General features: G+C 48.7%; 1 protein-coding gene and 2 long non-coding RNA genes across 8 annotated transcripts; 1 reads left to right on the forward strand and 2 right to left on the reverse strand.

The window, feature by feature from the left end:
• Positions 1 to 11,123: 11,123 nt before the first annotated feature.
• Positions 11,124 to 459,663, reverse strand: GRIK4 (glutamate ionotropic receptor kainate type subunit 4). Of its 6 annotated transcripts, XM_082410869.1 has the most exons (21): positions 459,508 to 459,663; positions 394,386 to 394,496; positions 317,493 to 317,624; positions 189,473 to 189,637; positions 176,485 to 176,582; positions 172,090 to 172,255; positions 161,617 to 161,795; positions 157,083 to 157,136; positions 129,982 to 130,143; positions 121,131 to 121,283; positions 120,131 to 120,235; positions 96,612 to 96,719; positions 89,889 to 90,092; positions 60,310 to 60,423; positions 47,178 to 47,287; positions 43,415 to 43,588; positions 39,824 to 39,989; positions 38,238 to 38,463; positions 34,115 to 34,243; positions 20,435 to 20,553; positions 11,124 to 17,149 (listed from the first exon to the last, which is right to left on the reverse strand). In XM_082410869.1, exons 3-21 carry the CDS (start codon positions 317,572 to 317,574, stop codon positions 16,796 to 16,798), a joined length of 2,868 nt encoding a protein of 955 aa, XP_082266995.1. In that variant the 5' UTR covers positions 317,575 to 317,624; positions 394,386 to 394,496; positions 459,508 to 459,663; the 3' UTR covers positions 11,124 to 16,795. The 6 variants fall into 6 exon arrangements, with proteins under 6 accessions (XP_082266995.1, XP_082266996.1, XP_082266998.1 ...); XM_082410870.1 differs by lacking the exon at positions 394,386 to 394,496; XM_082410872.1 differs by lacking the exons at positions 189,473 to 189,637; positions 459,508 to 459,663 and having other exon boundaries at positions 394,386 to 400,721.
• On the forward strand, positions 108,175 to 146,244 carry LOC309637028. Its single transcript, XR_014250379.1, has 2 exons — positions 108,175 to 112,993; positions 146,124 to 146,244. It is a non-coding gene; the product is annotated as an uncharacterized lncRNA (long non-coding RNA).
• On the reverse strand, positions 246,807 to 263,186 carry LOC309668414. The gene is made up of 2 exons (XR_014268222.1): positions 250,530 to 263,186; positions 246,807 to 250,221 (listed from the first exon to the last, which is right to left on the reverse strand). It is a non-coding gene; the product is annotated as an uncharacterized lncRNA (long non-coding RNA).
• Positions 459,664 to 474,867: the final 15,204 nt, after the last annotated feature.

Below are 474,867 nucleotides of genomic sequence, written 5' to 3' on the forward strand. Positions count from 1 at the left end.
GCTGCATAAATTATGAGCTGAGTGTTACTGCCTAATGTCTCAGATTGGCACTGATTTTGTCTTTCTTTCAGCATATGGAATAGATTTTTGCTTACCCATAAACAGTATCACTCCATCCCAGATAGTATCCCACCAGGAAAATGGAACATCAAATTGCTTTCCTGAACTATTTTTCTTTTAGCATTTTATTTTCCAGAGTTTTCCCAGCATGTCTGAAGCAGCACGTTAATACCTCAACTCCTGAGGTGCAACAGTATATTATAAATGATGTACTGGGGAAAACACTTATTTGGGATCTAGATGGGAGTTAATAATTTAACTGCCTTTTTTTTTTTTTTAAGAGCTCCTGACTTTTATTTATTTATTTATATTTTTTTTTGCTGTGTTGGGTCTTCGTTTCTATGCGAGGGCTTTCTCTAGTTGTGGCAAGCGGGCGCCACTCTTCATCGCGGTGCGCGGGCGTCTCACTATCGCGGCCTCTCTTGTTGCGGAGCACAGGCTCCAGACGTGCAGGCTCAGTAGTTGTGGCTCACGGGCCTAGTTGCTCCGTGGCATGTGGGATCTTCCCAGACCAGGGCTCGAACCCATGTCCCCTGCATTGGCAGGCAGATTCTCAACCACTGAGCCACCAGGGAAGCCCCTAACTGCCTTTTTAAGAGCTACATTTCAACATGTGTCGATGAAGGCTCCATGGGAGAAACAAAACGTTAGAATAGTCTACCTTAAACCAATCAGTACTTAGACCACCCAGAGTGACAACACTTGGCATAATTTCTTTTATAGATTAATATGAGCACTGTATTGTATAGATGTAAGTATATATATATATATATATATATATATATGTATATGTAATATATACTTATATATAATTATATATGAATATATAATTCATATATACATGAATGTTCTTCCAACTAAAAGCAGGGTGAAAGAAGAAAAAACAAGGGCAAGAACAAAGAGGACTCCAAAGTGAGGCTTATAAAATGCACACAGTGATGACATACAGTTTACAGCTGGGCCTCAAATTGAGCTTTCCAGATATTCATTCAACAAAGGGAAGTAACCTTGTCAGTTCACAGCATTGAAAGGATAAAACCAAGTACCCAAGGGATTTTTTAAGCTGTTTTTGGCACCAAGATCAGATATGGCTCTATCCCTAGAGGCCTGGTAAAATGGACACTGTATGATGCAGTGATCATAAGACTCAGAAACATTCTTTACAATAGAGTTAGTGACATTCATTGGTTGTTTCTCATAAAGACCTTCCATCTCCGCTAATAGCATCTCACCAAAGGGTAACTCTGTAAGAATAATTCTTCAGGGGCCCAGTATAGTCTGTATAATCAGCTCTCTGCTGATGAACAATGTGCAACTAGAAATTGAAACCAGAAAACCTTAATTAATAAAATATACTGGCTGGTTATCACCTAACGTGCAAGAAGTTAGATTTTGCCAGTAAATGCTTTACTGAATTAGATTTTGATCAGCTTGAAAAGTCTGAAAAGCCTTTCCCCCAGCATAATAAATACCAGAAAGAGGATGCAGCTAATGGCAGTGCATAGTAGCAGCCTGGGAAAGGGTCCTTGTCGTCATCATTATCATCACAATCTCTTCCACTTCTTGGGCTCTTCTTATTTACTAAGCTCTGTCTATATGCACTTTACATGTGTTATCTCTGTAATCCAATACTGCAAGAGATTTTATTTTATCAAAAAAAGACACTGGCGATTATAACCATTAGATGAATTGCCCGAAGCACCACCAGCTCATAAGGGGTACAGCCAGAATCTGACTCCAGTTCTGACTTTCTGTCGTCCCATACCACCTTTATATTTCTACCGTTAATTAGGACACCCCCCCCTCCCAACCAGCACCACCAATTTCTTGTAAACCCTTTCTATTTCGTATGACTTCTTTCCAGATGGCACATAGGACTAAAAACGATTTGAAAACAGAAATCACTCTGTTGATCTTTTGAGTAGATTTAATATTCTAGTAGAGAGAGAGAGAAAAGCACTTCTCAATCCTTTTACTTTGTTGGTAGCAATAGTGCAATCTGAGTTCTTGGACAGTCTTGATTTCTACTGACTAACACATTCTCATTAAAAACCACTTATCTACATTCCTTTAACGAGGTTACCTACCCTTTAACGCATTTGTGGTAGGGTGCTGTTCTTTGGTTTTGTTTTCCTGCTTGCATCAGTTTTGTTTTGTCAGTACACACCAAGACAATGCTAGTGCTGCTACAAGCAGCCCTCCATATGTTACAGATGCACTCAAACCATGAGACCTTAGGAAAAAGCATCCCTGTTGGCCTTAGATCAATAGTTCAGTGTCCTCAAATATCTAACCAAGGCTATGTCCATATAATTAAGAATATTGCTTTGAAAGAATGACTGAGTGAGTGTTTTTGTGGTCAGTGATTAAACTTGAAAGGCAGCATAGTTCACCTGAGATATGGGGGTTTTCACTCAATATTATATGGTAAAGAGTTATCCATATGTAGAGGTGGTTTTTTTCACCTTTACAACTGTGAATTGTTCCATTTCCAATTAAATCATAACTTTAAAAAATCTGTCCACTTATTGGTGGACATTTAAATTTTTTCCCGTTTTTTTTTTAAAACAATCTGTTTGTTCTGCTGTTACAAACTGCTGCAGTGTATATCCTTGTTCATGTCTACTTGTGAACATTTGCAAGAACTTTTCTAGAGTATATGCCAAGATCTGGAATTGATGATTCACAGAGTATCCCTTATCTTTACCTTTACTAGATATTGCCAGTTTTTCTTTCCAGATTACACTCTGACCAACAGTGCAGGTATGAGACTTCTTCTAAGCCAAAATCCTCACCAGCCCTTGGTATTATCAGACTTTTATTTATTTATTTAGTCTCCTTGATAGGTATGAAATAGTATTTTATTATTGTTTTGAAGATCTTCAGGTGTTTGAAAAATAGCTGACTTGGTAGCTCTGTGAAAACATAGCCTTGTTCTAAACGTAGCGGACGATGCATGAGAATCTATTCAGTGTATTCAATGACTGTGGTCAAGGAGACCAGTTGCAGCCAGTGCTTTGAGCAGCTGTATTTAAAATAAAAATGTCACTGGCATTCATATTTTGACAAATTATTAAAATATGTCTTCTCCTTTTTCTATGCTACTTACCTTTTTACCTTTTTCTGTTCAGATTGGGTTATGAATTGGGTGCTACCTATAAACAAGTCAAGATTGGTGCTCATCTGCATGGGGCAAGTAGTTGCTTAGAAATTTGAAGGCTTACTTTAGACTGTGGCCTGAACTTCCTTAGACATACTTTAAGATGTTCCAGATGGCTGAGGTGGGGCAGAGTGGAGTGGGAGGGGGTGGGGTGGAGGATTCGGCCTCTGCCACCCAGACGCAGGCTGGAAGCTGAATAGGGAGGTGACTGCAAAGGCACCTGTGAGGATGCTTATTTCATCCTTTTAGCCTTGCTGTAGCTCTGCTACAGGGAATTAAGAAAGAGTCCTATGTCCACGTGAGTCCTTTTGTGAAAGAGCGAAAGTGGCCCCAGAGACAAAGGTAGCAGCAAGAGTGATTTGTGATAAGATTCCAAGGTGAAGGTGAATCTTGAGGGGACAGAGATCTGGTCCATACTCTCCCGTTCTCGCAAAGAGATTCTACCTCCATTTCAATCTTGGAAGGTTTTATTAAGGGAGACTGTGGGGTTTTTTACATTTAGAATTTCCCACATAGGCTGCTGGAGCAGGTGACTCCTGGCTGACCCAATTGTGAAACAAGCCTCCTAGTCCTTAATTTCCAGGGAGTCGGCGTGATATTGCCGAGAGAGCATGATCTTTGAAGCTGGCAAGCTCAAGTTCACATCCACGCTAGGAGAGGTTTGTGAACTTGGTGAATTACTTCAACTCCCTGAGTCTCCAACTCTTCAGCCCTAAAATCAGAGTGAAAAAGACTACCTGAGAGGGTTGCTGCAAGGATTAAATGCAATTTATGTAAAAGCACCTACTATCGTACCTGGGACACAATCGAAACGAGAGAAACATTAGTTTCCTTCCTTCCCTGCCCCACCCCATCCTCACCCCTCTATCTCTGGGACCAGCTTTCCCACAGACCCAGTGCCCCTCGGAAACCCCAGGATCCTTGGAAGCAGGAACCTCTATAACCTTCATAAAAGCTGACCTCTCCCAGACCTTGCCTCTGCTATTGTGTAACTGACTTATAATGATTAGCTCAGTGTTATACCTGCTGAACCCAAAGAAACCACTCTGTTGACAATGTCAGGCATCAGAGCAGGTTTATGGGGGACATGCAGTCTTTGGGGACAGTTGGAATCTCACAGTAATTAACACTAATGTCCAGGTCATACCACTTACCTTCAGGGCAAGCCTTGGTGTCCAATTTTTTTTTTTTAATTTTTATTTATTTATGGCTGTGTTGGGTCTTCGTTTCTGTGCGAGGGCTTTCTCCAGTTGTGGCAAGCGGGGGCCACTCTTCATCGCGGTGCGCGGGCCTCTCACTATCGCGGCCTCTCTTGTCGCGGAGCACAGGCTCCAGACGCGCAGGCTCAGTAATTGTGGCTCACGGGTCTAGTTGCTCCGCGGCATGTGGGATCTTCCCAGACCAGGGCTCGAACCCATGTCCCCTGCATTGGCAGGCAGATGCTCAACCACTGCGCCACCAGGGAAGCCCTGGTGTCCAATTTTGAAGTGAATGGATTTTTCTCCCAAAGTCCCCAGGGAACAATCATTGTCCTTACTGCCCTTAAAGTAACTTCCTCTCCTCACTGCTGGAGGAGGTTTAGGACCAATGGATAGGATTACGACTATCCGTGACACTCCTTGGTATTAAATTAAAATGCTTTCAATACTTGGTGGCTGGCTTAGGTGGCTGCCTATGGAACCTTTCATCTCTCTCATCACCTTTCAAGGTTGCCCCTGCAGTGGCAGTCTCCAGGAAGAAGGCAGCCTCTGATAAGGAATTCGAATGGGGTCTCAGCCCCGTGCTTACCCATGGGACACTCAGTTGGCTGGAAACATCCTTCCCTTTGGTACAACAGCTCCTTACTGACTGTCTCAGTGGAGAAACCGAAGATAAAACAAGTGTGATCTCTGACCCCCACGCTGGCCACCCAGCAGGGTTCTGTCTTCAGGGCAAGGGGGATCTGAAATAATTCATGTTGTTCTCTTCACAGTGTTTTGCCGCCACAGGAGGCTGTCAGCTGCTTGGGGCCATCAGTCTGACACACCTCTTTAGTTCTACAGGGAGACTAAAATACCATTTAAATCTTATTCCAACATTTCTCAAATCAGGTGGGTATTACCAAGCATGAAGGCATCATCCAAAAACTCAACTTTAAAGGGTTAGTTCTTTGGGAAAAATAAGAAAGAACATTTCCTCCTGTTTACTCTGAGATTTGCTTTTTTTCAATAGTGTGGTTATTGTGCCTTTCTTAATCTTTGGAGATTAGGCTTCAATTTTTCACCTAGACTCCAATTTGCTCATAAATCTCTTCATTTTGCTTAACTTAAATGTTTTGGCCAACTTCATGGTTTAATAATGAGAAGTAAAATTGGAGCCTTAATGACTACTAAGGAGGGAATTTTCATTTCATCTGGAATTAAAAGAGCTGTGGAAGGGGCAGGCATCCTGTCAGACCAGCTGTCACAACCTTAGCTGAAGCATGCCAAATTACACATTTGATATTACACAGTTCTTTATACCCAGGGTAATTCTCCAATACGATGATGTGAAAATCCTTCAAATCCAGCCCTACTTACATCCACCTGATTGCTATGCCCCTATGGATTAGCTGCGAACTGTTCATTGAATTCAGGCCACCTGAGAAGCTGCCAGGTCCCCAGAGTGTCCCCCTCACATGCTGCGCAGCGAAGCCAGGCAAGTTACCCAGCTCCAATATGCTTCAGCACAAGTTGTATAATGGGGGCCCTGAGACCACAATTATCAGATAACCAGGCAGGAGAGAGTACTGTTTCAGCACTTCCACTTGAGCAGACTTCAACTTAAAAGAAAGAAGGAACTCTAAAGAGTTTTAAAACCCTTTCCTCGTAAGTTTACCACTAGAGAAAGGTATCCACCCCATGGCCATGTAGCCTAGAATTCCCTCCTTATTCCAGAGTGAGAGGAAACGCTAGCTGGGTAATACCCCTTGTGCAGAGAGAGGGGCTCTGGTTTCTTTTGCTTGTAAAGAATATAATGGGTCCTCTGAGACCGTCGGTGGAGAGGCCACTTGGCACTGAGGAGAACAAAGGGAACAGGCTGGAGATAGACCAGCCCATTTCTACTGGGGGCCTCTTGGATGGTTAGAAAAGAATAAACTCAGATTCTTCCACCGTAGTTACTGCCCTTCAGGTATGTCCCAGGCCATCTTTCGTCACCACCTATCACTTCTTTCTAAGAAGTATCCTGCAATGACTCAATTTGCATTTAACCATATATTGGCTTAGGTTAGAATGCTTTGTGCAATTAGATTTTTAATACAGACTGTAAATTCCTCTAGGTTGAAGAACCTTGCTTTATATTATTTGTTCATTCATTTATTGATTGATAAATGAGTCAGCAATTAATCTACTCATTATTCTAGCACCTACTACGCTGAGAGCACGGTGCAAGGCTTACTTCTTAGGTACTCCAGGGACTCCAGAAAAGTGTGGTACCTAATTTCTGCCTTCTACTAGTTCAGAATCTTGTTGGATAAGCTCAGTGTATATGGAGATGAAGTTAGGTAATAATGCAATGGCGTACAGTAAGATCACAATGATTCAAAAACACAGTAAAACGACTAGAAGACAAATTTAATAATGAGTGTCTTTAGGTATTGACATTTGGGGTGGTTTATTCTTCTGCTTTTTGGATTTTCCAAATTTTCTACAATGTACGTGTATTACTTTATTAATCATAAAACACTAAACCTTAAAGTATGAAGTAAGTAGCAAAACAATTAACAGCTGTGTTGCCAAATCAAATTAAGATTCAGGGTCAAATGAGTGGCTCAGAAAGTGAGTTCCTTCTGTTTTAAATGACTTGTTTCTGTATCCTTCAGTATCTAGACAGAAATGTGCACTAAATGCATGTTGAAAGTACTTTTTTGACAATATAATAATAAATTCTTGCTGAATATAAAGTTTGTTGATTATATAATGCCTTACTATGTCTTTTGTAATCATACCTTTCATTATTAAATAAATCTCTCCTATTATTTTATAACTATGTGTTTCCTATCTCTTCAACAAGATAATAATGTTTTGTTTTCTATATTATCCCCCCCACCCCCGCATTACAGTTATGTACATTTGTCTCCTCTTTTAGATGGCACTTTGAAGTCAGACCCCCTGCTGACAATCATAGGATCTCAAGTTTGAAATGAAAAGGACTCTGCTAAAAATAGTAAGATTCTAGAGCAGGGCGCTGTGTTCAAATCCTAGTTCCACCACTGACTTCTAAATTGCTGCTGGCCAAGTAAAATAAATGGTTTCCTTTTCTGTAACAGGAGGAAAATAATATCTTCCTGTTGTGAATATAAAAATAGCATATACAAAACACAGAGCGTATTATCTGGCCATTATTAAGTACTCAATAGAATATAGATATTACTATTATTATCATCTTACTCTTCTATAAGGGATCATAGCACATCATCTAATCTGACTTACCACAAAATGTAAGAATCCTCCCTGATATCCTTAATTTATTAAGGTATTTCTGATACCATCAACTTGCATACTCACAGTGATAGGGAACTCAGTGTTTTGTTTAAAAGTTCTTCTTTCATTGATCTGTATCCTGTATCTCAGCAATATGCACGATTAGTTCTAGGGGTTACATAGGATAAAAAGTCCACTGCCTTTTCCACATGACATTATCCATCCTCATATCCTTCAGTGGCACCCACAAATCTCCTTCCCTCCCCACCAGTGCAAACATAGCACTTAATAAAGTTTTATTGGTTTGAATTGTTAGAATTACCTCCTTGCTCACAATGGCTTGGGTGTCATCGTAATGGTAGGGAATGAACTAAAATGGAGTAAACAGCTACTGGAGGATCCTTCCAGATTTACAAGTCTAGGCGGTAAGCTTCTAGATCTATGGGGCTTTATGTATAATTTTCCTCATTTACATTGTTATCTCTGATCACTGAACAGGACTCTCTCTCTCTGGAATCAAAAACAGAGCAGCTGGATGTTTACATCACTAAATGACCATTCTGGTCCATTGAGGTGTGCTGTATTAAAACCATCAACCGTCATTGCTGTTAATAATGAGAAACATCGTCAGAGAACTTAATAAAAACTCTTCTTCCAGTAAAATTCCATCTCTAAAGTAATATATTAGCATCTCTGGTGATTTCTCAGCATTTGTGGAAGCAGGTTGTTTCAAAAAGTAATGCAAAACATTAGGAGTGAACAAAGTTATAGAAATAAAGTGATTTGTTTGCTTCAACAACAAAAAAGCAAGAATCCTAGCTAATAAAAATCAAGCATATGCAGAACCCTGTCTGTGTTCTATTCTTTCTGGAGGAAAATCCCCCAGATGGATTGGGATGCAATGGAAGATACCCTGGTAAAGGAGACAGACAGGACTGGGTTTGAATATTTGCCTTTCATTATGAGGTTTTGTCTTTTACTAGCTGTGGAAATTTGGACATGTTATTTAACTTCCAGAAGCCTTCATTTTCTCTCCTGAAAATAGTAATATTTAATTCAGAGGGCTATCACGAGGATTAAATAAACAAATGTTTGTAGTGTGTTTGGTATGTAGCCGATATTGGAGAAAAGCTGGTTCTTTCCCTCTGCTCCTTTCCTTCTTCTTTGATCTAAACACTAACACTTAGGAAAATAGCAGCATTTTCCTCAACTCATCAAAACTGGCCAGACTTCCGGAATGGTAATCAGTCTACATGCTAGAGCTATAATTTGTTAACTTTTCAACCATTACGATGTTTTCACATTTTAAAAGCAAATCACCAAGGGGAATTTCTTTCGGTTTTCCTGGTGAGTAAGGAAGAAACTGATTTTGATTATTTTGGTAAAGATGATCATATTTTTTCCGAGCAAGTACCACCTTGACGGACTTATACTGAAATGGATAGCCCATGAATCAAGTTTTGGTAATTTTCTTTTGGACCAGAAATCACTTTTTGAGGATAATGAGGAGAGAAGGGAGAAGGCTGATTGATTTTTTCCAAAGCTGGCATGGGTGTAAGGAGGCTGAATTCTTATAACCTGTATAACCTGTATAGAAGGCATGTAGACAGCTGGAAGAAAACATTCCCTTGTACCTACCGATTGGAACCAACTCTCCACCAGCTTATGACTATTATCAACCTGCTGTCCCCACCAGGTTTGTGCCCAGCAAAATAAACGAAGTAATATTTTTGCCTGGCATAAATTATTAAGTTGTTCTATGCACGGTTGCTTTAAATCGGAGATGTATTAGCATATTTCTGCCACTCAGTTTCAAACACGCAACATTTTTATGTACATTTGCTCTCAGTTGAATTTGCCTCATTCATTCGTGGGAACCAAATATGTGCAAAGAACCCTATGCGCTGTGAACAAATAAAAGATGGAAAGGGCATTTTCTCTGCACTTACAGGGCCTTACACTGGTAGGTGAGAGTAAACACATACGATTCAATGTAGGAAGTGATAAGGGACAGAGAGAAAGGTTGGGAATGTTCAGGACAGGGAGAGGTCATTACTGCCTTGGGATGGGGATTGTGAAGACATCATGGGGAGATGACATTTGAGCTGGATCTTAAATATGCATAGGCTTTCATTTGCAGCAACGTGGATGGACTAAGAGATGATCATACTAAGCAAACTAGTCGGAAAGGGAAAGACAAACACCATGTGATATCACTTATATGTGAAATCTAAAATACGATACAAATCAGTATATCTATGAAAAAAAAAAAACAGACTCACAGACATAGAGAACAGACTTGTGGTTGCCAAGGGGGAGGGGAGATGTGGGAGGGAAGGATTGGGAGTTTGGGATTAGCAGAGGCAAACTATTATACATAGGATGGATAAACAACTGTATGGCACAGGGAACTATATTCAATATCCTGTGACAAACCATAATGGAAAAGAATATGAAAAAGAATATATATATATATATGTGTGTGTGTGTGTATATATATATGTATATATATATACAACTGAGTCACTTTGCTGTGCAGAAGAAATTAACACAACATTGTAAATCAACTATTCTTCAATAAAATTTTTAAAAATATATATAGAAGGGTAGACTTTGTCAATGGAGAGTTGAATGGGAAGAGCATTCCAGGAGCTGGGAACTGCCAAAGCATAGGCAGAGGAGAAGAAAAGCATGGGATACACAGGATAAATGCAGAATAGGAAGCGGTACGGTTTGACTGCAGGGTGGGATGGAACGTAGGTGGGAGAAGTGTCAGGAGAAGGTTGAAAGATCAGCGAGGGCTGACTCAGGGAGGGCCTTACATCCTCTGGAAATAATGGCAGGCTCAGCAAATCTGTTGTTTTATTTGCAACAAAAAATAGGCTAGTTGAATAAAGATGTAGTTTCTGAATTCTGTACCTCATTGGCCAGCCTAACCACTTTCATTATAACAATTTCATTGTCTGACCTTTCTGAAAATTATTTTCTGCCTACAATGGGCAAGGCTATTGATAAGTGTTGAGTACAGAGGAATGTCAACCTGCATGGCTCTTGTTCTCACTGACTGTGTTCTGCTACACTATCGGCAGAACGTCTTACCTGGTCACTTATTCATGCTAGAGGAACTCTGTTTTGCAGCTGATGGGGGTGAAGGGGAAGAGGTTTTAAGAAGTTAGCTCAAGCTTCTTATCATTCAACTGGGAATGGGGAAAAAACACCTTTTACTTCATGCATCTACATATAGGTTGGCTTAGAAACAAATTACATCCAAGACCGCTCAGTGAGAACTAATCTGCTAAAAGCCAGAAGACTAAACCCAGCAATGTTATCTAGAAGCACGGACACAGGCTGAAGTGATCATGGAAAGTGTCTTCTCTCTTTTGAAATGGACATAAGGAGCCTTGATGGGAATCTGCAGGTCTATGCTAAACTCACACACACACACACACACACACACACACACACACACACGCCAGCTTAGCTTATATAAAGGGGAGCAAAAGCAGCACAGAGAAATAAATTCAAGTCTCTCTGTACAGAAGTATTTTTTCATTGGATCCTCTTTAAGCTAGTTTTTAAGTCCCGTTACCACATTTGAGTGTGGGGGTATATACTGTCTCCAGTAATGCTGTCCTGTGCTGTTTACCTCTCCTTTGACCATCACATGTCACCAGGTTTTGGTGATTTAGTATGCTTTTCTATGCCCACTTGGTGCTACAGGATTACAGATGATGTAGAAATGGAAGTTACATTCTGTTATTTTTAATGGAAAAGATACTAAGAATCTAATCAGAACCATCCAAGTAGAATAATTTTCCAGGCGGACTCCATGTGCTTCAGATAACTGGATGGTTTAATGGACCAAAAAGCAAAATCATTCTGAATGTTCCTGTACATCAGAAATTTGGGGGTTTGGTTCTGCATTAATTTTTCACGTTGGTTCCACACCTTCAGTTCTGTATTCACCCTCCTTACCCCCAATTTAAAAAGTATTTGATCTTTTTTTTTTAAAAGAGCTCATAATCCGCTTCAGATCATTTCATTGATTATTTCTCAGTTAGTCTTTCTGTATTCTGTAGGGCTAGGCTGTTCGTCTCTACAGCTAATCCCACTGATACAACTTAAAGAAGCCCAGGAATGAGTTAGTGGTGAAAATCTCTAAACAGTATTGGCAGCAAACAGGAAGAAGCATAACAGGCGAGCTGGAATCCTGGAAAAAGGAACGCTGTGGGTGAAACAAAACAACAGGAACAACAAGCTGTCTCTTATCAGAAGGGCACTGAATTCATCAGCATGAATTAACCATATTTCATTCCCAGGGAGATGAAGGGAAATCTTATTTTTCTAGACGTCAAAAAAAATTTTTTTTAACAAACCCAAGACACAAACAGTCCTGCTTCTTCCCCTAAGCCAATCTCAACTACCTGGAATCTTTAGCCTCTCTGAATGTCTATATGGTTTGTATTCCAAATCACACACTCCAGCACTTGGATGTTTTGTGCTTTACTTTCATTGTTTCTTACAAGTAAGTTTTGTCTCCCCAGACAGAGGACAGATAGTTTCTTCCACTGCTTCATTATATCCCACAGAATCTAATGTGGGGCTGTGTACTAAAGAAGTACCTCTCAAGGTCACTCACCAATGTATGAAAAAGTCCCGACAGGGTGAGAGGTCCCTTGGTCCCTGTTCCCCTCTGACTTCTCTGCCATAGTCAAGAGAGAACATTGGATTGCGCGCAAGGGTTACTGAGGAGTGGGCAGGATTCTTTAGCTAATTTTCCAGCAGGAGGATCATTGTATTTATGGGTCTGACCTCCATCCTCTATAATATAGACTCTGCATATTCTAACCTTTGTAAACAGGGTCAATTCCCCAGACACAACACAGTCACAACGCACTGGTTCTCTGACATGCTTCGTTCAGTCTGAGCAGTGAAATATTTAGATGCATGCTCTTACTTAATGTATGGGGAGATTGTATACTCAATTTCTTTATGCCTCTTCTTTGGCCCTCAAATTTTCTGCCTTTTCTGATCAGAGAGGTTGTTTTTCACTTTATTCCCTTTGTATACTTTTTTCTTTCTTGATCTCAGTGTTATTTCTACCATTTGTTTAATGGCAATATTCGTATTGTTTTCATTCATTCTTCAGATTTGGAAATTGGTATGAAATTAACAAAATTTGAATGATAACGTTCTGTTAATAGTGACAGAACTTCTCTTGCCCAGTTGCCCTTAAATTATAACGGGGTTGTTGACCTCTTCAGTTCTAAAACTTGGCGACTTTTTCCTTTGCAAGCCACACCAGTTGTGAGAGATGATAGATAGGTAGGTAGATAGATAGATAGATAGATAGATAGATAGATAGATAGATAGATAGAGTGAGTGAGTGAGTCTATATTTTTTCTGTGAGAAGAGTTTTCTGAAGTCACGTCGTCACCAATCTTTGAGTCATACGGTAGGTTTCCCAGGTTGTCAGCCACTGAGGACACTCCGTTGGGCTAATGGTGAAGGATTTGCCTGTGGGGGACAGGGACCCACCACAGAAAGGCACTGGAATAACTCAAGGCAACTAAAAGCTTACTTTTCTCTTTGAGAGGCCCCATAGGAAGCACTAGCTTTAAGTGAAATCTTTATGAAAGGATTCCTTCTCTGAATTTTCCCAACAGGTCTCTTTGTTATTACCCCAAGAGAGCTGTCTACCAGTCAGGGAATCAAATCTCCCTTATCGTGTCCAGACTGCTTTACTGCTGCACACACCCCCTTGGCGGGAGGGCTACAAATGGTTCTCTCAAGCTCCACTCAAACCACCAACCTGCTGTGTCTGAAATGCCCCAGCCCTTTCTGGCCTCGTGTATTTGACTCCTACACCATGGGGAAGTCCTCCTTGGATTCCAAAAGAAAATTAAACTCCTTGGAATTCCAAACTAATAAACTTTCAAAGAGTGGTCCCAGGTGGATTGGTTATCATGATATTTTGGTCTCACCTAACCAATAAGAGGGCTGGTTGGCAAGTTCCCAGGATGAATATTCTCATATAAGCTTTGGATTAGAGGAAGCCAAAAGATTTTCGGCCATCTACGTGCTCAACTTACACCCCACCTGGGTTCTGAGGTAGAGATCTGGTGACGATTGGGGCCCTGCAAGGCAATTAAAAGAAATAAAGCAAAGTATTATATTTTAATTGATGTAATCTTCAAGCTCCCAGTGGAATCTGGGGTGATATCTGACTAGAGTTACCCTAGGCATCAATAGATGACTATTCTGTGAAAGTGCATTTAGGAAGACAAAACCCTATGAATCCTGAACTTCATTAACATGTGTATCCGTTTGGGGAGGGGCGGGGGATTGGCTCTGCCTCCAGGACTACAAATTGAAAGAAGCCACCTAGATTTTTCTGGGGTCTGAACAAAGAGCGGAAGAGGATAGGGAATGGAAAGGGAGTGAGAGAAGGGCAGGTGGAGGGGAAGACAAAATGTGGATTTCTACTTTTATTTGCTTTCAGAGTACCTGGATTTTAGACACACCAGACCGTTCTTTCCAAACCCAAACAGCTTTCATCCATCACTAACATTTCAGGGTTTGTTTCTGTTTTATTGTAAATATTGCAGTCGAAGAAAGATAAACAGACAAGAAAAAACGGCTTTATACAGTATACAGAATCAGATAGAAAATACAGAATGGAAAAGAAAGCTGACAACCAACAGATAAAAAGTGGAGACAAACCAAGGAAGAGAACTAGCTGGTTGCAGATTCACTCACCAGCTTGAGCAGCAGTGGTCCCAGCAGCTAATAGAAACTGCCTAGCGCTGTCAGTCTTATCTTTATTCCGTGAAAGAAACAGACTTTATAAATGATTCATGGGGACATTTATTTCACCAATCCATTTTACAAAAGTTTGCTATTGATCAAGATATCCTGCTCATAAAAACGAGGTTTTTTTTGTTTTTGTTTTTTAAAAAAACAACCCTTCCTGCCCCACATGCGATCTGACAGTAGGGACCACACTGTCAGAAGCAAGGAATGGAGCTGTGGGTCGGGACAGCATGGCACCATTGCCGTCTGCGGTCCATCTGCCTTCAGGTGCCCTTCCCACCAAATCCACGTTTCTCCAGGAGGCTCTAAGCAAGGTTTCAAAAAAGACTCATGTCCTGCAGAGCTTGCCGACATTTGATGGTTTAAGAGGAAAAAAGATTCAAATTTATGAGAGAGAAGATGTCAGCCTAGGACAAAACTGGCATCCTTTATAGGAACCATCAGGGTACCCCCAGGATGGCAGTTCTAACTAATAGTCCTGGCACAAAGAAGATGTCGACCTAATGTCGACGGCAAAAACATGGAATTAAGCTCGTTGTCTTGCAAAGGTGTCTTTATTTTAGTACGTTCAGAACAGAAACAATGTGAGGACAATTTGATTCAAGGTGGTGACAGCGGGGGAGATGGCTGTAGTGGCTGTTTAGTTCTCTCTCCCTCCGAATTTTCTAAGTTGACAAACAGAAATTGCATAGAATTTGTTTTCAATCGGAAAATGAAAACTCTCTGTGTGAAACTCCCAACTGGCGAAGCCAAGCAAAGGTCAAGCAGCTGCTGAGAAGCTTCACGCCTCCCGTCGGATGAGTGCTCGGGACGCTGCAAAGATCTCACAAGTACAGAAGTACTTAGCAGGCATCTGACAGCCTGGAAAGCATCAGTAACTCCGATTGTGTAGATGAAAGAGAAGTGAGATGCTTCATGTAAAGTCATACAAGGGGGGCTACTGCCCATGTTTAGGTGAGGACTCAAGAGTTCCTAGTTCCCAGGCCTGTGTACTGACTACAAGACCCTACCTCTCTCCCAGGAACCTGGCAAATTCTTGATTACTTAAGATCTTCCCATATAATAAACACACACACACACACACATACACACACACACACACACACACACACACACACATACACACACATTTGCACCGAGGTCTCACATCTAGTAGCAAGAAATCACCCAATCCATGATAGCCTTGGGGGTCTGGCTTCATAGGCAGCTACTGAGTTTGATTAAAAAGAGGTGCAGTTGACAAAGTATGCACCAGACCAGCAGGGCGGCCCCATCCTTCCCCACCTGAAGACAGCACGTTCCTGCTGAAGCCAAGGCCACTGTTGGGGAAATTTGTATTTACCCTCTCTGCTCCTTAAACAAGGCCCTGGGATACTTTGTGCCTTCTACTCTCCTCCGCTATCTCTCTTCTTCAGAGATCACGTTCACCAAAGACCAAATCAAACCCAATCATAGTGAAAGTCGAAAAGAGAGAGAAAGAAAGGACAAATTAACCTCTGAAATCCCAGGCATTTCAAAGTCTCTCAGTTAATTATGAGTTAATTGGGTTTTGGCATTTAAAAAATTACTGGACCTTTCTTTGAGATTCTCCACTTAATTCACCCTCTCCTACATGCCCTGTGGCCCCAGTCACCACACAGAAAGGAGAGTTCAGCGCCTGGAGTCTGAGGCACTGGCCGCTTCATATCCTAAAATTTAGGAAAATGGTAACAGGGATTATTGTGACTTCAATTCCCTAACCCAGCCTCCCCCTCCAAGAAAACGAAACAAAGGAATAGAATTGAGACAACAAAGAAGAAAAGGAGGGAAGGAGAGAAACAGAGAAAACAAAAGAGAAGAACATTAACAAAAATATACAAACCCAGAAAAGAAAAACTTCCCTGTTGAGTTTAATTTTTTTTTTTTCCTGTAAGAACTAGACCCAGGGTACAATGGCCCCTTCCTAGGGGGAAACTCCACTGATGATGCCACCAACTCATCGGACGGTCTGGGCAGGGACCCCCCTCCCACCCCGACTCTTTAGTTTTGTTGGGAGGGAAAGGCCCACTGCGGGAAGAGGGGGCTTGTGGCCAGGTGGGAGAGCGTCCCCTGCCACTCGGGCTCAACGTCTCTGGGTGGCCCCAGCTCCCCGGACCAGGGCGCCGTCTCCGGCTGGGGCGTCAGGCTCTTTGATCGCTTTGTAAAGTTACTGGATCCAAAATCTGGACAGAAGGGTGGACGCTGCACAAGTCCGGGGGGCCCCGCGGGCAGCAGCGCGGGCTCAGCGCATCCCGCCTCCGCAGCGGGCCGGGGAGCCGAGCATCCTCGGCGGGCGGCGGGGCTACTCGGGCTCGCTGCTGTTGGTGGTCTTCTCCCACGCCAGGCTCTCCTCGCTGCGCGCCGGCGACGGCCGCGGCCGCAGGCCCTGGAAGCGGCGGCACTCGGGGCACACGCGTATGTGCGTGCAGCCGCGGGCCACCAGGGCGGCCTCCTGGGCCAGTCTCTGCGCCAGCTGGTCGGGCTCCCCGGCCCCGCACAGCTTGCCGTTGCTGAGGGTCACGGTGCCCTGGGGCCGGCGCTGCTCCTCGGGGATGGGGGGCCGCGGCGGCGGGAGCCCGGCGCGCCGCCGGCGGACACTGTCCTGACACAGGACGATGCTGCGTAGCTCGCTCACCATCTCCTGGCAGACGGACACCTGGAGGACACGAGGAGGTCACAGCCCGACCTCTCAGGACCAGCCCCCGAGGGTCCCCTGCGGGCTCGTTCGGGCGCGCGACTACGGTGCAGTGTTTCACAATTCTACCATCTTATATGTTTGAAGGCCTTTCAATCCACCTCCTCACTTCCACCCGCTACTTAATATTCAAACATCCTCCATACCATCCGGCCAGCTGGTCGTCTCGTCTTTGAACAGCTTCAAAGACACTGATCTCACCATGTTGGGAAGGTGCCCCTACCATTTTTGCACATTACCCTTAAACGCTGCTTCCTTCTACTGACTTAATGCCTCTCCCTGAACTTTTCATCCATCCATCCCAGTTAAATTTGGACCTTGAAGCCGACTAAATAAATAATCCCTTTACCGCATATCAGTCTTTCAAGCGTGTGAAAAGACAACCATGTCTCCATGAACATTCTGTTCTCAGGCCAAAGAGTCTCATTTCTTTTAATCAGCTGGTTATGGCTGGAGAGGCTGCGTTCTAACAATAACTATAATAACAAAAACAAGGCAATCTACTCCTGCAGCTCTGCCATCTCCTGATAAGAAACTCTTGGGTCCAGCTGTGTTTCAAAATATTTTGAATTTTGACAAGGTAATACAATGCACATAAAATATATTATGTATCACTTCCAGTGGACTCTGGGGAAGACCCTATATTCAAACACATTAATATTTTTGTAGCAAAATGAATATACGTTCACACCAAGTGAGATAAAGACCATAAACGTTAGCCTCATACAAGTCCAAGTCAAGGTTTGTCACCAAAAGCATTGGCATCCAACTTACAAAAAGCTTGCAACTTTTTGAGCTTTTGAGGTTTCAGAATTGTGGAGGAAGAATCTTGAACCTGTACCATGACTACTACTGTTATACCCATTTCACAGATGTGGAAATGGAGGCTCAGAGAAGTTAGATACCTTGCCAGAAATTACTCGACTAACAAATAGCTGACCCAGAATTTGAACCTAAACCTACATACTGCAGAGCACATGCATGCTCTGCTTTCTTCTCTACTCTGTGCTGGAAAGGACACTTTCTCCCATTAGGATGGGAGAGGAAGCTTTCTGTTCTTTCATGTTCTTTCTTCCAGTCTTCCCGTTCTATCAACAGGACAGTTGTTCTACCATAGTCAAATAGTTAACTTAGCCTTTACTCTTCTTTCTAGATGTTGGGAGAGCTTGAACTCCTCACTGAATTTTTCAAGGTACATCCAGACCACTGGCGAGCTCTTGGGAGAATAACCCAGCATGCACAGATCCTCTACCTGAAGCAGCTACAGAGAAGTAGAATCCCCTAATGGAACACGGCCTGAGTTAGGACTTGAGACCTGGATTCTAGACCCAAGGTTGTTAATGAATAGCAGAAACTGTAGTCAAGTCACTTAACTTCTCTGTGCTTCTAATAATAATTACAACAAAAACACCACCACCTGCCTAATCTATTATATGTGACAAGAACATAAAGACATATATTGATATTTATTGACTGTCAGCTAAGTATCAAACACTGTGCTTTGCAGTGGCAATACAGACACAAAGGACTCAGTCCTTACTTTCAGGCAGTGCAGTGTCTAGTAGCCAGGCTGATACGAAAATAATTGCCACAGAGCGTGAAAGTGCTCTATGTGCTGGTTACAGGGGTGGTGGAAAGGAGGAGGAATGAGCAACTTTCTGGTCCGGGGAAGAAGGCAGGAGAACTGCGGAAGGTTTCACAGGGACAGGAACGCCTGAACGAGGTCTTAGGAAGAGGTAAGAGCACCGCCATTTAAGGGGTGGACAGAAGGAGAAAGCCAGTAACGCTGGAGAGGGAAGGAGGAGGGAGAGCGTGGAGCAGGCAAGGCAAGGGAGGAGAGAGTTCTGGAAGGAGCGATCTACTTCATCAAGGGCCACACTGAGGTCCAATAAGGCCCAGTGGGTTCTCTTTTGGTTTTGTTCATGGGGAGGGGTCAGACCTCTCAGCCATGACCTTTCAGGGAAGGGGTGGGGAGGAGCCAGCTGCTGTGGCGTGAGGCCCGAATGGGAGGTGAGGACATGGAGAGAGAGGCAGTCGATCACCTGCGTTTGCAAGAGGAGAGGGGTAGGGCAACAGCACCATGGCTATTAGTTGGAAATATGGAATAAACATGAGCATAGTTTTGGACTTGGGGGAGAGAGCAGGCAAAAAAATAAATAAATAAAGGGGAGAAAAAGGATAATCCTAGAGGAGTTGAGGAAAGGTGGGAACAAGGCAGAGATGGAGGGATGACCAGAACATCTGCAGCAGTCCTGGGGGTGGCTCCAGCTGTGGGTAACTTTTTAGGTGGGCGTTTTAATTTGGGGCTGGTCACTCCTGAGTTCTGGGTGAGGCAGGAGGTAAAATTAGTCATGGAGGAGCAAAGGGATGTGAGGAGTGGGTGATGGCTTGGAAGTCCTACTGGGAAGTGGGAAAGAAGCTGAGCACAGAAAAGGAAAAGACTGGTCAGCAGTGTCGAATGGAGGCCCTACATGAGGCTGGACCGCATAGGTTTATAGGGGGGCTGTACTCTTCTGTACTGTTATCTACTGTTAGTAGCTGTCAATTACGGAAGGAGATTTTAGGACGATCAGGAGTTGGGAGATTGAGATAGAGGCCAATATACTTTAAAAACCAAACAGTGCAAGTAGCGTGTAATGATTTGTGCCCTGGAATGGAGGTAGAATGGGATAAAGTCGTCTTCCTTCTCTCAGACTCTTCCATCTGTGTGAAGTTTATATTAACCCAGTTTCTAAGCCACAGGTTTGGGAATTAAACTTATTCAAAATCCCTGAGAAGGAAGATGTCATTCTGAGCTCTCGTGAATTGGGATACCTCTAAACAGCTTTACCTGCAAGGCAAAAACATACTTAAGATGGAAGAGCCAAAGCCATCGTTTCCATTAGTAACCTGGTACTTTCGCCTGTTTTTCCTTATGACACTACATCTTAAATCATAGTTGTGTAAGTCTTCATTGTTCATAAAACATTTTTCACAGATTTATTTACTGGGCTGTTTCAAAGAAGAATCTGAAGCCCAGAGAGGTTACGTGCCCTTTCTGTGGCTGCAGAATTAGTAAGGGATGAAGTCTGAACCTGGAGCTCCTGCCCTCGGAACTGGGATTCTTTCTGCTGTGCTGTCCCATGGGCGCCCCACCCTCCTGTGGGATTTCACAAGTTCTGTCTGAAATGACCTTTGTCCCTGTGTGAGCCTGTGAACTTGGCCCTGCTTGCCAATAATATAGGTCATACCCCTTAGAAGGTTTACCTCAGTCGCTTCTGAGTGTCGGAGAGTCCATAAAAACTCCAGCATAGCCATAAAAATGGCCACGATTAAGCCACAAATAAGAACCACAAAGATTCCACCAATATTCTCCATTCCCAGTCCTGTAAGAAAGTGAGAACAAACAAAAAATAGTGTAAAAGAGCTGGGAGACATAATCGTTCTACCAAAAATGCTGAATGACCAGAACTTGAGTCTCGTAGACATTTTACACACATATTCCTTGAGATATAATTATTCTTTGGAAACAAAAATGCAGCATAGCTGGAGTAGAAGAGGGGAGGGGGCTCTAGATGCAAGTGGAGGAGATTGGTGAGAAGCTTTCTGGGGTGGGAGGGGCAGTCATTTTAAGAAAAGGGCTAAGGAAAATTTTGATTTAGCATATAGAGACATGATAGCAAAATACGAGTAAATTCTAGCAGTTTCATAAAAATTTCATCAGTCTTCCTAGTATCATGTTTGCTTGATATAAAGCAACTGTCGTAACCAAACTATGGATAGAAAAAATTACATTTACTTAACTGTGTCAACGTGTCACTAATAGACTTACTTGTTAAGTAAAATGTTTTATCCCAGGTGGTTCGCAAACCTGGCTGCCATCAGAACCACCTGGGAAGCTCATTAAAGATATGGATTCCTAATCCTCACCCCAGACATATTGAACCCCTATCCCTGGGGCCCAGGAATCTGTATTTTAAAATGCATTTCACAAGTGATTCTTTTCCAACCAGGCCGAAAATTTGTTTGCAAATTGGTATTTTGGGATATTGTGTATGGCTAAGTTCCTTGAAGTTAGGCAGTTTCTGGTTGTAACCTCATTGCCAAGCATGATACCTGGCATATCATATATACTCAATAGATATTTCTGGAATTATATGGTTGTGTCCAACACTGAGTTAGCTATGTAATTGGATGCTTTTTTTGGTACTAGAGAAACCCAAACATTAGGGGAGTGTCAGAAACACATGAAACCCTGATTCAAGAGGAACCACAATCATAAATCAAAAAGCATCTTTTATCCTGGAAAATGCCAAGAGGGTAGCTTATGTCCTGTGCTGTTGGAATGCCTGCACACTTGAGTGTTTGTGCAACCAGCAGTGCCTTCATGGGACACAGAGCTATGTCGGTGTCAGGGAAAGCCAGCTTCATACAACACTGAGATGAGCCACGGATCAGAAGTAGAAATCTGACACTGCTTCCTGCGCTTTGGAAAGCTGGAAAAATGGCCCTAGCTAGCCGTTTTAAGATGCCTTGGGTTTTCTCTCACAAAGACTCAAATGGCTGTCTGTTGGTTTTTTGTTTTGTTTTGTTTTTAAAATAACACAGCCCGGCGCAGTGCCTGCCTACACCAGTGATCTGCTACAATGGCTCCGAGGGCTCACATCATGAATGTACCCAATGGATTGTATACTCTGGTCTGCAGGTCCACACAGCCAACTCTTGGGTACCTGTGTGAGTAAACATCCTCTATTGTGAATAATCAAAAACAGGAGTTGACTTAAAAACTCAGTTCTAAGGGAAGGCACACAGCGTTTGGAGTAGATTTCTACCCTCCAAGAGGAAGGTGCTTGGGCTTCATTTGATCACCTGCCCCCATAACCTGGGACCATTTGGGCAGAAGGTTTCTAACCATAGGAACATCCAGGGACAAAAGGGACATTTAAGGGGGAATGCACCAAGGACATAGCTGGGGTGTCCAGCCACAGCTTTAGGGGTGGTGAGAACCGGGTATTGGGACGTGCATCTGAGCATCATGGACAAACTAGTTTCTCCAGCCAGTCCACGTAGAGAAAGGGCTCCCCAGTGAAGGGGAAGTGATGACTGGGATACCAAAGATGCCCACCTGTTCAGGTAAACAGAGCTCCAAGTGACTGGTGAGGTACCACAAGACTTTCCTGTCACCTTGGGATAGCTCTGCCTGATGTAGAAAAAGACTAGGATCCCCTTGAAGGGCTTCAACCTCCCCTCGTGTTTCTGCAGAGGTATTCTCCCCTCCTTGAATCCAATTCTGCCATCTGGACTCTAGTGTTTCCCTGTCGCCCTCAGTCACCATTCCAGCCCTCCCCAATCTTTTCCTCTCTACTGACTCTTTCCCTCAGTGCACACACACACTCACATCTTTCCCTTCTTAAAGAAAAATACAAAATCCTTCTCCCTCCAGCTCTGTCTAGTGAATACCCTTGTCTTTCCTTCCTTCCCTAGGCAAGATTTTTGAAACTATCTATACCAGAACTATGTTAAGACAGCCCTTAAAATGCTTACATTTGGAGACCCATCCCACATGAAAGCAAGTAGGAGAAAATGCACCCACATCTTATGTTAAATGCATTTTTAAAATTTTGCTTCTGATGTGACGGAGTGGCAAGCAACAGTTAATGTATAATTGGCTGTGATTTCTCAGCAGTCGTTGTTCATACAAGAGAATTTTTGCAAAAGGAGAAAAATCAAACCAAAAAAAATTGTTTCTAAATGTAATGAAGTTTTTATGAATATTAACTTTAAAAATTAATGAAGTCAAAACAATGTTACATTTTGGAGATAGTTAATTACACGTCTTAATTTGATTTAGCAGTTTTCTTTTTGCATTTTGAAGCTAATAATTTTTTTCAGATCTCAAACATAATTTTGGACACTTGAAAATCTTTTAGGCGCTAGGTGGTCTGTCTATGGTATCTAAAGGAGAAAATGACTGTGTTCTGAATTCACTTTTTTTTTTTTTTAACATGATAGGTAGCATGATCTCTTTTTTTTTTTTTTAATTATTATTTATTTATTTATTTATGGCTGTGTTGGGTCTTCGTTTCTGTGCGAGGGCTTTCTCTAGTTGTGGCAAGCGGGGGCCACTCTTCATCGCGGTGTGCGGGCCTCTCACTATCGCCGCCTCTCTTGTTGCAGAGCACAGGCTCCAGACGCGCAGGCTCAGTAATTGTGGCTCACGGGCCCAGTTGCTCCGCGGCATGTGGGATCTTCCCAGACCAGGGCTCGAACCCGTGTCCCCTGCATTGGCAGGCACATTCTCAACCACTGCGCCACCAGGGAAGCCCCTGAATTCACTTTTATTCTCCCGAATATTCACTTGTCATCCCATGAAATTTTGTCTTGTACCACTAAAACCAAGCTCACTGAGGTTACCAACGAACATTTTGTTTCTAACCTATCGGAAAATTTCCAGTCCCAATCTTAAGTGACCTCTGGTAACACTTGACATTGTCAACCACCGCCCTTCTTGGCATTTGTTTTTTTTTTTGTCCACGCCGCGAGGCTTGTGGGATCTCAGTTCCCCCACCAGGGATTGAATCCAGGCCACAGCAGTGAAAGCACCAAATCCTAACCACTGAACCACCAGGGAACTCCCCCTTCTTGGCTTTTTATGAAGCCATTGCTCTCTGCTCTCCACCAGTCTTCTCAATCGCCTTTGCCTGCTCTGAGGCATATTCTCCCATTTCCCTGCATTTGGCCTCTTGTCTCTCCTCCATGCACTGTCCTGCTGATTTTACCTCCTAAATACTTTTCAGTTTCTTACCTTCTCTCTCTCTCTCTCTCTCTGCTACCACTTCCCTAGCTCAAGGCCCCACCATCTCTTGCTTGGACTTTGGCAGCATCTCCAAAATGATTTCCCTGCTCGTAGCTGTGTCCTCCTCAACTTTACCGTCCATCTAGTTGCCTGAGCGATCTTTCTGATCAGATGCTTTCTGATACAACATATGCCACTCTGATATTGCATAAAATAATAATTAGTTTAATGTTATATATCTGGATTTCCCACTAGACTGTGATTCCCTTGAGAGGAAGAGCCATGTCTTGTTCAACTCTATAACCCCTGGCCCATCCTAAGAGCCCAATAAATGTTTGTTGAAAAAATGAGCTGACAGAAAGAGGATATGGACATCCCAGGTGTAGAAGCATGAATTCTCAAAAGCTTTGGATCCATACTGTGATATGTATTCATTCCTAATTAAATGTTGTTTAAAATAATCATAAAGTGGGCCAGCCCTCGTTGAGTGCTCCCAGCCTGGTGGCCTAGACTGCACTCTGTGGCTGGCCAGAGTGGGACTGAACATGACGTGGACGATCCACAGCATGGACTTGACCGCACGCGGTCGCGGGCAGGCGTGGGGGGGGCGGGGATGGGATAGGGTTATAAATGGACAGGTGATCTGTGCTGGGATAACCTTGATCAGATCAGGGAAAGCTTCTCTGAGGAGCTCAGGTTTGAACAGGATGCTGGTGGAAACCATGAGTCACTGAAACACCCCACAGCCTCTCTTTCCCAGCTTCTCGCGTTTCAGGGCCAGCATGTTAATCACGGGTGTTGGCTCCGGCGTGCTGACTCCTGGCTGAGTGGCCCCCTCCTCCTAGGAGCGGGGCTTGTATACCATTCGTGCCTTTAGGAACTTATTGGAAAGTGGAAGCAAGAATAGATTGCTGGCAGAGTCGGAGTTGAGAAACAGATGGAGCTGGGAGCGGGAAGCGGAGTTAGGAGGGCGCAGCAGTTCCCTTAACGCTGTCGTTAGTCATTCTCCTAGAAGTCAAATGCCTTCCGCAGCTCTCAGCCCTCACTCAGAGGAGCCTGGCATGTGGACTTCCCCCAGGCTGACCCCAAGGCCCTCCACACCTGCAGGGGAGTCATCTCATCACGCCCCCTTCCCTTCTTCAGACGGGACCTCACAGAAGCCATCCAGACAGATGGCGTTGAAACTGAGCTTTTCTCCTGACACTTGAGTCTCTGAGCCTCAGCTAGGCCTCAGCCATAAGACTGTAGTAACCGAAATGGAATCAAACTCTCCCCACAAACTCCTGGTTGATTGAAGACCAACTGTGGTGTGTCACTCACAGATTGCCCACAAATACAAATGATCGTTGACAAATGCAAATGAAGAACGTTGTCTCTAGAACTAGAATGGCCACCTGGAAGGGAGAATCTCTGAGTAGATTTGAATCTCCACCCACCCACCCACCTGCTCTGCCTTCGGTTCTGACTGGCAAATAATCGCTTCTTGGATTCAGGTGCACGTATGTCCCAGCCCTTAAAACCCATACATATCTCCAGATGGCACTGTGGAAATTTGCAACTGTGATGCAGGAAAGCTCATTCTGAATGGGAGCCTGGGAAGCAAAGAGGCAGAGGCCACAGGAGCCACGGAGCAGGTGCAGAGGGAGGAGAGACCATTATAGCACAATCCCGTCAAGGGACAGTGTATTTAGTCTTTGACGTGGGTCAACACATCTTTCTTGAGGAGCTCCCGGGAGCTGAGCTCTACGTTAGGTGCTGAAGCTTGGTGCAATCTTCCACATTGAACATATTTGACAAAAACATGGATTCTTTGACCATTTTGACTTTCAAGCACTTCCTAATTCAGAGCTACAGTCACCTACATCCATGCAAATACATTAAGTGGTCCCACCTCCGTGGACTTATTTGTTGTAAACAGCAACTTCACGTGCCCGTATGTGAGCTGACCCGTATGACCTTCCCAGAAAATATAAAGCGAATCGTCATGTTTGCACTGCTGAGGACTGTGAAATACTAAGTTTGCCATTTCTTCTTGCATTGACCATGACATCTGTTGACTAGACCCAGCAGATTCTGGAGACGGTGATGGCAGAAGGGTAGAGAAAGGAACACAGAATAGAAGAGGGATGGTAGAGGCATCTGATAAATATTGCAACTTATCAAAACACAAGTTATGGGAGAGGTACTTTACAATTTATCAAAATATGAGCTCAAGCACCTCATGTAAAAAAAAAACATTCTCTATCTCATTCAATTATCATTAAAAATACTGTAAAGAAAGTCCATGGTTGGCACTTTACAATTAAAGAAATGGAAATTCAGAGAACTTCAAGGATTTGCCCAAGTGTTCAGAGCCCAGATGTGAAATCTAGATAAATCTGACTGCCCAGCTAATGTTTATAAAAATAAAGCTGACCTTTATGAATATTTACTATGAGCCACCTTACCAGGCTAAACATTTTAATTCAATCCTAACAGTTGCCCTGTGAAATTGGCACTACCCTTACCTCCATGTTCCTGACCGGGAAACCAAGGTACTGGAGTCAGGTAACTTGCCCAGGGCTCCACGGCTGGCGAGGGGAAGTGCCAGATCCAAATGGAAGCCAGAGCCTGAGCCCGTATCCCTACCCCCATATCACTTCTCCCCAGAACTCGGGGCCCCCATGGTCCCTCATGCTGCAGGGTTGTGATTACAGACCTCAACCTGGCTCCCTGTGACTGAATTCATTCCTAGGACCACCCCACCCTCGCCCCAAGTGACTGGGGAAGTGAAACCTATGTACGGGCTATTAGTTCCACTTATAAAATCCCCTTCTCTCCTTGGGAACATTACAGCAAATGTTTGAATCGATGATCCATTGACTTAATCTTGGCACACTTTCCAGACACAGTGGGGCTGTGGTCTTTGTAACTGCTGACCTCCTTTGACGCAGACGCACTGGGCCATGGTTCCCCTCTGTTCCCGATCGTGCTTTCTGGCACCCCCCTCCCCCGGAGCTTCCCCCGTCTCTTAGCAGTCAATCTGATTTGATTAGGAAGAGGCTTCCTCGGCAAGCATCACTTCGAGACACTATCTAAACTCCCATATTCAGGTTTCCAGTCTTGGCCCTCTCCAGAGAAACCAGAGAACCAGGATAATAGAGCTGAGCCCCCAGGGAAGAAAGAGAAAGGAAAACGTCCCCACGATTCCCCCGACCCCCCTCATCACTCGCCCCCGCTCTTGCTAAGATGTCTTACACTTTCATTCCCGCCGTGCCAGACAGCAAACTTCCTGCTCTCTAAGGATTTTGTGAGTCAATGCCACCGGCCTCTTTTCCATCCTTGAAAGGGGACCCTGATTTTCACAGCCTGGTGGTGTATTTATGTTCCTTTGAAGCCTGATTGCGAGCTTGTGTTTTTCAAGATAAAAGTATTTAATTTCCTTGGAATTCACCGACTACCTTTTTGTCTGGCAATTGTTCTGCAAAGCCTTCGGTAATCCAATCCCCTTGAATTGGGATGCTGGCCTCTGTGAGTGGCTAGCGATATTTCTTTTTATAGGAGTTGAGTGAGAAAATAAATTTAAAAAGTGTTTTTGAAAAGACAAGGCAGAAGAAAATGAAACAGCTTGGAATGAAGCCTGCTTCTTTTTGTAATTCTCCAGTCTTCCACATGATCTGCCATTGCGTTTTTCAGCTGTGTATGCAGGTAGCTGGTCACTGAGCTATAGGCAGGGAAAGAAATGGGGAGATGAAGCCAAGGGGTAATGCTGTGGTTCTCACCAGAGCCAAGTAAGACCTGGCAAAAAGACTCAGGTGGTGGCATCATCCCAATGTTAGGATTCTTCTCTGGAATTTGGCAGTGATACCGGAGCTGTAATACTGGGTTAGAAGTGAAGTAGCAGCAGATCATTTTCTTTGAAATTTCTCACATTTTAATAGGGGATAATAAAGTAGAAAAGGATTATGTGAGGCACTGCACATTGTCTGGTACATTGCAATTGATGTCACTCTCAGTTTCAGGGATCTCTGAGAACAGGACCGCCCTCATAGCTCCCTTCACCTCCATCCCTCTCTGCCTACTCCATCTCCTCCTCCTTTCTTTAGGCACATGTGGAAGCCAACTGATCCCAACCACGAAAAGAAAGATCCCCTGGAAGCTGCTTTGGAAAGCAAATGAAAAGGACTGCCGTTTGTTCAATTTGAGACACAAGAAAAAACATGGTCCAGCGGCTCCATTCCTGGCCACCATGAAAGACTTAAAGGAAGAGATCTTTCAGGCCATGCTGGTCCCTGTTCTTCTGCCACAGGTGGGGGGGGGGGCTCTCTAGAGCAGTGAGTTTTATTCCAGAAGTTTGATGGCTAATTTGTCACAGGGAGACCAAGCAGTGGCTCTGCTCCTTCCAGACTAGTGCTTCTGGCCTGGCTTGGGGGAGGTCACGTGGACTTTCATTCAGCCAGGAAGCCTTTTAGTCTCTCTGAGTAATGTCTGTTTGGGTTTCAGCCATGGCAGAAATGGGGCCACTGCATTAAACTGGCACTAGCTGCTGTGGCTGGGCTGGGAGCCGAAGCCCTGGTTCTTACGGTGATTTGCACAGTATCTCCCAGACAGTCCCCTCTTGGACATCACCACTTGTTAATACAGCTCCCCCTCTTGCTCCCGAGGACGACCGCATGGAGGCAAATTAACATCGGCTGGTTGGTAGAACCCTAGCATTTTCCAAAGCACGTGGGACCCGGGCAGGATGGCTTCCACTGTTTATCTTCTCTCTTCATCTGCTCAGTTCTCTTCTCCGTGCCAGGGAACATTCAGTCCCTCAGTGGAGAGTGGAAAGAAGCCTCCTGCTCTGTCCTTTCCATCTTCCCTGGGAGCCTGCTTTCCCTGTGTCTCCTCTCCATCCATCCTGAGCTCTGCTGTCAGACCAGTCTTCCTAAAATTCTGTGGAATGGGGAAGAATATCCCAAGCAACCACTCTGCAAAAACAACAACTTAATTTTCCTATAAAGGTACCTAACATCTACCTCAAACTCCCGTTTCCACCTGATTGCCAAAAATGTAGCGATTTCTTTATGTTTAAATTTCAGATTTACATTCAGTTAAATACGGTGTTTTCTCTGTTCCCCCTTCACTCCTGGATGTATTTCAAGTCTGGGGTTGGGAAGGAGATTATGTGTCATGGGGATGGGGTTAGATGTCCCATCCTAATGCCAGATTCCTCTTAGATTTCCAATATCCTTGTCTGGGGCCCCAGAAAATGCAGGTCTGTCCCTGGGACCTCTCTGCCCTGGGTCCCCATGTGCCATCTTTCATGCACCCACTCCACCGTGGCATGACACATATTTGTGGGGCATGCCCAAATCCAGAAGTAAGCAAACATCTCTTTACCTCTTGGTATCCCCAAGGAATCTAGGAGTTCTCTCTGGCACTCTCCCCCTCCCAGCAGGGCACAAGGCTCCTTCTCAGGGACCTTCCACATTCTAACATATCCTTTCCTGGTTTGCATCTTTTTATCTGGTTTGCAGACTGGGTGGCCTGGCTCTCTGAACTTCTAGTGTTAGCTTTATGCAAAGCTTCCTTCAGGTACTGGCCTTCTGTATTCCAAAATAGTGATACTTTTTTAGCAAATCAAAAACCATGACTTCTAAGAACATTGTCTCTGCTGAGTTGGAACAACTTCTTTTGGAACTTAAAGCCAATAACTGGACTCCGTTCTTCCCGAGGCAATGACCGTGCCCTGGGACCATGAATGCCACTGACAGCTCAGAATTCCATCCACAGCACCTGCTTTCCTGAGGCCACATCTCACTCCAGAACCTTTGAGGTATTCCACCAGTGTCTCCAACCCGGTCCACTGTGCTGTTAGCGTGCCAAGGCATATGCAAAGCTCTGGGGTGTTTACAGGGCATCTTCCTGGGACACCGATTTTACTTAGAGTCTAGGAGTGAAAAGCATTTTTCTATTACATAAACATGCCCCTATTACGTTGTCAGATGCAAAATTCACATGTGTTTTTAGGACAAAACAGAAGAGGAAATTCCAAACATGCTGGGCTGCTTTAGACTCTGTCCCCAGATCCCCAAACATGCATACTCAGTGTCCTCTGCTATTAATTCTTTCCCTGGGAAAGTTTGGGACATACCAGTTTGCTGTCCACATGCCTTCACCTGGTTTTCAATGCCCTCTTAACTCCAACCTCATCCTACTCATCCAAACCAATTTCTGAGTGTGACAACTCTGCTCCACAACCTTCCTAAAGCTGTGACTCCTAATGAATGCTTCATGGTCCAGACCCAATGTCTCTGTAAACCTTCCCTGACTATTGTGCAGAATTAATCACTCTGTTCTCTGGGCTTCATAACACTTTCTGTCCAGCTCTATGAAAGCATTCCTACAGTGCAACCATTATAGTGATAATCTGTGCCTCTCTTTAACTCTAAACCTCTTGAGGGCAGGGCCATGCCTCATTGTTTTTCATACTCTCAGAGCCCAGCACAGTGCCTGATACACAGTGGTCTACACTGTTCGTTGGATGCAGTGAGGGCTCCGTGAACACTTTCCATCTAACACTGGGCTGTCAGGGCTCCTGTTTGGGGGACAAAAGACTTAAGAAGTAGGACCAGTCTGGACGTCCTTGAGATGATTGCCCATTCATTCATTCATTCATTCATTACTTGTTCATCCTTTCATCAAATACGGATAAAATGTCAGATGATATGCTGGTCACTGGGATAGAAAAATAAATAAGACGCAGACCCTGCACTTGAGATTTTCATAGTCCATGGGGGACAACTATCAACAGACAAACTAATGTCCTAAGTGTTCATCTTAGAAAAGCTATGTAGCCTTGAGGAACATGGAGTGGATGGGCGTACTTGTGGCTGTGGATACTATTCAGATCTCAATTTCTTCTTTAGGCCTAGATTTTAGAATAAAATCAGTTCTCATTTCCTTTGCGTCAGTGCTTTGCTGAGTGTTTAACATGGTTTATCTCATTCAGTCTTCACAATAGCCCGGGGAGGTGGCATTATTATTTCTAGTTCTATTCTCCAGAGGAGGAAACGGAGGCTTAAAGATGCTTCACAGTGTATATAACAAGGCCATCTATGGAGTGGAGTCCATTTGACCCAGTGCCTGTGATCTTGAACCCTGTCTACACTGCCTCAGGGGAGAGAGAACCAACCTAGCGCCTGTCAGCAGAACAAATAGGTGTGCAGGAGGGAAATGTTTGAGCCCCATTCTTAGAGTGGGGTGCGGGGGAGCCCACTGGACTTCAGGTGAAATCTCTAATGGGAGAGAGAGACAATCTGAATTGAGGTCCCTGAGTGAAAACTGTAAGGTCCCAGCTCCTGTGTCGTCATCCCCAGCCTTGTCAATCTGCTGCCCTCCAACTGTTTCTCTATAGATTAGCAGTGAAAATAAGCACAAAGAAATAAGGGCACAAAGGGGAAGGGCCTGTGGCTAGGCTTAGAAGTCAAGGATGAAAGGGGAAACTGGAGAGCTGGGATCAACTCAGTAGTGAGTCTCGAGGGGAAACAGGCTCAAAGAGATCAAATAGGATCAGGTTTACAAAAGAAAGGAAAGCCAGGAAACCCACAACTAGTGGTAAGGAAAAGAGGCGGGAGGCCTGGAGCAGCCAGAGCTGGCAGCCGGGGGGCCGGTGGGGAGCCTGTGGGTTCCCTGCACCCCTCTGAGCCCTTGCTCTTGCCCACCCCCTGTTTTGCTCCAGCCTCCCGCATCTACAGCATCCCTTCATCCCCGCATATGTTCAGGCAGCTGTTCAGAGGCAGGAACAACTTGAAGGAGTAGAGAGCTCTGAGCGTGAAGGCTACTCAGGAAAGCACCATAGCACAGTTTCATTTGCCACCTTAGCGTGGCCCAGGAGGATAGTAATTGGTGGCTTTTGACAGCTACCAGTCAGTGGCTTTCATCACACATCCCACAGACTTTTACTGAGTCCCTTCTATGTGCCAGGCTCTGTAGGGGAGGCCAGGGACACAGAAGCAGGTGACACGGGTCCATCTAAGATGCCATCACCTGGGCAGAGGAAACCAAGAGTTGTAACACAGTGTGTTGAGGGCTCCATCCAAAATCACGGAACGCACCCGACCCACTGTGGGGAGGGGCAGCTGGAGGGCGACCAGGGGCTTCTAGGGCAACAGAAACCTGGACATTTCTCCTGTTTCACTCTGGGTCCCAGGTCCACCTCTCCGTTTCTATTGGGTTGGCCAAAATGTTCGCTCAGGTTTTTCCGTAAGATGTTATGGAACAACCCAAACGAACTTTTCGGCCAACGCTAAATTTTAAATTACTCCAGATCAAAAGCCACTACTGTTTCCCTCCATCTCCTTGGTAAGACGGCACTCCTTCCCACCACTCTGAAGTTCACTGTTCCCACAGAAAAACACGTACATATATTAGCTTACCAATAATCTCACTTTACTTTGACTATTCTGCGCCCAGTCAGATTTAGACTGCTTTCAATCCATGAGTCTTTTTCTGGGGAGGGAGCGGTGGAGGCATATCCTGCTACCCACACCTTCCCGGGTACGCACCGTCTAGGCAGCCCAGATCTCCCCACGGGAATCTTTCTTCTCACACCCACACCACCTGCGGTCCCCACTCACAGCCCTGCCCGCTGCACCGATTTCTGCCTCTGCCTCGTCCCTCAAGGTGCTTCTTGCCTGCAACGTCCCGCTCCCCGCTTCCTTTCCTATACCGGTCCTGGGCATCTTCAACATCTAGTGCATTCTTTCAAATCCACCAAAGTTTCCTGATACTTTTCTCTGTACCTCCCCCATTTCTTTTTTTCTCTGAACAAACAAGAGTCAGTCTCCTCCACCGTTGACCTTTGGGGAGTGGAGAGCCAAGAATGGTGTGGCCTCCCACCGTTCCTGCAAAGGAAGCAGCAGCATTTCCTCCAGATGACAAAGGGCTTGTCCCTGTAGGTCCACATTCCTGAGCCCTCTCCTCCAAGGATCAAGAGGCACACGGAGACCCTTAGAAACACAAAGTCATTCCCTGACTGTCTCATCCTGGATAATCACTCACGCTGAGCAGAGAGGGAGGCACATAGCATCATTTATTTTACTCCCCAGCTGCCTCCCCAGGGCCGAGTGTGTATAGGTAAATGCGCTGCATATTTTAGCAAGGCTGCAGTAGATTACTGGGGTGACCATATGATATATTGCCCAAGCCAGGACACTTTGAAAATGAAAGGGCGTTCTAAAAATAACTAACAGGCATTCATGGATCTACAACAGATGTAACCCGAGACTATCCTGGGCAAGCCAGGATATATGTTCCCCCTACAGAAAATGCTGGGTGTTCAGGGACCCTCGACACTCTTCAATTACACGTCAGTCAGTGACTGCTTTCTATCCAGCCGTATCTATCATTCATTCAATAAAATATCCATGTGCCAGGCCCTGTGGACAGCCCTGTAAGGAAGACAAGCCCTGTCCTCATGGAACTTACATTCTAGTCGAAGAGGCAGAAAGTAAACAAATGAATAGAAACTACACTATCAGGTGGTGATAAGGTCTGAAAAGCAGAGCCCAAGGGAAGGGGAGAGATGTGTGGCATGGGGAGGGAAGGCCTCTCTGAGGGGCCTTCTGAAGGAACAGTGTGCAGACCCCAAGGTGGGTGGAGGCTGGGAGGCTTGGGGAACAGGAAGAAAAGGGGAAAACAGATCAGGAAGGGTCGGGAGGCCATAGAAAGCTTGGATTTTATTCTGAGTGAGATGGGAAGCCATTGGAAGGTTTGCGCAGGCCGAGGCCGCAACCTTATGTGCGTCTTAAAAAGAATCACCCTGGCTTCTGGTGGAGAGAACAGTGCAGAGGCGCAAGCAGGGGAAAAGGGGGCCAGGCTGTTGTAATCGTACGACTGTGGGGTGCTGGTGGCCTGGGCCATGGCGGAAGAGACGATGCTGGCGCAGAAGTGGCTGGACTCAGGAAACATGGCAGGGGTGGCATCTCTAGGACTCGGGAGTGGGCGGGATAGGACACCGTACATTAAGCCCAAGACCCTGGGACAGGGATGAGCCCAGCCAGTCCCAGCCTGGCCTTCGGCTCCTTCCAAGGCTTGTTCTCAACCTGGCATTACTTGGAATTTGGACGCCAGAGACGAGCAGCTCTGGTCCTCCAGGCAGGAGGGGAGGCCCTGGCCACCCTTACCTTTGGCTCTGTGATCTTCCTCCTTGGGGCACTTGCCCCCTTCCCACCACTTGCGCTTCAGAATTTCCAGACGGTTGTTCTCCTGCAACTGGAGGATGGCCAGATCAAACTCGTCCCGGAAGACGGAGCCTGTGGGTCACAGGAGAGCCCAGAACACAGGACATGAGTGCCCCCGTCCGCATCTCTCTGCTCCCTTCCCGGTAAACCTCCCTGCCACCCTGCCCACGTAACATAGGAGGGGAGGGACAGGGGTCCCCGCAGGAGCACGGCTCTATACTTGCTCAGGCCGAGGACTTTCCGCACCATGCAGGGCACCAGGCGTTTCTACTTTCCTTCTCTCCACGCCGACTGGCACGCCCAGCCCACGGCCAAGACCCCAGCATGGGTCAAGGGACAGCCTTCCGGGCAGCTGTGCTGCCCATCTCCCCATCCAGGCGCCGACATTTTCTACCTGGGTGAACCCACCTCCCTCCCCACCAGCACGCGGTAAGCTGGTTGCAAAGCTCCCCGTCCGCCTGCCCCTGGGAGGCCAAGGAGGGAAACCTTCTGTGACACAAACCTTGCAATCAGTTGCCTATTTTCTACTTTATTGAAATTAGTTTCTCTGCCATTTTTAACTCTCACTACATTACACCCGGCGATTGTTTACCCGGAGCGGCCACCAGTGAGAAAAGGGCCACCCAGAGCGAGGTGGAAGCTTCCTCTCCTTCATCTGTGTGGAGAATCGGTCTGGGGCACCCCCTTTCCCGCACAGCTGCCTGCTGGGTGCCCCAGAACCCCTGGCCCCGTCCACTACTCTGTTTACATCGCTCTTCCCTCCCTCCTCAGACAGAAGGCTCTGTTGAGTGCAATTCTTTTTTAATTTTTCGTATGGAGTATGGTCAAGGAGCTTTGGTTCTGGAATGTAGGTTTAATCACAAAAAACAGGCTTAAATGAAACCGTGGAAAGCTCGATGCCCCAGCACAGGCTGAGGCCTGAAATTATTAAGAAAAATCATTAAGAAAAAGCCGCCAGGAGGCTGGAAATGAACTAAGCTGCCCAGTTTTCTTGTCTAAGCTCTGTAAAGGCCTGATGTGGACAGACGCCCCAGGGAAAAGGGCTCTGATGCAGGATACAGGCAAAAGCTGGAACAAATAGATTTCTGCTCTCAAACTTTCATGCACACAGGAATCCCCTGGGGGTCTTGTCGACCTGCAGACTCTAATTCAGTGGGTCTGGGGCTGGGGGCTGAGATTTCGCATTTCTCACAAGTTCCAAGGCGGTGCCCTGCCGCTGGGCCATGGGCTGCACTTTGACAGGTAAGGAATAAGATCAGCTCCCAGATCTCTTAGCACTCTAACAGCCCATGACTCCATAGATAGAACCTTCCCTGCTACAGATACAACTACCCTTGGGCATTCAAACCCCAAGCCTGCAGCGCTGAATGTGATCTGGGTGAACGTCAATAGCACCTCATATATTACATAGCAGGTACTTAACACACATTTGAAGTGAATGGCTACTGGAACTAACAGATGGTGTTGGGTGGTGAGACTAATGAATATTCCAGGTTTAGAGACAAGTATCCAGCCAACAAGGCATTTCAAGCAGTTTTCAAGGCATCTTCAACCCAATCTCAATAGCATACCAAGGGCCCCATGAAAGGATTATTCTGCTTACTCCATGTTTGCCTACTTAGCTCCTAAACTACCCGACTAATTTTCCATCTCATTCCTTGTTCTGTTTCTCTTCATCTTCCTGGGTCTAACCACACTGCTTATTCCATAGTTACACCTTTACTTTCCACTTAAGAAGGACACACATGCTTGTCTTTCCTGGACCTAAATTCTGTCCCATCAGTAGACTATGCAATGCTCTTCCCAGCCTGATCTAAGAACCTGGGCTAACCCATAGCTCACCTTCCCCATCTATCCTGTCCTGTTGAGCTGGTGGACCCGTTTGGCAACACGGTCTGAGAGGTGAAATGCTGGATTTGGAGATAGGCCCCCTAGGCTCCAGCTCAGCTTTTCTCTCCACTTATTCTGTGACCTTGGACAAGTAACTTATCAGCTCTGAATCTCAGTTCTCTCCTCTAGAATGGGAAGAACCACATCTCCCTTGCAGGTGGGATAAGAATAAGATAACACATATGGAAACAGCGTTACCTCAGACAGAGAACCAATGCATTTCCCTCCCCTTTTCCTTGGTTGCTGATGAGAATTTCTAGAGTCGGTCTGCTTTATGCCAACTCTATAGGTTTGTGCCATGAAAACTTTTGAAGCACTTGACAGTTCAGTTAAATTTATTAAATTGCTAGAGTATTATCAAGGTGCACCTTAGGTTCATTTTGTGGTTCCCTCCACCATCTTTAAACACAATGTTAACCAGTAAATTTCTCAAAGGGGCCCATAATCTGTATTATTAATGAAATCAATGAAATATGATGCTAAGTGGAGGGTGTGCAGGTGCCCTGAGTGAGGCTTCCAGTTTACAGAACTACTAGGGTCAGAAATTACAGAGTTCAAGGGTGAACCATATTATTGCCTATATTCATTGGCTTGGCTTCTGATCAGTCCTGAAGAAGTCATCTGCTTTTATCAAATAACAGAGGGAACATTGGAAAATGTGGGGAGGGCACTAATGTTCCCCCTAACAGGCTAAGTGTGATGAAACACTGTGGTGAGACCAGATTATTCAGTTTAACCTTTGTAACAACCCTCTGAGGTACGTATTAGAAACCTGTTTTTACAAATGCGATAATTGAGACTCTGAGAGGTTAAATAACCTATCCAAGGTCCCACAGCCAGGAAGCAGACTGCATTCCCAGATCTGCCTGACTCCATCCCATGCCCTTCACATGACACAGGTATACGTGAGGTCTATAATTTATAGAGTTCTGAGTTAGGTACCGATCAAGAGAAGGGGTGTGACACTACTATATATACAATAGATAACCAACAAGGACCTACTGTATAGCACAGGGGACTATACTCAATATTTTGTAATAACCTGTAAGGGAAAAGAATCTGAAAAAGAATAGATATATATCTGAAACACTTTCCTGAAACTAACTTACACCTGAAACTAACACAACATTGTAAATCAATTACACTTCAAAAAACAAAAAGAGAGAGAAGTGGTGTGTAAGATACCAACAAAGATGCACATCCTGTATATCAATTTCCCCACATGAGATGATTTCCTCCATTCCTGCTTCTTCCCCGGCTGCTTGGTTTCAGGACAACCTTGTATGAGGACAGACTTGGACAAGGACAGCCCTATACAATGTGGCTCTCCATGGTGTGTGTGGGAAGGGTACATGTCTGAAACACTGGGGGACATTTCCAGACCTCCTCCACGGTCACAAAGTCACAAACGTGCTCCCCCTCCCCTTCTGATAGAGGAACCATCACCAGGGGAAGGCCTAAAGCAGGGATATTCTTTACAAGGCACAGCTGGGATACCTTTCCGGAAGCCAAGCATCGCTACCTTCCTATAATAAACCGAGGGCACAGTCAGCAAGGTGAATACCAGAGCTTTCCTGCCCACTCTCAGCTACCTACTCTGACTCAGACCAGATGGACCAGTGAGATCCACAGATGATTTGAAAGCCGTCTCCTCCAATCACGTCAGTCCCCTTTCGTAGTAAACCTTTCACCAGGGACACTAATAGCAAAATTAATTCACTTGAGTCCTACCATCTCTTCCGTCTCCTTTCCACTGCTAGTAGAGATGTCAGACATCAGAGAAATGGCCAAAGGGCAGGACTCGATGCTTTCACTGCCCAGGGCCTGGGTTCAATCCCTGGTTGGGGAACTCAGATCTCACAAGCTAGCTGTGTGGTGTGGCAAGAAAAAAAAAAAAGAATACACCAAGGGCATCCATATGCCCTTTAATAATTAATCTATGAATAACTAATCAATTAGCCCTTCCATAATTAAGGACTGGGTACTAATCCCTGATGACTTGGAAGGATGTGGATTCGTTTTGTTTTTAAAAACCTTAAGAATGCCCATCTCAAGTCACTGTGAACCCGGTTCTAGAAACAGGGGTTGTTGACTTCAAGGCTGCATTCGACGGTTGGAGCTACCCTGAGCCTGCCTGGGTGGAGCTACCCGAAGAGGCTGTTCCTCTCCTGCATACCGACTGGCATGCCAATCCCATAGCCCTTGGTGTCCAGCAGGCCCCCAATCTGAGTGAGGTTGCAGTTTCGCTGCCGATAGTACTCATTCATGGTGGATTCCAGAAGGAAGGCGTAGTTGGAATTCAACACCCTGGCGATCCCCTCCTCCGTGCTCTTCACGAACACACTGGGCTGCTTGGAGTACATGTAATTCCACATGCGCTGGTAGGTCTGATAGCGGGAATTCTGGGAAAAGAACGCAAGGACGCAGGTTGAGGAAAGAGAAAGGAGATGGTGGCCTGGAAAGGGAGGGCATCCAAGTGGTCCCTAAAATTCTGGCCCTTCTGCTACTCAGTCCCCTCCTTATATTCAAGAACCTGTTCCCTTTCATCTCACAACTGCCACTGCTTAATGGCAGGAGGAGAGGGTTGTGCCTTTGATACCTTTTACAAAGACAAAGAAGGAACAGGGTCTGAAGGTGTGTAAACTCTGCCTACTGCTTCGATCGTTGGTTCTGCTTCATCCACCCATCTTCCATTGCCAACCTCCATGTTCTGACCAAAGTGAGAATGGAAATTCTGGCTGTGTCCTCTACTGTCCTTCAGCGCAGGGGCAGCAAACTCAGGTTCATTTTGGACTTTTAAGAGACATCATCTGAAGGGGCAGTGCCAGCTCTTCTCTATCAACCCTAAACTAATCTGTCAATCACATATCCAATGTTGGCTTCTAGTTTACAAATAATAACAAGACTGAGAGAATTCTGGGGGTCTAGCCAAACCCTGCGTTTGCATGATGCCTTCACTGGTCCCTGTGCCAGTAGCCCTGAGACTTGTATGGGAAACAGAAAACTGAAGGCCTTGGACTTGTTTCATGTGATAATGAACTTCTTGGGTCACAGACTGGTTAGACACTCACTGACTCCAGGGGAATCTGCTTCCCTAGAGAGCCTGAAGCAAATGCAAACTACTCCTATGCAGTTGGCTCTGCCAGCCTTGGTAGCCTGCCAGCTAACACACCATTGTGGCAGGGCCGGCTCCTGAGCCTTGCAAGGGAAACTCGGAGAAGCCAAAACGGTCCTGATCTGAGATCTATCTAGTCTGGGATCAATGAAACCAGCTCAGCTTAATCTGAAGTTCCTTACACGTTAGTCATTCGTGTATTACTCCAATCTTGCTTTGTCTAAGCACTACTTATAAAATTTAGCCTACTTAAAAAATTTAAATGTGTACGTTAGCCTCACCTTATGCAGAAATATAAATAAAAGTACAGATTAGAGTCACTGCATATTTTTTTCTAATACTCAATTACAATAAATATGAAACCACTGCAATTAAAAAATAGTTCTACCACTAAAATCATCTCAAGTAGCACTGATCATTCATGTATAACACTTTGGGACAGGGCTGATATTAACCCAAGTGCTTTGGGGACCTGGATCCATGGGTATTTTGGGGAGCAGGGGAAAAATGAGCCCCATGAGAACCTCCAAACTAGGTGTTCAAAAGGGATGATGGGATGAGGCAAGATGTTTTTATCTCCAGTGGACAAACATCTCAACTTTATTCTGCCCGACTCCTGATGTTGGCGAGCAGCCATATGGGTTTACTTGGAAGAAGGTCATGCTGGAGCCTCCGTGAATCGTGCCATACTCAATGGCGGTCTGGTCAGCCAGGTCGTCCACCGACTCAATGGGCACATCCATGCGCTGCACGGTCAGGAAGGCTGCCAGGTTGGCCGTGTAGGATGAGATGATGATCAGTGTGAATGCCCACCTATGTAGGAAAAGACCAAGAAGTCACCGTTGCCAGGGCACCCCAGGAGTCTTAAACCCCATCCCCAGTCCTGCTGCGACATGGGAGAGACCAGGTGGCCCTCTTCTGAGGGGTTTAGTGGGGGAAGAGAAAGGAGGCAGGGCATTTGATGTCAACAGAAAGGAACGGCTTGGGAGGGTGGCCTAGAAGAAGACAGTGGTTTTCTTTCTCTTATTTCCTAAAGGAGGTGATTATTGGGTTTCTACTCAAAAGAAGTGTGTCCATGAACATGAGACAGCTTGAGAGACGGTGAGCAATGAGCTAGTGAATGAGCTAAGGGTGCCAGCCCTGGAGGCTCTGTTCAGAGCTAGAGCCGGGATGCCTTCCCCAGCCCCGTCATGATGCAGCCGACATTCAGAGCAGCATCGGCATGTACTGAGCACCTACTGCGAGCCACACCCCCTCTCTCCTGTACTCCCTACAACTCAGGGAGGTGAAAATCTTATCCTGATTTCACAGAAGACAAAACCGAGGCTCAGAGAAGCAAAGTCACGTGGCCAAGTAACTGAGAAATTTGTATTCTATAACCAGTTCTACAGATTGTAACAGCAGAAACTCTTCAAGATGAGCTGGTGAAAAGCACCTTCGGACGGCTGAGAAGTTGGAATTAGAAAATGCTTTTACAATGGTCACGCTATTTCACAATGGAAGGTTGTTTTATTGGGCAGATCGGACTTATTTAAAATTAGAATAGTTTTGCAACTCAGGCAGCAGCATACATGCTAAAGTCATTAAAACCAGTTTGCTCGCTTAAGTAGGTTAAACAAGACGTCTGCCATCTGGTCAGCAGTATGGATCTGCTCCCTAATCCATTTGTTTATAGGGGTTCAAAGATACATGTAAGCACAACTGAGGTTGGATAATCGCCAAATTCTGAATCAGTGGAGTCTGAACTAATGAGGCTTCACTCATTATGAAGACGTTGCCAACCAAGGCACACTGTTTGCCAGGGGCTGCAGCAGCCGGCAGCTTCCAGGTGGATTTCCAAGAGCAGGAAGTCCCATTGTCCCCTTTGCCACGTGTCCAGGAACTCCTTCAGGCTGCCTCCCAGGAGTGAAGGAACAGGGGCACCCATCAGCTTGATGGGCACATCCACACGCGCCAGATCACCAGTAAGGGATCTGGTTTTAGTTCTGGCTTTGTCCAATTCCACCTATGAGACCTTGGGGAAAAGCCACACATTTCCTCTGAGCTCGTTTGCTTGTCTAATAAATGGGGGATAATAATGTCTGGCCCACCTGTCTTTGGAGTGTTGTGAGATCAGGTGAGATAATATGTCATTAGTGACTAATAACCTGTAAAGGATGAGATGAGTGTGAGATACAGAGACATGTAGAGATGCAATGAAAATCATTTGTCCACCTTCCCTATTTGTGACCTGTAAGGGCCAGGAGTCCCTCCATCTGCAAAACCTGCTCTCCTTGCTCCTGCCTGGGCTCTTACACCCTCTTGGAAGTTGTTTCTCATGAGCTTCCCCCAGAGGAGGCTGGGGTGGTGGTGGTGAGTGGTCCCCAGGTGGAGGCGTGCATTCGGAAGCTGCTCTGCCACATTGTTGAGGGTTAATGAGCCCTGGGTGTGGACATGACCTCAGAGCTGGCTGGGGAGCTTCCCCCAGCCCCATGGCTACACTCTGGCATCTGTTCCGCCCTGGGCAGCCATGAGGCTGTTTTTGCCACTGGTCACAAAGGACGGGTCAGAGAGAGTAAGTAGCTCATTGCAAGCCCGTCACCTTTGCTGACAAAGCAAATCATGCCCACTCTCCCTCCGGAGGGGCCAGTGGAGACTTGCTCCTGGGTGAAAGGGGCATTGTCATTGTGAAGCTGGCATTCTCGTTAGCAACGTGGCATTTTCTGTTGCTTGCTGTGGGTGAGGGTGCCACGGTAGGCCACGATGGCCCTGTTTTCTGACCTCCCACTCCCCAGGGAGCCAATCTGAGGCCCTGATTTTATAACCAAGAATTCCAAGAGGCAGAGGGGCGCACCGACACCTCCGGGTCGGGCTGGGAAGGGTCGAGCCTCCCTTCCACAGACGCTCTGGAGCAGGGTAACCGAGCCACCTGGGGCCAGCTATTTAAAGCACTGCTGAGCCAGTGGGCTGAGCCGACAGCCTGCAGGACCGGTGGTTCCCCTCAGCACCAGGGCAGACTTTCTCTGGAGGAGGGGATTCCTGGGGGTGGGAGTTGACAGGTGAAGGAAGCAGGCAATGGAGCCCTACGTGCAGCACGTGGGAACAAGCACCTCTGGAAGGAAAAGCCCAGGTAGAAAGGGATCAGAATCTGCAGCTGACGTCTCATCTATGGGTTTCTGCCCAGATTTCCTGGATTTTGAGGGAGCTCTGTGACTGTGCCTGACAAGACCATCCTTTCTGCCAGAGAATGTGAGACCCAGGTCCCCCCAGTGATCCGCTCAGTGACTCCTGGGCACGACCTGATAACGGGTGAGCACCTTGCCCCAGTGGTTTAAATCCTACTGCATCAGTCCCAGCTGTGTTTCCACCTGCCGATCAGCCCCCAGTGCAGTGGCTCCTAGGTAACTGTCCAGACCCCCCACTGTCCCCAGCACCCATGCCCCTTTCCTTTTCCTCTGTCTTACACGGGCTGAGAAGGAGAGGAGCGAATGAAGGTTGTAAGTCCTATAAGCTGTGACACCAAATCTGACAGTGGGTTTTTAAGTGAGGATGGGAAACTTGCCTTTCAACACTACATCGGTATTTCATTTCCCCCCATAATGGCCTAATAGCAATGATTAGTCCAAACATTTATGTAGCACTTCCAAATTTTCAGGGAACTTTCCCACACGTCGAATCATTCCACCATGTTCCTTTTGCCCTGCCAAGAGGAGAAGGGAGCTCCAGGAAGAGGCTGGCTGATTGTCCGTGTGGACCATGATGGTAACTTGCTCCCTGAGGTCCTGTCCAACTCCGAGCTACTAACAGCTTGCATTTTCCCACAGCTGCTAAGGTGGACAGGTCCGGCAGGCCCCCAGAGCCAGGTGCAGAGGGGCAAAGCTCCAGAAAGCTGCTGGAGGGGGCGTGGGCTTGGATTTCTCCTGCAGGGACTTCCTTCTACATGCTCACATTTGCATAAATCTGCATATGCGTTCACAGGCCCTGCCTCTCAACCTCTGGTCATTTTCAGGTTAGGAAGTTATAACTGCTTTGCTGTGGGCCTTCAAGGCATTTTCTCACTCGGTCTCCTTTCCTGCCTTGGCTCCCCTCTGCATCTAGACCTCCAAGGCAGAGAACAGAGAAGGAGAAAAGATGGCCCAAAGCGCACCCACCCACTGCCCCCAAACCCTCTGAGCTGGCAGAGGCTGTCCTAGGGCAGAGCTGAGGTTCCTGCCTACCGGAAGCTGGATCAGGGCTTATCCGAGGACCCAGGATCTTACCAGACGCCACTGACGCAGCGGGTGGATAAGGCACGAGGGGCGATGGTGGAGCCCTGCTGCATGAAGCCCCCAACCGGAAACCAGAGGCTGTTGCCGAGGGAGTACTGATTCACCAGGAGGTTGCACCGGCCCTGGGCACACGGGTGGGGTGTGTACCACTCGTAGGGCGTCAACCTGTGAGAGAAAGGGACACATGCCAGTGCTGCGGAGGGTGGGCGTGAAGGAAGGGGTGCTGAGGGTGTGAGGGCGCTTCCCTGCCTGGCCTTGCCCCGAGACCTCGGTAGCTGGCCTGTGGCCTTGGCTAAGCCCCTCCCCTCTATGGGACTTGGGTTTTCCCACTGAAAAATGAGAAAGTTGGACTATGTTGGCAGTTTCGGAACTGTTTTTCTTTAATCAAAGAAACATTTTAATTTTTTCAAAATAATTCAAGTCACAGAATAGATGGCTGGGAATTGCTTGTTCTGCCTCCTTCAGTTCCCTGAAGTGACCAAAGAGAGACCCTACAGCCCCTCAGAGCCATGGTTTGAAAGCTGTCGGCCTAGAGTAGTAATTCTCAAACTTTAACTGACATCAGAATCACCAAGAAGGCTCGGGAGAACACAGATTGTGGCAAAAGCGTCTGATTCGGTACATCGGGTTGAGGCCCAAGAATCTGCAAGTTCCTAGGTGATGTGGATGCCACTGGCCCAGGGACCACACTTTGTGAACCACTGGCCCAGATGGTCCCTCAGGCTCAGGCCCTGGTTCTCAACCCTGTCTGTGTTTCAGACTCACCTGGGAGCTTTTGAAATAATGCTGATACCTGGATTCCACACCCAGAGGTTCTGATTTAATTTGTCCAGGTAAGGCCTGGACATCAGCATTTTTAGGGCTCCCCAGGTGAGCGTGACGGGCACACAGGGTTGAGAAGGGCGGCGCTCCCTCCCGCTGTCGCGTGCAGCCCCACGCTGGCCTCTCTCTCCCAGCGGTACCTCTGATGCCCTTTCTTCCTGCCCACCAGACACATGCTCTCCCTCTTCCGCCCCAGCCTGCCTCCCACACAAAGCCTTCCAGCTCTGATGTGAGAGACGCGTCTGGGCGTGTGCTGAGCAGGGCAGGTCTGCCTCTTCACAGGGTGTTACCATCACCCCCGGCCTTCCCTTCAGCCTAGTGCGCATGTGCCGTGCTGCAGGGCTGGCCCACATTTCCATCGCTGCCGCCTGTTCCCGAATACAAGGCCAATGTGCCATCGCTGGCCCCTGCCCCGAGACGTGCTTCTTCTCTTCGTGGCCTGAGGGGCTGGCTTGTACCCGTGGTGCCTCACCTCGGTGGTTCCCAAGCCTACGGGCCACTGGAAGTGAGCTTCAAAAATACAGATTTTCAGGCCTCATCCCTAGAGATTTGGAGACGATCAGACAGAGAAATTCAAGCTTTATAAAGCTCCCTGTGTGACTCTGGTATCAGCTGGCTTGGGAACGGCTGCCTTAGAGCAGTGGTTTTCAAATATCTTTTCATCTCTAAAATCTTACCCAGAAGTACAATATATAAGAGAAAAGCGGAGCTGGTCTGAATGAAGATGGGCTGAGGTCCCAGAGCTCTGGCTGCCCAGCCTCTTCACACCGCCCCTCCACGTCTCTGTAACCTTCCAGGAGCCCCCACGCTCGGGGAACCCTGTTTGAAAGCCACTACCTTGGGGCAGATAACTCTATGCTCAGATATTACATATATAGGATATTATATGTATATGTATATATAGGATGTATGATCAGACCTTTTGTACAGTTTCTTCTTGGTTAATCTTTTTGTTAATTCTTGATCCTAGGGGGCAGTGTGCATGTGTGTGTGTGTGTGTGTGTGTGTGTGTGTGTGTGTGTCTGGTAACCAAGCCCTAAGACCATTTGCAGGCCCCCGAGGTCCCCTGAGAGCCATGGCTTACTACACACAGGGGCTCAATCAAAGGGGGCAAGAGTGAACTGCAGGGCAGCGGAGCCAGGACTCAGGCAGACCGTTTTCTTTGAGCAGCCGCAGGCAGTGCGGCCAAGTGCACAGGGAGAGTGTCAGACGGCTCCTGTGCCTCGCCAGTCGACACTGACGACAGATACTTGACAGTGGCAATGCCTACAGGCCCAAGGGGGGGTGGGTGGCACCAGAGCGGCACAAGCAGCCGCAGCCTTTGAAGACGACGGGGTTGTAAGCAAGGCCTTTCCCTGTTTGGTTGGATCTCATGGGCCAGGGACGACTTCCTGAACTTGGCTTTGATCTCCGCTGGAAGAGGCACAGACTGAGTGATTCAATGCCTCTCGGGCAGGCTGGGAACTGCCCCGGGGTTTGGAACCCTGCAGTTCCTCGGGGCTCCATCTTCTTCTTTTTTTTTTTAAATATAAATTTATTTATTTATTTATTTTTGGCTGTGTTGGGTCTTCATTTCTGTGCGAGGGCTTTCTCCAGTTCCGGCGAGCGGGCGCCACTCTTCATCGTGGTGCGCGGACCTCTCACTGTCACGGCCTCTCCCGTTGCGGAGCACAGGCTCCAGACGCGCAGGCTCAGTAGTTGTGGCTCACGGGCTTAGTTGCTCCGCGGCATGTGGGATCTTCCCAGACCAGGGCTCAAACCCGTGTCCCCTGCATTGGCAGGCGGACTCTCAACCACTGCGCCACCAGGGAAGCCCCCGGGGCTCCATCTTCTAACTGGAGGGTGCACAGTCTCCCCTCAAGCACTGAATAGACGTGCTCTTGGGGAAGACCCCACCCCACAGAGGTGGAATGTTCACTACAGAATCATCTGGCCCCGCCTCCGTGGCCCCGAGGCAGAGGAGACCGCTGGACCAGAGCCACTGGCAGCCCTTTAGAAGCTCACCCTGAGCGGGTATCAGCTCCTCCAGGGTGGTGAGCTGAGCACTGAGTGGGAATCGGGGTCTGAGGGAATGACCCGGAGCCACAAGAGCTTGTTCTGCTTCTGGGTAGTCAGTTGGCTCTCCTGAAGCCCAGGCTGGTCCAACTTAGCCTCAGAGAGAAACAGCCCTCTCTGTGCATCTTCCTGGGATGCTCCTCGGCTTCTTCCGTCGGCCCAGGGACAGTCTCTGGTTTCTGGGGGCGGGGGCAGGGGTGCTGGTTCTCCCCAACCCCTGATCTGGACCATTTGTCTCAGCTCAGCACTACTTGCCAGGGCTTCTCTCTGTCCTGCCCTCCTGCTGTCAGCCATCCTCCGCAGTCCCCATTCAACAAGGCAGCTGTGTTTTCACAGACAGACTCGGGCTAGGGAAGGGCCAGGCCCTCTGCAGAGGAGGCCTTCTCCCTCGCCTGTGTCACCAAGGCCTCCAGCCCCCCACTCCAGATTTGCAGGCTCTGCTTCTCGTCATTCAGCACTTTGTGGCAGATCCTGGCAAGGACGGATGCCAGGGCTGCCAAAGCCTCGGTACTTAATCAGAGTGATCTTCCTGCCACCTTCCTCCCTTCCTCTCTCTCCCAAATCTCCTACACAAGCAGGTGGGCTGGAGACTGGGGAACGAGAGGGGTAAGAGGCAGGGGCGCAGAAGCAAATTTGGACAAGCTCGCCTGTCTTCTTTGTGCATAGTAGGGGATGTGGGCAGAGATGGATGGATGGGCAGTGCCAGGTCAACAGCTGGGCAGAGTGGTTCAGGTCCTGAGTCCCTCTCCCGTCCCTCTGGTTTGGCACCAAGGGCTTCTCAACCCACCCTTCTCCGGCTCCCCACCCCCTCCCATGCAGTTCCCAGAGGTGGACACGAGGTGGCGCTGTGAGGACAGGGAAGGGGAGAGGAGAGTACCGAGCCACTAGGAAGAGGACACAGCTGACGGCCAGATAGGCTAGAAGCATGAAGAGCCAGACGCCAGGAGAAAAAGGGTCCAGGAAGGAGAAATAGCCGGGTCTGCGGCCCTGGAAATGGAAATAAAAACAAGATTCACCGTCTACATTCAGTCAGCATGGCCCTTGGGAAGGGCAGGGCAGGGCAGAGGGGATGGTGACCTGGGTCTGGCCCCAGATTGCATTGCCTTGGGTTATGGGTGATTGGTTTAAATGACACAGGTCTGAAGGTGTAGAGGGGGCTGCTCTGAAACACTTACCCAGCCCTGATCTCAGCAGATGAAACAAAAGAACAGCCGGGGGGCCTCGTTACTTCCTAGGATGAAAGAGGCTCTGTGCTGGGCAAGCAGAACAGCCCTCAGTGCCTCTTATGTGCCGTCCCCACATCCTCCAGGGGCAGTGTGTTTGGGCTCTGAAGCACTTTTGAACTGTTGATGTCTGCGGTGGTGGATGGAACGCTAGCCCCCCACTCAGACACTCACCTCTTTCTCGTGAGGATGCTAATATGACAGGCACCCTTGGTTTTTTTGTTTGCAGGCTGATCTCACGCACAGTGAGACCTTCTCAAACCGGTGCTGTGAGGCCCAGATTCTTATTTTCTTTGTATTAGGGAAGAAATCAAAGCCCAGGGCACTCGAGAGATGTGTCCAAGGTTATACGGCTAATCAGTGGAAGAGCTGGGACTCAAATGCACGCTTCCTGACACAAAGCCCAGGGCTCGTACCATGATGCTGTGGGAAAACATGTTTGTCCCCAGCACAGGGACATGCTTGACTAGTGTCATGGGAGCCAAAGGATGGAGCCAGGAACAGAGAGCTGAGGACCAAGCAAGCTCCAGGGCATTTTCTGTAGGAAAGTGAGATAGAATGAGAAGGAAGGAGTTCCAGAACCTGCTCCCAGTCTTCAGCTGTGTGGTCTCGGGCAAGTGCACACCCCCTTCAGCCTCCGTTGGAGCTGGACTAGATCAAAGGTGACACCCTGGTGACCTGCAGACCACAGACAACTTGTTTGTTTACCTGCAGTGCTTACCCATTTTGATTAATTGCCAACATTAAATGATTGGGAGATTTCACATAAAAATCCAGATTTCTGGCTTAAAAAATGGGTGATCTGGCAACACTGGGCCTAATTCTCAACCAGCTGGAGCTGAGTGGCAGCTGCCCACTCAAGACAGGGCCCCTCTCTGCAGCTCCCCGTGGCTGCCTTGGTCTTGCATCAGGCTTACTTCTTCCATTTACTATGAAACCACTGGACTAGATGCTCCTTAAAGACCATTCTAAATTGAAAATGATACGATTTTATGATTCCAGGAATCTAGGAAGTCCATGGATAGGGCAGAAAGTCAGTATTAAGCTCAGGGGTTCTACAAACATGTAAACTTTCAAGCTCAAGAGTATATGAGTCACGGCACAACCTACTGTAAATAACAAGGTATGTCACTTTTACACTGGGGTCCCCAGAAACACAAAGGGCAGCTGCCTATGCCAGTACTAATCTCAACTAGCTTTCTGGGCTTTCGTTATCCAAGGACAGCCGGACCATGGAGCCCACGTTAAGAAACTCTAGGTAACAATAGCTCTCCCAATGCAGCATCTAAGGAGCAGGGGAGACAACGCTGCATGGTCCCCTTGTATTCGAACAGCTCCAGTCGTGGGTGATTTTCAACTTCTCTTCTGGTGGGTTTTCCATCCCTTCCGAGCAAGCCAGTAGGCAAATTCCCAAAGCACTTGGGAGTACAGTTTTTACACTCCCATTTGCGGATACAGTCCGGAGGGTACAGAGCAAAGAAGTCAAAGCTTATCCTCTGCCAATGGGGCACCTGTTCTTGGGCCCTTCATCAGTGTGACAGTGACCCCTTGGGTGGTCTGTCTGAAACTGGTTTTCTCTCCCAATAAGGCTGAGACCAGGGAACCGCCCTTTGATACCAATTGCAAGTACTCTGCCTCATGTGCGTTCATGCTTGAGCTGCACAGAACACTCAGGTGATTGACTGGGAAAATAAAACAACTTGAGGGACAAAGCCCAGTAACCAAGGGAACAGGAGAGAAATGGGGAGTAGGCCATTTAAGTATGTCTGGTCCTATCACTATGTAAATTCTCTAACAGGAAGAGGGACTCAAGAGAAGCAGAATGAGAGTCCCCAGTTAGTCATTCTTGTGTCCATCACGGGCTACCCATGTCTTTGTCTACATCCTAAGAGCCAGTGGCAGACAAAGGAAGACATAGAGTGAGTCCAGAAGGGGAATGAAGGCACTCATGATGCGTATACACTTTCTGCAGCAGAAATCACTAGCATGGGCCACTCCTGGGGTCCTTCTATCCCCCAGAGCTTCTCTGGGCAAACGTACATGAATTCTACGCCTGTCGCTCATGACTATTTCACTTTGTGTCTCCCAGTTGAGAGATATCCAAGAGAAAAAAATCTTTCATTGTAGCTTTCTGAATCTGAAACCCCATTAGATGCTCGATGTCAGAAATCTATACCTGATTATATCACAATGAGTGAAATTGAGGAAAATGACAGCACTATTTAAAGCTGCCATATTTGGTTATGGGTGATAAGAAATGATGCACAGCCATGGGAAAAATTCCTGCAGACTCAAGTTATAAAACATAGAACATCACACAAACAAGGATCAAGACATAAACAGAGCTCCATTGGAAACAAACGTATCAGTCACGTTGGCAAGGCAACATCTGATTCCACTTGTGATTGACTGACGCCAACCAGAAGAGCAAGGAATGGTCAGTCATTTGAGATTTGGGTCTGGGCTCGCGCAGCCTAGGCTTGGGCTGAGCCCAAGCTGTTTTTATGATGCCAAAGAGAAGTATGTTACTTGTAAGGCTCTGAACGCCTACCTTTTTTTTTTTTTTCTATGCAGATGCTTTTCATTGCTTCCTTCCTCAAAGACATCTGAGTACTGGTGCTTGGGGCAAATCAGGTGTCACATGCCACAGGCATTTCTTCCTAGTAATAGATTTTCCTTAACCCAAAGGATATATGATGGTGATGCTTTTCTTCTGAAGAACTCAAAATGCTTCACTACGTTCTCTTGATTTCAGTACCCAGTTCTCCATATTGACAGATGGAAGAACTGCGACCCACGGAGATTAAGTGCCTTGTTCAAATCACTGGTGATGGCTTCAATTTCTCTGGTGCTCGTTCGTCAAACTGTGCCATAGGGATGCCATGCTCTCCTTCTTTCAAATGGCAGCTGTACCACGTCTCCCTCTCCTTTTTATCTTTGCAATTTGCTCCAATAAACTCCTTAATTAATCCCACGCCTTCTACCCAATACCAACAGAATCCCAACCTACTCAGTCTCACCCCCTTAAAGTACTCTAAACATCATTTACTTACACCCATCATCATTTATGGTGACTCTGTTGCATTTATAGGCATTTGTATTGATTTATACATGTCTCTGTTGACTACAGGTTGGGCTGGTTCCTTCTGGCGAATACAACCACTTTGAAGGTAGATAATTGGTTATATATATAGTCTCTGCCCCAAATGTCTACGACAGATCAAGTCCTGCAGATGGGGTGGAAAATTAGATGGCACCAAAATGAAAACTGGTTCCTTGACTTTTGTACTGTGCTTCAGACTGACCGCATCAGAGACAGCATCATTGATGCCATCTGATGGTGAAAGAGACTGGGCTGGTCACCAAATGGTCACAATCCCTGCATGGTGAGGCCCTTTGAATGTTAGCAGTGGAGCTGTACATGGAGCTATGAAGTGGTACTAATCTCCCCTTGCCCGTTGAAAATTCCTCTAATCCATAAAGAAAATCTGTGAACTCACTGATACTTCATTCTCTATGTACTAGAAGAAATGACATTATAGTAAGGAAGTAATTGCTTTCCCAGAGTCTGGAGCCAAATGCATAAGGACACCAGAGCCACGTAATGCAGGGCAGGCAGTGAATTAAAACACAGACTCTGGAGTGAGCCTGCCCAGGATTGAATCCTGGTTGTACCACGTATAATTATGTGTCCCTGTGCAAGTTACTTAACCTCTCTGGGTCTCCATTTCCTCTTTTGTAACATGGGGGTAGTAATAAAACCTACCTCCTGGGTTGTTTTAACACACAGTAAGTGCTATATAAGTGTTTGCTCCCCCTCTGCCTAATGGTAGCCATGAGTGAAGGGGGTGTAGGGAGATGGTATATGACAAAAGAGGGAACTTCCTTTTATATTGATTCTCCCTCAATGGACAAGAATTACTATTTTCTGTCCTATAGGAGCACATGCTAAAGATGCTTGGAGGGAGAATGCCATCTGGCCACAGTCGCTTTCCATAACTCCTGGAGTTTCTATGGGTTATAATACATGAATCATGATGGTTCCCCCAGGGCTCTCCAGGGGAGCGATTAGGATAATACCAGGCTCTCTTCTGGAAGGCTGGCCCTTAGATGCCGGTGATTGCAATCTTTGGAACTCAGTTCCACCTCAGCCTTCCCAAAAGAGTCAAGACAGAGTGGCTCAGGTGTGCAGCAGGTTCTCCTGTGTCTGTGTAAGGGCTGTGTGCCCTCATCACCATTTCCTACACACAAACCAGTGATATCAACTCTCTTCCTTCCCTGAATCCGCTCCCTCTCCAGCAGAGCCAATGACAAAGGCTCATCCTGTCCCCCATGTAGTTTTGCCAGTCTTTAGAACTAAATGGCCATTCATAGAGAGGTTTCTTTCCACACCCAATTGTCATCAATAGTCAATAAAACACTCTTTAGGGCTAAAGAAAGAGATAAGAGAGACAGTCTCCATGACTCTTTCTGGAAGCAGCAGAAGGAAGAGATTTCTTCTTGGCCTGTGCCAGGAACCCATGGATAACCTCCCTCAGTGTGTCTGCAGTGGATTGTCTTGATGATATTTTGGTTTAGCACGCACTTCTCACATCTGACTCCAAGAGTAAAAAAGAAGTAAGCAATTAATTCCTCTTCACTTAAAACACCCAGATGGGTTTGTTGCCTATGTAACCCAGATGCTGGCATAGCTATTTTCACTTTGCTGATTGGAAATCTGGCATGAGAAGACCTAAGTTCTAAACCTGACCCTGACCTTGACTTGCTGAGTGATCCTAGGTGAGCCACTCAGCTTCTCTGGTGCTGTTTTCTTCTTCCAGAAAATGGGACACCACAATCAACATGAAGGGGGGGATGTGAGAACTACTAAAGTAATGTTGATAAAATCCTTGAACTTCTTGAGAGAGGAGCACTCAATAAATAACCAATATTAACATGATTATACATTCAGGGAACCATATTTCCATTATATGGGCTATCATGTTACTTAGCTTTAAGGAATAGAACTTTATTCATTTTCTGTTTTCTTATAACAGAGTATTATTAAGCAGTATTAGAAATGATTCACTGGTTTACTTAGCTTTGTTCTCCATTTTCCTAGACAGTCTTTCTGAGATGAAACAGACCTTCTTGAAAAACAACTAATACATCCAGCAAAAATGCCAGGCATTAATTTAATGTTGACCTTTATTTCTTGCTCACTTTTTAATCACTGTCTGCTTTTTTTCTTTTCTTTCCGTTTTTTGTTTGTTTGTTTGTTTGTTTTACTTTTGTTTAGAGAGAAGACTCTAGCCAAGAGTTAAGAAGAGAAAAAGAACAGAGTGTGAAACTTTCACATTTGCTATTCAAAGGTGGAGCAGGACATTGGAGGGGAAAATAGTAAACTCACATTTTCAAGGGAGCCTTAGATGTTCTGGCTGGCTTAGGACACTATATGGGATCAGAGATAGTATCCTCTGATTAGAAGGGATCTTGAAAGATCACCTAACACATGACCTTGACACAGAGAAATATACCTACTGTACCATAAAGATAGATAATTGGAAATGTATGGACTTGGAGATCGAAAACCTGGGTTCCATGCCACCCCACCATTGCACTCTCTTTCCCCTTTCCACTGCACCACTAGCCACGACTGGCCTCAGAATCCTTCTGTGCAAAATAGGAATCCTACTACCTGCCTCGGGGGATTGCTGTACTAAACCGGAGACTGTATGTGAAAGTGCTTCATGAATAAAGAGGTGCCAGATGATGTTAGTCAACATACAAATATCCTGGACAGACACCCAACCTCCTTGAATATATGGACACTGAATTTTCTAAACTTGATTATCCATTTGGGGGCTATATGTGCCAATGTCAAATCCCAGGTTGGTTTCTGGCATGCTCTGATAAGGCTTTGCTTCAGCAGTCAGTGTGTGCTTGAGGCATACAAACTTACTTTAATATTAATCTGAGCAAAAACATCATTAGGGAAATTGCTGCTGCAGAAAAAAAGAGAGAGAGAAAACTACATGATATACTCTAATATCAAATGTGAATGGTTTTGTTTTTCTATGCTCTTTTCTCTTCCATTCACAGATATTTGGGAGCTTACAGTATGCATCAATTCTATAGAACGCTGGACTGCAAAATGCATCAATTCTATAAAACCCTGAACTGCAAAATGCCCTTGGGGTTACACTGCTATGCTAAATACTGAACTTCTCAATAAGAAGAAATGAGCTAATATGCCAAGGAAATCAAGAGAGTCTTGAACTTCAGATGTCCAGTCGTTTGACTCCTATCTTTGCAGTACCTGGGGACACCCCAGATTCTAAAGGCTGAATCCTCCATGTATGGCCTGGAAGCTCATCTGGCCCCAGCCAGGGGTTCCCAAGCCTTCTCAGGTCGGTGCTATGCTGTCTGTGGTATGTGCAGGCATCAGGGAGGGAGGGAGCCATGGGTTCAGGTGGCCGCCATGACCAGTCCTGAGCACAAGATGGGTCTGAGCTGCCCCAACATCTGCCTCCCCTCACTTTTTGTTCTCAAGGCCAACAGGGTAAAGGCCAGAAAGTAAAAAGAAATCTAATTGGGTCACTCATCCTGCTGCCTGGAATACTGGGTCTCCTGGCAGAAGCCAGGCTCCTGGGGGTCAGTGCTGCTCGACCGTGAGCCACCAAGGGAAGTGGTGGTCACTGCCTGCAGAATCACAGGTCCGTCCTTCCCTCCCCCCTTCCTTTCTTCCCTCTGTACTTATCAAGTAAATATCGCATGTTTAGGATGAGACATTTTCCATACCAAAAATCATATCATAAAAATTTATGGTTTAATACCATACAATATCACTTATATGTGGACTCTAAAATGTGACACAAATGGACTTACCGACAAAACAGAAACAGACTCACAGACATAGAGAACAGACTTCCGGTTGCCAAGGGGAGGGGGGGCGGGGGAGGGTTGGATTGGGAGTTTGGGATTAGCAGATGCCAACTATTATATATAGAATCGATCAACAACAAAGTCCTACTGTATAGCACAGGGAACTATATTTAGTATCCTGTAATAAACCATAATGGAAAAGAATATGAAAAAGAATATATATGTACATATGCAAAACTGAATCACTTTGCTGCACACCAGAAACTAACACAACATTGTAAATCAACTATAGTTCAATTTAAAAAAATGTATGGTCTGGCAAGAGGGTACCTTCTCCCCAGTGTATCTCCCACTAGGATCTACTTAGGGAGAGAGAGATAAAGAGTAATATAACGCAGCATATAAATGTTGTTATAGAGGTACAGGCAGAGGGCAGCAGCTCAGAGAAAGAAGCAATCAGCTCCATCTAGGGGAGTCACATTTGACAAGTGCCATTTGAGCTGGGTATTAAAGGCCAGGGAAGACCTTGTTAGACAGTTGAGGGACAAGAAGATGAGCATGAATCTAGATAAGAAGACAGGAAGAGGCTGACATGATGGGAAAAGGAGTAAGCAGTACAGGATGAAGGTGCCTGCAGCAAAGAGATGGAAGTGGAACAGGAGAGATCGGCTTTCATTCTCCATGCTAAGAAGGTTGGACTTTTTCTCATAAGTGATGCGCAGCCAGTGAATGATTTTAAGCCGGAAGCTGATATGATTACATTTGTGAAAAAAATAAAAATAAATAAATAAAATAAAACAACTCTCAGGCTGCAGGATGGATTGAGGACAGATGACAGTGGGGAGAAATTCACATACATTTATGAAATGTAATAACTGGGGGAAGGGATAAATTAGGAATTTGGGATTAATAGATACACACTACTATATAAAAAATAGATAAATAACAAGGACCTACTGTATAGCACAAGGAACTATATTCAACATCTCAATATATTCAATTACTATATTGAATTACATATATAATTCAATACATATATTCAATTACATATATAATTCAATTACATATATATTCAATTACATATATAATTGAATCACTTCACTGTACACCTGAAACATTATAAACCGACTATACTTCAATAAAAAATGTAATAACTAACACTTTATTGTGCACATGTCAGGCGCTGTTATAAGTGCATTACATATGTATCCTCATTAAATGTGCATGACAACCCATTTTTACAGATGAATAAGCTGAGACACATGTGCCCTGCAGCCAGTGAGTGTCAGATCTGGGAATAAACCCATGCAGTCTGGCTCCAGAGTCCATGATTTTCACTCTACTGCTTCTTGGTGAATGCTTACAATAACAGTGGCCCTTTGATGGGGATACAGTAATGGATAAGAAACACCTGCCCTCAAGGAGGATAGAGGCCACTGGAATGGCAGCAGTTGAGGTTAGAGATGAGGAGAGCCTGAACCAAGGCAGATTAAGCGGAGACAGAGAGTATATCTGAGGACTATTTAGGACGTGAGTGGACCAACTGACCATGTGAGGAAAGAGGAGTGATGGACAGCTCAGGTGGCTGGATGGAGATGGCGTTACCTGAGATGGGGCAGAGGAGGGGAGGGAGGAATATACCGAATGAAGTTCGTGTCACTGTTTTTGAGGTGCCTCTGAGATATCCAGGTGGGGACGTCTTAGTAATGTGTTTAAAATATGCTTCTGGAATTTAGGGGAGCAGTCAGGGTTAGATTTATAGATCTGGGAAAGAGTGAGATTATCCAGGCAGAGAGTTGGGAGAGTGAGAATAGAAAAGGGCCACGGACATTTAAGAGGCAAACAGAGACAGAGAGAGAGAGAGAGGAAGCAACAGAAATGGTGGAAGAGGCAATAATCAGAGAGGCAGGAGGAATAGCGGGAGAAAATGGTGACTTGGATGCTAGGAACAGAGAGAGTTTTAATAAGCGAGAGGGATCGACAGTAACAAATGCCAAAGCCAGAATCCTTAGTCAGCCTCTGAGTGGCAGGGAGTAGAGGTCAAAAGAGCAAAACATTCTTCTGATTTTGGCCCTGGAGATGCCTGGGCAAAAACAGGTTATGCCCCAAGGTTGGGAGGAAGGGAAATATCCCATAATCAACTTGTGATGATCCACATTCATGAAAGAACCTAGATAATCTGAGATTGCTGGAAATTCACAAATTATTTCTGGTTATCTTTAGGCTTCAGAGACATACCTGCCACCACTTGTTATCTTGGAAGGTTTTGAAGAATTTCTAACTAGGCATTTATACTTTGTGTTAATTATTTTTACTTTTGCACACAGGTTTGATTATCACCAGATGCTCACTTTTCAGTAACAATCACTCCTGACTCAGGTGACCTCAGACACAGAGCTAAGAGATTCTAGGTCATTATAGGTTACAAATGAAATTAAATGAACCATATTTTTGCTCACAGAGAACTATCAATCAGAGACAACTCACAAAATAATAAACACCCAGCATTCAACTTCAATTTTATCAACTAAACACTATTGTATCAGAGAGAGTTTCTCTGTGTAGTTTTAGATTTTGGCATTCATGGTGAACTCTGCCGGGCTACCCTTTGGTATTAGCTGTTCCTGCTGATGCCTCTTTTGTTTCAGATTCTGTGAAGTTCATCTCAGACTTGTTCTCACTGGATCTCCCCTGATTTAATTGATTCAGGATCGTTCTCTCCCCAGCTCACTCTTTGGTACTTTCTAAGCATTCTGCCTCATACACAGAATGCACTCAATAAATATTTGTTGAATAAATGCATAAACTGTCAGTTCTGCTTAGTGTGAGCTGCCCACGCCAGCACTCAATTTTTACTCAGCTTGGCCCCCTGTTAGAAATCAGGTCTGAGCAGCCGTGTGGCACACTAGTGTCTCAGTAAGGAGGTGGGGAGAGGGGAGGAATGCTGACCAGAGAGGGGAGCTGTGTGGGTTAGGTTCTCCAGAGAGACAGAGAGAACCAGGAGGGGGTGTGTGTGCGTGTGTGTGTGTGTGTGTGTGTGTGTGTGTGTGTGTGTGTGTATGTAAAGAGAGTTATTTCAAGGAATTGACTCATGTGATTGTAGGAGCTGGTAGGTCCCAAATCTGTAGGGCAGGAAACTCAGACAAGATTTCTACGTGATAGTCTTGATACAGAATTCCTTTTGCTTTGGGAAACCCATTTTTATTCTCAAGGCCTTTTAACTGATTGGATGAGGACCACCCATATTATCAAGGGTCATCTCCTTTCCTTAACATCAGCTGATTGTAGATGCTAATCGCATCTACAAAATACCCTCACAGTATCATCTAGACTAGGGGTTGACCAAACATCTGGGCATTAGAGCCTCGCTGAGCTGACACATAAAACTTCACATCCCAGAACTAATGCAGGGGAGCTCATACAGTTATAGGTTTGCAGGTGGTAGGAAACATTTGGCCAATGATCTAATTAAGATTGCCCAGAGGATCGGAGAATTGGAGTTTGGTTCTGGCCAGAGTTGATATTCAGGACAATCGTGTCCTGGGTGGTGACGGTAGCCTAGCAACAGATGTTCCCAGGGGGTGGAAACACTTGGGATGGCGTGCCTTCACCCATGTGGCTCCTCTTGGCCCATCGGGTCACGAGTGGAGCTCTAGCGCCGTTGGCCTTAATCAAGAAATCAAGGCCAGAGCCTTGTCACGTGGTCTGGCCACAGCAGAAAGGCTGTGTGTCTCCATTTCTTTTGGATCCTCCCTCAAGGCTCAGTTGGGTGGGGGGACACAGTGGGGCAGGCTCAAGAAACAGCACTGGCTGGAAAGCTGCCTCGGGGGTACCAACAGACGTAATGATGACAAGAACGTTGTCCCAAGAGTCAGGAGACCTGGATTCCAGGTCCAGCTCCAGAGGTGACCTTGGTCTCCTCATGTGTAAGATGGGAATTATAACATCTTCCTTCTTTCCTCAAAGAACAGCCCTTAGGACCAACTGAGAACAGGGGCACAGAGAGCCTCACTTACAAGTTATGCACAAGTTATGCACAGGTCACACAAGGCGGGTGGCAGCCTCGTGTCACAGAGAGAGCACAGGCTCTCACCACACCATCCTGGGTTTGAACTCTGCTCTTACATTAAGTGGTGTGTGGGCTTGGCCATGTTTTTAGAACTGATTGCCACTGTTTCCTCATTTCTAAAATAAGAACAAGTCGACTGTATTCATTCACGAGGGCTGCCATAACAGGGTACCACCGACTGGGGGGCTTAACACAATGGAAATGTATTGTCTCACAGCTCTGGAGCCTAGAAGTTCAAAATCAAGGTGTCAAGGACCATGCTCTCTCTGAAGGCTTTACGGGAGGGTCCTTCTTTGTCTTCTTCGAGCTTCTGGTGGCAGCTGGCAATCCGTGGCGTCTCTTGGCTTGTAGATGCATCACTCCAGTCTGCCTCCAAATTCACAAGGTCTTCTCCCCCGTACGCCTATGTCCAAATTTCCCACTTTTTATAACGACACCAGTCATTGGATTAGCCCTGCCCCGTTCCAGTATGACCTCACCTTAACTTGATTCTATCTGCAAAGACGCTGCTTCCAAATAAGGTCACATTCACAGGGCTGGGGGGGCGGTTAACACTTCAACACAGCTTTGGAGGGGACACAGTTCAATCCATAACAACAGCCCACATCACAGGGGCCTGAAGAGTATCTGGCACATACGGGGCGCTCAGTGAATGGGAGTTATTGTCATGGAAAGAAGGGGAGGAGGGATCAAAATCCCCCTTCACTCACAAGACAGACACAGCCGTCACAGCATTGACTGTGACCAAATCCTCCCATTTCTTTCTGTCTTAGCCTGGAGAGCTTGGGATTTTGAGGCTGTCTCTTCTTCCAGATGATTTGGCCTCTTTTTCCAAGTCGGCCAGGGGTCACGATGGACGCTGAGGTCCAGCCCAGAACCGGGCTCTTCGGAGCTGCCTGAGTGGGCTCTACAAGAAGACCTTCCTCCTGCAAAAATGGGCCACAGCTCCTGATGCCCTGGCAGCTGCCAGGCTGAGGCTGCAAATACAGATAATCCCCCTTCTCCAAGGCTGAGATCAGAAGCTGGAGGGTCACTTCCTCAGCAGGCATGTGGGGTGAGCTCTTGGGTCCTTCCCTGTTGGGCAGCCTTGTGGTGCCAGGTGCCGGAATACACCATGTTGGCATGACCTTGGACGCCTAAAGTGACTGGACCATTGGGGAAATCCATATAGTAGCTGTGTACTTAGAGCCAGTTTGGATGAGGGTATATCTCCCCTCTCCTGATGCTCCCCCCACCAGCCAGTAACTTGGACATCACGTCCATCCTCTGGTGCCCATGGGGGAGCTTTCTGAAACTCATTTTTATACTGACTCTAGCCACCTAATCAGAGAAGTCTTTTTTTGTAAGGAATGCAGAGGAGGGGACAGGCCAGGTATAAGTGACATTACATTATCTGCTCTTTATCCCCCAGTACAGATAATCAAGAGAGGGGGTCTGCATTGCCTCACCAGATGCAATGCTCAGAGTGAACAGAGGTGGACCTGACAGTTGCTGAAGGCCTTGAGAAGTCCGGGGTGACTTATCTGGGCTGGGGACCCACCCCCTAGGAGGAAGCAGAGTGACCCATGGGGCCGATCACCAACACACTACGAACCAAGGGTTGAATGATCATTCTTGGCCCTCCCTATTCAGTGAGGCAGAAGCAGTTTTTACTGGAAAGCCCACAAGTGTGACTTTTCCTTCCTCCTGTTTGCAAGTCCTTGCAGCTGATGGGGGAAAAAATAGCCCAGCACATTTGCATTTAAGTCTTGAAATCTAAATATTTCTGTGAGTCATTCATTATTACCATATAACTCAGTGTTTGCATGCAAATAACTTTAATGCCATAAATGCGTATAAAATAAATCTCTTACCATATGAACTCGGTAAAGAATGCTAATTCCCAGAGTCATGAATGGCTTTGAGAAATCAATCACCTTCTCCCGTTCAGCCGTAATGGTGAGGCCTGCCACGGCCAGATCTGCTTTCTGAAAGGAACAGACAGAGATCATCAGAGGGTTGGCCACATGAGATGGGGGCACAGGGACTTGTGACCAGAGGCCGTCACTAATGGGGAGATGTTTCTCTGGTCTGGCTTCTCTGCTTGGGGACTGACCCTAAGTAGCCAGAGGTCTGAACGATCACTCGTGAAAAGACATGGATATTGAAGCCGTAACTCATGCTCATTTGAGGTTAGACCCCTTTAAATATATAAATTAGTATGAAAAAGGGGGATCACTACTGACTGTTCAGACAGACTCGAAATGCCCTAGGCGAGGGAGAACTGGCAGATAGAACTTCTGGATACTCAATACTGAGTAATTTTTTATTCAGCTGATTCACTTGTTGAACAACAAAACTTCACAGAGTCCCTCTGCTGTGTGCACTTTGGTGAGGGAGTTACAACGAAAGATAAAAATGATGGCACCCTGGAAATTAGAGGCAATCTAATGCAACCCCAGGAAATAAAGGCCAAGAAATTGAGCAAGGGGCCCAACATCACAAACCTTGTCCTTGTCAGAGGTAGGACCTCACCTCAGGCTTCCTGGACCACTGGCCTTATGTTTCAGTCAAGGTTAAAATCCAGGTGCCACAGCAGAACTCAAAGAAGGGTCTCTGGTCCCTTTCATGCAAAATCACCAGATGTTTCCTTCTTTTCTCTTTGCCCCTGCCGTGTACCTCCAGTGCCCACACCTGATGGAAGTCTGGCCTGAATTAAGGTTTCCTGGGAAAGGAGATGCTGTCAGCTTCCTCAGTACACCTCTCTGTCAGGAAGTTCTTCCTTGTGTTTAATTTCAATCCACACTGTTGCAAAGCAAGCTTACTACCTATTGGCCTGCTCCCCTATACATGGAGCGGCGGGAAAGGCCCAGAGCTGGCGTTCAGTTCTGGCCATACTCTGCCCTAACTAGCTAACTAGCATAGGCTAGTCATTTCACTTCTATTGGCTTCCTTAATCTCATCTGTAAACCAAGGATGTGGGGTTTAGACAGTGCCAGAATCCTTCCCAGCAACTCTCTGCAAGTGATTCTCAAAATGTGGTCTAGGACCACCAGCATCAGAATCACCTTATTCTTATTAAAGAATAAGAATATTAAAGAATAAAGGGCTTATTGAAACGTGAATTCCTGAGTCTCATCTCAGACCCCCTGGATCACACTCTGGTCGTGGGGCCCAGGAATCTGCATTTGTGGCAAGTTGCCCAGGTGATTCTGACTTATACTGATATTTAAGAACCATGTTTTATAACCTAGGCATGTATCTCAGACTGGTCTCCATCGAGTTTTACATTTCAGCTTCCTTAACTCCTAATTCTGGTGGATCAGTTGATACAAAAGATGGAGAAAGAAATGAGGGAAAGTGAGGTATCCAACAATCTACAAACAGGCCAATCAGTTCTGAATAAGTACACACACACACACGTGCACACACAGGCACATACACACACATGCACGATTCTTCCTATATCATTGCAAAGGAAGTAAGGAGAGAGACATGCCACCCTCATTTTACGCACAAGGGGATTTATGAGTTGTGTACAAGAAGAATACATCCATTGGCAAAGATCAGTTTCTTCTCATCTCAGCCCCAATCCCCCACCCCAATTCATGCTAAAGCAGCCACACGATCCGGCATCGGCTAACAACTTAGGGCCTTACAAAGCGAGGCCAGGCTTAAAAGAGACTGGATTGCAGATGTAAGAGATTTTTAATAAAAATTGAAAAATGTGAATGACTCATTGGGTTCATTCTGTATTTCTCTGAGAGAGTGCTGATGACTGCTGTCAAGTGAATCAACCCTGGAGGAGAGAGTGGAGTTTGATTAGAAGATTGTTAGTGCCTTCATTTGGGGGACCCTTCAGAGAGTTGTTGGGGCCTTTCAGAACTTCAGCCCCTCCCTCAATGACGGTGGCCCTGACCTGAGTTCCTCTCGCGAGCACATGTGTAAAGCAACAGAAATCAACCACAAAGGCGCAGCAGGTGCAATGCTGGTCCCCCGTGTGCAGCCAATCAGCAGCCAAGCCCTGCAAGGACCTTGGGAGGAGGAGACAAGAGTTAAATGGGTTGGAGTGAACGAACTGAAGAAAAGGGTAGAAAAATGAAAACTGATAAGACGGGCAAGAGGTAACCACAGCATCCCGTCCTTTCTCTGGTTATTAAAAAAAAATAGATCTATCCAAACCAAGTAACCAAAATCAACAACTCTATCCTCAAATTTCTTCCCCCTCAACCCCTCGCCACAGCCTTCTTCCCAAAAGGGCAAACTTTGGATTGCAATTTGGAAATCATTTCACAAGTTTATAAAAGTTGGTCAGCGATGACATTATGGTGAAAGAATTCCATATGGAGAGAAAGCTGGAAATGGACAGCGTCCCAGGAGGGCGCGTTCCTGGGTAGGAGCAGGACCACACCCCCTGGGAGAGAGTCTGCCCCAGGCTCGGACAGGGCGCTTCTGTCTATTCACAAACAGACACCTCCCCAAACTGGGCCAAACAGGAAACTGTCTCCTGTGGAAACTGTTGCCTCCTTGCCCCGCTGCCCATCTCTCTCTCCTTTGTCCCCTGCTCAAGAGTAAGCTGGGGGCAGGGGAGGCAGGGAAGGAGGGATGAGAAGCTAGGAGAAACCACGGAGGTTATGTACTGGTTGTTTTTTATTTTTCATCGACTCAGTAGAGAACAGTAATCAGGTACCTTGGCTTCAACGCACCCTGGGGTACCAGCAACAACCTGGTGGGAGCAGGTTATTCCAAAAGGCGTGCATGCCTTTTCTTTCACCTTAGTTAAAAAGGCATTGTGCTATAAAGCAGACTTAGATGAGGAGATCATGTGCCACAAAATCAAACTAATGACCAAAGCGGCGTGGCTGCAAAAAATGTTAGCAGTTGTGGGCGTGGCAGGCCAAGGGAAGAGCGGGCACCATGACAGTTCACCCCAGCCCTTCTGCATCTCTGGTCACTCGCTGGGGAGGGCTGTGCCCTCCAGTGGAAAGAGCCACAGACAGGACGTCAGAAGACCTGGCTCTCGTCACAGCTGGGCCACAAACTCACTGTGACCTTGGGCAAGTTATTCCACTCTCCAGGCCTGAGTTTCCTCCACTCTGAAATGAGAGTTCAGTCAGATGCTCTCCAAGCTCTTTTCCGGCCCTAAAATCCCAGGCTTTCATTTTGCAGGGCTAGGAGGGGAGGAGCTTCGTTTAACTGGCCCCTATTTGCTCAAGGAGATGATAGCGGTCTCCAGAATTGAATGCCTCAGAGAGGCGGAGGAGGAAACCGTTTACAGACTAGTCAGCAAAGAGTAGCACCCAAGGCGGGGAAGAGGCCAGAAAGGTCAGGAAGATACAACACTATGTGGAGAGAGCAGATCTGGAAGTGCAGCCCCGGGGGCTGGGAATCCAGAAAAGGGAAGGACCCCCGGAGCCAGAGAAGGAAGAGAGACTGGGAAAAGGGAACATGCACAGAGCTCTATTAGCATCACGATGTTCCTGGTTGCTGGTGTGTGTGTGTGTGTGTGTGTGTGTGTGCGCGCACACACACACACAGGTTTATAAATACATTCTCTCTGAGAGAAAGACCTCTCTCCTCTTCCCATTTCTGATTGAAAGTGTTCTTTGAAGAGCTTTGTGTTCTGCCTCTGAGAGATCCCCTCTTTTATCTCCTGGATGTTAGTGGAATTTCCGAGGGGAGGTTAGGCTGCAGGCAGCCTGGAGGTGACTTTCAAAACATACTACTCTTCGCCTCCTGGGTTTAAATAGGGGTCATGCGACTGCTACCCTCACTATCAGAACCTGAAGGCTTGGGGTGGCCGCTGCCCTTGTCCTGGATGTGGGGCCTGGCTGGGAGGAAGACAGTGAATTCACAGCAGGGCTCTGGTCTGTGCCTGTCTGAGCCTGCTGCACCCACCCTGTGCTTCCCTGAGATGCCACCCGGGAGGCCTCTGCCCGCGGTGCCAGATCCTGAAAGACCTGAAGCAACAAAGCTTTCCTCTGTCTCCCTCTCCTCCTCTTTTAGACATCTGCTGCCCCCTGTTGGGCCCAATTCTCTCCCCCTCAGCAGTGCCCCAGCGCCCTGGGCAGACTTCCACAGCTTCAGCCCTGCCCCATCCTCCCGGAGCCCCTCCCTCACATGGAGACCAGCTAATGAGAGGGTGGGGTGGGTCAGAAGACCTGCTCTGCCTTTTGCTGACCAAATGCCCATAGCAACTCACTTACTCTCTCTGGGACACAGTTTACCAGGCTATACAATGGGGCAATGCCTGCCTATCAGTATTATGTGAGAGTCAAGAAGAGATGATGGGTGTGGAAGAGCCCTATAAATGCTGCACACTATAGAGTCCTGCCACACCTATCTGGGACTATGAAGGCAGTAGAGAGGGTGGCTGAGACTTAGCCTTCAGCATGGGACAGACCTGTCTGGACTCTGTTACTTACTTACCTGTTTTGTGACCTTGGGCAAAAGTCATGTAACCTCTCTGAGCCTCAGTTTGCTCATCTGTAAAGTGGGGATAATAATAGTACCCATTTCCCAGAATTACTAAGAAAGTTAATGAGATGATGCTTGTAAATGCTGAGCATGGGGCCTGGCTCAAAGTAAGTACCTGATAAACGTTTGCTGTTAGGATGATAATGATAGTGATGATGATGATTATGATGAACTTGATGATGCTGAGAATCTCAACAGGGACCTCTGGATACGATATCTTTTTAAAAGAATATTTATTTGGCTGCACCGGGTCTGAGCTGCGGCATGCATACAGGACCTAGTTCCCCGACCAGGGCTCGATCCCGGTCCCCCTGCACTGGGAGCGCAGAGTATTACCCACTGGACCACCAGGGAAGTCCCTGGAGACAATATTTTAACACATGATGAGTTGTAGGAATGCCTGGGGAGCAGTCAGGCCTGTTCTACCTCCATGTAGGCAGAGGCCTCTGGACATTTGGCCCCTGGTAGGCTTTCCTAGGTGACCTGAGACATCCACACAGCTGTACTGACACACTGTGCTTCCCTGGTCTGATTGCCCATCTCTGAAGATCCACGTAAGGACCCTCTTAGGCCTCGTACTGTCCCATCGCTTAGAAAACTCAAGGAAAAACTGCCATACAGCTTGGAAACCAAATCGGGTCATTCTCCATAGCCTCTTCCTCGTTATATGATTCTCCTCTGGGGACGGCAGATTAAATGACGTCCCCAGCTCCCTTTGAATTCTTGGATCCACCATGCTATCTCTGATCAGCTTCCAGATCTTTTTTCTCCGGCTTTTTTACACGGCCCTCCTGCCTCCCAGTCGCCCAGGGTCCTGCCCCCTGGGGAGGCGGCCATCCTCTACACCAACAGCTTTCTACTCTTTTGCCGGTCACATCTGCACAGATCTTGTTTCACCTGCTGCTCAGGCCCCATAGTGCCTCACATTCTTTGCTGGCATTTATTTAACTCTGTAATTGTTACTTAGTGCTGGAAAGCTTTGGGAGGCTACAGTTGGAATGAGAAAACGCTACACAGAATAAGGCTGTACTGAGCATTGCTGGAAGCCTTCATTCCAAGGTAATTGTTTTTGGAGATCCCCTGTATATTGAAAAGGCTTACAGAATTCCAAGCAAGGCCAGGCCTGAGGCAGTGAGAGCGGCGAGGACATTATCCATAAATACCCAGAAAGGAAAGACCCCCAAGTCCACCAAGCCTGGCTTCCCAGGGAGGGAAAACTCACATTAGGCTCTGGCTGAGGATCTGCGGGCTGAGGGTGACATGGGGCCACGGAGCTCATCCGGCCCACAGTAAGCGCTGTGTCCTGGGCTCTGCCCTTGAGTGTGGAGTCTCAGGGTAGGCAGAACCCACTGCCCCCTCCCCAGCAATCCCTTCCTCTTTAACACTCAGCATCCCCTCAACACTCTGTACTGACCGCCTGCCCTACTCCAGGCAGTGTGCAAGGTTCTGGGATACAGGGGTGGGCAAACACAGGCATGGTCCCTGATGGCCAAGAACTTGCAGTCCAGTGGGAGAGGCAGTTGTCAGACTGTTGAAGAAAAGATCTGTAAAACTACAGCTGTAATAAATGTTATAAAGGAGTCATTTGTGGCCCCATGAGCACGTAGAACAGGGGTTGGCAGAGTCTTCATGGGAGCTTTCTCAAGATGAGACTCAGTTACCTGAACAAGAATTACCAGTGAGAAGGCCTGGGGTGAGCACTCCCAGTTTGGGGGGGGGTGGGGTCAGCACGTGCAAAGGCCCTGAGGCAGGAGGGAGCTTGGTGCATTCCAGGGGCTAGAAGAAGGCCAGAGTGTCTGGAGTACACAGGGCTGGGGAGTGTGCTGTAAGATGAGGCTGGAGAGGCAGGCAGAAGATGCAATGCCTTGAAGAGCAACTGAAAGGCCCTGAAGTATTTTAAGCAGGATGAGACTTGTAATCTTAACACGTCTAACGCCTATAGCCCTTCCTGTGTGTCAATTTACTAACTAAGCAATTTACGTGTGTTACTTCACTCAGTGCTCACAATACCCTTATGAGGTAGGTTACTATAATTACCCTCATTTTACAGATCAGAAAACAGAGGCACAGAGAGGTTAAGGAACTTGCCCAAGCTTGCACAGCAAGTAAGTGGCAGAGCCAGGATCCAAACCTGGGCCATTTGGATTCAGCGGCTGCATCCAAACCTGCAACAAATACAATTGGCTCTAGTGAATTCAAAAGATGGAAGAGAGACAAGAAAGGACCATCCTCATTTTTATCCTCACTTCCTTGCCATTTATACCACTACACTAAGGGCGATCTGGTGTCTATGACATCACTTCACCAATGTCACTCCAGCCGGTCAGCAGTGACCTCCACGCTACAATGCCTATGGGGTACTATCCAGCTCTTATCTTGCTGAATCTCCTAGCTTGTCACTTTCTCCAGCCCCTGCCTGGCCCTCCTGAATGAGGCCAACGTCAAGGACATAGCTCTCCCTCCCTCCACCTGCTCTGTCTTGTGACTACGTTGCCCTGCTTCTCTGCCACCAGACCAAACTGGGCTCAAGTCTCAGCCCTCCAGTTACTGTGTGACCATGAGTAGGTTTCACATCCTCTCCAAGCTCACTTTTCTCATCTGTAAAATGGGGATTATAATTACCAACTCAGGGTTGTTATGAGGATAAATGAGATAATATATATAATGCACAAAGCACAGTGCCTGGCATATTGTAGCTGCACAATAAATGGTGGTTATTAATATTCTTTTTCTAACAAAATTCACTTTTACGCCATGACAACTATACCTGTCCTCCCTCTTGATGTGTCTGTGGGAGGAGGTGAGCTCCACGTCCATCATCTCGATCTCCACCCCTACCTGTCCTCCCTCTTAAACAAGTATCCATGATCCACACTCCTTTAAAGCCCAGCCTGGGAGTCAGGCCCTCATGGTCCGCCCATCCCTCTGAGTTCAGTCTCATTTCCCAGCACTCCTCCGGAAGACTCCCCCCCCGGGAGTCTGGTTCAGCCAACTTTCAAACACACCTTGTACTTTCCTACAGGTGGAACTCAAATGATGCCACTCCTTCTACCTGGAATGTCCAACAGTAACTCTACTCTTCAAGGTCCATTCAAAGTTTACCTCCTCTGTGAAAACTTCTCTATCATCTTCCCAGGAATAAGCCTTCCCTCCTCACAATCAATAAGGGAGCTAAGACACGGCTTATACCATTCAGGTGGCATTTGCCATAAATTGCCTTGTATTAGAACAGGGGGCCCGGGCTCATACTCCAACTCTGCACTTATTAGCTGTGTGACGTTGGGAAAGGACTTCCCTTCTCTGTGTCTCAGTTTCGTCATCCATAAAGTGGGCACAACAACAGTTCCCACCCTCATGCAGCCTCTATAGGAATTAAATGAGCAACCCATGCAAAGTCTCTACCTGGCGCACAATAATTCTCAATAAATGTTAGCTCTTGCTATTATTATTGTTGTCACTGTGGACATTCAAGCACATAACTTAGCTCCCCATTAGATTATAAGAAGCAGGGACCATGTCTTCAAAAAACTTAACTTATATAGTATTTCAAAGTTGCCATTTAGCTCCATTTTACAGACGAAGAAACTGAGGCCCAGAGAGGTTATTAATTTGCTCAAGTACACACAGCTAGGATACGGAGAGAGCTATCTTCAGACGTACAGATTCTCAGGTCTGCTTTCTTATGACTGCACTGTTCATAGTGATGTTCCCAAAGTGGATACACAGTAAATCTCTAATTAACAACCAGTGCAGCTAACAGTGCGGGGTACAGGGGACAACACCCCAGACATGGCCTACCCTCCAGCCCCTCCTTGCTGACAGCAGAATCAGGCTGATTTCGGACATGTGCCTGTATGTAGGAGGGATTTTGTCAGGAAGCTGGGTCATTATAACCGGATTCAAGTCATGGTCTGGACACTGTGAGATGCAATTCCTCATCCTCCAGCCTAAGGAAGACTTGAAGCCCTAAATCCCCACTAGAGGGCTCCCTTCTCCCCTTGCCCCCTCCCCGGGCCCAGTTCCCTGCAACTCCTCGGGCTACACAGGGAGCCCAAGCAGAAGGGGAAGGGCCTCACACCCCGCGATTAATGCAGCCTTAAGCGGTGCTGGAGACGGGGTTGGGTGGGGGGGTGGTTAATTACCCTTCGGGAAGAACGGGGACGCCGAGGACAGGCCCTGGCTTTCGTGCTGCACAGTGGAGCAGCTCAGCCCATTTCAAATTACATTATCTGCTCACTTCCTGTCTTTTGATCCATTCACCTGCTGGGCGCCTTCCTCCCGCCCTCCCCTGCCCCCACCTCGTGAGATGCCCAGGGAACCTGCCGTGATTCACCGGGGTCTCCACGCTGAGCTGCAAAGGGATCTGAAGGCGCCAGGGAGCTCGCTCTCACTCCTGGCTCCCCTGGCACTGGCCGGAACCCTCAGACTCCCTAATAACAGGCCTCAGCAACGAGCACAGCTGCTCTCCTGCCGCAAGAGGAAGGCGGCCTTCCCACTCCACCCGCCGTGGGCTGGGGCCGAGGAGAAACTTGTAGGGTCCCATGGCATCTGCAAAATGTCTGGTGCCCTGTTCACTGGGGAGGCTGGGGGTCAACCCCACCCTTTCTCCCTTCTTTCAGGCCGGGATATGGGAACAAGGATAAGGGAACAGGAGTGGGACCAGTTAGTCACCTGTCTCTCACACACATACACACACACAGTCAAACCAGCCTGCTTCCTATTCAGAGGGAGGCCTTGATCAGAGCCTTTTCGGATCCACCTGAGCCCAAGTCTGTGGGATTCACTCGTGTTCCCTGGACTGAGCCTGCAGAGCTCGGAGTCGAGCCCAGAGGAGCATCCGCACTCCTGGGGAAGCAGCAAAATCATCTGCAGGCCCAAGGGCTCCCCAGTGCTATTTCTCGAGCTGACAGCATACTCTCCGGGCTGGATGAATTTCTTTAGAGTTAAATTAAATTCTCCATGAAATATTTAGTCAGTTCAGCTCAGGGCTGCGTAATTGGCCCATGTGGGCAGATTTGAGGAAAGAACCAGGCTTGAGGAGAGAAGGGTTGGCAATTCATTCACGGGTGAAGTTGTGCAGCACAGGGGTCCAAGCTGGGTCAGGAGGCCAACTAGATATTGCTGACCTTTGACCTCTTGTCACATGCTCCCATCTCTGGCCATAGACCCTCTTGCCCTTCGGGGTCAGAGAGATGTATGCCTGAATCCCAGCTCTGCGATTCTCAGCTGAGCAAATTACCTGAAATCTGGGCTTCGGTTTCCTTACCTCTAAAATGGGCCAAAGCATGCCTATTTCTCATGATTGTTGTGAGGATTAAATCCAGTAACCTGTGTAGATGGAGCTCAGGGGTAGTCCTGCCTCTTAAAATCCCCTCTTCCAACTGTGGCCAGTGGGGTGTTTGAAAGCTAAAGCAGATCACGCCATTCTCTGTATTGCCTTTTTACTCTTTTTTATGCCATGGACCCTGTTAGCGGTCTGGTGAGGTCTGTTAACCCCTTCTTTAAAAATATTTTAAAATGTTTATTACGTTTGCTGTAACACGTGACTGTATTACATAACACAGAATTACATAATGGTGATACACTGACCACGAGAGCCGGAGGTAGCTCTCATAGCGACATTCGAATGGCACCTTTGGCGACAAGGTCACAGGTGTGGTTAATACCACTATGACTTGTTGCCCACATTTATAATCGAAGGAAATTTTACATTTCAGTTTGAATTTAGAAAAAACATAGATGTAAATTTTTCCCTTCTAAGCTTATGGTCTCTCTTGATGCTCTCCTCAGACGCGCGGGTGTGCATGGACCCCAGGAAAAGAACCCAGAGAGACCCCCCAGTTTACTGACCTTGATTCTTTACTACGGCCCACCAGGCATTGTGTGATAAGGCCGCGCCCTGCTTCTCAAATATGACCAGTTCATTTGCGCCTTGGAATCTTGGCATTTACTCTTTCCTCTCCCTGCTCCACTCTGCCCTGGCCTTGGCGAGGCTGGCTTCTGCACACTCTGTTCGGATCTCAGAGTGGCCTTCCCAGAATGCCTATCCAAAGATGCCCTCTCCCTGACACTCTCTGTGTAATTTCCTGGGTTTCTTCCTTCACAGCAAAAATCACAATCTAAAATTTTCTTGTTCATTTATTCATCTACTTGTTTATTGTCTTTAAAGCAAGCTCCAGGAGGCAGGAACCTGTTGTTTGCTGGGTCCACATGTGTCTCCAGAGCCTGGAACAGTGCCTGGCATGTGATAAGCACCAAACATTTGGTAAAGGAAGGCACAACCAAATGAATGAATAGATGAATCAAAGCAAGTAGGAGCTCAGTTCATGTTATTTTCTCACCTTGAGTCTTGACTCATTGTGTCATAATGTCTTGGCTAAGAGCGCCCACGCTACGGCCTCCCTTGCCACTCACCAGCCATGTAATCTTAGGCAAGTGACCTACCCTTTCTGTACCTCAGTTTCCTCATCTGGCAAATGGGACTGTAATAATACATACCTCACAGGTGTGTCGTGAAGACTAAGTGAATTAATATATGAAAAGCACTTAGATCAGTGCCCAGAACAGAAAATGTTACAGAAGTGTAAGCTATTATTTTTTGCTGCAAGTTAAAGGATCAACTTCATTGTTATTTAAAACAGTAATTGTTTCCAAAAAAATCAATGTAGGTTTTGAACAGAGAACAAAGAAATCCCATGATTGGAAAAGCAATATATATGATAGATGTTACACTGTGTTTAAGTAGTTGGGACGTGAAAAAGAAATAGCACTGAGAGTTTGGGTCTAGGCAGCTTCCACGGATGCAGTGATGCCCGGGGAAGCTTGAACTCTGCTTCCTCGCCTGGCAGCACCATTACCATCCCTGTCGTCATCCCCCTGATTTTCTGAAGATAGACCACTGATTTACACGTCAAAGAAAATGATAGAATCCTGTCTAATTTTTCAGGAGGATATGCTCATTCCTAATCCAAATGCTCCTTATTTCCCAATCAAACTGATAAAACCTCCAGCCCACATGAAAACGTGGCCATCAGTACGTAGGCCCTGTGATAAGAGGCAGGGGATTTCCACTGACGGGTTCACACACTTCTGCCAGTTTCCCACCCTGCTGGCTGCCAGAAAAGCTGATTAATAACGGTCTGGGACACAGCGTGAGGCCCTGACATTGAGCAAGGCTAACTGGCCCACATGGGGATCAAACTTGCAGCCCTGACCTTTCAGACAGAGAGCCTGCCTCCACTGACCAAGCCAGTTCTACACCTATTAGGGGCCTCTGGGTTTCAGGCCTGTGTGTGTAAAGCAAACTCAAGGAGGCTCAGACAGCAGTGTCGGCTGCTGGAGAAATCTGACAGTATCTCTAGCTCACGGGGCTTTCTTTAATTTCCCTTCCCACTTGTCAGCCCTGTATTTAGGAATGGCGTGATTCACAGGCCTGTTATTAGGACTGTTTTTGTTGGGTGAGATAAAGTACCACCAGTAGCTGGGAGCACTGCTGACAGCCACAGAGAACCTTCAGAGGCCTCCTCTTCACCCCCTCTCTCCTCCAAGCCAATGAGCCTCCTCCACTGATTCCCCCACCCCTTACCGTCCTGCTACACAGAAGGGAGGTCCGAGGTCGGCCTCAGACTGGCCCCTGAGGTGCGCCAGGGCGCCAGCAAGGGTGAGCAAAGATCTGACTCATCAGCTCCATGAACTGGCTGGCGCTAGCCTTTTTCTCATTTCTTATCAGCATATGCACAAGTCAAAACCATTGCCAAGGGCAGAGGGCGTTTTCTCAGGGATCCCTGCAGTTCTTCCGAAGAGGACAGCCAGAGATGCTGTCATAAACCTCTGGCCACTCCTCCTAGGTGATGACGTGCGTTTGGTCTGCTTCAAAGAGGTGCTGACAGGGCTCAGGTGTCCACCCATAATAACATCCCCAAAGTTCTTTTGCACAGACTGCATTTGAGCCCCATGACAATCTCAAGGCCAGCAGTAGCCAATTTGGAGACAGGAGAATAAGACTCAGCAAACATGGTGTTCAGTGCAGGATGATGGTTACCTTTTGGGAGGAAGGAGGGTTTAGAGTGAAAGGAGGCATTTTAGGGGGCAGGGACAAGGGTCTACAAGGGTCTGCAGTGTGCTGGGGCTGGTGTATTTCTTGACCTGGATTGTGATTACATGGGTATGTCCCCTTTGTGATAAGTCATCAAGTGGACACTTATGATTTGTGTACTTTTCTATATGTATATTTCAATTAAAAGGTTTTTTAAAAAGGTAAGTGATTTGCTCAAGGAAAAGAGAGAGTGGCTACCGTCAAGCCTGACACTCAGCATCCTGCTGACTCTTTGGAATAAAAAAGCCTGGAAGGTCCATGCCGGGCTGCAATGGCTGCATTATTTGTGCCACGGGCTGCTAATTCCACACATATGAGAGAGGTAAGCTCAGGCACGGTGAATCTACTGTGCATCTCTGTTTAAACACCTGTGCGGCTTCTAATTCAAGAAGGGCTAAAAGGAACATCTGGATGTTTTAACTGGATTTGTGTTTTGCACCTGGATGAAGAAAAGTCCAGATCCCTTGTCTGGTCCAAACAACTGAACAGATTGTGAAACTCCCAGAGGAGCCAACTCTCTCTCTGCTCTGAACATTGGGCAAAGCCCTGGGGGGGACCCGGCGGAGCTGCAAACACCCTCCAGCACTTGCCAGACCCCACTCTAGATGGGTCTTGAAACCCAGAGGAGGGGGACAGCACTCTGTCCCACGTTGCACAGTGTTCTCGCAGTGTTTTGTGACAGCTGTCAGAGGGTCCTGGTTGAAGTCTGCGTCTTGATAGCTGTGGGACCTTGGGCAAGTTTCTTAGCCTCTCTGAACTTGTTTTCTCAGGAGTAAAGTATAAATGCTTCCAGCTTCTATTTTACAGAGCTGCTGTGAGGATTACATGAGTTAGCATACAAGGCCTGACACACAGAAAATGTTCACCACTCAATAAATGTTTACTGCTATTATTACTATGCTGTTTCTGATTCTGGCATCCTGCCTCCATCCTCTGCCCATTTGTCTGAAGCTGCTGTGACCTGGCCTCTGCTTTGGGCTGCACCATCCTGCCTGGTGGGGTTTTTGAAGGCTGAGCTCTTCTACCTGATTTGCTCCTATGGACTCCCCTTCACTTTTGATCAGACTGACACCAGCTGACACATTTGCTGTACTTACTGACCACACCTACTCTCTGTTTTGATCTCCTGCCTGTATTCCACTGTTCATCACCCCCTGGCAGCCAGCCAGGCCCCCAGTCTGCCACCATCCAGGAACCCAGCAGGTCTGCTCAGGGAGTGTCCTGGATTTGGATAAGGGATCCATTTAGCAAGAGCTGACAGTCTTTCTAAGCAGTTCAAATTCACTGAATGGACCACCTGCTGCCATTTTTAGAGATCTAGGCCTTCATTCTGTTGCCTAAATTGCAAACGTAGAGACAGCAAGAGCAGAAGTTTGTCATCAAGCAAGGGAGCACATCTGAGGGCTGCAGAAGATAAGGAATAATGCCATAGTTTCTGCAAAGGGTGGGGCAGAACAGGGCTCTCAGAGGGCTATCTCCAGAGCTGCCAACACTGCCATTGGCACAATTGAGCCAGGCCTGGTTCTCATGCTGACAAATGGTGGGATGTTAGTTGCTCCTGACAAGCTACAGGATGGCAAGAAAAATAGTCTGTGAATAAGTCCCCCAAAGCATATAAGGATTCTGGCCAGGAACTGAGATGGTGAGGCCAAGCCATGGCAACAAGCAAGTGGAAACCACAAGACCTTCTGGTGCAAATTCGTCTCCGTGAGTGAGGGATCGCCAAAGAACAGAGGGAACTGTCACATTTGGATGCTTTGAAGCAGGGATGTTTATTCGTAAGAAGGCAAGGGATAAGCAGTACCCGCCTGCCGGGGGTAGGGAGCTGGGGTGGGCAGGGAGCCACAGCAGCAAGAGATTGCTAGGTGAGCTAGGTGAGCAAAGCATGGCATGTGTTCAGGGTGGCTCCCCCACAGTCCTTCAGGGGACATATTACGGATGCATATGAGTTTGGAGTCTGATTCTGTCACTTCTCAGCCCCATAACCTTGGACAAGTGAACCTCAGAGCCTGTTTCCTGATCTATAAAACGGTGATAAGAATACTTTACCTTGTAAGGTTCTTTGAAGATTAAATGAGGTAATATTTGTAAAGCAATTAGTAGCACTGCATCTGGCACGTAGTAAGTGCTCAATAAACAGCGCTCATGACTATCTCTAGTGCAAAATCAGTCAAGGGACAGGCAAAAGGTCAGCCTAGGGAGTCACAGGGGCTTGAGCACAGCACACAGGAGTCTCAGGGGAAGGTGACTCAGACGTCCAGAGGGGCGATCCGGGCTCCTGCTCCATGGTGTTCGTGATGTCACCCCTCTCCACCAACACACATACTCGAGGAAATAAAGCTGGCAAGCACAAGGCGGAAGGTTTATTCCAAAGGCAGGGAGGATAAACGTGTGTGTGACGCAGGCTGAGCAGACACCCAGTCAGGCCGACTAAAGCTTAAAGAGTGAAGAAGGGGGGCTGTAACTTGGGGGGCAAAATAGAAGACAGGGTCAACTTTAGAGTCAGACAGCTCACCCTGGACATTGCCACCCCATGGGGAGAGGAACGAGGGGTGAGGTGGCTTAAGCTCTTCTTTCTCAAGGCAGTATAGGTCTGGGAAGTGGGGCAGGATTGAGCATACAGCAGGGTGAGCTGAGGGCCCAGCTGTGGGGACCTGGGGAAGGCGGAGCCAGGAAGGGACGCAGGGATGTCCAGGAAGCGTGTTCAGGCCCCATGGCTGCCCTGGGAGGACAGGCCCAGGGGAAATGTCATCTCCTGCTGCCCCAGCCTGCTGAATGCACCAGCACTTCTGGGCCACTGGTGTGTTTTCCCTGTTACCAGTCAAAGGGATCATCTGAAAACCTGCAACTTGTTCTGGCATTGAGATGTTCTGTCCAGGCTCTGAGGTCCTTGGGGTCAACGGCTATAGTGGTTAATTCTTTTACACATGTCTTCAAAGCATCCCATCCATCTACCCATCCATCCATCCATCCATCCACCCATTCATCTATCCATCCATCCATCCATCCAACCACCAATTCATCTATCCATCCATCCATCCATCCATCCATCCACCCATTCATCTCCCCATCCATCTATCCCATAATTCCTGAGTTCTGTGTATGCTGGGGCCTGTTCCAGGTGCCACCGGCATACAGATGAACAAGACAAATGTAGTTCCTGATCTCAGAGAACTTACATTCTAGTCTCATAATAAGAAAGGTGATTTCAGTTGGTGATAGTTTCTTTGAAGATCATACAACAAGGTAATGTGGTAGAGACAGATTCAGAGAGAGGATGGAGGTCACTTAGGGTGGCAGAGGAAGAATGCTTCTTGGAGGAGGTGACATCTGGATTAGACCTAGATAACAAGGTAGAAATAGTAGACTGGAGACTTGGGGAAATAAGTTTTTGCTAGAAGGAAGAGCAAGTGTACACACCGTATGCTGGAACTGGGCATACTATGTACAAGGGACAAAGAAAAGGCTAGAGAGTGAGGGGCCAGCGATGGGAGATGCAGGCCCTTGTGAGCTCTTAATCATTTCTTCGGATTGTAGGGATGTTGGTGAAATTGTGGCTGATGAAGGCAGAGCATGGGGAAGATGGTTTTGCTCACTGAGCAGGTGAGCAAATGGTGGCCCAGGGAGATTCAGCCACCAGTGTAAAGTCAGGGATAGACCCAGACTTCCAACTCAAGGTATTTTTTTCTAAGATCAAGAGGACACTTGTACTTGCCATCAATGCCACCACCTTGTCACCTAAGAGAGGTGACTTCTCCCCCAAGAGATGACCCAGAGACCATCCCCCTGGAGGGAATTCCTGCTCCTTGTGTCCCCTTTTCCTGCAGAGTGTAAGGAGAGGGGGTCAGAAAAGCCCGGCCAGCCGCCACCGCTGCAGATAACCTTTAGAAGGCAGCCGGAGCTCGCTCCGCAGGAACACAGCCAGACACGTGGTGCTTCAGTTTTGTATTGATCGATTACACTTTGGTAGTGTCCAGACAGGTGTGGCAAGGAGGGATTAACCCAGGCCAGCCTGGCAGAGGAAGGACCTGGCCCTGGAAGCGCACATCTCATGGGAGCAGTGGACAGGCAGGCCTGTGTATGTGTGTGTTTGGGGACGGATGGAGGGGAAGCTGGGGACCTGGGCTTTAGGCCTGGAGAGGAAGTGCAAGCGAAGCCTTAGGTGGAAAGTTGGGTAACAGACGGCAGGGAAGGAGAGGAGAGGGCTGACTCTCTCTGAGAGTCACTACATGCCAGGGACACCAAGGAGACGATAGTTCATTGATTTCTCATCATAACCGGGGGTGGATGCTATTGTGTCCATTTCGAGGATGAAGACGTGGAGTGGGGTGGGTCAGAAACACTGGTGGCTTGTCCAAGCCCACACGGAGGGCAGGGACCTGCACGTGCGGGGCCGGCAGGGGGGCACGGGGTGGAGGATAGGTGAGCATGCTCAGAGCCGCCCCCCATTTCACTACCACCTGCACCCTGACAACCCCCAAACAGAACTCAGGCCCAGCTCTGCCCTCTCGCTGGCCTTCCTCACCCACCTTTCCCCACATACTGTGTTTCTCTACCTCCAAGGCCTGCCGGCACTTCAGACCCACGTCATCGACTGCATCTTTGCCGTCTAAAGCTACTCTTTTTCCAGGGACTGTTTCTCAGTTCATGACTCTACCAGGCACCTGTCATCCAAAACCGAGACCAGGAGTCAGCCAGAGTCTCCCCTCTGCCCCCGCCATACCACCTCCCTGCTCTCTCTCCATTCAATAAGCAAGCCCCATCCATTTTACCTCTGAAATTCCTGTGTAATCCATCACTGCCCCTCGGATCTGAGTGCTGCTGTCGTCACTCAGGTCTTCACTGGAATTACTCAGTAGTTTCTGCACTGGCCTCATTGCTCCTAGTTCCTCCCCAGTTCATCCATCCAGTTTAGTGGATGCCAAGGGCACCTGCGGCCCTCGAGCTTGAACATGCATCACAGCCACCTGGAGGGCCTGTGAAAATGCACATTGCTGGGCCCCACTCCAGAGTGTCTGATTCAGTAGGTCTGGATGGGACCCCAGAATCTGGGTTTCTGACAAGTCCTAGGTGATCTTGATGCTGCTGGTTCAAGAACCACACTTGGAGAGCCACTGTTCTAGAATCGATTTCCAAACCAAAGATCTAATCGTATCACTGCCCCACTTAAAGAGACTCCAGCAACTCCCTACTAGCTTTAAAATATGGTCCAAACTCCCTACAATGATCTTCACGATCTGTCCCAGACTCTCTCTCCAGCATCACCTCAAGCAACTGACCTCTCTTCAACCTAAGATGCAGACACATCGCACTATTCGTGTTCCTTACACCTGTCATATATTTCAAACTCCGTGTCTTTGCCCACACAGTTCCCTCTGCCTGCAGCTCTTTCCCCCTTGAGGCTTGTCAAATTCCTACTTATCCATCAAGGTCCAACTTGACTGTTACTTCCCTTAGAGGCATCCAGTGTGTTAGAATGACCGTGGGCTTTGATGTCAGGCTTGGCTTTGAATTCCAGTTCAGTCACTTGTTAGCTGTGTGACCCTGAGTTAGTCTCTCTGTTAAGATGGAGTTAACCTCAGCATCCTCATTATAAACTGTGAATGATGACGTTTATTTGTAAGATTGTTGTTGGAGAGGAAATGACGCCATGAGAAATGCCTGGCAGGTAGTAGGTACTCAGTAAACAATAGCTATCATTATTGTTAACTCTGCTTTAAAGCCTTGCCTGGCTCTCTGGAGCTGAATTATTTCTTTTTTCCTGTGTTCCCATAAAATGTTGTATATGAGTCCCATTTTGCTTATATCACATGCTGTGGTCTCATTATTTTTACACACTGGGCCTCATTCCTAGTATAGTTGAAGCCATTGTACAAATTATAGAAATTGATCCTCCTAGCAGACTTAGTGGGCACACAACCTGGCAAATGAAAGGTATCTTTGAAGGAAGAAAATTTACAGGTGGATAGAGCCCCAAACCAGAGCACATGCTTGGTAAGCAGCGTGAGGCAGGTTTCAGGCCCCACTCACCCCTTGTACTATATACAACCTGCACAACCATCCTTGGAGGCTCTACGTAGGTAGAATATGAGCCCAGTGAAAGTAAAAACTGGGTCCTATTCAACCTGAAGTCACAACCAATGTTGAATCAATGCATGTAGGGCCAAGTAATATTGCCCGAGGATGGGAAGCACATAAGTAGTGTTCGTAGGGCCCTGGCCCCAGGCTCAGGAATAGGGTCCTTGCTCCTGGGGCAGGGGACAGTGCAAGAACCAGGGTCAGCAACATCAGAGACTCAGGCTTTGGAGAATAACCAGCAGCTGAATGACTGGGGGCTTTGGGGAACAAGACAGAGGTTAAGTGTCCACGTGCTGAAGGGGACCTCTTGAAACCACCCCTGACCTCAGACCACAGCCTGGTGCATGGCTGAGCCTGCAGGTGACACCTCACCTCTCCACGTGAGCTGGGCAATCAGGACCGGAGGATTCTTAGGAGATATTAAGATACCACTTTCCATAGCTTCCTTCCCTACCCTTGCCCCAAATCAATTCCCTACTGCCTGTCTCTTCTGTGTCACAGCAAGCCAACCTCTCAGAAGGCTTTCAGATGCCTTAATTAATCCATTTTCATTTCCCTAGCAGACCCTCACTCCCCTTAATAGCTGGTACTCGGCAGGGAAGGCGGAAATAATTCCCAAGAAGTGAGCCTTTTGACAAATTTCCCAGGTTGCTTCTAGACACCCATGGCGTTTGGAGGAGTTCCCAGTCTGGAGCTGCTGGGGTAGCTCTGAACGTAACTGAACTCCAAAGCCCCTGGGATTCCCATCCGTATCAACTTCTTCAGCGGAAAAGAACCCTCACAGGGGTCTAAGGGCAGCCAGGCAAAGGCTCTGCTCTCTTTTCCTGAATCTCTGGGGCTCATGTGCTATGATCCTGGGGAGGGAACCGGCTTGACACTGCTTCTTGGGAGATGAGGATTTAAGCCGTGCACCCTCACAGGCGATGTACAATGTCATTCCTTGGTCCTGCCCTGCTTAGGGCTCCCCTAGCAACCTGCTCACCTCTCTCATGCCCACACTAGAGCACACGTTTCTTTTACGTGTCTGTCCTCTGCCTACCTCCATACCACCTCGTCTGTAAGCTCTCAAAGACAGAACCAAATCTCATCTGTCCTTTGACCCCAAACCTCTAGCCCAGTAGCTGACTCACTGTGTTAAATTACTACCTGCTGATTGATTAATCAGTTGACGGCCCTGTTTTCTAAGCCTCGGGTTGGCAGTTGGGTTGATAGAAACCCGCTACGGAATGAACTCCCTAAGTGCATTCGAGGCAAGCTTATCAGCTGGTGCCTTGCTCTGCATGATCCGAGGGAACTAGTTGTTAACACCTTCCTGTGTCCCAGGCACTGTGTTAGGTGCACATGGGTATCAGGATGAATAAGATACTGTGCTTGCCTGCAAGGAGCTGGTGGCCTCACTGTCACTAAGAACCCGTCCCAGAGGTCCCCGTTCAGCCTCCTACTCTGCTCTTTAAATATGATGCAGTTTGTATTTGTAACAGAGCACGTATCCTGTACAACCCTGGGTTAAAGTAATTTCCGCCGTCTTTCTGCCCTTCTTGCTGGACAGCTCCTAGAGGAAAGGGACCTGGTTTCAAATCCTAGCACTTCCGGGTGCTGGCCTCTCTGGGGCTGTGCATTCTTAGTCTATAAAAAGGAAGTAGTTATAACACCCACTTCCTGGATAACAGGGTTGAGGATGTAAGTGTAATCCATGTGACCCTCTCACACTGGCCACCCGGAACCTCCTTTCTTTTTGCCATTCTCCTGGTCCAGCCTATTCCTTCCTCTCTATTCTCCTGGCAAGCAGATGCAGAGGACAGGAAGGCTGAACCAAAATCACTCTCCGTTCCAGCCACCAGTTCTCACGCGCCCCTGGTGATGCAGTAAGATGAGCACAAGACAGGGGTCTGAATAGGGTATGAGTTTGGGCTCTGGCCGCTTGCTGTGAGTCTGAGCTTGGGTTAATTGCTGACTCTCTGAGCCTCCATTTCATCTGGAAAATGGAGTCATAATCCCCGCCATGCACAGATAAATGAAATAGCATGTGTAGAGCTCCTGCCTAGCGCCTGGCCCTTGGTCAGCAGCCATCACTGGCCCCCTCTGCCTCCTGGGGGCTCAGCTTTGAACAAGGAAGAGGTGCCTTTCAGCAGAGGACACCCCCATTCTAATTCTCTACAAAGCCATGGGAATGGAGAGGAAAAAGAAAATCTGAAGGCCCATGGCGGAGCCCTCCACTGAAAGCTGGTGATAGACAGGTAGGGAGGTTCATATTCATCGCAGGCTGAGGCTCCAGAGGCCCAGCCGCAGTCGTCTGGGGGCTCTGCACCTCACCCCTGAATGCAGAGAGAGGGAAGCAGTCACAGGGGCAGACAGCAGAGCCCAGGTGCATGAGCTGCAGCAGATACAGTCATCTCAGAAGAAAGGCAGTGCAGCCGCAGTCTCAAAACTGCCTTTATTGGCTTTTTATCAGGTGGGTGAAAGGACTCAAGTGACAGACAAGAACCTCTGAGAACTCAAAATGAGACAGAGAGTTGTAAAGGGAGGGTCTGATGAGAGACGGACAGCAAAGGCAGTTGTGGTCCACGATGCAGCCCAGGGCTCTGGACCTTTTATTCTCAAGGACAACAGCCTGTGGTTAATGAACCAGACACGATGGATTTCCTCCCTTCCCAGGTCTTGGGGGGTGGTATGCAGGGACTGCCGCTGCTTGACATGCATCCCTCAAGCAGCCATTCCAGGAAGGACCTTGCTCAGAGTCAAACAGCCCTCCCTCTTCTCCCGAGAGGCAGGATGAGCTGAACCCATGCTTATAAGTCTCCAGGAAAGGGGGCCTCCCTCACGCAGTAGGTCCTAGAATTAAATGCTGAGACGCCACACCGTCCCCATTTTCTCCTGGGCATCCTCACCGCCATTGCCTTCCTTCGGGCCCCATCCCGTCCACCTGCATCACTGGACCACCATCTGATGAGTATACCTGCATCTGGTGTTCCCACCTCCCATCCATCCCCCTCTCCCTGTCAGACTAACCTTCCGGAATCAACGCCAATTACGCCACTCCTCCCCTCCTAGAATAAAACAAACAGACCACCTTACTCTTCAATAGCTCCCCATTAGCTCTCTGGACATAGTTTAAGTATCCAACCATTTAGATCCTGTCACGACTGGCCCCTGCCTACAGCACTCCTCTCCTCCACTCCCTGCAGCACCTGACGCCAGCTGCACAGAACCACTCGCACTGCCTGGTATGATCTCAGCCTTTGCTGCACCTAGAATATTCTTTTCTACTGAGATGATGCTTCTCCATCCTCAGTACTCAGTTCAGTGGTCCCTTCCTGGGTGAGCCCTTCCCTGTTCATACCTGTACATACCTTGACCGTGCTTCCACCAGACCTACCCCTGTCACTCACTACCCACGTGACCGTGAACAGGTTCCTTATCTGCTTTGCGACTCAGTTTCCTCACCTGCAACATTCGGTTATTGTGAGGACTAAATGAGTTAGTATAGTCAAGCACTGAAAACAGTGCCTGGCCCACAGGAAACACTTAGTAAACGTCAGCCATCGTTATTCTCATCATTATTAATATTATTAATAGAGCATGTATCACACTGTACGGGAGTTCTTGGTTTACCTCTTTGAGTAGATCCTGAATTCCTTACCAGCAATCCCTCACATCCACACGGTGCTTGTCAGAAAGGGAGCACTTTGATGAAGGAAGGAAGGAATGAATGAGTGAATGAATGAATTGTTGAACTAAAATTGGAGCCCACCTCTTCCTATTTGAGTAAATGCAGAGACCAGGCTTTAAGGAGGAGAAGAAAGCCGTCCCTGAGTCTGGCTGTCACATGTGGAAAGAGTCGAGCTCTCAGTTATTTAGTCCCTGGATCTGTACCTTGATTTTAAAGAATAGAATTCTATGACCTATTTGCAGTTAAAATAGTCTCTGGCTTCAAGGTGAAAAGGAATCCCAGGGGACTAGTTGTATTTTTTTTTTTTCGTTCAGCAAAATGTCTCTGGACAACTTTCCCAGTGGATTAAGGCCACAGACAGCCCACCCTACCAAGTCTCTGGCAAACTCTCTCCACAATCCTTTCTCCCAGGGAACCAGGAGGGGAAATGGAATGAGGTATTTCAGCTTCATTTACACTTAATTCATCAAAATGTCATTGGTAAGAGCTATTCGATGTCCAAAGCTTATGAGCCTTGAATCTAAGCCTTCTAAAGCCCTTTTCTCTTTGAACCTAAATGGGCCGTTCTGCCAGCATGGCCTTGAATGCTAACAGGGTACTTGGTTCTGAGCTTTGAAGCTTGAGGGGGGGGGTCCTCTCTCTTCCTGAATGTGCTTTGCTCTCTCCCTAGCTGGGCCCCAGGGATGTGAGATGCAGTCTCTCGCCTTCCAGGATACCAGCGCTCAGGGCTGAACCGACAAGGGTGCCTCACACACACTGGGGAAGAGGAGAAGGGGTCAGAGAGCTCATCCGTCCAGCTCTTCCGCTTTAAAGATAAAGGGCAATCCCTTTATGGGCCAGAATCAGACATGGGTACCAAATTCGGGGCATCCTCCAAATGTTCTGCCTAGAAGGACGTCTCAGGAGGGGACGCCATTTGTGACTGGAGGGGGACGAGGCTGTAATTCCAGCAGGAGAGGCCACATGCTGTTGTGGATGAGGGCTCAGGTGCCCATTCGCTGGCTGCGGGACCCTGGGTGAATCATCTGTATTTCTAAGCCTCAGGATGCTCACTCATAGGGCGGGGATAAGGATATTCACTTCGCAGAGCCATCGTGGAGGATAAAGAGCCAATGTGTGAAAGCAGCTTCAAACATGAGATCAGCGCACAGATGTGGGGGGAGACCAGGACAACACCCAGGACAGACACACCCCCGCCTGCAGTGCTTCCCAGTCATCCACTGCGGGAAGAAGCGCTCATGTCTTGGCAAGGACTCCAGACCCCTTCATGAATGCGCCGTTCCCCCACCCTCTCTGTCCTGCCCACCTTGACTGTCATTCCCCACCGCCACAATGCTCCAGCCACGTGACCGTCCCTGCCTCTCCTCCATCCCTAAGAGATGCATTCTCAACTCCCAGCAGCCACTTCCATAAGCGATTTCGTTTTAAACAACAGCCAACCTCCCAGCTCCACAGCTCCTTCTAGCTACAACCCTTTATCTTGCTTTCCCATAAGAGCGAAGCTTCTTTGAAGAGTATTACACCATGATTCAACCGCTGCAGTCTGATTTCAATCCAGCCACCCACTGAAACCACTCTTGCCCGTGGCTTCTGAACCGCTAAATCTGATGAAGGCTCTTCTGTACTTCCTTTCAAGAGGTGGGAAACTTCTTTAGCCACTCTCTCTCAGCAGCCTTCACAGGCTCTCCTCCCTCACCTCCCTCTTGAACGTATGATTTTCTCCCTGGGGATTCCTTCTCTCCTCACAGCTTCAGTAACCACCTACATCCACTCCAGCACCTAGAGCTTCGATCCGCTGAGCCCACTCCAGCCAACTCTTGCTGAATATCCCTACCTGCGTGTCCAAAAGGCTTTTCAAAGTTACCATTTTCAAAGCTGAAATCATCCTCCTCTTTCCTCCCAGACCTATTTTTCTCCTGAACTTTCCACCTCAATGACTGGCACCACCATCCACCCAGACGTCCACGTCAGAAACCTGGGTGTCACCCTTCTCTTGTCCCTCTCCCCTTGGCCACATCCATTTGGTCCCGAGTCCTGATGATTTACCTGTTAAATAGTTTCAACAGGTTACAAAACAGCATATGTACTATGATCCCATTTAAGAAAAAACTTGTGTAAAGTACATACTCATTAAGAAATCAGAAGGGATCATATTGAAATGTTAAATTTTTTGTCTTTTAAAACATATATATTTTGTAAAGACTGGATACCTCTATATAAAAGAAAAACTGTTATCTCTAAAGATAGCCTCTGAATATGTACCTTCTTCTAACTCCTAAGTTACTTTTGGTTCTCATCAACTGTTGCAGCAACATGAGCCTTCTACCCGGTTCCCCTACCTCCAGGCTTGTCCCACCCCTCCACATTCCATGCTGTAGAAGGTCATATAGGACCTTCATCGGTGACCACTGCCCACTTCCTAGCCTCGCTTCCCACCATGCTCTGTTCCAGGTATAGTGACCTGAAACAGAAACTACCATGCACCTTCCTGTCTCCACGCCTTGGACCCTGGTTCCTTCCCTCCTGGCATGTTCTTCTCTCTCCATGTCCCTCCTCTCCCTGGCCAACTTCTCCTGGTCCTTAAAGATTCAAGTCAAGCATCACCTCCTGCAGGTGTCTTCCCTACACATCATAAGCAGAGTCAGGAGGCCCTCCTCCAGTCCTCTCACCATCACTTGTACCTCCCCATCCTAGCCTTTCTCGCTCCGCTTTTACCCAACTGGCCCCCCCATCAAATAGTGACCTAGGGACTACTTCATTCAACTTTGTATCTGAATACCCTGAACAATGTCAATTAAAAGCTCACTTTAAATAAATGTATTGGGGTGACACAGGAGGATGCTGGGGCTGTTCTGAGGGCACCCTCTTCTTCAAGCTGCTCTAGCCCATCTCCTCCTCTCTGCCAAGTATCCCTCCACCAAGACGCACCACCACTTCTGTGCAGGCCTGCTGTGGGCTCAGCTGTGAAGGATGTGACTGGAGCAAAATAAATCCAAACCCAAGAGCCTCCCAAACAGACACGGTTCTCATCTCCCCTGCCCAGACACAGTCCTGGGGGTGAGAGGCCAGCCACCTGGCCCATTTTATGTGAATCCACTTGTTTTCACTCCAACCACACTCCTACTTTTAATGGGATTTACACCAAAAGACATGTTCTGATGATTTCTAAACATAAGCAGAAAATATGCTTGAATGCTCTTCCGCAACCAACACGCCACCTGTCCAAACCGCAACGGTCTTGGGTAAGCAGGTGACAATGGAGGGGATATGGGGATATATGTGTACATATAGCTGTTTCACTTTGTTATGCAGCAGAAACTAACACACCACTGTAAAGCAATTATACTCCAATAAAGATGTTAAAAAAAAAAAAAGCAGGTGACAATGGATGTGAAAGACTGAGGCTCTAGAACGCCCAGTGGAGATGACCCAGGCCTCTACTCTTTACTACACATCACTCCAACATCCAGGAAGCTACTGCATTCCTCAAACTCTCTAAAAAAAGAGATTCCTGTATGTCAAACTTTCTATGTGTGTGTGCATACTCACGTGTATGTTATTTTAAATCCTTACAAAAATTCTTTCTAGATAAACACTGAAGTCTTGCGGGATGGAATGGAAAGGATAAAATAAGTTGCCTAAAAACACCCAGCTAGTAAGGGGGTGAATTGATGTTAGGTCTAACTTCAAGATTCACGCTCTCAGACCATGAGCACTGAAGTCAGACACGGGCTTAAATGCTGGCTCTAAACTCACCAGCTGTGCGATCTTTGGCAGGTTACTTAAGCTCTCTGAGCCCGTATTTCCTCATCTGTAAAAGTGACAGATTTAGGTGCAGTGACCTCTGAGGTCTCCTCCAGTTGGGACATCAAGTAGCCCCAAGGCTCTACTGTTACAACCTCTGACTTGTTCCTGTGCAGCTTGGGGAAGGGGTCATACAGGAAGGATGCAGGCTTTAGGACTATTGTGATCCTAGGGGAACACTGGGGCAGACACATCAAAGCGTCGAACCCCGGGGCAGAGCGGGGCTGGGGTCACGCACTCCTGCCCAGAATCAGCCCCCACTCCGTGGCATTCAGACGACCTTCTGGCAGAAATGCTCTTCTCATTCTTCAGACATCTGCTCAAACATGATTTCCCAAGGGAAGCCTTCCCTCCCCAGTCCCCTTGCCTCTCAAGGCTGGACCCCCTCCCCTCCAGGTACCCTCTCATAGCTCCTCCTACTTCCCCTTTCTTGTACTTAACACACTGTGTTAATAATATCCTACTGTGATCATTCATTAATATCTGTCTCTCACTAGTAAGATTCATGAGGGTAGTGAGTACGTTTATTTTGTCCCCCATTGTATATCCATTGTCTAGAAAAGAGGAAAACGTTTGATGGATCTGTATTGAACGAATGGGTTAACTAGTTAATTAATTAATACTACGCAGTCAAGTCTTGAGGAGACCAAAGCAGCAGTGTTTTGACTTGAAAGCCGACCTGGAGTGAATTTTAAGATCCTGTCTGATTGCCCAAGTCGTTCAGTACGAAGCTGCATGTCCTTGAGTCTTGGATTCCTCTCCTCTTCCTGCCGGTCCATGTCACAGCTCATTTGGGGGTTGATAAGGGGATGGCTGTGCACTGACTCTGACATCCCTGAAGTCACCCCACCAATCACCAGGAAGGCCAAGGGGGCTGAAGAAACAGGCTCAAGGTGACAGAGGACATCGGTAAGAAGGGAAGGAAAAGGCCTAGCATTTCAGCTTTCTGGGGTTTAACCACTGGACTGCATCTCTACCAGGGGATCCAAACAAGAGGACTGCTTCAGGAGGGGCTCTGGGACTTCGAGAAAAGCAGCACATCCTTTTCTGTGGAAGGAAGCGTGGGCATGGTCAGCTGGGGGCTTGAGTCTCAGAGACAGCAGACAGCTCCCTGAAGAAGTCTTCACCCTCTCACTCTGCCCCTGTGAGAGGCTCCCAGGGTTCCCTGGGCCTTCTGCAACCCTCTGTTGATTGTTTGCAAGCCTCTCCCTGACAGCAAAGCCTCCCTCTGGACTCTAGGAACTGGACAGTTCACCGTCTCGCTGAACACGTCTCGCCGCTGACCCAGCTGGGTCACTGCAAATGCTGTCAGGCAAACTCCTCACCACTGCCCCACCTCAGCTCTTAAATACCTTCTCTATGCTCTTGTCTATACAGACCTTTTCATCATGCATTGCCAAGGATGACTTATTTAATACCCCGACTAACACTTTTATCCTTGAAGACTAGGATTTAAAAGATGTATATTTTACCCCAAGTTTGGTACATATAAAGGGTTAAGATCACATTAATTCAATGAATAAAGAGGAGGGAGAAAAGAAGGAAGGAAAGAAAACAGCAAGCAAGAGTGAAAGGGACGGAGGACAAAAAGGAAGGGCCTAGACTCATGCAGACCTTTCTCGGCGACATCCCAGTCCAGCTGAGGTCGTGTTCTGCGGTGGGAAGAATGTGGGTTCTGGAGTTAGACAAATCTGGGTTCAAATCCCAGCCCCGTCTCACCCTAACTGTGTGGCCTCAGACAAGTCATTTAAGCTCTCTGAGTTCAGGCGGTGCATTTGTAAAATGAGGATAATGACTAACTAAAAGGTACTTTCCCAGAGGATTAGAGACAATGTATGGAAAGCACCCTGCACTTTGGCGCTGGCTGGGAGGCTGCAGGGCCTCCTTCTGCACTTGGAAAGCACGGAGAGGTATGGATTGGTTCAAGAACCAACCCGTTTAGTTTCTCTTTATGGCTGAGTAATATTCCATTGTATATATGTGCCACATTTGTAGTGAGGTGGATGGAGCTAGAGTCTGTCATACAGAGTGAAGTAAGTCAGAAAGAGAAAAACAAATACCGTATGCTAACACATATATATGGAATCTAAGGAAAAAAAAAAAAAAGGTCATGAAGAACCTAGTGGTAAGACGGGAGTAAAGACACAGACCTACTAGAGAATGGACTTGAGGATATGGGGAGGGGGAAGGGTAAGCTGTGACAAAGTGAGAGAGTGGCATGGACATATATACACTACCAAACGTAAAATAGATAGCTAGTGGGAAGCAACCGCATAGCATAGGGAGATCAGCTCGGTGCTTTGTGACCACCTAGAGGGCTGGGATAGGGAGGGTGGGAGGGAGGGAGATGCAAGAGGGAAGAGATATGGGAACATATGTATATGTATAACTGATTCACTTTGTTATAAAGTAGAAACTAACACACCATTGTAAAGCAATTATACTCCAATAAAGATGTTAAAAAAAAAAGAACCAATCCATAAGAACCTAGGTCTGTGCCCTCCACATTGGATACCCATCACCTTTCCTGAGCAGAAAAACTCAGTTATGGAAATATGGCAGTGAATTAGTAACAACTAAATTAATTTTTACAGATGTTAACAGTATATACCAAGAAAACAAGAGCTCTGCCCCTGGAAGAACTTTCTATAGCCTTGCTCTAACCTAACGACGACTGACACTCTATGACGCTCACCTGTGTTTTAACTGAGTCTCCACATTCACCCTGAAAATCTACAGTCTGCCCAAGTGCACCTTGGCCCTGGGTCTGTAAAAGCACATTAAGGAGAGCAGAACATAATACAAGAAGTAACAAAAGAGCCGTAACTGTGACCAACTCCTCTGACAGGTGATCCCTTTTCCCCTGTTATTTAACCATGTCTCCTTGACAGTACTTCTCAAGTGTCAAAGTCAACAGATGTGGGTGTGTTCTACTCTCCCAGGGCCTGTCCAAGCTCTGCCAGAGATGCTGATGACCAAAAAAGTAATCAGGACAAACAAAAAGCACCTGGATTATCCAAGAATGGAACCCCAATTCTCTAAGCCGTGTTCAGCGATCAAGGCCTCCATTACCTGTTACAGGTGCTAGACTGGGATGGGGAGAGCCACAGGGCAGGGATCAAGGTGGTCTTATTCGCCAATGTACATTATCAGTGCCTGGCTCGTTGCCAGCTCAGGAAAGATTTGTGCAATGAATGGACAAATAAATGAAAACTGCATGACTGATTGACTAATAAATGGAGGATTCATGAGCATACAGCACAACCTCCTGTGCTTCCAGCTCCCTCCCCAGCCCACCCCCAAATCCAAATCACCTGTTCTTTCCTTACCCGAGCGATCAGCTCCCCGACCATTCCCGTCCAGGTGCCATTGGCCTCGGGCACGCCGTACACGCCGTCCCCGACCAGGCGGATCTTGTAGTTGAACCGGAGGATCTCTGCCAGCTCCTTGAGCATGTCCACACAGAAGCCCTCGTAGCGGTCGTTGCCTTCCATCTCCTGGTGGTTTCCCTTCAGCATTAAATACGGGTTTTCCTGCAGCGAAACTGGGCAGCTGTCATTCTCATCTTAGCCCTGGTGTCTCAGCCACACATGACGAGGGGGTCGGGGACACAGGAGGTTGGGAAGAAGATGGGGTGGAAGGAGGGAAGTGGCTTGGGTAATGGGGTACTTCAGAGGTGGCAGTTAGCTCCCCTCCCTGATTTCAAGGCACTTCTCTTACCTGGAACACATAAGGGTCCCACTGCACAGAGGGTCCAGTGGAAGCCCCTCCACCTTGTTTAAGGTCATCATCTGACCCCACCCTGCATTTCATTCCTTCCTTTTTTTCCCCTTCCTTTGTTTATTCCACATAGACGGATCACGGCGGATTATGAGATACAAGTATGCTGACAACAGAGCAAGCGAGATTCTTACATGCACAGAACAACCGCAAACCCGAGGCAGGACGCGTCCAGCTGTGAGCGTTGGGAGGAGGGTCTCTCTGGTGAAACGTCCAGGGAAGGTTCTATGGAGAAGGTGGGATGCAAGCTGGGCTCCGGAGGAAGACAGAACACGGACAGATGGAAGTGGTGTGAACGGAGGGCTTCATGGGCAGGGGAAAGGCAGGATCAAGGGCAAAATCCCGAGTGAGAAGGAGCGTGGCCCATTCGGTGGATGACGGGGCTGCCCTTGAGCGGGAGCCTGGGCTGTGTGGAGGGGAGGGGTGGTGGATAAATTTAGAAAGATGAATTAGGGTCAGCGTGGCCTTGGGTGCCAGGACGAGGCGACTGTGCATCTTACATATATAGTAGGAAAGCACTAAGGGTTTTAAAGACTTAAGGATGTGAGTAAAGAATATTATATAGCAAGCGAGAGGTCTGGGAGTGAGGACGGACCCTCTCCTGATACGGGATGCTGAGTCCTGAGCCGTGCTTGGGGTCAGATTGGATTGCAAAGCTGAAGAGACACAGAGAGGGTCAGGCTTGATGCCAGGTTGGGTGTCAGGCACAGAGGGTAGGGTCCGCAGACCCTTGGAGCCTAAGCAGATGACCAAGGATGACGTCATCATGGCCACGGATCGTTTGAAAAGGAAGAGGTTTTGGAACTTGTTGAATCTGAGGTGCTGGTCCTCGATCCAGGAGGGAACATCCGACTGAATGTTGGAATATGGGGTGAGGGCAGGATCGGGGGCGGAGATGGGCAGCCTCTGGATAGAGGTGGTGGTGGTTGAAGCTGCAGCACATGAGAGACCATCGGGGGGAAGGACAGCAGAGGGATAAGACCCGATCTTAGCGAGGGGGAAAATGAGGAGCAGCCGTAGAGGAGGACAAAGCAGAAGCGGCCAGAAAAGCTGACAATCAGGAAAATGTGGTCATGACGGTCAAGGAGGAAAGGGTCTCAAGCAGGAGAAGGCAGACATTCCCACAAAGAGAGGAAGCAGGGCTGTGAAAGGGCATCTGGGTCACGTGTCCCAGGAGACCTTCGAAGGCAGGTTGGGGTGGGGAGGGGGGAGGGGATGGCAGAACCCCGCAAGGATGGGTGTGAACGAGAGATGCACGGGTGAGGGCCGACCAGGATGTCGAGAAGTTCAGAGACAAAAGCTGGCAGAGCTTCTCCACCCAATGCTACTGGTCACATCTCTCTCCAAACGTCAGTTCCCCCTCTGCCTGCAACAGGCTTGGAGGATGCCCAGTATCCACCGATCCCTTGATGGGTGATTCCCTAAATAGGAGGGTAGCCCAAGGGCAGCGGGGTGTAGGTAAGGTGGTAGCGATGGTGTCTTAGGATGGGAGGGACCAGAGTACATGTGTAGGTACAAAGGGAGGAATCCTTAGAAAAGGAGAGATTAGAAAAGGAAGAAAGAGAAGGCTAGTCAGTGCAGCAAAGTCCCGGGAGAGCCAGGGTCTAGTGAACATGGGAAGTGGGCCTGGGGGTAAGGTGGGGAGCGTGGGTGTGGGTACAGAGAGGAGGGGAGGAGGCCCGCGGTATGGAACCGTGCCAGTCCCCCAGAGCTGGGGGCAGGTAGGAGGGAAGGCTTGGGGCCTGGAAAGGTTTCCTCGGGGGACACGATGTGGGGTGAGCAGAGAGGAGCCCAGGGTTGCCCAGGCCCAGCTGAGCCAGGAGGCTGAATGCAGATGGGCAGCTGGGAACAGGGCTTGCAAGGACAGTTGGACTCGGGGACGGGCAGGAGGTGAGACGGCTGAGCATCATGGTGGAGTCAATTCTAGAAGCCAACAGAGGGAAGTGCTGAACTGTTGGTTTGCTGAGCTCAAGCTGGAAGGGGCTTCTGGGCTGGGGAAGATGGGGAGTCAGACAGGCCAGAGGTTGCAAAGGGAGGAAGGCGGAGAGCGGTCTTGTGGGTGTGATGAAGCGGAAGAGGGGAAGGTCGGAGGTTCCGTGCCAGGGAGAGGGAGCTCCAAGTGGAAGGTGATGTGCTTCTGATTCATGACCAAGTGCACTGTCATGTCAGTGAAACGGGGCCAAGCTCCCTGACTTCCACACACACTGTCCTCAGCTCACGGGCTCCTCTTTGTCCTTCTTTTGCATAACCTAACTCATCTCTGTCCTTGGAGTCCCATCGCCGCCTCTGACGCCAACCCACTTCTCAGAACTCCTGCCGCACTCGCAGCCAGGGCTCCAGACACTCATTGTTCATCCTCCTACACGTGCCGGCTCGCAGGCAGAACGTACGTGGAGCCTGGCACCGACTCCTCCCTGTCTCTGGGCACCCCCACCCCGGCCCCAGCGTCCAGCACTTGTGGATCGTGTGGGTGAAAAGTGCTGAAATGGCCTCACCGACAGGGCTTGGCTGGGCATTTCCACGACTGGGTTGGAAGGCAACCTCCCAGGGTATCTTTAACGATCCCAAGGAGTGTCACAAAACTCTTCTCCCCAAGAACTCTCTGCACTTAAGTTAATTTAAAATTCACTGACATATTTAGAGTAAATAAACACGAGGCCCGTGTTGGAGGGAGGAGCCGTGTGGGAAGGGGCGGTGCTCACCGGCACTTTGGAGGGTCTGGGGGTCGAGTGCTGGCCTGGAGCCCTGTCCTGGCAGGAGCCCTGGGAGAACGAAGGCAGTGATGCGGGCAAAGTGCTTAACCCGGGCTCTGATGCAGGGGGGTGTTCTAGGGGTGGGAGCTGCGGCTAATTCTGTGTATTTGCCGGCGTTAACCAATAAATCGCTCACAAGTCCCAACTGCACCCTGACAGGAGCAGGATGCAACAGGTCTATGTGCTGAGTTTTAAGGGATAAGTCATTCAGATGACCATTTGCCAAGGAGATCCCCCAAATGGCCACCAGGGACTAAATTAGGTAATCATTCCTGGTAAGAGTTACTGACTTCCACACACATGCACAAGAGAAGGTTCTCGTTTGAATCGTACTGGCCATGTTTTTAAATGTCGCCTGACACAAAAGTGTCCTTTCTCACCCTCATGAGCACACGTGTGCATATGTGAACAACCGTGTGCGTGCATGCACTCACACACAGGCACACACACACAGGGTCAGACTGACTTTCCCAGTCTAGAAACATGACCCTGCAGTCTCAGTGTCCCCGTGGGTCTGTGCCAGAACTCTGAGGCCCATCCAATTCCAGTCCCAGAAAGGCAGGAAGTACAACCCGGCAATGTCCCCATTTCTCTCTCAAACTCTTAACTGGCTTTTAAGGGACATCTCTGACCCTGTAGGAAGGAATTCCTTCATTCAAATTCTAATCATCAGGAACTTCCCTGGTGGCGCAGTGGTTAAGAATCCGCCTGCCAATGCAGGGGACACGGGTTTGAGCCCTGGTCCGGGAAGATCCCACATGCCACGGAGCAACTAAGCCCGTGTGCCACAACTACTGAGCCTATGCTCTGGAGCCCGCGAGCCATAACTACTGAGTCCATGTGCCACAACTACTGAACCCGTGTGCCACAACTACTGAGCCCACGTGCCACAACTACTGAAGCCCGCATGCCTAGAGCCCGTGCTCCGCAACAAGAGAAGCCACCGCAGTGAGAAGCCCGCGCACCGCAATGAAGAGTAGCTCCCGCTCACCGCAACTAGAGAAAGCCCGCGCACAGCAACGAAGACCCAACACAGTCAAAAAAAAAAGAAAAAGAAAAAGAAAAGAAAATTGTAATTACCAGGCTCCTACTTTGTGTCAGGCCCCCCAGTCTTTCAGAAGCCCTCACTCTAGAAGGGGAGGCAGAGCTGTAAACACCAACTCTAATAGGAGAAAGGTGTGTACAAAATGTGAGAGGCAGGGAGCAGGCAGGAGGCAGATGAGGGAAGACCTCACGGAAGAGGGGACATCAGAACCAAGTTGTGAAGGCTGTACAAGTATTTCCAGGTGGAAACAGGAATTCACAGAGAGGGTATTCCAGGCAGAGGGAACAGCATGTACAGAGGCAGGGAACAGCATGACGCAGTGAGGAAGTGTCAGGCAGTCCCATGCTGCCAGACCCCACGTGGCATGGAGAGGAAGCAGGTACGGCAGGCTGGGCTTGATGACGAGGGTTTTATGTTCCAAGCTCAGGGCCAGTCGCTCCTGGGCAGCACTTAAGTGAGGAAATGACAGGACGGTTCTGATTTTAGAATGACCGTGCAGCCAGATGGGCAGGGCTAGGGAGAGACAGACTGAACAAGTGAGAAGGGGGCCTTTGAGGAGGCCACACGCAGCTCCAGTGAAGAGGTGGCTACACCTATGTTAGGGCATGTGCTTGAGGATGGGCAGCAGGGGACAGACCCAGGAAGTCCTTCAGAGGCGGAGGAGGTCCCAGCAATTGTGCGCGTGTTGCCCCCACTCGGCCAGGACTGTCGCTCAGCGTCGCTGCAGCTCAGCCAGACGCTCCCAGGTCTCAGGGGCTTGGTGACACCCCCCCACCCCCAAATCCTGCTGACATTTCCACGTTGGTTCAGATGAGCTCAGGTTGGGCTGAGATGGGGAGTGGCTAAAACCCTGTGAGCTGGAACTGCCTTCTCCATCCTTTGCTTTGTTCCCTCTGCCTGGAATGTTCCTTCCCAGACAGCCACGTGGTTGTCACCTCACCTCATCAGGTCTCTACTTGGATCTGCCCTTCTCAGTGAAGCCAGCAGCCCCTCTCCCCTTCCTCAGCTCTAGCTACACTTGAGCACCTAGAACAGCGCCCAGCACACAGGAGTGCCCCCCAAATATTCACTGAATGAATGACTGAAAATATTCGGTGACCCCGTCTCGTACCAAATGAAGGGAAAACTCACAAGCTTGACTTTCAAGTCCCTAAGCATTAGGGACCCAGCCCACTTCTCCAGCCTCAGGCCCTTCCCTCTCTACCAAGGCCCATTTCCTAGAAACCTGCACTTTTTGGCATTTCCTGAGTGCCCGACAACACTCTCCTTAGTCCACTTCTCCCTCCTCATCACCCCTGTCTTTGGGGGCCCATCCTCAATGTCTCTCTCCTCGGAAGGCTTTGCAGACCTCCCCGATGGGATGGGACCTCTCTCTTGTTCACCCCCCATGGCGCTAGGCGTGCACCTCTTTCCTGGCTTTTATCCTGCTCTGCTCACAGTGGATCAGTTATTTCAGTGCAGGGCTCCTGAGCCCCAGGAGTTCATGAATGTAGTGATGGAGGTCCCTGAGCTCTTTTTATTATCTCGAAAGCCTGAAAGAAACGGACACATTTCCAAACCTCGCACAGTTAGCAAGAGCACGATAGGCTGAACAGGCTAATGGTCGAGTCTGTGTGGGGCTGGGATTCCATCAGTGCGGCCACACTGATTATCTCCTGTGGATAAGATGCTGGGCCCGGCAGGGAAATAGGTTTTTGATTGGTTAAAAGGAGGTGGGGGAAGGGGGCAAACTAATAATTACTTAATACATGCAGTTGGCTAACGGACAAATCTTTTAAAACCTGAAGTCTTCAGGGATGGGGGGAGGGGAGAAGAAGATGACTTTGGCCGTGAAGGCACTTGATTCGTGCCGTCTAATAAATTACAGCCTGTTTGAGGACAGAGACTGAGTCTTACTCAGCTTCGTGTCTCCAAGAATGAGCACAGTGCCTGGCACACGGGGGAAGGGCTCGGTAATTGTCGAAGAGAACTGAATCAAATTAAAAAGGCAGATGGTCCCTTGCTCTATAGATTGAGAACTTTCTTTTGATCATCTGGAAATGAAGAAATAGGCCATGAAAACCCATTGAGATTCAGGTGTCCACTGCCAGGGACGCAACTTGTACACGTAGGCACCAAGCAAAGCAGGCTGTGGTGAAAGAGTGGGAGCCACCCTGGGGGACTTCTCCCGCGTGTCCTAGGTGCCCTGCCCTTGGCTGTGCACAGCTGCCCAGGCTGTCAGGGTGCCCCCGGAAGAGGCATCCACAAACTGTGCTGTCTTGCCACCCCATCCTGCTTCCCCAGCTGCTTTGGAACTCATCAGATATCATTTCCATATGAAACAGCAACTTGAGTTTAATTACACTGTCATAAAGTGGCCTCCGTGCTGTGATTAGAGCTCCCATCTTCTGTTCACGGGGAGGCTGGGAACGCCTGGAGATGGAGGAGGCACCCCGGAGAGCGGCAGCTGGGAGGCCCAGGGGGCACCCGCTTACCAGGATGGTGGTGACAACCAGGGTGGTGTTGAAGAGACTGTCGGAGACGTTGGAGGCGTAGAGGCGGCTGTCCATGCTGAGGCCGTCTGCCACGTGCCACTGGCCAATCTGAGGAGACCAAGGAGACAGGCTGGCAAGGGGTGGGGGGAGGAGGCGGCGGGGGAGCTGGGCTGTTGAGGTCCTGCAGGCCTCCAGGGCTGGGAGAGCTGAGAGGCCGGTCCCCTGCCTCTGGCGGGGGTACGTGTACCTCACAGAAGGAGGGAGGGATGCAGAGTGCAGAGCAGAGGGGCGGGACCGGGGCGGGGCTACCAGGGTTGGGGGGTCAGGGGTCGGTGGGGAGACTGCGAGGGGAGGGGAAGACTTAAGAGAGAGGTGGAAGAGGAAAATGGAAAAAGAAATCAGGAATGCAATGCAGTTCAGGGATGCTCTCTCACCCAGAAGGGAAGGGAGCCCCTGGAATTGCATTATCTGGAGGCAGGACAGAGCCTTCCCTTTCGCTACAGTCTGCCTTCAGTAAGCCTCGTTATCTAAATAAGAACCAGAATGGCTGCTGGAGAGAACTGGCCTTTACTAGGCTCTTCCATAAATGTTTGCTGAATGGTTCAATGGATGGAGGAACCAGAAGAGGGAAGGAAGACCAGGCTCTAGTCCTGATAGATTCACTTTGCTGGCTGCGAGAACCTAGGCAAGTTACTTCGATCTTTCAGAGTCTCAGTTTCCCCAGCTATAAGTGGGGGTAGTAACGTTTGCCCTGCCTTCTTCTCAGAGCCAACTAAGGTCATGCATGTGCCAGTTCGAGGTTACATTGTTCAGCCAGACCCAGGAGCGTGGATCTCCGCTGCGTAAACCCAGAAATGACTGAACCTCTCTGAAGGTATTTCCTCATCTGTAAAATGGGAATAATAGAAACATTATGTGGTCATTGTGAGAATGTATTTAAGCTGAAACTCAGTAAATGCTAGTCTCCTTCCTTTTCCCCATTGTCTTGACTCCTAGGGGGGAAAATATCCACAACTTACTCAGTTCCCCCATTTTAGAAAGTCACCTAAATCGAAATTCAGCATCATTGGGTTTTTAGAGAGTTTGTTTGCTTTCCCAGTGGAACCCTTTCTATAACTACACATACGCGTGTGTGCTACCAATACATTTCTACTAGCTGGAGCCCCTGGCAACTCACTTCTGTTGCTGGGTGTTGGAGGTGGGCCACCAGGAGAGACGGCGGATAGCTGGCTAGAAACCCAATGAAATGCACACATCCGCCTCTGCCAGGCATCTCCAGGCACCAGCGGCAGCTTCCCTGGAAAACCCTCACAAGTTCCATGGATGCCACATGGCTCTACCCACCAGAGCTGGGCTCTGGGTTCCTCTTGCGGAAGCTCCAACCGCAATAAAGACACATCTCACTCTTGGTCCCCACCCCCCCTCCCCCGGGGCCGGAGCGTTGGGGGTCACAGGGAGCAGTAACCATCTCCCTGACGTCATGGTCTGAACCTTGAAGAGGGGAGGGCCCGGCTGGATGCCTCCAGGTCCAGGCAGGAGCCCGATGGTCTCCCCAGGTGAGTCTTTCACCTGCCAAAGGAGAGATGACCAAAAACCCCTCTCCAAGCCTCAGCAAGGACGCCACCGGAGGGGGCCGGGCAGCTTTCTCCACCTCTGCGTGGGCAGAAAAGTGAGGCACGTGCCCCTGTTCATTTTCGCTTACAAGTCGTGTCCTCTGCACACCCACACCGGAAGCCACGTCTAGATAAAGAAACTGATGCCAAGATAAGAGCCCACCCAACTTGCCCGAGGTCACCTCCCCATCAGCTGAGACACCTGAGCTTTAACCCCTGGGCTCTGAACCCTGGATGAGTCTCCCCAAGGAAGCCTTCGTGGCCCTCCTGCCTGGCTCTTCCAGTGTCCTACTGCACGTTTTGTTTACTTGTCCATCTCCCCGGCTAGCCTGTGAGGCTTGCTCACACTCACAGCCCGGCACCCTGCTCAGGGACCGGTACTTGGAGGTGGGGGAAACCATCACTTGGGCTGAGTGCTGCTGTCGGTAGGGCACGAGCAGGAGGTAGGCAAGCGTCCTCTGGTCTCTGGAGTGCCCACAGGAGGGCCCAGCCAGGCCCGGGTATGGCCTGAGCTTCCCCTCCTCCTCTCTCTCGGCAGGGGAGAGAGATGGGGAGGATGAGGGATGAGCAGCTAGATTTTCAAGTGAAGGGGAAAGGAGAACAATAGTCACCGGACCCCTCTCGTGCTGGATGTGTCCTATCATCTCTTTGAATTCTCCCACCAGCCTTGTGGAGTAGTGATGATGTCTTTATTTACGAGGAAACTGGGGCTCAGAGGTTTAATGGCTTGCCTAAGGTCACCTGGCTAGCAGGTGATGCACAGGCTTGAACACAGAGCTGTCTGACTCCTAAATCCAAGACTTTTCCGTGTCCGCTGCTGTCTCTTGGGCGGGGATGCCAAGGGCTCCTCCGCATAAGCAGGCCTGGCCAACCAGAGAAAGGCTCAAAGGAGTCTCGGCCACACAGCAAGAATCCCGGACACGGCTTTTTCCCTCCTGGGTTTTTACATCCACAAAGTCAGGTAAAATAAGGCTGCAGGTTTGGACAGAAGGACAGAAGGACATAAAGAACAGTTAGGCCGGATGTCAGCATCTGGATGTTTGGGACAGGGCTGAACTTCTCAGAGTCCTGCCATCTAAACACGCACTTCACACCGACAGGACCAGCAAGACCTCACCCCCCACTCCCCCACCCAATTTCCCACCCCCATTGTTCTCAGGGGACCCAGTCCTCACAAATTGCCTGCCCCAGCTCCAGACTCCCTGTCCGACCCAAGCCATGAGGTAAGATAGGTTGCCACAAAAGCCAGGGATAGAAATGATTTACCCAGACCCAGATCCAACAGCCTGAGCCATGTTGCCTCCCACACCCACCTCTGGGGATGTGGCAAAGAGACAAATTAGCCCCCAAGCTCCAGTCAGGAAATGAATGTCCCACCAACCCTCCCATTAGCCCCCAAGAAATTAATAAACTCATCAGATCCAACAAAGTGGCTTTGGCAGCTATTACCTGGAGCAATCTAACTGAGGAAAGGCAGTGGGGAGGAGAGCGGGAGACAGAGCCAGGCGCCCTGGGATACAGGCTAATTGCCCCACCCACTGGGCATCTTCCATGCCACACACATGCCAGGGGTGAGCAGGAGATACAGCGCTCATCACCGACAATCTGTGGCTCTGTCTCCAGCCAAATTCCCTTGCTCCACCCCGCTGACAGCTGCCCGCACACCTCCTGCAGGACCAGCGGCTTTGTAAGCCTCTTCCACATGTCCACATGTGCCAGCTTGATTATGCTTCAAATAATGTCTTTCCGTGCCCCTCTCTCTGTGCTTTCTGTCTCTCCCACTTGCTCTGCCTTCCCACCAGTTTAGAGACTCCAGGGGTTGCAGTGAAGGGAGGCGAGGGTATGGATTTGGACACCACCACTGCAAGCCCATACAGCACCTTAAGGCAGGTAAGAAAAAGGCACCCCCTGGGCTGATGTGGCCCTGCGGGTGCACAGCTGGGCATGCTGACTCCAGCCTCTACTCACCACTGAGCTTCCCACAGTCTGTACCACGAATGCAATGGCCCCAGAGTGGGAGGACCTGAGTTTAACTTGGCTTCTCTGCCTATGAGCTGCGTGACCCTGGGTGAGTTACTTAATCTCTCTGAGCCTCAGTTTCCCCAGCTATAAAATGGGGGTTAAAATAGTAATGATTACTTCCTAGGGTTCTTGAGATTAAATCTGATGGTATATGTGCCAAGAACAAGGTGAGTATTCATTGAATTTGTCATGCCATCGTCAGAGACAGAAGACGGGAATCTCTTCTGTGCCCTACACTTTGCACTGTAGACTCCAGTTTAGTAGATTAGACCAGTGTCTCATACTTTGGTTCCTGCATCGGCAACGTCAGTGTTAGAAATGCAAATTCTTGGGCCCCGTTCCAGACTGACTAAATCAGACAGTCTAGGAGCAGGACCCAGCAGTACGTGTTGTAGCCAGCTCTCCGGTGATTCTGATGCAAGCTGGATTCGAGCAGAGCACATAGAGCAACTCAGACGACAAACATGATGTCAGGGAGAGGCATGGGTGCAGGAATGAAGAGCGGCTGAAGACCCACCTGTGGCAAGCTAGGAAACGTTTAAAAACTGGCTCTCCAGGAAAAAAGGCCTTGTCTGATCTGCCCACTTCTGTGGTGTAAACACGCCCACCATGGCTGACTTCAAGCTACCCACATGCAGTCACGGGACACCGAGTTGGGAAGAGAAGCGTATAACGGGCTCTGGCTGTCCGGGCAAGCTGGCTCCAGCCACCACGCTCACAGGCCCTGTGCTGGGCGCTCGTTTATGCTTACGAATCTCACTGCCACCCTACTTATGAGTAAGGAAAGTGATGTCCACATAGGTAATAATTTACCTGAATCACAGAGCTGAGGCGTGGAGAAAACCAATGTGCTGCTTCATGGAGATCACAATATTTAAAACAAATGTGTATTCCTTCTCACTACTGATTCTATGCTCTTAGAAGAAACTAGAAGTGCTTTGTCAAATATGAAAATTGAGGTAAATATAACTGATATGACATGTGTTTGCACGTGCACAGAAAGTATCATTTATCCAACTTCCCCAAAGGACACAGAATCCATATAAATTAGTAATAATCTTGTTCCCTGGCTGTATAAAAATTAAATAAATAAAATAAAATTCAAATAAAAAAATAATAATGTTGCTCCTTTAAGCGCTAAAATTGAGGGGGAGGGTTTTAATTATTTATTTGCAAGAATTATTTCCCAAAATTCTTTCAAAGGGAATTATACTTTCTGCTGTCCTCTTAAACAGAGTGGACGTCTTTACCTTCGTGCAGTGTCATCATTTTGAAGCCAATTATTATCCTGTCCTGCTCATTGGTTACTGAAATGTGGTGGCCTCACCCTCATTTCTGTGCTTTCATAAGTTAATTTGTCTACTTTTCATAGTGTCTCTTTTCTGATTGTGAACTGTCATTTCCTTCCGCTATTTGGATAGCTGTCTCGAATTGGTCCTTTCCTTCCAGCATCTGTGTTTAAGATTCCTGGCGGAGCAACCAAGGGACCAAGCTCGAAAGCACTGCTGTAAGGAAAGTACAGATAAGGCCTGATGGGGCCTAGGGCCTTGAGTGAACAGACCCTGTGACGTTGATATGGGCAACCCACGGTCCCTTGGAGAGGTGACTACTGTACAGTCGAATGAGTGTGGTCTGCCGTGTGACCCTGGGTCAGCGTAAGCAAGCTGGTCACTCCCTCAGCAATGCACCACGGGAAAGGCTTGTCCAGGGGCCCTGACCGCAGGCATCGCCTGCTGAAAGAGCTGGTTGTGTGTCACCCGGAGACTGCATTAGCCTCCAGCACTGTGACCTCAGGGCTGGGTGACCCTGAGCAAGTCACTTGAGTTCCCCGAGTCTCACCTTTCCCTGCCCTCCACCCTAATTCAAGCTCCCACTGAACTTGCCCTGGGCTAGGATCCTCCGGGCCCTCTCTTTGTTCTGTTCTCCACTCAGAAGCAGCCAGCCGCCTCTATCAAGTCTCAACTAGGATCACACCGGCCCCTGCTGAAACCTTTCAATTCTTCTCCCACTTTCGTTTAAGGATAGAAACCAAAATCCTTAACGTGGCCCACCAAGCCCCATGAGGCCTGGCCTCTGTCCACCCTCCACGCTCATCTCACACCATCTTTCCCGGCTTTATCTGTGCTCCTGGCACACCTATGAGTTCACGTGCAACAAGCGCCTTCCTGCCAGGGTCTCTGTGCGTGCTGTTCCCTGTCTGGACTCTCCTTGCTGCCCGACCCCTTGGCCCCCAGCCCCATTTCAGCTAGTTCAGGGGTTGGCAGACCACGGACTACAGGCCCAATCCGGCCCGCTGCCTGTTTCAGGAAATAAAGTTTTATTGGAACATAGTCAGGCCGATTCACTGATGTACTGTCTGTGACTGCACTCACCTACAACAGTAAAGCTGCAAAGTCTAAATTTTTACTATCTGGGCCTATTTTATAAAAAGAAGTTTTCCAAACCTTGATCTAGTTTATACCTGTTAACCCCTCAGGCCTCAGTTGAGAAATCACTACCTTCAGGAAGCCTTTCCTTTAACTCCCCAAATCAAACTTCTCCCCGAACCACATTCTTTTCCTTTAGAGCATCTGGCTCGGGCTGTCATTATACACTCATTAATGAGACCATTGCTCACCACCTGTCTTTCTCCCTGTGCCGCTGGGCGACAGCCCTCCGCTGTCGCCTGAGCTGGGCGGTCCCGCCCAGAGCAGCCACACGCTTCTCGCTCGCAGCTCTCCTGCTCCCGCCGAGAATCACTTGAGGTTGTCATTTTGCCGCTTTGTTCTCTCCCAAATAGATAAAAAGGGATTCATTTTTAAAACCCTGAGGGATTTCCTGACATCCATACCCGCCTCTGTGAGTACAAACATGGCTCTGTAACATTTAATATTTTATGTACGTGTAGATGATTGTTCTTTGCACTCAGCGCTGCCAGGATGCAGCTTCTAGACAGGCTGACATAACTCCACGGCCGGGCAAGCCCTTCTGCTCCAGAGTCAGATTTCGCAAACACTTACTCATCACCTTTGCACGCTGGGCACTCAGCCACGTGATGTGCTTATGTAAATTTCTCTGATTCTGCATAACAACCCTGTTATCATTCCCACCTGAGAAATGTAGGCGCTTCAGACAACAGTAATAACACTGAAGGGCTTCATGTAGGCATTTCATACAAGTTTTTGTTGAATGAATGAATGAATGGAATTGAGACTCAGAGATGTCAAACAACTTGCCGAGGATCACAGTTAATAGAGGATGGAACTGGGATTTGAACTCAGGTTCGATTTACTGCTATACTATCTGGTCGGGGTAGGGCAGGTGCAGGCTAGCCCGACCTTAAGATCTGGGCCGGGCTTCCCTGGTGGCGCAGTGGTTAAGAATCTGCCTGGCAAAGCAGGGGACACGGGTTCGAGCGCTGGTCTGGGAAGATCCCACATGCCGCGGAGCAGCTGGGCCCGTGAGCCACAATTACTGAGCCTGCGCATCTGGAGCCCGTGCTCCGCAACAAGAGAGGCCGCGATAGTGAGAGGCCCGCGCACCGCGATGAAGAGTGGCCCCCGCTCGCCGCAACTAGAGAAAGCCCTCGCACAGAAACGAAGAACCAACACAGCCATAAATAAAAATAAATAAATAAATAAATAAATAAAAAGATCTGGGCCTTCCCACACACCTCTCTGATCACCGTGAACTTGTTCTTTGGAGAATACAAACCTGAAGGTATTCAGCTACAAGAGTCCACGAGAGTGATCCTGACCAAGGCACAGGGTAGTTTCTTAGGGGCTTAGCACGGGGAGATGCAGAGGGAGGGCACCAGGAGACCTACATTTTCTTAACTCTTCTGCCATGCGTAAGCTCTGTGACCTTGAGCAAGTCACTTAACCTCTCTGAATCTTCCTCATCTGCAAAGTGGAAATCAACGAATCTGCCTACCCATAGTACAGCAATGCTGTTGCTAATCAACTGAGTTAGTGTGTACGATGGCTTTTGATGAGCCATAATAAGCTATGGGAACTTAAGATAATAGCACTACTGTCCGTCTGGTGGAAACGCAGCTGAGCAGAAGTCAAGTTCTACGCTGCCATGTGCTGTGTGGCCCTGGGAAGTCAATTTTGCTGCCTGTAAGACAAGGGTAGTTAGCCTCTCTCCCCTTCTCCTCTTATTGGGATGATATGAGGTGATCACAGATGTGACAAAAGTTTAAAGCCCTATGCAAACGCAAGCTCTTTCTTCCCGATCCTCGTTCTCTAGGGCCATCCCAAAGGTGGACGAGCCATAACCAACGACTCCGTTTTTTTTAACCTCAGTTTCAGGGTTCGAAGTTGAAGTTCTCACTAGGAAGAATACATAAAATAATGTATTAGTGTCTCCTTGAGTTCACGGAACTAATTTCAACATACAGGCAGGAAAAGAATGACAGTCAGATGTGAACCACTACGGCTAGAGGCCTCAGGAATTGAGACTGAGTTATAGTTTGGAGTGTCTATAGTATAGGTCTGTGCCTTGATATATGACCAGCCAAAAAGATTTGTAATGTAAGCCTCCATGGTGAACCTCTGGCGTGACGGAACAAAATGTTTATTGACTTTAAATCTAATATCTCCAATCATAAAACTTTAGTTCACGTGGGAGACTGGATCATGAGTGAGGGCCCCTGCCTGAGGGGTTGACCTGGGGAACAAAGGGAGTTATCGATGTTGGCGGAAGAGCTCATTCTCTCAGCCAAAATATTCTTTTAGCGGAAAATATGTGCTTACATGCACAATACTGTAAAAACCCAGGATCAAAGGACAACAGTGGCAAATGCCAAAGGTAAGAGATCAAAAACAATCCCGGGGAAAGCTGGGAAGACTTCCTATCAAATGAGCCCTTCCTGGGCTGATTAAGCCTTCAGCTGAGTTGGTCGAAGGCAGTGTTTTGTTCAACTGCGGCTGCTACCCGTTAGTGGGTTAGGAAATCAATTTAGTGGGTTAAGACCTGCATTTTAAAAATGAAATATATATCCAGAATAGATCAGAGTGCAACCCACACACCAGGGGCAACTACTGTTTCATAAGCTTTGGTTTCAATTATGTGTAGGTGGGTGTTAATGTGCATCCTGGATTGGCAACTAGAATGCGAGTCATGCTCAAAAAGGATGAAAGTGCCTGGCCCAGGGGATTCGGACACCTTACCTGTTCACTACTCTATACGCAGCCCCTAGCAGAGTACCTGCAACACAACTGACGCTCCATAAATACATTTTGGGCATCAGTGAACTCCTATCCTAGTTACTTATAACTAAAGGACTAACTATAAGAAAATTATACAAGCTGATACTTTGGAGCATTTATCACATGTCAAATACTAGACTAAATGCTTTACATTTGTTATTTAATCTTCCCAACCACACTATAAGGGAGGTACTGTTGATACTATCATCCCCATTTTACAGATTAGAAAACTGAGGCTCGGAGAGGTTAGGTTTCTTGCCCAAAGTTCCACACTTAATGCAGATTCAAACCCAGGCAGGTCCACTCTGCTGCACTGCCCCCAAGATATTAACTTTCCTGGGCTGTGGATGTGTAGTTAAATGTTTGGAAAACATTTTAATTGTTATTCCTTATCCATTGGTATTTGCCATAAGCTTTCCTGCTTGAAAGTCCACATCCCTGAGGTCAGACTTTGCTTTTCCTTGCCTTTGATTCTGACTTACGTATTTATAAGAGGATATTTATTTATTTATTTAAACATCTTTATTGGAGTATAATTGCTTTGCAATGGTGTGTTAGTTTCTGCTGTATAACAAAGTGAATCAGCTATACATATACATACATCCCCATATCTCCTCCATCTTGCGTCTCCCTCCCACCCTCCCTAGCCCACCCCTCCAGGTGGTCACAAAGCACCGAGCTGATCTCCCTGTGCTATGCAGCTGCTTCCCACTAGCTATCTATTTTACATTTGGTAGTGTATATATGTCCATGCCACTCTCTCACTTCATCCCAGCTTACCCTTCCCCTTACCCATGTCCTCAAGTCCATTCTCTACGTCTGCGTCTTTATTCCTGTCCTGCCCCTAGGTTCTTCAGAACCATTTTTTTTTTTTAGATTCCATATATATGTGTTAGCATATGGTATTTGTTTTTCTCTTTCTGACTTACTTCACTCTGTATGACAGTCTCTAGGTCCATCCACCTCACTACAAATAACTCAGTTTCGTTTCTTTTTATGTCTGAGTAATATTCCATTGTATATATGTGCCACATCCTTATCCATTCATCTGTCGATGGACATGTAGGTTGCTTCCATGTCCTGGCTATTGTAAATAGAGCTGCAATGAACATTGTGGTGCATGACTCTTTTTGAATTATGGTTTTCTCAGGGTATATGCCCAGTAGTGGGATTGCTGGGTCGTATGGTAGTTCTATTTTTAGTTTTTTAAGGAACCTCCATACTGTTCTCCATAGTGGCTGTATCAATTTACATTCCCACCAACAGTGCAAGAGGGTTCCCTTTTCTCCACACCCTCTCCAGCATTTATAGTTTGTAGATTTTTTGATGATGGCCATTCTGACTGGTATGAGGTGATATATGAGAGGATATTTAAATAAAGTTTGAGGAAGAGGACAGTGGAAAAAGTAAAGCATCAGGGATTCTGGCTTCCTGATGTGGCCCTGTCTTCAACTGGCTCTGGTCTCTGAATTCCACACGTGACCACTCGCTCTGGCCGCCCTTGTCTGGGCTCTTCACAGTCCCCTTCACCTGGGGATGCCCAGCTATCCACCAGCCTTTGGCCTGAATGTCACCCCCTTGGGGAGGCCCTTCCCAATCTCTCACTCCCCATCACAGAGACTCAGGCATAATGCCCCGAACTTCTTCTTTGTAGCACTCATCATGTAATTATTTAGATAATTATTTATTTCATATAATTATTTAGATAATTATTTGCTTCAAGTCCATTTCCTGCACTACAAAATACATTCCATGACTGGTGAGGCTCTGACTTATTCCCCACATATGCCCAATGCCTAGTGTGGAATCAGTGCTTAGTATATATCTGACAACTGGGGCTTCCCTGGTGGCGCAGTGGTTGAGAATCTGCCTGCCAATGCAGGGGACACGGGTTCGAGCCCTGGTCTGGGAAGATCCCACATGCCGCGGAGCAGCTAGGCCCATGAGCCACAATTACTGAGCCTGCGCGTCTGGAGCCTGCGCTCCGCAACACGAGAGGTCACGATAACGAGAGCCCCGCGCACCGCGATGAAGAGTGGCCCCCACTTGCCGCAACTAGAGAAAGCCCTCGCACAGAAACGAAGACCCAACAAAGCCATAAATAAGTAAATAAATAAAAACCCAAAAGTTAAAAAAAAAAAAAAAATCTGACAATTGCATTAATAAATTCGCCTTTGGAGCTCCAGCTCACAGGACAGTGCCCGGCCTAGAATGGGTGCTCAATAAATATCTGTTGAATTGAATTATGAAATTCCTTTGGGCAAGTCCCTTCTTTTGAGTCTTCAGTCATCTAACCTATAAAAGAAGGATCTAGTCTAGCCCCTTCCAACTCATACATGAATTCCTGAAAGTGCCAGGTAGATTTATAGTGTGATATAGCTTTTCAAAGGGCTGTGGGGCAAAGCTGGGGACAAGACAACACAAAGAGGCCTCCGAAGGTGACTGTAGGAGGGCACGGGAAGCTCGGCTGCCTGGACACGAAGATGAAGCAGGTTGGACTTCCTTGGTGGTTCAGTGGTTAAGAATCCGCCTGCCAACGGAGGGGACACGGGTTCGATCTCTGGTCCGGAAAGATCGCACATGCCACGGAGCAACTAAGCCCGTGCACCACAACCGCTGAGCCCGCAAGCCATAACTACTGAGCCTGCGTGCCTAGAGCCCATGCTCCACAACAAAAGAAGCCACCGCAATGAGAAGCCCGCGCACCACAACGAAGAGTAGCCCATGCTCACCGCAACGAAGAGTAGCCCCTGCTCACAGCAACTAGAGAAAGTCCCCGTGCAGCAAAGGCCCAACACAGCCAAAAATAAAATTTAAAAATTAAAAAAAAAAGTTCTACTAAAAAAGAAAAAGATGAAGCAGGTGGCCACCTATGAGAAGACTGTCAGGAAGGGCACTCTCCCACCTGCCAGGAAACAGCTCTCTCTGAGCCCGGGGGCTGATTGATGCCTGGCATTCCTCCATTAGCGAGCCTGGTGTGAGAGCTGGTCAACATGGAAATAAATATCAAAGTGTTCACACATTATTATCCAATTCACCAGATATTTCAGCCAGTCAGCGGCACACACTACTTACAAAGGGGTGGCAGGTTTGATGCAAGGGAAGAGTGCTCTTCTACTCAGACCACACCTGAATATTGCATATTGTTCCACACACCACTCTTTCAGTGAAGCATAGACTAACTGGAGTGTATTCCAAGCATATTGACCAGCAAAGAGATTGAAATCACATTCTAGAAGGAACAAGTACAGGCAGTGCTGGGAAGGATGGACTAGATGTGTGGACCCAAGAAATGGAACTAAGGACAAAAGGAAGAGGGCTTCAGAAAGAAAGAATTCCACCCAATAGATGGAGAAACTTTCTAACAATGAGAGCTTCCCAAGATGGAATATGCTGTCCCTATAGGTACTGAGTTCCCCAACACTGGAGGCATTCAAGCACAGACTCTACTTCATGAGAACACATTTGCAAGAATTCAAGCATTTGATTTGAGTAGTGATCTAGAGGGCCTTTATTAATCCTTTCGGCCCCAAGAATGTGAGATCTAGATTCTACTTCTACATCAGGGGAATCAGAAGCAAGGCCAGAGTATCAAGGGGCAGATGAGGTCCTTGGACATTGTGAGAAAACAAGAGAGCAGGAGTATGGGGTCATGAATGCAGAAGGAAAAGGCCACTGTAGGAAAACTTCAGCCATTCTTGTTTGCTCCTTCCTGGTCTTCTCTCCTGGCTGAACTCATTACAGTTGGTTCTCGTTATTCATGGTAGTTGTGTTCTATAAGGTTGCCACAAGCACTGAATTAGGGAGGCTGAACCATTTCTCCTAAGGGAAAAACAGGGTTACGTTCCTGTGAACCTCTGGTCACAACATTTTCATCAATCAATTAACACATAACCTCGATTTAGGTGTGTTTCTGCTGATAGACATCTTATTTAATACATACTGTTGATTCAATAATATTGGACAACAGCATTAAATGTCATGCCTGAACAACGCTTTTCTAACGCCTGTATTTTCTCTGTAAGGCACATTGCAGATTTCTTGCCCTTAGGAACACTAGACAGCACTTCAGCGTTAAGTACGAGGGTTATTTTAAACAGCAAAATCTCCAAGAAAAAGCACAAACATGTGAAAGACATGACACTGCAGAGACTGTGAAAAGCACACTTGTTTACAGTATGAGCCGAAAGAAGGCAGAGCATCACCTTGCTGGACCCCAGCTGGAAACACGCCTGGCAACCCACTCAAATTTTTCACTGCTCTGTGTGTGTCTGTGAAAGCACCATGAGTATTGCATTGGGGTTACAAATATATTTTAGTGAGTAGACCAATTTGCAAATACGAAATCTGCAAATAATGCAGATCAACTGTACTCGTCTGCACCTGAATTTTCGACTCTTGCCAAAGATGTGCCCAGACTTCTATCCCGAACGCCCAACCTCTGGCATGTGAAGTGGAATTTAGTCTCGCCCTCACCACTCCTCCTGCCAAAGAGAACAAACCGACAGCGGCTCTGGTGACAGATACATACTATGTAGGGCAGGAATGGAGCTCAGCTCACCCCACTGGGCTCTGGCTAAATATGCTAATCCCCAGGGATGCTCTTAGGAATCTAATAGACTCTACAACTAGCTTAGGGTTTCAGAAGTTAAATTTCCCCGAGCAGGGCAGTGAGGATACGCACATCACCTTTCTTTTTGGACAGATGTACTGATTTTGATGATTTCTTTTGCCTACATCTCAACTCCCTCCTTTTTTCCCATATGGTCAAAAATCTCACAGACTCTCTTCTAAACATTTGGGAAGATAATCAAACCAGCATGGGGTGAGTGCACGGCAGAGTCTGTAAATATGAAGACTCAGCTGCACAGCCCTCTCTCACCTCCCAGAAGACGGAAGACATTTTCACTTAGCTGCCGAGGAGAGAATTTATCAGAGAGCTCAGGCATGCTCGAGATTTTTCATCTTACAAGAAAATCACTGCCCACGAACACGACACAGTCAGGGCATGGAGAGTGCCCGGCTTCATTTGTTAAGTTCGCCGGGTACAGAAGTATCTTGGAGAAGCAGTTGTATTAATAATACACAACTTTGAGCTCTGAACGGCAGATGCCAATTGAACTAATGGTTCTAACGAAGCATCTGGGCTGAAGGATGAAGCTGATCTCCCCCACCTGCCGTCCTCCAGGAGTCAGGAGAATGCTGGAGGGTGGGGGCAGATGCATCGCTGAGCTTTCAGGATGGACTGAGGATGGCCCATTGCTGCCCCTAGGTGGATGCAGGCTGCAGGTGGGAGATGGTGTGTGGCTGGGCCTCACCGTGCTCTGGGAAGATGGGGAGCTTTTAGTTGGGGGGGGGTGTCAGCAGCTCTTGTCTGGGCAGTGCCATGTCAGGCAGGCCCTAGATGAGCTGGGGATTCTCCCAGGAGTAGAGCCTTGACTTCTGGTTTTTGTCTGCACACCCACCCAGAGCCACTGCAAAGTGGAACTGGTGATACCACCACGTTAGGGAGTGGAGGACAGAGGTTAGGGACAGAGGAAGGAGAGGGAGGGGTGGAGGAGGGCCGTGGGGAACCCTTCCTGAAGCAGGGAGGGGCCAGCTGGCAGAATTTATTTCTGCCAGCCTGGTTGGCACGGGCTGGCCCTTGCAGCCTTCTTGCAGGGCTCTGGAGTTGCAGCAGGAGTGACGTGAGCATATGGCTCAGCCCTGCTTTGTCTTTCCCCAAACCAGGCGAGAAGCGAAATCCCAGGAATACTGCATGCAGAGAAAGAGAAATATATCGACAGACATCCCCCTGAGAGACAGCAGAACTAAAATGTGCACAATAGAGTGGAATCCTCAAAGCACATCTATAAAAAATATTTCATTTTGTTCTCACAAACATTTGATGACGCACACAGAGCAGATCCTATGATGACCGTCGTTCCTGTTTTACTGAGGATGCAATCAAGGAACGGAACGTGGGGAGCTACGAGAGCTGGCACTGGCCTGAGCCCTTCCATGTCCCCACGGTGCCTGCCCTGCATACAGCTCCCTCTCACCTCCCTGGATTTTCCCTTCCCCCCGCCCGCCTGTCTGCGCTCCCCACACCTCTGGCCTGGAGCCTGCCCCGTGTCTCATCAGAGCTGACTGATGCGGGCTGCTTCCTGAGACTAAATTAGCAGCTCTCCCAGGCATGAGCCGGCTGAAGAGGCGCAGGAAGCAGTCACTCAGAACTGGCAAACTTCCCCAGGCTGAGCTCAGGCGGGCTGCGTGATCGGGCATATTACAAGAAATAGATTTCAAGCGCAGTCCTTTAAAACCCTGCTCCTCTGTCCAAAAGCAGCCCCCCGTTTGAAATTCTAAGTAGCTCTAATTTGTTTGCCGGCTGATGTGTGAATAAGCTTCTATAGTCAGTGACTTTTCCATCAAAGCTGATAAGCCGGAAGTCCCTGTGCTTTGGGAGAAAGAACCAGAAGTCTGTGGGCCAGGGAGGCATGAGGAGAGAAGGCCGTCAGGCAACACCCTTCGGAAGCCAGCTCTTCTGTCCCTCGGCTGTCAGTCATCCTGGGGGTGGCCAGGAGAACCAGATGCCCTCACAGGATGAGGCACCTGATAGACTTTCAATTAACGAGAGGACTATTGCTGTTAGAGAACGGAAAGCAAATGGAAAGGGAGAAACGCATCAGTGATCGGAGGGGCCTTCCACGCCAATCTTCAAATTCCAGTTGCCAGTGGGGAGGCTTGTCGTGTGGAATCTCTCTTGCACAAATGGGGAGCAGTGGCTTTGGAACAGTCTCGTGACAAAATCCTCGGTCCCCACGCTCTCCGCACACTCCCCAGGTCCTAGCACCCCAGTCCCTCGTTCACTGGTACATCTCTTCTCCCAGCTGGGCGGTCTGTACTCACAGCGTTCCCAAGCCTGCAGCAATGGCAGCGTGGGCACGCTACAGCAGAGGCAGAGGCCCGGGGAGCAGGTAACGGGAGCACTTGGAGGCTCCCTGAGGAGGGACTCTGTGACCTGAGCTCTGGAGACATGAGCAGGAGCGGCCGGGCGAGAAATGGGGCTTGAGGGCACAGGCACGGGGCGGTGGAGGGGGATGGCACAGGAGGAGGCTCGAAGGTAGGCAGGGACCAGCACGGGACAGCCTTGCTCTGGAGCTGCCATTTACCCTGAAAGCAAATGGGGGCCACGGAGAGGTTTTCAGCCCAGGAATGACGTTCCCATCTGCTTTCTGTGGTGGAGAGAACTGGACTTGATAACCTTTCAGGTCTCCTCCAACCCTAAGAATGTAGGCTATTCTGTGATATCGTCAACTATTTTAAACCTCACGCCAACCCCCCTTCTCCCGGTGCCTTAATTAAAAGGAATAAGTGGGTTTCCCTGGTGGCGCAGTGGTTGAGAGTCCGCCTGCCAATGCAGGGGACGCGGGTTCAAGCCCTGGTCTGGGAGGATCCCACATGCCGCGGAACAACTGGGCCCGTGAGCCACAATTACTGAGCCTGCGCGTCTGGAGCCTGTGCTCCGCAACAAGAGAGGCCGCGATAGTGAGAGGCCCGCGCACCGCAATGAAGAGTGGCCCCCGCTCGCCGCAACTAGAGGAAGCCCTCGCACAGAAACGAAGACCCAACACAGCCATAAATAAATAAATTAAAAAAAAAAAAAAAAAGGAATAAGTGACTTCTCAGTAACCTTCAAAGCAGCCCCCAGACCACCAATCTCTTTCTCCCCTCCCTCTGGAGAACCTGCTGCCTCAGAATTTCCTCATCAAAGGCCAAGTCTCTGGGAATGGCCCATCAAGCAGCACCCCTAGCCGGTCCTCTCTTGTCAGGTCCGTCCCCCAGCCGGGCAGTTGGCACACGAGGCTCCTGATTTCCAGCAATCAAACCCTACTCCTGTGCTCTGAGCCAGGACCCACAAAGGCAGCTTCAAAGGATCTGCATATTTATGGTAAACTCCCTCCTCGGATTGAAAATGTATTCCACAGTAGCAATCACGGGTGCCCTCCTAGCAGCTTGCCCACTGGCAACTTGTCTGAGCCTTAATGACTTCTCATTAGCGCAGGTGGGATCTGAGCTGTCCCAGAGGCTCATACTAACAGGGGTGGGGGACAGGGCACAGATGCCGGGGGTGGGTGATGTGTCCATGGAGAGGGTGTCTCCGTCCTCACTGTTCCCCCAATGCCATGTACGGGCAATGGCAACACAGACCATCACCTGACAGTGTGTTTTTAGGATTTTCCATTGTTCTTTGCTTTTCAAGTAGGAGGAGCGGTCTGGAGCGGGGAGAGACCCCAGCAGGTCTGCTACACTTCCTGGTGTTCTGGCTGAGAGGGCCATGATAAGAAGTGTAGCTGTCTTTGTATTACTCAGAGGTGCAGCTGAAGCACGTTCTATGGCCACAAATGCTGGACCATCCCACCCAGACCTCCCCGGAAAGGGGGCAGACATGCCTGTGTGTGGGCTTCTGTCAGGGAAGAGGGCAGCACAGGAGATCAAAGAGAGGCTTCCTGTCCTCCCAGCAATTGGTGGGACCTGCCGGAACTTCGGGAAGTTGGAGATGGATTCCCCAAACCTTCTAGAAGACACTGCATCCCTGAAGTCTTGGTTTGCAAGGGTGACTCACAAAAGCCACTTGTCCACCCTCCCGTGTCTGGTTACAGCTACACTCAAGTCATTCCAGGAAATCAGGCCCTTGGAAAGCTGAGTTTGTATCAGCTTTGGAAAACAAAATATGGCTGTCGGTTCACAATGTTTTTTATTCGCCCACTCCTGGCCAGCTCTGCCAGTCTCCATGGGAACAGAGTTAAATGGATCCATGGTCCAGGAAAAGGTGGCCCAGGGCTGGTTTCTATGAAAAGTTCATGTGACAATAACCCTGTGTATTTTGGAAGTGGGGATTAGGGGGAGGGGCAAGAGGAGTAATTAATTGACTCCAAGCCCCAGAGTTCAGAATGAATCAAAAATTTGAAGACTAATTCCAGTAAGCAACTTAATGTGGTGAGTAGAAACTGAGTGTTTTGAGTGAGGACGGTGAAAGTCCCACAGTGCTCTCAGCTCTGTGCCAGTTTGCCCCATCTGGAAGCTGGTACCCACTTTGGGCCTTATGTTTTAATAGAGCCCCAGACAAACCAAAAAGCATTCGTGGTGAAAGATTTGTCACCTGTGTCGCATTGGAAACAGCTATGGGCCACTGTTCGGGGGAGGAAAAAAATCAGAGGGGCAGAACAACTCAAGCACTAGACAGTGATTATTGACTGCAGTTTTTGCCTTTCCCAAAAGACTAGGAGCTCTGGAAGGAACCATGACTTATTTATCTCGCATTTCTAGCCCTTGACACGAAGTAGGTGCTCAAAAAATTTTTATGCTAAGTTTCAGAAGAGGATGAATAAATGAAGGGAAGTCAAGCTATTTTTAAATATTTGAAGAGCTGGTAAAAAGAGAGAAAGCTGATTATCCTGGGTTGCTTAATGGGGCAGGACTAGGAGGCAGGTTTTGACTCAGTGCCTGGAAGATTCTGGAATGTGTCCCTGGGGAGGCAGTGAATCTCCCAGCCCAGGACATGCTCAAGGAGAGGCGGTGTGGCTGTTTCTCTCAGGGATGCTGTGGGGAACATTCTTGCACTGGGTTGGAAGATTAGACCAGAGGCCTCAGAGTTTCCTCCAGCATGTTCTGGGCAATTCTGCAGAGTGGAAAGACCAGGGACTTTGAAAACAGCTAGACCCCGACTCAGTTCTCAAGCCTGGAACTAACTAGCTGAATGGATGAGGACCGTGACGTTCTCAGTTTCTTTACTTGCAAGATGGAGAGAATAGCTTTTACGCATGGTTGATAAAAAGACGAGACATTTTAAGTACACCCAGCACAGTGCATCTTGTAGGAGACACCCAATAAATGATAGCCATTCTTATTATGTCAGCAGAGCCAGCTTTCTGTCTAACCATAGGCAAGCAGAAGAGAGTGCTATGCAAATCTAGTTTTCAATAATCCTTGAGCTTAGCCAGACCAAATGTTGAGGGGTTACCATCCTCATTGCACAGAGGAAGAAAGCTGAGGTACCCTGTTGCAATATACAGTGAGCCAACGGAAAAGTTTCAATTTTCATCTTTAGCTAGAGGTAACCCCTCAACACACACTCCCCGGCCTCATCCCTCCCTCTCCCGAAGGCTTAATTAGAGCCTGTTAAGCCATTTCTGATCCTCAGATGAAAGGTGTGCTCATCTTATTACAGCCCTAACAAAGTCGCTGGGGGCCTGCTTGGAACCTCTGATCTTTAAACCAAGTTAAAATGAAGGAGATTAAGGGCCCTCTAAGGCTGTGCTTCTTTTCCCTCGCCTCTTTCAAATATGATTTCTCGCAAATTAGGAAGGGAGATTATACTATTCCAGTACCACCCAGGACATCTTTTGTGGGATGGGGAAGGAGAATATGGAATGGAGATGAGATAACTCACGCCGATAAGCAAAAACTGGGGGCTGGAGCTAGTGAACCTGGTCCAGGTTCGGAAATGTCACTTACAGAACACTGTAGAGAACATTTTCCCCCAAACAGGCTCCAGGGGAAGCTCCACAGAGTTCCAAGATGGAAAACCCTCTCCAAACAGAATCAAAACAGTAATTTTTTTAAATGGTAAAAAAAAAAAACCCTAAATTCTAAGAAACTATTTTTAAAATGGTAATAATCCCTTAATCAGCCACTGGCAGGGAATACGGTATTTGGTTCAGACATTTTACCATTACAACCCACTGGGTCCCTGCGTGGTGCTTTCTAAATAGTCAAACCCAGCTCTTAACAGTCACTCCCCCAGACAGGAAGAGAAAGAACAAAACCAAATCCAAATGAGAAGATACCATTACTAAAGAAAGCCCAGCCCAGCAGGTCACCAGGAGCCAGGCTCTGTCCTGGTTTGCAGCAGGTGGCAGCAAGGTCAAGTGTTTTGATTTGGGGGCTTAGGGATTCCAGGAAAGTGAGAAAAGCCAGGAGGGGGAGACCCATGAGCATGGGCTTGGGAGTTGGACAAGCCTGAGTGTGAATTCCAGCTCTGCCCAGAGTCCTTGCTACTTGTGGACTTGGGCCAAGTTACCTACCATCCCTGAGCTTCAGTTTCCTCACTTGTGAAATGGGAGTTTATCTACTTTGAAGGGCTGTCCTCCAGAACAAAAGTGACCTGTGCAAAGTGCCCATGTAGTTTCTGGTACACAACAGGTCCTCGAGAGATGCTCCTTGTCACTCTCCCCTCCCCTGCCAGCATCACCTTGGATGGAATTGGGAGAATATTAGAGAGTGACACTGACATTCCTCCTACCCTGGAAGAGAAGCCCAATTAACTATCAGTCCCCAAACCGTTTCTTCATCCTATGATAAGCAGGGAAGGACACCTGTCAAGAGGCAAAGATTGGGTCGGTGATTGGGATGGGACCTGGGGACCAGAGCTGCAAAGCTATATCTGTGCCCATGATACACCTTGCAGGGTTCTCACTGCTACTCACGGCACGCGAGCCAGGCAGGAAAGCAGCGGTACGGTCACCAGATTTGTTGAAGAAAAATGGGCAATAAAGAGGATTATTGTGACTCACTTTATAAGTCCAATCAAGGATGTGTGCCCCTTAGGGTAGCTGAAGGTCAAAATCATCATCCTCTTTAATGGTCACTTCTGTAGCAGATTCCATTCAACATGAGCTCAAAACGATGGGGGTGGGATGCAGGAAGGTCAAGAAGAAATTCTATGCATAGAGGCTGCAGTACGTCTTTGTCAAAGGGCAGCCTGTGGACCACCAGCATGATAATCATCTGTCTGAGTGCTAGTTAAGAAGATGCAGATTCCTGGAATGCACCCAGTTTTACTAACGCAATTTATAGCTGTAGGGCTTAGGAACGTACATTTTAAGACAAGCACCGTTGGTCATTCTTGTGCACACCTGGGTTTGAGAAGCCCTACCCTCCATAGGTGCTGCGGAAGGAGGGGCAGCAGCTGTTGTGTAGGATGCCTTCGAGCAGAACCCCTTGCCGGACTGGGGTGGGGCTGAGGGATGGGTGCCGGTGGCTGGCAATGCTATTTCCTAATGACTCAGGCAGTCTTGCAGCCTGGCAGCTGGGAAAGCCAGCCTGAGTGGCGGCTGGTGGAGAAGCACAGATAAGGTGAAGAGGTACTCCGAGCTTAACGAGTTGTTCTTCAAGTAGAGGGTGGGATTGGAGCCACCAGGCAACTCTGTCACCGCAGGTGCTGCCTGATGGAAGTGGGCTCTTTCCACGGAGTATCACAAAGCAGGGCTGAAGGCCAAGGGGCGTTTTTCAAAGCCTGAGCTTGGGCTTTCTATGGAGTTGGTCTGGGCTTGGCGTTGTTCCCCTAACTACTGCTTCTCCCCATTATTCTCTCATCCCTTCCTTTTCCTGACCCTGTTTCACTTTTCCTGTAGCACTTACCTCCACTGATGTATTATATAGTATTTGTTTGCCTGCTGTCTGTCCCCTATTAGAATACAGGCTCCACGGAAGCAGACCCTAAGCCCATTTTTCAACTCTGTCTAGAAGACAGCCTGGCACATTACAGGCACTCAAAATATATATATTGAAAAAATGAATAAATGTTCTTTACTTCACATCCCCCACCGGGACTCAGGAAGTCTGCCTGACAATTTTCCTACAGGCAGGCGGCTTCCTTTGTTCCGAGAATTATGAGCCCGAGGGCATGATTTGAGTTTAATGACCCAAATTGCACTTATTTTTTCCATGTCAGTCTCTCTCGCCAGAGTGTGGGCTGCCTCGGTGCAGGGACTGTGCCTTTTCAGTTTTGTTTCCTACATGCCCAGCACGGTGCCTGACTCATAGGAAGCGGTCAGTACATGATTTGTTACATACATGAAAGGACCATTTTGTGATCCTCCATCCCATAGTTTCTGGCCACCTACCTAACTCCCACCCCATTTGGGAAGTTATGAAAAAAGGTTGCTGATGTCATTGCTTAAAGATCACGAAGCTCCGGGCCTGAGCTACGAGGGGTCGTTAACATAGCTCCTCTCCTCTTGGTCTGGGACTCCTGTCTTCTACTTTCTTGTCTTCCAAGAAGGGTGACCTGGCCTCGTGGCCCAGCATAATCACTGTCCTACTAAAAGGAACTCCACTGGCCCCCGTGAGAAGGGCTGAATTGGAGCCTCTCAGGCACGAGGACCGCGGGGAAGGATGCAGATGTGACGGCCCTCCCAGCGCAGCCCAGGGTATCACCCAGATCGCCTTGGGTGCCGGATGTTGCATCCGTTCCTGGGCCCTCTGCTAGGTCTACCCAATCAGATTCTTGTGGGGTGGAGTCTAAAAAAATCTGCATTTTTAACAAATTACCAAGGTTATTCTGATGCATAATTTGCCATAATGGCTAAGAACTTGGGCTTTAGAATCAGAGGTACTTGAGTTCAAAACCAACTGCCATTACTACATTGTTCAAGGCCAAGTCAGTCAGCCTCCTGGAGCCTCAATTTCCTCACTTGTAAAATGGGGATTAATAAAAAGTACTACTTTGTAGGATTAAATGAGAAAATGCAAATGACACACTTCTTGTGGTAAATGGCCCATGGTAAGAGCTTAATAAATGAAAGCCCCTACGATAATGATGATGGTGGTGGTGAAGATGATGGTGGTGGTGGTGCAGATGGTGGTGATGGTGGTGATGGTGGTGGTGGTGAAGACGATGGTGATGGTGGTGGTGGTGGTGGTGAAGATGATGGTGATGGTGGTGATGGTGGTGGTGGTGAAGATGATGGTGATGGTGGTGATGGTGGTGGTGGTGAAGATGATGGTGATGGTGGTGGTGGTGGTGAAGAAGATGATGATGATCCTTCATAATCTCCTGAAAAGGTGAGTCTGTGACCCCTTCAGAGGTACATTTCCTTGGTCAGCCTCTCTGATAGGCAGGAGGCTCTTCAATATGTCTGCTTCCAGCTCTAATTAGTGCATCCTTTCCTACTTCTAAGGCTTTTGAAGGTTGGAGAAAGGATACACTAAGAATAAAGAGTTGATTATTAGAGTGATGGGGAGGATGGGAGACCTTCAGAGAGGCACTTGGAGTGACTGCCAGAATCCCTGTTTCCTCTGATGTAAGAGAATCAGAGGAAAGGAGAGTGAGAAGGTTAATGGAGGAGAATGAGAAAGGAAGAGGAAGTTGAAAGGAGCTCCAGGGGACAAAGCATCCTGAGCTGATGGAGTAGACAGGGAGCAGCCAGGAGGGGAGAGGTGTGATTGGCATGGCAGGAGGGCGGGGGTGGGTGGGTCAGAAAAGAGCTGACAGAAGAGAACTGAACGCCGAAGGGATTCCTCAGCCCTATGGGATCTGATCTGTACGTGACGGGCAAGCAACCTGGAATCTAACCCTGGTTCCAGAATTAGGGCGAGATTCAGGGAGTAGAATAATCCAAATAGTGGAAAGACCTGGGAATTCCCTCCTTATACGATGCTCCCTTGTCTCGCCTCTCCCCCCATAAAGCATGGTGGCCTCTCTCTTGGTATTTTGCTGGGGCTGCGGCCCCTGACCCACACCGGCTGATCCTGGTGCAGGAAGGCGGAAGCCAGGACTTGCCAGGAGCCTTGCACTGGACACAGCCCGCTGCTCCTGGGGATAGCTGAGGGCAGGAGGCCATCCTGAGTGCCAAGGAGAAGTGGGCTGGCGGCAGAGAAAGGAACAAGGAGGAGGGATGTGCCACCACAGCAGCATGGCTAGGCTTACCTGCCGGAAACCATTCCTTGTGAACTGTAAGATTTTCAAGGCATAGTTGGACCTCTGGCCTTTGCTGTTGAATTCAATGTGGCCGGTGAGACCTTCCAATTCTACCTGTCCAAGAGAGAGTGAGTTACAGCACCAAATAGGCCCCGCCTTCCATGTGGCCCCAAGCAAGCATTCCACCATGCTGGTTAAGGATGCCCAAGAGAAGGGGAGCCATCAAGATCCGTTCTCCTGTCCACCTCTCAGCCACAGGATCTTCACACTATGCAAGTGATGTCTCTGGAACCAATTCAGACTTGGCCGGGGCTACAGGAGGAAAGGATGCCCACACCCAATGACCTCACAGCTGCTGCATAAACCAACTTGATGCTGAGATGCTAGCTTGAGCTCAGATCCCCCTGAGCTCCTCCTCCAGGCCCTTGGCTATGAATAGCATTTATCCTCCTTGGGCAGCTACTCACCCACATCCAAGCTGCAGGATAACCTGACTCTAACTGCAAAATCCTAGCCGCTCTCCCCCAGGCTTCTCTGACGGGAGATGGCTTCTTCGTGGGCTAGAATCCACGTCCATCCCACCAGAGGTGGCTTGGCTGGGAGAACCCTGGGGGAACCCAGCATCAGGCCAGAAGTGTTGAGCCTGCAACTCCCTGAGGGGCCACGGTCTATGACAGCATCATTCATCTGCCCCCACTTGTGCAGAGCTTTGCAGGGACCACCTCTGAGCCAAGGGGTCCAGTTCCAAGCCTGGAATCCAGAGACCCCCTAACAGTCTAAGGCTCAAAGTCCATTGCCCCGTAAACAAACTTGCCATGGATTCTCGGTGGTTTTTAGGGATTAGGGAACAACTGTGACCGATGATCCCCTCAATGGGGTCACCACAGATCACTGTTTTACCCGGGGCTGTGATGTACTGGGGAGGTCTGGAGGTGAGGGGCCTTGAACAGTGGTCCCTCCCACCCCCCACAGGCTGGGCGTGGCCCGCAGGGCCCCCACCACCCCTCACCATGCGCAGGTAATTCATGAGGCTGGTGCCATGCTGCCAGATCTGGGCCGAGCCACAGGACAGGGGCTTCACGCCGATCTCCTGGCTGCGGTTCAGCTCCTGCACCGCCATCACCACAGCGTAGACGGCGTCAAACAGCAGGGCGGAGGACAGCTGGGAGGGGGCAGGGAGATGAAGTGACAGGTGTAAAGGACGGAAAGGGAAAGGAGGAAGAAAGAAGAGGAGGAAGAAAGAAAAGCAAAACAAAGAAGTAAAGGCGTGTCTCTGATGCCCTGGGCCCACCTCCTGTCTCTGGGGTCCACTTCCCCTAAGAGTCCAGTGCTGGCCCAAGGCAACAATGGTGGCCAAGCCTTCTCTGAAATTGGACCACCAAGCCATCTCTTTGGGCCCCAAATGATTTCAAGGGTATCCTATTCTCTCTTTTCTCCAGGGAAGTAACATCTTCCACTGATCTGAGAAGCCCCAAGGAAGGGGCAGGGTGCTTGTCTCAGGAGGTGGGAGGAAACCTACCCTCAGATTTGCCCATTCTGCAAGGCTCAGTTGAAGGTCACTTCCTCCTGGAAGACCCCCTTGATATTGTTTCCTCCTAAATGTACCTACTATTACAGTCTACTTTGTACTATTCAACATGATGAGCATATGTGAAGTATATGGTGAGTCCAAAGCCCAGCAGTGAGCAAGACCCTATTCCTGTGATAGATTAGAGTGGAATTGGGGAGGGGAGATGGGGAGATAGAACACAAATAAAGGTAACATGAAACTGAGTGACATGGGCCAAAAGGTCTGTTGGGGGGTCCAAAGAGAAGATACCCTATCTGGTTGTGTGATCAAGAAAATGTTTCTGAGAGGATTCAGCATTGGAACTGAGCACTGAAGGATTTGGTAGGAAAGACATTGGATCTGGGGGTGGGGAGCAGCTGGGAAAAGGAGAAAGCATTCCAGAGGGGGAACTGCGGGGCCAAAGACAAAGTGGGGGGGAGGGTGGAGCACACATGGGGGGAGGAGGGCAGAAAGCAATAAACCAGAGGTGAGGTGCGGAGAGTGCTGTGAGGGCCTTAAAGGCAGGGGAAGGGCTAGTGCAGCTGTTTGTCCATATTTTCACCTCCCTGTGAAACTGCCAGCGCTCAGGGCAGGAACACGCAGGACCTCAATCTCTATCTCCTGCATCTCGTCTAGAGCCAGGACCCTGCGTACAGGAAGCCCCCAAGACGTATTCCTCGAATTGAATTAAATGTTGAGTGAAATCTGCCCACAAGGCTCAGCCCGAACACGCATCCGGTTAACCGGATGTTTGCAAGCTTTGGGGAGGGGCAGGTTGGGGTGTTTGGGAGGAGGTGGTAGGAGCAGAAGAACAGAAGATGCCTGTCCTTGGGGAACGTGCCATCTGAGGAGGGGGCCACACTCTGCTGTGTTAATGACAAGAGAACCTACCCAGTGTGAATGACTCCAGGGTCTACACTGTACGGGGCCCTGAGGGGAGGCCCAGGAAGGCAGGCAGAGGCCTCCTCGTGGGAGGTGTGATGTTGGGCTCTGGAATTCAACCCACGGCCCCAGTGCAAAGCACATTCCTCACTGAACTCTGACATCCCACCGCGGGCGATCAGCACCACCGTCCCTTCAGAGCCTAACCCGTCAAGAACACTTTCCATGTGGCATCTTACAACCTCCCTCCTAGCTGGCCGGGCCCTGGGACACCGGTCCCTCCAAGGCTGGAGGCAGAGAGACCAGCTTGTGACCTCTTGGATCTTTTTCAAGCTCTCCAGACAGAGTATAAGCAGCCTGAGTCAGGGGGGTGCAAGAGAAAGAGCTCAACACTCAGAACACAGAACCCCGAGTCTAGCGCCCAGGCCTCTCTCACGTGCTGAGTGATGGAAACTCGCGGGGAGCGTTTCCTGCACGCAGGAGGTAGCATTCCTGCCTCACGGGTCAGTAAAAGTGCCCTCTAAACTGCCAGTCTCAGGGGCCACCATACCCGAGTGGCGGGGTGATGCACCCCAGGTGCCCACGGGCATCAGCAGGGGCTCAGGAAGCCCGTGCTGGCTGAGCTAGGGCCCTGGGGAGTAGTAAGAACAGGGAGCGACGGGGCAGAAAATGGGCTAGGAAGAGGGATGTATTTCCCCACAGTTTTGCTCCATGTTGGGCAGAAAGGCCTGTCATGGGAACTGGGTGAGCTGACTTTGGATAATCTTTCTAGAAGGCAATTAGAGGGAAAAACAGCCAAATAAAGTCCTCTGTCCCAATTCTAGTTCCCTTGCACGCAAAATTGCCTGGCCAGTGTGTTCTTCCTTCCTCCCTCTCACCCTCTCTCTCCCTCTCTTGCTCCTTCTTTCCTTCCTTCCACCCGCCTCTGTCCTTTCTTCACACATCTATTCAGCCCCTACGATCCGGCGGGTACTGCAGACCTCAGCACCTCCTGTTCTCCGCTGAGACATCCCACCAGGCGTGAGCCATTGTGTCCCCTCTGCCTTCACTGGGTCTTCTGCCCTCCCAGCTCTATCAATCACCCCTCCTTCCTGGCCCGGTCCTGAAGCCACCTGTGACCCGGAGACCAAGCAGGTAAGGGCACCTAAATCGCACGATCAGGGTCAGTGGAAACCTCTGTGGTCCCGCTGAGCCGTGCAAACCAGCCACGTTCCTCCAAGTTCATCCATCACCTTCCTCACCCTCTTCTCCATCCCAGTGCCCTTCCCCTAGCCGCTGAGCTCCTCCTTCACTTGATTCGAGGCTCACCTGTGTGGCGCTGGATGCTTCTCGGCAAGCCTACAGCTGTCTTGTCCTTTGCACACAATTCATTTCCCCCTGAGCACAAGTGGCTCCTTTATTAATGGACCTCTCACATTTCCTTGCCAAAGGACATATGGAAATTATGAACGCTACAGACTCTCCCTTTCCAGCTCGGACGCACATCTACCTGAGGGAGAGGTAGCTACCCCTATTGACACTGGCTTCTCCATCCTTCCGTTTGGCTACTTAAATGATGCCGTAAACTAATTTCTGTCTCCCTTGCCTCCCAGTTAATCTCTCCATCCTGAGATTCTCAAAATCACTCGTGTCAGAGCTGGAAGGGATCTTAGAAATCAGTAAGTCCAACCCTCTCATTTTATAAATGAAGACAGGACTTCAGCCAGGACAGGACTAGACTGGAAGCCCAGCACCCCTCTCTCCAGGCTGGTTTCCGCCCCTCTCTGCAGCACTCTTTCTCCCTCCCTTCCTGACAAGGCTCCTCTGGAGAAGCCGGGGGGTGTCACTGCTCTATCAGAATCATCCGTGCCTCGCCTCCCAGGACAGCACGGGGCAATCTTCCTGGATGCAGTTACCTTCTCAACAGCAGATGCGAGCCTGAGACTCTTGGGCCAGAGCTGGGCACGGGGAAGGGTGCTAGGCAGGCTTCTCTGCTGCCCCGGGCTTAGTCATCACCCAGTTTGCCTCGTGGTCTGACTGGTTGTTTGTCCTCAAGTTAGCCCTTCAGTTAAGAGCCACTTGGGGCATCTACTGGAACAGGACTGTAAGGGCAGGACAGAGGGGGCAGTGGAAGGGCACCCCCAGCTGCCTCCCCAGCACCCGTTCTCCCCTTCCTCCTCCCTAACAGAACCCCCATTTCCTGCAGGTGTCCCCCCTCCCCCACGCAGCCATGTGCTTCAGGGGTCCCAGCCCCAGCTCCCAGGTGAGCCTGAGCCGTCCAAGAGTCATCCCATCCCCCCTGCCAATACGTGACTGGGGACTGGGCAGGTGGTCCAATTCTGACCAATGAAACACGAACTGAGGCCTGGAGTGAGGGGCTCCAGCGAGGGGCTTCTCAGACGAGTTTCCTGTCTCTAGGAGCGGCAGTCCTTCCTCCTCCTCTGGACATTACTGAGTCTGGACATGACACCTGGACCTGCCGCAGCCATCCTGGCTCCATCCTGAGGATGAAGTTGACACCAAGGGAGACAGAGCAGAGATGCAAGGAACCTGGGTTTCCAACGACATCGCTCCAGGATCTGCCCTACCTCTGGGCTTACTGTGACACGTGACAACACACTTCCTTTTTGGTAAGACACCGTTTAATTCCAGATTTCCGTTACTTGAAGCTCAGAGCATCCTAACTGGTATCGAGGCCTTGGGGACCCGCTTTGTCTCAGGGCAGGCCCCCAGAGAGGCCTGGCCTTATCCCCTCTCTAAGCCCCCTTCTTCTTCTCACGAGGCTGCGTGCTGGTCCCCAGAGACTTGCAGACACAGCTCACCAGGCCATTTCTCACATCCTCCCACCAGGCCCCAAGCTCTTCCTGACACACGGTTGCCACTATTCCCACTCCGTCTGGGACATGGTTTTCTTGGCTGATGCTCCCTTATTAGCAAATGATCCAGATGCTGGGAAATCGGCGTGTGTCTGTTTGCAGTGTTCTTTGGCATCTTGAACTCTGGAGCCTTCAAGACTCTTCGAGTGTTTCTGGTAATTACAGCTCCAGCAAGGGATGCTGGGGGTGGGAAGGAGGAAGCAGATGGAAGGAACATCATCAAGGTCTCTGTCTCCCCTCCAACTGTATCTTGCCTTCAGAGAGGTGACACAGCTGACGTGTCCCCAGTGTGCTCTGGGCTTCATGGGTCCTTTCTGCAGTTCAACTTGGGCTGATTTGAGCTCCTGAAACCTGCTAAGTCCCGAACATCTTCTTTTCTCAGCTCAGTCTCCTAAGGTCCTCCGTAGACCACCAGACGGCTCCTCTCTCACAGGCTCCTGGCCATCAGCCCAGGCCTCTCACTGGGACCCTCCAACTGCTTCTCTGAAACCTTGTCTCCCATCCACACTCCTCCAGCTTACTCCCCCCACCCCGTCCACCGTTGCCAATTTCACCTCCGATGGCATGAGAGCCTGTAATCTAATCTCTGCCTCATCAACTTTTCCATCTCACTGAGGGTCTCCATCCCAAAGCACCTTTTTTCTCTCCGAATTGCTTTCTTCCTCTACTATTATTTACTAATTTAGCTCTGGAAAGCATTTGGGACTGCAGTTGGGGAAAAGTTCTGGTACCCAAATAGCGCTCCATCCACGTCTCCAGGGCTGGGCCCGTAGTGCCCACCATCCCTGCTCCTTCCCGTCATCCATCCTGCTTCCCTTTCATGAGCCCTCACTGTCTTTCTGTGGTTTCTGTTCCACATCCGCATGTGTGTGCCTCTGGGTCTTGTCTCTGCTTCTCCCGTCCTGTCTCTTCTAAATATTAAATCCCCCAAATGACTCAACCCTCATTTAAAATCCTCTCCTTTCTTGGCTCCAAAATGTTGCTTGGCAAACACCCTCGATTCTCTTGTTTTTATATTTTCATTTGTTTCTTCATTGTTATCTTCTTTTGAGCTGTTTGTAAATTGTTCAGGGGAATGAAAGACTCTGTATAAATTAAGATGAATCAATCTGACTCAGGGAATAGCGGCTGAGTTTCTCCCTCACCCATCCAAATAAAAATAAGAATGTCTTCTAATCTCACACCTGTAACCCTCATCTTCCCCGACACCCCCCAGATCACTGGATTCCCAGAGTCCTCTTGGATGTCCGTTTGTCTCCGAACTTTTGTCGCTTCAACTCTGACCCCCAACACAATACCAGGACAGGAACCGTTAAAATCTCATGGAGTAGTTCTTACAATCTGAGTTTTATTCAATGAAATAAACACTTAATTACAAACAGCTGCTTTAGCCTAAATTCTAATTACTTAATCTAGCCATCTGTAATTTTAATGATTTTCCACGATTTTTGTTCTTTGCCGCGTGATGAATGGGATTGGCAAGTGAAATTAGCGGGGATGTGTCTCCCTTCACGACGCTGTCTTCTGTCACCGTCATCACCTCCGGCAAGAAGCATGTCTGTGGCTCGCTGGCAGTCACCTGGCGGACGCAGCCTGGTGGGCGCAGCACTGAGCTTTTTTCTTTGGTGGTCATCCTTCGGTTCAGCCGCTCCCTGTCTGTGCCCTTGGACCTGGGCCCCCTTTCCAGCGAGCTGCAACTGGAATATCATGGGCCGAGTGGGAAGATGAGGAAGAGAGGGAGACACACTCCAGGTGGGAAGAAAAGAAATGAGACAGAAGAAAATGCAAAGAAAACGTGGCATGTGGGAGAGAAAGAGGAACAGAAAGAGAAAGAAAGGAAGGAGGTTATGGTGACAGAGGAAAGTGGAAAGGGAAGAGTGAGGGGAGGAGATGAGAAGGAAAAGAGAATGGAACCGATGGAGAGAGGAGGGAAGAGGGGAGAGGACCTTGGAGGAAAGGGAGGGGGAGGAGAGCAGTCCCTCCGAGACAGGAGCGGTTGCAGCCTCTTTAGAAAGCTGGATGGGGAGACAAACGGGGCTGCGCTTTCCTGGAACTGATTCTTTCTCGCCTTCCGGCTCCCCAGCAGATGAAAGAGCTGGGCTGTTTGTGCTGGGAATTTCTGTCCCCAAAGGGATGGGAAGAGGCACCGCTTTGCCAAAGGTAGATGCTGAAGCGAGAAGCCTCGAGAAAGATTTGTTGCTTCCAGGTGAGGAGTTGCTGTATCACCTTCCCTTCAGAGACCACAGAGACCATGGCTGGAAGGTTCTGTAAGCTAGAGCTCAGGCTTCGCTGTAGCACCATCCTCTGGAGGCCCTCAGCAGGCCCCCGGCTCTCCTCATTTCACCTCAGTTTCTTCATTTGTCAAAAAGGGATGCACAACCGCTCTTGTCTGTTACTAGGGTGCCATGAGGAGGAAGAAGAGGTCAGGGTGGGATAATTTCAAGCATCAGCAGTTCAGCATTCTGTCCGTTTCTTCACTCCCTGACTCTTGAGTTTGCGCATGTGGCATTCTTTGGACAACGAAATGAGGTGGCAGTCACACAGTGTGCCTCTCCTGGGAGCCTAGGACTATGAGGTCTTGTGCATTTCCACTTGCTTTGTTGCTCTCCTGCCACCACCATGAGAATATACCAGGCTAGCCTGCTGGGTCAGGAGAAGGGTGAGAGGCACATGGAGCGGAGCCATCCCAGCCTAGATCAGCCGACCCCCAGGCACTGAGTGAGCTCAGCCGGATCAGCAGAGCTGCCTGCTGAGCCAGCGTAGACCAGCTGATCCCTAGCTGACCCTCAGATGCACGAGCTACATAAACGTTCATCGTTGTAAGCTAGTGAGATCTGAGGGTAGGTTGTTACACAGCATTTCTGTTGCAAAAGCTACCTGATATATTTACTAAGGCTTCTCCCAGTGTCTGGCAGATGGAATGTTAAATAAACTCATTCAATGAATAACTGTGGATTGAGGATGGAAGCATATCCCATTTTACCTTCACAACAATCCTCTAACATGGTCAAGCATAATTGCCCAAAATTACAGAAAAAAGAATCTGAGGCCCAGAAGGGTTACATAGCTACCTAAGATCACACAGCAAGGAAACAGCAAAGCCAGTATTTGAATCCAGGTCCTGTGCCTCTAAGGCTAGTGCTCTTTTCAGCACATGTGAGCGCAGCCAGAGCTGGCCCTACAGCCCTGTGAGTGGCACTGCCTGGCCTTGGTGTTGGGTCCTTATGAGGCAGGTACCAAGGGCCTCCCATCTGCCTGTTTGTGGTCAATGTGAGCACGAATGGAAGGGCTGAAACCCTCAGAGGGACGTCAGCAGTGTGGCACCGGGACCTTTAATTTCACTCGGCCAAAGCCAAATGTGGAACGGTTCGGGTTGGAGAGGAGGTGGCAGGTTTTGTTTCCTCTCCTGATACTGTGCTGTGAGCCTTTGAAGTGTGTCAGCACCTCATTACAATACCGGAGTCATGACTGCAAGACCCACGGACAAGACCAGGAGCACAGGGCTGTACTCCTGCCAGGAGGGGTGAGCCTGGTCCTACCCATGACCCTGTGCTTGAGGAAATACTCACTGTTCCTTAAGCCCCTGGGGGTGAGGACTCCCGTCTTTCAGATGTTTCGCCCCCGCCAAATCCTTCCTATGGAATCTTCCCTCTTTCAGCTCTAAAACACCCTGTTGGGAAGTGCTCTGTAACCTTAAGAGCCTTGCAACTCAAGTTCTCACGCCTCCTTCTCCCATCCGCTTCCCTGATCAAAGCTCCCCGAGCTTTGCATGAGCTCTGACCCTTTGGAAAGTTATGTGAGCATCACATGAGCTGCCTTATGGGGCTTTGGGAGGCTTAAATGTAACCTGGCTAGGACAGATCTAGAAAGCCATGCCATCTCACCTCCTGAGAACCTGTCATTTAGCACATGGACACGAGCAGACCTTCCTAGCTGCCCCACAGAGTAAGGACATCAGACCCAGGGGAGAACAGCCAGGGAAACCTCTGTCTCCATCACAAATGGAGGGGAAGGAAGCGCAGGGGGGAAACACACGGGTGAAGGCACAAAGGAAGTCTCTCTGGACAAGCTCTACCAGGGGCAGTGGTCCAGGGAGGTGAAAGAGCGCTGGGCCAGGAGTATCAGAATCTAGCTTCACCTGCGAAAGGCTTGGTGTTTGCCCTTGAACAAGAGCCCCACATCCTCGTCCCTCACCCGCATTCCCAGCCTGGGCTTCAGCCTGTCTGAGAAGTGAGGGAACAGATCAGCTAAAGCCCTTTCCGACGGTAAGAGTCTCGGATCCTGAGCTCAGGCGGGTCTCAGTAACAGCATCACCAGGAGTCTGGCCACAGACCTCACCAAGTGACCACGCGGGGCCTCTCTCCCTGCTGACTCCTCTACGCTTGCTGCTCACAGCTCCCCACGTCCCCAGACGTGTCCCTCGTGACCACTTCCTAGCATTTCTACAGCCTCTTTCTGAGCTGGGCCCGGAGAAGGCTGGAGTCCAGGGGCTGTTGTATCTGGGGGGTCTGGCCCACGGAGGGGGTGTGCGTGGCGGCAAAGGGGCACCAGGGAGGGGCTTGGTGGGCACTTACTGCGGGTCCCGTGAAGGGCACATGGTCACAGTTCTCCTGCCAGGACTGGTTGAGGCTCCGGGCAAACTCTTGGAAGAAAGCATGGGACTGGTTGAAAATGGAAAATCCCAGGATGTTGACGCGATCGTCCACGAGGCTGTCCATCCTCTGGAGCGAGAACTCCTGAAAGACACAGCAGGGCAGAGCAGAGCGGGTTAGGAAGGGAGGGTGGGGTGGGCTCTGCAGGAGCACAGCTGGCCAGTGCGTTCTAGCCACATGGACACCGTTGCCAGGCGCTCTGCTAGGTGTCAGGGTCCAGAGATAACGGAGAGCGCTTCTTCAAGTAGCTCACAGTGTTGAGGTGCCAGGAGGGAGAAGAGAGAAATAAACAGAAAGATCTCTAAGAGAGGCATGTGTACGATGCTCCGGGTGGAGAGAGAAAGAAAAACACAAATGAGATTGTGGAGGCAGGACTGGGTCTGCAGAAGGTGTGACCCATGAGCTGAGTCTTGAAGGATGCCTAGGCGTTTTCTGGGTAGAAACTGTGGATGGACAAAGGCTATTCCAGACAGAAGTCACCATGGATACAAAGGCATGGAGGTGAGACAGTGAGTGGGCGCCTGCAGTGTACTTTGACAGAAGCAATGCTCCTCAAAGTGTGTCTGCAGAATACCTGCCATCAGACTCACCCAGGTATCTGTAAAAAAAAGTGATGACCCCTGCAGCCCACCGAACACCAGCTGAATCTGGATCTCGGGAGCCGAGGCCCAGGAGTCTGCATTTACAGTAGGGCCCAAGGTCATACGCACACCAATGTTTGAGAGTCACTGGGTCAGCACTAGGAGGCCTGTGGGTGGGGAGACGGTGAGAGATGAAGCTGGAGACGTCAGCAGGGGCCAGAGCACAGTGGCCCGGCTGCCAGGCTGGGGAGCTTGCACTTTATCCTGTAGTGATGGGATCTGAGGGTGATGTCAGCAGAGGAGTGACAAGATCAAGTTTGCTAAGAATCTCAACCTGAAGGTCTGCAGGTAGGGCTGTGCCTTCATTTGTTATTACTATTTTTTACTCATTTAACACACATTTAAGTGCTTATTATGTGCCAGACACGGGCACAGAGGATGTTCTAGACTCAGAAGATGTGAACAAGAAACACATTTCCTGATGTCCAGGAGCTTGCAGCTTAGGGGAAAAGACAGATTGTAAATAGACAGATAAATACATATACTGTCAGATATCTATGGGGGGTTAGGGTGGGGCTGCTACTTGAGATGAGGCAGTCAGAGAAACCCCATGTGGGGCAGTTACATTTAGAAGCTCAAAGGAATTCTCCCAGGAGGCGTGGCCCTCACCCGATCACCTGGCCGGGGCCACGTGTTCACTCAGCTAAAACCTGCAGGCATGAGTCCCATTGAGGCGAGATAGCGTCACAGGGAGAAGAATCCCCCTCCTCAGGCAGGGCTGAGCTCAGAGCCCTGGACTCCCAAGGCCCACCTTGGCCCTATACAGGGAAACCAGGCAAGAGGGTGTGGGCTCTTCAGCTTGTCAATCCCCGCTCCTGGAATAATGCCTTCAAATGCGGGTCAGGCCATCCTTGTGCATTGAATTCACATTCATCACACGTGCCTCGCACACAGCTCTGCGCCCGGTGGGCACGTGGTCGTTAGACCCCAGGACTAAGCCGTCAGCCACTCAGCCTGACAGAACCGACGGCAGGGGCCTTGGGCTTACTTGTGGCTGAGCAGAACATGACTTTCCTTCAGGCGGCCTCCTGGTCTTAAGACTCAGCTGCTCCAGGCCCCTGGCACGCCCCCGGCATCCTCCCTCACGTCCACAGCCACGGCCCAGCCCTTGGGCCACAGGCCTGAGCTCTGCCCAGAGCCCATCCTCATTAGCTGCAGCTTGCAGACTGAAGTTACAAAGATTCCTTTGGAGCCACCAACCCCGACAGCGTGGCGTGGGATGAGGATTAAGTGTATTTTGGATCCTGCCACACTCCCGCCAGGGGAACACGGACGTGCCAGAGAATGTATTGATTCATAGGCTGATGTTATCTCCTGTCTCCCTAACAGGGCAGCTACCCATGCGCCATGGGCTATCAGCAGACACGAGGGGACAGATGGCGAATGAGAAGAGGCGCACCTGGCAAGGGGGAGGTGGCAGGGTGCAGAGCCAGGTTGCTGTCAGGCAACCGAGGGGCCTCCCCAGCTGTGGTGGATGCGGAAGGAGACGTCCCCTCTCCCCCGGCTTCCTTGTCAATGTGGGCAGCTCAACACGCCCCGCCCTAACCTCACACGCACAGCCTGGTGGAAGGAGGCCCATTTCAAGAATCCCCGACACTGTGATGTCTACAGACTCACAGTGGCAGTAGAGGGGATAGGCGGTAAGGGCTTTGGTATTCAAATCCAGGTCCCACACTATACTGAAATGTATGACCTTCAGGAAGTATGGCCTTCAGGATCTGGGCTTCAGATCCTCATTTAGTAAAGTGGGCACAATGACAGCAACCTCAGAGATTGTTCAAGGAACAAGTAAGATGCACGCACAAGGCGTATCACATCTGGCCCATAAGAAGTGTTCCACACGTGACAGTTACCGAAATGCTACCATGAGATCGCGGGCAGCTTCTGGCTTCCTGCTTCTTTAGTTCCACTTGTCTTGGAAACCTGAGTTCGGAAGATGTTTCCTTGAAATGCACATCCCCGGCAGAGTAAGAATGAATGAATGAATTACAGACACTTAGAGACAGCCCCTCCAGAAGTCAGCCAGCCTGTCTTCCTGCCTTTTAATTCCTACCTTCTCATCCCCCAATTATATCCTATTTTCAAAGATAAAAAGATAAAAAGATCCAGGAGCTTCCTTGATAGATAATCCATGATATTTATAATGACCCATGGGAGAGCTTGTAAAAGGACAAGAAAGGGGTGGCGTGTTCTCTTACTGTAATTTCCCAGGACACTCCAGGCTCTATTCTTTAAGCACCCTCACAGTTAGGAAATGCTTCTTTATGTATGTCTAAACTTACACTCTCCTGCCGCTATTGAAGCCTGGTATCTAAGCAAATATGGGAAACGGCTGACCACCGCCAGTCTGTACGCAAAGAAAATCTTCTAAGCTCTAGTATTTCTCAGAGTGTGTTCCTCAGGACACTAGCTTTTCCGGGAGGCATTAACAGAAGTTTCGTGAAAACAAGGTCCCATATTCAAATGAGGTGAGCAAACATTGCGTGTTCTAGTCACCTTTTCAAGATTCACAATGCACGCTAGCACATTAAAGGGTTAAAGAAGTCCCACAGTAAAGCAGCTTAATTTTGCTTAACCCAGAACTTTCCAAACATATTGACCATGGAACACTTTTCCGCCCCAAATCTATGACTGTCTCGCAGGAGCCATTTACAGAATGTCCGGTGGGAAATGTTACTCTAAGTATATCCAGGGAAACATGTATCATAACTCCCAAACCAAGTGGTGGAGGCACTAAGCTGAGAGGGATATTACATAAAATTAACCAGTTTCAGGATGGGAGGGGAGTAAAGGCCCTCTGGCTCCTGTCGTCCACCATGAGCTCTAGCCAAGAATATACCCTGGCCTCACTCAGGTGCCCTGTGCTCCCCCAGCCACGCTGCCCAGCTGGCTGTGACCTTAACCGAAATGACAAAGTGTTAGGAGCCCTGGGGTGCATCAGGTTCTCACGGGGACCTTGATTCTCTTCTTATAAATGTCCCGGGAAGGAAAATCTCAAGGTCCCCACTCCCAGTGGCAGTGGATTCCATCATCATCAAGAGACCAGGGGAACCAGGGTGAAGAACAGAGCCAATGGCCGCCTGGTAAGACCGAGTGGTGGCACAGAGGCCAAAATCAAGTCTTCAATTACCCCAAGAGTGCTTGCCTTTGTGACAGTGCTTGTGGTGCCAACATATTTTCATGCCTGTGTCCTCTTGCGCCCAAGGCCTGTGTTTTCCTGAGAGCAGGGATGTGTCTGCCCCATTTCTGAACCCCACACTGCACCCAGCATAGTGCCTGATGCCTAGAAGTTGTTTGGTAAATATTGGTCAAGGCTGTTGATGGAAGATGTTTCAATGCCCTGGGGTCCTCACCATGCCTGGCTCTGCTCATGGTCTAACCCCTACAGAAGGTTTAAGAACATGAGCAGAACTGGTGCCACCCCCTGATTGCCCTCTGGAAGTTACATTATTATGTTTTGAAAAGCAAATTCCTGACAGCTTGTTTTCTTATCACTGGGCTTCCTCATTTAAAAAGTTTTCAATGTACACACATTTGTGTATGTGTGAGCATATGTGAGCGTGTTGTGTGTGTGTGTGTCCTTCTGTATACAGTGATTTTCAAGGGACTGAGTAACTGCAATTAAAGGTCATGTCATGGCCACAAGTGAATACAGGGGAGTGTTATCTGGAAGGAAGGGTGTTCAGAACAGGCCTGGAAGGAATGCGTCACGCATAAAGGCTTGAGAGCCACGTGGGTGCTGCGGCTCAGCTGAGTGACCCTCACTTTCTCCAGCAGCTGTGACATTTCCAATGTCCTGGTTTGCCCAGCGGCGTCCACCCACCGGTCCGTTGCAGGGACCACTCCACGGCCCTACAGCTTGCTCATCCACCAGGCCAGGAGCAAGGGCGGCTGTGAGGGCGGGTGGGGAGTGGGGAGGGGGCAAGGTCAGCCGACTAGAGCTAAAAGCGCAAGAGCTGTTCATGATCCAGACTCAGCTCCTGTGCTTGACTTTAAGGAGAAAAGCAGGAAACCAAAGCACAGGTCCAGATCATATCCTGGGGTCAAGTCCATCTCCTAACCCTTTGCTGCCTAGGCCTGGGTCCAGGTGAAATGGGGAAGTGGGGGAAAGGCATTGTATTCTCTCCGCCCAGCAGCCCCTTCTCCCTTATTTCTTTTCCCTATTTCTAACCCACCTAGGGCATGACTATGGCCTGGGCCACTTAAGCTAGACACTTCAAAGTCAGCCTCAACCCCCTCTTCTTTTAATTCTACATCTAGTCAATCCTTTCCAATCTGTCTCCTAAATGTCTCCTGAATCTGTCCCTTCCTTTCCAATCCCACCATGTCAGGCCTTCATCATTTCTCCTTTGCAGTCGTCCATTAAGCGAACCACGCCTCTGATCTCGGGAGATGTGGCCACTACATGGCACAACTCCCAGCTGCCATTCACATCGATGGCAATGTGAATGGCGCCACCTGGAGTTGTGCCATGTGGCGATCTCATCAGGAGACATCAGGATATGGTAGAAAGAGATTTCGAAATAAGATGGTCCTGGGTTCAAATCCTGTCTCGTCACATATTGGTTGGGTGATCTTGGGCAGGCCGGTAACCTCTCTGAATTTTGATCTGCTCACCTGTAAAATGCAGATAAGAACATCCACCTTGCAGGGCTAATTCACACATAGTGCAGTCCATCCTCCATGCTGCCTCTTCTCCTTCCTTCTCCTGGTCCCCACACTCTAGCTGGGTCCTGACAAAGGGAACTATCTGGCCTGGGGGCTTCTCTTGCCTTCTTCTCTCTCCCCTGGCTCTGCAAGAAGCTATCCTTAGCTACTTCTCAAATGAGAAAAGTTTTTGCTAAGCAAGTCACCATAAGGTGCTAAATTGCTTGGTGTGACTATTTGTGTCGAGACAGAAGCCTTGAGTTGAAGCTCCAGATCTTCCAACCATACATAATTCTAACAAAGCAATAATTATAATAATAATAACTGAGACAATTTATTGACCATCAACTGTGTGCCTGGCAGAACTAAGCACTTCACATGCATGATCTCAATCCATCCTTACAGCAGCCCTATGGCATGGGAGTTATTAGCGCCAATTTATAGCTGAAGGAGCAGAGACCCAGAGAAGTGAAGTGGCTTTCCCATGGCCACACAGCTGTAAACAGATCCAGACCCAGTGCTCTATGTGCTTGTATCACTTACTCACCACCGTGAGTGGGGCACCAAGGGTCAGAGGACACTATGAGTTCGTGCTGATTGTGCTGTAAAAGAGCTGGCAAAACAGAGTTAAAATTCATTTCAGAATACACAACTCGACTTTAAGAGCAGTGACTTCTGGTCTAAGATTTGCAGCTACAAAATGAACACTGGTAGTCTAAGAGAGTAAAGGGATTACCCGACATCAACTAAATCTCTGCCTGAGAAGGGTTTTAATTACAAAGGGGCCTGGAGATTGGTGTGGGCGCCAGACTGAGCAACTAAACACTGATCTTGAGAATATGGCAGAGCTGAGGTTCACCCCACACCGTGTCTGTTCAGCATGAAGACCCCCAGGAAGGAATACAAGCCAACAGCAGGGAGCAGGTGGGGAGTATTTAGACATAAATGCAGTGTAATTGAAGACATGAATGGCTAAGATGCATAGAGAAGTAGGCAGGTAAAGGCAGCTTCATGAACTTGGCTGACTTCAGCTGAGAGTGCTTCAGGGGCCTCGGTCACCTCTGGTCACCATCATCTGAGCCACAAATGCTTTCCTGCTGGCCTGTGGCCTGTCTTGCTCATTACTGTATCCCTAGCGCAGAGAAACTTAGTGAAACCAAAAGCTGGTTCTTTGGTTTCATTAAATGATTAGGAGAATAATTGTGTTGGAGAGAGTGGGTATGAATTTAGAGTCACAACATTTTAAATCATACACTGTCTATCGGTATTTTGTCCTAGATTTTGTTCACTGAAATCCCAAATTCCAAAAGCCAATTTTTGCTTTTTAATTTTTTAATCTCTTTATTTTAGTCTCTTTTCATTAGACAGGATTCCTTGTTACAAAATGGAGGAAATGACACTTCACAGTGTTGGCTGTGAGACTTAAAAGAGATAATATATAGGAAAGCGCTATGTAAATTGGAAATATGACATGAACTCCTTGAATTATTAGTATTATTAGTATAACAATAAAATAGCTCAAGGAAAGCATTTTGCATGCACTTTCAGGCATCATTAACAGGCAATGAGGAAGACAGGGTGGGGAGGGAGCCTTCTGTCTTCCCTACAGATTATGCCACGAAGGAAAGTCTCTCTGCTCTTGCATAAAATTCTTCCTCAGTTGGCCTGAGAACCTCAACATCTCCCTTCCCGCCAGGGCCACAGGCAACCTGTACAAGGTGCCATCCCGATGACGCCTCTACAACCTCTGCAATCTCTTCAGATTCTGCTACCCAGACCCAGTTGGGGTCCATTGCTCCAGGACTGGTTCGTATCCTCACGGTTGTGTTTCAAGCAGCCTCCTGCTTCTCGGCTGCTTTCACCCAAGACTCAGCCTTTGATCTCCTCTGCTCCATGCTCAGCCCTGGCCCCTAACTTCTTGGGAGAGGAGGCCAGCAGCCTCCTTTCGCCAGAATCACAAGTCGTTTATTAAACATCAATTTATTATTGAGGGTAATAACATTAACTACTTCCATTGGCATGGCTTTACAAGGCTTATAAGGCACTTTCCTGTATCCCTCCTGTCCTCATCAGCAACTTGGTGTGGACAGAACAGGTTTTATTCATATTCCCATTTGACGGAAGAAGAAACTGAAGTGCCTAGGAGTTGCCCGAAAGACAGACATGGGATTAAGACCCGGGTACCTGGCATCCAAGATCTGCGCTTATAGTTCCATTCCTCTCTACTGCTCACTCAGCACTAGGCTAGGTGACCAGGACACAGCATAAACTCAAATGCATGAGCCCTTCACTGAGGTTGTTAATGATTGATAACTTTTAACTTTCTCACCCCGGGAGCACTGAGAACACCAAAAGATTCCAATTTCTTAAGCCATTATTAAGAAGCTGGAATGATGGAAGACATCCTCAAGACTACATCACTCCTAAACTTGAACTTCTTATTGTTCCACCCCAATCTAATCCCCTCCCTTGGTTGCCTACCTGTGAACGTGACCACTATTCTCCCATCATTCAGGCTAGGATCTGGAACACATCCTCCACTTCTCCCGTTCTCACACTCCCCATCTCATCCACGTATGCATGCGTGCAGTCAGTCATTGTCGCTGGAAACATCTTATCTCCTTAACATCTCTTGAATTTGTCCCCTGCTCTCCATCCCTGTCGCCTCCACCTCAATTCATATCTTCACCAGCTTATTCTTGGACTACAAACGAATTTTGGTTTCCCCTCCCCCAGCCTTGCCTTTCTCCAGGTTCCTCCTTCATGCTATCACTGGAGAGCTCTTTCTCAACTATCCATTTGATCATGAATCCCTCTCCACCTCCCAATGCTGCTGACTGCACACAGGACAAAAGCAAACTCCTGGACATATTTGTCTTTTCACGCTATGATTCCTGTCTACCCCTCTGCTCATTCTTCACCTCGACCTGCCTGCGGACAACTGGCCGCTGTCCTCACAGGTATACCTATTGTCACTTGAAGATTTTTATCACATGAGTTTGTTCAAAGCATTCCCAAGGACTGGGTGCTATTGAAGGCAACTGTACTTACATTACCAGCATGTACCCTGGTGCAGAGCATACGGAAAGAAGTCAAGGCTGGTGACTGAATGAATTTAGGAAGGGAACACCCGTCAGGCTCTTCCTCATCTTACCGCATGGGCAGCCTGGTCCTCTCTACTTTCAAGGTTCTTTCGTATGGCTAGAGCCATTCATTTTCCCTTGGGACCCAAGGTATGGTGGAGGCCAGGACCCAGACCCTTGTCTTATAAGTGGCCTCTTAGCCTTTCTCAGGAAAGCTCCAAAGCCACCAGGAGTCCAGAATCTCCTGGGTACCCTCACATCCTCTCCCTCCCTCCAGGTACCTGTCTATTTATCTGTATCAAAGCCTGTACTCTTGGCAGACTAGGTGATTGCTTTTTGTGTAATAGGTCTTTGAAGAAAGGAGAAGCTGGCAGGCTAATTCATACCTGTCAGTGAATTCCAATTAATGGCAGATTTGGCCCTAAAACTTCCGGCTCCCAGCTCTCCTGGATTCTTCTCCCTGCGTGTCTCCTATTCATTTATCTCCATGATCTGAGCATGTACAGCCCTCCCTCCCAGGAACCCTGTCCCTTCTCTGCTTTCCTTTCCCAACATGAGTCCACAAACAGGACTTCAAAAGCAGACCGTATTCTCCTGTTCAACACTCTGTTGCCTGTACCTTACTCTGCGCCTGTGCTTAGCAAGTGCTCATACATTCATTAAATGAATTCATGTTCACCTGCAAACGCCCATCAGGGTGGGACCACCTTTACCAAGGCTTCTGTCATTTGCTCCCAGGAAGAAGGAAGACAGAGGCCAGGGGGGGAGAACCCTCCCACCTCTACCCCAGCAGCTCTGTCTTCATTTTGTCTTTAGAAGACTTTTGCGCCGCTGGGACTGAATAAGTCGTTACTAACTGTAAAGCCGAAACCTCAGCAGATCAAACTGACACGAGCAATGGTGGAGGCTTTGTGCTCTCCCCTTGGGCTGGGGGCGCCACTGCTATTCCGAAGGCCTGCTTCCTCTGTCAGGCATCGATTCCTCACCTCTGAGGGCCCCTGCACTCAGGATCCACTGATCAGGCCTTCTGTCTACACGTCAGGTACTAAACCTCTCTCCTTCCAGGTCCCAACTCATTAGCCTCAGGCATGTAGAGACCCAAGGCAGCCCCTCCCCATCTCAGCAGGGGGGCCAGGAGTTGTTGAAGAAGATGAGCCACACCGTCAGTCAGCAAGCTCCGCCTCCTCCCCGTCTCTGCAGCAGGACCCGTGAGGGGCTCCTACAGGGGCTGGGCGTCTCGCTGTCTACGACTCGCTCGAGATCACTCAGGAAGTCTGTGACTAAGGCAGGACCGGGACCTGAGCCACGGGGCACTCACACGGGTTCCCACAGCAGGAGGGAAATGTAGGAGGGAAATGTACGTTAACAGGAGATTTTTTCAGATCTTGGCCATTTTTGCCTCATTCTACAAAAAACAAAAACAAAGACAAACAAAAAAACCCTATCCCTGTCAAGGTACATCTCCTTAGTGGCAAGGGGAGGCGAGTCCCAAACAGCGGCGAGCACAAGTGCTCGGGGCACAGAGAGGGGTGGCCCTTCTCTCAGAATGTCTGTCTATTTTCCCAAGCTGCGAGCTGATTGCAAGCTGAGGCCTGAAAGGTGAGCAGGAGTCAGCAGGTGAGGAGGTGGAGGAGCAGCTTCTAAGACAGAGAAAGCGCAGGATGCACGGAGCCCCGACGAGCGAGGCAGTGGCTCAGTGCGGGGGCGTCGCAAGCCACCCCGTCTGGCTGGGGTGCTGGGGCTACAGGGAAGCGTGCAGGTAGAGCCCAGAGGCCCGTTCAAAAGTGGCTGCTTTGGACTTTATCCTGGGGGGTGATGGGGAGCTATTGCAGGGTTTTAAGCAGAAGAGAGGTATCATTAAAAGTGGTTTTAGAAAGATCTTAACTCTGGGCCAAGATAAAAATCCAGCTTTGAAACTCACAGGAGAGGCGTCCACCATGTGGGTGATGGCTGGAGGCTTCAGCTGGATGGGCAGGTGCCACGCTTACCGCTGGGCTATGAACGGGAGCTGTCAGCACCACAAACACAGGGCCGGGGGAGCCTCAGATGGTGATTAATTGAGCGGTTGATGGCTTTGACACTGAGGGAAGCCTGATGCTGCGGAGAGAGGAGCTGGATTGCTTAATAATAGCAACAGCACTTGCTACTCCTAATGGTGCTCGTCATACAATCACACTTATAATGTAATAATAAAAATACGATTTGCCATAATGTCTTCTGTGCTCAGCTTCTTTATGCTTTCCAAACATTCATTACATCCCAAACACTCTTCTCAGCAGGGCCCAAATTCCTCAGTGCCAGGATCCCCTGAGGGAGCTGCAGCATCCCAAGGGGGCTCAGTGACCCCTCTGCAGAGCACCAAAGGCGTCGAGGGGCATGCCCCGCCAGAGCCCCGCAGTGGGCCAGCAGAGGGAACCTGGATCTACCATCTATACTGTCAGGGGATGTACCATTTCCTGCCCTAAGAGACTCCAGGGCCTTCCTCCTGCTTCCCTGGCTACATCTCTCCTTGTCTCTCCTTTCACCAGGTGATTGGGGGGAGGGGGAGGGAGCAAAGGAAATAAACTAATTCACATGATTAGTGCATGCAGTAGGCAGGATTCTAAGATGACTCCTGCCAGGATTCCATGTCCCCCCCCCCACACACACAATCCCTAGGGATGTCACTGTGATGAATTTGACTCCTGTGATTAGGTTATGCTGTATGGCACAGTTGACTTTAAAAGAGGGAGATTATCCAGGCACACTAGCCCTTTAAAAACAGTCTTCTCTGGCTGCTTGCAGAAGAAGAAGTCAAAGAGATTCAAAGTATGAGAAGGTCTGGACTAGAGGGAGATTCTCTGTGGATGAAATGGAGACATCACAGAGGGCGTCATGGCCAAGAAAGGGATGAGATGGAGGGGATGGAGGGGTCATGGGCAAGGACCGGAGAGTGACCTCTGGATGCTGAGAGTGGCCCCTAGGCAAAAGCTCGGAAGAAAACAGAGATTACAGTCCTGCAACCAACCACAAGGATGTGAATTCTGCCAACAACAGGAATGAGCCCGGATGAGGTCCCTGAGTTCCTGATGAGAATGTGGCCGGCTGACACCTACATTTCAGCCTGAGCAGAGAGCCCAGCCGTGCGGTGCAGACACCTGACCTACAGAGCTGTGAGCCAGTCGCTGGTGAGGTTTAAGCTGCTAGCTTTGTAGTAGTCAGTTTCACAGCAATAGATAAGTCAAACAGCACAGAAAAGCAACAAAGATCAGTTTGTTAAGGACAAGATGTGGGTAGGGAGGTCAAGGGCAAATTCTCCGCTGGACCACTTGTTGATTGAATGCCCTCGGACGAAGCTTTCAGACTTCTCTGGGCCTTACTTCCCTGCTTGGTGGAACCGGAACCTTGTAGTGATATTTTGAGGATTTAATATCTTGAACATAAATTTCCTAGTATGGTGTCTGGCACATCTCTGGAACTCAGGGAGCGATGATGATTACAATACCAGCTTGTGGAAATGGGTAGATTTTTATGATCAGACTCTTGATTGTGGATTATTGGGAATTACTGGATCACTGGACAGAGGCGAGGCTGGGGCACCTCTCACTGAATTAATGGGACTATCTGTGACGGAGGTCAAGGCAGGTCTCCCCTCTCCCAAAGCTCTATTAGGCAGAAGGCACGAGCAGTCAGAGGGGGACGTTTCCATTATGTTTCTAGAAATACTGAGTCAGCGTAGTCCCCGGAGTCTAGTTCTTATTTCAATTTGATTTATCTCACAGGTACAGTCTGGTGCAGCCCGTCAGCAACACACACACAGGCATGGATGTGGGGGGGGGGGGGAGAGAGAGAGAGAGAGAGAGAGAGAGAGAGAGAGAGAGTGTGTGTGTGTGTGTGTGTGTGTGTGTGTGTGTGTGTGTGTGTGTCGGGGCAGATGCAAGGAATGAGTTTCAATTCTGTTAAATGGATGAAATGCAAATATCTCCAAACTTGGTTCTGGGAGTCCCGTGGGACCTATGTTCACTGTCACACTGTTTGTCAAACATGAGCAAAGGGGCTGACAGATAATTGGTTCCTCCAACGCCAGGGTTTCTTCACCTCCACCAGGGTTTCCACACCCCCTACTGAACACTCCTTCAGTTTCTACTGATTTTGCTGGCAATATGCACTCTGCTCTCATACCCCTTGCTGCACGCCATTAGGAATCAAGTGTCTTTGGAAACTCCTGCCTCACCTTTAATAGCCAGGTCTCACTGTGAGGCCCAGGTGCTGGGCTCCTGTTCCCCAATCCAAGCCCTGGCTGGGATTCTCTCTTTAGGCCAGTGGTGCCCATCACCTTGAAGGGGAGAATGGTTGACAGCTATCCAAGTGAGCCTGGAGTGACTCTGGCATTTATGACCAGCTACCACCACAAGAAAGGTGTCAACTTAGGTTCACTTGTGACTCCCATCTTCCTTCTTCACCTGCCTTACGCAGGACAGGGAAGTTGGCAATTGGCTGCCTGTGTGGAATGATGTGAAGGCTCTGAAGGTTTCTCCCCGCCTCAAAATACCTTCCTCACCAAATCGACAGTCTCCCATAGGATCCACTTCCTTGGTAAAGGCTTTGGTTATAAAGCAAAGGTCTAAGGCATTAAGCTGTGTGTTTAAAATATCCCCCTTCCCCCCACCCAACCTAGCTAACTATTAAATCTTTAAGGCCACTGGGTGTGGCCTCGTCCAGCAAGCTTTATATGAGCTTGCCAGGCTCACAGATAATACTCTGTGGATATCTTCATCATTTTAACCCACTGATTTACAATCATCTGTTTGGGTTCGTCTGCCCTCCTAGTCTGACCTCCTCAGAGAACGGACTTTTTCATTGTTGGCCCTGACACGCAGCCCAGTAAGTGCTCAATTAATGTTGACCAGTGAATGCATGAATTTGGAGAGGAGACCTCTCCCCGCCACTCCTGACTCACTGTGAGAGCTGAGAAAGTCACTTTCCCGCTTCAGTTATTTTCCCTCAACTGTAAAATGACGAGATTCAGTTAGATGCTCTCAAAGATCCCCCCAAATTCAATGCTGTCATCAGCCATTCACATATTGGCACGACTTGGATTTTGAGTTTGAGGAGGCCCGTCGTCCATCAGGGCTCCAAGGAGGTGGCCTAGATGTGGGACACAGAACAGCTCCTTCTGAGCAAGAGGGTGTGAGAGGACCAGACACTCATGAGCCAGGGGTGCTGCCCACTGGGGTGGGGTGGGGGGGACTAGGACAGCAGAGGGCACTGGAGTGACAAGCCAGCCAGACAAGGACACTAGAAGCCATGAAGAGGAAAGCCACCTGCTTCATGTGGCAGGAGAAGCCAGCCAGGCATTTACTATAGATTCATCCAATCCATAAAGTCGACAGAATTTAAGAGTTGAAAGGTCTTTGGAGATCCTTTAGTTTATCCCCAGGGGAGAAAGGTCTTGTCCAAGGTCACATGCAGTCAGTTAGTGGGACAGCCAAGACTAGCCCTTGGACCTGCCAATGCCAGCTTCTAATGCTGAAAAGTCCAGCAACTTTGCAGGGCAGACGGAATGTCATCTGACGGGAACCTTCCTCTGCCGGCCCTGGCTTCCCTCTCTCCATTACACGCCCCTGCTCCAGCCATGGCAGGCACCGTGCTCTTTCTTTCTCAGGCCTACAATGCTTACTTCTGTCCACACGTCACCCTCCCACGATCCTTTCTAACCTTCCCTCAATAAACCATTCAAAGGAAGCCATATCTGCAAACCTCTCTCCCAGTTCCCAAAAAAGCACTAAATGGGGCTTCCCTGGTGGCGCAGTGGTTGAGAATCTGCCTGCCAATGCAGGGGACGCGGGTTCGAGTCCTGGTCTGGGAAGATCCCACATGCCGCAGAGCAACTAGGCCCGTGAGCCACAACTACTGAGCCTGCGCGTCTGGAGCCTGTGCTCCGCAACAAGAGAGGCCGCGATAGTGAGAGGCCCGCGCACCGCGATGAAGAGTGGCCCCCGCTTGCCACAACTAGAGAAAGCCCTCGCACAGAAACGAAGACCCAGCACAGCTATAAATAAATAAATAAATAAATAAAAAATAAAGTGCACTAAATGCTCCCTCCTCTGGGCTTCCACACCTCGCCTTTATAGAGCTCTTCAAGCCACAGACTACTGCTGATTGCGTTCCCAGCACACAGGAGACACGTGATAAACGTTTGCTGAATAAGTGGAGTTGACTTTAAGCATTTTCCATAGGTGAGTCGCTCAATCATGACTAGCTAATCATTTTATAATCCCATAACTTGGGCCAAGAGACTCCCAACTGTCAGCCAGTTTCCCCAAATGCAAATTCAGAAAATAATTTTCAGTCGATGCTTCCTGAATCTTTTTCCAATTCTCCCTGCCATTTCCCCTGAATACATCCCCCTCTACCAACAGCCTAGTTCGGACAACAGACACGGGAGGGTTAGCAGCCAGAGAGCACAATTCTGGAGCAATAACGTCTCCTTAAGATGCTGTTGTACCCGTGTGCGCCCAGGAGACACTTGTCACTGCCAGATCTGCCACTCTCCGGGTTTGCATTTGGTAGCGGGGGTACCTGGGAAGCTCAGACAGACACATGGGGAGCTTTCACTCCGTTACTCTTTTCCTAGTTGCACTAAAAACATATTCATTCACCAAGGTATACTGTATTATGCAGAGTGGTTCCCTTAAAAGGCTCAATAAAGGTGAAATATGTAGATAGTCTTAATAATTTTACAATAAACTACACTTTAGAACCAATTGCTCTGGCACTGGAAAGTTGTCCGACTGATGGATTGTAGCTGTTGGCTAGCTGTGCGTGCGTGTGTGTGTGTGTGGGGGGGGGGGGGTGGGTGGTATGCTTTCAGTAAAAGACTGCAAGATATGAAAGAGGCTCACGCACCATGGGAATTATAGTTCTAACTACAGTTAGGTGAGAGACCAATTATGGAATGTTTCTGATAACAACTTTGGCATTTTGGAAAGCTAGAGGCAGTAAACCAGGACACCAAGGTCTAAGCATGAACATACTCAACAGGGAAGTGGGAAAGAGGGGAGGAAAGGGAGTAATGTTTACTAGCAGCCCACTGAGGATTAGAAACCTTCCATGTTCCTCACAAAATGATGTAAAATGGAATCCCCATTTTACAAAAGGGAAAACTGAGACTCCAGTAGGTTAACGTGCCATGCGTGCATCTCATGTATGGCAGGGCCCAGATTCAGACTCAAGTCCTCTCTGATCTGAGTCCCCGGCTGCTTCCTTTAAGCCATGTTTCCATCCTCTGTGTCAACACAGCCATGAGGGTCACCAAACCTCATGTGCCAAGTCATGGGGACAGCGGAGAGGACTAGCTAATTTCATAATGACCTTGAAAACCTCAAGTAGAGGTTTTGTTTCAAAGATCCTTGGGTTCTGGCTCCATAAGTCTGGTGCCAGGTGCTGGCTTGAAGAGGCCACTTGACCCAGGCTGACCCAGGCATGGTGTGGCCAGTAAAGAAAGCAGCCCCAGGGCTTCCCTGGTGGCACAGTGGTTGGGAATCTGCCTGCCAATGCAGGGGACACGGGTTCGAGCCCTGGTCTGGGAAGATCCCACATGCCGCGGGGCAGCTGGGCCCGTGAGCCACAACTACTGAGCCTGCGCGTCTGGAGCCTGTGCTCCGCAACAAGAGAGGCCGCGATAGTGAGAGGCCCGCGCACCGCGATGAAGAGCGGCCCCCGCTTGCTGCAACTAGAGAAAGCCCTCGCACAGAAACAAAGACCCAACACAGCCAAAAATAAATAAATAAATAAATTAAGAATGCAAATGATCCAAGGATCAGGTGTTTCAATTTAAAAAAAAAAAAAAAAAAAAAAAAGAACCGCTTGAATTCCTTTAAAAAAAAAAAAAAAGTAGCCCCAGGTGACAGGCCACTCAGCACAATCAGCCGGACCGCGCTTGCACTCTTCCACCTCTTCCTACGTCTATGGTCAGTTTTGGTGCCAACCCTGGGCCTCAGGTTTCGACACCTCCCTCACTCATCAGAACCCCCTGAAACCCTGTATCTTAGATCCTGAATGAAACCACTCTTCCTGGTCTTGCACATCCTTAACTTCAAATCTGTCCAGCCCAGAATGGAGGAAGGGCATTCCAGACTGAGTAATTACCATGTGGGCTATGAAAATGCCAAGGCATCCTCAGGAAAGGGTGGGCTGGGCCCAGCTCCTCCTGGCTAAGCTGTGGAACTTTACGCTCATGGGCTTAGTTGGGATGAGCTAATTCCTACTGGATGAAGGAGATGAGCCATCTCACCTGGCCAGCCCTCCTAGTCCAAGAACTCTATCATGTCATGAACTTCTCCATTCATTGACTCAATAAATATCTACTGAGCACCTACTATGTGCCAGGAGGTGACTGGGGTACAGTGATGGACAAGTGATGGTCTTGCCTTTATGAAGTTCAAAGTCTGGTGGAAAGGTCAGATATAGAAGGAGGAATTCCCACTTGAGACGGATGCTACGAAACACAGAAGACAAGGTGCTGTGAGAGTAACAGCAGCCTCAACACAGTGGGTGTCAGGGGAAAGTTCCTTGAGGAAGTGACATTTAAGGAAGACCTAAAAGATGAATAGGGTTGGCCCGTCAGAGAGAGAGGGGCAGGAGAGCAGGACGGTGAGCATTCACGTCCTCTGGAATCATTTGTTTCTTCCCTCCCTGTCTGCCCCGGCTCCCCTTTCTGTAATAATTTTAGCAACTTCAATTACTTATGGCTAATCTCTCTGATCAACCTCTAGAAAAATAAACACAGGCTCAGTCTGCTTGACAATAACATGGACCCAGAGGAGAAAAATTGGCTGCATATATCCATTCTGCCCAAACAAGATACAGACTAGGGCATGGAGGGGTTATTTCTGCAAGACTCAGCAGGACCTGGCTACTCTTTGGGAATCCAGGGAGCTGTGAGTTTCTACTGCTTCCAGGGCCCCGTGGGCCCTCGATCCAATCGATCATCCTCCCCCCTCTCCAGGAAACATTCCCAATCGCAGGCTGCTATGAATTGTAATGCCCTCAACCACATGTAGGATAGGATGAAATAAGTCCAGGGCTGGAAAGACCCTCAGAGATCACCTAACACAACATCGTAATTTTCAGATGAAGAAGCTGAAGCCCAGCAAGGAGAAACGGCATGCCTAGATAAATGCAGTAGAGTGAGGTGGCTAAGAGCTAGCTGCCTGGGTGTGTGATCTGGTTCTACTACCTTGTGCAGAGTATCAAAACTTTATGAGCCTCAGCTTTCTCATCTCTAAAATGGGGATAAAATAGTGCTCCGCTAGAGTTGTTGTGTGAGGTTTAAACGAGAAAATAACTGAGAAGCACTTATTACAGAGACTTGCATGTAGAAGGTAGTCAATAAATATCAACTATCATCACTATTACTATGTCACCCAGCTATTTAGTAGCAGGGCCATAACTAGAAGCCACAGCTGCTTCACTGCCCATCCTCTGTATGATGAGGCCTCCTGCTGATGTAATCCTTCCTCATGTAAATGTAACCCTACAGGTGCTGGTGTAACCTTGTCCCATGCAGGTGTAACCCTTCGGGTGCTGGTGTAACCCTGCCCCATGCAGGTGTAACCCTTCGGGTGCTGGTGTCACCCTGCCCCATGCAGGTGTAACCCTACAGGTGCTGGTGTCACCCTGCCCCATGCAGGTGTAACCCTACAGGTGCTGGTGTCTCCCTGCCCCATGCAGGTGTAACCCTACAGGTGCCGGTGTCTCCCTGCCCCATGCCTTCTGACACCCAGGCAGCACTTGGCCCCTTCTCTCTAGATTCCCCAAGGGAAAAACTCTGAGATGCCGGTGCCTCTATACACACACACAAATGGCCCCCTACCCTCCAGCATGCTGGTGGTGGCATCAAGAGCATGGCGCTCTAGTCTTACCTGTGGCAGGAAAATGAGACGGTGGTCACCACATCCAGCGAGCCATGCTGCCTGCAATGCCAGTGGCAGCCCAGGTGGCCCACCGACCATACAGTCCCCTGCTTCCAGTGCCCATTTCCTATCTTTCCTTGACATTTCATGATTCTGGCCCTGACCCTGAATCTCCACACTTCTCCCTGCCAAGGCAGCAGCTCCCTCCTTTGGCACAGGGCTCATCTGTGCTCGCTGACAGTAGATTAGGGTGATTTTCTTTTCTTTATTAGGCAGTGATTACAAATCTCCCTGGGTTCATTAGTCGCTGGATAATCCTCCCAGATTTATTAGCTCACATTGCACTTCCTCCTTCACCTCTTCTCTTCAGATGGCATCTCTGCTGTCTCAGCGGCCAACTGGGCTTTGCCCAAAGGCCCTTAATTCTTCACGTCCTTTATCCAAACTACCATCAGTCTTGCGGAACAACGGTTCCTGCAGCCAAACCCGGCGGCTGACTGGAGGACAGAGACTCCTTCCAGACTAAAGAGTGGAATGAGCCCAGAGAATCTACACCTGTCCAGTGCAGTCCCCACCTGGAAGCGCCAGACAGGACTCTCGGGCCAGCAGCCCACCTGGGCAAGAGCATTCGAGGTGCAGACCCTTTTAGTTATAAGGGAGCTGACGCCTTTATAACGAAGTGCTCATCTCCATGGATACGGTCAGTTAGCCTCTAAACAGACATGCCAGGGCTTGGGATGCTAATTGCTTTTCCAACATGCGCAAAAGAGACGTGTGATGATCATTAATCATTTAATAATGTGGCAGATATGGGTAGCCGATCAGCACACTCATTTCCTGTCTCCCTGGACGCATGGTACATGATGTTTCCCCATCTCACTTTCGGTAGGTGTGAGTATGTGACTACATTCTAGCCAGTGGGATTGTGAGGAGAAATACCATGTGCCACTTCCAGGCCTGGCCCCCAAAGCCCTCCTGTGTCTGATCCTTTACGTTTTTCCCCATTCCTGGCCTCTCAGAGGACACATTAGAAGCTAGAAGAAGGCTGGGCCCCCAGATGACCTTCTGGAAGGCTGCCTGATGATGAGGAACACACTTGGGGGACTTCGATTGAGTGAGAAATATACGCCTGCTGTGTGAAGCCATGGGATTGGGGTTTATCTGTTAAAGCAGTTGGCATTGCCTACTGAATACAAAGTGTTATCCATTGCTATTTTTTAACTTTACCAAAATTTCTTGAGATGGATATTATTATTCACATTTTACATATGAGGAAACTGAGGCCCCCAAGAGCATCAGGGCACACAGCTAGGAAGCTCCCGAGCTGGGGATTTTCACCAGGTCTGATGGCCTCAAGGACTGGTTTTTACACACCAGCTTCTTTCTCCCATTATAAAGCTTCTTAATCAGGACTCTCAACTTCAGCCATGTGGTCTCGCTTCTTTCAGTTGGAAAACTCCAAATAGAAACAAGAAACACATCTGAACACTTCAAACCATTAAGATGGCTATTATCATAAAAACAAAAAGGAACAGGTTTTGGTAGGATGTGGAGGAACTCAAACCCTCATACGTGACTGGTGGGAATAAAAATGGTACAGCTAGAAAGGAGTTTGGCTGTTCCTAAAAAATTAAACATAGAATTACCATATGATCCAGGAATTTCACTACTAGATATATACCCAAGAGGATTGAAAGCAGGACTCGATCAGGTATTTGTTCACCTATGTTCATTGCAGCACTATTCATAATAGCCAAAAGGAAGAAGCAACCTAAGTGTCCCCATGATGGATGAAGAGATAAAGTGTGGTATAGACATAAAATGGATTATTATTCATCCTTAAAAAGGAAGGAAATTCTGACACACAGAGACCCCTGAAGACATTATGCTAGGTGAAATAAGGCAGGCACCAGAGGACAAATATTATCATTTCACTTATATGAAGCACTTAGAATAGGCAACTTCATAGAGACAGAAAGCAGAATGGTGGCTGCCAGGGACCGGGAGGAGGAGGGAATGGAGAGTTATTGTTTAACGGGTATAAAGTTTCAGTTTGGGAGGATGAAAAATGTTCTAGAGATGGACGGTGGTGACGGTTGCACAACAATTGAGTATACTTATTGCTACTGAATGGTACACTTTTTAAAATGGTAAATTTTATGTATATTTATCACTTTAAAAAAAAGAGTTAAAAAAAGAATGAAGTTCTGATACATGTTATAACATGGATGAACCTAGAAAACATGCTGAGTGAAATAAGCCAGACACAAAAGGACAAATATTACGTGATTCCACTATTATGAAATATCTAGGATAGGCAAATTCATAGAGTCAGAAAACAGATTAGGAGTTATCAGGGCTGGGGGGAGGGGGAACGGGGAATTACTGCTTAATAGTTAAAGAGCTTCTGTTTGGGGTAATGAAAAGGTTTTAGAAATAGGTAGTGATGATGGTTGTACAACATTGTAAATGTAATTAATGCCACTTAATTGTAAACTTAAAAATGGTTAAAATGGCAAATCTTATGTTACATATATTTTACCACAATAAAAACGTTCAAAAAACAAAGAAAGCAACAAATCTGGATAAAGGCAGGAACCAATTTTCGAGGTCGCTCATGCATCTGTGTCCTTTGTGTCTTTGCAGAATAATTTTCTTGTTCGCCTTGCTTTGTCCCTTATTTGGTCCATCTTACTTTGGCCTGGACTCTTGACCCCTTACCTTGGCCAACCACCAGGACCTGCTTCCTTCTCGTTCCTCTCCAGATCCCTGGCCAGGGGCACATCCTGGTTCTCAATTTACCATAAAAGTTCTCATGATTTGGACCCCAGGAGCTGACCCTCTGGCTGGGTTCCCACCTTAGCCAGGTGCCTTCAGGTGACCCATTCCTACCTGTTGATCAGAGGTTTGTTCCCCTGATGGGACTGACCCCTGACCCATCAGAACCAGAAGCAGGGGCAAGAAGCTGTCTCACGGATCAAACCTCTGACACTAGTACAAACTACCCCAGATTCTGTTGCGAAATAGATATATAAATAAAAGACCTGGATATTTGTTTGCTGTTTGCTGTGACTGTGTGCCCTCAACAGCTACCAACTTCCTGTCCGTGACTTCTTCCTTTGTTCTGCAGCAAGTCTGTCCCTGTTCCTGGGTCTCTGCCCTCTTGCTGAAGTGTCTCTCACATTTGTCACACACCTCACTGAGCCTGGGCTCCCACTGGACCCCCAGACCTGGCTCTTCCCTGGACCTGTGGAGTTCCTCCCCGCTCTTCCCGTCATAGCGGCAGGATCCTCCCCGCCAGCCTCAGCTCTCCTGGCCCAACCTCTCCTTGCATCAGTCACCTCCGTCACTCAAAGCTCAAGGCTGGCACACTCACTCTCCCTGCTGGCCAGACCCCGATACAAAGAAACTGTGCTTTCTATAAGGTCAAAATGAATTGATGGTTTAGAAGTTTGATTCATGGTGGCTATTTCTGTCCCAACTCTTGTGATGGATAATCAACTGATGGAGTCCAGAGCAGTCAAACAAATCCAGTGATTACAGATGCCCTAAATCAATCTTAACACCTGGTGGGACAGAGGTATGAAGACCTGCCCAATTACTCAGTAATTACTGACACCAGCAAACCCTACAATGGTTATGCACAATAACTGAACTACCTAGTTCTAGTCATTCTCTGGAAATTAATAAAATGGCATTTTAGGAGTCACTTTTATAGGCCATTAGAGGCTGGGCAGCAAAATAAATATCTCCTGCTCTTTTCAGTACATGGGAAGCACAAATAGGACTTTTTAAAATAATACCTTCCCTTTACTAAACTTGTACTGTGAGTCAGTTTCTGTGTGGGTATTATCTACTGAGGCAGGTGTTATTAGTGTCCAACAGCTGATGAGGTCACTGAGGCTCAGAGACATTAAGTAACTTGCACAGGATCACACAGCTGATCGCAGGTCAAACTGGAATTCTTAGTCATGTCTACAAATGCCAAAGCCCACACCTTTGTGCTAACTCTCAAAAAGCTAATCTGAGTGCCTGCTGCATCACTGTGGCAGAATTTAGAGAGATGGGACATGATGGGGATCCTTGAGGAATTCAGACAAGAAATAAATAAAAATTAAAGTCTGGGTGGCATCTGTATTTGGGGAAAGGGACTGGAGAAGCACAGAGGCTCCCTTATGAACCTCTACATAAAGCCCCTAATGCTCTGGCCCAAGACTCCAACAGCAACTGGGCAGAAAGAATGGACTTAAAAATAGTTTCTTTACTCCTCATAGAGGTCTGTCCCTTCCAGAGAGCCAAGGCACTAATGAGAAGCATCCAGCATATTCTCTCACTGACTGATTTTTGCAACAGCTTTGCTTCTATTTTCTTGGCTATTACTCAGCCATCATCATTCATGCAGTTACTTTTCTGATTTCCTCTTGCAAACTTACAAACTGTGTGAATCCTGTTAATTCCAAGTTGAAAGAACTCTCTGACTGAGGCACGCTCCCAAAGCTCATCTCGTTCTGTGCCCACCCAAGAAGGACAAAAGCTCTTTGAAAGCTGAAAGTATCAGAGTATTACAAAAAAACTACAGTGCCTTAACATACGGTATTTGTTCTTCTCTTTCTGACTTACTTCACTCTATATGACAGCCTCTAGGTCCATCCACCTCACTACAAATAACTCAACTTCGTTTCTTTTTATGGCTGAGTAATATTCCATTGTATATATGTGCCACATCTTTATCCATTCATCTGTCGATGGACATTTAGGTTGCTTCCACATCCTGGCTATTGTAAATAGTGCTGCAATGAACATTGGAGTACATGTATCTTTTTGAATTATGGTTTTCTCAGAGTATATGCCCCATAGAGGGATTGCTGGGTCATATGGTAGTTCTATTTTTAGTTTTATAAGGAACCTCCATACTGTTCTCCACAGTGGTTGTATCAATTTACATTCCCACCAACAGTGCAGGAGGGTTCCATTTTCACCAGTCTTTCCAGCATTTATTGTTTCTAGATTTTTTGATAATGGCCATTCTGACCAGTGTGAGGTGATACCTCATTGTAGTTTTGATTTGTATTTCTCTAATAATTAGTGATGTTGAGCATCTTTTCATGTGCCTCTTGGCCATCTGTAATGGGATTTTTAAAAAAAATGGTACTGATGAACCTAGTTGCAGGGCAGGAATAAAGCCATAGACATAGAGAATGGACTTGAGGACACGGGGTGGGAGGAGGAAGCTGGGGCGAAGTGAGAGTAGCATCGACATATATACACTACCGAATGTAAAATAGCTAGTGGGAAGCAGCAACATAGCACAGGGAGATCAGCTCGGTGCTTTGCGAGGACCTAGAGGGGTGGGATAGGGTGGGTGGGAAGGAGACGCAAGAGGGAGGGGATATGGGGATATATGTATGCACATGGCTGATTCGCTTTGTTGTACAACAGAAACTAACACAGTATTGTGAAGCAATTATACTCCAATAAAGATCTATTAAAAAAAATACAATGCCTTCAAAACATATAGAACTTGGCAGTTTATAATGCAGTTTTCTTTATCCTCACAACAACCCCTTAAGATTTTATTATCCCCACTTTACAAAGGAGAAAGCTGGGGCTCAGAGAGTCAACGTGACTCCCCCAAAGTCACACAGTGAGTATAAGGCAGAGTGGGGACTTGACCCAGGTCTCCTGACTTCACAGGCCAGTGCTTTCTCCACAAGATTCATCATCACAATCATTATTACCATGTTTGAGAAGAGGGAGTGGTGGGTTGCAGCATGGGTGACGCTTTCTTAAACATCTCCAGGCCAAGCAACCGCGCGTTATTCTCATTACCGTCCTGGGAACTTATCTTCCAAAAGACTAGCCTCCTTCAATCTGCAAAGACCCCCCCCCCCCCCGTGACTCCTTGCTGCCCTGCTCCTTCCTCCTCTGCTGCCCTGGCTAACTGAACATGGGGGGTGCCCCTGGCAGGTGGGCACAAGGCAGGCGGCCCCTGGCTTGCCTTTTCCCCCTCCTCCCCTCTACTTCCCAGGCTCCCCAAATGGAACACAATTGGAGTTTCATCTCTCTCTATTCTTCTGCTAACTTGCTGGGCTCCCCCAGATGCCTGCTTACGTTAGGCAAATGCTTTTGCATTGCTCTGGGAATAGTCTAATCCTTTTCTACCCTTTTCCATGTTAATGCTGTGATTTACAGCAGCAGTGTTAGACAGGAAAAAATAAATAAGCAAACAAAGAAGTTCCTTGTGCTTTACATTTCGAGGGCTAGAGACTGGGAGGGGGCGTGAGGGGGACTTCTGGGGCTCTAGCAATGGGCTATTTCTGGATCAGGGTGCTGCTGACACAGGTGTGCTCACTTGGAGAATGTTCATTCAGCTGTGCACACATGATTTGTGTGGCCTTCTGTATGTATGCTAGACCTCAGTGGAAAAATTCCAACAGTGGAACCGGCAGGTTTGTGGTGGGGCAAGCCTGCCGTGGAGGGAGTCCCTACACCAGAAAAGCAGCTATGCTGGATTCTTCGAGGGGCCTTTCAACCCTGAGAGCAAAGGCCTGTAGGATGCTGCAGGCAGAACAATTCCACAGCAGCCCCAAGAAAGGGCTGTTCATGACACTCCAGCTGGAAAAGAACAGGGACCACAGAATCCCAGCCTGTCTCTTTGGGCAGCCATCTCCTCAACCTCGCAGGACATTTCAGGAGACCTGGTCCCTAAATCCCAGAAGGGACACTGCACAATCACCTAGGTTACCCTACCACCTGTGTTGGCCAAGAAAGGCTTAACTTCTAGGTAACCTTTTCCATTTTAAGATTCAAGAGTCATAACGGTGAGGTTGAATTCTGCTCCCTAAACACATCAAGGATCTTGCATTGATACCTGCCTTACATCTTTTAAGTAGGTTGCTTTCATGAATGGCTACAAATAGACAAATGAATAATTATTAACTGGCACACCCATTCCTGGAGCAGTGCATACGTTTGAAGTCACTCAAATCTCCAGGTATGTGAATATGCTTGTTCCTCATCCCCGAATGTTCTTCCCTTCTTTGTTTGTCTAGGAAAAAGCCTACCTGTCTTTCAGGGTGTAGCTTAAAGGCCCCTTCTTCTGTGAAGCATTCCCTGCCTGCTCCAGCTAGAGCAAGTGACCCCTGCTCTAGGGTCTAAAGCATTTTGTGTACACGTCTCATAGAATTTGTCACTATGCAATAGGACAAGTACCTTGCAATAGGTTTTTCTGGGCCGGCTTGGTTTCTTATTCCCACTTTAATGGGCCGGCTTGGTTTCTTATTCCCATTTTAATTCCGAATGCCTGGCCCAGCTCCTGTTACATCAAAGCATGTCTGGATGAAGGGGCTACTTAAATGATCTGGATATCTCGCGCATTTATAAAATAAATAAGGGCACAAAATAATTAAACCTCTTCTCTGAATGACTGTTTATAACAGCTCTATCTGTAATAGCCAAAAACTGGAAACTATGTCTCTCCATAGGTGGATAGTTAAGCAAACTGGTACATCCACACCAAGAAATACGACTCGGCAATAATAAAGGGCAAACTATTGATTTATGCAACACCTCTGATGGATCTTGAAGGCAGTACTCTGAGTGAAAAAGGTTAACCTCAAAGGTCATTTACTCATGATTCCATTTATATAAAATTAGGAAATTCAGAAATAGAGAACAGATTAGCAGTTGCTAGAGGTTAGGGATGGTGGGAAGAAGGGAAGTGGGTGTGACTATAAAATGGTAGCTTGAGGGAGATCTTTGTGGTAATGAAATAGTTTTGTATCCTGATTGCCGTAGGAGTTACACACATCTACACACGTCTTAATAGCTTTGATATTTTGATATCCTGGTTTTGATATTTACTGTAATAATGTAAGATGTACCCATTAGAGAAAAATGGGTTAAAGGTACATGGTACCTCTCTGTATTATCTTTGCAGCTTCCTGTAATCTATAATACCTATAATAATAATAATCTATAATAATCTCAAAACAAAAAGTTATAATTTTTTTAAACCTGTTCTCTGAGGTTCTTTCTACTCTCTAATTGAGTGTGTCTATACTTCACAACAACCTTTCACATCTCTTAATGTTTTACAATTTCAAAATATTTACACGCAGATTAAATTACATCATTTCGAAATGACGGCAACTCCATAATGTAGCTGTCCTTATGCCCATTTTACAGATAAGGAAACCAAGGCTCAGTGCTTGTTGAAGGGTACAAAGTTGGTACATGGCAAAAATAGTGCTCCAGCCTGACTCAATAAAATTTCTACAGAACTGTCTTCTCAGCTGCAAAACAAGGGGATTTGGCAAGAATGGCCTCTGGAGGTGTATCCAGTTATAACACCTTTGTACATAGGACACACATACTTTTTGTGCTCTAGCTTTCCTACTTCTGAGCCAGCCAGCATAAGGGTCTGGCCGTGTAGAGACTGGACTGCAGGCCAGTAACTGGACCTATAGAGGAGAGCATCCATCAGAGGGCTCAGTGCTATGTTGCTGGTGGCATCTGAATGGAGGCATTAGATTCCCAAAATTTCCATTCTCTCCAGGCTAAGAATTGCTGGGATGAGAATCCCAGTGGCTCCTGGGTTTCCATGTTTCTCAGATGCCCTGCCTCTCTGGCTGGCTTCTGCTCCTCTGTTCCATTTTCCCTACTTCCCATCTCCCGGGCTTCATTCCGTCACACACCACGGACCCTAATTAATGATACTCTCTATGCCAAGGAGGTGAGCTGTGAAAATGTCTTACCAGATTAGTGAAGATGTATGTGTAATAGGCTGACACCATCCCCAGTTCCGCTGCCTGCAAAGGGAAGAGAAGGAGATTAGAGAGGAAAATAAAAACCCGCTGGAAATGCATGAGCAGGGAGGGCTCCAAGTGTCCGCCCCTGGTCTGGCCCACTACCCTTCAGCACCAGCAGAGCAGAACATCTTGACTGATTGTTTCTTACATTGCCCTCGACCTTGGAGGATGGAGCACAGAAACCCTGGCCTCTAGAGTAGGGTCCCTCCCCCTACACCCCACTCCCCACCCCTGCAGTGACACTCCTAGTAGCTGATATTCTCAGGTAAAACACATTCCCATGGATATAACTGGGTATTCTGGAAACCAAAGGGACCTTACGGGAAATGAAACAAATAATAAAACAGGCTATAATCATTATCCCCACAACCATTAACAATACCAATGGCTAACACTCACTCACTGTTCAGTCTGCACCAAGCACTAGAAAGCATTTTACTTGGGTTAACCTGATGAGGTAGGCACTATTACTCCTTCACCACCCCCATTTGACAGCTGAGGAAACCGAAGCACCCAAGGCTGTGCAACTTGTCCAGAAGATCACACGTCTCATAAATGGAAAAGGTGAAATTAAAGCCAGGCAGCCTAATACTCCCCTTGGAGGGCTATGATATTGATGGAACTACTGACACACTTCTCTTAGGGGCCGAGGCATAGATAGGAGAGAGTCTGTGGGTTGTAGGCAATTCCCAAATTAACTCCACCCCTAGCGGGATGAGAGTGAGCGAGACTCATAAGTGTACTCCTGAATCTGCAGTAATGTTGGAAACAGGCGAATCATTTGCAAACTTTGGTCCTTTAGTAGTAGTGAGGAGCAAGTTGCCTGTGACGTGCCCTTGGTCACAGTGCATCAGCAAGGCTCAGCCCACGGTTGAGAGCTGTGACTTCAGAAGGGCCTCTTTTTATCTCATCTTCGTAGCCATCATAAATACCCCGAAGCAACCTTCCCTGTCGGCGTGCCTGGCTTGGAGTGTGACAGGTGCTGTAGACGCCGGCAAGGAGATCACGGAAATAATGAGCCCAGCTCTCCCCAGGGCCCTCATCCCTCCTGACAGTCGGTTAGATCTGCATCATGTAGCCCACAGCCCTGGGCCCCTGGGAAACCGTTTTTGTCATGACTACTGAGGTGCATGGGGGGAAAAAACAAGGCCAGGGATGATTAAATTTTCCCCTTACATCGTGTTGATCCCCCAAGGAACTCCAAAACTTTGTGAGCATTCTCACAGAAACCTTCACAGGCTCCTTGAAGGATAGGCCAGGGTAATTATATCACTGCCATTCCAATGGGAAACAAATGCCTGGGGCAAGATTACACGGGGGGGTCCTGATAGAGCCCAAGGACCCTGACGGGAGGTTCCTCCTTCCTCCAGCAAAGCTACATTGCCTCCTCCACTTCCAAGAAGATGGTGGGGCACGATGCTCACCTCCATCCCTTCCCTCCCCCACTGCTGTCCATATACTAATGCCCTTGCCTCTCACCACAGCCTAGGCCAGCGAGAGCCCCCAGGTTACAGGGATGGGCTGGGGGCAGGGGGCTGGGAGAGGGCACCGTCAGATGGTTAAAACCCACTTTGTGAAATCTGCTGTCCTAAAAATAAGAGACAAGAGATCCTTGGTTTTTAAGACCTGAATTCTGGGTAAACATGGAGTTCGTTGCCAGAACAGCCGCTCAATAAAGTAGGGGATTACTCTGAAAATCCTCCTGAAATCAAGAGGCAGTGGGGTGCTGCCTAGCTCTGGGGCCAGGCTCAGGAGTGCACACCGAGACTCCCAGAAGCTCCGTACAGCCTCTGACCACACTGCTTCCCACACTGAGCTCATCCTCCCTGAGGCCCCTCAAGGCCAGGTTGTAGCCCCACGAAAGAGGAGTCTGGAGCTCCAGGGAAACATGCGGACTGAGTCCAGGACGGATGCAGGGCCGGCCTGCTGGGGCTGCTAGGAATTCAAATGGGAACAAGGTTTCCTGAAACCTCGCTGGTCACTGAGATTTGGTTCCAAGGTCACAAGGGCTGAGTCTGACAGGGGGCCTCAGGAAAGCCTGCACCCAGCAGAACCATTTGCTAATAATGATCATTACAAGGGAATTTCCTTCAAATGCACAGCCATAAAAAAAATTAAAGGCGTTTATAATGAAAATACCCAGTATTGGCAAGGGTGCTATAAGACACCTATATGCTGCTGGTGAGAGTGTAAATCCTTACAGCCTTTCTAAAAGGCAATCTGGCAAATCATATCAAAATCCTGAAAAGCATGCATACCTTTAACTCAGTAATTCCACTCCTAGAAATTTATGCTCAGAAAATATTCATGAATTTGCATAAAGATTTATGTACAACGATGTGCATCCCAGCATTATTTATTATAGCAAAGATTGAAAACAACCTGTATCTCCAACAATAAACGATGGTTAAATAAATTATGGTACATCCATGTGATAGGAAATGATGCAGCCATTAAAATATTTGTAGAAAAATATGCAATGACATGAGAAAAATGCATGGCATATTATTAAGTGGAAAAAAACCCAGTTTTCCAAAGAGTGTGTGCAGTGTGATAATAATTTTGGAAAAGGAAAAAATGTGTCTGTAAAGGCAGAAAGGCTAGACATCAAAATTTAATAGTGGTTCTCTCTGGGTGATGGTATTGTGAATGATGTTTATTTTTTTCTGTGTGCTTTTCTGTACTTTCCTAAATTTCAACAATGAAATACATATATCAAAAAGAGGGGGGACGCAACTGCATATGCTGGGAGCGATAAAATATTCCTGGGCAAGGGCTGAGCCTAAAAGACTTCCACCGGGGGCCTGTCCAGGTAGGAACCAGCTACCGTAGGTTCCGACCCGCCCCTGGCAAGGGGACTGCGGGAAATCTATCTCACGCCCTACTCCCCACCTTCCTGAGGACTCCTCAGCCTCTATCTCTCGTGCCCTGAAATTTAGAGGAGCTTTTCTGTCTTTGATGACTTCCTCGATCATAGCTCCGGACATAAGAGAAGAAAGAGAAAGAGAAAAATTCTGTGTTTGAGTGTGTCTGTGAGTTGGGTATACCCACACAGACACACGTGGGCTTGGAGCTGTGGAAAATTACTATAGCAACAGGCTGAAGGGACAGCCCGCAGTACTCAGAGAACTCATTCTAATGTCTTATTAATCCTGAGACAAAACCAGCTGGGGTGGGGAGGTTAGGAGGCAGCCAGGGAAGGAGAGGAAGAGAGAATCATCGCGTGTCTGCCGGCCTCCTCATGGCTCGGCAGAGGTTAATGAGGAACCTCACTCCCCCACTGGAAGATGGCAGGTTGCGCTTAAATGTACAATTAAAATGGCATTAGAAGAGGCCAATGTGCCTGGAGAGGCTGGGGGAGCTGCCAGAGCCATGGCGGAGCCTGGAAGCAGGGTCTACTCTTTCTGGGGCTGCTTGCCTAGCTGAACCACCAGCCCAGGAAGTGGAGCCAGTGATTCCAAGGATGCCCAGCAGTTTGCAGCTTTGCAGCTGCTTGTCCAGAGTGGACCCCCAGGCATTGACTTCTCTCTCTCTCTCTCTCTCTCTCCATTTCCATGTGTATATGTTGATTCAGGGGCTAGCACCCTGCGCCTCTGTGTCCCGGGGGGTAGAAGAAATGGGCTGATTTGCTGTTAAGGGAACCAATGCCAGCTTCGCTCTGCTCCTTACAGGGCCGGGGGTTGGACAAAGCTGCTCGTCTCGCAGAGTCTCAGTTTCTTCATCTGCCGAGGGAAGACATCACGCCCACCTCACGTGGTCATGGGGAGGATTACACTGAGAAATTACATGACAGCACTTGGTGAACTGTAGCACACGTGTAAGGATTACACACGTGCCCGAGATTCAGTAATACACACGGATGTGACTGCCCTGGTTGTCAAAATATGGAGATGCTTCTACTCCTTTTGGCAAATAGCCTCTGTCCCAAGTGCCCAAGTGGTCCACCTCCCCCCCACCCTAGCCCCTCCTAGGAACCCCTGGACCACAGAGCCCCTGGCAGGTCTAGGCTTGGCCAGCGTTTCAGCTGGTGGTTGCCCTGTTGCACCATGAGTTCCATGTTTCTATGGCATTGCCATCACCCTGCTTTCTCCTTTCAGCTCTCGGGAGCCGCCCATTGGAACTGAAGCACACAGAGGCTCGTCAGGGTCAGGAGTCCAGCCCCGGGCTCCTTCGGCCTCGGCCCAGGAGGATGGATGCCCAAGGCAAGAAGCGAGCAGAGTGCCAGCTCAGAAGGAGGCGGAGGGGGAGGAATGCTCGGCGCCCAGCGGCACCCGCCCGGCCCAGCGCCCACCTTCAGGAGGACGGTGTGGGACATGGCCCAGCGCCCACCTTCAGGAGGACGTGTGGGACATGGCCCAGCGCCCACCTTCAGGAGGACGGTGTGGGACACGGCCCAGCGCCCACCTTCAGGAGGACGGTGTGGGACACGGCCCAGCGCCCACCTTCAGGAGGACGGTGTGGGACATGGCCCAGCGCCCACCTTCAGGAGGACGGTGTGGGACACGGAGGCGCTGGCATGGATGATGATGGTGGCTGTCTTGTCGTCCCGGATCTCCTTGAGGAGCGGGGTGGGGTCCCTAGTGTCGTCCAGCATCCGGACCGAGAGCGTGTCCTTGGAGATCAGGAATTGCCGGAGCAGCTTCTCGAGGTTTAAAAGGCCTGCAGGGGAAGAGAGGACAAAGCCCCTGAGGGTCCACGGCGCTGCCTCGGGAGACATGGGAGCCAAAGCAGGACAAGCGAAGACTCGGGCGGGTCTGCCCCCTGTTGGCTAAGCAGCCACACCCTAACCTGAGCGAGTCTCTTAACCTCTGGGGCGTCGTGTCACCCCATCTCAAATGAAAAGAACCCTCCTCAGCGCCCAGGGCCTCCCCCGACTCCCTGGGGAATGCTCTTTGAAAGCACAGCGTGAGGTTCCCTTGAGTCGGACAAGAGAATCCCGCACTCCTTCCCACGGCCCTGGGGCCGGCGCTGCCCAGCAGCCAAGACCTGTGCTCAGAGACCACCAGGCCTGGGTTTCCTTCCCTAACTTGGCCACTTGCTCACTGGGTGACCTCGTGTGGCTGGGTCTCTTGACCTCAGCTGCTCACCTGAGAAATGAGAATACAGGCAGACCTCGGCGATATTGAGCATTCGGTCCCACGCCACCGCCATAAAGCGAGTCACAAGAATTTTTGGGTTTCCCGGTGCATATAAAAGTTATGTTTACACTATACTGTAGTCTGTTAAATGTGCAATAACACTATGTCTAAAAAAAGCAATGTACATACCTTAATTTAAAAATATTTTATTGCTTAAAAAGGCTAACCATCATCTGAGCCCTCAGTGGGTCGTAATCTTTTTGCAAGAGTAACATCAAAGATCACCGATCACATAACAAATATAATGATAATGAAAAAGTTTGAAATATGGTGAGATTTTCAAAATGTGACACAGAGACACGTAGTGAGCAAATGCTGTTGGAAAAATGGCACCGATAGACTTGCTTGAGACAGGGTTGCCACAGACCTTCAATTTGTAAAAAAGCGGTATCTGCGAAGCGCAATAAAGCGAGGTGTGCCTGTAATAGCAGCAGCCAGAGCTCAGGGCTGTGGAGAAGATTAAATGAAGTAACACGCCAAATGCTTAGGCCAGAACCTCGCACATGGTGAACCCTCATAAATGTTACATCCAGCCTTTATTTCCATGGTGGAAGTCGGGGAGCAATTCCCTCAAGGTCACAAGGCCCAGAGAACAGGTCTAGCGAAAGCCTTTGAACTCCTCAGAGCACCATGGCTGCACTGAGACAAGGTATTATTATGATTATGGAAGAACAGGTCTTGAATTGCATTCCAGCAGGCAATCACGTGGGACCAGAACAAAACAGAAAACTGGGATTGTGCGCTAAAGACTCTCCCCTTCCCTCGCTATTTGCCATCTAGCATATATGGGAGGAGGGATTCCAGAAGGATGTCACCGAGACACAAAGGTCTTAATCCTGCTTTGTCTCTGAAAAGGCAGGCCAGGAGGAGGGTGTGTGGTTGGGCGGGAGGTCTCCTGAGAAGACAGCAGTCTCAATTCCAATGGAAAGAGACCTATAGGCATTTGCTCTCAAAAGCCAGTCAATGATAAGAGTAACATTTATTGAATTTTTATTGTGTTCCAGGTAATGGGCTAAACATTTTAATGGCTCCTCTCATATAAGTCCTCCCAAGGATCCTATAAAGTATTCGAATCCCACAGCACAGAGGCGAACGGGAGGCAGGAGAGGAATAACTCTCCCAGACACAGTCTGCACACACTGAGGACGGCCCGGGAAGGGTTGCTTTCTAACCAAAGATCCCAGTGCTCTGGTGTCTGTACTGGTTAAAGGAATATTAAATGCGGAGATGTCATGGATATGACCCTCTCTGTTCAGGTCACGCCCCCTCCTGACCCTTGAGAACCAAAAGGTAAGATGGGGGGCATCTGAAGAGCATTCGTAGCACCTCCCTCATTTTGTAGAGAGACGACAGGATGTGTCCAGGAACACAGCTGGGACCAGAATCCCCATTTTCTCGTCTCCATCCAACCCTCTTCCCCTGAGACAGACTGCCTCTTAGGATAAAATGCAGCAGGAAGCATCAGGCACAGAACCCAGGGAGGCCTGGAGACACGCGTCTCTGGGCTTTGGCGGGGAAGCCTTGGTGTGCCGTGTTAACAAGGAAAAGGGAGCAGGGTAGATCCCACGGGCCTGGCATGATGAAGACTGGAGTTCCGGAAGGTGGGGTCAACCCCTAACTCCCATCCCCCAGGTCCTGAGAAGGTGGTCCCAGGAGCTGGAGGCTGCGTCAGGGAGCAGGGAGCCCCCGGAGGGCCTGCTATTCACAAAGAGGCTTCAGAAACCCAGGCCGTGTAAGCCCAGCATCGGGTTGGCCTTTCCTTCCTTCCCAAACAGGCCTCGATAGAAGCTTGTACAGATCCCCTGCTGCTATCGGTGCCCCTCCCAGCCCCTCACCACCGGCTTCCATCCAGAGTGGCGCTGATGCTGCCAGGGCACTTCCTGCCAACCCAGATGCAGAAGATCTGGATTCAAGCTCAGGGTCAACCCTCGCTGGCTGTGTGACCTTGAGAACCATCTAACCTCTTCAAGGCTCCACTCTTCATCTGTAAAATGGGCATAACAGGTGAGAACTCACTGTGATCTTATGTGAAAGCACACTTGGAACTGGCATGCGTAGAATCATTGTTACTTCTTTTGTGTCTACTCATCCCCACAAGAACCCAAAGGTCAGGAATGGTGACTCAGTGAGGCAGAAGGAAGAGGGAGGAAGGTACACATCTGTTCATCCAGCACTCACTGTCCTAAGGGCCCGGCACCCGGCCAATAGGACACCAGCAGAGAAAATAGATCAGGTACAGACCCTGCCCTCAGGAGCTTAGAGGCCAGGAACCTGTAGCTAAGTCTATAGCAAAGTTCAAATCATATCCCCACTACCATATATAAAATAGACAACTAATAAGGACCTGCTGTATAGCACAGGGAACTCTACTCAATACTCTGTAATGGCCTATATGGGAAAAGAATCTAAAAAAAGAGTGGTTATATGTATAACTGATTCACTTTGCTGTACACCTGAAACTAACACAACATTGTAAATCAACTATACTCCAATAAAAATTTTTAAAAAAACAACCCAAATGATATCCCTATTTCGTTTGGCGGCCTGAAAATCTGGTTTCCTATGGGGCAGCTCCACTGTGTCCTATCTGTAAAATGGAGAGAATATTCACATCTTCTCAGAGATGATGGGAAAAGCAAAATCCCACTTGGACAAAGGTCTGAGCACCCGATCCAAAGGACAAGGAGGTCGGGGAGGCCACAGAGCTGGAGCTGCCGAAGTCTTGGCCATCTCCTTGGCTCAAGGAAAGATCTGCCAGGGCATGCTCTAAGGGAGCAGCTGGAGGTATGAGTAACGGGGGAATGGTGGGTGTGAACCCCCATAGGGCCTGGAATGCAGCAGGGAGAGAGGCCAAATCCCCTGGGATCCTTCAGATGGGCAATGAAATTCAGTGGGAGAAGACAAAAGCCTGGGGAGTGACAGTACAATTACACACAGCATGGAGCAGCCTGACAAAGGCAGCCCAGGGACCCTTCATCCCTTTAAAGCTGGCAGGTGCACTGAGCTCCCGGGTAAAAGAGCCCCAACGTGTCAGGGAAACTGGGGACCCTGCTCTAATCGATGCCCACATGCCCCACCCCACCCCCTGCCCCTTGGGGTGCTCTGCTGCCCTATAAAGGGGAAGCAGTATCCCTTCCCCTTCTCATCCAACACTGTTTGCTGGGGGGCAGGGAAGGCCCAGGGGAGGGCAGGGGAGAAGGGCAGCGAGTCCCTGGGAGGTCCGCAACCGCCCCCAGGATCTCCTACCCAGTCACTCCCTTTCCCAGGCTGCACTGCACCTGAAGTAACAGAAAGAGCGCCAGGTGGGCCGTGAATCCCAGCTCCTGTACCGCCCGTAGGTTAGCTAGTGTGAGCCATTGTCTATGCCCCTCTGCCTCTCCATGTCCTCATCTGTGAGATAAGGGTCATAACCACCTCACAGGGGGAGTCAGAGGATGGCAAGTCAGCAGAACAGTGTCTGTCACCCAGAAGGCACCTCCCAAATCTGGCTTCCATCCATCCCCCTTCCCCCACTCGCTCACATCCCAACGGTCCTTCACCCCATCTCCTCCCCCAAACCCTCTCTCCGATCTCCAGCCCCGACCCACTTCTCTCTTCTCCCAACTCACACAGGATTTATTATCCAATTCGCAGAATACAGCCCTTGGTTATAAGCCATATGAAACATTTGATAGCATATGCTTATGCATATATGCATGTATTACGACAGATAACATGTACTGTAATTATTTCACAGTGCTGGGCAGGGCTCCTATTTCAAACTCCTCGGCTCATCCCCACTGTGAGGTAGGGCGCACGGTGCTTGCCGGTGGACTGAACACAGACCGCTGGGGGAAGAGAGAGACTCTGCATCCTAACAGATCAGGGGAGCAGCCCTGCCAGGTGGGAACAGACACCACGTCACTTGAGGAGCCACGGAAGGAAGTGGGTGCCTGGTCTGAGGAAGAGGGGAAGGGCTGTCATAAGACAGACTTGCTCTTGACTTGTAGTCAAGGGCTAACCCCAGAAATAATGAATGGATGGAAGTCGCAGGGGGACGCACTTAGCTATCATAAGGAAGAAGCTCTGTTGGAACCGTCTAAAGAGGCAGTGGGCTGCATCAGGAGGGAGTGAGTTCCCCATTGCTGGAGGTAGTCAAGGAAAGACTGAAGCCCCAGTTGAGGATGGTTGTAGGGGGAATGAAACCAGGGGTCGGAAAGTTGAACTGCAAAAATGTTGATGTCTTTCCAGCCCAGAGAGTCTTTATGAATCAGAAAAGGATCCTTTTTTTATTCTAGGTAGCGGAAAGCAGCTGCAGAAGAGGAAAAGTGGTTTAGTTACATAAAGAAGATTAGAGTTTTTCAGTGCAGTTTGGCATTTTCCAATTGTCGTTCTCCTCACCTCTATCTGTTTCATGGAACTAAGGGATTTGCCAAAGGCAGCTGCCACCAGAGGGGTTAAAAGCTGCTCTCTCCCCGCTTCCCCTCCACCTCCACCCTGACCCTCCTCTCCTGAGGGACCCTTGGCCCTGCAGTGAGTCTGCCTGCCGAGGTCAAGGCTGAGAGGGACCAGGGGAACCTATTAGTCTCGCTCAGGATGCAATGGGATGGATCGATGTGAAACCCAGTAGGCTGGCTGTTTTAGGAAGAAGGAGGGAGACTGGCTTCTGGGACTGGGACCCAGGGGCCAGGTGGGACGGGGAGGAAAAGGATGGAGAGGCTGAGAAAGGCACAGCAGGGGTTACACAGGTCTGCAGGACAAAGACACAAACACCTAAGGGATGGGTCTGCAGGGGACACAGAGGACCTTTGTATCAAAAATTAAGAATAAATAATCATGTCAACGGGCATCCCTCCTCTCCACTGGCTGACTCCCTGGGCTGCAAGCTTTGATGCTGGAAAATGTTAATATTCCCAGCAGGGGCAACACTTTAAAATCTTGTGGGAGGCAGCTGATGGAATACCGACCAGAGGATTATGGCGAGGATTTAGGGAGACTATATGAGCTCACAACCATGCACCGTGCCCTAAACCTGGTACATCTCCAGTCCCCTCCCCCTGCCAGGTGCAAGTGCCTCGGGTGTACGGTTTTCACGTCCTGTTTTTCCAGGAAGCAGATTCTGATGGAGAGAGAGGGATGAGGGTCCGAGGTGTTGTCAGTGGGGCAGGGGCACGGAACAAATTCAAATGCTTGAATGACGTACGTATTTCACCTGCTTCTTGGTTTTGTCCCATCCCACACCTGGGCTTGGCCCCAAGAAAGGGCAGAAAGGGCCAGACCACGGGGGCCAGAGGGGGAGACAGAGAGGGGATGGAGAAGCAGGCTGAGACCTCTCAGTCCCAGGAGGACCACCTGCTGCCTTGCTCGGCCATGGAGGCTGCCCCCTCCTCTGACAGCAAGGATGGGCGTGGGGAGAACCTGCCCTCTGCGCTCCCCTCGGCCTCTCCACTTCAGGGTGTTTGTTGGTTTATTAATTACTGGGGCCCAGGAGGCATCCCTGCCCTGAGAACTGCCTTCAGTGTTTCCTAAGCTTCTTCACATACTGTTGATTTAACCCTACAAGTGCCCTGGAAGCAGGTATTATCATTATTCCTGGGTAGATACCAAATCACTGCAGCAGGAGAGACACTGGGACAGATCACAGAACTAACTGGCCAAGGTCCAAACCCAGGTTTCTGATTCCAAGTTCTGGCCTCTGATTCACCACTTGAGTTGCCTGGGAAGGCCTCAGTCCTCCCATAAAACTAGGAAAAATGGTCCCTCACTTCTGTCTCTTCCACAGTGTTCGGAGATGCAGGGAGAGGAGGTAACAAGAACCATGTGACCTTGAAAATGGACTTAATCTCTCTTTTCTTCATGCATATGATAAAAATGTCTATAGAGCCCATCTTATATGGTTAATGTGAGGTTTAAATGAGATAATTTCAAACCCTTAGCAGAGTGTTTGTTATATAGGAAGTGTTCCGTAAGTGGTTAATTTGTATCACCATAAGCAAAAGGCCTCTCACAGTGCCTCCTGGGGGTGGCACTAGGAAGGCCAACTACTGCCCCCCTCGTCCCCCAGCTACTCACACGGGACTCTGGGTATCATTCCCGACACACCAGTCCTCCACCCCCTACTGCCACAACCAGGGTTGCAGGATAAAGTAACAGTAATTAAATGTGTATTACATTCTGGGCCCAGATACCTTCCACCCAATCACCCTGAGACACATTATTATCCCCACTTTACATGGGAGGGAACTAAAGCTCAGAGAGGTAGAGTGACCTGCTTCACATCACACAGCTCATGAGTGGTGGAGCAGCTTGGTTTGCCTGCAAAGACGGTTCCCATTTTACTGAACCAGCCTGCGTTTCTTTGCAGCCGCACTTCCTCCCCAGGAGACCAGAGTCTCTCCTCTCCAACATCTGGACCGAGTTTAGCCAACACAGGGATGTTACAAGGACAGAGCGGAACTCCGGTCACGCCACTGCAGGTCCTGACCTGACCTTGTTCAAAAGGGATTCCAGGAAGGAAAGAGAGTTAAAACCATGTGTGCTGTGTGTTCCCTAGGTGTGGACGCTGTTATACACTGTGTGTCATCGTATTTTATCCCCTCAACCAACCTGGGAGGGAGGCAGCCTCATCCCCATTTTATAGATGAGACAACAGAGGCTAGCACGTGCCTAAGTCACTTTGCCAAGATCACACAGGTAGCACATAAACGGCAGAGGGTGTAGGGGCTCAGGACTTGTAGCTACAAAAAAGGACATTAAAATACTTAGAAACACCAAAGCAAGCCTGAAAAAAAAGTTGATTTGAGCTATGTACAACGATACCAGGAAAACACACGGCATATTATACTTGTGACCACAAAGAGTGAAAGGCTCTGGGTCCAGCCTGAGTGTCTCAAAAGGTAACTCTGTGGCAGGGCTCACCAAAGGGGCCTTGGGGACAGTAGTGGGGGACCCCAACTTTCCTAGGAAGTCCCCTAACAGCAAACTCCCCCCCTCCCCAGGCTCCTCGGGGATGACCAGAGGGCCGTGCCTGGGCTCCGCACTTCTCCTCCCCCAGCCTCACTAGAACTAGGTACTTGCAGAAATGTTCTAATTTTTTTTTCCCCCATTAAAGAAAAATAATGTAATCCACAGTACAACTCTACTTGGTCCAAAACCTGCTTATTGAAAATCTACTTTGGGGAGGGAGGAGAGTACATGGCATGATTCCCCAGGGAATGATCTCTGTTATGCTTAATTTTGACAGCAGGAAAATAGAATTAGATTCCTGTTCCTAATTCGACTTGCAGTGTCTCTTGGCCCTGCATTAATAAGGAAGATGGAAGAGTGTCTCCTCCCAAGCTCTGAGCTGCATTTCCCTTCAGTCCTTCATTTCTTCAGCCTTTGGTTAGATTTTGAATCCTCTTTGCGCTTGAACTTCTCCTGCTCTGCCCCACCTTCCCTCCTCCCCGGTAGGCGGGGCCAGAGTCACTCGGCAGCCTCCATAGATGAGTCGTCCGAGCAGCGCTGTGTGGTTGATGCGTCTCCCCTGGGATGTGGGCCGGCCTCTCTAGCACTCGGGCGGGCTCATCCCCTCCAGGACTTTGTGCTCGGCCATCCCGCACCCCGCTCAACGGAGCAAGGGGACACACTGTTCCAGGGAGATCTCTGCCCTTCAAAGGACACTGTTCCTGCTGGGTAGAGCCCACCCTGAGCCGCTGCTCTGAGTCTGCTGGTGCAGCCCAGGAGGGTGGGAGGGGCCTCGGAGGAGGAAGCCCTGGCTCATAGTCGGAGGACGGGGAGTTAAGAGTCTTGGTTTTGTCATGCACCAGCTTCGTGACCTTAAGTCAAGTCGCTTAGCAGCTCCAAGACTCTTTGCTCAGCTCAGAATGACTGGGAAAGAGGGAGGTAAAGTGGGAAAACATAAGTGAAAGTGCTTCGCAATCTGCAAGGAACTGTTTGAATGTCGGAGAATGTCAATTCCAATGGAAACAGCCCTGGGCTAGGAGGCAACAGTATCTAGCATGGTACTTGGCACACAGCAGGTGTTTAACAAACATCTGAACAACTTACTTCCCGAAGCCCAGTAAGAGCTGAAGCAGAGGAAACAGGGCTCAGCTTCAAAGCAAGAAGGACTGTGGCTAGACACAAGAAAGAACTTCCTGTCAGGTTGGTGAGACGCTGTACCCAGTACAGATGAGGACTGCAGGACAATCTTTGCCTGGGCATATTTACAGCCTGTCCTCTGTCTCTCAACATTTTCGCTGGGTGCCTGGGGTGTGCCACTTCAGTCCTGCCTGAGTGGGCTTGTGGCAGAAATTTCCGGGGCAGAATCCTTGATTCTGTTACACCTTTCAATGCTGCAAGGATGCTACACGAGGAGGGCCACCTGGTGGAATGCAACATATCCCAGCTGTGTTCCATCAAATACTAGCATCCTGTGAGCTTTTAGATCAGCATCCTTTTGGGGGCATATGATCAAACCTATTTGGAAGATGCTGAGGTAAATAGTTGTTTTGGCCACAGGACAACTCAGGGTGTCCATGCTAATGTGTGCTGACAATCTCCACGAGGGAGAGATAGAACGAAGTGTTATCTAAACATTTCTCTCTTTTTTTTAGCCACAAAATGCTTCGTCCACAAAACCCTTATCATCTAAAACAATGCTGTCCAATAGCACTTTCTGTGAAGACAGAAATGTTCTATATCTGTACTGTCCACACGTGGCTATTGAGCACTTGAGGTGTGGCTAGAGAGACTGAGGAACTGGACTATAAATTGTATTAAACTTTAAAATGGGGAATTCCAACATTTCCAAACCCACTGGGTTGTTGTAATAATTAAATAAGATATACAAAAAGCATACATAGTTGGGACTCAGCTACTTTGTTTCTTGGGTAGCACAGAGCAAATAATCACGTTGTGTTGAATAAATGAATGAAGGTACAGGTGGAGTCAGTAAGGTGTAAAGGTCCCGTAAAGAAGATGGTTCTGACCCTTGGCAGGGAGGGGGCTTTTGTTTTCAGATGCTGTAGGGATTCCAGGGTGGAGGAGGGACTTACACTGCAGAGCAGTTCTGAGGAGCCATAGAGAGGAGCCTTATGGAGATGGCGAACCTCTTCCGGTGCAGCCCACCCAGACCCGCAGGGGAAGACCTGCACAGGTGAGCCACACTGGACACAGACGCCTGCATCTCGGGCTCCGGGTGCCAGTGGTAGCCAGTAGCCAGCACCTGTCTGACTGTGTGTGGTGCACAGCTGTCACCGGCAGCACACAGATGTACAGATTTGCTGGAATGTGCTGGCTTAAATTAGCTAAATCTCATAAACACTAAATTTATGTCGCAAATTGCGAGAGAAAATGCATTTCTAAAACCTGCATTTGCAAAAAAAAAAAAAAATGCTTTATCGGGAATTGACCTTGGACCTTGTTCCATCAGAAAAATCTACTCTCCGAGGAAAGAAGTTCTTCAACCCATCGAGTACAAAGGCATCCAATTATATATCTTCCCTCTCTCTCTTTTTGTAGCTCCTTAACAATGAGGCTGAAAATGTGGGAATTGCGTTTGCAGATGCCAAAAGGCTTGGTGGTTGGCCAGTCTCCCTGTAACTGAGCTCCTCTCTGTTCCGCGCGTGCACAGGGAGCTCTGGCAAAGGGTGTTCCTGGACTGCTCTCTTTCACCTACACACCGACGAACAGCCAAGGACACTTAGGAATCCCCGAACCCTCTGGCTGTCGTTCCCACGATTGGAAGGAGCCCGCCCCTTCTTGGAGTATCATCTGCAGCCGGGGGCAAATCACTCAGGTTGAAATCAACACGACCTGACCGTCTGGGGTGGAGCCAGCCTGGGGAAACTTACATTCTGCTTTGGCACAGATGAGGCAGGCGGTGGTGCAATTGAAGAAGTTCAGGATCCCAGCTACAGCCACGCTGATGTCAGTGCTGCTGGGGTGGAGGTTCAGGGTTGTGAATCTCTGGAACTGGAACTTGATAAACTCCTCCGGGGCCACTTTGAAATGAGGGACCTGGGCGGAGGAGCAAAAGTGGGCAGCAGGGAAGATCCGGAACCAGCGAGACAAAAAGAAAAGAGAAATGAGTGAGACCAAGCTGCAGAGGGTGGCTTCTTTTGTAAAAGACCTTTGCCTGGCAAGAGATGGAACTTGCAAGACTCGGGGCACCCACTCCACAGGAGGAAGATGACGTGGCATCCATGACAACGCTTGAGACCCAGGATGGGAAACCCTGCAGCCGGGGACCTGGATAAATGTACTGTGGACCTTGGAGCTGGGCTCTGTGGCCCTGAGAAGACAAAACAATAGGTCTTTATTCTCAGAGGAACTGCCCACTGCTGGGCAGAGAGACAAATGGCTCTTGAAGGCATAATCCTTATATCATTTTATGTGTGGTTAATGAATCAGAGCAGAGATGGCAAAAAGAGAAAAACACTGCCCTGGGGACTAAGGGAGGGGCCCCCTCAGCCAAGCCTAGCCAACAGATAAATAAACCAGCTCCCATCCTGGGTAAAAGCCTGGGATGGGTTCCTCCGTAGACTTACGTGAGGAGGGGGAAGCGCTGCAGGCTGGGAAACCAACTAGAGGGCCTCCGGATGGAGCCCGGTAAATAAATACCTGCTTTGGCTTCATTAGGACAGTGTCAGCTTCCCTCTGCGTCTATTCCTGACATTTCAGGGAGGCACTGCCCCTGCCTTCTGCCTCTCTTCTCCAGGAAAGAGATATTAACAGGCTGGGATGGCTGCTTTACTGGCAGCTTAGGCTATTGGGTAGGTAATAGGAAAGTTAAAACATAATAAGCTGCCATCCACCTTGATTTTATTATGTCACCCTGGTACCCAGAGCCAGAAGAGCTAAAGGCTGCTTGTGCCTCTATCAGAGATGGGGCTGAAACCTCAACCCTCATCCTCACTTAGGGTGCCCAGTGTGAGGGCCAGATTATTGTGAGCATGGGTTTGGACTGATGTGAAAGTGAGTAAGATTGAGGGTAGACAGCAAGAAGAACTTCCTGATGGTGAGTTGGTTGGTTCCTAGAATGGGTTATTCAGACATGATTGCAGAAGTTTTCTCTGCCTGGGCTGGCCCAGAGCCTGGGATGGCATTGACACGGTCTCTGTAGGATTCTGCTACCTTATCCTTTTAAGCTTCTGGAAGAAGTCAGCCAGAGACCAGAGCTCCTCTGAGACTGGGATGAGGGGAGGGTAAAGATTTAGCGGAAACTAGGGAGAAAATTCCTGAATTCAACTAGGATTAGCCCTTGAACCACAGAGAGAGGGCAACCAATATTTTTTAGCAGAGACTGAAAAGCATAGAATTGGGGAGACAGGCTGGTGAGTAATGGCATTAAAGAGTGACGTTGACCTGGGGTGTGTCCTAAGGGGTCTTTCTTCCCACTGATATTTTGCAACGCTTACAATCTGCCTAAAATGAATAACAAATGCACCTTGAAAGGAAAAAAGGTCACAGAAAGGTAAGATGGAGGCCAGGCTGGGCAGGGGCAGGGTGGCCAGGCTGGCTGGCTTACACATCTGAGCATCTCTGCCCAAGGCCCTCCCCGTGTGGCCATACAGCCTACCGGGGTCCAGCAGCAGCTAACTTACCCGCCCCCCCCCATAGAAAGTACCCTTAGAGATTCCCTTGGACCCACCAATCCCAGATATGAAGCAGGCAAAAGGCTCAGGAAAGTGAAGACTCAGAAAAGTGGGTTTTAGAGTCTACAGTCCTGGCTTTGCATCTGGGTTCTGCTGTGTGATTTGGGGCAAACTGCTTAACCTGGCTAAGCTTCACCAGCATGGAGAAACAACAGGTGCTTCTTGAGCTCTGGGAGAATAAAACGAGACCCTGTATGTGAAGGATGTACTAGTTCAGTTCCTAACATGTGGGGTAAGTGTTTAGGCAATGCCTTTTCTCATTCCCTTCCCCCTCTCTCCCCAAATCTTGCAGCTCCTGGAAAAGCTCTTAGGTCTGTATGTGCAGGGGTGAGGGCTGAGGGGCCTCCCTAGGAAGGGGAGCTGGTGGGAGGTCTCCAGCACAGCCTGGCATCTTGAAGGCTGCTGGGAGGCAGCCAGCTGCCCTGATGGGCCCAGGAAGGGATGGCCAGGCCAATCCTGCTGAGTCTCTCTCTGGGACAAAGATCAATCCAAAACGGATCTGCAGGTGCAAATGCATCCCCGGAAGTCATCATGGAGGGGTGGGGGGCATGGAGAGGTGAGCGGCATGGAGGGGAGGGCAGCAAGGCAGAAAGCAGCCAGCCACAGGGGCTGCAGACATCTTAGCAGCATTTAAAAGAATGAACTCCTCAGTGAGAACTCCATTTCTTTTCCCTGAAGCTGAGGGGAATCAGTGTGAGGCAGTTCAGCCTCATAAACTATTAGAAGAAGTGCAAAATCTGAATGGAGAGGAAAGGTTGCTCTGGAAGGAACGTGACCAGACAAAGGAGGGGTAACCGTCTGGCCATTCCCTGGGCAGCACAGCCCGCCTGGCTGGTCAACGGCACAGGGTCCGGGGCGGCGGGATGGGAAGATGGGTGCAAATCAGGGTCTCCACCTCCAGCCTGAAATGCCAAGCAGGGTTAAGGGATGTGTTCGCTGAGATAAAATAGCCGCTGAACACCGAGAGGAGGCCATTCTGGAGTGGGGACTGGGGGGATGACTGTAGGGGACGGTGAGGAAAGTGTGCTGGGCAAGAGGGGGAGGGGGGAAAAAAAGGAGAGCAGAAAAGAGGAAATGGGCAGCCGAAGTCTTGGCAACCTCACTTGGTGAAGATCACAGCGACCGGGAAATAACAACCTGCCACAGACTTGAGCTGTTACTTGGAGCCTGGCAAGAAAGATTTAAATTAAACATCAGGTCTAACTTGCAGGGGCCCAGGCCTGGGAGATGCTGGAAGGGACTGCGGTGGGACAGAAGCTCTTTTTTTGGCCTGGGCTGGCTCGGGAGTCATCTTTCAGGACATCTGGGAGGAAGGATGAGGAGCTGTCAACACAGACCCTGCCCATGGCCTGAAGCTCAAGGATTCAGCCTACAGGGCAGTGGTAAGTAAGACCCATTGCAGGACTGGAGCTAGGACGGCAGGGCGCTCTACTGTGCTGATAACGATTCTTAGAGTGGGCTCCTAAAACAGAGAAGACCAATATTCTTCCCAAAGCCTCAAGGACCAAGCCCTCTGATCATAAGAGAAGTGGGAGCATCAAGGGAGTGGCTTCCAGAGGGCCTGGGGTAAGCAGGGGCCTGTCTATTGCTCCACTGCCTCGGTGAGGGCAGCTCACTAAGGAGGTGCCCCATCCTACTGCAAGAACTGGATCTTCCCAAAGCTAACGCTTCTGGAAGGCTGAGCCTCTAGGCTCCCAGGACAGGTGCAAATTTCGCCCTTCCGTCCCCTGTCCCTGCGCCCTGCCCCTCCACAGCTCCTGACCATCAAGCTTCATCTGTTCCCAAAAGACCTGGCTAGAAGGCCCTTGGGAGGCTATGGGGTCACCTTGCCACTGTCTCCCAGGAATGTATCTGAAGGGAAAGGACTGATTGATTCCAAGAAGGACTAGGAAAGATTTCAGCAATAGAATCTCTGAAGTTTCCAATTTGTTTTCTCTGGGGGGAAAAGAGGGAGAGAGATGCTGGAATAGGGAGCAGGCCATTACTCAGAAACTCATCCCCAACCATCTTTATCTCCCAGGGAACGAGAGCTAGAGGGAATGGACCCAACACTTTGGAGAAGTAAACACTGGAGTTGGTGAATGAAGAAGAAAGCGAAATAAAATCTCTTTTCTAGAGAACTAACAAAACAGAGATTTTCAAACTTTAATTCAGCACTAAAATGTAGCAAAGCCTGGCCCCAAAGGCATTCTTCCCCAGAATCCCAATATCTAAACAGAGACTCCGCAGCTGTTCCTGTGGAGCTCAGACTTCTGCCCTCTTGGCCTCCCCTGGACCACCACCCTACCCAGCCTCTCCCTCTACCTACCGCCATCAAGGGACCCCACCTTCCCCTGTCACAGGACCCCAAGACTCGGAGGACCTCAGCTTGAAAATCTCATGAAACTCTTCCTCTGAGTCCCCTCCACCCAAGCAACCTGAAAAAAGTAAGTGCCCAACAAAGGCCCAGTACTTTTATTTGTGTTGATGTTATTAGTGACACCAACCAGACCTTGATTCACTCTTCCAGCCCTTAAGAATCCACGATATCTTTGGGCCTGGGGCACAGGCTGCCAGCCAGCTGAGAATCCCCCAACCCTGCCCAGCACTCACCTCCTTCTCCCCGCAGATGTTGCTGATGATGGAGCTGGAGGCCGGGCTGGAGGATGGTCCCAGGACAGCGACCACCCCCTTGGGAAGGATCTGACACACTGCAGCCAGCGGCAGGAGCAAGACGTGGGGAGCAGGAAAGGAAACAAGGCGCTCATCAGGTGGGGCGTGGGCTTCGGCCTCGAGTCCTCCGATCTGCCCCCGCTGGCCCCTCACCTCCCGCCCACCCCCGTCCCCGTCCCCTCTCCTATTCTTCCAAACCCAGTGCCTCTCCTCCCCTAGGCTACTGGGCTCCAGGACAGTTTTATTGGAGTTTATGGATGGTATTAAATGAGGAAATGACCCAGGTTATGACAACACACGGCCTCAGCCAACAGGGTGTATAAATTGTCTGGGCTGTCACCGAAGGACGGAGGCGCACAGCGGAAACCTGCACGTCCCACCCCCTTTCTGCCTAGCCTGCAGGATGGGCACTGGGACCCGGGCATAGCTGCTGCAGGGGCTACAGGTCCAGCTCACAGGATGGCCAGCCAGCATGCAATCTGTTAGCCCCCCCCCCCGCAAAGAGAAAGAAAGAGAGTCTAGAGAGGAAAAAAGGTAGACAAGCAGAGAGAAAAAGGATAGCGAGGATGATGCAGGCGGAGAGAAGAAAGCAGCTCAGCTAAAGTCAAAGGGAACAGGAGAGAGAGAGAAGGAAGAGAGAGAGTGAGCGGCCGAGAGGGCCCTCATCTTTCAATGCCACCCTCCTTTCACCTGGCCTGGAGCCTGGCGCTCCTGCTTCCCTGAGCCCATCACGTGCCTTCCTGACCAACCAGCACGCTCTGTGACCTTGTACCTCCCCCTGGGGAAGGCGCCCTTCCCTCCTCTACCCCGGACGCTCACTCATCTGTCAAGGAGCACCTCAAATGCCACCTTCTCCTTACCCCTCCTGCAACTCCTTTAAGTGGAATTCATCCTCCCTGGGGCTCCGAGGCCCGTGGATTTTCCCTCTGTTCTAAGACACTTGTAAATGTGTCTGTTTCAGTTTGTTGTTTAGATGTGTTTCTCCTCTCACTAGATTTCAAACCTCTTAAAGGCCAGAGCTGAGACGTATTTATCTCTAAATCCCCACTTCGCATTTCCCTGGTGTCCAGTACAATGTTTTCTAAGCGCCCGGTTCCTGTTTGTCCAATGAATGAGTGGATGGGTAGGACATGCAGTCAGAAGAGGAGAGAATGTAAGATTTTAAAATGCTACATCCTTTCGAATTATGGTTTTCTCCAGATATAGGCCCAGGAGTGGGACTGCTGGGTCGTATGGTAGTTCTACTTTTAGATTTTTAAGGACCCTCCATACTGCTCTGCACAGTGGCTGTACAAATTTACATTGCCACCAACAGTATAGGAAGGTTCCGTTTTCTCCACACCCTCTCCAGCATTTATTGTTTGTAGATTTTTTGATAATGGCCATTCTGACCAGTGTGAGGTGATACCTCATTGTAGTTTTGATTTTACAATAGCCAGGATGTGGAAGCAACCTAAATGTCCGTCGACAGAGGAATGGATAAAGAAGATGTGGTACATATATACAATGGAATATTATTCAGCCATAAAAAGGAACGAAATAAAAATGAACATTGCTGCAACATGGGTGGACCTAGAGATTGTCATACAGAGTGAAGTAAGCCAGAGAGAGAAAGACAAATATCGTATAATATCGCTTATATGTGGAATCTAGAAAAATGCTACAGATGAACTTACTTGCAAAGCAGAAATAGAGTCACAGAGGTAGAAAACAAACTTATGGTTACCAAGGAGGGAAGGAGGGGGTGGGATGAATTGGGAGATTGGGATTGACATATATACACTATTGATACTATGTATAAAATAGATAACTAATGCGGACCTACTGTACAGCACAGGGAACTCTGCTCAATGCTCTGTGGTGACCTAAATGGGAAGGAAATCTAAAGAAGAGTGGATATATGTATATATATATAGCTGATTCACTTTGCTGCACAGCAGAAACTAACACAACATTGTAAAGCAACTATACTCCAATAAAAATTAATTTAAAAAAATGTTACAGACTGAGAAAGGAAGGGGGGAAGAAAAGGAGAAAACAGACAGAGAGAGAACGTAGGACAATTCTCAGCACACACATGGTGATATCAGAACCACAGAGCTGCCCCTCGGATTATGTATGCTCTGTGGTTCCCAGTCGCACTACGAGACGTCCTTCTCTGCAAACCTCAAAGCTCAACTCTGGACACATTTTCCTCCTACTCACATCAAGAGTCAGGTCAGTACAGCGAGGTTAAGGAATCAGTCCAAGGATCCTTACTGAACCAGCTGCAAAGCCACGTCTGCAACCTGGGTGCTCTTTCTCCTAAAGCAGAGTCCTAACCCACTGGCCATACAGCCAAGTTATGGCTCTAATGGGGCACAGGCGGTGGGGTAGAGCACCAGGGTTCAAATCCCGGTGCTGTAATTTATCACACAAATGACAGATCTGTAATTTATCACACAAACGATAGATCTGTGGGGTCTTCTTTCAGCCTGAGGCTCAGGCAGGGGTCCTTTAACATCGTGGATCTCAGCTGACTGACAGGTTGCCAGCAGTGGGTGCCTGAGGGGGGGACTCAGTAGTACCAAGTGTCAGAACCATCCCCAGCAACAGAGTAAATGTGGACAGGCTTTACCTTCGAAGAACGCTCTTCAAAGTTCAAGCTACTTCCGTGGCTTGAACAGAAGTAGCTAGGGGCTGCCGGGGGCTCTAAATTCACTGGCCATCAAATTCCTATTCCTACAGCAGCCTCAGGGGTGGAGCTTAGTTCCTGATTTTACCTATAAGGCAACAGCATCCTAGGGATGTTAAGTGACTCCCCGTAAAGTCACACACCTAATGAAGGTCTGAGCCAGCGCTGGAATTCAAGTCTGCGGACCCCATCCAGTGTTCGTCCCACTACCTATTTTGCAAGCCCTACTCCTTGCAGCCACTTCGCCCATCTCTTTTCAGCCCCTTACAGTTGAAGTCCACACCCCATCTTGTTCTGCCATACCTGCTTCCTTCCCCAAGGTCACCAATGTCTCTTAGCAGTTCTTATCTCTCTTTTTGTAGCATTTGATGCCGCTGATTGCATTGTTCTTTTGAATTTCATGACACTATCCGATCCTGATTCTCAGCCGCTTCTCTGATTGGTCTTTCTCACTTCCTTAGCCAACTCCTCTTCCTTCTCCTCTTCACTAAATTCAGATTTTGTCCATGCCTCACTCTCCCTGGGCACTCTCGACCTTGCCTGTGGACTCCACATCTCATCTCTGCCCAGGTGATCCTACAACCTGATGCATGTCCTGGGTTACAAAACAAGCTCCACCTACCTGCTGGGCGTTGCCACAGGGACTTCCTTCTGGTGTCTCTTCCGGCAGAGAGGCAGAAAGCACAGTCCTTAAGAGCACGAACTCTGATGCAAGCCTATCTGAGTGTGAGTCTTGACTGGGTCACTTACTGGCTGTGAGACCTTGAGCAAGTTACCCAAACTCTCTGAGACTGCTTTCTCATCTATAGAACTGGAATGCTAACAGCACCTCTCCTGCAGGGATGTCGTGAGAACTAAAGTGAGTTAATACATACAAGGCACTTAGAGTGGTACTGACGTGCTACAGGACTCATTATTATTATTCTCAATACATCATGTCTGTTATATACTTTTCATACATAATCTGATTTGCTCTCCACACTGCCAGGAAGATTCATTATTATCCCCACTTTACAGATGGCGAAACTGAGGCTTAGAAAACTTAAGTGACTTGTTCAAGGTCACACAGGTCATATATGGTAGAGCTGGGCTTGAATTTGGAGATCCCTCTGGCATCAAAGCCCAAGCTCTTAACCACTTCACTTTACCCCCCTTAGCTCCTGAAGTTCAAACCGTGGTCGCCCTTGACTCTTCCTTACCTTTCCTTACTGCATCTACTCACTCGCTATACCAATCAGGGGCCAGGTTCTGACCATTTGACTTGCTCACCCCCCACCATCCTTTCCTTCCCACTCCCACTGTCACAGATCCGTCAGCCCCTTTTGCTACCTGCCTCCTAAGGGCTTTCTCCGTCTCCAGGATTCTTCATTTTCCAATCTGTTCTCCAAAGCAAGGCCAATTATAATCCTAAACACAGGTCTGTGTGCTCCTGCAGGGCAGAAAGCTTGTCTTATTTATCTCTGTGTCCTCCATGCCTAGCACAGGGCTGGGCTCAGAGTTACGTGCTCAATAAATAGCGGTTGAACCACACTGAAGCCCACTCAACTCTTTTCATAGAAAATTGGAAATAAACTAAATGTCCAATCATAAGGCAATAGTTATCTAATGTGGGTCATATACCCAAGTGGAATATTACTTAGGCATTTAAAATGCTTATGAACAGTTTATAATAATATTAAAAATATTTACGTAATAATATTAAGAGAAAGAAGCAGGATATGAAATTATACGTATATCTACATGAAGGCTACAACTAAGCAAATACACAAAATTGTTATGCACTGAGGAGTGATTGGAAGAAGAGGTTATAAAAGCCCACATTTATTAAGTGCTACTTATGGTCCATTCTAAGCACTTTATGTGAATTGACTTATTTAATTCTGGCAACAACCTGATGTGATAGATACTGTTACCGTCACCCTCATTTTACAGACAAGAAAACAGAAAAGTTAAAGCGCAGAGTCAGGATTCAAACTCCCAGTCCCTCACTCCAGGGTCCGCTCCTTAACCACTGCACATCTCCTCCCACTTCACGCCCGCTCACCTGGAACACACTCCATACTTTCCTACCTGAACCTACTCCCAAGTTGTTCTCTCCAACTAGACCAGGGGTCTTAACCTTCTGCCTGAGATCTATGGGCAGAAGTCAGTGGTCCGTGAACATTTTGGGGGAAGAAAAATGGCATTATTTTCTCTAACCCCTACCAGAAATTCAGCATTTCCTTCAATTTGGAATATAGGCAATAAACCACAGTATATTAACAGTTGTTGTGACTTTGTCACTGATAGACATCGTGAGTGTTTTCATATCACATTACAGTGCTGCAGATGTCTTGAAATATCATTCATATGCATAATTACTTTGAAATTACACTAGTAGTTAGGTTTGGCTATTGAATACATTAATAAAGAAATACATACATTAATATATCACTATTAAAATATTTTAACTGCATTTCCATATAATTGGTTTCCCTGGTCATCCTATCTATGTAATTGTATTCATTTAAAAACTTTTTTCTGAGAAGGAGTCCATTAGCACCCACAGACTACCATGGTCTAGGCCCTCTCTTGCCCTTCCGCCTGGAAAACTCCTACTGATCCTCCAGTGCCCCACTCAGTTCTTGCCCACAGGTGAGAAGGTGCCGTTCCCTCCCAATATTCACATCACACCGTGGCTCTGAGTCAGCTTCATGCTGGGCAGGTCAGCATCCCTGTTCTCTGAATTCCTGACCAGCTTCTGCCCCAAGCTAGCTCATTATGCCGGGTCTCAGTAAGGAGAAGCTTCTCCTAAAAAGAAATTCTTACAGAAGGTCACAATCCCTTATTCCCAATTCCAAAATCCAAAAGGCTCTGAAACTGAATGGTTTCATCAAACTCATTTGGCAGCAAAATCTGATCTAAATAGATAGATGTGAAGCTATTTATAATATACGAATATCTGAATGTAAGCGTGCATTTAATTTTGAGTGTGGGGTTCAGCCCCAAGCTCCATCTGAGATGCCACTTAATGTACGGTATAAGCACCACATGACCTTTCCAGTATCCGGCAAGTTCTGAAATCTAAACACATCTGGCCTCAAGGCCTCGTGGACCTGTGCCTGCTGTTGTGGGTGTCCATCTCCCATTTCCCACTGGATCGGAAACTCCTTGAAGGCAGGGGTCACATTTATTCAGTCCCGGCAAAAAGGAATTAGTCAACAGATGTTTGTTCAACTGAATTGAAATGATTCAGAATGAGTGCAATGGAAGTGAATTATCATCTTCCCAGCAGCCACGGCCTGGGGATTTCCTGGGATCTGGGAATTGTTCTTTCACTCCCTATGAAGGGTGCAGGCATCGTTTCAGTAGAAATGAAAATCAGTTATAAAGGACCTCAGTTCTGAAACTTCCTGGACCCTGTTTCTGCAGGCCCCGGCTGTCCCGTGAGGCTCTCTGAGCAGTCTGAGGGGTGGAGGAGAGGGAGGTGCACTCTTACTTCCGCCTCCCAGGGAGCAGGGAGAGGTGAGTGCGGTTGCCATGGCAACCAAGTTTCCCAGCCAGCGGAGGAGTTGGAAGGCAACTGACAGAGCAGCTGCAGGAATAAAACGCCATGATGGGATGTTGTAAGAAGGGGAAACTTCTTCCCCTGGAGATACCAGCTCCGGCCTGGGCTTGAAGTCTCCTTAGACACCCGGGCTGGACAGGAGGTGCTTATGGGAACTTCACCTTCTCTGAGTCTTCACAGGGAGGGGAAGGGTCTGGCTGTGCTGAAGATGGTGCAGAGCAGTTACTCACAGGCTCACTGGTGGCAGGCCCTCCAGGGAAGGGGCAGCTTCCGGGGTGGGGACGAGGAAACTGGGGCTTCTTTATTTACAGCGTAGCGCTCCCTGAGTCTCTGTGGTAAACAATCGGGGCCACCGGTAGCTGATAACGATGTGGAGCAGAGGCCAGGAAGACACTTCAGGGCGCCGAAGCCCGAGTGGGGCAGGAGGGCAGGTCTCTCTGTGTGCTTGGTCATGCTGTGCACTGAGCACAGAGCGGAGCCCTCACTATCCGGAGTGAGGCAAACAACCGTCTCCATCAGCACCAAGAACCGCCTGCTCCTTGAGCCAGAGCCTCGGGTGCATGGTCCACTCTCAGGTCTGTGAATGGACCAGGGGCTGAATGGACTGGCCTTGCTGGCCTCAGAGCCGAGAGGGGCGCTGTGAGGGTGCAGTGCCAGGTCTCTGCGCTGTCACGCCCCACAGTGGGGACCTCCCTGGTCAGCGTGCCCCAGGGTATCGGAGAACTCAAAACTGCCACTGGCTGTCACAGGGATGAAATGAACAGTGTGGGGAATATAGTCAATGATAATGTAATATCTTTGTACGGTGACAGATGGTAACTAGACTTATCATGGTGATCATTTTGTAATACATAGAAATATCAAATCACTATGTTACACACCAGTAACCAACAGCGCTGTAGGTCAATTATTCTTCAAACACAAACAAATCAACTCACAGGAAAGATCAGATTCATGGTTACCAGAGGCAGAGGGTGCGGGGAAGGGGAATTGGATGAAGCAGTCAAAAGGTACAAACTTCCAGTTATAAAAGAGCTAGGGATGTAACGTACAATGTGATAAGTATAATTAACACAGCTGTATGGTATATATGAAAGTTGTCAAGAAAGTAAATCCTAAGAGTTCTCATCACGAGGAAAAAATTTTTTCTATTTCTTTAATTTTGTATCCATGTGAGATGATGGACGGTCACTAAGCTTACTGTGATAATCATTTCACGATATATGTAAGTCAAATATTATGCTGTACACCTTGAACTTACACAGTGCTGTATGCCGATTGCATCTCAATAAAACTGAAGGAATACAAACCGACCGTTGGCTCCTCTCACCAACGGCGTATCATTCAAAGCCCTCAGCCTGGTCCCAGACCACCATGGAAGCAGCAACACCATGTACGGGGAGTTTACACATGCAGGCACCGGGCTGGCAGACACAATACCACCCTGAATCCTTACAACCATCCAGGGAGCGAGGAGTTACAATACTAGTTCTACTACTAAATAATACTAATAGGTGAAATTTATCAAGAGTTCACCTGACTCCTGGCACTGCTCTAAGTTTTCTAAGCACATCATCTCAGTTAATCTTTCAGCAACCTCATGAAGTGAGAACTCTTATTGTTCCCATTTTACAGATGAGGAGTTTGAGGCACAGGAGATAAGCCCCCAGTGCTGGGGATTAGGATCCTGACCTCTATTCTACAGAGCTCTCCAGTCCTGGCCTTCATCACCACCCCGGCAGACACTCCCTGTTTTAGCCACACCCAGCTGTCATCGTGCCCCGAGGTATTCCGTTTTTTTTCCTTCCTCAAGCATGCTATTAAGGCTTCTGCGTGGATGCCCTCACCTGTCAAACATTCCAAGCTGTGGCCCAGTGGCCTTACCTGACCACCTAGCTACACCTATGACCTATTTCTGACCTCCTTCTGCCCTTGTCTGAGCCACTCCCTGGCAAGCCCACAGCAGAGCTACTGAGATTTATGTCACTTTTCAGATGTGTGGTCTTAGCTGCCTCCTGGGAAAGACTGCGAGAGAGCCTGTTTCCCCATCTGTAAAATGAGGAGGTTGGGCCAGGCCATTTCTAACCACTGTAATTCAATGCATTTCTGAGCCCCTGTTATGCATATGTGAGGTGGGAAAGGGAAGCAGGGAATGAGTGTTGAATGACTCATCACTATTCGGATGCCTTTCTCTTCTGGCTTCTCACCTTTTTCCCTTATGCTGACTTGGAGTCATTCTATTGAGCTGATGGAGGGATGTTAGCCTTTACTTACTAGAAGCAGCTCTGAATCAGCGGTGGTCGTGCCCACAGAGCCTTCGAGAAGCTTGGGATCCTGTGCAGGAGGGGCAGCTGGAACCTCACGCTCTGTGCCCATCTCCAGGCACTGGGGCCTCACGGGGCCCGAGAACCAGTGAGCCTCTGGGTTTCCAGGGGAAACAGTGTGGACAGCTGATAGCACGCTTGTCCTCAGAGAGACAAGCCAGGGCAGAGGTGAGGGTCTGATAGGGAGGCTCCTGCTTTTAGCTCTGCAGTAAATTAAACCTCAGACTGGCTCTGGCAGCAGCAGGGATGGTGCCTTAGGGTGTCTGGGTGATAAGGGAGGGGGTGGCACTTAGTTTAGCTCTAATACGTTCGCTGTAGGAGACACAGGGATCTATAGGAACAGAGGAGGGCGATGCTGTGGGAGCTTTCTGCACAAGAAAGGCAGAGATGGAGATAAGATACTTGAGCAAGGAGGGAGGGATGGGAGATGACCTGATAGGTCTTGTCCAGCCCTCTTATTTCAGATCTGTGGGCTGCGCAGAGGGAGCTGGAAAGTCAAACATCAAGAAGCCTGAGGCAATGATGGTGACCAGGCAGAGAGGTAGAGGGGATCAGACGTGGGTCTGAGGAAGCTTTACGGGTGGCCCTCACTTTAAATAAACCCACTATATGAAAATCTATGTGAACCAGATAAAAGCGGGGTGGTTTGCTACTTGTATCCTTCCAGTGTCCAGGTTGTTATTAACACCCCGTGTGAAACTTTCCATCTCCCAGCCTTGCTTTCAACTATCAAATGAGATGGTTGAACTCCAGCATCTTTAGTTTTACACTTCATCCTCTTTGATTCTGAAATTGCCATTGTTTCCCTTGAATGACACGTCCGTCCCAAACGTGACTCATTATTTGTGCAGAGTTTTTGAAATTCACCTATTGCCGAGAGCGGGCACAAGAGTACCCTGTAGGATTGCTACCACCTCCATTTAGATCAGAGCCTCTGCTTTCCTCAACCAAGAATGTCATCACTAGGATCTCTTTTATCCCCTTGAAGCGGAGTCTCTGGGCACGGCACCGGGTGACAGGTGTGAGGTTGGGGGCATTCGTCAGGGCCCCAGAGCCACTCAAGTAGTTTTACATTAACAATGCAAATCAACCCCAGGCCACTAGCCCAGGGAAGACACAGCCACCACGAGACTGAGCAGTAGCTGGCTCTGGGAGGCACAGAGCTGTCTAATGCCTCAACCCAGAAAACGGGAAAGAGAGGGGAATATCCAATTATGATTGAGGCCCCACGAGGCACCTGACATTAAGACAGGCGGTGTGAGAGGAGCCCGGGAGGTAGACGGTGCTGCCAGGTAGGGATGGCTGAACCCTGAGACAGGGAGAGAGACATGATGGTAAGAGGGGGAGGAAGCCAGCTCCAAGGTGGGGAGGTGGTGGCGGTGAGAGAATAAAGCCAACAACGAAATCCATAGCTGCCACTTACTAACTACCTGGTATGTGCACGGTGCTAATGAACTCACCTGCACTGTCTCGTGTCCTGCTCCGGATGACCCTAGGAGGTGTTATTACCATCACCTCATTTTACGAATGAGGAAACGGAGGCACGAAATGGCTAAGCAGCCTGTCCACTGTCACACAGCTAGTAAATAGCAGAGCCAGGATTGAAACCTGGTCGGTCTGATCCTAAAATCCACGCTCCTACTCTCTATACCACAGTCTCCCCAGCGTAGGGATCGCAGAGCTGTTGTTCCTCCTTCATCTGGGGATCCTGCCTCCTTTGAATCTCCTTCCCCCATCCCGCCACTGAGCCCACCCCCCCCCCAGTCCCGCCCCATCCTGCTTCAGCTAAATGCGGTAACCCACCACCCACTCTCCCCCTTACTGTGGGAGGGAAAGAGCGGGGCTGGAAGCTTTCTATGAACTATCTGGGTGGTGTTTAAAATCCACTGTGGGAGAGCAGCTCAGGCTTTAGATGAAAAGCCTTTGGGGTAGAAAGATCCAAAAGCCTTCTTTGCTAACAAATGCTAATCATGCCTCAAACACAGTGAGATGTAAAAGCTGAAACAAGGGCCACGTGTTAGTAAGATACTTGGTGCCTAAAAGAGGGGCCTTAGAAAGATGCTCCAAAGGTCTGTAATGTGGAATAAAGATATCAGTTTCCTTTCTTCCCCTGATTCATCCAGCTTAATATTTTAGATGTATTGACTCCACCAAGCCTGGGTCTTTGGGAGAAGAAATTTACGTCTGCTAATGACCCCCATCCTCAGTGGGCAATCCATGCTTTCTGTTCTGCGAGGGAAACCCTGAAGAACCAAAGAAAAAGAAGGGGGAGCTGGTTTTTCAGAGAATAGACTACAGAACTGTTTAGCAATCTGGACCCCTGTCTGCGACCTGCCCTCATGGTCAAAAAAACCCCACTACAATACAGACAGGACCAGGAGATTCATGAGAAGTCATTGCTGGTATTTCTGCTTTCATTTTGAAGATTCTGAGAAATCTGAATCTTCCTTTTGTTGGACTAGAATTTAACCTCTATGACAACTAGAATTTCTACCTGTGCCCTGCTGAATCCCCATTGCCTAGGATAGAGTCCAGCAGGCACTCACTAAATATTTACTGACTGACCAAGTGAATAAATGAATGACGATTCCAGGTACCTGTTCCACCATGCCTTCTTCTGAAGGAATCTGTGTCCATAGATCCTGCTGGCCTCAACAACCCTGTTTTGTGTGACAGAAGTCCACCCTCAGTCTTTAGGAGTGGACTTTCTCCCCAAGGGTAGTTCTTAGGTCATCTGGTCAATGCCTGTGGCTTGTGAGACCAGCCAAGGCAAGATGAGCTGGACCAATCAGATCCTCTACCTTGAAAATCCAAACCAAGAGGCACTGAGGGAAGCTGCACACTGAAGAGAGACTGTAAGCCACCTGAGGGCAGGGACTGTGTCTATCTTGTTTTCTGCATTGTTCCCAATGCATGATATCCTGAGTCAGGCCTGAAATAGAGCAAATGCTCTATAAAAGTTTCCTGAATGGATAAACAAATTGTCAACTGGGCCTGGATGGCCATTATGGGACATGATGAATAAACCAGGGAAACCAAAGTAGCAGAGAGGGAAGAGCAAGGATCCTATACAACAAGAGCACTAAAGACGCTGTGAGACAGACAGAGAACCCCTGCCTTCCTCCCGTCCTGCTCTCTTTGGATCCATACAATATCCTACCAATTGTACTTAAGCCAGTGTAAATGTGTTTCTTCTGTTGCAATATTAATAACCCAGATGAGAGCATCACTGGACCCACAGGCAGAAGACCAGATGTCTGACATGTATATTTAAGCGAGTTGTTCTTTAGTTTGGTTTGCTTTTGCCATTGAGTGTCATTAAAGGTTGAAATGGGCTAGAAAGGGAGGAGATGGGACTCCAGAGCCTTAGGGAACGGAGGCCATCATCTCTCTGGGCTGAGGGTCTCCCCCTCCTTCCCTCTGACCTGGAGTTGTTCATCTCCAGCTTAGCTACAAGCCACCACCCCATTAACCTGGAAGCTCATCCTGTAAAGTCATCAAAGTAATACCAGCCACCCACCAGAGAAGTGCAGGGGAGGTGGAGTGGATGGGACACTAGACTTGCAGGGTCGTGATGCAAGTTCAGGGTCCAGGACTTGCTCAGCCATTGACTAGCTCTGGGGTTGGGCAAGTTATCCAATGTCTTTGAGCCTCAGTTTCTTTGGTAAAGTGGGAATAATAACACTTAACTCTCTGGTTGTTGGGAGAATTAAAAGCAGTGTCCAGCACATAGGAGGGGCTCCATAAGTGTGACTGGAGTGACCTACTGAGTATGAATGTGAAGCACTGCAACTCACAGAGGATTTTCCTATATTGCAAGTCATTTAAATCTCACAATGACTTGCAAGATTTGCAAAGTAGACCTTAGCGTTCCCATTTTACGGATGAAGAAACTGAGGTTAAACAGAATCACTGACTTGTCCAAAGTTACCCATAGAGTGAGTGGCTGATGTCCAGCCCAAGTCTCAGCTTCTTCCCACAACGCTGCCCTCAGCAAAAGAAAGCAAGACAGGAAACAGATGTGCCATGACTATGCTTCCCTGGGGCTGGCTGAATCTCTCCTTTCTTAATCCCATATAAGGTTTCATTCAGGGATCGGTGTACAAAATGTCCAGGAGATGAATGAATCAATATATGAAGGAATGAATGAGTGGGTAAATGAAGGAATGAATGAATTCCCTGTCTTAGTTCTACTCCACACATGATTTGCAACAAAACCTGGGATCTTGTCTAGACTGAGCCCTATAGGGCTTCCTGGTGCATGTTTCTCTTCCTCTCTTGGGAATATCTACATCACAGGCCCGGCGATGGGTGAGGCTCACACCACCAGCCCCTCCTCTGCCAGCAAGGGAAGCAGAGGGCAGCCCTGCCCATGCTACGTACTGGTTTCTGCAGTCTCGTACTCGCTGTCTCTGAGAAGCTCAAAGATGTCCACTTCGACCTTGGCCTTGCCCAGCCTCTCGGGAGCACGGTTGATGCGGTTCTTGGCCAGGGTGATGGACAGCCGCTCCCCTCTGCTGCACTCCATGGGGTCATCCAAGATAGCAGCTGTGGGCAGGCAACCACATGGACACAGTTGGTACCCTCTACCGTTACGCCTCCTGCTGCTCCAGTCTTCCCCCAGTGCCGCCTTCCACCTCCACCCTGCCATCCTCAGAACTGTCCCCAGAGCAAGTCCTCTGCACGCTAAGGGTCTAGGTTTGTAGCCAGGTGTAGCAGTGAACTCTAATGTGGCTAGCCACCTCAGGAACACTGTAATGCCATGGCAGGCCACCAGGGGCCCCACCTGTAAGAGGTCCCCAGGCTCAGGCATAGCGATACCCTTGGATCTAGGTTTACCTGCACACATGGGCACACGTGTGCAAAGGGAGGGAGGTGGTAGCAGTCCTTTGAAAATGGTATTCTGGGCATATGAGAAACTCTCCTTGAGGTGATCTAGGGTTGAAGAAGGCCGGGTTTGAGAGGGAGACCTGTGGTATCAAGGAGCAGCTGCAGGGTCCTGCTGAACGCTGGTTGTCCGTGCTCTGACCCCGATGAGACACGTCACCTAGTGAGCTACACAGTTCCTATGAACTTCTGTCCTCACTGAACATGGGGAATAGTAAGACAACCTCATGGCGTTGGTGTGAGAATTCAGTAAGACACTGTATATAAGTGGCACACCATCAGAATTTAATCAGTGTGACAATCAGTGTGAATGGTTGGAGTGGTGTGGTACCAATAGCTGCCCAACTCCTGGAAGCAGTATTAAGGATACGTGTTAACCTGAGTTCAAATCCCAGCCCCGCTTCGTCTTAGCTATGGGGCCTCTGTTTCCTCACTTGTAAAATGGGGAGACAGCCTCTTCTTCGGGCTCCAGTGAAGATGACATGGATAATGCGTGGGAAGTGCTCAGCGCAGTATCCTGTGCACAGCAGACACTCAGTAAATCTAGCCACTGATATCATTCATTCTCTCGGTAGAGGAAGTTACACAATTGAAAATCTCTGCACAAAAACTTGTACCCAGGAGTGTGGGTGAAGGGATAAATTAGGAGGTTGGGATTAACATATACACACTGCTATATATAAAATAGGTAACCAACAAGGACCTCCTGTATAGCACAGAGAACTATACTCATTAGTTTGTAATAACCTATAGGGGAAAAGAATCTGAAAAAGAATATATATATATAACAGAATCGCTATGCTGTATACCTGAAACTAACACTATATTGTAAATCAACTGTACTTCAAATTAAAAAAATAAAAATATGTCATAAAAATAAAGTTACTCTGTCTAAATAATAAAAAAAAACCTTGTATACAAATGTTCCAAGCAGCATAATTCATAATAGCCAAAAAGTGGGAAAACCCAAATGTCCACCTACTGGTGAGTGAATGAACAAAAATGTAGTATATCTATACAATGGAATGTTACTCAAAAATACAGCGGAATGAAGTGCTGATGTATGCCACGCATGGATGAACCTTGACAACATTACGCTCAGTTGAAGAAGCCAGACACAAAAGATCATGTGTTGAAAGATACCATTTATATGAGATGTCCAGAATAGGCGAATAGAGACAGAAAGTAGATTAGCTGTTGCCCAGTGGCAGTGGCGGTGGTGAGTGAGGGAGCTGGGCAGAAATGGAGAGTGACCACTAATGCACATTGTGTTTTTTGGGGGATGACAAAAATGTCCTAAAATTGATCATGGAGATGGCTGCAAAACTCTGTGAATACACTAAAAAACGTTGAATTGTATACTTTAAATGGGTGAATTGTGTGGTATATGAATTATATCTCAATAAAGCTGCTACAAAAATAAAGATCAAGCTTATCTTGCAGAGGCTGAAGCCGCAGAAGAGCAACACAGAGAATCAAACCGAATAGATTTCACTGACATGTGACCCTTGAATCTCTGTGGCTGGTATGGACAGAGACCCAGTTTCTGCGCCATCTTTTCTGTATAAGGTTCCCATATCTCCTGTGACCCATTTTCCAAACCAAAACCAGGACACAGAATATGACAAAGCACTTTTTTTCTGATTTGTGGATTTATTTATAGGCATAGCCTTACTGAACAATAGAAATTAGATTTCATTTACACGGGTTGGCCATACATGGGGCCACAGAGGTGCATCCCAAGAACTAGGCAATAAAGTAGGCTTCTGTGAGTTAAGTAGCAAAGTCCATGCACACCTGATAGGATTAGCCCCCTGAGGGAATGGACAAAGGACGGGTAAATGTATGACTGAAGAGCCCAGAGACACCTACAATTCCTACCCAGGTCACCTTAGGGAAGCAAGACCAGAATGAGATGATTACTTAGGAAGCAGAAATGTGAATAATTACACTGTGCTGTCCCAGGAAAGGAAGACTTTAGGAACAGAAGGGAAGTGGGGCAGCCCAGAGGAGCGATTCTCAAATGGTGTTCCTTGGAGGGCCCCTGGGTTCCTTCAAGAAGCAGAGGGGAAGGCTGAAGGGAGGTCTCTAGCCCCACACCAATTTCAACCAGCACAACTCCACATCCATCAGTTTTAGATATCGGAGTTCTCCAAAAGACATGTTGTGGGAAAAAAAAAGTTTCACTGTTAAAAATATAATAGAAACCATCAGCCCAGCGCTGGAGCATAGAAAAGAGACATCTGAAGTGTCAGGAATTGGCAGTGCCATCCTGCATGAGTCACAGGAAAGAGGCACCGGGTCCATGGGATACTAGCCTCATGTTAATAGGTACACATTTATCCAGTGACAACGTCAGGGTAAGTCCTAGTGGACTTACCTAGTCTCACTTACTGTCTGCAACAACTCTGTGAGATAAGGGTGTTATCTGTGTCATCCTCACTTGGAGATGAGAAAACAGAGGTCACAGAGGTCAAGTGACCCGCCCTCGTTCACAGGGCTGGTGAGTGTAGAGGAGGGAGGGGATCCCAGGTCAGTTTCATATGGACCCTGCATCCTTAACCACAGGGCATATTCCTTCTAAAGAAATTCATCTTCCCAGGGGTTTGCTGCTGAGAAGGGAGTAGGCTAGGTAGGTGTGTCTTAGGCAGCTCACACTGCTATAAGAAAACACCACAGAGTGGGTGGTGTTTATTTCTCACGGTTCTGGAGGCTGGGGAGTAGGAGATCAGGGTGCCAGCATAACTGGGTTCCAGGGAGGTCCTGCCTCCTGGTTTGCAGATGGCTGTCTTCTCCCGATGTCCTCACACGGCAGACAGAGGGAGATCAAGCTCTCTGGTCACTTTGAAAAGGGCACTGGGGTCTCACCTTCAGGACCTCTCCTAAACCCAATCACCTCCCAAAGTGGGGAGGGATAAATTGGAAGTTTGGGATTAGCAGATACAAATGACTTTCTATAAAATAGATAAACTACAAGGTCCTACTGTATGTATAGCACGGGGAACTATATTCACTATCTTGTAATAAACCATGATGGAAATAAATATATATAAAACTGAATCACTTTGCTGTATACCAGAAATTAACACAACATTGTAAACCAACTATACTTCAATTAAAAAAAATAGGTGTGTGCTATGGACTGAATTATGTCCCCCCAGATTCCTTTGTTAAAGCTCTAATGCGTGCATTAAGAGAGATAGGACCTTTAAGAGGTAATTAAGGTTAAACGAGGCTGTAAGACTTGGGCTCTGATCGCTTAAGATTGGCGTCCTTAGAAGAAGAGACATCAGAGAAGGTTCCCTCCCACTTTCTTCCACCCCCAAGGCAGGAAGCAGGCTGTCTCTAGGAACTGACCCTGCAGCACACTGACATCAGACTTTTAGCCTCCAGAACTTGAGAAAGAAATGCCCCTTAGTGAAGCCATCCAGCCTGTGGTATTTTATTATGACAGCCCAAGGTGACAAAGACAATGTGCTAATTAATATAAACCCTCACACGCAGGACACCAGCCAGCCAATGTGACACCACACGATGAACTCACAGAGCGTCACCAGACACACTTTGAGACAGAGGGATCATGGCCGGGGGTGGGGAGAGGGGATGGCAGGGAAGAGAGAATGTGGGAATGATACACTAAGGGGCACACGAGGTCCCCTCGGTGCTCAGCACTCGGGGCTCTGCCTTCAGAGGCACCTGGCAGGGGCTCACCAACTCACAAAGATCCACAGTCCCGCCCTCCCTTCCCAGCCCCCGTGCCATCCTGGGCCCCACTTTTTCATTAGGTTTTAGGTTTTAGACAATAATTAATTTCTGGCTGGGAACAGCCTCAACTGGGTGGTTGGCTGGCATCAAGCATACTGGGATGAGAATAATTAGGATGACAACAGGAACCGGATTCCAGGGCTGGGGGCAGCGAGGATAAGGTACAGGCTCAGGCCTTCTAGGGACGTCAGAGGACCATGTCCCCCACAGGCATTACCGAGCAGCGCCCCTGCTGTCCAGCCCTCACCTGCGGGGCCCGGGGGCGAAGGGGAGCCGCTGGCACAGGACTGAATGTGCAGCCGCTGCTCCTAACCTTCATCCCCAGGCCTGGCTGTCGGGCCGGGCCAGGATGCTGAGTCCCCAGCCGCTGCCTAAGGAGGGGCCACGTCATCTGGCACGTCCCCCAGCCCTGCAGACAAGTCAACCTGCGGCCACAGTGAGGCTGGTCGGGGCTGGGGGTGGTCTGGCTCTGCAGCAAAGGCCAGGCTGAGACGGGGAGACGTGTTTAGGGACCAGGGTCTGCCCCCTTTCCAGCCATGGGGACTCTGCAATGACTCTTCCAACCCACGTGGACTCATAACTCCTTCCCGCCCAGGAAGCCACGAGCCCTCACATTTCCCTTGGCCTTTCTCCCCACGAGCCAAGTGCTTTACCCTCTGCTGGGACCTCTCTGAGTTCTAAGGCTCGTGCCAAGGAAAGGGCGGCCTGTTGACTCTGCCCACCTCCACCCAAGCGTCCCTCCATGTTCTGGGCCCACACCTATATCCACTCTGGAGAGGATGCCTCCCCCAGGGCTGGCAGGATGGGGCTGCCCACTGGGGTGCTTTCTTACTCACCCCTAGTGGTCGTGGCCATGACCACCCAGGGGAGGATGTGTGATCATTGACCCGCTCAGACCCCTTAGGCCTCCCCATGGTCTGAAGGGTTGGTCCCAATCGAGCCTCCAGGATGGCATCAGGCCCTCCACACCTTTCTACCCGTGGCACCCCTTCCATCTCCCTGGGGACAGCGCCTCTGAGCTAGGACCTGGGCTGACCTGTTATGTTCCCTCCTCCATGCCTCTACTGACACTGGCCCTGCTTCTTATTCCCCCTCTCCCTACAAGGCCCACCTCAGACCACCTCTTCCAAGAAGTCTCCCCTGACTCCCCAGCCCAGTGCTCTCCTTGGATTTCCACGCACCGCCTTGGAGGGGTATTTATCTTTCCATTTCTATGTGAGTTTCCTCATCTAGCTTGTACGTTAAAAGCCCAGAGCGATCCCTCCTTCCTTTGAAACTCCCCAGATTCCCCATCCCACATCAATTCCCCCTTCTTAGAACACTCACAGAAACTTCTCTGTACCTGTCTTCAGACAGTAACCACTTCTGACTTTCTATTATTTATTATGCCTATTTGTCCATCTTTTCTCCCCTAGACAGCTGGCTCCCTGAGGGCGAGGACCGTGCCTTATTCATCTCTGCAACTGTGCAATCCCAGATACATACACATTGAGCCCTTAATGAATGGTATTGAGTGAATAAATAATGTAAGGCCACTGTATTCTCATGCCCTACAGCCAGGAGCAGACACTGCGCCCGGTGCAGTAGGCATTAGACTAGGCGTGGATTGGGGGCAGCTCCTGTGCCCGGGCCTGCAGGGCAGAGGACCTGTGCGGAGCCCTCCTTCCCAGGTTTGGGGCTTTCCTGCTCTCTGCTCACCTGTGGCCATCAGAACGGGGCTTGCCTTCCCTCCATAATTTCTCAGCAGCCCACAAGTGACCCCTCAGATGCAAAATCAGCCTCCTTAATCCCTTGATCCTTCCAGAGTCCCGCTGCTGAAGATTTCGAAGCACTTCGATAACTCTTACCTCTTTAAGGGCAGGAATAAAGAGGTTTTACTGGAGAGGCTTTAATAGGCAGTATCTATAACGCGCCTACAGCTGTTAGAGCCCCGTGCTAACAAGAAGAGGAGGCGATGTGAGCCTCCAGGGAATCGGTTGGCTTTGCTCCCAAGCCAAGCCCCGGGCTGCTTGCTCCCTGGGGCCCCAGCCCCTCACCATCACTCATCGGGCATCTCACTCACCTGTGTCCTCCCAGTGCCTCTCGTTTCACCCCTGTTGGTCCCAGTCATCTTGCTGGAGGCAATCGCACCACTGTGCAGGCTGCTGCTCTCTCCGCAAACTCACACCCTCCTCCTCACCTGGGGGGCAACACGCATCGTATCCTTGTCCTCTGACATTACAGAGTATCTGTTTGCTGGGGCTGCCATAACAAAGCACCATGGACGGGGTGGCTTAAACAACAGAAACTGCTTTCCTCACAGTTCTGGAGGCTAAAGGTTCAAGACCAAGGTGTCGGCAGGTTTGGTTTTATTCTGAGGCCTCTCTCCTTGGCTTGCGGATGGCCGTCTTCTCCTGGTGTCTTCACAAGGTCTTTCCACTGTGCATGTCTGTGTCCTAATCTCCTCTACTTAGAAAGATATCGGTCATGTTGGCTTATGGCCCACTCATACGACCTCACTTTAACTTAATTACTTCTTTAGAGACCCTACTTCCAAATACAGTCACATCCTGAGGTCCTGGGTGTTGGGATGTTAACAGATGAATCTGGGTGGGGAGGGACGGTATACAATTCAGGCCATACCACGGGCCTTCACCTCTAGCCACTGCCCACTCTCACCTCCTCACTCTCAGTCCACGGGCTGGCTAAACCGAGGCCGCTCTCGGTGAACTGCCTCAACTTTGTGCCCCGACCTCTTTCCACTGGGCTCAGATGAGGGGGGTCCTGTGAGAGGAGGTCCCCAGGCCTGGCTCTCTGCCTCACCACGCCTCCCTGCTCTCCTTTATGTTCAGTGTCGGTCCCAGACCCACTCATTCCCCTCCACTAAAACATGGCCAGAGCCCTCCCCTCCCATCGGGGCCCTCCACTGACCACACGGACCAAGCATGTCCCTCCAGCCCTCCCTTTACCCCACCTGCAACTCGGGTCAGGCTTCTCCAGTGATGGATCAACGTTTTCTAACTCTACCTCATCCCACCCTGGACTCTCCCTCTGTCCCCACCACCCACTCAAACTGTACTCACAAGGCAAATAACCTTCAATAGCCCATTTCTGCAAAACTGGTGGACACGTTTGATTCCTTGTCTTATTACGTCCCGAGCTGGCATGACTGTTTGTACCTGCCACGTGCTGTTCAAAGAACATCGTGTGCATCACCTCATTTAATCCTCACACAACCCTACAGCTTACTGTCCCATTTTATAGGTGAGAACACTGAGAAAGAGGTCGGTTAAGCAACTTGCCCAAGATCACCCAGCTCTTAACGGCAGCCTTGGTCCAGCCCATGAGCCACTGGACCACGTCATCAGGTCGCCTCCCGGGTTCTCTTTGCATCTGAGGGTCCCCGGTGTTCTTTTGTGCCTGAGACCCTCAGCTTCCGTGGCTTCCATGGCACGACACCCCTGGGACTTTCCTCCTACTTCTCTGCCCATTCTCTCAAGGTACACTTCTCCCGCCTGACCTTTAAATACCGGGGAACCCCAAGGGGCTGTGCAGAGCCCTCTTCTCACCTCACTCCCAGGCGCTTCCTAAATGATCTCGCTCACGGCCACCTCCATGGGGGTACTTGACTTATGTCCACCTGCCTGATGATCCCTCCACGCAAATGTCTGACGAGGATCCCAAATTTAGTAAGACCCAGACTAAACCTTCTCTCTCTCTTCTCTCCTACACTCTCCCTGTTATACTCCTGAGTTTAGTTAACAGCAGCACCAGCTACCCAGGCATCATGGCCTCACCCCAATTCCGCACCTCCTGGTTGCTTCTGATTTTCCCTCCTCAAGATTTCTCAAATCACTCCTTTCCTCTCTGGTCTCAACACTGCTGTTCTAGTTCAGTCCTTTCATTTCAGCGATTTCACTGCAACCTCATAACTCTCACTTTTTATTTTTTATTCTTAATGTTTTGATTTTTATTTATTTTTTTAATTGAAGTACAGTTGTTTTACAGTGTTGTGTCACCAGAGTTTTAACCACCACCCAGCACTCCACAATCACTCCCACACACAGCTGCCAGACTGATCCCTTTAAGGTACAAACCCTCGCTTTTAGCTTCCAATCTCCAAATAAATGAATTACTTGATATGGCAGACAAGAGCTGGCTCTAGCTTTTGAACCTTATATTCTGCTTCTCTGCTCATCTGTCTCCAGCTTCTAGAAATACTGAACCACCTAACTCCTATAGCACCATCTAAGGTGCGCGCACGCACACACACACACACACACACACACACACACACACACAGTGCTGCTGTGTGCCAAATACTTTAGCTCAATCTCCTCCTCCTGCTTCCTCACCTTTGCTCACTCACCACTCCTACTCAGAATGAATCCGCAGCTCAGACCTCCCCTCCTTCTGGAAGCCTCCTCTGAACACAAAGGTTGATCAAGTGTCCCAACTATGTGTATTCATAGAATCCCATGCATCTTATACTCTAATTATCGGTTGAGTCTTTAACTTTCACTCTTTCATTTTTTCTGTCCCCAGTGCCTGGCACCTTGCCTGATAACACTTTATCAGTGTTAGAGCCAAATTTGTTTCGGCTTTTGAGGAATTTTATGCTGACTTCTATTCTTCCAACAAAATTACTATTCTGACCCACACATATATGGGCAACTTACTTTGACAACAAAGGTGCAGTGAAAAAAATGGGTTTTTCAACAAATGATGCTGGAAAAACTGGATATCCATGTGTTTTAAAAAAACTTCAAACCCCGTCTTATGCGATATACAGAATAAACTGTCTCATACTATATACAAAAATTAATGCAAAATGGATCATAGACTTAGAATTATAAAACTTCTAGAAGAAAATCTTTGTGACCTTGAGTTAGAAAAAGATTTCTTAGATGTGATGACACCAGAAGCAAAATGCATGAAATTAAAAATTGACAAACTGGACTTCATCAAAATTTAAAATGTCTGCTCTTCAAAGACACTGTTAGTAGAATGAAAAGATAAGCCACAGACTGGGAGAAAATATTATATGCAAAGCATATACCTGAAAAAGACTTGTATCCAGAATATACAAAGAGCTCTCAAAACTCAACAATAAGAAATCAAACAACCCAATTTTTAAAGATGGGCAAAAGATTTGAACAGACGCTTCAACAAAGAGGTTATATAGGCAGCAAGTAAATCTGTGAAATATGCTCAACAGCATTAATCATTGGGGAAACACAAAGTAAAACCCTAATGGGATATTGTCAGAAACCCATTAGCATAGCTAACACTTAAAACCTCAACCACACCAAGTTGGTGAGGAGGAACTGGACCTCTCATATGCTACTGATGGGGCTGTAAATGGGGTATGACCACTCAGAAAACCATCTGTCAGTTTCTTGAGAAGTTAAACATACATCTGCTGTATAATTCAGCCATTTCACTCCCAGGTATGTATCCAAAAGAAAAGAAAGCACTTGTCTACACAAAAATATGTAGACAAATGTTCATAATTACTTGATCCAGAGCAGTCAAAGACTGGAAACAACCATCAACAGGTGAATGAATAAACAAACTGTGGTCTCTCCATACAATGAAATACTACGCAGCAATAAAATAGAATGAAAGAAGCCAGACAACAAAGACAACATACTGTATGTTTCCATTTTTATATATTTCTAGAAAATACAAACTAATCTGTAGTGCAGAAAGCAGATCAGTAGTTGCCTGGGGCTGGGGCTGGGGTAGGAAGGAGGAGAGTGAAGAATGAAAACGTGACACCAGGAAACTCTTTTTGGGTGATGAAAAAATTCTCTATCTTGGTTGTGGTAATGGTATTTACAGGTGTATGCACGGCAAAACTTATCAAATTTTACACTTCAAAGTATATGCAGTTTATTGTCTATAAGTTATACCTCAGTTTTTTTTAACATCTTTATTGGAGTATAATTGCTTTACCATGGTGTGTTAGTTTCTGCTGTATAACAAAGTGAATCAGTTATACATATACATACATCTCCATATCCCCTCCCTCTTGCGTCTCCCTCCCACCCTCCTTAACCCACCCCTCTAGGTGGTCACAAAGCACCGAGCTGATCTTCCCGTGCTATGTGGCTGCTTCCCACTAGCTATCTATTTTACATTTGGTAGTGTATATATGTCCATGACACTCTCTCACTTCGTCCCAACTTACCCTTCCCCCTCCCCATGTCCTCAAGTCCATTCTCTACGTCTGTGTCTTTATTCCTGTCCTGCCCCTAGGTTCTTCAGAACCATTTTTCTTTTTAATTCCATATATATGTGTTAGCATACAGTATTTGTTTTTCTCTTTCTGACTTACTTCACTCTGTATGACAGACTCTAGGTCCATCCACCTCACTACAAACAACTCAATTTTGTTTCTTTTTATGGCTGAGTAATATTCCATTGTATATATGTGCCACATCTTCTTTGTTACCTCGATTTTTAAAACACGCTTTTATGAGAAAAATATTACTATTCCTCTGGCTCCTTCCTACCTTCTCCCTCCCCTCCCCCTCCCCTTTAGCAAATGAAGCATCTTAAACTCTGTGGTCTACACCAACTGCCTCCAATTCCTCTGCATCTTCTCTATCCTGAGCCTCCACCACCTCTGGATTCACCCTCATAAATCACCAAGGTTCTCCTTCCTTGGTTTTCAGAGTTTTGAAGCTCTCTGAGGCACTTGTGACTGGAACCTTTTTCTTGGCGTCATCTTTTGACATCCGTGATATGACACTGTTTTGATTTTCATTCTGAGCACCTTCACCCCAACCCCCTTCCCTAGCTCCCTTCCCTTCTATATAACCCTAGTTGTCCGTGTTCCCCAGATCTCACACTCTGGATTTAGTCCTCAGTTCATTTTCTCTTCATGTGCACTTTCTCCCCTTGAAGAATTAATTAATTCTCAACTATCAGCTTTATGCAGATAACCCCAGAATCTCTATCTCCAAGCTCAGTTTCTCATCTACACATGAGACTCCTGTTTCTGGCTGCTAAAGGAAAACATCCCCTTGGAGATCCTTCCAAACTCCATGTCCCAAATGTAACCCTTTATTTTTCATAGAATGGTGGGGGGGTCTCTCTGACTTCCCCGTTGCAATTAATAGCAGCAGTTTCCCACATGCCATCCATGTCAGAGCTGTCTTGCACGCCCCCCATCCTCCAGCCACTCTACCTGCTCAGTCACTAAGGACCGCTAAGGGATTTGCTTCCCATCCAAGGCTTTCTTTCTGTCCCCACTGCCGCCACCCAGCCTCTCTCCTGCAATTCCCCTAACCTGTTACCTGCCTCCAGTCTCTCCTGCACTCATCCAGCTACTCCACACTGCAGATTCACCTGCCTGGCCCCTATCCCCTGCACAATCTGGTCCCCACCTGCCTTTCCAGGCTCACATTCTACTAAATTCTTTGACCACCTAGTTAACACCTAGGCAGTCCTTGCTGTCACTCTGCCCTGTGTCTTTTCTCCGGGTGGTCTCTTCTTCCTGGAAAGCTCTTAGCTTTTCTTTATCCACATCTAAATCCTACCTAAATGATGCCCCACTCTCCTGCCCACTCCCACCCTGCCCCTGGCAAGTGCTGGACTGCTCTAGCCCGGCTGATTTTGCCCTTTTCAAATCCCCCGAAAGCGCTTATTATCTGCATCATTCATTAAGCATGTAATCTGTGCTTTGTAACTGATATAAGTAATGCATCCATTCATTCAATCATCCCTTGATTAATTCCTCAAACACCTATTAAATGCCTAACTTAAGCAAGGTACTAGGTATATAGAAAAGGATAAGATATGACCATAAACGCAAGTGGCCACAACCCAATATGGTATGTGATTGACAAAATCATACCACACTCCAGCCATAAGCCACTCAGGTGCTCACTGTGCTGGGGACTCACAGACAACTAAGACCAGGTCCTTGGCTCTCAAACCTTTGGCCCCTCCTGGGAGTTGGCAGGGGTGCTGGGAGAGACAGACCTTTACTGTAAAATGAAGTCAGTGGTTCCATAGAGAGAATCACAGATTTCTAAGGCAGTACAGATAAAGGAAAACCAACCTCTTCCGGGTGATGGAGGGAAGTTTTAGGGAAGGCCTCATACATTTATCCAACACACACATGGTGAGACCTACTACCTACCAGGCACTGTGCCAGGTTCACAGAAGACGCAACCTTGAAGGAGGCACGTGAGTTTCCCTGGAGAGGCAGGGCAACGAAGCGCGTTCCCGTGTGGGGAGCCCCCAAAGGCATGAGGAAGCCTGGGTTGACTGGCTCAGCTGGCACGAGGGGCCCGAGCCCCTGGCAGGGGAGGCTGGACAGGCGGACAGGAGCCTGAGCGTGAAGGACCTTGTGTGTCACGCCAAGGAATTGAGACAAAACAACAGGAGGATTTTCCACAGACAATGACGTCATATTTGCATTTTAGGGTTATCACTCTCACATCATAGTAGGTATATTGGCGAGAGTTGAAATGGGAGCTGGGAAGATCAGCTTGGGGGTGATGTTAGTAGCCCAGGAAAGAGAAATGAGGCAGGTACTGAGGGGCAGGGCGATGAGGATCAAAGAGGTGGGGCAGATTCAAGCGAGATTCAGGAGGTGGAATCAAGAGGGGCAGCTGGGAGGAGATAAGAAGGGCTCTGGCTTCACTTATCATTTAGATGGTGACATCGCTGACTCAGATGAAGAGTAAGGGGAGAGGAAGGCTGTTCTCTTTTGTTTCTGGAGAAGGGTAGGAATGATGAGTTCGGGGTGGTATTCATTAAGTTTGGGGTACTGTGTTGAGCAGCAAAGTTGCTGGCCTGGCTTTCCCGAGAACCATCCAGGCTGGAGACACAGGGTTAGGGTGGTGATGTCAATTTGGATCCGGCATAAGGTGGAGAGTAAGGAGAGGAGAGGGACAAGGCTAGGACCAAGGGACTCAACATCTGGGGAGAGTGTGGAGGAAGAGAAGTTGATGCAACAGACAGAGTCAGAGTGGTTGGGATAGAGGAGGGAAGGAGGATGGACGTCAAGTAGAATAAGGACTAAAAATTTTCCATGAGATCTGGCAATCAGGAGGTCACTGGCGATACCAGCAAGAGCTGTTCCCATGGAGAGGTGCGGGCAGTGTTTAGGTGGCCGCAGGTGAGAAGTAGCTGAGAAGTGACTGGAGTCAAGCAGCTTGTCTTCAAGAAAAGGAGAGCGATCAGGGCAAGAGGTGGAGTGAATCACATTGCCCAAGGGAGGGTCTTCAATTCACATGAGAGGGGCTCAGAAGAAGGAGCCGAAGGGGAGGGAGAAGCTGATGATGTCAGAAGAAAGGGGCCACTTTCTGAAGCAAGTCCTGCAAAAAGGCTGGTCAACAAAGAGCCTGAGGCACAGGTTACAGGTTCACCTGGGCTGGGAGGCGGGACAGCAGGGAAGGGGGAAGGAGGCGGGGCTGAGACTGCTCACTATCTCCCTGGTGTCCTCTCCTTTTCTCCCTTTTAATAACAGAACACCCCGGTGTTACCTGGACCCCTGGAGGCCCAACTACAGATTCATTTCCCAGTGTCCTCTGCAGCTGGGGGAGGCCAGAGCTGAATTCCAGCTGTCAGTATGAGTGGACGCAACCATGGCACTTCCAGGCCATCTTGCCCTGGACTCTCCTTCCCTTTCTTGCTGGCTCAAATGGTGACAACAGGAACATGAGGAAACTACATGTTGATGACGGCAATGCTGCTCTGCCTCTACGACCCCCCGCCAGCCCTGGACCACCACCTGCCTCCAAGACCCTTCCATCTTTGAGCTACTTCATTTTCAGGTCTCCTTGTTATTATAGCTCAGCCTAAATTCTAACTCGGTGCCATCCAATAGAAATATAATGCAAGCCACACATGCAGCTTTAAATTTTCCAGTAACCATGTTGAAAAAGTAAAAAGACACAGGTGAAATCATGAAATTAATTTTAATAATATATTTCATTTAACCAAAAATTCCAAATATTACTATTTCAAATTCTAATAAATATAAAAATCACTGAGATATTTTGTATTCTTGATTTCATACTAAAGCTTCAAAATCCAGGGTATATTTTATACTCACAGCACATCTCAATCCAGACTAGCCACGCTGCAAGGGCTCCGTGGCCAGCGGCTACCATATTGGACAGCGCAAGTCTACCTAATACTAATAGATGGAGCTTTAGACAGATTTGGGGGGCGAGGGCATTGAGAGAGACTGAGCTTGAGCTTCTATTTCCTCTGAAAAGAGGTAAAATAATCACTTTCTGAGCAAGAGTGACAAAGAAGGGATGGGTAGTTTCAGGTGAAAGCTTAGAATAGGTGCTCTGAGATGTAAATGTATTTCTGTTTGGGCCCAGTTGAAATGAAGAATGTTGGTGTGTTTCTGCAAGCGGCCTCGGGGCATGGACAAGAGCAGGGCAGGCAGACATCAGAAGCGTCAACAGTAGGAGTTATTAGGTGGGTGGGCAGGACGAGGGGACAAAGGAATTGAAGGCTCTTACAGGAGCGTTAGTGAGGTGATGGGCCGTGGTCTTTCCACTTGATGGGAAAGCCAGTGAAACCCAGAAAAAGTTGTCCAAATGGTTTGGCCCAGAGGGCCTGAGGAATACGTGGGGCACTTGGATTGTGAACATATGGAAAAGCATTGAGAGCAAGATGGTAAGAGCTAGGGGCAGAGGATGCTGTTTTCAGACTGCGGGATTTTGAAATTAAGGTTTTAGAGGCAGAAGAGGACTAAGAGTTGCCACAATCCAGCGTGTGGTTTAGACAGTGACGTGGAGAGGGAGAAGGTCACTGGAAGGGAGGACGCTGAGGATCCCCGAGGCAGTGGCACGAGAGGGAAGGATCCACGGGCACTGAGGATGACCAGGGCGAGAGCCAAGGTAGGATGAGAGGAAGGCTGTGAGCCAGGAACCAAAGCCACAGATGAGAAAGGCAGGCACTAGGTGAGCGGAGGCTTGTCCTGGGGAACAGTGGTACGGGGGGAGAGCAGGTAATTACACCTGCCTCTCTTCTGAGTGAGCAGTTGCCTCTGGAGATGGCTGGAAGGGAAGCACTGCGCCTGACAGGTTTGGGTTCTAGCAAGTGGAGGGGGGCTGTGTGATGGGCTTGACATCTCAGCAGAACTGGGGCTCCGCGTCAAGCTGACACGGACGTGGAGGGAGGTCAGGAGGGGGTGTCGGAGTGGAGGAGGTAGCACAGAGCGTCAAGGGGGAAGCATCGGAGGGATGATGGGCGCTGGGGTCTGCACACAGCGGTGCGGAGGGCTGCGTCCTGGTACCGCGCGACTGCTCTCTGGGCTGGGAACCCTGTCTCCCCTTTGCCGGTGTCCTCCATCTCACTCAGCACAGATCCGGTCAAACGTTAGGCGTATGTGCCTTCCAAACTCAATAAAAGACTCGATCCTAATGCGTGTTAGCTGTCACACGTTCCAAACACGATTCGCCTTCTGGTCCATTCCTTAATCCTTCATACTCCCACAGTTAATAAAAGGAGATGACCGCCCGGAAAAAAATGTATGAATAAAGGCCTCTGTAAGGTCTCTGCACACCCTACTGATATTCCCAGTTAACCCGAAGCTCTTCCTTTCTCTCCCTGGATCTTGCCACTTCCCTCTGGGTTGTCTTTGGGGAAGGAGAGTCCCCTTGTGTTCACATGGTCACAGGTCTGCGGCAGTTCCCCTGGCCAGTTCCGGCTGGACCAGTTGCAAGACTGTGGCAGGGCAGTGCCCCGCACTGCCACACTCAAGGCTCTCTCTCTGCACACAGCCAGGCGGGGGGACAGAAAGAGCGGACCGGAGTTGCCGTCTGTCTTCTGTAACAGCTGCTGGTGACAGCCTTCCGGCCAAGTTACAGGATAGAGCGGACTGAAGGCAGAGGGCTGGGGAGTGATGGGGGATGCTGAGAAACTTAGTGGGTCTAGCTTGTACAAGGATACCAGGCAAGGTCTGCTTTTACTCCAGAGGAGACTGAGCCCAGGTCAACTTCACAGTGGTGGGGCGGGGGGGGATTCAATTTGATGAGCCCTTACTGAACACCTATCTGACGTCAGGCACTAGTGGGGTAGATGCATTTGAGAACCCAAGACATAGAGGCATGAAGCAGCCCTGGCCCCTGTTCTAAAGACTCATTGATTAGCTGGGAGATGGTGATGGGGGCAGCGGAGGAGGGCAGAGAGCACAAGCGATGTGCTGGGCAGACTCTGAAAGGTGAGCTCAGCTGGGCAGCTGGCAGGTGCCACCCACAGAATCCGTGCTCCTCTGAGTCACCACTGTTCCATGCTGTCTGTGACTCACCTGTCAATTTCCATCAAATGATGTCACCATTGTTCCAAGTTCTTTCCCTGACTCTAGGGAGGGAGATCCTAAGCCATAATTCCACTGAGGGGTTCTTATCTCTACATTTTACCCAAAGCTGTGATAAATGAGAGTCGTGCCCACCTGAATCCACAATGCTTGTCACCTCCAATCAGAAATGGCAATTACGATGGGAGCTAGAAGTCTGACACATCTGGTTGATACTAATCTCTCTTCCACCCAAGCAAGTGAGAGGTAAGGACAGATAAGAACTGTTTTGAGTTCTTTGCAAGAATATGGCTAGAAAAATCCGAAGGGCCATTACTTTGATTGTTTCCACCTTGGAGTTATCCGTCTCTTTTCCCAGGAGATCAAAGCACAAGTAATAGATCTTCTCATTCACCGTCATCATCCCCCTGGGAAAGAGTCAGAACAAGATAGAGAAATTTATCCAGGAGGACATGGGGTTAGAGCATCTAAGCTAGGGCTCCACATGGGAGAAGTGCTCTGTTGAATACTCATTCACCAATTTATTTGAAAAATATTCAGATAATGTCATCTTCTCTTTCGTGTTGTTTTCCTAAGGTGGAAGGGAGGAGATTCGTACCAACAAAATGCGTCAAAATTCGAGCTCACATTGTAATGACTGTTTCTGACTGGGGAGGACAGTCACTGTTCTGTGTGCTGGGGAGACAAAGTCCTCATGGAATCTACATCTAGAATGTAGGTAGGAACTCTGCCTCACTGCCTCTTCAGCCTCCCTGAGGCTGGCACCTCCCTATCACCCTGCCTCCCTCATAATCTGCACAAGTCTAAACATCCTTTGTGACACTTCACCAAAACCAACATCTCTTGGGTCTCTCTTCCCTCAAAACCCCATATCATGCACCGTATTTCTCTTGGAGACTAACTCGCTTGTTAGCTGGTATCCATGGGCACCTCAGGGTGTCCCTGGGGAATCATGTGTGCTGGGCTTTGTGGAGGGACAGTGAGGAGTTGGGGTGGCCCCTTCAGGGAAGAGCAATGGCCCTGGCCACGTGGAGCCCAGAGGAGCAGCCCAGGATGGGGAGGGGAGCTCTCCAAGGGGAGGGGAATCTGCTCAAGTTCTATACCAGAACCCAGCAGACCACGTCTTGTTTTTCTGGGCAACTTGACACTGACTGGCTGAGTTCCCTAATGAGCTGTTTTGGGCTGAAAGAGATACTCAGCGGCTGTTGTCAGCATATTTAAAATGCATAGAAGGACAAAGGAAAAGAAGTAGCATTAACCTGCAAGAGATAAAAAGCAGTCCCATTCCGATGCCATATGCCACAGAAGTAAAAAGCTAGTAAATTTAATTTAGTATAAACCAAGCAATTACCCACTTTAAAAATTAAGGACTGAGACCACAAACCCAGTAAACTTCAAATCTTTATAATGAGCAGTTTAATGAGAGAGAAAGGAGAGAAAGCAGGAGAAAGGAAGAAGAAAAAGGCAAGAGGAAAGAGGAAGGGAAAGAGGAACGAGAGAAGAAAGAGGAGGAGGGGAAGAAAGGGGGAGGAAAAAGAGACACAGGATTAGCAAGACAGAGCGGGCGACAGTGAAAAACAGGAGGGAAGAGAAACGGAGCATGTGCTTGTCCCCAGAGGGATTTCCCGTTCTTGGGGTCTTCTGAGTCTGTTGCTAAAAAGATTTAAAGTCACAACTGCAGGCACAGATGGCGACAAAATCTTACCCTGCGGAATGGAAAATATTCACTCCTGTTTTTTTCTCTCCATCCCCACAACTGCCACCTTAGTTTAGAGCAGGATTTCTCAACCTCGGCACTACTGACATTTGAGCCTGGTAATTCTTCGTTAGAGGGGGCTAGCCTGGGCATTGTACAAAGTTCAGCAGCATCCATGGCCTCTACCCACGAAATGCCAGGAGCGCCCTCCCCAGTCGTGACAACCCGAAATGCCTCCAGAGATTGCCAGGTGTCCCGGGGTGGGGGAGAGGAAAACTGCCCCCGGGTGAGAACCACGGGTTTAGACCATCATCATTTCACAAGTCCACTCTGGTCCCTGAGAGCTGTCCCTCCTTTCAGAATCTTGCTGTTCCGCCAACCCTCTACATAAATCCAGAAGAGGAATTCCCCCAGGGCCCCACTTGGAGGGGGTCACTTCACTATTCAGAACCACTTAAGAGTATCCCAGTATCTACTGAAGACAAAAATAATACTGGACACTCACTATGCGTCAGGTTTTGTTCTAAGCACTGGAAATAGGCTGGTGAACGGGGCCGAGACCCAAACTCTTATGCTCTAGTCGGGGAAGGCAGATAGTGAACGTGATAAGGAAGAAATGCAGGATAATTTCCGATAGCGAGAAGTGCTGGAAAAAAAAATAGCATCTCAGGAGAGGATGATGGGGGTGGTCAGGGAAGGTGTATCTGCAAAGAGGCATCATCTGAGCCGAGACCGAAATAATGAGGAGGAAGAAGCCATCAGGGAGAGGAAAGAACATTCCAAGTTGAAGGAACAAGAAAGAGCTTGGCAGCCATTGGAGTGCAGTGGCTGGAGTGTAGTGAATGCGGGGAAGAAGGAAGGAGGAAGGAAGAAGAGGGGGACAGAGGCGTCGTATTGCCTCCTGGGTCATGATGAGAAGTTTAATTTTATTCCAGTTGCAATGGGCAGTCACCAGACGATTGTAAACAGAGCCCAACTCCCTAACCTAACTCTAGGCTTCATAATCTAACCCCTAACCCACCCCACCCCCCTTAATCTGCTTCTACTCCTGTACAAAGCTGAGTGTGCATACGTCTCCCCCAAAGGATATTACAACACAGACTGCCTGGTCCCATTCCCAGAGTTTCTGGCTCAGTACAGGTCTGGGGAGGTGCCCAAGAATTTTCAGTTCTAACAAATTACCAGGATCTGCTGACACTGCTAATCCAGGGACCACGCTTTGAGTAGCATTCTCTGAACAAACTTGACTGCTTCTGAGATGTGTCTTCAACCATGTTATTTTCGTGAGGAGACGACCCACAAGTCTATCCCTCCTCTGCAATCTCTGTGTATCAAAATCTCAGCCATTCTTCAAGGTCTTGTTCAAAAACTAAGTCTCACACATCCCTTCGGTTATCACCCCAGGCAAATGGACCACTCCCCCTGTCCAACCATCATTCGGACACCATCTGTAAGTGACCTGCAGTACACATATTGGTGTGAGAGCCTCGACTTCCTTCTAAACCAGGACTTCTTCCAGGGCAGCGTCCTCATCTTAATAAATCGGTTTAGAATCCCTCTCTCTTTTCTGTTTTGAATGAGGTGAGCTATAATTAAATCAATTACTTATATAAATCACTAACACTGTGTCTTCTTTTTTACCTCACATTCATTTGGACGGCTATTATCAAAAACAAAAACAAAACCCCCCAAAAAACAAAAACAAAAAATAATAGGTGTTGGCAAGGATGCAGAGAAACTGGAACCCTTGTGTACTGCTGGAGGGAATGCAAAATGGTGCAGCTGCTACGGAAAATAGTACGGTGGCTCCTCAAAAAGTTAAAAATAGAGTTACCATATGATCCAGCAATTCCATGCCTGGGTATATATTCAAGAGAATTGAAAGCAGGGTCTCAAAGAGATATTTGTATTCCCACGTTCATAGATAGCGGTGTTATTCACAATAGCTAAAACATGGCAGCAACTCAAGTGTCCATCAACAGATGAATAGATAAACAGAATGTGGTGTAGACATATGATGGAATATTGGTCAGCCTTAAAAAGGAATGAAATTCTAAGACATGCCACAACATGGATGAACTCTGAGGACATTATGCTAAGTGAAAGAAGCCAGACACAAAAAGACAAGTACTGTATGATTCCACTTACATGAGATATCTAGAGTGTCCAAATTCATAAAGACAGAAAGTAGAAAGGTGGTCGCCAGAGGCTAGGGGAGGAGGGAAATGGGGAGTTATTATTTAGTGGGTACAGAGCTTCAGTTCTGCAATACGCAAAGAGTTCTGGAGATGGATGGTGGCAATGGTTGCAAAACACTGTAAATGTACTTAATACCACCAAGCTCTACACTTAAAGATGATTGATATGGTAAATTTCACGTTATGTGTACCTTACCACAATTAAAAATAATTTTTAATGGAAAAATGGGTCTTCTTTTGTAGTTTACAAAGCACTTTCACACATCTTATCTCATTTGCACCTTTTAATAATCTAGAGGATAATAGTAAAATATTAGCATTCCCATTTTATAGATGAGTAGTAAGAAGCCCAGAAAGATCAAGTCAACTCAAGGACACGCCGCTGATGTGTTGAGGGATTAAAACTAAAAAACAGATCCTTTACTACCAATATGCTGTTCAGTATATTCCAATGCTTTTCTTAGAATGTTCTGTGTAATACATCACTTCTTATGTGCTAAGTGATGTATGAATACTAGCTGGCGAGTTGGGAGGAAGGAAAGAAGGCAAGGAGGGAGGAAGGGAGAGAAGGAATTATTTGATGTGAGGAAGATGCCTCTCTCATGATTTAGGGAAAGAGGGAAAACCAGTATTTGCTGGATGTTTCTACGTCCCTGGCAGTTTGTATATGTTTTTTTTCTCTTAACTTTTACACACCACAACCCTATAATGGTGGGTGATATTTTTATTATTTTTAAAAATTTTTATTATTATTATTTTAATTTGTAGATGATGATAACGAAAACCAAGTGCTTAAACCACCTGACCACTTTAACCTCTACTTTGAATCCAGGCCTGTGTGACTCTGGGCCCAGGCTCCCACTACTGGGAAACACAGCCACCTCCATGTTCTAGAATGATCTGGTTAACACACATTCCTGTCCTCGGTTAGCAGTCAACTGATTATGTACCCAACTCACTCTCTTCCTCCACCACCACCCCAACCAGAGCACTTATAATTCAAAGAGATGCTTTCCTGAAATGTTCTTCCCTCTCAGCAGGCCCTCTGACCAGCCCATTCTGCTTGGGCTCTCAGGGTGAGCGGAGATCAGGCCTGTGGGAGTTTCTCCTTCACTCTCCTTTCCTCCTGGCTCACACAGGCCTGTGCACCATCTCCTGCAAGACTGGTTGGTCCCTCCTCTTTGTCACAGGGCTCACACCCCCCGGGGTCTTCAAAGGGGGCAGGGAAGCATCATACCCAGGCAACCACTCCTTTGTCCCAGCCCTTCCCCTCCCTCAGGAAGGAACACACCACGGAGACCAGCACTCCCCACTCCTGGGCCCGATGGACCAGCAGCAGAGGTACGTCCCACCAGGGGCCCGACTGCTGGGCAAGGTTCCCGGGAAGCCCACTCTCTCAACTCACCAAGGCATCTCACACCACCCCTTCCACGCCAGCTCATTCCCCCAGCCCTGCCTCCAAATAGTCTGGTACTTTGGAGCTGCCCGAGTCAAAGGCATCCCCAGGCTGCCCTGTTGTAAGAATGTGGAAGGATCTGAGTCCCCAGTGATTTGAAGCAAGGGCTCATCGACCCCTGCGTGATGAATTTGGTTGCAAATGTGGCTCCAGCCCCTGATTCTCCATCAGACTCTGTCATCTAGTAGCTTTCATTCCTCAGCATCCGGAACTGGTTAGTCTAGCAAATGTTAACCCACTCCATGAATCTGATGGTAATGAGGTGGACTTTCACTTTATTTATCATTAGAGCTGGCAGACCCAAAGGGTAATTTAGTGTTTGAAAAGGCCGCTTTTAAAACTTTATGTCAGGGGATGCATTGCCAAATGCACCCTAATAACTGCATCATTATATACAGACTCAAGTCTATTTAAATTCACGTTTTATCCCTGTCTATAAAACATAGGGATATGTATGGAGTCAGTCTTTAATCTTCAAAATAAATTTATCCTTCTTGTTTTTCTCCCCCAGTCAGTCCTCCTGGCATCTGCAGAAGCTTGCTGGGGGTTTGATCCTGTCTCTCTCAGGCACTTTTCAGCTTCTGTCCATCAAAAGGACATTCATTATTCAGCAAGCCTCCACCACATGCCCACGGTGCAAGCAGTGGAGATGCAAGATCGACATATTCATGGTCCCTGCCCTCAAGGAGCTTAGAGACTTGTATGGAAATGGAAGCAAACAATTGCACGATGAATGGCCGTGAACACTCTGTCCCACTTTGTTTTTGTCCATAGCACTTGTCAACTTCCAACGCACTCCACACTTCCTTGCTTATTTGCGGTCCCTTGGTCTCTGCTGCAATGTAAATCTCCGTGGGGCAGGAATTGTGTCTGTTTTGTTTTCTGCTAGGCTCCAGCCCCAGCACAGCACAGAGAAGGCACTCAAGCAATACTTGCCAAAAGTGGGCTGTGTCAGTGCCGTGTAGAGGTGCACGCAGAGTGATTCTGGGGTGCTGGGAGGGACTTCCTCTTTCTGGGGAGTTGCCTAGGAAGATTTCACAAAGGATGGCACATTTAAACTGGGTTGTGAGATACAAATTTGCTTGTTGGAGAAAAATTCCTAGTCCACGGGCACAGAGAAATGAAAACAAATCATTCCTATAGCTGGGATTTGGGGTCACTGGAGAGAAGGGCAGAAAATGAGACTGGAGGTATTGGTGATGGGGACGGGGTAGACTGTCAAGGGCCTTGTAAGCCATTTAGAGAGACTTGAACCTTATATCAAAGGTACTAGTTGAGAAACCTGTAACAGCATCTTTAGAGCTGGAGAGCAGACCCCCCCCAGGTGAAGTTTCTAGTTCCCTGACGACTCTACCAGCACAGGTGTCTGCTAGGCCTATGTAGTAGTCAGGCCCCAGACGGCCCCAACGATCTCTGCATCCTGGTGTTCACACTCATCTTCTAATTCCCTCCCACACTGTACTGGGGTTGATCTGACTGATAAATAGCATGCCGCAGAAGTGATGGAATGTCACTTCTGAAACTACCTTCTTAGGTGGGTCTCTCTCTCTGTGTGTCTCTCTGTCTGTCGGTCTCTCTCTCTCTCACACGCCCTTCCTGCTCTGGGAAAGTGTGTTGTGTTGTGAGCAGCCCTATGGAGAGAACCACATGGCCAGGTGCTGAAGCCTCCAGCCAATAGCCGGCAGGGAACCGAGGTCTGTCCAGGTCCACATGAGTGAGCTTACAGATGACTGCAGCCATGGTCAATATCTTGACTGCAGCCTGGTGAGAGACCCTCAGTCAGATCCACCCAGCTAAGCAGCTCCTGGATTCCTGACTCTCAGAAACCATGTAAGACGATAAACATCGCTTTAAGCCACTGAGCTGGGGGTGATCTGTTATGTAGCGGTAGATCATTAATACAGCCTAATTCCCCTCCAAGAGCATCCAGCAACCTCCCACCTTTGGGACAAGACTGGAGTAGAGATGGAGGCTGTCACTTCTATAAAGAGATTCCTAATGAGGTCAGGCAACAAGGAAGGGGAGCTCCAGCCTCCCAGGAAGTCAGCTTCCTGCTGGGCTGGGACAGACATCGGACAGCACTCTCTCCAGCTCTGGGGCTTGCAGCTCCCGCAACCTGGTGCTCTGACTCACATGAGTCCCAAAGATGCAGCAGGGAGGTAAGCATGCAGCCTGTCTCCTGCTTTACTGCGTCCCCCGCCACTTAATTCATGAGCTCAGAGGGTATTGTGGCAGCATCTGCACAGCAACGACAGAACAGATGACTCAGGACAGGCTCAGTTCCCGTTGAAACAATACTCAGAGGCTAGCCTTTCTCTGTCATGTTTATTAAGTGTTATTAACTCTCTTAAGAAGGCCTCAGTGCGCAGGTTCACAGTCAAACCAAGGTGCCCTCTCAGGGAAGTCTCCCCGGCCTGACATCACACCACACAGCCTGCCCAGGGTGCCCAAGCGACAGCCTGTGGTGAAAGAAGCTGAGCCTGACGCCAACAATATTTAATTAATTATTGGGATAGAACTGACATATAACATTGTGTAAGTTTAAGGTGCACAAGGTGTTGGTTTCATACATTTATATACTGCAGCGTGATCACCACTGTAGCGTTAGCTAACGCCTCGAGCATGTCACAAAATCATTTCTTTTCTGAGGTGAGAAAATTAAGATCTAGTCTCTTAGCAACTTTGAAGTTTATAGGGTATATTGTTGACTACAATCACTATGCTGTGCATTAGATCCCCAAGCCCCAAGGACAACAATAAAATCATCTCACAAACACACCAAGAGGGTATATCGTAGGGTGGGGAGCCCCCAGGGCCTGGGAGTCAAGCACTCCCGAATTCCAATTTCAGCTCTACAATTGAGCTTTTGCCCTCAGGCAAATTACTTGATTTGTCTGACCCAAGTGTTCTCATCGGGGTCATCATGGGTTTAAAAAAGCAGCCGCATAGCAAGTGCCCACCGCAGGGTCTGGAACATAGCAGGTACTTGGTAAAGGTCTTCCCCAGCCCAGGATGATGTGTAAAAACCTTCTCCTACCCCATCCCACTCCAACCAGTACACTGGAAATTCCCTTTTCTGTGCTTCATGCATATATTGAGTGTCTTTAAATAGTACCTGTTGTGGTTGTTATGTCTTCTAATGTTCAAAGCATTTCTGCATTCATGAACTTGTTATACCCTTAGATAACCTGGCGAGGTTTGCAGGGCAGGTACTGTTAGCCTCAGTTTTTGCCCAAGTCACACAGGTGGTAAAGGGCAGAGCTGGGACCAGAACCCCGGCTGTAATTTCCGTCCTCCTGCCGCCTAACCCCAGCTGCCTCTCTAGGCACTTTTCCCTCCTTCCCCTCATCACATGATTCTCCCCTTAGGGGCCCTTTTGTATAGCTAGTGTGCAGTTTCACACGTGAGACTCCAGATCATTCAGTCGACAGCAGATTCCAGGAAGCTGGGGCCCTGAGCATGATCAAGTGCAGAAGAAATAGAGGCCCAGGGACGTTCCAAGACATCAGATAAGGAGGGACCATGTGATGAGGTCCTCATCCAATACCAGTGAAATGAAGTTAGAAGTACTGAAACCATGAACTGCCCCTGGGGTGCTCAGGGCAGAGAAGCGGAAGAGAGGGGAGGGCTGCTGGGTTCCCTCATCCTCCTGCCCCAGCCACACACCTATCTGCACCTGCTCCCATGTTTATCTCCTCTCCCAGTTCTGTGACACAGGTGTCACACATCCTAGCATCAGCTAGTCTCTCTGCTGTCACTGAGATATTCACTCATTCATACATTCATGCACTCACCCAGGCTCAGCGTGCCCCACGTGGCTCAGGAACTCCCTGCCAGGGTCCTGCCACTACCTCTCTGACTCCCACTCTCCTCAGCCTCCCAGGCATCCTAATCACCTCACTCTCAGCAGATGACCTTGCCTCCCAGCTCACAGAGAGGACACAAGACTCTCAGGTCCCACTGTGTCATGGTCAGTTCTACGCGTCAAATTGGTCGTGGTGCCCAGATGTTTGGTAGAATACCAGTCTAGATGTTGCTATGAAAGTTTTTTTTAGGTGTGATTAACATTTAAATCAGTAGACTTTGGGTAAAGCAGATTACTCTCCATAACGTGGGTGTGCCTCATCCAAACACTTGGAGGCGTTAAGAGAGAAAGACTGAGGTCCTCAAAAAGAAGAAATCCTGCCCTCAGACCTGCCTTCAGACTCAAGCTGCAACATCAGCCTTCCCTGGTTACCAGCCTGTTGGTCCGTCCTGCAGCCCCGCAATCACGTGAGCCAATTCCTTAAAAAAAAATCTGTCTCCATACAAATGCACCTGTACACACACACACATATACACCCTATAGGTTCTGTTTGTCTGAAGAACCCTAATGGCACTCCCCAGCAATCCCTTTAGCAAACTCCTACCCATCTATGCTCAGATGTGACCAGGGTGAGGCCTTGCCCTGACTCCCCCGGGCTCTGTTATCTTAGACCCTGAGCACCTTCCAGTATGAACATGACTGTGTGGTGCTGGAACTGAGCCCATCTGTGGGTTCTTTAGCACCACTTCCTTTCTCCCCCCAACATTTAAATTAATTATTAATTAATTTTTTTTTTCTGTGTAGGTGCTACTAGGGATTTTTTTTCAGCTTTATTGATGTATGACTGAAAAATAAAATTGTTAAGATATTTAAAATGTACATCATGATTATTTGATGTATTTATTGTGAAAGGATTCCTCCCTTCTAGTTAACATATCCACCATCTCATATATAACATATATGTATGTATATATAACATATATCAATATAATATGTGATACATAAATATAATATAAATTTATATATATACTATATATAATTTTACATATAGGTAACTATAACTAGGATAGATAGATAGATAGGTAGATAGATAGTGTGAAAACATTTAAATTCTACTCTCTTAGAAGATTTTAACTGTACAACACAGTGTTACCAACTATAGTCACTATGTTACACATTAGATCCTCAGACCTTATTCATCTTATAGCTGAAAGTTCTCCCTATTTCTCCCACCTCCGGCTCCTGGTAAACACTTTTTTTTTTCTTTTTTATATATATATGCTAGGTTTTTTTTTTTTTTTAATTTTATTTATTTATGGCTGTGTTGGGTCTTCGTTTCTGTGCGAGGGCTTTCTCTAGTTGCGGCAAGCGGGGGCCACTCCTCGTCGCGGTGCGCGGGCCTCTCACTGTCGCGGCCTCTCTTGTTGCGGAGCACAGGCTCCAGACGCGCAGGCTCAGTAATTGTGGCTCACGGGCCCATTTGCTCCGCGGCTTGTGGGATCTTCCCAGACCAGGGGTCGAACCCGTGTCCCCTGCATTGGCAGGCAGATTCTCAACCACTGAACCACCAGGGAAGACCCCTGACTGAGTTCAAAGCTTGTCTCTGCCACTTATCAGCTTTGGACCATAGGTTACCTAATCTCTGTGTCTCAGTTTACCCATCTAGAAATAATGATAACATTGGCATCTGCTGTTATGATGATTAAATGTAATAATACATGCAAAAATCTTCAAAACAAGCACATGATAAACACTCAATACATATTGCTATTTGTGTTAGGAAAGCACACAGCAGATAGGTGCTCAGCAAATATGTATTGAATTCATTATTTTCAACTTTATATCCTCATCACCTTACGTAGTAATGCTGGTACATCACAGCACTCAATACATATTTAATGAGTTAATATGACTAAATGAGTGAATGAATGCATCAGTATTTATACCCATTTTCCCTCCTGTCCCAGGGGAAGAGACCCCTCACCTGAGCAAGGCCAATTCTTCTAGCAATATTTTAGATCCCACCCTTTCCTGCTCTTCCCGTGCCTTCTCTCCACCTTCCCCTCCCTCCTCCCCAGAATATAACATGTTCTCATTTTTCCCATGTAAAGCACTCTCTCTCTCTGTCTCACACACACACACACACACACACACACACACACACACACACACACACACACATTCCTCCTTTGACTATATATCTCCTAATTGCATATCCTGGTCTATGGACCAAGTCCAGCATCTGGACCAACTCCTTTCTTGACCTCCTGAGCTTGGGTTGGATGCCCTTTCCCACGAGCCACTGTTTTCTGCCCTAATGTCCATCCTGACCCTTAAGCATTGCGTGGTAATTGCCCACTTACTAGAGGATAGGGACTATAGATCTCCTCTTGGGATCCCCAGTACTTAGCACAGAGCCTAGCATGTGGCAGGTACTCAACAAATGCTGTTAAAGTAAATGAATGAACAGAAGCCAGTGACAGCACAATATTAACAATATTCATCATCCCTACCCCCAGGAGCTAAAAAAAAAAGGAAGAAAGAAGCTTCAATCAGCCTTGGCATCGTCAAGGTGAGCTAGTTAGTTGTCAAGGTTCCTAATTAGATTTGTCTTCTTGCTGCCCTGATGAACAGGCCTAGAGAGAAGTGAGGATGGCCAGGGGCTGGTGGGGCAGGGGGGAAGCATAGCTCAATGAAAAGAACATATATTTTGACACAGTCTGAACTCCTAGGTTCAACTCTCTGCCCCACCAATACTAGCTATGGAGCAACTCTGGGTCAGCTGGTCTCTCTGAGCCTCAGTTTCTTTACCTATAAAATGGGTATAATGGTAATGGCACGATCTTTGCCTTACTATCTCACAGGGTTTGTGAGAAACAGTGTGTGTGTGTGTGTGTGTGTGTGTGTGTGTGTGTGTGCGCGCGCTCTATGAACGGTAAAGTGAAACCCAAACATTGTTTAATATTGCTGTGATTTCTGCTCTCTTTCACTTCCAGCTCCAAACCAATCCCCACCACATGCTTGCTTTGGCCTGAAATTATCTGCTCCAGAGACAAACTCTCATTGCATACCAAAATGCATACACAGGATGAGGGAAAAAACCCTGAAATTCATTCGAAAGAAAGTACACCCTGTAAGCCAGTCTCCAGTGGGACTGGCCAAAGGCAGATCCTTGTTAATTATAAAGGATGGAGCAAGGTCAGAGAGGAGACACAGCCTGGTACAGTGACAGGACTGGAAAAGAGTTTGCCACTCAAAGAGGGAACACATCTTCAGAAAGGATGGCTGGAGCCAGAAGCTGAACTTTGGTTGACTTCCCAGTTTAGTTGAGGGTTAGCCCTCATTAACTTTCACTGTGTGGCATAAACAGATGCTGGGAGTTGAGGTCGTTTCATCATGCCACTGTCACCCGGGTGGCTCTGTGCCACAGAACATGGAAAGATTTGTGTCTGTTTTTTTTGGATGCCACGCCTTTGCCATAAAGGAGAATCATTCAACTCCTCTAGCTTCCCCTATTGCACCCATGGGGGCTGCAAACCTGGTGAGCATTTCAATGACTACTTCCTGACTGATTGCAGGTACGCCACAGGGTCTAGCAACAAAAGTGGGGGCCCCGTCTTCAGGAAGACCCCGCTAACATGCACAGGTTTTGGTGTTACCTGGAAGTGAGAGGGAGATTCCTCAGCCCATTGCCACAGTTTTCCAGGATTAATTCTTTAACTGGTGTATTGGTGAAGCTGGTAGGGCGTCAGGGCAGTACCCAGGCAGGAAGAAGGGAAGAGCATCCCAGGGGTGGTTGACGGAGGCTTTGGGTGCCATGAAGCACTGCAAAGATATCATGATGCTCACTGTCTATAATGCAGCCACTGGACTTCCTGCAGACCCTCAAAAGGACCAGGTTCTCAGAGAAGGACACTGAGGTTGACTCCCATCCACTCCACCCCTCCCTCACTGTGTGACAGTGACATAGCTTAGGGCTGAACCCTGCTCCAGGAATGAGTTCTGATCAGTCTAAAGGGGGGTCACCATACTATGGCCCATGGGCCAAATCTAACCTGCCACCTATTTCTTTTGTAGGGGTGAGGGTGTGGCGGGGGGTTGGTATGTTCCACAAGTTAAGAATGGTTCTGACATTTTTAAATGGTTGGGGAAAAAATCGAAAGAAGAATATTTTGTGACGTGAAAATTACATGAAATTAAAATATTAACATCCATAAATACAGTTTTCTTGGAACACAGCCACGTTCATTTACTTACGTCTTGTCTGTGGTTGCTTTTGTGCTACAAAAGAAGTCGTAACAGAGACCGTAGGGCCCACCTCTTACCAGTGTTTTTTACTTTTCTTGCAAGAACCCAGACTAAGCTGGTCAGAGCCAGGCATTCCCCTGCGACGCTAATTACTTCAGGGTGGTTATGTGCTCCAAACTGGCCCAGTAAGACTTGCAGAGTCTGCCTGGTTCTGCAGACAGACAGTGAGAACTCTGTCTGGTTCTCACTCTCCTGCAAGACTTGAAAAAAATTGCTACTAAGAGCCCACAATATAAGGGGGAACTGATCTCAGGATAAAGCTGTTGCTGTGGACACTGGAGTGGACAATGGGAAAAACCCACGTGCCCGCTGCCACCACTGAGACACTGCAAACAACCAGCGACGATGCCCACTCTACCCCCAGAGAAGGCAGCTGTGGAAGCCAATTCATTTTCTTATCCATTAAGTTGCTTCGGTTTGGTTTTCTGTTACACGCAGCCAAAAGCATCTCTCAACTCTGGCCATTAGCACATACTATTCCCTCTGCCCAGAAAGCTCTCCTCTTCCCATCCCTTGCCCAGCTAACGTCTACTCACCTTTCAAGATTCACAACAATTAGCAATGTCCTAGGAAGGCCATCTGTGACCTCCTAGACAAGGGGATGCCCCCGTGCTGCACACCTCCCCATCCACAGTGCTCTGGACTTGTCCTTTTGTAACACACATCACATATCTATTATGAAGTGTTTACCTCACCCTCCTGGCTAGTCTGCCTGCTCCATTATGGCCAAGACCAACCATGTTAATTTTGCTCTCCACTATATCCCAAATGCCTAATACAGTACCTGGCAACTAGGTGCTAACTAAACTGCATAAAGGACGGTGGCAGGGGCGCTCGAGGTGCCTGTGGCTGCGGCGCTGAGGTCGGAGCGACTGCGTGCGTGCTGGCTGCTTTTGTGGCGGCTGCGGCTGGAACTGGAACATTTCCCGAACAAAACACTAAACTTACAGAAGAATGCAGTCAAGTGATGGCTTTTTCTTTAGAATCTGAATATGGAGGCCATGGGAACAGATGAAGTTGCCAAGCTAAAAACTAAATTTATATCTGCCTGGAACAACATGAAATATACCATGGGGCTGACAGGGTCTTGGTGCTCCAGCCTGTTGTCAGGCCTGAGCCTCTGAGGTGGGAGAGGTGGGTTCAGGATATTGGACCACCAGAGACCTCCCAGCCCCACCTAATATCAATCGGCAAGAGCTCCCCCAGAGATCTCTGTCTCAACACTAAGACCCAGCTCCACCCAATGGCCAGCAGATTCCAGCAATGGATGCCCCATGCCAAACAACTAGCTAGACAGGAACACAAACCCACCCATTAGCAGAGAGGCTGCCTAAAATCATACTCAGTTCACAGACACCCCAAAACACACCATCAGACGTGGCCCTGCCCACCAGAAAGACAAGAACCAGCCCCACCCAACAGAACACAGGCACCAGTCCCCTCTACCAGGAAGCCTACACAAGCCATTGAACGAACCTCACCCACTGGGGGTAGACACCGAAAACAATGGGAACTATGAACCTGCAGCCTGCGAAAAGGAGACCCCAAACACAGTAAGTTAAACAAAACGAGAAGACAGAGAAATATGCAGCAGATGAAGGAGCAAGGTAAAAACCCACCAGACCAAACAAATGAAGAGGAAATAGGCAGTCTACCTGAAAAAGAATTCAGAGTAATGATAGTAAAGATGATCCAAAATCTTGGAAATAGAATGGAGAAAATAAAAGAACTGTTTAACAAGGACCTAGAAGAATTAAAGAGCAAACAAACAATGATGAACAACACAAAATAAGAAATTAAAAATTCTCTAGAAGGAATCAATAGCAGAATAACTGAAGCAGAAGAATGGATAAGTGACCTGGAAGATAAAATAGTGGAAATAACTACCACAGAGGAGAATAAAGAAAAAAGAATGAAAAGAATTGAGGACAGTCTCAGAGACCTCTGGGACAACATTAAACACACCAACATTTGAATTATAGGGGTCCCAGAAGAAGAAGAGAAAAAGAAACGGTCTGAGAAAATATTTGAAGAGATTATAGTTGAAAACTTCCCTAACATGGGAAAGGAAATAGTCAGTCAACTCCAGGAAGCTCAGAGAGTTCCATACAGGATAAATCCAAGGGGAAACACACCAAGACACATATTACTCAAACTGTCAAAAATTAGGGCTTCCCTGGTGGCGCAGTGGTTGAGAGTCTGCCTGCCAATGCAGGTGACATGGGTTCGAGCCCTGGTCTGGGAAGATCCCACATGCCGCGGAGCAACTGGGCCCGTGAGCCACAGCTACTGAGCCTGCACGTCTGGAGCTTGTGCTCCACAACAAGAGAGGCCGTGACAGTGAGAGGCCCGCGCACCGCGATGAAGAGTGGCCCCCACTCGCTGCAACTAGAGAAAGCCCTCCCAAAGAAACGAAGACCCAACACAGCCAGAAATAAAAATAAATAAATGAATTAAAATCTTTAAAAAAAAATTAAATACTTTAAAAATTATAAATACTTAAAAAATTTTTAAATACTTTAAAAAATTAAATACTTTAATTAAATAATTAAAGAAAAAATATTAAAAGCAGCAAGAGAAAAGCAACAAATAACATACAAGGGAATCCCCCATAAGGTTAACAGCTGATCTTTCAGCAGAAACTCTGTAAGCCAGGAGGGAATGGCAGGACATATTTAAAGTGATGAAAGGGAAAAACCTACAACCAAGATTACTCTACCCAGCAAGATCTCATTCAGATTCGATGGAGAAATGAAAACCTTTACAGACAAGCAAAAGGTAAGAGAATTCAGCACTACCAAACCAGCTTTACAACAAATGCTAAAGGAACTTCTCTAGGTAGGACACACAAGAGAAGGAAAAGACCTACAAAAACAAACCCAAAACAATTAAGAAAATGGTAATAGGAACAAACATATTGATAATTACCTTAAATGTAAATGGATTAAATGCTCCAACCAAAAGACATAGATTGGCTGAATGGATACAAAAACAAGACCCATATATATGCTGCCTACAAGAGACCCACTTCAGACCTAGGGACACATACAGACTGAAAGTGAGGGGATGGAAAAAGAATTCCATGCAAATGGAAATCAAAAGAAATCTGGAGTAGCAATTCTCATATCAGACAAAAATAGACTTTAAAATAAAGACTATTACAAGAGATAAAGAAGGACACTACATAATGATCAAGGGATCAATCCAAGAAGAAGATAGGACAATTGTAAATATTTATGCACCCAACATAGGAGCACCTCAATACATAAGGCAAATACTAACAGCCATAAAAGGGGATATATGTATACATACAGCTGATTCACTTTGTTATACAGCAGAAACTAACAAAACATCGTAAAGCAATTATACTCCAATAAAGATGTTAAAAAAATAAATAAATTGCATAAAGACCAGCATTTCCCAGCTTCTGTTTAATGGAATACCAGCGTCCCACTGGTTATTAGGGAAGACACCAAGGCATTCTGATTTATTTACGTCCATTGTAGACCAAGTAATATCTGATGATTATTTTCAGCTGTCCCCCTTTTCTCTGCAATGGTTCACTCCAGGGTCCTGTATGGGTTATATTTTTAGATATAAACCTGACTATTAAGTTTCCAGATCTGACATTTAAATAATTCTGAGAAACAAAGCTAAGCCATTGTCTTTCCTACACGATTTCTCAGAGACCTGACTGCAGTGCTGGGCAATGCTGAGGCCCTGACTGTGTGCTGCTAAGAGGGTAATGTAACATGTAGCGTTTCCCAAACTTATTTGATGACGGTCCCCTTTTCTCTAAACCAGTAATGCCTTACTGACCGCTCGACTTTTTGTGGGTTTTTTTGTTTGTTTGTTTCGGTTTTTTTTTAATTTGAAATGCTGGCTGAGAGCCTTTGGGAAAAGACAAATGCAGAGGCAAAGCATTAAGAGATCCACAGAAGTCTCTAGCCCAAAGCAACTAGTTTGCTAAAGTGCTCCAGAAACACAGATATTAGGCACAGGGGCCCCGTAGGTCCTCAGGATGGGGATGCGAGGCAGTAGCCAAAGGTGGGTATGGGGTGAAGGGGAGGCCCACTGTCTGTTCTATGGCACGATGTGCCGCCCCTGCTCCCGGTGTGGTGTGAGGGGCACAGACCACGTTGCTTGAGCCTTAAGGGATGCAGGGGTGAATGGATCCAGATGGGTCCCCTGGAGGCCAAGTACAGTCCCCGCCTGGCATCTTGGCCCAACCTTTACTCCTGGGCTGGGAGCTAAAACTATTCCTGAAGCTTGAATTGCAGGCTATGGAGATAATTCTTCTGGTGAGGTGGGGCCGCAATTCTGCACGATTCCCCTTTGCTGGCTGTGATATCAGTCTCCATACTGTCAATTTCATGAACTGTAAGGAATTTACAAAGTCACTCATTAAGGTCCTGCCAAGGAGAGCTCCTGAGGTGCCTGAGGCTGAGGTTCCCTTCATGTTTTCTGAATGCATCAAGTAGGGGGTGGGAGTGGAGGAACCCTGCCCCCAGAAGTGCAGAGGGAAGGAATCCCATGGAGTCCACATTTCCCCCATCCAAACTCTCCTCCACAGACAAGTGGGACTTGGTAACAGCGCTCTGATGACTGAAGAGGGAGGAGGACTGGGGGCTTCCTGCCCCAGAGGGAAAACCAGTGTTTAAATGTAGCTTTCTTCCTTTCTGGAGCCCAAGCCTTATTTTGGAACCCCCAAAATAAAACAGAGAGGTCTGGGAGACTGAGGTTTCACTGCTTCCCCCTGACTCCAGGAGCTCTTCTCCCTTTTATAGCTCTGGAGGTGGACAGATTCTCCAGAAAGAGAGATTAATAGTTACCGAGGCCTCCCTGGGCCTCACACCATCCTTGGTATTTTCCATATGTTAAGTAGTTTTTCCTCCCAAATAGTGACACAGGTTCCCACATTTTACAGGTAAGGTACCTGAGGCTCAGAGAAGCCAGAGGACTTGTCCAAAGACAGAGCCAGAGAGAAATGAAGCTGAGATTTGGCTAAAAGCCCATGCTCCTTCCAGTAGGGAAGAAGGCCACACCACCTTCTGGAAAGCCCCAAAGCAGAGATCAGGCCCAGCAGACAAAACCCACCCTGACCTGCCTGGTGGCCCTCTCCATTCTGCCCATCAGAGGCTGCTTTCAGGGGTCTGTTGGTATCTCTGCAGGGCTGGTGGCTCCTGATGGCCAAGGACGTGCCTCCCATGGCCTCAGGGGTCCCCCTGGGAGCCTCTCCCCTGCTGGGAGAGGAGCCAGCCCCCTCTGAGGCTACTGCTGTGCCACTGATGAGACCAGACTCTCTCGGGCCGTTGAGCTGACGGGCGTACATTCGGTTCACTCAAGGGTGAATCCTGTACCTCCTTCAAGAGCAGAAAAGTCAGCTCCAATGAACTGTGTTCTCAGGCAAGAAATGAACAGAGCTCTGGCTGGGCTGTCTGGCCACAGGTGTTTGATGCAGTGGGAGACAAAGGGGGGAAAGGAGCTGAGTTATCCGGGCTGCAGAAAGCCTGTGGGAAAGCTGCCAGCGGCCTGGGTCCCAGCCTCAGGGGATGGGAGGGCTGGACACTCCACGGAACTTGCTTCCTGCCTGTGGGGGAGGAGTCTTGGGGGTCAGAATCTGAGCTGTGTGCCCACTGCAGACCAGTGGGAGATCCATGGGGTGGGACCACGGGGGTCCATCTGCACGAGGGACTGAGGAGCCACAAGAGAGGATATTTGCCCCGAGAGAAAAGGGAGTAATGGTAAATTTGGTTTAAGAATTTAAGAAAAACTGGCAGGAAGAGAAATGACTTTGAGTCCAGCGTGGCTCATGGACCTAGCCCTGCCCTTTGGGCCAAATACTCGAGAGCGTGAAACAAAGAACAAGCCAAAACAGGAGAGAGGTTTTCTTTAGGATACTGAGCATATAAGGCAGCCCTGTTTCCTTCCCTGGGCAGCAGAGGGTACACAGAGAGGATGGGGAACACTATATCCACATCAGGACACCAAAAAGGACTTGAGGGTCAGGAGTTAGAGATGGGCTTGGAGCCACCGGGACTCACGGAGGGTCTGAGGTCAGGCTTGGTGGGGGGGGGTCCCAGCCATTTTGCTGGAGATGGGGGCATAATATATAGAGTAGGCATACACAACAAATGTTTGAGGAATGAAAATATACCTTCAAATATACCGTTCCTCAGGCTGTGGCCTGGAGAGCCCAGAGTTGCAAAAGCAATGCCACACACGGGTCTTGGGTAGAGCAGGTGACAAGCGGTTTATCATCTGGGGCCACCAGCATCATCCCTGTCTTAGGGAGGGCGCCAAGTTTACACTGCTGGGGTCAGTCGGGTCTGGAATCCAGTACATAGAACAGAGCTCTGTGATGCTGGAGGGAGCTCACCCCTGTCCTAATCCCAATCCCAACAATTAACGACTGTCACCTTGGGCAAGTCACTTAACCTCCCCAAGTGACAGTGACGATAACAGTTCACCCATCAGTTTATCATGAGGATTAGAGATGATGAAATGTCTTGGGCCCCACAGGGAGCGGCAGAAGGACCCAAGTCAAGAGCGCTCCCAGGGTGAGGGGCTAAGGCTCCCACATCTCTGTTAGCATAGAAATGAAAGCCACTGGGGGCTTGAGGGGCCTTCAAAGCACTTTATTTTCCTAAATAGTTTTCACTGCTCATTTGCATAGTAAACCCTTTTCTAATAGCAGAGTTAGCTCTTCCTTCCCCAGGGCTCTGCCATCAGGGCTCAGCCCACTGGCTAGATGATACGTTTGTTTTCTCCTCACTGCAGACTGTGGGCTGCAAAGGCAGGCTTTGCCCTACTCACCCTTCTATTTCCAGGGCCTGGCACAGTTCCTGCCACAGACAGTCTCAATAACTGTGTGTTGAATGGATGGACTTTGAACCTCTACCCTGACCAGTTCCAATTCCAAACTATCAGAGTCCAAATTAATGAGGTTTCAGTGTAATTAACACTGACATTTTTTTTGCAATTCAGATTCAGATATCTTTCTTCAAAGGACATCATCAAGAAAGTGAAAAGACAACCCACAAAATAAGAGAAAATATTTGCAAATCATAAGGGACTTGTATGTAGAATATATAGAGAATTCTTACAACTTAATAATAAAGACAAATAACCCAATCAAAAATGAGCCAAAGAACGGAATAGATATTTCCCCAGATATCTACAAATGGCCAATCAGCACATGAAAAGATGCCCAACATCATGAGCCATTAATGATGAAATACAAATTTGAAATACAAATCAAAACCACATGAGATAGGATGTGCAGAAATACATGGCCAGTGGGAATGTAAAATGGTATATAGTCCGTTTGAAAAACAGCTTAGCAATTCCTCAAAAAGTTAAACATAGAATTACCATATAACCTAGAAATTCTACTCCTAGTTATATGCCCAAGAGAAGTGAAAACATATGTCCACACAAAAACTTGTACACTAATGTTCAGAGCAGCATTATTCATAAGAGTCAGAAAGTGGAAAAAACGCAAATGTCCATTAACTGATGAATGGATGAATAAAATGTGGTATATCCATCCAGTGGAATATTATTCAGTCATAAAAGGGAATGAAGTACTGATACGTGCTACAACATGGATGAACCTTGAAAACATTATGCTACGTGAAAAAAGCCAGGCACAAAAGGCCACATATTATATAATACTATTTGTATGAAATATCCAGAGTAGATAAATCCATAGAAACAGAAAGTAGCTCAGTGGTTGCCAGGGGCTGGGAGGGATGAGGAGATTAAGGAGTGAGAGCTAATAGATACAGGGTTTCTATTTTGAGGTGATGAAAAATATTCTAAAAGTGATGGTGGTAATAGTTTACAACTCCAGATAAACTAAAAACCACTGAATTGTATACTTTAAATGGGTGAATTGTCTGGTACGTGAATTATATCTCAACAAAGCTGTTTAAGATAACAAGACAAAACAACAGACCAAAAAAAACCAGATGAGTTCCTTTTCCTGACATCTAACTCTCAAGCCTCTAACTTTGGAAAACAAGGATATGAGTGGGATCTTACCTATCGAATCCTCCACAGCACCTAAAACAGGGCTGGAGGTAGAATACCTACTCAAAAAATATTTCTGGAATTGAAATGATGACCAATTAGTCAAAAATGAAAATAAGGTATGTAGCCTCTCATTCAAATTCAAAATCATCAGGGTAATCATCTCCTGACGTCTGGAGGGGACTCGCTGACCTATTTTAGTTTTGTCTAACCACAACTGGTTAGGATGGGTATGGTCCCCATTTTACAGAAGAGGAAATCGAGTGCCAATGAAATTAAAGGATTGGTCTGAGGTTGCAGTTAGTGGGTAACAATGGTGCAAATGGTTGGACTCCGGTGTTCACGACCTGTGTTACTTCTCCCTTCCCTAAGCAAAGCTGCCCTAGCTTACCTCCCCTCCCCGCCCTACACCCCACGTTGTGTCTGAACCCTCTGCTCACCAGGGCTTGGCATCTGCCTCTGCTGCCCAGCCTCAAGCCAGAAGCCCCTCAGATTCACCTCAACTGGCTGAACGCAGAGCAGGGCTCAGGTGAAGCACTTCTGCTCTGGGGAAAGCTGGGCAAAGCTCCAGAGCTCTCCTGTCTTCTCCAAATCACCAACCCTGCGCTCAGCCTCTTCCCTGCCAAGGACGTGGTGGGATGAGCAGGGCCACCTTGAGTACAAGTGCCCTCCCAGTTGAGTACCCCTGGTACTCTCAGGCCAACTTCCCTGGAGGCTGCAAGATGCAGAGAGTGAGGAGGGGGCGGGACCGAGGAGGCGGCGGCCCCTTGAGGGCATCTTCTAGCCCAGGCCCGAAGTTCTTCTGCCTCAGGATTGGGCGGGACGTCCTCTGACCTCACCCTGGAGAAGAGGTTCAGAAGCCTGCTGTGTGTCACCAGTCTCTGCCATGTTTTGTGCCTTGGCTGTGCAAACAGTGACAACAGGTGGCCCTTTCTCCCCTCTTTAAAGGACCAGAGAGCAGAACAAAGGAGAAGCAAGACAGGTAGAGTGAGCTCTGGACAGGGCACAGGTGTGGAGAGGGGAGGGGGGTAGTGCAGGAGGTTGCATACCAGTCCTGGCCCCTCAGCGAGGCTGTGTGCTCCCTGCTCCCCCATTGCACAGAGAAGGTTAGAAGGCATCATCAATTAATGAAAGTGGGAGAACTTTAAAAGCAAATTTAAACTGATGACCTTTTTAAGGGTCACTCAAAGGCTAACTTTGCTGAGCTATCCATGATTATGAGAAGACCCGCCGGGCCCAGGAAAGGAGCAGATCTCCCCACTTCCTGCCCAAACTCAGATTACTTCCGCCTTTGCAACAACTCTCAGACCTCGGACCGGCCCCACCCTGGCAGGCTGTGTGACTCTGGACCGAGTATCAGATAACGTGGCAGGGGGGCTCTGCTGAGGATGAGTCCCCGTGCAAAGTTACACCCCGCTAATTACCACAAAACTCCACCAGGAGAGCTGTTGCTTCATTTTCAAGGACCTCACTCACTAAAACGCAGCGGATTTTAAATCAAACTCTCCTGCTTCCTGACTGAGTGACCTTGGGCATATCTTGGCCCACCTGAGGGAGGATCTTTTCCTCCTTTGTCATAGGAAGTTGGTCATCTCCTCTTCACAGGTTGTGGGGAGACTTCAGGGTGAGGGCCAGGGCTTTGTGGGGCATGCAGCGTCCCTGGGGAGAGGACCCTGTCACCCTGCAGGGAACACTTGGCATCTCATCAGCGCCCACCCCATCACCCTCAAGTAGGGGTGCTCAAAGTGTGACTTCCCACCCCCCAGCTGCAGGCTGGAGGTCAGATTCCTGGGCCCCAATCCTGACAAACCACATCAGTCTCTGAGATGGACCTGGGGACCTCCATTGTGACAAAGCTTCCCAAGGATTATCCTGCTTAGTCAACATGGAGAATTGCTGTTCAGAAAGCACAGAGCCTAGCCCCGAAGTCTGGCAGGGCTGGGGAGGGAGGGGAGAGACCCTTCCAGAAAACATGGGAGAAACCTGCAGAACTGCGTTCTGGTGGAACACAAGGGCTGCTTTTATTGAGTCCAGGCAGCTGCCCTGCTGTGTCTCTGACCTGCCTGCTTCCTCTGGAGCCGTAGCCTGAAACCTGCCCTTCCCCCACTCCACCCTGCCCCACCCAGAGCCTTGCAGGGAGGGCTCCTGGGGACTCTAAGAAGAACTCAACAAAGCAATAATAACTTTCCCTTCAGAACACAGGCTTTGGGAGTCCACTTGGCAGCTTCACCAGCCCATTCATTTTATTTATTTTATTTCATAAAGCTATGGATAGGACTTCCTATGCAAATGACTCCCAGATGAGATGCAAATTGGGATTCAGAGCCAAGAACCACCGTGGGTTTTGTTTTTCCTTTCTTTCTTTCTTCTTTCTTTTTTAATTGCAATAGCACTGAGGCATCTCCTACCTGGTCCTCTGCCCTCTGCTCAGCGGCCTCCTGGCATGTGCTTCCCACAGGCAGCCACTCGGCAGGGCGCTGCTCCCTCCTGCCAGGCACCAGCTCTGAGCTTGCCATGGGAGAGCTGGTTAACTGCGCTCAAGTAGGGGGCCTGCGTGGTGAGCAAGCCTGCGGGCCCTGCCAAGGTGAAAAGGCACCATCCCCTCTCCACCGAGATTCTCATCCTGGAGTCTTCCCACCCTTCCTCCACTGCACACAAGGCAAATCCAACACAGGTATATTGCAAGGACACCTCTCTGCTAAACTTGTACACTGCAAAAGACTTGACTGCCCATGTATTTCTTTGAGCCCTAAAGATCTAGGTTCAAATCCTGACACAACCACTAACCAGCTGTGTGACTCTGAGCAAACCACTTAATTTGTCTGAACTTCCATTTCGTCATCTGTGATGAGGGTAACAATGCCTGCTTCCTGCCTTGGTAAAGATTACATGGAATCATTTATCTAAAGTACTCAGTACAGAATAGCTGATCAATAGGTTATGATAGTATTTTAATAAAATGGAACATGGAGTACCCCACTTTGAGGAGCTTGTGCTCTAGAAGACAGAATAACAATTGCACCAAAAAGAATAAAATACCTAGGAATAAACTGAACCAAGGAGGTGAAAGACCTGTACACTGAAAACTATAATATGTCGAAAGAAATTGAAGACATGAAGAAATGGAAAGATATTCCATGCTAATGTCCATAGTACCTAAAGCAATCCACAGATTTAGTGCAATCCTTATCAAAATCCCAATGACATTTTTCACAGAAATAGAACAAAAAAATCCTAAAATTTGTATGGAAACACAAAAGAACCCAAATAGCCAAATCAATTACAAGAAAAAAGAACAAACCTGAAGGTATCACACTCCCTGGTTTCAAATTATACTACAAAGCTATAATAGTCAAGACTGCATGGTACTGGCAGAAACACAGGCACATAGATCAACGGAACAGAATAGAGAATTCACAAATATACCCATGCATATATGATCAATTAACTTACAACAAAGGAGCCAAGAACATACAATAGAGAAAGGAAAGTCTCTTCAATAAGTGGTATTGGGAAAACTGGACAGCCACATGCAAAAGAATGAAACTAGACCACTATCTCACACCATACACATAAATTAACTCAAAATGCATTAAAGAATTGAATGTGGGCTTCCCTGGTGGCACAGTGGTTGAGAATCTGCCTGCCAATGCAGGGGACACGGGTTCAAGCCCTGGTCTGGGAAGATCCCACGTGCCATGGAGCAATTAGGCCCGTGAGCCACAACTACTGAGCCTGCGCATCTGGAGCTTGTGCTCCGCAACAAGAGAGGCCGCGATAGTGAGAGGCCCGTGCACAGCGATGAAGAGTGGCCCCCACTTGCTGCAACTAGAGAAAGCCCTTGCACAGAAACGAAGATCCAACACAACCCAAAAATAAATAAATAAATAAATAATAAAAATAAAGGAATTCCTTAAAAAAATAAAATAAAATAAAATAAAAGGGCAGTCTTTAAAAAAAAAAAAAAGAATGTAAGACCTGAAACCACAGAACTCCTAGAAGAAAACATAGAAATATGCTCTTTGACACTGGTGTTAGCAGTATCTTTTTGGATCTGTTTCCTCAGGAAGGGAAACACAAAAGCAAAAATAAACAAATGGCATTACGTCAAACTAAAAAGCTCCTACACAACAAAGGAAACCAGCAACAACAACAAAAATAACCTACCAAACAAGAGAAGATCTTTGCAAATCATATATCCATAGGTGGTTAATAACCAAAATATATAAAGAGCTCATACAACTCAACAACAAAACAACAAACCACCCGATTAAAAAATGGGCAGAGAATCTGAATAGACATTTTTCCAAAGAAGACATACAGATGGCCAACAGGCACATGAAAAGATGTTCAACATCACTACTTATTAGGGAAATACAAATCAAAACCACAGTGAGATATCACCTCAAACCCACTGGAATGGCTATTATCCAAAAGGCAAGAAGTGGGAATTCCCTGGCGGTCCAGTGGTTAGGACTCCATGCTTTCGCTGCCTACCTGCCGAGGGCCTGGGGGGTTCAATCCCTGATCCCGCAGGTCACACAGCGTGGCCAAAAAAAAAAAAAAAAAAAGGTAAGAAGTAACAAATGTTGAGAGGATGTAGAGAAAAGGGCATGTACACTGTACACTGTTGGTGCGCAGCCACTATGGAAAAGCATATGAGGATTCCTCAAAAAATTAACAGTAGAACTACCATATGACCCAGCTATTCCACTTCTAGGTATTTGTCCAAAAAATACTCCTTTTTCCATAGCAGCATTATTCACAATAGCCAAGATATGAAAACCACCTAAATGTCCATTGACAGATGAATGGATAAAGAAGATGTGGTGTATATCTATGTGGACTAAGCCATTAAAAGAAGATGAAATCCTGCCATTTGTGACAACACAGATGGACCTTGAGGGTATTATGCTAAGTGAAATAAGTCAGAGGGAGGAAGATAAACATCTTATGATTTCACTCATATGTGGAATACAAATAAATAAATAAATAAATGAGCAAACAAAACAAAACGAAAACACATAGATACAGAGAACAGACTGGTGGTTAACAGAGGGGAAGAGGGGTAGGGGAAGGACAAATGGGTAAAGGGGGTCAAGTGTATGGTAATGGATGGAAATTTGACTTCTGGTGGTGAGAACGCAGTAATGTATACAGAAGTCAAATTAGAATGTTGTACACGTGAAATTTATATAATGTTGTAAACCGATGTTACCTCAATAAAAAAATTTCTTTTAAAAATGAAAGGGAGAGGTTTCTAATCTGAAGATCCCTTTTCACAACTACAGAAGGGTCAGCGTGTACTAAGCCCACATTTCAACAATTTTTTTTCAAATCAGTGAACATCTTTTTAATGCCTACTGTGCCTAAACCACCAGGAGAAACAAAGAGCCTCCACCCTCGTGTTCAGGAGCTTACCCCGCTCCTTTGCACAGAGCGGTACCAGCCTGGGGGTTGAGAGCATCGCATCCTGGTCTCAACCCTGCCACAAAGTAGCTGCGTGAACTCCAGCCATTCACCGCCCCTCTCTGCCTCAGTTTCCCTGCTCGTAAAATGAGGCAGCCACTCCAGGACTCGGAGGCTCTGTCCAGTGCTAATACCAGACGCTCTACCCAACCTTCGGCCTCCCTTCTCTCCCCCAGCACAACCGAGAAAACATGTTAACAAATGACTCTCGCACACGCAGTACACCGACCCTGACCTTGGGACCCACTGCCAGATTGATTTCTCTTTTTCATCTGTCAGTAAAAAATTAATACAAGTAAATTTTAAAATGATTCTGAACCTTTTCGCCACCCCATCAGCCCTCCCGTGGAATCACGGCAAGGATGCCTTAGTGAGGACACCCTATTTCAGATCTGCAGAAGAGTGTGATGGTGGTGGAGAGGGTGGGGAAGTGTGGGAGGGGGCAAAAAAAGTACCAGGGGCCAAGCACAGATATGATTCTGCCTACACAAATCTCAAACCCATGCAGCTCTCTCATCCCTGCTTAAATAACCCACCTCAGTCGAAAATCAATTTCCATTCCTTAGAGGTCCATAGACAAAGGAGGAGCTGGAGGCCTAAAAACTTGAAAACAATCATAGAGCCAAGGCAAGTGAACTAAAAATAGGAATCCACTAAATTTTCAATCCAGGTGATGGGTGGTCAATTCCACATACGAGGTTGTTTGATTAAGAAGTTCTCAAGCTCTTTTGGTCTCCATTCCCCACTCAACTCCCAGGACACACACCAATGGTAGGGACTGCTCAGAATTTGGTTAAAGGGCATTCACATTTTCCTGAGAAAAATAGGGATGCTTTGTCAGAGGTACAGGGGAAGAAAGGCAGACTTCTATAACAACCCCAGCAGGTGGAAGGCTGCAGCTTGCCCAGCCTCTCCTGCTCCCAAAGGACCCTGGAGGACTCTCTGTCTGGTGGTTTCAATAGGAACCTTATCTTTTTCATGTGAAGAGCTAGAAGATATCTGAGATATTGAAATTCCCAGATGTGAGATATTACTGCCATCATCATAAGCGCTGACAAATATTAACAGAGGGGTCTACAGTGGGTAGCGGACACTGTGCCATCCATTGTGGGGCGTCTCAAAGAACAATAACCCATGATCCCACTCCCCCAGCAGTTCATGACATAGGAGGGGGGACATAACAATTAATACAAAATAGAAAATAAGTGACAAAGTGCCCAGGAGAGAGAAGCAAGGCGCTCCGAGAGAGTCCCAAGACTTGAGTTCTTGCCCTGGTCTGCTGCCGGGCAAACTTGGAAAGGTGATTCTCGGGGGTCAGTTTCCCTTTGACGAATGAGAGTATGGGACCAGATGATTTCTCATGGTAACCAGGGAGGGCTTGACAGAGGAAACAGGTTTGGGGTCCTACTGAGAATGATGAGTGGGAGTGAGGGGGAGGGGAGGGCATTCACCAGCGGGAGAGAGCCAGATGCAAACACAGAGCCAGGAAAAAACAAGGCACATTTCATTCACTCATCTGTCATTCTCTTCACCAACTATTCATCACTCTCCTGTGTGCAGGTGCCTTCTAGACACGTGGGTCCCAGCCATACGGTCCCAGTGCGTGGGGGAAAAGAGGGGACATGGAATCTGTGGATTCCGGTGCCACCACGCATCTTCTTACCCAAGACACGTACCCAATTCTCTCTTCTCTCTGCAGACGCTGGGGCCTGCTTCTATCAAGGACAGGTTTAAAGGTGATAAATAAAAGCAAGGAGAAAATGAGGTGCGAGAAGAAGACAGAATCAATTATTCCAAGCAAATTAAAAGTGCTCGGCGGGGGGTGGCAGGAGATGGAAGGAGGAAGGCGGACGCTGGGGTGGTTTCCAGTGGACCCGATAGCCACGCACTTGAGGAGGCTGAGGAGGGAGGAGGGATGACCTGTCAGCATTTCCTGAGACCACCTTGGAGACACACAAACACCCCAACCAGGCTTTGGAGGTGAATGGAGAGGCCGAAGCCTGGCCCTCGAAGCAGAATCACATTCCCCGATGGTGCTTCTTAGAGAGGATATTGAATTAGCTACAATAATCCACACAGGTGCCTGGCGCGGGGTAGCAGTGATAAGCTTAATTAAACCATTTAGTTACTGGATCATGGGCTTGGGTTATAGTCAAGTTCACGCATCTTGTTAAGGATTCAAACCCACATGGCCCTCACCCTGGGTCTTATGTGAAAAGCATAGTTGGAGAGGGTGAGGCTTGAGAACTAGGGTGTGTGTGTGTGTGTGTGTGTGTGTGTGTGTATGTTTGTGCACACAAAGATTTTGTACCAGGCCCTGTGCCCACTTCTGGAAACTGTGCTAAAATTCTGATTAAATTATCTACAATAATGTTCTCAATATTAACCACAATACTAAAAATATTACCAGCAATACTTGGCTGTGCTCAAAATAAATCACTAAACCAAAGTATCACAGACAGGAATGGTGTACAGCACCGGGAATCCTGGCAGCCTAACTTCTCGCCCCCTCACACAGCTCGCCCCATATTGTTCTGAATACTGCTAAAGCAATTTCTAAAGCTTAGCTATTTGTCTGAGTTTCCCAAGAACCTCAAACCACCTTATCACTCCTGACTCTACATCTAGGTAATCCATTTATGGGGTTTGGGACTTTTTCCATCACTTCCTGGCCTCCTTCCAGACATCTTCACTGCCTCTAACACTGACTTGGTTTGTCACAAACCCTCGGAGGGGAGGAACCCGTGGCGAGTCAAGGCAGGCCGGGGATGCGTGGGGCTCGATAGGAATGGAGGCTGCCCAGGGCCTGTTAGAACGCGCAGTTAATCAGCTTCCAACTGATGTCAACTAACGAGCAGCAGATTAATAGGATGTGCTGAGGAAGAGCCTTCTGCTTGCCCACTAATTGCCTGTTTACATAACTGACGAGCATGGCACTCATTAGGGGTTGTTAGCACATCAAGGCAGCAGTACTAACTGGGAAAGCACTGAGTTTGTGGACCTTAGTTTGTTGTCAGAGTCGGGCAACAGCATACACAGCAGCTACTTCAGGGGTTCTCTAGCCCACAGAGCTGCCATGTATTGAGAGCTTACTCTGTTCCAGACATGTTATCCCAATTAATTCCATAGCAAGCCTGTGAGGAAGGGATTATTATCCCTTTTTCAGAATTGAGGAAACCCTGGCTCAGAGAGGGTTTACATGATTTACATAAGGTCACACAGCTTACCCGTGGCGGAGCAGGGATTTCAACTCCACAGCATTAACCACTCGGTTGAACTGTCCCCCTCTGTCAACACCTGCCTTCATACATAGTGACGTCATCAATGCAAGAGTTGTCTGCATTGGAAATTCCAGAGTGATGTGCTAAGAGAAGATGAGAAAATCCATGCTCTGCCCACCTCTCTTCTGAGGAATCTGGGATACCTGATGATGGCAGAGACCTTTTCGTCTGATGCTTGCAACTCCCGAGTATTTCTTGATTTCTCCAGAGCGAGATTGAATAAAAATGGGAACTTTATTTCACGTGTCAGGTAAGTGCAAGCTCCTCCCAGTCTGGTATCTAGGACAGTCCCTTGGCTCCCAAGGTATTTTTTATGCCAGCACCCTGTGTTCTGTGTCCTTGGTTTCTGAGAGCACAGAGCCTTCCCCTCCTGGCCAGGACACGGGTTTGGAAGAAGGCTCAGTTTGCTCTTCTCATATTGCTCCCACGACTTATGTATCTACCTACCTACCTGCCCTACCTATCTACCTACCGGTCCTACTTACCTATCTACCTACCAGTCCTTACTTACCTATCTACCTGTCCTACCTACTTACCTGTCTTACCTATCGGTTCCACCTATCTACTTACCTGTCCTACCTACTTACCTATCTGTCTCATACTCTATCTAAAAAGCAGCAGAGCACCTCTGCTTAGGTGTACCAAATCAGATGGATGTTCTCTGGTGAAAGATGCTACTGAGCACAGGTTTGAGCCTCTCACACAATTGTGTCACCTTCAAATCTTCAGAAGGGGAAATTCTGGCTTAGAGAGGTTTCATAACTTTCCCAAGGTCAAAAAGCAAAGCGAAAAAAAAAAAATACACATCTGGGGCTTCCCTGGTGGCGCAGTGGTTAAGAATCCGCCTGCCAATGCAGGGGACACGGGTTCGAGCCCTGATCCGGGAAGATCCCACATGCCGCGGAGCAACTAAGCCCGTGCACCACAACTACTGAAGCCCACGCGCCGCAACAAGAGAAGCCACCGTGATGAGAAGCCCGCACACCACAACAAAGAGTAGCCCCCGCTCACCGCAACTAGAGAAAGCCCATGTGCAGCAACGAAGACCCAACGCAGCCAAAAATAAATAACTTAATTAATTTTTAAAAAAAATACACATCTCTCCTTTAGGTCCTAGGACTCAGCACTGTGGTGGAGGCTTGGAGAGGTGGGGGGAATATTTCGGTCAGTTTTAAATAAGCCTCAGATTCATTATTAATAAAGACATTGACATTTAAGTAGCGCCTTCTACTTTACAAAGCAATATTACAAGAATTATAATATTTAATCCTTATGAAAACTCTGTGAGGTGCGTGTGATGGTCCCCATTTCACCCAGGAAGAGGTTAAAAATTGCACCTGAGTCCTGAGTTCATCAGTGGCAGAGCTGGAATCCCAGGGCTGGTCTTGGACAGCAAGTCCCAAGTGCCTCATGCATCCTCGGTGCTCAATGGTAGCTGTTATCATCACCAGCCGAGGTAGCAAAGGGGGTTATCACTAACCTGGAAACCCTCCCAGGTCATACCTCTGACATCGTCAGTGGGGATGGGGCTTAACGTCCCATGTTCCAAAACTAGCTCCATCTCCTTCTCAACCTTTGTCCTGGCCCCTAAATAAGCAAAAGCACCGATTTCCAGAAAGATCTTTCACAAGTTTGCCTACCTGTCTGACGTCATGAGAATCCATCTGATCTATGGGGCAGAGGTTGTCAGATCTCATTTTTCAAGGTCAGTAATGTTCGGTTGATTCTAATTTAAAATGTTCATACCCTCTGACCCAAATCTTTCACTTCGAGGTATTACTCTCCAGAGACACTCCTGCAAGTGTGCAAAGACTCTGGCACAAGGATGGAAACAACCCACATGTCCTTCAAAAGGGGAACATTTACTTAAATGATGGATATTCAGATAAAGGAGAAGCATTCTACTTTTAAAAAGAAGTATGCAGATTTATATAAAGTGACATGGAAAGCTGTTCATAATACAGTGAAAAAGGCCGATTCCAATACACTATGTATAGAATGATCCCCTGTTTTTTTAAAGAAAAAAAGGTATAGATTTTTATAGAAAAAAATCCAGAGGAATGTTCATCCATGATGGTTAACTTGGCAGGTGGGAGAGAGGGAAATTACAGGACTGGGGAGTAAACTTTCTGGAAGATGCCAGTGGATTCTGGCAGGAATTGCTCCTCTGTCTCCACTGTTTTCCCTCCAGCTGTGACAAGGACAGAAGCTTGAGGCTTCTCCCCCACAGTCATATCTGGACGTCAATAAAGACGCTGTGGGGAAAGTCACTCCCATTTACATCCCTACTCAATTCCCTTTAGTCACCAAGTCCCATCAGATTCAGAATGAAATCAAATAATAAAACTGAAACACAAAGTTATTTACCACTGTGGTAGGATTGGGCCATTCTTTTCTATCAACTTCCTAGCCCAGAAATTGTCTTTTAAATGGATAATGATGATTCTGAGGGTACAATTATTACCTCGAAACCTCACATTTTGATATATCCAAGGCTGTTCTCTTATATAAATAACAGTTATTATTGTAAAGTGATATTTTCCCCTGCACTTCCAAAGTGTGCCTGCAGGAGACGGCAAGAAAATGGATTCCATTAATATTCCACTTAGAATGGTTGCCTTTTCCAGCACTAACGTCCACATAAATCTCCTCTGAGTCTTTTATACAAACGCCATCCCTTCTACCCTGCACCGCCCCACTCCCTCTACCCGTTTCTCTTCCTCCTCTCTCACCTCCTCTTCCCCAGAAAAAGACTCTCCATCCTCTGGTTGGTTAGTCAGTGGCCCCGATGATGCGGCCACCTGCATTGCCCAGGTCCTGGCACAGAGTTAACGTGGCTGATATTATTCTCGTCACCGTTTACAGCCCCGCTCTCCCTCCACCAGCCAGGGAACGAGCCTTTCAGCGTTACTTTCCTGACTATTTAGTACTTATTAAAACGCCCAAGTAAAATGCATCAGCAACAAAAAGCCCAACTGACTGACATGAGCCAGGGACAGTGGTGTTGTGGGGGTACAGCTGAGCCCAGCATCCAGGCTGGGGGGGGGGGCGGGGAGGGGGAGGAGGAGGCCTGAGCCCCACAGCTTCCTGCACGTTCCCAGCCTCCGCGGAGCCGGATGGAGCTGGGCTGCGACAGACACCTAACAGCCTCATTAACGCTCCCGCCAGCCCCGCTCCCGCTGGAAATTGTGTAGGTTGTTGTTATTAGGAAGTATTTATAAAAGACTCTATCACGGCAAAGTGCTTTACAGTCATTTCACGGGAGAGACCAGGGTGCCGGGAGAATCAGACTCCATGCTATCGCTGTCACCGTCTCTCGAGTCTTGCTGAGCACCTTCAAGGACCAGTCCTGTCATTCTGTGCTGTAACCAGAGATCCCGGCTGCCCTCCGCACACCCCCTATGCCGGCCTCGCTGGACCAAATCATTACAGCGAAGAGACAAGTTCACATCTAAAGAACTTTCATCCACAGTAAACTGTTTCATCCCTGCCACAAGCTTGAAAGGTAGGGCAGATCTGACTGCTCCCGTTTCATAAATGGGACAATTGAGGCTCAAGGAGGTCAGCTAACTCGTTCAAGGTCATAGAGCTAGTTAATCATATAAATATTTATTGGTGCTGCACCTCATGCTGGGTCCTCTGACACATCATCTTTGCAACAGGAAATGGCAGAGCTAGGATGAGAGCCCAGGCCTTCCTCATGCGAATTCCAGGATTCTATTAGACCCAACATTTCCTCAGTTCCTGAGATGAGATCCCATCTACAGGTTCCCAAATCAGGCTTGCTCCTCTGTGTGCCCAGATAGTTCACACACGCTTCTACTGCTGCACCTGCACTTCTACAACTGCACATTTACAGATCTAATCTCCTCGGAGCCCGAGAACTCCCCCAGGACAGGGGCTGCTTCTTACTCCGCTTTCAAGCCCCAGCATCCACTACGATGCTCAGTGGGGCTCAATGGGTTCTGGTTGTTTGAATGAACGAATGAATGAAGAGCAAGGCAATGACTACCTGTTGACGTGAATGTGTGTGTGTGTGTGTGTGCACGTGTGGAGTGCATGCGTGAGCACACGTGCATATATAATGATACCCGTGGGAACAGAAGGAGGATTCTGTCTGACCTGAAAGGTTAAGCTCCCCTCTGTGGCATTCACATGAACAGAAATTCCCCCTAGGAGGGAAATCTGCATGTTTGTTCTTTGCAGAAAGGCAGGATGGCACCATGGTTAAGAGTACACAGCTGGTTCTACCACCTTTTAGCCATGAAACCTGGGGCCAGTTTCCCAACTTCTCTAAATCTCCCAATTCCTCAACTGTAAATGGGGGCGCTGTGATTGGTAGGTAAGTTAATGCACGCACACATTCTGAATGACCTCCTGCATCTGGTAAAGGCTCAATGCTGGCAATTGTACCAGGGAGGGGAGCGCAGCAGTGGGGCTCTGGAGCACTTCCCAGAGCCCTGCCCAAGGGGATGTGTCTAGGCACGTGCCCCGCACACCACCTGTGGCCTCTGAGGCCACACCTCTGTCAGATGGTTAGGTCCCTGGCCCAGCTGGCAGGCCCAGAAATATGGGGTGGGACAGGGTTGGGCATCTCAGGGCAGTCCCAGCCCTTGAGTTCACATAAAACCAAAGGAAGATGCCATCTCCATGGAAAGGTGAGGGTGACATGAGACAGTCCATAATCAAAGCATTTTGCAGAGCACACGACCAGGAGAAGGGTGAGGGGTCCACTGCACTTTACAGATGCACTGAAGTTCTCACAGGGAAGGGGACTGACTGATGGGCAGGAGGGAAACTCACAGGGCTCCCATCCCTCACCTGTCGCTCAGCTCCTGACACAGTGGCTGAGATGATCTCCTCTGGACCCACCCAGGGAGGCCTTTTGGGCCAGGCAGATCCCCAAGATAACTACAGTGATCCCAGGTCACCAGGCAATGTTGGATCCCTTCCCTGGAAGGGCACTTGCCCTCTCCCTGTGGGGGCTCCGTGGAGGTGCAGTGCATGGTAGGCTGAGTCCCAGCTGAGACGGGGCCACGGGGCAGCTGCAGACAATGGGGGGTCAGCACGTTCCTGTGGGGATGGCCCCGCCCCTGCCCTTACTCTAGCTGGAGGCTCAGCCACTCCTGTGTGTTGGGGGAAGGCAGGGGCTCAGAGCTACTGCCATGGTGAGAGGCCAGCTGTGATTGTCCCGGGTGCCCTTGGTCTTCAAACCAAAAGCAGCTGTATGGACGGCACATGACTTTCCCAGTGGCCTAACGACAATCCACTTCTATGCTCAGGTATAAGAGGTTTAGATTCTAGAGTCGAGCCAGGCTCAGGTATTTTATTAAAATTCCCTGAGGCTAAGAGTGGGCTCAGAAAGGGGAGGAAAGGGCAAGCTACACCTACCAACCTGTGATGCCAGATACCAGGTTGAATCTGCACAAGTTCAGCCAATCATTCATGTAGTCCAGATCCCAAGCTGTTCAGCGTCATGCAAACCAGCCATCTGCATTTACCAACTGCAGACTTTGACCACCAGATGGGCTGTCCTGGTAGACAAGGCTGGAGCACACGTGAGGTAAGCTGGCTGGAGCACAGTCCTACGACACGGGTCCTGGGTCCAGCCCATGTGCGATCCTGTGAGTGTGATTCTGCTTATAGCCACAAAAGTCACCTTTAGTTTAGGCCTGCCCCCTAGATATGAGACAGGCATGTGATTGGGCCAGTTCAGTGTAAATGCATCACAGATGCTAGAAAACGACTGCATACGCGTAACTGATGCTGAGCATTGTTACCTGAGGACAGAGGGATATTAACAGAGAGAGAGAGAGAGATGGATCCATTATCTTTTTCATCCTCCAAAATGCCCTGCAAAGCAATGTAGAATTTTGGTTCCAACATATACTGAACACTTTGTCTCAGAGAAAAACCGAATGGAGGAGAAAACTCTAGAAGCAGTAGAATTTCTCCCTATGGGTTTCAGTTTTCTCATCTACAAGATCATCTCTGGGGTCCCTGGCATCTCACAACTCCCTGGGCAGCAACGGTCCTAATGTGCAGATTTGCAGGATATGGAGCAAGGCTGGGAGGAGGGCCAGGCTCAGTCTCGCAAAAATGTCTTAAACTCCCGACAGAGAAGGCAGTAAAGCCACGGACCTACAGGAAGCTTAAGGGACCAGATCAGCTAAAACTGGCCGCACCTGTGTGGCAAGCCCAGCTATAAGCACTTTGAGGACATTAATCCATTGCATTCTTTTTTTTTTTTTAATTTTTATTGGCGTATAGTTGCTTTACAATGTTGTGTTAGTTTCTCCTGTACAGCAAAGTAAATCAGCTGTACGTATACATATATCCCCTCTTTTTTGGATTTCCTTCCCCTTTACGTCACCACAGAGCATTGAGTAGAGTTCCCTGTGCTATATACTAGGTTCTCATTCGTGATCTATTTTATACATAGTAATGTATATATGTCAATCCCAATCTCCCAATTCATCCCACCCCCCATTTCCTCCCTTGGTGTCCATATGTTTGCTCTCTATGTCTGTGTCTCTATTTCTCCTTTGCAAATAGGGTTCATCTGTATCATTTTTCTAGATTCCACAGCCAGGACATGGAAGCAACCTAAATGTCCATCAACAGAGGAATGGATAAAGAAGATGTGGTACGTATATACAATGGAATATTACTCAGCTATAAAAAGGAGAGAAATTGTGCCATTTGCAGACGTGGATGGACCTAGAGACTATCATACAGAGTGAAGTAAGTCAGAAAGAGAAAAACAAATATCGTATATTAATGCATATATGTGGAATCCAACCAATCGCATTCCTGCAGAAACTCTATGAGGTGGGCGCTATTACTACATCCACATAGCTGAGGAACCCAAGTCTGGCTCTGCATCACTCTGCCGTCCTGCTAGGATACCTCTGCTCCTGGGCAAGGTGGGTGGCTACACAGTCGGGTCTCTAGCCTCAGTAAACAAACACGGGTGAGGCTGGGGGACCGGCAGGTGTAGATCCAAGGCTCCAAACCTCCTTTCAAATTGCCAGGCTGCTCTGAAGAGGGCATCCAGCCTGCTCTAAAGCTACTCTGCTTCAACTTTTTGGCTCTGATCTTTGAATGAACAAAAGGGTCTCCTGTTCCTCTATGTCAGCAAGTCTGAGCCGGCTCCCCACTGGCTGTGTCTCCAACGCCCTGGCCTGTGCAGCGTCTGGGCCCTCCTGTCTCACCCAGATGAGAAAGGGCCAGCCGTGGCCGACCTTTGGAGGGAAGAATGGGGAGAATTCGTTCTCTCGGCTTTGCCAAAGCAGAGGGTGATGGAGATCAGCAGTCTTGGCTGATGGTGCTTTGATCTGACTGGCGTCCACTCAACAGCTGGCTGTTGTTGCCCACAAGCCTGGTGCCCCCCTGCCCTTCAGGCTCTGCTCACCCTGCATGCGAAACACAAAGCTGGCCACTGGCAGCCTGGTCTCCTCAGTATCCGGCGCTGGCCGCAGCAGAGTGGGGGTTGAGGCTGGGGGGAGGGTGACGGATTTCAGCAGAAGAACGGGCCGTGCAGCTCGTTTTCAGAACAGGGTGCCCATACCACGGGGCTGGGGAGGGTTGCCTTCCTGCCTGGCACTAAGACGGCTCAAGGGCTTTCCGGACCCATCCCTCAGCCCTGCCCCCTTTACACCTCTCCAGATCCCCCTGAAGCCGTTGTTTTTACTCCATCTCCATCCCACTTTCCATTCTCACCTTCACCCACCCCACTGGGCTGGGTTTCGTCCTCACCACTCCAAGACGGCTTCCACTAAGCTCTTGGAGCTTCCACTCCAAAACAGCTTCCTCACCACTCCAAGACAGATGTAGGTCCCCAGTCACCTACATCTCATTGAAGCCCATGGATAATCTTCTATCTTCACGGTATTTAGTCTCTCAGAAGCATTGACCAGTGAACTCATTTACTCCACCTTCACATACTTTCTTCTCTAAGCTCCCGTCATATCTCACACACCTGTTTATTCATAGCTGTCGTTTTGTCTTCCTGCCTCAATGGCTCCTTCTCAAATGTCAGGTACCCCCAAGATTCAGTCCCGAGCCATCTTCCCATCTATACTCTCTCTCAAGTGACTTCCATCCTTCCCATGGCTTTAAATTCCACTTATATATTCATGACTTAAAAAAAATTTTTACCTGTTTATTGTAAAATAAACCATAGATGCAGAAAACCACACAAAACAAATAAAAAGCTTAGTGGGTGAACAACCTCATAATAACTACACAGGTTAAAATATACAACTTTGCCAGCCACCCAGAAGGCCTGCTGGTCCCCATCCTAACCACAGCCCCATCCTCCCCTCCAAAAGTAACCACTTTCCTGACTTTTATAGGAATCACTTCTTGTGTGTGTTTTTTCCCCCTTTTGTGGTTTTATCACCCAAGTGCATTCCTAGACACTGTAGTTTAAGTCCTGCCCATTTTTGGAAACTTTATCTTTTAATTCTCTTTTAATTTACAAATTTCTCTTTCATCTCTTTCTTTTCCTTAAAATGCACCTGTTCCTTTGCCCTGTGGGGTTCCCCACTGTCTGGATTCTGTTGCCTACACACTCCTGGTGCAGTTCAGCAGGCTCCTCTACCTCTTCATTCTTAAAAATCAGCCACTGGATCCAGTGGCTCGGTCAAGCTCAGGTTCAGACCTTCAGCTGAGACTGTAAGTGATGCTATGTTCTTTCATCAGAAGGCACATAATGTCTGCCTTTTACTCTTTTTTCAGTATTAGCAACTATTGGTGCTCTAACTAGTGTCTAACATCTAAACCTTAGATCCATTCATTCATTTAAGTTTTCATACATCAACCTGAATAATTTTATACCAAGATGCTGCCCCTCATCTATTATTTGGTTACCCAGGAGCACAGTTCATATAGGAATGACAGGAGAAATGCTAATTTCCTTTCATTTACATGGTTTTCAAGATAATTAGTTAGCCCCCTGTCATCCTCAGATGATGACCAATTAGTTAATTTTTTACATGTCATTTTGAACTCATGGATACAAAATTATTAAACCCATGTTTAAACATGGGTTTCAATCCATTGCAATTATTATCCTTATTAAAGCTCAAATTGTCATCTTTGACCAGTGGGAGTCTCTTCAAGTTGGCTCCTAAGTCCTTCTGACACGACTGGCCCAGGCGGTCATTTTGTACATTTCCTGCCTACACCTGGGATCAGCCATGTCTCCAAGAAGCCCTGGTTTCTTTCAGTGGGAAATGGTATAGCATGACCATAATCTGGTTGCACCTCTTGGTCATAGTTTCTAGGCCTTTTTCAGTGGACAGAGCTAAGGGGCAAAAAAAAAAAAAAAAAAAAAATCTATAGATAGATATATAGATAACAAATATTACATATATATAAAATAAAATACATAACATATAGATAGATGGATATAAAATATATATACAAAATTTATAAAATAAAAATTCAAGTTCAAGTCTACAGGGTTTTTACTCTGCCTCTTCTATAACTACATCTGTATTTCCATTCTTTTGCACTGAGAATCCTGGTTCTCAAGGACACAAAAAAGACAGAAATAGGGTGACCCATAATTACTTATTTGCTTTATCCCACATCATACATACAACAGTCTCAGAAAAACCATACTTATTAGTAGCAATACTAACACCACTCCCAGCCATCATGATTATGTATTAAAAAGGTTTAAAATATCTTTGCATATGCCATCTCTGTTCCCCAATTCTTAACACTATACCTACATTGTCAGATGATATTGCCATTGCATCATGCAATGTAGCCCTGGGAACCCTCACTTAGTTTTGTTGCTATAAGTAACCGTATGGTTAATGCTCAACACTGGTCTTACACCCATGTCTCTCTGGCCATTGGGTTTTCTGAACTCATCTTCTAGTAGATTCCTGAGGAGGGACTCATAGGGACAATATTCTCTGAGTTCTTACATGCTATTTTAATGATAGTTTGTGTTCTTTATACTTGAAGGTCAAATTGGCTGAATGTACAATCTTTGGCTCATGTTCACATTTCCTGTTTTGAGTACTTTTAATATGTTACTCCATTTTCTTCTGTCATAACATGTGGCTGTAGAAAAGCCTGATGACAGTATCATTTTCTTTCTCATATAAATCACTTACTCTTTTGCTTAGATGCCCAAAGGATATTTTTCTTTTTCTTTAAAGCCCGGTAGTTTTACTAGAACAAGCCTCCATCCTTCTGGGTCAATATTCTCGGGTACAAAGAGTGTTCTTTCAATATGCAGCTTTAAATTTTCTTTTAATTTCAGGAGGCTTTTTTGAATTATATTTTTTATGATTTGTTACCTTGTTTTAGTTTTCTTTTTGCCTTTCAAGGTTGCCTATTATCCATATGTTGAACCTTCTTTGCCTTTCTTAAATATTTGTCACTTTCTCTCAAACCATGTTTATCTCTTTCTTAATCTTTTTGGTTTTAAATTTTTCCTTCCTTTATGCCTTTTATTTCTCATAAGGTATTATTTATAGTGTTTATTTGCTCTTGTGTTCCTTCTAGTTCACACCTCACTTATAAAATTTTTTTTTCTTTTATTTCTAATTATTTCTTGAATTCTATCACTACCTTTCTGTTTTTCTAAATCTGATTTATAATATGTTTCATGTCTTGTACCATTTTTAAAAATTTTAGCTCATTGTGAAATAGTGTATTATAGGGTTTTTTTTTTCTGGTTGTTGTTGCTTTTTGGGGGGTGTTTATTTACTTATTTATTTATTTATTTACTTTTTGGTGTGATTTCACTGTCTGCAGGGATGTTATTCTCATTTTGTCTTCCTTACAGTAACTTTTATGGGGTTTGGACACAATCATTTCATTTTTAAGTGAAATGAGTTTTCCTGAACTTTTGGAAAAAGACTTTGTTCAGGTGTCTTTCCTAACTCCACAGAGCTCCCTCTTCCATTGTTTTATAGAGTGTTAAAAAATACAGTAGCTTGCTTTCTGAGATTTCTTGGTTCTGTTCTCCTCCCCAAATCTTTTCTGGACTTTCTCTGTTTTTCTTTTCCTTTTCTTTTTATTATCTCTACCTTCTGCAATTTTGATTCCACTCCCCACTATTCAGTGGGGACCCTGGCAGAAAGAAGCCCTGGCAGATCAGTTTTGAGAAAATGCAGGAACTATGCTGGTCTAGCCCCTTCAGTCCATCTGGTGGGCTCCCTGCACGCACCTGCTATTGCAGTGAGCAGAACCACAGCATCCCCCCAATTTCAGCTGCTACTCTCAAAGTGAAACCGTGCACCTCAGACTGGAACTTGAACCCATGCAGCCAGGACTCAAACCCAGCCAAAACCCTGATTGGGACTTGAACCCACGCAGCTGGGACTTGAACCTGGCCAAAACCCACAGTCTTCCAACTGAGATCACACACCTGGTTTCAGGACTTAATGAAGCTCAGGTTCTTGATGTCTCATTGCAGAAAGAATTCAGTGAGAGACAAAGTGATGGGTAAGAAGTGGATTTATTTAGAGAGAAACACACTCCACAGAGTGTGGGCCATCTCAGAAGGTGAGAAAGGCACCAGCGTATGGGGGTTGTCAGTTTTTATAGGGGTGGGTAATTTCGTAGGCTAATGAGTGGGAGGAGTATTCCAGCTATTTCGGGAAGGGGTAAGGATCTCCAGGAATTGGGCCACTGCCCACTTTTTGATCGTTATGGTCAGCCTTGGAACTGTCATGGCACCTGTGGCTGTGTCTAGCTTGCTGATGTGTTACAGTGAATGTATACTGAGGCTCAAGGTCTAGTGGAAGTCGACTTGTCTGCCATCATGGACCCATTTGGTTCTAATCAGTTTATGTCATTTCCTTGGGCTATATCATTCTTTCAAAGGTTGTGCCCTGCCCCCTTCCCTCCTGTTTCAAAAGTGTCCCACCATATTTTCTATTGAATATCTGTGTGTTGCTACTTTGAATTCTTCTATTCTCAGGTCCACCTCCCCTCTGTTTTCTCTCTGCTTTTCACGTATGGACACTAACACAAGTCTTGTATTTTTTTAATGATTTCTCCCCATCTTATTGTAATTTAGAGGATAACTTGTCACCTAGTTTTATTGTAAATGTTGCCTATGTGGTTTTGCTATCTCATTGTTCTGTCTGTTGTTTCATGTGGGGATTTGAGGCGATCCAAAACTATCTAAAAACTATGCTGCCACTATCTTTCCAAAATCTCTCCTGCTGATAACTTTCAATGTTATCTCCAGAGTGCATCTCTCACCTGACCTTATACACCCAAGTATTAATTGATATTTGATATCTCCACCTGGATGTCTTTTTTTTTTTTTTTTTTGGCTGCACCACGCAGCTTATGGGATCTTAGTTCCCCAACCAGGGATCGAACCCACAGCAGTGAAAGCATGGAGTCCTAACCATTGGACAGCTGGGGAATTCCCTCCAAATGGATGTCTAATAGGTGTCTCACACTTAAGTTGGCTGAAAGAAGTCAACTTTCCCCCTCAGTTCTACCATCTCTCTTAATTTTCCCCATCTCAATAAATGGCACCTCTTCCCTCCCAATTGCTCAGGCCAAAAACCTAAGAGTCAGTCTCTTTCCCTCACACTCCAAAATTAACCATATCCGTAGGCTCTGGCTGTTCTTCCTCCAAAACACATTTCTAATTCAATTACTACCTACCATCTCCATGCTTTTCCCCGATCTAGGCCTCTACCACCTCTCTTCTGGACTTCTGCACTAGTCTCCTGGTCTCTCTGCCTCCACTTTCCCTTCAGGGCAGCCAGAGTGGTCTTTCTAAAGCATAAGTCAGATCACATCATTCCCATGTTTAACACAACCCCAAGGCTTCCCACTGCAAACAATGAAATTCCACACATAACCATGACCTATAAGACCTGCATCATTTGGAGAACTCTGGCTTCTTTGACGCCCTCTCCCTCCACTTCCCCCATATTCTCTATGTTCCAGACACCTGGTCTTCTTTTTGCTCCCAAAGCATCCCATATGCTTCCCATCTCAGGGCCTTTACCCCCGCTATTCCCTGTGGTTGGAATGCTTTCCTGCTAGATCTTTGCAACGCTGCCTCTTCTCATTTTCAGGTCCAAACTCAGAGAGGCCTTATTTAATTCCCCAGGTAAAGCGCTTATCTATTTTACCTTCTTCTTAGCACTTTCCAGTGCCAGCAATTATCTTTTTCATTCATTTATATATATAAATATACTCTGTAAATATACCCTCCCACCCCTACCACTATTAGAATTCTCCTTGCGGATAGTGACACCACCTGGCACATAATAGGTGCTCAATAAATATTTATCAGCTAATTATTTTTCCAAATGCCTCTGAATATAGCCAAGGGAACCGAGCCCTGCTACAGCAAGCAATGGAACGTGAATATTTTCCTAAAATTGCCAGCTGCCAATGTAAACCGTTCTCTCAGGACATAGCCTTGTCTATACTGATGGATAAAGTGTCCTGACCACACAACTCTTGTGAAGAGGAGTAGTCCTCAACTCTATTACAATCAACACTCCCTTTCGTGAGCCAGTATTTTATAATATGCCTTTTCTACTCCAAAATAAAAATTCATATATAACTACATACCTAACGTTTTTTTTTAAATCCACCTCATTCCCCTAATTATCATACAAAGGAGTAATAAAAAGAAAGTAATTTATAATAAAATAATAAGTATTTCATTATGCAAATGCTTGAGTATGATTAAACTAGAAGACAGAAGGAAGGAGTCAGACGTTTGCAGCTTTATGTAGCATCGCCATGAATACAGCAACTATAAATTCAAACTAATACAAAAAGTGTTGTGCTGGCAACTCAAATACCACAGCTAAGTTGGCAAGAGTGATGAAGGGTGACGTGATTTTCCAAAATGTTGACCAACTTTTGGTAAAATTCAGAACAAAACAAGGTATGGTCTTCCCAATTTTCTTAGTGAATTTTCATGGAAAATTCAACGCGGGGCTTCCCTGGTGGCGCAGTGGTTGAGAATCTGCCTGCCAATGCAGGGGACACGGGTTCGAGCCCTGGTCTGGGAAGATCCCACATGCCGCGGAGCAACTAGGCCCGTGAGCCACAATTGCTGAGCCTGCGCGTCTGGAGCCTGTGCTCCGCAACAGGAGAGGCCGCGATAGTGAGAGGCCCGCGCACCGCGATGAAGAGTGGCCCCCGCTTGCCGCAACTAGAGAAAGCCCTCGCACAGAAACGAAGACCCAACACAGCCATGAATAGATAAATAAATAAATTTAAAAAAAAAAAAATTCAACGCATACTAAATCTTTACAAAAATATACTGTGTTTACAAATACATAAGATGTATTTACAAAATGCCCCCTTGGTTTATATTATTGCAAAATAGCAGCCTTGTTCATGGTCTTCCAAAACTGGAAACAACCCAAAAGTCCTTCAACTGGTGAAGAAATAGACACACTGTAGCCCATCCATACAGTGGAATACTGCTTAATAATACAAAGGAATAAACTTCTGATATTGGCAACAACCTGGATGACCTCAGATGCACCATGCTAGTGGAAAAAGCCAGACTGAAATGGCTACATACTGTTATGTCTTGGAATACTACAGAAATTTATTTCTTATAGTTCTGAAAGCTGAGAAATCCAAGATCAAGGAACCGGTAGATTCAGTGCCTGGTGAGGGCCTGCTTCCCAGTTCATAGACAGCCGTCTTCTCACTGTGTCCTCACATGGTGGAAGGGGCAAGAGAGCTCTCTGGGGCCTCTTTTTATAAGGGCACTAATCCCATTCATGAGGGCTCCACCCTCATGACCTAATTACCTCTCAGAGGTCCCACCTCCAGATACCATCACATTGAAGATTAGATTTCAACAAAGAATTTTGGAGGGAACACATTCAGTCTATAGCACTGTATCATTCCACTTATATGATCTTCCGAAAAAGGCAAAAGTAGGGCCAGAAAACAGATCAGTGTTTGCCAGGAGCTGGGGAGGGGAGAGGGGCTGACAACAAAATGACACAAGAGAATTTTCAGGGGGTGATGCAACTGTTCTTATATCTTGGTTGAGGTGGTGGTTACATGCTTGTACGTGTTTGTCAAAACTCACAGAACTGTACACTATAAAAAATGAATTTTACTGTATATTATTATACCTCAAATTTTTTAAGTCTTTAAAAAAATAGGTACCTCCCCACTGAGAACCACTGGTATAGAGCTTCACAGAGTATAAAGCATTTTCAGATGTCCTGTGCACTGTGAAGCAGGCTGGGCAAGGCTTACTGACCCAGTTCTGGGAACAAGTAGCGTGGTATGTGGGAAAATTTATATGGGACTTTCTGTGGGAAAACCAACACTTAGGTTGAAGGTCTAGTTCCAGAGCCTGAAATTTACCAGTTGGGTACATTATGGTACCCAAGTAACTGCTCTGTTCTGAACCTCAGTTTCCTAGCCGTTGGTCCTAACCCTCTTTGAGTCAGCGATTTGCCTGGGGCCAGGGAGCAGGGGAATAGCTCGTTAGTGGCAGGCTTCTGCGTCCTGGCCATTACTCCTTATCCTCACTGTACTGATAACTGGAATATTTCTCAGAGGGAGACCCACCCATCAGCTGTCCCCTCCTGCTCAGGGTCAGTGCAAAGGACAGGGGCTGGGAACGAGGCCCAGCAGAGCGGGAGGCGGGAATCACTGAGAACGGGCACTGGAGGGAAGTGCCCACAGCAGGTGGGTCAGGAATTCAGAAGGTGGAGAGTCTGGGCAAGACAACTCTGTGACAAATAGGAAATCAAGGCCATCTGGCTGCAAACTGTCGTGACCTTGACAAGATCCTCTTTCTAATGACCAGCAGCACAGGCGTTCCCAAGGCCTAATTTTTCCCTTCTTATTCTGCTGCCCCATTTACAGTACACCTAAGACTCAGTCATTCCTGAAGGTTCCCTGTCTAATCACCTACAAGGGGTAAAGGAAGATACTTTGCCCCACAGACTTCTAGAGGGTCTTCCCAGGCTGGGAGCTGAGCCCCAGCCTCCTGAGGAAACCCTTGTGGTACCTTTAAGAAGAGTTAATACTAACTGAAGCCTGTTACACATTGGAGCCTAAGCCACCCAAACAGAGCAGGGAAGGGCCAGTTAATCAGAAGTCGAGACACAAACCCCAAACTCAATATTTCACATCTCCCTCTCCAGCTCATGCAGCCTTTGGAACTTGAACCCTTCAAAATCTTTTGTTTATGATTCTGCTGTTGAAGCACCATTTACTGATGAGAAATGGCTGCTGTCTGAATAAAGCCCTGTTGGTTACCGCTTCCTTTAAACTTCGTTAAGGAAAACATAATTACCGAGCAAATCTCATTTGGATTCACTCAGTGCTCCAAAGGCTTCGGCACAGACTGTTCTTTGCCCCTTCTTTATAGAAAGAACAGTACAGGGGCTTGCAAGAGACTCTTTGAAACCTAGAGACAATTCGTGCGCATGCAAATGAAGGAGGCAATGATTTGGGGAAGCCTGCTCAGCTGCCCAGAGAGGCAAATGCCGGTTCCTTTCAGAGCAGCCGCAGCTGGGAGCCTGACTCCCCGCTGGAATCAAGATGTCTCTTTGGAAAAGCCTCAAAATCTTTCCGATCCTCAGTTAATCCTCCTGCAAAATGCCGTTACCTCCGTCATGGTGGAAGCAGTAGGATCTAATGGAGAATTTTGAAAAGAAAAATGCCACATAGAGCTACACGAACTTCTCAACTTTAATTAAAATGATCACTGCTGAACGAGCATTCTATAGCCTCTGCTGTGACTTGCCCGGCATCCACTAAAGAGGCAGCACAGCACAGTGATGGGGACCACCAGCCCAGGAGCCAGCCTCCAAGCCCAGTACTAGCTGTGTGATCTAGCTCAAGTTCCTTAACTTCTCTGAACTTTACTTTCCTCATCCGTAAACTAGTAGTACTTACCTCCTAAAGACGCCGTGAGAGTTGTGCTAAGATGTGTACATTACTAAGAAGAGTACCTAACATACAGGTACTGTCCAACAAAGGTTATGTATGATCCCTTAACTGCCTGTATTAACCATGTCTTTGATTTTTCTGTATGCTGATGCTTTCACATCTGGAGCCTTGCTGACCCGGGATGGACCGCCCCTCTCAGGGTTACCCAATTCCTAGAAATATTAAACTAGCCCAGAAGGGCACTTTTCAAATACAAACCGCCCATTCCACACCCCAGCCTCCTCCTTTGTTGGGTACTCACAGGGCACTTACACTCCAGGCTACTAGCTATCTGCCCTAATCACTCCCAGGACTAGGTACCAGGCAACTTGGAAGAGGCCCTGTGCCCCAGAACCCACTGAGATTATTCAAACTAGCCAATCCTAAGCCTATGCATGCTGCCTCACCTCGTCCTCCATGAAGAAACCACAACAAAGACTCTTGCCCACATTGCCCCAAGCTCCCGCTGCCTCCTGACAAAGCCTGATGCTTTCCATGTGGCCCCCCTTGGCAAAGTGTGCCCCTTCCTCCTGGGAATGATGGCCTTTTCAATGGCAGTCATCTCCTGATCTGTTGGCCTTAGCAGACCTCAAATTTTCCATTAATACACTATATTTGAACATGCTGCCTTTGCCACAGCTTTAATCCTCCCCCAACTGCCCTCTCCCAGGTCATTAACGATGTCTCATTGCCAACCAGGGGACCTCATCCATGTCTATTTCTTTTCTTGGACTCACTATAGCATTTGCTTTATTTACTAGCTCATAGCTTAGAGGTTGCTTGTTTCATGTTTTTTTCCAAAAAGGCTTCCTGAACTACTTCCCCGATCCCCCAACCAGTGCCACTCCTTTGTGCTCCCACAGCTATGGTAATTGCCCATTTTTGTAGCTATAAACCCTCCATTAGAAAATCAACTCAGGAATGCTTGAGCCACGGCTTCCCTCCAGCGAGCAGCACAAAGCCTGGTACTGCTCAATAACTATTGGTCAAAATAATGAGCGAGTAATGACAAGGAAAACATGATGACCCAAAACCTATGGGATGCAGCAAAAGCAGTTCTAAGAGGGAAGTTTATAGCAATACAATCCTACCTCAAGAAACAAGAAACATCTCAAATAAACAACCTAACCTTACACCTAAAGCAATTAGAGAAAGAAGAACAAAAAAAAAACCCCAAAGTTAGCAGAAGGAAAGAAATCATAAAGATCAGATCAGAAATAAATGAAAAAGAAATGAAGGAAACAATAGCAAAGATCCATAAAACTAAAAGCTGGTTCTTTGAGAAGATAAACAAAATTGATAAACCATTAGCCAGACTCATCAAGAAAAAAAGGGAAAAGACTCAAATCAACAGAATTAGAAATAAAAAAGCAGAAGCAACAACTGACACTGCAGAAATACAAAGGATCATGAACGATTACTACAAGCAACTATATGCCAATAAAATGGATAACCTGGAAGAAATGGACAAATTCTTAGAAAAGCACAACCTTCTGAGACTGAACCAGGAAGAAATAGAAAATATAAACAGACCAATCACAAGCACTGAAATTGAGACTGTGATTAAAAATCTTCCAACAAACAAAAGCCCAGGACCAGATGGCTTCACAGGCAAATTCTATCAAACATTTGGAGAAGAGCTAACACCTATCCTTCTCAAAGTCTTCCAAAATATAGCAGAGGGAGGAACACTCCCAAACTCATTCTACGAGGCCACCATCACCCTGATACCAAAACCAGACAAAGATGTCACAAAGAAAGAAAACTACAGGCCAATATCACTGATGAACATAGATGCAAAAATCCTCAACAAAATACTAGCAAACAGAATCCAACAGCACGTTAAAAGGATCATACACCATGATCAAGTGGGGTTTATCCCAGGAATGCAAGGATTCTTCAATATACGCAAGTCAATCAATGTGATACACCATATTAACAAACTGAAGGAGAAAAACCATATGATCATCTCAATAGATGCAGAAAAAGCTTTCAACAAAATTCAACACCCATTAATGATAAAAACCCTCCAGAAAGTAGGCATAGAGGGAACTTACCTCAACATAATAAAGGCCATATATGACAAACCCACAGCCAACATCATTCTCAGTGGTGAAACACTGAAACCATTTCCTCTAAGATCAGGAACAAGACATGGTTGCCCACTCTCACCACTATTATTCAATATACTTTTGGAAGTTTTAGCCACAGCAATCAAAGAAGAAAAAGAAATAAAAGGAATCCAAATCGGAAAAGAAGAAGTAAAACTGTCACTGTTTGCAGATGACATACTATACATAGAGAATCCTAAAGATGCTACCAGAAAACTACTAGAGCTAATCAATGAATTTGGTAAAGTAGCAGGATACAAAATTAATGCACAGAAATCTCTTGCATTCCTATACACTAATGATGAAAAATCTGAAAGAGAAATTAAGGAAACACTCCCATTTACCATTGCAACAAAATGAATAAAATACCTAGGAATAAACCTACCTAAGGAGACAAAAGACCTGTATGCAGAAAACTATAAGACACTGATGAAAGAAATTAAAGATGATAAAAACAGATGGAGAGATATACCCTGTTCTTGGATTGGAAGAATCAACATTGTGAAAATGATTATACTACCCAAAGCAATCTACAGATTCAATGCAATCCCTATCAAACTACCAATGGCATTTTCCACATAACTAGAACAAAAAATTTCACAATTTATATGGAAACACAAAAGACCCGAATAGCCAAAGAAATCTTGAGAAAGAAAAACGGAGCTGGAGGAATCAGGCTCCCTGACTTCAGACTATACTACAAAGCTATGGTAATCAAGACAGTATAGTACTGGCACAAAAACAGAAATATAGATCAATGGAATAGGATAGAAAGCCCAGAGATAAACCCAGGCACATATAGTCAACTTATCTTTGATAAAGGATGCAAGAATATACAATGGAGAAAAGACAGCCTCTTCAATAAGTGGTGCTGGGAAAACTGGACAGCTACATGTAAAAGAATGAAATTAGAACACTCCCTAACACCATACACAAAAATAAACTCAAAATGGATTAAAGACCTAAATGTAAGGCCAGACGCTATAAAACTCTTAAAGGAAAACATAGGCAGAACACTCTATGACATAAATCACAGCAAGATCCTTTTTGACCCACCTCCTAGGGAAACGGAAATAAAAACAAAAATAAATAAATGGGATCTAATGAAACCTCAAAGCTTTTGCACAGCAAAGGAAACCATAAACAAGACAAAAAGACAACCCTTAGAATGGGAGAAAATATTTGCAAATGAAGCAACTGATAAAGGATTAATCTCCAAAATTTACAAGCAGCTCCTGCAGCTCAATATCAAAAAAACAAACAACCCAATCCAAAAATGGGCAGAAGACCTAAATAGACATTTCTCCAAAGAAGATATACAGGTTGCCAAAAAACACATGAAAGGATGCTCAACATCACTAATCATTAGAGAAATGCAAATCAAACTACAATGAGGTATCACCTCACACCAGTCAGAATGGCCATCATCCAAATATCTACAAACAATAAATGCTGGAGAGGGTGTGAAGAAAAGGGAACCCTCTTGCACTGTTGGTGGGAATGTAAAATTGATATAGCCCCTATGGAGAACAGTAGGGAGGTTCCTTAGAAAACTAAAAATAGAACTACCATACGACCCAGCAATCCCACTACTGGGCATATACCCTGAGAAAACCATAATTCAAGAACAGTCATGTACCACAATGTTCACTGCAGCTCTATTTACAATAGCCAGGACATGGAAGCAACCTAAGTGTCCATCGACAGATGAATGGATAAAGAAGATGTGGCATATATATACAATGGAATATTACTCAGCCATAAAAAGAAACGAAATTGAGTTATTTGTAGTGAGGTGGATGGACCTAGAGTCTGTCATACAGAGTGAAGTAATTCAGAAAGAGAAAAACAAATGCCGTATGCTAACACAAATATATGCAATCTAAAAAAAAAGAAAAAAAGTGGTTCTGAAGAACCTAGAGGCAGGACAGGAATAAAGCCGCAGACGTAGAGAATGGAATTGAGGACATGGGGAGGGGGAAGGGTAAGCTGGGGTGAAGTGAGAGACTGACATGGACTTATATATACTACCAAATGTAAAATAGATAGCTAGTGGGAAGCAGCCGCATAGCACAGGGAGATCAGCTCGGTGCTCTGTGACCACCTAGAGGGGTGGGACAGGGAGGGTGGGAGGGAGATGCAAGAGGGAGGAGATATGGGGATATATGTATATGCATAGCTGATTCACTTTGTTATAAAGCAGAAATAACATGCCATTATAATGCAATTATACTCCAATAAAAATGTTAAAGAAAAAAGAAATAACATCCTTTAAAAATTAGTGTTTATGTATACTGTGGGCTTATGCTTATGACAAAGCAGGAATCTATTTAAACCACAAGAATAAAAGAGGCATCTTTCTCAGAAAAAAAAAAAAAAAAGAATGAGAGAATAACTGCATGAACAAGTAAACTCATCCAGCGTTTACAACCAGGAAATGTCCTTAACTATGCGCCCCTCTCTCTCTGTTCCCCCCATTCCTCCCTCTTCCTTTCCATCATCACCCAACTCCTGCATCCTTTCTATCACACGCTGAAAAAGAGCAACAGCCTCTTAATTCATCTTCTCAATTCCAATATCTCCCCCTCCAACCCAGACTGCTTGCCACCACATCTAACTTCTTAAAACGTGAAACATAAATCTTCCGTCGACCTCCCTCCCTGCCCCTCCCCAGCCTGAACCCTCATAGACTTAACATAACACCCCAATTGCTTCTCCTCGTGTCAGCAGCTCCTCCCTCCCTGCAATCTCCTCGGCCTCTTCTCCATCTGCCCATGGCTGTGCATCACCATCGCCCACCTGAAAGCTTATTTCCTTCCCAGTCTCGAGCTGTCCTGACCAAAGCAGGACACACGTCAACACCCTCAGCTCCCAACTCCCACACTGTCCAGGCCTGGGATCTGAGGGCCCAGCACCATCCCAAACAGCTTCTTACCCCCCATAGGCGTAGGACTGTTGGGGATGCAGCCTTGAGACCTGGAATGTGGTGGGAAAATCTATATTCATTTGCTCTCGGCCACAGATACATCAGAGGATGTCTGGAGAAAACAGTCTACAATAAACCAGAGTCAAACACAAAATGCAGTGTTGATCGATTTCATGACCAGTCCTGCCTCGGCAGACCTTCATGTGCTGTGACTGTGTCCGGCAGAAGTAGTTTTAACAGCCATGCCAATAGAAGCCCTCACCTCTCAATTTCATCCTCTCCTTTCCTCCCCCTCTCTCTTCCTTTTACACACACACACACACACACACACACACACACACACTCGACATGCTCTGCATTCTAGGTACAAGGTAGTGCAGTGCTCCACAATTCAGGTGTACTTTTGCTTTATGCAAAAGTTGTTTCCTGAAACAATCTGAATTTTTATAAGTCAAATCCCAGTTTCCCCAAATCTTACTTTTCTGATATCCCTTCCCCTTTTCTCTAATTGATCTTTAGGAAACAAAGGTTCCCAATAACTCCTAATATTTATTCCTGTAGTTTTCAGCCTCTCTTCTCAGCTTCTCTGTCAAATGATAGCATCTAACACGGACAAAAATGCTCTGTTAGCAGAAGAACCCTAGAAAATATCATTATGCAAAAGAAGGATCCTTCTGTGATAAGTCTAGCCATTGTCCCTTAATTTTCTGTTTTGTAAATTCCAATTTTGAATATTAGGTGGGAGAGAAGCTTATCTAACTCATTTCAGATAAATCTGAATCTGAAATGAAATACATTTTTAGTATGAAATGGAGTGTCTTCTATAACTCGGGACTCCTGAAGCCTAAAGGAAAAGAAGAGCTTCCCCAGGCCTCTGGAAGACTGACTGCACATACTGTATCTCAAGTTCATCTTCACAACTAAAAGGTAGGTATTATCATCAGTCTGACTTTACCAAGAGAGACAGCACTCAAGATGCAAGGCGTCAGGCAGCTGTCCCAAGATCACACAGGCAATGAGGGGCAGAGCTAGGGTTTGAATCTAGATCTGACTCTAAAACCTTCACCTTCTTCTAGGTTGTCTTTGGGAGGAGGGCCATCTGGTCGACCTCCTCCCCCACCTCTAGTTAAGCCAGACAGATTATCGGAAATACTGCTTTATGTGTGTGGACAGAACTTGCTCTAGTCTTCCTATATTGTAGAAACATTGTTTTACTTCTGTAAGCACCACATTCTTCTATAAAGGATTGGAGGAGGCCACCTGCTTTCTTAGCAAATCATCCCCATGACTAACAACTCGTATCAAAACTGGGGCTCAGCCAGTCGTGAAACTGTTCAGATCAGAGTCAGTGTGGAACGCAAACCAGGCAGGACAATGGGGAAGGAGTTGGGGAAAAGGTCCAAGCAGCTTGGGAAGCAGGCAGAAAACAGGGCGAGGAGGGTCCTGCAGCTGCCTGAGGTAGGGAATCAGGAACAGAGGCACAGTCACAGCAGGACCAAGGTGGACGCTGCCAGCACCTGGGCTGGGAGAGACGCAAATGCAGCTGGGCTGATCCTCCCCAGGCAGCAGCCCGGGATACCCATCTGCCCAGCAAGGTGAGGGTGAAAGCTCCCCGCTTAGCTGCAGCTTCAGCATAAAGACAGTGCTCAGTATGTAAGCCTCTCCCTCCTTCCTTCCATCTCGGGGACAAGACTAATCCCCTGCTGGGGCAAGGCTGTACTTACAGCTGGAGCTTAAGTGTCCCCTGGCTTTTCAGAACGCTGGAGAGGAGCAGGAGCAAGGGGCCCAGCAAATCACTCGATTCAACGGCATCACACGCTTTCTTAGCCCAAGCCTAAATCCGGCTCGCTGCTGCCTACGTCTATTTCTCCTCAGTCTGTCCTCAGGGAAAACGGAAACTGGCAAGCATCCTCTCCTGAATATGGATGCTTTAGCATCTTAGAGACTTGGTCACATCACTCCTCAGTCTGCTGGGAGTCGGAGGTTTTTCTGCGGTCTCTGGAACGGCTGGGTAAAGACTGGAAGACGAGAAGGTGGCTGGGAGGTCCCCGACTGACTTACAGATGCGGCAGTGCAGAGCATGTGCACATCTGGTGTGTGCTGGCTTCCTTGGGAACTCCAGTGACAGTCACAGGACTGCCCAGTCTTTATCCTTGGTGAGGAGATGGAGGAAGGAAGGAGTCAGAAAAGAGGGGAGATGGCAGGAGAAAGACGCCAGGCTTCTCAGCACCCAAAGCAGCAGGCGGGTGACATCTGACCTTCCTTTCCAGGAATCAGGTGTGTGTCTAGACAGACCCTGAAGTGGGGGGCAAAAAAACCGAACGGACTTTAATCCTATTTGGAATGTCCTCAAACCCTCTTGCGAAGGCAACCGCCTTGGTTCAGAGGGCAGAGCTGGGGCTGGGGAGGCCACCTTGGTGATTTTCTGCCCCAAATCTATGTGGAGCGCCAGGCTGCTGGGTCCCCAGGAAGGATGGAGCCTGAGCGTTCCTGCCCACAGGCCCACCTGGAACGTTGCACCTGGGCTGGGCGTCCCTGGTTAGACCCACACACACCCAGAGGGTGCTTGCCACTGATGCACTCTCTCTTTCACTGCCTCACTTGGCCTCCCTGCACCATCTTGGTGAGACAGGATGCAGCGTTCTTAGTTCTCTTCTTATAAGCAAGAACACGGGCACCAAAGAGGTCTGCCGATACAGCCATGGTCACAAATCAAACTCTGGAATCCCGCTTTGTGGCTTTTGGGGTTCAGATTTCCTGGTCCTGTGTGGTCCATCTAAACAGGCTAGGAGGTGAGGAGGGTGGCGGCAAGAGAGAGGAGTGGGCCCGTCTCTCGCCACCATCTCCGCATTGCCAGATCCTTGGCGCGCCTGCTGTCCCTGTGAGCAGGCTCAGCAGACGGAAGGAAGGAAGAAACCCAACGGGCAGCCTGGTCCCCGCCCCGGTAACAGTGCAAACATTTGCAGGGGGGGGCCTTTCTGGAAGCATCTGTTCCTGCAGCGTTGCCCACCACCCGGGTGTTTGCAGTCGCTTCCTATTTCTCATCCTTCAGTTACATTTGAATTAGTCCAGCCAGGCGACCCTAGCCCCTGGCTCGCATTAAGGCAACCAGGTATGCAACAGACGCATGGCATTCGGCCTCCATTTAAAGGTCATTCGGTCATCAGGGGGAAATCTCCTGGCTGGACCCGAAACTGCCCCTCCGAGCACTGGAGAGATGCTTCCTCGGCCTTTTCTCTCCTCTTGGGGATGAAGAGTTCCCCACAGCAAATATTTAGAGGGTTTGGATCCTAAGCCCTGCCCATGTCCTCTCTAACCCTCCAAGCTAAAAGCTCAGCCCAGGGCTGCGCAAATAGGGTTTTGTCCAGGACCCTGAGCCGCTACATGGAGCTCAGGGGACTACCACACCCTAGAATCACCCCCCACCTTGTGAATCCGTCATTAACTCTGGTCAGAGTGGCGGCTGCTTGGGAAGGCTTTCTCTCCCGGCAGCCTCTGGGAGAGAAGAATTCCTTTTCCTCCTCTCAGTGCTGGAAGGGTTCCTGCACAGGGCAGGAGAGTGGCTGGGGCGGAGGTGCCGAGGGCTTTGCTTCCTCGCATCTACTCATCACACTACGTTTCTGTTTCCCCAGCCAGGCCGCCAACCCTTTGAAGGCAGGGACTGCATCTTGTCTTTGCATCTCTTGGTTCAAGTTCTGAGCCTGCAAATAGCAGGCACTTGATTCGTGTTGGGTAAATTAATGAGTTCTATAATTGTACAAATCCACGTTTGGGCTTCTACAAATCAGGCTCTGGTTCCTTTACTTCAGATCTACATTGCTGTCTCAGAAACCATTGCCAGCTCCCCACTGCCTACAGAATAGTCCGGACTCCTCACCCTCCTTGCATTTAGGACCACCACCACTGGGCTCCAATCTGCCCTGGAGCCTCATTCCCCCCCATGGTGACATCCCATGTGCCCAGTTCTTGAGCAACCCTGAAGCCCTTTCCCTGTTCAGGATGATCCCGCCTCTGTGCCTTTGCTTGGGTTATTTCCCTCACCTAGAATCCACAAGAAGAACGGACTCAGGAAGAATATGTTTAATTCATTTGAATTAAATGAAAGTGGGAACGCAGAGGAGGCTGCGTCCTATTTTCTGCTTCAGTCTCCCCAGCTCTATCTCAAGGTGGGACTATCTGCCCGAGTCCATCGGCCCCACCAAAGGGAGCCAGTGAGGTGCCCATGGAGCCTGGTGAGAGATGATGCTGTAAAAGCGTGATGCTTCCTTTTGGTGGTTTGGGGACACCGGGACTTGAGGACTCCGAGCCCTTGGCAAATGTCATTCTCCATACCTGACTGGGAAGTCACTGGTGGGGAAAACGAATGTCTAGAAAAGGAAACAGGAAGGGAGAGAAGGGGAGAGAGGGAGCGCAGGATCAGACGATTAGGGAAAGGAAGGGGTGGAGACCTGTCCTCCCTCCAGGGAGGCGCATGAGAGCAGGGGCTCTTCATCTGAGTTCGCCGATCAGCCTCCAGGGGTGCGTAAGCTTCCAGTCTCTTTGTTTGTTTATTTGAAAGACGACTCACAGCTTTCATTGGATTCCATTGTGACTCCTAAAAGGGCCTCTGTTTTTGGAGTGTTTGCTTGCCGTCGGAGGTTGGTGCTCAGGATGCTGTCCTAGGTGCCCCCTCCCTCTTGGTGGCAGAATCCATAACCATGGCTTCCATTATGATTTGATAACTTGACTCCCGTCACCCGGCCAGGACTAGTGCTCAAGTGCTAGCAGAGACGTAGTGAATTCCTATTCCCAGACTACACCTCTCTTCAGAGCTCCAGAGCCACACATCGAGTTACCTACAGGATACACAGCTCCACTGGGAAGCCCAGAGGCACTATCAGCAGGACCCAAACCGAACACCTTCAGTTCGTTCTCCCCACTGCAGCTGGAGGGATCTCTTGAAAACAGAAACTGCTGGGCTTCCCTGGTGGCGCAGTGGTTGAGAATCTGCCTGCTAATGCAGGGGACATGGGTTCGAGCCCTGGTCTGGGAAGATCCCACATGCCGTGGAGCAACTAGGCCCGTGAGCCACAACTACTGAGCCTGCACTCTAGAGCCCGCGAGCCACAACTACTGAGCCCACGCGCCACAACTACTGAGCCTGCATGTCTGGAGCCTGTGCTCCGCAACAAGAGAGGCCACGATAGTGAGAGGCCTGTGCACCGCGATGAAGAGTGGCCCCCGCTGGCCCCTGCTCGCCGCAACTAGAGAAAGCCCTCGCACAGAAACGAAGACCCAACACAGCCAAAAATGAATATATAAATAAAAATAAAGGCAGCTCTTCGTGGTCAGCGTGGCTACATTTAAAAAAACAGAAACCGCTCATGTTCCTCCCTGCTTAGAACTCTCCAGTAGCTTCCCCCTGTACTAGGCTGAAGTCCAGCCCTCCTCAACAGGACTGCCAAGACCCTTTATGATCTGGCCCCCACCTACCTCTCCAGGCTCATCTCTTCCCACTTCCCTCTCTCTCTCTGCATTTCATAAAAGCATCATGTTCTCTCTTGCCCCCAGCCTTTGAACATACCTCTTCTTCTCAGTACACCACCCTTCCACATGCTCTTTACCAGGGCTAACTCTCACCTTTTATTGAAACTTCAGGTCTCAGTTTAAGTCATGATTTCCACTAGGAAAGTTTCCCTAACACCCAGATCAGGTCACAGGTCCTTGCTGAGTGACCCACACAACCGCACACTTTCCCTATGAGGACATATTTGACACTTTTAAATAAGGGCTTAGTCCTCTGTATCCACCACTAGATTCCGAGTTCCAAGAGGCCAGAAACTGCACCTGCCTGTTCACCACTGTATCATAGCACCCGGAGCAGTGCCTGGCACACAAAAGATCCTCCATAAATAACTGCTAATAGACAAAAATAAATGGGAGGATAAATGAACGGAAGGAGGGAGGGGGAGGGGAGAGATGGAAGGGAGGGAAGGATTGGTCTTTTCTAAGAGTCCCTTGCTTTTACTCTAGGGTGACTTCCTGACATTATTAAACATGGAAAAGCCCGGATAGCGGATCCCACACTTTGCATCCTGCGTGGTGCCTAGCACGGTGTCTTGCATACACCGAGTCCTGTCGTAACAACAGAAACTGTTGGTAGTCCTGCTAGGCTCCCCTTTACGACACACTGCCACGCACATCATCTCACAAATAGTGCTAGAGCAGGCATGAGTGCTGAGCAGACACGAAGTCCCGGGAGTGACGCCGGAGGAGCAGTGTGTGAGTGGCAGGAACATCAGAGCCCAGGACTCGGATTCCCGCCCAGTTCTCATCCTGACTATTGGCGGGACCTTGAATCAGCCTCGACTCCACTCTCGACTCAATTTCCCCCTCTGTAAAATGGAGAATTGAGCCCTCCTTTCCCTATCTGCCAAGGCTGCTGTGAAGAAACAAGGCCAGAAAGGCACTGCTACTGCAGGGAACTGTGAGTGTTCACGCCCTACATCTCTTAGGGCGACCTTGGCAGCTGCCACTCATCCAGTCCCTGGCCACCACCCCTCCACCCTGCAGAGTTCCCAGTTCCAGCCCCACTTGCCTTTCTTCCTCCCTTAGACATCCTCAGCAGCCAGAGAGGATGAAAGAGACACATCTATCACCTCCTGCAGCGACGGTTATAAATCCCATTGCAATTAAACCCAGCCTGGGAAAGGGCTCGAAACACAGAACACGCTGCTATTTCACTTTTGCCAATTACAACATGACAATGATTGAATAGCCCAGTGGCAGTGATGCAAGGGGACCCACTTGGCCTTCCTCCTGCTCCCATATGGAGTTAGCAGCCAGGGTCTGGGGGTTGCAGGTGTCAGGGAAGACAACACACAGAGCACGTTGATCAAATCTGCAGGGGCCATAAAACTGGGAGGGCGAGCTCTTAGCATGTCGGGTGATAGAATCCAAACTCAAAATGACTGGCAGAATAGAAGACTGAGGGAAACAAATAAAATGAAATCTTGGATGGAAAATACAAAGCCTTACATTTGGATTCCACAAATCAGTAGCAGACCTATAAACAGGGGGACACCTGGCTTGGCACATTTATTAAAAGAAAAAGATACGGCTTTGCTTGTTCATTTGTTTTTGCACCCCAAGCTTGACATGAGCCAACTGTGATAAACTGCCACTTGTAAAAATAAAAAAGTGCAATCCTGGGTTGTGTTAATGATAGCAGAGTGTCTGGGACAAAGGAGAAGAATTTCTCCCTCTGATCCCTGCTCTAAGCCAGACTGATGCCAAGCAACGGGACCATTTTGGTCACCACTTTCACAGGGACAATGACAAACCAGGAAAGGAGAGGGTCCGGGCTAGTGACACAAAGAGAAATCAAATCATATGAGAAGTGGCTGAAAGGGCAGGAGGTATTCATCCCAGGGGAGACATCTAAAAGGGACATGATTGCTGATTTCAAGTGTGTAAAGGGCCATGAAGAAGAATTAGGGATGCACTTCCCTAGGCCCATGAGAGTCCAACCAGGGCCAGCAGAAAGAAGTGACGAGGCTTAGATTTGGACTCGGCATCAGGAAAAGCTAGCCACCAACCAGGGCTGCCGCCTCAGAGGCAGAGCACAACCTGTCCCTGGCAGGATCTAGGAAGAGGCTGAATTTAGGAGAAAACAAAAACAGCAGAGTCTGTGGCCTCGGCTGACACTGCCTCCGCAAAACACAGAAATGACTGAATTGGAGGAAATTTTCCTGACTGAGCAGAAAATGGTCACAGACTGATTTGGCTGAGCTGCTTCAGGAGACCAGCAGGCCTGCTTCCTTGTCCTCTCTTACATCCTGCCTCTCTGGGCTCATTTTCTGCCACTTTTGCCCCTCTGTGCCCAACCCCCAGCCCAGCACAGTGCATGGCTGGACACCAGGACTCAGCTTCTCCATCATGTTTGCTGAGAAGCCTTCCATCAGCCCCAGGAGCAGGCTGGGTGCCCTTACACCCTGGCTCCCTTAGCACCCCATGCTCGTGGCATCAGAGAACTTTCCCCCTTTGCATTTATTGCTCGTTTACCTGTCAAATTTCCCCGCTGCGTGTAGGCTGGGTAAAGGCAGAGAGCGTGTCCAGGTTGCTCGTTACTGTACCCAGAGCGCCTGGCACAGAGCATGGCACACTGCGGGCACGAAATTAACATCTCTGAGTACATGAATGTATGAATGAACTGGATTCTAAATGGAGCTCCCAGACTAAAGGATGGGGAGATTCCGCTGCTAGGTCCTCCAGGCTTCCCATCCTCACAGCACCCACCTTCTATCTCCTCTGGGCTGCATGGCAGCTTTAAGGCTTTTCTGCCCTGGCCTCAGGTACGGGGGAGGAAGCCCCTTCCCCCTTTAACCCCAATAGGCCTCCCGCAGCTTCTGGGTGCCTGAGCTACATCTTCTCATTCTGGCAATGGACATTTTGGGAAGTTCTTTCCTGAAAAACAGTAAGGATCGATCTGTTGGATATGGTTTTCCCAGATGGTTAGAGATTGCAGAAGGTGGTCTCTGAGACCCCTTTCTGCCCTGGGAATCTCTGCTCTAGGATTCTGGAAGGGTCTGTCCTCATGCACTTGGGTTATCCTGACAGAGGCCCCTTGAATAGAAATACGCCCCCTTCCAGCATTTCAAGATGGATCCACGGCAGCCCCAGGCCCAGAGGTAGGAGTCACCCAGGATGAGCTTTCTCCCTGACACGGTGGGCTGTGTGAGAGGCAGGGGAGGGGCCCCAGGACGTCTCTGACTTGGGACAGCAGATGAAGCGTGCACTATTCACACCAACTCGGTCAGCCCGTTGAGAAAGTTAAGACCCAGGGAATTCAATGCCTTGGCCCTGCTCTGGAAATGCTCATTCTACTCTCAGGAGTTAACACGGTTGCCCTTAAAATGAACATTTTCTAACTCACTTCTGTTTACCCTCTGCCTCTATGGCCTCTCTTGCTGCCGTTAGTATTTAATGTCTCTTGAGGAAGGCACGCTTCCCTGACGTGACAGCCCTGGTGCAGTATTCACCAGAGAGACTGACTGGGTTCTCACGGCCCCCTGCAGCTCAGCGGGGCCCACCCTGGGCCAGCATCGGGGAGCAGGGCGCTGCCGTGGCTGACTCGTCCTCCCCACCTCCTGCAGGCATCCTGGCTATGGCTGGGAGGCTGGAGGCTCAGGTTCTGTGCTGTCCTCCAGGTAATGGCAGTCCTGGAATCTGCTGAAGGCTCCCGGTTTATTCACCGGCTTCCTTACTCACTGGCCTCTGGCAAAGAGGTTTCCAGGCACGCAGATTTTAAAATAATACAAATCATTAACATTTAAAATGGTAAAGTGGCAACGGTTCATTCTGCTCTGTGGGGGGCAAAGCAGCTCAGAGAGAGGACCCAGGAGTGGGCTGTGCAGGGCTCCGTCTTTACACATCAGACCCCCTGGGGACAGTCTGGAAGTGGGCTCACTTCTTTGGAGAAAGGCCACCTGCTCCTGGCTCCCCTTTGACCTCTGTACAGGGAAACGGCCCATATATTCCAGTCTGGGAAGAAAGACGATTGTGAGTCACCGTGCTCAGGAGAAAGGGGCCCAAACAGCTGGAATTGGGGACCAGTTTGTCCATACAGCGGCCCAGACTCAAAACCAATATTTGCTGGGTCAGTGAGGAGCCAGAGGGAGACAATGCTATCTATCAGAAGGAGGTAGGGTGGGGGGCAGAAGGCCCAGTTACATGTTGACTTTTGTCATTAATAAGCCCATGGTCTTAGCCAGGCCTCTTAAACTCCCCTCAGCTCAGTTCAACTCAGTTTTCGCATCTGACAAATAACAGAATTATTTCATTTTAGATCTGGAAGAGGCCCCAGAAAATATCGAGTCCAATCTCCTCTCTGTACAGATAACGTCTGTCCTCCCTACCTCTCAGCGTCGCTATAAGGATTAATTAGAATAGAGGGCACCTTCTGTATCTGTGAATTTGGGATTTAAGACTTGACATGGGGTCAGTCCTTTCATTTTGTTACTGCCTTGCCTCTTGCTGACCACTATTCAGCTGGGACCTGTAGGCAACTTAGAAACCAAGGCACAGAGTTCTCATTACTCATCATAATGCTCTGCATGTGTGTGGTTCCTGCTCGGTTTTCAAAGCACCACACGGGCTTTATCTGTTTGATCCCGATGAGGTGGGCGGGGAGGTATCAACATGGCAGATGGGAAAATGCAGACAGAAAGGCACACTCCCCGTCTCATGGGTCATAAGTGGTCAAGGGGGACTTGAATCCTGGTCATCTCACTCTCTGCCCAGGACACTCTCTTCTACACCCTTCTGCGTTTTTTGTTACAGAAAACAGACTCTCTTTGGTATCATCAGAAAACCTTAAAGAGCCTCGGAAAAGAAGGGGCTTTGGGAAATGCGTGAACAGCTGCCCAAAGCATTCTGTGTATGGAACAAATACTTCTAGATTTGTCTCTTTGCAGGGATAGTCAAAGGTGCCATATACAAGTATGGTTATTATTAAAATCCCACATTGCCAAACCAGATGGCATCAATTCCCCAGAACTATCAAACTGACCTTTTATTTCCTATAAGCTAGTCAGCATTTGTAGAGAATCCCTTAGGAAGTAATTCTGAAACCCTGCCAGAAGGTGAGGAGAGGGGTCAGGGAAGTGAGTCCTCATTTTCAGATGATAACACTTAGTCCAAGAGTGTTTGGAAACAATTATCCCCTCCCCGTCAGATACCATGTCTTATTTATCCTCATATCTCCAGCCCATAACAACCCATGGCACGGACAGAGGTGAGTGAACTGCTGTATTTGGCTGTCTAGATTGGGAGAAGGGATTACAACTGGGTCTCAAACTTTAGAATTCCTGTGAATCACTGCATGCTTGTTAAAATGCAGATGCCAGATTCAGAAACTCTAGATTTCAGTAGGTCTGAAATCTACAGGCTGTTTTTTGGGTTTCTTTTTTTTTTTTTTTTTGAAATTTACATTCTTAATAAGCTTTCCCCGGTAAGATTCTAAATAGGTGATCCTTGGCCCTCCCTTTGAAAATTATGGCTCAGAAAGGATTCTGAATTCCCAAGCTGGCAGGTCCTCCTGAGGACTATTTATATATATCACATCCACACAGTCTGCCCCCAAGCTCTTGGGTTTTATAAATAACCCCAGGCCAGGCAGGTAAAGGTTACTGCCCTGACTTTGCCCGGGCTCCGGGCCATTAGCAAGGAGCCAGCTGGTTCGTTGGAATCCTACAAACACACAAACCAACCTCCCAGGGTGTGGGAGTGGGTGGGAGGTAAGAGACGGCAGAGGGCTCCTTACACAGCAGTCCTGGGCCTCAGGGCAGCAGAGCTTGGGACTGGCTCAACGGAGAGACTCGAGCCTGTGCAGCAGGACAGGTCTCAGCCACTGCCTTCTGGCCTAACACAGCTGAGGGCAATTACCCTTTAGAGGGGCAGCTTCATTTCGGAATCAAGCAGCTGCCTGCATCTTCTGGAGCACCGGGCCGGGGCATCTCCCTGGATGTGGCTCTGTTCCAGAACCCAGAGATTCAAAAGGAAAGAATAACCCACACCGGCCAGTCTGCCAGCTGCTGGGGCTGCAATGCTGAGCCCCACGCTCATCCCCGCCTCTGCCTGGCTATTAAGTAGGAAGATATTTCTGGTCTCTCCCTGATGAGGATGATTCATCAGGGATTTCTGTTGAACTGAGCTAGAGGTGGGAGGGGATGGGGAGACTCAACACACGCAAATCCCATTCGTGTTTTTCCCACAAAGGGTCTCTCACGTATATCAGAGAAGCAGATCAAAAGCTCCGTGCTTGGGCTTCCCTGGTGGCGCAGTGGTTGAGAATCTGCCTGCCAATGCAGGGGACACGGGTTCGAGCCCTGGTCTGGGAAGATCCCACATGCCGCGGAGCAACTAGGCCCATGAGCCACAGCTACTGAGCCTGCACTCTAGAGCCTGTGCTCCGCAACAAGAGAGGCCGCGATAGTGAGAGGCCCGCGCACCGCGATGAAGAGTGGCCCCCGCTTGCCGCAACTAGAGAAAGCCCTAGCACAGAAACAAAGACCCAACATAGTAATCAATCAATCAATAAATCTTAAAAAAAAAATAAAAAGCCTGTGCCTTTAAAAACCATATTAAGATGGTTTTTTTTAAAAAAAAAAAGCTCCGTGCTTCCCCACCTCCCCACCCCCCAGTCTCCCAGAGCAGAAACAAGGTTCCCTGTGCCAGTGGCAGGACTCACGCCCTCAGCACCTTGCCTTTTACCCGTTCCCACATCATCAAGTCCCTTAGGGTTCTAAGGATGTGGTAATGTTCAAATATGGCTATTCCTTCCCCCTCCATAGCTCATATGGAGATGGTACTTTCCAGAAATGGTCAACAATATCTCCCATCCCACATGCTCTTCTAGTGATGTGACCCTGGAACACTGCCCCTTGAAGGCGGGGCCTATGGCCCCTCCTCTGGACTCTGGGTGGGCTTGTGACTACAGCGGACGCAACGCTATGTGACTTGTGCTGGGTCAGAAAAGGCAATATAGCTTCTGCACAGTTCTTCGGGGTTGCTCAGTCTTAGCACCCAGCCACCATGCTGTGAGGCACTCAAGCAGCCTGCACAGGAGCCCACGTGGAGAGGTCCACATAGAGAGCAAGAGAGGGCCCCTCCGGTCACTGCCAACTTGCCAGCCGTGTAAGTGAGGCGTCTTGAAGTAGAGCCTCCAATTTTACGTACGCGCTCCCAGCTGCCCCAGTGGATGCTACGTGGGGCAGAGATGAGCCTTCTGAACCCTCCCCATTGAGCCTTGCCCCAGGTGAAGATTTATGAGCTAAATAAACGACAGCTGTTGTGTTAAAGCACTATGGTTGCCAAGCCACTCAATCACTCCCCTTCACCTCTGTCAATCTGTCACCAAAACGGGGCTCTGCGATTACAGAGAGCCACACGCATTTATGCGGTGAGACAAATGTGTGGGGTCTGCGGGGGGCAGGGCTCAGAGTGGATTCAGCCCGCCCTGACAGGTCCCTCCTCGGGCTTCGTCTCGATGGTTCGCCCCGAGCAGAGTGGCTGTGCCTGGCAGGCTGGCAGCCAAGGCGTGGGTCTCAGCCAGTGAAATGATACACGGCAGTATCAGGCTGTGGCAGCGTGGTGTAGCTTTTGGCGCCTGGCGTGATAATATGGTGACTGTAACAGACAGGAACGGCGCTTGTAGGAGACAAGGCTGCCGAGTAGGGGGCACCTGCAGACCAGGGGCCTGAAATCAGGAGGCAGCCACAGAGGGGGTGGGCCTAGTTGCCATCAATCCAGTCACAGGTTCCCAGGGGCTTGGTCATAAGCCCCCCTTTCTTAGCCTCCCCTGTTGCTCTGACACTGCATGGAAGAGACTCCCTGTATGTCTTATGCGATAAAGAGCCCTGCAGGTTGAGTACTTCCTGGGCCAGAAATCGAGCCCAGACCTTTAAGGGGTCCCCTGTACTCCTAAAACCTCAGAGCCACACACACAGCCTATGGGCCTTGCAGTCCAGCCGTCCAGCGCCTTCCCCGTTGTGGCTTATCGGTGGCCTCCATGCTCTGGTGTCCTGCGGAAGCCAGGTGGAAGGCAAGGGCGGACTTGAGCAGAGGTTCACACACAGACACATGAGCACACCCACTCCTTCGGAGCCCCAGCAAGCCGTCACAGTCACGACGAGAGGTGTGGGAGCTGAGAAAGGAGAGCTGTGAACAAAACACTGGGGCCGGATCGATAAGGAGACCAGGCAAAATTGGATCTGAACAATGACAAGAAATCTACTCTACACAGAGCAGCTAAAGGAGTGGGGCTGGCAGCAAAAACACGTTAAAAGAATTACAGGCAGGGATCAGGGCCAGCTCTAGGGCCCTCAGTCCCTTCCCGGGACTTCAGGCTGGATCACCAACCTCTTGCAAATAAGCAGGAAGAGGTTCCTGTGTCTCCCCTAAGTGGATATCAAATGGACTTGGTCATGATGTCTGCCCAGTTCCATAGACCTCTGGAAAGCTCGGACCCGGCTGGACGCTGGGAAGCAGTTCTCTGGTGTTTAGGGTCCAGTGCTGGGAGTGGGATGTCCTGGCGGCCTCACTGTGGCTAAAGCAGGATGTCGGACAGTAGCCCGAGACATTGGGACCCTGGGGAAAATGAGCAGAAAATGTGGATTGGCTTTGGACTTTGGCACCGGACTTGACCCAAGAAAGAGGCCACAGAACTATGTAAAAAGTGGCTTTGAAGTTTTATTAACTGTGGTATTGTGATTTATATATTTGGTCTTCATCCCCGCTTCTGGCACAGAGCTCTTAAAACCCTAGGAATTTCCTAAGTGATAAGAGCACAGGAGCATCTTTTGTTCTGTTACTTAGTCTTTGAGGTCACAGGGTTCCTGAAACCCTTGTGGTTGCCTGGGCGATAGGAGTGTCTTTTGTTCTAATGAGGCATCTCTGGGTGGGATCCTGAATGGGGGCTGGTCACCGGAAAGACCAAGCCAGGATTAGAAGCTTGGAATTTTCAGCTCTGTCCCCCATTCACTTGAGAAGGGAGAAGGGCTGGAAATGGAATTAATAATTGATCATGCTGATGTGGGGAAGCCCCCATAAAAATCCCCAAAATACAGGATTCAGAGAGCTTCCAGGTTGGCAAAAACATTCACACCCAGAGGATGAGGCACTCCAACTCTGCGGGGACAGAAACTTCTGCGCTCAGGACCCTCCCACACCTCACCCTGTGTAACTCTTCATCTGGCTGTTCATCTGTATCCTTTATCATATCCTTTGATAAACTGGTAAATGTAAGTATTTCCCTGAGTTCTGTGAGCCGCTCTAACAAATTAATTGAACCTGAGGAGGGGGTCGTGGGACCCTCCGATTTGCAATTAAATCAGACAGAAGCTGTGGGTAACCTGGGGACCTACTACCTGCGATTGGCATCTGAAGTGGGGGCAGTCTTGTGGGACTGAGCCCCTAAGCTGTGGGAGCTGACACTATCTCCAGGTAGTTTTCAGAACTGAGTTGTAAAATTAAATTGTAAGACACCCAGTTGGTCGCAGAAAATTCCTTGGTGTGGGAAAAACCTCCACACATTTGGTGACCAGGAGTGAAGTGCTGTGTGTGAGCAGTAAAGGAGACACACAGGAGGAAAGACTGCTGGGTTTTTCTCATTCATTAACCATGGCCAATAAAAAGAAATATATATCACATCATTAACCAGGACCTACATGTATATATAAAACTGAAACAAACATCTCATGAAACAATAACTTTTTACTGTCTGTGACAACCTGATACGCTCTTTTCCATTCTTTTTCATTTTTCTAAAATTGCTGGTTGTGACCCATTAAATTGAGTTCCCAACTTACTAATGGGTCTTGACCTGCAGTTTGAAAAACAGTGCTCTAGAACAAAGGTTGGCAAACTATGGCCCACAGGCCAAATCCTGCCACCTGTTTGTTTTTTAATTAAGGTGAAATTCATACAGTTCATATAATTTCATACATATATTTTATAGTATACGATTCGATGGCATTTAGTGCATGCCTTCACAATACTGTACAACAATCACCTCTCTCTAGTTTCAAAAATGTTTCCTCACCCCAGAAGAACACCCGATACCCTTTAAGTAATAACCGCCCCCACTCTCTCCTTCCCCCATCCCCTGGCAACCACTGATCTTCTTTCTGTCTCTATGGATTTGCCTATTCTGGACATTTCACTTAAAGGAATCATAAATTATTTTTCCTTTTGTGTCTGGCGTCTTTCATTTAGCATAATGTTTCAAGGTTCAAGTTGTAGCTTGTATCAGTACTTCATTCCTTCTTATGGCTGAATAATATTCCATTGTATGTATATAACAATTTGTTTATGCATGCATCTGTTGATGGACTTTTGGGTTGTCTCCATCTTTTAATGATGCTATAAACATTCATATGCAAGTTTTTATGTGGATATACATTTTATTTCTTTGGGGTACACACCTATGAGAGGAATTGGTGGGCCATATCGTAGTTCTATGTACAACATTTTGAAGAACTCCCAAACTGTTTTCCACAGTGGCTGCACCATTTTACATTCCCACCAGCAATATACAAAGGTTCCTATTTCTCCATATCCTTGCCAATACTAGTTATTTTCTGGGCATTTTTTGTTTTTATTTTTTATATAAAAAGCCATCCTAGTAGATGTAAAGTAGTATTTCATTGCGGTTTTGATTTGCATTTCCTTAAAAATCAAAGAAGTTTTACATCTTTTTCACATATTTGTTGAACATTTGGACTTTGGAGAAATGACTATTCAAGTCGATTGCTGATTTTTTTAATTGGGTTGTTTGTCTTTTTGCTATTGAGTTATAAGAGTTCTTATTATTTACTAACCCATATCAAATTTATGATTTGCAAATCTTTTCTCCCATTCTGTAGGTTGTCATTTTTTGATAATGTCCTTTGATTCACAAAAGTGAAGATTTACTGCTGTTTTCTTCTAATAGTTTTATAGTTTTAGTTATTATATTTAGGCTCTTGATCCATTTTGGATTAATTTTTACACAGGGATTGAGGTAGGGGCCCAACTTCATTCTTCTGCAGATGACATTTATCTACATATAGAAAATCTCAAACAATCCACCAAAAAACTAATAGAGCTAATACACAAATTCAGCAAAATCACCAGGTACAAGATCAACATACAAAAACTAGTTGTGTTTCAAGATACTAGCAATGAACAATTCAAAATGAAAATTAAGAAAACATTTCCATTTATAACAGCATTAAAAGCATAAAGTACTTAGGAATAAATTAAACTCAGGAGATGAAAGACTTAAGCACTGAGAACTACAAAACATTACGGGAAGAAATGAAAGAAGACATAATTAAGTGGAAAGACAGCCCAGGTTCATCGGTTAGAAGACTTAATATTGTTAAGATGGCAATATTCCCCAAAGTGGTTGGCAGATTCGATGCAATCCCTATCAAAATTCCAATGGTGTTTTTACAGAAATGGAGAAGCTGATCTTCCAATTCATATAGAATTCCAAGGGACTCTGAATAGCCAAGACAATACTAAAAAAGAAAAACAAAGTTGGAAGGCTCACACTTCCTGATTTCAAAGCTACTGTAAGCAAAACAGTGTGGTAGTGACATAAACACAGACATATAGACCAGTGGAATAGAATGGAGAGTTCAGAATAAACCCAAACATCTATGGCCAGTTGATTTTTGACAAGGGTGCAAAGACTATTCCATGAGGAAACAATAGTCTGTGCAAGAAACAGTGTTGGGACAGCCTGAAAACCACATGCTATCTGCTTATATAAATAAGTTTTATCAGAACATACCCTGCTCATTTGTCTGTGGCTGCTTTTGTGCAGAGGTGAGTAATCACAACAGAGACAGTATAGTCCCAAAGTCTAAAATATCTATTATTAGGTCCTTTACCAAAAAAAAATGTGAAGACCCTGTGTAACATATTACTTCTCATGCCCACCTGTGGACTTTCCTTCATTTAACAAACATTTATTGAGCACCTACCATGTACCAGGCATTGCTCCAGACAGTGAACAAAACAGACAAAAATATCTGTCTTCATGGAGCTTACACTCTAGCAGGGGAACTATCCAGGACAGCTCTGTAATCTAAAGAAATCCAATGATCCCTTGGGAAGGAGAAGCAGCGGGACTGTCTGTAAATTACGAGTAGACTTCTAAGCTGAGATAGAGGCTATGAGCCCTCTAGACTTGGGCTCATCCAGGTGCTGTCTGTTGGCCCCGGTCATGTCTCATTCAGCTGCATGTCTTGAGTCGGGGCCAGAGGTATCCAGCAAGCACTAAACACTGTGGCTCTTCCAGAGGATCTAATATGTTTAGAGGATTGTGTAAGTGCTACAGAGGACCATGGTCCCTACATTGCAGAAGATCACAGTCTAGTGAAGAATAAACTAAATACACATCATCATAAGAAAAATCAAGAAACAGTATCACTTAGGGGAGAGGGTTAAATTAGGAGTATGGGATTAATAGGTACATACCACTGTACATAAAATAGATAAAAAACAAGGATTTACTGTAGAGCATAGGGAACTGTATTCAATGTCTTGTAATAACCTATAATGGAAAAGAATCTGAAAACAGAATATATACACACATATATATAAAACACTGAATCACTTTGCTGTACACCTGAAACTAACACAATATTGTAACTCAACTATAGTTCAACTTAAAAAAAGAAACACGATCACTTAATGAGCACTGTGTAAAAACTTCTATAGTTAGCATCTCATTTGATCCTCAAGAGAATGCCTGAAAGACTTGTATCACATTTCATAGACAAGGAAACAGTTTCAAAGAGCTTAGTATTTCCCCTTTGACCACAAAGCTAGTGGGTGGAAACACAGGAATCTGAACCAACACTATAATGAATCTAAGTTTAGCCATTAAATTATTAAACAGACATTTATGGAACTCCCACAAATTTCTAAGCATTACTCCGGGCTCTAGTGATACAAAGATGATCAAGACTAGTGTTCTTTACACCATACCACCCTATACCCACCATGAACAGGAGACAGGACATGGATAATTCACCTGTCTGCAGGGATTTATAGGTAATTCAGGAGGCAGGACATAAACATAAGTGAGATAGTGACAATAACAGCAGGTACATCCTAAGGTTCCAAAAAGACGTTTAAATAACAATATTTCAAAGCAATCTTAGGGATGGGATGGACAGGGAAAGCTTCACAGAGGAGAGGGAATGGACAGGTAGTAGGATTTATATAAATGGTCACAAGTACTAGGTACACCCTGCCCTCAGGTACACCCAGCCCACAGAGCTGGTGCTGGGCTGAGCAGCAGAAGACAAGGGCTTCAGGACACCTTGGAGAACCTGTCAACTGGCTAATAAACCTGAGAACTTTGGAGGAGCCCCTAGGTCATATACACTGTCTTCTTCTCCAACTCTGCTCTCCCCAGAATGCACCAGCTCAGGCCAGCCTAGTTCTTTTTGGAACATTCTACCACCTTCTTGGGGAGCAGAGGATAGTTTGGGAAGATCCAAGGCTTTGGGTCAGAAGACCAGGGTTTACATCCAGGTTTGTCCACTTAGAACTGTACTGTCCATGAAGGTAGCCACTAGCCACAGGTGGCTCTTTAAATTTAAATTAATTTAAGTTAAATACAATTAAAAAGTCAGCTCAGTTGTACTAGCCACATTTCAAATGCTCAACAGCCAGCTGTAGCCCAGAGATCCAAAACTGGGCAAAGCAGGTATAGAATATTCCCATCACTGCAGAAAGTTCTATAAGCCAACACTGATTTCAAAGCCCATGACCTAAAGTTAGCTATGTTTTCTCTTTGCGCCTCACTTTCTCCATCAAAAACTGGGAATAACCCTACAAATACACCCCTACCAGGACTTCTTGTGGGTAAAATGAGATAATGAACTTGAAAGTGTGCTGGTATCTTCCTCTTTCCCTTTTGATATAATAAATCTTCCCTCCTGCTTTCTGCAGGACTGGGGCCTCCAGTTCCACTCAGACAGAAATGCCCCCACCATGGGCTCAGCTACTCTTCCCCAGACCATGACCCATGGAACAACAACAAAAAATGTGGAGCACTAAAAAGAAAAGTGAAACAAAAGTCCCCCCAGAAGTGGGCCCACCTCTCAGTCCTCACGCTACTGGGTCTCTCAGGAGCATTTGTCAAAGCAGATCACTCTTTCCTTGGCTTCCAGAAGACCATGCTCACCTGGCTTTCCTCCAATGCCTGGTGGCATCTCCTTATCTCTTTGATCTGTTCATGTGAAAGTGCCCCAGAGCTTTGTCCTTGGTCCTCTTCTCTATCTACACAAATCCAGTCTCATGGCTTTAAGTATCATCTATATGCTGATAACTTTCAAGTCTGTATCTCCAGCAGAATCCAGTCACTTGAACTCCAGACTCACATTCCAAATGTCACTGGATAGTCCTAACAGGCATCTCAGAATTATACCAAGACTGGACTCGGGTAGCTTCTACTCCCAAGCCAGCCCACTCTCCTTTCCTATCACTGCAAATGCCAACTCCATCCTTCCAGAGGCAAGCCAAAAACCTTGGAGCCACTCTTGATTCCCCTCTTGCTCTCACATCTCATATCTAAACCAACAGGAAAGTGTTGGCTTTACCTTCAAAATCTATCCAGACTCCACCACTTCTTACTACCTCTGCTGCTACACCTGGTGCAAGTCAGCATCATCTCTTGCCTGGATTCCTGCAAGAGTCTCCTAAATTGGTCTCCCTGCATCTTCCCCTGCAACCAGAGTGATCCCTTGAAAACTGAAGTCAGATTATGACCTTGTTTTATGCAAAACCTTCTGTTTCCCACAGCTCAATTAAAAAAAAAAAAGCAATCAAAAAATGGGCAGACGATCTAAGTAGACATTTCTCCAAGGAAGACATCCAGATGGCCAACAGGCACATGAAAAGATGCTCAACATCACTAATTATTAGAGAAATGCAAATCAAAATGAGGTATCACCTCACACCAGTCTGAATGGCCATCATCAAAAAGTCTACAAAAAATAAATGCTGGAGATGATGTGGGAAAAAGGGAACCCTCCTACACTGTTGGTGGGAATATAAATTGGTGCAGCCACTACAGGAAAGCAGTATGGAGATTCCTTAAAAACCTAAAAACAGAGTTGGCGTATGATCCTGCAATTCCACTCCTGGGCATATATCTGGAAAAGATGAAAACTCTAATTCAAAGAGATACATGCATCCCAATGTTCACAGCAGCACTATTTACAATAGCCAAGACATGGAAGAACCTACGTGTCCATAAAGAAGATGTGGCACATATATGCAATGGAATATTACTCAGCCACAAAGAAGAATGAAATAACGCCATTTGCAGCAACATGGATGGACCTAGAAATTATCATACTAAGTGAAGTAAGTGAAGTAAGTGAGTCAGACAGAGACACATATCACGATATCACTTACATATGGAATTTAAAAAATAATACAAATGAACTTCTTTACAAAACAGACTCACAAAGAAAACAAACTCATGGTTACCAAAGGGGAGGGATAAAGTAGGAGCTTAGGATTAACAGATACACAGTACTATATACAAAATAGATAACCAACAAGGACCTACTGTACAGCACAGGAATTCATATTCAGTATTTTGTAATAACCTATAATAGAAAAGAATCTGAAAAAGAACATATATATGTATAACTGAATCACTTTGCTGTACACCTGAACCTAACACAACATTGTAAATCAACTATACTTCAATTAAAAAAAAACAAAACGCTTTCTGTTTCCCACTTTACTCTAAAGAACCCACGTGGTCTGACCCTCACACCCACCTCTCTGACCTTGTCTCCTATTGCTCTGCCAGGTCAGCATGTGGTTGTGTCCTGGACATGCCAGGCCCACTCCTGCCTCTGGTCTCTGCACGTTTTGCCCGTGCTGTTCCCTCTGTGACATGCTCTTCCCCTGACACCTGCCTGGCTCCTCTCTCACTTCCTTTATGTCTTTACTCAAGCATCACTTTCTCAGTGAGGCTTTCCCCAGCCACCCCATCTAAGATTCTAACACCCCTTCCCTTGGACCTTCCCTGTCCCTTTCCCTGCTTCACTTTTCTCCTTAATACTTATCCCTGACAGACACCCCCACCCACACACACACACGAGTTCTTGTTTATATTCTTCATGAGACAGGGATTCTTGTTTGTTTCAATTCACCACTTTATGTTCAGTGCCTAGAACAGTGCCTGGTCCATAGCAGGCATTCAATAAGTATTTGCTCAATGAATGAATGAACCAAGGGCTGGGGCTGCAGAGGCCGCATGGAGACCAGTGGTCACCAGCCCCTGACATCCATGGGCAGGACCCCGGAAGGAGCCAGCCTGATCTCTCCTCCCAGCACTTTGACCCAGGCTTTGGAGGAGTGGGCTGGGAGTGCGAGCCACTGAGACAGGGTCAGGCCAGCCGGGCAGTGGCTTGCCACCCGGGGTCCGAGGGTCACAGGCAGCTGTGTGGACTGAAGCGGCGGGTTCCAGTGGCAATGGGAACCGTAAAGTGCGAGAGGCAGGATGTACTCGGGGCTGCCAATGAAGCAAACAGACGCAGGTGGGAAGTTTTCCCAGAGCCGGATAGGATTTCTCCCCATCGTGTACGGCAGGGAGGGTGATGAAGTGTTTATTAAGGGCTCTTACCTGGAGCGAGTCCTCGCTGAGAGAGATGAAAGCCAAGAGACCATGTCTCATGATGACTACAATGCACTGATAATACAGAAAAATGTGTGCACTCAGGGTGGGAGTAAATGGACTCCTGAGAGCTCCACTCTGCTCTCCCACCCCAGCCAGGGTGGTGCAAATGAGCCTAAGGACCTTCAGAGGCTCAGGGAGGTCAGAGAGGATGGGGGGATTGGAGGGCATGGGGGTGGGGAGCAGGGGCCGGTCTGTTGAGCTGGTGGCACAGGGAGCCACAGAGGTGGGGACAGCGGAGCAGCAGCAGGCGGCCACAGCACGATGGAGGCAAAACTGCTTTCAAAGGTGAAGTACAGAACAAAGGTGAGCTGGAAGGATATTATGAATACTACCAGGGGATGGGTATCCAGAGCAAAAGATGCGGGAGGGGAAAAGTCAGCTCTGGGGAAAAAGCTTTAAAATACTGCATCTCATTAATCTCTCTCATCCACACAGGGGGCAGCCCTGGTTCTGTGGAATTTACAGATGGGGAGCCAGGAGCTCAAAGAGGCTAACTCACTTGCCCAAGGTCACACAGCTATTGGTGGCTGGATACAGAATTTGATCCAAGTTTCTCTAACTCCAAAGCCAGTGCTTCTTAACAGGAGCCCTATGAGGCTTTCTGGAAATCTGGGGGATATTTTTGCCCTCTAAGTGTAGCAATGTATATACAGGTGCACCTTGGAGATATTGCAGGTTCCGTTCCAGATCACCACAATAAAGCAAATACCACAATAAATCGAGTCACACGAACTTTTTGGTTTCCCGGTGTGTGTAAAAGTTATGTTTACACTGTACTGTAGTCTATTAACTGTGCGATAGCAGTACGTCTAAAAAACACAGTGTACATACCTTAATTAAAAAATACTTTATTGCTACAAAATGCAGACCATCATCTGAACCTTCAGCGAGTCATAATCTTTTAGCTGGTGGAGGGCCTCGCCTCGATGTTGATGGCTATTGGTCGGTCACAGTGGTCATTGCTGAAGGTTGGGCCAGCTGTGGCAATTTCTTCAAATAAAACAAGAATGACGTTTGCAACATCAACTGATCCTTCTTTACGAATGATTTCTCTGTAGCAGGCAATGCTGTTTGACAGCGTTTTACCCGCAGCAGAACTTCTTTCAAAGTTGGAGTCAGTCCTCTCAAACCCTGCCGCTGCTTTATCAACTAAGTTTATGGGATATTCTTAGGTCCTTTGTTGTCATTTCAACAATCTTCACAGCATCTTCACCAGGAGGAGATTCCATCTCAGAAAACCACTTTCCTTGCGCATCCATAAGAAGCAACTCCCCACGTGTGCAAGTTTTATCATGAGATTGCAGCATTCAGTCACATCTTCAGGCACCACTTCTAATTCTAGTTCTCTTGCTATTTCTACCACATCTGCTGGTACTTCCTCCACCGGAGTCTTGAACCTCTCAAAGTCATCCATGAGGGTTGGAATCCACTTCTTCCAAACTCCTGTTAATGTGGATATTTTGACCTCTTCCCATGAATCACAAATGTTCTTCATGGCATCTAGAAGGGTGAATTTTTTCCTTTCCAGAAGGTTTTCAACTGACTTTTCCCAGATCCATCAGAGGAATCACTATCTATGGCGGCTATAGTCTTATGAAATGTATTTCTTAAATAATAAGACTTGAAAGTTGAAATTGCTCCTTGATTCATGGGCTGCAGAATGGATGCTGTGTTACCAGCATGAAAACAACATTAATCTCATTGTACATCTCCATCAGAGCTTTGGCTAACCAGGTGCATTGTCAATGAGCAGTAATATTTTGAAAGGAATCTTTTTTTCTGAGCAGTAGGTCTCAAGAGGGGACTTAAAATATTCAGTTAACCATGTTGTAAACAGATGTGGTGTCATTCAGGCTTTGTTGTTCCATTTAGAGAGCACAGGCAGAGTAGATTTGGCATAGTTCTTAAAGGCCCTAGGATTTTCAGAATGATAAAGGAGCACTGGCTTCAACTTAAAGTCACCAGCTGCATTAGCCCCTAACAAGAGAGTCAGCCTGTCCTTTGAAGCTTTGAAGCCAGGCATTGACTTCTCCTCTTTAGCTATGAAAGTCCTAGATGGCGTCTTCTTCCAAGAGTAGGCTGTTTTGTCTACATCGAAAATCTTTTGTGTAGTGTAGCCACCTTCTTTAATTATCTTAGCTAGATCTTCTGGATAACTTGCTGCAGCTTCTATATTAGCACTTGCTGCTTCACCTTGCACTTTGATGTTATGAAGATGTCTTCTTTCCTTAAACGTCATGAACTGACCTCTGCTAGCTTCAGATTCTTCTTCTGCAGCTTCTTCACCTCTCTCAGCCTTCATAGAATTGAAAAGAGTTAGGACCTTGCTCTGGATGAGGCTTTGGCTTAAGGGAATGTGGCTGGTTTGATCGTCTATCCAGAACACTGAAACTTTCTCCATTTAGGAAATAAGGCTGTTTCACTTTCTTATCATCCATGTGTTCACTAGAGTAGCACTTTAATTTCCTTTAAGAACTTTTCCTTTGCATTCACAGCTTAGCTTACTGTTTGGTGCAAAGGCCTAGCTTTTGGCCCACCTCAGCTTTTGACAGGCTTCTCTCACTAAACTTAATCATTTCTAGATTTTTTGATTTAAAGTGAGAGATGTGTGACTCTTCCTTTCACTTCAACACTTAGGGAGCATTGCAGGGTTATTAACTGGCTTAATTTCAATACTGTTGTGTCTCAGGGAACAGGGAGGCCCGAGGAGAGGGAGAGAGATGGGTGAACAGCCAGTTGGTGGAGCAGACAGAACACATACATTTATTAAGTTCGCCATCTTATTGCACGTGTTTCATGGCGCCTCAAAACAACTATAACAGTAACATCAACGATCACTGATGACAAATCACCGTAACAATTATAATAATAATGAAAAAGTCTGAAATATTGTGAGAATTACCAAATGTGACACACAGACACAAAGTGAGCAAATGTTGTTGGAAAAATGGCTCCAAGAGACTTGCTCCACGCAGGGCTGCCACAAACCTTCAATTTGTAAAAAAAAAAAACAAAAACAAACAAACAAAAAAAACAACCCACTATCTGTGAAATGCAATAAAGCAAAGCACAATAAAATGAGGTGTGCCTGTACTGAAATACCTTTTATTATGTTATTTTCTTTTAACTTATCCCTTATGTTATATTTAGGATATTATATGTTTTTAAATCATGTGTGCAGAAAGGTTATAGTGCCTGTGAATTTCATTTTAGGAGAGTAAAGTGGGCTTTTTCAAATACTTGTAAAATACATTGGATCAAGTTGAGAAACATCACACTACACAAGGCCAGAATGGGCGAGTGATGTCACCTTAGCTCTGGCCAAACCGTCCCACCCCTAACCCCAGGACCTAGAAGGGGAGAGGGCGGCCCAAGCAGGAGAAGGCCAGGGAAGGGGTGTAGACTGATGCGGGAAGGTGGAAGGGGAGGTGCATGAGTGAGACCCTCTGTTCAGAGCACTGGTCTCGCGTGCACTACTGCACTGCCAGCCCTTCCCAGTGGAACTGGGCCCAACCTGACAGCCCAACCCCGCACGCCTCCCCAGTATATTACACCAGGAGGGCTGGTGGTGGCCAGCACACCTGATGGTGCCACTGACACCTCCACAAAAGCCTTTCTGCTGAAGTAAACGTGCCCTTGTGTGCTTTGCGGCTCATTCCTAGCTCATCTGTAACCTCGGGGTTACCCTTCCCTTTGGCAGTCAGTGTCACACTCTTAAAGGTCAGACTTAGCAAGGCCGATTTGAGAACAGCATGCTGTCAGGCATTTAGGATCTGGGTTAGCTGATGCTTTGGACTGTTCGTCACTGTTCCCCTAGACCAGCACAACCAACAAGGGCTCTAACTGTCACACCTTCAAGAACAGAACTGGCTGCTTAATCCAGGTTGAAGCACCCTGGCCCTGGGTGGGTCTGGAGGGAGATGGTCAGGGAAGGAAACAAAAAGCGTTGGGAAGATGATGGGACTAAGGACGGGTGGAAGAGGCAGAAGGCAGATTCCCTCATAAGGGGAAACACAGACAGCAGTGAAGGGCACCAGGCGCTAGACACCAAGGTTCCCAAGGTGGGGCTGCCCCACCACGATCACATCTTCCCCCTGGGTCTCGGTCTTCTCTTTTGTAAATGACGGAGCTGGACCAGGAGATTTCCAAAGGCCTCTTCCAGCTCTGACAGCCTAGGAGCTGGGGAGTTCGTTGGAAGGAGGGTGCAGAGAGTAGAGCTTTGGCCCTGCAGCCGGCTCTGTCCAGCAGGCTCTCTGTGGTCGCTCAAGGCACCCAGGTGTGGGAGTCGCCTGGGGCTCCTCCCTCCCTCCTGGCCATCCTGCTGCTGCTGCCTCGGCCAAACCCTCATCATCTCTCCCACCACCCCCTTCTCCCCACCCCAAGCCCATCTGGCTGCCTCCAGTTCTCTTCCAAAAGAGAAATAACGAGGAAGCCACCACCTACGCCAGCTCGGCACTGCTCCCGGGACAACGTCTCGACTCCATGCTGGATGCAGGGCTCCAACCCCCTTTTCCGACCTCAGCTCTCTCACCTCAGGACTCAGCCATTGCAGCTTCCTGGGCTCTTCTGCCCCATTTCCTCCCCTCACGTCTATCTAGAAACATCTTGCTCAAAACTTTTCTGATTTCGCCTCCCCGGGAAGCCTTCCCTGAATCCCCAGGCAGAGCTGAGCAGCCACTACTCAGCTCAGCCTGTTCCTCTAGGCCTCTGCACACTGGGTTATAATTACCTGTAGAGATCATCTCCCTTTCGAGACCCTGACCCCTCAGGACAGAGGGGGACCCTCACACCATACCAGACACAAGCCGGAAAGACTGGCCTTCCCGAACTCCAAGTTCACTCTTGTCTCCACACCAACCAGCTCTGTGGTCTTAGGGAAGTGCCACATCCTCCCTGGGCCTCAGTTTCCTCATCGGTAAATAAGTGCGTAGGATCTTAGTCTGAGGCTCCTTTCCAGCTCTGAGCTGAGGTGGGCCCTGCCCTTCCCGGCCCACCAAGAAGGATTCCGGGACCCGTTTGGGTGGTATGAGGCTGGCGGCCCAGGCGCATCTCCTTGCCCGGTCACCACCGGGGCAGACACACTTTAGCACGGATGCGCTCACACGCAGCCCCTGCAGAGATCCATCCTCCCGCTCTGCACTCCCAGGGTTAATTAGCCTGCAGCATCTATAGGGCTGCTTTCTGCTTTAATAGCCAATTAGATCTTGTTAGCTCTATTGTCATTTATAGGACAAGTTACAGAGGCGCTCCCGAGGCTGCTGTCCCATCTTGCAGAAGCTGGCAGCCCAGACCCCTGTGCTGGCGAGGGACAGCTGGAGGCCTGCCGCTGGAATGAAGGCTCAGGGAAGAGCACCAAGGCAAGTCAGCTCAGGGAGCTGGAGTCTCCAGGCCCCTGGGGGGAGGTATGTGAGAGCCTGGTACTTTGCTCCTCCCAGGCCACATAGCGGGGCTCTGTGTGCATGGTGGGAGGTCCCTCAGGCCTCTTCTGGTGTTGTCACCTCAAAACGCTCCCTCTGGGGGCGGCACACGGCTGGGCAGTGGTCTGCGTGGTAGCTCCAGCTGCCACCCCCCAGGCCTCTGCAGGGCAGATCAATACCCAGCCAGGCTGCCCTGCTAATGACACTGCATCCCAGCCCGGTCACAGGGCTCAAGACGAGGCCCGGGTTGCGCTAAGGAGGCAGGGACAGCTTTGCCCGGCCCTGCCTTCCGCCCGTGGCCACCTTCCAGGCCAGGGAGGCGGTGGGCTGGCCAGACCCCGTAGGCTGACCTCTCTTCCTCTTCTGCATAAATGACATTTCTCACAAGAGTGGCCTCAAGCGCCCTTGGCGCTGAACAGCTGACGTCTTGATGTGGCCAAAGCAACCTCTCTCGCGCTTTGCAGTGAGAACAGAGTGAGTCTTTCTCACAGGGGCCTGGGTGAAATATGTTCCTTGGAAACGATCCCTTGGCGAGTCACAGAAGGCCCTTCATGGCAGGACAGAGCAGCCATACTGGCCAGAGGGAGAGCCAGGGCCTGGCTGGGGGAGGAGCCCGACACCCTGGAGGCTGGGAGGGAGGGGACAGGATGGCCCCAGGCATAAGCCCAGGGCCAGGGGAGCGGAAGATCCCTGGTCTATTTACAGCCCCTCTGGGGCTGTGCCGCAGCTGGCAAACTCACAGCTTGGAACACAGCTCAGCACGGCCTCCGTCTGCAGGCGCAGGCCAGCTTGCGGGAGGGTAAGCCACCCACACTCCTGGGCCTGGAGGGGCAGGGCTGGGGCGGGCGCTCTTAGCCAGGGCTCTCTGAGTCTCCTCTCTGGGAACTGTGAACCATAAACAGCACAGGCCTTTGAAGGGGGTGAGAAGCAGAGCTGGCTTCAGCTGAGGCTCAAGATCTTCTTTTTTTAACCCTCCTACACGCGCTGGAGGGGAAAAGGAAATAATAAAGTTCCTGTGATCAAGCCTCAGGATGATAAACTAGCAAGAATGGAAACGCAGGAGGGGATGGGGAAACATTACAGGAGGCTGCAGTGTTTTATGGCCTGTGCTGCTTTTCTTTCTCTCTCTCTTTTTTTTAAAGGAAAACAAATTAAAGGGCTTGGATTTTAATTAGGCTACTGAAAGACAAAAATTATCCTGGGCCTGTGCAGGTGGGGATGGGCTCCAGGCTGCCTTTTCCTCCCCCATCTCCCACTGGCCCTACTGCAACCTCCCGAAGGCCTAAGGCACAGTCTCTCCCTCTTGCACCCAAGCAGGCTATCAATCAGTTTCCAGGAAGCTGGCGTTGGAGGGAAGGGACCTCAGAAATCACACAGATCTCTGATTCTCAAACTACGCTCCCCAGAACACCCTCAGAGGCCACGGCTGGGTGTTGGGAGGTGGGTTGAGAAGGGAAGCCAACCTCCAAGCCCCCGACCTCCTGCTTTGACCCCGGCAGCTCAGTTTTTTTACCTATTGTGATTCTGCGTGTGAACAAAAGATGTACTGTAACCACTAAAAATAAGTTTGAAGACCACTGATCTGGTCTGATCATCTCATTTTACAGATCAGGGCCTCTGAGGCAGTCCAAGGGGGAAGAGCTGGCCTTAGGTTACACTGCAAATGAATGGCAAATCTGAGCCCCAAGCCGAAGCACCCTGATGTTCAGTCCACTGTTCTTTTCACAGCACCATTCTTCCGGCAATTATTTTGTCCGTTCTCACAGTTTCCTTTGCTGACAACGCCAAAGCTACGCTTCCAGTCCAGACCCCCACCTCTCATGCTTCAGACCTTTGTATCCAGCTGTTTACCGAAGGTCCTGGGCACCTGCAGCCCCCCGACATCTCCCTCTCACCCTGTGCCCCTGGGGGATGTCAGTCTCCCAGTCTCCCAGTGGCAGTTCCAGGATTTTTACAGGAGAGAATGAAAGGCAGTCAGGCTGAAAGGGGAAATGGTGCTAGTGAACTTGTCTTACAGCTGAGTCTGCATGGCAAGAGCACTGCTTTTCTTAGGTTATATGCATAATTGGGGTGCTAAGGATGCTAATGGAAGACCTCCTCCTGACTCAGCCACTGCAGTCATCCCGAGTGGAAATCGGGGGACATCCTTGCCTCCGTCTTCATGTTCCCCGCCCACCCCATTTGATCAATAACCAAATCCTACTAAATTGACCCCTGAAATAATTTTTTACTTCATCTTCTGTCTTCTATCTGCTCTACAAGAGAGGTCCGGGCCTCCTCGCCTCTCCTATGTCTGCTTTAGAGGCCAGGGCTCTGTCTTTCTTATCCACCTCTACAAACACACACTCACCAAGTACCAGATACATACTAGGTACTCAGTAAATATTTATGAAAAGGATGGATGGGTAGATTGATGGACGGATGGATGAACAGATGGACAGACTACTGCAACAGTCTCTTAATTGGTCTCTCCTTTTAAAGTTTTAGCCCCCCTCCAACATGCCCTCCATCTTACTGCTGGGATGATTCATCTAAGAGGTAAGTTGCCAAGGCACTCTCCTTACTTAAAACCCTTCTTAACAGTTCGCTGTTCCCCCCCAAGTTGAAGTTTCCTTCTCTGGCACACAGGGTCTCCACGATTTGGCCCAGGATTCCTCTCCAGGCTCATCTCCCCCGCTCCCTATCTGCCCTACTTACAATTTCCCTTTGGCATATCCTTCTTCATCTGGCCCACTTTCACTCTTCTTTTAAACCCAGTTCAGGGGACGTCGCCCTTAAAAGCCATTCCCGCCGCTGCCACCCCTGTGCTAGGCTGGTGGGTGCCTTGCTTCCAGTGCCGTGGTACCAATCTCCATCCCTGCAGTCGCCACCCTCAGCTGAATGATCTGTTGTGTGTCGTCTTCCCCATTAGATCGCTCACTCCTTGAAAACAAGTCCCCTGTCTTATTCATCTGTCTTCCCAGTACCCAGCACAAAGACCAGCGCAGTAACCACAGTTGCGTTCTGAAATGAGTAAATGTGCCTCCGTGCGGCTGATTCAGAGAAGCAAGGCCTCAGAAGTCTTCCCTAGAACTCAGTGTGCTCCAAAGGAAGGGGCTGAACCAGCTTTTTTCTGGCCTCCCCCCAGGTCGTCACAGGCATTGGTTACCTCCAGTATGGGAGAGCCAAGCCTTTCCCTTGATGTTTTCTGATGGGACATTGCTCTCGTTTACTCTTACACAGGGGGCAGGAGAGGGGGTTGGAAAGGGTGTCAACAGCACAGCGGCAGACCTTTTCCTGGCTCCCCACTGAGTGGCAGAGAAAGCAACCATCATCCCCGGTACCACTGAAACTTGGTTAGTTTGCCATGTGGGGCTATCACGTCCTCCCCCTGCTGCTTGGCTGGGTTCGGAGAGGAATGGGATGAGAGCCACCCACAGCGGGGCCATGCTCAGCCCAATCCAATGCATAGGCATCACAGGAGGGTACCCTCACAGCAGCCCAATGGGAGCAGAAAAGGGCTGGGTACAGCATCAACCAGTGGGGAAAATTCCCAAGCTCTAGGCTACAGAATGCTCTCCATCCAGCTCAGGAGTGAGGAGTAACGGTAACCCCAATATGCCCCTCCAGGCCAGTGGCAGGGTATCTGGGGACATATGGGTCCCACTGCACAAGAGGCAGGAAATAACCTGCATTCAGGATAAAGGGAGAGGCATTTGGACCAAAGCAGGTGAGGTGTTTTGTTTTGTTTTGTTTTTTTCTTTCAGGACATGCCAGAAGAAAGCCACGGGTCCCCAGGATCTGGGCTCACTGACAACAAAGGAAACAAGAGTCCCCACCTTAATGCTGCTCTGGGTTCCACAGCTCCCTCTGCAAGACCCTCTCTTCCTACTTTCTTTAAAGGAGGCTGCAGAGAGTGGAAAGAAAAGACTTCTGGGGGTCATCTCACAGCCTGTGTTCAAATCCTAGATGCGCCATTCATTAGCCACACGCTCATGGGAAAGTTATTGCACAATTTTGAGCCTCAGTCTTTAACTGGGAAAAGGGGGCAATAATATATATCTCAGATGATTATGTGAGAATTCATGGAGATAATTTATGGGTGAAGAGTCTTGCAAGGTGCCTGTACATCATAGGCTCTCGGTACCTGCTGGTTCCCTCCTTCTACCCTAAACCTTCCTAGATGCCTCACCCCCACCTCAAGTCTGAGGACCGGACCATGGTAAGAATAAGCCCATTCCAGGGGAAGGTGAAGTTTAGGGTGGATGATTTGGGAGCAGTGAGGCCAAGGTAAAATAAGACGCACACAAGAGGTTCATGGCGGGCAGGAGCCAAGAGTCCCCAAAACGGGGTCCCTGACCGCCCGTACCCCTGTTCAGGCCATTCTTCGAGCACATTCTGAAGTTCGGGCCTTCTTGTGCTTAAAAGGAGCCAAGAAGGGAGACTGAATACAAAGAAAGGTAATAAAAATGATTAAAGGAATTAGAAGGCTTGACCTATAAAGGGAGGTTGAAGGAACATAATATGTGGGACCCAGAGAACCAGGGCCTAGGAGGACATGATAACTTCCCATAAATATGCGAGACAGAGCCACATAAAAGAAGGGCAAGAATTATTTCAGGCAGCTTGGGACACCATTAAAAGAAAAAATGGCCTGAAACTAAAATAAGAGAAAGTTAAATCTGGGCCTTGGGAACATTGGCTGGTGGGGAGGGTGGGGCTTGTTGGTGCAAAGTCATCAGGAAATGAAAGCCAGAGGTCCCAGGGCTGTTGTCCCCGTTTGGGAGAAATGGCCCCTTTGGGACCCCTCTGGGCCGCTCGGGAGGTGTTCTGACTCTCCACACTGAACTGCTGTTTCCAGGCATCCAATTCCTGACAGGTAGGGCCCTGGCGCTGGCTGCCTGGCTGCCCGCTGCTCATGCTCAACTTCATTTCCGAAATAAAGAGACAGGTGCATGGGCTTCCCTGGTGACGCAGTGGATAAGAATCTGCCTGCCAATGCGGGGGACACGGGTTCGAGCCCTGGTCCGGGAAATCCCACATGCCGAGGAGCAACTAAGCCCGTGCGCCACGACTACTGAGCCTGTGCTCTAGAGCCCACGAACCACAACTACTGAGCCTGTGTGCCACAACTACTGAAACCCGCATGCCTAGAGCCCGTGCTCCACAACAAAGAGAAGCCACCGCAATGAGAAGCCCACGCACCGCAACGAAGAGTAGCCCCCTCTCGCCGCAACTAGAGAAAACCTGTGCGCAGCAATGAAGCCCCAACAAAACCTCACGTAAAATTTATCTTGCTTTTTGCCTGAAATTGACTATAAAAAAAAAACTTTAATTACAATAAGAGACAACTAGAACAAAACACAAGGAAAGCCCATTCAATACTCATGTATTCATTCAATCAATAAATATTTATAGAGCAGTGGGAACGCACCGTGAGGTGTGATGGAGACCACAAGATGAATAAGGCCTTCTCCCTGCCTTCAAGGAGATTGCCCGGGGCGGGGGGGCAGCCACCAACAGATAGAGACACAAAAGCTCTAAGATGGGCAGAACGTGGTTTATTTTAACAGAGGGGTAAACTATTAGGTAGCTCAGAGGAGAAATGAATCATTCTGACAGAGAGGATCAGGAAAGCTTTCAGAGAGGAGGGAGGTGACATGTGACAAGGGTCTTGAGTAAAGGGTAGAATTTCATCAGGCAAAGATGGCAGGGAAGGGCATTTCAGGCATAAGGAAGACCATGGATAAAGCTATGGGGGCAGGAAAACACTGGTTGTCTACAGGAACAGTAGTCCAGGAAAACTAGAGAACAGGGCCCCAGGATAGGGTTGGGGAAGGTGCTGAAGATGGTGAAAGGGCAGTAGGTTACAGTCAGATCACAGAAGGGCTGAATGCATCCCAAGGATTTTGTACTTTATTTTATAAATAAGAGAAACCCTAAGAAATTTTTGAGTGGTGAACAACAATGGCCAGGTCCAAATATTAGGGGAAAAACATGGGTTCAACGTGTAGGACAGACTCAAGAAGTGCGAGTCAGGAGGCAGGCAGAAGGCCAGGCAAGAGGTCATTGAAGACCTGGCCAGGGCAGTGGCAGAGGCAATGGAAACTCCCAGTTTCTGTAGGATCACGTGCGTGTTATCACAATATTGTAGCAGCACATTTCCTCAACCTATTGCTTCTGCCTAGAATGTCCTCCACCCCACCCAATGGGTTCACTTGAGAGATCAGCTCAAGCATTTCCTGGCCCCCCATCCCCAAGCCCTATCCCTATTCTGTGCTCCAATGCAGCAGGGACATTCCTACATCGAGTGCCTAGTACTACAGTTATTAATCATCTGGCCACTTGTCAACCTTCACCACCAGACTGTGAGGTCCTGAAGGGTAGGACTTTGGTCTTCTTTATCTCTGTATTCGCAGGACCTGGTCCAGACTGGGTATTCAGAAAGGGTTCTGTGATGGAAGGGATTATCCCTGAAGCCCTGTGCATACAATGTCTCTCCTCCTTTCATACCCACACACATAAGCACACTCCATCGTGGAACACATGCAGATCAGTCCCGTGGCCAGTGCTTCCCCATCCCACTCTCACTCTGAGCCCCGTCTCCCTATTTTCAGTGTTCGTTATTCTGACTAGCCTTTGTCAACCCCATTAAAATATGATGAATTTGTTTCAGCTTTCATGCAGGACTCCATAGTAGGTGATTTGGGCTGAAACACAAGCTGTTTGCTGATATCAAAATGCTGCTGCTCACCCGGGGGATTAACACTGACAAAATCATTAGAAACCTGATGGAGTATCGAGGCCTCCTGAGCTTGCCGAACGCTCATTCCTCAGCCTAATGAATGCCTTCCTCCTGGGCCACGGAGTTACAACCCATCCATTTCCCTGTCTTCTTCCTGGCTGGGAAGCCCAGAGACTCTAGTAAATGCCTTGGGGAAGGTTCACCCCCAGTTAGCTAGGCCACCTCCCAAGATCCCCAGCTAAGAACTGCCCACATGAGCTGTGGTTTTTTTGTGTTGATAATAAACATCGGATTTCCACTTCCAGTTAGGAGGGGATAGTTTGAGGCAGATCAATAAACGCTTCCACTGAGAACAACTAGAAATGCCAGATAAAATACAACGTTCATCTGTTTTAAGGCCTCACAGACCCGCTGGAGCAAGAGGATTAGAGAGGATAAAATTACAGAGAGGGGAAAGTGAGGAGATGCAAACTCATGTTCCACAGTGGCTTCTAACCCAGAAGAATTTGCCATTTCTGGGCGCAGGGCAAGAGGCTGAGGATGTAGGCTTTACACAGGCACAGGGCTGCTGCTAGGGTACAAAGAAGTCAGCAGAGCTTCTGGCAGTATTAGGACTGGAAAGAGAAAATTAGGGGCGCGAGGGGCCTCAAATGCATGGCCAGTTTTCCCCTGAGGTCATTTACAAAATTCTGAAGCTGAATGTAACAGAAGCCCAAACAGACAAACATAAACAAACTAAGCAGAAAGCCTCCATGAAGCAGAGAGTTTTTCTGCAGTATTAAGGTACTGAAAAGACAAGACTAGAATCCAGGACCTAGCCAGGAAGGGACCCAGTGAACACACCAGACTCTCAATTAATGCTGGCTATGCCCTGGAAGAGGGGCAAGTCAGACTGAACGTTATCAAAACACAACCTCACATGGACTCGATTCAGTCTTTAGTTGGATTAAGATCACTGGTTGCACTCTGTCTAGCAAAGAGTAAAGCCTCTCTTGAAGATCAGAGCATCTTACAGCCTATACAATGTCTAGCATTCAATAAAAAAAAAATTGTTAGGTATACCCAGAGTTAGAACCATATGACCAAAATCCAAGAGGGGGAAAAAAACAGACAACAGAAACAGACCCACAGGTGATCTAGATATCAGAGTTCAAAGAAAAGGACTCTAAATGTGATATGTTTGTTCAAAAAACAGAAAGAAAATTTACAGAATAGATTAAAATAAAGAATTTAACCAGAAAACTGGAAACTATAAAAAGAATCACCTGGAAATCTTCCAAGTGAATCATAATAAACATCTTAAAGAACTGGAGGTTCCTTAAAGGAGCATGATAAAGTGGGAAAAGCACTGGGACCCAAGAGTAAAAAGACAAAGGCTGTGGTTCCTGGCTCTGTCTATATCTAATTAAGAGAGCCTGGGGAAGTCATTTAATTTTTCTGAGCCTTGGTTTCCACACTTGGCAAATAGGAAAATGAGACCTACTCTATGTACTTCAGGGCATCAAGAAGATAAAATTAAACAACAGATGAAAGCTCTTTATAAATCATTATACAAATGTAAGGCATCATTACTATAATAGGCTGGCATCAATTCAAAACACAGAGCTTCTGCTCCATCACCAGAAGTATTTTATGTCAATAAGTGATTAGCGTGCCCTTGACTAATGCCCTTATTGTTATAAAGGGGTTTGACCAGAGAAAGCTGAGAGAAATAATAATAAAATAGCCATCTCTCAGTTATGTTGGGGTTGATTATTCACTTTGAGGATTACCCCTGGATAACTGAAATCGTAAGTGAGCTTCTCCCGCTGCTCCGTGCACTTTTGGATCATCCCCTTCAGTTTCCCAGATGGTGTATGCACGTGGAATGCAGAGTCATTTTGATGTGTGCCTGATGAAACATAATCAACAAGGTAAACCTGAAGCAGAAACATCACAATGCCTTCCAAAGCCAACAGCAATAATGTTGGGACAGTCGGTTATTTTGATTCTCCACATCGCTGCTCTCTTCTATTAGCATATGTAATGGAGAGTAATGTGTTGGCTTTCACAGGTAAAGGTGATGCAGCCTACCCACTACCAGTAGGACATCTGAGCTTCCCTGGCATGAAAAGGACAGGCACTGTGCAGGTCTTTTGGGAAATAAAACTACTATAAGGTCAGAAGCCCAGCCTGAACAGAGCGTTTAGTCTTGCAAGGAAGATGTCATATGCCTAAATAATTATAGTACCAGGTATAAGTGATTTAAGTACCATAAGAGTAACAGAAATAGACATTTGTGCAAAAGCTCATTTGGTATTGAGTTGATCATAGACTTCAGGACCAAGGTGGCAACAGAGTTTAACCTTGAAAGACAGCAAAACTGGAAATGATCCAAGCAGAGGGAAGATTATGAGCAAAGACACAGAGCTGAAAAAAATGTAGCATGGGTACAAGGAATTCAGTTCGATGGAGGTGCCTATCAAGAAGAATTTTTTAAAAAGAAACTTAACATTTATGAAGCATTTCTTATGTGTCATGTATTTTATATACATTATCTCAACTGGTCTCGAAAATGCTCCTCTGAAGTAGATATTATTCATCTCACTTTAGAGATAAACAGACTCAAAAGCAAACTAATTTACTCAAGACCCATCAGCTGACAAGTGCACAGCAGGATTCAAGTCCAAGACTGTTTGGCTCTAAAGCCCACACACTTGCTGCCTCTGAGGGTAGCATTACTGACCCTCAGCCTGAATGGTTCTGTCACACATGGGGGACCTCCCACATACAGCTGACGTGGAAGTTGTTCACGTCGAGATGGTAGTCACAGCCACAGAGTGGACAAGACAGCCCAGAAAGGGTGAGGGAAGAGGAAAGGGCTCAGGGAAGAAGAATCAGAAAAAGAGATGAAGAAGTAGTTAGGAGTAGAAGAATGGGAAAGACTAATGGAAACGAAGGTCAAGAGAAAGCTTCGAAAAGGAAGAGGTCATCAAAACTATAACTGCTGCACAGAGGTAAAGGAGGTTGAGAGGATGAAGACCAAGAAAACGCCATTTGGTTGGTGGTCTTGAAAAGAATGATTTCAGTGGCAAGAAGAGTGCCTACATCCAGGTGTACGCATGGTGAATAGCTGGCCTGACCCAGGGACATGGGCCACAGCTGGAGCTGAGCTTTCAAAACTGCCCTGGGGGCTTCCCTGGTGGCGCAGTGGTTGAGAATCTGCCTGCCAATGCAGGGGACACGGGTTCGAGCCCTGGTCTGGGAAGATCCCACATGCTGCGGAGCAACTGGGCCCGTGAGCCACAATTACTGAGCCTGCGCGTCTGGAGCCTGTGCTCCGCAACAAGAGAGGCCGCGATAGTGAGAGGCCCGCGCACCACGATGAAGAGTGGCCCCCGCTTGCCACAACTAGAGAAAGCCCTCGCACAGAAACGAAGACCCAACACAGCCATAAAAAAAAAAAAAAAAAAAAAAAAAACTGCCCTGATGGCAGGAAAGTCATCATCTGGGGGTACATGTTAAAAAAATGAATTTCCAGGTCTCAACCCAGACCCACCAGTTGGAATCTCCAGGGAGGAGGGCCCGGGAAGTGGCCCAGAAGGTTCTTTTTTTTTTTTTTAATTTTTAAAATTTATTATTTATTTATAAGTTTATTTATTTTATTTATTTATTTTTGGCTGCGCTGGGTCTTCGTTGCTGGGTGTGGGCTTTCTCTGTTGCGGCGAGCGGGGGCTACTCTCCGTTGTGGTGCGCGGGCTTCTCATTGCGGTGGCTTCTCTTGCTGTGGAGCACGGGCTCTAGGCACGTGGGCTTCAGTAGTTGTGGCACGCAGGCTCTAGAGCGCAGGCTCGGTAGTTGTGGCACACGGGCTTAGTTGCTTCGCGGCGTGTGGGATCTTCCCGGACCAGGGCTTGAACCCATGTCCCCTGCATTGGCATGCGGATTCTTAACCACTGCGCCACCAAGGAAGCCCCCAGAAGGTTCTTAAATCACCAGCGCTAGATTAGTGTTTCTCAAACTTTAATGAACAGGAGAATCACCTGGGTGGTTGGCTAAATTGTAGATACTGATTTTATAGGTCTGGGATGGGGCTTGAGATGTGGCATTTTAACATACTCCCAGATGATTTCAATGCTGCTGGTCTGAGGACCATATTTTTAATGACAAAGGGCTAAACCAAAACTTACTTGTCCCAGAGGGGTGGGTGCCAACACCTGTTCTTCTTGGCACCTTTTGTTTTTACCACCTGCGGACCGTGCTCCTGGCTCCTTTCCACACTCACCAATAGATGGCAGCAGATCTAAATGTCATCGTCCACAGAAGTACAGGCTCAGAGATTCCATTTGACTCCATCTGACTTCCTGTATACCCTAAAAAGCACCCTTCATTCACTTCCCCAAGATAGGCAATTGGATCAGATGGGCACAGAAAAGCTTCCCTTGATGACTTTGGTACAGAGAGAGTGAGTTCTCCCTTTACTAGGCTCCTATACCATATATTATCTGCACCTTTCATTGGGCACTTAAATATGTTTTGCCTTACTACAGTTATTAAATTGTCTTACACTGTCATTCAAGTTTTCACATGTGTTAGTATTGTCTCCACAAGCCCTTGGAGGTCAGGAATCAAATGCTATCCTTCTTTTTCTTCTTAAGATTGAGTATGAATGAGAGAATGAATCCATCAGTCATCAATTAAATCAAATGCGTATTCTATTTGTTGCATTCTGCTTTCTCCCAGAAAAAAAAAAAAGAAAAAAAACAAAACAAAATGGCTTACCAGAAAGTGTTAATGGTCTGGAAAAGCTTTGCACTTATTTGCAAGTCTGTGTTCATGATTTATCCCTTGAGAATCTTCCAACACATCACCAGGAAAAACTTTTCCTAGCCTGGACCGGACACTCCAGGGCTAGTGTTTGCTTTATCTAGGATGGAGTGTGAGGTCACACTGGACTAACATGGTGTCAGCCAGTCTACCAAGAGACATGCTGATCTTTCAAAACCATTCCCTATTTTTCTATAGCTAGTCTACCATCATTGGCCAATATGCCCCCCAGACATAAAATTCAGTTTTCCATTCTTACTTGCCAATTAAAATATTTTGGCTGGTTATTGTAGATACTTCAATCTTGCCGTTTATTGTGGATTCACTAGACTATGTCTACTTTGCCAAATGGTGTCTTTCTTGAGTAATGTCTTTGAGTAAACATTTTAGGTTGCTCAGTCCTAGACTCTCCACACCATTCTCTCCCTAGAAGGCTGCCTGATCCCGTGGCTCAGGATCCCACTTACATGCCAGTGACTCCCCTCTTTATCTATCCGTCCAAGACCTCTCTTCTGAGGTCTACTGTCTTATAACCATTTGACTGCCTGACATCTCGACTTGGATATCTCACAATTCCTAAACTCCCCTTCCCCCAACCCCAAACCCAAGGCTGCTCCTCTTCCATTCTTCCTCTTTTTAATAAATGACACCTCTGGCTACCTAACTGGTCAAGCCAGAAACCTGGTCATTCTAACCTTCCTTCATCCTCCACAACCAATTTACTACCAAGACTGATCAATTCAACTTCAAAAAGATCTGTTTACTTCTCACCATCCCATTTTTTGAGTTTTCAAAAAATTTTTGAGCATTCATTTGTACCCTCAACAATTTAGAGTGCCCACTCTATAGTGATCAAAGCTCTCAGAAGAGCACAGCAAGTTCAGGAAAGACCCATAAGCAAACCTGCTATGATAAAGGTGTTGCTAAGATGTAACGACCCAAGAGAGTGTGAACAGTAAGAGGGAGGGGAAAACAGTGCCCGGGAACACTTCATGGGGAACAGGACATTTAAACTGGGTTTTAGAGAATGAGTAGGGATTCATCAGGCAGATGCATGGACAAAGTCCTTCTGGGTATGGTGACAGGTAAAGTATGACATGTTCAGGGAATCCAGCAGAGCAGAATCGGGAGAGTAGGTGGAGATGTGACTGGTGAGACAGGCAGGGGTGCTGATCACATGGGGTGCTGTTATGGGCCGAACTAGGTTTCCCTAAAATTCATATGTTGAAACCTAGCCCCCCTGTACCTCAGATTGTGACTATATTTGGAGATAATATCCTTTAAAGAGGTGACTGAGTTACAATGAAGTCATTAGGGCGGGTCTGAATCCAATCTGACCAGTGTCCTTACAAGAAAAGGAAATATGGACCCACAGAGAGAACTCCAGGAGGGCATGTGCACAGAGAAAAGACCACGTGAGGAAATGGTGAGAAGGCGGCCGTCTGCGAGCCAAGGAGAGAGGGCTCAGGAGAAACCAAACCCACCAGCAGCTTGATGTTGGACTTCCAGCCTCCAGAACTGTGAGAAAATTAAGTTCTGTTGTTTAAGCCACACAGTATTTTGGTATGGAAGTCCTAGCAAATGAATACAGGCACTATATGCAACTGAGTTTGAACCTGGAGGTTATAGGTGACTGGGGAAGGGTTTAAGCAGGGAAAAGACTCTTAATCCATCCATCCCTCACTCCACATATAATGCGGAAGCTGCGTCAGGCACTAGAAGTATAGGTCAAAGAAGCCTTATCTGCAGAAATGATACTTTAGCCCGGGATGAAAAAAAGGGGGCGGGGATGTCAAATTATGGTCTAGACAAAGTATGTGTGAGGCCCTAAGACAGGAAGGCTCTGGGCACATTCAAGAAACTGACATTAGGCCAGTGTGGGCAGAGCTGGGTGAGAGAGAAGAGCTCTAAGAGATGCAGACGGAGGGGTCAAGGCCAGATCATGCTGGGCTTCAAAGGCCTCATAAGCAAGTGTGTCCCTTCTCTGGAGAATTCTCCTGTGGGCTCAGGCCAACTCCCCGATGGGGGCAGAAGCTGAGGCCACGGCCGTCTTCCCTTCCACTGAGCAGCTGGGGAAGCCCTCCCCGCTCGCCCGTCTGGCTGCCCATCAGCCGACAAGGTGACACCACCAAATGCATTTCTTCCCAGCCAGGGCTCTGAGAGACACAGGATTTGCATTTCAATTTGACTTCGTTCAGATGATTCCAGCCAAAGCTTGGAAATCACTCCCCTTGTCATTCTCTCACCAGTTGTGTTTTCCTTTTTTTCCTCCCTCCACCCCACGGAGGGCTCTTTTTTCCTTGACAACCTGCTCCTGGATGCAGAGAAAAGTCATCCTTAACAGCAGTTTTATTGCCGGGTCATATTAACACAATGAAGGAAATCACTGTTAATTTTTATGAATTATCTCATCATCTGCAACTAATTAACAGCTGCAGAAAGAGCAGGCATTCTGTCTCCCTTTGGACAGCCTTTACCTTGAGCACACTTCCCAGCCGCCCTACCCTTGTCGTCAAGGAGGGTCCTCTGCTGGAGAAGGGCACTTCCTCTCCAGCAGGCTGCCACCTCCACATCCCCCAGCCCCAATTCTGCGCTTTCTGGCCCGCCCCAGCCTGGGCAGGCAGCGGGGGGGCTGACCCTTTCCACTCAGCGGTCGCTGGGCCACCTGTGATGCAGATGATTTAGGTTAGCTGGAAACTTTATTAAAATCCAATCTAAGTGGGCCGCCGCTGCCCTGTTCTCATTACCCTCCCTCTGCAAAATCAGGCCTTGGCCCCTGTGCCTCGCCGAATGCGTCTATAAAACTGAGTGAACAGGCAGCCAACAGCTAAATGGCACTTAATCAGGATATAATCTAAACCTAGGTGGACAGTAAATACTTAGGGGGGCAGAGGGAAGAGAGGGAGGGAAGAGAAAACAACGGAGGAGAAGGCCAGGAGGACGCGCAAACGCATCTGTTGCAGCCTCCAGAGAGAGGAACTGCCGGGAAACACAGAATCCCGGGCTGGACAGGGCCGGGAGGACCACAGCTGGAGAAACGGGGGCCCAGAGGGGTGACGTGGCCCCTGAACATTCAACAGCTCGTGCAGCCGGGGGCTCAGTCTCCTCCTGGGCTTCCCTCCCGAGCCCTGAGCTTCTCCGGTCCCGGTTCCTGCCCCCGCCGGCTTCTGTCCCCACTCCGTCTCTACTCTTCCTCCTCCACCCAACCGCGTCCCTTCTTGCGGCTGTTTGAGGAGCCTCTCCTCACACACCCTGGCATGTGGCCAAACCCCAGGCGGCCGCTGGTTGCGTCTGCAGAGATGAAGGCAAGGGCACGGAGGGATGGGGGTGAAAGGGCGCGAGGCTGGCCCACCCCACCGTGGGGCAGTGCCTCCCCGGGTGGGAGTCGGGCATCAGATCCACATCGGGCAGGGGCTCCCTGTGATGCTGGCCCGAGCACGCAATCCTCCTTCTAAAGGTCAGATGCTCCAACAGTGTGTCTGCTAGAACTGAAAAGGCCAGAGGCTGTACGTCATGTTACAGGGAGGAGAGGGGCGCTGGGAGGACATTCTGGAAGTTTACTTTTTGCACCCGGCCTGCGTCTCTTTCTCCTCCTTTCTAAACTCTGAGACACACAGCCAGCTAACATCTTCCCTCCTTCCCCCGTCAGAATGTTCCAGGCCCCTTGCTGTTCTATTTCAGGATGTATAACTTAGCTCATGTAGTCCCTGTTTCCTGCCCCAGGGGCCCCATTTTCAAAGCCATTGGGTATATAGTCCTGAGGGGAACAAACACCTTCTCCGTGGTAGCCCAAGGTAAGAACTGAGTCATTCATTCATTCATTCATTTATTCATCCCACCAATGTTCACTGAACACCTGCTATGAGCAAGGCCGGGGGAGTGACAGGTAGTAAGACGTGTTCTTGGCCCCCAGAGAAACCAGCGCCTGAACAACGCTCATCACTATGTCACGTGGGCCGAGGGCTGAGGTGGAGCCGGCCGCCCACACCGTGCCGTGGGAGCGGGAAAGGGCAGAGAGCCCTGTGAGTGGGGACGGAAAGGACAGTCAGGGAAGTTTTCTTAGAGGAACAGCGAGGCCTTGAATGATGAAGAAAATTCTGCAGGGCAGGCAAGGTGAGGAGTATTCCAGGCGGATGGAGCAAAGGCCCAGAGACTGGAGAGGCAGGGGCGTTCCGGGGACTCCAGTGTGTCTGGAGGGCAGGATGCCCACTGGTGAGTGTTTACAGGGCAGGGATGGGAATGGGGACGTGATGATGAACGGTGGGGCTGTCTAGATGGTCTGCAGCCTGCCTGCAAAGGTTTCAGATGCCCTGGGAAGGAGCTTGAGCTTCCTTCTAGAAAGACGAGCTGGGCAAGAGGGAAGAAGTGAGAGGTGAAAGGGAGAGCGCCCAGGGGCTCCGAGGGGCTGTGGTGGGACAGCTTCTCCCTGTGGTGGGACAGGGCTTCCGATCCTCGGGCACCAGGGCCCAGAAGTGCCCAGGCCTCTACCGCCTCCACCTGCAGACGCCCTGGCTGCCCCACTCTGGGGCTTGGGCTGGGAGGTCCCATCGTCCGAGAAACCTTTACTCAACATCCCGAAACCCTCATTCCCCGCCCCACCCAGTGGCCTGCTCCAGGTGTGTCCCAGGTGGCCCTGGGGGGAGCATGCCCCGGGGTCTGCTGGCAGCTCATCCTGAGCAGGTCGTAAAGCACTCAGAAAGCACAAAGGAAGCCAAGAACTCCAGTCTCCACATGCTTTTCAGGCCTCAGGGACAAGTTTTCCATTCTTTTCCTGGGCTGTTTACTCAAAAAGTTAAGCTTAAGCAAAAGAGGACAGGACACTGGTTTTGAAGTAGGCAGGACAGTATCATGGGCATATGGCTGCCAGAGGTTTTGATGCTGGCTGCGGACTCACACCAGCTGTGTGACCCTGGGTGACTTATTTAACTCTCTGAGCCTCAGCATTCTCATCTGTAAAACAGACACTACGGCAGCATTCAACGACTTTGAACAGCATGGTCCCTGGCACATAACAAATATTATTTAATAAATGTTGCTATTATTATAAGTCTAGATATTTCTGACCCCCAAAGCCCCAAGTCTTACTTTATACTCTTCTTTCCCTTTTTTTAGGGTTTCCTCTCCAACTCCCATCCCCACTCCCTCTATACCAAAGGACTGCCCGTTTTTTAAAAAACTACTCCTGGGACTTCCCTGGCAGTCCAGTGGTTAAGATCCCGTGCTTCCACTGCGTGGGGCGTGGGTTCGATCCCTGGTCGGACAACTAAGATCCCGTGTGCTGCGGGGCATGGTCAAAAAATAATGATAATAAAGATTTAAAATACTCCCAGCAGAGCCTGTCACCTGGTCTTCAGGACCACCTGCCAAGCCCCCTTCTCTCTCAGTCCCCTGGGGCTTTGTGCTGATCTTATAATGCAGGGACTCTCTGGGTCCCTCTCCTTGGCACCTTCCTGGGAGAGAAGCACCCAGTACATTTAACAGGGCAGAATAAATAGCAATAATGATATATGTTCAGGCATTAGCCGCGTAAGTAATCAAAGATCACTGCCATATGATTCCTGGTTAAACATCATTTGGAATCTAATAAATAAGCGGCTGTAAATACAGGCAGCGAGCAGATTCGTCCCCTCTGAGCGGCGCAGCCTCTGCTCTTATTTTTAGCCTAAAGGTGCCTTCAGCGCTACTCTTGTGGTTCAATTTTAAGTTAATTTCTCCGTCAAATGTCTGCAAAGGAAACCGGCAAGGGCAAGGGGCAATGAGCGGGGCTCAGGTGCGGCGTCTGCCTTCTGCTTCTCTAAAGAAATCAAGGCGTCCCGGGGGTCTTGGGTAGAACTTGTTCATACCCACCTTCTCCCCACTCCTCCGAGGGGCTCCGCGGAGGGGAGCACAGCAGGGGCAAGGATGGAAAGTGCCTAGTGTGGCGGACAGAGCATGGGCTTGGGGCCAAAGAAATCCAGGGTCCTGGGGCTTCCCTGGTGGCACAGTGGTTAAGAATCCGCCTGCCAATGCAGGGGACAAGGGTTCGAGCCCTGGTCCGGGAAGATCCCACAGGCCGCGGAGCAACTAAGCCCGTGCGCCACAACTACTGAGCCTGTGCTCTAGAGCCACGAGCCACAACGACTGAGCCCACATGCCACAACTACTGAAGCCCGCACGCCTAGAGCCTGTGCTCCACAACAAGAGAAGCCACCGCAATGAGAAGCCCGTGCACCGCAACAAAGACCCAATGCAGCCAAAAATAAATAAATAAAATAAATATATAAAAAAAAAAATCCAGGGTCTTCCATGTTCTGCATGGGCGACCTCAGTCTCTCCAAGCCTCGGTTTCTGTACCTACAGACCAGACATTATCAAACCTACCTCTGAAGATCGTTGTAAAAATTAAATGATGTAATTTATAGACAGACAGTGATGGGCCCATATTAGGTGCTCAATACACATGAATGTCATTCCATCCTCTGTGATACGGTCCTTGAAAGTGATGGTCCCCCGCCCTCTCATTAGATGGAAACAGGCAACATATCAAGAAGGTAAAAGGAAGCCCAAAGTGCCAACGTGCCCATGGTCCCCGGACCATAGCCATCATTGCTTAACTCTGGAGCTGGCCGGTAGCATTCAATGCTTCCCTGCTTTGTGCTGTCCTGGAGTTCCTTCATGTCTGAGTTTTGCCTCTTCACATTAGAACATTAACAACAAAATATCCTGTTTCCAGTATTTCCCACAGACCCCAGCCCGCTGCAGGGCACTGTCAGCGTTAAATAAGGACCAAGGGACAGAGGAACAAAGTTGGACCAGCCCTAAAGCCCAGGTCTCCTAATTCCTTACTCATAGCAATACCTTCCTATATCACATGCCCTCCTAAAACACAAGAGGATCTGTTCCTTTCTGGAAGGATGACAAGCAGGGTAGGAGACAGTTTGCTGGGACTCTGGGGGGACATTATTCTTTCTAGGCCCCATGGCAGGAAATAAACACATCACTCCAAGCCGAGCCCAGCAGAGCCCACGTGACATGGCTTCAGATAACATTCTGCTTGTAGGTTACTCCTTTAGAGCCATGACGTTAAATCAACGTGATGAAGTGCTTCCCATTACACAGTCCCTTCCCAGCTCTCTCTCTCCTGTGGCACAGTCTCAGTCACAGTCATGTGGCCGTCCTGTCGGGGTCCCTCTACCCATCGAGGGAACGCATTGGCTTCAGGGCTCTGGGCTTGTCTGCTTCTCATGCAAAAGGGTTGACCTTAACAGGAGTCAGGCAATCAGATCAAGGGTTGGACTGGGGCCAGTTTCAAGCACAAGCACGGTTCCCTGCACACAGCACTGCTCATGAGAATGATTTCAAGAGGCTCAGGCTCCTATCTTGGGAGCCATCCAAACAGAGGAACAGAATAACGGTCCCCAAAGATGTCCAGGTCCTAATCCCCGGAATCTGCCAGTGTTACCTTCCATGGCAAAACGGACTTTGCAGAGGTCATTAAGGTTACAGACCTTGAGATGGGGGGATTATCCTGGATTATCCCGGCAGGCTCAATACAATCTCATGAGTTCTTAAGATCAGAGAACCTTTTGTGGCTGAGGTCAGGGAGCTGTGATCTGAGAATGACATGATCCTGAGCTTTGAGGATGGAAGAAGGGGGCCATGAGCCAAGGGATGCAGCAGACTCTAGAAGCTGGGAACAGCCTCAGCTGACAGCCAGTAATAAAGTAAGAACCTTGATTTTATAACTGCAAGGAACTGAATCCTGCCAGCAACCAAAATGAGCAGGAAATGGATTCTCCCCTAGAGCCTCCAGAAAGGATCACAGCACTGCTGACATCTTAGTTTTAGCTCAACAAGACCCATGCTGGACTTCTGACTGCAAATTAATAAATTTATCTGGATTAAACCACTAAGTCTGTGGTAATTTGTTATGGCAGCAGTAGAACATTGTAGTAATAGTAATTATAATAGAACTACTGATAATAACTATTATTTATTGGCCTCCTACTAATTATCAGGCACTGTGCTAGCTGTTTTGCATACATTATTGTACATAAACCTCAATAGACAGGGTGAGTATTATTACCCCCATTTTATAGTAGAAAACAGAGGCCAAATAATTTGCCCAAGGTCACATGCTGACACTATAATTCATTTCCAAGTTTGTGTGTCAATAAAGCCCAATCCCACTCTACTACCCTACGATGCCACCCAGAATTATGCTTGCCATAATGTTGGGCAAACTACTATTTTTGCAAGAAACAAAAGAAAAGGAACTGATATTTATTAAATATTACTAGATGCTACACACCATGTATGGTACTTTACATATCTCCTTTCAATTAACACGATAACCTCCTGCATGCTAAAGTGTTATCTCCAGCTTACAGATGGGAAACTGAGCATGAGAAAGGTTGAATAATTTTCCTGAACGAACGTGGCTAAGAAGGGAGAGTCATACCCATGGATTTTGAATCCGAGGCTGCCTTGCCCATAATGCCTAGGATATGAAGACTTGAATTTGAAGTCCAAGCTCCCCCAGGTGACCATCCTCATGGCTTCATGGTAAGATAGGCACTGGATCGAGACCCAAAAGGGAGCCCCGCCCAGGCTGTAACCACTAAGCCAAAGGCAACAGCTCCCGCCCATCCCACTAGAGGGTGGCCCTGTCCAGCGGCCAGTACTGCTCTCTGAGAGATAATCCCTGGGCAGATGAGGAAGAAGTTGATTAAATAAAGGGAGAGCTCCAAGGGGGGCGATCCATAGATACTTACATGCTATTTCATCTCCACCAAGTCCACTCATTTCCACTTCACAACTAAATTCCTTTAGCTCTCGAGGTTTTCCCAACTGGCTCTAAAGGGGAAATTGGCATTCAACCACCGTTAGAGGTAAAGGTCCCTTTTGGTTCAGGAACTCCAAGGGCTCCGGGAAGAGCAGGGAGAATTCCCTATAGATGGCCATCAGAAAGCACCCCCCTGCCGTGTCCACTGGCCCGAGGCTGCCCGGTGGCTGCCCAGAGGTGTGAGGCCAGCTTCTGCCACTCTGTTCCCACCCAGGCCGTGGCCGGTGCCTCTTTGGAACGAGTCCTTAGCAGAGCTTCCTGCTGAGGCCCCCAGGGCTATCCACTTCCCTTTTCTGTCATCTCGGAGAAAATCCCTGTTCTTTCATCTGTGAGCTGAAAGCTGTCTCACGTGGTTAGATCCCTGCCACTGGGGGAAATTTATGAGTGTCGCCAGCCAAGTGGCATTCCCTCCCCTGCCAGTGTCTCTCCCTGCTTGAAAGACCACGTACTATAAAGGATGGGAGAGCACATCTCGGAAGAAGCCACAGGGGTGACACAACCTAGGGAACCTCCCAGCACCCGACTCCTTAACACAGGTATCTTCAGACATGGGGGCAACCTGCTGCCTGCTTTCAAAGAGTGGCATCAGGTCTGGGGTTGAGAGCAAAGTCAGCCTGAGAAGAGCCGGAGCTGGGGGTATGAGGGCGCATTTCACAGGATGTAGATGGAGACCTAGATGGGCTTTCTTTAGCCAAAAGACGGGTCAGCCAGGGCTTGGTGGGCATGGGTCCGACCGGGGGCTCTGAACCTGGAGACCAGATCCCATCAGGCCGGAGCAGGTGCCTGGAAGCAGATGAGGGGAGTGCCTACCTCTGATGTGGGGACACATCCTACCTGGGAAGGAGAAAAGAGAAAACCTAGTCAGAGGAGAGTGACCAGGATGACAAGTGGAATCCAAATGCTGAGAAGGAAGGAACAGTCAGATGAATCTCTGAAAGAAAGAAGATGCTGGGGGCTGTGAAGTGACAGTGCTTCAGATCTCGGACTTGCCGTGAGAGGGAAGAGCGCAAGGCCTGCTCTGCAGGCTCCTGGGGGACAGACAGAGCTAGGACAGTAGGTGGAAGGCACAGAGAGACAGATGTGGCTCACCAGACAGGAAAACCGATGGTCAGAGCTCTTCAAAAGTGGACTTGGTTATACTGGGGACTCTTGCCACCATCAAGATCTTGTGAATCTAAGTACAAGCAGACAGGCCAGGTGAAGCACTGGGAGAGTCTGTGGCAGACAAGAAGCAGGGACCCCGGCTAACACTGGCGGCATCAGGAAAGAGCTGGAAGCAGGGGGCAGGGTCCCAGCTGGGAGGCTGGGTCCACATTCAGGTCCCCAAGCTCTAGGAAGACTAAGACAAGCAAGGCCTGACCAGAGTCCCACGGGAGCTCAGAAACAGTCGGAATATGAAAGTGAGGTTTCAGACTTGATGACGAGACAGAAACGTGAGCACTGCAACGGCCGTACAGCTGGGGGAGGCGACTCTAAGTCAACAGCTCGGCGTTTGGATCTGAGGGACAAAGTAAGACCAGCAGCCAAGACTCATTTTGATGCTGAGTCATTAACCTGCTGGCTTGGACTTCCTCAGAATGGGATGGAGATTAGCCTTCGGACCCAGGGTTTGCCGCAGGGATCAGAGAACCTGGGGACAGGAAGCCAGCAGGGCCAGTGCACTGTCCTCGGCAAGGAACACTTGTTTAGAACTTCTTTTGTGTCGAGTGAGGCCATCATCATCTCTGCCTTCCAACAGCTTTCAAGTTTGAAGCTCCTTTGGGACCTCCCTTGGGTCTGCATCATTCACTCACTCAGTAGACATTTAGTGAGCACCTTCTGTATACCAGGCACTGTCTTACATGCTGGGGAAACAGCAGAGAACAAAACAAAGGGCTTTGCCTGATGGGAGGACTCAGATAATAAATGAATAGGACGCAGTTCGTCAGATGGTGACAAGTGCTATAGGAAAAACAAAGCAAGGAAGAGAGAGCGAGAGATGGCGAGCAGGGCATGACCTACAGTAAGCGAGACAGTGAACCATGCAGACACCTAGGTGAACACTGTTCTAGGCAGAGAGAACACCAAGGAAGCCGGGGGGAGGGGCTGGTGTGGAGTGAACAAGAGGCAGAGGAGTAAGAGATGAGAACAAATAGTAATAGAACAGTGGGGCAGATCGTGGACGGCCCTGTGGGAGGGACCCCATAAGGACTTCTTTTCCTCTGACTTGAGATGAGACGAGACGGCACTGGAAGAGTTGAGCAGAGGACTGACATGATTCAACTTACATTTTAAAAGAATCATCCTTGCTGCCATCTTGAGAAACAAAAGTGACAGTAAGAGAGAAGCACGGAAACTAGTAGGAAAGCTTTGCAGTGATCCAAGGGAGAGAGAGAATATTGTCTCGGAACGGGAAAGCCACAGCGGAGGTGGCCAGAAGTGGCTGGGTTCTGGATATACTTGGAAGGTCCAGCAAACAGGATTTGCTGATGGGGAGGATATGGGATATCAGAGAAAGATGGGGTCAAGCGTGACTCCAAGGATTGGGACCTAAGTCCAAACAGATAGAATGGCATGACCATGTATGAAACAGGGGAGACGGTAGGAGAAGCAGGCTTGGAGGGGAACATCAACAGTTTGGACAAGTCAAATTTGAGTTTCTCTTAGACATCCAAAAAGGGCATGAGGAGTAGGCGTATAAGTCTGGAGTTATGGGGAGAAGTCAGAGTTGGAGATGAGACTGGAGAGTCATCGCATCGAAAGCCATGAAACTGAATGAGATCACTAGGGAGTGGGTGGAGAGAGAAGAGGTCTAAGGACAGAACCCTGGGGCACATGGGAAGGAGAGAAATAGGGGGGTTAGCTGAAGAAGGATGTGGGGTTAAGGGAGGTTTTTAAGATAAGAGATCATTCAGATCCACTAGCCAGTAGCAGGGACCATTACCTCAGTGTGAAAAGCCCACGACACCGGAAAGGTAGAGAAGATAGAGCCCAGTCTCTCAGGATGCTGTTAGGCTGGTGGGATGGATGAAATTCAAATAAGGTTTTTTAAATGTTTGCAAAAATAGGCGGGTATGGACCAAAGAAGACAGTGCAACCCGTGTGTGACGGAGTCAGCATGCGTACCTCTTGCGCTCTGAGAATTCTGGAAGTAAGAGCTTTCCAAACCGGGTGTGGATTCTTGGCTCTTAGAAAGAGGTGAATTTAAAGCAGGATTTAGAAAAAGGGGAGAGACAGCATTTGGTGGAGGAGTGGAGAAGTGTGCTCCAGGCAGGGGAAGGCTAAGAGATGCCAACAGTGCCATTCCCAATAACAGGTGTCACTTTCCCAGCACCTACTACACGCCTGGCACTGTTCTAAGTGCTTTCTAGGTAATAACTCATTGAATCCTCATAAAAACATGAGGTAGCAACTACTGTCATCCATGTTACAGATGAAAAAATTGAAGCACTAAGAAATTAAGTTCTCGCTCAAGGTCATATAACTAGTAAAGGGTGGCACTCGGATTCAAACCCAGGCAGTCTGGTTAGAGCACAGGCTCTGGCGTCCACCTCTACACCATGATGGAGCCTTCCCGAGCCAACCCCAGGGCTACCCAGAACACATCAGGCTCTGTGGTGTCCCCCTTGCTCTCCAGACCCCTATCAGCTTGGAATAGCCATGGAAGGCAACTGGGTGAGTCAGGACAGAAGGGGCTAAGGGAAGAGGGAAAGACATGAGGGACCCTCTCATGGGCTGCCCCAGGTGGTCACCCACCCCCAGTTACGTCGGTTTTCCTCCTGAGTCTAGCACGGTGGCACCACCTCCCGGTCAGGGGCTGGGCATGGCCCCGGCATGGCCCCACCAGCACCTGCTGAGCCCGGACTGGATGAGTTGACTCCGCCCTCTGCATCCCGCCCCTCATCGGTGTGGGCTTAAGAGGCAGCGGACCCCCCACAAGCTGATCGGCCCCTAACTCAGCTCGACGGGAAGAAACACACACCAACAAGACACAGAGGGGCTGCTGGCCAGCCCGACAGCTATCGGCAACCCCCGCCCAGCTTTCTGCCCCCGCATCCAGACTAATGAGAGCTAAGTGTGACCGCTGTCTTGCCTGCAGCTGAGCTGCGAGGCTGTGAGTGGGACGCGCGGGCTCCGCCGAGGCACACACGTGTCTCCCGCCCACTTGGGCTCACACACACACGCAGGCGCTCGGCTGAGAGCAGGCAGCAGCCTCTGTGCTTCTCCGACACCTCAGCGGTGGTCACAGGGAGAAAGGAAACACCCAGACAGGTCTACACCAACAGAGGAAGGAGACTCAGGAGGGCTTCATGTCTTATCTGGCTTAAGCAACTGTGGCCGAATGGGGTCATGGCTTAAATCAGGCAGATGGCTGCCTCCACTCTAAGCTCCCATGAATGGTTGTTAATGAGAACACAGTGATGATAGGATGCTTCCCAAAGAGTATGAGAACAGACCAAAGGCTAAAGTATTCTAGCACAGGAGCCCAGCTTGGAAGGGGTCCTGGAGGTACCAGGTCCACCCTCCCACTGATGCTGAACTCTCTGTCCACCTCCAGCTGTGGGGACCTCCAGCTACGGCCACCTCCAGCTGTGGGGACCTCCAGCTACGGCCACCTCCAGCTACGGCCACCTCCAGCTACGGCCACCTCCAGCTATGGCCACCTCCAGCTATGGCCACCTCCAGCTGTGGGGACCTCAGTATCAGAACAGCCCATTCCACCCGTCGGGTAAACATTCTTTTACATCAAACCCAAATCTCCCTCCATAATTATCATCTCTCCCTACAACAAACCACCCTCCCAAAACTAGAGCTTGCTAATGACTCACTCCCCACCCCAAGACTCTTGTAAACCACTTCACAGAGTTGGACAGGCTTTTGAAATTCTGACAAAATATTATCATGCCAGTTCTCTCAAATCATGTGTGTCTCTGCCAGGCAGGGCTTCATCCAGCAGGACGGAAGATACTGTGGGTCAGCACATGTGTGGAGGGGGCAAAATGAGAGTCCGGGGAAACCAGGCCATTCTAGCACCAATGGACACAGGCAGCCACGTACCAGAATTAGTTGGAAATCAGCTCTATGATCTAGGGCTTTTAGCTAGGGAACAACAGCCGCCTCCCTTCTCTCCAATACCCCTGCTTCTGGGACCTTTCCCAGTTTCCTCCCGCAGACTCACCATGATATGTTTAAGAAAACATAATGTTTCCTACTGTCACCTGCCTGTTCTCTTTAGCTCAGCCTGATTTTATGAGGTCCTGGGTGTCGGCACTCTGGCCCATCGTGGCTTTCCCATCAAGAATGTACTGCTGGGGCTTCCCTGGTGGCGCAGTGGTTGAGAATCTGCCTGCTAATTCAGGGGACATGGGTTCGATCCCTGGTCCGGGAAGATCCCACACACTGCGGAGCAAGTAAGCCCGTGTGCCACAACTACTGAGCCTGCGCTCTAGAGCCCGTGAGCCACAACTACTAAGCCCGCGTGCCACAACTACTGAAGCCCGCGTGCCTAGAGCCCGTGCTCCACAACAAAGAGAAGCCACCGCAGTGAGAAGCCCGCGCACCGCAACGAAGAGTAGCCCCCGCTCGCCGCAACTAGAGAAAGCCCAACTACAGAAAGTACTGCTGGGACTTCCCTGGCGGTCCAGTGGTTAGGACTCCATGCTCCCACTGCAGGGGACATGGGTTCGATCCCTGGTCAAGGAACTAAGATCCCACAAGCTGCGCAGCCAAAAAAAACAAAAAAAAAGAATGTACTGCCAACAGCCTAGGCCTTTCAGGACTCTGCCACCTCAGCTGTCCTCTGGTCCTCTGAGTGGACTCAACAGGCCAGGCCCCCTTTGTCCCTGCCTGGGAGATGTCCTATCCTCTTACTCCCCTCCATGCGAGCTTGGGCAAGCCGCAAACTCTGTGAAGCTCAGCCTCCTCTTCCATAAGATGTGTTTACTTCTACCGACCTTGCAGCTTGTTGGGGGAACTGAATTAACACATGTGTAAGAACATGTTATACACTGTAAACCGTGGCACCAATGTCACCAGGCAGTTGGGAGTCAGGAATCCTGGCACTGCCACAGTGGCCTTTGCCAGCTCACTTTGCCTACTGAGACCCCAGTTTTTCATATGTGTAAAATGGAGCACCTAGGCCTAATTTATCCCTCACTTCTCAGCAGAAGAGACTATGGCCGGAGGCTGTAGTTCACAAGTGGGTTCTGGAAAGGTTGAGAGAAGATAAACGTCCTCAAAGTATCCGGTGTGGTGCTCCTGGCAGAAGACCAAGCCACAGGCGAAGACAGATGACTCCACACGGTACACTGGCCTGGATGCCTTTCTAACGGCAGCCAAGTCTCCCTCATCCCTCTGAAGATGTGGTGGCAGCAGGGGTGGGGCAGGAAGGAGAGGAGAGACAGCCTCGTGCAAGCACACATGCAGGCAGACACCCTCATGGACTGTCTTTGGCAAAATATTTACTCTTGCAAATACGTATTTTGTACACTTACTGTTAAATAAAACCAGTTGGCATTTTTGAGCACTGACCAATTATCTGGGAGAAGAGAAATTTGAAAACTGACAGGTCAGTTCAAGATTCAAAACTTGCCATTATATAATTCATCCTGTAAACATTTCTGAAGTACCCCTACGGGCCAGGCACTGTGCTAGACCCAGGAACACAGACATAATAAGAAAGACACAGATCTCCTAAGGTGTTCGTCAGGGGAGGGATCAGTGTCCCAGAAAGCTTTGTACATGGATTCCCTCTCTAGATGACAGATGAAGGAGAAAGTCATCAATTTCTATTTGTCACTAATGTGAAAGACCAACTGATTGCTTATATGGGTGACAATTTGGAAAAGAGATCAAGAGTTACACACTGATGAAAATCTCATAAATCACATCACGTGATCACATCACGTGGTCACAGTATGAAGGGGAGCCCACCACTCAAAAAACCCCACAGTGAGTCCTCGGCAAGGCACAGAATTCTGCTGGTATATTTGGATCTTGGTGTGTCCAATATATTTAATGCATAGCAGAACAGGATAAGAAAACCACTGCTTTTTATTCCTCCCCCTTGCCTCCCCCAATTCTCTTATTATCTTCATCTTCATAACATTTGAATGTTCTATGTTTAACATTCTCTCTGAAGGACTTGGAGCTCATTGAGGGAAACCACCTCAGTAAAAAATGGGAGTTGTAAAGTGCTTGGGGTCCTAGTAAGACAGAGTGTCAAATAAATCCAAGCTCTTGCTGCTTCACCTCACAGGGAAAACTTAAACAAGAAAGAGGTTCAATTGCTACAATAACCTGCTGATGTCTAGTGCCACCCACGCTGAGCAGGACTCTGTACCACCCTGAGCGAGCCTTTCAAATCCCCAGGCCTCAGTTTCCTCATCTGTCTGATGGACTTTGTCTGGGCCCTTAGGAAATTATTTGGGAGTGAAAGAATCAAAAAAGAGCAATAGACTATAAAAGCAATAATGATTCCATCTTTCAATTCCTTTGCCGGATAGAACACAATATATTTAATGTGACTGCTGTGATAATGGGATATCCCAAATGTCTCCAGGGGTGTAAAGCTGCAGTACAGCAAAGCAGAAAGAGAAGCTTTGGAGACAGGTTCGAACTGCAGTCTCTGTGTGACCTTAGATGAGTTATTTAAACTCCCCAAGCCTCTGTTTCTTCATCTATAACATCTGATCATTAATTCTGGTGTGAAGATTGCCTGAAATATGTGAAACACCTAGCACAGTGCCTGGCAGAGAGTGAGGTCTTTCCAAGTGGTAATTATTAGGCGGATTATTATTATTTAGCACTGTGTCTTCAGTGTTGGCACATAGCACTCAATAAATACTTGTTGAGTGGATTAATAAATGAGTAGTTGAATCCCTGTTTTTACCATTATAGCCAAAACTTGCCTTAGAACCCAATCAGGATCTCCAGCCCGTTCCTCTTTTCTCTTTTAACTAAGACAGATAGATGGACATTTTCTCTTTCTCCTCCTCCTCCTTTTTCTTCTACTTCTTCCAATAAGTCTACCTCTTTAAGCACAGGGAAGACCAGAAGAAACTTTAGAACAATGCTGCTGAAGGTGTTCTTGGGAAACCACATCTTGCAAGGGCCGTGGACGCATCCACCCACCCATTCACTGAGTTTGTGTGATATGCTTGCATACGTCAAGTGTCAGGACCTGTGTTACGTGGTCGATCTCCCTTGGAATTCAGAATCTGGTGGGAAAATGCCATAATAATCAGAGCACAACCCAGTGAGTGTGCTGGAACAGGGGAATGGGAGAATGGTTGGAAAAAGATGATCTGACTGCCACCAGCCCCGCCTCCTACTTGCTGTGTGACCTTGGCCAAATCACCACCCCCTCTGGGCCTCCCTCCTCATCTGTGAAATGAGCAGGTTGGAAAATGGAATCCATAGAATCCTTTACGGTTCTAAGATATAATGATGATCCCTTTAAGTCATGGAGGGCTGAAGAGATGGTGAGGGTGGTCTTTTCGGGGCATTTATTAACTTGCGGCTCTCACAGTCATCACTCAGAGGACCCAGAGGGACAGAAGCAAAGTCAAAAGGCATTTTCAGAAGAAAGATGACTGAAACAGGTTGACACATGTGTGAGAGTCTGGGGAATGTATGCGGGCAGCCTTGCCATCATAAATAAAATCCCTTTCCCTTACCCAAAGCCTCATTCGCTGAGTAAACACCGGACACTGTAATAGACAATTTGGCTGTATTCTCCCGCCCCGTGCCTCACTTGAATGAAAAGCAGCAGTCCCACGGCAGGGCAATGGGCTCGCCACCTCTTTACAAACATCCACGTTGTCACCAGCTGACAAGCGGGGCGGGGGTTGGAGCAGGCGGGGCAATTTATCTCCGAGATTCCCGGTCCCTTCGTGCAGCCTCACTCTCACAGCCATCTACTCTGAGGCTGCAGGTTTGGGAGGAACCCCAGAAGAATCAAATGTGGGGAGACGTGACCCGTGGGAAGTGGGGGAAGGAGCAGCAGCCCCTCCCTTTCCTGCGAGCCTCCGGAGGACTTGGGGGACCCGTCGCCATCAACGCTGGTCCAGCCCATCTGTGTGGAAGGCTGCCTGCCGCTAAGCACAGCTACTTGTGTTTTCTTGACCTACTTCTCCTCCCATCCCTGCCCTACTCCACATCCCCTCTGGAGTCCGTGTAATTAGCACCTTTCCATCCATAAAGCTCCTGGCTCCCAGGATAACCAAGGAGACAGCAAAACAAGCCCTGGCATTGCTGTTTTGACTTTTCTTTACTTTCTTCTCTCTTTGTTGACTTCACTCTGCTTCCTGGCCTCTGTAGATTAGGCCCAGTCTGACCTTGCCAGCCAGCAGGGCCCCTGGCTGGAAATCAGCTGGACGTGGCCTGGCATGAACCAGAACGAGTGCCAGCAGAGAGGACAGAACTGGACAAGCATTGTTCCAAGTGTGGGGATGGGAGCTTGAGGGTCGCTTTGAAGCCCTCCACTGTCGCACAGCAGGCCAGACAGGGATCTGTCAGCTCCACTTTCTGCTTCTCTCCCGGGGAACAAGTGTCAGGAGAGCCGAGGCCGCGAGGAGCTGCCAATTCCGGCTCAATCCCTTTCCGCTTCCCATTAGCGACAAATGGAAATTGATGGGTTACCGCTTTAGCCACTCATTTAGAGGAGGAGAAAACCTCACAGCAAATGCTGAATAACTGGAGGCATCTTATAAATTAAGCATCTTAAGGATATGAACCGTTTTACATTGCTGCTAAGCACAATTAAATTAGGTTTTGAAGTTTCAGTAGAAGTGAATGGGGAAGAGGGAGGGAAGATTTTGTTTTTAATTCCTTTTTTCAAGTATGCAGAGTGGTGAGCCGAAGGCAGGACGAGGGGAAGAACTGAGTCACTGGTCCTTGTTTCTGATTCCAATCAGCGGCCACTGCATATGCACAGAGAGACGTGCCCATGTACCCACGACGGAACACGGAGTAACTCGGGGACCTGCAGCTCAGCCTCTGGCCCACGATGCCTGGCCTTGCCAGGGCCTCCTGACCACCCACACCACCATCATGCCAATCTCTGGGACCTCAGAACCAGTCCTAATTGCAAGTAGAGGAATTCAGGAGCTTTAGGCCAAGTCCCTGGGATTCTGCATCATGATCTTCATTCTAAATCATCCTCTAACCCTTTCAGGTTCAAGTTTAGGATCCTGCCTCATTCACAGGATCCACTTTCCCCCCTTCCCACCCCAGTCTGGGCAGAGGGGCTTCAGGTGGGCCCCCGTCTGGATAACTTGTCTGGTGTTTCGGTCCCTCTAGGGCTGTTGCCTGGCCTTGCCCGGGGGTCCTGCCATTGGACTGATCTTCTTGTGACCAACACACCTGCCTGGATTCCTCACTGCTGTGCCCCACCTGTCTGTCCACAATGACTCCCTTCCCTATACACATGTACACACCCCAATCCCCGACACCCCACGTCTATCCCAGGCCATCAGATGACCACACAGTGTCTGCTGGACTGCACTGTGTCTCCTTGTCTCTGCAGCTGGGGCCACGTCCCCGGGACCCGGACCAGCGGGCAGTGGCCCAGCTGCAGTTAAGGAGCTGTGCTCAGCCTTGGAGGTGTTGGGGGGCATGGGAGGCAGCTGATTCCTCAGGCGCTCCCGGACCCCGGAAAGAGCCAAGTCTTCCGCCAGGCACGGGGAGGCTGATGGGGCCAGCGGCGGCAGTGCCTGCCCACACCCAGAACGGGCACCCCCATGGCAGCAATGACAAGGGAGGGAGCTGGTGGACACACGCCACTGAAGTGCCCTGTCCTTCCTCTCCAGAACCAGGGTAGGGCAAGCAGACACCAAGGCAAAGGCCCTGCCAAGCAGCTGGGTCAGGGGCACCAAGAACACTTCATCTGAACGCACCCTCCAGGAAGCCTTCTTGGATTGATCAGAGGAGAGAAGAGATGATCTCTGCTCTGCTCTCTAGCCCCTGGATTTGGAAGCCCCATGGCCATTCCCACCCTCCTTCACCTACAGCTGTGACCAGCTGAGTCCATCACAGACTGCAACAGGCACTCAGCATCTTTATTCTCATCACCAGAGGAGCTGGGCAGCTTGAGCAGATTGTAGCTGTCAGCCTGTCGGCTGCCCCACCACCACCACCCTTGCCCCAGCCAAACTCAGGGAGGGCAGAGCGCAGGGTCAGATGTCCCCTGCGGACACCTGGGGTGTGGAAGGGGCATCGCCCAGGGCTGGGCTGCCCCCAGGGTGCCGTAGGGGCAGCACTTACCGATCCTCAGGGAGTGCGGACTGCAGGCGACCATCACGAGCCACGTGGGAAGCAGCACCAAAGGCGCCGAGACGCGGGGCATCTTCTATAAATCCTCATGGAGCCCTCTGCTGGTCTGGGCATGACATAACTCTGCGGGAGAGCAAGGGAGCACGTGAGTAAGGAGTCCTACGCCCCTGCTGGGAGCCACCTCTCCAGCCCAGTGGCCCGAGCTACCACCCAGACAGCCTCTGTGGGGAGGACCAACACTCCCTCCACGAATCGCTGTGCCTGTAGGGGAGCTCCAGGCCGGCTCCAGGCCTCTGTCTTTCCTGCCTCTGCCCAGACTCACAGAAGCCTCAGGTTCTAAAGCCATCTCCCACCCTGACCGCCATCAAATCAGGGGCAGGCGGGTGTGACTGTGGTCGAATGATTCACAGGGCTCCGCTTTTTAAAAAATGTCTAATTGGGGATGAAAACTTTCATCTGCTCTTAAGAACAGGAGCCATGCGTGAGCAGAAAAGGAGTGGGCGGGAAGGTTAGGCCATCGTCCCGGACACATCGCATGCCCTGCTCTCTGGGGAGTGATGTTGGGGAAGTGATGGGTTCCAATCCAGCTCCTCCACTTGCCAGCTGGGTGGCTTTTCTCGGTCACTCAACTCCATTTCCCCTCAGGTAGACCTGGCATAACAACACGTGCCTGGATGGGTTGAACTGAGGCCAAGGAGAACACAGGAGAGGCCTGGCCTAGAGCAGGGGCTACACAAACGTCAGCTCCTCCCTGGCCCAGATGGGAGAGGTCGCTTCTCAGCAAATACTGAGGGCAGAAGCGCACATCCCAGGTCATCAGCTGGTTTCCACATCTGCAGAAAACTAACCCCTCCCCATCCTTCCTCCACCAGGCCCTCTCCCTCCTGAGGCTGGGGTCAAAGCCAGAACCTTGAAGGAGCTGCCTCCCTGCAAGGCAGCATGGGTATTGTCCCTCCCTGAGACCTCCTGGCACCCTGAGATCAGAGTCTGCAGGCCGCCAGCCCTGCCCCATCACTGGGGTGAGGGAGGGGCTGGTGAATACGCAGATATGCTAAACCCAGGTCACCTTTAGTTAGGAGACTAGTATTAAAGTGATTCATCCCCCTACCTCCAGAGAGACAATCCAATAGAAAAATAGGCAAAAGACTAGAACAGACACTTCGGTAATGGTATATCAAAAGCTCTTGGAGCACACTTGAAAATGTGTATTCAGGAAAATGCAATTTAAACTGCAGCGAGATATCATTATACACCCACCAGAATGACTTAAAAAAAAAAAAGATACTATCAAGTGTTAGCAAAGATGTGGAGCAACTGGAACTCTTCTACTGTGTCAGTGGGAATGTAAGTCAACGTAAGTGTTGTGGAAAACTGGTCTATTAGAGCTTTACACATACCCTAATGTCCAGCAACTCTACAATAGGCATTTCCAGTAGAAATGCATGTATACACTCACCAAAGACATACTAGAACGTTCACAGCAGCACTCTTTGGGTTTCCCCAAACTGGAAACTAGCCAGATGTCCAGCAGCAGAATGGAGAGAGACATTGTCCATTCATACAATGGAATCTTATATGGAAATGAAAATGAACAATCAACAACTCCATGCACCTGTGTGGATGGATCTCACAAACATAATGTTGAGTGGAAGAAACCAGGCACAGAAGAGTATTTACAGTATGATTCTATCCATAAAAAGTACAAAAGCAGACAAAACCATCGTGTGCTGTACGAAGTCCAGCTAGTGATGACCCTTGCAGGCGGGCGGTGACTAGAAGGGGACACAGGGGGTCTTCTAGAGGTGCTGATGACACCCTGTTTCTTATTCCAGGTGCTGAGCAAAGTGTGCTCAGTTTGTGAAATCTCGTCGAGCTGTACATATCTGATGATAATGTTCACTTTTCCGTATGTGTGTTACACTTAGTAAAGGTTTTGTTTTATGACAATCCCCCCTCCCCACAGAAGCTCGGTGTTGCAGCCTGACCCCGTACCTCGCAGCTTCCTGCACACAACTAGTCCCCTCTGCCTGGAGCGTGCTCCTCTCCCCCCGACCCTTGCCATGTGCCAGGATCGGGGGCCTCTCTATGCCATCCCAGCAGCCCCTAGTGCTGGGCTCAGTGCCAGCTTCTCAAGGGCAAGGACTGTTTCCAGTTTACTGCTGTATCCCCAGAAGTTACTTATACACAATAGGTGCACAGGAGATATTTGTTCAATGGATGGAGGGCCTCAAGCCACTGCCTGCTATAAGGAGACAGAGGAGAACAAAGGATAAAGGATTGGACTGCTGTACACCTGAAACTAACAGAACATTGTAAATCAACTATACTCCAATAAAAATTTTTTTTAAAAAAAGGATAAAGGATTGGAGCAAAGGCAACTCTGCTGTTGGCAAATCAGGCCCAGAATCTTTGCCCCTTAATCCACGGGTGCCGATGCAGGAAGAGATGAAAGCAAACACAGTCTCAAGGGAAGCTTGGCATTCTTACTCGTTATGGGTAAAGTCTACTGTTCAGTGACTGTCTCCCCACTAGAATTCAAGCTCGATGCATGTGGGACAGGAACAGAAATCCTGTTTGTCTGTATTCTCAGGGCCCAGAACAGTGCCTGGCATATATTACAGCTTCAATAACCATTTGTTGAGTGGCAAAATGAATGGACTGTCAAAGAGGAAAGAACTGTAAAAACCTGGCTAGGCTATATAAAAGTAATACAAAATATAATCATTTCTGTCAAATGCCTTCCATTTATGCCCAGTCAGCCCGCCGCACAATAATTATTATGCAGACCGCTAAATAGGTGTCAGATTAGCCTGTGTAAATTTTATTTGATGACAGAACTACACTTAATCCATGCAGGCCTGACAGCCATTGTTCATGGCCCTGAAGGCTGGCTGATCCTGGAGACCACATGTAAGAACAATGGCTGAGGTCTTGGGCTGCCCTTGGATACAAAGATGAGAAATAATCTCCCCCCAAACCTTACAGGAATAAAAAGAACCATCATGTCACATGTTTGTAAGGCTCAAGGGTTTGCAAAAGTCTTTCCATAGTCTTTATCTTATTTAATCCACAGAACAAGCTCTATTATTGACAAGGAAGCTGAGCTCAAGAAAGGTGCCTAGCTCAAGGTCAACAAAGCCCTTACGAGGCAAAGCCAGGGCTAGCCAGGGCTCTGACTTCGCTGGGTATTCTTCTGTCACTTACCTATCTGCATATGAGAGCAGATCATGAAGCTTCCAGATTCTTTAACAAAAAACACAAAGAAATTTGAGGTCTTATTTTCAGTTTAATGTTTAGACGAATCTGGTCTTAGAACCTAACTGTGCAGCCTTTATTAACTGAAAATAATTTAATAATTTAGGAATAAAAAAAGAAATTTTCTAGAAGTAGAGCACCTAGACCCTCTTCCCACTAACATCACCCCTGGTGAGTTTCACCTCCACCCACGAGTTATTTCCACCTGCATGGTGTGGCTTCTAAATCAGCATCTCAAGCCCAGAATCAAGCCCAGAACACCTGCACTGAGACGGCTTCCTCCTGAAATCTCCAGCTGGATTCCCCACAGCATTTCAGACATGCCTCGTCCTAAGGAGGAGGTCTCCTCTCCCCGGCTCCCGCCATCTGCTTCTCCTCCTACGTCCTCCTTCTTAGTGGGTGGCACCACGATCCACTAGTCACCCAAGCCAGAAAGCTGAGAGGCACCCTAGAGCTCTCCTCCCCACATCTACTCAGTCAGCAAGTCCCAACAGCCCCGCCTCTATCACCACCGACCCCCCGCCGCAGTCCAGACGTCCGCCAGCAGCAACCGGGACTCTGCAACAGCAGCCGTCTTGGTCTCCCTCCCTCTGGTCTTTCCCTCTCCGTTGGTTCTCTGCTGAGTGGCCAAGGGTTCTTACCCAAATGTGAACTTGATAATGACATACCCCCGCCCCAAAGTCTTCCATAGCTCTCCACTGCATTGGGATAAAAAGCAAATTCTTAACTCCAACAGATAAACCCTTCACGATCTGGCTCCTGCCTTCCTGTCTCTACCACCCACCCCACTGCACCGGACCTTCCGCAGAGCTCCCTCAGCACCCACCCTTTGCCTGTGCCCGGACAGCAGTCTCACCCCCTAATGGCCTGGAAACTGTGTCTTCCAGGCTCACCGCATTACCTTCCCTCTGAGGCTTTTTGTGATCCCTTTCCCATCTGCTGCCACCACATTTGGAACATTTGACATTAGGGCACACACCCTGCTTATGACGATGTTGCCTGTCTCTCCACAGAACTGTCAGCTGTGATGCAGGGGCCGTGCCAAGCACCAACACACTATCCGGCACACGGTAGGTGCTCTACTAATATTGGCTGAATGAAATCAATGAACAGATGGTGTCAGAAAGGCATTTTCTGAGTTTACACCAAGATGAAGTAAATTCCCAGTCTGGGTTGTACCTTTTGTATATTCACTGTGGTTAATACAAACAATCTAAGCAGACAGAATGTTCTAGATCCAGGCAAAGGGTCATCACATCAATATATGTTGAAAAGGGGAGGGAAGCATTTACTGCCCTTTTCTTCTGTGCCTGGGGCTTGGACTGACGGTCACAGTTAAGGACCTGGGTTTGAGTCCTGCACTGCCATGTAGTAGCTGTACACCATGGGCAAGTGAGTTAACTTCTCTAAACCTTGATCTCCTCATTTGTAACATGTGAGTGATAAAAGTACCCTCGCAGAATCATTATGAGGAATGAGGATAAAATGTGTATCCCGTGCTGCTCGAAGTAATTAACTGTTCATGACTATTATTCTAAGGCTATAAGATAATATTGCATGCCCATTTCACAGATGTGGAGGGTGAGGCTCAGGGGTCATCTATCCAAGGTCATGCAACTAAAGCAGTAGTGCTGAAGTTCAAATTCAAGCATCTAACCATATGCAATCACAAATCCCAGCCTCCTTCTTCAGCTAGAGTTGAATGTGGAGGCACTGACAGAATTGAAGTCCAAAGTGGGCATAAAAATATGGCTTCTGATTTCTGAGGGTCTCTGACAGTCCCCAGCTAAACAGAGCAGGTCTTCAATCCCGTGCTTTAGGTAACTCAAAAGGCAGAGTCTGAAAACAGAACGTTGCCATGCAACTGAGGACGTTATTCTTGACATCCTAGGGCAGCCATGATAATGCTAACAAGTGCAGATTAAGGCCCGGCGTGGAGGGAGGCCAGGTCGGACCTGCTGTGGTCCTTATGGAGGGAACCTCCGCAGCAGCTCCAACCCTCAGAGCCCATTTCCTCATTGATAACATGGGAAAATATCGATGCCTATCTCACAAAGTGATGAGCACCAGGAGAGCAGGGAACACATTAGAAGTTTCCACCTGCGTCACCAGTGCCTAGCACAGGCTGGCCCATAGTACGCACTCAAAAAGTATCTGTTGAAATAATGAAAGGATCCAATCAGGTAATAGACGTGGAAAAGGCTCTGTGGGCATGAACTATTTCCTCGTGAGTTACTTTCAGACTCCTTGCCCATAAGGAACGTACAGTCCAGGTGCAATTCCTCCACCGAACAAGCTCAGCTCTCCTGCTCTGAACCTCCAGCCTCCACCTGCACAGGCAGCACCTCACCGCACGCTGATCGCATGCTGCCCCGTGAGCGCTGGAAAGACGTGCTGCGGAATCAGACTGGGGGTCGAGGCTTCTCAGGTCTCATCTCTGCTTTAGCATTTACCTGCCTGGGATGTTTCTGGACCCAAACACCAGAAATCAGAGGTCCCCGCTTTCTCCAGAGGGGGAACCTAATTTCCATTTTTTCAGTATCTCAAGACTCCTCGGCTTCCTCAAGCTAGAAGATCCGCTCACGTCTCTCTCAGACCTCAATGTCTCTGACTCTCTCTCTGGTGCGTGTGTTTTGAATGAAGCCCCATGAGGACAGGGCCTTCTCCCTCTTAGTCACTGCTACACCCCCAGCATCTAGAACAGTGCCCGGTGCAATGCAGCTACGAACAAACATCGACAAATGCGTGAACGAGTGAATGAATGAATGGCTATTTAACTTTGTACGTATTTATGCCCTCTCTCTATTCCAGACCATACGCTCCTGGAAGGCAGGGGAGCATCTCTCTCAGGCATGCATCTTCCTGACACATTTGCTATGATGCTTATCCCGAGGAGAAGCTCCACGAATGTGTGCTGACTCCCGACCAGCACTGGTTAATAGGCACCTCCAGCAACAGCTCCCTGTGTTCCGCGGTGAACGGCGTCTGGACTCAGTTGTGCTAGATGGCCTCTCCTCTCCTGACTTGTCAACAGTCCCTCCGCTGGTCTCTCTCGCCACCATAGGGCTATTACACCATTAATCGTGATTTTCCAGGGTGGCTCCGAGAGGAGGCTGATAGCCACCAGACAGTGCTTGGTGGCGGGAGGACAGAGGAAATCAGAGGGGCAGCCAGATTAATTACAGGTTTTCTCTCGGCTCTAGGCAACAAGATCTTGATTACTCCTCATGACGCTCCAGGCTCCTCAAGACAAATGGACGTGGGCTTCTCTGCTCTTCTGACTACTCTGACAGAGAGAAACTCCCAACAGCAGCCAGCAGCTTGAATGGCGTATGCAGGCAGTGGGGTGGCCAGGGCAGAGGAGCAGCACCCCAGGCCCTGTGGTTTCCTCGGGGAGACTCATCCTCTGTGACCTGATACAGTCGGGCAGTAGGCGTAAGCATCCTGTCTCCCTGGCAACAAGCATGCGATGCCCAGACTCAGATCCTGTCCTGGGAGTCAGGGGCCTAGGTGTTCACTAGCTCTGAGCCTCTCTGAGCCTCAGTTTCTCATTCTGTAAAATGAGGGAATCAGACCAATGATCTCCAAGGTTCTTTTAAGCTCTGAGATTCTGCATTTCTAGGAATTGTACTTTATGATAACAGATAACATTTACTAAATATTTACTTTCTATGTGCAAAGTACTATTTTAGACTCACTGCTCCTCAGAACGCTGTGAGGCAGACCCTCATTCTCCCCCTCAACCCCAGCAGACAAGGATCCCAAAGGTGGAGAGGTCGAGTGGGACTTGCCAAGGTCACATCGACAAATGTGACCTTGAAGCACAGGGGCTGGTCCTGCCCAGGTCTGACTTTAGGGGAGGACATTCAGGGAGCAGGGCCACTGCAGGTATCTGCTAGCACTCAGGACATGCGACTAGGGAAGCTGTTCCCAATTCTCGGGCACTAATGAGTGAGCCATGGGGGATCCCCAGTCTGTCTTCCTCTCCAAACCACCTCCCGTGTATATTTCAGACCAAAGCCTTCAGTCCACCTCTAAACAATGTTCCCCTTCCAGGGGCCAGAGCAGACGTCTCTGGTTTCCAATTCCGGCTGTCACCATGCATCCTTAAGCTGGTTACTTAAACTCTGAGAGCTTCACTTCCACAACTATAAACCATGGGTGATGAGGCTTCCCTTGAAAAGCTGTTGCAAGAGATCTCAGGAGTAATGCAATCAGTGAATGCAACTTCCTGTCGCTCTCTCATCCCATCCTAGGCACCCTAGACCACATCCACATCTTCTCCCAATGAGACCACCTGCCACGCCTCTTGCTAATATTAATCCACAGCCCTCTCACCTCCAAAATGCTGCTCCAAGTCAGCCCCATCCAGAAGCTTTCCCCGAAGAGTCAGCCCTCCTTCCTCACTTAGACTCAGCCTGGCACAGGAGCAAAAGCAGGGGCCGGACATGGAGAGCCGTGTGACCTGGGGCCCATCTCTTAACCTCTTGGGGCTTCCATTTCTTCTTCTGTGAAATGGGGAAATTACACTCCCACCATCTACCTTACCAGGGTTGCTAAGAGGCTCAAAGGAGACAATGGCTGGAGAATTACTTTGCAGGTGAGTGAAGTGCTTTCTAAGAAAAATGGTGTTTGTTGTTCCTTTACGCCAGACTGGCCAAAACATATAAATAGACTTAATACTGCTTCATGATTTACACTTCATTCAGTCAACAAATATTTCTATTGTCTACTGGGCGGCAGGCAGTGTCCAGGCCCTAGGATACAGTCCCTGCCCTGGTGGAGCTTAGAGTCTAGGGAGGAGATATTAATCCATATCCAGGGAGCTAGATGCCATAATGACAAATGATAGAGGAAAAGTACAGGCTGCTATAGAATGTGTGGCGGGGTCCTCATGTGGCCGAAGGGGAGGGCTTTGCTGAGGACGAAATGTTTGACTTGAGTCAGCCAGCTCCTTTGAAGGGGGCAGGGGGGAGCAGGGGGGAGCAGAGCCAGACAGAGGAAATAACACAGCACAGGAGACCAGAGGCTCTGGTGGGATGCAGCGCCATTAGTGTCGGAAACAGCAGGAAGCCCACGAGGATGGAAAGCCGAGAGCATCTTCTCTACGTGTCTGTTGCGCTTATGTAAGTCTCTCTCATTAGGCGTCCCCAACCTCTCTCTGTCCCCAAGTCCAGGATAAGGCTCTGCATCTAAAGCCGATTACCATCCTGAAGCTCGTGCTGGACCCAGCATCCTTCACAGAAAAGGTGAGGAGGCCACAGCATCCAAATCTCCTCTCTGCCACAAAGGAGGTGGTTAGAGGTGAGAAGATAGAGAATTAATCACCAGTCGAGGTGAGCCAGGAGAGGTGGGAAGAGGACCACTGGGTCGGATATGGAGGGCAAGACTGGCTCTGGACGATGAAAAATATCCCTGGCATTTATCTGAGGCCACCGGGCTGGGCCCTGGGGAGCCAAACTCCTCGCAAAGACCATGTGAGCTGAGGCTTTGAAAGAAAATAGCCCAGTGCTGGAGCCATTTGTAACACATTTAGAGCAGAGAGACCATGCAGGAGCGTCCACAGAGGAAGAGAGAGTGAGTGGGGAGAAAGATGCAGAGAGAAACTGCTTTTAAGGACAGCATTCTAATTACCTCCAGATAAATACAGCCCTCCCTCCCCTGCTCGGGATCTGTCTGGGTGCTTGGGAGGAAAGGGGCTGCCCTGCAGAAGCCTTGGAGTGAGGCTATGTACACTGCAACCTTCCATAAGGAGATGTGGGAAGAGCTGGGTTATGCAGTCTGGAGAAGACAAGGATGGGGGTGGGAGATGTATCTGAATTTAGCCACCTATAGCCGGAGATGCGGTTATTGTAGACTCACAGATGATGGGATGCAGACAATCTCCAGCCTCACTAAGGTCAGAGCCAGAGGAAAGTGCCCTGTTATTGATAAGGAAGCAAGTCCTGGCCTGAGAGCATCTGGGTCACAGCCACAAGCTCCCTTCCCTTGGCCTGGCTCCATCTCGCCCACACGGTCACCTCATGTACACACTGGCCTTTTCGGTGGCTCAGACATCACTGGCAGAAAGTAAAGTCCTGTCCTTTTTTTTTTTTTTAACTTGATTTTGGTTGCACCGGGTCTTATGCGTGCCGCAACTAAGAGTCCGCATGCCGCAACTAAGAGGCCCTGTCTTTTTAAAATCCCAGCCAGAGCAGGTGAGAAGGCAGCTATCCCAAGGTTCATGCATTCCTCAGGGAGGCCCAGGACTGGCCCCTCTCCCCCAGCACTCCCAGGGGTGGGAGAACGGCGGGGGCAAAGAAGGTAGAAAAGCTAGATATTGCACAATAAAGATCCATAGCAAAATAAGTGGTGTCCCCTTCAGATTGCAAAGTGATAGACTTATTCCACTGGTGTCACCCAAGCGCAACACAACCTCTGGGAACTGACTAAGAGCCCACACAGGGTCCCCTTCAGCCCTTGCCCGCACCCAGCTCCATCAACACTGACAGCCATCTGCCTGCGAAAGGCCTGGCACCAGGCTCTGCGTGGGGCGGAGGACAGAAACTGCGGCTGGCCAGCTGCCCCCTGCAGAGAAGGTTCTAGAACTGCAGTTGGGGTAGGAGGCAGACTTGCTTTTCATTCTAAAGTGTTCTCTACTGTTTGCATTTTAAGCTAAGAGGTTGGATGGCTTTTTCAATTAAGAAATCTAGTTAATAATTTAAAAAACAATATAGAATCCCAGCTTTCTCAATGACTGGCTCCAAGACCTGGACCTGTTACTTAACCCCTGAGCCTGGGCCCCCTCCTCTATAGAGGGAGGCTAATCACACCTCGGGTTCAAGTGCTCAGTGACCGCTGGGCCTGCTCAGGTCCCTCACAGCCTCTCTGGACCACCCGTCACTGGTCCAGGTGCTCTGGCTGCCAGGAGAGCAAGAGCTGAGCCATTGTTCAGAGGTGATCCTGGAGAGTGTTCCCGAGCCGCAGTCCCCTCCCAGCTACAGTCTAGCCCCAGCACCTCCTCTCCCGCTGCATCCGCGGCTACTGCCCCCAAGTCTACCTGCAGCTTCCATGCTTACCCACCCCGCCCCCCGACACATTCAAACACATTCACAGCTTTGGTTCTTAGCAGGATCCCAGGTCCTGGGTGAGAGGAGGGTCCTCCCTTGGAAGGAGAGATGGGGAGGAGGATGGGGGGCCCGTCTACGTTGAGCCGATCTCTGAGGGGGGCAGGGATACAGACAGCACCCTCTCCAGGAGCCACCCTAGGCTTCTGCATTAGTCACAGGCCACAGAAGCTCTCACCCAGCCTGTCAAAGCCCCATCACCTTTCCTCTGTCGTGGCCTGGGGATGTCACAGAAACCAGAGGCAGAGCCAGCAGAGTCTTTGGGTTGAAGTCCGGAGGCTGAAGGCTTTTCACCTCCCTGTGCACATTCTCAGGGTGACTTTCAGGAAATCCTTGACTTCCTTAGCTTAGCAAAGGGGCTGTCCCTGCACTCAACACTTCCCCCGCCACAGGGCCCTTGGTGAAGGGGCACGTAAGCACGAAAGCCCAGCTCCAGCTGCCAGAAGGAGAGAGACAGGCTGTGAGTACCACTTGGGTGGGGCGCACTTCCCAGACCCTGGCAGCCCTGCTGCACTGCGCCAGCATCTCTGCACACTCTGGGCCCACCCGGCTCTGTGCTGGGTACTAATGCGCTGTGAAAACTCTCAGATATGCTGACTGCCCTCAGGGAACTTACTGGAAAAGTCAGATGTCCTCGTGGGAAAAGTAAGTTAAGCAGCACACCTGTAAACTCATGATGCAAGAAAGCAATGGAGCAGCTGTTCCATGGCCAGACAGCCTTTGTCACCAAATGGGAAGAAATGCTGGGAAGACAGAGGCAGAAAGGCCTCCCACGGCCCGGAAGGTGGTAGTAAGATTCTTGGAAGACGCTGGACACACGCTGAGCCCTGAGGCACGTGCTGCACAGGAAGGGAGACCTTCCAGGCAGTCACTGCGGAAGGCAAGAGGTGTCCAAGGACAGTGACCCGACCAACTTGGCAGGAGCACATGGTGCCTGAGGGGCCCAGGGAGAGATAAGTGTTGGGGTCAGATTCTAGAAGGCTCTGAATGCCAAGGTTAAGGAGCTTGGACTTTATCCTCCAGGCAATAAAGTGCCACTGAAATTTTCTGGGCAAAGGAGGGCCAGGACCGGAGCTATGCCTAAGGAAACTGATGTGACCAGGGTGTGCCAGGTGGCCTGGAGAGCAGAGAGGCCAGTTAATGGGTACTTAGCTGCGTGTGAGGGGATGTGAACGCAGGGAAGCTGACCCTGAAGGGAGTGGACCCCACACGGCCTGAACATTAGGGCCCTAGATTTTCCCACAAACGGGAAAACAAAGTCTCTGAGCAGCCAAGCGTTGGATCTGCAAGGAAAGCAGAGTCCCAGGCAGCTCCAGAAGCAGCCTCAGTAGGACATGGGGCACCACATATAGCACCAAGCTTGGATGGGGCCCAGCCCATATGCTGGGCTCTAACGGGAGTGATTCTAGAAAAGTCTGGACTTGGAGTCAGAAGGCCGGTGTTCCAATCTGGGCTTACCACCCGTTCTTTGCAGGACCACGGTCAGGTCCTAAAATCTCTCTGGGCTTCGGTTTCCCAGAAAATCGAAAACATGTTACTTGCTCTGTCTTCTCCACGGGGTTGTTCAAAGATCAAAGGGGACGTTATATGTGACCCCTGTTTCACTAGATTTTGCCAACTGTCAATCATGTTTCAACAATCAGAAAGTAAGGAAGGTGTTTTTCCTAAATCAGACGTCTGCGGTTGTTTAATTCTTCCCTCCTCCACCCTCACCCCCAACATTTCATTCCCTGTCTTCTGTTCTAGAATATATGTCTGACGTCCCAACTCTCAGATTTACTGAACGGATGAATGATTTACCTTTGTTTTCTGTAAAACAACTAGGACAATGTTTTCCACCTAGTTGGAGCTCAATAAATGTATGATTGATTAATTAATAAAAGTGAACCTAAGGAGGGTGTTTTAATCCTACTCATCATCCCCCCACTCAGTGACTCACCTGAATATCTTAAAGAAAATAATTAGGATGTCAAGTTGGAGCTCTCTCCCCTGCCACCACCTCCATTCACAAAACTTCACATCATTCATCCCAGAGGAGGGCAGGGTAAGGCAGTGGTTAGCAGCACAGGCTTTGGGCCTGCGTTAGACCGAGATCCCCGAGTCTGGGCTCTGCTACTTACTTAGCTATGACCTTGGGCAAGTGATTAACCTCTCCAAACCTCAGTTTCCCCATCCACAAAATGGAGGAAATGTTAGATATTCCTAAGGTTGCTTTCAAAGATTAGCTGCGATCTTAGCAGTACGCCTGCAAATAGCAAGTGCTCAGTGACGGTTCTGTTACTGAGACTATTGAGAGCTCTTATTATGATGATTGCTATTATTGTCCAGAGCCAAATCACCATGATGTGGGGGGACTGGTATTTGGGTACAGATTTCCCATTACTGTGGATGATTGTGCATACTCTGTGACTGCCAATAGTTCAGCCTCTTATCGCTTTCAACTGGAGAAAGCAGATCAGGACGAGCTTTGAAATGCCTCACCCCCCAAGCCAACCTAACATCCTGCTATCAACTGGCATCTGGGGCTGGGGGGCACTGAGCTGATCAGTCGCCCTTATGGTGCTAACCCAGCGTTAATGGTGCAAGTGAATTACAAACAAGGCCCACCTGCCATGCTCAGCAACGAAACCCGGCAGGAGGGTAATTGCCCGCAACTTGAGCACAGGGGGACACAGCAGGCGCGGAACACATTAAAATGTGGAAAAGCAACATCCTAACACTCCTTCTCCGCTCAGGCCCAAGGAGAAGCCAGCAGGCCAGGGGAAAAGGAACGCAGGCGCCAGATGGGGAAGGTTCCAGAAGAACAGCTCTTCCAGACGACCACAGCTGGCCGCCCAGCCCAGCTGACGGCAAGGGGAGGGCACCCGGGTCAGCTCCACGCAGCCTGGTGTGCCCACGGGAGCTTGGAGGCCAAGGAGGTCCAGCATCGCTCTGGGCCGCGGCCGGGCGTCCCACCCCACAGGAAGGCTCCCTCTTTGCTGTGAACCTCCCCACCCAGGAGCGACTGGGGTAGATAATGGCCTCGCCCAGGCTGGTGGCACGAAGACCAGTCACTTGTTCCTTCATTTGTTCATCTCCATGCTGAGTATGCATTCACTAGTCATCAGCCGCAAGCGGAAAGAAAGCTACTATGACACAAGACGTTCTTTCAAGGGGAAACAGGCACAGACATCAGTCGCCAGGCACAGGCTGGGAAGTGCAGTCACAGAGCCAAGGTATAAGGCTGGGCTGGCACGAGGCAGAGGGCGCTCAGTGCTGCCCAGGCATGGTCGGAAAGAGACCCTCACACTGGTCTTGAAGGATGGAGATACACACCCCATACGTGCATATACTATATACCACATGTGCATATACATACACATACACACATATCCTCAGGTTGTAGGCATCTAAATGGGAAACATGCGGCCCAGGGCTCACACAGCTCCACTAAGTTCTCAACACGCTCTGAGACCAAAAGGAAAAGGACAAACTCAGGTACACAGCAGACGGCAGTCCTTGTCTTTGACCATCTTCACTGTCTACTGCAGGCAAGAAAAAGGCTAACCCTTTCACCTTCTCCCTCACAGCTGGGGAGGTTTGCCAGTGACCTGGGAAGTGACTTCGTGGTCGGACTTTCCACCTGGCCTGCTTAAAAGAACAGCCTTCTTCCTCTTCCTCCTCCTTCTCCTCCTCCCCGCCTCATGAAAGATCAGACCGTGGAAAGGCGCAGTGACACTTCAGGAAGCCATCAGAGTAGCAGGCAAGTGCATGACCTCTGGAAGGCTGGGTTCCAATCCCATCTCCTTCATTTACTAGCCATGATCAAGACATTGACCTCTGAGCCTCAGGTGCCTCATCTATAAAATCCTGATAATCACTGTACCTACCTCACAGGGCTGTTGGCAGTTTTAAGTGAGAAATGCATGTAAAGTGCTTAGCACAGGGCCCAGTACATAGTTAAGTCCTCAATAAATATATTCTAAATATTCTTCATGATGGCACCCCATCCCTGCTACCTGGAAGCAAACAGCTCTGCTGAGTTCGACCCACACATTTCATCCAGCAGAGAGCATTTCATCAGCGCTATTTCATTCATTCAACAAGGATCGACTGAGCACCTCGTGTGTGGGAGGCATGAGGTCTTGTGTAAAAATACAGGGTCCTTGTCCTTGAAGCATCTATGAAGGATAAGAAACCCACCTGTGTCCTGCCGAACTGTATACACATGCAGTCGTACCCATGTATATTCACACACGTCTGTGCACACACAGAACCCCTGCCCCTGGAAACCCGTCATCTGTTGATACGTTTAAAGCACTATTATCCCCATTGTAGGACATGATGGTTATTAAAGTCTAGGCAGCAGACAGCACAGGAGTAACTATCCTCTGTGTTCTGGAAGCGGAAACTGAGGCTCAGAGAAGATACATGTCTTGCCCAAAGACCAGGGGAAGGGCGTGCTGGGAACCAACATTACTGGGCTTGCACACGCCATGCGTGTGCAGGTGAGCCGGCCCCTCCACGTGGTTACTTCATCAAGTCCCACAACAACCCCATGAGGCCTGGGTCTGGGCCATCCTGCAAAGATGAAAAAACAGAAACACAGCAAAGTAATTTGCCAAGGATCACAAAGCCAACATGCGATGGGCCAGGAGGCAAACAGTTTTGTCTGCCCCAGGCCCAGCAGCCTGTGCTCCGATCGCCAGCAAACACTGGTGGCGGGCCTGCGTGCACCAGGCATGGCGCCCTGCCAGGAAACGCCGGGTCCTCTCGGTGCCCTGCGCACCCCCTGCATAGTCCCACTTTGGTACCTAGAACGTTCTTCCCCCAGAAAAATTGACGCACGCCCTCTCCTTCTTCAGGACTTGACTCAAATCTCAGAGTCTCAGGAGCCTTTATCCTCCTTGCTCTACTTTCCCTTTCTTTACGCAGCACTCACTGCCTCCTAACGTACATAATTTACTTATCCATGACGTTTCTTATTTGTATGGGTTGCTCCTACACATGCTTGCGAAAATGTAAGCTCCCGAGAGCAGGGATTTTGTCTACTTTGTATTTATGTATGTATGTATGTATGTATGTATGTATTGGCTGCATTGGGTCTTCATTCCTGCCCACGGGCTTTCTCTAGTTGCGGAGAGCGGAGGCTACTCTTCGTTGCGGTGTGCGAGCTTCTCACAGCACAGGCTCAGTAGTTGTGGCACACGGACTTAGTTGCTCCGTGGCATGTGGGATCTTTCCGGATCAGGGATCGAACCCATGTCCCCTGCATTGGCAGGCGGATTCTTAACCACTGCGCCACCAGGGAAGCCCCATCTACTTTGTTCTTTATGTATCCAAGCACCTAGAACAATGCCTGTAATGTAGTATGTGCTCGACAGATGTGCTGAATGACTATGAGAAACACGTGAACAGTCAGTGGGGACTGAGATTAAACACTCACAGTGCTGACTAAGGCTGCGGCCACCAGGAGTCTCCCAGGTCTGCTGGGGGAAGAGTGGCCTCAGGAACATGTAGATTCGACACCTTCCTATTGATCAGAGACAGGGGCAGCATTAGAAGCATCCTACTTACAATGTTCTGACAGCAAACAAGATGAGGTGAGAAGGACATCAGAGAATTTCAAGGCATTCTCGTCCTGGATTCAAGGAGAACCCAAGGCCGCCACTGGCTGCGCCTGAGCCCAGCTGAAGGCGGGGAGCCAAGCTCTGCTTATCAGCACATCCTGAAGGAGGGGTGGGAAGGGTGGGTGCTCACAGCCTGGAAAGTTGAGGGAGGCTAGGAAAGCACAGCCACGATGCAGAAGATGCATCCAGAATCTCGGAGCCGCAAGGGACCTGGGAGGTCACCTAGCGCAGGCTCCCCCCCTCACAGATACCAAAACGAGGCTCAGAGACGGACAATGACTTCCTCGAGGTCAAGAATTTGTGCCAGAGCAGGTTCTAAAACCCGAGTCTCCCGGCTGCTGGATCAACGCCCTTTTCATGGTAGGTAGCACTTACTCATTAAAAAGTTTCTGTTGGTTTTGTTTTGTTTAACTGTCTTCCACAAATCAGCTCTCTCCTTGGTAGTAGGGACACAAGACACTGTGCAAAACAGATAAACACACAGGTAGCCATCAAATAACACCAAGTGCGTGGTGTTATCATGGAGGAAGTGCTGCCTGGTTGCCATGGGAACGTTGGGAAGGGGTCCCCAAGCCAGGCCTGGAGGGGGGGTGGTCAGAGAGGACTCCTCAGAAGAAAGGACATCTAAGTAGGAACCTGAACAATCAGTTGGGATCAGCCAGAGGGAAGGGGAGGGGTGGGAGAGGAAGCAGCACACACATGGCCTAAAGGGAGAGGAAATGGGGACCTTCAGGGATCGGAAAGCAGTGAGAGCTGACGGCCAGACTGAGGCAGGACCTGGTCATCCAAGGCTTTGGCAGCCATGCTAAGAAGTGTGAATTTTATTCTAAGAGCCATTGAACGGTTTTAAGTAAAGGGGTGACGTAATCAGAATTATAAAAAGAAAACAGAAAGATCACTCTGAGTACAATTCAAAGACAGTTTTAGAGGGGTTGCCTCTGGAGTCTGGGAGATCAGTTGGATGGCTGATGTAGAAGTCCTGACAAGAGATAAGGTGACTTGAAGGAAGACAGAGGCGGTGGGGGGAGAGGGGTGTTTGCATGTGAGACCTTTTCAGGAGGTAGAGTTCACAGGACCTGGTGATGTAATGTGGAACATGAAAAAATGGGAAGCCAGGATGACTTCCAAGGCTTCTAGACTGGGCAACTGTGCAGATGTTGGTGCCACCGGAGCAGAGACTGGGGTGGAGGACAGAGGAAGGAAAAACTAGAAGAAAAGGACAGTAAGCCCAGAGATGCCAGGAGCATCTGTGGTGTGGATGTCTAGCAAGATGAAGAGTATGAACACCAAGCCCCTGGAATCCTTCCATCCAGAGCTGACCTTGCTGACCTGAACTCCAAGTTCCCCTTTGCGCCTCTGTCCATGGTGCTGCTTATTCAGCCAGGCCGTACTTTACAGACTGTGACTTCTTCCCCAGGGGCTGACCTCTGCTCTTCAAGGTCAAGGGGTGACCTCTGATAGCGAGGATGTTAAGAACGGCACCGAGAGTTGTTTCTAATTCCTGAAAAAGGCAGGCCTCTGCTTTTCATGCCACTTCAGAAGACAAAATTGAGAGGCAGCACAGCATGTTACTTAACTTCTGTGTGCCTTGGTTCCCTTATCTGGTAAACGGGGTTAAAAATAAGTGCCTCTTCATAGAGTTGTGAAGGCTAAATGAGTTAATATTTGTTAAAGAGCTTAGAAGAGTGCCTGGCACATACTAAGTGCTACCTAATTGGTAAATTAGTAAAAATGAATGTGTAAGATGAAGATTTAGATGCCATCACAGGAAGCAAGATAGACTGAGTTGGGGGAGGTGCACTTCTGTAGGCAAAGGGGAACCAGGAGAAAGAAGGAGCATTCTGCAGTTGAGGATTTAAGCACTCTGGCACACTTCACTAGGAGAAAACCTGGGCTGAGTCAAATGAATAGATTCAACCAGCTTTAGCCTCAGATCCCGCCAAAACATAATTATTCTGGGTGTGGATCTTCTTTAAGAAGTAATGTTTACTTCAAAACACAGCAACTGCACCCCAAATGGCTTTGATGTATGTGGAATTTGACCAGCCTCCATTATATTAGGGGAGGTAGTCCTATTTTATGCATCAGGCTCTCTCTAAAGCACCGAAATTTACAGAACATTTATTATGTGGTTCAGCAAAAGGTGTATGAATAAAGAATAACCTGCTCAATCAACACTGCTCAGCCAGGGAGCCCAGGAAGCTACTCACTCTGCCTGTGATTTGCCAAGTGCCAATGGGGGAAAAAAAAAAAACAGAAAAGCCCATCCCATCAGGGCACCCTGACATTGCATTTAGACAGGTTCATGTTCCTGCTTCCACTTTTGTTACTTGCTGGTGAAAACAGTACAGCCCAAACACAAGGTCACTCATTTCCCTAGAGAGCATGGGCTCCATGCCTATCTGGTTCTCCTCTGTGCCTTGCTTCTGGAAAGGAGAGGAAAAAGATTTGTTCATGTGTCTGGTCCCCCTCTTGCCTCCTGTCTTTCACTTCCCTCCCTTCCTGCATCTTCTCTTTCACTTCTATTTTTCATGACTCTTCCCTCCCAGCTGACCACCAAACACCTATGTCCAGGGAGGCCCATGGCATCAGGGTCCTCAGATACAAAGGGGGCAGAAGCTCATTTTGCCTCAGCTTGGCGTCTGGTGTCTGTGAAATGCCAGGAAAAGTCTGATCCTGCCCAGCCAGACACCTCTGACCATGGTCCTGGACTCCAGTCCCATTCTCAGGGAGCCAATTCTCTCGGCTCAGGTGGAGCCCAGAGTCCAGAGAGCAATACTCTCTCTAGGGATGAATCCTAGTTGGTCCCCAAGGTCCCCCAGCACAGCTTTCCTAAGCTGCTTTTCTTAGATGTCAAGACCAGCCCCAGGCAAAACTGTGATGTAGGCAAGATTTGTTCATTCACTCATTCAACCAATGCTTTTGAGAATCTACTCAGTGCCAGACACTGGCCTAGGGCTGAAAATATCATGGTTCAACCTTCCTGCCCACACAAAACACTATAGAGTGCCATGGGGGGCAAACAGAGGGGCACCTAAGCTCCCCTGGGGATTGGAGGTCAGAGGAGGGTTCCCAGGAGAATACCATCTAACATAAAAGACAAAAAAGAGAAATAAAGACATGTCCAAGAATATTTAAGGCATCATTGTTCATGAGAGTCAAAAACTAAACATCCAAATGTCCACCAACCATAGAATCAGTAAGTGGTGGCATATTCAGACAATGGAACACAGCAATGAAAATGAACATTCAATGGATGAATCCCACAAAGAGAGTGTTGAACAAAAGAAAACCAGATACAAAGACTCATGCTGTATGGTTTCGTGTTCATCCAGTTCCAAAACAGGCCCTGGGAGTCAGGACCGTGGTCAAAGCGACTAGTTGGGGGCCTGAGAAGGACAACGGGGTGCTGCTTCTCAATCCAGGTGCTGGATAGAAGGGTATGTCTACTTTGTAAAAAGTCAAAGCTGTATACTTATGATTTCTTCACTTTTGGGGTATATTTGATAGACTTCCGTGAAAAAGTTTACATTAAAAAATTTTTAAGAGATAACCTGGCACAGCAGGGGTCCTGCTTGTCCTCAGTGCCCTTGGCTCCCCTCCTTTGCTCTCTCCCCATTATCACCCGACCTTATGCCCCTCCCACCCTGCAGTCACATGGGACACCATCAGATTAGTTAATTCACACTAAATTGTCCATGACTAACAGCAGTTACCCCTCCCTGGGGATTTCTGCCTTAACTCAAAATAGTAACTACAACCAGACAGCAGAAGCTGGAGAGGTTAAGTGATGGGGTGTGGGCACGGCCCTAATACACTTCAACGCACCCTATGCCACTGCTTAATCTGAAGCCCTATGACATGCTGAGCCTCTTGCCTCTTCCTGGAGAGTGAACAAAGGGGGTAAGGCAGCTGGCCTCCTGGGTCGCAGCGGGGAGGCAGCATTTGGGCATCTAGACCCTGAACTAGGACTCTCAGGGCAGGTCAGCCCCAAGGTAAGCCTAGGTGGTGCGACAGAAATGCAAAAATGCTCGGGGCAGAGGGGAGCTGGCGGAAGACGTGGGTGTGACCGTGCAAGGCTTGCCAGGGCATCTGCAGTTTTACAAACTGCCAAAGAACCAACAGGACTTTGACCTATGCCTCCCAATTTACAAAGCTGATTTACTGTGCTTTGGGCAGCTCTGTCATGTTTCCAAGAATTATGCAAATAGTTCTCCCATTCTGAGCAGGTGGGGAATTGCCAGGTTTGTAACTTCACAGGCAGATTACCTCTGAGAAAAATTCACAGCAGGCAGAGCAGGAACCAGACACATTGTAGGGACCATGACCTGAGGCTTTCGCAGGGATTCTTGGCCACATTGGCGGCCCCCTGCTGCCCTCCCATCTTCTTGGTCCCAGAGGGGAGAAGGGGGTAGGAAACTAATTCCTTGGCTACTCAAGGTCCCTTGGTCTCACTGGTCCATTTTCCCCTGGGCTTTGCTCCCGGCTGCTAAGGCTGAGCTCAACGAGGCACGAGGGGCGGGGGGTGGGGTGGGGGTCCCCACTTCGCTTCCCCAGGGAGCCAGAGATGAGAGGTGACGCAGTCTGGCCACCTGCTCCACCCGCCTGGTGGCTCCATGAGCTGGGCAGGGAGCCTGGCAGGGAGGAGGGAGAGATAAACCCCTGGCAGTGGGTCTCATGAGAGCTCCGGAGATGAACCTCTTTTCATTGTCCTGACTCTGCCCCCTCTCTCTTTTCAGTTCCCAACCCGCTGTCTCCAGATCAGTGGGTTTTCCAGATGTAGCAACAGGTCCTCCGCCTGACAGACTCAACCCTGAATGGTCCCCGGGGTGGGGGACGAGGTGCCTCTGGGGAAAGGCAGGCTGGCAGGCTGGGAGAGCCTTGTGTCTGGAAAGGCTCTTTCCAGAAAAGCCAGGGCACGGCCCTGCAGACAGGCTGTGCAAAAGGCTAACCAGGGCGAGACCCTTTGGGAGGAGGAGGCTCTGTGTTAGAGGCAAGGCCCTTCCAGGCTGCCTCTGCTGCAAACGGCCAGAAGGAGGGGCTCTGGTTTGAATCCCAGCTCCACCCTCTATGAGCTGGGGGACCTCAGTATGGTCCCGGAACGTACTAGGGGCTCAGGAAATGTTAATTGTCAAGTTCGATGACTAATATTCTAACCACCTTAGAGTGACAAAGAGAGAGAGTGCCACCAAACACGGGGCACCAGGGTCCACTTCCTGCCCTTTATCAGGTGGCTCACAATGTCTCAGGCACCACGCCGGGCACTTTACATACATCATCACTCTTAATCCTCACACTAACTGAAAGGTGGGTCTCAAGAGCCCCCTTTTGGAGACAGGGTTCAGAAAGTTGCCGCTGCTGCTCTGACATCACACAGCCCGTGAGTGGAAGCAGCAGGATTTGAACCTACGTTTGGCCGCCTCCGAGGTCTGCACTGCAAACCACTGCACCATCCCACCCCGACCCGCACTTGCTCAGAGACCCTCGGCTGCAAAGCAAAGAAGTTTGCAGTGACCTTTTTGCATCTCCCATGAGTAGATGTTCTGTAACTGAGGCTCTTCGCTCCAAAAAATCTCCAAGCCCAGCCATGCTTTCTCTCTGCCTCTGCCGGGCTCCCCCAGCAAGCACTGAGGCACCGGCAGAGAGAAAACAGAGGTTCACATAGCAGCTCTCAAGGCCCACTCCCAGGGGCCATCTATTACTGACACAGCCCACCCTCTCTCACCTAGGGAATGTATCATTTTCATTTCCCTCTTGAAAAAGAGCTAAATCAGTATGGTTTTAATGCTGAGAATTTAACTTTATTAATAAACAATAAAAGGTAAAAGCTTTTCAGGTCCCTGATTGAACACCATCAGTGACAGGTGCAGCAGCCTAACTCCAGACCAAGTGTGATGTGCTGAGACCTTCTAAGCCAAAGGATTTTAACACAGATACATGCAAGTGCACACATATGCTCACGTGTACAGAGGTCATTCTGGAGAGAGGGGCCCCTGTCTGCAGGGAGCCCCCTTTGTCCCAGGAAACAGTTCTCTCTGCTCCTTATACAGAAGGGCTGAGAGTCCTATGAGACCTGGCCCCGGAGTAACTGCCTCCCTGATTTAGGGAGCTGTAAAAGTTTGATTTGGACTCAAATATTTAAGCACTTTAAATATGCCGATAATGATAATTACCCTGCTGATGGCATTTCATCTTAAATGAAGCTCCACGCCAAGAAGACTCTGAAATCACTGCCACCCAACAGACAATGCTCTTGGTCGACTCTAACCCTCACCATTGTGCTGGTGGCCCTGTGGGCAGCTGTCACCCAGGGAAAAAGGCCCTGAACTTAGAGCCGGATGACAGGGGTGCCATCATCTGATTGTGTCCCTGGGTGAACCAGGTGACTTCTAAGTCTCCTCATCTGTAAAATGAGGGTGGTATAGCCGGCCTGCCTCACAGGTTTGGTGTGAGGGTGAAGGAAACCATGTGTGACCTCCAAGGGGGTGACAGACAGGAACAATTAACAAGGCATCAGCATCAACTCCCCAGTAAACCCAGCAGATAAGCGCACTCCAGCGTCCCCATTCTCAGCCCACAGAATGAATGTGCCCAGGTCCCTCGGAGAAAGGCTTGTTCACCAAGAACACGGAGGCCTCTGGGGGCAGCTGGTGGTAGTGCAGGGGCTTCAGGGGACGCTCGGGATTCATCAGTTCAGTCGGTGCCTTCCCCCCAACCCCCAGGGCGACTTAAGTGCTATCCCCGAAAGAGCGAAGTTTTCAACAAGATAAACAGGCGGCAGGCAGCAGGGGGAGGGGAAGACTAGGAAAAGAGGGATGAGTCTTAGACCTTTATTTTTACAGCCCGGCGCTAACGTGGAGGTAGAACTGGCCAGCTAGTGAAGCCCTTGGGGATGAGCCCATAGTTCTAAGTGGACCCAGGATTCAAGAGGCATGCTGTAGCTTGAGAATATGGGTGAAGCAAGGAGATGAGAAGGAGAGAAAGGGAGCAAATGGGCATTGAAGGCCCACTCTGAGCTGGGCCCTTGACATAGTTTATCTCAGTTAGTCCTAATAAATCTCTGAGGTGAGTCCTGCCGTTCCTACTTTTCCGGATGAGGCTTGTGGGGGTTCAGGAGCTGTCCCGCCCACTGCACAACAATATATGATTGTGCTGGCCTGGAGCAGGGCCACCTGATTCCAAAGCCCCCGTCCTCATCCCACTCCCCACCAAGCCCCACGGTCAGGGCTCCGGGCCGATGTGTCCTGAGTGCCTCTTACAAGCCCAGCTCGACCCTAAGAGCTCGGGGGTAAAGAGGACTGTGAGACCAGACCCTTGTCTTCCAAGAGCTTTCAGCATAATTGGAGAGACAGGCCCGAGACTCGGGCAGTAATCGTAACAATCAGCCCTCAATTAGGAGAAAATGAGGAGTCTGAGGAGAGAATCATCTTCAAACTCCCTATCAAGACATCAGCGGGAAGAACTCTCCTGACTTCACGGTCCTCAGAGACCTCTGCTCGCTCGCTCGCTCTCTCTCTCTCTCTCTCTCTCTCTCTCTCCTCTGATGACGGGGCGGCTGAACCTACCAGGCTCCTCACACCCTTCTGGATCCCTAAGAGGCGCCCACCCGACCAGGAGGCCCGGCCCCGGATGCCACATCCACCCACGCTGTGCACTGGCGTCCAGGGGGTGCCGGCCACCTGCAGCCTGGCCACCCAGAGCGCGGCCCACAGACGGCGGCAGCGGCATCACCGGGGAGCTTGTGAGAGACGAGGAAGCTCAGGCCCCACCTCAGACACCTCCTGAGTCAGACTCCGCCTTATGACAAGGTCTCCAAGTGACTCGTGTAAAGTCTGAGAGGCACTCCGGAACCCCCATCCAGCCACATGGCCAACGCGATCAGAACTGGCAGGAAATGACAATGACCATGACAATGGAAGTAAACGCGACCACTGACGCAGTCTGAGGGCTGTGTGCGAGCTGGACGCTGTGCTAAGGGCTCCATGTGCGTCTCTATCAATTCCCACAAAAGCCCTCGGAAGCCAATGCTGTGACCATTCCTGTCCTACACACAAGAGAGCTGAGGCTGAGAGGGGTCACCCAGCCTGCAAAGGGGACAAAGCTGGGCCCTAGACCAGGACCATCCAACACTCTAGCCCACGCACGTCTTACTTAGTTGGCCAGAGTTCTTCTCCAAGAACCCACAGGTCACCTGGGCACACCTTCTCATTTTACAGAGGAAGCAACAACAGGTCCAGAGAGAGAAGGGGTGCTGCCAAGACCCCACAGCCAGGACTCCAGCCCCGCCCCCCCTCAGCCCCCAGTGCTGTTGCACAGAAGTAGCTGGAGTAATTTTAAAGTCGGCAAAGCTAGTCAAATCATTAGCCCATTTTTGCTCAAAACGATATTGACTCATGGTCCCTAACAAAACCTCTCTCCCCAGAGGGTTTCTTCCTTACCTGAAGTTCCTCAGACAGGGTCCCAGCCACCCAGAGCCCAGCCCAGCGCCCTTGGAAGAGGAGTCAGGAGCCAGCTTCTTTCCAGGGGCCACTTTTTCCTGGCGGCGCAGGGAAGGCTGGCGATGGCTACTGGCTCAGAACCACGGGCAGGAGCGTGGCTTCCAAGCCAGGACCGTATCCTCTTCCCGGCGGGCTCCCAGGAGTACAGGCAACCTTAAGAGATTCTGGTTCACTGGTCTTCCTCAAGCATGTTGCGATTTGTTTCAGGAACACTCAGAACGACACCACAGAGTGGTCAGGCAGTCTTCTGTCTGAGCTAAAGAGCAGGCCACCGGAGGCCTGGCTGGTCCGCTCCGGCACCCGGGCCACCTCTGCTGACCCCAGAGGCTGAGAGGTGCGAGATGCCCGGGGCCCGAGGGCCCGTAAAGGGCAGTGATGAGGAACGGCTGCAGCCTGCAGCCGGGCGGGGAGAGAGGCAACCCTCCCAGCCGCGTCACTCACAGGCTGAGCTCAGTGGGGCTCCTAGGCCGCGGCTGGGAAGGGACACTCCCTGCTCTGGGCCCACGGTGGGCCTGCCACCAGCACAACTGCCAGGCGCCTTTCATCTCTGCGCTGGGCACTCGGCACCGAAGCTTTGCCAGTCCAACCGCAAGTTCGATGATATTGGATTAACACTAGGACAGACAGGACAGGCCCAATTAGCACAGAGGCCTCTAGCCTGGTGCAGACAAAATGTCAGGCCCCAGAGGGGGGTGGGCAGATATTGCCTCTGAGGGCACGGCATCCCCCCTCTCCTAGCAAAAGGCCAGCTCCCCAGCCGCGCAGCACGGGGGACGCCGGGAGGAAAAGGTGGCTGGAGCTGTCAATACAAACAGCGGTGGCCTGGCAGGGAAACCTTCTGCCTCGGAGGACAATTGGAGGGAGCAGGAGGGAAGCTGGGCTTAATTCACACCTGCTGGAGGCGCTCTGGCCTTCTCTGCTTGGGGAGAGTCGATCGGCCAGAGGCCTGAGTACATAACCAGGTGCACACGTGGCCCAGAAGGGAGATGCAGGGAAGGTGAGAGGGCGTGAGGAGGGCAGCTGAGAAGCAGCTGCAAAGCGAAGAACGTAACACCGGCAATAGTAGGAATAACAAGGGCTACCATGTTTGGAAGGTGTATGTATTCTGGAGCAACTGGGCCCTATATAGTTTTTCTTTTATTTCATTTAATCCTCAAACAACCCTATAGAGGTAGATACTGCTACTGTCCCCACTTTTCATATGAAGAAACAAAAGCTCAGATAGGAAGGTGACTTGTCCAAGGCCACATAGATATTCAGTGGTATAGACAGGATTCAAACTCAGATCATCAACCACTGCCCTGCACCAGTTTTGTTCTCACCACGTGTTTCCCTTCACCTTCCCCACCTCTCCAAAGCTTCCCGATCCTCCAAGGCCCAGCTCTAGGCCACCTCCTCCATGTTGCCCTCCTTGACTGCACCAGGCTTTCCCAAGCTCACCCAAGTCTAAATGGCTATGCCACTCCCATCGGTGCCTGCATGCCTGCTTTTACTGCCCAGTTCAATGGCTATGTCATCTTCCTGACTAGTTTGTGAGTTCTAAGAGGGCAGGAGACATGTTCTTCATCCTCAGTGTTCTAGCATATCGTAAGGCTTACACAGCTTGCTTAATAAATATTTAAGAAAGAAGGAAGGGATGGAGGGAAGAATAGATCTTTCCCTGAAACCCTCTTCACTTCACATTTATTTTTCATGGTCTAGAAAAAACAGAGAGAACTGAGCATTGGGTTCTCACCCTCTCTGCAGAAGTCTTCCACCCCAAGAGCTGATGAGACGGCCAAGGCCTCAGGACCCACCCAGGTGCCATGCGGTGGCCTTCCTCAGGCCTCCTTGAAGCCAATCACCTCTCTCCTCCTCTTCCATCCATTGGTGAAACGGACCAGAACCCCTGAGAAGCAGCTGATGACCTTTATGTCATCCTGGGCTTCCGCCTTCACGAGCCCCTCTCTGCACGGCCACATGCTGTCAGGAGGACCCCTGGGAACACAGTTCCTGGCTTCAGAGAATCCACAGTCCCCAAAGGGGCATGTGGCTCAGAGAGGCCCCAGTGAACACCAAAGAAACCGATTTTCAAGAGTCAGATTCCTTATTTCTACCAGGAAAAGGCAGCTAAGAAGCAGTGGGTGGTTTTGGGGGTGGCCGGGTGCCATGGGCTGAAGATATATTTCTGGGGCAAAACTCAGAGCCTCCTCCAAGCAGGGAAGAGGTCAGCACCCAGAGATGTCGGATGAAGGGCTGGGCGATGAGGACAGAGCCCGCTCAGCCTCCCTCCACCCGCCAGCCGGCCAAGCCTCTGAGTCTCTCCCCACACTTGAGCCATCTTTGCAGCACCCCTCCATGGAGCGTGCCCTCATTCCTAGCGCTCCTTTAGCACCCCTACCACAGGCCCCCAAGGCTACATGCTGATAATAGCCCTTTGCACTTTTCAAAGGACGCTCACGAACTTTGCCTCTGACCATCTCCATCGGGAGCACTCTCAGGCCCATTTTACAGATAAGGAGACTGAGGCCCAGGGGAATTAAGGGGCACCGCAAATTGTTGGCAGCACACAAGCTCAGGAGTTGTCTTTGGAGTGTGCCTCGGCATGCATTCTTCAAGGAATGTGTTATGACCTGAAGAATGATTCCACGCTGGAACTGGGCAGTGTGCGGCCAGATGGTGACGGCTCTCCAGGGACCCTCTCTGCTCGGCCAGGCCCTCATGCACAGCTCCAGCAGATGCCTCCAAGCTACAAGCTCATGCTGCCCGTGGCCCGGCAACCAAGGCCGCAGCAGCTGTGCTGACAGCTTTGCTTCAGCAGCGCCCGCCCCTGGGGACAGGTGGCCTTTCTCCCCAGGAGGTGACTCGGCCTTCGGGAGCTGCCAGGCAGCCCCGGGCTGCACGTGGTGAATCCTTAAAGGATGAACAAGGCCTTGGTTACACAAGGGAAGCAGGAGGTAGAGACGGGAGGGAGGAGGCTCGCGCTGCTGGTCCTGCAGGCCCCATTCCGTCTCCCAGGCTGGCTCAGGAGGCTCTGGGAGGCACGGGATGGAGTAGGGAAGGGGAGGGGAGAAGAGGGAAGTCCAGGACCGAAGGGACTGGCGGAGCCGCACCCGCCCCACTGCAGAGAGGCCCTCGGAGACGCGTGGACAGCGACCGAGTTCATGCAGCCAGCGTCAGGCAGAGGCAGGATGAGAACCCAGGGTTAGGACTCCCCGCCTGGGCTCTCCCTGCACCATACTGTGCGGCTTCTCCTTCGGGGAACACCAGGCGAGTGAAGGCTCCCCTCAACATCCAGTTTGGGAACTCATGGTGAGTGTCGTAATTTCTTACGAATAAAGGACTGGATCAATTTGGGTTCCATGATATTCGTTCACCAACCAACTTCAGTGAATATCAGTGAAATACCTACTATGTGCTATCCCTGGGGATTCCAGAGTAAAGTGAACACTGTACCACCCAAGCCCAGATACACCCCCGGTACCGACCCAGGGACTCCCAAGGCAATTTCAGCACAGACAGGGCCAGACTTCACCTCCACCTGGCCCGTTTCTCCCAGGTGCCACCGACCAGTGTGCCCTGGGCCTTGGGCAGTGGAGGAGACCCTTGAGCCTCCAGGTGTCAGGTGGCACATCAGGAACCGTCATGGTCACCCTTGCTGGGGCTGGCTCTCTATCAATCATGTCAGGCAGATGCCTCTTCAGAGCAGACCACAAGGCAAACGTTCTAGTTTCTTCGGCCCTACGAAGTTCTGGCTACGTGACTCTACCATCCTTCTGATGAGCCCTGGACAAGTAGGAACGCATGGGAAGTGCAGCAAGAGCGTTTCCAGACCATGTGGGTCCAAAGCAGTGAACGGGCAGCAGCTTTGGAGTCGTTGAGATTTGATCCAAATGGGGGTTCAGACAGAGGGATGGACTTAGTGAGCTCTGGGGGTCTCTAGGGGCCCAGTGTTCCCTGGGGAAAGCCTGGATCAACGTGAGCTTGAGAAGTGAGCGCACCTAGAAGTAGTGTTAGTCTGGCCATGGGAAGATGGTAAGGTCATAGGATACAGGGTCCTAGAAGCACCACCCCGTGTGGCCTTGAAACAGCACAGCTGCCCCACTCCCACCCCAACTCACAGAAGAGATGTCACTCCCTCTTCCAAGGGCAAGGGAAACTCATTAGCTTCCTTCCAAGAAAGTGTCTATGTCAAGTCAATGAAAGCAAGTAAAACGGCTTCAAGTTCTTCCCGGTGTCTACTCGGAGTACCTTAAACCCATTCTTCATTCCCTGGTCTCTGTTCCCCTGGTGGCAGCCTTGCTTCATCTGTCACCAGCACACAGGGGAGGGAACTAAAGTCCTCCTTTCGTGGGCTGCCAGTAGCCCTCTAGATCAATAACAGCTGTAACGACTCAAAGAGAAACACATCATGTTTTTATGTGATTCCCCAAATGAATTCTTTTTTTTAATTAATTAATTTGTTTGTTTATTTTTGGCTGCTTTGGATCTTCGTTGCTGCGCGCGGGATTTCTCTAGTTGTGGTGAGCGGGGGCTACTTTTCCTTGCGGTGCACAGGCTTCTCATTGCAGTGGCTTCTCTTGTTGCGGAGCACGGGCTCTAGGCGTGTGGGCTTCAGTAGTTGTGGTGCATGGGCTTCGATAGCTGTGGCTCGCGGGCTCTAGAGTGCAGGCTCAGTAGTTGTGGTGCACGGGCGTAGTTGCTCCGCAGCATGTGGGCTCTTCTCGAACCCGTGTACCCTGCACTGGCAGGCGGATTCTTAACCACTGCACCACCAGGGAAGCCCACTGAATTCTTTTTGAAAGCATCTTTTTTGGGGAGCACTGTGAAATAATTAAAGTCTTCCATCAAATGATCCTGGAGATCTCTTGCTATGAAAAGCCTTTAAATTCATCCTCCTTAATGTAATTCTATCCCAGCAGATGAACTTGGCTTTTTATATTTCTTCAAATACTGTGTCAGGGCCTTTAATCAGGTAGGATCTGAACGGAAGAGGGCTCGGGCAGTCCCTGTGCACTGGAGCCTGGGGCAGGGCAGCGGGGCCACCATGCATACCTCCTCCCACCCCCCCACAGGCCGCTGTCTCCACCGCCGACGAATCGGTTCCACCTGGAGGTGCTGATTCACCCATCCATCCACCCACCCTCCCACCAAACACACCGTTTCTTCCATATCCCTGGCTCTCTGTTTGCAACAGGGGGATGAGAAGATAAGGAAACGCAAGCCAGATAGCACTTCTGTCCACTGAAACTCAGGCCAAAACGTGGCCTCTACCAGACAGGTGGAGCTGTGTCTGTTAAAGGGGGAGATAGAAAGACCTAGAGAGAAAGAGCAGCTGAAGAGCTGACCAATCAGCATCACCAGTGTTAGTGATAAGAGGCAATGATACTGGAACTTCCCTGGTGGTCCAGTGGTTAAGAATCCGCCTTCCAATGCAGGTGATGCAGGTTCGATCCATGGTCGGGGAACTAAGATCCCACATGCCTCGGGGCAACTAAGCGCGCGTGCCCCAACGGAAGACCCCATGTGCCGCAACTAAGACCCGATGCTGCCTAAATAAATAAATAAAAAAATACAAATTTAAAAGAAAAGAATACACCACTCACATGTAATCTATTAAAAAAAAAAATAGGCAATGATACTGAATCCCTAACCTAAAATGAGGCACAGAGTCTGTTCATAATTTCCGCACCGCTTCTGCAGGTCAGGGCCCTTTCTCGCTCAGCCTCCCCTGGCTCTTCTTCCCTCCCTGCCTTGGCTGACCACACTATGAAATTAAAATCTATTTTTAAATATTTGTTTAAAGTGCAGCTTCATGACTACTAGTCTTTAATTTTAATACGAGCGCATCTCATCTTTTCCAGGTCTCCCTTCAATCCCCACCACTGCCAGTCCCCCTGGATAACCAGATACACGAAGTGGTCTTCATTTAGGTGTGGCTTCCTGAGCTTTCTCTCTGGGGCAGCAGGTGGGGAGAGGGGCTGGACGGGGGCAGGGAGGTGGGAGGTGGTTCACAGTCCTGGAAGGAAGAAACAAGGGTCTGCACTGATGGATAAGGAGGAAGGACTGAGCTGTGCAATTCCCAAGGCACCCCCAAAATGCAAACACTCTGGGGAGGGTAAGAGATCAAGGGTCCATCAGTTTTAAATGATGTCCTGTGAAGGACTTCACCCAGGTTGCTTTCTCCCTCTGTGCCAGCTGGCTCCAGAGAGGGTTCCAAGAAGCTGGGGCGGCCAGCACTGTGAGATGGGCAGGACAAGCCCTCCAGAAGCACCTGTGGGCTCTTTAGCAGAGCCTTATAGGGTCTGTATCTTGGGTGTGAGGATGGGGATGGGGCAGCCGCCAAAGGCAAAGTCTGCTAGAGCCTGGCCTGGAGCCCAGCTTGGCACGTGGTTACAGGTGAGGGGCTGCAGTGGAGGCAACCACGCTGCCCAAAGATTTCTGTCCCATAGGGTCCCAGGTTGAAGGCCACAGAAAGGACTGAGCAGCCAGTTCTTGGGCTCTCTGTTGGTGATGCCCCCTGAGAACCACCAAGGGGGCCTCAGGAGCCACTGATGAAAGGCTGAAGCAGCACATTGAGATGTTTGGATTTCAGCATAATTATTGCGTTAACAATTTAATCATTTAAAAACACTATCTTGTGTTGCTCTAATGAAGAGAGAGGCTCTTTTCCATATTGTTTGTGCCATCTGTGAACAATTTTCACATTAGCCTCTTAGAATGGCAAAGCAGAAGACTGACAGTGATGTAGAGGGGCAGAGCAGGGGCAGGGAGGGGAGAGAACATGGGATGGGGGAAGAGAACGATCAAGCCCAGCGGGGAAGCAGGGCCCCAGGGCAGGGTGGGGGCTGAAGTGTGAAGTGTGACCCTCTGTAAGCAGACCCAGTCCTGGGGCCGTGGGAGAGCAAGTGGATGGAGATGTGGCCCTGCTTTGAGGGTACTTCACATTCAGATGGGAAGAAAGTTCCTAAATTTGTGGGGACGGTAAGGAAAGGCAGAAGAGCCCAGCACAGAGGTTTTCAAACTGTGGGTGGGAATCCATAAGTAGGTCCCTGGTATCAATTAAGTAGATTGTAATCAGTAAATTTTTTTAATGAAATAGAATAGAATGGACAATATCAAAGAAATATCATTCCCTACTGAAAGAAACCAGGGGTGACCTAAAGAAATTCCAGGTAAGGAGCAAGGAATACACAAGGTAAGCCTGCAACATCTTGTGCTAAAGAGCAAGGAAGTGCCTCTAGACTAGTGGGGTCTAATGAACAAGGGGCTGCCTTAAAGGGGCTCCCACTTGGCCAACGATGGGACAATTTGAGCTTCAAAAGGAATAATGATAGTAACTGATGGAAATTCACTGAGAGTGTAAAAATTCACCAGTCCGTAATTGTAGTAGATTATGGTGGCTCCCCTCAAACATAGCCTGTCCTAATCCTTGGAACCTATGAATATTACCTTATATGGCAACCTTATATGGCAAATGGTGTGATTCAGTTAAAGATCTTGAGAGGAGGGCTTGTCCTGGACTATCAGGTGGGTCCTGAATGTAACCACATGTATCTCTATAAGATAGACACAGAGAGCAGAAGGGACACAGAAGGGCAATGTGACGATGGAGGCAGACACTGGACTGATGCAGCCAAAAGCCAAGGATGGCCTGAAGCCACTGGAAGAGGCATGGAACAGATTCTCCCCTAGAGCCTTCAAGGTAACTCTGCTCTGTCAGCACCTCGATTTCAAACTTCTAGCCTCCATTCAGACAATACTACAAAGCTACAGTAATCAAAACAGCGTGGTAGGGCTTCCCTGGTGGCACAGTGGTTAGGAATCCGCCTGCCAGTGCGGGGGACACGGTTCGTGCCCCGATCTGGGAAGATCCCACATGCCGTGGAGCAGCTAGGCCCGTGAGCCACAACTACTGAGCCTGCGCGTCTGGAGCCTGTGCTCCGCAACGGGAGAGGCCATGACGGTGAGAGGCCCACGCACCGCGATGAAGAGTGGCCCCCGCTCGCCGCAACTGGAGAAAGCCCTCGCACAGAAACGAAGACCCAACACAGCCAAAAATAAAAAATAAATTAATTAATTAATTAAAAAAAAAACAAAAAAACAGCGTGGTAATGGCACAAAAACAGACATATGGATCAATGGAACAGAATAGACAGCCCAGAAATAAAACCCATACACCTACAGTCAATTAATCTTCGACAAAGGAGGCAAGAATATACAATGGAGAAAAGACAGTCTCTTCAGCAATTGGTGCTGGGAAAGCTGAACAGCTGCATGTAAATCAGTCAAGTTAGAACACACCTTCACACTATACACAAAAATAAACTCAAAATGGCTTAAAGACTTAAATATAAGACATGACTCCATAAAACTCCTGGAAGAGAACATAGGCAAAACATTCTCTGACGTAAATCCTACCAATGTTTTCTTAGGTCAGTCTCCCAAGGCAATAGAAGTAAAAGCAAAAATAAACAAATGGGACCTAATCAAACTTACTAGCTTTTGTACAGCAAAGAAAACCATAAACAAAACGAGAATACAATGTACGAACTGGGATAAAATATTTGTAAATGATCCAACCGACAAGGGATTGATTTCCAAAATATACAAATAGCTCATACACCTCAACAACAAAAAAACAAACAACCCAATCGAAAAATGGGCAGAAGACCTAAATAGACATTTCTCCAAAGAAGACATCCAGATGGCCAACAGGCACAGAAAAAGGTGCTTAACATCACTAATTATTAGAGAAATGCAAATCAAAACTACAATGAGGTATCACCTCACACAAGTGAGAATGGCCATCATTAAAAAATCTACACATAACAAATGCTGGAGAGGGTGTGCAGAAAAGGGAACCCTCCTACACTGTTGGTGGGAATGTAAATTGGTGCAGCCACTGTGGAAAACAGTATGGAGGTTCCTCAAAAAGCTAAAAATGGAGTTGCCATATGATCCAGCAATCCCACTCTTGGGCATATATCCACAGAAAATAGTAATTCAAAAAGATACATGCACCCCTATGTTCATGGCAGCATTATTCACAATAGCCAAGACATGGAAACAACCTAAACATCCATCAAACGGATGAATGGATAAAGAAGATACAGTACATATATACAATGGAATACTACTTAGCCATAAAAAAGATGAAATAATGCCATTTGCAGCAACATGGATGGACCTAGAGATGATCATACTAAGTGAAGTAAGTCAGACAGAGAAAGACAAATAGCATATCATATCACTTACATGTGGAATCTAAAATATGACACAAATGAACTTATCTACGAAACAGAAACAGACTCACAGACGTAGAGAACAGACCTGTGGTTGCCAAGGGGGAGGGGGTTGGGGGATGGATAGATTGGGAGTTTGGGATTAGCAGATGCAAACTATTATATATAGAACAGATAAACAACAAGGTCCTATCCTAATGTATAGCACAGGGAACTATATTCAATATCCTGTGATAAACCATAATGGAAAAGAATATGAAAAAGAAAGCATATATATGTATAACTGAATCACTTTGCTGTACACCAGAAATTAACACAACATTGTAAATCAACTATACTTCAATAAAACAAATTAAAAAACAAACAAACAAAAAACTGGCCTCCAGAATTGTGGCAGAACGAGCTTCTGCTGTCTTAAGCCCCCCAGTTTGTGGTCCTTTTTTACGGCAGCCAGAGGAAACTGATACAATAATGATACCCAAGAAAGAGAAAGCCAAAAGCAATGAAAACAGGAACTGTCAGAGCACAGGGCACATAGCATTTCAGTTTGTATACATATATCTCTGGGTAATCTGGGTTGGGCTCTGAAATGTATTTCTTGCTGTGCATGGTGGTCAAAAGATTGAAAAACTCTGGCCCAGTGCTTGAGCGCATGGGCTCTGGAATCAAGCAGCCCAGATAAGCAACTCACTTCTGCCCCCTTCAGACCATGTGGCCTGGGGCAAGTCACTCACCCTCTTGGAGCCTCTGGTCCTCATCTGTACAATGGGATTGCTGTGAGGAATACATGAAATAATGCACCTGCCATAGAACCTAACGTGCCCTGCATCCTCAAGAAATGTTAGCTGCTGCAGATTTGTTGTTATGGTTACTACTACTACTAAAAATAATAATAAAAGATGTACATGAAGACAAGCACAAGCTCTACCCCATGCCCATGTAGACTATTACAAAGGCTCTCTGTCCTGACGCTCCAGCTGAGAAGCCTCTAGGAATGGCAGAATCGGAGTGTGTCAGAACTGACCAAAATCATGCAATCAAGTCCCTCCACTTCAGAGAGGAGGAAACTGAGGTCCAAGAAGAACACTGACTTTGCCCAGGTTACGTAGTTAGTAAATGACCAAGATGGGGCTAGAACTCAGTCTCTGAATTCCCGATCAGAGGCAGAGGCACGCTATCCCCGACTCCCCTTAACCTTTCATTTGCCCCTCAGCCACTCCTGCTGGCCTCCTTCCAGCCCAAGCCTTCCTGCCACCACCAGGGTCCCAGGGAGGCTCCTCATGTCCACCCCACAGGAAATCCCTTAGATGCAACGTCCATTGATTATCCAGGAGAGGGTTTCTGTGCCATTTGAGCTTTCTTTGCACTGAACAAGCTCACAATATCCTATGATTACCTGTTGAAACGATTCCCATATTTCTCCCTGACAGCTCCAAGTGCCTGATGCCCTGACCCTGTTCTAGCAGGAGGGCCTACAGGCCTCCAAGCAGCCAGCTGATCAGAGACAAGAAAACGGGACAGTGAGAAAGGCTTCACCGGGGAGAGGGTTCCCAGGATCTCCTGCCAGCCCTCCAGACTCCCCGTACCCTGAAGCTTTCCTGCCCTCACCCAGGACTCAGAGCAATCGAGTTCCTTTCCCAGTGGACAGGGGCTTTGGGCTGGGCAGCGTGTAGACTACTCCATGGCATTTCTCAGCCAAAGAGAATTCAGCTGATCTGGAGAAACAGGGGAAAGGTTAGAGGACTCCTTGTTCTCAGCACTGAACCACCCAGCCCTGAAGTAATGGCTGAGGATATACAGGTTTTAGAGTCAGGCAGACTTGGATTGGAATGAGAGCTTTTCCACTGACTGGCTGTGTGATCTTAGGCAAGTGACTAAGCTGTTCTCTGAGCCTCATCTGTAAAAAAAGGGGTAATGATGTCGACCTCTTTGAACTGTTGTAAGGATTAAAAGAGATCATGTTTGTAAAGGGCTTAGCACAATGCCTGGCACATCATGTATGTCCCATAAATGGGGGCTGGGAGGAGTAGAAGACACAGTAGTGGTGGTGGCGGCACTAAGCAGTAATAGTACCATAATATCTGGCACATAACTGGAGCTAAATAGATGTTTACTAAAAAAACTAAACAAGAAATTTTCCACTGGGCTGTGAACATCTGCATTAAAAGCTTTCCCCATCTATGAACGTTTATTCCTTTTAATCACCTAGTCATCTAGCAATTATTTATCAAGCACTGCTATAAACTGAATGTTGGGATATGTTGGAATCCTGACCCCCAATGTGATGGTATTAGGAGGTGGGGGCCTTTGGGAGATGACTGGATCATGAGGGTGGAGCCCTCATGATGGATTAGTTCCATAGTAAAAGAGGCCCCAGAGAGCTCCCTTGCCCCTTCCACCATGTGGGGTTATACCAAAAAGATATACTAAATCTGCTGGTGCCTTGATCTTTGACGTCCTAGCCTCCAGAACTGAGAGAAATAAATTTCTGTTGTTTATAAGCCAGCCAATCTATGGTATTTTGTTAGAGCAGCCCAAACGGGCTAAGGTAAGCCCTAGCACTGGGAATGCAATGGAGGGCAAGGCAGACAGAGCCCCGCTCTCAACAGAGCTTATCGTGGTTCTAAACCTTAACCGTCTGGGGGGTAAAAGACTATTTTGAGAATCTGATTGAAAGTTTCAAACTCTTTCCCAGAAAAACACACATGACTACATATACATAACATTTTGCTGACATTCAGGGGGCTCAGAGAAGGTTCTCATTGAGAATCTTGGTCCTAAGTGAACTTACTGCTCTAGCCACACTTACTCGCTACTGTTCCTGGACCCTCTTGGACCAATCCAGCAGAGGACAAGGAACCCAGAGCAAAAGCCCAGTATAAACTGTCTGCTACAGAGAGGGTCCTGGAATCACTTGCACAGGTAATCATAGTGTGTCATAGGCTCATTCAACACAAGGAAAACACAGTGGTTCATGGCCTGATGCAGAGGGGCATCTGATAAAATCTGAGCAGACCGATCCCATGTCTGAAAACTGCTTTCTTGAGGTCCTGACTTGGTTTCACATGCTGGCCTTAGGTTTTCTGACCACCTTGGGAGGGTTCTGGTGCCTCTTGCGTGCCTGTCTCTAATCCTTCTACTGCCCACTCGAAGTTCTGCCTCTCTTCCTGCACAGGGGCCAGAGCTGCCCACTGTTCCTGGGTGCTTGTTACAGATCCAGCCTGACTCCCCCCAGCTCTTCCATGCTGGCCAGGGACATGATCCTGCCGTCACACCTTTCCTTGTGCAGTTTCCCTAGAGAGGAACCCACTTTCACCCTCACCCTCACTCTTACCCAGTAAATCCTCTGGGGAATTTCCAACCATATCCCAGTCCGTGGCACTCCCTCCTCTCCTGCATTCATCTTCCACAGATGCCGGGAACATCTGACCATGGCCGGTCTCTGCCCATAGGATCTAAGCCCCTTGAGGGAAGGGTCTCTGTCTGATTCACCTGTGAATCCCCTGGAGCTGAGCACAGAGCCTGGCACATAGTAGGTGCTTGGGCGATGCTGTTTTCTTCTTTGGGAAAACAGAGACTACGGCCAGAGAGGGCTGGGGCAAGGGCAGCCTGGGAGGCTGGTGAAGAGGGGGGCGCACACTAGCTGAGCCCAGCGCTCTCAGGCTGAGGCAGTGTAGGGCTGTCCTAATCTATCCACCCTGGCGGAGCAGCTTAGGGCCAAATCCTCTGGACCAAAGTAGCCAGCTTCCATCTGGTGAGAGAGAGACCTAAGCATGGCTCCTTGGGGGACATCTCTGTCACAGCCAATTTGAAAGAACAATCCAACAGGCTCTTCCTCAAGACCCCCTTATGAAAGCTCTGTTCTCCATTGCCGTCTTTATGACTGAGCTCCAGCTAAGCTGTTCCTAGGGATCCCTTAGTGACGGGGTTATTGGCCCAGAAGCCCAGCAGGTACAATCCATCACGGCATGGTCCATTCCACCGGCCCCTCTGCTCCTGGGGCTGTGCCAGACGCCAGCGGCTCCACTCTGGCTGTGTTCCCAGCCCTCTCTCCCACCCACCACACACAGATCTCCCCGTTCTTCCCTCTGCCCCTTATTCCCACAGAGATCCAAGGCCAGCCATGTTTTCAAGTTCCTAGGACAGGCAGGGTCCAAGGTCTCTGGGACTGTTCTACGGATCCTGGGTGCTTGAACTGCCAGCTGGCAGACAGCTGGGACCCAAGGGAGACCAGCCTCTGAAATCAGCCGTTAACCCTCTGCCCTCTCTGTAACCCAATTCCATCCTGCCTCTCCCTGACCCCTGGGATTTGGGGATTGGAAGGGACACTAGGTTCCATCCTCAGCACATGAGGAAACTAAGGCCCGGAAAAAAGAAGTACAAGGACACACGGCCATTAGCGGAACTTAAATCAAGGTCTCCTATTCCTACTCTGGGCTCTTCGGCCACGCGATTAAAATGAAAGTGAGCACCCAGCCACACAGGACCCTGGGGTGCCCACAAGCCACGGTCACGAAGCCAGACGGCAAAGTCACTGTTCCAGGCCCTGTAACGGGTGGAACGTGTTCCTGAAGGCCTCCGGGAGCTCCGTGGGACAGAGAGTGACAAGCAGGTGCTGGCAGGACTGGAATCGAGGGGGCAGTTGGGCCCGGGCGGTTGTCAGGCCCTGCCAGGCAGAGACAAATTCATCAGAGGGCCAGAGGCTGGGATGTCCTTCAGAACTTGATTTAAAGGCAATTCCCACCCACCCAGGCCCAGGTCCCCCTCAATCTGTAATCCAGTTATGGAGTTATTTACGGACATGTAGACAGAGTCGATCTCATTCGGGTATCTCTACACAGAGGAGGCCCACAGGACTAGCCCACCCAACCTGTCAGCAGTTTGGGAAATGCCAGTTGGCATAAGCAAGCGCCCAGATCCTGAGATGAGGCAGAAGAGCTGGTACAGGGCAGAGTGAAGGAACCCGGTCAGAGTTCCAAACTTGCCTCCTACCAGCTGTGTGACCTGCGGCGAATCACTTAGCCACTCTTCGCCTCCGTTGCCTCAACTGGAAAATAATTTCCATTTTTTTTACCCTATTTTTTAAAAAACTTATCCTATTTCATGGGATACAGAGAGAAGCAAGATGAGGCGTGCAGGAAAAGCACTGAGTACGGTGCCTGGCACCCTGGAAAACCTCCATAAATGACGATTTGTTTGTAGTTTTCATAAATCAGATCACTGCCGGGCTCTTCAGGAAATAAAAATTGTAGAAATGCTCCTAACCCTTGAGGGCAGCTGGCATCTCCGTGTGAGTGGGTTGTGGCCCCAGGAGCTGCCCGTACCCAGTGGACCAAGCACGGGTCTGGTCTGCAGGGTGGTTCAGGGCAGCCAGGAGAAGCCGTGGGGCCCTGCCCACCTCCCCTCACACTCTCCGACTTGAGGGCTTCCAGCCTCGGGCACATGCAGCTCACCTGAGAACTTTCTGGTCCCTGGAGCCCCCGCAGCCCATGCACACAGGCAGGCCCCAAGTGCCACATACTTCGGTCAGCGGCCAACAGGATACCTTGCCCTCGGAGGCTCTGCACTCCCTCCATGGTCCCCAGTGGGGCTGGGTGCCGGTTGCCCATAGTGACAACCTACTTTATTGTCTTCTTTCCCTTTGCTGTCTCGCTTCTCAGGCAAATGAGTATTTCCTGAGATCCCCTTCCAAGTAACTTGCACTTACATCTTCATCCCAGGTTGGCTTCTGGGGGAGCGAGGCTGGCCAAACACAGGGTACAGGCCAGCCACTGCACCAGGCGCCTGCCCTCACCACCAGCACAGGGAAGGAGGAAGGAAGGAAGAAGGAAGCTAGCAAGGATGTGGGCGGAGCCTACTTAGGAGGAGGAGGAGGGAACAGAGGGGAGGGCGCACTGACTGATAACTTAAGACCAAAACCCAACTCCTAGGAGAAAACAGATTGTCAGCCACTGAGTCCAAGCAGAACAGAGTGTCTCTGAGTTCACAGATTCCCCAATTCCGGGCTACAGCAGGGCTGGCAACTTTGCCAGAAGGATTCATCAGGCCAATTTTTAAATGTTACAGGCATCCTGAGACATTGAGGAGGGCAGCATGCAGAAAGCTCACCCTGCACCAGGCTCTTATTCAAAGCTTCCCTTGGACCACACAGACATACATTCAGAACTGGGGTGCTTCTCGGCCCCAGAGCCCAGGGTCACCTTCTAACCAAGGAGAGAACCACAGAATCTCTGGGATAGACAGACATGGAGGGCATCTCCTCCAAGTCCCATCTGATACACTAATCTCTACCCATCGCTTCTACGGCACCCTCAAGGGGAGCATAAACAATGCATGTACATGCACAGACACACATACAAACCTGTGTGCACACACATGTACATACACACATTCATTCACTCTCTCTCTCTCTCTCTCTCTCTCTCTCTCTCTCTCTCTCGGTTGCCCTGCCCTCCTGGTCAATTCGCCCAATGCGAATCAGCCCTACACAGATTAAGAGGATTATTGCTTATCGAGAGCTTTATATCTCCAAAGCTCTTACCAACACCAGCTAATTAAACAGACACAGCCCCCTTTCCCTCCGCTGTAGTGTATACAAAGTGTAGGCCATGAATTGACAAGACCTGGGATCTAGTCCCAGGTGGGGAACATGTCACCTTGCACAAAAGGCAGAGGAGTCATTATTATGATATCCCACGCAAGAGATGGAGAAGCGGAGGGTATAAGTGACTTGCCGGAGGTCAGTCAGCTAAGAAGTGGCTGAGCTCGGCTATAAACTTAGGTCTCTGCGACTCCAGAACCCGCGTTCCCTTAGTCACGCCTACGTACATACAGGTGTTAGTCATCACCCTCGTCATTTTCACCCTCCAAGATGACATGCGGAGACCAACCCTTCCAGCCTCGAACGACTGTTTATCCTGCACCCCCAGCGCTCACAAATAGAGCTCTACTGACCAGGCGGGTAGCTGGTTTGAATGGTTTTCTTCTCACACAAACACTCAAGTTAACGTCATGTGCTCAGAACCCCTCTCCCCTCCCCGGACTCCAAGTTGTGGGCAGTCACTTCTCTTTCCCCTGGGTTCCCTGCCCCTGCCCTCCAGAGCCTCGAGTTCAGGACTCCACGTATGGGGAAAGCTCAGAGCTGCCGGGGCCTCTGCCTGGCCCAGAACCAGAGCTGAGACCCTCTCCCTTGCTTTCCCGGATATCACAGGGAAGGCCCCAAAGCCAGTGACCATCCACCACAAGGCAACCCAATTAACCGAGCTGTTCATGAGGGCTACATTTACAACTTCTATTGTTCAGATCGAATAATTCTCTTTAACTGAGATCTTTGCCTTCATTAAGGTAATCAGTGCCTGGGAGGAAATGATCAGAAAACCTCTCAGGATTTCCACCCATCATATGGAATCCCACATGCCATATGTTTCATCACTGGGATGCAGGTTTAGTCAATTCTTTCAAACACTGTCACTCTTTAACAAGGCTAATATGACTTTTTTTTTTTTTTTGGCTTCGAAAGTCTTAATAGGATAGAAAATTTGAGGAAATCAATCAGTAATTAATTACCCATTAAATGTGATTTACCCAGTACTGTGAGGACACAGAAATATTTAATAAGATCCTTGCTTTCTGGGAGCTTAGAACTCTGGATAAGCAGAAAAACTAGCACACCAAGTAATGAGGTAACAGCTGAGTAGGCTCCTGAACTAGAAATAGAGTTAGAAATCATTCATGCCTTCATTCACTAATATACCATGTAGACCCCAGGAGTAGCAGAAATCTATACAGGTGGACACTGTGGTAGTTCCTAGGGGCAAGAGGTGTCCAGTAGGGAGAGCCATGGGGTATACCCTCAAAGAACTCGGAGAAAACAGGTTATGGAAGCAAACGACTACAGGACAAGGTAAAATGACAAATATGTCCTAAGAAGAATGAACTAAGTATTCAGAAAAGATGGAATCAGCAGGACGCGAGTTGCAATTGGCCCTGTAAGGAGGGAAGCTGGGTCACAGGCTCCCCATCACTAGGAGGGGATGCCCTAAATACCAAAGTACAGTGTTCCCTGCACAGCATGAAAGAACTTATGATTAATCTTGGAAAATGAGAAGCTATGTCCATACCCACTGGCTTCATTCTACGCTGTGCTTACCGGGCCTGGAGTCGGGTCATTCATTCATTCAGTGACCATTTACCAAAGGCGGATGCTGAGGATACCAGGGAGAATGAGACGCAGTCCCTGCTCACTGAGCTTACAGTCACATAGTGGAGAAAGACAAATTCTAGGGACAATACAGACGGATAAGTGCTTGTACTGCACCCCGGGGGGGTGTGGAATCCAGACTACTGGGGTGGCGGGGGACGAGGCAATAGGCCCAGAGCAGGTGATGACTAAGCAGAATCCCGGAGGACAGGTAGGAGGGAGGAGCGCAGGCTGCAGCCAATGATGATGGTAACAGTAACGAGAATTCTCGTACACCATCATTACCATCATTTTCTGAGTGCTTACCCTTGTTTTGTGACAGAAACTGTACTTGGCATTTCTCTCTCATACACACACACACACGCACACGCACACATCAACTCAAATCATTTTTGAGTATGTGTGTTTAGGATGTGAGTGATCCTTAACAGTTGCACTACGTGTTCAGTATTATTATTCCTGTTTGATAAATGGGTTGACTGAGACCCAGAAAGGTGAAATGACTTCCTCATGGCCACAGAGCAAGTGCCAGAGCTGGGATTGGAATCTGTCCGCATTCTACCCACTATTCCAGACTTCAGAACTATGGGGTTGAGTGTGTAACTGAATTCCTCCTTGGCCTCTTGGACCACTGAACCATCCACAGGTCCATGCAGTCAGAGGAATGACCCCATCACCGGGCCTTGGGCCCCCAGTCTCACACTCCAGTCCCTAGTTCCTGAGGAGGGAGCAACCCCGGAGGCCTGGCCCCTCTGATTCTGCCTCAAGCTGTGAGCCCAAAACAAAGTCTCTCCCCCTCACTTCCAACTGGAAACTGTTAAGACGTGGCCTAAAGGTTCTTTCAAGACTCCCTGCTCTGACAGTCTCAGACTCTGGTTCTAAAAGGACTGATGGAGCAAACAAGGTGGAACAAGAGACAAGTCGGAGTTTCCCACCCATACGCTTCACTTGGGCCCGGCCAAGTGACTTAGCAAGGATGCCCAGCCCATCAGAGCAGACCTCCCCAGAGCAGGGGTGCTAATCCCTGAGCTCCTGAAGCCCAGGACGCTGCGGGGGACTCCTCTCTTCCACGTTCTTCCCGCATTTCACCCCCTCTGAAGTGGGTGCCATCTAGAGATAGCCACCCTATCCTGAAGCTCCCTCGAAAACTGAAGAGTCAGCTCCTTGGGCCACGACGGACATGCCACCTTGTCTTCTGGGTGCGCTGCTCCTGAGGGATGGTGTCCTCCATCCCGTGCCCCCGCTGGCCCCAAGTCCCCTGCCTGCCGTGCTCCTGCCCTCCACTCAGGTGAGAAAGCTCACTGGCAGGAACCAGTGATGCCAGAAAGTTGTCCCTCCACCAACCCCACGTTTTCTGAGGCTTCAGGGGCCGGGAACCGGGAGTCTGCACACAAGAATAAACAATCTCATCTCCGAGTGTATGTTTTGTCTTCATTATGCCACCGCGAAGGTGTTAATATACAACTTACAACATATTAATCACCCCTCCAACCTCCAAATGCTAAATGCATCATTAACATTCATGTTTTCTTCAATTACTTGGCTGTTCTGAGGGAGGAGAGTGAGTCAGCTCTTCAATAAACCCATCTCCTGTGGACGGCTCAGGGATCATAAAAGGCAGCCCGGGGCCTCCACCCTTACTGTGGAGAGGGGAAATTCCTGCTCCCAGCCTTCATCCCTGCTGCCTGGCCCAAATGCAGGCTGGCCATAAAAAAGCAACTGAAGCTGAGAAATGAAGGGGAGAAAACAAAAGAGGGAGGAGAAGGCAGGTGGGAGGGAAGAGGGCAGGACACGGGGAGGAATCATATCAGCACCAAGGATCATAGAGACCAATTAGTCTAACCACCTCATTTTATAAATGAGAGGACTGTGGCTCAGAGAGGGTGAGTGACTTGCCCAAGATCACACAGTGCATTAGTGGAGAGAACAGAGGAAAAAGGGGAGAGGAAAACAGTACAGAAGAGGAAAGAGTGATAGAAGGAAAAGCTGGCAGAAAACTGGTCAGTAAAGATAGAAAGAGGGCGAGAAAGAAGAAGCAGAGAGGAGGGGACAAAAGATGTGTTACAAAGAGGAAAATCTGAAACAGATGCAAGTGCAGAGTCGCCTTCAACTTCAACCCCAGCTGCTCAGCTCCCAGGTCCCTGAGGCAGGAGAGGGTTGAGCTACGGGTGTAACATTTTGGATAGCGGACGAACAGACCGGAGGTAAGGGGGAGGGAGGAACCGGGAAGCACTGGGGTTGGGTCTCTGCCCCAGGCCTCCAAAATTTAGCCAAACTAAATACACACCTAATTAAAATAACGTTATCCCATAGTGGCGCTATCCAAACTTCACCTGGAATTTGTTACAGACACTGGTGGATATAAAATCAATTTGCTATTGTATTTCAGCAAAGCAGATTCAATCACCTCCCTGCAGCCAGTGGACTGAAGACCAGTCCTGAATTGAAGAGGAAAGAGAAAAAAAGGCTCCTGCTGGCCGGTCACTTTTTTGTCCACAGGCTGCCCCCCAGCCAGGCCTGTCCACCTTGAGGTGGAAGCATCCAAGGTCAGCACACACTGGCGCTTCCAGAAGGGTGAGCTGGGGGGCTCAAAGTCCAGCGAGCGGAGAAGCGGGGCCAGATCTGGGGGCCACCGTCCTGGGCCCTCCAAAGACACAGGCCCTGATGGTTGTTCTGACCATAGCTGAAAACCCACACAGGTCAGCACAACCTATGCAGTGCTCTGAAATGACCAGCTGTTTGAGTCTCATGACTCAGGAGGTGGGCATGGTGGGCTGCCTCCACACTGAGGGGAAAGCCTCAGAAGGATTAGGAGCACGGTCAAGGTCACCCTCTCAGTAGGGGGGTCGGCAGAGACCATGTATGTTAGTGACGACAGCATTCAGCCCTGGAACACGTAGACTCACTCACGATATGGCCGAGTCTACAGACTCCCAGCAGAATGTGAACGGCGGGGCTGGCCCTGAGAGCCACTGCAGATGTGCCCCCGAGCCGAGCAATTTTGAGCTTTACCAAGCCTCCCCTGCAAGCTGCCACCCATCTGTCTCTTCCTTTCTATGCCCACTGCTATATTCCAGGCCGGGACCTGGGATGCCTGCAGCAGCCCCCTTGCTGCCTCTCCTCTCTCTGATCTTGCACACCAGTTCCAGAATAATCTCCTAAAATGCCACATTGACCTTGACACTTCCTTGCTCATAAACCTCACACAGCTGCCTCTGCTCTCTAGCTTCTGCTCCCACCACTCAACTGAAAATGCTCCCCAAATACCCATGACCTCCTCATTGCCCAATGGACACTGTTTCGTCCTCACCTTCTTGGACCACTCTCTCGGTGCACCTGTCATCTCCAACCCCTTCCTTCCTGGAAACTGCCTCCCCGGGTTTCTGTGGTCTCAATTGCTTTTGTCTGTTCTTCTACCTCTGGTTACTCCTGAGTTGACTTTGAGCTTTCTTCCTTAGCTTGCTCCATAAATTCTCGTGTTTCCCAGCTCTTTCGTCCGTCATCTGTTCTTCTAACCCCTTATGTGACTACAAGTGACTTAATCTGAGCCCATGGCTTAGGCTCCATCTCTACCCAAATGAAGCTAGATTCTGTGTCTGGAGCCCACACCCCTCTCCTGAATTCCAGATCCCATCAATCAGCTACTTGCTGGATGTTTCCATGTGGCACCCCAAACGCAACATGTCCAAACTCAACACGTCGTCCCCCTTTCTGCCCCAGATGACTACTCCTCCCAAATTCTCTCTTTCTGAATGGCATCACCACCTGACCAGTTGTCATCCTTGACATCCCCCTCTCTCTTACCCACCATATAGATGCCAACAGTGCCCCTGCCCGTATCCCCTTGGCAAGCGCCATTCCTGTACAGCAAGCACCTGTGACTCCCGGGCTGAGGACTTTCTCCTGCAGACCACATTGCTGGGTAATTAAGCATGGATGCAACCCTTAGCCAATGACATACGGGACCCGGATGGTGATACCCCAGCTCCCTGGCCCTTCAGGTGGGACACCCTGAGGCCGTGTTCCCCACTGTCTCTGCAAGCCCCCAGCACGACTGAGCCCCGTGTGCCCACAGCACTAACCTGTCCTTTAAGATCCTTGCATTGAATTCCTTTCCTTCCCTGTCTTATTTTGCCATTGGTGTTTCCTGTGATCAACCCTCAAATAAACCTCTTACAATCTAAATCCTGTTCTCAGGGTCTGCTTTTGGGGGAATCCAGCCTAAGCGCCCACCAATCCTGGATCAGTTACACTGTTGAGTTCACATCCTAAATGTCTCCTGAAGCGGCGTCCTCCTCCTCCTCCACCTGGATCCAGCCCTCACCATTCTCCCCTGGGTTACAGAACCAGCCAGGTGATTGGCTTCCTCGACCCTCCTCTTGTCCTGCTCCAAACCATCCCCAATTACACATTTGATCACGGCATTCCCTGCATTAAAACCCTTCAGTGGACCCCCACTGTCTATAAGATACAGCCAAATCCTTTTATCCTCATGGCTTCAAAGGCCCTCCGTGATCTGCCCTCACCTCCTGTCCACACTCAAGCCCATCAGGCTCCTCCCTGAACCCTACACTCCCAGCCACACTGAGTAGCTCCCAGATCCTCCAAGGCACGCTCCACAATGTCCTTGTCCTGCCTCTACCTTCTGCACACTTACTCTTAGCCAAAAACTAAATGCAAGGATCCCTCATGCTATGAAGTCTTTCTCTCTGCCCCATCCCCTCCCCATCCCCCCATGGGAGAACCCCATGCTTTCCTCTCCATGCTCACGGTTCCTCTGACGTGCTTCTGCTTGAACGCCTATGGCACTCTGGTGCCCTGAATGCCACATGCACCTTCCTCTTTGAAGGTGAGGCAATAGTTTATCATCTTAAAATCTCCGGGGTTTAGCTCAGTGCCTGCCACTTAGTAGGGGCTCATGAAATGTCAGTTGAAAGCATGAGAGCTAGAACGGATGGAAAGAATGAACATATTCACAGCCTCTTCCCCTCAGGCTCTGCCACTGGCTTGGCCACTGTCTGACATGGGATCTGGAGACGTCTGGCAGAGACCTTCCACAAATGTTTACGATGCTAAGCAAACAACTCTCCCCGGGGATGATACATGCGGCCTTTCTGCCCCGGGTGTACGATGTTCTGTGCCAAGTGCCTGTCAGTGGGGACGCTCAAGCGAGACACTGAGGAATGTGGGACTGCAGTGGAGGGGTGGGGTGAGGGAATATAATAAAACACTGTACGCGGACAAATCTGGGCCCCATGCCATGAAAAATGTGAGTCTGTCCTTGACTTCCGTGGCAAATGAGGCGTGAAAACATATCAAAATGTGATATTCAATATATGGATGTATTTAATATTTTAAGAGACTGGAAAGCGGTTACCGGAGGTTTGAATGATAAATCAACATCAAGCATGTGAACTTTTTCAAGTGTCTGCACCTGGTACGTACCATTCCCAGGAAGAAAGGAGGGAAGAAACAGAGAAACAGAGGACAAGAACGAAGGGCCTAGAGACTCTGAAAGGCAAGATCCAGAGACCACCGCCCCCCGGCCCCCTGCCACCAACACATCTCTTTCAAACCTCCCCCAAGTTTGCACATTGAGTCCTGGCTGCCTGCAAGCACCTTGCCCACCTAGAGAACTTCATTCATCCTGCAAAATCCAGTGCTTCCTTTGGAATTCTGTCTAAGCAGCTTCCCTGGCCCTTGTACCCTCTGGCCCCAGACCCACAGAAAGCAGGACACGTGTTGCCTGTGCTCAGCCTGGCCTGGCGTTCTAGATGCTGAAGTGTTGGTGGTTTAACACGGTTGCCTCCCAACCACACTGTAAGTTCTCTGAGGACCGAGACGAGGTCCCCCTCACTTCAATATCCTCCAGAGCCTGGACCATCCCTGACACAGAGTAGATGCTCAGTTCACATGGCACTTGAACCGAAAGAGAGGAAGGTCCAGCATCAAGAACTGTGGCCAGGAGACAGCTCTGGGGAACCTGCTGTGGCCCAGATGCTAAGCTAAGGAACTTGGTTTTCATGTTGCTCTTTCACATAAACTTCACCAAGACCCTGGGCTCGAAGTAGTATTTGTCCCATTTAACTGACGAGGAAAGTGAGGCTCAGAGAGGTTTTGTCACCTGTGCTGAACACTATTCTGTGCGCTCCTAGAGGACAGGAGACCCATCTGCCTCCTGATGCAAGCCCACAGCAATGCCCGGCAGGTGCTAAGTCTTAGAACCTTTGTTACATGATTGTTGATTCCTAGCCTCCCTTGAATATTCATTCTGATGTTGAATAACATGCTCATGTATCCCAGGTCCCCCGACTCGGTTGGTCATCAGTATCACCTGGGAGTTTTAAAAATTTCAGAGTTCTGGGCCCCTCTCTTGGCCATTCCAATTAAGTCCAGGGTAGGGACTGACCATAAATATTATTTTTTCTTATTAAAGCTCCCTGGCTGATTCTGACAATGAGGCAGATTTGGGGACCACCAATGTGGTCCTCATCTCAGAACCTCTCATCTGCATCTTGCCCACGTTCTCTCCAGCTCGGACGTTAGGGCTCACGGGGTCCAGCTCCCCCTTCCTGGGACAGGAGCTCTTTTTGTTTATTACCACCCCTCCCCACCCCCCAGTTGTTTTCCTTGTGAAATCCTCCCGTGTCCTCATTTGTCTTCAGGTCACAGCTCCCTCTGCTTGCGGATGACCGTGAGCCTCTCCTGCCCCAGGTCTGGGCATAAACTTGTCCGGGCTTAACCCAGCCGCACTCTGAAACCCACCTCAGCAGGACAGTCGGCTCTCCCCAGATGGTAACTCCCCTTCCTGACCAAGATCAAAGTTACCCTTATCTAGTTCATCTCTTCCTGAGACATGAAAAGAAGGGAAATATTCAAGGGGCACCACCGGCTCAGCCAGGGGTCCTCGACCTCAGCACTAGCGGCATTGGGGCTGGAAAATTCCCTGTTGCTGCCCTGTACACTGCAGGATGTGTAGCGTCACCCCTGACCTCTGCCCACTCCATGCCAGCAGCACCTCCTCCACTTGTGACAACCAAAAACGTCTCCAGACATGACGAAATGTCCCCTGGGAAGCAAAGTGCCCCCAGTTGAGAACCAAGGAGTTAAGCCATGAAGGAACATTGAACTTGAAGGCAAAGGACTTGTCTTTGAATCCCAGCTTCTGGCCCTTCCCTCCCTGCGTGCATGTCTTTATCTTTGAGATGGGTCAACGACATCTCCATGCTGGGTTGTTGCAGGAAGTAAGTGAGATTGAATTAAATAAACTGAGTTGGGAGAATATGCCTAAAACAAACTGGAGAGACTTTTCGAGAAAGGGTTGAAAGCAAATACCACGACCAGCAGCGCGCAGGTAAACTGGCTCTCAAACAAGAAACATCCATCTAGATAAAAAGCTCTGATTTGCAGTGTTTGCTGATTTCTACGGTGTGACTATGCCCAATATAGCCAATTTCAAGCCACCAACCTGATGTCACTGAACGTGGAGTTGGGGACAAATGTGCAGACTCCCTCTCTCTATTGGCCAGCCAAGCCTATGAAATAAGTGTGACCCAGGCAGGCAGGAGGCTGTTTGGAAAGGTGGGCCTGTAGCCTCACCAGTAAATGCCCACCCTGCCCAAAGACGTCCAAAGTCATTTCAGAGCGACAACTTCTTTGGACAAACAAAGCCCGTCCGCCCGCAGGACGCAGCCCGCCCATCTGTGACCTCAGCTCTGGCGATTCCCCATCGGAAAGCACTCCTCAGCCCTCTTCCTCCTTCTCTCTGCCTTCCAGCCTCTGCTGTCAGAGCTGGCACTGAACACAATGAACACTGAACAGGATACTAATATTGTTAGTATTAACAAGATACTAGTGAAAACGTAGTCAGGAAAATCAGGTAAGACAGAGCCCCTCACACCCAGTCAGGCCTTCAACAGGGACAATGGCATTGGGTTCAGACAGTTCTGTGTTCAAGTCTCCTTCTGCCAAGGTAGAAGCACACTCCTTCATGTCTCTGGGCCTTTATTTTCTCATCTGCAAAATGGGCTACCAATGCCTGCCCTCCCTCCCCAAGGGCCGTGATGATGCCAGCCTGAGAGAAAGTCTACAAGATGCCAAGCTAGCTCCTCACTCCCTCTTCAGGCAGGTGCCAGTAGGGCCGTCCACCCACTCCTCGAAAGGACCTAGCAGTCCCTAAATGGGGCTGCCGGGCCTGCAAGGAACCTGTAGGGTGGTAATCAATTCCTATCAGGTTCTATTTTACCTACTAAATGGAGACTGGCCCCAGGAAGCAAAAATTCCCATCAGCTGAGAATAGCAAAAGGATGTTGTCAGCATCCTCACCATGTCAGAGAAAACAGACATGGGGGATCCAGGGCTTGTCAAAGGCAACAAAGAAAGAGGAGGGGCCATCTGAGTGGAGCTGGTCCCCAGGGGCTCCCGATCAATACTGAAAGTGAAGCAATCTGGAAATTTAAGGAGCCGTGTGTTGAAAGGGAAGGATGAGAGCAGACAGAGGACAGCCCCAGGGTACCTGGCTGGTGACTGAGCTGGTGTCAGGAACCCTGGCAAAATCAAGGGCCAGGATCAAGGGCCTAGAAGATGAGAGTTCCCTTTCAGTCCTCCAGGCCTGCCAAAGTTGGGGGACACACCAAGCCCAGCCCGGGCTCCTCACTTAAAGAGACTGGCAAGTCCTGAGCTCCATTGTTCCAGAAAAAACAAAATACAGAAACTCGCTCCGGCTGATTATCATGTTTGCTGCTCTTTTTGCATCTCATTAACTCTGGCTTCAGATTTGCACCCATTCAGCTCTTAGTCAGTTTCACCCCAGACTCACAGTCACTTTTTACTTTCACTTCCTGCACATGTCGAGCCTGTTTATTCCTTATTTATGTTGCTCATCTCAGCCCCTTTACTTCTGGGAGTGATTCCAGCTACAAAAAAAAAAAAAAAAAAAAACAGAAAACAAAAAAACAAAAACCAAACCAAACCAAAAAAAAAAAAAAAAAAACCCAAAAAACAAAAAAAACCCACCACATAAAATCAATTAAGAGACAAGCTGCTTGCAAATCGCCAGGAAGTGAGAAAAGGCCTCCCCTCCTCACTATCGGCCCCCTCCCCTTAAACGTGGGGATTTGATCTTTAAACCAAAAGCCACTAATGTGCTGTGTGATTTGAATCAAGTCACTTGCCCACTCTGGGCCCAAGGTTCCTCTTGTCCATGGTGAAGAAGCTACACTAGTTCTCCCGAGTCCTCAATCTTTTAGGGTCACCGACCTCTTTAAGAATGTGAAGAAAGCTGCAGGTTTAGCCCTCCATTTCACTTTCTATACGTACACGAATGTGGCCTGTAACGGCGGGGGCTCCTGGAACCCCTGACCACCCTCGTGAGAGGGGTTCCTGGGCCCCCGAATGGGATCTCCTGCAGCCCAGACAGGAGGAACAAAATGGAGACCGACATCTCTCCCCAGCCCTCTGTTCAAGGAACAGACGAGGGCCAGGCGGGCCTTCCTGGGAGCCCCTGAGAGTGGAAAACCAGTTTCCCTGGCTTAGCCTGAGGCACTACTTCTGGAAGCCTGCCATTCAGGCAACCAAAGCTGATGTGACATTTGTTTAATTTTCAGGAAAACTCTTTACTTGTTTTTTTAAAGACAGAGAGGGGAAAAAGCCACCCTCATAAAACCTTTCACTCTCTTGCTCTAATAGGACACGTAAAGGCCGACAATGCACAAGAAGTCAGTCACGCTGAGAAGCCCGCAGGCCGTGTGGAGAGGGTGCCGGGGCACCCCCAGGGTGAGAAGGGCAGCCTCCGGAGCCTCTTCTTCCAGGGGCAGAGGATGCAGCCTTCGGTGTGGAGCTTTCAGGCTCCCACACTGGGGTCTCACCTCCCCCTTCTCCCCCTCCCACCTTGGCAACTGGAGCAACCAGTTCACTTCCAGCTGAACCAGAGCTGCCAGAACCACACCCCTGGAACCTTCCGCCAGGGGCTGCAGCCGCCTGCACAATGGTCTAGGGGCGAGCTCCCTTCCGGAGCATTTCTCCTGTGCCAGGCCCTATGCTAGGTATTCAAGCCAATGCAGGAAGCAATAAGACCAAAACCAGCCGATAATTTGAACCAGTCTTAGCTGCAAGAGACACCAAAGGCCTTTCACGTTTGGGTCCCAGGACTTGGGGCCTGGCTGTGTTCGACTCACTCCCAGAGTGATTCACCTGACAAGGCCGAGCTGGGGAAAGGCCCACGGTGTTTACACCTCCTACGCCCCTGTTCTCTCCCTGTTGGAAGGTTTCAGGGAAACCTTGAACTGAGACCTGAGGGCCTAATAGTACCCAAGGCAGGCTGCCTTGAAACTGGTTCCCCTAAACCTCTGATTATAGCAGTTTCTACTCAGAAAAACAGGTCACCATGGCCTTGGAAGCACAAGAGAGAGGCTGGGGGTGCTGGGAAAACAGAATCTGAGATAAAGCTGTCAAGGTATACAGAGACTCTGTCACTGCTCGGGTTCTTCTGAACCTCTCCCTCCTCCAAAGAGCCTAAAATTCTCTGGTGTGCATTTCCCAGATCATGGGGGGAAAACCATGTAAAGTTCAGATGGAGAAACTATGGAGCATGCTGTGAGCCCTAGAGAAGGGTGAGGCAGGGGACACAGAGCTGCCCCCTCCTCCATCCTGTAGCTACAAGCCACGGAGCCAGGACGGTCCCTACCACCACTCCCAGGCAATCCGAAGCAGCTGGTCCAAAGAAATAAAAATAATGAAAGATAATGGCCAGTTATGAGAATGTGGATAAATTACCAAAGGGAGGTTTTGTTTTCTCATTCTCTGCATGTTAAAAGCAAAACAACAACAAAATGAAACATCTGTCTGGAAACAGCCTTGGTGATATCCTGTCCAGATGCAGACGATCAATAAGTCCCCTCTCCAACTCTCAGCTGACAGGACCAGGATTGTGAAATGGCCTTCTGACGAACACTACCCTTTGTGGTAGAACAAAATGACCACAAAAGCTTCCCATCTCTGATTGCGACCCGTTGTACTGCAGCTTCCCAGCCGCTCCCACCAAGAGCTAGCGTCTATTCTCCACCCCTTGCATCTGGGCTTGAACACGTGGCTTCCTTGGCCAATTGGACATTAGCAGGCATAAAGTAACAGAGGCTCTAAAAGTGCTTGTACGTTGGGGCTTCTCTCCTCTGCTGCAAAGAACCTTCCACCACCACGTGAATGAGTAAAGACAGACAGGATTCAAACCAGCAGAGTTATTTGCAAAGACAAAGGATGGATATCCATGGCTACATCTATGTCTACAGCTACATCTAGATATGAAACGCACGGAAGACGGGCCAGGCCGGGGCTAGCCTCCTGGAGGATGAGACCGTCTGGCCCTGGCCCCGGCTGATATTGACGCAGGCCATCCCAGACTTTCCAGTCCTAGTCAAGCCACCCAGACCCTAGGAGCCATTTAGCTAACACAGAGCGGCAAAAAAACAATAAAGTCTGTTGTTTTAAGCCACTAAGTTTGGGGGAGGTTTGTTACACAGCAGAAGCTACACATTACACTCTCCCTGCCATTCACTCTCAAGGAAAAGAACTGGCCGGCCCCTCAGGGGTTGGGCTGACTGGACACAGCAGGCCAGGAAAGCATCCCGGGCCAATGGGGAAAAGACCACCCAGCACCAGAAGCCTGAATTCAAACCACCGTTCTGCTACCTGCTAGCTGTGCGTGACCTTGACAAGATGCTGCAGGAGTCTGTGAGCCTCAGCTTCCCCATCTGCACAATGGGGACAGCAAGCCACTGCGTGAGGTCGTTGTGGGAAGGAAATGAGAGAACGTCTGGGAAAACCGCTACTCAAAAAGTGTTTGTCTCGCTTTGACTCAGCCAGACTAGATGGTCATGGTGTCTTCCGCCTTAAGTGCAGAAGAGCAGACAGTACAGGAAGGATGCCCAGAGGGACCCACTCTCCCTGATTCCAGACCTGCTCAAACGGGAGGACCTCGCAAGGGCGTGAGGGAAAGTCTGTCGCTAAAACAGCCGCTCGGATCTGTCGCTGAGGCACTTGGTTTTTAATCTCTGAGAAAGAGACGCTTCATCCAACATTCACCGCATCAGCAACTCCATAAGTAAAATGCAGAAAACACAATGTCTTTATTCATTCCATCAAGCGGTAATTAGGGCCTGGAACAGGAATCTTCCACCAGCAGGCACTCTGGCTCCTAAAAGCCAGGCAGGTTTCTAATTGGGCTGGAGGATGGACTTTGGGGGGAATCTCAGAGTCTGCTGAAGAAGACCTCATCCAGAGCCGCAATTTCTCTTTTCCATTCACAGCCTTAGAGAAAAAATTAGAACGCTGAGCTGTATTAGGAAATGAGACAAAGTGGGAGCCGCTAGGCAAAACACACACAGCCCACAACCTGAAGGACCCCTGCAGGTCCCTTAAGGTAAACATGCTGGCAAAGCGCTCGGCTCAGGCAGCCAAGTAAGATGGAGAGGCAATTTTATTTTTGTTGTTTAAAAAGAAGCAGCTAAGGAAACTACCTTTATGTTACACTGAGACTCTGCTGCCTGCCGCTGGGCTCAGCTGAAGAGCCAGGGCTCGGGCAGGGAGCAGGGGCAGGTCAGCACCTGTTGGGTAGAGCAGCCAAGAAGGGGAAGAGGAAGGAAAGGGAATGGGCAGTTCTTGGGCTCCCGTGGTGGCAGGTCCTGGGAGAGGTGCTGTGCCCACATGGTCCCACTGAGTCCCCCTGAGAGCCCGGCAAGGGAAGCATCATCAGCCCAGTGGGAAGGGATGTGACCCCAGTCACCCAGCAGGTAGGGAGCAGAACCAGATTGGAGCCCAGGAGGAGAGGGGTCAACCATCAAGGTGAGTGGAGACACTTCTGACAACCAGGGCTCCCCGGGAACGAGGCTTTCTGAGGCCGGCCTGGCGAGAGGCTGGGGTGTTCCCAGTTCAGTGAGCAGCCGCGGACTAAGCCAGGGGTCCTGAGGGCCCCTGGTATTTACGCACAAAGAAGCACCAGGTAAGGCGAGAACTGGGTGGGATACAAGTTTAGCTGCTGAAGCCCCTTCTCAGACCATAGCTCACCTTCCCTGCATATATACACCTTCCCTTACCTCGCCAATCTGGCCCCTTCTTCCATATATGTTATAGATACAGATATATAGTTATAGACACAACATCGATCTCCATCCTTCCTCTTTGGAAATAAATTTGCTGGTGTGAACACCACTCTGCTTTCCTCCAACGTCCTCCCTGAAGCTCTCCCCAATACCCTATATCCTACTTCCCAGGCAGAACGTTTGTTCCTTCATGTGTGTTCACATAGCCTCTTTTCCCACACTCATCCCATTGTATTATATTTACTGGTTAATAGGCCTCTCTCCCTTCCTAGAGTATGAGAATAGAGGCAATTTCTTATTCATCTTTGTATCCCCAACAGTTAGCACAATGGTTGACACACAGTGGGCATTCAAAAATATCGGTCAAAGGAATCAATTAAACAACTAATTTTTGATCACCTGCTATGAGCTGGGTGTTCAGGATACAATGATTTTCAAAAGTGATAAAGAAGGCATTCCCTCAAGGAACTCAGAGTCCAGGGGAGTCAGACAAGTGGGGACCCACAGTACAGGCTGGTAAGTGCTTTGGTGGGTGACTGGGGTCCTAAGGGTACATGGTCTGGGGAGGGAAGCTTCAGGAAGAGGAAGCATCTCAGCCAAGACTTATGGAAGCATGGGAGGTGCCTGGGTGAAGAAGAAAGAGCTGTTCCAGGCAGACTGAGCTGCATATGCAAAGGTCCAGAGGTGAGAGAGACTAAGAAACATTCTAGAAACTATAATACCATAGGTCAGAACAGCTGGGGTACAAAGTGTAGATGTCACCGAGTAGCAGAGGAGATGGGAAGGAAGTAGAGCATGGATCAGATTGTTCCTCCATTCATGCAATCAGTCGGCAAACAGGAGGTGAGCACCTTCTCCCTGTGATGCACTGCATTATGTGATCGGGCCAAGGTGATGAACAAGATATACAGTCTCTGCCCTTATGGGGCTTACAGGAGGGGAGGAAAAAGTGCACATAAGAAATAATTTCAAAAGGTGCTAAGGGCTATGAATGAAACTAATAGGAAGTAGAGACAAAGAAATGATAGGGGCAGGAAAACCTCTATGTGAGAGCAATCTGAGCCTGAAGGATGGACAAGCACCGGCCACGTGAAAAGCAGGCGGAGATGCTCCAAACAGAGGGAACAGAATGTGCAAACCTTCTGTGGCAGGAAAGAGCCTGGCGTGTCCACAGGCTGAAAGGCCAGTGAGGATGGGACACAGCGAGTGAGAGAAACGTTATCAGTTAGGATGGGTTCGGCTGCAAGCAACAGAAAACCTTCTTAATGGTGACTGGAACCGTAAAGACGTGTATTATCCCACTGAAGACGAGGCTGTCAATTACAGGGTGGATTCTGCTGCTCAACCGCATCTGCAAGGACCTGCCTCTCCTCTCTGCCATCCTCAGTGTGTGGCAGCATCCTCTCCCATCATGGTGCCCAAGCACCAACCACATCCTCGCCAACCAACATCGGAAAAGCAGGAAGGGTGCCTTATCTCCCCCTCGTGCCTAATTCTCTCATGAGGGCAGTGCATCTTTCCTAGAAGTCACCAGGACACATTCTTATCTTTTTTTCTTTTAATAAATTTATTTATTTATTTTTGGCTGCGTTGGGTGTTCTTTGCTGCATGCGGGCTTTCTCTAGTTGCGGCGAGCAGGGGCTACTCTTCGTTGCAGTGCACGGGCTTCTCATTGCGGTGGCTTCTCTTATTGCGGAGCACGGGCTCTGGGCGTGTGGGCTTCAGTAGTTGTGGCACGCGGGCTCAGTAGTTGTGGAGCATGGGCTTAGTTGCTCTGCAGCATGTGGGATCTTTCCGAACCAGGGCTCGAACCCATGTCCCCTGCATTGACAGGCGGATTCTTAACCACTGCACCACCAGGGAAGTCCACAGTCTTATCCTGAGTCCCATGGCGCAGAACCAATCACATACCCACCCTTAAACTGACTGCTATAAATGGAGTCATGGCATTACCATGATTAGCTTAGATTAACCATGGTCACATCCTGTGCAAGGGAGAAGGGCTCACCTTCCCTGAAAATGTCACCACCTTTTTCGTGGAAAATCCCCCTTTCTGAACAAAATTGGGGTTCTATTACAATGGAAGATGGGAGGAAATGGCTGTTAGGAGGGCAACCGGTCAAGAGGGAGCAAGATGAGGATGGGGAATTAGATAGGTGGGCCAGATCACAGAGAGCCTGATAAGGCACAGCAAGGAGTCAGGATTTTGTTCTAAGGATAACGAATAACCACTGCAGGGTTTAAGCAGAGGAATAACATGCAACAATTTATGTTTTTGAAATGTTGTGCTGTGTGAAGAACTGGGAGCTAGAGCGGCAGTAAAGAGACCAATTAGGAGGCTATGGTCCTAGGTCAGGAAAGAGCTGATGGTGGCCTGGACTGAAGGGTGGCAGGGCAGATGGAGAGAAGGGTGGCAGGGCAGATGGAGAGAAGGGTGTACATCTGAGACACATGTTGGACGTAAACCGGCACAACTTGGTGGGATATGGGATGTAGAAGGTGAGAGAAAGGAGAAATCAGGGAGGACTCCCACATTTCTGGCCTTGCAAATTGGAGGACATGGGTGCCATTTACTGAGATGGGGGAAGATGTAGGGAGAAACAGATCTGAGAAAAGAAATCAAGAGTTTGGTTTCTTTTTACGTGTTTGGGATATCTGTAGAACATGCAAATGAAAAATTCAAGCAGATAGAATTGCAGCACCTGAGCTCAAGAGAGGAATTTGGACGTTATCACTATATAGATGGTATTTAAGCTTGGTAACAGGTGAGTGCACCTAGCGAGGGTGTACAGATGGAGAAACAGGCCAAGGGTCAAGACGTGGACATCTAATATTTAGAAAAGAGAAAAGGAGGAATAAACAGAAAGGGGGGTGTGGGGATCCAGAGAAACACAGCCTTCGGAGCCTAGAGAAAGTGCTTCCGAGAAGGAGAGGCTGTGGAATGCTGCTGAGAAGCCAAGATGAGGACAGCAAAGTGGACGTGGGAGTGGGCGACACGGAAGCTACCGGCGACCTCCAGGAGCTGTGAAGTGGGGTGGTGGGGACGGACGCCAGATTGAAGTGGGCGGGAGGGTGACCGGGAGGTGGAGAGTGGAGGCGGTGTGTGCCGACAGTACTTCTGAGTTGTTTGGCTGTGAAAGGGAGCAGAGATGGAGCTGAAAGAGAAGGTACAATCGCAGGCAGCTTGTAGCTTTTTCAAAGATGACAGATAAGAGAACAGGTCCGGACACTGCTGGAAAGATCCCAGGTGAGGTCTTTGAGAAGGTGAGAGGCTGGGAGCCAGAGCACAGGTGGAAGGACCGGGCCTCGGAGTTTCAGGAGGGACGAATCCGAGCACAGCTGCAGTGGGCGCGCAGACTTAGGGGCTGGAAGGATGAGGGGGCTCCAGCCTGAGGCCTCCGTCTCCTCCGACACGTCCGTGAAGCCTGAAGTGAGATGCTGAGCTCAGACTGAGGTGTGGGAGGGGAGGTGGGAGATCTAAAGGAAGAGAAGGGAAGAAATAGGAGCCCTGCAGAGTGAAAAGGGAGTCTACTAGAGAAACATCAGACAAAAAATCTTAAAAGGCCATTGTCTTGAACTCCGATTTTCAGTTAGGCAATCTCCACCCAGCCTAAGGGAACACAGGGCTGAGCAGAACCGGGTTCAATTGGGAAAATGGTACAGAAAGCTTAGTTCCTGTTGTCAGGGCTCATCATTAAAGAGAAACAGGTACATTTCTATAGGGGTCTCTGGCGAGCATCTCTGAAAGGGTGAGTGCGGTCCTGTTTTGGTGAGTCAGCCCGCATTTCCCTACCAGCTTATATACAATTTCCGGGATGCTTCATCTTCATTTCTGAAGGATCTGTAATTGGCACTGGTTCTTAAGCGTGAACATAAAGTTTTCCTGTCCCTAAAGTCCCTCTGTCTAGTACTTAATGGCCTGTAAACTACTTAAATAAACCAAAGGAGCTCCAATTTTAAGGGACCTAGCAGCAAATCCTTCTGTCAAGTGACTTTTTGTAACGCAAATAGCCTGGGCCTAGAGGTTTTCCTAAAGAGAGGGCCACTTGCATTCTCAGCTTTGTGGCCAAGAGCAAGCACAGGTGGTTTGTACTGACATCTTTTATTTCCTAGGACACTGACACACATCTGCTCAAATTAATTACTCTTCCAAGATCTCTCCCCTGACTCATTTGATGGGAACAAGAGCTCCTGGGCTGATGCGAATACAGAAGGGAGGGGGGATGCTAGCAGAGCAGGCCTAGAACAGACAGTCTGCAACGTCTCACGATGGAAGCAACAGCATGTCACTTACAACCGAAATGTTTGTCTGTGAGCATCAATCCAGAGGCAAACAAATACCAGAGCCACCTGGGACAAAGACAGAGAGAGAAGAAAGCTATTGTGACAGTCCTGACCAGGGGAACTCCAATAAGAAGGAGGGGGGGAGAGGCAGGGAGAGGGAACGAGGCAGAAGGAAGCTGGGGTGCACGCTGAGGGCATCCACGGGGAACCCCGCCAACATGCTTTTCAGTTAAACTCCTGCCGTGATTAGCACTATGGCTACAATGAGCAGATATCAAGAGGTAGGGCATGAAAAGGTAATCAAGTTACACAGAGAGAAGCTGGCCATGGATGCATGATGCCCCCCAAGGCACCAGCTCCCCTGCTGACCAGTGGCACAGCCAGGCCCAGGCCCACCTGCCAGAGTCAAAGCCCGGCTTTGGGAGGACGGGAGGAGGGGAGACAGATGTGGCCGATCTCCCAGTATGGTGACTGGCCTCAGTTTACCCCTCCAGCCGAGAAGGAAGCAGGTTAAGAAGCCAGATCTCCTGTGACTTAACCATTGAACAATAACCATCACAACTGTGTCTCTTGGCCTTAGGTTAGGGTCAGCACAGAGGAACCCAGGGAAGGGAGGGAGCTGAGGATTAGTTAAGTCACATCGTCCCTAACCTCTCGACATCTTCATTTAACCCACCTTTAAAAGAGAGATAGTGATACCCAACCCAGGGGTTGCTGGGAGAATCCACAACGTGGGTAAATCACTTAGCGTGGTGCCTGGCATCAGTAAGTACTCCACAAATGAAAGGCTACGTGGGGCCTGGGGGAAGGGACCCTGTGGCAGAGGCTGCCTCCAAAGTGCCATCAGATCCCACTGACATGGGTCACTGAGTCGTGCCTGTATCACCACGTGGTCAGCCTTGGGGTTCCCAAGAAGTGGCCTGAGTCTAGATCAGGAGGTGAGTAGAGCATATTCACACATCCCCTGACTCACTGTACAACTGAATCGAGTGCCAATTACATGTTAGGCACTGTGCACAGCCTAGAAATACAGCATGAGGGAGGCGGTAGGCCAGCAGAAGGGAGCACCTGGACGTCAGGGGGCGGGGACGCATCACTAAAGGGTCACCTGGAGCCACCGACCCCAGGCCACCAGGCTGATCTGCATGGTCAAGGGTTCCTTCTGGGTAGGAAAGCAGAGCCTGCCCGATTTCATTCTATTTCTCTGGGGAAGACAAAGCCGGAGGCTATGAGGAAATGTGCTGCCCAAGCAGGATGAACTGAGAAACCAGGGTGTGGGTAGCGGCCTCCTAGTGCCAGCTGAAAGGAAGCAGAGGCAGGGGTAAGTGACAGGTGCTGGGGAGGGGCTGAAACACTCAGGAGAAAGAAGAAAAAGCCAATGGGAATTAATCCTTCATGGATAAAAAAGGCATTGAGACCTCCCAGACCCAGACCTTGACCTTCGAGACAGGTTACTTCCTTGAATCAGCAGGATACATCAGTTAGAAAGAGCAGGGTCCACAGCTGACTCTGCCCCCTCCTTTGCCATGTGACCCTGCAACCCTTACCTCCCTCTCTGGCCTCAGGGGTTTGGGTAGAATAACCTTTGAGGACCCTTCCTGCTCTGGTCTCTAGAAGTGATGGAGAGAGAAGCCTTTACGTGTGAAAATGCCAGCAGACCAAGCAGGGTTGTGTGTGCCGCCCTCCGGCCTTTTTGGCCATCAATACCTTTTAAATATATATTAAAAGAAACAAAAGCACTCTGCCCTGCTGAGGATGGTTGTTATTGCGGATGAGGGGCAGGGCGGGCAGGGGGGTGGAAGGCTAGTGAGACACCCTGGGGGACCCTCTGTGGGGAAGGTCATGTTTTGTTTTCCGAGGTCCCCCTGTGAGCCAGGGAGTGCAAACAGGGAGTGCTCCCAAAGCAAACTGTATTAGGCTCAATGTCTTTGTGCACTTTTCAAACCTTCTGAGCCCCGTCCTTCTGCAGCGGCTGCATCTAATTCTAAAGCTTGACTGGCAGCATGAGACACAGATAGCCACCACCGAGGAAGCTCCTGGGCTGAGCCAAGAGGAGTTCCTGAGACTTTACCTTGGACCAAAAGCTTGCTCTCCAATCTGCCGAGCCCTCCTAGAAAGGTCTTTACTATTTAGATGGTGCCCAAGGTAGGATTTTGACCTCTGCTAGGAAGAGGCCAGGCACTGCACACCTACAGCCTGTAGACTGTTTCGATAAGCCTGGGCAATGAGTTAAATTTAGGTCAGTGTTTCTCAAAGTGTGGTCCCCAGACCAGCAGTATCAGCATCACCCAGGAACTTGCTAGAAATGCAAATTCTTGGGCCCCTACTGAATCGGAAACGCTGGGGAGTGGGACCCAGTAATCTGTGTTTTCACAAGCCCTCCAGGTGATATCGGTACCTGGTAAAGTTTGAGAACCACTGAGATAGTATAATAGGTAGGGGTCATTCTTGGGCCCAACACAAGCTGTTTTAACAACTACTGTCTTTAGGGACTTCCCTGGTGGTCCAGTGGCTAAGACTCCATGCTCCCAATGCAGGGGGCTTGGGTTCAATCCCTGGTTGGGGAATTAGATCCCACATGCCACAACTAAGAGTTCGTGTGCCGCAACTAAAGATCCCGCATGCCGCAACGAAGATCCCACACGCAGTGGCGAAGATCCTGCGTGCCGCAACTAAGACCCGGCGCGGCCAAGTAAATAAATAAATAAATAAATATTTTTTTTAAAAAAACAAAAACAACTACTGCCTTCAGCTTGGCCTACTTGGTGCCTTTATGTTACCAGCCAGCTGGGCCTCACACTGCATCTGACTTTTTTGACCCTTGGCAGAGAAGGTAGTTCCATTCCAAGCAAAAGTTCCTGATGACCAAGTGTCACCGATAGGTGAATGGATAAACAAAATGTGGTATATACATATATACATACATCCACATACAATGAAGTATTATTCAGACTTAAGAAGGAAGGAGCAACAAATAATCCTAAAATTGATATGGAACCACAAAAGACCCAGAATTGCTAAAGCATTCCTGAGGGGAAAAAAAAGCTGGAGGCACAACCCTCCCAGACTTCAGACAATACTACAAAGCTATAGTAATCAAAACAGCATGATACTGACACAAAAACAGACAAATCAATCAATGGACCAGAATAGACAACCCAGAAATAAACCCACACACCTATGGTCAATTAATCGTCAACAAAGGAGGCAAGAATATACAATGGAGAAAAGACAGTCTCTTCAGCAAGTGGTGCTGGGAAAGCTGGACAGCTACATGTAAATCAATGAAGTTAGAACACCCACCACACCATACACAAAAACAAAAACTCAAAATGGCTTAAAGACTTAAATATAAGACATGACTCCATAAAACTCCTGGAAGAGAACATCGGCAAAACATTCTCTGACATAAATCCTACCAATGTTTTCTTAGGTCAGTCTCCTAAGGCAATAGAAGTAAAAGCAAAAATAAATAAATGGGACCTAATTAACCTTATAAGCTTTTGCACAGCAAAAGAAACCATAAACAAAACAAAAAGACAACCAAGGGACTGAGAGAAAATATTTGTAAATGATGCAACCAACAAGGGATTAATTTCCAAAATATACAAACAGCTGATACAGCTCAATAACAACAATAACAACAACAAAAACACAAATAACCCAATCAAAAAATGGGCAGAAGACCTAAATAGAAATTTCTCCAAAGAGGACATCCAGATAGCCAATAGGCACATGAAAAGATGTTCAACATTGCTAATTATTAGAGAAATGCAAATCAAAACTACAATGAGGTATCACCTCACACCAGTCAGAATGGCCATCATCAAAAAGTCTACAAATAATAAATGCTGGAGAGGGTGTGGAGAAAAGGGAACCCTCTTGCACTGCTGGTGGGAATGTAAATTGATACAGCCACTATGGAGAACAGTATGGAGGTTCCTCAAAAAACTAAAAATGGAGTTGCCATATGATCCAGCAATCCCACTCCTGGGCATATACCCAGAGAAAACTATAATTTGAAAAAATACATGCACCCCAATGTTCACAGCAGCACTATTTACAATAGCCAAGACATGAAAGGAAACTAAATGTCCACTGACAGGTGAATGGATAAAGCATATGTGCCTGCCCCCCCAACACACACACAATGGAATACTACTCAGCCATAAAACAGAATGAAATAATGCCATTTGCAGCAACATGGATGGACCTAGAGAACATCATACTGAGTGAAGTAAGTCAGACAAAGACAAATATCTTATGACATCACTTATATGTGGAATCTAAAAAGTGATACAGATGAACTTATTTATGAAACAGAAACAGACTCTCAGACATAGAAAACAAACTTATGGTTACCAAAGGGGAAAGTGCGGGAGGATAAATAAGGAGTTTGGGATTAGCAGATACAAATTACTATACATAAAATAGATAAACAACAAGGTCCTACACTGTAGCACAGTGAACTATATTCAATATCTTATAGTAAACTATAATGGAAAAGAATCTGAAAAAGAATATATTTATATACATAGATACAAATACATATATATTATATATAAATGAATATATATAAATGAATATAAATGAATCACTTTGCTGTACACCAGAAACTAACCCACGTTTTAAATTAACTATACTTCAATAAAAAATAAAAATAAAAAATAAACTATATGGGGAAGCTAAAATATAAATCAATAAAATTTTAAAATAAAGTTAAAAAAGAAGATGGAAGGAGCTTAAGACATTATGCTAAGTGAAATAAGCCAGACACAAAAGGACAAATATTGTATGATTACACTTACATGAGGCAGTTAGAGTAGTCACATTCATAGAGACAGAAAGCAAAAATAGTCCCCAAGGGGCTGGGGGTGGAGGGTATGGGGAGTTAATATTTAATGGATACAGAGTTTCCATTTGGGAAGTTGAAAATGTTCCAGAGATGGATGGTGGTGATGGTTGCACAGCATGTGAATACACTTAACGCTATTGAACAGCACACTTAAAAATGGTTAAAATGGAAAATGCTAAATTTTATGATATGCATAGTTTACTGCAATTTAAAAAACAAAAAACAAAGCTCCTTGTGAGAGTTTGCCGATGCCACAGCTTCTCTGAATCATCTGCTCATAAAAGGCTCCCCCTTATTTCCAGAATGAATTACTAACTTTCTTTTTCATCTTGCAAGACTGAAACTCTATACTCATTAAGCAATTCCCTTTTGCCCCCTCTCCCCAGGCCCTGGCAACCATCATTCTACTTTCTAAATCTATGAACTTGACTGTAAACCTCATATAAGTGGAATCATACAATATTTATCCTTTGGTGACTGGCTTATTTCACTTAGCATAATGTCCTCAAGGTTCATTCATGCTGTAGCATAGGACAGGATTTCCTTCTTTTCTAAGGTTGAAGAGTATTCCATTGTATGTATATATATACATAAACCACATTTTGTTCATCCATTCATCCATCAATAGACATTTGGGTTGCTTCCATCTCTTGGCTATTATGAACGGTGCTGCTGTGAACATGGGTGTGCAAATATCTCTTCAGACCCTGCTTTCAATTCTTTTTTGGATATATACCTAGAAGTGGGATTTCTGGATCATATGGCAGTTCTATTTTTAATTTTTTGAAGAACTGCTATACAGTTTTCCACAGTGGCTGTACCATTTTACATTCCCACCACCAGTGAACAAGGGTTCCAAATTCACATCCCTGCCAACACTTGTTGTTTCTATTTTTTGACAGTAGCCATCCTAATGGGTGTGAGGTGGTATCTCACTGTGGCTCTGATTTGCATTTCTCTGACGATTAATGATATCAAGCATCTTTTCAGACACTTACTGGCCCTTTGTACATCTTTGGAGGAATGTCTATTGCCCATTTCTTAATCAGGTTATTTGATTTTTTGTTGTTGAGTTGTATAGTCCCAATTTTCTTAACGTGGAACCCACCGCCCTTCCAGACTCGGCCCAGCCAACCTTTCCACTCTAATCTCTGACCACCCCCTACGCCAGCCAGCGATTCTCAGTGGGAGTGACTTGGCACCCAGATGTTTGGCAAGTCTAGAGACATGTCTGGTTATCACAACCTGGGGACTGGAAGAGATGTTACTGGTATCTAGTGGGTAGAGACCAGGCATGCTGCTAAATATCCTACAATGCCAGGCAGTCCCCACAGGAAAGAATTACCTGGCCCGAAATGTTAAGGACCCTACACTGTTCCCTGACACCACATTCTTCCACTCGCTATTCTGAAAACCTTACCCTTGGCTTACACCCCTGACCTCCTGGAATGCCTCCCGGGCCCCGACGCCTGGCTGAATCCTCCTGCAAACCCCACTGCTGCTGTAAGGCTTTCCCAACCAGTCTCGTTCATAGTAACTCCCTGACTCCGAAAACCTAAAGATTAACCAGTAAATACCTTGTATTATGCCTACTGCCTCCACCTCCCAGAATCCCTATCCCCCTCTGCTTGCACACAGTGGGTACCAGAGACACGCTTGTTCGTTAGTTGCCAGGCAGCAAGAAAGGGAGTTGACTGGCAGGGTACTCACCTCACTGTAATACTCCAACACCAACAACACTCTACTCCAAGAAGCTTCTGCCGCAGCTGACCCCAAATCCAGGCACCGAGAAACCCGAGGACGGGAAGCATGCCAAGAGCGTCCGCCTAAGCTATCTCCTCCCCCTGGATTCGGTGTCCTCGAGAGCAGGCCAAGTCCGGCCACGCATCAGCAGAGGCAGGCGCTCTGGACATCTGTGGTTTGCTCACCTCCGGCCGCCCGCCCTCCTGAGTCCGCCAGAGCTCACATACCAGACCCATACACGGAATCCAGGAATACGGTTTGGCAAATCCTGGCAGCCAAGCGACTGACAGCGGTTTTCACCCTGAGCCCTGCAGGACTGGAACAATTACACGTATCAGTTTGCAATGAGAAAGGTCTCTTAATAATGCGGCCAGTGGCTCCGCAGCGGCAACCTTGTCCAACAAGGCCCCGCTCCTCTCACTCAATTCGAAAGGCAGCTCAGCAGCCTGCCTCCCTATGAAGACTTTCCCAGTACCTGGAGAGGTAATCCAGCAGGCCCGAGACACCACGACATGAGGCATATCCGCCCATCCGAGCCTTGGCCCGGCCAGCCCCAGGAAAAGACACTTTCCTCTACCCTTCTCGTTTCCTCTGGTTGGTCTAAGAATCAAATTGACATGAGACATGAACAGGAGAAAAATCAAATCAAAGTTTAATAACATGTATACATGGGAGAGACCCAGAAAAACTGAGTGACTCACCAAAATGGCTGAAACCCTCACCTTAAATACCGTCTTCAGCTAAAGACAAAGGAGGATGTTGCGGGTAGTGGTTTGGGACTTCAAAGGGGAGGAAGGGAATTCACATCGACAGGGCAAAGCAAATGTTTGGTAAATGTTTGGCAGAGACAGTAGGACACAGAGAGGAATTTTAAGAAACAGACTTTGCTGGGTTCCCCCCTGCCTACACTATAGTTTATACTATAGTGATCTATACGGATAGCTCCTGTCCCAGAACAGGTCCACTATCTACATTCTGTCAGGCAGTTGGGGGGAAGGTCCGAGATGTTTCCTGAGTCTCTTGGGCCTTAAAAATATTCAGCCTAAATGAATCCTCGTGCCAAAGAGACACTTTGGGGTGGCAAATTTGCTCCCTGACACTAGCAAAAAGGGTCTAGGATGAATGGGCTGGGCCTGAAGAGCTCTTGACTTGCTTGCTACACAAGTTCCCGGCCCAAGCACCTTAGCACACCCATTCCTAACTAGAACCCCCTTCTGGAGCGATCCAGATAATAATAACTACGTATGTCTGATACTGCGCTAGGCAATTCACATCTGCCATCTCATTGGGTATCATTATCCCTATTTTGGGTGTCAGAGACTTGAAGTAATTTCTCCCAGGTGACACAGGCAATAAATGGCAGAGAGCTAGGATTCAAACCTTGAGCCATCTGATCCAAAGCCCAGGTTCTCCTCCCCTTAGAGTCTTATAATACAAATCACAAGCGACATTCTAAGAACCCTTTTTCCATGTCAAAACGGCTGCATGGTGCTTTCCTTCCAGCCACCCCTGCCTGGCCCGCGCTGCCTTCCCCGGGGGCCTCTCACCCCTGATTGCCAGTGTCGTTACATTAGGCTTCTTTTCAGTCCAATTCCCATTATATCATCTCAGCCTGGCATTATAAAGCAGCCCCACCATAAACATCAGCTTGATTACAAGCAGAGACTGTTGCCTCCAATAAATAAGCATGCATAATGTATACAGAGGCAGAAAGAGACACCTCTATATTTTCAGTTTTGTAAAGACAAATCATCTCAATTGTTTAATCAATGAAAATGACTCTCTAACTCCTACTGTTATTACGAAGCAATTTCAGACAGAGTGAGACAGGAGCATCACATCTGTATTCCTGTCAGGACAGACGGGGTCTGATTAGGCCGACGGATGAAAGCTCAGACCTGATGCCAGTCCACTGAAGGCCTGTGTCTGTCACCCCCACGCCTGGGCAGAAGAGGAGCTGCAGGTTATCTCAAGAGCAACTGCACATCAGGTCTGGGGGAGGCCGAAGCTCAGAGATATTCACCTAAATTGTGGGGTTTGATCTAATCAGGGGGTCCCTGGAGACAAGCACACTCTACAGGTCACAGGAAGGGCAGCCTTGCTGGTGGCGCCGAGGGAGGGGAGACTAGGAGTAGACGGTACTCATCCTGAATGTCTCACCATCACCTCTAACTCTCCATCCCTCCAGCCACTGCCAAGTTCAGACACTCTGCATCTTGCAATGAACATGTGCCTCCTCACTGACCTTCCTGATTCCTGTTTCATGGCCTCTAATTCACCCTGTGGCCCTGGTCATTTACCTCAAATAAACATCTGAAGGAACAAGGGATGGCCCCTCCCTCACAGAAAGTTTGCCGTTGATTCCCCTAATATATACACGAGAAAGCCCAAGCTGCTCTCTCTATGTAAAGGCCCTTCCTGAACTGGCCGTGTCTTCTTCCAGACTCCCATCCATCCTCCTACCCATGCACCTTTTTTCTCCAGCTGCTCCAAACTCGGAAGTTTCCTGAACACCCTACACTTCATGTCCTAAAGCCTGTGCACATTCTGATCCTTCCCCTGAAATTTCACTCCCCAGATCCTCTCTCGGCAAACTCCTGCTCCCCTTTAAGACCCACTGACTTGATGTCCTCCAAGGCCTTTCCCTGCTCCACCCTATACTCCTGCCCCAGGGCTCTGCTGCACCTTACACACACCTCTACCTCTGAATTCAGCACATTGCACTCTTAAGTGTCAGCTTACCTGTCTGTTTCTACGTGCCAATGACTTGTAAAATGTTTGTCTCCAGCCCTTACCTCTGCCCTGAACTTCAGACTCATACGTCCAGCTGTCTCCTTGCCTAATGCTCTCAGGCCTCATGGGCACCTCCAAAACATAACTCTAAACTTCCAATTCCCAAACTTGTTCTCTCCAAGGGTACCTCATCTTAGAAAGTGGCACCCTGATCCAACCAGTTAATTGAGCCAAAACTCACAGTCACACTTAGTTCCTCCTTCTCCCTCATGTTCCACATCCAAAGACAAGTCCTGTCAATCCTATCTCAAAAACATTTCTAATGCAATGAACTATCAGAAAGAGAAATTAAGGAAACAATCCCATTTACAATTGTACCAAGAAGAATAAAATACCTAGGAATTAACCTACCTAAGGAGGTAAAAGACCTGTACTCAGAAAACTATGAGACACTGATGTAAGAAACTGAAGATGACACAAACCAATGGAAAGATATAATGTGTTCATGGATTGGAAGAATTAATATCATAAAAATGACCATACTACCCAAGGCAATCTACAGATTCAATGCAAACCCTATCAAAGTACCAATGACATTTTTCAAAGAACTAGAAGAAATAATTTTAAAATTTGTACGGAAATACACACAAAAAACTGAATAGCCAAAACAATCTTGAAAAAGAAAAACAGAGCTAAAGGTATCATGCTCCCTAACTTCAGACTATAATACAAAGCTACAGTAATCAAAACAGTATATGGTACTGGCACAAAAACAGACACATAGATCAATGGAAGAGAATAGAGAGCTCAGAAATAAACCCATGCACTTATGGTCAATTAATCTATGGCAAGGGAGGTAAGAATATACAATGGAGGAAAGACACTCTCTCCAATAAGTGGTGCTGGGAAAACTGGACAGCTACATATAAAAGAATAAAATTAGAACATTTTCTCACACCATATACAAAAGTAAACTCAAAATGGATTAAAGGCCTAAATGTAAGACTAGAAACTATAAAACTCCTAGAAGAAAACATAGGCAGAACATTCTGATATAAATCGTAGCAATATTTTTTTGGATCTGTCTCTTAAGGCAAAGTGAACAAAACCAAAAGTAAACAAGTGGACCTAATTAAACTTAAAAGCTTTTGCACAGCAAAGGAAACCATCAACAAAATGAAAAGACAACCTACTGAATGGGAGAAAATTTTTGCAAATGATATGACTGATAAGGAGTTAATATCCAAAATATACAAACAGCTCTTACAACTCAACATCAAAAAATTAAACAACCTGATTAAAAAATGGGTAGAAGACCTGAATAGGCATTTTTCCAAAGAAGACACACAGATGGAAAAGATGTTCAACATTGTTAATCATCAGAGAAATGCAAATCAAAATCACAATGAGATATCACCTCACACCTGCCAAAATGGCTATCATCAAAAAGACCACAAATAACAAGTGATGGTGAGGATGTGGTGAAAAAAGAACCCTGGTACACTGTTGGTGGGAATGTAAATTTGTGCAGTCACTGTGGAAAACAGTATGGAGGTTCCTCAAAAAACTAAAAATAGAACTACCATATGATCCAGCAATTCCACCCCTGGGTATATACCCAAAGAAAATGAAAACATTTATTTAAAAAGATATATACACCCCAATGTTCACAGCAGCATTATTTACAATAGCCAAGATATGGAAGCAACCTAAGTGTCCATCAACAGATGAATGGATAAAGAAGATGTGATGTACATATGCAATGGAATATTACTGAGCCACAAAAAAAGGAAATTTTGCCATTTGCAACAACATGGATGGATCTGGAGGGTATTATGCTGAGTAAAATAAGTCAGACAGAGAAAGACAAATACTGTATGATATCACTTATATAGGGACTTTAAAAAATAAAACAAACTAGTGAATATAACAAAAAAGAAACAGACTCACAGATATAGAGAACAAACTATGGTTACCAGTGGGGAGAGGAAAGTGGGGAGGGGCAAGATAGGGGTAGGGGATTAAGAGGTACAAACTACTACATATAAAATAAGCTACAAGCATACTTTGTATAGCACAGGGAATATAGCCAATATATCACAATAACTATAAATGGAGTATAACCTTTAAAAACTGTGAATCACTATGTTGTACACCTGAAGCTTATATTGTAAATCAACTATACCTCATCAACAACAACAAAAGAATGATAAATAGCAAAAAAGAAAGAAAGAAAACGGTCTCTGCCACATAATAACAATGCAACAAATTTAGGACCAAAAAAATTTTTTAATTAAAAAAAACCACATCTAATGCAAAAGTAATTCAACGGAAGAAGGATATCTTTTCAATAAGTGGTGCTGAAACAACTGTATATGCATTTGCAAAAAAAAACAAAAAACAAAACAGAACCTTAACTCAAACCTCTCACTATATTAAAAAATACCTCAAAATGGATCATAAACTGAACTTTGAGAGGAAAACATAGGAGAAACTATTCGTGACCTTGGATTAGGTGATGAGTACATAGATACAATACCAAGAGCACAAACCATAAAAGAAAAAATTGAGAAATTTTTAAATCAAAATTAAGAACTTCTGCTCTTCAAAAAGCACTGTCAACAGAATAAAAAGAATCCAAAAGAATTAAAAGCAGGGTCCCAAAGAGATATTTGGGATATCAGTTTTACAGCAGCATTATTCACAATAGCCAAAAGGTGGAAGCAATCCACATATCCATGAAAGGATGAATGGATAAGCAAAATGTGGTCTACACACACAATGGAATATTATTCAGCCTTGAAAAGGCAGGAAATTCTGATACATACCACAAGATGGATGAACCTTGAGGGCACTATGCTAAGTGAAATAAGCCAGTTACAAAAGGATAAATACTGTACGATTCTACTCAATGAGTAGTCAAATTCATAAAGACAGAAAGTAGAATGGTGGTTGCCAGGGGATGGGGAGCTGTTATTTAATTGGTACAGAATTTCAGTTTTCAAAGATGAAAAGGGTTCTAGAGATTGGCTGCACAATAAAGTGAATGTACTTAATGCTACCGTACTGTACACTTTAAAAAGTTTAAGATGGTAAAAATTATGTTACATGTATTTCACTACAATTTTAAAAAATAGAAACAACAAAATTTAGACCATAAGATAAGATTCTCAGAGAATCTCAAGAAGAAGAAGCGGTCTTCTGGAACTATTTCCTGAATGACAACAGAGACGTGGTCTCTGATTTTTAAAATTATATATTTAGTCTTTAGTCTTGGTTCTGTTTTCATAAATACATGTGGTTTTGTGATTTAATTAATTTGTTTATTTATTTATTTATTTTTGGCTGCATTGGGTCTTCGTCGCTGCGCGTGGGCTTTCTCTAGTTGCAGCGAGCCGGGGCTACTCTTCGTTGCAGTACATGGGCTTCTCACTGCGGTGGCTTCTCTTGTTGCGGAGCACGGGCTCTAGGTGCGCGGGTTTCAGTAGTTGTGGCATGCGGGCTTCAGTAGTTGTGGCTCACGGGCTCTAGAGTGCAGGCTCAGTAGTTGTGGCACACGGGCTTAGTTGCTCCGCGGCATGTGGGATCTTCCCAGACCAGGGCTCGAACCCTTTTCCCCTGCATTGGCAGGCGGATTCTTAACCAGTGTGCCACCAGGGAAGCCCCTGGTTTTGTGATTTAAAAGAGAGAGAAAGTGAGAAAGACACAGAGACAGAGAGAGAGAGAGGGAAAGAGAAATCACAGACTGGGAGAAAATTCTTGCAAATCACGTATCTGAAAAAGGACTTGTATCCAGAATATATAAGGAACTCTCAAAATTCAAAAAAAAAAAAAAAAAAAAAACAAGAATACAGGAATGTATGAAAGACTTAAACAGATATTTGACCCAAGAAGATATAGTGATTGCAAATAAACCGATGAAAAGATACTTACAGCTTTAATCATTAGGGAAATGCAAATTAAAACCACAATGAGATACCGCTATATATCTATCAGAGTGGAAAAAATTTTAAGGACAATATCAAATGCTGGTGAGAATTCAGAGAAACTGGAACTCACATACATTGCCAGTGAGAATGCAAAATGGTACAGCCACTCTGAAAAACAGGTTGGCAGTTCCTTATAAAGTCAAACATACACTTAGCAGATGACCCAGCAATCCCACTCCTTGTATTTACCCAAGTGAAATGAAAACAGGTTCACGTAAACACGTGTACGCCAATGTTCACATTCAGCTGAGCTTTACTTGAAATTGCCCCAAACTGAAAACAACCAAAATGTCCTTCAAGTGGTGAATGAATATAGAAACTGATATTTCCGTAGAATGGAATACTATCCAGCCGTAAAAAGGAGAGTGAACTCTTTATATACACAGCAACCTGGATGATTCTCGAATGCACGATGCTAAGGGAAAGAATGCATTATGCTAAGACTCCATCCGCTATACACCATATGATTTCATTTATGTGACTCTGTAGAAAAGGCAAACCTACGGGGCAAAAAGAAGATCAGTGATTGCCAGGGATGGAAGATAGGCGAACGGATGACCCAAGGGGCACAGGGGAGTTTGGCAGGTGATGCAATGTTCCATATCTTGACTGTGGTGGTGGTCACACAATGACGTTCGGTTGTCCAAACTCCCAGAACTTTACACTAAACAGGGCAAATTTTATTGTATGTAAAGTGTACCTTCATAAAAAAAACGACAGCACACGTATCTGGAATGTGCCCAACAGGCATCTGCTGTTGCCAGGGCCACTCTGTTCAAGCCTCCATCAGCTCTCACCCAGCCTACTGCTACCCATCGCTTAACTTTTCCTCCCCTCTAATTTATTCTTAAAGAGCAGTCAGAATTACTTTTTTCAAATATAAATCAGATTATGTCTCTTCCCTGCTTAAAACTCCTCCATTGCCTTCCCATCTCTGTTTAGAATGCAATCCAAATTCCTCCCAGGCCCAAAGAGCCTGCTGGCACTCTGGCCTCCCCACACCCCCTCCCCTTTGTCGGCCACGAGCCAGCCACTCTGCCATCCTGTCTCTCGAGGACACCAAGCATGCCCACCTAGGGGACTCTGCTCCCACCTAGTTCCCCTCCCCTGGAGGCTCTACCCTGACCTCTGTCTTACCTTTCAGGTCTGAGTGTAAATGTCACTCCCTCAGTTCGTCGCAGGTCATCATTCCGCACCCTCAACCCTCATCCATCCCAGGGCTGTCTTTTTTTTTTTTTTTTTATTGAACTATAGTTGATTTACAGTGTTGTGTTAGATTCAGGTGTGCAGCCAAGTGATTCCGTTTCTCATATATATGTATTTTTTTTCAGATTCTTTTCCCTTATGGAGTATTACAAGATATTGAGTAGAGTTCTCTGTGCTACATGGTACATCCTTGTTGATTACCTATTTTATATATAGTAGTCTGTATCTGTTAATCCCAAACTCGTAATTTATCCCTCCCCCCTTTTCCCCTTTGGTAACCATAAGTTTGTTCTCTATGTCTGTGAGTCTATTTCTGTCTTGTAAATAAGTTCATTTGTACCATTTGTTTAGATTCTACATATAAGCGATATCATATGATATTTATCTTTCTCTGTCTGGCTTAACTTCACTTAGTATGATAATCTCTAGGTCCATCCATGTTGCTGCAAATGGCCTTATTTCATGCTTTTTAATGACTGAGTAGTATTCCATTGTGTATATGTACCACATCTTCTTTCTCCATTCATCTGTGGATGGACCTTTAGGTTGCTTCCCTGTCTTGACTATTGTAAACAATGCTACATCGCGTTCTGATAATATTTATCTACCACTGGTCACCCCTGCTCCACAAGACCATCACCATGCTGACTTTATTCACTTCTAAATCCTCAGTGCCAGGACAGGTCATGGCACACAGTGGGTGCTCAATTAATGCTGCTTGGGCTGTTCTCTTCAGGGAGGGGTCTGCCTCTGAGCCCTCCTAGGCACTCACGGTGGGGTCGGGGTAGAGAGGGTCACTCAGACGTGAGGAAAGACCAGCACTGCCCGCAGGACCCCCTACCCCACTCTGGGTGGAGTACATAACCTGGAACGTCCACCAGCCGGTTAGTGATGCGGCTCAAACCCAGCCACCCGTGGAACTGGTGGCATTAACAACCCTCTCCACCTCCCGCTCTGAGGCTCTACTGAGATTGGTCAAGCTGGAGCCACACAAGAAAAGGAAGGAATACACAGCAGGGCAGTACCAGGATCCTCTGGCCTCCTTGGCCCAGCCCACCCCTTAGCCCTGCCCACTCCCAGTAAGACAGGCTGGAACCTGGGACCCTTTGCTGCAATGTTTGCACCGGGACAAATGTCTCCTCAAGCGACAAAATACAAAGAAACTATAAGGGACTAAAAATAACTGCATGCATGCACAGTTGGGGCAAATTATGGACAAGATACAAAAAGACCACAAAGCCAACTGCCACTTCTGAAGAGCCAGGAGCAAAAGCAGGGTACTGCACATGCCCCTACACACAACGCCACCAAAGGGGTGGGCAGACCACCTAAGCCGCCCCTGGACACACCGCTACCCTCACCCCATATAAGGAACCAGCCCATCCCACCGTCCCCACCATGGAAGCAAGCGAGTGAGCAAGGGAACCTGTTACTTGTTCTCGCTCCCTCCTGCTGCAGCAGGAGCCCCAGAAAAGCCTTGCCTGAATTTCTTGTCTAGCCGCCTATCAGTTTCTATTGATTAAGGAGGCCAAGAGCCCTGATGGTAACATTAGGTTCCAGGGCTGAGGGACAGCTGCTGAGCGGTTCTCGGATTAAGAATCTGATTAAAATAGCTGTACTGAGAGCCAGGCGTGTGTCTGACACTGCGTTAGGCATCTTTCAGAGACGGGAAGGTGGTTGGCGTGGCTTACTAGGTGTCTGTATGTCCTAGAAGCTCTAGCCACGTTGTCTCATTAACACCCAAGACAACCCTGTGAGGCTGGCAATAGCATCCTCATTTTTATGTGACCTCAGAGAGGTCATGCATGTTGTAAGTGGCAGAGCCTTTTGGACCTGTGAAAATTAATAAATGGAAACCTTATTTAAAATGGAGTCAGGAGGCCAGAAGGGGGCGCTCTCCAACACTGCTACTCAGGTCAACTGCATGCTCCACAGGTCCCATGCACTCCTAAACCGGAGATGCAACTACTTTACTCTCCAAAGAAAGAGTTTCTCCTTGCTCAGCAACAGCCCAGCCAATGAGAAGCCATCACTGCCCTGAACTCCTACTTCCATCCAATGACCTTTCATTTACAACAGCCCCTCCCACCTCCCCCCTTCCCTATAAAAGTAGGTTCCCTTCCTTTATTCTCTGGACAAGACTGTGGTTCCCCATAGGCTGCACGTTCTGAGTTGCAATTCTTTGCTGTTGCCAAATAAACCCATTTTGCTGGTAAAGTAACTTGCTGTTTCAATAATTTTTTTTTTTTTTTTTTTTTTTTTTGCCACCCAGCATGTGGGATCTTAGTTCCCCAGCCAGGGATCAAACCCATGCCCCCTTCAGTGGAAGTGCGGAGTCTTAACCACTGGCCTGCCAGGGAAGTCCCTGTTTTAATAATTTTAGATGAATAGAGTCCTTGTCTGGAGCTGGTTCCATCACATGCCTAGGGGCAACTCTACACCCATCCTCTCTCCAGCTTCTTGGGGAGTATTAATTCAGCACGTTCTCAGTCTAAGAGTGGGGGAGCAGACCAGAGAGCCCAGAGAATCCTGCTGCTGTTGTAACATCAGGCCTCTCCTTTGTTGCCCCTGGGCTGTGCCCACCTCTGTCCCTCCATGTTCTCATTTCCCGTCTCCTGTGAGAGCAGACTCACAGCTAATGGACCAAATGTCCCTGCCCTCGGGAAGATAACTGGTGCCCTTCTGTCTCCCTGCCCCCAGCCTTGTGGCTCCCCTTCTCCTGCCCCCATCTCCCTATCTGCCCCGTCTCTCTCCCTTTGTCTCTGTTTCTTTGCCCCGTGCATGCGCGCGTGCACAGACACACACACACACACACACACACAGACTCGCATACTGCCACCACCCCTTTTCCAACTCACTTCCTTCAACTGTTGAATTCACTCTGCCCAGAGGACAGGACCATGAGAGATGAAGCCTCTGGATAACCTGCTGCAGGGACTCCAAGAGATCAAAAGAACGTCTGGGCCGCAGCTGTGGTCCCCTGGCTGGAGCCGAGAAGTCTGTGCACCGCGCAGGGGCTCGTGGCCACCTGGACCCTGCTCCAGCATCACCCCTCCTCATGAAGCTCTCAGCCTTGCTAAGTACATACCAGTTCACCAGTTGGCCACGGCTGCACACCTGGTCACCAGCGGGGAAGGGCTCTGTCCAGCAGGTGCTCTGGGCCAGATCAGCTGCAGCCCAGTGGTGTGGTTGGGAAGGGCTAGAGAGAGGAAGGCAGGGATCGGCATAATTTCACATCTGGCCTTTCCTAGCGGACAGGCAAAATGACTCTGTGATCCCCTAGCTCTCTAAATTAGTTGTATTTTACAATCCCCTTGTCTGGCAGGAAATGTCCCATTAAATCTTAATGATCTGCCTTCCGAGAAACTCCCCAGGCCCTCTGTCCCCTGGAGGACACCGAGCCCTGGAAAAACAGGGTGAGGTGCTGGTTGGGGAAAGGGGGAGATGAACACCCAAGAGATGGTGTCTGGAAGGGGTTCCCAACACCTTTCATCGGGCAGCTGTCTTCAGAACCGGAGGTAAGAAGGTCCTTCTGAACCAAGAGCTCTCCATCATTCCATTTTGTGCTTCACAGGACCCAACCCTCCCTCTCTCCTCTCAGGCCACAGCCTACCCACCTATGTGAAGCCTGCCTGGCCCCCTCCATCCCAGGCGCCTGCTTCTGTCTCTAGGCTACAGAAACCAACTGACTCCAGCTCCACAAGGTAGAGAATTCGGGACAGAGCTGCACCCTGCCCCACTTTCCATGCACACAGCCCCGGCCAGGGTAGAAATCTCTCTTTGAAAGAAAGATGCCACATGACCTTCAGGATTATTCAAATATTAACTACCTGGATAAACAGTTTCTCCTATATTCTCATTACCACCTCTCTGGCTGAAGCTAAAGTGCAATATTTCTCTTTTATATCCAGAGTGAAGATGCTTCTGGTGGCTCCTGGGGAGAGGGGAAGGACGACGAGAAAGAGAAGGAGAGGGCAAGCTTAGGGGAGAGGGAGCAGGATCATTCCAGGTCCCTCCTCCCCCAATACAGGCAGTCTGGACGCCCAGCAGGAGTTAAGGGGAGACCTTTAGCGGGAGGCTAAAGGCCACCCAGGCCAAACAACAGCCAGCATTGTCACTGGCCCAGCACAGACCGGTGGTCACAGAGGGGTCTTGGGAACACAGGCTCATGAGGCTCCATCCATCCACCTCCAAGAGCTCCTTGCAAGACCTTGACCTTGTCATCACTTGGGCCTGCTTCTCAGGAGGCACCGCCACTTGCCCCTGGCCAGAGGGGCTGTCCATGACCATCAGAGCTGTAAGCAGGGTTCCTCCTCAACGACCTTGAATTAAACACTGCACGTTCTTGGCTGGACCCTTTCTTTTCTCTCTTTATTCTCCTGTCTCATGTAACCTTTGGTCCCCACCTGGCCAGGACATGAGAAAGCTAAGCACAGGTGTGTGATCCCTCCCCGCTTCCTCTACCACCCCTGGCCACTCAAAACTCTCCCCAGGTCAGGAGCACCTGCTTCTCCACACTCCCACCGCTCCCCAGAAGGGGAAGAGAAAAGGGAGGCCTCTGTCCTCCTGAAGTCCAGCCTCGCCCAGGAGAGAAGACAAATCCATTACCAACTCCCATTATCACAACCCATTTTAAAGTTATTATTGTGGATTCTTAAGATGTCAACAATGAGGAATCCTATCATCCCACTAATTAATTCAGCAATCTCCCTGAAATAATAGGAGTTGTAATTGTAATTCCAAACTCACCCCTCGACCACTGGCATCAACTAACTAAACAACAATCAGCCAGTACCAGGCTTTCGTGAGGAAGATGGACTACTACACCTTTTTATAGCTGCAATTAGGAGACACATCCAATAATCAGAATGAAATACAAATTTTACCCAGGAGCCCAGTGAATTATGGCCATTCATACTCTGTTTTCCTACGGTCGCCTCCCGGAAAATGAAAAGGGGGCTGCATCTTCCAGGGGCAGCAGGACACCACCTGGACCACCTCTGAGCTGCTCCTCAGGGCCCTCCTCGACAGCCTTCTGCTGCTCAGTTCAGAAGCGCCAGGCAAAGTGTGGAATGTGCTGGATGCCCACGCCTAGTTCTGCCAGCATCCCAGGGGTACGCAGCAGGAGGTCTGAATGGCTGGAGGCGAGAATCGGAGTTGTGCACACTGTCGTGCCTGGGTGGGTGTGTGACGCACACGCCCCAAACACACGCTGATGCTCTCAAGAGCGCAAGCCTTTCAGAAAACCCTTTGCATTGTCTGCAAAAATGCCCCAGGGCGGGAGAAAGGCTTGGAAGATGGGGGGAAGACCCACAGGCCAGAGGGAAGAGATGCAGATGAGTTTCAGGAGGAGCCACTGAATAAGGTGTGAAAATTAAATCAGGTAAAAGGCAGTGACTGGGCAGGGAGAGGGGAGGAGAGTTGTGAGCAGATACACGGAGAGATACCAGCACCACCGAGGCGTCCTCGGCCCACCGCAGGCTGAGCGGAAAACTTGCAGTCTTCAGAATTTGCAGAAAACGCTCATGTCCTCAAACGGAGGGAGCAAAAGATCCCAGCATTAAAGCACATAATCGAATCATCTCAGTTGGTCTACCTGAGCGATTCTGGGCATGGCAGGGCTCTCTGAAGTCGAGAAGGTTCCAGAGCACGGCGCCTGTTCGCCCCTTCCCATAACTCCCAGAGGGCAAAGCAAGAGTGATTGACCAAAAGCACAGGAGAACTTTAGGAGAAATTCAAATGAAGGGATTTCTTGGCAGAAGAAACTGGAAACTCTTTGAGGTCATGGGCTCCTTCCCTGTCACTTAGTAGAGACCCAGGCACATAGTAGGTGCTCAATAAATACACGTTAAATAGAGGGGCTGGTTTCCGGGACACCTCTCTGCTCAGTGGGCACTGCGGGGAGACGCAGAGGAAAGAGCCCCCCTCCCTGAATACTGATTGACAGAGTGCTTCATGGACCACAAGTGATGCTCTCAGAATGTGTTCGTTCATTCATCCAAAAACATTAATTGAGCGTCTACTCCATATCACCTGCGTACCAGGCACCAGGGGCTCCATATGAGCAAGACAGGCAGAGCCCTGTCCTGACAGAGCCCACAGCCCCAGGGAACAAACAGCCAGGAAGAGCGAGAAATGCAGCAGTAAGGAGGTAGAAGGTTACAGCCTCCCCCAGAGGAAGAGAATTCAAACTGAGACCTGAGGAATACATAGCAGGAAGCCAGGTGTCTCCATGTCCTCATCTGTAAAATGGAAGTAATAAGAATGCCTGCCTCATAGGGTTGTGAGAATCAAGTAGATGACGTACGAAGGTGTTCTACTAGGTCTGGTGCCCGGCACACATGGCTTAAGTGTTTGCTATTACTACTACTACTACTTCTACTACTACTCTTATTATTATTACTATCATCCCTCCATCATCCCCTCTTTGGGAGAAGACCTCTAACTACAGAGGTCCATCCTTCCCAGCGGCTTAGTCTCAGATGCTGTTCCCAGCACTGCCCCCTGCCCATTTAGGCATAATCACACAGTGTGGCCCACTATTCAGTTCAAGCAGCATTTACAGAGCCCCTGCTGCACACCTGGCACAGGCTGGGGTGTGTTTTGGACTTGTTCATGAGAAGCTTATGATACAGGTGGAGAGAAGACACACAAATTACTAAATCTCATATTTCCCAGACTCTCCCGGAGGCACTGGTATTGGCCCTGGAGGTGAGAGCATTTGTCAGGCGATGTTCTCAGGACTGGAAGGTCCTCCCAGGGCGGCAGCTCCCAGCCCGTGAGCCAGCGAAGATGAGTCAGCAGGAGCCCCAAGCCCTGGCCATCAGCCGCCTTCTGTCTGGGCCCCTAGGATGTAGAGGAGCCAGAGTGAGAGGCACCTCCAGATATAAGGGGCTGGGAGAGGGTCCTGAGCCCCAAGCCCTGGGCATCGGTGGCTCCCTGGCTCCCAATTCAGGCCCATCCACAAACGGTGCATGGCGGCCAGGACCAGGGCCTGCTGAGTCCAAGTGCAGCCTCCCCTGGCTCCTCCTTCCTTTCCTGGTCTGCCCTCTTATGTACTTGCTCATGACCATTCTGAGTCCCACATGCTCCAATTCAGACTTTCCGTCCCCATGTGCACCTCCTCCTCCACCCAGGGAGACAAGATCTGAGCTGGACACCCAAGGCCCGCCAGCAAGAGCTGAGGGACGCTGAGCTGGGGTCCAGGGTCCCCGGCAGCTGTGGGGCGGCATGGGTGGGGCAGCGAGGCCTGGACTAATTCAGTGACTTCTTGTTTTCTGCTCAACTTCTCCTCGGCAATCTACTGCCTTTTTCATCATGCCCCAGCTCTTGGAAACCATAAAGAATCGCACTGAGCACGCTTAGCAGCACATTCAAGGGGACATTCTCACACACATGAGCATAGATTTATTCCCTGATGACAATGGCAGTATTAGCTTTATTGATCAAGCACCAGCGTCGTCAACAACAAACATTTATGGGGCTCTGGCTCTGAGCAACTGCCTGTCCTTCAGCCCAAACCGTGGACCCTGAGGACCCCACACTGAATGGGCAAAACCAACCAGAGATTCACATCCTTGTGGAAAGGTTTTGTGGGTAAGAAAGACTGAAACTAATGGCTAAAGCTGGGCCTGGGAGTTATCTGTGGATTTTTATTTATGCAAGACTCCTGGCATGAATTGCCATCTTGCTTCCATTCGGCCTGGGAAACATCCCAAGAAAAGCAATGCTCTAGGCGGGGATTGAAAGAGGGACAGAAGGAAGCTGGTAAGGAGGAGGCAGCGTCCTTAAAGCAGGCCGGGCAAGTCCTCCCAGAGACAGCCCGCAAGGAAGACAGGCCCTCCCGCTCCGTTCACCATCTCAACACGCTCTTACCCACTGAGTTACAAGGGGCTTCAGAGGAGCCTCACTCTCTCTCCCACGCTCTTTACTCCTTTACCTGCGGGATTCAGACCTGAATTCTTCCAGGCAAAGGCTAGTAGGCCTGTTGTAGAGGGGATCCCTCCACTGACTTCCTGCCAATTCAAATGGGCATGAGCCAGGGGGAGGGATAGATTAGGAGTATGGGATTAACAGATACATCACTATATATATATAAAATAGGTAAACAACGATTTACTGTATAGCTCAGGGAACTATATATTCAATATCTTGTCATAACCTATAGTGAAAAAGAATCTGAAGCTGTACCTGAAAATAACACAATTTTGTAAATCGACTATAGTTAATTTAAAAGGGGAGAGGGGCATGCGCAGAGCTGTAGGACAGGCAAAGCAAGCTGTAGGACAGTGACGGCCTTGATCTTTACAAGGATCCTGGATCCTTGAGCCAGTGGATCTGGGTCCAAGTCACAGTTCTGCCACCTACTAGTGTGACATGTGCAAGGGCCCCACCACCAACCGGCCTCCCTAAAACACAAAATCCTCCAGCAAGATGAAGGAATAAGAAAAAGGACAACGTGAGCTACAGTAAACAGGAGGGAGAGGGGACTGCTGAGCACCAGGTGCAGAGGGCACTGGTCCAGAGGGTACAGTGCCATCCCACAGACTGTTGTCACCACGCCCTCGGCCACTGCACATCTTTCGAACCCGAGAAAACTCCTGGAGAATGTGCTCCAACAAAACAATGGAGCAAACCAAAAAAGAAGAAGATGCAAGATTCTAGAAATAGGGAATGTAAATCACAGAAGGGCAAAGGGAATTCCCAGGATCAGAGCAGAGGGAGGTCCCAGGATAACACAGCCGCAGGCCTGGGAACAAGCTATCCCAGACAAGACAGAACAGAGGTGTCTGGGAGCAAAGTTTCCGAGAAATCTGCTGGAACTGATTGATTGCCTGATGAGAGTGACCTTGAGGAGAATTATTCTGAGAGGCTATCGGGAGACACAAAGAAAATTAAAGCAAAAAAATTAAGCAAAACAAGGCAGCTATTAACAAAAACAGGAAAAAAACAAAAACAAAAGAAACATGACCATAATATAACAGTCAGTTGTGAATAATATTCAAATAGGCATAACAATGTAAATCCTGAATATTGATTTAACTAAAATTTGAATACACTATATAAGTGGTAAGAATCAGAGGGGAAGGCAGTGTGAGAGAACTAAATCCTCATTACCATAAATAGTCAATAAATAATATAACCAATGCATTAAACTATAACAATACATACATATTATTTAGGACTATGGAGATACCTAAATGTCAGAAGAAACAGCTGAAAAGTTGAAAGACATTGCTTCTAAGAAGGGAGGCTGTGGGATGAGAGGGGTTAGAGCAGAGAAATACTGTCTATTGTCATAAGCCTTTTAATACTGTTTGACTTTTTTTTTTTGTATAACAAAGTGAATCAGCTATACATATACATACATCCCCATATCCCCTCCCTCTTGTGTCTCCCTCCCGCCCTCCCTATCCCACCCCTCTAGGTGGTCACAAAGCACCGAGCTGACCTCCCTGTGCTATGCGGCTGCTTCCCACTAGCTAGCTATTTTACATTTGGTAGTGTATATATGTCCATGCCACTCTCTCACTTTGTCCCAGCTTACCCTTCCCACTCCCCGTGTCCTCAAGTCCATTCTCTACGTCTGTGTCTTTATTCCTGTCCTGCCCCTAGCTTCTTCAGAACCAATTTTTTTTTTTTCTTTAGATTCCATATCTATGTGTTAGCATACGGTATTTGTTTTTCTCTTTCTGACTTACTTCACTCTGTATGTTGTTTGACTTCTGAACTACGAGCAATTATTACAATTAGTTATTTTTCATTTTTTTATTGTGGTAAAATACACAAAACATAAAATTTACCATCTTAACCACTTTTAAGTGTACAGCTCAGTAGTGTTAAGTATACTCACACTGTTATGCACAATTTAGCTTTAAAAATCCTCAAACCCTGACCCTCTGCTGAGGGCCGTGGAGGGAGGTTCTCCAGTGAGGCAAGGCAGCAGCCTCCTTCTCCCCTGACCTTTGTCACCTAAGCTTCATCTTGCCCTGGGGGGGTCTCACTCTCTCACCCATCATGCTGACACCAGCAGGGTGGTCTCAGAGGCAGTCATCGCCCCTTTCAAATAATGCTCTGCTGTGGACACCGGTCCTCTGCCTGCATGCCAAGAAACACAACTAATGAGACTGCAATGATTAAATAAGACTTTTCTAAGAGCCTGGAAACACAAAGGGGAAAGGAACAAGGAACCTGGCTTTCTGTGGGTAGTCAGACCCTCTTCGGGGTTCCCAGTTCACCCGTACGACCTAGACCCTGCCTGCCCATGCAGAGACAGCGCCTTTCCCTATGCCCAGCCTCCTCCAAGTCTGTATTCACAGGAGTGGGGCCCAGAGCTTCTCCCCTGCCACCCTGGGGTCCTCCTGGCCACTCCTGTTTCCTGGCTAACAACCCTCCTCTTCTCTCAGTGACTGACCCTCGGCAGCACTGCCCTTTAGGGACGCCCACACCTCCTCCCCCAAATCAGAAAGCAACACAAAATCCCTGACACTCACAAGGGGACACCCACATACAGAAATGGGAGGATGGGAGACGGGGAGCCTCTTAATCTTGGACAAAGTAGTAAACATATGAAAGCCTCAGTTTTTTCATCTGTAAAATGGGGACTACAGTACCTGTTCCAATCCTAGAGTGCTAATCAGGATCAAGATAGAGATGGCTAGAAGGCAGCATTGTAAACCCTTACAAATGTGAATTATTATTGTTAATACTAATTTTTTTAAATTAGCAGACTAGGAAGAGATCTTTGAGTGGCAGGAGACCAGGGCACTGAAGTTAAAAGTCTCCACAGCGGGCAGCCCTGTCCCGCAGTTACCATGGGGTGCTTCTTGGTCTGTCTATTCTTCTCCTACCTGCAGTGGTGCCCACTGCCCCGCCTGGAGCTGCAGATGCCCTGGGCACAGATCTTAATGCCTCCGGTCTCTAAACACCTGTGCCATTTCCCCTTAATAAAATAAAATCGCTCACGAATGCGCCTCTGCTCCTTTCATACAAATGGCAACAGCCGTTGCTCTTATTGGATTGTAGATGAATCACTTGGAAAATATTTTGGGGCACATTATAGAGGCAATAACATAAAAGAACCTGGAAAATGGCTCTGTGTTGTTTCCCACTTTGCAAACCCAAACTGAAGCCTGGGGTTGTATTACATATTTTTGTCTCCTGTTTTTGAACAGAAGTGCTTTGCTCATTTCCTCTCCACAATGGGGAAAGGGACGCGTTAATCACTCCTGAGTGGGGTGTGAAACCCTCCGAAGGCCGAGCTCCGTCTTTGGCAGCAAGAACTTGAGTGAGAGGAGAGATGAGACTTAACATACCCGCCTTCAAATCTAGGAAGAGTGACTGGGAAGACGGCAGTGCACACCTGTGTCCTCTGAGGACAGAAGAAGGAGCAGCAGTAGCGAGAAGTCAGGCTGGACCCCAGGAGGACCAGCCTCACCGCCGGGAAGCGAGCCACATGGCATCGCATCCCCTGCAGAAGTTGCAAAGTCCTCGCTGGAGATTTGATGGGGCTAGACAACCATCTGTACGGGATGTTTTGGGTTTATACCTGCCTTGTGGCAGGTGAAGGGGCAGATGACTTGTGAAAAGCCCAACAGTGTGACATGCTAGTTACACAGGAAACTCCTCCTGTTGACATCAGGTGACACTCGGTACCTAGGGCGAGGCGTGAGGGTCTCAGAAGGGAATATGGGCTTCTCTCTCTGTCCTGGAGACCATCACTTCATCAGCCTCTTCCTCTGCTCAGGAAGGGCCAGCTGGCCACTCTGTGGCCTCTCTTGCAGCCCTGGCACCCAAGGCTTTCAATCATGCGTCCACGAGTCCGTTCTACACCCATAGTTCTGCTAACCTCCACAGAAATCCCCTCTCCAGCCCCTCTCCCAACCTGCTGAGAGCTTTTTGAGTATTAATTCCAACATCAACACATCAAAAACATAGAAGTGGGTAAGAACAAGGACAAAGTCCTGATACATGCTCCTAGAAACTCCCTCCTAGTTGACATCAACTCTCTCCTAGTTGACATCAACCCAGTAACTGCTCAACCAATTATGAATCCACTTAACTCTACCATCTCCCGTTCAGAAAACTGAACCTAAAAAAGCAAAACTATGGAGATGATAAAAAGATCAGTGGTTTCCAGGTGTGGAGAGGGGGAAGAGATGAATAGGCAGAGCACAGAGGATTTTTAGGGCAAAGTACTCTGTATGATACTACAGTGATGGATTTATGCCATTATACATTTGTCCAAACCCATTAACGTACAGCACCAAGAGTGAACCCTTAGGTAAACCATGGATCTATGGGTAATTACGACGTGTCAGTGTAGGTGCATCCTTGGTAACAAGTACCATTCTGTGATGCTGATGGTAGTGGTGTTGATAACGGAGGAGACTATACATGTGTGGGAGCAGGGGGTATGTGGGAAATCTGTGTACCTCCTCCTCAATTTTATTGTAAACCTAAAACTGCTCTTAAAAAATAAAGTCTTTTAAAAAAACTGAACCTAAAGTCAAAAACAAGTTTGCATGTTGTTAGAACAGTTTGTGATGTACATGCCAAGCACCTTCCTTATTCCAACTCTGGTAGGTCTAAAACCACATCATATGTTGGCCCAACTAGCCCACAGATTAGTTTGCAATTACCCCAAGTAGACCCTATTTTAATACAGCATGGATTTATCTGATGTCCGAGGCCTTAGTCGGAAGGGATGTGAGGTCTGGTCTCCTTTCTCAGTCACTTCCTGGCTGATCACCCTGGACAAGCTGCTTAACATTGCTGGGCCCCCATCACTTCCCTCTGAAAAGCAGAAGAAATAATATCTCACCTTGATCAGAAGATCTCTCGAAATCCCTTAGATTGTTGCTCAAGGGCTACAATTCCTCACTAAATGGCCTCTACAAATGAAAAATTTTTTCCCGTTTCATTTGTCAACTAAAATCTGAGGCCTAATAAAAAGGAACGAAATTGAGTTATTTGTAGTGAGGTGGATGGAGCTAGAGTCTGTCATACAGAGTAAAGTAAGTCAGAAAGAGAAAAACAAATACCGCATGCTAACACATATATATGGAATCTTAAAAAAAAAAAAAAAAAAAAAAAAGGTCATGAAGAACCTAGGGGCAAGACGGGAATAAAGACGCAGACCTACTAGAAAATGGACTTGAGGACACGGGGAGGGGGAAGGGTAAGCTGGGACAAAGTGAGAGGGTGGTAATGTATATATGGACATATATACACTACCAAATGCAAAATAGATAGCTACTGGGAAGCAGTCACATAGCACAGGGAGGAGATCAGCTCGGTGCTTTGTGACCACCTAGAGGGGTGGGATAGGGAGGGTGGGAGGGAGAGAGATGCAAGAGGGAAGAGATATGGGGATATATGTATATGTATAAATGATTCACTTCGTTACAAAGCAGAAACTAACACACCATTGTAAAGCAATTATACTCCAATAAAAACCTTAAAAAAAAAAAACTGAGGCCTAGGGTAACAGGCAAAGTACAGGCTTTGGAGTCTGAAGGACCAAAGTACAGATCCAGGGTGCCATTTACTAGACCCTGGGATATATGACTTAACCTCTCCAGGCCTCGCTCAGATCTCTACCATCAAAATAATGACAGCTGCTGGCACCACAGTTAATGCACAGTAAACATACGATCACCCCCCTTCCAGCCTGAGTACCAAAGATCTCCCCAAGCCCAGAACAGCCACGTGGCTCAGCTCTGTCTCCTGGATTTCCTGTCTCACGTTTTCCTCCCTTTAGGAAAAGATGGCTTTGTCCATTCCCTACCAACGAATGTGCTATTAGTTAAGTTTCCTCTTGTGGCCAGATATTACCTCTGAATCATAAGTGGAAAGACTGAGACGTAGGGAAAAGGGGGGGGGGTAGTAATTAAGGAGACAAAGCCTTAGGCCAGACCCTGTATTTCTGCTCATTAACCAGTGGGCGCTGCCCTGGGTTGGAGACCCTCTTCCCCTACCTGTCCCTCCGCATTCGGCTGTTCTGCTGTACGTCTTACAATACTGGATCTGTTAAATGCTGTATATTCCGTTTGTCAACGCAGGGATGATTCACAGCAAGATTGGGTTATTACAAATTCTGGAGGCATTACATACACGGCTGTCATGTTTCAGTTACCCTTTCTCTCGATTTAATAAAATTTGCCACACTAATACAAAGCCATCTTTTATCGTTTTCCCTGCAGTTGTAACAACTTGTCCAGCTCCCTCCTGCTAATTAAAGGAGGAGGGGATGCAGCAGCTCACTGGAAAGCGAGTTTCCAGGGAGGCTGTCATCTTTGCAGCCACTTAGCTCAGGTTCTTACGGACCTTTAAGGGCCGGCTCCTCCATGATAGGAGCCCTAATGAGGTCAGCAGCTGCTGGCGACACGGCAGGCAAAGCCCCGCTTGGCGGCAGCCCAGGCACCTCCACCCGCTGGCAGGAGAGCAGCACAGCACTCCCCCTGGGCTGGATGACGTGGGCTCCGCAGTCCGTCCTCCCACGCCTGCCCCAGCATCACTGCCTCGGCCCTGATGTGTGTGACAGCCTCCCTGGCAAAGGGTCCCCAACAGAATAACGGGGATTGGGAGGTGGGCAGTTAGAGAGGACCTCCTCTCCCCATCCCCGCCCCCGGGTGAAGCAGATAACCGGAAAGGGGGAGGAGGTGGGAGAAAAGGAAATGGAAAGGGAAAGAGGAACTGTAAACAAAGAGCTGCCCTTGTGCGAAGTCCTGAGATGGGTCCAAAGCAGCCCGCTTCCGGAAGGCCCACGCTTTGTTCGTCATCCCACTCGGGAGCCTTTAGGGAGCGAGGCAAGGAGAAGGGCGCCTGTCTTCACTGCGAACATCTACCTCCGCGCCGGTCCCCATCTGTCCAGCTAATTACCTGCTACGAAAGCCGGGGCCACTGCCCTTTAACAAAATAAGGAGGCGCGGGCGAGCGGGCGCATTATTATTCCGGGCGCGGGCGGCCTCCCCTGGCGGGGTGGGCAGGCGCCGACAGACTGTGGCTGCAGGAAGCCCAGGGACGGGGGCTAGGGCGCCCTCAGGGCAGCGTGGGGAGCCAGCCCCGTCCTTCCCCAGGAGACACCTCCTCTCTGGGTCCTAAGACCCTTTCCATCCGTGCGCTTCGACCCCACTCCTAGCGCAAAGTCTAGGAATCAAAGCAGGTCAGGCCGAGGTCAACGCTAGGGCGGGGGCGGCCCCTGCCCGCCCCTCGCCTCTGCTCGCCCCTCTGATTAGCATTCGGCGGCTGTCGCCTCTGCCTTCCCCCGGCGGCGCCCCGGATTCCCCGGCCCTCTCGCCGCGAGCGCACACTAATAAGTTTCCAAATGGAAGCCGGTGGGGCTGGTTGCAATAAAAGGCAGAAGCTCCGCTCGGGCGCTTCAATGAGAGCATTTTCCCCCATAACAAGGGGCTGGATTCAGCTGCCTGCTGCCGTCTGAGCGGGGCCAGTTGCCAGAGTAACGAAAGCCTAGCGCACACTTCGGGAGAGGGAGCAGGCGGGGGGCTCCAGCGCGCGCTGCCGCCATCCGGGCCCGGTGCCCCTCCTCAAACCCACAGTCCCTTCCTCCTGAGCATCGGCTGCCCCTACCCAACTTTCCACTCTGCACGGGCTCTTACGATCCTGCCCACACCGCACACCCCCGCCCCCAGCCTCTGAAAGGTTCTCTGGGAGCTTGTATTACATTCATGAGACACACCTGGAGCACCTAGTCCGAGATGGGTCATGTACCAGGCCCCCCGGGAGTCAGCCGGGGGTCAAAGTGGACCGTAGCTGTGCTCATGGCAGGCCTGGGCAGCAAAACTGACCCCAGGTATGGTAGGTGCCAGAACTGGCACAAACAGCCAGAGAGAAAGCCGATGGGGATTCATGTCTGTCTGAACACCAGGTGGGCTTTTCTGAAGGGTGGGGAGGAATTCAGAGCCAAATAATCCGGAGTGCCCCGTCTAATTTCCTTGGATGGAGGAGGACCAGAGGACAGAGTTCCAGAAATGCTGGGGTCTGCTAAACTGAGGGAGGAGGCCAGCTGGATGATGAACAAAGCCCACCCATGTGCCTCATAACCACAAAAGGGCTGCTGTTGCTCTCCCCCAGCCCTTAGCCTAAGCGTGGCCAAGACTGAACCTAGCTTTTGGTCCTCAGTTTTCAGAAGTTCACATTTTACTCCAGAAAGTCATGGTTGTCATCCACCCTGCTTTCCTCCCAGGGTCCTAAAAATATAAGGATTCTCTTATCTCCTTTTACAAGCTTCTCCTTGGGCACCAGGTTCACCCAGGCCCCAGAAGTTGTCCCCTAGAGCCCAGAGAAGCTGGAGTATGGGGGAACCTGGAAGCAACCCCCAGGATCTCACAGCTCCTGTCCCAAAGCTAGGCTGAGGGCTTCAGGGCAGCTGCCTTGCAAACGGCCATGTGCTGGTATCCTAGGAGAAACTAGGTCCAAAAGCAGTGCTTACTGGCCAAGCAATCCTTAAGCCACACGGGAAAAGAGGACAATAATAGACACTGTCCATATGTCCAATACACGGAAAGTCAACTTCCTTTGTAACCGACAAAGAAGAGGTTGTGCCTTCGGGGAGGGCGAGGCGGGGAGGCCCACTTCCCTAGCCCAGCTCCCGGGAGCTGGGCCAGCTGGGTCCCTGCCTGCATGACTGACATCTCAATAGTCCCATGCATCCCACAGCCCAGTGGTCATAATGCATCTACTTCATCCACATGAAGTCAGAACAGGGCCTGTGTCCACGGTGAGGATCGCCACCGCCAAAAAGCAGGCAGGCCACACATACTTGGGGACTGGCTGCCCATCCTGGTCCCCCAGACCTGGCTCCTCCCTTCTCCACAAATGACACTCCCCACGTCCAATCAGCACAGAGTCCTATCAGTTCTCCCTTCTAGAAAATCTTTCAGATTTGTCCACTTCCAGACCTTAGTTTAAGCCACACACGTTTCACACTGATGTCTGCAGTGGCCTCATGGTTTTTCTGCCTTCTGTTCAGCTACCCAGAGCAGCAGTCCCCAACCTTTTTGGCACCGGGACTGGTTTCGTGGAAGACAATTTTTCCACGGACCAACCGGGGGTGGAGGGGCGGGGAGGGGGGGTTTTCAGGCAGTAATGCGAGTGATGGGGAGCGATGAGGAGCAGCAGATGAAGCTTCGCTCGCCCGCCCACCCGCCGCTCACCTCCTGCTGTGCGGCCCGGTTCCTAACAGGCCGTGGACCAGTGGGTTGGGGACCCCTAGCCCAGAGGCTCTCAACCTGTTCCCTTTTGTATAAATCCCCACAGTGGCTTCCTGGTGCCTTTAGCCTGACGTACAAGGCCCTTCACGATTTGATTCCTGCCAACTTCCTAGCTTCTCCCCTTGCACCTTGGTTCCAGCTGCTTGCTGTGACCCAAACACAAGTCCTCACTCGCTTCTGTGTGTTTGTTGAAGCTCTTCCCCCAGCCTCATGATACCCTACCTCCCATTCTTCCCCCAGCTGGCTCCTATACATCCTGCTAGATTCAGCTTGGGCATCACCTCCTCCAGGAAACCCTCCCTGATTCCTTGCCATCCATCCTAGGCTGAGCTCCCCACTCAAATATATTCGTCTGCTCTCTAACTAGACTGCGAGCTTCTCAGGGGCAAGGCCTGGCTCCCTCGACTTTTCAGCAAGGCCTTATTGGCAAGTGATTCAAAGTGACTGAAAGCCAGATGTGGGTTTCTTAGCTCCTCCATCTGGGAAGGTCACTTGATTTCTCTGAATCACAGTTCCCTTATTTAAGTGGATAACAATAATATCTTAAGGATCTTAGGGTTAAATGAATTCATATGTTGAAAGGATTTAGCACAAGGTTTGACACAAGGTGAGACAGACTCTTTACTGTTTGTATCTCCTTGGCATCCAGCGCATCTGGCACATTCTAGCCACCTACTCACAATGGCTGAGGGAATGAATGCCTGAAAGAAAGAACATGACATGGTTCTGAGTTCCCTCACCACCTGGCCAATCTCCCCTAGATAGGCTTTGGTTTGTTTGTAGCCCTTTTTGACTGGGTCACAAAGAACTGGTGACCAGCTGACATGCCTATCATCAGTTGTCAAGAGTCAAACCCGGATACATGCATGGGTGAGAAGGCAGAAGAAAGAAGCACAGACGGGGCTGCAGGTGGGTGCCTATCTCTGGGTCATCTCATGGCTTGAGGGAGGAGAAAGGGAGCTGTGGGGATGGTCAAGGTCTATAGAAAGAGACTTCACCCAGATCTCCTCATCTGCTGTTTCCTGACCCCTGAAGATACGTGTGCTGCCCGCTCTGTGTGGTCTGAGAGACCATTTCTATGCGTGAGACCCTCTCACAGCGTTTGCCATTGCTGCCAGCTTCCCAAGTGGCTCTCCAGCAATGTCAGGAACTATCAGAACTGATGCTTCCTCTGAGGTGGGGAACGGGGTGTTGCCTAGCCGGTGGGTGGGTGAGTAGGCAAGAAAGCCAGGTAGGAAGGCTAAAACAGGAGGGAAAGAAGAGACAGAAGGGCTTGAAGCCCGGTCGGGGCAGCCTGGATGCAGATCTAGAACACAGAGCGGGAAGCCTCCATCAAAACCTTCTGAACTTCAAAGTGGGCCGAGCTGATGACGTGCAGTAACCAGCCCTCTCCCGACTGCCCTCAGCCCAGGGTCTGCTCCTGTTCCTGCTCCAAAGCTACTGCTAAACTAACACACCACTGTGAAGCAATTATACTCCAATAAGGATGTTTTGAAAAAAAAAGTTGCTGCTGCCTGGAGCCCCTGCTCCACCCACCCTCACCCTGAGACCACACACCAGGGAGCTGGACAGGCTGCCTCCCTCCCTCGCTGGTTTGCAATTTTAATTCCTCACCTTCCTAAACAGCCAAGATTTATGGCACACTTGACAGAAATATTTAATTTTCCAAATGTCTATTATTCAAAGGCTGTGGAAATCTCCAGACCTAACATTTCTGCATTAATATCCATCTAGCACTGAGGCCAAATAAAGATCTTCCCAGAGGCATGGAAGGGGGAGAGGAGGAGTGTAATCCTGCACAGAAAGGAAGGGCCCCTAGACAAACCCCCACGAAGCTCACGCCATCCCTACCAGATGCACCAAATCAAACATCGAAGCTTTTTCTATCATCATTATTAACATGAGCAAATGCTTATTATGTGCCAGGTATTGCGCCAAGCAATTTTAACAGCCAGGACCTCATTTAATCCTTACAACCCTACGAGGTAGCCACTAGAATTATAATTATCCCATTTTTCAGATGAGGAAACTGAGGCATGGAGGAATCGAGATCACCCAACGAGAACCCCAATTTCACTAACTCTTACCCACAATCAGACTCTCTCTTTTGTATACGTGATGGAAATGCTCTCTTTCTTTCTAGTGGTGTAACTATTTCTATTTCCAGTGGAACTAACTATTCAATTTAATTCTCTATCTCATCAAGTAGATTCATTGATAAAGTCAATGTGTACATGTGTGTAAGGAGCCTGCTATACATGGAGCACTGCTGTGGGCAAAACAAGTGTAAAGTGAGGTCGCTTGTGGACCATGATCTGAAAATCTATCTGGAAAACTGGGCACATGTGCAAACAATGCAGCATCAACACAGGTAGGACCCTAATATCACCCAGCTAGGGGCCTCAACTCTACAGAGATAAAGAAGGAAACAAAAAGGACTCAGAACAAACAAGAGAGACCCTCCTGGCCGCCATGCTAAGCCTAAACCCAGGAGAGTGTATTCCCACCAAGTGCAGAACAGGGAAGAGGAAAAGGGAGGCTGACAAGCTGGCAAAAGTAAGAAGAGACAATCGATGAAGGAGGAGAAAAGAGAAAAATCGCAGAAAGTGGATAAGGAACCAAGAAGTTCAGCTGTCGGGGGGAAAACAGACTATCCCACCAGGCTCTGGAGTACTGGCTCATTAGCACACAGGGTAGTAGCTAACATTTGCAATAACAGCCCTGAGTAACGAAAAAATGAACCAATTGTGTTCTGAGTGCACTGGTTAAGAAAGCATGCATACTTTTAGTCACACTTTGTTCATGTCCATTTGGATGGAAAGAGTTCATTAAAGTGGCCAAAATTGTTTTCTTTTTTAAGTTTTGGTCCTTAAAGAAGTGAGTTACATTCTGTAACTGGTTCCGTAATTAAGTACCACAGCCAGTCAGGACCGGGAGCTCCGGGCGGACGAGAAGATTGTCTGGCCCTCTCTGATCAGGGCCCAGCACGGGTAAGGACCCAACCAGGGATGACAGTCTTATGGCTGCTGGTGCCCACATGCCTCAGTCACACTGAGAAGGTAGGGGAAGCCAGGGAGTCCGTGCCCCTCTCCCCCAAAGCCAGTCCTGGGAAGCCGGAGACCTCATTTCCCAGTTCCCAGGAGGCCAAGCTTAGAGCAGAATTGCCACCACCTAGCCCACGGGGGCCTTTGCTAACCCCTCCGCGTCACCACTCCCAGACTTCTCTAGAAGGAGTCCTAATCAAAGTTGTCAGCAGATAATAGGGGAGGTTTCTCTATTTCCCTTTGCCTAGCCCTAAATGGCTCTAGTCACTTGCTGCCTGGAAAGGTGACAGAAAGATTAAACGAAGCAAAAAGATGAGGCCCCATCACCATCAGCATGGTGAGGCTTTACTGAGGATGTCAGAAATCTCTGTAAAACCAAACGCTCACAGTTAGTGAGCCAGAGCAAGACAAAAAGTACAACACAAAAGAGAGACCAATCTATGAAACCCATAGCACGTCTGGAAGGTGAAAACTTCTGCCCATTTTCTTTCTATGGTGAACCTAAAATATCCCCTGAATCTGTCTACCTCAATCAACTGAATTCATTCAACTGTTCCTTCTATATAATCTAATTGCCTGTTAATTTTCTATCATTTATGTTGTGTGTAAATGCCACTACATCAGTACGGCTGAACCAGAAACATCCACGGGGTTTTTAACTTACTTCGTATAGGGGAAAAGGCACTAACATTTATAGAACATTTACTATAATACAGACACTTCACATACGTCTCTCTCATTTCACCTCATAACAGCCCTCCAAGAGGGATATCATTTCCATTTTACACATAAGAAAACTGAGGCTCAGAGGGGTTAAGTAAGTTGCTCAGAGTTGCACAGCTAGTAAAAGCAGAGACTGTTTCAGGAGCATCTGACCCTGACTCCGATACCACCAACGATGCCTTCTTGATGTTATCACCAGCGAAAGAGCAGAGAGAGGCCTCTCAGGTGGCAAATCCAGGAACAAGGAAGACTGCTTCTGACTTCAGACAAAAATGCTCTTCCTTTTTGCCCTAAGCCTGGCTGGCATTTCGGGGACTGACTCACATGATGAATGGGCTCAGGGCACACACGAGATGTAATATGTCTTGATTTAGGGAAGCGCTTGATAGGTCGTCTGATTAAATTTTACTTGCAAAATTAATTCAGATTGTCTTGGCTGGATGCTCCCGTCACCTAGACAGCTGAGAGGCTGGGAAACTGTAAACAAGTGGTCAAGAGAAGAGGCTGGTGATGGCAGGAGCACTGCGCCAGAGGCAGGCAACTTCGTCAGCAGGAGGTACTATTTTCTCTACCCCAAGGCAGCAGAACTAGAGCCTGTGGCAAGAAGGGGGCAGGTAGATGGAAGGGCACCGCGATGAACAGAGAGTTCCGACGGGAAGAGGGCGCTTTCTCTGGTGGTGATGGTCGGAAGGTGCTAGCTGATGGCAGAGGCCAGGGAGGGGAAATGACCTCATAGGCCTCTTTCCAGTCCCTGAATTCTCTGTGGTCATAACACACGGCCCTGAAACACACTGCTAGAGCCACAAGAGAAAAAGAGTCAGCCCTGGTCCCTGAATGCTGTTAGCAGGCAGTTCTGGACGGAGGGGGGGCTCCAGTGAGGATGTCAGCTCACACTGGGAAGGGGAGGTCCACCAGGAGGCTAGGGACCCAGGACAGGGTCCTTTGTGCCACTGGCGGGGAGGGAGAGTGATGACTGAGGAGGAATCAGAGGCCCGGTGCAGACTGGAGGGAAACTGACAGGGGGCGGGAATGTGTGACTGCAGGTCACCATTAATGGAGCAGCGGAGAGGAGATGAATTACCGTAATTATGAACCTATGGAGCACAGCTTTTTTTAAAGTGTCCTCTTATGTGTGTACGCAGTAGGTGATGGGGGGCGGGGTTTGTCCTCCTAAATCAAAGGGTAGGGGTTAAGCCCCAGATATTGAGGACTTTCACAGAAACCTAGGGACTTTTAGAGAGAGTGGGTGGGCAGAAAGAAAACCAGGCAGATCCCCAAAGAAAGCAGGCGCCCAAGGAATCTTGATCCCCACCTCTTTGTGGAGTTGGCAGGAGAGAAGTGGAGTTGACTGGGGTCGGGGGTGGAGGGGAGGTAGGTGCTGCCTCCTGGATGTACTCTGCCTTAACCTTGTGAAATGACTTGATCTGACTCGCATTTTAAAGGTTTACTCTGGTGGTGATGTGAAGAACAGACTGTGGGGATGGGGAGAGGGGTGAACAGGAACGGAGAGTTGAAGAGAGGGTGGTAGTTCCATCACCCAGTCTAGGGTGATGGTCACTAGCAGAAAGTGAAAAGGGATCAGATTTGGGGTCTATTTTTCAGGTAGAACAAACAGGATTGTTGAAGAATTGAATCTGGGGTGGGAGATAAAGAAAGGAATCGTGAATGAATGAATATATGCATGCCCCAGCCTGGCTGCATTGTTATGCGGACCCAGTGGAATGACCTTTCCTTCTCCCAGGCTAACCCCCGTTCCCCATCGATCTCCCCTTCAATTTAAACCTTGACCTAGACTCACCCCTTCCAACTAGCTGATAATTTACTTTAATCCAAGTTAAACAGCCCTTTGTGTGCTGCTTGCAGAGAAGCCTAACCATCACCTGAAAATGTATTTCTATGAGAAAAACTGTCTTCAAGTAGCCAACAGCTAATTTATAAACCAACTGCTAGGAATACGACCTGTACATAAGTGGGAAGTGCCTATATAAACATTGTCATTGCCTAAACCGTCAAATCCAAGGCAAAGCAATTTCTGTGGCCTCCGAGACTAGTGGGCCCAGCCTGGCCGTGATTCTCGGTGGGCAGAGCCAGCGACAGTGACGACGGTGGGAAGAAGCCCCAAGGCCTCTCACAATAACAGAACAGCTGGGGATGGAGGTAAAAGGGATTTGCAGACTTGATGCCACTCATAGCTTTCCCAGGGGTGCAAAGGGCCAGGGGTAAAGGGCAGATCTTCTCTCTGCCCACCCCCCAGCCAACGCCCACCTCACCACCTAGACGCTGGGTGCTTCTCAACTCTATTTGTCAAATAAGAAACTGCCCGGAAGGGAAAGGCAGGTGGACCATGAGAGAGAAGGATGCCTGCTGTGCGCATCTGGCAGCAGCCTCAGCCCCAGCATGAATTCTACTGAGGGCAGATGAGAAGATCTGGGAGCGTTGGCTGGGCGAATGGAGTACGTAAACAGACCCAGGTGGAAAGCTTTCTTAGCGACCTCGATGCAAATCAGAATTGGAGAAACACAAGCCAGCCCTGTGACTGCTGTGTCAGCTCCAGAGAAGCCTTCCTACCCTCATCTGGCCCCATGCCTCGCTGTGGCTTCTGGTTCACCACCCGGTAATGAGCGTGCACAGACCTAATGAATCAGCAGGAAGCTGCTGACTGGGCTCTGCATTCAGAATCCCCGCCAGCGAAAACCACCAGAAACGTGGGCTTTCTGGGGCTGGAGATGTCTCCATTTGCAGGAGGTAAGCGTGGAGTCACGGTAAAGACTGGTAGATAGCACAGCGATACCTGCGCTTTGACCCAAGTGTGCGTGACCTGCCCCGTCCAGCAGACCTCTGTGGACCACCCTTCTGGGACACCCGGTTGCAATGTGGCTGCAGTCTGCTCGCCACACCCTCAAGCCGAGCAGACATCCCTCACTTGAAAGGCAGGGGAAAGGGGCATGGGGGCATCTGAGCCCACTCACAGGAGACTGGAAAGGAAGAGGAAGCCAGGCCTCCCCTGTGACTTTATGCTACACACCAGTTTGGGGAGTGGGGAAGAGAAACTGGGAGAAAAACAAAACCAAAGTGAAGGTAGGAGTCCATGCAGGGGCTGCAAGGTTGGGAGATACTGTCGTCCAGCGCTGACACCTGACAGCAACCCTGACACTAAAAGAGACGGCAGGACATGCTGTGAGCCCACCGCAAAGGCTTTCACGGTGTAGAATAATGAGTTGCCCCTCCGACGATCCAGGGCTGTTTTAGAGCATAAACTGTCTCTGCCAAGACATCCTGGGCTCAAAACCTCACACAATCAACAGACCTTTTTGCCAGTCCCCTGGGGGCCCGACCCTAGGTTTTTTAATGTCAGATATTCATTCACTTTTCTTTAGTTCGTGGAGCCTTACGGGTGCCTGTAGCTCAGGACTATTCCAGGAACTGTGGCAGGTGTGAAACCCTTAACATTCTCCCCAATGTTAAGTGTCCCTCATGCATCCAGCCCAGTCCCGTCTGCACCCCCTCCAAAGTGGTTTCTCTGTGAGAAAGCTTGGCCTTGTCACCGCGGCCTGGACCTTCCTCAGCCCCCTCCCCCCGAGCCCCACTCTGCCAGTGTCGGGAGAGCACGATCTGCTTTACTACGGAGTGAGAAATCTCCAGGCACAAGTGACGCATGGGCAGGCAATTTACACTCACTCGCTTGTTCAGATTCCACAGGACACAGCCCTCACCCCGGCCTGGTCCCTGACCCCTTTTCACGCCTCCTTCCCTCTCCAGGCCCAACGCATCCTCTCACCCACAGCTCCGGGCCCGGAGGAAGCCAAGTGCCATTTTCCGGTTCCAAATATAACCCCCAAGTTCAGGTCCTAACTTCCTTTCCCTGTAGCCTCTTGGAAAATTAATTAAACCCACTTCTCATCTCTCCAGACCCAGGTCAAGTTCCCTCGTTTCTAACACTGTTAATCCCCGTGAACCCACTCACTGTCTCCCCTCCCTCCCCCTCCCCTCTTCACCACTAGGTCACCAGTGCCATCTAAAGTAGTAATTCCAGCCGCCCAGGATGGCTGGCCAGTCCTGCTCTTCCTTCCTTTGGTTTCCGTGACACCACCTCCCCTGCATTCCTCCCTCTCATTCACCCCCAAGGCTCCTCCACTCACCCCTTAAATGTTGAGTCCCAGGGTCTGCTCACTGGCCCTCTCCCTTCTCACGCCGCGCCCTCCCGGGGCAATCTTGTCTAAACCCTTCCCCAATTCCCCGTTAGCTGGTGATCCCACATCTTTATTTCCAACGTCTTTTCTATCTCAGAAGTTCTTGGATACGCATAATTATCGCTCCTTATAATCTCTCCCTTGCAAATGACCTCAATCCCTTTGCCCCTTCCTCCCGCCTTCCACTCCCCAGGCTGAGCCCCAAGTCCACCTGAATCCAACTCTCCACCTTCTCCACGCCTGCACCTCAGCCACCGAACGTTTCTGGAGGAGACCACGGAGCCAGGCTGACTTCTTGCACTTTAATTTTATAGCCACAAGCTTCAAACAGGCACTCAGCATCCCCCGGTAATCCTCCTACAGATTCCCGGTAAAGTTACCCTCCAGGGCTCTCAGACTGGTGTTTTATACCTTTCCTCCTTCCTCAACTGCCCCCAGCACTCTCAGCTCTTTGCCCGACTTTGTAGTCCACTGAGAAAACAAGGTAACAGAAACCCCCTTAATTTCCTACCAGCAAATCGACAGCCTTACCTCCTCCTGATCTCATCTTCTCTGTCATCCCTCCACTTCTGCAGAGGCCAAAGCAGCTGTTTTCCAACCCCTCACTTTCATTCAGGAAGGGATCCCCCTCTTTCCTGTATTATCAATGTATTCCCCCTCCACTAGATCATTCCCGTCACCATTCACATGCTCTGCCATCTCCTGTCTTTAAAAATAAAATGCCCTCCTCAGAACCCACATTCCCCTCCAGCCACAGCTCCATATCTGCTCCTGGTCATGGCACACCTTAAAGAACCTTCTGCAATCACCCCCCTACTTCTCCCGTTCCCTCTTCAATCACTCCATTCTGGCTTCTTACCGCAGTCACCAATGACTGCCATGTTGCCAAATCCTGTGGACACTTCTCTGTCCTTCTTTGTGTGACCCCCTCAGCACCCCTGGACACAGCTGACCTCTCTCTGCTGGGTGGTGTGGGCCCACAATGTCCTGGCTGGCCTCCTCTCTCTCTAGCCACTCTCTCTCCACTTCCGTTGCTGGCTTCTCCACCTCTACCTGATTCTAAGATTGGCAAACTTCAGGGCTCTGCCCTCAGCCCTGTATTCTCCTCAGTCTCTATATTTTCTCCCTATGTTACTTTTACTTTCTTCCTAATCACTGATGACGCCCAAATTAATCCTGACCTTTCGTCTGGGCAAGAGACTGATATCCAACTGCTGACTTGTTATCTCTGCTTAGCTGTCTCATCAGCATCTCCAATGGAACCTGCTCAAAAGAGAAATTCCAACCCATCCCACCCACCAACCCAACACTCCTCAAGCCCTGTTCGAAGTCAGCGTCACCAATGGCCCCACCCTCCTGCCAATCATTCTCATCCTTTCAGTCCTCCCACAGCAGTCTTGTTGACTCTACACCAGCTACCCCAGGGCTTGGCTGACATCTGCCCCCTCTACTAAGACCATCCGAGTTTAAGCCACTCCTTCTCCCATCTAAAGGGCTGTGACGTCCTCTCGAGGTGTCCCCCGCTTCCACGCATGCCCCTCTACTGCCCACTCTCCCCCGGCAGCCAAAGTGATTTTTTTCCACAAGTCGATTAGATCACGCGCTCCTCAGCTCAAAAACCTTTAATAGTTTTTCATTGCACTTGGAACCAAATCCATTGCGAGTGACAGAAAACCCAACTCAAACTGGCTTAAATGATAAAAACTAATTTATTGGGCTTCCCTGGTGGCGCAGTGGTTGAGAATCTGCCTGCCAATGCAGGGGACACGGGTTCGAGCCCTGGTCTGGTAAGATCCCACATGCCGCGGAGCAACTAGGCCCGTGAGCCACAACCACTGAGCCTGCACGTCTGGAGCCTGTGCTCCGCAACAAGAGAGGCCGCGATAATGAGAGGCCCGCGCACCGCGATGAAGAGTGGCCCCCGCTTGCCGCAACTAGAGAAAACCCTTGCACAGAAACGAAGACCCAACACAGCCAAAAATAAATAAATAAAATAAATAAATAAAAATTTAAAAAAAAAAAAGATTTGGAGAGAATCCAGGAATTTGTGTCCCAGTACTAGTTCATCATCAAAAAAAAAAAAAAAAAAACTAATTTATTGATAGCAAAATGTCTGAAGCTGTTGCAGACTGCATATCTTCGCACCTCAACATCCAGGGGAGCCTTTTCTAAACGCCACGGAGGGCCCCGGAGGCCAGGAGCGGCCCTGGCGTCCGGCTGGAGTCCTCAGCTCCCAGGCGCTCTGGACGCTCACGGATTTCCCTGGTCTCCCCTCATTCGCAGTGGCCGCCTCTCCCAGCTCCTCCTCCACACCCCAGGCTCCAGCCGCTGCCCAAGGCACCCTCCTCAGCCTCTGCACGTTCTGGTCCCAGGCTTCTGCTCTGCGCCCAGCAGCATTTTGTGGCACGTAACCTTTCCAGGCTTGGGATGGTGGTGTTTGCTGCGCCTCTCCCATTTCCTCTCCCTCCCCATGTCCTTTTAAAGGATGGAGACCTTTAACCATGGGCTGCGGCAGTCCCCATGAAGGGTTCCCTCTTTCTTGCTTACAGTCTGTGTTTGTCCTCAACTACTGTCTAACAATATCCCCCGGGGGGGTGGGGGGGGTGCGGCATATTTCTTTGATAAGAAACAGCCAAGAAACAGAGTGTCCTTCAGAGCCCCTGGGGTCCCATGGCTGCCTGGGATGACAGACGGTGGCCAGGCCTGCCAGGGCTGTGTGCCCGCCCCAGCGTGTCCGACGGGCATCGTGTGGTCCCAGGTTCCCATGGGGCACACGTGCCCCGATACAGAGGTGCTCTCCCGTGCACAAGGCCCTTTCTCCCCTGCAAATCTGCCGCCCCCGGCCCGCTGAGGGACTTCCCATGAATCACTGAGCCTCTCAGGGTTCGGTGTACTGTCCATGAAACGTAGGGGCTGGGAGAGTGATCTCTGGGCCTACTGTGGCTCTAATATGCGATGCTTCTCTGGCCTAGAATGTTGGTTTAGAGCTGTGTTTCCACACAAAAGGCCTGGCCCCAAAGAAAAAAGTTTGCTGATGCAACACAAAGGGTCTTGGGGCTGGGGCAGGTGTCCAGGGCCGCGCCTCTGCTCCAGGGAGTCTGTGCCCGGAGCCACACACAGGTGCTAAGACTCCTCCCACCCACACCTGTCCATCCTCCACGCTGCCATCAGAGAGCTCATCCCCAAACATCAGCAGGATCACGTCGTTCTCTTAGAACCCACTGCTGAGAAGAGAAGGTCTGAATCCTGCAGCAAGGCAATCAGGAGCCAGCTCACCCCCAGCCTCCTCTCCTGCAAGCCTGCCATCCAGTCAAGCGAGGCCGCCTCCTCTGACCACCCCCTCCCTTTTCCACGCAGCCCCACCTTCGCTCAGCGCTCCCTCTGCCTGCAGCGCCCTCGACTTGGCGCCCCCTGTCTCCACCTCATGCAATTCTCGGCTCCAGTGTCCTCCACGCATCCTTGCCCACTCCCACGCCCATCAGAATTAGGGTCACCTGGACATCCACGTACCGAGGCCTCTTCTACACGCCTGCCACAGCCAGCGCTCACAACACGGCGCGATGCGTATTTTCACGCATCAGGGAGCTCCTGGGTGCCAGGCAGGGTAAGGGAGAGAGCGTGGGCCTGGAAGTCTGGCAGCCTGAGCTAGCATCATGCTTCCAGCACCAGGTAACAGGTGATGACTCACACAGAGGCTTTCATCAGGACGCCTGTGCGTGCATTTCCCCAGTGTCTGTCCATCACGTGTGCCCTTCCACGGAGACCCTCGGGACTCATCCTGACAAAAGGCCAAGCAGCCCCTCTCGCCCTGGCAGGCGCCCAGTAGCGGTAGGTTACAGATTCCCTGCACATCCAGAGCATTTATCCCCCTAATGAGAAGTTTCTTAAAGCTCTAACCAGGCTCTCTCCATGGAGCAGGTTCAGGAACAGATTCTTATAAAAAATAAATTCAGCACATTAAACCCCGATTTCAGCACATTAGTGGACCCATGGGGAGGGGCCTGAATTTACCAAACATCAGGCAGTTGCTGTCTTTTAATTAAAAAATAATAATGATGAGCTCTTATCATTTCTAGTCTCTCCCTAAGAAAGATTTTCTGGTTTTCCCACACAAGACATTTTGGTAGAAAAACTGCATGTTTATATTGGGACAAAAACCACGTCTGAGTGGCTGGAATCAGGGCTAAGTCTTCCCCGCTTGGTCTCACCAGCTCCGACCGTCTTTCTCCACTTCTCTGATCGCTGCCTTGAAAGTGTGTGTGAGACTGCGCGCCTGTGTGGGCATCTGGCCACCTCGGATGATGCTGCTGCCTGAGCCCCACCCCATGTCATTGTAGTATTCATCGCTCTGTGTCCCTCCAGCCATCCAGCCACCTGCTGTGGTCACTGCTGCTGGGAGCTAGACATGCCCAAGGCAAGGTCTCTGACCTCGGGAGCTCACAGTCTAGCTTCAAAGAGAGAAGTCAAAACAAACGAGCACAGATGCTAAAGGAGGCAGCAGTGGACACAAGCCCAGGGTGTTCCGGGGGCAAGAGGAGGGGACTGTTTCTAGGAAAGGCTTCCAGGCGAGGCTTCATAGAGGAGAGGGCCACTGAGCTGGCTCCTGAGGATGAGTGGGGAGGCGAGGGAGGCGGGCACTTCGAGTAGATGGGACGGCCGTGCAAAGGGACGGGGGCACACCAGGCAAGAGCGCACAGAGGGAGTGGTGCCAGAGCCCAAGGGGCAGGCTGCCAGGGGAGGCACCCTGGGCTCTGCAGGCAAGAGGCTTAAGCTGGATGGTCAGGCAATGCCAAGACCCACCCCTCGCTGTTCTGAAGCTGGGCTCGGTCCCAGAATCTGGTGGGATTAGAGATCAAGGTCATATTTGGTTCCTCTAGCAAGATTTTGAATTGTCTTCTTTATATTTCCATTTCATACCCAGTTCATGGAGGCCTGAAACTCCCCACAAATTCCATCCTTACACCTAATAGCCACATAGTGGGGAGGGGTCTCTGGGGAGGGGGTGGTATCGGTGACTCAGAAAAGGGAGTGACACAGTAGGTACTCAAGGTTAATGGTTGAGCTGGGGCAGGGGACAGGTCCCAGGCCCCGCCCCATGCACTGCCACAGACTCCACCCTTCACCTTCTACACGCTCTGAGTGACAGGACACCCCGGGGGACATGCTGCCCAGCCCCCCTCAAGGTGCTGGACTCCTGTCCAGAGGCAGTCCCCTTCCTCTCAGTGATCTCTAGAGAGAAGGAATCAGGCTATTGGAACGGTAGGTGCAGAAACCACACACCCTCAGCCTAGCAGGAAACAGGCAGGCACAGCCCCCCACAAAGTCCTCTGCCATTCCTGAAAGAACAACTGCAAACCGCTTGGTCTGTTCTCACATGGCTCCCCCTCTCCCCATCCCCTTGCCTTGCTTGGAAAATACCCCTGATCACTCCTCTGGACCAGCTCTAGTCCTGAGAAATGCACAAGCAAACCCACGTCTGCTGGGGATGCACCAACTGAACAGGAATGGCCGTGCCGATAACGTCAGGGGTGGTTTTCAGTGAGGGATGCTGTCTGCAAACACCTCCCTTCTCCTCCGCGCACTGGCTCCTTAGAAGCTCAGGACTGCCGTGCCCCGGGGCCAACACCTGGACCAACCCCTGAGGACCAAGGAAGGACTCTGGGCCATTGGCCACAGGGGCACCAAGGGGAGAAACCGAGGGCACCCAGGCCACACTGTGGGTACCAGACCACAAAGCAGAGCCCAGGGGAGCTCAGCCCAGAGCCACTCCCCTTGCCGAGGACGGAGGGAGACTCCGTCCCTGGCTCATCCCTGTGTGCACGCAGCCTCACCCAAGTGAAGGGCTCAGGATGGAGTTCACCTCAGTGGCTCTCAGTGACTCCTCTGTCTTCATAAAGCCTAAGTTAAAGAACCGCTAGGTGTTGTTATCTAAAGATTCCTGAAACTCACGGTCCCCACCTGACCACTATAATCATGATTTCTCAGGTCTCGAGTAGGCAAAACCCAGTCAACAGCTTCAACTCCTCCCTTTCCAAATCCGTGGCTATTGCTATTTCACGCAAGAAAGAGGGAATTAAGAGCCTGGGCCCTGGAGTCACAGGTGTATAGTAAGATCTCATCATTTCCTGGCTGTGTGACCTTTGCCAAGTTACTTAACCTCCCTGAGTCTGTCTTCCTCACACATAAAAAAGTGTTAATAATAATAGTGCCTTAAAGCCCTGAGAATAGTGCTTACTACACAGCATTCAACACGTGTCAGTTATGACTATTAACATTATTATGCATGGTAGGATTATGGGCCATTCCCACTCTCTTACTGTATTTTTAAACTCTCTTCAATGAGCATATATCATTTTAAAATAAGAAAAAATTATCTCAGGGAAGAAACCTTCAATTAATTCAATATCGTTTCAGCCAAAAGAACATTCTAAAGACTAGAGATTAGGTGGTTTGGAGCGAGCAGAGCTCCATTTCTGGTGTGACTACATAACGCACAGAAGTGCTCTCGGCCCCGTTTTCAAAATGACTCCCATGTCTCCTCACAACCGTGGCTGAAGAATTATACCCCAAGGTGAAGCAAGGGCCACTGGTCCGGCCACCCCCAGGCCAGGCCCAGACCCTCTCTGGTTCGCTCAAGCCTCTCTGACTCTGAGATGCGTCCCCCGGCGCAGCCATGGGAGACAGCAATGCCCTGCCTCGCAGCTGGACCTCTGCAGCCGAGTTCTGACCCCACCACAGACAAGCTGTGTGGCCTCAGGCCCACAGTGCAACCTCTCTGCCCTAGTTTCCCCATCTACGAACTAGAGAAAACAGGAATCTCCAGCACAGGGCTGTTGTGAAGATCCAGGGAGGCACCTCGGGCACCCCACGTGGCGCCGGAAGGGAGCCTGGGTCGCGCTCAACACTCAGGTCCCCTTCCGCCTAGCGCTGCACGGTGTCCTCTCCTCAGCCCGCCTGTGAAACAGGCCCCACGTGGTTCCTTGATGACACCTCTGGCGACTCTCTCCAACACCCCCTGTCCGGCCCTGACCCCTCTCCTACTTTAGGACCAGAGCTCTGATGAGCCACAGGACATCCCCCTTCCTTACTTGCCCTGGGAACCAAACTCAGCCTGTTCCAAACCCAAGGAAATATCACTGGGGAGGAACACAGCTTTCCCGTAACAGCAGTGCTGCAACGGTTCCAGTTGCCAAGCTTAAAACAAAGGGTATTTTTCTTGATACCTACCTGGTGTGGCCATTTTGGTTGAAGGGGCTTATTCAAGTCAATTTAACACATTTTATTGAAGGTTTACTCAAAAGGCCCATCCAGAAATGAAGAGGACCACTCCTGCCCTCGAGAAATACTTAGTCTTCTGGTGAAATAAACACAGGAATAAATGATTTGAACACACTGAGTGGTAGGCGCTCTAGTAAACCTGTTTAAGGTTTGATGCTGGCTCAAAGAGGGGGCAGTCGGCGCTGCCCAAAGGGGAGGGGTTAGCAAGGCTTGAAATGGGTTTTGAAGGATGAGTAGGAGTTTGGTAGATGGGCAAGGAGGCAAAGACAGAGAGAGCAGCACTGGGAAAGCCCCTGAACTCTGAACTAGCACAGCACGTTCAGGGAAGCTGCGCCTAAATCCCCTGCCTGGTCCCCAGGCTTGGGGGGAGGTGATGTAATATGCTGGCGAGGGCCTTATGTAGCACACGAACAGGTGGTGCTTTGTATTTCTGAGGCCATAGCCCTCTGTGAGAACCTGATGGACACTATCGACCTCATACTCAAAGGCACAGATTCACAACTTTGCATCCAACTCTGGAGGCTTCCCAGCCCTGAACCCTATCAATGACCCCTGCATGTTTATGACGCCCAGGTTATGAACCCTGGGCGAGCATCCTCAGGAAGAAACCTGGTAACACGTGCTCAGACCCTGCAGCCTGTGGTGTGGGTTATCCTTCCCTAAAAGCATCCTGACACACTTACTCGCGTTAAAGCCACCCTGCTCTTTCCCGGCCGCCTGCCTAGGCCGGCAAGACCTTTAGTGATCTCTGCCCAGAGGCCAGGAAGCACCTCCGACAAACCCAGGGTTACCACCATTCCCACAGGTGCCACCAGGCCAGGAAACACCCCATTCTCTGCTCATCCATCCCACCCTTCTCTTTCTGCTGCCAGCTTCTCCACCGGTGATCGAGTCATAGCCACAGCCCCACAGTAACACAATTATTTAAAAATTGCCTTTGGGACTTCCCTGGTGGTCCAGTGGTTAAGACTCTGCACTTCCACTGCAGGGGGTGCAGGTTTGATCCCTAGTCGGGGAACTAAGATCCCACAGGTCACGTGGGCAGAGAAAAATAAATAAATAAAAATTGCCTTTGGCAGGCAACCTTGAGAAGGCCTTTGGAAGTGAAGCAGGTTGGAGCTGTCGGTTCCCCTTTACCTGGCTGCCTCTTACCCCGTCAGGGACCCCACTCACACTCCCCGTGCAGAGACCCACCACTGGGCTGCCAGTGGAGGCGTCTGGATGATGTGTTTGGTGACCCTGTTCAGCTGGGAAAAGCTGACATGGCTTTAAATATTTAACCACTTTAAACACATAGGTAATGATAATAACATTGCTGATGGCATCTCGAATTAAGCTCCAGATCAAGTAAGATTTGTTGAAGCCAAAATAATTCCCATTAAGTCCCTGGCCAGCTTCCCTCACAGCAGACGGCCACAAGGGACAGCTGAGTATCCCAGACAGACCACTGGCCTTGGAGCCCACTTGCAAAGAGGGGCAGATAGTACTCTTTCTCACTGCGTCGTTGTGAAAAGCATGAGATCATGAGATCGTGTTTGCAAAACTGCTTCCTTTGGTGACCTGTTATTAAGTGGATACAAATGGAAGGGATTATTATCACGGAGAGTTTAAGATGCTCCCTCCTCATCCGAAGGTTCCACGCTATGATCTGCCACACCTCTAACACAGGCTCAGGACTGTCCCACAGGCCCCCAGAAGCCACCCCAACTCTAGCAAAGGGGCTATACTCTCCCTCCCACAGAATGAGTCTTCCTCTGAGGGTGCCGTCCCCTAGGTGTTACTTCCGACCTTAGGGAGCCCTCCCCCAGCTAGAACCTGGGCTGAACGCCTCTCACCTGCTCTGGACGTGGCTCTGGTCTTGACGTTACCAGCGCTGCTTTCCTGCCCTTGCACAGAGTTCCCCAGCCTGGGGAGTAAGGAGAGAAGAAACCTCTCATCTGACCTCTGGACCAGTGAGGACACTGGCCTTCTCTCTGATACCTCCGTTGGGAGGACCCCAGCCCATCCTGGGATGCAGTCAGAGCCCTGAGCCCCGGCTGGCATCAGAAGAATCATCCTGCCGACTTAGTTGGATTGCCTTGACTTGTCAGTGGAGAAACTCAGCCCTTTTTTCTTTCTGACTTTCACCTTCTCTGGGGTGAGCCAGGTGGTTGAGCAGAAGAGCTGCCGGTTTACGGGTCTCAGACAAACAGCAACTCTAGCACCTGGCCCAACCCTGCACTTGAGGAGGAAGGCAGACCCGAGGCAGTCTGCCCACCCAGCCCTAAGCAGCAAGGAAGCCAACGATGATAGCTAATGCAATACACACTATTTCATTACTAATGTGAAAATTGATTCTAACTCATGGAGAAAGAAAAAGGAAATCTGCTTGGAACGTTAAGTCCCAAGGATTTGGAATGGTTGGATGGGCCTGTCCTGAGAGAGCGGGCCTTTTACAACGTAGACCTCACGGGGAGGTAATCAGATAGACACTTGTCTGGTGGACCGGAGTGGGGACAGCGTCAGAGGTGGAGGTGTCACCTGGACACTTTCTATTTCCCAGAATAAGTGCCCACCTGTAAGTAACGCCTATGCTCCACTGTTTCCTCCCAGGAGGAACAGCACCTCCAGAAACACGCCCCCTCCCCACTAGCCTGGTATCAAACCTGTCTGGGAAAACAGAGCCACCAGGAGACAGGCACATGTCTGGAGGGATGTGAGGAGCTTCTGAGACTATGAGTGGTGTCGGATACCCACGCTTCTTCCTATTGTGAAAGGATAGGAAGACTTCTGCCCACGTTAGATCTATGTGATACATGGCTATGACATCAAAACACACTTTTGTTTCTTAGGGCTAAATAATTAAGACCAGGTTTTTATTTAAACATTGGCCTTGGCAATAAATTATGAACTTGCTCTGTGGTTTTCCTTGCTGTGTGATATACAGATATAGATCCCCGCCCTCCACCCTGGGTCCATCCCCTTAACAAGGAAAACTCATTCAAAGGTTTGTTTTCGTAAAGAACAAGCAAGTATGTGTTCCAACCTGTACAGAGAAGAACACATATTTATTCTACAGCAGACTCACTCATTCATTATTGAGCAGCTACTTTGTGCGTGGCGCGGGGCCAGGGCTGAGGCTATGAACAGGAGCAGGCAGCTCCACGGTGTCGGGGGAGGAGCTGCAGACGCCCATCCACAATGCAGCCCATCCACGATGCACTCCGAGCTGCCTGCTGACAGAGGCGGGTACAGCGGGCTTGGAGACCAGAGAAGCAATGATTAATTCTGCCTCGGGGTTTGGGGAGAACTTCCAGGAGGCATCTGCATTAGCTCCCTTTACTGTGGGTTTCCAGGTGGGACTCCCCGGGGCAGTACACAAGCTGCTCTGCTGAGATCTCAGACATCTCATTTGTACACACTCATCTGCCTTCTTTTCATGTCCAATAAAAAGCAAGGCAGCAGCCCTACTCAGGCCAGTGGCAGTTTATTTGGAAGCTGGCTGTATGGCTGGGACCTGTGAAGCATTTGGCCATCCCCACCTAGAATCTCCCCACCTGACCACAAGCCACACTTCCTCCTGCTTTCCATTCTCTCATTTCTAAAGAAACTGCTAGCCAGGTAAGGAGGGAATGCGGGAACTGTGGAATAGAAAAGGAGGGGTCCCCTGTGTCTGCAGATGGGGCAAAAAATAAGCGACAGTGACACAGATAAGTAAGGTTCTCTCTCCTTGAACCACACGGCGGACCTCCCAATGTCTGAAGCAGTCACCCGGAGTCTTCTTTCCCACCTTCCTGCAGCCCCCTGGCCATCTTGCTGGCTGGCTCCCGGATGCACTGAGGTTTTGTTTTGTTTTTATTGGGGTATAGTTGCTTTACAATGTGGTGTTAGTTTCTGCTGTACAGCAAAGTGAATCAGCTATATGTATACATATAATCCCCTCTTTTTTGGATTTCCTTCCCATTTAGGTCACCACAGGGCATTGAGTAGAGTTCCCTGTCATTGGTAGAGCAGTGGATCGACCTACAGACTGTCATACAGAATGAAGTAAGTCAGAAAGAGAAAAACAAATAATATCGTATATTAACACATATATGTGGAATCTAGAAAAATGGTACAGATGAACCTATTTGCAAAGCAGAAATAGAGACACAGACGTAGAGAACAAACGTATGGACACCAAGGGGGGAAAAGGGGGTGGGGTGAATTGGGAGATTGGGATTGACGTATATACACCTGCTGCACTGCGGTTTTAATCAACCTGTCTCAGAGTGAGGCACTGGGTCCTGGGCCCAGGGTGCCCCCCACCATGATCTAATCAGGGTGCGGAGTGGGGAACACGCCCTTCACCTGAACACACCGTCCTTTCCTCAGATCGCACTGGGGCCACATGGAGCTTGTGTCAGCCCCACCTCAAAGTCCTCTGCCCTGAACGAGGCCAAGTCAGGCCTTCCCGTTCTGTGTTCATGTAATCGATTTTTTCAAAAACCTGGATGCAGGACTTCTCATCTGCACATGGTTAATTCCATCGGGTTGGTTTTGGCCCGTTGTTCTGCCCATCGATCATCCTACATACCGATTATGTCACCCAACTGAGTAGCTCCTCTCCCTCCCAGCCTGGTAGCATGTGTGCACTTAATAATCTGCCCTCATTCTCTTCATCTAGGACATCCAAAGATATGTCACCCAGGATGAGCCCAAGGATGACGCCCTTGGCACTAGAGACCTACAGGAGGGGCTCAGTTAATATTTGTCACACAAATAAGTGAGCAACTGAATGAAAGCTCAGACAAAGGTGAGTTCTCTTTGGGTCCACCTTGATTCTTTTTTTTTTTTTTTTTTGTTAACGTCTGAAACATTTATATTAACATATTTCCATACAAATAACCCAATGAAAGTTTAGTATTAGTTGTTTTGTTTGTTTTTTTATACTGCAGGTTCTTATTAGGCATCAATTTTATACACATCAGTGTATACATGTCAATCCCAATCGCCCAATTCAGCACACCACCATCCCCACCTCACCGCAGTTTTCCCCCCTTGGTGTCCATATGTCCATTCTCTACATCTGTGTCTCAACTTCTGCCCTGCAAACTGGCTCATCTGTACCATTTTTCTAGGTTCCACATACATGCATTAATATACGATATTTGTTTTTCTCTTTCTGACTTACTTCACTCTGTATGACAGTCTCTAGATCCATCCACGTCTCAACAAATGACTCAATTTCGTTCCTTTTTATGGCTGAGTAATATTCCATTGTATATATGTACCACTACTTCTTTATCCATTCGTCTGTCGATGGGCATTTAGGTTGCTTCCATGACCTGGCTATTGTAAATAGTGCTGCAATGAACATTCGGGTGCATGTGTCTTTTTGAATTACGGTTTTCTCTGGGTATATGCCCAGTAGTGGGATTGCTGGGTCATATGGTAATTCTATTTTTAGTTTTTTAAGGAACCTCCATATTGTTCTCCATAGTGGCTGTATCAATTTACATTCCCACCAACAGTGCAAGAGGGTTCCCTTTTCTCCACACCCTCTCCAGCATTTGTTGTTTGTAGATTTTCTGATGATGCCCATTCTAACAGGAGTGAGGTGATACCTCATTGTAGTTTTGATTTGCATTTCTCTAATAATTAGTGATGTTGAGCATCTTTTCATGTGCTTCGTGGCCATCTGTATGTCTTCTTTGGAGAAATGTCTATTTAGGTCTTCTGCCCATTTTTGGATTGGGGTGTTTGTTTCTTTGATATTGAGCTGAATGAGCTGTTTATATATTTTGGAGATTAATCCTTTGTCCGTTGATTCGTTTGCAAATATTTTCTCCCATTCTGAGGGTTGTCTTTTCGTCTTGTTTATGGTTTCCTTTGCTGTGCAAAAAGCTTTGAAGTTTCATTAGGTCCCACTTGTTTATTTTTGTTTTTATTTCCATTACTCTAGGAGGTGGATCAAAAAAGATCTTGCTGTGATTTATGTCAAAGAGTGTTCTTCCTATGTTTTCCTCTAAGAGTTTTATAGTGTCCAGTCTTATATTTAGGTCTCTAATCCATTTTGAGTTTATTTTTGTGTATGGTGTTAGGGAGTATTCTAATTTCATTCTTTTACATGTAGCTGTCCAGTTTTCCCAGCACCACTTATTGAAGAGACTGTCTTTTCTCCATTGTATATCTTTGCCTCCTTTGTCATAGATTAGTTGACCATAGGTGCGTGGGTTAATCTCTGGGCTTTCTATCTTGTTCCATTGATCTATGTTTCTGTTTTTGTGCCAGTACCATATTGTCTTGACCACTGTAGCTTTGTAGTATAGTCTGAAGTCAGGGAGTCTGATTCCTCCAGCTCCATTTTTTTGCCTCAAGACTGCTTTGGCTATTCGGGGTCTTTTGTGTCTCCATACAAATTTTAAGATGATTTGTTCTAGCTCTGTAAAAAATGCCATTGGTAATTTGATAGGGATTGCATTGAATCTGTAGATTGCTTTGGGTAGTATACTCATTTTCACAATGTTGATTCTTCCAATCCAAGAACATGGTATATCTCTCCATCTGTTGGTATCATCTTTAATTTCTTTCATCAGTGTCTTATAGTTTTCTGCATACAGGTCTTTTGTCTCCCTAGGTAGGTTTATTCCTAGGTATTTTATTCTTTTTGTTGCAATGGTAAATGGGAGTGTTTCCATAATTTCTCTTTCAGATTTTTCATCATTAGTGTATAGGAATGCAAGAGATTTCTGTGCATTAATTTTGTATCCTGCAACTTTACCATATTCATTAATTAGCTCTAGCAGTTTTCTGGTGGCAGTTTTAGGATTCTCTATGTATAGTATCATGTCATCCGCAGACAGTGACAGTTTTACTTCCTCTTTTCCAATTTGTATTCCTTTTATTTCTTTTTCTTCTCTGATTGCCGTGGCTAGGACTTCCAGAACTATGTTGAATAGTAGTGGTGAGAGTGGACATCCTTGTCTCGTTCCTGATCTTAGAGGAAATGCTTTCAGTTTTTCACCATTGAGAATGATGTTTGCTGTGGGTTTGTCATATATGGCCTTTATTATGTTGAGGTAGGTTCCCTCTATGCCCACTTTCTGGAGAGTTTTTATCAGGAATGGGTGTTGAATTTTGTCAAAAGCTTTTTCTGCATCTATTGAGATGATCATATGGTTTTTATTCTTCAATTTGTTAATATGGTGTATCACATTGATTGATTTGCGTATATTGAAGAATCCTTGCATCCCTGGGATAAATCCCACTTGGTCGTGGTGTATGATCCTTTTAATGTGTTGTTGGATTCTGTTTGCTAGTATTTTGTTGAGGATTTTTGCATCTATATTCATCAGTGATATTGGTCTGTAATTTTCTTTTTTTGTAGTGTCTTTGTCTGGTTTTGGTATCAGGGTGATGGTGGCTTCATAGAATGAGTTTGGGAGTGTTCCTTCCTCTGCAATTTTTTGGAAGAGTTTGAGAAGGATGGGTGTTAGCTCTTCTCTAAATGTTTGATAGAATTCACCTGTGAAGCCATCTGGTCCTGGACTTTTGTTTGTTGGAAGATTTTTAATCACAGTTTCAATTTCATTACTTGTGATTGGTCTGTTCATATTTTCTGTTTCCTCCTGATTCAGTCTTGGAAGGTTATACCTTTCTAAGAATTTGTCCATTTCTTCCAGGTTGTCCATTTTATTGGCATAAAGTTGCTTATAGTAGTCTCTTAGGATGTTCTGTATTTCTGCGGTGTCTGTTGTAACTTCTCCTTTTTCATTTCTGATTTTATTGATTTGAGTCCTCTCCCTCTTTTTCTTGATGAGTCTGGCTAATGGCTTATCAATTTTGTTTATCTTCTCAAAGAACCAACTTTTAGTTTTATTGATCTTTGCTATTGTTTTCTTTGTTTCTATTTCATTTATTTCTGCTCTGATCTTTATGATTCCTTTCCTTCTGCTAACTTTGGGTTTTGTTTGTTCTTCTTTCTCTAGTTTCTTTAGGTGTAAGGTTAGATTGTTTACTTGAGATTTTTCTTGTTTCTTTAGGTAGGCTTGTATAGCTATAAACTTCCCTCTTAGAACCGCTTTTGCTGCATCCCATAGGTTTTGGGTCGTCGTGTTTTCATTGTCATTTGTCTCTAGGTATTTTTTGATTTCCTCTTTGATTTCTTCAGTGATCTCTTGGTTATTTAGTAACGTATTGTTTAGCCTCCATGTGTTTGTCTTTTTTACGTTTTTTTCCCTGTAATTCATTTCTAATCTCATAGCGTTGTGGTCAGAAAAGATGCTTGGTATGATTTCAATTTTCTTAAATTTACTGAGGCTTGATTTGTGACCCAAGATGTGATCTATCCTGGAGAATGTTCCGTGCGCACTTGAGAAGAACGTGTAATCTGCTGTTTTTGGATGGAATGTCCTATATATATCAATTAAATCTATCTGGTCTATTGTGTCATTTAAAGCTTCTGTTTCCTTATTTATTTTCATTTTGGATGATCTGTCCATTGGTGTAAGTGAAGTGTTAAAGTCCCCCACTATTATTGTGTTACTGTCGATTTCCTCTTTTATAGCTGTTAGCAGTTGCCTTATGTATTGAGGTGCTCCTATGTTGGGTGCATATATATTTATAATTGTTATATCTTCTTCTTGGATTGATCCCTGGATCATTATGTAGTGTCCTTCCTTGTCTCTTGTAACATTCTTTATTTTAAAGTCTATTTTATCTGATATGAGTATAGCTACTCCAGCTTTCTTTTGATTTCCATTTGCATGGAATATCTTTTTCCATCCCCTCACTTTCAGTCTGTATGTGTCCCTAGGTCTAAAGTGGGTCTCTTGTAGACAGCATATATATGGGTCTTGTTTTTGTATCCATTCAGCCAGTCTATGTCTTTTGGTTGGGGCGTTTAATCCATTCACGTTTAAGGTAATTATCGATATGTATGTTCCTATGACCATTTTCTTAATTGTTTTGGGTTTGTTTTTGTAGGTCCTTTTCTTCTCTTGTGTTTCCCACTTAGAGAAGTTCCTTTAGCATTTGTTGTAGAGCTGGTTTGGTGGTGCTGAATTCTCTTAGCTTTTGCTTGTCTGTAAAGCTTTTGATTTCTCCATCAAATCTAAATGAGATCCTTGCCGGGTATAGTAATCTTGGTTGTAGGTTCTTCCCTTTCATCACTTTAAGTATATCATGCCATTCCCTTCTGGCTTGCAGAGTTTCTGCTGAGAAATCAGCTGTTAACCTTATGGGAGTTCCCTTGTATGTTATTTGTCGTTTTTCCCTTGCTGCTTTCAATAATTTTTCTTTGTCTTTAATTTTTGCCACTTTGATTACTATGTGTCTCGGCGTGTTTCTCCTTCGGTTTATTCTGTATGGGACTCTCTGCGCTTCCTGGACTTGGGTGGCTATTTCCTTTCCCATGTTAGGGAAGTTTTCGACTATAATCTCTTCAAATATTTTCTCTGGTCCTTTCTCTCTCTCTTCTCCTTCTGGGACCCCTATAATGCAAATGTTGTTGCGTTTAATGTTGTCCCAGAGGTCTCTTAGGCTGTCTTCATTTCTTTTCCTTCTTTTTTCTTTAGTCTGTTCCGCAGCAGTGAATTCCATCATTCTGTCTTCCAGGTCACTTATCCGTTCTTCTGCCTCAGTTATTCTGCTATTGATTCCTTCTAGTGTAGTTTTCATTTCAGTTATTGTATTGGTCATCTCTGTTTGTTTGTTCTTTAATTCTTCTAGGTCTTTGTTAATCATTTCTTGCATCTTCTCAATCTTTGCCTCCATTCTTATTCCGAGGTCCTGGATCATCTTCACTATCATTATTCTGAATTCTTTCTCTGGAAGGTTGCCTATCTCCACTTCATTTAGTTGTTTTTCTGGGGTTTTTTCTTGTTCCTTCATCTGGTACATAGCCCTCTGCCTTTTCGTCTTCTCTATCTTTCTGTAACTCTCCACCTTGATTCTTAATGAATGCTCTGGATCCAATTATTCAACCAGCTTTGAATCCACCTGTCTGTACATCAGGGCCATTTACATATTTTCATCTTATTCCTAAAACACAGTCAAGACTTGGCTTAAAGCTCCCTGAAATTAAGACCCCCGTGTCTAAGATATTTAGACTCAGTAAGTTTTTGAAAAACAACAGAAGGTGAGGCTGACCCGGCATGTTCTTTGTGAGCACTGCCGGCCCTGGTGAGCACCTCTGTTTTCCCAGAGCTCCAAAACTATCTGCTCCACTCACTCTTCCAAAATGTTGGAGGAAAATGGCCTAACACTTATTGCTTCATAATATTCTTTAATCTACCTTTTTCTTCTTTGTGAAAACATCTGCCTGTCTTCAGACTTCTGACACCTCTCATCCTCCCGGCAATTTCTCGGCACAGGGTCTCTAGAATCACGTTGATAATCTTCCACAGCTCCCCTAAGAATGACTTTATGGTTACCTTTGTTTGTCCTCATCTCAGATTGATCCCTAGCTTTGGTCCACGGAGGTATAAATGCAGCCCTGTGGTCAGGAGCAGCCAGTCAAGCTCACTAATACTGTATTCATGTGCATTCATGCCTACCACCGAGAAATAAAAATTATGCCCGCTGATTAGAGGCGGGTTATAGCGTCACTTTCATATCTTGAGGACTGCTCATTATGTGTGGCGATGCAAATGTGTGTGGATATGCGTACCAAAAACATTCAACATTCATTGGGTTCCTGCTTTAATAAGAATCGTTAATGTTCACGTCACTTACTATGCTCAGATACTAAGTGCTTCGTATGTTTTACTCGTTTAATCCTCACTTCAGCCCTATGCGGTGAGTACTCTCATTATCCCCACTTTACAGCAAACAGAAGCACACAGCTGGAAGCAGTACAGCTGGAATTGGAACCCAAGCAGCCTGGCCCCCGAGTTTGGGGTCTCAACTACTGTTGTCTTAGGCATGTTTGTTTACATCAGCAAGACCCCATCCCAAGATTTCCATTTCGTTTCCTTCAATCCACCAGCACACCTCACATTCTTTACATCTGGGCACTCCTCATTATTCCCTGAACATTCCATGTACTTTCACACCACTGTGCTTCTGTTCATGCTATTGGCTCTGTCTGGAATCCCCTTTCTCCTCTTCCCCACTCAGAAAACTCCTATTCATCCTTCAAAACCCAGTTCAATGTCATCTTTTCAGGGAAGCATGTCCCACTCCCATCCTGGATAGAATGATTTATTCCCTCCCTTCTGGTCCTATAGTAAGCTGTTTGCACTACACAATATCATAACTGGCTAGATCAGGCTTTATAAATAGTGCAAGATTCTGAAACAGGGGTGTAGGAGCCAGGCAGCTGACAAAAAGTAGCAAGAAAAAAGTTTGCAGATTATCTGGGGCTTTCACTTATTCGTTCATTCCATAAGCACTTATTTAATGCTAACTGTATCCCAGGCACTATTCCAGATACTGGGGATTGAGCAGTGAACAGAACACAGAAATCCCTGCCCTCATGGAGCTTACATTCTAGTGAGGGGAGACAGACAATCAACAAAACAAATAAGTAAACATACTAGAAGGTAGTAAGGAAAAAAGAGGGGAAGGGGCAGAGAGCACAGGGGAAGGACAGGGATGTTTTGCCGCGGGATCCTGATCTCTGAGACTTATGCTCAGTTGCCACTAGAAGGTGCCAACCAGAATGGCAAAGAGGGTGTTCCTTTAACTGCTCGCAGAACTTGGCCAGGGTTTCAGAGAAAATGCGGGCCCCTCGGCTGCCTCACTCCTACCTCTAGCAGTGGTGATGGTGCGCCAAGACTATTCCATCAATTTGAGGAGGCAGATGCAGATTAGAAGGACCAGCCGATGGCACAGCTGGAACTGACCCACAGCCGCAGTGATGATAGCTAACATTAACTACCCACACAGGTACGCTGCCCAACACTTTACGTGGATTATTCCTTTGAATCCTCCCAGGTTTATAAAGTGAGTGCTGTTATTATCCCCCTTGTAGAGATGAGAAAACGGAGGCTTGGAGAGGTTAAGCATCCTGGCCAAGGGCCCATGGCGTCTAAATGATGAGACTGGGACTCAAACACAGGTCTGTCTGACTCCGGGGCCACTAAACCCCACAAGTCATTAGTCTAGAGCTGCAGCAGCCAAGAGTTTTTTTCTCTGGGTCCCCAAAACATGCCCAAGAGCAGAGACAAAGTACACCAGGAAGGAGCAGAGAGGGACTCTCAAAGCCCAGCCCTGTTCCAAGGAGGGAGCCTGGATGGTCCTGGGGTGGCAGCGGGGCTCCTGGACTAGGCATTCAGTTCTGCAGCCAGGATGAGGGGCTTGGTTGAGGGGAGGGGCTCCCAAGCCAGGCCTGACCAGGTGCTTCCCTCCTGGGCTCCCACACGCCTCTCCTGCCTCCCCAGACTCGGCCCAGAGCTGCCGAAACCGCGCCCCATCCTTCCCTGCTCTGGAAGAGGGTTTCTCCACGTCCCTCGCAGTAGAGCCAAGTTACAGCACAGACATATCTACCCAAATGTAGGTCACATGACTCCTGACCATTGTTTCATCTTTCCCCAAAACAGCACCGACTGCACAACTTTTACCCCCTCTCTCCTCAGCTGCCTACTGATACCCGTCACTCCCTAAATTTCTGTGCCTCGGAACACAGTGGGTCACTCACCCCTTCATTCTCCAGGCCCAGGCCCACTCCACACCCTCCAGCAGAGTCTCCCCTGACCTGATTGGCCCGAAGTTCATGGCCGATTGCCTCACTAACCGTAACCCTGAGCCCTCCTGCCCCCTTGGCCTTTGATCACCCCTGTCCTACCAACCCCCAACTGGCCAGCTTCTTCCCTCCCGTCTCCACACCAGCTTATCAAGGCTGTCAGAACAGTGTGGTGACCGTACGTGCCACCACCCACCCTGACCTTCAGTGCTGCTCCCTGACCCTTGGGACCCCGGTCTGCTCCCTCCCCCTTCTTCCACAGGCTTTCCCAAACTCCTCCAGCCTCTCCCCTACCACCTACCCCCTTCACACTCCAAAAGTGAGTTTGCCTTTCCTTCCTTGAGACCATCAAGGCCGTGGCAAGGCCCTGATGCCGCCTCCCTGCATTTGGTCCACCCTTGCCTCCTCCTTCTGGTTCCCACTGAGGGGAAGCCCCTCCTGCCTCCGGGGGCCCTTCCTGGGCTCTCTCTCTCCCTACCCCCTACCCCCTACCCCCTGTGTGCTGGAGCTGGCCCAGACCACCCACAGACTAGGCTGTGACACCTCTTCCCAACTCTGGATTCAGTGACGTCATGTTGGTAGCTTCCATGGACCACAGCAAGAGTATTCACACCATGAGAATCAGCAAACGCTGCACATCAGGCTTCCCCCACAAGACCCCTTGTCCAGCACTGACCAGCTCATCACGGGACTTAAGCTCTCCCGGGGTGACCAATCGTCCCAGTTTGCCTGGGACCATCCTGGGTTTTAGTCTTGAGTCCCAGGCATCCGGGACATTTGCACCCGCCCCTCTTCACAGTAAACTGTGCTCAGGTCTCCCTCAGGTTGGAGAGGCTTCCCGGGAACCTCCGCCCCTGCCCAGGACTCCTCCTGGTCTCTCCTCCCCTCTCCTGCCAGGATACTGAGACCACCTATTACAAGTCCTCCCCTGTCCTGTCCGACACTCCTCCACTATTGCAATCACCTCCTTCCCATGCCCCGCCCAGTCTTCTCCCTGCAAGGTCCCCAAGGACCCCTGAGTTGCCAAATCCCTAAGCATGATTTGCCCTTGCCTTACTTACTGTACCTTTCTGTAGCGTTCCACACTGTGGACCATTCCCCCACTTCTACCTGGGTTTCTGTGATACCTTTCTCTCCGGGCTGTCCTACCTCTGGCTCCTTCTTCTGGTCCCTTTCGTGGACTCAGGCCGTCAATGTGGGCAGGCTCCACCACCCCATCATCAGCCTTCCTCTCTTCTCACATTAAACATTCTTTCAAGGGGAGCTCATCCAAACCCAGGCGCCCCCTATTTGCCCCAGTTCCAAAATCTGCATCCCCAGCCCTTGCCTGTCTCCTGGGCTCTGGGTGTGTATATTCAGCTGCTTGCTGGACGTCTCCTTGTGGATGTCCCTTAGTCACTTCAAATCAGCTAGTCTAAAATGGAACTGAATCCATCACCCTCTACTGCAATCTAGTCCTCCCCTGTACACCCTGTCTAGTGAATGACTCCCAGCTGCCCCAAATGAAGACACTGAGATTACAAATGCTGGTGAGGATGTGGAGAAAAGGGAACCTTGTGCACTGCTGGTGGAATTGTAAATTGGTGCAGACACTATGGAAAACAGTATGGAGGTTCCTCAAAAAATTAAATATAGAACTACCATATGATCCAGCAATTTCACTTCTGGGAATACATCCAAAGGAAATGAAAACACTATGTCAAAGAGATATCTGCACCCCCATGTCCATAACAGCATTATTTACAATAACCAAGACATGGAAACAACCTAAGTGTCCATCAATGGATAAATGGATAAAGAAGATGTGGCATATATAATGTATAACTGAATCACTTTGCTGTACACCTGAAACTAACACAACATTGTAAATCAACTATAGTTCAATAAAAAAAAAAGATGTGGCATATATAAATAATGGAATATTATTCAGCCATTAAAAGAAAAATAAAAAACAGGGGAATCCTGCCATTTGTGACAACATCGATGGACCCTGAGGGCATTTTACTAAGTGAAATAAGCCAAACAGAGAAAAGCAAAAACTATATGATCTCACTTATATGTGGAATCTAAAAAACAAACAAACAAATCAAAATTATAGAAAAGGAGATCAGACTTGTGGTTACCAGAGGTGGGGAAGAGGGAGGGGGTATTGGAAGAAAATGGTCAAAAGGTACAAACTTCCAGTTATAAGATAAATAAGTACTGAGAATGTAACGTACAGCATGCTGACTACAGCTAACACTGCTGTATGATACATAGGCAAGTTGTCAAGAGACTAAATCCTAAGAGTTCTGGATTTAAGGAAAGAAAAAAATTTTTCTTTCTTTTTTTACTTTCTCTTTTTATTGTATCTATATGAGATTATGGATACTAACTAAACTTACTGCAGTAATCATCTCATAATATGTAAGCTAAACCATTATGCTGTACCCCTTAAACTAATACAGTGATGTATGTCAATTATATCTCAATAAAACTGGAAAAAACAGAAAAACAAAAAAACTCTGTCCTATTAGAGTAACTCCTATTAAGAATTCTGTTAGCCAATAAGCCTTACAGTTACATTTAGAGGGCATGAAGTACCAGAATGCTTTTTTTTTTTATTAAATCATATTTAGTTAGTTTCAACTTGTATCTCGTCTGTGTTTTGGAAAACATGCTATCAATGAATTAATGCTAGTGAGTCAATGGTATATCAACTTACGGGATTCAAGATTCGGGCCACAGCTGAGTCTTCTGGTCAGCAGAATCAGCATGTTGCAGCTAGAAGGGATTCCTTTCTCATTTTAGGGAACGTCAGTGTGAGGTCTTTATATGATAAAGATATTTTTATTGATTGGGGAACTGTGATATTGTGATTTATAATAAGAAATATATATGTCTCCATTTCTGGCACAGAGCTCCTAAAACCCCTGGAATTTCCTAAGTGATGAGAGTGAAAAAGTATCTTTTGTTATGTTAATGAGGTGACGTTTGGACACCACCTGAGGATGGGGGCTGGTTGCCAGGAGATCTGACCAGTAATCAGAGGGTTCCGGGAGAGGAGGGGGATTGGAGGTTGAATCCATCGCCAATCGCCAAGGATTTAATCAATCGTGACTATGTAATGTAACCTCCATAAAAAGCCAAAAGGACAGGATTCGGAGAGCTGCCAGGTTGGTGAACACATGGAGACTTGGGGAGAGTGGCACCTCTGGAGCGGGCATGGAAGCCCCTCGCCCTTTCCCGGTACCTTGTCCTCTGCATCTCTTCCATCTGGCTGCTCCTGAGTTACATTCTTTAACAGGTAATCTGGTAAGAAAAATGTTTCCTCAGTTCTGTGAGCTGCTCTAGCAAATTAATCAACCCCGAGGAGGAGGTGGTGGGGAAACTCCGATGTATAGCCCGTCAGTCATCCTGCGTTGGAGGGGGTCGTGGGAACCTCCATCCTTAGCCAGTGTGTCAGAAGCACAGGTATTAGCCTGGGCTTGCCGCTGGCATCCGAAGTGGAAGATGGTCTTGTGGGACTGAGCCCTTCACCTGGGGAATCTGATTCTGTCTCCCGGTAGATGGTGTCAGGACTGAGCTGAATTCTTGAACACCCTTTTGGTGTCTGAGAATTGCTTGGTGCTGTGAGGGAAAACCCCTCCTGCCCACACTGGAAATTACTCTCAGAACACCAAAAGAGGAACCGTAACAGGTAATAATTTGACTTTTGATGAGACTTTATTTTGATGAGACTTTATCCATGCACTTTAACAAAATAAATTTTTGTAAACTTTTGGTTAAAAAAAAAATCTAAGCGTCATCTAAACACCTGCCTTCACCCACTGTCCCTCAGCCTCATCCAATCAACCCCTAGGTGTCCTGCAGATTCTGCCTGCTCCGTGTCTCTCGAGCCCGTGCCCACCTCTGCGCCCGAATTCCCCCACCTTAGCCAGCCCCCAGCCCTTCTCGCAGGATCACTTCCCCACTCAGGAGCTGCTCTCTGTGCCTCCAGTCTGGGTCAAGTTCCACCCATCCTCCGCACTGCAGCTAGAGTGATTATTTCTAAAAACAAACCTGATCAAGCTATTCCTCTGTTTAAAATTTCTCAGTGGCTCTCTGTTGCTTTCAGGATAAAGTTAAAACTTTTCAATGTACACACATAAGACCCTCCATAATCTGGTTCAGCAAGGACACCCCAAGGTCACTGACCCGTCCCTTGGTGTAACATCCCTGGGACAGTCACAGCTATGAGGCAGCAAGATGCTGAAGGAGGTGGCACTCCTGAATCAGACACCTGAAGTGCACATCTCTGGTCCCTCCACCAGGACAGGTGGGATACAGGCTCCGCCACCTCAGCCATTAAAGGAGATGCCAATGGCACCTGCATGTGGGGTTGTTATAAGGACTAAACTAGATAATCCAAGGAAAGCCCTTAGACACTGCCCGACTCTCAGTGAGTCTCCATACAGTATCATCGTTGTAACTATTATCAGTACCTGGCCTGCCTCTCGGCCACCTCTCCCTCCAGGAGCCCAGCCATCACTCGCTGCTCCCTCTGCCTGGGATGCCCTCTGCCAGGCTAACTCCTCCTTGTCCTCTGAAATGCAGCTCAAGCTGTTTTGCACGCACTGCTCCTCCTCCAGGAAGCCTTTCCTGCTGCCCACATCTGATTTCAGTGTCCTCTGAATGTCCCCATGGCCCCCTGCCTTGACCATCATGCTGCACTGTATCAGCTGTTCACTCCTCCAGCTCTACTACAGAATGCTGAACTCAGGAATTTGTCCCCTGTGTGCTGATCACAGGGCCTGGCATAGAGCTAGTGCCTCGCTGAATGAATGAATGAATGAATGAAGCAGCAAAACCAGGGCTCATCTCCTAGGTCTCCAGGCCCTTCCCTTTCCACTCCTTTCCAGAGAACATCTCAAAGCATTTAAATCCCCAAAAGAAATGCACCAAGCAGACTCTGTCCTGGGTCTCCAGTCGAGGAAGAAGTCTTGGGAATCCACTTGGGAGGGACTAAGGGCCACAGGGAGGCCAAGGTTGGTGCCAGAAAACAGAAGATGCTTATTATGAAGCCAGTGAAATGAAACTCAGGTTGGGGTGCAGGGAAGGAGACCACACTAGAGAAAGAAAAACGAGGGCAAAGCAAGCAAACTATTTCAGCAGTCAACGGAGACTCAGAGGGGAAGGACAGAATAAATCAAACCTCTGACAGGCAATCAATGGATATTCAATTAACAGTTATCATATTACTAATTTACACAAAACGTCTAAGCAATACCCATTCCCCCCACTGCCAAGACCTTGGATTCAGTGCCTCCCAGCTGTTTGGACTTTCCCTGCTAACACTGCAGGGCCACCAGGCCCCGGTGCCCACACCTGGGGCAGACCCCATGGCAGTGGGTCAGCCAGATCAAAAGACGCTGGGGTGAAGGGGGGTCCTCCGCGAACACCCAGAGTTTGGCCTCAGGGCTGGGGAGAGGATGCTGGGGAAAGTGGCAGGGCCAGGCCACTTCTGGAACTGGGGAGGGGCACCCGAGGATTCAAAGAGGCCAAAATCAGAATCAGGCAACCATCTCTGCATCTGCAGCCCAGGAGTCCGAGAAGCCACAGGCCCCAGCTTGGCCTTTGGATGTCCGGCTCCCCGCAGTCCATGGTGCTCGGAAGGTAAAATACTGGCCGGGTGCATTGAAGTCTTTCTTCCTGCTCAGAGCATCCGGAGATGGGGCAGGAGAAGGGTCTCCATTTGGGGGTAAAAGAGAGGAAGGGGGACGGTAGCCACTCCACAGGGACATCCCAAGGTCACTGACCCAACCCTTGGCATGGCAGCCGTGGGCCAGAACCTTGAGGCAGCAGGATGCTGGAGGAGCCAGGCAGAGCTCAGGTCTAACCATGGCCTTGGGCAGGCCCCTCACTGCTCTGAGCCTCAGTTTCCTGCTCCAGTAAAATGGGATAATACTGGTGCCCACCTCAAGGCTGGCTGAGAACTGGAGAACATGTGTGCGGAGTGCTGCGTCCACGGTGCTGGCGACTCTTGGTCTCTAAGCACTGATTTGGGCGGCGCTGCAGAGCTGGTGTCCATGGTGGGGGTGGGGAGGGCAAAGGGAGGCGGGAGGGGAGGCAATGCCGCTCCTCGTCCCTCACTGCTGATGGATGAAATCTGAAAGATGTTGCCGGTACTACCTAGACACGCAAATCCCAAACCCCCTCCCATTTTCTAAGCCCTGCAAAAGCCCAGCTTTAAGCAAAGCCATTTCTTGAGGGAAGCATGAGCGCTGTCTCCAAATATCTGAAAGGCTGTCATATCCCTTCGGCTTACACAGCCCTGTTTTCCCTCTTGATCCTATGAAGTGAGCCCAGTGGGTCTCATCAGCCCCATTTTATAGATGAGGAAACTAAGTCACAAAGAGGCCAAATGACTTGCTCAAAGTCACGCAGTAGCAGGTCTTATCTTTCTTAAATTACATTTTTTCCAGCCTGTGATGCCCCTGAGACACAGCAGGACCGATGAGTTACAGGGACAGAGGTGCTATCGCAGGGGAGAGGGGTGGCTCTGGGTCCCCTCCACTCCCCAGGGCCTGCTGTCTCTCTTCCTAATTCCCAGGCATCATGGAGCCTATGATATGTCCCTCCGTTTGTCTGAGAACCTTCTTAGGTCTCTGCCCTGCCTGGCAGAGCCCATCCTGCTCTATAACTCAGGTGTCAGAAATGGGGGCACGCATTGGATGGCAGGCATGGAACCTTGCAGGAAGCGGCTTTCCAAATTACAGATTTTAAGCACAGAAAACTGAAATAGACATTTGAGAGCTATTCCCCCAGCCAGCAGCTACCTCCTCAGCCTGGAGATGCTGCCACCGTTGGCAAATGTGCTTTCAACAAATTTTAACACGCAGATTAATGACTTCTTGAACTGGACCAGGAAAACGACCAGGTATGGAGAGCTGCCCCCCAAAATAAGCCCTCCCATCCCCCAGCCCAGTAAGGAACCTGCAATGGCTTAGCCCCCCTGTCACTCGTCTCCATGAAATATCCTTCCCGGCATCCTCTCCGCACAGGCCATTGACCAATTCATTTGCTCACCATTATTTTTAAAACTCAAATTTTATTAGCAGTGGGGCATGAGTAATAAATAATAATACGCTGTTTGCACTTGAGTTAGCCCTGCCTGTCCTGAGACCACAGGGCTATTTGTCAAAGCCAGACTTCCTCCCCACCCGCACTTTGTGGTCGGGACACAGGCCTTCCAAGGTCACGGACTCTCAGGGGCCAAGCAAGGACAGGGGTGTGCTCTGACGACTCACACTTTGGGGTTCCCTGACTCCTAAGCAGGGCACTGAGCTGCCTGGAAGGAAGAGCAGCTACAGTGGGGCTGAAATGCTAGAAAAAGAACTGGATCCTAGCTCTGCTGCTTACCAGCTGTGTGACCTGGGGCATGTCGACTTAACCACTCTGAACTTCCGTTTCCTCATCTGTAAAATGGGCCAATAACACCCACCTCTCAGGGTTGCTGGGGGGATTAAATGAGAAACTGGATGTGAAAGCGCCTAAAAGCAATTTGCACACAGTGGGGACAGAAGCTGGGGGGGAAGACTTCTCTCCACCAGGAGCCTAGGCCACCTGAAACCACCTCCATCCAGTTCCATGGAAGGATAAAGGATGGGCAGCACCTTTCCTGGTTGCCCCCAACTCCCCACAGGGGGCTGACACATTTGAACTTCCAGGCACATCTGCGGGACACTCTGATGCAGCATCTGTGTGCAGATGTCAGGAACTCAGCACTGAGCAAAACAGATGTGGCCACTGGTGCCCACACTGGGCTCTAGACTCCTGCCTCTACAGCTGTTTGGGGGCTCAGACTCAGCTGGAGGGAGTCATGGCTAAGGGCATTCCTTCCAGGGCAGGTAGACACAGCAGCTGGGCTCCCAAACTGAAGCGCTGGAACCTCACCCCTCACTTTGGTGCTCAACGGCCTCACTTCTTTCAATAAACATTCAGCGAGATCCTCTGTGTTAGAGGCTGTGGCACAAAAGTGGATGTGACGGCCCAATCCAATCCCTGGCTTCTCAGAGCTCGGTGCCCAGCGGGGGGGACTGAACAATGAACAGGCCGTTACAGTGCAGTCTGGGGAGTGCTCCGAACGGAAGGAGCGCAGGAGCGGGTGGAGCTGCAAGAGGGGCCCCCTTAGGCTGCAGGAAGCAGCAGGAAAGGGCTTCCTGGAAGAGGAATGGAGAAGCAAAAGTAGGAGAGGAGGTGGAGGAAGGGGTTCCAAGCATGTGAACAGCATGTGCAAAGGTCCTGAGGCAGAGAGTCAACTCCACACTGGGGAACTAGAGCCAGCACTGCAGACTGGTACTTGCTACATGGATGGAATCCCTAAGGGAGGTCCAGAGGAAGGGTCCTCCTAGTCCCTGCCTTCAGCCAGCCTCCAGGCAAATAGGGGTGACAGGACCAACGTACTAGAGATAGACTTAAGATAAAAACCATCATAAACAACCAGAACGTGCTAGTGTGTTTACTCTATTCACAGTGTTTATGTACCTCCTTGCTGAGGGCTGGGATGTAACCATCAAGAGCTGAAGGGGTGGGCTTCCCTGGTGGTGCAGTGTTAAGAATCCGCCTGCCAATGCAGGGCATGTGGGTTCGAGCCCTGGTCCGGGAAGATCCTATATACCACGGAGCAACTAAGCCCATGCACCACAACTACTGAGCCTGCGTGTCACAACTACTGAAGCCCGCGCACCTAGAGCCCATGCTCCACAACAAGAGAAGCCACCGCAATGAGAAGCCCGCACACCACAACGAAGAGTAGCCCCCGCTCGCCACAACTAGAGAAAGCCCGCACGCAGCCATGAAGACCAAAAAAAAAAAAAAAAGTATGTGAATTGTATCCCAATGAAGGTGTTTAAAAAAAAAAAGAGCTGAAGGGGTTTATCAGGGCAGGCCTCCCAGAGGAGGTGAGCGGCTCTGCTGGCACAGAAACTGTCTGCCCTCCAGCACCCTGAATGATGCTACCGGGCCCTCGTTTTCCCATGTGATTGGAAACCTTGGACAACAATAAGGCTTTATCTGCTTTGCCAGTTGCATTTAAACGCAAACACAACGGCATCTCTCTCCCACTAGACAAGGGCACAGGGCAGGGCTGCTTAGTCTGAGTTCCGCTGACTCGCTTAGCCAAAGAATAAAGGCAACGAAAAGTGCCTGACTTCCCATCTTCCTCCCAGCCCCAAGCCCACCCCGGGAAGAGGCAAGCGTGCCCCGGGCTCCTCCTGGCAGCAAGGCCTCTGTGAAGGTGCAAATCCCCAGGCACAGGCTCTGGGGGTCGGTGAAGAAACTCGCATTATGCAGAACAACTCCCTCTTGCCCTGGCTGCTGGGAGGAGAAATACTGCCATTGTCCCTCTTACCTGGCAGGGATCTGCCCTGGAAGGTTTAAATTGAGCAAGGCATCATTTGCTCTGGACCCCCGACACAGTCCCCTCCCCTCCCCACCCCGCCTGCACGATCTAGAGGCTCTCCAGACAAATGCGTTCGTCTGGTTCCTACTTCCCACTTACTCCCATTCTGGAGGCATCTCCAGATTGGGACCAGCTCGGGAACAGCGCTGTTCTGCATCTTCCACCACAAGCTGCGGGCCAGCGGGGCCCTGGTACCTTCAAGTTAAAAGACAACACAGACCCAGGAACCACCCCCTCCCCCCACCCACCCCCAGTTAGCCGAGGAAGGGGTCAGGGCAACATCTATGTCCTTCATGCTCTACCGAGAGGGCCGCTCTGGAGTCAGACCTGGCCTGTGTCCACCTCTGCCCCAGGCGGGCTGACTTTGGGCGACTTATATAACCCCTCTAAGTCTCAGTTTCCCCACTTGTAAAATGGGGGCTGTGGAAGGATTAAATGAGAAAATGCATGTGAAGTGATTAGCACACTGCCTGAAATATTCCACAGAAACCCGCCATGATTTCTACTAACGTCATTCCAGGTCTCCTCGTGGACATTCCGTCAAGTGTCTGGCCGTTATAACCTGGCCACTCTAAGCATTACAAGCACTTTTTTAAGAAAAAGTTTTTAAATTGAAGTATAATGTACGTACAGAAAAGTGCACATAAGTGTAGAGCTCAGTGAATTTCCCACAGAAACAGCTGTCAGATAAAGAAAGAGCATTATGAGCATTCTAGAACCCTCTCCGTCCCCCTTGTCCTCTTCCAAAGGTGACTGCTATCCTGACTTCTATTACCATAGATTGCTCTGCCTGTTCTTGAATCTTATGTAAAGTCGTACAATATGTACTGAAAGCACCTGACTTAAGAAGTCCTTCCATAGATGTTATCCTATTTGCTCTTCCCCAAGCCCTAGATTATGTGTTTTATTATCCCCATTTTATTGCTGAGCAAACAGAGGCTTCAGACATAGTAACAGACTTGTCCAAGGCTGCAGAGTAAGTAAAGAGGTGGGAACTCCAACCCCAGGCTGGCCAAGGCCCCCTCCTGTCATCTTTCTACCACACCAGGCTACTTCCCACACATCACACCAGCCCACCCTCCACCCCAAGCTGCAGGGAAGTCCCCTCCTCCAGGAAGCTTCCTGGGATTGCTCAGAGGAGAGCCATCAGCCTGTCCCACTCTGCCCATTTCAGCCTGGACACTGGGTCTTAACACACGGCTAACTGGGCATGTCCCTGTCCCGGATGGGTGTGTGTTTACTGCCTGCTGTGGGTTTGCAAGACATCTCTGCCCGTCTCTTCTCCACATGGCTCTTGGGGTCACAACTCCCAGAGGGCAGGGCCTGCTCCCAGGCTCCTTCCCCGCCCTGCCCAGGACCGATGGGGCTGGCTAGCAGCTGGGGAGCATGGGGGCACCAGTGAATAGGGAGCAGTGGAGCAGGGCACTTGCTCCCCTGGTTTGATAAGAGACTCCTGGAGAGCCAATCTAGTGAGAGGCGTGAGACAAGGAAGAACCAGGGGCCAGGGCACCCCATTTCGAATCCTGACGTTGCAAGGGATGTGACCTCGGGCAAGTTACTGCCTCTCTCTGAGTCTTGCTTTTTTCCTCACTTGTAAAATGAGCTGATTGGACTAAATCCGACTTGACAAATTTATTGCACCCTGTGCCCCTGGCAGACATCCCAAGTCAAACCCAGGCCCCATCCCAGGGAGCCAACGCTCGGACCCAGACCCTTTTCAACCCAGCACTGCAGGCACCGCCACCAATCAGCAGAAGTGGGCCAAGGAGGAAACCCAGCAGACACCGCTGACCACAGCCAGCACCGGGCAGCAGGCGTCACTGGGACCCTGCATCCACGTGCAGCACCTGACTGTGCCCCACGATCCAGGGGCTGAAAGGTCAGACAGGGCCTCGGCTCGCGCCCCAAATCCTGGGGCCCTCCATCCCCACGAAAGGCAGCCTTTTCCTAGGTCCTCTGCCCCGCGGTCCGTACGCCCAGCCTGCCCGCGGCCCTTCCACGTTAACTCTACCGGGAAGAAGTGAGCTCTGGAGGCGCGCCGCCCCCGGCCCACACTGCGTGTGTAGGGGAGCGCCCCTGGCGCTCAGGCCTCTGCTCCCGGAGCCTCGCCCTGACTCACGGGAGCGGCAGTGTCCCCACCCTGACCTAAAAGTCAGAGCTCTCACCGCACGTGCCACCCCCGCTCCCACTAGACACCCCCGTCCAGTCCCCCTCGGCCCCTGAGGCCAGGCTCGGCTGGGTCTGAGGAGGGGTCGAAGTGCTTGGGGCCACGGTCCAGGAGGACCAGGGCTGCCCTTTGTACTGGTTCGGCTCCATCACGGGTTCTGTTAATCCCACTACCCACCGGGCAAACGTGCTTTGAGATCTACACAACTGACTCTTTGGTCCCACACGTTTGTGAGCTGAAGCGGCCCATCCAAGCTTTCCACAGCCAAGGCTCACTGCTAGCCCTGGGCTCTACCATCCAGGGCCTCTGCACACAAGGGGCTCCCCGAAGAGGCCATTCATTCAACAGATACGTATTGAGCACCTACTATATGCTGGTACCATCCTAGCTGTTGGGGATGCAATGCTGAGAAACAGACACAGGCCCTGTGCCAGTGGAGCTCATGTCCTGGGGAGACAGACAATGATCTCTGCTGACCTCCTTGAAGCATCTGACTGTGGCCTGGCTGGCTTCATGGTCACCTGCCCTTGACCCTCCCCCACGTGAGCCTCCCCTACGGGGACTGGAGGCTCAGGCAGAGACACCTACTGGCTCCTTGGAGAGGCACCGACCACCAGGAGAAGCCACAGGTATAGAATAAAGGGGCAATGCTGTGGTCCAGCTGTGTGACCTCCGATTACCCGGCTCTCAGAGCATCCGTCATCTCCTGGGTCAAATGGAACCAATAATCCCTATAGTGTAAGTTGCTGTGAGGATTTGCCAGGACATATGAGGATGGACACTTGAGACGTGACAAGAGGGGTAGCATTCCTGGCCCAGGAACATGGGACAAAGGTCCACCCCAGTTCCTGAGGCCCAAGGTCAAGCCCTGAGCATCCCCCTCTGCTAACCCCCTCCCCAAAGGGGAGCTGAGGGGAAGAGCTAGCCCACGAGCCGCCAGCCTGGCTGGCCTCATGCGATGGAAGCGCACTTCCTCAGCTGACTTGCCACTACTCGCCTCATGCAATTGCCTTGTTTGCTTCCGATCTGCACCCTACCTGGCAGATCTCATGTTCCAGCCTATTTACTCTGGACTCTGGCAAGACTCTTGCTTTGCAAAGGAGAATGGTACACAGTGCTACTTTCCATACTCACCCAAGCTGGGTGAGCTTTCTCCACCTAGTTGCCCACCCTTAGATTTGGGTCATCTGAACTTTTCGGCCCTCTGGTGGGGGGTCTGCAGCATCACCCGGCCTCACAGGAGCTCAAAGGAGCAGGTGGTCACCTTGGTCCTCAGTCCCCTGCCCCCAGGATCTGAGGCCCAACATCCATCATCTGACAGATTCAGAAGATACTTCTGCACACATTTAGTAAAGGCCAGCCCTGGGGGGAGCCCACCCTGTGCCACTTTGTGTCCGTGCCTGGCACCTAAGAGGCACTCGGGCAATGTGTGCTATAAATGGACATGACCAAGGATCGGGCACCTCCCTGCCCCTGAGGCCAGTCCCAGCCTTGCACATTTCACAGAGCCCGCACGCCCCCCCCAGCTCCAGGCCATCATCTTCCTGCTAGGGGACTCCATTTGGGAAAGAGTCTTGAACAGAAACCCAGGTAGAAGAAGGCTTTGCTTCTTGCTCATGAGGTATCTTCACATTCCCCAGGACTGGAAGGGGAAGAAGGGTAGAAGTGCCTCATGGGGCTCCAAAGAAGGGTGCAGAACAAGGACCCGTGGGAAGTAGATTTGGCTCGTATGAGGCAAAACCTTCTGATATTTTTGGAAGAGAATCACTAGCATTTCCTGAATGCCTTCTACATGCCAGGCACTGTGCTGGATGCTCCCACGTGCTCCCTCATTAACAGCTTCCCCGGGGAGGGATGGCCTGCCTCACGAGTGGTCAAAAGCACGGCGCAGACTGCTGAGTTCATACCCAGGCTCCACCGCTTACTGGTGTGTCACCTTGGGCAAGCTATGCAACTCTCTGAGCCTCAGTTTACTCATCTGTAAAATGAGATGATAGTCGCTACTTCATAGGGTTGTTGGAAGATCAACTTAATACATCTCAAGCAACTAGAACACAGTAAGTGCTCGATAATGTTAGCTTTCAGAGGATGAGGAGGGACTTCCCTGGTGGCGCAGCGGTTAAGAATCTGCCTGCCAATGCAGGGGACACGGGTTCGAGCTCTGGTCCGGGAAGATCCCACATACCACAGAGCAACTAAGCCCATGCACCACAACTACTGAGCCTGCACTCTAGAGCCCACGAGCCACAACTACTGAGCCCACGTGCCACAACCACTGAAGCCTGCGTACCTAGAGCCTATGCTCTGCAACAAGAGAAACCACTGCAATGAGAAGCCCGCACACCGCAGCGAAGAGTAGCCCCCACTCACTACAACTAGAGAAAGCCCACGCACAGCAACGAAGACCCAACACAGCCAAAAATTAATTAATTAATTAAATTTTTTTTAAAGCAAAGTATTATTAACAATGTTTTTTAAAAAAAAGAAGATGGGGAGAAGGAGGAGGAGGGGGAGGAGAAGGAGGAAGAGGCAGCTGAGGCTAGATAACCAGCCAGTGGAGATTCTGTCTGTGGACACGAGGAAGGCATAGGTAGGATGTTGTTGAATGATCTCAAGTTCCTTCCAGGAATAAGATTCTGTGATTCATTTAATCTCCCTGGGTTTCAGTTTTCCCAGCAATAAAATAGGCATTATCATTCTTGGACAAATGTTGCCTTATTCTGTGCAACGTTCTCAACCTGGGGAAGAGCAGGTGTGCCCTAGGACCACTGCTTCCGCCATCTGCACAGGCAGCGGTGGCCTTCAGAAGGCCTCAGGTGTGTGGACAGAGCCCCGGGCAGGGAGCAGGCGTCCTGGATTCTGATCCAACCTCTCAACCCCTAACTCTTGTTTTTGGTTAGTTACTGAAATTCTGAGAGTCTGGAATGATAATTCCTCCCTGCCCCATCTACCTCTCAGGTTTGTGGCCCTGTGAGATCCTTGGGGGAGAAGCAATCACCAAGACATCACAAGTCTCTGCATATGTGATACCCACCAGGAAGTGGCACTGAGAGCCTCAGCTCAAGGGCCAGTTGTGCTGACGGAAGTTTGCGGTGGGGTGGGGGCCCGGTGACAAGCTCCACCCACGACCTCCCCCCAGGAAATGACTCCATGGGGGCCTTCTGCCCCCCCAAACCTACTCTAGCTCTCTCTACTCCTGAAAAAGTCTTTGCTGCCTCTAGAAAGAGAGATGCCCAAACTCCCCCCGTCACCACCCTTGCTGGGGACGGTCTTCTGCTGTGATCTTATGAACCACACTTGGCCAGGGAGATGCTGTAAAGATCAATAATAACCACACCGTAACAGCAGGGTGCCTTCGGACTTTTTCCAGGCTCCACGATGCTTCTGAGAGTCCAAGACCCCAGGGAGATCCCCCCGATACTCTGGGCAGCCATGCAGAGCAGCCTGGACCGGGGTCCTGGGGGGATAGAGAGCACACTGACCCCGGCTGGTCTGGGTAGGGTTGGGCCGAGGACCTCGCGGGGCCCCGTGTCACCTGAGCTCCATCATGCTCAAACTTTTCGGCTCACGAGAGTCTTGTGAAGACTTCGCGTGGCTGCCTCCTCCGGCCTCCACCCCAGGCCCTCGCCTGGCTGGCCTCCATGTTGGAAAAGACTGGCACACGATCAGGTACCACTGCAGAAGCTCTGTTGGGGGTGATCTTTCATCGTTCCCCCAGGGTTGCCAGTGCCCTCTTACTCAGGGGTCAAAGGAATCAGGCCAAGGGAAGACAAGCACCAGAGCAGCAAGAGGCCACTGCTCCCTTCCATGCCTGGCCTCCTTGCCTCCTTGCCTACAGGATGGGGAACAGGAGAAGTAGTGAGAGAGCCAGAGGGGAGTCTAGGAAATTAGGGGAGAATCAGTACATATTTCACATACATGTGCATGTGTGCACACACGTGTATGCATCCACACACGCACACAGAAATTTTACCACCGGAGTGTGAAATCAGACCGCCTGGGTATAAATTCCAACTCTGCTTCTTACTAACTATGAGACTTTGGGCCAATTAATCACCTGCCCTGAATCTTAGCCTCCTCATCTGTAAAATGGGTGTAATAATAGTACCTTAAAGTTATTGAGAGGATGAACCAAGATCATATATGGAAAGCACTGTGCATCATACTTGGTACATAATAAGCAGTCGATAATTATTAGCTGTTATTGTTGTCATTGGTGGTGGTGTGGTGAACCAATTTGTCCATTTAACAAGTATATACTGAGTACCTACTACGTGTCAGCCAAGTGCTAGAGACAAAAACCCAAGGCTGTATCCCTGCCCCCAAGGAGTGCACAGTCTGGTGCCTTAAAGAATCAAGATCATTCTCCTTCTTAGTTCTAATCGGATTTTGTCTGGATGCCGGGATGGGACCAAATGATTTGTAGAAGTCTCTCTTTTCCAGCCTCTCACTCCTGTGTGGAGGGCCACGAAGCCCAGTGAAAAGGATGCCCCAGCTCTGCCACTCCCCGCCTTGTAACATGGACAAGTGACTTAAGCTCCCTGAACCTCAGGGCCTTCCTCTGTCTGGGGCTTGGACTGAACTCACTCTAGACTTCTCTGATGATTTCAAAAAATGCCCCTGCTGCCTCCCAATAAGGCCTTCCCACCCTCTCACCGACCTTGCTAGGGATGGTATTCTGTAACATCTTAGGAACTGAACAGGGCTAGGAGAGACTCTGTAAAGATGAAAACGTAATCGTACTTCTAACAATAGCAACTGCAACCACTTCACAAGCACTTAGAGCACCTGCTGAGACTCACAGAGGTGGGTATGCCGCTCCTCAGCCCCTGGCCAACACCACACCGATGGGACTGGAAGAGCTGAGATTGGATTCCCGTGCAATCTGATCCAGGAGTGGCCACCACCGCCCCACACAGCCTCTGGAGGAAGAACAGGGTGCCCTGCTCAGGCCACCCGACAGGCAGAGAGAAGCAGAGAGCTGTCCCCAAAAGGTGACAGCGGCACTTCATCCCTAAACCCAGCCTCCCCACTCAGGGGCCCTGCCAGGCTGGACAGCAGAAACCCCCTCAGCGGCCCCGGTGCCTGGGATGTGTCCATCCTCCTCGGCTTCTTAAACTTTTCCTTCTTATTAAGTGTGCTTTGTAGCCAGCCTCTCACTTACACATCTTAACCTCCTCTGGGCTATTGACTTCTCATCTTCTTAAATCCTCCGCTTTAACTCTGGCCCTTGAACTCCAATTCTAAATATGTGTTTTCTCCACAGCCACTCTCCCTGTCCTGGGGGGTCACACCCCTCCCTGCTCCCTCCTCCGGGGAGCCTCTACTCCACGTGATTATCTCACTGAATCGGGAACCCATGATGTCGAGTTTATCGTAGGCCCCAGATTGTAGAGAGAGGAACCTGAGGCAGCGAAAAGTAGCTGGATTTCCCGTTTCTAAGCCAGTTCTCCCCCACAGGTCCACAGCACAGCCCCTCCCCACCCAAAATGCCCCCCCGAGACTGTGCACACCCAGCTTCCCTTTCAGCCTCTCCATGGCCAAAATACCCCCCCAGCACCCCGAAAAGAGATAACCACCGCCACCTGGTTTTCTCTGCTTCCTCTGAGCAAACTGCTCCCTGAGAAAAGCAGAAGAAGGAATGAGGAGGCAAGAAGGGGACTTCAGGTGAGGGGCAGGGCTAACCCCCAGGTGAGGGGCAGGGCTAACCCCCAGGTGAGGGGCGGGGCTAACCCCCAGGTGAGGGGCGGGGCTAACCCCCAGGTGGGGGGCGGGGCTAACCCCCAGGTGAGGGGCGGGGCTAACCCCCAGGTGGGGGGCGGGGCTAACCCCCAGGTGAGGGGCAGGGCTAACCCCCAGGTGGGGGGCAGAGCTAACCCCTAGGTGGGGGGCAGGGCTAACCCCCAGGTGAGGGGCAGGGCTAACCCCCAGGTGGGGGGCAGGGCTAACCCCCAGGTGAAGGGCAGGGCTAACCCCCAGGTGAGGGTCAGGGCTAACCCCTAGGTGGGGGGCAGGGCTAACCCCCAGGTGAGGGGCAGGGCTAACCCCTAGGTGGGGGGCAGGGCTAACCCCCAGGTGAGGGGCAGGGCTAACCCCCAGGTGCGGGGCGGGGCTAACCCCCAGGTGAGGGGCGGGGCTAACCCCCAGGTGGGGGGCGGGGCTAACCCCCAGGTGGGGGGCGGAGCTAACCCCCAGGTGAGGGGCAGGGCTAACCCCCAGGTGAGGGGCAGGGCTAACCCCCAGGTGGGGGGCAGGGCTAACCCCCCAGGTGCGGGGCAGGCCAGTCTCAAACCCAGGACTGAGTAACAAAGGGAGGCCTGCCGGCCTCTGGACCCTCGCTCCTTCCCCCACCACAGGGGCCCCAGCATCCTGGGGAACAGGCGGGTCCAGCACTGAGTGGGGGGCCATGGAGGGGAGGAGAGAGTCACAGAGATCAACGCCCAGTGTGACGGAGGAGCCTGGGAACCCTCACTCCCAGCGGCTGAAGGCCCACCCAGCCTTCCTCTCCACTCCTCACCCACCGTGTTCTACAAACTTATCTCTGTAACAAACACTTACTAAACACGAGTTGAGGCCACTTAAATAAGACAAATATTTATTTAGCAGCCGCTCTGTGCAAGGCACGGTCCCCTGGAGCTGACAGGTACAGTAAGTGCTGGGCACAAGGGTCCCAGCGCCAGGAGGAGAGGACAGAGGGGTCTCCCAGGAGGCTGGGGAGTGAGATTCAGGCATCAGAACCGCCTGGGACCAGCCCCCTGGGCAGCCCATGCCCCTAGGCACGCGCCCTCGCACAGACGGGTGGGCTGCTGTCCAGGACCCCACGGCCACCCAAGACGACCCCCAAACGCCCCATCGCACCGCTCACAGCACGTCTGGGAACACACTTCCCAGCCTGCCTCAGACCCACATCCCCACCCTGGCCCCCGTGTTCCCGAAAGCGGCGTTACCATCCTCCAGACCGAGGCTGGAAATCTCGACGTTCCCTCCGACACTTCCTGCTCCCTCATCTGCGAGCCCAATCTGTCAGCACATTCTGCTGCTCCGTGGAAGTGCCGCTCAAGTGCACCCCCGTGCCGTCACCACCCTCCAGGCCCGCGCCCCCCTTCGGGCGCCGCTCTCCTCTGCCCAAGGATCCCCAACCCCTTTTCCTTGGCTCTCAAGGTCCTGCAGGCTCAAGCTAGTTCTGCCCCAGCCCTGCCCCGCTTCCTCCCCGCAGACAGGACCCTGCCTCACCTGCCCCGTCCCTTCTGCCCATCACCCAATCCCTGGGATGCCCCCTGTCCCCACTTGACCTGTGCAGCCCCTCCTCGCCGGGAAGTCCTTCCTCCCATCCCTGAGCTCCAGCCCTGTCTGAACACCTGCTCAGCCGGCGGCCACTGCACGTCCACACCCATGCCGCATGTGCCAACCGTGCCCTCCTGTGCTCGCCACTGCTCAGAACCCTGCTGAAGGAGGCGCTGCCTCCCCGAGGTGCTGGTAACCACGCCCCCATCCCCGCTGGGCTGCATGGAGATGACAGAGGTGCTCAGCTGTTTAAAGAAAGCCTGGGACGTATCTTTTTATAAAGAGCCTCTCCTTCCCTTTTTCAGGCCCAAGCCTAGGGGAAGGAAGTGGGGTTCTGGAGCCCTCCCTGGTCTGTGACATGGCACAGAGCGGGCTACACCTACACCACAGGGCCCCCTGTGAACCCCCTTCCTCACCTGTAAAAATGGAGATGATCACGTCTAACTCACAGGGTCTCGGGGGTGACTGAGTGAAATGAGCAGACTTCGCAGGCAGTATAACATTAAATTGATTCCCTCCTTCCTTCCCATCATTTACCTCGGCTGGTACTGTGGTTTAAAATGTTTTTTCATATTGGAGTTGCTACCTGCAAGGCATACCCTATTTTATGTAACCAAATATTTTTATCAAGTATCAATTATTTCTTAGTTCCTACTACGAGCAGGGGCCGATTTATGGGATGCAGAAGGACAGGGCTTGCTCCATTGGAGCCAAGGATGTGAAAAGGCAGCAAGCAAAGGCCTTGCTCCTCACGGGACCTGCCGTCTAGGTGGGGAGACAAACAGGGACAGGTAATTCTCCAGAGCAGGCAGGAGCTGGGAGCTAAACCACAGAGGCAGTGTGGGAGGAGCCAGCCGGGGATGCCCCCGGACACCTCCTGGGCTGACAAACCACATTCCCATTCTGCTCCCATTCACGCCCACAACAACCCTTTCAGGCAGGTGAGATTATCCCCATTTTACAGGTGAGGCAAGTGAGAGGTTAAGCCATTTGTTCAAAGTCACTCAGGGAGTGACACCAGGATAGGAACCCCAGGTCTACCCAGCACTTAGCAGCTGAAGCTGCCTCCACTTCCTGCTGGGACGGAAGGCCAGCATGGGGGCGGGTGGGGTCCTTCCCAGCCTGCACCTTGTGTGGCTCCAGCTGCACCTTGAAGGCTGGGAAAGGTGTAGTTGGGCAGAAAAGAGGAGGAAAGGAAAAGGCGAGGCATAGAGGGTGTGGGGTGAGGGGGGCAGAGGGTCACATCCAGAGGCGTAAGGTCAGGGCCAGCATGTGGATGCCATAAACTCCAGGCCACAGTCTGGGAACTCTCTCCAGAAACCCAGGGCCACCAACGTGTTGGAGACCTGGTCACATGTTACAAATACCATCCTTTGCAGGAAGGCAGGTGTGGCGGCCGGGTGCCTGCAGGCTGCCCAGGGAGAAGGCTGTGTTACCATAACCCAGGAGTGAGCCACTGGAGTCCCAAGTGGGACAGTGGCCGGGGAAAAAGGTCAGGCTGGGCACCAGTGGGATGGGGGAGCCGAGGCTTCCAAGGTGACCAGGCCACGTGCCTGGGAGAACCTGGAACTCTCGGCAGGAGGGGGTCAAAAGGAGCGATGGGCTGGGGTGAGGGGGTCAGGACAACCAGGGCACCGGAGCAGCCAGTCTACGGGCAGGGAGAGTGCAGAACCAAGGACCAGCCAGCTCCCAGAGCGGGGAGAGGTGCTGAGCTGACACTGGAGAACGTGAGGGCTCAAGCACGGGATGTGGAGAGGAAGGGCTGAACAGCTGAGACTTTAAAAAGCAACAAGTAGTAGCACAAGAGCCCTGGGCTGGGAGCCCAGAGGCCTCAGTGGCTGCAGAGCCTTGGACAAGTCACTTAACCTCTGTGAGCATCAGTTTCCGGGGGATCAATAATAGCTCCCCGCAGGGCAGTGGTACAGACAAAACGCTTGTCTGGTTCAGATCAAATGAAGTAATTTTTCTAAAAAGCATTTGGAAAACTGCAGAACTCAATCCCCACATAAGGGATCCGTACTATGCAGAAGCAACAAGAGATGTTTTCTTCCCACACATATTCCCTGCCACTACCCACTCGCACCAGCCACATGGCCAAAGGCTTCCTACTCGCTGTTCCTCCTGTTTTCCGCACAGTTTTTCCCCGTCACCCAGGACAGGTCATCCTGCCCTTCTTCCTTCCTTCCTTCCTTCCTTCCATCTCAGTCGGACTGAGACCCACACTGGGGGCAGCTGAGGCCCACTGTCCAGGAGGCCTTGCACCCCAGCAGCTGGCACCTTCTCCCTGGAGTCTCCACTTCTCTCTCACCATGCAAAGTTCCCTTTCCATCCTCAGGGAAAACCACACTGGACAGCCAGACCAAGCAGCAGACCCAGTCTCTAGGAAGAACTTTGAGTGCTGGGGAAAATGCTAGCCAACGATCAAGATGCCTACGGAGGTGGGGTGACAGGGAAAACACAGAAAACCAGAACCTCCTTTCAACCCCCCTCCACTAACAAACCCAGACACTGTAATGTATGCAAATGAGATTAACTCTCCAAAGGGTCGTGACCTTGAGGAACACATCCAGCCAGTGAGGAACATAATAAACCTGATTAATGATGAGGCATGAGCTGCAGCTTCAGCAAATACGAGCCTGATGATGCCCAGTGGAGTTCCCGGGGCTTCCTTTCCGGGTGGGACCAGAGCACAGCTGACCTCTCCCCGGCCCTCGCCCCATCCCATGAGCACAGACACTCAGGGAGCAAACAGGACCAGATTTCTCTCTCAGGTGCCCACTGCCAACCCAGGCATCCTCTATCCTGGGGGATACCACGCCTGCCGTTGGCAGGTGCTCCTGGAAGCACCCCTGTCACCCAGGGAGCTTAGGTGAAGGTAGTTCTCTTCGTTCCTGGCAGGGCTCCGGGCTCTCGGCCAGTCCTGGGACCTCTCGGTCTCGTCTTGACTGGCACCCACTGCCTGGCACAGGGGCCCAGCCAAGCCCAGAGGGCCCCTCCCCTTTCCAGACAACCCAGGCCCTTGGGAGACATGCCCAGGAGAGCCACTGGAGGGAGGCAGGGAGGTGGCACCTTGTGGCATCACCAGACAACAGCACCAGGAGGAAGATGGCAGCACAAAGTAGAGATGCCAAGAGCTGTGCAGCCAGAGGTCCGGCGGGAGGGAAGCTCGGCCGCATTGCCCCGCCATGGCCAGGCCGGCGGCCCAGAGGGCCCAGGTCCTCCCCTGCCGCGGCCTCCCCAGCCCAAAGGCCAACTCTCCCCGGGCTCCAACTCCTCCCCTCTCACTTTCCTCAGCTCAACGGAGCCAGAGGAAGAGACACAGGTGCTCTCGGAGCCCCGAAACCCCTGTCCCAGCTGTCGCAAGCTGGCCACCAACCCTGGCCAGGTCTGAGCCTCTCACCGCTTTGCCGGTCCTCACTGGAGAGAATCTCAGGCAGCTCCCCTCCCCCTCTCCTCGCCAGCCCCCTCCCGCATCATACGCCCAAATGCAGGTCTCTAGAGTTTCTCCCTCACTTCCCACTCGGGTGAACTAGGGTGGGATAGGTAGGAGCCTCATTAGTCCAGGGAAAGAGGGTCATTTCTCATAGGACGCTATTCCCCCGAAGCGAGATGGCGTGTAGGGTGGGGAGGTGGTGACAGGAGTCCACGGAAGGCGCCGGGGGCAGTCGAGGCAGATGGCAGTGAGGAAAGGGGGAGGGGGCTTCGTGGGCTCCGGGCTGGGATGGGGCACTGGAGCCGGGGACCGAGGCGACCGAAGAAGCGGAGGGTGACGAGGTGTGGGGAGAAGCGCCGGGGTGGGGAAGGGGCCGTCATCCCTGCAGGGGGCAGAGGCAGAGCTGGGAGTTGTACAGGGGCAGGGGGAGGACCAGAGGGGGAGGACGGCGAGCCCGCAGAAGGGATGCGGAGGGAGGGAGATGGGGACGGAGACTGGAGGAACTACGGGCGCAGAGCGATGGGGGTTCGGAGCCCGTTCGGGAGACGCAGGGACCGGAGTGCAGGGGACACGCTGGCTGAAGGCGGGAGAAGGAGGGAAGGGCGCAGGGAAGGGGGTGGGGGCGGGGGCAGGGGAAGGGTGCGGGGCCGCGGCCCCGGAGAGCAGGAGAGGCAGAGACGTCAGAAGTAGGGGATCCGGGCGCGCGCGGAGCTCCGCGCGGATGGGACGCGTGGGGCGCAGGGGTAGCGCGGGTGCGGGCCTGGGGCGCCGCGGCGGGCCCTGCCCTTACCTGGGCGGCTCCGCACTCCGGGGGCTGAGCTGGGGCTGGGCGCTGCTCCGCTGACCGCCGGGCTGTTGTTTCCCTTTTTTTTCTTCTTCCGCAGCAGCCGCGGCGGCTCCAGCGCGATCCGCTGGCAGCTGAAGGCAGTCTGTGTCCGGCTGCGAGCGAGCGTGGAGCCGGCAGCGCGGGAGGAGCGCGGTCGTGGCGCGGGGCGCCGCCCGGCGGGCAGCGCGGGAACTGCGACGGCCCGCGCACGCCAGCCGCGGGGGCGCCCCTTCGGGGCCCGCGCGCCGGGCCGCCCGCCCGCCCGCCGCCTCTCCCGGCGCGCCCAGGGCCCAGGCGCTGGAGGAGCGCAGCGGTGGCGGGGCCGAGCGGCCGGGGGCAAACTTGCCGCCGCCCCAGGCGGGGGACCGAGGCCGAGCGGGAGGCGCGGGGTCGGAGACGCGGCTCCGGGCAGGGGCGCGAGGGGCGCGCGCGACAGAACGGCCGCGGGACGAGGTGCGGGCGCTGCGGTTGACCGACCTCTGGGGTACCCGGGCACAGCCCGCATCCTGCACTGCCCTGCGCAAAGAGCCGCCCACCCCGGCACCAAAGAGTTCGAGCCCGGCCTGCTTCGGCGGGCAAAGGACGCCTCCTGGTGGGGCTTTCGGGAACAGCTCGAGGGACGAGCGAGCTGGTTACTGGAGGCTGTGGCCTCAGGGGTAGCGAGGATGGAGAGCGCGAGGTCTCAGGGAGAGAAAAGACTAAATTGTTCCAGGTGGCTGGAGAGAGACGGCTTGTATTTAGTAGTTCCAGGGCACTATTTTATGAATACAAACATCTTTGGAGGAGCCGTCATCCTCATGTCACGGATGAGAACCCCGAGGCTCGGAGAGACGAAGGGACCAGCCCGGGAGCCCAGGGCTCCACGTGAACAACGCAGCGAGTGGCAGCACCAGGAGGGCAACCAAGCTTTCTGACACGCGGTCGTGGCTCATTTTACTATATCACAGCTGGCCTCAGGAGGAGCTGGGGAATCGGGGATCTTGAGGAGGGAGGTCCAAGGACACGTGACCTCCTCAGACGTGAGTTCCTCCTTTCCCACCCGCAGGGTCTCTGTCTGGGGAAAACACCGAACTGATCACAGAGCCCTCCCATCGTCAACGTCTTGGGCCGCCTCACACAGCTCTCTGCCTACCCACAACCTAGTCAAATTCTCAGTGAAGTGTTTGTTCCCAGACATCCTTGGTTTGGTCTTGGGCATGAAAGGCTGACATCTGGACTAGAGAATATTCGATGACGCTGCGTTCCCCAGGGAAAGCTAACCACCCTGCTCTTCCCACTTCTCTGCCACCCGGGCTGCAGGGAGGAACGTGGGTCACAAGAGTGCTGGCTTTCCATGCCCACCTCCGCACAGCGGGCTCGGTGAAAGCTCACTAGGGAAAACACCACGTACCCCTACTGGGTGCTAGGACTACAGCACTCACACAAGTGTGGTTTCCAGTAACCTTCACATCAACTTTGCAAGGTAGGTGTGAAGGTGACACTAACCTCATTTCACAGATAAGGGAGCCCGCTAAAGTGTAAGATCCCCCTTAAGGCAGCCACACCTGGGGTGAATAGGCTACACAAAACTATCTAATTCCAGCTCTGTTTCCTCACACGGGGCCTCATTTGCAAAGAGGACAAACAGCAGCGTGGGCCAAGCAGACGGGAGGAGTGAGGGGCACCCCTGGGGCCCCCCGGCAAGCTACTTCACATCTCTCCCCTTCAGTGTCCACATCCCTAGATGCGAGGGAAGCAGACTGAATAATCTCTGAAGTTACTTCAAACTCTGAAATGCCAAGCCTGCGTCCTGGGCCCTTTTTCCCGGAAAGATGCAAGATCAGCGAGACCATAGAGGCTTAAGTGTTTGGAAAGAAAAATACCATCTATATGAAAAGCTTTATCTTATTCCTTTGCCTCCTGATAACCTGGGTGGGGGGGCGGGGTGGGAAGGAGCTGTCGGCGAGATCAGAGGGATTGCCGACGGGTCTGGAGGTAGCCTCGGCTGTGGCCTAACGAGGACCCCAGTTTCTCCCCTTCCTGCCAGGATGATTCTGACTTTCTTTCCCTTCCTTAAGGCCTCTGACCCTAGAAGCAAGGGGCCCACTAGCAGTCAGATGGTGGGCAGCAGTGCCAGAGAAGCCAGCCTCCAGCCCCACCCTGCTTGTCCCCCATCCACCTTGCTGTCTCTTCCTTCTGCTACTGACCTCGGAGTTCTTCTGAGTGATCACTGCTCTCTGTGCACTTTCTTTACTCCTGAAAGTTAGTGCCACTTGTCAATCAAAACTTAATTCCAGGCAAGCTAAGTTCCCAACTCGACTAGGGGTGGGGATGGGGTCGGGGAGGTTGGTCCAGATAAATTTTGGATCCCACAGCAGGGCTGGGTCGGAGGGGAATGAGGCCGGCCCAGCTGAACTACCTCGGAGGCTGCAGCCTTGAATGAAATAGCAGAAGGGTTGGAAATGGGGGTCCCTCCCCGAGAACCTCTCATCTGAAGCATCTGCCACAGCCAGCTGCTGGGCTGGGCTAGACAGACAGGGTCCTGGGTGCTAGGGCATCATGGTTAAATCTAGTGGGTTCGAGCTCTTTGGTGGCTGGAGCCCACAGGAAGGAGTTTGTTCTTCTGGATTTACGTTAGCAACTTCCTTCTTTGTATTTGCTTCAGGTATATCCTCGAAGAATGCTTGATATTAAATTTACCAACCTGTCTTTTCCAAAGGTCCATTTGAAGGTTCATCACAAGTTCATAATGAACCCATTGCATAAGTAGGGCCAACTCAGGCACACGGTGACTGGGTGATTTGTCCTCACTTGCTTAGGGGCACATGCCATCCTCATGTCACTGTCTCTTAGAAACTATTGCAACAGTCTTCTAACTGACCTCTCTGCCTTTAGACTGGCTCCCTGCAACACGTCCACAAATGGCTGCCGTTTAAGCTACTTCACACCCTGGCTTAAAACGCTTTCACGACCCCAGATGGCCCCTAAGGTAAAACTGAGTCCCAAACTGCCTAGCACAGTCTAACAGCTCCGCTCACTTCTCCTATCCATCCGTCTTCCACCACCGCCCCTCTCACCCTCCATCAATACCAAACGCTTACACTTAGTCCTCTGGTCCTCCTAGTTTATGCCTCTTTGCCTTTAACACATTGACTTCTGCCCGGAACCCATCCCCCCACTCCCACCCTGCAACCCTCAACACACAGATAGACAAGGTCATATTTACCTTTCCCAACTCAGTTTAGGAATCTCTTCCTCCTGGAAGTTTCTCCTGACCTGCCATCTGGTCCCTTCCCAACAGAATTAATCACTCTCTTCTCTAGACTTTGCTTGCGCTTATTAGAGCTTATGGCTACTCACTTGTTTCATGTCTGCTTTCACTAAGAGACTATGAATTTGGTCTCCTGGATTTATTTTTCTCTTCTTCTTCTTTGTATTTGCCTCAGGTATATTCACAAAGAATACTTGATCTTAAGTTTACCTACCATCTCTTTTCCAAAGATCCCTTTGAAGGCTCATCACAAGTTCATGGTGACATGTTGCTGTATTAACAGCACAATGCCTGGGATGGTAGAGGCGAGTAAATGTGTTCAGTGAATGAACAGCCATGAAGTAAGAGTTAGTGGGTCTACAAGTCTGGCAAATCAAGTTGGCTTCTGTGGTTGGACCAAACGAATCAGATGAAATGACCCAACTGGCAACATGAAGCATTGGTCCCCGCTAAATTGAAGCATTTACAAACCTAAGCTAAAGCTGGAGTTCACGTTTGAGGGAATGAGGCTGAAGGAAGCAAGAGCCTGATTGAATAGCCTTCTTGCCACACAGTATTAAAATGCAGCAATCCCGCCAGAGTACTGCACTCAAACTCCGGATTAAATGAAAATGATTCTCTGTGTTCTTCTTGCCACCTGTTTGGGGATGAATGGTTCCTTCCTAAAGGATGATATCTAACAGAACCAGTTTAGGAGCAGAATTGAAATTAGAAAGAGAACTGTTCTTTGACTTTGATTTTTACTCATGCCTTGAAGGATGAGACAAGCCGTGGTTTTGCCTAATGACATTGTGGCCAAGTGTTGGCAAAGAGCAAATATACACGCATGTGAGTTTAGACTTCTGTAGCCTCCGAGCCTCCTAGCAGCAGGTCGCTCAGCCTAGCTGGCTACAAAGACTCCGCCTAATGTTAAAAAGCCCCACGTCCACTTGACAACTACATTATCACGCAGTTCCCTTCCCCCAATGCCTCTTGTCTCCATTTTATAAGTCTAGGCATAAAGAATACTGCTCACATTGAAATTAAAATGAAAACTTGGATCATCCCTGATCAGAATACAACCTGCAGCCCTGCTCTCATCCCTGATGGGAGAACCTAACTCATCCCACCATGTATCTTGGTTTCCATTTACCACCCAGCAGAGGAGATAGCCGCCATGGCAATTACTTCTTCTTCAAGAAATCGTTGGTGCCTATTATATGCAAGCACTGGAGACAAAATAGAAAACAAGAAAAGAGACAAATCCAGGGCTTCCCTGGTGGCACAGAGGTTAAGAATCCGCCTGCCAGTGCAGGGGACATGGGTTCCCCTGGACATGGGTTCCCCTGGATAAGGAATTCCCGTATCCCTGGTCCGGGAAGATCCCACATGCCGCGGAGCAACTAAGCCCAGACGCCACAAGTACTGAGCCTGCACTCTAGAGCCCACACGCCACAACTACTGAAGCCCGCGTGCCTAGAGCCCGTGCTCCGCAACAAGAGAAGCCACCGCAATAAGAAGCCCGCGCACCGCAATGAAGAGTAGCCCCCGCTCGCCGCAACTAGAGAAAGCCACAAACAGCAGCGAAGACCCAGCGCAGCCCAAAATAAATAAATTTATTTAAAAAAAGAGAGAGAGACAAATCCAGGGCTTGGCCTCTAGGAGTTCACAGTCAAGTGAAAGATATGGGAGAGGTAGAACATTCTCCTTCTAACAGTTGTGGTCCGTTCTGACATCAGGTATCTTCTGTATGCTATTTCACATACAGTTAATTCAGTTACATGGTCATAGTCTAGGTTGGCTGACTGGGTGTAGGTGGGGAGCAGACTGCAGGGGCGTGTGATTCATGGCAGTTCCGGAGTTGGGACTGAGGACCTTCAGCACACACTGGCTTGGGTCCACACCCAGAATTCTCAGCCTGGATCTTCTACGGACCTACGCTGTGGCTGGAGGCTGCACCTTGGTGGGAAAGAGGGACTGGATTCACTTGCACTAGTAAAGGCTTGTAACCAGTCCCAAGATAGTAAGGCTTCTATGCCCATGTCTAAAAGCAGCATTTTGCTTGTGATGGACATTCCACATCCACCTTTCCTCTATGATCTCCCGGCTTTCATCATACCATGTGATAGGTATATATCACTCAGTAAGGAAGTAGCAAAGCTGGGTTAAAACCTGGGGCCTCTGGCTGCGGGGTGAGGGCAAGGGAGCATGCTGCTTGAAGGATGCTGGTCAAAGGTCATTGTGAGAAGGGGTTAAACTCATTTAAGTCAAATTGGGTAAAATGTTAAGCAAGGATTAAAGAAGTTGCATTTTTGCTCACCCTCTCATTGTTTTCCTTCTCAGGCTCCAGTACCAAGAGCAGCTGAAGAAGCGACACAATTGAACAGGAGGAAGAGGCAGGAAGGTGAGGGATAGGATGGCGATATTCTATCTGGGAGCAAAGCAGAATCACTTTAGCAATGGAAGGTTCATAGAAAAGGGTCTGCTTTCTTCAGGCAACGACCTCGGGATGTAAAAATAAGATGACACTTTTCACATTACCCCACGTGTTTGGGATTTACAGTTTATCCAGAGAACAGTTTTGTCTGAACAGTGGCATTAAGTCTTCCTATGAATTATTATAAAATGACTTTGGGATATTATAAAGGTTAAAAAAAATATGTGTGTGCATATGTATGTGTATATATGTCTCTCTCTCTCTATATATATATATGAATACATATGTATTTCACATACATTACATATATATATATCTCCCAAATACATATATATTTCAACATAATGTTGACCAGTTCTCTTTTTCAGCTCAGTAGAACAACAATTCATCCAGCAGCTTCTATCTGCCAGGTAGGATATTAGGCACTATAGGGGACAGAAAGAAAAATTGAACAGGGTTTCTACTTTCAAAAAGTTTACATTCTGGTGCATTGCATTTTCCCTTCTAAAGGAAAACCTTTAAATTTTATCTCAAAGCAATTTTTAGGAGCTTGTGCCGTCTCAAGGAATTCCGAATAGCAACAGGAAGAAGATAGCAGGATTTCTATTCACCCAGGACAGATTTCTCACGGCTCCTAGCTAAACGAGGCATGGGTTGCATTCAGGAACTGTACTACAGAGTGGGCTCTGCCCAAGTTTGAAATACTAGAAGAGATGCCTACCTGCTACCTGCAATTGCAACAAAAGTATTGTGTTGGGTATTGCATGGTATTAATGATCATTTCCATTCTTGTTCTTCCAGATTCCAGGTAAAAGTCTTAATTTAAAAGACTCTAGTTATCTTAATTTGGAAAAGACTAAAGGAAGATGTTGCAGCTGTCTTCAAGTACTTAAGAGCTTTCCTACGGTGCTGCATAACCAGGACCAACGGACAGAAGTTACAGGCTGATTTTAGCTCAGATAAGAAAGAATTTATGAGTTGCCTCAGGCAATAATGAGCTCCCCAGCATTGGAAGTATACAAGCAGATGGATGGCCATCTGCTAGGATTGCCGTAGAAGGTATTCCAACATTGGATTAGGAGGTTGAATGAGCTACCTTCCATCTCTAAATTCTTGGGTTCTTAGTCTGTCTCCTTGGCCAAAGGCTAAAAGGAAATTTCAATCTTTGAAGACATGTAATACTTATTGTTGAAAGTAAAAACATGCTGCATGTATTTGGGCCTTTCTCTTTAGATGCATGGACACTTTTCTTTAAATGCAGTGAAGACACTTAATACTAGAAAATGCAGTAATTACTTAAATGCTCTCTTAACAAAAGTGATATTATTGACACACTCAAGTGTTACTAGGTAAACAGCACTAACAACCTTGTTCAAAAAAGGGAATCTATTTACATGAAAGGAAGATAGTTCCAAAATAAGGCCAATCTGAATAGATGAACGTCGTGCTTGTTTTTTAAATGACTTCTTATAACACACACACATGCATACAGATGCAGGAATGGAAACAGTGAGTGGAGTAAAAGGAAAAAGTATCTCAATATATCTACTGCTTTTAAGGCTCCGAATCAGACTGTAGCTCCTGCTAGCGGAAGGATGGTTTTCTTCATGCATTTTCAAGCACTTGGGTTAAGCTTGGCACACACAATAATACCTTGTTCTTCAGCATACAAATTGACCCCAAGTCACCCTTCCCCCAGTCTGGTGGATGCACTGCTTTTCAAATGCTAATTAATTAGGCGCACTGTAGAGGTGATTATGATTGACATAAAAATTTGGTGAGGAAAGAGGAATAAAGTAAATTGAAAAATAAAAAACCACCACAACAAGAAGGAACAAGTAGATCCAAGCAAAATTGCCTACACAGAAAGACATTTAATAACCGAAACAGGAAGCAAGTCTTCCCTGTCCCAACTCCCAAGTACAAGATTTTTACTTTTCCGTAATGCTCTAGGGATCTGGTTTATGGAGTAGTTGCATAAAGTGGTAGTTGGGGGCAGGCGTGAGAGAGGTTATTAAAGAATAGAAGTTACTGCTCAGGATGTGTTTTCAATCTTCAGCTGGGTTTGGTGAACAGTTGCTTAGTGGCTACTACTAGGCACCAGGCCCTGTCCCAGAGGCGGGGGACACACATGGTCCCTGCCTTCCAGGAGCTCCCTCACCCCTGTGAGGTCCAGAGAGTCAACCCCATTGATTCCACTCCTCTTCGCGACACTGCTGCCCCTGCAACTTCCTCATTGAAAGCAAAAGAAATCTGAATGCAGGAGTAAATACGTTTGGATACATTTCTTACAGGTAAACATATGCAAATGGATAGTAAGAGTTCTCAGGATAAATACTCCTCAATTCTGTCATCAGGTAGGTGCCTAGCCCATCTCATGACAATTAACGTTTGTACAGCACTTCCCAGTTTACAAAGTGTTTTCATGGCCACCATCACATGGGTTCCTCATCTCAGCCCTTGTGACGCTGTTGTGTTATCTTCATTTCAAAGTTAGGAAAGTAACCTGTTTAGTAGTAAATCATGAGCCCCCAAGCTGTATTTTCTGATTTTAAACCAGAAAATTCCCCTTCTATTATGGTTATATTTTAACTCTGCCCTCCTCATTTAATACATATAGAACCTGTGGCATAGAGAGTGTAACTGGCAAAGCTATGCCACTTCTTGGTTAAGGGATCTACAGTCCAAACTCCTGCTCCTTAAAGTTCCAGGCTTTCTCCTTGTTAACCGAGCCAAGCCACCAATTTTGCCTTGGGCCAAATGAAAAGATCAAAATATTCTTTGTGGAATGAAAAACGAGGTGAAACCAAAATAGATGGAAAATTCAACCTATCACTTGAAATAAGAGCAAAAGTTAAATCTTACTCTTAAATCAATCTTACTTTTAAAGTAAGTTCCCAGTGTATTTTATTTCTCTCTCTTATTTTGTGCCTTGTTTTACATATATCTCCCCCAGGGGCAGGGTCTAATGTTTATTAATTTAATAGAACATATTTGGAAAACACCCCCTAGGATGATATGCATTGTCCACTATACCTTTTTTTTTTTTTTTTTTTGGTCATTAGGGCTAAAACTAAACTCACATGCACTCTAGGTTCTTAATCCAGACAGAACTATGCTATTCTTTGTGTTTTACTGACCATATGGTTGACATTTAATAAATGTTAGATAATAAAAATAGAAACAGTGCTTCAAAGTAACAATATCTGAACATCTCATTAAGCACCAAGTAAGGTAAACAAGCTGCCATCACACATCTGGATCTGCGAACATCCCTAGGCTGTTACAAAAGACACACACCAGTTGGTATCCCACCGGACGTGCTAGACAGCATTTTTCACTCACTGCCAAGGAGAGAGAAAGAAAAACCAGCCTATTTTGTTCAGCTCTCTTCCCTAATTATACCTTGGATCCAAGTAAAGAAAATACAGCACACATAATCAGAAATAATTGAGAAGTAAATGAAAAGCAACAGAGTAGAGGGTTTAATCACATTATCAGTAGCAGGGTCAGAGGAAATGGACAGATGGGAGCGTCAAATTATCTACAGAGGCGTGAAACGGAGAAAGAGATTCAAAACCAGAGGAGATGACTCAAGAAATTAAGCTTGGTTTCCATGTTAATTCATGGAAAACTGTTTGGGGGCTGAAGGAAGGAAGAAGCAATGATAACTCCAGCAGGGAAACTGCTCACTAATATCCTAGCAAAACAATAACCTCCGATAATAGGAAATATTATGATGTCTCCAGAGAACAGAGAGAAATTCAGATTTACTCTCCCATCCATGGAGTTCAGTTTAATAGAGTATATTCAACACAGCTGAAATAAATATGAACAAGAAGGTTAAAACATTGATTAGGGGCAATACTTCACACTCCTGACATCTGGAAACAAACAAACCACTTTAAGAAGCAGGCGAGGACACTACTACATATAAAATAGACAACTAATAAGGTCCTACTGTAGAGCACAGGGAACTCTACTCAATACTCTGTAATGACCTGTATGAGAAAAGAATCTAAAAAAAGAGTGGAGATATATATATATGTATAACTGATTCCCTTTGCTGTACACCTGAAACTAACACAACCTTGTAAATCAACATACTCCAATAAAATTTAAAAAAAAAAAGCAGGCAGGGAGATTTAGTTTCTTTTATTCCTCTGAAAGTAACACTGGCTGCTGTTCCAGTTACCCAGCAGGGGGGAATGAGGTAGGGGGTGGGGAGTAGGAAGCAGAGGGAATGAGAGGTGGGAGTCGACGCTCCCTTGGTGCAAAGCTCTTGAAGGCAGCTACTACTGGGTTTATTACAGTATTTTATGAAGCAATACAGGAGATTACCCAGACATCTTCAGCTAACACCAGGATTGCACTAGACACGTAATATGACAAACGGCTTGTAAAAGGTTACCAAATATTCTGGATGATGGAACCTGCATAAATTGTCTCCTGTCTAGGATTTGGTGCCCCATCATTTCAGAGCACTTGTCTAACCTTCGCCAAAACAAGGATAAGAAGGCTGAGGTTAGGACAAGAATCTAGGAAACAACTCCTTGTTGCTTTCACACACTTTACCAACTATCTTTCTGTGCATGTCTTTTAATTACCAAAGAGCGTTGGGATAGTAGGAAGGTTTGGGTCAGCTGCCTTATGCTAAATAAGACTACTGTCAACCTTCTTAGTGTTATTGGATCTTTGGGGGAGAATTTAATGCCAGCTCCCCGGCATCTTGCCTGGTCACCATACCGCTGTCGAGATCCCAAAGCACCTCGGGTCCCTTGCCACATTGTGCAGGTGCCTCATGAAGGGAAAAACAAAACTGTTGGCAAATTGACCTCATTGACAGTAAACGCATCAGTAGAGCCTATCAAGATTCTTAAAAAACAAAACCAACAAAAAACCATCTTCACAGCTTGTTCCCATAATGTCATTTTCCTGTGTTCCTCAACTTGGTGCTCTAGACTTTTGGGGCTATTGGACCGCCAAATCATTAAGGGTAGTAATTGGGCCCTTACTAGGTATTCGGTGCTGTTGAAAGAGCAGGCGATAACAAAAAACTAAGTGTTAACCACTTAGAGAGTACCGACTCTGTGCTTTACATGCATTGTTTCATTTCCTCAGTGCAACCCTGTGAGGCAGGTACTATTATTTTCCCCATTTTGCAGATGATGAAATTGAGCCTTAGTGAAGTTAACTAACTTGCCCAATGTCATGCAAGTTAGTAAGTGGCAAAGCCAAGACTGTCTGATGTCCAAAGTCCGTGTTCCGTATCCACTATGCCACATACACCAGTTAGAGGTCCAAAAACATGGAATGAGTTACTGTGTGAGAGAGTAAGTTCCCCATGACAGGAGATATTTAAGCATCTCCAGTGTAAGTAGAGGATGGATGAAAGCATTGAATCCCTCGGTGTGGGGACAGAGTAGGTGATCTCCGAGGTACTTTTTTCTTCCATTTTTTAAAAGGTATAATTCACATGCCATAAAATTCACCCTTTTAAAGTGTACAATTCAATGGTTTTTAGTATATTTGCATTGTTGTGTAACTATCACCACTATCTAATCCCAGAACATTTTCATCACCACGAAAAATTCTAGAATATTTTAACCACTCCATACCCTTAGCAATGTCTCTCCTCTCCCCAGCCTCTGACAACCAGTAATCTACTTTCAGTCTCTGTGGACTTACTTATTCTAGACATTTCATATAAATGAATCATACAATATATGGTCCTTTGTAACTGGTTTCTTCACTTAGTGTAATGTTTTCAAGTCTATCATGTTGTAGATGTGTCAGTACTTCATTTCTTTTTGTGGCTAAAGAACATTCCATTGTATTGATATGCACATTTTGTTTATCCATTCATCAGTTGGCGGACTCAGTACTTTCAACTCTTAAAATTTATGAACACAAGGCTCCTGTCCTTAATCCAGCTGGGACAACTCACATGTATGACTCAACTCAATTCAGCTCCGGGACTGTATTTGCAGCTTCTTGGTGGACATTCCCAAGTTGATATACTGCTGCCTAAAACTCAACATGGCCAAGTTAAACTAATTCTCCCCTCAAAGTCTATCTCTCCTCCACAATTCCCGACTTCTGTTAAGGGCAATACCAATCTCTTAGGTCCACGAAACAGTCTTTTTCTATGTGTTTTTTTTTTCCTTTTTTACTTTTTACATTTTTTATTTTATTTAATTTTTTGGCCGCACTGCACGGCATGCGGGATCTTAGTTCCCTGACCAGCGATTCCCCTGCAGTGGAAGTCTTCACCGCTAGACTGCCAGGGAAGTCCCTTTTTTCTTTTCCTTAAAATTGAGGCATAGTTGATTTACAATATCGTGTTAGTTTCAGGTGTATAGCACAGTGATTCAGCCAGATTCTTTTCCCTTATAGGTTGTTACAAAATATTGAGTATAGTTCACTGTGCTGTATAGTAGGTCCTTGTTGGTTATCTATTTTATGTATAGTAGTGTGTATAGGTTAGTCCCAACCTCCTAATTTATTCCTCCCCCTTTCCCTTTTGGTGACCATAAGTTTGCAAAACTGTTTTTTTTTTTAAAGCTCCTCCCTCTCCTATATGTTGTATATTAACTTACATGCCAACATCTGTAAATTCTATCTTAACTATACCATTTTCCCCCCATTCTGTCACTTAACCAAATTGGAGCTTCCTGTTGGATATTACAGCAGCTTCCACTCATCTCTCTGCCTCCTAACACTCCCATTTCTACTCTACACAACTCAGTGTAACTCAGTTGCTGAATTCATCTTTTTTTATGTTCAGCTACGTCCAAACCACTCCCAGGGTCAAACACCTTAAATGACATGCAAAGTTCTGGCCCTTAGTCCAGTGTAAGTAACTGCAGTTTAGTAAGGGAGAAAGGTAGAAAAGTGATATTCATGTATTTGTCTTCGCTATTTGATTGTAAACACTTTTAAAAACAGTGGGGTGTCCTTTCCACAGTGGAGTGATAAAGACAGGCTTTGGTGGAAGACAGACCTTGCCTTGAATTCTGGCTATTCCACTGGGAACATCATAATCACCACTAGCTTCAGTTGCCTCATCTATTAAAAAAGGGGAGAACCACTTAGCTCTCGGGGTGCTTGTGAAGATTAGGGGTAGCGTACAGAAAGGGTGCAGCACCTAACCCCATAGTTCGTACTAATAAACTGTAGCTACTCCTTTCACACTCATGGTGGAGCCCTCCCAAAATATGGCACCCTGCAGTGTACAGAGCGGGCCCTGGAGCGGGGTACAAGGGAGAACCATGACTGCAGGAAGGGCTAGGCCAAGGGAACAGTAACTAGTGGTTGCAGGAAATGACAAGGGTGAGCTGGAGAAGAGGATACAGTTAGACAGAGAGGAGGACCAGGTGCATTTCAGATGACGGACGTAGAAGCAAAGGTTGAGGCAGGACCTGGATGCCAGGTGAGGAAGATGGGGAGGAGGCTAAACCCTCCTGGAGAAGCAGGTTCATGGCAGGCAGCAGAGGGAAATAAGGCTGGCTGGCTAAATGATGAACATCTCCGACACTAAGCAGAGTTTAATCTCGGTACAGCAGTAACCGTGAAGTCATCGTAGGCTCTCGGGCAGGCAAATGCTGCGATGAGTGTAGTGTTTTCGGAAAACCGGATGGGTAGCCGCGTGCGTGGCAGATGGGAGAGCACGAGGCAATTCTCGCGGGGTTTTAGACATCCACACGTGTGGCAAAATGACCTGGCTACAGCGGGAACAGAGCAAGGGCTAAATCAAAAAGACATTTTGAATGAACAACAAAAAAAATCACAGGCCCTAGGAACAGGTACTGTAAATGAGCTTGATCCCTATCCTCCCTTCCCTAAGGCCTATGTTTTATTTTTTCCCATTTCTGACCCTCTGCTCCTCCAAGTCTTTGTTTTCTGAAACAAAGGTGGGAATCAGTTGACCAATTAATCAATCAACTCTTTAGTCGCTGCTGCCAAGCTATTCTGGCCCAAGGCAGAAAGATTCCTGCTCAGAACTTCTCTGAAGAGAGAGGAAGAAGGAAGTTGGAAATGTAAGTTAATCCATCATAACTCATGTCTGAAGACCCAGAACCTTCCCCCCACACTCCTCTTAGAAGGCAGATACCCGTCCCCCTCCCCTCCCCGAAGCAAACATTAGGCTTTATAGGTATTGCAGCTAAATGTCACTGACTGCTGTAGCAGGTTAGAATGTATCCCAAAGAGCACAATTTCTAAAAGAAAAAAAAGTGAGTCAAGAATATTTGAGTCTTTTACTTTCAGTAGGTGGCATGGCATAGGAACAGTTTTGTCCTTGAGCTGTTAGTTTATAAATATTGGATTGCATGAAAGCTTCCAAGTTCTCTGGGACTTCTTCTTGTGGCTGGACCCGTTTTTTTGATAGTGCATTTGCTTGCTAAATAATCGATCCAGCTAGCTCATGTTGTGGGCACTCAATCACTGTAAATTCTCTAAGTTTCATAAACCCTTCAGAATAGGCCATCACTTGGGACATAAGCTGGGATGGAGATAAGATCTGTCAGCCTCCCCTCAGCCGATGCTCAGAAAGTCTCCTCTAAGCCAGGAATGTCAGATCTTCTTCCAGAAAAACCCCCAAGTTTCTCGTAAAGTGGCAGCGAGATCAGGACAAAATAAAAATGCAAATAACACTTCATCAGACTATAGGTGATACTGAACTAGAGGAAGCTATCAAAATAAGAAGATAAATATTCCAAAGGATAGGAGGAAAAGAAACGTCCTTCAGTGAGTGATGATACTAAAATTATACTCTTATTTGGAGCAACATACGAGGTGGGGAAAGGATAGAGCCTCCCTGAGACTAGCCAGCAAGCAAGAGGTAAGCTGCCTCTATGTTCCTGTGTAATCCATTTCACAGACTTGCTCAGTGTAAGATGAGAAAACAGAGGCTCAGATAAGGTAAGGACTTATTCTAGGTTAGACAACCTGCTAATAGAACAGAGTGGAAGGAACTCAAACATGGTGTGGTCCTGCTTCCCTGGCCCTATGTATGGTCCTCTCCCTATAGATAGGAGGGAAGGCAGAGAGAAATCCAGAAACCCTGCCACACACTGGACTTCAGGCCATGATGTCTGGGTTTGGGTTCTCCAGAAAAGGTCGTCTTAAAGTACTATCATGATTTGAATATGAAAATCACTCATGTTCTTTAGTGCTGTAGACGTGGTGATCAGTGCATTTTTAGGAAAACACAAACTCTCATTAAAATTACCACAATATAACTCATTCTCCCAGTAATTAAAAAGAATGAAAGCAGTCATATATTTTAAGAGAATAAAGATGTTTCAAAACTGCCAAGATCTAGCTTTAAATGGAAGATAAACCCAAGTAGTAGTAGCACATTGCATTATAGAAGGGGGCAAGATGAAAAACCACTAATTCCACATGATTACTGAAATTTCTGGAACATCTACTACCACCACACTCCACCCCCTTATAACAGTAGCATCGAAACAGCACAATACACAGGTTTTCAATATACAGGTTTCTCTAAAACTGCACAGGTTTTTTGTCTTCCCTCCTTCCCTCCCTCCCTCCCTCCCTCCCTCCCTCCCTCCCTTCCTCCCTTCCTTCCTTCCTTCCTTCCTTCCTTCCTTCCTTCCTTCCTTCCTTCCCTCCCTCCCTCCCTCCCTCCCTT

This window comes from Balaenoptera physalus (genome assembly GCF_965194825.1).
Source record: "Balaenoptera physalus genome assembly, chromosome: 10".
NCBI classification, from domain to species: Eukaryota; Metazoa; Chordata; class Mammalia; order Artiodactyla; family Balaenopteridae; genus Balaenoptera; species Balaenoptera physalus.

Excerpts from the sequence above, each read along its gene's own strand:
- GRIK4 (XM_082410868.1), bottom strand. The coding sequence starts at position 189,938 with ATGTGTGCAGGTAAACCTAGATCCAAGGGTATCGCTATGCCTGAGCCT. Across the intron at positions 120,236-121,130 it reads TCATGAATTACCTGCGCATG|GTAGAATTGGAAGGTCTCAC; the intron begins GTGAGGGGTGGT and ends TCTCTTGGACAG. Across the intron at positions 39,990-43,414 it reads CGCTGCGTCAGTGGCGTCTG|GTGGGCATTCACACTGATCA; the intron begins GTAAGATCCTGG and ends TTTCCTACATAG.